Source organism: Indicator indicator, chromosome 2 (assembly GCF_027791375.1).
Source record: "Indicator indicator isolate 239-I01 chromosome 2, UM_Iind_1.1, whole genome shotgun sequence".
NCBI lineage: Eukaryota > Metazoa > Chordata > Aves > Piciformes > Indicatoridae > Indicator > Indicator indicator.
In genome coordinates, this window is record NC_072011.1 from 36,503,661 (window position 1) to 36,946,523 (window position 442,863).

The following is a 442,863-nucleotide window of genomic DNA, read 5'->3' on the forward strand; positions in this document are numbered from 1 at the left end:
TCTTAGTGTTTTCCAAATTAAGCTAGTGAAGCTGAAAGAAAGTACCTTCGTGTGTGCCTCATGGGGGGCTATTCAAACCAAGCTCATGGGGTTTGACTCTTAAGATTCCTTTCAGGGAGTCTTTTTTTACCTCTTTTCACCTTTACACAGCCTCAAACAAGGTGCCCAAATACTGGACTTCGTTGCTGAATGGTTCCTTCTCACCATAGCTTGGCAGGAGGGTTAAGAAGGAATTCAGGACATCAGAGCCTTTCCTGCAGCCCTAACACCAGCCTGCTTCAGGTGACTGTGGGGCAGCACTGTGAAGGGTCCAAACACGCCTTTTGTGGGGTTTGGGTCTTGTCCTAGCATGGCTGATGGCCAGTACAAGTCACCTTTTACAGTGAGATAAATTATGGGAATCAGATGACTCTCTCCCTGCCCTGCCAAACAGGGCACCATTTTTTATCAGGAGCTAGTGAAATGTGGCCAAACTCCACTTCCAGTGGGGGATGGCAGGAAGGAGGAGATCCTCTGTTCCCAGTGACTGCCTGAGTGACACGGCAAATGTGGTTTCGGCTGGCTCCCTCACGTTTCCCAGGTCTGAACAGTCATTACTGTTAGCTCAAGCAAAGCCAGGCTTTCCTCCCAGAATAAAAATAAAGCCCCATTAAACCCACCTAATGACAACACAAATCATGTTGAACAGAAAATGGCTTGTGTTCCCTTAGGCTTCTGAAGCTTGTCGTGTTTGTTCTGGTTTTCCCATTCTTAATTTTGCTGTGGGAAACGCTGCCTCCCCCCAGCCTGTCCAGCACAGGCACACAATAGCCACTTGTTTTTTTTTGCCTGGAAGGAATTGCTGAGCCTTTTAATAGCTGGAATTTAGTTTATTTTTCTCTGTACTTCAGGTCATTCATTACTCCACTCATAGCATCCTAAAAGTGAAGATTTCCAAGAGCACTGGAATTTCCCTTCTTCTCCCCCCCAGCAAATATGTTCTGCATCTTCAGTTTTGTGAACCAGCCCTATGTTAGTCTCTAACTAATCCTGCAGTAAAGTGTCAGCTTCTAACAAATTAATTCACATGCCATTAAGCAAATACGGTCTGAGTAGGAAAGGCTAACAACAGCTGATGGCAATGTAGCTGGCTGAAATGTAACTCTAAAGGTCAGATATTTTTTATGGCAGAGAGACATGGAAAGTTTAGTAAAAGCACTGAACAAGAACCAATACACTGACATAATAATTTATTGATAACATGTTAACACTGCAGAATTAAACCAAGTACCAATAGGAATCTGTTCAGAGCTAGACTACACACCTTCCTGGTCCTAGCCTATAGCATAACCTAAATGCAGCACATTCAGAGCAATCACATCTCCTCAGAGTCATCATTTTCTCCCTTCCCCTGTCTTGTGCAACAAGTTAACATCCTAAATGGTCTCTTAGGACCTGCCTTTCACTTGTAAACTGGGTAACCCTAAAGGTCATGGTACTCTTCCCTGTGCCATGAGCTAATCTATACCTCTTTTTTCCATCTTCTGGGGAGGCTTACTTGAGAATGTCTGCAAGTAGCAGCAACCCCCCCCCAGAAATGGGTCCTTGTTTAATGTCCACCAGTGGTGGCCTTTGCAGCATATACCTGGCAGTCTGGAAAAATCTTGATTCTATCCCTCTTTGCAGGCTCCAAGGTGACTTTCTGCCATCTTTCCAAACCAGCTGTTGCTTTTAAGCCATGTTTGCAAGGTGCAGAAAAGTGCTGAAGTAGGTTACTTTTCAAACTTTCTCACCTGGTCAGTCAAATTCCTGAATTTGAATCTTTCAGTTTTACAGGACATCTCCCCTCCCTAAAAAAAAAAAAAAAAAATGAAAAAAAAAACCACAACACAGTTCTAGTGACTGTCATCTTGACTTTGAGATGCTAACCTTTGAGAAACATTAGAAACCCCACAGGCATCTGGAGAGGCCAAAGTACTCAGCTAACAGCTCTTGTTTTTCTGCTGTGGAAGCCTGCACTGATGACATCATCCTCCATGATGACCTCAATAAGAAAACCTTTGCCCTCCTGTCTTATCAGCCTACAAAAGTTCTCTTGGTGCTCCTTTCCCAACAACAACTCACTTCTGGGACAAGAGCCATGGGGACACAACATCTGCAAGGTTAGCTCTCTGCCACTGGGATACTGCAGCAGAATATATCCTGCAAGAGGACCTAAGCCATGCAGTGCTAGGTCACTCGGATGAGCAGAATGGACACTTGGAGTCCCAACAGGGAATTTCAAGGGCTCCATCTTGGTTTTCCCTCTCCCCATATCATCACTGTACACTCACTTCAGAAGAAGCCCCCAATGCAATTGTTCTAGTATTAGGTGACCTTTGGGCATGAGGGAGGGCTACTACTCAAACCAAGGGCTAAAGATGCTTTGAAATTTACAACTGTGTTTTAGGTAACAGACTCCATGCTGGTGCTGCAGCTGAGTCTGGGTCAAACAAACCTCCTTTCTCTGCCCAGATGTACAGACAAAGCCTGTAGGTTATGGAAAAGTATCATACGGGTTTGTGGCTTCTTAACACCACCTGCCTTGGGAGAGATAAAGATGTGGAGAGGCTTCAGAAGGCCCAGCCATCATTCCCCTCTGTAATCACTGGTGTCAGCATCTTACCTGTAAGGCCATGTCATGACAGAAACACTAGGCACAGACCCTCCTGGAGTCTTCTCCAGCATCTCTGTCCTTCCTCACAGGGATAAGGCCATGGGAAAGAAGGATAGAAGGGTCTATCCTGGCACTATCCTTACTGTCCAGGCAGGAGGTGAGGAGGGAAACACCCTGCTGTCTCCCACCTCCCTGGCAGCAGATGTAGGAACTGCCTTCCTTCAGCAGGGCTCCCTTCCGTTCCCATGCTGTGAGACTGATAAGCAAGCCAGAAACAGAACAAAGCTGGGCTCAAAAACTGAACAGGGAATGAAATGCTGTCCCACCCAACTGCACAGCAATCCTGACTCCTGTAACAGTTCCACACAGGGCACAGGATGGGAGAAGGTTCTACTGCAGGTTTTAGTACAGGGACATGTTTAAGGCCCTCAGTTAATAATCTGGTTCTCTTGGACAAGCAGCAAAGAAATAACAAAGCCTGGCTTTTGTACTTTGTGAGGAAAGTAAGGGCTTTTCTACTGTCTGCATAACATAGTATTCTCATGTAAACAAGAAGCCTGGGTTCTGCCTGTCTCACCACAATTACATGAGGTTTAGAAAAAGAGAAAAGGTGGAAACTGCTTTAACTCTGGTAAACTCCTGGTTGTGAGGATGGGAGAGCTCAGCCAATTGTCCTCTCTGAGAGCAGAGGGATTTGGCTCAGGAGAATGCAGGTACACCAAGGCACATTCAGCTCTGGTAGCCAGGCAAAGGACTAGTCACGGGCATGTGGGCTGAGATAGTGGGAATGGCTGCTCTACACCGAGGCACAGAGAGGGCCTGGCTGCCAAGGCTGTCCAAAGTGTTGCTGCTCTTTGTTGATGGAAGAGCTTACCTTTAAGACAAGTTAAGTTCAAAACATCTGGTTCCTGAAAGCCAGACGAAGTCCACAGTCCAATTACAAAAATATTGCCTAGTGCCAAGTACTAATTCTCCTGATACAAGTCATAGTCCTAATTATGGAAATGCTACAAGTCATCCCATGGCTTGTAACATTGCCACATTTTGTGCCAGAGCAGAAGTGATGGGCACCTCAGGCATAACCCCCATGAAACAGCTCTCTGCTCCATCTTTCTGGAAAAGAGCACTTTGCAGGCAGGACAATTCAATGAGGATAATAGTACAGGCACAGCTGGACGAGATTACTGCTTGTAGAGCTTCACTCTTCAAAGCAGGCCTCAAAAGGCACAATGGTGTGCTTGCACCTACTGCCGTTCAGCCATTTAAAGAGAAGTAGGTAACATAACCATAAATTCTCCCATCTCTTCTGGAGCCTGGGAATGCTGCAGTAGTGGAAAGAGGGAGTGAAGACATCTCAAGACTCTTCTTCCCTCTGACCTTCTCCCCTGGCTGCAGGACAGGCTGCCCAGAGAGACAGGATCACAGAATCACAGAATTATTGAGGCTGGAAAAGACCTCTGAGATCAACAAGTTCAGCCTATGACCTAACACCACAACATCAGCTAAACCATGCCACCAAGTGCCACATCCAATCTTTTCTTAAAGACCTCCAGTGATGGTGACTCCACCACCTCCCTGGGCAGTCCACTCCAGTGCCTAATCATCCTTTCTGTGAGGAAGTGCTTCCTAATACCTAACCTAAACCTCCTAAACCTGGGGCAGCTTCATACCAGGCCCTCTTGTCCTGTCACAAGTTGCCTGGGAGAAGAGCCTGACCCTTATCTGACTACAGGTAGTTGTAGAGAGTGATGAGGTTCCCTCTAGGTCTCCTCTTCTCCATACTGAACAACCCCAGCTCCCTCAGCCTTTCCTCATATGACTTTCCCTCCAGCCCCCTCACCAGTCTCATTGCTCTCCTCTGGACCCACTCCAGCACCTCAATATCCTTCCTGAAGTGAGGGACCCCGAACTGCACACAGTACTCGAGGTGAGGCCTCACCAGTGCTGAGCACAGAGGCAGAATTACATCCCCAGTCCTGCTGGCCACACTATTCCTGATACAGGCCAAGATGCCATCGGCCTTCTGTGCCACCTGGGCACACGGCTGGCTCATGTTCAGCCAGCTGTCAGCCATCACTCCCAGGTCCCACTCTGCCAGGCTGCTCTCCAGCCACTCAACCCCAGTCTGCAGTGCTGCATGGGGTTATTGTGGCCAAAGTGTAGGACCCTGCACTTGGCCTTGTTAAACCTCATCCTGCTGGCCTCAGCCCATGGACTCAGCCTGTCCAGGTCCCTCTGCAGCATCCTCCTACCCTCCAGGAGATCCATACTCCCTCCCAACTTGGTGTCAGCTGCAAGTATACTAATAAGACTCGATTCCCTCATCCAGGTCATCGATAAAGATGTTGAATAGAACTGGGCCAAGTTCTGATCCCTGGGGGACACCACTGTCACCAGACACCAACTGGATGCGGCACCATTCACAACCACTCTCTGTGCCTGGTCATCCAGCCAGGTTTTAACCCAGCAAAGAGTGCACCTGTCCAAGCCATGGGCTGCCAGCTTTTTCAGGAGGATTCTGTGGGAGACTGTGTCAAAGGCTTTGCTGAAGTCTAGGTAGACCACATCCACAGCCCTCCCCTTGTCTACCAGCAGGTCACCCAGTCATAGAATGAGATTACATTGGTTAGGCAGGACCTTCCTTTCCTAAACCCATGTTGGCTGGGCCTGATTCCCAGGTTTTCTTGTACATGCTGCTTGATGGCATTCAAGATAACCTGCTCCATAACCCTGCCAGGTACTGAGGTCAGGCTGACAGGCCTATAGTTTTCTGGATCCTCCTTCCAGCCCTTCTTGTGGATGGGCATCACCTTGGCCAACCTCCAGTCATCTGGGACCTCCCCAGTTAGCCAGGACTAGCGATAAATGATGGACAGCAGCTTAGCCAGCTCTTGTGCCAGCTCCCTAAGCACCCTAGGAAGAATCCCATCTGGACCCAACGTGACCTGGACCCAATGTGACCTGGACCCAACATGACCTGGACAGGCTGGAGAGCTGGGTGCAGGCAAACCTCATGAGGTTTAATAAGGACAAGTGCAGGGTCCTGCATCTGGGGAGAAATAACAACAGGCACCAGTACAGGTTAGGGGCTGCCCTGCTGGAAAGCAGCTCCACAGAGAAAGACCTTGGAGTGCTGGTGGACAGCAAGTTCTCCATGGAACAACAATGTGCTCTTGTGGCCAAGAGTGCCAAAGGGATCCTGGGGTGTATCAAGAAAGGTGTGGCCAGCAGATTCTGGGAAGTTCTTCTACCTCTCTACTCTGCCCTGGTGAGACTGGAATCCTGTGTCCAGTTTTGGGCTCCCCAGTTCAAGAGAGACAGAGACCTGCTGGAGAGAATCCAACAGAGAACCACAAGGATGATTAGGGGACTTGAGCATCTCCCCTATGAAGAGAGACTGAGATCCCTGAGGCTGTTTAGTCTTGAGAAGCCTGAGAGGGGATCTGATCAATGTCTATAAATAGCTGAGGGGTGGGTGTCAGGAGGAAGGGGCCAGGCTCTTTTCGGTGGTTCACAGTGATAGGACAAGGAACAATGGGTTCAAACTAGAACATAGAAGATTTCACCTCAACATGAGGAGAAACTTCTTTATGATGGAGCACTGGAACAGACTGCCCAAAGAGGTTGTGGAGTCTCCTTCTCCGGAGACTTTCAAAACCCACCTGGCTGAGTTCCTGTGCAGACTACCCTAAGTGATCCTGCTCTGGCAGGGGTGTTGGACCTGATGATCTCTCGAGGTCCCTTCCAGTCTCTGATATACTGTGATACTGTGATACTGTGTGACCCATAGACTTGTTAGGGTCTAAGTGGCACAGCAGGTCACTAACTACTTCCTCCTGGATTACAGGAGGGATATTCTGCTCCCCATCCCTATCTACCAACTCAAGAGGCCAGTTGCCCTGGGGATAGTCAGTCTTTTTGTTAAAGACCAAAGCAAAGAAGGTGTTAAGTACCTCAGCCTTTTCTTAGTCTTCTGTTACTGTGTTCCCTCCTTCATCCAATAAGGAATGAAGATTTCCCCTGGCCCTCCTTTTGTTATTAATGTATTTACAAAAGCACTTTTTATTATCCTTGACAGAATTGGCCAGATTAAGTTCAGACTGAGCTTTTCCATCTCTAATTCTCTTTCTACATGACCTTACAATACCCTTAAATGCTTCCTGGTTCACCTGCCCCTTTTTTCAAAGTTGGTACACTCTTTTTTTCCCCGGAGTTCTTGCAAAAGCTCCTTGCTTAACCAGGCCAGTCTTCTTCCCTGCTGGCTTGTTTTATGGCACAGACGGGGCAAGATGAGGAGGATGAGTGGCATTTGCCAGTGGAACAAGATGAAAGCTTTGTGCCTGGGCTTACCCACCTCACATCAATGGGCAGTGCATGTGCAAATGGAGGGAAGCCCAGCAGCGGCAACAGCCAAGGAAGGACAAGCAGGTCAGCAGTCTTCTTTCCTGTACATGCTGCCAGTCATCTCTTGGTTTCCATGGAAACCAGCTGCTGCAGAAATTATGGCATGAAAATTACTTCCAAGATTAAAGTGGAGAGATTTGCTTTGCTCTTGGAGGAGGAGGAAGGAGCAGGGACTCCTTACAGGTAGGTACATCTCACATCAGTACAGGGGGGAGCACTGTTGCCATCTCTTAGGGATGAAATTTGTTGTCTGCCTTAGAAAAGCCTGGCCAGCAGAAGCAGCAGCAATATATGATTGTGTGGTGAGATCTCCAAGTAGCTACAAGGAGTCTATGCTGCAGCATCCTGAGTGGCAGGGGAAAACACAGCCACGGCAAGTTAAAGACAAGTAGAGTTATTTCAAGGCTGCCTGTCCCTCTTACACAAATACTGAACTGGGAACAACTTTATTCAGTGTCTGCTCTGATACCTGACAAGACAATCAAGCGGACAAAAATCAGTGTTGTTTGAAGGACAGGCTAACTCTTACATAGGTTGTTCTCAGAAATACATGTATTATTGAATAAGCCAAAGTCACACCTCACAGAGATGCTGCACAGCCACAAAGCAAGTCAGTCTTTGATGGAATAATTGGCAGGAAAACGTGCAAAACTTAAAAAGCCTAACTCTCACTGTGTGTTATTATTTACTAGATCAAGTTTCATTTGGAAAGAGGCCACGAAAATATAAAGAGGCATTTAGGCTAACAAGAGAAATGCCACAGCCCAAGTTAGGTAGCACAGTGCAAGCCTGTGGTTAATGCTCAAGACTGGTGGGGTGAAGATAATGTGTGCCCACCAAGACAGATTCCCATCTCCTCTGAAAGGTGGCAGAACAGCCACGTGGACTGCACCCTGAGCATGTTCAAGTTAGTGCAGTGCTAGCACCTCCAGGTAATTACTTCAGTGCAAAACCAGCCTTCCCAGTGAAAAATAATCAGGCAAATCAGAGAAAACATTTGGAAACAGACTTCTGCACAGTGAAACTCACTTTTAGCATGAGTTCTTGTATGTTTCTAGAAGCTGCTCCAACATTTTACAAAAATATAGTCAAGAATACAAAAATGCTGAAGGCAGCCAAATCAAACAACATTTTTGTTCCAGTCCTGACAGGACAGCTGATCACAACATCAGCAAACAAGTGCCCTTGCATTCCTCAGTGCAGTGAAATCTACATGAACTTGGAAGCTTCCTGCAAATATTTTTCTACATCTCTGCTGTCAAATCCACTCAAAATGACTATACTAGATTGCCCATGACCCCATTTCTGGAAATACTCCCACAGCAATGCTCCACAAAACTTAAGGATGTAAAATTAGAAATCCTGGGAGCTCAATTCGTGCTCTGTTGTAGAGCATTTCATCTTATGCAGTGTTAAAGTGCTGCTACGCAGGCCTTGGGAGTATAAACGCTACTTACTGTAGCCATGTAACTGAAGTGATAAAGAATTTTACAGTACAGCTAATAAGCAATTAGATGCTAAATTACAATGCAGAATGTGATTGTCTATAGTCCATCAAAGAAGGAACAAAGTCCCTCAGATATGGTATTCTATGGAAGAAACATCTAGCTCAGCAGTTGAACTGTGGCATGTGAAGATACAGAGTGTGAACAGACATGTGGTCCTGCCAATGACTTGATTCTACACATACATTTAGATTATCAATAAAGTGATTAATTAGCTGGAAAGAACATGATGATCATTCCCCATAGATGAGGGTAGCACACGAAGAACACATATGACATGAGGCTGTGATTACATGTACAGAGAGGGGTGTTATGCAGAGGTGGTTTGAGTTCTTCAGACTCTAGCTGCCAGACAATCAGTTGCCTACGCACTGGCACTGGGTTCCTCTTGGTTTAGCCATCCAAACATGAGGTACTTACCCAGCTGATTTTGTACTGTCATAGGAGTAATGTAACACACATACCTGAAAGGAACTTGCTTGCCATGGACAGGAATTGCAGGACTGAGTAAGCCCTCTATTGTGCAGCCTTTCCCAGCATTCCCTCTGAAACTTTGGAGCCTTGCTAGGGAAGGTAGATAAAGGCTGATGTGAGGGAGTCAGCTTTCAAGACTACTACCTTTCTTCCTGGATGAGCAATTTGTCTAAAATCCTCTCACCCATGTGGGTGGCAATCCCTGAGAGAACACCTCAGTCATTCTCCTGGTGGGCAGGATAAGTGTGTGGCTTTGTGTTCCAGCTGGTCCAGCCATGGCCTAGCACTTAATGCTAGAAGGAACATAATGCCAGGGTTGTCTAAACTGCTGGGCTAGAACAGCGTCAGGAGATGGGTCCTTGTCATGGTAGGGCCATGACATGGCCCAGTACAAACCCAGACACGCCTTAAGATGTCTAGACAAGGTCCCTTTCTCTCCCCTCCTTCCTGCAGAAAAACAGGGCAATGCGGGAAAAAGAACAAAGGGGACAGGACTCCTGCCTGTCTGGTAAACCCCTGTTTATCTGGGGTGAGAACAACTAAGCTGACCACTGCTCCCCAGATACAAGGTCCTTGTTTCTGCCTTTTATGGTTATAGCCTGGCAGAACGCCTTTCCATCGTGCAGCTACACGTTAGCTTCAGTGCCCCATTGGACCAATCAGTCTCTGGCAAGATGTATATACACAAGTGACTTGGTAGTCGCCCTTGCCTTGCCTTGCTTCAAGCCTTGCTTAACCCTTGCTTCAAGCCTACTTGGACCTGTCTCGTAGAAGCTGCCTCAAGTTGCCCTGCCCTGCCTCCAGTGCATGGTCCATGGTCTGGGATATAGTCACGAGCTATACACATGCAAGCCGGAAAAGCCACAAGCCTAGAACCTGGATCTGCCTAGCCTGCTTCCCCTTGCTACTAGAATTATGCCATGCCTCAGTTTACCCAGGAACCAAGCAAGCGCCCGTCGCGCTAACCCTAACCCTTAACTGTCCACTGAAGCCAGATCAGCCTGGGACCACACAGTATACTCTCACACAGTAACAGCAGCAGCATCCCTGTGTGGGTAAAACTAGCTGTGAATAATTCGTTCATTGCCCTTTGGGTTTAAAGGTTCTTATCGAGCCTCCCCCCGTTGTAATCGAGCGCTATCTGCTCTCGGGGACTTTCTCTTTCCATGTTGTTGCCTCCTAATTTGCATAGAATAGTTTGTATTTTGCCCTAAGACTGCATATTTCCATTGTAAATACATATTCCAACCATAAAACGATCCTATTCAACAAGTTTTGGCATATTTTTATTAATAAAGGGTTACTATTTTTATTAATACCTGTTTGCCATATCGTTTATTATTGTTGTGAGGGTAATTAATTAAATATTCCCCCCTCGACCACAACAGTCCTATAGTAAACAAAGGTGTTGAACAGCAATCAGAGAAGCTATGCTTTGCATCAAATCAAGAATTTAGCGAGGAGGCTTGTTTGGAGGTTAACCTGGTGTTGAGAAAACAAGATAAGACAAGGCAGGAGCCTGCACAAAAGACAAGAGGGACTCAAGGAAACCCTACAGGAAAGGCTATCTGCCTTGTAATAACCCACTGAGACAGGACAGATTTGTTTTCAAAATCTTCTTTATTTAGTCTTACAGTATACTTTAGAGAGTTGTATTGTCAGACTTGTCTTTCTGTTCCAATAAAACAGCCTCACAGAGTCATGCAAGGGGAAGGGGAGAACAGCAACATAACGTCATCTCAGTGCACTGAGTGACACCTGCAAGCAGAGGAAGCAATACTGGCTGCTCAGAAATGTGAGTCCTTACATTCTTCTCCGTTGTCAAAGCCTTCAGTTGGCCCAGAGACAGTCAAACCCTCAGATCAGAATATGAATGCTCATGTCTGAATTACAGATTGTTCAGCTGGCCTGTCTTACCAACTACAGCCAAATACATCAACTTTCAAAACAGTTTTTTAGTCTAGAATTTGCTTGACTTACATTCACAGGAGCACAGGATCGCAGGATTTTAGGAGTTGGAAGGGACCTCTGGAGATCATCAAGTCCAACCCCCCTGCCAGAGCAGAACCATAGAATCTAGTGCAGGTCGCACAGGAACACACCCAGATAGGTCTTGAATGTCTGCAGAGAAGGAGACTTCACAACCTCTCTGGGCAGCCTGCTCCAGTGCTCTGTGACCCTCATAGTGAAGTTCCTCCTATCATAGGGTGCAACTGAGAAGAGCCTGTCCACTCCCTCTTGACACCCAGCCCCCAGATATTTATAAACATTTATTAAATCCCCTCTCAGTCTTCTCTTCTCCAGACTCAAAAGCCCCAGGGCTCTCAGCCTCTCCTCATTACGCACATGCTCCAGTCCCTTAATCATCCTCGCAGCCCTCCGTTAGACTCTCTCAAGTAGATCTTTGTTGCTCTTGAACTGAAGAGCCCAAAACTGGACACAATATTCCAGGTGAGGTCTCACCAGGGCAGAGTAGAGGGGGAGGAGAACTTCCCTTGATTTGCTGGACACACTCCTCTTAATGCACCCCTATGGAGTGGAGACAGTAAGTTTCAAAACTGATTCCCAGTGTTTCTTTCCAATGGCAGCACACAAAGTACTGGAAAATCAGCCTTGCAAAGAGCATCCTGTGGAACTTGTTAACTGAAAATTGTCTGAGATATTGACAAATCCAGTTTGATCACACAGTGATAACTGAACTCTATCCTGAATCACAAGAGTAGCCTTCTGGTAGGGTCTCTGTAGCTTTCTCTTGCAACATCAACACATTCTTTCAGTTCACTGATGCTGCCACACAGCTGCTGTCCTACAGCAGTAAGACTTGAGTATCCTCTGCAATATGAGAAGAAACTGAGGCTTGCAGATAAACATTCAGAAATACTGTAGGCAAGGTGAGCAAATGACACATACGAAATCTGTGTATCCTGATGAGTAATAAACGAGAGGCATTTTATTTTTTTTTAAATCCAATTCATGCATTCACATCCTCTGTCTGGGGTAACACATAGATGAAAACAACTTCACTTTTAGTAACTGAATTTTCCCCTAGATGGTACTTCCTTGGTCAGTAACTGCTAGTAAGCAGCCTAAGAAATTTTGAATATAGTTTTTAAAGGGCTCCTGAAGTAGCTTCCTGCTTCGGAAAGGCAGTGAAATTGAGTATTTCTGAAATGATCAACTATGCCTGGACTAAGTGTATTATTGTGTAACCACAGAAGATCAATGATGCAGGCGGGGTTCAGCACTGTTGAGATGGAGTGAAAACAAGTGTGCTGGTACCAAGAGTTCTTTGTAGTGTTTGGACACTTTTGCTGACCCACTTCTACAACTACTAACTAGCATTTATGTATCTTTGCAGATTCTGGATAGTTTGTGGCTGATACATCTCTACAAATGAGCTAAAATCAGCCCACAAATATAAACTGAAATTGTGTAAGAATGTGAAATTAGCTGAAAAAGCAGAACTCTTGTGGATAACAATAACATAAAAAATTAGCACTCTTCTCAAGTGAAGTATGAACAATTTAATTACCTGTCTCAGCTCTAGATCTGAAATCACCATCACTTAAAAACTCAGTGATAGATGGCAGATTTTTCTTAGCAGACACACCCTCAGTAAGGAGCTGATGGTTACCGAGGTTTAAATACAACCAAAATGCTTAAATTCTACTCCTTTGAATGCCTATCAGCTCTGCTTTATTGGAGAATGACCTAATGAATAAAATGGTGAGGTTTTGGGGACTGTTCCATGATTTGACTTGAAAATAACAGTGTAATACCTGAAATTCACCTTAGGGGTTGGCCTTTCACTGTAATTCATCTGAGCAGATAATTATCCCAGATACAGGTGAAATTTCTAACATGTTCCAAATAAACAGAGGCTTGCCTGTAGCTGGGGAAAAAAAAAAAAAGAAAAGAAAAAACAACCCCCCTAACTTTGAACAGCCTTGGGTTTTTTTAATTATTCATTACAAGCATTCAAAAAGATGGGGGATTTAAGACAAACTGCTGTATCACAACAATCATCTTGATCAATGAGTTTAAAGTAACCTCACAGGAGGTAAAGGAAACCATAAAATATGGCAGCATAGGTATTGCTCGCAAGTCCAAGGAGGAAGCAGGAATAGGATGAAACTGATTCTGTTATTCAGAAATGCACTGTCCTAAAACCAAGTTAGCACTCTAAAGGACTATTCATCAAAATAGGCACACCTCACCTTAGACAAGGTCCCTCTCTGAAGCTTATTGCTGAAGCTTCTTGGCAACGTAGACTTCCCCAGGACTGGAAGAATAACTCACCAGCTACCTCTGGCTGGTATTAGGCTATTTTAGCTTTAGCAGACAAGAAAAATTAATCTATTAGACATCAATTATATCCAGATTTCTTAAGAATTTTAAACAGTTTATAAGTGAGGTAATTAGGCACTTTCAGCTTCTGCTCTTATTCCTGCAGAGGTATTGAGAAGGCACAAGTCTGACATACTGGGAAAATAAAACTATCAGAATAGGAAATTTTATGCAAAAACAAAACTACCAGCAAAAGTAAAGAAACCTTTCTGCATAGATTAGTAACCACTGAATAGATGTCCAAACTGAATTTACAGAACAAGTATCTATCTCACAGGTGAGGATAACAGCACTGGGCCCTTCACTAAGGGAGACTCCTGAAGGTTTCCCCAGCAACACCGCTGTGCACATGGAGAGGGACAACAACTAAGAGTTCAGAGGGTGCACACAAATGTGCCTAGTCCACCCAGGAACAATTCCCCCAGCAACTTGGAGAGCTCCAATTGCCATTACTGTTTTCCAAAACAGTACAGAACACAGCTCGTGCCCCTAATAAATTCAGCTGGCTGTCTTGCTAACGTGCCTCACAGAGTTAATTTGCAGATGTAAGTAACTTTAGCCCAGCACTTGATGCTTTAGGCAGGAAACAAAGATCCTCCAAAACCAAAATATGACAGGTCATAGCCCTCAGTAGCCAGTCACCAACAGATTGACTCAGCCTTGAGGCCAGGTCACAGTGTGGCATCAAGAGAAAAAAAATGGATCCGAAAACACTAGTGACAAAATATGAAGCATTTTTAATCTCTGATCCTTCTCAGAAAGCAGCAGAAACCACACCAGCTACAGAAATATTTATATGCTATATTAACACTCTCAGTGTGCAAGACATGAGGTCATTCCTATCATGAATGAGAAGACCCTTGAATTCTTGCCAGGGAATCTGGACACCACAGTGAGGCACCTGAGGTGCCTGCAAATCAGCAACAGCTGTTTGGAAATAACATATTGTGTTTGACTTTGATCTCTCAAATGTCAGCCTTACACACTAGCTGTTTCTTATGAGATTTTTCTGAAGCCATGAGCTTTCCTTCCTTTGCCCTTTGCCAAAGGTGCGCTATTTTATATAGGAGATCCTGCCCTAGCATAGTGAAACCAACCTTTGCAGTATGACAAAAAACATATCCTAACTTCCCTGAATCTTTCCATGTATTTCACATGGTGACTCTTTTAGGAGTATACTGTTACCTTGCATCTAGCAGCAGATAAACAGTTGTGTCACCAAAGTAAGGTGGGGATAAGTCAGTGAAACCTGCTCTAAAATGTTTGGTAATTGATTACATAATTAAGACCCCAAACCCCTTTACCCTGTCTCAAAAATACTGAAAACAGCCCAACTCAAGCCAAACAAGAAAAACCCCTCAAACAAAAACAACTAACAAACACCAAAACCAAACACAAACAAAAAATCAAAACACCAGATCCCAAAGATACAATGAGCTCTACCTGATGCACCATATTTTCTTCTAGTTGATACATGGCATTGTTTCCAAACATCCTCTTCAATTATCTCATATATTCTCTACTCTTTGAAAGTTACTCCTCTTTCCCTGTTGTATACTGCTAATCATACATCTACTTTAACAGCACACTGCATGCAAAGCACATCATCAAAACACACCACTTCTCCCTTTTCTTACCCTTCAGTTCAGTGATATCATTATATTATGTCACTGTCTGCACTAAAAATGAACCAGTTGTCCAGACCATAGTATTTTAAAGCAATAAGAAGGTTCTTTCCCTTGTCTGGCCTTAGCCTAATCTTGGAAAAATGCAAAAGCCATAATAAGTGAGTAAGGCAAAAAGTTAATTTAGTTAGTATTGGATATATAGGGAAAAGTTTAAAGACCGGAGGAGTATACCATGATACTTCCTCAGAATACCCTTGCAGCCTCTGGTGACTTGTGCTAAAAGAATTTTTATGCCTGAGGGTGTCTGAGCAATTAATAGTCTTCAACCTGTATTTTTTTCCCAACACATTTTCTGGTTCTGTTGTGCTGTTTAAACAGCTTATCTCTAAATACATTTCTTACTAGCACAATTCTCATCAGTCTGCTATGAATTCTCAGAAACACACCCCAAAAGAAACAATTACAAGTATCTTATTAGTTTTAGTCTTCAGTTTTCACTCAAGAATTAATAGCCTCACAAATTCATATGACAGATGTGGGACATCAGGCTCAGAGTTTGTAAGAAGCCCCCTACACACTGTGATTGAAACCTCAGGACAGCTACTGTATTCTGAAAAATTAAGATGTGAAATTGAAGTTTTAAAAGAAAATTAGATAAACATGTTTGGAACAGCAAAGGCCTAACACAGGTTGCTCTCACACAAGAGAAGATTTTGTATCCACACTCTTGTTTATATAACCCTATAGCAACTAGGTCATTATTAGTCAGAGCTGTTTCAGAAATAGTATGTATCTTCTAAATTCTTCAGTTTTGGACAACAAGTTCTACACCTTACAAAACTGCAACTTAAAAAAATGGACCAAAAATTGGCAGAAATAAATACTACTGTGATCTGCGTTGAGGTGCACTATAGTGATGTACAAGCAAGTGTAGTGTCTGACAGTATTTTCGACTAACTGCTTTATACACAGAAGTCATTTATATATATGAAAAATAATTCAGAAAAATTCTGTTCTATTTTTAGTCAGAAGCATCCCTAAGCCCAGCTGCTACTACTAAGCCAGGAAATTTTAAATGTAGCTCTATATTTAACAGTATAGCTGCAATTATATAAGCTGCATGTTTTATATAAGCCTTCTTTTTTAATATAAACTCCTCTTTCTTTTTGAATCAAGCCCTTGAGTAAGATAAACAGATGAAAAGGTATGGCAAAAGAAATAAAGCCATTAGAAGCCTCCCCTTGTTTCCTTGGCTTTTAGAGGAGGACTTTGAATTAACATCTCTTAAGTGCTGCAGCTGTAAGGATGATTTGTACAGGCAGTTAGGAACAAGTTAGGCAAAGTTGACCTACAGAAATGATCAGTGAAGCCAACCCAGGATTAAACTGTCTTGCAGTTGAAATTTAATTTGTATTATCATTAATGCTTGGGGGAAAATAAAGTGATTTCTAAAATTCTATTGTACAAGTGTGGCTGCTGGCTGTTCTGACAACAGCAGCCTGCACACATTCTGTGTGCTTGCCCCGTCTCCACAAGGGTGGTTACTCTAACACAGTATTATAGAATCATAGAATTGTTGTGGCTGAAAAAGACCTCTAACAGCCATCATAGTAACCATTTACCACTCACATCCAGTAACATCATGCTGTCCTCCTGAAGGACAAACTCATAGCAACTGAGGACGTGAGTAAAATAACCATCCCCTTACTGACTTCTGGTAGTTTTAAGTACCCCTGGAATGTGGTAACCACAAGCAATCGCTGGAATGCTATTTAAGTAGGTTCAAGGGGACCATGATGACAGATAAAAGTCCTACTAGACATCTCCAACATTTTCCTGAGGCATGTCTCAGCTACTGATTAGGGGCCCAGGAACCTGATGGCCTGCTACCTACCAAACAACATCTGCAAAAGAGCAGCTTCTTCAGGTGCTTGATCTAAATCTGCACTGCTCTCACAAGATCAGCATGTTTCCCCCCTCAAAATTCCGAGGAAAGAGCTTCCTGTGTAGTATGGATTTTCAGATGCATCAGGAGGCAAAGGGGGAGCAAAGAAGACGGCAGGATTGCATAGCAAAGAAAAGAAAGGCCCGGACCACCCCTGGTGTCAGGCAGACCACTTTGGAACAGCTTAAACTATGTGTGGAGTTGAAAGGCAAAACTGAGAGTGCCTTGATGAACAGCCCCTGCATGCCAGTAGCAACTGCTACAGGCAGACTGGGAGAGCAGCTTTGGCAAACTACCTGGGCAGAGCATGCAACCCTTACAGAGATACTGAATTCATCTCAGTGAAGATAAGTTATCTGAAAGATGCCTGGCAGACATCATCCTAAAGTAGTCCTGCCTATTAAATGTATTTCTTAGGACAGGCTGTCACATCTTTTGCAGGTGCTTGCTTCTCCACAAGGCTGCATAAATAGCTTATGGTATAGGAGTAACTTACATGACCAAGAGGCGTCAAAGGCAGGATATTCCATGTTTGTTTGACAACTCAAATGTTTCAAAAGTGACGAGATCCTTGTATTTAGGTTCAGATCCTTGAAGAAACTGCTCAGTGTGATGAAGGCAATAAGCACTGGAGAAGTCAGTGAGCCAGGTTCTTGTCTACACTGTTGTGACACAAGGACCTTTTGTTCACTGCCTCATGTCCAGCACATGGTGGCTTCTTTGTCACTGCTGGACTGACAAGAGTTTTTCCTGGCTTGATCTTTAAACATGGAGGTGAAGGGTGATGGGACAAAACAAGGATTGCTGCCAAAGACCAATCCAAACCAGTTCCAAGATGGCAATTTTAGAATGGAGTATAAAGGCATGTAGCTTCGCAGCAAAGGACACATGCAGAGGCAGTTTCTGCCAAGAGTTTCTAGCCCCAGACAATGTCATTAAGGAAAAAAGTATCTTTCTGTATCAGTCCTGTCCTTTAGGGTCAGAAAACCAAGACACAAGATGTCTGGCTTCCAGAAACAGTGTGATGTCCCTGCCAATGAAGGAATGCGTGTAGGCCAGGGCTCTTGCTCAACCACCATCCCTGTAGGATGCACTGGCAGGATACAATAGAAGGTATTCTGGGATGTGTCTCTGCTGGGTCGGCTGTACCAAGGGTTAATCATAGGTCAGTCCAGCCCCTGTAGTAAATCATGTTGGCAAGAGAGCAGGTGTATTTCAGCAGCTCTCACATTCCGGGTACTATCGCCCTTGTAATTGTAACAGTATTACAAGCCCATACAGCCTCATCCCAGCTTTATCAACTACCAGGCTATAAACCCTGCATTTCAGCTAGCTAGAACTAGTTACCTGCATTTTAATTTTGATCCAGGATATGAAAAACACACCCCTCTTTCCAGAGCCTTCACAACACATCAAGAGAAATGCAGGAGAAGTACAAAGCCTGTGCCCCAAGAGGCTTGCCCTTCTCAAGAGCCGGAGGACATTGCCCCATGCCCCCACACAACCCAATGTCTCTGGTCCCTACCTACTGGCCATGAGGGAAAGCCAGATGCACACTCCAGGCTATCCCAACATGTCATGTCAGCAGACATTTCACTTTTAAGCTAAAGAGGCTCCAGCTCAAGTGTCTTCACTGATCCCAAGCACTGTCAAACAGCCCTCCATGTAGTTCTAATTCCACAAAGGGTAATAACTATTAATCTTAGACGAACTTCTAAAACAGATGAAGCAGAACTGTGAGGTATGGCAGTAAAGCAGGTTAATGACTGAGTACCAAAGAGAGGTGGAAAAAAAAGTTGGGGTGGTATGTTTTTTACCAGTTGATAGTTCAGTGTAGTTTATGTGATTTGGATATCTGGAAAAAGGATGAATGACATGTAGGGAAACCACACACTTCTCTTTAGCCTATTCTTGACTATCAGACAGAAGATGCTCTTACTTTTATACTCTGGTCCCCAGCACCTTGAGTCTAAAACTAATTTCCTCTTTCAATGCAAAAAGATCTGTCCATTCTTTTTCAAAACATGAACTTCTAGAGGCCAGACCACCTCATCAGCAGTAAAAGCAGTATCTATTTTCCACCATTTTGGCCCTGTAATCTCAGCCATATTTAGCATGCACTTGGGACTTCTTATGGTAGTCTTCAATGTTTGGCATTGCTTAACAAAATGCAATTACATTTTTAAAACCAACTAAGACAAAACAGAACTTACAAGCTTTTCCAAGGGCAGATTATGCTAACATTTTGTCACATACTACAGCAAATGTTCTTATGTTTGCAGCACTCCATACATAATAAGCATTAGCTTTAAACAGGCTAAACCACTCATAATACAAGTGACATTTACTGATCTTTCCAAAATGGATAGTAAATGTATTGAATCAGTGTTCCATGAATGTACAGCATTGCCTGCAAAGTATATGGAGATGATAAAAGAGTGATAAATTGAGACTTTTGGAAAGGATTGAGACCTGTTTCTAATCCAGCACAGACTCAGAGTATCTTATGCAAACATACAGTAGCACTTTTATAGTGATGCATGAAACTTTACATGTGTAGAAGTATATTGCTTCCAAAATCCTAAAAAAACATTAGTAATAATGTAAAATCAAACTGGCTTAGTTTTCAGTGTAACAAAACACTTTATTTAGCATAAGATTAAAAAAAACCCCACCACATATGAAAATTATATTTAACAAGGTCTGAAGATATCTCATTCCTCTCCAAGGAAAGTAACATTTCAAGACACGTTATTTTTAAAATCAAAGAGCAATACTACACCTCTCATCCTTCATTTTCAAGATGGAAAAGATGCTGGATTGAACATACTCTGTAATTCATTATTTAGCTGGTAGACTTGTTTTCTTGCAGCAAAATGCATTTTTATAGTATTTTGCAGAACTATAAAACTGTTCTAACATTGCTTAACACTGTTTACCTCTTCACATATTACAAGTATCTAAGAGATAATTTCATGTCTGATTTAGCACAGAACTTACTCCTACTGAACCAACTAGTGGATTGTTTAATTTAGTTGTACATGTCCTACAAGACCATTTTCAAGAGCACTTATTTTGAAGCAATTCTTCCTCCATCTCGTCCCCCCTGCCACCAGGGTGCTTTTCTCCCAGCTGCCCTGTCATCTTTTCCTCATCCCGTCCCAGCACCCTGTGGACGCTGAAAATAACTTTTCCCTCCACTCCAGAGAGGCTGCAGAGTCTCCTCCACTGGAGACATTCAGAATCTGTGTGACCTACTCTAGGTGATCCTCCTCTGATAAGGGGGTTGGGACTAGACGATCTTTCCGGTCCCTTCCAACCCCGACACTCTGTGATTCTGTGATGTCGGCATCGTTCAGAGTATCTGCACCCCAGGAAGGCTCCCATAACCTCGTTCTTCCACTAGGTGCTACTCCCTGAGCATGTTTATGTCTCCTAGCCCTGTTATTAGCTTTTAATAATTCCGTTTACACGCTGGAACCAAGGCAAACAGGCTGCTAGACTGAGCCAGGGCTGCTCTTCGAGGGTTTATGGTAAAGCATTGCGCGGAGAGTTGCTTTTAAACTCATGCTGCGCACCTTGTTCCATGGCAAGGGGTGCCGTGACCCAAAAAGCCACAGGGCAACATACGGAAGATCTCCCCCTCTCCTCATGCCTAAAAGGCTGAGAACATGACTGACACGTCAGATCCTTGTGAGCGTTGGCTCTCCGCACGGCAAATGGAAAAAAAACAGCACAACGCCTCCGGGAAGCGCAGGAAAGGAGGGGCGGGCCTTCTCTGGCTCACAGCCTGCGAGGCGCCGGGCCCTCGCGCCGCTGCCGACCGTTCTTGCGGCGGCGAGGGCCAGAGGACCTACTGCAGCTCTGCCACGCACCGCCCACGGCAGAGCGCGGGCAGCTACGCGCCATAACCGCCACCGGCGCCCGTGCCGGCAGAGGCGCGCGCCTGGAGCAGGCCGTTGGGGGGCGGGGCAGGGCATGGCGGGTTGAGCGCCAGCGCCACGCTCCCTCGGCTTCACCCTCCCCCCGTGCGCGCGTGCCTACGTGCGCGCGCCCTGCTCCGTGACCCATTTCAGTGAACAAAGGATTTTGCTGGAATCTCAGCGCTAGACCTAAAATGGCGCCGACGCTCTCGCCCGTCCCCGCCCCGCATGAGTACCATAGAGATGGGGCGGGACGGAGAGACCAGAGCGGTCGCTCCCCGTCTCCTCTCTAGGCGGCCATAGTCCGGCCTCGCTGGTGCGCGGCGGGGGAGGGAGCGCAGGTCGGGGAAGGCTCTGTCACATCATGGCGGACGAGGGCGACTCTGAGCCGAAGAAGGTAATGGAGGATGGAGAGGCGGCGAAAGACATTCCCGCCCCGCGCGCGGCCGTAACCCACCCCGCTCAGCCCCTCCTTCCTCTTGCTCCTCGGCTCGGCTTGGCTTGAGGCGAACGGCTGAACGAGCCATATCCGTACCGTCCCGCGTCGCTGTACGTGAGTGGCGGGGAAGCCTCCGGAGAGCCATTCTCGGTGGGTCACAAGCCGGGCTGAGCCAGACCAGGTCCGTAATCCGCACAGGCGCAGGAGGCCGGCGGTGCGTGGAGCCCTTCGCGCGTGTTAAGGTTTCTCTGCCCTCCCCGCTGAAGCGCAGTCGGGCGCTGGGAGGAGGAGGAGGAGCAGCTGCGCGTCAGTGCCCGCGAAAGCAGAGGTGTAGTGCTGCGCTGGGCACACGGGAGGTTATCGCGGACCGGTTGTGAATCCCTCTGGTTTCTGCTCCAGAGAAGATAGTTAGGAAACAGTACACGAAACCAGTAGCTGAACTGAGGCTCTATAGGACCGAGTGGGTGGGGTGCGAGTTTTCTGGTTATCCACGGACGCCTACGCTGTCATGGTATTTGAGCCTTTGTAAGGCCGTAGTTAGCAGTGATTAGAGTCATAAGAAGTGATTTCAAGTATAGCAACAGGTGAAGTACTATTTTTAAAGGATGCATCATACTGTGTGGATGTAGCAGGGATACCTTTTTTGCCAACAACAGCAGCGTATCAAGTGACATCTTCTATATGAGACTACTTGAAATTACTCATTAGGAATTAGACCAACATAGACCAAATCCATTTTGCCTCACTTGTACACGGGGGTTATGTGGAAACAGCTGATGATTGTCCGTAGGGAACAGAGAGAATTATTGCTGGGGATTTCCATATTTGTTGGGGATTTCTGTGCTTGCATACAGATCCACCTGTTGTCAGGTGGCTGCCGTCCTTGTTGCCACAGTCATGAGCTTGCACTTGTCTGAAAGAGCTGTCAGCCCTCCACAAATAATTCACTGTAGTACTCTCATCTTCAAAATGTGTTTTGTCCAAATGGAATAACCTTACACAAAAGTAAAGCAATTTAAACATCATCTTGTAAGATTTTAGTCAACAGTTGCACGTGTATTTAAACACAACAGGATGAGACAAATTCTCACACCATCTGTAACAAAAAGAAATAAGAGCAGAAGATGTTCAGCTTTTAATACAGTGCAGAGAACTCTGACCCATGTCATTGTGAGGTCTTTTTCTGTATAGTTTCTCAGTGCTTGTGATACCAATGTGCATTCTTAAGGATGCTTGTCAGGCAGAAAACAGGGGTTGTATGCAAGTTAGAAGACTTGTATTATGCAGAAGCCAGTGTAGACATCTCTGAAATTAAAAACATATTTGTCATTTCACAGTTGGGTTTCTGAATGCCACATGTAATTACCATTTGAAAATTAAATAGAAAACTGATAGATGGAAGGTAAGGTAAGTTACAGATATGAGACAGAGTATGAGATGATCTTGGAGGTCTTTTCCAAATGAAATAATTCTATGGTTCTGTAAAATAGTTTTTAGCAGTAGGTTCATTAAAAAACTTAAGTGTTGTATATAGAAGAATTTCTGTACACAGTTCTTGCCTATGCATAGGATTAGATTAAAAACTGCTGGTCTATAAATGTTTTTCAAAGAATTGGTAAGGTTGGATAAGACCTCTAAGATCATCAAGTCAAACTGTCATTTTGGTTAGTGTTGAGTACATGGTTCTTTACTATGTGTGCATTCTTCAGTAATTTCAGAGGTGCTCCTAGCATGCCTTTTTAGATATTAAAATTATGTGGCAGAAATAACCACATAATTGTTCGTAACCTTACCTGCTTGTTGTGATATATGAGCAAAGATTGTGGATTTGTACGGATTTTATCTCTTCCTTTTTTTGGAAATGTAAAACAAAATAAACTAAGTACTTCTTGTATAATATTCAACAGAAAGGATACATCAGCAGGTTCGTAGAAAATGATGTTGCCTAAATCAATAGTTAACTCTTCTGAAACCATTCCTAATACAGCTGTGGATGTTCACTTTTGCTCAGATACACCCCTGGAAGCAGAAAATTCTCAAATTATTATTTTGGATTACCAAGATAACAAGTCAGTTTGACAATAGACTTGGGATTACAGACTTATCCAAAAGTAGGTTTTTAATTTTTTTCCCCCCCAGTCCTTTAAACTCCTGGGATTTCTTGATGTTGGAAGTGTCCCATGTGCACGAGAGTCGGTGCTCTATGGCTCCCTGGGATCTTTCGTTGTGGGTCTTGGACACTTTTTAGCAACTAGTAAGTTTTTCTTCTGTTTTTCCTTTTTGCTGTTTAGTTTTTAATAATAGTAATGGGAAATCACCTCAGGTTTTTTGCCTAATTTTTGTTTTTCTTCCAGGTAGAGTTAGAAGATCCTGTGACTTTGCAATCGGTGGCTTTATTTGCACAATGTTGGGATACTGGTATGTAAAAGCTCTTGAATTTAGATCTAGGTTAGCTGCTTTGTACATGATCTCTGTGTGACCTTTCATACTGTTTTTGAAACTCTGTGAAAAACTTGCCTAGGAAAGTGTATACCAGTCCTCATTGGCCGTGTAGTGTTTGTCTCAAAGAAATAGCAGTTACCCAAATATTTTCGTTATGCATAGTTTCATATTGAATTTTACTAGTATTATTATATTTGGTTTCAAATTTTGAGCTATTTGAATAAGTCTGATTTGACACTGTCACCCATATAAAGTGGGGAATTGTGTTTTCTTTTCATCCCGTCCTCTAGGTTTTACTGCCGGTACAATTTGGCCCAGCACAGGATCCGGCAAAGAATGCTTAAGGAAGGAATGAGAAACAAAATTTTGTTTGAAGGCAGTTCTCTTGATCCAGAAAAAAGCCAAACTGGCAATGAAAGAAGTGATTCATAGTCTACTACAGAGGAATCTGTGGTCTAATACAGCTTTGGGAGAAGGTGGTCCAAAAATGGCAGTCTTCCCTGTAGATGCATGAGGTGCCTAAAGCTTGTAAATCATGCTGGTTTTCCTAGCAAACACAAGCAAGAAATGCCTATCAGTTCTATTCAGTTGGTACAAGCCTTTCTTTATTTCATATATGTGTGTATGACTATGTACACAGTTAGGATTGACATCCTATTAAACATCTGGGAACTGAGGTGGTCTTCTTACATGGTTTATGAGGTCTATTACAAGGTTCCACTATAAATGGAATGTTTTGTTTTAGCGAATTGGTAACTATGCCTCATTTTGATACAGCAAAATATTTTCATCATCTATTCTCTGTGTAAATGTATGTTTTAGTGATACTCTTAATTGTGCTGTTTGTAAACAAGGAATATTAAACAGTAGGTGAAGGCTTTGCTTCTGCAAGATGGGTGAATACCAGTAGTCTTTGTAAGATTTCAGCTGCAGAGTAACTTCATTGATTTATATACGCTGTGAAGTTGAAGGATTTATATCTTTCTTTGGTCTGTGTGAAATAAAGAATAAAATGACACTTCAGAAGCAGTCTAAGCTATGTAAGTAACTAATATTTTTACTTGATTAAAAATCTTGCCCTTCTATTTAAGTGATTTCCTTAAAACTGGTGGAGTAATAATAATTTACATTATTTGTAAGTAGCTGTGGTTGGTAGTTGTGGTTTTTTTTGTTTTGAAAAAGGCATGTTCTACTTGTATATTTCACTGTACATTTTCAGTGGAAAGCAGTATCGTTATATAATTTAAAGGAAACTGTCTTATTTAGAAATACAGTGTTAGATCTAATTGTGTATTAGTAAAAAGATGAATGATAGCACAACCAGTAACACAATGTATTTACCTTTTTTCACAAAGTGATTTACAGTGTATTGTACTGTAAGCACTTTTTTGGTCTAAAGGCATTCGCTGAGCAAATGCTAGTGAGGCATGCTAATTACACTAAGATAATAAAACTTTTGCCCTCTGGATTAGCCTCTCAAAAGAAGAAAACAAATTTGTATGCTGTTCCATTTTTTCACTCTCTTCCTCCTGTTTTTTCTGGAGAAACCAATAAAGATAAATTTTGTGGAGGACATTCAATTATTTTGATATAAAAAGTCTTCAGAAAACTTGGCTTTGCACGATGAAACACTTTCTGTCCTCTCTGCAAAGTCTAAACTGAGAACTGGTAGTAACTCTAATTCAGAAGAGGAAAATGTATCCCCTGCTTCTGTGTTGGGGAGAGGGAAACTTTTTCCCTTTGGATAGGGTAAGGAGGTGTTAACTCGAAGCCCTTAGAGTAGCAGTGTGAAACTGATGGAGCCATGAGCCAGGACTTACGAAACTCCTATTTTAATACATGGTTGACTTCTTTCCTATCTAACCTAAGAAAAGGAACTGCAAACTAAGCACAGGAGGTCTTTTGACTGCAAGGTTGTAGTTCAGCTGGGGAGTTAGGAAACAAAAGCATGCAGATGAAAATTTACTCTGGCAAAGAGCAGTTTTAGAAAAGAAGAGAATGATAGGAGGGGAGTTCTTCAAAGTGCATGAGCACTGTGGCTGTGTTGAGAAAAAGGCAGAAGCATCATGATACTCTGTACCTTAGAAAATCTGGGGAAAACTGCAACATTAGATCCTCTCTGGTGCTAATTAGTGGTGATGTAAGCTACTGGATTTAAGGGTATTAGCTCACTAGTGGCTTAACTATGATACTAGGAATTCTGGCCAATAACTCTGAAATTCTAAATATATCTGCATTGCCTAGATAACTGATCTAATACTTCTGCCTCCCTGTGCAAATGTAAAATAAGTATGCCAGATGTTAACAGAAAAATTGAGAAGAGGCAATATGCAGGCAATCTGGCTGATGCATTTGATCTTCATCATCTAGTAAATTGAGGGGGAACTGAGCTAACCAAAAGTTGGAGCCTTTACTGAATGGGACACTGGAATAAGGCAAGGAAGCTGTGAACATGACTCAGTTGGCATGAAAGGAGAGGGCCTGCAACAGCAGAGGGAAGAATGCTCATGGTTAAACATGCTGGGAGGGGGGAGCGGGGAGGGGGATGGGGACTGAGAAGTCTGGCATAATTCCTTGAAGCTCGGGCTACAGCTGCCTCTCGGCTAACTCTGGGAAGTGGATTGAAAGTGACTGAGGAGTTGCAGACCCCTATTGAGAGGGTGAAGGACAGGACAAACTGCCAAAATCTCTTTAATTAGGATACATTCACAAGCAAATAAAAATTACACTAACTTAATAAAAGTAATTTTAAAAACAATTTCCTAACATCTTAAAATTAGTGAACTGTACCTGTATTAATACTGATTTCTGTAATCTAAGCCATTGGTGGAAACACAGCATGCATCTCTGTTTTATTACTGGGCCTGATATCTTTAGGCATTGTTGCTTACAACAGATGTGATAGTTCTTGCTTTATCAAAGTTCAAAATACTCCTCAAATGAAAACTTACTACACAGTTACTAGAAATGAAGAGAAATAGTAATTGTGAAGATATTTGGTTTTCAGCCCTCTGAATAAGCCTTAAAAATGAAAAATGAGAGAATGAAGTATAACAACTTTAAGCGATGAGGTTGATAAAACCCTGTTTATTTTACTGAGGGTTATGTTACTTGGTCACTGAACAGCAACTGACAAGCACTTTTTTTGTTGTTGTTTAATCCCTGAAGATTCCTCACTTCAAGTAATCTAGAACACCACTAAAATAAATACATGGGTTTGTGGCCCCATTCACTCCTCCACACCTTAATGGACTGGGGAAGTTCACTGGTTCTTTTTCACAAGACATTTTTCTTTCTGTTAGAATTTCTGTCTGTTGGAAAACTTTCCCAACAGCTAAGAGATTATCTTCTAGACTTCTATAGGTAGATGATGGTGAGGCCTTGAGCGAAAGAAGATAAAGAGACAGTGACCCAAAACTTCAAAGGGGCCAAGGTAAAGATTCACACACTAAGAAGCTGACATCAACGAGAAGTAAATGGACTTTATCTATTTAAATGACTCCATGCATATGTAAACTATTTCCCAGAAATTTAATGAATATGTGTAGCTCTAAGTGTATATAAAGCACATTGAGACTACTTTGGGTTGATGCAAATTTGGAGGGTGACCTCTTTGCATCCGGTGCTGTATCAAAGCAATACCTTGGCGTAATGGTTATCGGCTATTGAGTTTTGATCCCCATCTCATTACTCTTCCTGTGATACCAATACTCTGGGAAAAGGGGTTTGTTAGACCTCTCAGGCACACTCAGGAGTCCCAACAGTCGTGGGCCTCTGAGCCTTGCAGGAGGGAAAATCACTGTCGAGGCAACAAACTGAAGCACGGCAATCTAAGGTTAATTGATGACTGGTTATCAGATGTGTGTGATCGATCTGCTGTGCACTGCAGTGCTTTTCACTGAAGCAAACCTACTGCTTCAGCTATTGCAAATTGTGACAGGTTCAAACCCCAAGAACTTTCTTGAAGTTAACAGCAGAGACAGAGCTGTCACTGCAAACTCATCTTTCACCTCTTTACCCAAGCAGGGATTTTTTGGATTTGTTGGTTCTTACGACATTTTGCAGGCTTCCAGGCTATTCTCTGTGTCACCACCTACCCCAAGTCTGCAAGTGATGCAAAGGAAGGGTCACCTCTTGGCATTGAGCCTTCTGCTTAATAGAGTAATCTTTTTTTTTTTTTTTTAGATAGGGAGGGAAATACATTTGTTATTTCTGGTGTAAGCAACTCAGGTAACAATGAAATACTGTGTGACCTCAGCTGTAATGAGCTCCTAAGTGAAAGATTTTCCTCAACTTAGCAGGCTAATTCCCATACTTCTCTCATTCCGTATCTAGGCATTTAGCTCAAGAGCTCAGTGGGCACCAGTGAAATTGTTTGGTTTACTCCATTTAAAGTTTGAAACAAATATGTTGTTATTGCCTTGGAAAATTGATCAAAACAAAGGCTTTACAGTATGTTTAAACGATCAAGAAGATGATCCTTTGGATTTTATTTTTTTTCCATCTTCTTTAAATTGAAGAACTGGGAATTAATTAAATGTCGGAAGTGGAGTTGAGTTGTGGTTTATGTGACTTAAGGGCTTGGAATACATGTCCTTACGTGTAAAAATTAAAATACTGCACTAACCAAGTCAAGTGGAGGTGAGGATGCGGGCTGATGAAGAGAAGGTAAGGTCTTGGATGACAGGATTTGAGGACAGTGGAGACTTTTCATTCATGGCTAGCAGCGATCTGACTAAAACTGTTCACAGGCCCTCATGTTTTTACATGCTCTTTATTTTGTTCTGCATGTGCAGGCAAATGAAGCCTGAGAGCCGTCCAGCAGTGGGTCTGCGTGTTTCTGTGGGAATAGGTCACAGCATCCCAATATCTGCTTGTTTTAGAGGTTAAGAGCAGTTTGTTCTGAGGAGGATATTTTAATCTTTCCAGTTTCTGTCATCTGTCATGAGCAAGACTGCATCAGAGTCCTCAACTTTCCTAAATGTGCAAGGAGCCCACTGACTGTACCTAAAATGTACCGTGGGAGCAGCCAATTGCCACTGCACTCTTTCTCCTTAGACTGGCCATGGCTTCAAAAATAGCCAGTTTTTATACTGTCTTTTTACCAGAACCAGTTACTCTCCCTCTCCATCTTCACGCTGTGGAGAGAAAGAAACATGATTTGGTTATTCTTGTAAACTACTTGTTTATTTTATCAAACCCTGTTACAAAGGGCAGCAAGTGTGCTCCCAGCCAGTGTGGCTTCTCTATCTGGCTAGTAGATCCTTGTCTCGTTTTGATGTCATATAGCTTGTGATCTGGTGACTACGGTGTGCAGCTATCCATGAGACAACTTTGGTCTTCAAGCCTACGTATATGTATGTGGCAGGTTCTTGGAATTCACCTACAATCTTTACAATTCTGATACTCCTGCTTTCTATTATCCAGGTCAAGAGTTCTTACCACCTTAACTTTGGCAGGTGGTCAAATGCTATGAGAAAGGTCTTTCTCCATCATCTCCTCAGTATGACACTGCACAGGTACTGTTGAAATGGGATGAGATTGTCACGGGTTGAGTTTGGGCTGGCCACAAAATGAATGACAGATGCTATTAACCCCTTCCCAGAAGGGGAAGGGAAAGGGAATAAGGGAGGGAGATTTATGGGTTGGAAAAAACCTGTAAGAGCTTTAATGAAACAGTAACAACAGAAAGAAAAGATAGGAATAAGAAAATAACGAATTCTATACAAAGCCAATATTGAACTCCCCCAATGATGATTGCACCACCACTGCAGGGCAAGCACTAGGGAAGTCCTAGACTGGACTCTGCAGGAAATGGGAACTAGAATCAGGAACACACGGATAGGGATCAAAGGCAGTAGAATCAGAGATTCATAGAAAACATCCATTTGGAATCATAGAATCAACTCAGTTGAAAGAGACCTCCAAGATCATCCAGTCCAACCCATCACCCAGCCCTATCCAATCAACTAGACCATGGCACTAAGTGCCTCATCCAGTCTTCTCTTGAACATCTCCAGGGACAGTGACTCCAGCACCTCCCTGGGCAACCCATTCCAATGGGTTGGAAAAACTTCCTCCTAACATCCAGCCTATACCTTCCCTGGCACAACTTGAGACTGTGTCCCCTTGTTCTGCTGCTGGTTGCCTGGGAGAAAAGACCAACCCCCACCTGGCTACAACCTCCCTTCAGGTAGTTGTAGACAGCAATGAGGTCACCCCTGAGCCTCCTCTTCTCCAGGCTAAACAACCCCAGCTCCCTCAGCCTCTCCTCATAGGGTTTGTGTTCCAGGCCCCTCACCAGTTTCGTTGCCCTTCTCTGGACACATTCCAGTACCTCAACATCTCTCTTGAATTGAGGAGCCCAGAACTGGACACAGTACTCAAAGTGTGGTCTGACCAGTACTGAGTACAGGGGAAGAATAACCTTGTCCTGCTGGCTACACTATTCCTGATACAGGCCAGGATGCCATTGGCTCTCCTGGCCACCTGGGCACACTGCTGGCTCATGTTCAGCTTACTATCAACCAGCACCCCCAGGTCCCTTTCTGCCTGGCTGCTCTCCATCCACTCTGTTCCCAGCCTGTAGTGCTGCTTGGGGTTGTTGTGGCCGATGTGTAGAACCTGGCACTTAGATGTGTTAAATCTCATGCCATTGGCCTCTGCTCACCCATCCAGCCTGTCAAGGTCCCTCTGCAGGGCCCCTCTACCCTCCAACAGATCAACACCTGCTCCCAACTTGGTGTCATCTGCAAACTTACTGATGATGGACTCAATTCCCTTGTCCAGATCATCAGTAAAGATACTGAACAGGACAGGGCCCAGCACTGATCCCTGGGGGACACCACTAGTGACAGGCTGCCAACTGGATGTGGCACCATTCACCACCACTCTCTGGGCATGGCCCTCCAGCCACTTCTTGACTCATTTCAGAGTGAATCTGTCCAAGCCATGAGCTGCCAGATTTGCCAGAAGCTTCTTGCGGCAGACAGTGTCAAAGGCTTTGCTGAAGTCCAGGTAGACTACCTCCACAGCCTGCCCTGCATTCACCAGCAGGTAACCTGATCATAAAAGGAGATCAGGTTGGTCAGGCCTGGCCTGCCCCTCCTGAATCCATGTTGGCTAGGCCTGATCCCTTGGCCATCTTGCAGGCATGCTCTGATTGCCCTCAAGACGATCTGTTCCATAATCTTGCCCGGCACTGAGGTCATGCTAACAGGTCTGTAATTTCCTGGTTCTTCCTTCTGGCCCTTCTTGTGGATGGGCTTCACATCAGCCAGCTTCCAGTCATCTGGGACCGCTCCAGTGAGCCAGGACTGCTGATAAATGATGGAGAGCGGCTTGGCAAGCCCATCTGACAGCTCTCTCAGCACTCCAGGATGGATCTCATCTGGTCCCATATACTTGTGAGGATCCAAGTGGCTCAGCAAGACCCTTGCTGCTTCCTCCTGGATTACAGGGAGACTACACTGGTCCCTGGCTCCATCTGCCAGTTCGGGAGGCCAGTTGTCCTGAAGACAACCTGTCTTACTATGGAAGATTGAGGCAAAGAAGGTGTTAAGTATGTCTGCCTTTTCCTCATCTTTTGTTACTATATTCCCCTCTGCATCCAATAAAGAGCGGAGGTTGTCCTTGTCCCTTTTTTTGCCATAATATATTTATAGAAGAGACGTCGAAGATCATCCAGTCCAACCCTCAACCCAGCACTGAAGGATCAACACTAAACCATGTCCCTGAGTGCCAGGTCCATACACTGCTTAAACACCTCCAGGGATGGTGACTCCACCATTGCCCAGGGCAGACCATTCCAATGTTTGATAACTCTTTCTGTGAAGAAACATTTCCTAACATGCAGCCTGATCCTCCCCTGGCGCTGCTTGAAAGACATGTCTTCTAGTCCTGTCACTTGCCACCCAGGAGAAGAGGCTGGGCCTCTCCTCCAACCTCCCTTCAGGTATTTGTAGAGAGTGATGAGGTCTCCCCTCAGCCTCATCTTCTCTGGACTGAACAACCCCAGCTCCCTCAGATGTTCCCTGTGGGCCATGTGCTCCAGGCCCCTCACCAGCCTCTTTGCCCTTCTCTGGACATGCTCCTGCACCTCAATGTCCTTCTTGTAGTGAGGGGCCCAGAACTGAACAGTTACTTGAGGTGTGGCCTCACCAGTGCTGACTACAGGGAGACGATCGCCTCCCTGTTCCTGTGGGCCATGATGTTTCTAACCCAAGCCATTGGCTTTCTTGGTTACCTGGGTACACTGCTGACTCATATTTAGTCGACTGTCAGTCAGCACACCCAGGTCTCTCTCTGAGTCACAGCTTTCCAGCCACACAGCCCCACGTCTGTAGCTTACCATGGGGTTGTTGTGACCCAGATGGAGGACCTGGCACTTGGCCTTATTGAACTTCATACAATTAGCCGTTGCCCATTGGTCTTACCTCTCCACATCCCATTGTAAAGCTTCCCTACACTCCAGCAGATCAACACAGCCACACAGCTTGGTGTCATCTGCAAACTCAATTCCCTCATCCAGATCATTGATAAAGATAATAAAGAAGACAGGCTCGAGTACTAAACCCTGGGAGACACCACTAGTGACTGGGTGCCAGCCAGATTTAGCTCCATTTACCACCACTCTTTGGGCCTGGCCAGCTAGCCAGTTTTTAATCGTCAAGTGCTGGTCATAGGAGAAGAGGAGGGCCTGACCCTTGTGATCACTCAGTTCTATACTAAGCATGATGTTCATGGAATGGAATAACTTGTTAGTCAGGTTTGGATCACCTGTCTTGTGTGCTCCTCCCTGCAAGTGTGATGTTCTTACATACTTAGGGCACTACAACGTGGCACACAAGATTTAGCAGTGACCTTGGTTTCTATAGGAGCAAATAATAAGCAAGAGTATTTCTGCATACCAATCCTTAGTAGTAACTATAAACACCAAGTGCTGTCACTTAACGAAGCAGACACTGTCTGCAAAAATATGCTCTTATCGTCCAAATGTGCAACTGCTTAGCAGAAAATCTCTGAACAGAGAATTGTTTCTGCCTTAGTTTAAAACAGGACAGACATCCACTCAACCTGTTTGCCTATGGCTCCTTCTGAAAAAGGTTTGTCGTCAGGGTGCCCACAAACATTTGGGCTATGTTACTTTAGTGATGAAAGGAAATCTAATGTCCTCTTTCCTGTCAGGAAACATTCAGGTGCTGGATGAGGTAGTAGCAACATCACTGAGGATGGAAAGCAAATCACTGATATATTACTGGGCAAATTATCACAAATGGTGAAGGGTGCCCTTGCACACTCATGTATGTGGACATGTGTGCAGCCACACTCCACACTTCAGGAACGCCCCAAGGACTGCAGGATTGTGAGACACCACAAACCATAGCCGTGTATTAAACCATGCACTCCTGATGTGGCAGCAGACCTGACACAATTGAGAGTTCAGTTACTGGTACATCAACAGCACTGTCCATCTACTGGTACCTACAGTGGGATCCACACTAACTGAACAGCCTAAAAGGTACAACAACCATTCAATTTGAGGAGGATCCCATGCACTTTCTCCCCCTCAGTTTCTCCCAGCAATATAAAAATTTTCTTGGTTTGTTCTGGAACTAGAGAAGAATACTTATACTTGGTTCTTTCTGGATAATAGACCTTTCAAGGCAGTATCTGTAAAAGCAAAACTAATTCTGAAAATTTCTCATTTTCTGCACTAGGACCTGCCAAAAGAAGCCATTGGAACTCTCATTTCCCTTCTATGGATGTTTCCTTAAAGGGAAAACAAAACAAAACAAAAGAAAAAAACCCAACCAACCAAACCCTTGCTGGCTGCCAAACCATGGAAGTACCTAAATATCCCAGGGTTGTGCCAGTATGACTGACAAATTAGTAGCCACAGCCACCTCCCAAGAATGTCCAGGAGCCACTGGGGAGATGTTTGGTTTATTGAAAGTGTCTCTCAGCCTCCACCTTCTTCACTGCTGAACAAACTGTGAAATTTCCTCACCACCAAGCAGTGCTGGACTTGGAAGACTGCCCTGTGGACCAGAGTGCTGGATCACAGAGATTCCTGCTGGCCCCTCCTTTCTTTCAGAGAAAGCCACTCCTACTGTGGCCACACATGGGAGCCAGCCAGTTGGCTCAAGTGCCAGGAGCCAGTGTGGCACTTTGGTGGTCCCTGCTCCATGCAGAAGGTACTTCTTTTTGTAGAAAAGGAGCAGGCAAGTTTATGCAAAAGGTGCAATTGAAGGAATGGCCTAGGTCTGGGAACCAAATGTGTTTTGTGACAGACTATTGTGTTTTCTGATAAATACTGAAATAGTTCTTACTGTGCTACCACAGCTACTTTCTCCAAGGTCTCAGAGAACACAGGGGGACTACACAAGACATTTATTTGCACAAGTAATTTACATATTTCTGAGGTGTTTGGCTTACTATTTAACAACTTAATAAATTATATTTCTTTCAAAATTACTTTTATTGTTACAGGGTAGCTGCTTGCATAACAGGGCATACACTAGAGGCTGGGAAGCAATTAGCTGAATAGCCACCCTGCTGAAAAGGATAGGACTTAACAGTGGACGCCAAGTTGAATGTGAACCAAGAGCATGTTCTCATTGAAATAAGGCAAACCACTGTCTGGGCTCCATCAGGAAGTATGTGGTCAACAAATCAAGCGATGCACTTATCCCCCAGTACACGACACTGTTGAGGCAGCGTATCCAATATTGCTGTCCAGCTTTGGGCCTCTGTGTCAACAAGGATGTTGAAAATACACAGAGGCTCCAGTGAAGGGCTCCTATGGTGTTCAGGGAGCTCAAGCACATTCCCTCTGGAAAAACAGTGAAAGGTGCTGGACTTATTCTGAGAAGGAGCAGGCTGTAGGGTGAAATAATAACTACCTAATATTATCTGCAGGACAGTTATAAAGGTGGAGTCAAATGCCTCAGCAGTTGCAGATGATGCAGCAGGGGCAACGGCCACAAACTACAACTTGGGAGTTTCATACCAGACAGCAGGACAAACTGGTTTACTATGAGGGCAGTGCAACACAGGAATAGGTTGCCCAGAGGGGTGTTGTACTTTCTACCCTTGCAAGTTTACAGGCTTCAGATAGACAAAGCACCAGCTGACCTGAGTACTATTGCCAGTCCTGCTGGAAGAAGGACAGATTGCATCTCCAGAGGGCCTTGGGAACAACATTTCTGTGATGCTGCAACCTACTGAGAGATTATACAAAGCCCAAGGCTTCTGCCAAAGCCCAGTGTAGTGCAGAGAACAGTACAGTAACTTCCCACTGTGCTTTCAGGAATGCATTCCCTCCAGAGCAGTGCTCCCAGGCTGCTCTGGAGGCCCCACAGCACCTCAGGTGATCCAACAGCAGCAGGGAGCACAACACAGAGAAGACAAAATGAGCACAGTGTGGAGGTTCCAGATTTGCACACATATTTTTGCTGCTTGCAACCTGCACATGGTGCTGCACATGGACTTGCCTTTGCTAGTTCAACTGTATCTTAGCATGATGTGAGCAAACTCCAAGTATAATTTCTTTCAGAAAACATTAAATCCTTCCAACGCGGCTTACTCATTTCCTCTCCCCATCTCTTACCACCTTCTTACCACAAAGACAAAAGTCCTTTTATAGTACAAAGGCTTATCTTACTTGCTCAACAGCCTCACAAAGCTGAAAGTTCAGCAGAGGCCAAAAGTAGCTCTAGCCTGTGTCTGAATAGCTTCCACGGAGACTGTAAAATAGAATCAAGCCTTTTGTGTGTCTCTCACCTTGTAAACAACCACTGGTATTTTAAGCATGCATTTATATCCAGGGAGATCTTCAATACTATGCTGAAGATATTTTTTTAGCAGCCATCTTGGGCATCAGCACCACTTCAGAACTCATGCTCCATTAGTGCTCCGTTGCTAGCACAGACCTCCCCACATGTGAAGCAAATGTAGTTTTTTCAGAGCTTGGGCAAAAACCTCCAGAGCAGAGTAGCAGAAGAGTTAATGTAGAACAGTGTGACACAATCAAGGACACATTCAGACCAGAAAATACATGTATTTTTATGCCACATCATTTATCAAAGGTGTGCTAATAAGCAGCCATTTGATTCTACCTAAGGGTGAACTAACACTGGAAAAAAACAAGTGTCCTTGTGTGCTAACCAGACAGGAGATCCCCAAATCATTAGTGTCCATTGCATCTGCCCTTGACTACCAAGTTGTAAAAATTTTTTGAGCCTGAAAGTGTTTGAATAAAAAAATTGGCTCACTTGTCTTATCTGTGATTTTGACTTCTAGGACCAAAATTACTCAGCAAATCAAAGATTGTCTACTAAACTAGAAAAGAGAACAAAAAACTTGTTCCAAGCTAACACTAGTTTATCAAGTCACTTATATGACTAATTATATTACTGTTTGTTTTTTTTTTTTACATTTGCCTTTTTCTCTCTTGATGGTGACTGTGTTAAGCATTTAGCATCTTTTAAGCTATAGCTGAGTTTACATAGTGGATTCCTTGCTGAATCTTCCTACCGTTCCCAGTACTGGCAGAAGGTCAAATATAAGGCAAGAGTCACTTAAATATTAATTACTAGCCAACTCCTGATTTCAGCTAATTCCCTGCAACAGCTAGCTCTTGAGAGGCCTGCTACACTGGAGGATACAGCTCATGCCTTGGTCACTAAGCAAAGGAAAAAAGTTGCACAAAATTGCTGATTTGCTATTAAAGAGAGCCCTCCTCCTTGCCCCCTTTACCTCCATGAGGTGGTTTTGTCTGGGATAAAGTGAACTGTGCATGAGAGGCATTGTTCTACCTTCACCACAGCCAGTTTGTTAACACCAGAGCTCTTCTGAATTTCCACTTTTCTCTTGAGACTTTTTCTGAAATCCTGACACTCTCCTCATCCTCCAAAGCACTTCAGGCTGAGACAGCTCCAGACATACTTCTGCCTTATTGGTTCACAACTACACTATACACACACTTGTTCACTTGAGAGAGCCCAGACCTGCAATTAATACTGCAGAAGTATTAAAGTACCTCACATCTCTAACTCATTTTAGTTTCTAGAGGTGTAGTCTGAGGTTGCGCTTTAAAGAAAACACTGGCCTAGGTTTTTAAAAAGTCAGGAACAAGCCAAATCTTGAAAGATGACATCACCACTTCTATTAAAAAAAACCCCACTGGTTGCATGTTGCAAGGTATTAAGAAAACCCAATGAACTAGTGTCTTATGCCATGAAAAAGTTCAGTTCGTTTTACACAAGTGCTATGGACTGCACATGGCACTGCCAAGAATGCTGATTTAAGTATTTCTGCCATCAGCAAAACTGGGCAGAATTTCTAACGTTTTTGCTCATGTACAATTATTCTGCAATAGGCACAGAAAAGAACTTGAGCAAAAGTACTACTCTGTCTGAGCTCCTACACATGCATGGACAGTATTGCTGAGTGCTCCTGGGGCAGTGCACCCTGTTAGAAGGGTGAGCTCCCAACAGGAGAGCTGTGGTTTGGATATAGATCTTGTAAGGCACTCCAAAACAAAAGCTAGGCCCCAATGTCCCAGAGGTAGGAGTCCCGTTACGTTCAGAGCACCCAGGACAGACCCTTGCCAACACTGGTGTGTCAGGGAAGACCCTTCATTTACAGTGTGTATCCTAGCAACCGTTCCTAGCAAAGGCAGAAATAAAACTGAAGGATTTTTTTTTACTGGCAAATTTCCTCCCAGGATACCCAAAACAGACCTGCCTGCAGTGTGCAGCTAGGCACTTGTGGCTATGTCATGCAATGCAGGCTGGATAGAACCTGTTTAATATGAAAGACAGCAGCACCTCTAGCACAGGGCTGCAAGAGTACCAAGTGTTACTGCTACTGTTGACAATAGGTGCAGTCATCTCACATTCCCAGTTACTAGGTCAGGACCAAAGCTCTTGCTTTGGTAGTAAAACCCCAACCCTCAAAAAGAAAAGAGCAAAACCAGTTTGCAAACCCAACAAATGTGAACCCAAACCCCATGCTGTATGTCACATGTCTGCATTGCCCTGCCAGCTGTGTGGCTGCTGTAACACAGGTACTTTTCCTTATGTAAACAAGTCCTCAGAAGCTGTGAGGTTGCTCAACCTAAGAGATGGCGCAGCCCTCACTGGGGTAACCTAACAGCTGTGCTTTCCTCACCTTTCTGTAGCCATCACCTAAGTTTTCTATTGTCTTTTTTCAGGCAAGAACTTCAAGTTTAAGTTCTAGCGTTCAATACTAGTAGTTTTCTAGGTAATGGCTTTTTACATAGCAAAATAAATCTCTGGAAAACAGAACCAATATAAATTGAGGGAATAAATCCAGGCTGAACACAGCCTCATGCAGGTGCTGGTCCAGCCTCATGCAGGTGCTGGTCTCTGCTCTGCTAAGGAGCAGGTATTTAGCCTTCTCTACCCCCTTTCTGAACTACCTACACCTGCCTAGGTGCTTTAAATTGAAGCCATTTTTTAATTCTGTACCTCAGAACACAGACAGCCCATGTATTGCTGAACTTATCAAAACAGCCTTTTCCATATAGGAGTGTTTTTTTGTAGACACAATACTCCTGTTTCAGGTGTAAGGTAGGTGAAGCACTTCCTCTTTTTTTTTTTTTTTAAACACCATACAAAGAGTTGAAAATAAAACATCCCAGACTTTTGAATTAAAATACAAGCTTTACAACCACATAGTAAGTGTATGTTCTTATATTTCAGTTTAAGACTATATAATTTTATAGAGTACCAAAATAAGCAAAGGATCAGCACTCCGTACAAAGTGTTAGTTTCTGTGAGGAGGGTAGAAGGGAGATGGACTTTAATTACACTAAACTGTTTTTTGCAAGGCTAAAGAAAATTCCATTTCAGCAAAACAGATTTGGGGTTAGATTCCCCACATTTCTAGTTCATTAAATAGTGTTTCTTTAAAGACAATTTACATTTTTCTCAAAGGTAAGGGATGAGTTAAAGCAGTATTATAACAAGGAAGTGGTGCTGTTAATGTTTAATGTCAATATGCAATGTCACCTGCTATAAAGGCTAGAAGAGCAACACAACTTTACCTTTACTTCTGAAGACTACTAAAAATTGACTAACATTAAAGTTTCAAGCACACTACACTGATGCTAGGTCTAGGCTGCCACTGCTGAGCCTCTGCTAGTCTGTGCACTGCCATGAGGAACTCGGCATGCAAGCTCCAACCGCCAGATGCTGGCAGGTGTATGTGTTTGCACACATATACCAGGGTTCAATTTAGAACAGTTATGTCTCTCCCATCTTACAGTATCAAAATGCAAGGAAATTAGCAGCTAACATTGCCACTACAATTTTACAAAAGCATTAATCTGAACAAAATAGCAGTTGAAATAAATTGAAGCTCTCTGATCAACTCCAGGATTCAATCTCTGTGACAACCCTTCTGTGACAACCCTCCTGGTCCTATTCCCTATCATTTCTTCCTCTACTCCTTCCCTACTGTTTACTTTACAATAAATAGGTTAAGTGGATTTACATGATGCAAACGTAACTCAGACTTTTGCTCTGTACAGAACCATGGTAAATTGTGAGATTATACATGTGATAGATCACTAACAGAGCAACCACCAGTTTAAAAGAAACACAAGTATTTCAGCATGTATACAGTAATGAGTTTAAAACTGTCCAACATAATAACTTCCGTACATTCTCTTCCTCTTTATAGCCTTAAAGGGATTTTAGACCTTGATGGCAACAATCCCAGAACAAGAGTAAAATGAATTTATTTTATTGCAAACAAACGTCTAGAGTTAAACTTCTCCACCCACTTTCTTTAAAGAGAAAAGGAATCAGCAGGCTAAGGAGATACACCCATTTGAGAATTGACATGATTAAAAATTAGATATAAAATGGGTGACTCACAGTTTCATTAGCTTACAAAATGGTGGAGTAACTACTACAAGTACACTAGTTATACAGTATTTTGTGGGGAGAGAGTTATACAGACACACAGCTAACTTCATATAGATCCCATTAGACAACTGGATTTACAACAAGTTTTGTTTAATAAGAAATGGGCAAAGCCAGCTTCTTTTCAGAATCAAAATGCAGAACAAATGGAAAAGAAATCATGGTGTTGTACCTTCACAAGTTTGAGCCTCCACAAATAATGCAACCAAGTTTTACAACTTTTAAGAGCTTCTACATACACTCCACCTTCACTATTTAGCCCCAGGTTTCCTCTTTGCCCCCCAACATCTTACTGAATTCAAATGTTACAAAAAAAGTCCTAGTTATTGCCAGAAACTTTTACCTCCCCCTCCTCCCCTTTCCCACCCAGAAGCTTCATAGAGAGAATGGAGTGTAATATGGAGCTTTACATAATCTCATGGTATTCATGAGGGCTACTAAGAAGCCTCTGTATGAATCTGGTTGCTAACATTTCTATTGTATTGTGACATGACTCACGACTGTTTCTTAGAAATTGGGGGATAGGGAAAAAGGAGAAAATTCTTTAATAAAAAGACACCAGGTACAAAGCAAAGTTTTACTTTTTTTGTGGTAAAAAAAAAGTCACATTTTACAGATAAAATGTAGAACCCTGAAATACTGACACATTCTCTTATCGTGCACAATGCTGAGGTTCTCTTACGAATCACTTTAAAACTGCAATTAAAAATGTACAAAAAAAAGAAAAGAAAAAAAAATCAACCCACAAAGCTTCTAAAAAAGGAACCCGCAGGCACTTCCTCTTGTGGAATGTTTAAAAAGTTAGCCTACTAAAGAAAACAGTCGACTTCTTGTGAAGGTTTTGGAGAAATATGTATCAGTTCATTTATTTGGGTATTCAATAATATCCTTGGTGATAATGCTGACTCCATGGCTTCTGACCCCAGAATTGCTGCAATAAATGGATAAATAGTTAAAATTAACCTGCAATCACATAATGGTTACACTTCTTACAGAAACAAGTTCTCTTGAAACCCGGAAAGATTAAAAATCCTCTCTAATAGCAGCAAGCTCCTAATCAACTGAAGGCAGTTGAAGGTTCACTTCACAGTAGTAATGGGAAGCCAAATACTACGTATCTTTAAGACCAATAAGCCATAGCTGATATCTGATATATTGAGGCCATCAAGCCAGATTAAGTTTTGCACAGAAAACTATTTATAGTGGTATTACCTTAGCATTAGAAGATTCTGCTATCTGGTTTTGATTACACATCTAAGTCTTTCAGACAGCACTTTGAAACATTCAAGTTAACCATCAGTGAAAAGGTAAAAGTTATGACTACTTACACCCTGCTGCCACTGGTTGTAGCCCTGAGATTGGTTTTTGTAGCCACGATTATTTCCCCTTCCTCTGAAGTTCTGCAAGAGGACAATGATTTAGTTACATCCGTACCAATTTTTCAAAAGTGTACTAACACCAATCTTTATTACCACCAGAACATCACATGCCACATAGAAGCTTTCAAATACAATGTATCAGGCCTAGATAAGAAAACAAATGGAACAAATATATCCCCCTCTGAAATACACACTATCAAAAGCTGCCCCCTCCTCCAGGCAACTGCTGCTTTAAACATGGTGCAAGAACCTCAGAATAAGCCAGCTCAAACTGTTGTTGCCAGTGGTCTGAAAAGCTGGCTAATCCATTTTGACTCAACCTATTTCCAGCTGCCCAGCTGCACCAGGACAACTAAAAATATGAGGCTGCCTATTTTTAGTTTGGAAAGGCTGTAGTTGCTACAAGGATGTGTTATCTGATCGGACAAAAGGATATGGATTACATAGCTGAAAAGGGAAACACTAGTCTACAGAACTTCAAATGAAAGTTACGATAAAAAAGAAGGACATTGAAACTAGTAGATAAAATGTGACATTTTCCCTGTTTGTCAGTATTAGACAAACCTGAACCATGTTTACTAGCTTGGGCTCCATCTGCTGGCTTTTCAGTAATGTAAAGTATGTTTTCAAATACTCCCAGTAATATTCCATCAATTGAGACCTAGGCTAGTATGTCTTTACTTCTTGTGTGTCACCAGACACCAAAACAAATATACTCTCCAGAGCTGCTGCCTAAACACTTAAAGATCCAACTTGACCCTGAAGTCAAACAACAGTTACTAGGATTTGCAGGGGAAAAACAAACAAACAAACAAACAAACACTCACCAAAAAACCAAACCAACATAACACCCTGAAACACAAGATTTCTCATACTCCCTAAAAATCTTCCTCTTTAACAGACACAAGGTACAGTCCTGTTGCAACCCTCACATCACTATCAGAATCTTTTTAGGAAGATCATTCATTCAGAGCCCTGGGCACATACACTGAGCTAGAAAGCTAGGCCTTTAGCATGGGATTAGTGTAGTATCACAACCAAATTTGTCATTATTCACAGCCACCAGACCTTTCAAACAACATCCAAAGTCCTGTAATTCAAATAGTAAATCCCCACAGAAACATCACCTGGTTATAATTTCCCCTGTTGGGCATTCCTCCTCTGTTATAGTTTCCTCTGTTCGAGTAGCCACCTCTGCTGGGAAAGACAGGGCCACGAGGATATGGGTAGCCAATTGCACCACTGCTGCCACCACCGCCACCGCCTCCACCACCTCGCTGAGGCATGTTGCCTCCCCTCCTGTTGTATCCACCACGATTGCCAGGGACTGCAGGGAGAGAGTTACTTCAAGTAATTGTTAGGTCTTAAATATTTCTACTAAGATGATAGCTCAAAATAGCAGTAGTATAAAAGTAAGTGTGCAAATTCAGTGCAAAAATGTCAATGCAAAGATTAAATCAAATTAGTTACAGTGAAAAATGGTACTTTAACAATGCAGTAGCACACACCCCCTTCGCCCCTAATACAGTCTGGTACTGAAGTGAACACCACCAAGCCTAACACAAACTCAAAGCTGCACCTCAAACTACACGTACAATGTAATCCATGATTTTGACTTTCAAAGTCAAAAACTCACTTTTAAAGCTGGACAGTTAATTCTGCAGTAATGCATTAAACTTACTGAATCAGAAATCAGTGTTCCCCACTACACAACTGCAAGTACTGCAACATTTTTGCTCCACAGAGCAGCTCCAACCTCCAAAATGTACAGGCTTATTTCCAGGATTACCTCCTCCTCTGAAATTGCCACGCATGTTGAATCCTCCACGTCCTCTCTGACCCCTATTAAACTGATTTTTATTGCTCTTCTTGTTCTTCTTTGAGCCAGTATTCTGTTTCTTTTCTGGCGGAAGAGATTTCTTGCTTTCTTCTTTATACTGTTCCAAAAGCTTTTGAGCTTCTTCTTTTTGCAACTCTACATAGATTATTTCATCAAAACATTCTGCTACCTCTGGCAGTGTGAAGTTCCCTATAATTGCAAAAACACTGAGTATTCAGCATCTACACTCAGCTACAATCAAAGTTTTAATTTTAACCATCTTTTACCCATTCTTCCTCCCACTCCCTGCATTCCCTCAGCATAAGGACAAAATTACACAGTGTGAACATTTAAGAAATGTAACAGTGACAAAGGAATAAACAGGTTTTCATGGAGTTGCCAGTACTGTTCCAAACCTTGAAAACATTCTGCCTGTATCTTTTTTCTTTTATAAGCCTCCACTCAGAATATCAGTTTCTGCCAAATATATCACTTATATAGGGCACTTTATGCCAAGACAGCTTTGTGCATCTGCATGAAGCGTATCAGCATAACTGAGTAGTGTTAAGGACTGCAGCAGAGGGAACACAATATAGTGTTGTCCTACAAGTTACAATAGTCTTCCAGTTTTGCTTAAGTACAACTGTTTAAGATAAAGTGATTTTTCAGACTTCACGTTTACTTAATCCTTTAAACAGATACTCAGCATCCTAAAACACAGTATAGGATTATGTTCCATGCCTTTCATTTTGAGAACTGCATGCTCTGGAAGATCTTTTCCCTCCACCTCTGCCTTCTTTTGTGTTCTTTGCTTGTAGTCTTCATCTTTTGGGCAAACAACAACTGCTTTGCGCTGGAAGCCTGCAAACAGGCACATTTTTCTCCTCTGCGCAGCTGCAGACACATTTGTCTGAAAAAAATGCAGTAACTTACTACACGTAGCTGTCATTGTAAGAGTTAAGGAAGTCAACTTATGGTGTATAGACTTCACCTCTACAAGAGCTTGCAATGAAGTTTACAAATAACTGGACATAAAGATGCTGCATAATGCAAAGTTACGAGTTCATATCCATGTGTTAAAACACTATTCCTCCCACATCCCATAAATCCAGAGATGGTCAGCAAGCACTTGCAGTAGTATCTCAACTTTGTGTCCCATGAGTGAGTAGTAAGTGAAACAACTGCTATTACATTGTAACTTTAATCCCATTTAATCACTACACTATTCCCTATAACAAATTGCCTTAACCGTTTTTCACTGAAGCTTCTACCTGATCCAAAATGAAATTCCGCTTCTTGCGAGCTGCAATCTCAATGAACTTTCCAAGACACTGTGGAGCTCTCTGCAACAGTGTGTTAAGTTTTCCAGTGTCCGCCATCTGCCGCTTAAAACCTGCAACCTACAGAGAGATTTCCCAGAATTACAGTGGACCGCATGCTAGTGGCTGACATTTCTTTGCTAAATACTTTTACTTCAAGGACTGTTCAAATTCAAGGCCATTGTTACAAACTCAAAACTGAAACTCCCAAAGCCTCCATAAGACAGTTTCTTGAAGACTGTAGATCAATCACTTCAGAAGAATCTAAGCTATACTTATCACATTATTAAAGCTAAATGTTCCAAGTACAGGGATATAAAAGAAATACAAATAGTCAACAACAGCTGACCATTTCTTATACAGTACACAAAACCCTTCAGAATCCTGTTGTGACATGTATGAGTTAGCAGCTCATCAAGATAAAAATCTTTAATTGTATCTAGCTAACCAGTAGCTCATTTTGTTAGACCATGAATTTAGAACAAGTCTCTAATATATCAGCAAATGTTTTATTATTACTTACCATCATTTTGTCCATAATAGTATTTGTCCCAAGAATGTTGTATTTCCCAGGATTTGCTGCTGCATGTTTGGTAACCCAAGTAGTCTTGCCAGCGCCAGGCAAGCCAATCATCATCACCACCTATGACGACAGGTTCTATACTTGAAATACTAGTTCAAAGATTTCATTTAATATGCAACTTAGACCAGCAAGCCTAACGGAAACTGAGGGTGTGCACAGGGAGATAAGAGTCACAGGATATCAAGTATTAGCATCTCCAAACAAAATCGACAGAGTCATGTAATAGTCTACTTAAACTGTCACTTCTGTTCATCTATCTCAACAACTCTTAAGATTATCAGCAAGAGGCTTACCTCACAATCCTTCTTTTGCTCAGGTCCTTTTGGTCCTCGGACCCTATCCTCCAGGGGGACCTTCTGGATGAAGGTGTACTCCTCAGGTACAGGAAAATAAGGTTCCTCCTTCTGACCAAAGTTGAACTCAACTGCACAGTTATGGCAGAGAACATGTGGAAAGAGTGGCCGCCCATCAAGAACTTCCTTACTTATTTTGAATGCAACACCAAGCTCTTGTCCGTTCTTGGAATATGAGAGTTCCACTTCATCACCATCAAAATTCTGGTTTTCAGACAAAGCATGAGTTTGGACAAAATTACTCACCTGGTTCTATGAAGTTGTATTAGTCATTTCACTATATTGGCTATATTCACTCTATTTCCTAACATCATTCTATCATAAAGGAATTATTCCGAAGTTTTCTTTTAAAATGATTTATTGTCAATGACTATCTCATTCAAGATCTGTTTTAAAAACACTCATCTGTGAATATGAAATTTTAACATGTTGACAGCAGTCACCATTGATAGCACATGCTTTGCCTCCTCCCTATGTCAAACAACCTGCCCTTGTTTTTCTGTTTAGTTTACTGCTTCTCACACTAAGGCAGTCTAAAAATTCAGTGTTTTTCCTCAAAAGAAAATATAAGTGAAAACTTACAGCAAAACATCCAATCACATCATTTTCATCAAACTTCTCACCAAAGTCTTCAGTCTCACAATTGCATGTCTTTATTCCTTTTAGAGAATACCCGTAAGAAAATTCTTCTTCACCTGAAGAAATAATTTAAGCTTATTAAAAATGGGCATTTTAACCCAGCATTTTAAAATTACAATTGCTTTACAGCTATTTAAGTAAACTGTTATTCAGAATGTTTTTATTAATGACAAAACAGGCTGTAACCCCCAAAGAGCTACATCTCCCTCCTGTATTCAAGAATACAATCTCACTTGAGACAGAACAGCAGTGTTTTTCCCACCCCAGTATTAAAAGCCGTATGCTCCTGGTTCCAGATTCAAGTTGACATAAAGCTGAACTGCCAGATAAAGACATGAGCAAGTATTTTTAAACTCTGAAGACCTGATTATGCACCAGTATACCTGTAATGCAGTTAAGTCAGAAAGGCTTTCTGAATTTAGTCTCCAGTAGCACTTACCCCTCCCCATTTTAAAGGGAGCTTAGCAGACATTCAACCTGTGCGACAGCTGAGGAAGAAGCTGCAAGGAACAAGCTAACAGGAAGTGTCAAACACAGAGACTCAAGTGGAACTTAAATACTTAAGTAGAAAGCTGCTACTGATAACACAACATACCAGTTCATATACATTTTCCACAAAGACAGGTCTCAACAGCAGGTTATTAATTATAAAGACCATTATGGCCAGCTCTTGTATGTCTAATGAAATTGTGTGGGGTTTTGTTTTTTTTTAAATCTTCCTAGCTGCTGCTTTCAAAAATATTCTTCCCCCAACAAGTTATTAAAAAAAAAAAAAAAAGTAGTTTCGTAGGAATTTACCTTCACTGGTTAGGTCTTATACCACATCACAACCTTAAAAACAAACAAACAAAAAAGCCCCCAACAAAACAATAAAAAAAAACCCCACAGTGGAAATCCCCCTCTTCCTGTTTATGATGCTACAACCAAAGGAGAAATCCCTTATCTTGTCAGGTCTTAAAGAATGTCCTCCACAATGCATACTTTAAAAGAATGAACTCTCAAATCACATATTCATTCGTTACAAGCCTGAATATGTAACTACTTTATTTTGTCCCAGAAATGCACTTCCTTACACACCATATCCAGTGAATGATTCAAGTTTTTCAGAATTAACACCATCACTAAGTTTTTCATGTATGCTTAAAAAAAAACACCTTAAAACTTCAACCACATACAAAATGAATACGAAGTAACTAAACGCTTAAGTCTTACCAAGCAACATTCCGCTTGTGTTCAGGGACCAGCCAACTCGTACTTCATGTATGTCAATGTCTTTTGTATACAGATGTTTAACAGGAATCTTTTCTGTAACCTGTTTATAAATTATTTGTTAAAAGGTATGTAGTATTAGACACTAAAACCAGAAACACAAAGGTAACATCTCGAACCATTAGATCTTTTCCAAGTTTGAGTAATTGCCTTTTTCAAAAATAAAGCATGCTTAAGTATGTCAAACTACAATTAATGACTTAGCAACGAAGTTTAAGACACTGTAAACCTTCAGAGCACTGTTAGGACTACATCGCAGGCCCTTCTCAGGAGCCACAATTTGCAACTAAAGTCACGAAGATGTATACTTTTTTTTTTTTAAAAAAGAGTCATCACGAAGTTGGGATCAACAGTAAATTATTTTGCCATTAAAATGTCGTAATGGATAAAAAAATGCTTTATGTAGACAAGGAAAGTATTACACTCATCCCTTTCCACAGTAAGCAGACTTCTTGGACAAACTGCCAGCTTCCAAACAACATAACCAGTTTTAAAACAAAATAATTAAAAAAAAGACAATCCAATCAACCAACCAACCAACAACAGCAAAAAAAAAACACCACCAAAAAACCCCACCTAAAAGCACTGGAATCTGTAGGCAACCACCTATTTTCTAAGTACCTTCACAAGTATCATGAAATTAAAGCGAAAAACACATCAGCATACCAGTTTCCACAACTATTTAAGACAGGTGACTGAGGTGAAATTGATTTGAAAGTGAAAAGGGCAATAAATACTGACATCAATTTCACTTCATCAGCCTTCCAAAGTTATAGGTAACAACAGACACAGAATCAACTCTATGAAAGAGCAAGGAGAATGGGATCTCTGCCCCCTCCAAGATAGTGGTCAGATTTGGAAAGTACTAGAGTAAGAAAATAGAGTTAGCATTTACAGACATCATCATGTGCCCCCCCCCCATTTAAATCTTTAATGTAAAGCCATTAAGTTAAAAAAAAAAATAAAAAAACAAGCTTTGTGCCACCTGTTTTTCTTTCATCAAAAAGTTAGACAAATTAATACAAGGCTAATTGCTCTTTGCAATTCTGACCTTTTAGCAGAACTCTTGCTCTCAAAATTCAAGTACCTACTAAATACTCACATTCACTGCATACACAAACCCGAATTATTCAGGTTGGAAGGGACCTCTGGAGATCATCTAGCCCAAACCCCTGCATAGAGCAGGTCAAATTCACAAGATGAAAAAAGAAGAGTAAAACAGACTGCTGGGACAATTTATAACCCCTTAAAAAAACCCGTAACAGATTTGGATTTGTAATCTTCATAAAGCACAAGCAAACTTCTGACTAGCAAGTACCAAACTCTTCAAGTGCTGATGAGTGAGGTGTCAAATAAAAGTATTGGTTCAAGAACGAGACCAGAAGCTGCATTTAGGGCAAATGCAAGCTGAGTTTTTTTGTTGTTAAATAGAAGTTCTGATAAGAATGCAGTTTTCAAATTCAGATGTCTTTTATCAGAACCGTTTCACAGGCTCTTAAAAGACCTTCTGAAAGTCCTGTTCATGTGAATTAGTTTCAACTACATCCAAAATATGTGACAAGTATAAATATTATATATAAGTATGCAAGACAATCTCCCATAAAACATTAACTTAACTCACCTTCATTTCAAAGCAGACTTTGCCTTTAGAAACTCCATAGGAAGCTCTCCCCCCAGCCCAAAGGAAAGCAAAGCTTTCCATGGTCAGAGAGGAAGCACTAAATCGGTCTCTTGAGATTTTAAAATGCAGGTCACAGTTATCTGTCAACATAAAATCATTCTTTTTACAAAATGAGGTACAGCTGTCCAATTTTATGCATTAAAGGTAATTTCACCTTTTAAAGGTGATTTTCAAGACCAGGTGCTAGGAAATGCTCAGCATCTTTCAGAGAAGCAACTGAACACATGCCTAGATGAAGCTGTAGACTGAAGCTCAGACAAAAAAATCTTAGAAAAGCTAGCTAACGAGTAATTTTTAAGGTGTCATCTTAGTTTCTGTCACAAAATTCCCTCTATTTTTTTCCCATCTGTTTCAAGAACTGCACTTCATCTCATCGAGACTCTTTTTGTTGGTTACCTATTTCCACCAACCCAGAGGGCAATGATATCAACTTTGTGTTCTTTGCATTATTTACTAGATACCCTTTTTAAAGAGTTTTCTTGCCCCTCATGTCCAAATCTTAGGGAAACTGACAACAGGAACACAAGCATTTTTAAGTACTGAAAGTAGTACTGCCTTTGGTTACTATAGTCAATTAACAAGACAAGTGAGATTAAGCCAATTAAGTCAGTTGAGTGCAGATAGGCTAGGCATGCAGAGTGAGGTAAAAAACCTATCTCACCCTAACAAACACAATCTGCACTATGAAGTCACCTATCACTCCAAGAACGTAAGCGAAGCCTTTGTTTTACAGGTTTCTTCAGAGTGGCATACCATGAAATTTCAAATTAATCATCTAGTAGGCTTCAAAAAGACTATACAAAATGGTAAGAGGAGGTACAGGATATAGAACATGAATTCCACACAGAAAGAACCCATAGAAGAAACTACAAACCTATTGATGGTTAAAAACAAAGGATGCGAAATGAGCAAGCAGAGAGTTCTGCCCTGGTATAAAACCTGCATGTTGCCAGAGTACAGTAAACTGCAGTCTTCCCTGTATTGCTCACAGCTGTCATGCATGAGGTCTTGTTTGCATATGGCCACCCCAGCTGCAAATACGTTTGTGATCTAACCATATTTTCATTAGTACTTCCATTTGTTGTGTGAAAACCAGGTAAGAATTGTATAGATAAAAACCAGGTAAGAATTGTATAGCTGAAACCCACCTCTATAGATTACTTTCCCACAACAAATGGGAGCAGAAATTGAAATAATGGCTTCCTTGTAAGACACAGGTAATCAAAAACACTTAAGAGTGCTAAACCTCTTACACGTCTGGACTATTATGATGCAGAAAAGAAGGTGCCAAGCTGTTACACAATTCAGTCTTAAATCTGTGTTTGATTCTGATCTCCAAGCAGCCTACTGTTTTTGGGAAACATCAGAATCTTCACAAAGGTGGCTACTCACACAGTTAGCAGCTAGAAACTTGAGATTCAGTTACCGAAGTGTCCAGGATGGCATATTCAGTGATGTACATGGCTGCAATATAATACCTCCTTCCACTTCAAAAGACTTCTCAGGGGAAAAAACCCCACCTTTAACTATGCCAACAAATATGCCAGGTAATGCAAATTTTAAGCTTTCTTTCCATGGAACTTTAATAATCAAAAGAAATTTGACCATCATTCAAGTTTTCTAATGTTATACTAAGTATTTATACTTACCTTTAGAAATACAAACGCTAACTTTGCCTCAGCCACTCTACATCACAAAACACTTTTTAAATCCACCTCAACCCCCCTGTCCCCTGCCAAACTCCTATGCTGCATGCATAGGTCAGGAGACTTTACCCAATGTTTTGGTTGAAGTTTTTCAGAAAACGGTAAAAAAAATACCACATTGGTATGGGAATAGAGCTGAGCCTCAACAAGTTATGCAGGAAGCTCACTTCACAAGTTGTCTGACTGTAACCATCTACAGTATTGACTCAAACTCATGATTTCAGAACGTTCTATGTCCTAAATAATCAGGTTCTCAAAAGCTGTTCCTAGGGGTCTTAATGCTCACTCTATACTTGGCCAGCTTGGTTTCCCTGTAAGACTAATGTTTGAGTATTTCTTTAAAAATCCTCCACCCTTCTGCTGTTTTGTGTAATGAAATGAGGTATAAACACAACTTCAAATTATTTTGAGGTTGGTAACAAGCCAACAAATGTATTCACCCTAAACTTCTGAAAGTATGGTCTTAAAAGTCTAACACCACATCTTTCCAGAGTAAAGGAAGGCATGTTTACTCACAAGTATCAAGACAAACCACTGTGTCATCAAAATGTTCATCTTCCTCTTCAACAGGTGGCTGAGGGGACTTGGCCCTGAACAAAACAAACAGAAGAAAATAAAGCAACAAAACAAACATATCTGTACTTTACAAGCACTTCTCATTCACAAAACACTGTACAGCATCAAGGTATTTACCTGCTGTACTTATTTTCCTCAATATACTCAAAGTATCCACGGCCATGGTCTTCACGTGGCCTCTTCACTCCTCTCTTTTTCTCACCAGGTTTTTGTTCTGTTTTAGCATCTCCTGTAATAGAATTAATGATTTATTTTTATTACTCAAAATAATCCCTTAATTTGGAATAAAATTCTACACCATAATAGCCTACAGCAAGTGAAAAGTAGTCATAACCCTAAAAAGTTTTTTATTCTGTTCTATGATAAAACCCTGTATCTCGAATTTTCTCAGAGAACTCCAAATTTGTCTGTTAAATCATATCTGATATGCGACAGATGCAGCCACACAGCAGCAACCGATACAGTCCTCCATGTTAAGATCCCCACAGAAAAGCCAAACTACTCCCAAGCAGTAGGGGGAATTAAAAAAAAAAAAAAAAAATCAAGACAGAAAAAAAACCCGCAACTCCCTTCCGCAAGGCCAGACCCGCATCACCCCCCCGCGCCAGCAGGACACTCCCGGCCTCTCGCAAGGACACTGAGCGCTCCGCACGACTGCGCCTCCTCTCGGCAGGCCGTGCGTGGCGGCCCGGGAGACAGCCCCGCGTGGGGCCACCCGTCTGCCTGAAGGGAAGGGATTCCGCCTCCTCCCGCCTCCATTGTACCAGGCCTTCCCAGCGCCATCCCGTGCAGCCACCAGGCCGGAAATGACGTCACGCCGCCCGGCGCCTCTCAGCACAATACAGCGCGCCCCAGTGGCCTCTCCGCCATCACCCTCCCCACCATCAGCCAACTCCCCCCCCCCCCCCCCCCCCCCCCCCGAGGCCCAGCGCACCGTCCCCTTCCTCGCCCTGCCTCGCGCAACAGCCCCTCCTCCTTCGCCAGTCCCGTGCAGAGGCCCCTCACGGGACCCCCGCCCCACCCCCGCCGGTGGCGCAGGGCCCGGCGCAGCGCCTGGAGCGGAGCACGCGGTGCCGCGCGGCGGGACCCCGCTCCCCCTCCGCGCGGAAGAGGCGCCGCCATTACGCCTGCTCCCGCGCGCGCCCCGGAAACCGCCCTCCAGGCCGTTGCTCTCCCCCCTCAAACCCCTCATGCGAGGGAGGGTTCCGGCGCGGGGGGAGGGGAACGCGACAGATTAACGGGCTTTCTCGACGCCCCCCCCCCCCCCCCCTTTCCCGTTGCGCACACTCACCCCCGGTAGCCTGAGCCCCGGGGCGGCCGCCGCCACCGCCACCTTCCGCTTTCTTCTGCTGCTGCTGCTGCTTGGCGGGGCCTCCTGGGCCGGAGGGAGACGCCACCTGGGGCCCCGAGGCTCCGCCAGAGCTTTTGCCAGGGGCTTCCTTGGCGGCGCTGCGCGGCTGAAGGAGTGGGGGCGGCTGCTGCTGGGGCGGCTGCTGCTCCCCGTGCCCGTTGGCGTCCCCGGCCGCTGCCTCCTCCTCGTCGGCGAGTTCGTCCTCCCCCTCCTGGAAACCCTGGTCGTCTCCGTTCTCATCCTCCTCCTCCTCCTCTTCCTCCTCCTCGCCGCCCGCCTCCTCTTCCATCGGGCCGCCCCCGGCCCCCGCCCGCTCGCCGTTCTCCTCGCCCAGCTCCATGGCGTCGCCATCCGCGGCCTCCAGCCCTTCCTCATCATCGTCCTCCGCGGTGGAGGCCGCGGCCTGGTCGAGGCCTCCCCCTTGGTGGAGCTGCGAGGCGCCCCCGCCGCTCTCGGCTGCCTCCCCCTCCATGCTGCCGTTGCCAGGCTCAATTGCGCTGCTGGCGGGGCCTCCCCCACCAGCCTCCTCCTGGTCCAGCGCGGCCTGGAGCCGCTCCATGAGCTCGGCCTTCAGGCCCTTGTCGGAGAGACGCCGCTTTTTCAACTCTTCCTTCAGCTCCGTCACCTTCAGCTTCTTCACGTTCACGGGCGAGCAGCTCATGGCGACGGCGGCTCGATCCCTTAGGCGGCGCGCGGGCGGCTCTGGGCTGGGGCGGGCAGCGGCGGCTTTAGGTCGAGGCCCCGGCGAGAGGCGGTGGGTGGGTGGCGCGGCTGGTTCGTGCGGCTGCGGCAGCTGCAAAGCGGACCCGCCTGGCGCCAAATCCTTTCACCGAGCTCGCGAGGGAGACGCGCCTCGCGGGGCCGAGCACGCAGCACAGCTCGCCCCGCCCCCGCGCACGTAGTCCCTCCTTTCCCCCCCCGCACCCCCCGTTACCGTAACGGCAGCTTGAGCGCTCCCCCATACCGTAAATATCCGCCCGAGCGCCACGGTCGCCGCGTACCCCGCCGCCCTGACGTGTGGGACGCCGAGCCTCCTTCCTCGCAGAGACGCCAGAGTGAAGCTGGAGGGGACAGAGCAGCAATCCCTGCCGGAACGCCCACTTCGCGCCAACAGCTGTAACTGCGCCATGTTGGGCAGGCGACAGTAGGCAGTGCAGTTGCAGGTAGTACTGTTGTCCCTTTCCCGAGGCACCCCTTCGGGAAGATAATCTACTCGGGGCTGGAAACGAGTCGCTCTGTAACACCGTCCACCCTTCGGGCGCGGATTAAACCCGAATGACGACCCCCTAGACAGCCTTCCCTTACCCCACTCGCTCTCCGGTGCTGTTTTCAGGCCACAGCCTGGCAGCTAAGGCAGTTCTTTACCTCCATTCGGTCCCGGCTGCTTGGGCCTAGTCCACACAGTTTGTTGTTTAAAGGGTATGAACACTGCTAACTCAAAATAGTTACTGTGATACTGGCTGCAGCACAGAGAGACACACATAGTCCTGATCTTGAACTAGACCAGGGCTGGCAAGGATCACTCAAGTGCATTAACTCCACCGGACAAGTAGCAGAAGTCTGGAGCTCAGCACAGAGCCCATCTATTAACAGAAACTGCTCACTTTTCCTCTGTACAGCATTAATTCGAGGCTCTGCCACTAAGTTTACAGTTTGGTCAAAAGTTACTTGAAAACAAACAGCAGAGAAGGTTTCACAGGAATAGAAAGCCAGCAAGCCTGCTTCTACAAGCCAGCTTCCTTAGGGAGACAGGATAAAAAGCTAATTTTCACTTGCAGAAAAAGAAAAGCAAGTCAACCAACTAGAACACTGGTATGAATGCCACAAAGGGAAGGTATGTTTGGCATGAAGTTCCCCTGTATTGCTACAGGTGTCATGGCATTCTGAACCAGAACAAATTACATTTACCTGCACCAAGAAGAAGAGAAGAGAGATGAAGAAGTCACCACATTTTAACTACAAAACAAAAGGACTCTTTCAAGCATGTACACACACTGTTCTGTCCTTGGTCAGGCTGGATCCATTTGGAGGAAACATGACTCACTCAGCAAGGTTAGCTCAACCCATCACACAGCTTGTTCGAACAGAGACAGGGAGAGCTCCTTCATGCAATATGCACAGATGAGAAAAAGGTTGCCAGAATCTTTCCCTTAAAATCTGCTAACTCGCATTAATTGTATCTAAGTCCAGTAAATCAGAGTTGTCTCGAAGAAAAGGATAAGAGCATATCAGTGCATGAGATCAAGTGGCACCAATTTTAAATCGTTACCTTTGTCTAGTTCTTCGTGAAAACTGTCTTAGCTAGTCTGCTGAAGTCTTCATATATACTGTTCTGCCAAGGTGGGAACAAAAGTAAACAGGGTTCACCTAGTTAATATCTCAAGACTGCTGACTGAAGCTTACAGATGACTTTACATTAATTAAGATGTCTTTGCCTGTCCAACCTCCATGGTTTGGTATGGCTTTTTTTGGGGGGTGGGGGGGTGTTTGTTTGGTTTTTTAATGTAGGAAAAATTAAACACAAGATAGATCAAGTCTTTATGACTCCTATTATATGTGAACCTCAGACAAAGCCCTGCATTTAGAGCTAGTTCTAGCACAGGCCTCTCTGTATGTTGAGCCATGTTTCTGGAAGAGCTTCATCAACCTGATGTCTGACAATCCCTCCTGCCACTACAAACTTTGTAGATTGCAGGTTCCTTTAGGCCAGTTTTGGATCCCTAAGCCTTGCCATAAATTGGCACATCTGCACACATTCACAGCACTTATATTAGAAAATGCCCTCATTCAGAGTCACCCTAGAGCCGCAGTCATCATATGTCATTCCATTCCTAAACAATGTCATGTCTGCCCGCTTCAGTAACATGTTCCTACTGCTTTATGCTCCTGTTACCATGAAGAAACAAAACAGCAAACAGCTTTGAGGCATATCAAGAGATTACTTACCCTAAAGCATTCAAGGTTGTGTATAAAGACATGTATAAATAAAGTAAGAATTAAATTTTTCCCCCAGAAATGTAACACCATCAACCCAAGAATCCTTTTTTATAAGTTACTAAGGCTATCACTTGGAAGGTTGAATATTATTTTTAAGAAAGGTAATTCATACTATAGTAGTAAGGGTATTTAGTATCTAAGAAACAAGTAACTACCAAACAAGTGTAGCACGACTGAGTTTTCAGACTACAGTTATGTTGTGCATAATTATAGAAGTGAGAAATCCCAGCTGATTGTCAGATGTCAAGTGTTTCAGTTGTGGTAAGAACAGCATTTCCTATAAAGTTCAGTAATAACTGAAATAGATTTGTAACCTTAATGACTTCCTCTCAGTGTAAAGATTTAAATTTTCTTGATGTTTAAGTTAAACACATATTTCTTACATCCTTGCCTTTCAGAAAAACTCTTAAGATAGCTCCCCTGTCTCTCTTTGAGTTCTGAATTTCAGGAGTTTGCCTCTTCCCTATTCATAAATCGAGGCAGAAATATTAGCTGAGGGGATGTGCTCTCTTCATTGATGTATACCCTCTCTTAATTCAGTTGGTAAATCCTTCAGTTCAGCTTTTCCTAGATCAGGCAGATAGATCCCAGCCATGTGTTTGCTAATGCAAATTTCTGAAAGAAGGAATTGCTAAAGTAAAGCACTTGAATTTGAAAAGCTGCTACTTGTATGATAGTGATGGCCATATGAAAAACAAAACATCATTGCTGGTAACCACAAGTGAATTCTCCATTAAAATTGCCTTTTCTTTGATTTCAAAGTATATTAAAAACCCCAAAATCTTCTTTAACATTTAAATGGAAAGTGAATTCTATCCATGCGTAACAGATGCAATCCTATGTACTTTATTTATCCATCATATAACATTTTCTTCCTAACTGTGTTACTTTCTGATTTAAGAGAAAGTTTCTCCTCACACTAGTCTCCCGCACTAAAAAGAATTTGTGCTCCTTTATACTTTAAATAGTTGCTCTCCTCAGTCCTAATGTTCTTTCCATTATTCACTCATAGTCCTTCCAAATCCCTCTCCTCCTCCTTTTTTGTGGAAAGCAGTGACAGGTGACAAAAAGAAGAGCAAGCTTTCAGGAGGTGACTGAACAGTCTGAGGAGGCTGATCTCACCTGGGCTTTGAACCTTTTATTGAACCTTTCCATACATCTTCAGTGTTGCAGGAGAACCCAGGAACTTATCTTTTCCTAGGCCTGCTCTCTTACAGCTTTGTCTGCCCTGTTCTGGCTGTTCTTGTGCTTTACCATATGTCTGACCATCATAATATGCTCTTGGTCTCTTCTGTATGTCCTTAACCCATCTACCTTCAATTAATATTGTCATCAAAAGTTACATGTTGAACATATCACTACTTTAAAAAATAATATTATTCTTGAAATACTCTGCTGCCTTTTAAGATAGTAGGCAGCAAGTGGAGTGAGTCCTTTTCATCTCATGAAAGCCTCATTAATCATTATTAGAGCCAATCAGGGTCAGTTCTGATGATTTCTTAGCCCAAATAATGCCCTATGTATATAGGTGGGCTCTATCCTTAGAGACTCTGCTAGGTTGAGAGCTTGTTTTGGAGAAATACCAGTACACTTGATCTGTGCTTTTCTCTTGCCCTGGCATGCACTAATGCTCTCTCTCAGAGTCAGGATGCTGAACTATGTTGACCTTGCCTTGTACCATCTATAATTTTTCCATGATGTTTTAATATCAAATGAAGTCAAATTCATCTTAGAAACAAGGTGGTCATTTGCTGTGCAGATGCACAGGAACTAGATCAGTTAGGTCCTATGGATGGTTTCAAACCTAAGGATAGATAGTGCCCGATTTTAAGTAGAGCTAACTGTTCAAGGGACTGAAATTCAGGTTCGTGGCACCATTTTGGTTAGCTAGTTCCTCCTTGGTACCATATTTTTCTTATTTGGCTTCTCATAGCATTCCCCTTTCTGCCATGAGTACCCTTGAGGCCTCCAGGTGGGTTGTCAGTCAAGGGTCAGTATACAAGTCCTTTTTATGATCCTAATGCTAGTTTGCTTTTCCTGTGCTGGATGAAGTACTGTAGCAATCCCACCAAGCAGAAGGAAGGACTGCAAAGCTACACTAGGACATCACAAATTTGCCACAGTCCATGTTTTTCACCCTTCAGTGGAGATCTTCTACTGACTCCATAGCAATAAGAATGCCCATTTCCTCATTTTCAAAAAAGTAGCTTTTCTTGCTTAAAAAAAGCCAAAAAACAACCCCAAAAGTTTCTGAGAAACAATTTCTCATTTCAGAGCATTCAGAGTCATGCAGCCTGGCCTTGGAAAACAAGACTGCATCCTCCAACATTAAAACTGTTATTTATTTTGTCTTTGTTTAGAGTCATTCAGAGGTTTACTGACCACACACTTATCAAGTATTGCATACAAATTACTTCATTAAAAGGTAATCAGTTCCTGAAGTCAGACATCTGCGGCTTCTTGAGATTTTTCTTGTAACCTGCCACATATACACATTTACTAGAGTGGAGCAAATGAACTTCCAAAAAGTTCTGTGCACTAGCAAACCACAGAACAAGCATTAACAATGCTTAACTTTAAGACTGTACACTATAACATTTTAAAATCAAGAAGTACAAAAACGTGTGACAAAGGAAGTAAGAGGTTTGCTTAGTTCTTTGGGTTTGTTGTTGTTTGCTTGTGGTTTGGTTTGTGGGGGTTTTGTTTGTTTGTTTGTTTTAGGAAATAGTATTTTATCTAAATAACTTCACCTGACTGTAGAATGCTCCCTGGAAAGAAAGCCATTTTGTCATAGATTGCTCTTTAACCCACTCTGCTAAGCAAATCTGCTCAGTCTGCCTTTATTTTCATGATGAGGAAAACCAGCATCATTTCATATGACAGACAGCAGTAACAGAAACTATTCTGGCAACACAATAAAGCAACTGCGAGCAAAGGGCTACAGATAATTTCCTAGGAAAGACTCCAAAAATTCAGTAAGCTCCCTGCTAACTCTCTGAGAACAATTGACTAAAATCATCAGAAGAAAAGCATTGTCACTTAACCTTGCTGTTCCACATCCATAGTCTAAGGAGACTCCCAGGCGAACACTCTTGACAGAAGGCCAACACCCTTTCCAACAGGTGTTATAAACCACAAGGAGGTATCCCATCAGGTCACACTGCTTTAAAGGAACAGTGCCAGCAAAATGAGGATAGAGGAGAGTCAAATGTTCTCTAGGGGCTTTTTTTTTGCTGTAAGGTAGATAATTTAAGAGTTAACAAGCTTCTAAACTATCGCAGTAAATTTTTTTTGATGGCAAACATGTCCTTTTAAATAACATCCAGCCAACATACTTTGTGCACCAACCCAAATCACCAGTATCTGCAATCAAAGCCTATGTATCATATAGCTTTTCTTAAGTCCTGGGACCCCTTTGACTCTGCTAGAGTTCATTACAGGGTCAGGGCCTCAACAAGATTCTGGATTTCGTGTTCATTTTCATGCAAAAGAAAACAGAATTGCCCAGCAGTTCCTCTGTAAGGTGAGGCATCTGTATTTGTTTATTCTGTTCCCTCCTATTCCACTTGGCAGCAAAATAAGAGATCCCCAACAGGAAAAATTAAAGCAAGAAGCAAGGTGAGCATAGCATGCCAGTCATAACAAGGAACTTTTTTTAACAGTCATAAAAGCTGGTCACTAAGTGACAATAGCTTGCTTGTCTACAAACTGAAGAACTTAAAACTGAAAGTATTGTTAAAAACCAATGGGGGAAAAAAAAAAGTGTACCCCAAGCACAAATCTCACACCTTCAAAACAGAGAAGAATCAGATTATTCACAATATCTAGAAAGTTTTTTTTACTGCCAATATTTCCACAGAGGAAAGGCTCAGATCAATTTTGAATAGTATTGTGAAATTTTAATATACTCAAATACAAAAGGCAATTAACAGTATAAATAACATTTGTAAAACATTTGTAAAAGAAACAATTATGTGAGAATTGTATTACCCAGGTAACTACAGACCAGTCAGCCTCACCTCCATCCCTGGAAAGGTAATGGAGCAATTTACCCGTGGTGCTATCCTTAGGCATATCAAGGACAAGAGGATCATTAGAAGCAGTCAACGTGTTTTTACCAAAGGGAAGTCATGTCTGACCAACCTGATAGCCTTTTATGAGGACATAACCAGGTGGATAGAGCAGTGGATGTGGTTTATCTTGATTTCAGTAAAGCATTTCACACTGTCGCCCACAGTATCCTCACAGCTAAACTGAGGAAGTGTGGTCTGGATGATCAGGTAGTGAGGTGGATTGGGAACTGGTTGAAGGAAAGAAGTCAGAGAGTTGTGGTCAATGGGACGGAGTCTAGTTGGAGGCCTGCATCTAGTGGAATCCCTCAGGGGTCAGTACTGGGACCAGTGCTGTTCAATATATTCATCGATGACCTGGATGAGGGAACAGAGAGCACTGTCAGCAAGTTTGCTCGTGACACAAAACTGGGTGGAGTGGCTGACACACCAGAAGGTTGTGCTGCCATTCAGTGACACTTAGACAGGATGGAGAGCTTGGCAGGGAGAAATTTAATGAAATTCAACAAGGGCAAGTATAGAGTCTTGCATGTGGGCAAGAACAACCTCATGGATCAGTATAGGTTGGGGACTGACCTGTTGGAGAGCAGTGAAGGGGAAAAGGACCTGAAGGTCCTGGTCGATGGGAGGTTGACTATGAGCCAGCAATGTGCTCCTGTGGCCAAGAAGGCCAATGCCATTCTGGGGTGGATTAGAAAAGGTGTAGCTAGTAGGTTGAGAGAGCTTCTCCTCCCCCTTTATTCTGCCCTGATAAGGCTGCATCTGGAGTATCGTGTCTAGTTCTGGGCCCCTTAGTTCAGGGGGAACAAGGAACTGCCTGAAATAGTCCAGTACAGAGCCACAAAAATGATTAAGGGAGTGGAACATCTTCCTTATGAGGACAAACTGAGGGAGCTGGGGCTCTTTAGCTTGGAGAAGAGGAGACTGAGGCGTGACCTCATTCATGTTTATAAATATGTAAAGAGTGAGTGCCAAGAGGATGGAGCCAGGCTCTTCTTGGTGATGCCCAATGACAGGACAAGGGGCAATGGGTGGATGTTGAGGCATAGGAAGTTCCATGAAAACAGCAGGAGTCATTTTTTCCACTGTGAGGGTGATGGAACACTGGAACAGTCTGCCCAGGGAGGTTGTGGAGTCTCCCTCTCTGGAGATATTCAAGACCCACCTGGATGCATTCCTGTGTGAGCTGGTATAGGTGATCCTGCTCTGGCAGGAGGGTTGGACTGGATGATCTTTTGAGGTCCCTTCCAGCCCCTAACATTCTGTGATTCTATGAAAATAATGTTTTAACTGATCAGCTTTAAGTGAAACGAATGCAGAGCATTCAGATAGCAAGTCTTTAAAAGAATGTTTCAACCCAGCTTTTTTCCTCTGTCCTCTATTTCTTCTCTGAAGCTGGTCTCATTACAGAAGCCAACAGCTTTAACTCCATAATAACAAACTCTTGTTTGTCCAAGTTCTTAGCCTTGACAATATAAGAGTTTATATCTAATGCCGTGCTTTAGCAACCAGCAATAAATCAGAAGCATGCTTTAGGTCCACTGTTTATTTGAAGCACTCTTATTATGAGGAAATATTTCTGGTAATACTTCCCTTGGTTCTTTTGTACTTGTCACTTACTGGTTTATAGCTTTCCCTATACTGTCTGCCCCATTTGTGTGTATTTCAAATACTTTCATATACTTGAAATACTTCATCATCATGATGCAAAACTTCACTTTGCTGGAACACTGAAATGTCTGGCCTGAACCTGACCTGCACTGGTGGTATGGATCGCTGTTTGCAACAACCCACATGAAATTAATTGAAGATGTCCATTTGCTTCCAAATGAACAAGGGCTGCTTTGGAGGATGCTACCCCAGATAACCCCCAGTGACAGACTGGGTGGGAAGTGAATGAACATGGGTGCTAAGTAACGTTTCACTTTTATTGGTGTGAACAGGTAACAAATTGATAGGAGGCAATTGGGATAGTTAGCAACAAAACTTTATAAGGGTGAAAATCCTCCTCTTCTCACACATTCTCCCTCCCCTTCCTCCTCCTCAACATGAAAACTGTTACTGGTGTGATGGGAATCACATTGGAAACTTGAAATTTTGAAGCCAGGAGCAGAGCACTTACCTTTGCAAGACAACTAGCTGAAACCCTTCAGGAACCAAGGGCCAGTATGCATTCATTACCCACATCTGGCAGTGCCTTGTGCCCAGTTTGCCAGGGAACAAGCACCTGGAGGCCAAAGATCCCTCTGAGTCAAGGCTGGAAAAAGTCTGCAGCCTGATGCAAGAAAGAATTTGGTTGGGATGAGTGCTATGGCCTTAGAGGGAGGCTGTTGCTTGCAAGCAGAGAGCAGGAAGAAAGCATGTGAAGCACGAGATAGAGCATCGCACCCTGTGCGGGCTGAAGCAGAAGGGCTGGTGGAGCAATGAGGAGCCTCCTTGAGCAAGGATGGGCTGTCAGCAGCCTTATGCTGGAATGCTATAGGATGCTTACTTGGGTAGTATCCAGAATGGGTTTGAATAAAACAAAGTTTAAAAAAACATTAAATAAATACCAGCGGTAAAGACTGTGCTCTTCCAGAATGTGTTCTGGATTTTATTGAGTTTTGTTGAAATGTGAAGTTTATTTGGTCACATTTATTAAACTAATTTATTACTGCTTCTCTTGGAATCACTTCAGAGATTCTGTTAATTATAGAGAATTAAGAAAAGGAGATTTATGAAACACGGTATTTTAATAAGCAATAAAGTTGCTTGTTGCAGGGCATCAAGATCTCTTAAGATCCTATGTTTTAAAGCAAAAGCATTTAAAACTGGGTAACACTATGTTAATTTTCCCCTTTTCTGCCCTTTAGGTATATTCAGAACCACTTGTGTAAGAATAAAGGAGAAGTATTTTCTTTCAGTACTTTTAACAGTCTAATGTTTCAAGTGAACTGCAAATTGCATCTGATTTCTGTCTTCTTTTTTTTCCCAGTCTTTACTGTGGCTGCATCTGCTGAAACTGGGGGTGTAAGGAAGGGAGAAGTGTGATTTACACTGGTGGAGCTTACTGCTGAACTAACTGGTGTTATGTGAGGTAAAGCTAAGCATAGGTATATGCCTCATGATTGGGACCAAGTACGAGTGTATGCCTCAAGACTGTAATTTTTCCATTAGCCACTTAGATCTGCTGATATTTTGGATCCCTAGATCTTCCTCTCTGAAGATCCTTTATATATCATTCTGACAAGTTTTCTATCTGATTACCTATATCTATTTTTTATCTCATTATGTTGTTTTCTGATGCTTCTGCTTCAAGTGTTTGACTGTTTTCTCACTTATGTTCTTAATTTTGTTTGATTTCAATATCCTCTTATGTAGGTTTGATTCTAATTCTTTTTCTATACCTCACAGATATCTTCTTTTTCTAGTGCATATTATCTGGCTTTCTCAGAAGATAACACATATACTCTCTCCAGCTTCCCAATGTTAACACTTTTATTCTGATTTCCAAGTGGCAATATAAGCAATTAATTCCACACAGTTAATTGTGATCACAAATTTGACTAGCTAGGTTTGTCTGTGAAACCTTGTACTTAATATAAATTTAACTTTTAGCTGCTGTAATTCACCAGGCTACTGAAGGTTGGGCAGATGGACAGAATCTAGCAATGGCTATCTTGAAGGCAGAGGACATCTTCCCAATATCAACCATTGGGTTACTGCTAATGGCACTGTCCTGCTAATAACCAGCCACATCTTATGCAGATGCAAATGCCAGACCTGGAGCTTTGAGTGATCTGTGAATTTTTTGAGCTTTCCACCTCCTACCTGCCTTGTAACTGTGATATTACTGAAGGTTGTCTCTATTGAGGAAAAAGTGATTGGTATTTACTTCTTTCAGAGTCTCAGATCAGGAATTCTCCTCTGTGTTTCTTATTGCTCATATCTATAGGGAAGCCAATAGCTCTAGGCTGGTAACTGGCAATAAATATGGGTTGGAGAGTAGTAAGAACAAAGCTATGAAAATCAGTTTTTTCCTTTCACTGTTCACTCAAATTAATTTCACAAAGACAGAAAGCATTTTAGTCCATTCTGGGACTGTGTAATATTTACTGAGGAGGCCTTCAGTCACTCTGGAAACTGGAGTTTTGAAAATACGCTGAAATTTTTGGCTTTTAGGGTTGTTTAGGAGAACAAGAGATTCTCAGACTTCTGAAATTTTAGATCAGAAGAATCATGTGTATCTCCATGGCTACCAGATCAATTCATGAACATCACAGCAGATTTCTGGTAGCCATTTTGTAAGATTTCATAGATAAACTGCTTAGTGAAAAGACTTGCAGCCATGTAGGCTTGCTGGTGAGACCAGGGCTGTATATATTTCACTATCAGTCAGAAGGGAGGACATGTTACTGCATCACCTTGCTATCTGACCTTGTTAAATTTGCTGGTGTCAGGGCTAGAGATCAACAAAATGGCCATTTAGTGTTTTTGGAACTGGTGGCCATAGGCCTGTCTACATATCTGTGAAATGTGGACTTCTAGAGTGCAAGTATTTCACTATGGGAACAGGAGAAATAGTGGTGCCACTGAAGGCACAGAGAGTGGTTGTGAATGGTGCCGCATCCAGTTGGTGTCTGGTGACAGTGGTGTCCCCCAGGGATCAGTACTTGGCCCAGTTCTATTCAACATCTTTATCGATGACCTGGGTGAGGGAATCGAGTCTTATTAGTATACTTGCAGCTGACACCAAGTTGGGAGGGAGTATGGATCTCCTGGAGGGTAGGAGGATGCTGCAGAGGGACCTGGACAGGCTGAGTCCATGGGCTGAGGCCAGCAGGATGAGGTTTAACAAGGCCAAGTGCAGGGTCCTACACTTTGGCCACAATAACCCCATGCAGCACTGCAGACTGGGGTTGAGTGGCTGGAGAGCAGCCTGGCAGAGTGGGACCTGGGAGTGATGGCTGACAGCTGGCTGAACATGAGCCAGCCGTGTGCCCAGGTGGCACAGAAGGCCGATGGCATCTTGGCCTGTATCAGGAATAGTGTGGCCAGCAGGACTGGGGATGTAATTCTGCCTCTGTGCTCAGCACTGGTGAGGCCTCACCTCGAGTACTGTGTGCAGTTCGGGGTCCCTCACTTCAGGAAGGATATTGAGGTGCTGGAGTGGGTCCAGAGGAGAGCAATGAGACTGGTGAGGGGGCTGGAGGGAAAGTCATATGAGGAAAGGCTGAGGGAGCTGGGGTTGTTCAGTATGGAGAAGAGGAGACCTAGAGGGAACCTCATCACTCTCTACAACTACCTGTAGTCAGATAAGGGTCAGGCTCTTCTCCCAGGCAACTTGTGACAGGACAAGAGGGCCTGGTATGAAGCTGCCCCAGGTTTAGGAGGTTTAGGTTAGGTATTAGGAAGCACTTCCTCACAGAAAGGATGATTAGGCACTGGAGTGGACTGCCCAGGGAGGTGGTGGAGTCACCATCACTGGAGGTCTTTAAGAAAAGATTGGATGTGGCACTTGGTGGCATGGTTTAGCTGATGTTGTGGTGTTAGGTCATAGGCTGAACTTGTTGATCTCAGAGGTCTTTTCCAGCCTCAATACTTCTGTGATTCTGTGAAGGGAAGGCTTCAAGGATTTGTCTGCTTCCAGGAACATCTTGATGTTTAGAGAAGTAGAAAGGATACAGCAGGAGAATCTTTTCAAAAGCTCAGCACCTGGGCATGCCACTTGCCCTAGGTCCCACATTATTCCTATGTGCCTTCTTTCCTGCTATGTGATCTATGTTTTCATAGAATCATAGCAACACAGAATGTTAGTGGCAGATTCTGTCTCGTTTAACTAAGCGGTTTACGATCTTACTGTCCCAGCAGTTGCACTGCTTCAGAAGTGACTAAATGGGATGTGTGATCACTCCCTGGGTCACATCTTTGTTTATCGAGTATTAAATATGCTCTAATGTGTGGAACAGCCAGAGTGATCTGACAGGAGGTAGAAGGAGATGCACTGGGACATCCACATTTACTGTTATCTGATTTGTCTGTTTCAGAGGGGGAGATGCCAGCTGGCATTGAAAGGTAAGGTCACCAAGTGACAATAGTATTGACTCAAATCACTGCAGCAAGGTTTGGTCTTTGGGCTTCCAGATTTTGTGGTTTAGTTAAAAAATACCCTCCCTCTCAGACTCTGTGTTTGGCTGAGGTAGTCTAAGATGACTGTAGCTATAGCTCTCAAGATAGTGATGATATGTACAGCAACTCTGATAAATACTGGCGTATCATGAAAGCATACATAAAACAGATAAAAGGTGTATTCTGTTTCAATTGTATGCTTCAATAAGCAATTATAAGAAAATAACTACCTCATACTGTAACAGATGCCACTTTTAGGTTTAGTTACATAAATACATTGATCAATTCCTGATGGTAAATTATGATGCCAATAACATAGAATAGGGAAGAGGTTACCTGTCTAGAGTTTACGGGCCCTCTGTCTCAGATGGATTACTAAATTCATATTTCTACTTTGCAAAGTTCGGTTAGCAATTTAAAACTTATACGTATACTAGGTATATACATTTTCACTGTCCTGCACAATCTCAGCCATAGCTTTCTTATGTGAGGAGGTGGTTGATCACAGCTTTCCTAATGCTGCAAATCTTTCCATGTTGGGAGTAACCTTACACACTGATCTGTGTATGATCAGTGTGTCTGATCAGCAACCATGGCTCCTGTTGTCACTCGCTGCATTACGCTGTGTAAATATTTATGTGGCTATTCAGCAAATGAGAACTCACCTCACAGAGAAACAACCTATTCATATTTTGTTGCTTATTTGGTTTTCCTGGGTTATTTTTCAGGTTGTCATTTCTCTGGTGTGGTTTACTGCACAACTTCACAGCTCTGAATGTCCAACCCTAAGACAATTTAAATAGCTTTATCAGAATTTTTAAGTTCCTCTTCCTGTTAAGTCTCCTTTTACTGAATCTACCTGGAGTATGTGTAAGATCAGTTTATCGTGTTGCAGTTTTCCCCACTCTTTAGGGCTCTGCGTGTGCTAACTGCTTGTCTTTCTGTCCCACAAGACTAATGTCTTTATCTTGTCTAATTTTGCAAATGCTCACCTCTACCTTGCAGGGACCAACTAGCCATTTCACTCCAATAGTCCAAATGATATAACATAATAAAGCTTTTTTTGTGTGTTTTGTTTGTCAGTGATGGCCACTGTACTGTGTCGAAGGGTTGGCACTTCTATTTTAGAGCCATAAAAGGGATCATATGTTCAAAACTAGCCTGTTGTTTGGTTGGTTGGTTGATTTTTCTTCCCAGCTTAGTTTGCTATTATAATAAATGTCTATGCTTCTCTTTTCAAGCCCTGCTTTTACTTCCTTGATGGGCCTCCATGTGAATGGATCATGACTGGAAGCTAGTTCAAGACAGCAGGCATTTGAGTTGGGAGAAGACAAGCCAGTGATGGAACAAAAACCTCTTCCACCCACTGATGGAGGACTGTGCCAAAAGTCCCAGCCAGCTGCCTGGTGGCAGGTTTGTGTTTCCTCAGCCCTGGTCAGTTGTTCTTGCACTGTGCCTTCTGCTACACTAGCCCAGCTCACAACCTGGTAGCCACAAAGAGCAAAAAGTATTTTTCAGACAAATTAGTTTCCTGCTCAGATCCTTTCATGGCTATGGCCTGGGGCATGGCAGAAGTGAAACAAAAGCAGGTGATGCTTCTGCTTGCCCTGGTGAAGCGCCACTGAAAACTTGACCAAAGTATTTGTTACCTCTCGTAGTTTGAGTTTCTGTGTCTAAATGGCTCAGTAGACAAATGCTTCCTATTTCTGTCTTTATAACATATCTAAGTGATTACACTGGCCAAATTTACACGTGCAGGAACAGTTTTGGTGGCTTATTTTTCCTGTTCCCTAGAATGAAGAATACAGCAAAATGTCAACTCTTTCTGGTAAAACTGACTGAACTTCAGCTTTTGACAGTATTCTGGTATGCACATTTTACATTCATAGCCAACATGCAAAGTCTCTGAGCACAGATTAGATTTACAGTTATCTATCTTCCAGACACAGTGCATCAAAGCCCCCTGTCTTTCATGAAGGAATCAAACAAGAGTTAATTTTTTTTCTTATTCTAAAGGCAGATAAAACATTACTGGTATGTGTCTTAATTCTGTTTCATTTTTCCCCCTCTCAAAGGAGCAAAGTATATTTTTATTTCAAAGCAATGTACATTTTACTATAGTAAGTCTGTATAGGAAAGTTTACAAAACATACTCCATACAGTATCTCTAGTTTAATCAAAGTTAATATTATTTAAATATAAAAATAAATTTAATCTCTGCAAAGTTAAAGCTTATATTTAAGTAACACAAAATTGTCACAGACCTGAAAAAACAAGATAGCCACATGAGGTGCTGTGGCCTGAGCAGTAGGCCCTGAACCAACGTTGACCTCTAGATGAACATCCTAACCAAATGTTAGGTATTATTAGTATCTGCTCCTTAGTGGTATATGTATCTATTCTTAGTATATAACCTTTAGCAAAATATGCATGCTCATTAGTGAAAGATGTAGCTTAGACAAAATACAATCTATGAGTGAGGATGAAATGTCCTAAGAATGTATTTAACTTTCCTTGCTTAGTAGAGTTATCAAGGCCACATAACCAAATGTCCAGCCATATTTAGTAAATCATCAAGGCCCTGTGGGTGAATGGCCTTGCTTGGTGGACCATCGAAGACTGTATCTGGGAGATTGTCAAGGCCATGCCGCCACGTGTTTGGCCATGTAGGGAAGGATGTGGTCAAAACCAAACAGATAAGCACACTCCCTTAGTTCTTCCCTGAGAGTTTACTTCTTTGACTTGGTGTCTGCGTCTCTTGTGCTAACCCTGTCAATTGGCAAAACATAAACTGGACAGGATTCAAAAGATAAATACATTGTGTGAGAGCTGGAATTCATTTTTAAGCAACGATAAAAATCTCTTGGTGTTTTTGCAGAGGAACCTCTTGATAATTAGCAGAGGTAGAACCTCTTAGAAACTTTCAGTCGAGAATCTTTTCTGTGCTTCTATGCGGAATTCCACCATTCAGTAATACGCCATGCAATTAGCCCTTTGAATTAAAAAAACACTGAGATGAATGAGAATTGAGGTGATGCTTATGCAGTAACACTAGTCTTAATCCTGTGCCATTTGCATCAGTGGAGATGAATAAATTGTGAATCAAATTAAGATCAGTCCCACAGACCTTAACCATATTCCCACTGAATTTCTGAAATTTGGGTCAGACTTGTAAAGTGAAATCCTGAACACATTAAATTAATGGGACTCATTAGAGAATTATTTTCTCCTTTACTGTCCCCCACTGTAGATTAAAAAAAGATAATGCTACATAAATTCTCCAAACATTATCTTCACAAGCAGATGGTCTAGAATTTAATAAATGAACACTTGCATTCTGAAGAAAACAGAAAAATCTTAAGTGCTTAGATCAATGGGTTTTCTTAAACCCACATTCATTTTGGTTTTGATTATCACTAACCTAGTGAGTACAGCAACATCTCCATGCCCAAATGATCTTGATACATTAAAAGATCTAAAAGAAAGTAGTTCTGCTATTTATGTGCTAGGAGCATTATCCTAAGTATTAAAAAGCACTACATCATGCCTCTTGTAAGCTGATTAATTGCCATGTATGATCACTCAGGTGTGTAAACTTAGTTCCTCCCAAAGCTAAGTACTCCTCTGTCATAGCTTTGTACATTTGTAAAATGTACTTTGGCCTTTATACCATTAAATTGCATGTTATCATATAACAAAGAATGTAATAAAAGCTTTTTTTTAAAAAGACTGGTTTCACAATATTGGTAACACAAACACAATTCCAGTGTCTGACATTCCCATTCACTTGTGATTGTCCAAATGCCAGTCTGAAACCTATGACTTTGTGTTGTTTTTTTTTTTCTCGTATATCTCTCTTTTTACACAGCTTCTAGGTAACTACATTATTAGACCGTCTCCCTTAATATTAAACAATGATCAAAGAGTCTTTCACTTTTTTCAAAGAACACTAAACCAAGTCTTCTGGGTCATATCAAAAGCCCAACTCTTTGACTCTGCTTTCTTTTAGCGAGGCCTAAAGCAGGTGCTCAGTGGAGAATCAGGCAAATGGATACCTTGAATATATTCTTTCTCTCAACCTCCTACAAATGGTTTGTGACTCAAGGACTTCCTGAGCTAGGGGTCTTAAAGAGCATTTCCGTGTATTCAGTACTACTCATGTATTTTTCTTCTTTTCTTCCTAAGCACGTAAGTTCAGTGATATGACAGTATGTTATTTAGGGATTTTTGGTATGGTACTGAAACATGCAAAGAACTTTTTCAAAAGAGACAGAGAAGGGGAGAAAGGAGTTGGCATTCATGTTGCTGACATCATTGCTTTTGTCTCTTGCGAGAGCAGTTTCACTGACAACCTCTTGGTGCTCCAGAAGTCCCACATTTCTGTATTTCAGGCTGCTGTCTGGCACCTTCCAGGCTCCAGAGGGACACAGGTGCCTTGGATGTGAACATGGAAACCAAAGTCTTTATTTGAGGAGGCAGGGTTTCTTATCAGTGTGGGGCCCTTGAACTTGGCTGTGTTCTGTGGCAAGCCCCTGATGCCTGTGGAGCATGGGGAGAAGTACTCATGGCAACCCATGTTGCTAGGCAGATGGATGACTGTGTTTTGTTCCTGCCACTGTGTTCTTGGGGATCCTGGCTTCACTTTTAGATATAACTGATGGTAATAAAATCTGAAGAGTAAACCATGTGGATCTCTAGGGCCATTTCTGTGCCTGACTAAGAAGGAGAACAGCATCCTGGCACTCAGATATAAAAGCAAGAACTTCTTCCTGCTGCAGCTCTTTAGGCATAATCCCAGAGGCTGAGCACATTGAGGAATGTGATGGAAAGAAATGCTTCCTTTTGCCTAATAACTAATTTTTAATGCATGTTTGCTCACTTTTCCTTAAATGTGGCTTTGTCAAAGCTGGACAGACACAACTGAAGATCCATATGATTGTAGTTGTATATGAGTAGCAAGAGATACTTGTCAGGACATTTCCAATGCTATCCCATTGATCAAGAAGGATTTGAGATGCTGCTATTGTAAGTGGTTTTCAAACCTATTTTTCCCCTTCCTTCCTCTGAGTTTTACTCACAGAGTCAGCCAACCAGAGCCTTTTCCCATTAAAAGAATATCTCACCCTTCCTGCCTTCTTCCCTATTACTTCTTCACTATTAATTGCATTGTCCTGCTTCCTGACTGTGCTGATTCAGATGCTTGTCAGACTCTACCAAATTTCTTAAGATGTCAGACAACTATTCACTTTTTTATTGATTGTTTTTTTCTACTTCAGTGATTCATATCTGCCCTCAATGAATGGCAGATAAAAAAGTAGAACATTAGAGAAGGAAGGAAAAGACTTGAAGAGCTGGATGCTTCCCTTTCAGCACTGGTTAATTCAACATCTCAAGGAATCATACACTAGTATTTTATTTAAGAGATCAGATTTTGGGCTTCTAGATTTATTACCTATATGAAAAAGAAAAGAACTCCTCTGCCAATTTATGTGCATTTTGCTGTTCTGTAACGCAGAGCAGGATGGCTTTTACTTTTCAAAAGGAAAATAAAATGATGAGAGTTAAGGTTAGTATGAAAATACCATCAGCCTGTAAGATGTCAATAGTAGAGCAAATATTGGTGGGCATGATTATTTGTGTGTCTCTAACCACACTGTTAGACTTTTCTTCTTCTGCTCCAAGCATAGGATCAAAGCCTGCCATAACAAAATGAACAAGACAGAAGAAAAGCTGTCTTCCCTCCCACACATCAAGGAATGAAGTAGCTGATCTCAGTGCAATTTACTCAAAATCTGAAGGGAAAGATGCAACATAGGCAAGGAATGATGCAGTCTTTCTCATGTATATCTTGTTTGCCATGTATCATTTGGATGAACAGATAATGTTTAGGTAACACTCTGTTTTGAAGAAGCTGTTTCTGAATTACTCAGGTCAGCTGCTGATCCCAGAGGAAGCATGGAATGAAGATGCCAAATCCACTTGGGTTATTTGTGTTATATTGGCAAGAAAGGGTACCGTGACATGGAAGCACCCCCCAGGTGGCAGGGCTGTACCCATGTAGCTAAAGAGGAGTTATAGGTAGATTCCTATTACAGAATTGTAGTTATTTATTTACTTGCTTTGTGCAGGACAAATTAACAAGCTTCTTTGTGCCTTCTGTTATATGGTTCCCTAGGACCCACAGAGGAAGTTTTATAGTGAAGGTCTTCAACAAATGTTTGAAGCAAAGATGTGTCCAAACCCTGCAACCATAAAGACATGGGAGTACACTGCTTTATAGGACATTATTCTATCACCTTGAACTGTTCTTTTACATCACTTCTTCCATTTTAGAGCTGATTTTTATTACTGAATAAAATTTTTTAACATATGCATGATAAATACAGAGAAGGTGTGATAGGACCCTGATAGCTGAGAGGAATGTATGCGATGCAATTAGGTGCAAAGGAAAGGGTACCTTATGGTTATTCGACTTCGGTGGATTCAGACATTGTATCAACAACGCTGGTTTCTTCCATATTTTCCCAGAGATATCTTCTGATGTTTTAAAGATGAAAAATTACAAATTTAAAAGGTATGCTCTCTTCATAGGAGCTCTTTAAAGATCGTACATGCAGCAGCTGATATTTCGAGCTGTTGAATTAGTAGCTCTGGGTTTCCTTTTGTACTTGTCTGTGCCAAAATGCGTTTAGTTGTTTCAGCCCACTCATTCCCTTGGTTTGAGCTGTCTGTGCATTAAGTTAGAAAGGAAACAGTCATGTGATTCAGGTCCAGTATTTGATCTGCATTATAATTATTAACATTTTTTCCTACATGGATTTCTCAAGATATGTTGCAAGAAAATTTTAAAGCAGCAAGTTCTCATTTTGGAGCGCTTTCTCATTCCATATTTTCTTCTACTCCTGGAAACAAGCAAGACACCAAAGCCCTGTGTGTCAGGAATTAGGGGAAGAAGGGGAAACAGGTGCTGACACCTGTCTGCAAACTACTGAAATCAGAAGGAAACTCCAGGCTGGAGCAGATGATGCAAATTAAACACTTTGATTTACACTAATTTTCCTGAGTGGAATCTCAGCAACGTTGGCAGGACTGTACTGTTTACTTAAATTAGTTTTAGCTGCAAGTCACAAAAGATTCTGCAGTTAGGCTAAACGTATCAAACTTAACAAGCACAAACATCCAGGCTTTGATTAAATATTTGTATATATTCAGCAAAACTCTCTCCCCAAAAAGCTATTGTAGCAGCTCATGAGGACTGGAGTCAGCTGCTACAATGAGACATTAGGTACTGTGGCACACCCAACATATTGCAGCTGTTGTGTACTTCAAAATGTCCCCTTTCTTGATTGGCTTTTACACACTGCTTTTGTTACCACCCCTCTTGGAGGAAATAAAGATAAGCATGTGTCAAATAGGACAGGGTGGTGAGAAAAGCCAAGCACAAGCCCTGGTGAAATTGCTGGGAAGATGTTAAAGGTAGAGGTCTGAGGGGGAGTTATTGTCTTATGTCATATTTGCAGTGACTCACCTCACTTCTAAGGCTACTGTAAAAACACAAGATTCTCAATGAACTCACACAATAGGCAGCATTTGTACCTATTTTAAAGCTGAATGTTCTTCATATTTTGGGAATGGATTTGGCATGAAAATCTGAATGACCACAACAGAATTTTTTAAAGCTTTTATAGAGAAGTGTGGTAGACACTTTGAATTAGCTTAGGATTTGTAGAAGAGCTGTAAATATCTTGTGATGAGTTAGCTGATCTGGAAAGTAACATAAGGAATCTCACACTGGGCACTGTATTCAAGAACAGGAAATTCCACATTTAGGGTAGAGACAAGAAAGCTCCATCCTGGCCAAAATGATGTGTTTCACACTCTTCTTCAGTTTCAGACGTTGACTGATCCACTACCATAGATCTACAACCAGGAAAGGCAAAGGTCTTCTGTGTGGAGGGGTTGAGGGAATAAGAAATCAAGACTTTTGTAAGACTGAGAGGGCCTTTCCTTCTGCTGCTGCATTTTCTAACTTCAGCTGCCATGATGTTATAACCAAAGCTTCTGTTATCAATTTGAGAGGAAACAAATCTGTGCTACTTTTCTAGTCAAACATGCAATTTGAAATATTTAGTTACTTTAATAAACTGTTGAGTCTGGAGATAGCCTTTCAGAGGGATCAGCTTCATAAAGAGCATAATCAGTTGTTTTCCCAACAGAGTAAAGATGTATTCTCTTTATCTATTATTGCCTCTTTACCCCGAGCCACATTCAATAAAAATGCAGAAATGCAAATAGAAATGGTTAAAAGTTATAAAAAATATTATTATTTTAAAGTGAAGAAGCCCTATTTGGGTTCATTGTGGCTTTTCTAATTTCAGGCTTTCTTAAATACTAAACACATCATAACAGTTTGAGAGGTAAAGATGACTGTGTGAAGAAGTTATCCACTCAGACTTTGCAAATCTTTAAAATCTGACAAACAAGCTCCTATTCTGGTAAGGACAAAGTTTTAGTGCTAGGAATTTCTTAGATATTTATTTTCTATGAATATATAGTTGCATTTTGCCAGAATATTAATATTTTCATTGCTTTAACAGTTGTTTTAGAGTCAGAACCAGGCATCAGAAGGGTGGCTGCTCAAATGCACAGCTAAATTTAAACTGTAGTTTTATTTAATAGTGCTAAGATGGAATATTTTAGCTGCTTTGGCACAATAGTATTTAGAATGAAATGTTCTTTCTGAAACTCAGATACATGGAAATCTCAGCAAGAGCTGAGAAAACTGTATTTTTAACAGAAACAGAATTTTGTGGAGTGGCAGGTTTAGGGGCCTCATTCAGGGCCTGCCTGCAAGGATATTGCCCCCCACCCAGGCCAGATGTGGGCTTTAGCCATGTTCCCCATTGCTTTAGCACACCCTAAATCCCAGAGTGGGGTGGTCCCGTTCTCTGGTGAGTGGGACTTGGCTGGGCCTCTGTACTGGGGTCCAAATTTTGGGCTTGATCAACGTCCTGAGGGAGTTGCTACCGTGGCTCCCTGCCCAATGTAGTATTGGAGGCTGGCATGCAGAACCTGCAGCAAAACTTCCACCCTCTTCCACTTGCTTTGTATGTCATAAGGCTGCGAAAGCCAGGAATGAAAGGCTTTCCAGGGCGATGGAAGGTGTCCTCTTATGTCAGCCCGACCCTGCCCGGCCCGGACCGAGCCGGAGAGCCGGCATCCGACCTCGCTGCGCCCAGGCTCGGGGAGCTGCGACAGAGGGTGGAGAGGGCCTAGCCAGGCCCAGCAAGGCTCGCGTCGCCATGGCGACGGCGCCGGACTGCTGTAATGGCGGAGAAGAAGGGGAACGGCCAGGGTAAGGCCGAGCCGGGGCCTCGGCTTGTCGCCCTGCGCGGTGTGCGGGAGGGCGGGCGCGGCGAAGGGCTCGACCCTGGGCGCCGGACCAGTGAGACCTGCGTCGCCCCGCCGCGGAAAGGCAGGCTCTGGCGGCGGGAGAGGCATCGGCTGGTGGGCTGTGTCCTGACCGGTGCTGGTGGCAAGGTGGCACACGGACATGCACAGGCACATATACCTATTAGGCAGGCATATAAATACATTCCTCCTACTCCCATCCCATCCCAGGTGACCGCATCACTGCCTCCCGCTCAGGCCTGTTTCCAGCTCAGGGCCAGGGGCTTCTTATCAGCAGTCCCTGTCATGGGGGATGCCACCAGCCACCAGGAGCCAGTAGGTCATCACCCCTTCAGTCACTTCTGGATGCATCGGGCACTTTCTTCTAGGAAAAAGTAATCTGTGCTGCTGATGGCACCATGGCTTATTTTTAGAGACAAGCATGTTCTACTTTAGGGAGTTGGCAGAAATTTTATTTTATAGGCTGAAAGGTAATTCCTCCTGCAAGGACATTCAAGTATAATTTAAAGAAAAACGTACTTTGTGTAGAACTCAAAATGTTATGACTTCTAAAATCCATCCTTTCTATAAGTAAACTTGCGTGTGTTGTAATAGTTTGCAAATTCTGGGTATTATTTAGGAAAAAAAAACACCTAGTATATTCCATAGAAAAATCCTGTATAAAAAGTGGCTATGGATGGTGCTAAATGAGTAATTTGATTTTGATAGGAGTATTTCTGGCATACACTTTGCAGTGTAGATATCTTGCAGAAATTAAGAAAGAAGATTGATGTAGCTTCAGTGAGGACCATTTTAAAAGTATTTTTTTTTTATATTCATTTTAATTTTTGTTCAGTCTTGTGAAAGCCTATTTTTGCATCATCTCAGTTTTCCAAGTGAATCTGAGGCACAGTGCTGGCAGACGTGGATGGAGATGATAGCGTAACAGGCTAGAAGTCTGTTGAACCATCTGAGAAGAGGGAATCTGGTGTTCTGGCAGGATGGAAGTAATAACGGGAAGTCTTGGCTCCATGTAATTTGAGCATGCATATGTATGATGTTGGGATTTTGCATTGTTTTGTCAATCAGCAGGCAGAAACTCTTGGAGAAGGAAGGTCATTGTTTTTTGCTTGATTAAAGATTTTTAATGCCATTTTAGTGGTTTCAAAGTGAGAATACTTTGTAAAAAAATTAATTCCTGTATTACTGAATACAGAATATATATTTAATACACTTGATTTTTTTTAATATCCTGTAAAATACTCTTCCCATTGAGTGTCAGATGTTGTCTTCTAGAAAATTGTGCTGTGCTAAGTGACCTTGACCCATAAATTTACTCCATTCCTGGTCCTACTAGACTTGCTGGTGGATCATGGAAAGAAACATACTGGGCTTTAGTTTTCTATCTGTAGAACAAGGACAATAACCTGTGTCACACAAACAAGGCATCTGACTTACCTTGTGTCACTCATGACAGTCATAGTCTGTTACTAGGCAAACCAGTGACTTATTGCCCTGTAAAGGTGTCACATTATTATATAAACAGTTGAGCTAAGCTAACAGTCAGTGTCTGATTAAACTGCAGAAGCAATCTCATAAGTCACACCTATTTCAGAGTTGCTATTAGACTTCTTGTAAATAGCAGTTAGAGGATTTAATTAGGATTCTCCAGGTCTGGATTCTCATCAATCATGCTTCCTTCTGACAATCATTCCATATCTATGCAAACTGCCACTTTTACTCTATTATGGTTCAAACAGGACAAAACATTAGTTGTATTGTCAAATAATTAGTCTTTAGGGTATTCCTCTTGGATCTTTGTAGAACTGCAGTTCCGCCAACTTTCATGGTTAAGGTTTCCCTTAGGTCCTATTATTTTCAAGTTTTGTCTTCTTCAAAGGTAAAATACCTGGTTAGATGTTTGACGAATGTACACAATCTTTACAAGGAAAAACAGTGAATGGCCAAATACTGCAATCTCTTATGCTTCATGTTACTTACATGAGTATTATCCTCTAACTTATGCAATTCTTGTGAAAAAAAAAATTGTATGTGCATAAGTGTTAATGGGGTCATGCCCCTGCTGTCTGTAGCTGTATGTTTTATAGAATTTATATCCCTACATTCGTGATTCCAACATTTTTTTCCATACCCATCCGATTATGCTAGACTGCTTGATACTTCTTTACTGCATATTTGGCCATTTCCTCCCTCCTATCATTCTGTTTCTTTCCCTTTTCCTGCTACATAATTTCAGTCTTTCTGTTCTTCCATTTGCTCTCTAGATGCTTTCTTTGTAATTTGACATAACATGTCAGATTTTCTAAGTTTTACTATCTCTGATCTCAATACTGGTGTTACCAGAACCTGAAAGCAAAATGTCAGATCAGTAGTGCTGAAGTAGAACTAGACAGAAGACAAGACATATTTTTCTCCAGCTGGCATTTAAGAAATCACATGGAAGTACACAGGAGAGAACACTCAGTGTTCCTATATCATTATGGTAGTGTTATGTAATTGATCACTATTAGAGTTTTCCTAACACCATATTCTGTTTGCCATATTAGCGCATATTTAAAATACAATTAATAAGTCATGGATTTTAATTCAAAAAAGAAGTATATTAAATAGTCTGAGCTTCCAATTTCACACACTGACACCTATATGAAACTGAATAACTAGTTAGAGATAACAGATGTCCTCTGGATAGCTGATTCTGATGCAAAGGCCTACTGAGATGGAGATTCAGTGATGATGATTTTGTCTGGTAAATGATAGTAGTTGTTCTGGGTAGTTTGAGTTATAGGTACACTATGTAATCAGAGCTCACACATCCTGTCCCAACTTATGAAACAGACAAGTGGAGGTTGTTAGTATAGATAGGAAAGAGTTTTCACCCTGATTTTAGTACCTTATGTAAATACAGTAACATTGTGTTAATTCATACATATATATATATATATATATATATATGCTCTTCAGCTGCCCTGGTTTGTCACTTGGGATGCTGATGGAATCAGAGTTTTACTGGAGTTCACATTTGGTAAGAACTAGCTACATATCCCGTTCAGTACTACCTTCTTGCAAAGAAGCAGTGCTGCCCCTACTTCACCTGCCCTGCCAAATCCTCCCATGCCTGGAAGTAGGATCTAAACCTTCCCTCTCCATGTCACCTAGCTTTGTCTGGATTCTCTGTCGCTAGAGAATGTGCTATCACTGCTCATTCTGTTTTAATAAAGTGGTGTGTCCAAGTTTTGAGAGCCTAGTAGCTGCCATGAGCACCGTAGGCAGTCATAACCATTAATTCTGCTTGCAGCACACAATTAACATGAGAGTTTCAAACCTGACAGAGAAAAGCATCTGAGCTGTGTATGGTTATATGCACGAGTACATTTAAGGGTCTTGCTTTACTGAGGATGTTTAAATGTATTTTTGAGGGTTTTACAAATAAACATCAGCAGATGAAAGGTACAAAACCTATGGATTAAATATGCACAATAAATCTTCAGGCTAAAATAGTCCATCAGAAAATTATCTCTAATTTTAAAAGTGTCAGTATTTCACTTATGGAAAAAAATACAAAATTAGTGCAAGTTGCTAAGAAGCTTTCACAGGGCTCAAGTAAAGCAATATTACAGCAGTAGCAGAAAATCTGAATATGTGACATCACTTAAAAAATCAGGAATTTACAGATGAACACTATCAATACCCTCTTGTTGACATTGCTCTGAGAAATTACATGAGGAAAGAAGTTTATAGCTTTTATTAGACTGTAATGCAGTTTAATATGCACATTGACATCAGAGTTACATTTTTTAGTATTTGCACTTACTTGAGAATGAAACAAAAAATATGTCCATCTTCCATGGACAAACAACGGCTGTAGATCCAATCCTCTTGCTTGTACTCCTGCAGTAAAACTGGATCTCAAATGGATGTAGAATAGGTAATTGTAGATTGACAGATTTCTTGTTTCCATGGTGCATAAAATGGCAGAAGTTTTTCAGTTTGGCTCTAGTTTTATCTGACTTACTGAATAAAAAATTGGCTGGTGCGCAGAAAGGCTTTAAACTGTTTTATCTTTAAAACAGTGCCATCCAGTAGATACACAGTACTGACAGGGGGCTTGAGAACTCCCACAAATTATGTTTCCAACAGTAGTTAACATATTATTAAGAATTTGCATGTCTACATACTAATTATTTTGTGCTCTGAGATATTGGGATTTTTTTTTTTCAATTTAAGAGTACCTTTATTTTGTGTGAGCATCTACCACTTTGTTTCTATTGGCAATAAAATGTGGCAGGCTAAAGGCTGTGGAAGGGAAATGGTCTTTCAGGCAACAGAGGCCCAACATGAACCTGTTGTTGGATGTGTTCAACAGGGAGCTTGTGAGCTCCCGGATGGGAGGTGGCTGTGCAGACAGTGGTGCTGGTCACACCACTGCTCTGCCCCAGCCAAATCTCGCTGTGGGGTCTGACTGTGTGCTGCTGTGTTTGCCATGGAGGGCTGGTTCAGGCAGGAGGCAGATGCTGAAAATAGCTCTTACACATCCTGTGAAGCATCCCGAAGGGAGAAGTAGCTGACTCGTGCCCAACACAGCAGCAACATTGGGAAGGGCATGAGACAGTCAGAGATGGAGCTAGGGGTGCCTGCAGAAGGTGGCTGGAGAAGCAGAGAGCTCCCTGTGTGGAGCTTGCTAGTACCTGGTGTGGGGGTAAAAGCTGTTGGCACAGTAAGGGCAGGAGGTCTCAAAACCTAAGTCTGGCCCCCCATGGCTTTTGAGTTTGGATTTTGTACCACCTGAAAGGTCTTGGGGTATTTTTTCATAAATGGTCTTTAATTGTAAATCTCCATCTTTAAGAAAATACAGACTCCCATCTTTTTGAAATATGACATCCTCACTGATCAGTGTAGGCACGGGTAGTATGCAAAAGCCCCATCAATGTAAGATTGGAAGAGATTTCCTTGAGTCCAGCCTGGGCTTGTATACAATCACAATTTTAGAAAGTTTACCAAGCTCCACCTTAAAAATAATGAGGATTTTTATGTTGCTAGTGCAAGGTCACAGGAAGTTTTGGACCCTTACTGATGATGGTCAGGTTGAAAATCAGACATGAATTCTGAAATTTATCCATGTACAGTTTGTGTCCTTCTCTTGCCTGTCCGCCAGCTTTCTTCTTTAGCTTAACCTGCCTTAAATGGCTATAGAAATAGGTCTTATTCCTCATTGATCATAAATGTGAATGTCTTAAATTTGTCAGTTGAAATACTGTTCGAATTCAGAATATTACTTTTAGGCAAACAGAAAACTGGAGGTTTGCATTCATTGACAATATGTAAAGAAAGCACTGTAAGTGATACTTTCAAGACAGCTCCTTAAAAACTGAAGCAAACCCCTGTAATCCCTTGCCATTTGCATTTCAGACTGGAGAAGAGAAGACTCTGAGGAGACTTAATAGCAACCTTCCAATACCCGAAGGGGGCCTACAGGAAGGATGGAGAGGGACTGTTTTCAAAGGCCTGTAGTGGTAGGACAAGGGACAGTGGTTTTAAATTAGAGAAGGGTAGATTTAGGTTGGATGTTAGGAGTCGGACGTTAGTTGGAAGTTAGAAGTTCTTTACCATGAGGGTAATAGAACACTGAAACACATTGCCCAAGGAGGTGTTTGAGGCCCTATCCTTGGAGATATTCAAGGTCAGGCTTGACAGGGCTCTGGGCAACCTGATCTAGTGGAGGATGTCTCTGCTTACTGCAGGGGGGTTGGACTAGATGACTTCTGGAGGTCCCTTCCAACCCAAACCATTCCATGATTGTATGATTTTTCAAGTGTGAACAGCAACCTCTTCCTTTGCTTGGTCAAAGCCATCATGCCAGAGTAGTGTGGATAGAATTGCAAACAATCTAGAAACTATTTTTTAACTCATTTGAGACCCTGGCAGGCAAATTGAAGGCTTTGTGATATGTTACATAATAACAGCATGTATTAAAAGTCATACTTAAAACCTCTCATTCTCCCATTGTATTGTAGGCAATTACAGTTCTTTCAAAAGAAGAAAGTTTACACACTGCTCCATTTTAGCAGTGTTTCTGTGGTGCTGTAGTTAAACTTTATAATGACGTACATTTAAAATGCATTTATTATCAGACCATCACAAGGATCAGTGCTGGGTTCAGTCCTGTTCGACATCTTCATGAATGATATTGATGAAGGGACAGACTGTCTGCTCAGCAAGTTTGCCAGTGATACCAAACTGGGAGGCTTGGCTGATATACCTGAAGGCTGTGCAGCCATTCAGCAAGACCTGGACAGGCTGGAGAGCTGGGCACAGAGGAACCTAATGAGGTTCAGCAAGAAGTGCAGAGTCCTGCACCTGGGAAGAAGTAATAAACGGCACCAGTACAGATTAGGAGGCAATCTGCTAGAGAGCAGCCCTGTGGACAAGGACCTGGGAGTCCTGGTGGATAAAAAGTTATCCATGAGTCAGCAATGTGCCCTTGTGGCCAAGAAGGCCAATGGGATCCTGGGGTGCATTAAGAGGAGTGTGTCCAGCAGATTGAGGGAAGTTCTCCTCCCCCTCTACTCTGCCCTAGTGAGACCACACCTGGTATATTGTGCCCAGTTTTGGGCTCCCCAGGCCAAGAGGGACAGGGATCTACTTGAGTCCAGCAGAGGCTACCAGGATGATTAAGGGACTGGAGTACATGCCTTATGAGGAGAGGCTGAGAGCCCTGGGGCTTTTTAGTCTGGAGAAGAGAAGACTGAGAGGGGATTTAATAAATGTTTATAAATATCTGAGGGCTGGGTGTCAAGAAGGAGGGGACAGGCTCTGCTCAGTTGCACCCTCTGATAGGTCAAGGGGCAATGGATATAAACTACAGCACTGGAGGTTCCACCTCAACATGAGGAAGAACTTCTTCACTGTGAGGGTCACAGAGCACTGGAACAGGCTCCTTAGAGAGGTTGTAGAGTCTCCTCTGGAGACTTTCAAGACCCATCTGGATGCATTCCTGTGCAACCTGCGCAGGGGCATTGGACTCGATCTCCAGAGGTCCCTTCCAACCCCTGACATGCTGTGATCCTGTAATACCCACTTGATTCTGGTCCTTGATTCCCACCCACACAATCAATCAGTATTCTGGGGCAGTTTAGTAGGCATATTCTGTTTATGAGATGCTTGTGCTTGTCTTGAAGGTTCAAACCCCAAAACATGCCCTAACCCAGACAATGGCCTAAGCACCTGTGAGTGTGCAAAGCTGGACAATTCCCAGGGTCCTGATGGACCATGTAGCACATGTAATTAATCTTGTAACACACCTGTGAACTGTGTGTGCTCCTGGCCATGTTTGGATATGCCCCATCCTATAGGTTCAGTCATCAGGTTTCTCTTTTACCAAAGGGCATTAATTGTCTGGGGACAGTATTTGAACCAGCCAAGAAGGTAGGTGATTTGCTTTGTTCTCACCAAGCAAGCAACAAGAGCCAAATGCTGCCAGTGTAGCAGCTGAAGAGCCAGCCCTAGCAGGCCAACTACACCGAGGCCTTGCACCTGGACCAAGGCAGAAAGGGGAAAAGCTCCAAGAGAAGTGAATCCCAGAAGAGCCACAGAAAGACTACAGCCCAGCGATGGAGCACACAAGAGAGAGAGAGGCCCCTAGCCCTCTCTGAACCAAGAGTCACTCGAATTACAGTCAGCATCTGGGAAGATACTGGATGGAGGAGCAAGTTGTGAGTACCCAGCTAATCTGCTACAGAATCCCTCTTGTGGGAAACCGCAGATCACAGAACCTTTATTTCTAATAAATTTCCAATGAATTGCTGCATTGGAAATTCTTAGATCTGTGCTTAAATCATTTAACTGTCTTCATATGTGGAATGTAATACCCACAGCTGTAACCTTAAATACACCTGTAAATAAGTTACAGCAGTGTTTGAAGATACCATTGCCAGGAAATATTAAATATAAAATATTTAAAAATATACATTTTGTTACAGTGCTGCTACATGAGTGATCAAATGTACATGCACAACGTTGGTGACAAGTTATACAGTGCCCTGTTGAGGCAATCCCATGTCATTGGCAGAGGGAGCTGCTGATGTAGGGCACACAGCATCATTACTGCAATATGTAGGGCTTGGTGTGATGCATGTGCATTGTAGGCCGTGGGAATCAGAGACGTCCTTTGTGGCTCTGCTGTCCACTTCTGGGGCCAGCACTGTGGAGAGTCCAGGAAAAACTGAGATAAATGCCTTTTGTGACCACACAGCATAGCAGCATGGGTTGTGTTCTGCCAGTGTCTCAGCTCTTCCTTTACAGCTGGAGGTGTATCTGGAGGTATAGCAAGACTCTCAGTGCCACCAGGAGAGCTGCATGTCCTTGCCAGGGTGGTTTGCTGGTTGGCAAGGAAAGAAAATAAAAGTATGGGCTAGACATAACTCCGTATCTCAGTTGTGGCTGAGATGGAAGATAAGGGGAAAATTGCAACAGCGGAGATTAGTGGTTTTGTTAATTCAGAGATGCAACAGGAGTGCTGACTGGTATGACTGCCAGGGTTGGAATTTCAGGGATGTGCAAGACATCCCTAATGGAGATTTATGCTGAGCTTATCTCTGTTTTATGAAAAGGGAGACTGCATGCAGCTGGTATTTGTGGCATCTGGGTAAAGTATTGACTTTAAAGGAATGTAACAATTATTTTTTTGCAGGCTAACAAACATCAAGCACTGGCATTTCTTTCAGTTTACTGTAGGAAGCATAACATGACTTTCCTCAAGAGAAGTATAAATTATGAATTGTGTATTATCTCTGAATCACAAGTGTACATGAGGCAATCCGGATCTGTGCATAGATGGGACTTCCGTGCTTTCTTTGGGTAACTGGAGCCATATCTCCACAACCTCTGCTTGTAGCAGCTGAGATTCTGCAACGCTGTAATAGAGGACTTCTGAGATTCTCTACTCTCTGCAATTCTGGAACTCTGTGGTAGAGCAGCAAGGGGTTTGTGCCTTATCATTTGTCACAGGGCTCGCAACATCTGCTCAGAAGAGAAAATCTTTATATGAAAAGAATTTTCTCCTATCATTCTCCAAGTTAGTGTAACACAGCGTGTTGTTTTGCTGCCCTCAGTCACAGTTGCATGCAATGACAAGTATTTTGCAGTTTATGTGTGGACACCAACTAGCAGAAGGAAAGCTTTGCAGTCAGAGCTGGACTTGTCAAATGATTCAGGTGAGTGATACTACTCAGTGCTCGCTGCTTTAGCTCATGAAGCTCTAAGCTTTGTGAAGTCACTCAGCCACCAGTTGAGCAGCTGCAAAAGGATGATGTGCTTGGCTCTATGAAATCTAGGTCATAACTGAGACCTGTTTGGGTAAATATTTCTTCCTGAGAGACTTTGCATGCTGCTTCCAAAGTAATAAATGCAGCAGTTGTGAGGCCTGTGGAACTAAGGTGGAACTACTGTGGCCAGCTGCTTGGGAATAAAGGCAGGGCCAAATCCTGAGAGCCCTTGCTCAACATTCCATGCTGTGTCCTGATTGTTGCTCTAAAAGTGTTGTAGCTACTTCTGACATAAAATATTTGACAGCTTATCAAATGAAAATGCTGTTCTTATGATCCAGGACACAATAGCTTTTTCTTCCCTGTAAGGTCACCGTTAATGCCCTATTCCAGAGACTTGAGGCTTGTCTTATCCAATGCTTCCCTCCAAGAAGTGCAAAAAGACAGAACAGGTTTGAGGAAACAAATGTTTGATCAAATATGATCAAATACTAAAGGGAAAAAAAAAAACTTTTCTGCAAGGAATCTGCAACAACAAATGCATGGAGGGCAAACAGACTTGTGTGAGAACTGGAAAGAGAAACAGCTTTGATTGGGGTCAGTGCTGTTTTACTTGGAAACATAGTCAGGACATCTACCAAAGGTTTCTGCTGTAAGTAACAACTTCAGATTTCACAGTTTCAGGATTGCATTGGGTTGGAAGGGACCATCAAAGGTCATCTTGTCCAACCCCCAGGGCAAGGACATGTCCAATTAGATGAGGTTGCTCAGGGCCACATCAAGTCTGATCTTGAATGTCTCCAGAAAAGTGGCCTCAACCTGTTCCAGTATTTTATGACTGTCATTGTAAAGAACTTCCTCCTTTTGTCCAACCTAAAACTACCCTGCTCCAATTTAAAACCATTGCCATTACCATCCTATCACTACAGGCCCTTCTAAACAGTCCTTCCTTTTCTGTAGGTCCCTGTCAGATACTGAAACATAGCTTTAAGATCTCCCTGGAGCCTTTTCTTCTCCAGGCTGAAAAGCCCCAATTCTTTCAGCCTGTCTTAGTAGGAGAGGTGCTCCAGCCCTCTGCTCATCTTTGTGGCCCTCTGGACTTGCTCCAGCACGTCTATGTCTCTCTTGTGCTGGGGGTCTGATAGCTGGACACAATGTTCCAAGTATACCAACTTCTAACTCTGCATGTGCTCTGAAATGATTTGTTCTTCTAGTATGCTCATAACTATATATCGTTGCTCACAGATTACTCAGTTCTCACATATACTCAATTCTATTTAAATCAGTGTTAATATTGAAACTTATATTGGTATCAGTACATACACACATATAGGCGTGTTATGAAAAATGTGAATTATCAGTAAATAACATGATATTCTGTAAAAGGTACTATTTTCTGTCTTCCAGTTGGAAAATCTTAAGGTATCAAGAATGAATAAAAACTATAGCCCAGAAATTACAGGATCACAGGATGTTAGGGGTGGTAAGGGACCTCTGGAGATCATCTAGTCCAACCCCCCTGCCAGAACAGGACCATAGAATCTAGCACAGGTCACACAGGAATGCATCCAGATGGGTCCTGAAAGTCTCCAGAAAAGGAGACTCCACAACCTTTCTGGAGAGCCTGTTCCAGTGCTCTGTAACCCTCGAAGTTAAAATTCTTTCAAGCTCTATATTATCCTTACCTTTTATCTGAGGTTTGGGCATACAGAGGGCATACTCCACATGCATTTCTTCTGTTTCCCAGTGCTGTGTATTCTTCATAGGGCATATCGGCAATAAGCTGTATGTTACTGTTCACAAGATGGCCCTGCACTATTTAATACAGGGGTGGCAGTGGTTTAGGATACAAGGAGTAAGGTGCTTAAGAAGATCAGGTCAGTGCATTGGCTCTTACTATTGACTGTTTCAGAGCTCAGAGAGACCTTGTACTCTGATAAAAATCTGTAAGCTGTAGCTACAGGGAAAGGTGCAAGACAGCTGTGAACTCGCTTGACAAGGTGCTTGTCAAGGTGCTTGTCACTGGGCACTAACTGCCAACATATGTGGACAGTGGGAGATGGCAGAAGGCACTCAGAGCTGTGTCTCCGTGGAGCCACACCCGGTCTTGCACAGAATCACAGAGGCACAGAGTCATCGGGGTTGAAAGTGACCTCTGAAGATCATCTAGTCCAACCTCCCTGCTAGAGCAGGATCACCTAGAATAAATCACACAGGAACATGTCCCGGCAGGCTTTGAATGCCTCCAGAGATGGAGACTCCACAACCTCTATCAGCGGCTTGTTCCAGTGTTCTGCCACTCTCAAAGTTAAGATTTTTTTTCTTTAGAGTCCTTAGAGAAGCAGCAGAACAACAGTAAATTGGAGCTGGAGGAGGGCCGTGTGCCTAGTATTTGCTTGTGCACTTCTCTGGTACTTACAGGGAGTAATCCTCTTGCACAGTATCATCCTCGCTGGTCAAAACAGAGAGCAGAAAACTGGCTCATGCTGCTGTGTATGTAGGAATCCAACTTGCACCTGAATTAGGCCAGCTGGTAGATTTTATTATTCTTTTTTTTTTTTTTTTTTTTTTTTTTTGTGGACACACTGCTAGGTCCAGAACATTTCATCATCAGGAGAATCTAGTTCTGTAGCGAAGTCCTGACCCTAGCCTTCATACTTCCATTTCCAAGGCCTGGAGTAGCCTGTGTCAGCTAGATACTGCTATGGGCTACTGCCTGGGCTTATGGCAGCCCAGGAATCCCTGCCAGCATCTGCGTCATCTTAATTGATTTGACCTAGAACATGACGCTTGCTACATCCCAGATGTGTGGTCATACCAACTAGCTAGCCACTGCACCTCCATTTCCCTTCTTTGGCAGACACAGACCAAATCACAAATTCATTCTGTGCAGTGAAAGTAGGAAGGCCTCCTTCCATACCATCTCATTAAGAAAACAAAAACAAAAGAAAAAGCTTTGAGAACTTGATCGCTCATCAAACTTTAGAGAGTACTTCAGGTTTGATAAAATTGAACTGTAGAGTATAGCTAGGTAGTACTGAGGGGCTGCCCTGTTGGTAAGCAGTTCCACAGAGAAAGACCTTGGAGTGCTGGTGGACAGCAAGTTCTCCATGGAACAACAATGTGCTCTTGTGGCCAAGAAAGCCAATGGGATCCTGGGATGTATCAAGAAAGCTGTGTCCAGCAGGTCTAGGGAAGTTCTTCTACCTCTCTACTCTGCCCTGGTGAGACCACACCTGGAATACTGCGTCCAGTTTTGGGCTCCTCAGTTCGAGAGACAGAGACCTGCTGGAGAGAATCCAACAGAGAGCTACGAGGATGATTAGGGGACTTGAGCATCTCCCCTATGAAGAGAGACTGAGAGCCCTGGGGCTGCTTAGTCTTGAGAAGAGAAGACCGAGAGGGGATATCATCAATGTGTACGAATATGTTAGGGGTGGGTGTCAGGAGGAAGGGGCCAGGCTCTTTTCAGTGGTTCACAGTGATAGGACAAGGAACAGTGGGTTCAAACTTGAACATAGAAGATTTCACCTCAACATGAGGAGAAACTTCTTTATAGTGAGGGTGACGGAGCCCTGGAACAGACTGCCCAGAGAGGTTGTGGAGTTTCCTTCTCTGGAGACTTTCAAAACCCACCTGGATGCATTCCTGTGCAGACTATCCTAAGTGATCCTGCTCTGGCAGGGGCTTGGTCCTGATGATCTCTTGAGGTCCCTTCCAACCTCTGATATTCTGTGATACTGTGATACTCCTTGACTGTTTCCCAGAAATGCAGGCTTCTCTGCTTATGCTTATGAAAACTGGTGCTTCAGTATATATACAGATATGTAAGTAAATACAACATATCTACAGACTGTGAACAGTACAAACACCAGGGCACATTTTGTTGAGCTTTTCCTGGATCCATGAAATGCTGTTACTGACATGTATTGACATGGACCTGTGTTGTATCACTCAGGCTAATTGCCTACAAGAAAATGAATTTTTCCCTATCAAACCATATGATTCTTCCACAGTATGTCCTGGGATTGTATAGACTGAGCTTGCCTCACTGTAACAGTGTGAGAGCTGAAATCCCCTTCCCACACCAACAATAACCAGGCTAGCTCAGTGTGGAAGCAAATGAAAGCTGTATTTACAAGCAAAGCTACAATCTATGATGAAAGGCAATGAATATGTACAAATATACAATATTTACAACATTTACAAATATGTACAATCAACAGAAAAGCACAATCAAGCCCCCTTTGCTTTCCCCAAGGGGCCTCCCCCCTCAGCCAGAAGGAATCCCCCCAGGCCCCCCTGGCAGAAGGCAGAGAGTCAAGAAGCAGAGAGGCTATTAGACTTAGCTTGTCAAGGTCAGTATTTTATCTTCAGCCAGAAAAGAAGAAGCAGCAGACAGAAGCCGACCACGCTGTGAACTGCCCAACTCCCCAACTTTGTTTTGAGTAGAGATTCTTAAACATTTCTATCTCTCCAATGGAAGTGTTTAGAATAATCATTATTTTGCTTTCTTACACCCAATAGTGATTTATTTACATTCTTTCACTTTCTCTGCTCAAAGTTTGTGAAGAAAAATTGAAAAGACAGTCTTAAAACCATCACACTCACCAACAAGCTGCTCAAGACATCCTTCAAGCATTGGGAAGGAAGGATTTTCCTGCATGTAGAGAAGGGGAGAGACCAATCACAAGTGGCACATGATGAGTTGAAAAGATCGTAATGACAAAAGCGCAAAGCTGGGAAAGGAGGTTCAGAAGAGCAAACGAGTGCTATCCTGGAGGGAACGGAGTTGAGCAGTGATGTCAGCTACCTTTGGCTGTCTGCATTTTTGTGTAAGGAGCTCAGCCAGGAAATAGGAAAGGCAGAGTCATATCTCTTACCGCATCCTCAGCATGTGCTGCTGCTTATTTTTTTTTGCAGCAAAACCAAATATGCAGTCCATCTTCCATATGCCTTCCTCACAAGCAAACCTGACACATTTCCGGCCCTGAAGAGCATACAGAGTTTTACAGACTGTAAGAAGCACTGTATAACACTAGTAGGATTCCTGCTGTGACCCCGTCACACTTAGCCACTCATCACATTTAACATTTCCTGCCCCTCTTCCCTTCCCTTGCGCGTTTTGCTTGGGTATTAATAGTTTCAGTAAGTTTAGAGTAAGTTTGGGTTGTATTTTGTGTATAGAAAGTCCTTAAGCCTTTTATTTCTTTGACAAACAAATTGCATCCTCCATTCTGGGTACCTCTAGAAAGAATTGTATGGAACCAGGGAAATCAGTGCCTCTGTTCCAGAAGCCTGGGCACAGGGAGGTTGACAGGGTTGTAGTATATGCAGTGATGCAGAAAATAGTGGTTTATTGGTCCCCTCCAACATGTGGACAATTTTGTGTTACGGCAAGTATCTATAAAGGGATTTGCAGAGGTAGCAAGGGTATCTCTCATAGTTTGCCCTTCTCCATTCCCGTAGCCAAGTGCATTACCTGCAGCAAGCCCAGGCAGTGGCTGCAGTTCCAGTGGAGCCTCATGTTGACAAACTTTACTATCTGCATTCCCTGGCTTTAAGAAATACAGTACAAACTCTGGACAGAACAAGCAAACAGGATCATGGTAAGGGTGTGGGAGTCAGGTTTAACAGAGCAGCTGTTCAAGCTGTTACATCATTGTGACTGAGGGCAAATGAATTATCAAATACTGAGAATACAGAGGAATCTCTGTGGACTGGTGTGGGGGCTCTCTGCCCAGCACAGACCAGTCAAAGTGATGGCATCTTGCAAGGGCAGCTAGAATCTCCAGCATTAAAATGGGCTTGATAACCTAGAAGGATGTGTATGAGAGGGAGAGAGATTATTTTCTCCATCAGTGAGATGGACGTTTGATCCAGAAGGCAGGGCAGTAAACAAGGCTGATCATGATTCCAGCACCTCTGGGAAGAAATAACTGGCCAAGAACTATGGGAATTGTGGATATTCCCTTTCAAACCAATGCCACTTTAATACGAGCTGTGTTTTGGAGGCAGTGTAAACTAAGGATTTACTAAGGATACTAAGGATATACTAAGTGATGGAAGGCATTGACTATTTATAGATTCTTTTCCAGCTTGGTGTGGCATCCTCCAGGGCCTGTTTTGTTCTGTGCTATAATGTCAGTTAGATTAACAATTTTATAAGCAGCTAAAAGTTTGACTGCATATCAAGGCAGCAATAGTATTTATGCTTTGTGTTATGAATTTATGATTTTATTAAATTAATATGGAAAACATGAATATTAATAAAAATATTCTTAATTTTTAATTAATATGAAAAATTGCCAAAACTATTAAAGAGGTTCTATGTATGGTTGGAATATATATATTTACAGTGGGAATGTATAGTATTTAGGCAAATATAACAAATTTTAACAATTTTAAGCAAACTGAAGGAATAACAGGGAAAGAGAGAATTCCCCGGCACAAAATGGCGCTCAACCACAGCGGGGGAGACTCGACAAGAACTGTAAATACAGAAGGCAATGAATTACTCACTGGGTTCTACCCCAAATAGGGGTCTGCTGCTGCTGTATTAGCCGTTGAGGCTTTTTGGGGCGCTCTCATGTGCCAAGCACTGCTGGTTGCCACGCCGTCTTCAATGGCTGGTCTGGCTGCAGCAGGACAGTAGGTGATACGATGCGATTTCTGCGAAGGGCTTCTCGTGTCTTCCTGGGTAAACTGAGGCAAGGCAAAAATTCTAGTTGCAAGGGGAAGCAAGGCTTGAATCCTAAGGCTCGTGGCTTCTCAGGTTTGCAGTGAGGAGGCTCATGGCTTCTATCCCAGGTTTTTGACCAGGCAGTTCGAGGCAGGGCAACTTGAGGCAAGGGAAATTAAAGCAAGTCAGGTCCAAGCAGACAAGGCGAGGTGACTAGAAATCAGCCTGTATATATATCTTGCCCGAGATTCCATTGGGCCAACAGGGCAACTGAAGCCAGCAAGCAGTTACCCAAGGAAAAGGGACTCTGCCAGGCTGTGGCCAAAAAGGGCAGAAACATAGGCCTGGTCTGGGAGAAGCAGTGGCCAGTACACCTGCTCTCACCCCAGGAGGAGGCTTGTTTACCCAGACATGTTGGGGCCTTTCTTTTGTCCTTTTTCCCGTGTTACCCCAACTCCTGCAGGAGGGAGGCAGGAGAGGGGGACCATGTCTAGACACATCAGGGTCTGTCTGGGATTGTGCTGGGCCCCTTTGGCCCTACCATCACACTTTGTTTCTCAACAGCTAAATTTTTCCCATTAGTTTTGTTATTTTTGGTTTCCATATGTATGAAAACATCTGCATGTGTGGAAGTTTAGAATGCCATGCCATTTAAAATGCCATCTACTGAACAAAGGCTGGAATAATATTCAGGATATCTTGTTTCATCAGGTAAAGTTTCTGGCCCCTTGTAGCTCAGATAGTTACTGACAACTGATTATTGCATATTGGTGTATTGATGCTGGGATGGGAAGAGCTGGGATTTGCAAAGGATGGTCATAAAGAACTTATGGAAGAGTGTTGGAGCAGTGTGGGGAGCGTGGTTAAATACCATAGCAGGAAGAGAGGGTTTCAGATTCGTGTTTTCTCATGTGACTGCCTGCACAATCCTATCTCCTCTTGCATCCTTTATGTTCTTAAAGGTGTTCCTTTTTCTTCATGGCAGTCTTTGCATCTGATTCCCACTTTTAAATGAAACCAGAACACCACCCCAAAACAACAGCGTGTAAATTAGTCTAAAACTGTCACTGAGTTGAGGATACCTAGTTGTGTCCCTTGTCCTTTCAAACTCACATGGCCCTGTGTGAGAAAGGGTTCCTGTCACCAAAGACCTCAGTGGTTTCCTCACACCTGCCTGTAAGCATAAAATAGTATTATGAAGAGAGGATGAAGCAATTAATGAGGTGTCCACATATGTATAGGAGTTCAAATATAAAACTGACTATTAAAATATACTTAGATTAATGTTTATAAAGATTAATGTTTCATGTGTGTTGAGCAGTAACAATAAATAATAAATCAACTGGTGATCCTACAAATCAACCTTTAATATTACTCTTTACGTAGCACAAATGATTTCAGTGTATTGTAAATCATCAGGCTGTAGTGGCACTAAATATTTTCCTGTGAGCAGCAGACAGATTCTGCTCCCCAGCATTTTAGGTCATTGTTTAATGATGGCCTACCTGTTCTTCTCATACCTCTTTTATTCTGCACATAACTTCTGTTCAGTGAAAGGAAAAGTTGGCTTTTTGAACTATCAGAGCAACTGGCCCTAAGGAATAAAAGAAAGCAGTCTCATACAGTCAAACGAATGCTAGAATCTAGTGAATTATATCAGCTAGAAATGCTCATTACTCAAGAGTCTGACAGAGCAACATTTATTTAATTGTTTCTATTCCCTACAAAGCTGTGGTCCTCGAAGAAGAAATGTCACAACTGGGGCAGGTATGCTGCTTAAGGACTGGCTTCAAATGGGCCTGAGAGTGCCGAGGAACAATCTGGACAATCTGAAGAGGAACAATTCAGTCTGAAAGAACCAGCAGAATTAATTTGGGACTCCCAGATTCCTGCCAGTCTTGCTTAACTGGCAGTGTCTAGAGCTTTATGTATTTCGTGCTAAACAAACTGTGAAAATAGCAAAGGATAGTACAGGAGAGGAAACTGATAATGAAAGTACTTTTCAGTTAATGTATATGAGGAAGGAATTTTAAGACATTTTGTCTTATTGATTATGGGGTAAGCAAATAAATGAGAATGAGAAAAAACCCCACAAGTATCTGAAAAATTTTAGCAGCATAACATTGGAAATAGTATATTATCCCTACAGGATGCATTTGTGGGAATAAGTAGTTGTAAGTATTGGAGTATTTTTTTTACATGATGTGCTTCAATATTTATTTAAGCCATTAGAAGTAATGAGACACTTTTATCCTTATGTATTGCTTTTCTAGTTAGTAGAGTGAGTGAAATCTTTTGTTCAGTCAGAGTATAGGTATTTCCGTCCTGAAAACTGCTAAAAAATTGCTCCACAGAGCAACATGAAACTTTCATTGATCTATCCATGGAGTGGAGTACCCTTGTGTAGAAAGATTTCAGTACATTAGATCATAACATCTATCAAGTTAACTGCATGTTTGATCTCTTGTTGCCCTTCTGGAAGGGATAATTTTAACCTCTTGCCCCTTACTTGTCCTAGAGCTGGAATTCACCTTTTTCTCCCTCCTGAAGAAAGAGACTTCAGATCATAGAATTCTTCAGATAACAAGATTTGCCATCTTCAACTATGTTGAACATCTTTGACTTGGGGATGACAAGAGATTTAGGCAGTAGTTTATTATCACTTATCTCACACAGAGTCTTTGAGAGGACTACAGTACATTGTATGTTTGTCAATGAATATGATTCCTAATCATGACTTCCTCTCAGTTGCTGGAAGATATATAGATTATCTGATGCCTAGATTAAATCACTAAGTTAATTTCATTTCAGGATCTTTCTTTGGCAGGCCTCTTGAAACACCTAAGATTGATGTATACTATTTTCACGGAAGGCAAAGCCTGAAAATGCTGCATGGCTACTTAGATTCAGTACTGGAAATGTTTCCTTGCCTTCCTTTTTTTTTTTTTTTTTTTTTTTTTTCCTACAGAAGGCTCACTCATCAAGCCAAGAAGATTCAGCTATAAATATTCCTTTATTACAAGACATAGTGTACAATTGATGTGCCTAATCTCAAGAACTAAATTCCAACATTCTGCAGTCACTGAAAAAAATCCAATCAAATTTAATAGTTTGAGAGTAAGTCTTTAGGTCCTCTCCTAGAAGAAAACAGGTCTACTTAGGCTTAACTATGCTCTTTGGAAAGGCATTAAATGTGGTTTGTACAACTTAGGCACATAAAGGGCAGAGATTATTGTCATGCTATGAAAAAACACAGCTTGTCCTGTATTTGGAGACTGAACAGGGCTGGTGAGTTCCAGTCTCCAGTCCATGTACCTGCCCATGCTTCCATCAAGGGAATAAAGTCAGAGAAATATGGGATATATTCCTACTCCCCATCTCTTTAGGTATCCTCCGAGACAGTTCAGTACCAAACACAGACAGAAAACATCAGATACCTGTGCCTTTACAAGAGGATGTATGTCTCTTCTGTACCTGGGTGTCGCAGAGGCACCCACTAAACAGACAGCAGCAGCCACCTGAAAAATGTACATTGATTGCAATTAATCTGCTCTCCTTCCAACACAATAAAATGACAGATTTGGATGTCAGTTGGGAAAATACTGTTGCACAACTAAATAAACTGCTTGGAGAGATGAACCAAAATGTGCACACACTCACTCAGAAAAGGAAAATCTGCCCACGGGTATACTCACTAAGTTGGGGGGTGAGGACTTCTTGGGTACCATTTTAAGGGAAGAAGATCTGATTGCTAAGCTGCTTCTGTGTGGAGAGAACTCAACTCTCTCCATAGCAGGACTCTGTTTATACCCTTGTGAGTTGTTGTGCTGTGGTCAATTTCTTAATTAGAGAGTTCTAGACCTAGAGGCACCAACAAACATCAGGGGTTATCAAGCTAATCCCTATCAGCTTCCCTGCTTTGTGTTGGTCAGGACCTTGCACTTGTGGGGGGGTCCAGTCATACCTGCCACACTGGTTCAATCCACTACTGTATTGAAGTGCTTGCAGCCTGTGCTGGGGTGACCTTGGGCAGCTTTCAGGCACCCATCAAGCCACTCTATACCTTCAGCAGCAGGACAAGGGGAGAAAATATGATAAAAAAGTTCACGGGTCAAGATTAAAACAGGGCACTCATAAAGCCAATGTATCTTTTAGCTAGGTTCATTTCTGATATCCTTTGCCAGAAACAGACATTTCTATCATGAGGGCAAGAGAACAAATAACAAAAATGGTTGTATATTCCAGTGTCAGGGATTCCCAAAATATTGGGATTGTATGAAATCGGGTGTGGATTAATTATATCAGTGGAAACAATGTCCAGTGATTTAGTGCTGGTCAGAGCTGCTCAACAAAACTTTTAGTGCCAGATGAGCTTACACAAGGAAATAAATCTGTTCTGGTAGAGAAAAAGTATATTTTTATCATTATGTTGAGAATACAGAAGAGACAGCTATGTTCTGGCTGTCACTTAAATTTTCCCTGTGGTGTCTCTGTGGAGACCTGTGGGGCTAGCTCACAAAATGCTGCCTTCTGAGACTTGGTTTGCTAGCTGGAGTTAGAGGCTGTATTTAGTGCCAGGAATCAAAAAGTCAACTTCCCACCACTTTACTACGTATATTCTGGGTTTTGGTGTTTTTTTTTTTTTTGAGTCAAACTACAACATTAATAAATGGTTTAACCACTTCACTCTTTATTTACCCTGGTTTCCTTGACAGTGAGCTTTTTACTGTCTCTACATTTTTATCTTTAGAATTTATTTCCCTGGCACTTCTTTTCCCCCAAGAATGTGATTTCTGGCTTTAGATGACATATAGCTGTGACAGCTTGTGGTTCTTCTTTCCCCATGTCAAGGATGAAGGCTGGGCTGGCCACTAAACAAGTGACAGATATTCTCTATTAACCCCTCTTCCTTCCCAAAGAGGGAATAGAAAGGGAATAAGGGAGAGAAAGATATTGATTGAAAAATAAAATTATAACTACTTTAATTACTAACAATAAAATGAAATCTATACAAAATCATTATTGAACCCATCTCCTCTGATAGCAATTATGTCATCATCACCAGTGATGCTGTAGCAGAAGTCCCAGACTGGACTCAGCAGCAGATGGAAACCAGATTCAGGAACTGGATTCTGTAACTGGGTTCAGGAGCACATGGGTTAGAATTAAAGGCAGAATGGACAGAGTCCTGTTTAGATGCCAGCCTTTGAAATAAATGAGCTTGACCCTCTTGATCCCTCAACTTTATACTAAATATGACATGTATGGAATGGAATACCTTGTTGATCAGTTTAGTGTCACCTGAACTGTCTGCTTCTCCCTGCAGGTGTGGCCTTTTACTCTAAACCCTGTTACGAATAAAGGGGAATAAGGCGAGAAATTAATAATAATATAGTAATGATTTATTAATTTGTTGCTGCTTCCCACATAACGTGATACAAAGGTTATAAAGGTTTGGTAGTTTGGCTGAGGGTATATCTTCACAATAGGAATAGTTACAAATAGTTTGAGAACGGTATTTGGAAGAGATAGATCCAAAACCAGCAATATTACCCCACTAACAAAAGGAACGGACTTCCCGGGGACCTTAGGAACGTATCAAATGCTCACATTGCTGTTTGCTGATTGTGGGAATTCCTCTTATCGTCCCTTTTTGTCAGAAAATCCTCCTGAACTGCTACTGCTGCTTAGTCCCCATGTTTGGTGGGGTGCAAAGACCCAAGAGAAGGAGCTCTCTCACTCTGCAGCTCACCCATTTTCATAATTTTGTCAGATTTTCACAAGAGAGCATGTCCAAAACCCCAACAGACAAAATAAGTGAGTGTCAAGAACAAATAAGCATCCGTTCTTTGCCTAGACATGTTCCAGCATGGGGTCTATCTTACTGTGCCCTGGCAGGGCACGTGAATTGAGGGAAGGGCCCATGTGAATTCTTACTGACCCACAGTAAGGGGGAGGTGTCTTCCCCTGGCCTCCTCTATCCCAGCTTCTCCACCTCCCCTGTCCCACCTTTGTGGACGGTGAGAGGCTTTGGATGTACTGGCACGCACCCCCAGTGCAGTACACAAGGTTTAGCAGTGACCTTGGGATACAAACCAGTCCTTGGTACTAACTGTACACATTGAGTGTTATCGCTACCAGAAGCAGACAGTGTCTGTGACAACATGCCATTAATGTCAGAAAGTGCAGTTAGAAGAGACCTGAGCTGAAAAGTAAAATTACCAAGCAGAATTTACTCTGTTCTAACTCAAACCAGGGCACCTCATTCTTTGAGACTGAGATATAAAAACAAATACAGCAAATTGCTCCTTCCCCTTCCCTGAGATCATCTTCCTTTCCAAACTGTTACAATGAATTATTTACCATGAGACATATTCACTGTGCACATATCTTAGCCATTTCTTTATTCCTGCTTCTCAGGTTTTCATACATTGTGGCTTAATGGACATGAGAGAACTTCCTTGGATGCAGGAAACTGGATGAGTGTACTCGGCCCCATCTGTCCTCGTTTGAGCTAGAATAGAACCAGTTCTCCATTAAGTGATTTTACTTTTCACTTCAGTCTCTTATAAAGTGACTACTTGCCAAAGTTAACGGCATATTTTTTGGACAGTGCCTGCTTCTAGTAGAGATAGCACTTGGTGTTTGTAGTTACTCCTAAGGACAGAAAGGCGTTTGCTTAAACTTTCTCCTATAGAAACCAAGGTCACTGCTAAATCCTGTGTGCTGTGTTGGAATTCCATAAGTAAAAGGGTCATAAGTAAGTAAAAAGGTTGCACATGCAGGGAGGTGCAGACAGGACAGTTGACCCAAAGCTGACCACAAGGTATTCCATTCCTTGTATATCATGCTCAGTATAAAGCTTGGGGATAACAAGGGTCAGGCCTTTATCTTCTTCTATGGCCAGAGTTAAGAGGGACTCTGTCCATACTTATACCTTCAATTGCAGTCCATGTGTTCCTAAATCCAGTTCCTGATTCTAGTTCCTGTCTGTCTCAGAGTCCAGTCTGGGACGTCCCCAGTGCCTGCCCTGCAGTATCAGTGGTAGTGGTAGTGGTCATCATCAGGGGATTCAATATTGGTTTTGTATAGATTTCATTATTTTCTTCTTATTATATTTTCTTTTTATTGTTACTGTTTCTTAAAGCTATTTTTTTTTCTTTTCTTTTTCTAATTCTCTCTCCATTATTCTCTTTCTCTTCCTTTTCTGGGAAGGGAAAGGGGTTAATAGAGAGCATATGTCATTTATTTAGTGGCCAGCCTAGCCTTAAACCTTGACACCATCTCAAGACAAACTTGGGCTCAGCTTTGCCTTGTGTCTTTCTCTGGCATCATGGCATCCAGCAAGGGTTCAGGGTTGTGGTCCACAAGGACTTAGGGCACACTCTAAGCAGGGATCCTTACCTGGACAGCTAGGTGATCATGTATCTGAGATGCACCATTACTAATATAAATGACAGATTCTGTATCTATCCATAGAGTGAGTTTTTTTCAGAATAACTTATGTTTTTTGAAAGTAGTTTTCCTATCTCCCTCTTTATCATCTTTGGTGCTTCTGCTGTCACAATTCTCAAATTGGTAATAAGTCAGTTGCAACAGCTTAGTGAATCTTTTTTTTTTTTCTTTTCTTATGCTTCTTTTTGCAGATGATGCTACAGCTGAAATTGAGAACAAGATTATAGAAGCTTTTGAGGTGTTTGACCATGAAGGCAATAAAACTGTGCATGTCAGGTTTGTAAATATCTTCACACTGAAAAATATGTAGAGATAACTCTCTCAACCTGCTTCTGCTTTGTCAGAAAATGTAATTGAAACAGTCTTTTTGGCTGTGATTGGACAATTATGTCTTTGCTCGTTTAATAGACATTTTGCATTGTTCAGTGGTTGAAGACAAACTGACTTGAGAGAGGGATGCTGGGACTCGTGGAGTAAAGAGTCAAGAGGAAGCTGTGCTAGACAAGAAAACTTGTCTGGTAGACATCTAGACTTCTAAGGCTAAAAATTATTACTAGCAAATCTCTGCTCTGATAGCTTATTGGCACTACAGGTCGTGGCTCCCATATGGATCCCCTTGCTTCCAGAGTGCTTCCTTCCCACTGTGTGTGGTGCTTACCAGCTCTCAGTAGGTGTCTCCAACTGCAATACATTCTGTGCAACCCTCTTCTTCTGGGGTAATGTGGGAGGTGCATGTTGCTCTGACAGATGATTTTAGGAGACTTGGAAGGAATTCACATATAAATTGATTATATAACTTACTACTAATATAATTAGCACAAAGATGATCATACTTGATTGCACTGAAAGTCCTTTTAGCTCAATAACCTCATCTGAACTACTAGTAGTTACCTGAGGGAGGAATATAAGGAACTGAGCAAAATATATAGTATTTCTTCTTGAGTTTTGTACATCTGCCACATATGATTTGAGTGGCACCTGTTTTTTTGGTGTATTTTTTGTTTGTTTTTGTTACTTTTTTTCTTTTAATGTGTGTTATGGTAAATAGCAAACAGTTGTTCTCTGTTAATCTTCTTGATGCTGTTAACTGTCTGTCACATCAGTTCTTCATCACAGTAGTTTTAGGCTGAAGAGTCTGGATGTGTTTAAGCTCTTAGAAGATGCTATGTCATGCTTTTGGCCATTCGGGGTTTTTTTTGTGCTTCTTGTTTAGCTTTCTCCTTTTTTGAAATAAGATGATCAGAGCTGGGGGAATGGGATGTACAGATGGGAGTCATGAAAAAGAACAGCATGCATTATTCCTTTAGCAAGCAATGTCATGGAAATACAAACAAAATACATGTCTGAGGGAGTAAGAAAAAATTCAGTGGAATATAAAAAAAATGGTCTGTTGGGCTGATCAGGGCATAACTGGCTACAAGATACAGAGCTAAAGGAAGTAAAATTTAAAAACTCTTGTTTTAAAAGTTTGGATATTTGACAGTGTTGCAGTAACTTAGTCTTAACGTAAACATCCATACACACAACAGTTAGGGCCTTTATTATAAAACATAAAACGTGTCTCACAGTGGTTCTGAAGTTGTGACAAGCTGCTGTCATTAAAGTTTATTGATGTAGTTTTTCATATTTCCAATTACTATTTTCACAAGAATCTCACCTGACCTTTTAATTAGAAATCAGGTTTTGACTGCAAAGACTACAAAGGACTATGAGAACTTGTTGTCATTAGATGTTCCTCAAAAAGCCAAATTGGAAAACATCTTTAAATGTTCCAAACATCTTTTCTATGTTATGGAGTGGACATGAGAGAGGTGCCACATTTTTATGTGATGTTTTTAGCACTGCATAACTCATGCCTCTAAATTTAAGAAATTATGGATACTATAGAAGTAAAAGTGTGTTTCAGTTATACTAGATGGGGAGAATTTCAGGATGTGTCTTCATGCTTAGTGGAGTTGTTGTTCTCTTACCCACAGGGCTCTTTAGGAATAGTGCCCACTTGTATCTCATTGGCTCATCCTCAGGGCTGTGCCTGATGCTCAGGACTGGGGCTGCCCCAGTGCTCCTGCCCCGACTGATCTCCTGACTGTGTGGTGGGTGGGCCCCGGGCTGCCCAGCCCTGCCCTGAGGTTCTGGGACAGCTCGGGCCACTACCACTCTCCCCCGGCCCTGGGGAGCCCTTAGCCCTCACTGTGTCATGACATACCTGTTGCTTATTTGTCATTTACATCTGCAGTACTGGCTGAAGATCTGTAGAATTTACTTACACTCCTCATGCTATTATATAATGAATATAGCTTGAGAAAATGTTACAACAATGAAATGATACAAATAGACTTAAAAAAAATTAGTCATTCAGACAGTCAGGAGAGGGGGCACTCAAAAGACTAATGTAATGAATGCACAATTTCATGTTAATTTCTTTCATAGCAGAGTTACTTATGAAGAACAACAATTTATTGTTTATTTTTTCCTAGGTTCATATGGCAGGGCTGTATCACAATAATGGGATTATTAATGGCTGATTGTCTTGTATCAGAAGGTGGCAGTACAGCACAATTCTTAACCACAATAGTAGACATATGAATGTTACTGCCTGGAATATCAGATTCCTGTGAATAACATGGAAAATTACCATGGTTTGACAAGCCAGCATTGGCATTGCATAACTCCTGATGCAAATACAAATCAGTAAGAAATTAAGTATAAGGAAGATGATATCACACACAGAGACTTTCAGAAACAGCAGCCAACAATGCCAGATTTTGCAAACTCTTTCAGGGCCTGGCTTGCCTTAGTCACATCACAGTTTTGCTGAGTGTGAAGTAAGGCACAGGAGATGATGGCAACCTTCCCATCCCTGACAGTCTCTAAGAGTTGTAGTGCAGGACAGCAGGGAGGCATGATTTGGGTTGTGTGTTTCTCCTGGGGAGGCAGAGAATATTTACTAGTATCTTGTAGCTGGAAAAGACAAGGGAGTGCAGGAGAGCATCAAAGACAGTATATCTGTACTAGAAATAGGATGCATGAACAAGGATTACAAAAACAGGACTAAATATCTGACTTCATTGAGGCCAGTGGGCAAACTTCCATTCATGTCCACAGGGAGCAAGGTTCCAGGGTCTTAGACTCAGTGGACAGAAAGCTATTTTACCCCTCCCCAAAGGAGTGAAATAAAAATGCTCCACAGAATTGGAAAGAATTAGAAATTTAAATGGAAATACTATTTACAAATATATACAGAAATGCAAAATACACAAATCCATATTCAGCCTTGACCCAGTTCTCCAACCTGTTTTTTTTCCCCAAAGCCTCACTAGGCCATCATCTTCCAAAACCTTTCCCCCAACCAGGCCAAACACCAGGTCTCAATGCTCCCCCCCCATACCTCTCTGCTTCCCCCTATGCCAGGCCCGACCTGTGTAGCTAAAAATTAGCTTTGCCAAGGCTGCAGAAGGCTGCAAACCTCCCCACACAAGAGAGAAGGGTTCACACTGGGAGCAGGAGAGGGGGAGAAAAAGGGCAGAACTGGCCATGCAGCCAGTTTATATAGAAGATGCAATATTATGGGATGAAATAACAAAATTTTTGTGTCCACCCCCTGGACTATCTGGTCCTTGGAGGACTTTTCTTTATGGTTAATACATCCAGTCTTAAACCCACAACATACACTGAGTCACTTGAGCAGATAGTTTTGCTTCTTAACAACTCTGTGTGTGGGCCTGAGTTTTGGTTTGTAACTATTTTTGTGCAGCCAGCCTTTTCCTCTCTCTCTTCTATCTATTGTAGTGCTTCTCATGTGTTTTCAGTCAGAATGGGAGCTTCTCAGGACCTATCAGAGGGGGCCAAAGACTGACCCGTGTAATTCTATGTGTGCTTGGTGTGCCACATTTGGAACCTTACTGACCTTACTGTTACAAGATGATTTTATAAAAGTCATTGCTTTATATATCTACCATTTTTTATTAGGCAATATAATTTTTCCACCAAATGTACTGCTCATCTAGTGACTTAGATGAGGGGATAGAGTATACCCTCAGCAGGTTTGCTGATGATACAAAACTGGGAGGGGTGGCTGGCACACCTGAAGGTTGTGCTGCTGTCCAGTGAGATCTGGACAGGCCAGAGAGCTGTGCAAAGGTGAACCTCATGAAGTTCAATAAGGACAATTGCACAGTTGTGCACCTGGGGAGAAATAACACCAGGCACCAGTACAGACTAGGGGTCATCCTGCTGGAAAGCAGCTCCAAAGAGAAAGACCTTGGCATCCTAGTGGAAGCAAAAGAACAAATATGTTCTTCCAAAAAGCTACAGAATTTTTAATGTGTCTAAAAATAAACATTGCTTATGATAAACATGATATTAAAAGTCCACATACAGATGCTTGTGCATGCTTGTGTATGCTTGTGTGCTTGTACTGCACATTCCTATACACAAGGTCTGAATTGGTATTTGGATTCTCCACAGTTTACTGACAAAGATATTCTTTGTTTCAGAGAGATTGGTTTAATTGTCAGGTCACTGGGTTGCTTCCCAACTGAGGCAGAACTACGTGAACTGCTTGCAAAGGTAAATATTTAGACCTTCTGTAATTTTTTCCAATTTTAAACTTGCACAACTTTAGCCTTTCTGCATTGCTGTGTGGGAAACCTAAGCTCTTTTCCCAGAGGTTAGGAGTGTCATGAAAGTGATTCAAGCAGGCAATCTCTCAAGTTGCCCTGAAGCAAGCCTTCAGGCTGATGAGGTAACAACGTGGATGGGTTAAAATGAGGAGTCTTTGACTCTTTCACCACAGAAGGTCACTGTGACACTGCCAATGTGGAGGGTCATTTATAGAAAATGGAGAAAAAAATGGTTTTGACTAACAAAAAAGAATGTCCTAAACCTCAGCTGGATTACGATATCCGAGCCCTAACCATCTCTCTCTTCTGCACATGCTATGGACACACACTGCCTGATTAAGTAATAAAAATTTGTTCTTGAGCAGGTGTTAAAATTATACATCAAATTTCAAAAATACACAGAGGAAAGACCTGCTGATCTTTTCCCTGCATCCTGTTATTGCTGTCTTATAGCGAGGCCTCTCAATTTCTGTCCTTCATGAAATGTCTCTTAGTCATGAGATTTCTCCGTTAAGTCATCTTTTCTTACTTAACTTTATAAGTACAATTCAGACATAAAACCTTCCTAGCGGTCCTCCCATTCTCCCAGTGATGTGCAAGGGTGAAGAACTTCAATCACATTTCTTTGTATTTTTTCCTACATTTAATTTTATCTATTTACCTTATGCTTGTAATAGAAAGGGTAGTGTGCTGTTGACTTGGCAGGCTATGGTTAATAAATTGGACAAAGAAGTAGGAAAAAGACTTCACATTATTTTTTTGCAAACTGATGTGCTGCCTTAAGGAATGGAGAATGCTGGGGCTGCAAGATGGGGGAAGGACTTTATCTTTTTCATGTAGAGGTCAGGATACTGGGAATGAATCTCTCTTTTCTTGCTGTCCCCAGCAAAATTTTGAATGGTTGCAGTAGTAGTCTCTCCTTAGTAGGTTTGTCTGGTCTCTTGTTGATCAGAATTTAGTGAGAAATCTTGTGCTAAGCTTTGTGAAAGTGATGTAGCTGCTTCAGGTGATGAAGCGCAGAAACCCATCAGAGGAGAAAGCTCCTTTAACATGATACTGCAGTCTGTCAGCTTTGATTCTGTACTCTCAGTACCAGACTGTCCCATCTCCCACTGACAAACAAGACAAAATTGAAAGAAAAATTATGGTGCTTAATATAGACGATATTTTCAGTGTCCCACAGAGATTTTCTTTTTGCAGCAAATGAATAGTGCAACTGACTCAAGACACAGAATTGAGAAAAGGAAGGGGATGCTTTGACACCCCAGCCTGCGCCCCAGGTCGAGGGGAACTAGGAGTGTTTAAGGATTGCTTCCCTCTTCCAAAGAGATTGGACTTCCTTGTTTTACAGTGTTACTGAAAATTTGAGACAAGTAGTACGTAACAAAATACAATGCAAAGCAGCTATGTTGTACCTTTTCATACAATACTGTAACATGTATACAATTGTTAATTATAAGGATATTACAGTCCAAACACTACAAGAAGAAAGAATATATTCAGGAGTAACCTTGAATATAAATGAACCTGTAAGATCACTGAACTGGAAATTAAATCTCAAAGAATATCTCATGGTGCCTGTAAATGAAACCATGGCATACGTTTAATACCAGAAGAATACTGTCTTCTTCTAGAACCCTTGATGTATTATGCTAATCACAAATATGTATTAATTTATATAAGATACATTGAGTATGGTAATACCATTTTATCTTAATCTAGATAAAATAAAAATTGTCTGTGTTTGCTGGCTTGTAACCAAGCTATTTCTCCAGTATTTTTGCCCATGTATTTCTCACTCCTTGTGTCTTTCAGTCCTTTCATCTTCCTATTAGCCTTATTGCAGCTAAACTATCGTGTGTTGCTTTCAAATTATCTGTATCTGTCAAATCAACATTCATGTAATTATTTTATCTCTTAAAATTATATATTGTTTTCTATAACGCTTTATGCTAACTTCTATACTTATAATCTTTAGGGCTTCTTACAAAGTTTAGATTAAATGATAAGCCTAGAGATAGTGAAAGCTAATCTGAGGGTTACTGCAATGCTTGTGTGATGGTTTGAAACTGTCTTTTTAATTTTTCCTTGCAAAGTTCAGAACAGAGAAAGTGAAAGAATGTAAATAAGTCACTACTGGGTGTAAGAAAGCAAAATAACGATTGTTCTAAACACTTCCATTGGATAGATAGAAATGTTTAAGAACTATTACCCAAAACAAAGTAGGCATTCTGCACATTCTGCATTCGGCAGTGGGGGCAGTTGCTGGGCTGTCTGGCTGCTGTTTCTTCTTCTCTTCTGGCTGAAGATAACACACTGACCTTGGCAGCTAAGTTAACAGCTTTCTGCTCTAACTAAACTCTGCTTCTCTGTCCACGGGGGTCTGGGGGGGGAAGCTCCTGGGAGAGGGAGGCCCCTTTGGGAGGGTCCCCTTGGGGGGAAGCAAAGGGAGATCGGTTGTGCTTTTCTGTTGATTGTATATATTTATGAATGTTGTGAATTTTGTATATTTGTACATATTCATTGCATTTCATTGTAGATTTTAGACTCTGCTTGTAAATACAGCTTTTCATTTGCTTCCAGACTGAGCTAGCCTGGTTATTGTCGGTGGGGGGGGAATTTCAGCTCACACTGACACACTTTTTAGTTTTGGCGCTCCAACTCGGGGCTTGATTGCTTGTGATTTATTTCTGCTCAGATTAGGAAGCAAAATGAAGCTGTTTTGGATTTTGAGTAATTTTATTTCATCTATTTTTGGTGTGATTGTTTACAGATGGGCTGTTTCCTGCATGATAGACAAGATTGTGAGATATGTGGCATATAAGTCATTTCTTTGGGTTAAGAACAAGTTACTGAATGTTGGTGAATTCTGTTGTGGTCTTATTGGGCTAAGAAGCTATGGTAACTCAACTATGGATCTGCTAGCAGACACATATGAGTTTGTTACTCCTCTTACAACTACAGAGGGTCCTTGGAACCAGTGGTACCCTAGATATCTTGTACTAGCCTTAATCTTAATTTTGTTGCTTCTTGGAATAATCATATGGCTAGTGATAGCACTGTGTCAAGAAAGACATAAGGCTACTTGCTCTTCCAACTCTGCTGTGAATGTGAAAACCAAGCCAGTAAATTTGGTGGCCACTGTAACCAGAAAGCGTAAAGGAGATGCAGATACTGCAGGAGATGGTGCAGATGGAGATGAGGGTCCTTCTACTCAGGGTCCCTCTGTTAAGAAAGATCCTTCTGATGAGGAAGAGAGGGTTAGCCTTAAAACTCTGGTAGACCTCTTGAGACCCCACATGGATGATGGAGATGTAGGTCAGGATGTAGACCCTGGTAGATTAGCAACTGCTGACAGAGCCTCTGAACTCAAGGAAATTCAACGGTGGATTACAACAGGATTATGGGGACAGCGACCTCAGGATGATGATGATGATGATGATGAGGATGACATACAGTCAGCTAATGCACCCAGACAGGAAATTAGACATGTGAGGAAGGATTACATCAGAGGAGATAATGAGCCAGTCCTGTCTTGGCTAGCCAGGTGTTTTGATATGGGAGCCCCAGCATTGGTGGTAGGCGACAAGTCGGCCTCTCAGTTGGGGATGCTCTCAAAGGATACAGGCATAGACAGGCATCTAGGCAAGTGCATTGGTAAAGTTTCTCTGTGGGCACGCCTCCTACTGGCAGTCTCGCTGAGGTACCCCAGCAGAGATGATTTACCATGGAACCTTAAGCCTTGGACCACAATAGCTGAGGGAATCAAGTGTCTGAGAGAGTTTGCTGTGAGAGAAGTAATGTATGGAGATCATAAGACTCTGAATCCTGATGAAATTCCTGTTGGAACAGGCCTTGCCAAAAAGCTCATTAAGCTTGCTCCTCCTAATTATGCTACTATTCTGGCAAGCAGGATTGTGGCAAGAAATTATGGTGGAGTGCCTCCTACTGTTGGCCATTTCACTGACCAAATGAGGCAGTTTGAGGATAGTCTCGCACGTACTTCTTTGGTTTCAGCCATTGAAACTTTGTCTGGAGAAATGAAGAATTGCATGAAAGAGCTGAAGGAGGAACTTAAAACCTCCATATCCAACTTGATGAAGGGGGATGATTCTAATTCCTCTTCCTCCAGATGGATACAAGTTTCAGCTGTTAGGAACAGACGTGCTCCAAGAAGGCCATTCCAGAATAGGTCAAACCAAAACAGACAGCAGAGGCAATCACGTGGCAGTATCTGGATAACTCTGCGTGATCAGTTTGGTGAGAACATGAACAGATGGGATGGTCAACCAACTTCTGATCTTTTCAAGAGGTTACGGGAGCTGCAGAGGGGCAGATCCCGAGGTAGCAATACCAGGAGGGTAGCTGTCGCTTCCTCAGTTTCCCAGAACAACTCTGATAGCTCCAACAGTGATCCTAATTCTGGTGCTGGACATTGTGCCAGCTGTACATGTGGAGGTAATCCCCACCATTAGGGGTGCCCTGCCTTCCGCCAGGGGGAGGTAAGGGATAATGGAGATAACAGAATCTATTGGGATGTGTACATCCAGTGGCCTGGCACTTCAAAATTTCAGAAGTACAGGGCCTTGGTTGACACAGGAGCTCAGTGCACCATAATACCATCAAATTATCAAGGGGGAGAATCTATAACTATTCAGGGAGTCACTGGTGGATCTCAAGAGTTGTTTAAGATAGAGGTTGATATAAGTTTAACTGGGAAGCAGTGGAAGAAACATACTATTGTAACAGGTCCTAATGCACCTTGTATTTTGGGAATTGACTTTCTGAGAGAAGGGCGTTTTAAAGACCCTAAGGGTTACAAATGGGCTTTTGGAATAGCAACTGTAGAAATTGATGGAGGAAAATTGAAGTTGTCTGTCAGACCTGAGCTTTCAGATGAATCTGCAGTTGTGGGACAACATGAGATAGAGGATGTAAAGCTGCCGGTTGCTTCTCAAACTGTGCATCACAGACAATACAGAACCAACCGTGACTCTTTGGTGCCCATTCAAAACTTGATTCGTCAGCTGGAGAGTCAGAAGGTCATCAGCAAAACTCATTCACCTTTCAACAGTCCAATCTGGCCTGTGAGAAAGCAGAATGGAGAGTGGCGTCTGACAGTTGATTTCCGTGCCTTGAATGAAGTAACTCCACCCATGAGTGCAGCTGTACCAGACATGATGGAACTCCAATATGAGCTGGAATCCAAGCAGGCCAAATGGTATGCTACCATAGACATTGCTAATGCTTTCTTCTCTATTCCCATAGCAGAGGAATGCAGGCCTCAGTTTGCTTTCACCTGGAGAGGCATTCAGTACACATTCAATCGTTTGCCCCAGGGGTGGATTCACAGTTCAACCATCTGCCATGCAGTGATCCATGATGCTTTGGAGAAAGGTGGAGCTCCAGAACACATTCAGTTCATCGATGACATCATCGTCTGGGGTGAGACTGCTGATGAAGTCTTCGAGAAAGGTAATAAAATCCTTGACATTCTCTTGCAAGCTGGTTTCGCTATCAAGCGAGACAAGGTGAAAGGACCTGCCAGAGAAATCCAGTTTCTGGGAGTGCGGTGGCAAGATGGTCGCCGTCACATCCCAATGGATGTGATAAACAGAGTCTCCACCATGGCAAATCCCATCAACAAGAAAGAAACTCTGCGCTTCCTAGGCATAGTGGGATTTTGGAGACTGCACATTCCTGGATACAGTCAGATTGTGAAACCTCTCTATGATGTGACTCGAAAGAGAAACAGTTTCCAATGGGGTCCTGAGCAACAAGCAGCTTTGACCAGATCAAGCGAGAGGTAGTCCAAGCGATGGGTCTGGGACCTGTCCGAACTGGTCCAGACATTAAGAACATTCTGTACACAGCTGCGAGTGACAATGGTCCAACCTGGTGCTTATGGCAAAGAGCTCCAGGGGAGACACGAGGACGTCCTCTTGGTTTCTGGGGTCGTGGCTACAGAGGCTCAGAGGCAAACTACACTCCAACAGAGAAAGAGATTTTAGCTGCTTATGAAGGAGTGAAAGCTGCTTCTGAAGTGATCGGAACTGAGTCACAACTTCTTCTAGCTCCTAGATTGCCAGTTCTGAATTGGATGTTCAAAGGCAAAGGTTCTTCACCACATCATGCAACAGATGCTACCTGGTCTAAGTGGATGGCTCTGATAACACAGAGAGCTCAAATGGGAAATCTCGAAAGGCCTGGTTTGGTGGAGGTGATCACAAACTGGCCAGAAGGCACAAGCTGTGCTAAACCTCCAGAGGAGAGAGTAGCTCGTGCTGAGGAAGCTCCTCCTTACAGTGATCTGTCTGATGATGAAAAGAGATATGCTTTGTTCACAGACGGTTCCTGTCGTCTTGTTGGGAACAAGCGGAGATGGAAATCTGCAGTGTGGAGCCCAACGCACAGAGTGGCAGAAGCGAGAGATGGAGAAGGAGAATCCAGTCAATTCACAGAGGTAAAAGCTGTCCAGCTAGCTCTTAACATAGCTGAACGTGAGAGATGGCCAAAGCTTTATCTCTACACCGACTCGTGGATGGTAGCCAATGCCTTGTGGGGTTGGCTGAAAGACTGGAAGAAGAATGGCTGGCAGAGGAAAGGAAAGCCAATCTGGGCTGCAGATCTGTGGCAAGACATTGCTGCTCGCATTGAGAGAATCCCAGTGAAAGTGAGACACATCGATGCTCACATTCCTAAGAGCAAAGCTACTGAAGAACAACAACACAACCATCAGGCAGATCTAGCTGCAAGAGTTTCCCAGGTGGACACAAACTCTGATCCTGATCCTGATCTTGACTGGAAACACCGAGGTGAGCTGTTCTTAGCTCGGTGGGCCCATGACTCATCAGGATATCAAGGCAGAGATGCAACCTACCGATGGGCTCGTGACAGATCCATTGACATTTCCATGGATGCTATCACATAAGTCATCCATGACTGTGACGTTTGTGCTGCTATTAAGCAGGCAAAGCGGATCAAGCCCTTGTGGTACGGTGACCGATGGTCCAAGTACAAGTATGGTGAAGCCTGGCAGATTGACTACATCACTCTACCTCGTTCTCCATCTGGTAAGCAGTATGTGCTGACTATGGTAGAGGCAAGCACTGGATGGCTGGAAACTTATCCAGTTCCTCATGCAACTGCACGTAACACCATTCTTGGCCTGGAGAGACAAATCCTGTGGAGACACGGAACTCCAGAGAGGATTGAGTCAGAAAACAGAACTCATTTCAAGAACAATCTTGTAAAAAACTGGGCCAAAGAGCACGGCATTGAGTGGATATTCCACATTCCCTACTATGCACCAGCTGCAGGGAAGATCGAACGCTACAACGGTTTGCTGAAAACCACTCTCAAAGCCATGGGGGGTGGATCCTTGAAAAACTGGGAGAAACATTTAGCACAAGCAACCTGGTTGGTGAATAGTAGAGGTTCAGTGAATCGAGCTGGACCTGCCCAATCAGATTTGTTGCGAAAGGAAGAAGGTGATAGAGTTCCTGTTATCAGAGAAAAGAATCTGTTAGGCAAAACTGGGTATTTTCTCCTTCAGGAGAGGCCAAACCTGTCCGAGGGGTGGTTTCTGCTGAAGGTCCTGGTCACACCTATTGGGTGATGCAAGAAAATGGTGAAATTCAGTGTATTCCACAAAGAAATCTAACTTTGGCTGATAGAGGTTAAATTCAGAGTGTTGCGCAGACACAGCATCGCGCCCAAGAGGAGAGTTCATGAGATCTACGGTGCACGAACCCTGAGAGCCCTGAGTCACCTGAGAGTCCCTGTTCCTTTCTTCGCTCCATCTGCGAGGAAACAAGCTGTTTGCTGTTTTTCCTGTGATTTGACTCTTTTGAATCATCTACATCTGAGATAGCCGGAATGGACTATGGTCTTTATTCACCTATTGTTGTAGATATTATTTTAGATTAGATAAATGATAGTAGCAGCCAATGGAATTGTTTAGAAGGGGTGGACTGTGGTGGTTTGAAACTGTCTTTTTAATTTTTCCTTGCAAAGTTCAGAACAGAGAAAGTGAAAGAATGTAAATAAGTCACTATTGGGTGTAAGAAAGCAAAATAACGATTGTTCTAAACACTTCCATTGGATAGATAGAAATGTTTAAGAACTATTACCCAAAACAAAGTTGGCATTCTGCACATTCTGCGTTCGGCAGTGGGGGCAGTTGCTGGGCTGTCTGGCTGCTGTTTCTTCTTCTCTTCTGGCTGAAGATAACACGTACTGACCTTGGCAGCTAAGTTAACAACTTTCTGCTCTAACTAAACTCTGCTTCTCTGTCCACGGGGGTCTGGGGGGGGAAGCTCCTGGGAGAGGGAGGCCCCTTTGGGAGGGTCCCCTTGGGGGGAAGCAAAGGGAGATCGATTGTGCTTTTTCTGTTGATTGTATATATTTGTGAATGTTGTGAATTTTGTATATTTGTACATATTCATTGCATTTCATTGTAGATTTTAGACTCTGCTTGTAAATACAGCTTTTCATTTGCTTCCAGACTGAGCTAGCCTGGTTATTGTTGGTGGGGGGGAATTTCAGCTCACACCGACACAGCTTGATGCTTGAAGTCCCAGATTCAGTGCACTGCCCTGCCACAGATCTCCTGCATAGCTCTGGAAGCTGGTTTTATTTCGTTGTGACTCAAGTCCCTAAATGTTATGTGGGCCATAATAATATGGCTGTGAGAGCAGAGATACAAACATAATGAGTACTTCAACACAGTAGCTGTGGGAGCTGTGCATGTACTCAAAGGAAAGAGAGCAAAACTCACAGAGTTTGAACAAGCAAATACTTGTTACTTTCGCAGTCCTTGTGTGAAGGGGAGGAATTAAAGAAAAACATAAATGGGAAATGAGGTGTAGAACAGGAGTGAGTATGAGGAAGAGAATGGATACATATATCTGGAAATCTGAATACTTGCTGACTTAAGTGAGGTTAATATGTTAAATATATTCATGTATCTATCTTGTGTTAGAAATAGGATTAATTTTAACAGTTCAAGATATTGCTGGGCATGTAGAGCCACTGAAATGTGTTCTGTGGTGCCTAGAGACATGGTTTAGCAACGGACTTGGTAGTGTTAGGTTAATAGTTGGACTTAATAATCTTAAAGGTCTTTTCCAGCATAAACAATTCCATGAATATATGAAATGGAAGTTGTTCTATCCAGACCAGAGGACACTGAGGTTGCTCATCACTTCCCAGGACTAGGTCCATTGTCAGGAAGGACATGGGGTACTTTCTGAAGGCAAATGGGGTGGGTTGAGACTACGCCCCAATAAATTCCTAAAATAGTTATAGACTGTCTCTTGACAGTTTGATGGTATTAAGGTGCACTGAGCTCCTGTGTCAACCAAGGCCCTGTACTTCTGAACTTTTGAAGTGCCAGGCCACTTAATGAACACATCCCAACAGATTCTGTTATCTTCATTTTCCCTCTCCTCCCATTGGCAGGAGGCAGGGCACCACTAATTCTGAGCATTGCATGTACAGTTGGCACAGTGCTTAGTGTTAGAACCATTGCTCAAGCGACTGGAGTTGTTCCAGAAAACTGAGGTAGTAGCAGCTACCCTTCTGGTATTGTTACCTCTGGTTCTGCCCCTCTGCAGCTCCTGCATTCTCCTCAGAAGAGCAGAAGTGGGCTCACCATCCCACTTATTCATGGTTTTACCAAATTGATCATGCAGGGTTATCCAAAGACTCCCAAATGATTGCTGCTGTCTGTTTTGGATTGGCCTAGTTTGAACTGGCCTTCCAGGAGGATGTCTATTTCTGACAGCTGAAATTTGCATCCATTCAGAACAGGAAGGAGTGATCTCATCCCTCTTTGCCAATTTGGATATGGAGGTTTTAAATTCCTCCTTCAGCTCTTTAATGCCATCCTTTATCTCTCCAGCCAGGTTTTTATGGCTGAGACCAAAGAAATATGTTTAAGACTATCCTCCAACTGCCTCATTTGGAAAGTACAATAACCCCGTATCTTCTTGAGACAATTCTGCTTGCCAAAATACCTGCATAGGAAGGAAAAGCAAGTTTAATGAGTTTCTTGGCAAGACCTGTTCCCACAGGTACTTCATCAGGATTCAGCATACCATAATTTCCATAAATTATTTCTCTCTCAGCAAACTCTCAAACGCTTGATTCCCTCATCGATTGTTGACCACTTCTGTGGGTTCCAAGGTAAATCATCCCCGGATGGATACTGCATCAGCGCTGCTTGGAAATCCGCAGCTGGTTCGCAGAAGCAGACGCGGCTAGCACAGGAGCAGCACTCTGGGACCGCGCTCCTGCCGCCAAACTCGCTTCCATTCCGGCCACTGCCGGCGGAAGTCTCTATACCTTGGTAATGGCGGACGGAGGCAGAGCTGTTGGCGGAAATGTCTTCCGCTCGCTAGCCTCAGTAATGGTGGTAGGCGCAGACGCCATTCCATAAAGCAGAATGTCTGACCCACATTTTTCGCAAGTAAGCCTATTAAGGTCAGTGTTCGCCCTCAGGATTTTGCCACAGCTCCTACTGCTCGCAGCCGAGTTTGCTGCCACTGCCTGTGCAGGCTGCTGGCAGAGCTGCTCCCCCACTGGCTTTTCACAGCACCGCTGCCGCTTTTGGTGGTTTTGCTACTGTTTTCCCTATTTCCGTAGGGAACCACTCCACATCTCTGTACCAAATCTTTTCTGCAGTTGGTTTGGGAGAAGGCCCCCGTGCTACTTGCAAGGACTCTGTAGCTTGCTGTTTCAGCATTCGGCGACACTCGCCGGCCCCATGCCACGGTCCTGCCGCTCCCCCTGCTGTGACTTGAAACAGATTAATTAACTCCTGCCTGCCTGCTACCGCCTGCAGAAAAATCAAAAACTTGCCTACCTTTGCATCTCTCTCTCTCCAGAATGCTATTATAACAACAAGGAACAACAAATTCTGGCATAGAAGACAGACTACTGTCAGACTCAGGTCCCCAACAAAACTTTCAGTTACAGGAACACTATATTCAAGAAACTCAGAAGGAATACTTACAGAAATGTTGCCACATCCCCCATAACCTATAAATCCAAGGCAATAATCACCAAGCCTTCCACCAAACACTGCTTTCACCCAACATATGCTTTCTGGCAACATATGCGTAGGTGTAAGAATACACAAGTATAAGAATACGTAAGTATAAGAAATCAGGTACTGATAAAACAAAAATGATACAATAGGGGCAAAAAGAGGCCAGAGAAGCCAAAATAGCTTCATTCTTGCTTTCTTAACCTTAATATTAATTAATCAGTTGAGCAAAGCCCTGAGACGGGTGCCAATTAAAATGTGGTTGGTTGAGACTATGCCCCCAACAAATGTGGAGAATTACCCCCAAAATAAATCACCAGCCTAGCCCAGTTGGTTCAAAGCAGAATGAAGCTATATTTACAAAGCAAGTAAAATGTAGAAATACACGATGCAACGAATATGTACAAAATATATTTACATAATTTACAATTTAGAAACAACACAAGGTTCCCCTTGAATTGTTTCCAGACCCCTCTGGACAGTCCAGGGGGGCTGCTCACAACCACCTCCCTTTTCTCTTCCCTGGTACCTTCAAAGATACAACACAAAATCAGTTCAGGCAGCAGAAGGTCAGGAAAGAGAGATAAGGGAGCAAGCTGTGCAAGCCGCAGAGAGCAAGAGACAGAACAGTTTATGCAACTAACTTTTATCCCAGTCTGCAAGCAAATGGAATGATACAGACATAGCTATGTTGTTATTTTGCACCCAATTGCTAACTTTATTTACCTTTTACTATTTTCTATTCAAAGTCTCTGGAATTTTCCTAGGCATCAGCCTAAAACTGTAACAGCAAAATACAAATAGTACACCAACAAAAAGGGACAGATCTCAATGATATGGGTCAGCAAGAGATGACCACTTCAAAGTCATTGGCTACATTTAGCTCTGAAGTGAGTGCTCCTGGTATGAGAATTAGGATGACCTTCAGCTGTTTGGGTGAGCAGATTTGATGGGTTTTTTTTGCTCTTAAATATGGTTTATGTAGCTTATCCTCTTCACGGATGCTTTGGGTCCTTGCTTTTGCTTGTCTTGCTTAATATAATACGTATCTATCTATTTCCAATAAATAGCTATCCATACTTTTTTTTTCCTGCCTGTGTACTTCTGACCTAATACTAATTGAGGCACAAATGTCCCCTAAAAACAACCTATGTACTTATACATCTCAATATTTGTGATGCATGGAATAGTTCCACACATTGAGTGACTGTTACATCACTGTGAAGAAGTTTTGCCTGGTGCTTTGTTACATCGTTTCTTTCAATCAAGTGGTAAAACAAATGATGGTCAAAGGCACCACTTGATACAGCTTCATTTCCTTGCTAAAGATTCCTTCCACTAGGCTTACCAAACAAGGTAAAAAGGTGCTTTTTCAAGCCAATTTCCACTCTAAACAGCAAGAGGTGATGGCTGCCTGTTTTTAGCAAGCAAACACCTTCACAAACACTGGAGACCGCCACTAGCAAGAGAGCGACTTGGGACAGGCGTGGTGAACTCTGCTGAGTGGTGCTTTATTTTGGTTTCTTTTGGGGGCCTTTTGGGCTTCTTTTTGGTATTTACGAGCTGTTGTCTTTAGGAATGTGCAGATTTTCAAGCTTTGGAATGAAGGTTCTGACTGCATGAATACTGCCTTCAGCTCCAAAGTTGCTTTTTCAGTTGTTTCTTGGCAATGAAAATAATGAGTGACATTTCTTTAAAGAATCAAGGGCTGGTAACTGCTGCTTTTTCTGATTTTATATGTCCCATATTTCCAGATCCAAAACATTTCTGTTCCTTAACATGCAAGGCATCTAGGGCAGTGGCTAATGCAGCCATCTCAGCTAATTTCTTCCCATTAGATTCTAATACTGAGAACTGAACAGGCTGAAAAATTATTTGTGCAGTGTGATTAATATCAAATGGACACAACAAATATGTATCTATAACATGCAAAAGCTGCATCATTTCACTTGAATTCACACCATACTTTGCTACTGTGGATCGCAAATCCTGCACAACTTTCCAGCCCAAAACTTGGTGGTTATCTTGCTGACCAGTCCCTAGAGGTGCTTTTTCCACAGGAAAAGCCATAGGCTCACTAGAGTCATCAGAAACACTCATAAGGGAATGCGTCTGCCCTGGAGTGGTGATCATATGCGGCGTTTCCAGCTTTTCCACTAAATCCCAATCACTCTCTGCAGCAACTTTTCTGATGAACCTGCTGCCAAAATCTCGCTGGCAGCTGGGTGTGTGTGTGTGTGTGTGTCACTGTTACACCACAGGTGGGCAAAGTCCATGGAGTAGACACACCGAGAGGTCGACGTCCCCCTCCCCCCACAATATTTTGTAGCTGCACACTGAATGAAAACTCCCTTCTTATTTTTCTCCTTACCGTCAGACAGCAAAGGAGAAAACTGCTGCTGCCTCTGTGGATCATTAGGCTCATTACACTCCTCCTTTATCAAGTGTCCCTTCAACTGATCATTTGGAGATTGATAGACCAATGGTAACTGAGCAAAGTCGTGGGGACTTTTCCATTTCATAGGGATTTTAAGCTGCTCATTAGGATAGGGATATTTCTGCTCACCGGTGCCCTTTTCCTCCTGCGCTGATGGAGTGACTGGGTGGCTGGATCCCGGAGGGGGGGGAGGGAGGGGGGGGGGGGCGGAGCAGAAGGTGCTGGCATGTTCTCTACCGCTTTAGTTATCTCCCCCACACCCAACTCAATTTCCTTTTCCTTTAGCTCCGTTTTCAGTTCCTCCTTCTTTTTATCTTGCTCTCGCTTGGTATCTTTTAGCGTTTCATTAAGTATTCGCCAGGTAGTAGCCATATCTACAACTTCTTTATCTCCTTTCGATATAGCATCCCATAAATGACTACCCAGCTTCTGCTACACAGCAATGCTAAGGGCAGTGCTGCAGGAGGGCTCAAATCCGTGCTGGCTACCCCATAAAAGCAGCCTTCTTAAATCGTAGTCACTAACATTTACACCTCTACGTTTCAGTAACGTTTTCCAGGTTCTGCGGACTAAGTTCTCTTCTTTTGTTAAATTCTGTCCCATTATGTTCCTAGTGGCTCACCTTAATAGGTGTCAAGGTTCAGGTCCGGACCAAGCAGATTCCCCTCTGCTCTCATGCTTCACCAGGCTCCGCCACTGCCGCAATCGCCAGCGGCCTCACCAATCACATCGGGGTCACCAGATGTCGCTGTTGTGGCAGACAGAGCGACACATACACACTTGTAGTCGTAAACAGAGTAGAGCATTTATTGGTTTTAGCAACACCTATTTATATGCTTTCTATGCTATTGTGGCTACTTTCTAATTGGTTAACAGGTTGTTTTCAGTATTCTTATTGGTTATTGCCATATTGCTATGGTTATTGCTATTTGTGTCGAGCTACACAAAGGTAAAATTCAAACATTTTATCTCACAGTTTCCTAGGTGCTCTCCATCCTTGCAAACTATCTGTATCAATTCTGCTCCGGGACTTTCCAAGTCTTTATGGATACACAGTGATCTGTCCAAGGTTAATTTCTTCTTTCTCAGGCAAGAGATCCACAGTCTCACAGTAGCTTCCTACAACCTCCTCTCTTTATTGGATTTGGAGGGAAATATTGTAACTAAAGATGAGGAAAAGGCAGAGGTACTAAATACCTTCTTTGCCTCAATTTTCAACAGTAAGACAGGAGGGCTTCAGGATAACTGGGCTCCTGAACCTGTAGATGGGGTCAGGGAGCAGTATAGTCCCCCTGAAATCCATGAGGAAGCAGTTAGAGGCTTGCTGAGCCACTTGGATACTCACAAGTCCATGGGACCAGATGGGATCCATCCAAGAGTACTGAGAGAGCTGGCAGATGAACTGGCCAAGCCACTGTCCATAATTTTCCACCAGTCCTGGCTCACTGGAGAGGTCCCAGATGACTGGACGCTGCCCAATGTGATGCCCATCCACAAGAAGGGCTGGATGGAGGATCCAGGGAATCTACAGGCCTGTCAGCCTGACCTCAGTGCCAGGCAAGATTATGGAGCAGATCATCTTGAAGGCAATCACAGCACACCTGCAGGAAGTCCAAGGGATCAGGCCTAGCCAACACAGATTCAGGAGGGGCAGGTCCTGCCTGACCAGCCTGATCTCCTCTTATGACCAGGTGACCCATCTGGTGGATGTGGGGCAGGCTGTGGATGTAGTCTACCTGGACTTCAGCAAGACCTTTGACACCATCCCCCATAGCAAACTCCTGGCCAAGCTGTCAGCCCATGGCTTGGACAGGAACACTCCACACTGGGTTAAGAACTGGCTGGAGGGCCAAGCCCAGAGAGTGGTGGTGAATGGTGCCACTGCCAGCTGGCAGCCAGTCACTAGTGGTGTCCCCCAGGGATCAGTGTTAGGCTCAATCCTGTTTAATATCTTTATTGACGATCTGGTTGAGCAGATAGAGTCCATCATCACTAAGTTTGCAGATGACACCAAGTTGGGAGCATGTGTTGATCTGTTAGAGGGTGGAAGGGCTCTGCAGAGGGACCTTGACAGGCTGATCAGATGAGCAGAGTTCAATGGCATGAGATTTAACACATCTAAGTGCCAGGTTCTACACATTGGCCACAACAACCCCATGCAGTACTACAGGCTGGGGACAGAGTGGCTGGAGAGCAGCCAGGCAGAAAGGGACCTGGGGTGACTGGTTGGTGGTAGGCTGAACATGAGCCAGCAGTGTGCCCAGGTGGCCAAGGTGGCCAATGGCATCCTGGCCTGTATCAGGAATAGTGTGGCCAGCAGGAGCAGGGAAGTCATTGTGCCCCTGTACTCAGCACTGGTTAGACCACACCTTGAGTACTGTGTCCAGTTCTGGGCTCCTCCATTTAAGAAGGACATTGAGATGCTTGAATGTGTCCAGAGAAGGGCAACGAGGCTGATGAGAGGTCTTGAGTACAAGCCCTGTGAGGTTGAGGGAGCTGGGGTTGTTTAGCCTGGAGAAGAGGAGGCTCAGGGGTGACCTTATTGCTGTCTACCACTGCCTGAAGGGAGGCCGTAGCCAGGTGGGGGTTGGTCTCTTCTCCCAGGCAACCAGCACCAGAACAAGGGCACACAGTATCAAGCTGTGCCAGGGGAAGCTTAGGCTCGAGGTGAGGAGAAAGTTCTTCACAGAAAGAGTAATTGGCCAGTGGAATGGGCTGCCCAAGGAGGTGGTGGAGTCACTGTCCCTGGAGGTGTTCAAAAAAAGATTGGATATGGCTCTTGGAGCCATGGTTTAGTTGTTGTGAGGTGTTAGGTATTAGGTAATAGGTTGGACTTGATGATCTCTGAGGTCTTTTTCAACCTGGTTGATTCTGTGATTCTGTGAAAAGAGCATGCAGAAGTAGTTGCAGGTCTTCACTTAAGTTGCATGTATTAGGCATCACCTTCTGCTCTGACCCAGCTCCCAAGAGACCTGTCACAGTTAGATTTCAGATCAGTGCACATTTGAGTCTTCTTTCTTTTGGAGCTGTAGCTGTGTCTGTGGAGAAAGGTGTTGCTGCTGCCACGTGAGGCCACAAGGCATGCATCCATTTTCAATGCAGGCAGAATGGCTAACTCCATTCAAAGGGCTTTTTTGGGTGGGGAATAACACTTGAAATTTTCAGGGAAGGGATGCACCAGAATGATAGGGAGTAGTTTTTACCACATTTCTTGTTTCCAGTGAGAGTACAAGAATGAATGTACAGGAATGCAGTGAGAATGCTGCTAGAAGTGCCCAATGTTTTGGGACTAATCTGTTAATTTATTTGGGAGGGAAAGAGAGCTTTTTCTTTGTGTAGCATTTTAGGGGTTACCTTATGACTGTTTCAGACTGCCCTGACTCTCCGGTCCTGTTCCTGACAATTGTTTCTGGCTACTAAACAATGTGGAGGCAACAAATTCCATCCTTGAGATATACTAGGCTGTGGCTATGTCCAAACTAGCACATTAAATATGTCCAGAAGCATCCTTGGGTGTTGAAGCCAGCTGGCACAGAGCAGCTCATATCTAGCCTGGTAAATGCTTTATGTGGTAAATGTTTTACCGCTGGGGAAAAGTCCCCAAGGTCCTAGCCAGGCCTGGTAACTGCTTGGGGGAGGTGTTAGGTGGCAGAGGCCAAAATCATGTCAGGGAACGTGCTAATGGTTTGCTGTTATGGGTGATCACATTACAGTGCTTGGGAATGTTCCAGGTCCTGCTAGACTTTACTAGTATGAACACAGTCTGAATATTTAAACCTCTGCTGAGTTATTGTGGGGGATAAGATCAGTTACTGGGCATCCAGTTCCTTTGTGTGATTGGGTTCTAAGCACAAGAGGGCAATGTTGATTTGTTGAAAGTGTAGTAGCAGGCCTCTATTTTGCCTGGTTTATTATTTCTTGAATTTCTATTTGGTCACAAGCATTTCACTCAAATGTTGTGGTGCCATGTGATATTAGCAACCTGAAAGAAATATTCAAAGTCTAACTCTGTAATTTTAATGCTGGAACCACCCCAGTTTTCTGGTTTTCATATTAGATTGCTAATGAGTTATATAACCTGCCATACTTAAGTTTTATTTTAGGTAGAAGAAGAACCACCAACAGGATACATTCACCTGGAAAAATTTCTTCCAGTGATGACAAAAGTCCTACTTAACAGAAGGTAATGGAAAGTGGATTTCCTGTGTCTGTAGTTTATTCCAGATTGACAGGGTTGATTCTGAATAAATGTATCTACAGTAATTTTATGTAACTGGTAGGAGCACAGATTTTTTGTTATTGTTGTTATTTAAACTCATTTTTTGTTAGATAGATTGATAGATTTTGTTTTCAAATTACTTTGTCTACATAAAATTATGTTGCATGGGTGATATAAATAAGATCATGCGATAATAAATTGTGATAACATGCAGCTTTTGTATTTTTAATGTGAATCTGAATTAACTTGCTGCACAACTGTTTTGTGCACCTCAGAAATATTTTATATGCAAATTAGGGTCATAGCTGTTACTTTGTCTGAAGGTGAGTTACAGTTACTAAGAAACACATTCTGTTACAGTGTATTTTTGATAAATTGTATAAATCAGCTTCATATTCATGTCTCAAAATTACTTCCAAGTTCTGTGGAGTATACACAACTAGTACTCTCAAGACTGTTGACCTAAAGTCTGGAACAAAACCACTATTCCTTATTCAAAGGTATACACGAATCTTTGCATGTACTTGTGCTATTTTGATATTTTACACTAAAGGCAAGATTACCTATAGTGAATTTTTCTTTTTTTTTCTTTTTAAAGATGGAAGCCAAGGGTTTTGGGAAACTTAGTCTTGTCCAATATTGAGAAGTTATTTTACATACAAAAGGCCTTTTGTAGGAGGGTATTCTACACAGGAAATAGCTATAGGATTTTACAGCCTTCGGTCTGTGCTTGAGAGTCTTTGTGTCTGTGCCTGGATACAGATCAGCCAGCAGTGTTTGGGTCTTGGTGTGCTGGCATAGATGTATTGCCTTCCCAGCTTTCTGCATCTTTACCTCTCTGGCCTTCGTGGCACGTTTCTGGCTTCACACTGATGGAGCCAGAAATTTCCCCTTCACAAAATGATACCTTGCTGCTCTAGGCTTTCTTCTCCACATGCTCTCCACACAAAGTTATGCACACACACATACCGCACACACAAAACAAACCATACACATTCCTCAGGCTAGTGCAGTCTTGTCAAGATCTACTTTATATTTTTGGGCACTGTGTCCCAGGGCACACTAGATTTGGATCATGAAAAACAAGGCCTTTTCTTAGTACATTTGATTTTTAGATAGTAAAAGTGCAAGGAGGGTCTGGATGAAACAGTCAAACAGTTAGAACCTCCCTGGCTTCAATAACTTCTCTTCAGTATTGGGGTTGGTGAGAATCTACTGGGGTATGAAAGGTTTTGTTGTGCAGGTTTCCTTTCCAGCTCTGAAACCAATTACACATATACATGCACACATATGCATGCATGCATGCAGGTGCCCAGTTCTCCTGTCTCTCTAAAAATGATAGTGACAGATCTCTTCTTTTATAGCTGCCAGACTACTTTGCTCATCATCAGCTCATTAGACTGTCAAAGTCTCACTAGGTGATCTGTTGCCTAGCTACCAGTGTACCTGGACAAAACTTTGCTTTCTTGGTTTGGCCATCCTCTGCTCAGTGCATTGGCTGTATGGAATGATTCAGCTATTACTGATTTCTAGTAACCCCTTCAGCCAGTCCAGACATGCAGAAGCCATTCATCTGGCTCCTTAGCACAAGGTAAAATAAACAGGAGTACAATAAAACGCCTAAGTGGTAAAGATGTGGACAGTTTCAAAAAGTCAAGCTGTAATTAAATGTTTGATAAACAAACTCATAGAAAATAAGTTTTCCTTTTCCTTTAGTGCTCGTATTTCATTCTTTCAGAACAGTACAGCAGCTTGGCAAACAGTGAGTTAACTTTTCTGATTCAATGGTTTCAGCTACCGGCCAGTTCCAGAAGATGTTCTTCTACATGCATTTGAGGTCTGTAACTAAATATTCAAGTACCTAATTGCTGGAAAGAAGTTTCTAATTCTTGGTTCTCTTTCTTTAAAGGCTTTTGTTCTTTTTTTCTCTAAAGGCTTTGGATGAGAATAAACATGGATACCTTACTAAAGAGGAGCTAGTCAAGTATTTGACTCAAGAAGGTAACATGACTTTTATAATATTTGAATTAAATAAACATTACATGTATAGATGGCACCTTGAGGTGCTCATTCTGCATGCCAAAACTTGAGTGAATAGATAGGTTTTCTTCAAAAAATACTTTTGCTGTCATGAGTGATTGCAGACTAGAACATTTCATTGGTGAATAATGCAGGGAAAGAATGCTTATGTGCCTGCTTGCAGACACTATATGATAGAGATTATTATTATTAAGAGTCACAATTCAATCTTGTATGGATATTTTATGATTCTCTTCATATCTTTCAGCATTCTAAGGATGTTACTCTTTTTCTGTTCTCTTGTAAAATTGTACCTTAGATTTCCAGATGGTTCATTTAGGAATGCTCATTCATTCCTGCATTATCTTGATCTTAATTCTACTGCCATATGCAAAGAAAGAGATTCAAAGATGAGATTTAAGTTATGTATCATGTAATCCTTAGTATACCTCGAAGAGCCTGCTTTTCTTGCATGGCTGACTCATGCCTGCAGGCCTCAAGTATGTGCAGGCTTTGCAGAAGACATCCTCAGATGGGAACCTTGTTCTCAAAAAAGGGTGAGGTAGGGCATTAGCAGCATTGAAGCTCCTAAAGGAGAAAAACCAGAAGCCTTTTGTGATGTATATACAAGTGCAAGGATAGCCAAATAAGAGATAATCCTGACAAAAATGGTGATAGAGAGAAACAGGCTGTTCTGGAGTCTGTGAACTAGAAGATCAGAAGATCCAAGTGCTTCATCTCTTTCCCTTGGACCAGCTTGCTTGATGTGCAGGACTTACATTGGTAAAAGTGAAGGAATTGGATCCTTAGTATTGATCCTTTTCTTCTCTGTGTGAGAACCAAAAGGAGATTCTCGCAAAGGAAAAGTGGTGTCATTTGCCACTGTTCAAAAGAATAGTTATGAAGACAACATGCTATTCTCTGCTGTCTTTCAGGTGAGCCCTTTAGTCAGGAAGAAATGGAGGACATGCTCTCCACTGCTCTAGATCCAGAAACCAATACCGTTCGCTACAGAGACTACATTTCAATGTTGATAGTAGATGAAGCTTAAGACCTTCTCCTTTAATATTTGATATGCTTTTTGTTAGCAGCAAGATAGCCTAGCAGTTAACTGCACTATCCATTTTAAAAATATAACATAGCTCTGCTTCCACCTTAGTGCTTATAATTAAAATAAAATCTGTTTAATTGTATTTTCTTGGGTTCTGTATACATATTGAAATGTATTCACATCTGGAAAAAGAGCTCTTGATAGAAATACTTTGTAAAGTATTGTGGTGGGTTGAAATTATCCCCCCCAATTAATTTGGAGAATTACCCCCAAAATGAAAATTGCCAGAGCAGGTCAGTTTGGGATGGAAGCAAATGAAGCTATATTTACAAGCAAACTAAAATCTAGAAATATGAAATGCAATGAGTATGTACAAAATATACAATATGTGTACAATATATGTATATACACACATATACACAATTTATAAACAACACAGAAACTCCTCAGAACCCCCTGGACGGCTCCAGGGGACCCACTCACTTCCTCCCCCACTCCCTCCCTCCTTCCAGTTACCTCACACAGTAGTCAAAACAGAGATACCCTGGCAAGGCTGTGGGAGAGAGAGAAAAAAGTTGCAAGCAGAAGCGACAGGAGAAGAAAAGAAAGAACTGTTTATGCCTCTGCTCTATATTCCCATTAGCAATCCAATGAATTATATAGACCTTATCATTATTTTCCTTTTACATCCAACGGTAATTTATTTTCAGTCTTTGGAGTCAGGGACTAGGCTAAAGTTCCCCCTTCAAACTGTTACAAGTACGTGTGGCAGTTTTAGGCTGATGCCTAGGAAATTTTCCACAGATTGAGTAGAAAGTGGTGGAATGTAAATAAATTACCATTGGTTGCAAAAGAAAATTAATGATAAGGTCTAAATAATCCCATTGGTCTGATAACTAACATAAAATTAGTTCTATAAACTCATTTTCTCTCTTTTTGGCTTCTTTGCTCTAGCAAGTATTAGCTGGTCGCTTCTGCTGGCTTGCTGACCTTGGCTGCATTTCTTTGTTGTGGCTAAGTACTAACAAGCTACTCTCTGCTTTTCTCCTCTTTCCCGGGGCTGGGGGCGGGGGGGAGGAGAGAGGGGGGACTTGTTGGTAGCAAACTGGTTTTGTCCAGGGGGGATCTTGTGTTGTTTATAAATTGTAAATATATGTAAATATTGTATATCTTGTACATATTAATTGCATTTCATATTTCTAGATTTTAGTGTGCTTGTAAATATAGCTTCATTTGCTTTCCAACTGAGCTGGTCTGGCAATTTTATTTTTGGGGGTAATTCTCCAAATTAGTTGGGGGGTAATTTCAACCCACAACAGTATGGAAAAGAAATAATGGAATTCGGTTTGAAGATGACAGGGAAAGTTGAACGATGACACCAAGCTGTGTGGTGCAGCAGACACACTGGAGGGAAGGGATGCCATCCAGAGGGACCTTGACAGGCTGGAGAGGTGGGCACAAGCCAACCTCGTGAAGTTCAACAACACCAAGTGCAGGGTCCTGCATCTAGTTTGGTGCAATCCTAAGCACCGATACAGGCTGGGCAGTGACTGGCTTGAGAGCAGCCCTGAAGAAAAGGACTTGGGGGTGCTGGTAGATGACAAGCTCAATATGAGCTGCCAGTGTGTACTTGCAGCTCAGAAAGCCAATCACATCCTGGGCTGCATCAAGAGAAGCATAGCCAGCAGGTCAAGGGAGGTGATTCTTCCCCTCTACTCTGCTCTGAGACCCCACCTGGAGTACTGCATCCAGTTCTGGAGCCCCTATTACAGGAAAGATCTGGACTTGATGGAACGTGTCCAGAGAAGGGCCACAAGGATGATCAGAGGGCTGGAGCACCTCTCCTGTGAGGACAGACTGAGAGAGTTGGGGCTATTCAGTCTGGAGAAGAAAAGGCTCTGAGGAGACCTTCTTGTGGCCTTCTGGTATCTTAAGGGGGCCTACAAGAGGGTGAGGGACTTTTCAGGATGTCAGGGGAATGGAGCAAAACTAGAAGTGGGTAGGTTCAGATTGGATGTTAGGAAGAAGTTTTTCACCATGAGGGTGGTGAGACACTGGAAGAGGTTGGCCAAGGAGGTGGTAGAAGCCTCATCCCTGGAAGTTTTTAAGGCCAGGCTGGATGTGGTTCTGAGCAACCTGATCTAGTGTGAGGTTTCCCTGCCCATGGCAGGGGGAGTGGAACTGAATGATCTTTGAGGTCCCTTCCAACCCTGACAGTTCTGTGTTTCTGTGAAAATAATGTTTTTAGAGTCTAGAAGTGACTTTACAATTGCTTCTGAAAAAGTAATGGAAAATGAGACATGTGAGAGTGGGTAATAGGTAAGTGAAACTGTGAGGGCGTGCTACTAATATGAAGCTTATATATTTAAAAGTAATGTTTGCTTGCATTTAACTAATATGGCACCAGGTAGGTTACTCCTTTAAAAATAACATAATAGATGAAATAACTTCTAGTTTCTGTCAAATATTTGTGTTTTGTTTACCATAGTCAATTAAACAGAAGCAGTTAGTTCCATTTTATGTTACACATCCACTGGCACATGGTATTTTGGTTCTGTGTTAAACATGCAGGTAACACTCAAACCATTGCCATAGTCAAATTTACAAAGTAAGCCTTGAGAAAATTTTTGTTACTCTAGCCAATAGACGGTTCCCCTTTCATAACCAGTTTGAAAGTCAGGAGCTTAAATTGTTCAATACTTAGAATCATAGAACTGGAATTTGATTTTCATAAACTGACAAAGTATATATTTTTAAAAAAGTTAGCATAGAACATGACTCAACTGTCCTTACTAGAAGACCACCACAGACCTCTGTGGCAGTTTAGGCTGGGTGCCCCCTGCCACTGCCGCATGAGATACACCTCTGGTGTCCTGGGTGCCCACCCACAGGGGTGGACACAGGAAACGACGTATTTCTACCCATAAATCCTGCACCCTATAAGGCCATCTGCAAAGTCATTCTCTTCCTCTTTCTTCCCTCTCTGCTCCCACGGGAGATGTCCTCTCTTATCGGGTAATGCCGGGGGAGTATCCTCAAGGCCTCTTAGGCCTGTCTAGGCCTAATGCCAGGAGGAGAATGGAGGGGGGGGGCAGTCTCAGACCTGGCCAGCCTGAGACTTGCCAAGCAGTGGGAGGGGGAAGAAAGAGCCCTGGGGGGTTTGGGTTTATCCTCAGGTGGGAAGAAGGGAAGGATTGGGAAGCTTTGGGAATACTGTGAGGGGTTCTGTACGCTTTGGGATACTCTTTGTCATTATGCTTTGTAGTTTGTAGTTCTCTGTAGCTTCACCAATTGCTTTTCCATTTAAACTTTCCATCACTCTCCAATCCATTTGTGTGAGTCTCATTCTTTTGTCCCTTTCGGGGCAAGAGACGATCTGTCTGGCCCTAAACCAGCACAACCTCACTGTTCTTCTCATTTCTAGTTTAATAATTTTACTGACTGTTACTGTAATGTTGTCATTTAACTTGAGTTCAAGTTCTTTCCCCTTGAGTTCTTGCCTTGAACATCATCTTTTAACAAGTGACTGGCAGTTGCCCTCAGCTGATGAAGTCTCAGCTTGTAGGAGAAGATTCTGTGGTCTGGTCGTCAAAGTCACCATCTTGTACTTTATGCTTCACACATTCCACCCAGCTTCTTTTTTTCCCCATTCTCGGCCAAGTTTGTTTTCCTCCTGTACAATCTCCTACCACTCTTCTGCCTTCACTGCATATTCCAGCACTGTGTCATCAATAGACTTAATTGAATGATGAAATATGAGGAAGAATGACAAACAGAGGCATTGAACACCTTACCCCATGTCATGCCCTTCTAGTGGCAGAACTGAGAACAGCACAAGGGCTCCTCATGTCAGCTCTTCTGCTCTACCCATTTGTTTCACTTAAGCTGGAAGTTCAGAGAAGGGAGCTGCTATGCTTTGCAGAGGAGAGATTAGCATGATCTAAATGAGGTGATGGAAGCAATCTGAAAGAGACTATTTTAAAGTTCTGTTTATACTTCTCTAATACGAATTGTCTTTCACATATTTTCTTAAAAACTAAAGATACAAAGACTTAATGAGGGTGAAAAACATTTGCCTAGTTCAAAGCTGGGTTTCAGTCTAGGAACCAGTGTTGCACCAGTCCTAAGACTGCAATGCACTCTTGTTAAAACATTTATTGTGTCAGTAAGAGTTGAACACAAAGGTAATCATTGATGTTATAATGTGTGAAGATACAAGTTTTTGACGATTAATGTAAAACCAACAGAGACCCATTAAGAAAAAATATTTTTATTTGCCTTCTTTAGTTTTTCTGTTTGGAAGTTGAAGTTATTTTCCCTGGATGAATCCTTCTTCCATTTGAGGTACAGTGTGTTGTACTGTATCTCTGACACAGCTGATGTGTCAGCTCCTCCAGCCCTATTTTCTTATACTTGTCCACAAGTAAGGTGTGTGCAAATAGGACAGATAAAAGCAAATTGCAGTCTCCACTTTGGACATAAGTACTCAAATTCCATTGCCTAGAGAGTTTCCAAACTGGGAATGAAGTGTCAAAACCCAATCTCAGACTTGCAGGACCCTCAAAGCTGAGTGCTCCCTACCAGCTAGGATCACGTAGCAGATGTGACTGGCTTGTGAAGGAGCTTCTCCATGAGTTGCCCCAGAAGCGGCTGAGCAGTGGTGCACATGACTGCTCCCTTGCCCTTGTGTTTCATAACTTTTCAGCCTGTGCTGTGCCCACCCATCTTCCCATGGTGGTGGTGGGCTACATAAGGGGACTCTTTGAAGCTCCCTGTAACAGGCTCTCTCAATGCTTGTACCCTAGGGGAAGGGAGACAAGACTTAGGGAGCCATTTTGCTGTAACTAAACCCCTCTCTTTGTTTCTAAATTTGAAAGTAAAAATACATTTTTTGCTCACATCTTTGAGGTGGACAAATTGAGCTGCTGAACAGTCTTAAATTGTCTCTTGCTGCATGCCTCTCCTTGCTGGCTGTTTTCCTTCTTCTCTCAAGATCAGAAACCAAGATAATGGACTAAATCTCACTGGCAAGCCTCTAGGGAAGAACCAGCCTAGCACCTGGGCTACATCCACATGGAGGAGGCAAGTCAGAGGTTTTCTGACCTGGATGAAGGAGGGAGAGGGAAGGAACTCAAACAAACAAACAAACAAGCAAACAAAAAAAAAAAAAAAAAAGGAGAGGGCAGGGGAGGAAAAGGCAGGAAAAGTGAGGGAAGGGGAGAAAAAGAAAAGAAAAAAGAAAGGAAAATAAAGGAATAGAAAAAAAGAAGATAAAGAGAACAAATCAAAGCAGCAAACACTGGAAACTATATACAAATACAACTGAATCATCAGGCTTTTTACATCACTGCTGCAAGTTGTAGGCTGGACAAGACTTTACTTGTTTAAAACATTTACTTGCTTTAGCTACGTCATATCTGGTATATAGTGGAGACCTTCTCCTCAGACTTACTGAAACCACGCAGAAATTATTCTAGCTGCTAAACTTGTGTTTGTGAATCATGCTGCTTGTATTCCAGGTAATACGTTGCTTTTTATGTTTCCTGTATCAGCTTTGGAGCTGCTTCTCCAAAACGCTTTTCTGTCTGACAGTGATAATCCCATATATATTCACACCTCAGGGCTTCAACATTTTCCCATTGCAATGCATACCAGCGTGATATTTATAGGTATTTTAGACTTTCCACTGGCTGTAAGCATAAACAGAAGTTGCAGAACTTCCTCCACCAAAACACTAATGGGCCAGCATCAGACTGGGGCCCCAGGAAACAACTGGGCTGTTCACCTATGGACTTCCACCCATGTTTTTACAGAGGTAAGAGCCTGGAAAATGTTCAAGCTCTTACTTCAGGCAACAAGAATTTGCAATATCTTCCCTTCCTTCTGTTGTTTCAGTCTATCTTTTGGTTCTCTTATATTTCATTTTATTACTCCAGTTGCGTGATAGCCCGTGAGGGTTGAAAATGCAAGAGAGTTTTGCTCTGCCCCACAGTGCTGGTGCTCTGCTGCTTGCTTTGACAGTGGCCCATACCAAGGTGTTGCTTACCGCTGGACCAAGACTTGCTACCACGGAAATCAGCACTAGCAAAATTCTCATCACAGGTGATGGGAAGAACCTAGGCCTTCGGTTTCAAGAGAGGAAAGTCACTGAGGATGCTGGAGTTCAGCCAAGGTGGGATGAGTCTTGAAAATTAAGCACAAGGTTAGAAAGCAGGTTTCATTCTAGACTGTGAAAGGTGGTGGGTAAATCACATACTCTCTCCCAAGCTGAATTTTCCATCTGTAAACTCAGAGTAATTATAAGCAATAGGAGACAGGGACTATCTGTCTTGCCTACCTAGACTGTCAAATTTTTGTATCACTAACTCTGATGTTTGTGCAGTTCTGATCAAAACTAGTGCCTGCAGACCTCTCCATGACACAGTAAATAAAGGTCTCAGCTGGCAAGTCTTTTTTTCCAGACAGTCCATTCAGGTTGCAACTTTTAAACTGGTCAGTCTACAGCAGGTATGGTTGCTTTTCATTGAACATAACTGTTTCATAGTGTCTCATGTCATGGTAGGTTTGATTGTAAAATTAACTATTGAAACATCTGATATTGTTTTTGGAGGTCTTTTTTCCAGCAGGTCAGTACTAGGCATGGGGACTACACTGATTTAGAAGCTAAATAAAGGTGTAGGTTGAAACAGAGCAGATTCTCTTGTTTAACCCATTTTGAATGCCTGGGGCTATTATTTGGCTTAGTATTGTTCTGAAAGCCAAGAAAATATTATTCATTATGCTCAAAAGGTTGATCACAGCATTTATATCTTGAGGCCCAAATCCTGAAGTCCTTGTTCAGACAAAACTCCCATTAACTTCAAAGAGAGTTCTGTCTGCAGAAGACCTTCAGCGATAGCGATGTTCTGGCTCACAAGCCTCTGTAGAAACCTTTTAGTATCTTTAAATAAAGCCTCATCTGTGGAAGATCTAAGAGATGTACAACCAGCATGCAAGTTGTGTCATTGAAATGACCAAAAGCATAAAACCATGGGAGTATGTAGTTTGTTCTTGTCTACAGTAGTGCAAGCAAGCAAGAAAGACTTAACAAGAGTCAGCAGACAGAACTTTTTCCATATTATTGAGAGTACAAAAAGTAAAATCTAGGCATGCTACTGCACAAAGACTTGAAATTAACTCTTTCTGCCATTATCCTGGCAACAGTGCAGCGTTAAAAACACACGTGTTGCTAATGTGATTTCATATACAAGAACGATTCCTTTTATCCTGGACTCTATTAATTTTAGAACCCTTTTCAGAGTAGACTTTCTTGTTCCAAATACCTGCCTAAATGTTAGTATAAAAGGAAACAATACGATCTTTCATGCCGAGGAAAGTCTTTGAATATTTCCTGCCAAAAGTAGTCTCTTTCCTGCCTTGTAAAAGGATCTTTCAGTGCAGAATAGGTCCTAAGCTTTGTGTTGCAGTATGCAACCATGTCTTCCCCAAGTACCAGCTTAGCGATTGAAATAATCAGAGTGGAGTTCTCAGGTTTTCTAGAGGTGTAAATTTGGAACTGATAATACAAGAATCTGAAGCTACCTGATGTCTTCCATGTGGAAAAATCATCCAAGTTTTATGCATTGCAATGTTTTAGATTGTACAGTGATGGAATACCGAGGATGGGGTACAGTCCACATGGAAACTAGTTGCAAAGACTGAAATGTAGTGTCATTTTAATTTGTATTAACACAGCCAAGAAAAATCCAATAGTTAAAGGATATCTTTGTTGAAATATCTGTTTATATAGTGAAGCTGAACTCAATATTGCAGAGACAAGAATGAAAAACCCATCAGTAGCCAGTTTTCATACGCTGTTGTTGCCTTGAGACACAGTGCCATACTTCAGAGCTCCCCCAAACATTCAAATTCAGTTGAAATTTGGTGGAAAAGCTAGAACTTCTCTCTAGTTCCTTGGGCTTTACCAAACTTGCGGAGATACTCTGTTAAGCTAAATATGATGTTTTGGCATCAACTGTTGAGGTCAGTAGGGAACTTCCTATAGAAGTTGTGTAAGTAGAAACGGGAAGAAGATCAGTCTGAATACAGAAGAAAGAAAGAAAGAAAGGAAAGAAAGAAAGAAAGAAAGAAAGAAAGAAAGAAAGAAAGAAAGAAAGAAAGAAAGAAAGAAAGAAAGAAAGAAAGAAGAAAGAAAGAAAGAAAGAAAGAAAGAAGAAAGAAAGAAAGAAAGAAAGAAAGAAAGAAGAAAGAAAGGAAAAAGAAAGAAAGAAGAAAGAAGAAAGAAAGAAGAAAGAAAGAAAGAAAGAAAGAAAGAAAGAAAGAAGAAAGAAAGAAAGAAAGAAAGAAAGAAAGAAAGAAGAAAGAAAGAAAGAAAGAAGAAAGAAAGAAAGAAGGAAGGAAGAAAGAAAGAAAGAAAGAAAGGAAGGAAGAAAGGAAGAAAGGAAGAAAGGAAGAAAGAATGAGGGAGCTCCTTTGTTTCCCCGAGCTGTGTTTTGTTGACCGTCGGGATGCATTATAAGACATGTCTGTTTGCTCAAGATATTACTGTCTTAGAGAGGCTGGCCTGAGCCTGAAGTTCAGCTGTTTTAATGTAGTTTGTTTTCATTGGTAGTTTCCTCTGGCACCTCCTCTCTGGAGGCACAATGCAATGCTGATGTCATTCACTGTTTTATGACAGTAGCCCTGTGAAGCTCAAATCAAGAATAGTGTGTGTTCTAAAGCACCCCAGCTATCTAATCTAAGAATATCTGTAATGAAAAGGAGGGATACACACAATAAAACCATTTACATACTGGTTCTATAGTTGCTTTATTTAATTACAGTGCTCTACAATTTATATAAACAAGCTATGAGTTTCCTCTGTTGCTCCTTTGCCAGTGCAGGTTTCTTTTTGATGTCACACCAAAGTACATACCCCAAAAGCGTTTTTAACAACAGAGGTAAAAGGAACTGCTGAAGGCATGCAAGCATTAGTTTTACACTGATGGGGAGAAAGAGGTTCTTGCTCTTCATTACCTGTTATCAATGTGCTGTTGGGCTTTCAAGATGTTCTCACAGAAATCTTCTGACTCCATGGGGTAGAACTGAGTGGCCATAAAGAAAGGGAACATGAGGAAATGGGTCCTTCGCATTTTCTCATATAAACAACTGAAACTTTCTCTTTTCACATCTTCCAAACCAAGAAGGGCTTCAATATCTTTTGGCAAAGTAGTGTAAAATGAGATGTGTTTTGTTGGTAAGATGTCTGCTTTCCTCTCTGTAAATGTACCACTGCTACAGCACAATACAGTGGGTTAGTGGGGGCAGGGGTCTTTCCCATGAGCTTGCTGTTTAAAAGTGGTTAATGAGCCCCAGGGACAGCAGCAAACCTTACAGAGTTAAAAAAAAAGGAAAAAAAAAAAAGAAAAAAGCAGCAGATAGATCTCTTTATATGGTCTTTTCATTGCCAAGGGCATGTTATGTCTGGCAAAGATGATTTAGCAGTACCCATGGAGAGGATGAGCTCCAGCAGGCAAAGGAGAATAATGATAACTCTGATTTTGGATGGGATGGCAGAATTTTAACAAGGGATCCCCATAAGCCCCATAAACTCTCTCTAGAGCATCTTTACTTCAGAAGCTGACCGCTTGGGTTGGAGGGGAACAGACCATTTAAATGTTCTGAGAATATTCTCAACTTACAGGCATTAGTCCCAGGTGGTGGAGGAACATGGTTGCTTTGTAAGCCATGATAGCTAGCCTTTGATAGCCAGAAACCACTGCTCCCACAGGAGGCAATGTCAGCTGGAAGCGTAGAGCTATGAAATGAAGAGAAAGACTGTTCTGTTTTCTCAGGATAACACAGGAGCAGAATGTAATTGCTCACTCCCTGCTCATTCTGACTGGGGAAGCGAAGGCTTTACAGTGATATAGTCACAAAGGGAAATGACGAGTGATAAATTGCAGATATTTGTGACAAACACAAATTTTAAAAAATGACCTGCAATTAGGTGTGTTGAACCTGTACACCGTTTACATACAAAGTTCACACCCAAGATAACTAGTCGTTCATGCTCTGTGCTGTTATATGCTTACAAAAAACTGAGCTCAGAAAGAAACATTTAAATTTAGAGAACAAATATTCAAACACAAAGCAAGATGGGAAATCCAATTCAGTGACCAGGACTTGCTGAATAGGATCCCTACAAAATGGGAAGAACCAACATCTGCATTCAAAGACTTAGACACACAGAGAAACAGTGGCTGTCTGAGCTAATATGAAAACTTGGTATCAATAACCATGGAAACCTCAGTATAAGGAATGCATCTTCAAGGAAATTCAGAAAAAAGAGAAAAAAATGATAACTGGAGAACTCTTCAGAGGCAAAAATACATGTATTCCCCTCTCCAGAGATGCTTGCAGTACAAATATTTTTAAACAAAAATATGTTCTCACTGGCATCTATGAGAAATTATTTAGCACAAAGGTTTTGTAATAGCTTTTACAGAATTGTCACATTTCTGCATTTGTGAAGGCTTTGGTTTTAGGAGCTTATGGTCAAACTCAGTTTTCATATAAACAAGAAATAGGAAATAATTTGCCGCCTTCACTTCTGGCAATAACTTCAAAACTATCAAAACCAATTTTAAAGCAAATAGCTCTGGAAGACTACAGCATGCCTTCTAACTTGCATTTAATTTGTTGCACTATCCTTTGTTGGAAGCAAAATTCATAGAATCATAGAATCGACCAGGTTGAAAGAGACCTCCAAGATCATCCAGCCCAACCTATCACCCAGCCCTATCCAATCAACTAGACCAAGGCACTAAGTGCCTCATCCAGTCTTCTCTTGAACATCTCCAGGGACAGCGACTCCAGCACCTCCCTGGGCAGCCCATTCCACTCTCTCTGTGAAGAACTTCCTCCTAACATGCAGCCTATACCTCCCCTGGCACAACTTGAGACTGTGTCCCCTCGTTCTGCTGCTGGTTGCCTGGGAGAAGAGACCAACCCCCACCTGGCTACAACCTCCCTTCAGGTAGTTGTAGACAGCAATGAGGTCACCCCTGAGCCTCCTCTTCTCCAGGCTAAACAATCCCAGCTCCCTCAGCCTCTCCTCATAGGGTTTGTGTTCCAGGCCCCTCACCAGCCTCGTTGCCCTTCTCTGGACACGTTCCAGTACCTCAACATCTCTCTTGAATTGAGGAGCCCAGAACTGGACACAGTACTCAAAGTGTGGTCTGACCAGTACTGAGTACAGGGGAAGAATAACCTCTCTTGGCCTGCCACACAATTCCTGATACAGGCCAGGATGCCACTGGCTCTCCTGGCCACACTACTGGCTTACATTCAGCCTACTATCAACCAGCATTAATTCGGATTAATGCTGTTCAAATACTATTCTTATTTCCATAACCAATGAGTTGTATGAGGTACACTATCAGAAACTACAGGTAAATGGTAGGAAAAAGACCAGTGTTCTCACAAGCTCACTGAGAGCTTGCCTGTCCTTTCAGACAGCTGGTTAAGAACCAGATCTCTGCATCAGCTAATGAACATATCTCAAGGAGTAAGAGAAGGAAAAATGCATTCATCACTGCTAAAATTTAACTTTGTAACTTACCTTTCAGCAATTAAAATTCATAACATGGATAATAAAAATGGCAACAGAGGAACATTCTTCCCCTTTCTCTATTGGAATTTCCTGCTGTTTGTTCAGCACTCATGTGCACCCAGCCAAGACCAGTAAGTTCACTTTTCTTCTCTTATGTTCTGAACCAGGTATGAACTGTAAGCTAAAATTCTAGCACTAAACAACTGCTCTGCTAATGAAATCTTTAAGGCTTACAATATTTGTTTAAGAATAACAGATAAGATTCTGTTTGCAGGGCATTTTTCAGATACTAGGTGGATTTAGTCCCTGCTGGTCAGTGACTGGCCCTTTTAACAGCTGCATTTACAGATCATCACTATCCCCAACTTGTGGAAAAAGCATTGCTCTGTCCTTCTTACAGCCCCACTACAGCAGCCCCAGCAGACTACCACTGGTGAAAGCAGCTCCCAAACTTTGATACTGCCCCTGCTGCTTCACTGACAACAGAACATGCATTATATCAAAGAAATTACATTAAAGACAGGCCACATGTAGAAAGTCACACTCCTTTTGCTCAAGATTGTAAAAATTAAACTCTCCATATTCATTACTACCTTCATGTTACCAAAAACCTCATTAATCTACTACAACACTGCATAAGGGGCTGGCTTTACTGTACATTAAGCATTCATCTCACAGAGACAGTAAGGTGTTTTTCGTTATCCTTGACTCATACTCAGGATATTTACTTCATACAGATGTACAGTGATAACTCCAGAAATGCCAAGAAGAGGTCTCAAAAATTCCATCTCCTAGATCTTTGTCAGATGGTCTCACCATTAACACAATCATATTCAGCAAGCTCTGTATCTTCTGTGTTCCCATCAGAGACCTTATTTTCTTATAGATCTGAAGTCAGCTGGTTATGTCCCCATATAGTAGCATACTCAGCAGTCACATTAAGAAGAAATTGGTCTCTTTGAAACTGTGTAAAGCTTAGATACATGTGCAGAGTATGATTTGTACAAGTACTTTCTGGCCTGTTACCATCTGTGCTGTGGCTGAAGGACCGGCATATTATGGTACTTACACCGTTTCAGTTGTTCTCTATCTAAGCAACATCAATGTGCACAAGTGAAAATTAAGGCAACCACAAATTGTTTAGGTTGGAGCCTCATCTAACGGGTAGTTGTAAAGTCTGTACTTCACCAGAGCTGTTTACTGGAGACAAAAGCTCCATCAGTGGCAAACAAGGGGAACATGGTTAACCTACCCAATTTCATCACAGTATCACAGGAGATCAGAGGCTGGAAGGGACCTCAAGAGATCATCAGCTCCAACCACCCTGCCAGAGCAGGATCACTTAAGGTAGTCTGCACAGGAATGCATCCAGGTGGGTTTTGAAAGTCTCCAGAGAAGGAGACTCCACAACCCCCCTGAGCAGCCTGTTCCAGTGCTCTGTCACCCTCACTATAAAGAAGTTTCTCCTCATGTTGAGGTGAAATCTATGTTCAAGTTTGAACACATTGTTCCTTGTCTTCACAGAATCAATAAGGTTGGAAAAGACCTCAAGGATGATCAAAGTCCAACCTGTCACCCAAGACCTCATGACTACTAAACCATGTCACCAAGTGCCACATCCAATCCCCTCTTGAACACCTCCAGGGATGGTGACTCCACCACCTCCCTAGGCAGCACATTCAAACAGCTAACAACTCTCTCTGTGAAGAACTTTCTCCTCACCTCCAGCCTAAACCTCCCCTGGCGCAGCTTGAGACTGTGTCCTCTTGTTCTGGTGCTGGTTGTCTGGGAGAAGAGACCAAACCCCTCCTGGCTACAACCTCCCTTCAGGTAGTTGTAGACAGCAATGAGGTCACCCCAAGCCTCCTCTTCTCCAGGCTAAACAATCCCAGCTCCCTCAGCCTCTCCTCATAGGGCTTGTGTTTGAGGGCTCTCACCAGCCTCGTCGCCCTTCTCTGGACGTGTTCAGTTATGTCAATGTCCTATCACTGTGAACCACTGAAAAGAGCCTGGCCCCCTCCACTTTACACCCACCTCTCAGGTATTTATACACATTGATGAGATCCCCTCTCAGTCTGCTCTTCTCAAGACTAAATTGCCCCAGGGAATCTCAGTCTGTCTTCATAGGGAGATGCTCAACTCCCCTAATCATCCTCATGGCTCTCTGTCAGATTCTCTCCAGCAGGTCTCTGTCTCTCTTGAATTGGGGAATCCAAAACTGGACACAATATTTCAGGTGTGGTCTCATCAGGGCAGAGTAGAGAGGTAGAAGAACTTCCCTAGACCTGCTGGACACACCTTTCTTGATGCATCCCAGGATCCCATTGGCTCTCTTGGCCACAAGAGCACATTGTTGTTCCATGGAGAACTTGCTGTCCACCAGCACTCCAAGGTCTTTCTCTGTGGAGCTGCTTTCCAGCAGGGCAGCCCCTACTGTACTGGTGCCTGTTGTTATTTCTCCCCAGATGTAGTACCCTGCACTTGTCCTTATTAAACTTCATGAGGTTTGCCTGCACCCAGCTCTCCAGCCTGTCCAGGTCACGTTGGATGGCTGCACAGCCTGAGGGGTGTCAGCCAAGCCCCCCAGTTTTGTATCATCAGTGAACTTGCTGAGGGTACTCTCAATCCCCTCATCCAGGTTGTTGATAAAGATATTGAACAAAACTGGACCCAGTACCCATCCCTGGGGGACACCACTTGTCACAGGCCTCCAAGTTGACTCTGTGCCACTGATGATGACCCTCTGAACTCTGTTGTGGAGCCAGTTTGTGATCCACCTCACTGACCAACCATCTATGCCACATCTCCTGAGCTTTTCTATGAGGATGTTATGGGAGACAGTATCAAAAGCTTTACTGAAGTCAAGATACATGACATCCACTGCTCTTCCCTCATCTGCCCACTTGGTCATAACTTCATAGAAGGCTATCAGATTAGTTAGACAGGATCTCCCCTTGGTAAATCCATGTTGGCTACTCCTGATAATCTTCTTGTCTTCCATGTGGTTAGAGATGACCTCCAGGATGAGCTGCTCCATCATCTTTCCAGGGATGGAGGTGAGACTGACTGGTCTGTAGTTGTCTGGGTCCTCCTTCTTGCCTTTTTTGAAGACTGGAGTGACATTTGCTTTCTTCCAGTTGTCAGGCACCTCTCCTGTTCTCCATGACGTTTCAAAGATGATGGAGAGAGGTTCAGCAACAGTATCAGCCAGCTCTTGGCACTTGTGGATGCATCCTATCAGGGCCCATGGATTCGTGTGTCTTCAGATGGTATAAGAGATCTTGGTATTGTGTAGATCTCTCTGCTCTAAAAACTGCAGCACTTAGTACTTCCTGGTTTGAGCTTCCAGACAGAATGTAGATTTGCCCCAAAGGAGTGAATAAAAACCCTTGCATAGAATTGATAGTTAATAACAGCACTATTTACAAAAGTAAACAAAGTAGAAAAGGTACTAAGGTAAAAGGAATATATATGCAAAACCAGAATTGGCAATGGACTAGGCCGCCCAATGGACCAGGCCCCACTATGCAGTGAAACCCCAGCTTCCCACCAGCAAAGTGAAAGCAGGAGCCATGAGTGCAAACTCCAGAAGTTCTGTCTCTTACATAGAGAATATACAGGAAATGGAAGGGAATAACACATTACATTATCCAGTGCCTCCCCCTTGGGATGGACTTTCTACCCCCCTGGGGGGAGTTCCACTTCATGGTACAACAGCTAACCATTAACCTACAACATTCTGAGTTCTTTTCGCTTATCTTGATTCCTGGAATGCACCAGACACAAGCTACTAGGGAACCAACAGTGCCAAACTGCTCCCCCATCTTCTACCTGTCCTCACACCAATGCATCCAAATGACATCGTTATTACCTACACTGACAGTTCAGGGTGCAAGCTGTGCCTTCTTCAGTGGTACTTGGATGGGTCAAAAGTTCATATGCAAGAGCATACTTGATTGACATCTTTCTCCTTCTGTAGAGAATGCCTTATTCTGCAGTGGTTCTGGTGGCATTGACAGCATATTTTGGATGCCTGCTAATTACAGAAATCTGTAGATCAGTCATACACTTCCACATTCATAGATTAGAAATTTTTGCAGAATAGTCCTTCAATTACTCATTAATTGGGGTCCATGTTCCGCTTTCCTGCATCTGCATGGTCTGTGCTTGCTAATCTAGTCCATGGGTCAAAGGAAGTTATTTCCTTGTAAGCAAGGTATATTAAGACAAATCCTTCATATTTATTCATCTTACTAACATCTTTAAGACTCTAAAAAGAAGTTTGGCCTGGGAAGAAAGAGACCTATCCTGGGCTCTTTCTTGCAACAGATGTGAAGTCAAAGTGGACAAAAAGACAAGTTTCATTGAGATGCCATGTCTTGGCACTAACCGTTTGGCAGAAAGAAAATGCAAACCCTGTTTAAAGAAATTCTAACCTGTTTCAAGAAGGCATGCAGAAGAATTTCAAGATTAGTCTTGTGTCCCATGAAAAAAAGTCTTTGTGATAGTATGCAAGTATCCCTCGTCTATCATGAGCTGTAAGGTTCTTGAGTTTTAAGGAATGCTGTTATAAGTATTCCATATGGCTAAAGCTTTGAGATCAATCTTGAATATAGAGAATGTACGGTTTAGTTAGCAAGCTAACTGCATTTATGTAATCTATTAAAAAGCATCTCCTTGGCAAAGGAATATTAACTGACCATTATTCAAGACTAGTTCACAGAACCATTACCAGTAATGACCATGACATATGCAAAATAACTTTCTATAGGTAAGTATCTAAAAGTATTTTTTTAAATTTCTCCTGAAGTAAGTCTGAACACAACTCTAATGCCTAATTAACCCCAGTTTTTTTTCATTAGTATGCTATAAACAGAAAGAGCAACAAGTGCTGAGGCAGGTGGGTAGCCCTTGTAGTAAGCATTTCGTGTTAGGAGGAGACTTACCTGTTTTTCTGTCAACACAGAAAATGGTAAATGCAAAGTCACGCAAAGAAACACACCCACATATCCTTTGCAAGACTCCTGAATGTTGTCAGGACACAGGACATTCCCCTGAAGAAGTCTGTAAGCTTGTAGCCTTCATTTCATAGAATGATCATAGAACCGTAGAATCATAGAATGCCCCAGGTTGGAAGGGACCCCTAAAGGTCATCTAGTCCAACCCCCCTGCAATGAGTAGGGACATCTTCAGCTAGATCAGGTCACCCAGAACTTTGTTGAGCCTCACCTTGAATACCTCCAGGGATGGGGTCTCAACTACCTCTCCAGGCAGCTTGTTCCAGTGTTCAACGATCCTCATTGTAAAGAACTTTTTCCTGAAAATTTTACATTTGATTGTTATTCACCTGGCAATTAGTAATTCTGAAGTTGCCATATGGCTCTAGCTACCCATTCTTTTCAGAATAACTTAAATTACACGTAACAGGTTTTTTTTTCTTAGTTTGTCAGAAACTCATTCAACAAAGCCTCTTCAACTTACACAGATCCCCCCACTGTTAGCATCTCAGCAGCTTCCTAAAACACTTCCTGAAAAGGTTACAACCATCCTTTTGAAGTCTCAGAAAATTTGTTCCAGTCAAACACATGGAAGAGTGTGAACAACTGGACAAACTTGACAAACAGAAAAGAAAAGGTAAGTCAGACAAAGAAGTTTGTTTTCCAGGTAATTCTGAGAATCACCTTCCTGAGACATCAACCTTTGCAAGTGGGAATGGGTTGGCCATCCAACAGAATAGGTTGTATCACCATCCAGGTATTCTGAATGCAACTTCACAGCTGTGTGGCATGCAATAGGACAGTTTCAGCTTTAGAAACTTTGTCAATACTCTTTCCAATCCCCCTAGAGACTTCTCTACTTTTTAGCAATTAGAATGTTTTCTCTGCAATAAATACATCAGCTTGAAGCCTGAAAAAGACAAAAACTCGCCGAATGATACAATCTTGCATACATTACTCTCTACAGGGGGATCCTTACATCAATTCTCATCAGAAAAGAGCCACATCATTAACGTTGCAGGTGGGGACACATTTATGAGCACAGCTGTCCCTTGCTTATGTTGCTTCTAGGGACAGAGCACAGCTTGAGGGGACAGATGGAGAGTTTCCTAAAGCTGTGAGTATGCCTGTCCTGAAACTTTAACGAATAATTTAACCAAGCCTGCCTGGGCACACAGATAAGCTGCTGGAGTCATCGCCCTCAGTGTTGATGAAGAGCTCAGTGACAAGACTGCTGATTTGTTTAAGCCTGAGAGAAGTTTCCATTCACAGCAAACAATGCCCACCCTGAGTTTCAGACTCACAGTGTTCCTCTGAGGAATAGGTGTGCCTTACTCATCTGCTGCTCTGAGCATTCCAGAGCTGTTCTGCCAAGTCTGAACATCCCTTGATGAGCAGACACAAAAACTGCAGTCATCTGGGTCTAGTCATGAATCTTCCTGGACTCCCATGGTGGGTTTTTCATGCAGTTGGAGCAGCAAAACATGAATAAGCTGGAGGAAAGCTCGTTGTGGTAGACAGGGAAGGGCAAAGAGCGAAGCTTTTGTTTCTCAGCCACTGCCCTGTGTCCATGGGAGGTGCCAGGTTTAACTATAATTCTGTCCTCCCAGCTGCCAATGAGCTGATGAAGGGAAAAATACAGGGACCAAACTGTGACTTTCAAGACAATGACTAACTAGAGGCAGGTAACAAAGAGGTATGAAGGAAATGGCAGCCAGATAAGCTAGTCATCAGCCCTCTGCAGTTGCTTTATAAAGAATATAATCAGCATGGAATAATGTAGAGCAAAGGGGAAAAGGGAGCAATACAATTTGTGGAAATCTGAGGGCTATAAGGTTCACTTTTAATCTTAAACTTGGTGATAAAAGAAATATATCAAATGTTTGAGAAAGAGTTAAAAAAGAGTTTCAGATGAAAGGGATGCTCACAGGCCTGGAGTGTCTACTGTTAAAAAAAATCTAAGGAACATACCGGTATGAGACCTCTGACATAGCTCTGTTATTTGAGCACCAAATTGAATTAGTTCACCTCAGGTGAGCTGAGGGGCAGAAAAGATAAGCCTGCTACCTTTTTTATAGTGTTTCATTTAAGGAATTTACACATTGAAGACTATGATAGACTAGCATCTGTGATGCCAGTTTTGTTGTTGATCTGTACTACTATAAACTACTTCTGCAACAAGAAGGGATGCAGCATAAAAATGTGGTAAGTGCCTCACTCTTTGTTTCTCAGGGCTTCCTGTTCACTTCACTACCTTCTGTGCCACCTGGCTGCTTGCTTGCATCCCTGGCTCCCAGGGTGAAGCAGGCATGCACATCAGCTTTGCAACTGCTACCCTCCAGCAGCCACTTTGCCTGTTTTACAACTTTGGCACATGCTGGTCTACATTCCTCCTAACAGCTAACGCTGTTATTTGTTAATACCATTCTTCTCTCTTCTATCCAAAGATTACTGAGAATAATTCTTTTGTAAGACACATTTTTCCTTGTCCCCTCGGTAGATAGGAGAGTCTTTGAAGAATGTTTAAAAGGATCCTTTGCCCTCTAATATCTCCAGGCAGTGTCCCTGGCTTGTTTTTCTACCCAGTTCGGGAGCCAGTGGGTGATGAATGAAGGCATGAACCCCATTGCTGTACAGCAACGAGATTCCAGAAATGCAGAGAGCAGAGAATCTCGGAAGTCCTCCCAGAAGTCCTTTATTGCCATGTTGTAGAATCCCCAGCATTACAGAGTCAGTCCCACTTACAGCAAAAGTCCCAGAAGCCCTTAACAGACAAAGCAGCTAACAGAAGTCCCAAGCATATCACTCGCAGCATCCCTACACCAAAGTCCTTGCCAGAGAAGTAGCCAACTAACAGAAGCAGGAGTCCCCAACCAAAGCCTTAACCGAAGCTGTTCCTTCCTAAGTTCCTAACCCAAGATAACTATTGCTCAGAGTGGCTGTTTTTTATACACTTTCTTATCAATCCCTTAATCAGTAAAATCTAACCACATATATAAACTAAAATCTTTTCCCAATGAGAGGTATCAGCATGTCAAGGAGGTGGCTTCTGCAGCATGTTCCAATCAAAGGGTGCACACATGGAATGTTATTGTTTTGCTCTACGCAGTGTGCTAAGGAATTGGTCAGCTAAGGAATCGTACTCTGCACACATCCAGCAACTGCCCTCAGAACAAAGGCTGCAACACTGGTCCAGGGAGAATCACTAGCAGTGTGCCAGAGAAGTTCAGGCTGCCATGGGCCCCCTCAGCATGGCAGCCTCTGTCACAACCCCACCAATGCTGGGTGATGCTGTAGCATTACTTTGGATATGGCTACACCAAGCCCAGTACAGCAAGCAATCAGTGGTTTTTCCACATGCCCACAGAGGCAAGCAGAGTTTCTAGACATGAAGCAGCTCCCATTTTTCTCCTTCAGAGCCTGTGACTCTGGCTGTTGTTACCCCAATATTTTCTTGCTCTGTTGCTGTTCTGTGTAAAATCTGCATTGCACAGGCTTGGCACTTTGGAAATCACAGGTATGTCTCGTTTTGTCCCATTTTTAAAGCTAGTCTTTAGTTCTAGAGTTGCAATAAATGCTTATTGTGCCTCAGTAACAGAAAATGGGATTGTGTCAAAGTTCACTATTTGAATTTATGAACTCAACTGAAATTGGCTGTAGGTGTGTCACTGGACTACATCCTGCTACAAAAAACCCTGTAAACTTCTCCGTGCAAAATGGTTTTGTCAGTATATGCATGTGCACAACACCACATCCTTTATTACTTATGAAACACAAATCAGTATTGTATTAATAAGCAGGCATTGATTTTTACTGAGAACATAAAGATTTATGAAAGTAGGCAGTGCTGGGTGGCAGAAACTATGAAAGCAGTTTCTAGAAAATGTATGAAATATTTTACAATTGAGATAAGAACATTTTTCCATTCAAAATATACGAAATAGCCCTTTGTGGAAAACAGATTGCTTTCGGTATTGGGCAAGGATGAGATTTAAAGGCCACTGGTTTGCAACAGAATGAGACTCTTTGTCCACATTTGAACACAAATGGCTTCCTTTCATATTGCGGAGAGATTCAAGGAGGCTGTCAGTGGAGCAGGGAAAGTACAGCCTAAACACCTGCACAATGAGGCAAAAGGGCTACTTTAAGTACACAATGAGACATACCCTTGTCAGGCTGACAGCAAAACACTACTGCTTGGAGTGGGAAAAAAGTGTTTGAAGCCTACTGATGCAGATCTGCTGGTGTCAGCAAGGAGTAAAAGCTGTAATAAGGACCACTTAGAGAGTTTCTGTCCATGTTATACCACCCAGAACTAGGGATTGTAGCAGTGCATGAGGAGTACGCATTTTCCAGTGTCAGACTTTTGTTGTGCTGACACACAAGGTAAATCTTGAGACTGATTTGGAAATTGCATCACAGCAAATGTTTTTCTTCTTCCTGATTCGGGGGCCATTGGGTGACAAATGAAAGCACGAACCCCATTGTCATATAGCAACAAGATTCCAGAAATGCAGAGAGCAGAGAGTCTCAGAAGTCCTCCCAGAAGTCCTTTATTGCTGTGTTGTAGAATCTCTTGCATTATAGAGCCTCAGAGTCCCACTTACAGAAGAAGTCCTGGAAGCCCTTAACAGACGAAGCAGCTAACAGAAGTCCCGAGCATATCCCTCACAGCATCCCTACACCGAAGCCCTAGCCAGAAGTAGCTAACAGAAGCAGAAGCAGCTAACAGCAGCCCTAACTGAAGATCCCTAACCGAAGCCCTAACCAAAGTCCCTATTGCTCAGAGTGGCTGTTTATATATTCATTGTTATCGATTGCCTGACCAGTAATATCCAACCATATATATATAGACTAAAATCTTTTCCCGATGAGAGGTGCCAGCATGTCAAGGAGGTGGCTTCTGCAGCATGTTCCAATCCAAGGGTGCCAACGTGGGGATGTTGTTCTTGGCACACATGGAATGTTATTGCTTTGCTCTTTGCAGCATGCTAAGGAATTGGTCAGCTAAGGAATCATGCATTCTGGATGTGTCCGGCAGCTGCCCTCAGAACAGTGGCTGCAATAGCAAATGTATCAGCATCCACTAATACAGCTCATACAGACAAAATGTCTGTCTTAATTCTCCATGACATCATACTCAATAATTGTCAAAAGCAAGCTAGAAAACACTCCAGAAGTGTTGTATATCCCAGATACTATAGAAGGAGCATTACCTGCAATATCAAATGTACAAATGTAGTCCTGTACTGCATGGGCTCCTAAACCCTGTGAATATGCACGTTTCTGCTGATGTGTGAGCTACACAAAAGGGTAAGGGACTTAATGTGCTAAAGCCTGTTGCTGAAATGATCCTATACTTTGGCAAGGGGATAAGAACAAGAACTGGAATAGTTTTAGGGAAGAAATATATCAAACTGGGAAAGTTCTGCTGATTTTATTTCTATCTCTTAATAATTAGTTGTTTCTATCTTTACAATTAATCCTTTGTCACTATTGTCACTAGTACAAATGCCTTCAATTTCCTTCCTGTTCCCCAACAGCCTCCAGCTAATTAATATGCAGTTTTAAGCAAGTATCAGAGCTGTCATGCTCTTTCCCAGGGAAGCTTTTTAAAATTGTAAGCAAGACTCAATACTGAGACTTATTAGCACCAAACTTGGAAACACAGCTTCCACACAGGCAAAGATGACTCTTCAAGTTACAGTGGCTGTCACCTTTTTATCCTGAGAATTATTATAAATGTGAATACCTCAAGGGATCTCTCTGATGCAACCAACATTTCCAGCTCTCATAAACTGCTGTTTATTGATAGAACTGGGCTTGTGCCAGCATCTCAGATTTGAGTGATGAAGTTGAACTTCTAGGTCAGATTTAATCGCACCCACACTGAGATATACTCAGAAGAAATCCATTGAAAGCAGCACAGTGATAGTACACCACCGCAAATGCACTGCAGTTTGAGGGAGAAACTGTATACTACCGAAAACACAACTCACGAAAGTCCATAGAGGTGCAATGCCTTGATCAAGATCAAAGTCCATCCTCAATGCTTTGCAGACCAGCTTTTGCTCAAAACTCTGATATTTCAACCTGCATCCAAGGCTTTAGCTCTTGTTCACTTACTTATAAATGTCTGAACAGCCCCCTTTTTTTAGCTTTGTCTGGAATTAAGAACAACAGTTAGTCTGATTTCTGAACTGCTACCACAAATTATTTGGCAGGACTAATTTCCCATGACTGCCAGTTATGATAACAGAAGAAATACATAAGCTTGGAGCTGCCTGTCATTGGTATGTTTGTGATTCTGCTAATTGTTTTGCCTTAGTAAAACATGGAGCAGGAAGAATTCTATGACAAAACCTCATCAACTTCCACACAAGGGATCCTAAAGAGAGAGAGAAAGACATATTCCAATGCTTCTCTGAGAGGAAAGTATTAGCCCAGAGAAAGAGTTCTTAGCAGAGCTTCTTGTGGGAGTGATACCACTGTCCTATACTTTGGCCAACACAAAATAGCAAGAACTGGAAAATTTGGAGTATCTCAGCTTACAAATTTTTTATAGTTCAATAAAGCCTCTCTTGAATGACCCAAAATGTCAGTAAATACTGACACCTGCCAGGAGTGAAAATTGATCCAACAGCAACAGAGACATTGCCCAGGATTGGCAAATAAAGTCATGCAAGACTGCAGGTTGCAAGAGGTGTTCCTGCAATGCCACCTTCTTAACAGCTCCCTGTGGCAGTTTAGGCTGGGTGCCTCCTGTCACTGCCACATAAGCTACACCTCTGGTGTTCCAAGTGTCCAACCCAATAAGTTGGACAGAGGAAACAGCATATTTCTACCCATAAATACTGCGCCCTATAAATCCATCTGCAAAGTCATTCTCTCTCTCTTTCTTCCCTCTCTGCTCCCGTGGGAGATGCTCTCTCTTATCCAGTAACAGTGGGGGAGTATCTCAAGGCCTCTTAGGCCTGTCTAGGCCTAATGCCAGGAGGAGAAAGGACGTGGGGGGCAGTCTCAGACCTGGCCAGCCTGAGACTAGCCTAGCAGTGTGTGAGGGGGTGGGGGTGGGGAAAGAAAGAACCCTGGGGGTTTGGGTATACCCTCAGGTGGGGAGAAGGGAAGAGTTGGGAAGCCTTTGGGTGTTATGTAAGGGACTCTGTACACTTTGGGATGTTTTCGTCACTATGCTTTGCAGTTTTTTGTACTTTCACCAATTGCTTTTCCATTTAAACTTTCCATCACTCTCCAGTCCGTTTGTGTGAGTGCCATTCTTTTGTCCCTCTTGGGGCAAGAGAGGATCTGTGTGGCCTCAAACCAGCACATTCCCTCAAACCAGAGAGGTGAGGAAATGGAAACTTGCTGCTGAGTATCTCTAGGTTCAAATGACAGTTTCACCAAGTGTTGAGGTCCCAATCTCCTGCTTGGAGATGTTCCTTTTCGTCTCTTCCTTGCTGGTCATGACCCTGCTTCTTCAACTGAAACCAAACTTCACCATCAGCTAAAGACTGAGAAAGCCATGGATGTAATCCTTAAGGTCTTGACATGTGGATGGGAATTTTTTTTTTCCTGCAGGGTTTCTTCATCTGCTTCAGTGACCCTTTGCCAGAGATTAATTCCCCTCAGCCGTGCTGCTGGCAGGCACCCAGCCCTGGGTATGAATTCAGTTCACTTGGGCTGTTGCTGGATCCCTCACTCCACAGGGCAGCAGGCAGGAATGAAGGAAAGCAATGCAGGGTGGGCAGAAGCTGGCTGAGCACAGGTGATCTACCACAGGCTCAGTGGTCTGGGGGAGTACGGCATAGAAAGGCACACCTGGAAGCAGCTGGGCAGAGAAACCGAGCCGCCGTGCCCTGACAGGAAGGCGACATCTCCTACCCTAGGAGTCAACCCTGGGAAAAGGCACACTTGACACTCCTCTGCAGCCGTGCCCGGGGGAACCTGATCCCTCGGCCTCAGGGACGGCGGGAATTTCTCTGAAGGAGGGTCAGCGCTGCTTGCCGCAGGCACACCGTTACGGGTCCCGTGCCCCGGCGGAGCTGGCTCCTTGCGCGCTGCGCCCGGGCGTGGCCGGGGGAGAAGCTGAACCCTCCTTCCCGCGCCTCGCTGCCCACACCGCACGGCCGTGCCCAGGTCTGTCGGCAGAGGGCGCCCGCCGCCCGCCAACGCCCCAGGGCTCCGCGTGCCGTGCCGTGTCGCCCGGCCCAGCCGCGCCCACCGCTTCTTCTCCGCCTGCCCTCCGCTGCGGGTGGCGCGGCCTTAACTCCGCGTTCCGCCCGGGCGGGACGGCGGAATTGCTTTTTAGTCGTCAGTCTTCCTGCTTACTCCACGTCGGGGACTGGCTGTGGCGCCGCGACGGCTTGGGGGATTCGGCTGGTGGTACCCACCGCGAACCTGCCGCTGGAGACAGGGAGGAGCGCGGTCAGTCACATCCCTCCTCGCCTCCGGCGGGCCGGCGCCTTCCCTCCGCGCTCCTTCTGCCAGACTGCCAGTAACCGCACAGCGCTTAACGTTTTGTTCTCCGCGTTCCAGCAGCCTGCTGTAAGGTGCTGCCTTGCTGGGATCTGCGCACTGCCCCGGGCCCGAAGACCTGCGGAGAAGGTGCTTAGCGACCTAATGTGCGGTTCGGAAGTTGTCAGCACGCTCATCAAGCTGCTGCCCCTTGCCCACAGCATAGCCATCGTCTCCTGAGGGAGGCATGCTGTTGGGCTCAGGATGATGATCACTGACAGAGCAGATGTGGTTAGGCAGGCATAGCGAGCAGCTTGCTAATTAAAGGTCTGCTGAAAAACAAAGCAAATATGCCAGTTTGCCACCAGAATCGCTGAGCCCAGAAAATGAGCAGTTACACATGGTGGTGCGAGTGGCATGTGGCTGCCTACAGTCAGTGTCTTGGGGCCTACAGAGTATACCTGCTCTGCACTGCTCTAGGCTTGCACGGCATTTTCCCGCATTACCTTGTCATCCCTATCACGTCTGTCTACAGAGTAAACCACGGGATGTCTGCATGCAGATTTATGTGAAACCCATTCACATGCAGCAGGGACTAAGGTGCATATCTCCTTTGTTTGCTGGTTTGGTCAGCTTTTTGGAGGCACCTCTGTGGATGTATAAGGCACTACTGATGCAGCCTGGCTACCTTGGGCAGCGTTGCTCATGTCAGCTTTAAACGAAAGCTTTCTTAACCACACCAGGAATGGCTGTTCCACTCTAAGGATGATAACCTAGTGAAATTAAAACACAGTAGAGCATCTTACACATCCTTATTGCCAGCAGAATATTTGTGAAAACAGGCATTAGGAGATTCCTTGCTCAGTGATGCAGTGGGCTGATTTTCTTTCCTTACAGCTGTTACAGCCCAGGTGCATTAGAGATGCTAGAAAGATATATTTACATGGAAGTAACAATAGGAGGTTGAAAAGGTGGATGCAAGTCCCCTGTGTTTTCTGCCCTCTCAATTGCATCAACCCATCCATGTTATGACCCTATCAGGGGATCTGGCATTTAGCTCTTTATTGCCTTAATTTCAGAGAAAACCAGCAACTTCTTTTGAGAGAGATTTATCACAGATGATTGTGCTATCTGCAGGATTTGAAGTAAAAAAGAAAAAAAAATGTATCCAAGTACACATGACCTTCAAAAAGAAATAAAAATTAGAAGGGAAGGATTAATAGGGACACGAGGGTAGCATTTAGTTGTTAGGAGATCAATTTATTATGCCCTTGACTGCAAGTTAGTACATGTAAAATTACAATACAACATAGAAAAGACATGCCAGTGGCTGTCATATATGCAGCTTCCCTTTCTTTCCTAGTTATTTAGGGAGGACTGGGAACACATGAAATCATGTTCATTAAAGCTGTGAATAGAGGCAACTAACCAATAACGGCGGTGGAAGCAACAAGGTTCCCCTCTGCCCGTCCGCCCGCCCTTTTCAAGAAGAGGGGGAAAATCACAGACGTCAATCAAGACATACTGCAAAATAAAATGGACCCTCCTGGCCACCGAGGCGGTGTGCAGACCCGTAGTGAGGCTCCAGCAGCTTGCTCACGGCAGCCGGCCCTGCAGCTCCGCCGCTGACCGAGGAGCGCATTGGGCTCCGCAGCCTGGGTCTTGTCTTCCCTTTTCTTGCAAAACTGTCAGGCCAAAGTGGGCAGGAGGATATTGGCTGCGAGGGACGCGGAGGCTCCTCCCAGAGCCCGGATCCCGATATTTTTTGAGGATTTCTTTTAACTCAGTTACAAACCTTGGAGAAGGAAACAAGTTGCCGCTGTAGCGGAGAGGGAAAGCACCTCTGCTAGAGCGAGCGCGGCTCCCGCTCTTTCGCCTCGCTGAAGCTACCTTGGATGCTTCGCCCCTGTGGCGGAGGACAGCGAGCTGTGCTGCCTACCAGGGGAGTGCTCCTGCACTGGATGTTGCTGGTTTTGTGAAAACAAGGTTTGCAAGGGTATGAGAGGGAAGACAATGAGGAAAAACCGACCGGGAAGAAGCTTCAGCCCCAAGCGTGCTCCTGAGAATTGACAGCGTTTAAGGGCTGAGCGATCCCGTCGGCGGCAGCGGAGGGAGCAGCCTGCCCGTTCCGCTGCGGACTTCCCAGGACTGGCTATTACCTTCGGATGTGGACTGGGAAACCTGTAGGAAATTCTCCCGCCGTGCTGCGAAGCCACCATGAATTCCGTGGCTGGAAGTAAGGAGAGGATCACGGTGACGGCGCGGAGCAGAAAATACGGGGTAAGTTGTCAGCTGAAGGGGTGGCTCGGAGCGGTGACCACTGCCGTGCCAGGGCTCCCGCGCCCCTCGCCCGCCGCCGTTTACCGGCGCCGCCGGCTAGCGCCCCCCCTGCCCCGCTCAACTTGCCCAGCGCGAGACGGCGGCTCCGGGCGCCCTGCGGGGGCCCCTGCCTGACCCGCTGCTCCTTCTCCCGCTCTAGGTGACCGACCCCTGCTCCCCCACCAAGCCCGCCGCTCCCTTCTCCCCCGAGAGCTGGTACCGGAAGGCGTACGAGGAGTCCCGAGCAGGGGGTCGCCCGGCCCCGGAGGGAGCCGGCTCTGCCCTGGGCTCCTCCGGCACCCCGTCCCCTGGCTCCGGCACCTCCTCGCCGGGCTCCTTCACCGGCTCACCGGGACCCGCCTCGCCCGGTATTGGCACCAGCTCCCCCGGCTCCTTGGGCGGTTCACCTGGCTTCGGCACCGGCTCGCCGGGCTCCGGTAGCGGCGGCGGCTCCTCTCCGGGCTCTGATCGCGGCGCCTGGTGCGAGCACTGCAACGCCCGCCTGGCGGAGCTGAAGAGGCAGGCGCTGAAGCTCCTCATCCCGGGGCCCACCAGCAGCAAGGTGAGCCAGGGACTAGGACAGGGGGGAGGGAGTGCTGGGAGCGGCCCTCCACGGCCGTTGGGGCTGCCGGTGGGCTCCCCTCCGGCGATGCCACCGTGGAGGGTTTTAGGGTTTATCTGGGTTTGGCTCTTTTTGGTCTTGTTCCCTTTCCTCATCTCTCCAGCTTCATGAGGAGCAGGGTACCTCTGTCTCTAGAGGGCTGTCAGGGTTTGAGGGGCACCTGTGACAGTCCCTCAAGCTCGCTCCTTGCTTCCCTCTCTCATTGCATTGGCGGTGATTTTGTGCTATTTCTTGTTTCCAGTGAGGGGCAAGCAAGGGTGGGAATGCCAGATTGGTCTCTTCCCCTTTTGCTGTCTTTGATCTTTATAGGATGTATCTACAAAACATCCTGAGACTTGGAAGCCAACTCAGTAGTAAGGTGTGTGTGGTCTGATGCCCATGGTTTGTACTCCCATTGCAGGGCCAGGTGCAGGAGACACCCTTCTTGCAGCTCCAGATTCAGATGAGGCATTGAAATGCTCTGTGAGCCCAAAGGTCACCCAGAGAGGCTGTGGCAGATCATGGCATTGAGCCCAGCTCTCCTGGGTGTCATTAACACAAGGACAACTTGGTGATGCTTCTCATTCCCAGAAGTGCTAGATTTTTTTTTTTTTTTTTAATAAGAAGACTTAAAAACACTCAAAGCTCCTGGGCCCTTACTGTTGGGTTGAATAATCCTGTGCCTAAAGATCACACAAGCATTTCTGAAATCTGGCTTTATCTGACCATAGATAGTGTTTTAACTCTTCTTTCTCCCTCTGTTGGGGAATCTGATACCTCCAAAAGCATACTCTGAAATTATTTGGGTTTATTTTTCTACACCCCTCCCGCCCATGTTTGTTGTACATATAAAAATTAAGACTAGCAGCCCTTAAAAGAGTGACCAACAGCCTTCTGCCAACCCTGTGCTGCTAAAATAGTAAGCATTGGGTTCCTCCATAGCAACCCTGTGAGTGTTGTGAATGAGCCTACGGTTCCCAGAATGTAATACAATGTAATTTTGTTTGTCTTATTTAGTCTAGTTACTATCAAATTATAATATTTACTATTCCACATCAGAGTTTTCATTAGCAGTTGCGATAAAGAGTTACCATGGAAAAGAGACGACTCCTGAGAAAGGGTCCCTGATATCGCTGTTGTGTTGTACCCTCCATTATTTATGTTTGAGAGGGTTGGTGCTTTCTTGAACAAAAGGCTCAAGGGCTGGTTGTTGTTACCTTACTTCAAGAGCTGCCTTAACTAAATTATTCATGAAAAGGGGAAGGGGGAACCACCACAATTAATAGTCAATTTAACCATATTAATACGTGGTTGATTCATTGGAAAGTGACCTTGTACTGAAATTGTCATAAGTTTCAGGCTATGTGATTTGTCAGTGATTATGAGCTGGGGATATAGGTGGGAAACTACTGTTACAGATCTGTGAGAAATCATAATAACTGAGGTTATTATCACTTGGAGGGGGGGGAACATAAATCATAAGCATCAAGGTTTTGCATCCTTTGTGCAGCATTAAATACAAAATTGGCAGGTTTTGCAGTTGTATAAAGATTTGTACAGTTTTCTCTTATTGCAATAGTGCTAATTGTTGTTATGCTTATATTACTGCTGTTATTGTTTCTGTTTTGTTGTTCATGTACTTTAACAAATGGTGTTGGTTTGCCAACCTTTATTCATGTCAGTAGTAAGTCTCACTTCTCTGTTTTTAGACCCCCCATGTTCTATTTTCTTACACCTCCTTTCCAAACCTTCCAATTCCATAGGAGTGCCACTTGCAAAACTATTGCTATCCAATGTGTGTGTTTAGTGGGCAGGAAGGTGGCAGAAGTACTCTGCAGGATATGGTGACCCTCTGCTTTATTAGCAGACACTGCCTGGCACAGTGAGGCTTTGGTCTTGGTGGTATGGGATATAAATATCATGGCTAGTACCACTGACTTTTTTGGACTAGGTATTCTGTGCCAGTCTTAGAAGTGTATTTTTTGCTGGCATCTGTGGGATAACCTTATCAGTGTTGTTGTGGGCTTGGCCAGTCAAGCCAAGGCCTGTGATCTGCCTCTGCAGTTGTGTGCCACAGTAACACTCTGAGGTTGCCCTCTGAGGGCAAGATGTACAGGGTCTTTTTCAAGAATGTGGAAATTTGTCATGTCTGGGGAAAACTTACTTGTTTGGTTTGAGGCTGGAGTCTACCAGACTGTTAATGTAGCTGGCTGTAATTTTTTCAGGGTCCCACAAGGTGTGCTATTGATTGCTGCTGTGGGAATAGTTTTTTTGGGGGGGATAGAATTGATTCTGCCACTGAATTCAGTGCAAGAAGGAGGAGATAAATTCCTAGTACTGGATATGCACTCAGTACTTGCAAAGCATCTTACCTCAAGACTGTGGTGCCCAGCAGGACACAGCTAATTTGCAGTATGCCTTTATTAGGACAATTAAAATGTATCAGTCTTTTTCTAGTCAGCCATCTGACTTGCATAATTTTTGGTGATGTTGAAGACAGCCTAGAAACTTCATTATCACTATTAATATAGTCTGTGACATCTGTTTCACATTTATACAGTATTTAGAAATGCATATAACCATTGGAGAACATGAGGGTATCTGTTTTGACATGTATCTAGTAGCAGATATTGGAATCTGCAGGAACCTATCCAAACATGAACCTATGATGTTTTCTACCGTGATCAGTCATGTAAAAGTTTGTATCTATCTGAAATGTGTAGTAGTTACCTTAGTTGCTGCATAAATAGACCAGGCTTTATGCATGTAGTGAAACTTTTCAATTAATACAGAAAAAGGCACACTTAACCTAGAGCAGACTGCCTCTGACTAGCTTATTGTTAGTGCTGAGGTGTGGAGATTTCAGTCTTAAATAGAAACGTTCTCTTCTAATATGTCAACAGGATGAAAACTTGGACTTTTTTTTTTGAGGCACAAAGGTGAAGAATAAACAATTATAGTTGTGCTACTTCATTTAAACCATTTAAAATGTCAGGTTCCCTGCCAGTTAAAAAAAGAAAAAGGCTAGAAGCTTGTTGTTTCTTTTTCCCCCACTTGTGATGCAGATGTCACTTAATGATGTGCATACAAGGAATTCTGTTTTATGAGAATTAAATCTTATTGTAACCCCTGTGCAAAGCACACCTGTGGGAAATGACTAGCACAGGTGGTTGTTGTAGTTGCACACTGCAGTTTGTAACTGAGAGGATCTTGGAGCATTTGTTGGCCATTTTTTGTAGGGGTTTTGTTATGGTCAAACATCTGCATAATCATAAGGATTATCTCAAATTACTAGTTTTGCAATTTTTAGCTTTTTGGGGCTGTTTTCAGAAGGGTATTGGACAAAGGTCTGACATAGATATTTATGGCATCATACTTACCCATTTATCAGAATTCGTGTGAAATCTCATTGCCTTCTTGTTGTGTATCAGATTTATATTGTGTGTAAATCAGTTGAATATTAATAAGAATAGTCTCGTTAGTACAGGATTCCAAAAATCCTGAAGACAGCCTTTAAGAGGTAATCTGAATGTGTAGACATGAATAGCTGCTTGGGCATGTCGTGATTGGGTTGGGAAGTAAGGACACTATGCACTGCTGTTGTTAAATGGTTTATATTGTGAACTATCCTGTAGCTAAAATACCTACTTCTAAGAATTGGGCAAGCTGTGGTTTAACACAGTCTGTGAAGAAAGGGAAAAGACTTGCATTTAGGGTACAGTTTTTGTTTCTTTTTTTAACAAATTTACTGATGTTCTATCTCACTTTCCATTTGCGTATTGTTGAACTGGCCTTCTCTGTTTCAGAGGTGTTCACTAGCCTAAGACTTGACTAATATTAACAACGAGGAAAACCCTGAAACTGATCTAATGAAAAATAGATTCCCGTTAGTTTGTAGCTACTTAAGAAACATTCCCAGTAGAGACAGGACAGTAATGAACCTTCCTTGAAGCTTAGCAAGTGGCAGAATAATGGAATTTCATTTCCGCCCAGACCTTTAATTTGTGAACAAGCATGGCCAGTCTGTATGGTGACTTAATTCACTGTGCAAAAAATCTCAGGCACCTAATCATTTCATCCCAACTCATTGTAATGCAGATAGGATTATTGCATTAGAAATGTGATTTTAAACAGCCTGAGGCAGTAATTTGTCAGCATTTGGAAGGATTAACTCTATTAAAGTTTAGGCAACAACAACCATTCTTTTGTGTTGCATCACAGGTCACAATACCAAACATTTAGCATAACTCATCTGTGAATCTTCTTACAATTGTATTTTCCCTGGCAAGCTAGGAAACCACAAGCTACTTCACTTGCCCTGGGATTACAGCTGTTTACCAGAGGTCTGGAGGAAACAAACTGATATGCCTTCACCTCTGATGAATTAATATAAAACCTTCTTCTGGGAGCAGCTGGAAGTCTTGCTGCTGCAATCCATAGTGTCAGCATGGGAAATGATTATAAATATTGCTTTCAAGCTTGAAAATATCTTTGAGGTAAGGGTGAAGATGCTGTATATTAAAGATTATGTTTTAGGAAGCTGTTGAAACTGTTAGCTCTTCAGCTTTCTCTATGGGATCAAAAAGGCTTGCCATTACTGGGTGTCCTGGAGATTTGGAATAGACATATGATTAAATCTAATGAATTGAGACTCCTATCAGAAAATAAAATGGATCTTTGGAGGAGGCAGTATTGATGTTTATCCGAAGTAATTCTCTGGGGAAGATGAACAGTTGAATCAACTCGTGTGTATTTGTGTCTGTTGTTGGGATGTTGTGTGTTTTTATTTTTCTTGTTTTAGAGACTTGCCCGTGCATCTGAAAACACTGTCAGTGCTTAGTCTGCAGCTGACCTCTTCATGCTGGCTATTAAGCGGCAAAAGTCCTTCAAGGTGCTTTATATATATCATGATCTCTAAAATCACCTTGTATCTTTAGATAGTCATTTTGCTAGAAGTAAACATAGCAATCTTGTCCAACAAATGTGGTATGTTGGCATATCATCTTGGAGGGGAGGAAGAAGACAGGTAGTCCATGCTGAATTCTCCAGACAGTGTCAGAAAAAATGTTATACATTGTCAGTATGGGCCATTGACCTGTAATGGGATTCATGCCTGCGTCAACAGATTATTAGAATGTTGCAATGCTGTACATGTGGGGTCGAAAGACATTTCAGTTTTGCCACATCAGCAGCACATAGCCTTTGACATCATATAATTGGGGTGCTTCCAAGCACTGAACTCACAGTCTGCCACTGCAATAAACCTGACTGTCATGTTCTACTTAATGATGTAGTAGGAACCGCAACATTTTGTGACATGTAGTTTACATATCAAAAACATGAGAGATGTTCTAAGTTAAATTGCTAGCTTAAATCTTAGCAAAGTGTTATGCAGATCTTGGTGTGTATGTTAATAAAATGTGAGGAATACAAGTGTATGGGCTTCCCCTCCACCACTGGGTAAAAAATTCATAGTCAACATTACTTGTCCTCGAAGCTGCAATTCCAGGACTATGCCTAATTGCAGAAAAGCAGATTGCATACTTCGAATTAAGTAAGCAATACACCTTGATGGATAAACAAAGTAGTATCCCAGGAGCAGAAAGCTCTTTCCCATTATTAGACTAAATTTTGGTTGCACTGCGACACTGATGGGAAGTCATAATAACTAAGATATTGCTCTTCTAGAAAGCAGCAGCAAAATAATACTGTAAACAGTCTGCTGCCAGCACACATTGAAACACTGCTGCTGTTTGGAAGCTTCTGCTTGTGTGTTTGAAAGGCATGGTGATCTTTCATCAAGCAGTTTAATACGAGGTGGTCATTGAATCAAGGTTGTTTTAAATGATCATACCATGGTTGCATTCTTATTCATAGGTGTATGGAGCTCAAATCCCCTGTGACTTATGTTACCCATTTTTGTTTTCAGTTGTCTTCTATTCAACTTCCCTACATTAAATCAGGGTTTTAAAAAAAACAAAACTATGAGCATAATGAAGCTGCTAAGAACTGTGTTTAGATCTCTGATTTTGAAACCAGAAAAACAATTGGCCACCTTCTTTGTACGCTTGTAATCTCTTACAGCATCTACCACCAGAATACACATTTGCCTATGCTCCTTTTCTTTAAGATGATATTACAGTATAGCTTAGTAATGTTTTGAGAGTGTTTTTGAGATTTCTTCAAGTAAGAACATAGACCAAAACAATGTGCTTAATGGGGTAGGGGAATGTTGTTATAACTGTTCCGAGCTTTGGATGGAGGTGGGTCAAAAGATCCTGACAGAGACGTACATTTTTGAAAACTCTTCCTTGTATAATACAAACCATTGCAGATTTTGTAAAACCAGCAAAGAAGTAGGGAGGAGGAGAGGGGTGTAGGTCTGAACCTTGTCAGTCTATTGACTTACATGAAAGTTGCCCTAGTGAGGGGATTCTGATTTCAGTGAAGTCTGCAGGATTTCATTTACACCGCAGCTCTATACCAATCATATGCCTCTAACAAGGGAATACTTGCATGCATTTAAAGTAGCAGTCAGACATGCTGCTAGAACTGAGCAGAGCTAAGATATCCTGGCTCCTTGTGGGCTACCCAATGTTACTTTTTTTTTCTCCCCTTCATATGAAGGTCACAAGTTAGCATACGTGAAGGTCTCTTTAGTGAATACATGGTGGTTTCTCCTCGCCTTAGTGCTTTTCAAAATGATAGATAGGACAAATGCTTTCAATAGCACTGCTCTCTAAACTCGGATCCCTTTGATTGAAAGGCCAGGGAGTGACTAGATGTGCTATTACAACAGCAGATGAGAGAAGCCTGATGATAAAGGTACTGATGAGACCAGCACAATGCATCCCACAGTAGCTGCAGCTGTAACTGGTACAGAATATAAGGATTACTTTTTAATTACGTTATGAAAGAGAAATTAAAGGATATTAGCTGTACAGCTTTAAGAAATTTTTATGTTCACTTGCAGATCAGATGCATTGTTATGGTATCGGAAAGCAATTTATTTTATTTGGAGCACTATGGTGTAATAAAGCTGTTGAAAGCTACTTATCATTCCAGCATTGGTGTACTTCTCAAAATTTATTTTTCATCTTCAGTGGTGTTTACTTTTGGTTGTCACTAAGACCTGCTATTCTGTTTAGTCTGTACTATTAAATCATATATAGCCTATGTTTGACCTTGGATTTCTTATATATGTAAAACATTCTATGCTTTCTAGCAGGGAAGAATAAAGATTTCAGTCAAACTTTCAAACTGGTTTCCTCTTATCAAATTTCCTCTGAAACTGTATTCAGTAGTAGATTTTATGCAAAAAAAGTACATATTTTAAAATATTGCCAAGGAAGTTCTGTTTGAGAGACCTGAGGGAACTGATGGGGTACTAAACTGAACTTTGCTTGCCGTTCATAGTGGAAACAAAAGACTTTCCTCTGAAGGAAATGGGCACTTTTAGATTCACATAAGCAAGTCCAGTGTGGGTATAAAATTTGTGTGTTGAACTCCTTCTGCCTTCCTGTTAAAGTAGGTCTGAGTCTGCTTACTTCACCCTACAAGTAAAAGACCTTGACTTACAGGCCTTGTGGTGTCTGCTTTGTTAGAATGATCCACTGTCCCAGTGGAGGCCAGTGACAAGTGGAGTCCCTCAGGGATCAATCCTGGGACCAGTCTTGTTCAACATCTTTGTTGATGACATGGACAGTGGCATTGAGTGCACCCTCAGCAAGTTTGCTGATGACACCAAGCTGTGTGGTGCAGCAGACATGCTGGAGGGAAGGGATGCCATCCAGAGGGACCTTGAAAGGCTGGAGAGGTGAGCACAAGCCAACCTCATGAGGTTCAACAAGACCAAGTGCAGGGTCCTGCAATCTGGGTCGAGGCAATCCCAAGCACAAATCCAGGCTGGGCAGTGACTGGCTGGAAAGCAGCCCTGAGGAGAGGGACTTGGGGGTGCTGGTGGACAAGAAGCTCAACATGAGCTGTCAATGTGCACTTGCAGCCCAGAAAGCCAACCAGGTCCTGGGCTGCATCAGGAGAAGTGTGGCCAGCAGGTCAAGGGAGGTGATTCTCCCCCTCTACTCAGCTCTGGTGAGACCCCACCTGGAGTACTGCATCAGTTCTGGAGCCCCTATTACAAGAGGGATATGGACATGCTGGAACGTGTCCAGAGGAGGGCCACCAGGATGATCCGAGAGCTGGAGCACCTCTGCTATGAGGACAGACTGAAGGAGTTGGGGCTGTTCAGTCTGCAGAAGAGAAGGCTCCGAGGTGACCTTCTTGTGGCCTTCCAGTGTCTGAAGGGGGCCTACAAGAAAGCTGGGGAGGGACTTCTTAGGATATCAGGGAGTGACAGGACTAGGGGGAATGGAATAAAGCTGGCAGTAGGGAGATTCAGACTGGATGTGAGGAAGAAGTTCTCCACCATGAGAGTGGTGAGAGCCTGGAATGGATTGTCCAGGGAGGTGGTTGAGGCCCCATCCCTGGAGGTGTTTCAGGCCAGGCTGGATGAGGCTCTGGCCAGCCTGATCTAGTGTGAGGTGTCCCTGCCCATGGCAGGGGGGTTGGAACCAGATGATCCTTGTGGTCCCTTCCAACCCTGACTGATTCTATGATTCTATGATTCTATGATTCTATCTTATTCAATGGACTTTGGTGATGTGGGAGAAGTGTCAAAAGTCTTTAATTTATTTTAGCATAAAAAATTACTGCCAGCCAATATGACTGTGGCTCTGGAAAACAAGTTAAATTTCTTGCTGGTGATGTGTGTCAGAAGAACTGTGTATGCTGGAGATGCGATATCTGTATCCAGTGCAATATGACTCATGTAAAACATCCATCGAGCTCTAGTATCTGTAAGAAAATCTTGAGTGTTTTGGTTTCCAAATTACCTGCAAATAGTACTTGCTTTATATGTATTTTGTTTTTATAAGTATGTATTGACCTGCAGATTTTCTGAGATCAGTTAATAACAAAGCTCTACTCTAACTTATTTAACTGTGCTCCATAAATCATGAATACATTGCTGTGATTGTTTATTGGCACCTGAGTATTCACAATAGCTTCTCTATTCCATGGTCTTGCACAGGAATAAAATTCTACTCACATGAATGTTTGGGGAAAAGCAAATGAAAGGAGTGAAAGGAGACTTCTTTTTCTTCAGGTGAAAAAAAAAAGTGAAAATTTAGTAGTTTGGAGATTTCAACTTTGTTCAGAACTGTCTGAGCAGACCCACCTCAGCAGTGAAACTGACTTTCCACAGATTGTGTGTGTTTCATGCCCTTTGTCTCCCACCCTCATAATTAACTGAAGATAAATGAGAATTCAGGAATATAACCCTTCAATTTTGTTGGGCTGCTCTGTGGTTCAGTTCGTAATTGCCTGTTCCTTTTATCATAGGCAGATGGTTGCTATAGTGTCCTTTGCTAAAAGTTGGGCAGAACTTGGCTTTTGTATGTCCTGGGTCCTGTAAAAGTTACTTGTGCAAACTCCTGTCTAACCAAAGCCAAACTTGTACTTAACTACGCTGAGGTATGCAGGAGAGTGGGCTTCTGCCTTCTAACAGATAGCCCTAGTGATTGTATGCTACTATTTCAATTGGATAGTTTTATTTGTCTGTGCTTCTAAGCAGGTCAGAGGTTCATTTTGCTAAGTGCTGAATATTGAAAGAATTAACTGTTTATTCCATCCACCTGGTGGACTGCAGCAGAAAGCCTGGTGGGCAGCAAGGCAGTCTTGGCTTTATGCAGGCATGTAACAGCAGGAATAGAAGCCATTACTCTTCATTTCTCCATTAGTTTCACTGCTCATTTAATAGTGCTGGGCAAAGAAAAACATTAATATCCTATTCAGCAGCCAAGTGCACCAAATTGGGAGTTGTGACTTGTGTGTTTTCCTCTTTTCTAATGGTATCATTAAAATTTAACAAGTTCTCTAAATCATGTTAGTATTCCCAGGGTTAATATTGCTGAAATTGCTCGCAGCATTCCCACAGGAAGAGTTAACAGTGGCTGAGGCTGTGCGACTGGCATTTCTGGCTCAGAGGGAGGTGTTCATGCTGGCACCAGAAAGGCACAGTGAAGTCTTTGGTGACAGGGGGCATTTGCAGTATGCATACATTCTTTCCTGTTCACCTCTTCCTTTTCATTCCCTCCCCTTTTCTCTTGATACTAGTCCTAAAGCTGTCATTTCACCTCATACTCGTTAGGCTTCTAATGGAGAGTCTTGACAGTAAGCCTGCATACATGTGACTCTAGCAGGAAGGCATACAAGTGTGCCAGTGTCCTGGTCTGTGCGAGTGTCAGATTGAAGAGATTGTTAGACCATAGACGGATTTTACTGGAGGTCGAGGAGGCTAACAAAGTGGGAGCTGCAGTTAGCATGGTATTTGTTAGAAAGGAATAGCTAGCTGTCTGGGAAGACGGAGTGTAGGGAAATGATAGGTAGTTGGGAAGCCATTAGTGGTAGCTTTGTAAGCAGTTCTGCAGCATGGGTGGTAAGCTTAAATCCAGAACTGCTCTTTTTAGCATGCCTAATAAGACTTCCTTTTCCCCTCCCTCTGTATGTCAAATCTATTTTTTAAATAATGGATTAAAAAAATCCTGTGGATTTTGGTTGAGATTTAGGTGGAGAAAAGAGGTTATGGTTGATGGGGTAGCTAAGAGAAGAAACTGGCTTAAAGGAGCTTTTGGGTACACTCTTACCACCATTGAAAACAAGGATCTGCAAGATTTTGCAGAATTGTTTTTTGTGAAGCCATTCATTCGTTGTTTCTGCAAAGAGGTTGTTTAGTGAGGACTATGAGATGGGACAGACAGCTCATTGAAATTCCTTCTCATTTTAACTATGTGGATGGGATCTGGTTCTTGTACATTCTTGATGAGAGCTTTGATATCAAACAATCTTTTCAGAATTGCTTTCTCCAATTATCTTTCAATTGTTGGAAGTATTTGATAACATCTCTTTATCATTTTCTTGACTGGTGAACTGTTGGGTGTTTGGCTTCAGCATCACTGTTAACATTTTTCAAAGTTGTTAAGGGGTTGAGGTAAGCCCCTTAAATGTATTGGCCATTACATTTTTGTAATTGGCGGATTGGCCAATACATTTTTGGTGTCCTAAAAGACAAGCTGCTGTGACAATAGGAAACAGCCACTACAAGGAGAAGTATGGGGCTTTAAGAGGAAGCAAGCAGGCTATGGAAACAGATGAAGTGGGGGTTGAAGTGCTCCTTGGTTGATCCGAGCAGCAAAGGAACAGTGCTTCCATGGGAAAGCTGGCCTACTGGGGAGGTAGGGACAAACATGTGGTAAACCAGAACTCTTTAAAGAGCTTACTATAGATGTCTTTGAAGCTTTACAGAAATAATTAACATGAAGGTTGTGTTTGTTTTGTTTTGTTGGTTTTGGGGTTTTTCTGTTGTGCTCTTAAAAAAGCCATTCCAATCACTTTTCATGTCTCAATCTCTTTTTCAAAACAGAAACCAGCAAGTGTCCAGAGAAGTAGAAGGCAATTAAACCAAAGTTACATTTGGCCTAATGCTCTTCAGTGTTTTTCATTCTGAAATGAGTGTTTTTCCCAAATACTAAGGTACTGGTGCATCTTGTGATCTAGGGATATAACTAGATTTTTCTGTCTTACATTGACAGTACAGAATATAAAGGTCTGTGTGAAACTTGGTAGAAAATGTGGTCTCAACCCATTGCACTGTTTCACCCTACACAGCAAATAAATTCCATATATTTTAGTGCATCAGCAATAGTTATGAATTGATCCTGGCTTCTTGTTTCCCTGTGCCTATCTCTGAAGAAAAAAGATGTTTGATTTCCAGATGAATTTGAATTCTTAGTGTTGAGCATACTAATTCTGTAGTATTATTATATGGACATTCCTAGGGCTCACTATTAAGTAGTAGCACTTACTCCAAATGCTTTAAAAACAGAATAAAAAAGACATAAGGTGTGAGAAGGAGCTATATATGAGGACTTAATGCATTGACACTGATGGCTCTAAATGAAGCACTTTGCAGACTGAAGTGATTTAAATTGCCAGCCTTCTTTGTCTGTCCTACTTACTTAGTTCTTTCTAGCTTGGTCTGCCACTGTCTTGCCTGTTTAATATTCCACTTAAGTATAGCAAGAGATAAAAACACCCAAGATGCCTGTATCCTCCAGGAGTCAGCTCTACTGATGTTAATACTTGTATTAACTGCTTATAAGCAATGGGCTAAACAGCTATAAAAGGGAAGGAAAACTATTGTGACTTCTTTCAATTTTCTGTGCTTTTTATCAGCAAAGGAAATAATTTTGCTCCCTTTCCTACCCCAAGCACAGGTACTACGGATAATAGGAATCACTTCAAAAGCACACACTGCCAAGGCCCAGATAAGGGCTATTTCTGTGCCTGAAATATCAAGCACCAGAGTGTGCTATGTGGGAATCACACTGCTGAGGAAGCAGTGTGTAGTAATGCGCATGGGTGACACTGATAAATGTCTCTTCTAAGAAAGCATCTGCAGTGAATTGTCACACTGAGACTTCCCAGCATACCCTAGACCTCTGCATGAATGAAATCTCTGTGCCATTATTTACCCATCTCCATACGAAATGAGAGCATAGGATTCACTGCTTCAGTGCAGCTCTTACGAGTTAGCTGTCTATGTATATATGTGTGTGTGTGTATTTCTCCCAGTGTCCTTTCACTGAGCCATACAGCTTTTTTGAAATGTGGCAAATGACTTTCAGGGTAAAGGACAAGTGTTTTACTTCTGGAAACCTAAGATGAAATATGTCCTATGTAGTCTAGATTTTGGCCAAACATGAAAAATTAAGGTAAGCAATAAGCATGTTTCCTTTAATTTTGTTGTGGTTGCTTCAGTAGAGATTGTGGTGACTTGGATTATTTCTTTTCCTTTTTGAAGCATGATTATTGTTTTCAAAAGGCAGTGAAAAAGGCTGAAAATCTGTTTTTTTGCTGAAGTAAAGCCTCTGATCTTTTCCTTTTAACTAGTGGACATCACTGATGCACAAAAAGAATCGGACTTGTCCTTTGCCTTTCCTCAATTTTTTTTTCTTTTACTTCTTTGAGGTGATTTTTCTAAAGTAATTTGTCATTGGAACTGAAACTTGGGTAATTTAACCTTTGATGGAAAGGTCTTTTTGAGATCAGGGTAGAATTTCTGGACAACCTAGAAAAAAAAAAACCCAATATTTGGTAATTGGCATATACTTCAGTTAAGGTCTCTGCTCTTAATTCCAGCCAGTATATCAAACCTCAGGGTTCTCAGAAATGAACATATGTGGATGTAGCTGCAAGGATATAAAATGGTACACTCTGACAGAGCAGCAGCAAAGTTAACACTGTATGTCAGGGCAGGAGGACTTACTCTGCACATGTAACTTGGCTACTAGATTACTCTAACAAGTACCTTAGCTGAAGTTTGCTTTCACTGGCAAGGTAATGTGACAGGGAGATTGGTTGCAGCTGAGGTGAGTATGTATGTCCTGTCCCACTACCCTGCTGTGGTGCTGATGGCTGTCTGGAGCCCTCTGCTCCATCCTGCTGCAGCTCTCCTAAATTGTTGCTTGACAATTGGAACCATCAACTTCCTGCTAGCATAGCCTTTGCCCTCAGGCTATTTCTGTCGTGCTAGCTTTTTTTAAAAAACATTAATACTTTCCCCACAGAAATGTATATAGGTAAAAGTATTTTTTAATCACTCAGTGGAAGAGGATGAATGCTTCTAGAGGCATAGTTAAGTGGTTCATGATACTTAGACACTCGTGGAAGTCTCAGGGCTTCACATGGTTGCAACTATTCACGTGAAGGTACCCCTTATTGGAGGACATGCACAATCTCACCTCAGTAAAATGTCTGCTGCTTCTGTTTTTTACAGCTGAGGAGAGGTGACGCAGAGCAATTTGGTGAACTAATTAGCTGCATAAAACTGAGTTGAGGTTTCTCACATGCTTATGCTCTTGACTAACGGGCCTTTTCCTTTCTTACTAATATTGTCCATCTCATTTTGTAGCAGCTCTTGTATGCTGGCTCAGCACTGGCTTTTCTGACTCTGTACAGAGAGGAAGAAGGGAGTTGCAGTTTGCATTTCAAAGGTGTCAGCCTTAAAGGGATTGGAATATGGCAGTTGAATATATGGGAACTAATTACTCAGTTATTACAAAAAGTCTTTCCAAAAGACCTTGACTTCTGATTCTCTGATTACTACCAGAGGCTGACTGTTAGTTTAACAACAACAACAAAATTAAAAAATTATGATTTTTTGTGTGTCTGTGATTTTTTTTTTCCTAGGGAGAGTTTATTAATTCATTCTTTTTCCTCTTACCTCGGACAGTTCATATCTATGAATAATTTAATTGTCCTTGGCTGTCTGCTATTGTGAATGACATGCTGTTAGGCATTCTGTATTCATGTGGTATTTTTTAATGTTTGTTTTGTATTCTGTCTGCCTCTCTGCCTTTGCAGAGATGAACTGGATGATGCAAAGTTTGACAACATATAAATGCTATTAAAATGTATCTGAAAGAACACAAAGGAGGACTTTGTCATTTCATTAGTTAGAACATTGGAATAGATTGTTCAGCATCTTTTCTTGCCAGTGGAGAAGCAAATGTTTATATGAAAGCATTTACTGTTTGAAAAGTTTGAGAATATGTCTAGAATTTATAAGTAACAATTCATACTGGCTTACACGATATCTCAAATATATTCCCTCTCTGTTTCCTATCCCTAGATGTTCTTTGTTAGTGTCATTATTCACAAGGTTTAAAGTGCAGAAATGCCAGTTTTCATATTTTAATTCTTTTTGAAGGTTGTATTGCTTTAGCTGCTCTTGTCATGATGCTTGTTAAGCAAAGAAAAGCATTTGTAACTTTTCTGCTTACATCCTTTCTGATCACAGGATGTTAGGGGTTGGAAGGGACCTCCGAAGGTCGAGTACAGTCCCCCCTGCCAGAGCAGGACCATAGAATCTAGCACAGGTCACACAGAAACACATCCAGATGGGTCTTGAAAATCTCCAGAGAAGGAGTCTTCACAACCTCCCTGGGCAGTCCCTTCCAGTGCTCTGTGACCCTCAGAGTGAAGAAGTTCTTCCTCTTGTTGACGTGGAACCTCCAGTGCTGTAATTTATATCCATTACCCCTTGTCCTATCACAGCAATGGAGAAGAGGCTGTCCCCTCCCTCTTGACACCCAGCCCTCATATGTTTATAAACATTTATTAAAGCCCCTCTCAGTAGTCTTCTCCAGACTAAAAAGCCCCAGGTCTCTCAACCTCTCCTCATAGGGCACGGGCTCCAGTCCCTTAATCATCCTGCTAGCTCTCTGTCGGACTCTCTCCAGCAGATCCTTGTCCCTCTTGAACTGAGGAGCCCAAAACTGGACACAATATTCCAGGTGAGGTCTCACCAAGGAAGAGTAGAGGGGAAGGAGAACCTCCCTCTGCTGGACACCCCAGGATCCCATTGGCCTTCTTGGCCACAAGAGCACATTGCTGTCCCATGGATAACTTGTTATGCACCAGAACTCCCAGGTCCTTCTCCAAACATAAACATCACTATTGGCATTCCAAACATTTGTTTAGATCCTGTTTGTAATCCTCACTAGCCTCAGGTGGAGACCCTGAGAACAGTAGGCAGAAAGCATATCCCAAACTGCTGTCTGCAGTTTTGCCAGGTGAATAGAAAGCCAGGCCAATGCTTTACTGTAGGTCTATAGTGTGATCCCACATGAATGAGAAAGCTTCATCTTTCAGGAAAAAAAAACCCATGCTAAGGAGCAAGAGATAGTATTTGCTGTCATGGGCAAATCATATATTGCCTGCTTTCCTGTTGGCTGTTACAGTACTAGTAACTTTTAAAGGTATGATTGAAAATTTTCATTATCCACAATTAGAGAGTGTTTGAGTGCATGCTGCTGCTCTAATGGCTTTCACTTTTGCAGATATTTTGTTTCCTCAAATCTGTTTATCTTTTTGTGTTTCCTGTGGTGCCTAGCAGGGTTCTCTACACATCACTGGGTTTCATAAAAATGTTACAGAATCCTCTAGGCAGCAAAGGTATTTTGAGGTGCTTCTGATACTGTGTGCACCTAATGCAGAGCAATAACTTCCTATGAAGTTGACCCTACTGTCGCTAGATAGCTGGATTGCAGATATATGCTTGCTTTGCTTGGCCAATGCCCTGAGAGTCCAGTCTTGTGGCTCTTTTTCCTGGATGTCAGCCAGGTGGCTGTGGATTTGGAGACTGAGCATCAGTCTGCAATGTTACTTGAGGCAGGCATGTTTGGAGACACTGTTCTCACTGTGGGCAGCGCTGGATGTGCTGCCTCTTTATCTGTGAAATGGCTTGGTAGGCTGTTTTTAATTTGAACCATCTGTGGAAACCTGCATGCTCTGTTATAATACTGTTTTTGTCAGACCTCTAGTGGCATGCTGTGAGTAAGCTGGAGATCAGCATGGGAGTTAAGGTAAAAAAATCCACCAGAAGCATTGTAGTGCATGTACAATTAACTGCAAAATAGTTACATAAATTGTAAACTGTATGTCCTGCACCAGGCTTTGACTTTGTTGTTCTGGCAACTGTAGTGACTCCAGTGAAATTACAAGGTGTAAAACAAGGGTGAAATGTACCTAAATTCTCCAGTGTTTGTTAGAGGCTGCTCCTGTGTTAGGTAAAGCTGTACTGGGGTTTGTGCTTCTCTGCACCATGTCTGTTGAAGGATCCTGCCAGTCAGTTTGAGGCTTGTTAGAGCACCCAAACCATGGAGTTGCTAATTGACTACAGCCTTGTGTTTCCTTTATATACTGCTGTTTCTCTTCCTGTAACCATCAAATACAATGTACACTTCTTAAAAAAAAAGTATGCTTATTTTAATCTCTATACCTCATTTTCTGCTGTCTTTTAATAAATTTCTTTTCCCTAATGACTCACCTGGATAGGATTGCCACTGGCTCTGTGATTATAGAGATTAACTCTACCCCTAAGGAAAAAGCTTGCTGTGTTGCCTGGCAGCCAGGGTCTGCAGGAGCTCGTGAAACAGAATGGATCAAACTTTTTTTCTCTTCATTTTAATCTTGCTAATCAATGATTAGCAAGGAAAGCCACTTCCTGTGAAGAATTTTGTCCATTCTCAGATTGGCTGTGTTATTCCAAAATCTATTGAGTTGATTTTTCATAGTTGCTGTGGATTTCTTACAACTTCTAGCAAACTCCGAAGGATTTAGTGGTTCTATATGCAGGGCTTTTAAAGCCCGGCTGGGAGGACTAAAGAACTAAACTGTCCCAATGATTTTCTCCTACATATTAGACTTGATTTTACAGTGGTGTTTAGCAAAACCTTAGTATTGTCTTTTATTTGGTCTTTTCTAATCAGGAAAATACAGTTATAAGTGAAGTTAGGGCCTTGGGAATTAATTTTTTATTGTCCTTAGCAAGTTTGCTCACATGTTAATAACTAAAAGCAGATGTGTAAGCAAGATTTTTGAAAATTGAACAAATTGGGAGCAAGCAGTGTGTATGTGGGTATCTCAAAGCGGGCCTCACTCTGGGTACCAGATGTTACCAAAGAGCACCTCTCAACTAACATCAGGTGATAATGTGAACAAGCTGTCAGAACTGGGGCAACATGGGACAATTAAATCTTTATATTACTAACCACAGCCTGCTGAATTTGCTGCATGAAAGAAAAGGTAGTGATCTGCCTATAGCTACAGGGCTTATAAAGCTAAAATTTGTTTTTGTATGCCAATTGCCCCTTTTATTTATTTATATATATATGTATATATTTTAAAACCAAATGTCAGCATAGATGGAAAACTAAAAACAAGCTGACTGATGCAGTTCTGTAGAATTGGAAAGAAGTGTAGTATGCCACTGCAGCTTCCCAGGTCTGGAGTGCTCCCAGGCTTGATGGTAGATGTTTTAGGTTGGAAGGGACTCTCAGAAGTTATCTAATTCAGCCTCCTCTTTAAAGCAGGGTGGTCTTCAGTATTATATCATCTTGTATTAAGGCTCATCCAGTGAAATGATGAGCATCCGCAAGGCTGGAGATCGTGCAGCCCCTATTCCCTTGCTTCTGCAGTCCTGTCCTCAAGTGCGTGTTCTTGTCCTGTCTCTTGTGCCAGGACTTACTTCTTTTGACCTTGTGGTGAGCTTGTTAACCTGGCAAAACCAACCTCTTCATCCAGGCCTGTGGTACTCAATGCAAGAACTGTTATTCAGTAAAATGGATCTTGCCCTCACCTGTGTTCTTCTTAACTCTGGAGGGTATTTGTGTTTTCTAGAGCCAAATATCTATGCCCAGTTGAGTGATTAAGACATGAACTGCTCATCTCATACTAGAATATTTGTAAACACTGTGAACAAATATAGCCACTAGCAAATGATTTCTCTCCCCAGTTTTCTGCACGATGAAAAAATGTAATTAGAGGGGGAAAAAGCCAGCCTTTTCATATACTGCAGTCTTAGTTGCACTTCTGTCAGCATTTCTTCATATTTTTTTTGAAGAAGAAAAATGGGCAGAGGTGCCAATTAAATTAAGAAAGTGCTTCACTTAGAATTGGTCTGAAGGTGGTGAATTTAGCATGACAGTGCAAGCAGATGTATAAGCACAGTATTGACAGTAGTAACAGTCTAAATATAGTGTTCCATGCTCTACTTGTGTGGCTAGAAGTGACCACTTGCAGTGACAAATAGTGGATTAAATATCTAATCGAAGAAGGTCTGTAAGAAGGGGAGGGGAAAGATGCTTGAAAACCTTAAATGCATCTTACAGACACATCTGTGTTCCCCCTGTGCAGACTGAAAGCATGGGATTTAACTCTGCTGAGACCGACGTGTTTATGCTGGGTTGTCCTGGTGTCTGTCTCCTTAACAATTAGTCCAGTGTGGAAGGTTTTCTCTGGAGCTGTACAACCTTTTACCTTGAGCGGCCTTTCCTAAGTGACAAACCAGCCTACTGCAGGGCTCTTCACCTTCATGATAGCATAACAAGTGCATAGAGTTTGTTTCTGTATCTTTGATAGCAGAAGCAGTGTTAAGCTTTTCTGAAGACATGCCTTAGGTGTTTGATATTTTCTCCTTTGCCCATGCCATGCTGTGTCTATGAGAGAAGAGGACTATCTACTTAATGAGTCAAACACTGCATCTGCATTGTAGTAAAATTAATTTAATTTGAGTGCTTGCAATTGTGGTAGAGATTCAGCATCACTTCTTAATCTGCAGTCCCTGAAAGTTTCTGCCTTGTCCCTTTAGTGTTCAGCAAGGCTGAAATTTGTGAGATTGCTAACTGGAAAGTATCAATGGCTCAGCAATTTATGTTTAAAATATGGATGGACATGCATTGTGAAAGATTAGGACTTCTGCTAAAGCACCACAAGGTTTATTTAACTCATCTGCATTTTGATTATAAGGGGGCTACTGAAAAAAAGAACACATCCTAGTAATACCAGTATCTCCCCAAGTTGTGAGTTTGTTGTGGGGTACCACTTCACTTCTCAAAATTGTGTCCTGGACACTTTATTGTGCTTCAAAACTTTTTATCTATTTTTATTTATATCTCTCCAGTAGCCACAGAACTTAAAATTCACATTGTGGTCCTGTAGGCTAAGATTTCTCTACTGGAGCTCATGGTGTTCCACTAGTGTAGGGAATAGATAGGAAGAAAAATCGGATTTCTGTCTTTTGGTGGTAGTTGTGATGTTAATTCATTCTCTTCATTCAGCTGAGGCTGCTGATCATACTTTGGAGTTTAATACAAATACAGGCCTGCTTCTACATGTTAAAGGTATTTCAACAAGTTTAAGGAATCCTAGGAGTAAACACTGCTTTATTTCTCTTGCATCATGCACTGCCCTTTTGTTAACATTTCTGCCCCATATATCAAATAACTCTGTCTCTGATCTTTTGAGGATTGTAGGCATTTTGACAGGCTTACAACAACCCTCAATTTTATTTTCAGAAGCTTCTTGGTAAAAAAAAAAAACATACCTCTAACTGTCAAATTTTAAAGAGATGGTGTGACTAATCTCAGGCCTGGATGCCAGATGTCAGGGAAGTATACTTTTGAATTCACATGATTCTGAACTTTCTCTGCCTTTGCCTATTCTAAGGGGCAAATCTGAAAGTTCACTTACTGCCACTGTGTTTTGGGCCTGGCAAGGTAGAAATGAGCCCTAGCAATTACTTTCTCTCTGAGTAGAGACAGATATGTCTGCAATGGTGGGAGCACTGACATGGTAGAGGAATTTGGGTGCTAGATACCTGTTTTCTGTTTGGGCAGATCCTCTAGGGGCTGATCACTCGGATTTGCTGGCAGAATTGACTACTGTCATTCTGATTCCACAAACTATGGGAGCTTGCCAAGCATGAGTGATGGGAATAAAAAAGGCTAGAGAACAGGGGGAGGAAAAAATTATTTTTTTGTTTTTTTCCATTGCCCTCAATTTCTAATGTCCTCTGAAATGACTACTTGTACCAATGAGAATAGTCTTTCCATATTCAGACAGTTTAATCATTCAAAATGCATTAAGATATTTTTTAAATATCTGGAATTAGTTCTAGTTATAAATATATTAGTTCAGTTTTGTAGATGTACTCAAATAATTCACAAGTATTAATGAATTATCCTGCAGCCTTTGTCTGCCCTGGGCAATATATGACTAGAGATCAAAGGTGTGGAGGAGTGGAATGACTTGTCACAGTCACAAGGAGCATTTCCCAGGATCTGTTTTAATGACAAAAAGCAGCATGACAGAGTGAGTAGTTGCTAACCTGTGTGGAAGCCAGAATTCTTTCTTGCAGTAGCAATAAATGAATCGTATGGCCTTGAACAAACTGGTCTGCCTACAAGTTATTTTTACCTCTTTCTTTGCCCCAATTCCTTTTTCTCTCCACTAAGACTGTAAATTCTCACTGCAAAACAATGTTTTTTTACAGTGCAGAGCATAAAGGACCTTTTTTTTAAGTTTAGAGGAAACAAACCACCACCAATACCACCTCCCCCCACCGACTCCCCACAAAAAAAAAAATCAGCCAACCACGCCCCAATAAAAAACAACCAACCAAACAAATCAACCCCCACAAAAAGCAACACCACCCCACCCCCCACCAAACCAAAAACTAATGTAGAAACAGATTTCTTACATTACATTCTTTCATATTTTACTTTTACTTTCTCTAATGTAGTTTTGCATTGCTACTTTAACTTTGTGGGTGCCCACAGTGCTCCAGATTGGCCTGAAGTTTTATATTCTGCATAAATGTGTACATAATTACTTTCTCCAGCTTAGTTGCTGCTATTTTGAGAAAATAAGTACTGAAATTGCAATGTCTTTCACCCTCTTACTTATCATCCTCTTATTTTGAGTTACAGAACAACCAGGTAGAATCTGTTTTGCTAGTTCTGTGTTTGTTTCTTGTGTGATTTTTTTTTTTTTAAAGTACACTGGCAAATTTAAATTAACCTCAATTGTAGTTTTCTGTTGGATCAGGACTGACTCCATCCTACTGTGTCCTTTAAAGAAAGAAGTGTGTGTTAATGTCACAAACACTCCTCTCTAAAGGCTCTGTTGTTTTAAGCAGCCTGGTTGCCTGTGTAATGCTTGCTGACACTCAGAACTTTGTCTTCTAATTGTAGCAGTGGAAAATACAACCCCTGTCAGAGTCAGTGGTGGGTCAGTGGAGAACAAAGGCAGTAATCAATCCAAGGCCTAATTAAAGGCAGTGGTGCCAGGAAATGATAGGGAATTCAACAGCCTGACACTCAAAATTCCCTAATTGGACTAGTGCTCTTTATAACTGCCCTGTGCCCCACTCCATATTGTCCCAGCTATGATAGCAGTATCTCACCCTGTTTAGTGTCTTGCTTTGCTCTTGAGCTCAAGGCAGAGATGGATAGAGGGATCCATTAGCAGTAATTGATGTAGATTTATACTTGCACGCTGCTTTTTTTTTTTCCTGGTAAAAGCTCAGTTACTGAATTATAGTTACAAGCAAGTTGATACTGTTATGAAAAGAGGTGGTATGGCTGAGGAAAACACGCTGAGGCTGCTGCTTTTCTTACATTCCTCAAATAAGAGAGGGTGACTTTGATTCATTAGCAATTTAATTTTGTATTATTGTGGTTTCTACTTAATGAGATGAAAAAGAACTCTCTCTGAAGAACTTCAGGCTAGAAAACTAGTTCAAACAGAAAGTATTTGTGACCAAGACACAAAATTGCTTCCTGCAGCCTGTGAGTGTATAGAAGTGTACCAGTTGCTGCAGGAATCCAAGAAAAAAAAAGGCAAATAAGTTATTTCTCAGTAAGTTTAAGTATGGTAAATACCTGTTAGCTTCAACCATGTGGTATGTTCTAGTTAAATAACATTGAACTGAAGTTCTGTCATTTCTACAGGGAAGGATCCTGCAGAACATCTTAAGTACAGAAAAAAAAGTCCTGATGGAGTCTTCAGTAGTGTTGCAGAGAAATGTGTTCTGAGACTAATTTGTGCTTCTGTGGAAGCTTGCCCTCCCACGCGTGATATTTTCATGTCAGTTGGAAGTTTCTGTGCAGTAGTGAATTCTTTCTCAGTTCCATGTTGAGAAAAAAAAAACATGTTAAAAACATGCTTGGGAATGAAGTAGAATGAATGTCTGGAAAAAGAATGACAAGATCTAGCCCAGCTCTGTGACTGGGGACAGGGAAAAGATTGTGGGTGGTAAATCACAGCATGACAAAGAGTTGGTATAGCTGATAACACCATGCAGGATTTTACTATATTTTTTTTTGCAACCGTATCACTTTTGTCATTCCCTTCTGAGCTATGCAATAAGATATCATAGCACAAGCTAGTGAACAGTAAGTAATTTCACGAACATCAATGGAATGTTGTCTATATAACATATACCAACATATTTTTGAAGGGCTGAGCTGTAGGCTAGGCTGTAGCATTAGTGTGTGCTGGTAGCAGGATGGTGAGACAGAAGCCTCCCTGTGTGCCAGCTGTCTGTCAGGGTCTCTGAAACACATCCATTCAGTTTGCTTAGCAATGTGAATGCCATGTATAGTGGAGACAGATGTTTCCCTGTAAACATGAGTTGAGTATTTTTTGCTTTCTTTTCAGAGAAATTGCAGGAATATAACCACATCTAGGTACTCACTGGCATAGTTAAGTGAGCTACCCTTATGATTCTTATTCCCAGGTATTTTTTAATTTGGAAATGGGTGTCACTGAGTAAAGTACTTCTTCATTGTGAAGTGGAAAGACCATTATAAAAATGGTATTTAAAATAGATGGAAATGCAAACTGTGATGTTTGTGTTAATAGCACTTTTTTTTCCATGCTAGAGCCATATAAATATTTCAATAATTTTATTTTGTGCGGAGGTGAAACAGATATGAGGGAACTAGTTAGTCTCTGAGCACAAATTAAGCTACATCTCTAGACTTTTTGTGCTGTCCACCACACCTGGCTACAGAATGAACTCTGTAGATGAAAAGGTACTGAAGAAAGCACTGAACAACTTTTTTTTGTTTTAAACAAATGGTGTTGATGATACTTCTAAACACTTTTAAGTTATGGAAATCTTAAAGCAACAGAGCAATTCTTACCTATACCAACAAATCACAGAGTGTCAGGGGCTGGAAGGGACCTTGAAAGATCATCCAGTCCAACCCTCCTGCCAGAGCAGGATCACCTATACCAGCTCACACAGAAATGCATCCAGGTGGGTTTTGAGTATCTCCAGGGACGGAGACTCCACAACCCCCCTGGGTAGCCTGTTCCAGTGTTCCATCACCATCACAGTGAAAAAATTTTCCCTCATGTTTCCTTGGAACTTCCTATGCCTCAACTTCCATCCATTGCCCCTTGTTCTGTCATTGGGCATCACTGAGGAGAGCCTGACTTCCCTCCTCTTGGCACTCACCCTGCTGGCTCATGGTCAACTTCCCCCCCACCAGGACCCCCAGGTGCTTTTCCCCTTCACTGCTCTCACCTGATTCTGGTAATGTTTCTCCTCAATTGTTTGCCACTTAAAATCATTATTTTCTGGCACCTACCTAGTATTCAAAGCTGTAGTTCACTAGTGTGAGTTCTGAACACTTGCTGTCTGTCAGATGTAGTAGGGCATTAATTAAAGGTGAATGACATACTCCTTAATGTTGGTTCATTTTTTCAAGGCCAAGCTTAATGTTACTACATGGGGTTGTCACATTCATAACAGAGCAGGTTAGGAGTAGAATGAATACAACTAATAGAAATTTTTTTTTCAAAGTTTGTACACATATTGTGTTCTTTTTTGGTTCATTAGTACTAGCTGAGTTGTTTCCTGCTTTGTTTTGTCTTTTCATGCTCTCAGACTCCATCATGTTGGCTGTTGTATTTCATTATTTGCATCTCACACTACATGCTAAGTATCTGTGGAAAGCAGAGTCCTGTTATGGTGTGTGATGTGCACACAAAAGAAAGGACTGCTCTATGCTTCTAAGCAAAAGCAGCAACATTTGAAATAAGCAAAAAGTCTGAGGGTGTTGCTCTGAGCTCTTGCTTGTGATATGGGAATGTTGACTAATCATGTTTCATTAGCTGTCATCTACTTAGAGAGCTTTCTGTTCTGTAAGATTAAGATTGTATTTCTAATACTTATAAATGCTGAAAAGCCACAGAAAAGGGGTTACTAAACCCAGGATATGGTGTCTCCCTGTGTTTTCAGAGCATGCAAGAAGACCTGTAGAATGATTTTTAGAGCTGAGGCTCTGAGATGGAGATTGCCACATAACTGCAAATTCCAATACTTGAGTTTTGCTGCCTGAAGTACTACAAGCAAAGCACCTATTGTACAACGGTCACAGGAAACTTTATCAGTTTTATGTTTTCTATAGAAATCTTCATGTGAAAGGTGTTGTAAAACTTCAATATGCTGTGGTTAAACAGGGCTTATTACTAACACAGCATAAATGGATTTAATGATAAAGTCACCATGAATAATTTGTAATGATATTAAAAATAAACTAAAAAATTCTAAGATGCAAACTGTAAGCACAACTCCTTATTCTGCTTTTACTGTAGAAGAAAATGAGAGCAAAAGGCTGTTATATTGATATAAACTTCCCCTAAGTCTCTGAATTTTCAATGGCTAAGCAATTAGAAGAAAATAAAATGTTTCCTCCAAGCATTTCCACTAGTTTTTCTCTAGACAGCTATTTTATGACTGTAGTAAAATTTAACCCTGCAAGGGTGATTCTAGGATATTTCTACCCAAGAGCAAAAGGAGATAATTTTGGTAAATGGCCTATAATTCCAAGTCTTGTGTTTTTCACTCTGCTCAGTGCTCTGTAGATACAGGTAGGGAGAATTCACTGGACTGGGAAATCAAAAACAATTGAATGCTCTCATAGGTTATTGCCTTACTTTTAGATTAGCTAAAAGTGATAACACCATCAAATTCTTATGTTTATATTGTGACAGTCTTTTTTGGGGACTGGTCTTCAGTAAATAGAGTCAGTCAATGTTGCTGTAGCTCTGATTCTGCAAGCAACTGAACTGGCAGGCTGATTCTGTGCCAGTGTTGCTGCAAGGGTCAGTAATTGTTCCTGGGTGTAGGTAAGTGGATGTCATGCTGTAAGTGTGACTGCCAGCCTGATATGCCAGCCAGCACTCTCTCTGACCTTCCCCCTTCCTTGATGCAGTCTGTGGCGCTCACACAATTAGTGCAGTGTGCTTCTTTTGTGACAGTTCTTCTCTTCTTGCTGGCTCTGGGCTAGCTGTAATGTATGGGCACACCCAGGAGGCACTGAGGGGCTGGTCTGTATTCACACATGTATGCCAATTTGGTACCCTGTGTTCAGAGACAGCACTGTGTTGTGGCATTTGTTTTGTCATTAAGTACGTTGGTGAGATGGATGGTGTGTATGATATTTGTATGACTAATGCACAAGACCCCTCACCTGCTTCTTGCTTTCATGTGAACCAGTGCATGGCACTTCAGTTAAATTCTGTAGTCTCTGGTCATAGGAGCATGACTCTTCAGTCTTTCAAAATCCATTGTAGGATGGCTGTGTGAGGAAACCCTTGATTTATGAATGAGAACAGTTTGAAGAGACTTAAGCACAGCTTGGTTCTTAATTATTCTTGGTTACTTCAGCTAGAGTAAAATGAATGCAAAAGGATGGAAATTGTTATTTCATGTTTTGTTTCACATAACCTGGTACTAGTGAAAATACGTAGTGTGCAAAGCAACAAGGAGCACAGAATGCTCTCAGCTTGAACTGGTTCTGTCATGAGTGGCATTGTGTAATTACACCAGATTTTAGTATTCAGAGCTACTGGATTTTCTGTTGTTTTGTTTCTTTCAAATATCTACAAAAATGAGCCTTTTTCTTTCCTCTTTTTTTTACCTTGGAAATCTGCCCTTTGAGTTTAATACCTAGTCTGCTGTTCAAATAATGCCTGGAGAAAGTATCAGCCCTTCAAAATAAGCTTTGCTTGGATGAGGATATCAGCATTTAGTCTGGTGGATATAGCTATAAAACAATCTTTGTAGGAAAGGTTATGTGAGCAGGGCTTGAGTAGTCTTTTGTGTCCTGTTTAAAACACTATTTTAGATGCAACATGCTATCTTTGAAAACAGCATTAAGTGATTTATTGCTGTTATGATGTGGGCTGTAGTAGAAAGGAATTACACAGGTTGGTGGAAATGAGCTTTGACTTGACTTGCTGTGAATCACTAATCAGATGTTGAGCGTGGGACTAAATATTAACACTTTTCAGGACACTCGACACAAACTCTGCCTTAGATACTTGGCATGGAGAAGACAGAAGTAATTTGTTATCTGGGTAGGTGTGCATTTTGAAAGGGTTTGCTGATTTGAGATGCTTTTCCTAATCAAGCCCACCACTAAGCTAAATTACTAGTTCAAATACAGCTATGTCAGTAATACTGAATAAAATGCTGTTTTCTGGATGTTTGAAAGGAGTAGGTGATCAAATTATACATGCATCCCAGTTCCAATCTTTCTCAACCCACAGAATTGACACCTTCCAAGCCCCTCAGTGGTGGGTTGACCTGAGCTGGAAGGTAAGCACCCAGCCACTTGCTCACCTCCCTCCAGTGAGATTAAGATAAGAATCAAAGAGTGAAAGCCAAGGGAAAATCTCTCATGGGTTGAATTAAGGATTGTTTATGTGAAGGTAAAAAGGACACCTCTCACCTTCATTCTGAAAAACAAGTGATGCAAAAGCAATAACTCGCCGTTAGCAGACCAGTGCCCCGCCAGTCTCTAAGCAACAGCTACTTTAGGAAACCTCCCTCCCCTGGTTTTACTGCTGAGCATGATGTTATATGGTCTGGAACATCCCTTTGGTCAATTGGGGTCAGGTGTCCTGGGGCTGTGTCCTCTTCCAACCTCTCGTCTACCTCTAGTCTGCTCACTAGGATGGGAGAATGAGAAATGGAGAAAGTTTTGGAGCTGCACAGCATTGGCTAAAACATTGGTGCACTGTCAACACTGGTTTTGGTCAGCCACCTAAAACACATAGAGGCTGCTGTGAAGAAAATTATTTCCAAGCCAGCTAAACTCAACACATTTTCCCAGTTAACTATCAGGTTACTGTATTCTAGAAACTGTTTAGCTGAAGCCTATATCAGGAAGGAAAAAAACCCACCTTCATCAGTCAAGATTGCCAGATTGTCCAAAGCAATGCACTGTTAAGAACCCAATTGTCTTTTTTTTTTTTTGTTTTTTAAAAGTTAGCAAAACAGAAGAAATTATGTACCAAATGCCTTAACTGGTGTGGAAGATGGAGAGGGTTTGCAGTTTGCTTGGTTCTTTGGTTGCTGTTTTGTTTGTGTGTATTTTATTGGAGGTTGCTTGTGGGAACAGGCTGTAGATACCTGGTGTGTGAAGAAAGCAAATACAGAAAGCTCATCTCTTTCTCATCTGCCCTTTGAAATATTAGTTTGTGATTTACCCTTTAGTATTTCCTTATTGTAAGTCTTGTAATTCAGGTAGCTCCTATTACATTCCTAATCTGCACTGTTGAATAGCAACTGAATAATTTAGTACAGACAGGTATCTTGATCTGTCCATCTGCTCAGGTACCACTACTTGGGGAGAAATAAAGTATATAAACATCAGTATTTGGGAGCACAATTTTGTGTTTTATCACCAAAGCTATGTGAACAAGTAAAAGTGAATAATCAAGGCCAAAGTCCACACATAATTGCCATTCTTCTTGATAGCAGAAAACTAGGTGCAATTGCACAGCAAGTAAATACTGAGTATGCCTATGGGCTTTCTCACCATGCAAAGTAATCCTAAACTATAGCCTGCCTTTAAAAACACCACGTGGTGTTCCTGGAGAGCTTGTGCTCTTTAGAATAAGCAAGAGGGCGTAGGAAAGGAAGAGAAGGGTCAAACTGCCTACAGCAATCCTGTGTGTTCAGTAGTGATGGACTGCCAGGTTGTCAAAACACAGGCAGATGCTTCTGTAATGTATGAACAACATGGCATAAGAATGAATGAACAGTGTTCAGCTTTTCCAGCCTCCTTCCACCCCTGTTGTGTTATTAGCTGCATTGCATAGTTTGTGTGTGTGAAACATTTTAAAAAGTCAGTATGGTGCTTGTCAAACTACCTGTCATTACCCCCCTTGTAAAGCAGTTAGAATAACTGTTCCTGCTTTGGTCTGTGCACTTCCCCTCAGGATATATAGCACAGCTGACTTGGAATTTAGTTTCAGTTGCAGCCTAAAATTGCACCTTCCAAAAAACATTGACTTTTCGTGTGAGCATCACATGCAGAGTTGGATATTAAATTTATCAATAAGCCAAGACTTGGGTGGTGCTTCTTCACTTGAATGAGTCTAACTTCATTGAGTTAAGTGACGACAGAGAGATGAATCTCTCTCTGGATTGTATATGACCTTTTAAATTTTGCTGTTTATGTATTTTTTTTTTTTAGTTCTTTTAAAGTATTAAAGTACTGTGTATTTTGCTTAAAAAGTAAATTTTATGCTTTTGGTCTTCTTATTGGATTTTTTTTTCTTTTTAAATATTGAAATTCAGGCTTGCAAAAAAAAAATCATTGCTCCTAAAATTTATAAGACCAGAGTTTTTTTCTCACAAAATTAGTAAGTGGCAGTTGAGAAAAGTCCCCATGTTGGACCTACTTCAAACAGGAGCTCCTAAAGGCACAGGAACTGGCAGTTCCCACATGCCGTAAGACGAGCCGGCGGGGAAGACGACCGGCCTGGATGAGCAAGCAGCTCCTGAAGGATTTAAGGGAAAAAAAGAGGGTTTATTGCCTTTGGAAAGGGGGGGAGGAAACTAGTGATATGTTTAAGGATGTTGTTAGATCATGTAGAAGAAAAATTAGAGAGGCAAAAGCACAGTTAGAAATTAAACTGGCCGCTTCTGTGAAAGACAACAAAAAGCATTTTTATAAATATATTAATGCTAAAAAGAGGGGCAAGAGGAGCCTCCACTCTTTATTGGACGTGGAGGGTAACATTGTAACTAAGGATGAGGAGAAGGCTGAGATTCTAAATACCTTCTTTGCCTCCATTTTCAACAGTAAGGCAGGAGGACTTCAGGATAACTGGCCTCCTGAACTGGTTGATGGGGTCAAGGAGCAGTGTTGTACTCCTGAAATCCGTGTGGAATTAGTTTGAGACTTGTTGAGTCACTTGGATATTCACAAGTCCATGGGACCTGATGGGATTCATCCTAGGGTGCTGAAAGAGCTGGCAGATGAGTTGGCCAAGCCTCTCTCCATCATTTTCCACCAGTCCTGGCTCACTGGAGAGGTCCCAGAAGACTGGAAACTGGCCAATGTGACTCCCATCCACAAGAAGGGACGAACAGAAGAACCTGGGAACTACAGGCCTGTCAGCCTGACCTCAGTGCCAGGGAAAATCATGGAGCAGATTGTCTTGGGGGCAATCACTGCGCACCTGAGGGATGGCCCAGGGATCAGGTCCAGCCAACATGGATTTAGGAAGGGCAGGTCCTGCCTCACCAACCTGATCTCCTTCTATGATCAGGTGCCCAGCCTGGTGGACGTGGGAAAGGCTGTGGATGTAGTCTACCTGGACTTCAGCAAGGCCTTTCACACTGTCCCCCATAGCAAACTCCTGGCCAAGCTGTCAGCCTGTGGCTTGGACAGCAGCACTCTGCGCTGGGTTAGGAACTGGCTGGAGGGCCATGCCCAGAGAGTGGTGGTGAATGGTGCCACATCCAGCTGGCAGCCAGTCACTAGTGGTGTCCCCCAGGGATCAGTGCTGGGCCCCATCCTGTTCAATATCTTTATTGATGATCTGGATGAGGGGATTGAGTCCATCATCAGTAAATTTGCAGATGACACCAAGCTGGGAGCAGGTGTTGATCTGTTAGAAGGTAGAAGGGCTCTGCAGAGGGACCTTGACAGGCTGGACAGATGGGCAGAGTCCAACATGATGGCATTCAACAAATCCAAGTGCCGGGTGCTGCACTTTGGCCACAACAACCCCATGCAGAGCTACAGGCTGGGGTCAGAGTGGCTGGAGAGCAGCCAGGCAGAAAGGGACCTGGGGGTACTGGTTGACAGCCACCTGAACATGAGCCAGCAGTGTGCCCAGGTGGCCAAGAGAGCCAATGGCATCCTGGCCTGCATCAGGCATAGTGTGGCCAGCAGGAGCAGGGAGGTCATTGTACCCCTGTACACAGCACTGGTTAGGCCACACCTTGAGTACTGTGTCCAGTTCTGGGCCCCTCAGTTTAGGAAAGATGTTGAATTGCTGGAGCATGTGCAGAGAAGGGCAACGAGGCTGGTGAGAGGCCTTGAGCACAAGCCCTATGAGGAGAGGCTGAGGGAGCTGGGACTGTTTAGCCTGGAGAAGAGGAGGCTCAGGGGTGACCTCACTGCTGTCTACAACTACCTGAAGGGAGGTTGTAGTCAGGAGGGGTTTGGTCTCTTCTCCCAGGCAACCAGCACCAGAACAAGAGGACACAGTCTCAAGCTGCGCCAGGGGAGGTTTAGGCTGGAGGTGAGGAGAAAGTTCCTCACAGAGAGAGTGGCTGGCCATTGGAATGTGCTGCCCAGGGAAGTGGTGGAGTCACCATCCCTGGAGGTGTTCAAGAGGGGATTGGACGTGGCACTTGGTGCCATGGTTTAGATAGTCATGAGGTTTAGGCTGACAGGTTGGACTCGATGATCTTTGAGGGCTCTTCCAGCCTTCTTGATTCTATGATTCTATTCTATTCTATGTTGTATCTGTGTTGAGGGAATGGATGGCAAATGCTTGGATGTTTTATGGTTGTTGGAAAAGATGCAGAAAGTAAATTTTCAAGTAGTGTTTACTGAGTGTTCAAAGAGCTCAGCTTGAGGGCATTAACTTTCAAATACATTGCAGACACGTATTTCCCCTATAAATTACACCTACCATCTGAAAACTAAGGTGTTTTTACTTTCTCCTGAAAGTAAAATGCAGCTGCTTAATTCAGTGTGCTCTGAAGCTGCAGTTCTGAACTGCAGAGATGGGGAGATAGTACTGTAAAGGATAAAAGGTAAGAGTATGACACAGAGACACGGACAAGATTCTAGGCAAAATTAGGTCCCCAAAAAACATTCATTAAACTCACCAGAGCTGGTTGTATCTTTCCACTCTGAGAAGTTGCAGGTGGCCTACAATGTTGCAGGCACTCAGAGGCAGCTCTTACCAGGGATGTGGGCAAGGCTCTGTGTGTGTACTCTGACATGTGCAGGAGGTGAAGTAGCCAGCTGTTCTCATTTGAGTTTATGCTTCTTTCTATTGTTACTTGTTCTGCCTAGGTGTCCCTAACTCTGTGCAAAAGAAGGATTGGAATTGTTTCAGCTGAAGAGATACTGACATTTCTGTGATATTAATGCACTGAAATAATTGAGCTGTTATTAACTTGGTGCCTGTAAGACAGATATGTGCCAGCATCAGGTAAAGAGGAGGTAGGATGTGCTGGTGTGCAAGGTAAAGGGGAAGGGTAGGCTGAGGGAATCTTCAGGGAGGATGAGAGGGCTGGTGGAGTTATGCCACAGGTTGCCTGGAAGCATGACATGAAGCATAGAGCTAGGATATGAGTGGGAAAAACATTGAGTTCAGATGCAGGTTATGGGGAGAGGAGATGGGACATCCAGTCCAGGCGCTACAGGGCAGTTTCATCCACATCCTTGATGTGCTGGCCCTCCACTCAGATTGTGAAAATAGGCAAGGACTGCTTGTAGCACGGTCTTCATATTAATCAAAGAAACAATGTATGTTCGTGTTGGACAACTTGATGTGCTAGGTTGGAGGAGAGCTAATTGTTGCTTATGTCTCTCCAAACATGTTGTTACAGGGACAGAGTAGTTTGGGATAGCTATTCCTTTGTGCTGGTGTAGAACTGGTGTTTTACTTGCCTGTTGCAGAGTAGCTTCTCAAAGTAATTCACAAATGGGTGTGTAGTGCTCAATATTATGACCCAAACCAGGAGACTGAAGTTTAGGTACAGGTGTTACTGAGAGTAAAGCCTAGCTGTAAGAAACCTCCTAAGTGAAAACAGCCTGGAACAACATGCTTTTCTAGACATGCTAAAACTGGGTTATGAAAGTGGCTCATCACTGTAAGTGCTGTCTTTGGTCTTTCAAGAATATTTACTAGTCTTCTGAAGTAGCAAGTTCATCTGCAAACTACAGTTTCCTTTTGGTAGTGCATGACATTTCCAGTTCCAGTTCTCTTCTATAAACAGGATGATTTTCTTGGTAATCTGTGAAGCAATTCTATACTGAGGCATGCAATGAGGGACTCTTTGGCCATCAGTAAAATGACAATGGTTGCACATAATTCAAAATTGTTTCCAGCAATTTTATTAATGAGCTATTTCAAACAGCATTTTGTAGACTATTGTCTGAGTTAACAGCCAATTCGTAAGAGTTAAGTGTTGTGCAATTTGCATTTATTTCCCCTGTTTATATTGAAATGACACATGCTGTCCATAATTAGCCATCCTCCAGATACAAATTGTTGCTTTTTATTGCTGTTTTCCTTACAAGAAGTGGAAATACGCAATTTAGAGCTATATTGATTAGTCTCATTCAGGCTATAAGTAGAGTTTTTACTATGCATCTGTTTCCCTATATTTTTGGGAAGAGTAGTTGCAGGCACTGGGAATAATTCTCATAAATATTAAGGAAGTGCTAAGGTTGATCACACGGAAGTGTTTTTTTTTTTAAATAGCATGAAATGATGGTCAGGATCTCTCTCATCCTGATTCAGCAAATATTTACATATTTAACTTTCTATATTGTACTACCATTGAAACTATTTAGAGTAAAGAAAAATGAGTACAAAATGTGCTGTAAACAAAATGTAGGGAACAAAGCTTAGCAGAGAGAAAATTCTAAATTGTCAGGTTGGCTTAGGGTATGTTCTGGCTCTGCTCATGGGATGGCAAGCAAGTGAGAGTGAGGTACAATAGGCTGTGTGGGAGTTCTTAATCTAGGTGCTTGCATGTAAATTAACGTCAAGAACATCCAGCTGTACAAGATCTGTAAAAGGATAAATTTAGTTCCATGTCCTGCATATAATGAACATTTTTTTCCACAAACTTGTAATGACCTTATTTGTAGCAGATGAATAACTGTTGCTGATTCTTTACATGCGTCCTGATTTCTGGAATAGGATTCATTAGCAATCTCCACTCCTTCTTCTTCCTTTCTGCCTTCCTTGTAGTGAAGGTATGGATGGACCAAGCCACTTCAGGTTGGCTAGGACTGAGTCAGTATGAGAAATGCTCCTCAGTGATAGTGAAATCAGCTCAGTGTACTCCTATCAAATGGCTCTGTTTTGGGAAGGAAATTTGATCTAAGGCCTCCTGAGGTCCTTTTCAGCCCGAGGCATTCTGGGTTTTTTTAAGCATTGCTTTACAAAGTCTAGGATAGGTTGAAGTCCTACTAGTCATCTGGAATTGGAATGCTTGGAAAAGAAGTTCTCCTTTAGCATATTCATAGAGGAGGCTATTATATGCATAATGGTTTTCCCTGTAAATATTTCCATAGGTGTGAGGAAATACAGTCTGTTGCAGAAAAATGGAAGGAAGATGAACATTTCCATTCTCTCATTTGCTTTTTTCATCAATGATCTTTGTTTCAAGATAAAAGAAACACTGATGTAAACTTCCTGGTTTGGGCTAATCCCCTGTTCAGTTGTCAGAGGTTTAATAGAAGTGCACAGAGCTGAGAGATTTTCTGGTTTGGTTTTATCTCCATTCCAATCAAATTGCTCATCTGCTTGGGGAAGTACTACTGCCAGTTTCCCGTAGATGGTATTACATGTTGTATACTGATGTCTGACTGGAAGGGAGGGCGAAGAGAAATTTCAATTAAGCGATCTTTCTTTGTGAAATCCTAATGCTAATACAATACCTATTCAGCGCTAGCAGAACTCCATCCACAGCCTTGTTATTATCCTCTGCAGGGCAAGTGTATACAGGAGATTTCTGACAGAGATCCATCTCAATTGCTGAGCCTTCTTCAGATTTTTGCATCTCTTAGTAACTGAGGTTGTGTATGCTTCCACAAATTTTGTATGTCTAAATAGTACCGTAAGGATTGTTTTATGGAATAACCCAACTATTTGCTTAATGAAATAAGTGATGCCATTAAAAGATACTTTTTTCAGAGAAAATGCTGTAATCTTCTGGTTTCTCAACCTCTGCAGGAGGAAGAGCCATTACCTTATTTGCTGTGGAACTCAGAAGCTGGATAGCATTAGGTGAGGAAAAAGAAATTAAGACAGTCTCACTTCCTTCAATGAGGTGAAAAGAGGCTGTGTAGCTGTGCATTCTAGTGAAGAGCTATGTAGATAGTTAAATATCTTGCTTATCTGATGAATTACAGGAATGCTTCCACAAATGCTACTCAGTGCAGTTAAATGTAAAAGGTATATATCTTTCTCCCCTGTCTTTCTTCTCTTAATTTGCTGCTGCTATCTTTGCCTTTATGGTGATTGACTCAGGAGGAGCAGAAATAAGGGATTCAGAAATGCATTGCTCAAGCGTTCCACATAGTTGTTACATCTTTGAAGCTGATAATAAAGTAGTTGTGACTTTGAGAATGTATGAATAAATTTGTTGATGAATTTCTTGTTTGTGATGTCTCCTAACAATGAGTTTTCCCCTTGCCCTGTAAATGTGACTTCAAAAGCAACTACAAGTTGAATGAGCAAAAACATAGTTCAGTCTGAACTGATGGAAAGAATGTACTGAAGCACAAAAAGCTTGCAAGTCTGATAACAGGGATCAGCTGATCAAATTTTGAATTTATTAATTTAATTGTAGTTTCCATCAACTTTTCCAGAAGGCTGCAGTGTCCATAAAGATGAATAATTTCTTTTAACTTTGCAGGTAACAACACTGGAAACACTTGTTTGTTGGGTCAGCTTTGAAGAAACTATGCTATTAAACAGGCCTGTAATCAAACAGACCTGCAATCACTGACTATGAAATTATGGTCTTTTTCAGGCACAGGGAATATCTAATTAATCCCTGAAGATATGGGAGGGCTAGCACACACCTGCTGTGGTCTCTGGAAGATGACATCTTAGGTGTAAAGGGGCAGGAGTGCAGGTGGATTAATCCTCTAGTTAAAAGGAGATAAAACAAAACAACTCCCCCAAAATCCAAATGAGCCCCCCCGAAAAAAACCCAACCAACCAAAAAAACATCCGAAGGAAATAGAAACCATAGTATTTCTATTTCTTCAAGTTTGTGGAGTTCTTGTTTATTTTTCTTTTACAAAAAGTTTTTCTGTAAAGGGCTGTATTAGTTTTTGATAAGAGGGTTGGACCTGGATGCTGACATTCACTACATAAATATGTCTGTCAAGCAGGCTTTGGATTACTTTTATTAATGGGTGCTAAAGCCTATTTGTAGTAAGCACACACTACATTGGTATTGGTATGTGCAGGGAAAAATGTTAGTCTTGTGCACAAGGGATCTCTTTGATGTACTTACCCTTACTGTGAAATGTGAGTTGGAGTCTTTCAAGATGTGGACTACTTTTGACTCCTAAATAAATATGTATATGCTTACCTTTATTTTTTTTTCCAAGTCTTCAATGTGAGTATCCTCAGGAGGTCTGCAGATGCCAAAATGACTTGTGTTAAACAGGAGCTAAGTAATGTGTTAAACATGAGTCTATGTTTTCATGGAACATCCTAGTTTTCTGTTTACACTAATAATGTTGTGGGTCATCCAAGGTAATGTTTTCTTGTCAGATTTGAAAAATATTTCAAAATTAAAGATAGAAATATCATATTTGCAAGACAGTGTCAGCTGTACTTGTGGCTGGATATGAATGTGAACAAATATAGAGAAGTTTAATTCTTTTTGGGCAGGTGTGCACTATTCATTTATACTTCTTGTGTATTTGTGTAGTGTTTAAAACAGTTCCTTGGATGTTTGGATTTGTAAGACAAGCTTGGTATGAAACTGGAGGAAACAGGAATGTGAATAGTGGAACTGAGATTTGGGGGAATATGTTCTCCATAGTCTTTTTAGTGTCTTGCACATAGACTTCTGAAAAGCAAGCTTTTTCTCCCAGATAATTCCATTCAACTGTTTTATTTGAGAGAACAACTGATGCATTGTTTACAAGTGTTAGTGCTGGTATTTCTTAACTTTGAATAATTACGTGCTCTATAAAGTTTAAAAATGTTTTGGCACTGAATAGGAGGTACAGCATCAGAAACCAAAGGAACAGACCTGGATAGAAGACCCCTTGAAGTTTGCTATCCCCAAACCGGATTGGTCCTAAGAGCTGAGGAAGTTGTAGAATGAGTGATAAGACATCTGCTACTGTGCCATCTGTGCCCTGCTTCTGCAGGTTACTGTGTCTGAGCAGTATAAAGTAAGAGTTCAATTTCAAAAGCTGTAGTCACATTTTTTGCTGTATAGTCTGTTCCCTCCTCCCCCCCCCTTATATTGATAGATTAAACTGTGGAGATGTCATATGTAGTTTTCTTCCAGCTGTTTGCAGTCTTGAGCTCTGGGTGTTGCAGCAACCTTCCTTCCAAACCCCATCCTTTTATTCTGACTCATCTCCTGTAGCCAGAGATGTTTCTTGAGGTAAGCACAGGGGTGCTTGCAACTGCTGTTAGTGGCTGAGAAGTGAGATGTTTCCAGGGTGCTAGCTGTTATCTAGACATAGTTGGTGGATTCTTGAAATAAAGCTTTGTGATATCAAGTCTAAGTGGTCATTAATCTCTGTGGTAATCCCACTGTTTATGTGAAAAGGCACATGTGAAAGATGGCTTTGCAAGCATATATTTATGTGCCCTTTAGAGCTGTTTTGATGCCAGTTTCAACTTCTCAACTTCATGACACTTAATGTCTTGGTGTTTCCAGAGATTTGAAACCCTCATGGTTTCAGAAGTGTGATAGAACTATTTATGCCTGAGTGTTTCTGTTCAGCCTGATAGCAGTTCTCTTAACAAGTGTTTCAGCCTAGGCAGTTAATCTGTTTGTCTATAAAAGGATCAGCTATTATTATATTTCTGAAAGTTAGATACTTAAGCTTGACTCAGTACTTAAATCAGGTTATTGTTACTGTTGCCTAACAAAATTATTTCCAAACTTGGGTCTATCAAGCATTGTGTTTCTCAGTCAGCAGCTTGAAGAACAGAATCAAAACAGCAGGATGAAAGTGCTGGAAAGTGCTAAACTTTCTATAAATACTGCAGGGCTACTGCTTAAACACTTGTACCCATTCTTTTTCCATTTACAGGATCAATCACATTTAGTTGAAGAAATAATGAGATGTCTTCATTTGGAAATGGAGGGATGGTGATGCATGTTAACCTTGTCCTTTGAGGTGCCTGTAACGGTTCTTCCGGACTGATAAGTTACACAATCTGCAAGTGCATGCAGTCTTTCATTAAGTCACTGTTAAAAATATTGTCTTGTACTGGATCCTGAGTAAACCCTTGCAGTACCATGCTTCACACTGCCTAGCTTGACAGTGAATTACCAAGAACAATTAATCAAAAATGTCTTTTCAGCCAGCTGTGTGATGCTTTAGCTGTTATTTTGATATAAACTGTACTTTATAGCTGCCTACTAATGAAATTTGATGTAGTATAGTTCAGAATCACAGAATGTTAGGGATTGGAAGGGACTTCTAGAAATCGAGTCCAACCTCTCTACCAAAGCAGGATCACCTAGGGCAGGCTTGCATAGGAACACCTCCAGGTGGGTTTTCAAAGTCTCCAGAGAAGGAGACTCCACAACCTCACTGTTCTAGTGCTCTGTCACCTTCATCATAAAGAAGTGTCTCCTCATGTTGAGGTGGAACCTCCTGTGTTCTAGCTTGTACCTGATGTTCCTTGTCCTAGCACTGGACCCAAGCAATCTCTAACTCAATGCACAGTTAACTTGCATGTCTACTACTTTATGCCATCTCATATATTGATGACATTATTTGTTCTCTGGCTGCACTACATGATTCACTACATGATTCCAAGTTAAGTTTTGTGCTTTCATTTTGGTGTTTTATGGGTATCAAAGCCATACTGACCATGCCTTCTCAACGCTGCCTTTCTAGAGCTAGCAATTCCATTTGTCCTTTTGACCTGTTCTGCATAAATTCTTGAGCTACTTTATTTTTTAAGTGTTCTTGGTACATCTCATTTAAGTCAAACTCATTAAACCTAAATATACCATGTGTACCTACATCTTTTACCTTATATTTTAAAATATACGTATATATTTTTTCCTGTTTTACAATTCCCAGATCTTAATTCTGATTAAAAGTAATATGATGTCTAAGGTAGAAGTAATTCAGTCTGTGCAAAGCCATTATGTATGTCTTCAAATTCTCTGTTGGTTAATGAAAGACTTTCCTACAGTAATGAATCTGTATATTTCTAATTATTAATCTAATTTCCTTACTGCAGTTTTTTAATTTCCCATGGTACTTGTGACTTGGTGTGCCCATGCGTTAGCTTTTCTGACTTTTGTCTCTCTCTGCTTGTGCTAGTCTTTTTATACTCACCCTTATCAATGTATCTTTGTTTCCATTTTTGTACTACTCCTTTTTTGGCTTTTAAGATCCTGAAAGAACTCTTGATGAAGCTTTATTGAGCTCCAATTAGATATCTTGACTTTCATCTGTAGAGGAACATTTTGCTGTTGGGCCTTTTAATGCTGCTGTCCTATAGAAAAGAGCAGCCTTTCAGTTTTGCCTTCTGAGTTGCTTCCTGTGGGATTACAAACTCCCCTGCTTCTTTAGCCCCCCCTTTGGTACTCATTGTTACAGAATCACTTCAATCTAAAATGCCTTTTATGCCTAGAGTCTGGCAACTTGAGGCATTTGTGGCAAAAGGAGTTACAAATGTGATCACTAACTTTGATATAATTGACAAACTAGGGTGACTAGAGGCTGAGGGAAACTTGAGCCTGGAAGGGCTTGTATTAGTCAAAATCAGCTTAAGTATCTAGAAGGGGAGAAACTCATGCATCAGGGCACAAATGAACCCCTAAATGAATTGGTATAGAAGAGATGGATAGACCATTACTGTGATCGGATAGAGCTATTTCTGTGCTTTGCTGATAACCTGAGTGGTGGCAGGTTGGTGTATGGTATGTCAGAAAGGGGAGAAAACAATTGCTTCTTCCACTGTCTGTCATGTGTGTGTATTTTTGGGTTAAGGATTAAATAAATAATCATAATAAACATCAGTGTTGCTACTAACCATGATAGGGAAATATTTTGCTTGAGTATGTGAGCTGCATATGGGATCAGATGCCAGTATTGCTAATGGTGGTGTCCATAGAGAGGAGTTTCTTTCAGGGCTGGTGGAGTTAGCTTTAAAATGTATCTTTGTAACAATTCATTTAGCTTATAAATATATGCAGCTGTATCTAGAAAATACATGTGTGGGGACAAATAATTAAAGATGCAGTAATTTTCACACTGCCGTTGTTCTGTGTTTGCTAGCAGGATTGCCTTCATGATTATTGTCCATTCTATGATAGTTACATTATGGATACTTGGATGTGCATGACTTCTTAGAGCACTGAGAACCTGAGCTTCCTCAATTGATCTATGTCTGTGTTAGTAGTATGGCAAATAGGAATGGCAGCTTCAGCCATAATGTTGCTATGAATTCATTATTTTGTCAAATTATTTTCTGTTTTAAAAAGTATTAACAATTATTCAGCTGCTTGTTTGTTTTTGGAATTGTAGTCAGTGTATTTTTTGGTGGCGGTGTGTTTATTTTTGGGGTGTGTGTGGGTTTTTGTTGTTGTTTTTTTGTGGTGTGTGTGGTTTTTTTTTCCCCCCCAACTATTTAAATCATGCTCCTGTAATATCTTTTTTTGGTTGTTGTTTTGTTTGTTATGTGTTGTTTGGTATATAGGACAAACTTTAGAAACTAGGAAATCATTTTCCACAGGCACACTTCTTTTGTTTTGGTATTTTTGTTCGGTTTCCTTACCAATTAACAAAATTATTTTCCTCTGTTTTCAAGGGAATTGCTGTGGATGAAGGGATGTTAGGCTTCTTAAGTATGGCTTTCTGTGAGGTGAACAGACCACCCATTTTCAAAACGTTACAGAAAACAAAAGACGTTCACACTGACACGTCATATTCTATCATTTTAACACCAAACTTAATTTTCCTTTTGAATGAGTAACTTGTTTATTAAGATGTACTAAGTAACTAAATCCAAATTGTACTGCAGGCAAAGAAAATAGATTTATTACAGCTCTTTTCTATTGGATATTTTATTTAGTGGAATTATCTTTAATTTTAGACTAAGGAGAATATGTTGATAGGAGCAGTTGGATGAAGTACCAAGTCCTGCTCCAGAATATGCCATGTGTTTCTTAAACTCTTTCACTCAAGAAGATGTGGTGGTGACTGATGAGACCATCTGACAATGGATGCTTGCAGATGTGAGCAAGTGATATGCTCAGCCTCTTTCCCCACCATCTTTGACAAACTGGAAAAAAAAAAAGGTTATAATGAAGTTTTACCCATCTTGTTTTACAGGGATTTTACAGGGCCCATTGAAGGGGTGGTCTTTGGCTGAGCACTTCAACAGTAGTGCCTCTGACTGATTTCTCTACAAGCATGGTACAACTGATGATAGTTTGTATCTCTTAGCTCTAGTATAGCAACAAGGATTATCTATGAAGCTGGGAGATTTAGAAGTCCTTGTTTTCAGACAGCTTAATACAGTCACCTCAGATGCTGTTGAAAGATCCTTCTAAAAACTTGGACCAAAGCTGACACCCTACCTGTGCTGTGTGTCCTGTGCCAGAGCCTGTTAATTCTGACTTGTATGTGCTGAGTGTTTTGCTATGCAATTCCTTCAGGCACCTGAGCAAACAGAGATAAAGCTTGAGACACCTGGCTGACCAGGAATCTGTCCACAGATTGGAACACACTCATTAGTGAATACTAGGAAGCTACAGCATAGCTTCCCATTCAGGGTATTTGTCTGTAGCTCACATGTGTTTTATCTTTCTCACTTTTTCCTTTGGGTGTGAGGGGAGGGAGGTAAATAATCTACAGAACCTTCTGAACTTTTTTTTCCTCCTCACCTCCAAAAGCCTTATTTCCCCAATGAATGCAGACATAACCATGTGGTCTAACTACAAAATAGACTGCAGTCAATTCTGCCATCTGCTGATGATCTCTACTGGCTGCTTGCCAGCATGCTTGTAATGTGTGGCTAAATCCAAGTAATTTGGGACATTTAGCAGGATTTGACCTGTGCTATAGATAGGAAGAGACAAAATATGGCCTGGCTTTTGATTTAAAAAAAATATTTGTGTGCTACTAGTATTATTCTTCATGGTCTAAATCACGATTCATGGGCAAGAACTGTATATGGTCCTGTTACACATTAACTATGTCACATAAATCCCTTAACTACTGCTGACTGCAAAAAATGGAAACTAAGCAGTGTTTTGAATCTGAATGTCCTCAGTTACTGGGGAATATAGGCAGTAAGAGGGGATTTAATTTGTAAGTGAAACCCTGCCTGTATTTGTCTCAGGACATAGCAAACTTGTTTCTGTTGCAGTTTGGGTGCAGCTAAAACTTCAATATAATATTTGTGTGCTGACAATTTGGTGAGAGCACATTCCAGAAACAGGGGATATTTGTGGTTTTGCAGGGGAAAAGTAAAAAAGTAAAAAACAGAGTGGAACTGTATCCAGCTGTTGATTTGTATCTGCATTTGTAGTCCTTGCTGTGCTCTGGGTCCCCAGTCCTTTTCTGAATGTATTCCAGCATCAAAGACTCTCTCTTAAGCCAATCTCTCCCAAACTATTCAACCACAAAGGTGATAAATGTGAGAGAAAACCTACAAAGATCCTGCAGCAGGTAATTATTAAACATGTTATAAGGTTACAATACTGAAACGATCTCTGAAGAAACACCTCCCTTTTCCTTTTTTCATTGTCAGTTTTAATATGAAGGTAACTTACTGTGGCTGCAGTACTTGGGATGGAAGCACTCTCAAATTGTCTATATAATGTCAGTCCTCATTTTGTAGAACAGGCTGGTCACTAGAGGAGATAAGGGGGGGGCAATAAGCAATTGCTTGTATATTGCTTATCAGGATGTATTTTAAGGGTAGCTTGCCTCTTCCTCAAGAAGCAAGAGGAGTCAGTTGGTTAGAGCAGAAGTTCTAGCTGGACCGTGTTTTTGGTGTAGCATTTCTTACATGGTATTTCTAATGCTGTATTTCAACTCGTGTTCAGTGGCTGAATGTGTATAGAATAGAGTAAGCAAAGGAGTGTCCACATATCTATATGGTGGTGACTAGAGTGGGAGAAGGATTTCAAAGAAATGGGGAGTATGGTGATATTTTAATAACAAACCATTCCCAAGGAACAAGCTTATTGAGCAAGCTAGCCGTAAGATCCGCGTAGAAAGTGATATCTTAGTCTTGAATTCCCACATCTATCTTTTCTACTGCCACATTATTCTTGAAGGTGAGGGAAGAGAGGTGAGAGTGAGTGGTTATGAACTGAAGAGGTTCTTGGGCTCTGCAGTAATTCAAGCTGTGGCTTTGGATTATTGCCAGCCAATGGGGCTTACAGTGCTATGGGAGGAGAAAAGAGGTAGGTATACGTATTTATTTTGCAGATAATTCAAGTGGTTTGTAAGCTTTTGAATGGTGAGCAATCAGCCCAGTAGGGGAGCTTTTCCACTGTGTCTTGTGATGCACACTTGCTATTAAGTGTTTATAACAGAATGAAAGCATGTTGTGCTAAAACACTGTGTACTTAACAAGCTGCATGTCTCTTAGCTAATCTAATAGACGTCCTGTGTTTGATTGGAGAAGTACATGAGGTCAGCATAGCCTTTATTTATAATGTTTAAATTCTTGTTGACCTCCATTGTCTTGTGAGTTTAGCTTTTCAGTTATTTCATAAATTCCACATCTTTTCTGAAAAGCCTTAAGTGGTTTGCTGCCACAGGCATTGAGAAAGAGGGCATCAGTTTATCTTTACCATGACTGAATGCCAGCTAGTACGTATAGCTTTTTATTTGAACAGGCTTCTAGAGAATGGATTTTTTTAAATGGCCTTTAAATAATTGGGCGTTTGCCTTTTCATTACTTGAATTCTGTTTTCAACTACCAACTTTTAAGTTTGCCCTCTTCTCTTGTGTCCATACTCTTGGATTGTGTTAGTAATACTGAGTTTATGAACTGTCTTAATGAGGGCAAGCTTGGGAATGTATGATTTGGGGTCTGAAGAGAACTCATTAACAGAAAGTGTTAAATCTTAGCCAAAGGTACTTTATCTAAAGTTTTAGTTGCACAGTTGTGTTACGTGACTGTAAATAAAGTACAATATGTTTTGAAGTAGTTTGACCTGAAACAAGGTGGGATACAGTGATGCAGTGTGCTTTATCAAGTGTTTTAGTGGCAAACTGAGTAGATGAGGTGGTGTGTAATTGTATTTCCCCAGATACAGCATATTTATTTATTTATTTAATGTTTGGAGACACAGGGTAATCGCAAGAGTTCTCCAAGAACTTAACTGCATTTAACTCTGCACCTTTTAAGGAAATGGAAAATAGTAATTGGATTGTTGCTGGTTTGTTTTGTCCTGCTACATTCAGTGGGCTCCTTCCTGCTGTAAGCAAGCTGTACATAGGAAAGAATTGTGGTCAGCCCATCATATATCTCCTGTGCTCAGATGGGGAGTTTCAAACTATTTTTCTGGACTTTGCTTTGCCTTCAGCCAACTGAAAGAATTCTTTAGATATAATACTGGTGTTTAAGAACTGGAGAGGGGAAAGGGATTGTGTTTCTGGGAAAAGGAGACACCTATTTCTGCAGAGGAGTTGTCCCAGTGCAAGGTGGTCTTCCACCTGTGCAGTTGCCAGGACATGTGTGTGTTATGAGGGAGGAAAGGTAAGCTGATGTCTCCTGACTCAAGATGGAAGGTCTCTGTTTTGCTGTGGCAACTGGCTGGAAGGTACTGGAAAAGTGCTAGTCCTGGCCAGAGGGCCACTCTAATTTCTGAAATCATGTCTGCAACAGTCTGTCACCTGGTGCAGGTAGCAATTACATTTGACCTAAATCTTTGGAAAGCACTACTACTGCTTCAGTGAATACTTTGTGAAATCTGTTTTGTGTTATGCCATATATGTGAGGAAAGTATCTTTCTCTTATTCCCCATGCACCATTTGATATGTTCCTACTAAATTCTAACAGCTGTCAATAATAGACAGGTATCAAGCGTTTTACTAGTTTTTGCAAACCTACCACACCTAAGCACCAAAGATACAGTGAAATATTTACCTACTTCCAGCTGTGTGTTTTTTTTTAGAAGTATCTACTTCTGCCCTCAGAATCGGATTCCATCATACTGAATTGAATGTTTCATAGAAATCAAAGAAACCCCAACCAAACAAACCCAAACCCCCAAACCTGTTTCAATACAGCTTTCCAAACAGTAGGTACCAAGCCCACTCTTTTCTTTTATCTGTAATACTGAAATACTTTCTACAAGTCATTGGTGCCAGTCATGTCTTTGCACTCTTTAACCTCTGGAGAGGTTACTATTAAAAGTCTTTTTAGTAGGCATAGCAGCAGCTGTTATAGCATGGTTTCTCACACACAAATCAATGTTTCCCCGAAGAAAGTCAGTCCAGCACTTCTGAATCAGAAGAGTCTTAGGTGTGTTAATAGCAGGAGTTCTGAAATATGCAGTCTCTGAAATAACTCTAGATTGAGGCTGTATGTAAACAAAATTATTTGTATTGCAGCTGCATCAAAACTTTTTGTTTTTCCTCTCTGTTTTAAGTGCCTAAAGAATAAGCAGGTTATTGACTAGAGATTAACATTAATTTTAGTAAATTCAAGTTGTCTTTGGAAAGCAGCCCACTGCTGCTCAGCTTCATCTGTTTCAAATGGGGCTACCAAACTTCAGGGGCTACAGGTTTTGCAAAAAGTGTTCAGCAAATGTGATTCTAGGGATTCATTTGCAGGAAGATATACTTTAAGCCACTCTGCTTCTTTAGCTGATCTTTTACTGTGCTGAAGAACTGGTGGCTCCTTTTTTTTTTTGCCTTTGCTTTGTCTCTTGGCTCATTTTTGAATCCACAATATTTTACTACATAGTGATTTCATCTCTTTAACAAACTTTAACAAACCTTGGCTACGAATGTTTTTTCCAGCATTGTGCTGCATGGCTTTTCCTGTACTCTTCCTCCTGCTACAGAATAAATAATAAAGGCATACTACACTTGGGCCCAGCAAACCAGGAAGAAGTGCTTTCCTATATGACTGGAGACCTCCAGATCTGACACTGCAAATATAAGATATTCCCATGTTTTATCTGCCTTCATCTGAGGTATCTGTGCAGGACAGATGTGCAGTGAAGCCTCCTATTGCTGAGACTCAGGACAAGCCTGTTGGTAAAATGGGTGCTGTGAAAGTCACATAGCACATATGGCACACATATGGATAATGTCATGTAGAGTCAGGATCAAAACTGGGACTAGGACCTGGAATAATGTGTGAAACCTTCAGGGGTCTCTGAGGTAAAGCTTTGTGCACTGATTTGTTTCCCTCTTAGTAAGAAGTGAAGCTAGGTTAAACTGCACACAGGAACTCCATTGTGAGACCCTTCTAGTCTAAATATTATCTTTACCTGGGCTTTCTTGCACTGGCTCTCTTCTTCAGAGAGATATTGCTCTCTTACCAAACTCCAGAACCACCACAGCAACAATTCACAGATCTGGGTGGCTTTGGTTGGGGTTTTTCTTCCATTAGTTCTTCCTTTCTTAAAGTTCTAAAAGGGGAAAAACACTGTAAAACAACAAAAAATGGAAGCAAATCAGGGTTGGATTTGGCCTTTCTGAAGCAAAGCTGTTATGCCTTTTACGTTTGAAAAAAATCATAGAATGATAGCAGTTGGAAGGGACCTCTGGAGATCTAATCTAACTCTCCTGCCAGAGCAGGTTCACCTAGAGCAGGTTGCAGCTTGTGGGATTTGTGTTCAAAGACATCTATGGCAATGTCTTACATGGCAATGTCTTACATGGAACAGAACTAGCCAACTAAGAATATGATTCATGGCAATCCAAAAGATATTCATATTTGTTAGAAGAGTTGCTGTTAGTAACATCTCTAAGAGATCATGATAAAGAAGTAAAAGAAAATGTTGTTGAAAGTCTGATGTTTGATCTAAGTTGTACTTTTTTTTTTTTTTGAGTCAGAGTACACTGAGAGTATGTGGTCTACAATGTCCACTTGCATGGGGCTTTGATAATTATGGGTTTTGTTCTTGTCAGTACTGAATTTTCTCCACATAAGTGCTGGGATGTGAGAATCAGGATAATGGGAAATTGAAGTCAGTTGTTTCAAAGTACATGCTGTTTTTTCCGTAAGTTTCAAGAATCCAGACCATTCTTGAGATAAGCGTAATACATGTAAGATACATTGTGAAAAAATGTACTGTTATAATGCTGTTCCATTTGTCATATGTAATGAGCTGCAGCAAAAGAAGAGGTAGCAAGCAGCATGGAAAATGTTCATATGCTCAAAGGAAATTTTTGAGAAGTTCTGGTCATGAAGTATAAAAGGATATTGGGTACTTCTAACAAGATACTATTAAGTTCTAGAAATCATTTTTACTTCTTCAGAAGAGATACCTTGTTCCTCATAGAAAGAGGAATTCTGATGGAGCATGTTGTCTCTGCCAATGGAGAGACATATATCATGAATTCAGTGTGCACAAAGAGTCTCTGCTAGTTGAAACTGCAAAGTTGTTATTACTAATCCACTCTGCATCTTTGAAAGGTTATGGCCAACAGGATTGGTGCCTGAGGACTGGAGGAAAGTCAATGTTACTCCATTCTTCAAAAACAGCAAGAAGCGGGACTTGGGAAATGACAGGCCAGTCAGCCTCACCTCCATCCCTGGAAAGGTGGTGGAACAGCTCATTCTAGAGGGCACCTCTCTTACAAGGAGAAGCTGATAGACTTGGGGCCCTTTAATCTGGAGAAGAATAAGAGGGGATCTTATCAATGATTATAAGTATCTAAAGGTGTCAAGAAGGTGTGGCCAGACACTTCAATGGTTTGCAGTGATACAAGGGGCAACAGGCCCTAACAAGAACATAGGAAATTCTATTTAAGCACAAGGGAAAACTTCTGGGTGACAGAGTACTGGAACAGGCTGGCCAGAGAAATTGTGAAGTATTCTCTGGAGACTTTCACAACCCACCTGGGTGTGTTCATCCCACTCACTCCCATATATTGCTTTCTAAACTTTCACTTAGTCTTACAGGTAAACAGCAAACTGTTTTTAGTGTTATATTTTGTGTGTTTCATTCTATTCTGATTTCATTGGATCTGCTTGCACAGATAAGTGCTTGTCTGTTTAGGAGCTGCTGTAGGTAAGTGTAGAGCATTGGTATTTCAGACTTCAAACCTCAGATGACTCCTGATGTACTTATTTCAACAAGAAAATCAAGTTTTTAAGTCAATAAGTGTTCTGGATATGGTTTAAAGAAAAAAGAAAAGTGAAGACTCCTTTTCCTTAATTTGATAACATTTCAGAAAAAAACCAAAACAGAAGGTGTGATATGTTGTAGGAGACTATTGGGACAGTAAAGATGCAAAGCTCAGACTCCTGTTTTAGAAGATAGATGGGAGACAGTGTCTGTGAAAATGGACAATCAGCAGAGCCTGTGTGGAAGAAAGCATATTCCCTGACTCTGTTATTGAAGGCCATATGTTAACCATGGTTGCAGTGTCCTACCTTGTAACATGAATGAAAAGAAATAATGTCAAGAGCTGTTGCAGCAACAACTTATTTCCTTCACCATATTTCCAAGCGATTGTTTTGGGGTTTGTTTTTTTTGTCTTATTTCCCTTCTCTAGTATTTGAATACATGAGCTTGTTCTATTTATAAACTCTTGAATTTGGAAAATACTCTACTGCATAGTTCAGAGGCCCTAACTTGTGGATGATGGAAATTTAAGAATGAAGGAGAAATAATTCCTTCAGTTTTGCAATGAGAAATTATTTTGGCTATTGATAGAGGCTTATCTTGGGCAGTTGTTACTGGAAGGAATTTTAAAGTAGACAAAAATCTCTCCACAGTTTGATGTCATGAATAGCATAAAAGTTGCCTAGTCTTCAAAAATCAAAAGGCTGGCACGACGAGGACCTACATCTACAATAGGACACCCTTAACAAATCTCTTTAAAATTTTGCTGTTTGGCAGTGTCTGCATGTGTGAGAAAGAGGGTTGGGGATAGTGTTTAGCTCTTCTGGAAGTTTGGTACAGTTACTCTGAAACAGCTGTGTCACCATGTTAGCCCCACACAAGCTCTAACAAATACCATTCTCCCGTGCAGGCTCCCTGCTGCCCTCCCAGAGCTTGTTGAGGTCTCATTACAGGTAAGCAGCCACTGGCAAAGGACAGGGCTGAAGGGGATCATTTCCAGGCAATCTTTTTTGTTCTTTTGCTCTGCTGGGCAAGGAATAGGAGAGCTTGTTCTCCCCTGCTGAAAGAATGGAACAATGTGTTTTCTAAAACCTTGACAAACAATCAAGTTCTGCAGGATCAAAGTGTCTCTATTGATTTAGTGTATGTAGGGGACTTTTTTTTTTTTTTTGAGGGGAGAGTTAACAATGGGACTGCTCAAATGAATAAAATAGCTTTGAAAATCACAAGATGACTTCACCAAACAAGTCTGACAGCAGCAACCAATCTAATTTTCTTTACAGTTATGTAAGAAGCAGTTTCTTGGCAGTGGCTTGGCCTGATTTCATGATTAGGTGGCTATTAACTGATTGTATAGTGCCTTTTAAGGATTATCTGGTCAAAGTCACACGCACACACACACACACACACAGAGGCAAAACTGACAACCAATCACAACAAAAAAACCTTCCCAAACCAACCAAAAAAAGAAAAACCCCAACAAACCAACCAACCAAACTCCAAAATCACAAACACCACTTTTTCTATTTCACAAAGAAATGAGTGTTTTATAATGAATCATTTTTAATTTAACTGTTAGTTATAAATTTTTCTGCCTTTAGTTTCTCTACATTGACTTTTAAACTAGAAAAGTGAAATGTTTGTAGCCAAGACAGTTTAACTTGGCTTGCTCAGTATTGAGATTCATCAATAAGTGGCAGGCTAGAAAGTCAGAAAGTTCCTAGGGGAATGGGCAAGGACCTGAAGAATACCATGACAAGTCTGTTTATTAGTATCAGGTGAGAGAGAAAAATCACTTTCTGAAGAAGCAGTTCCTTCGTAAACCCTAGGTTTTTAATTTTTTTTCCCTTCAACTAAGATAACTGACACAGTCTTAAAAGAACAGAATTAGTCCCATCTAGCAGAGACAACAAGAATAATACTTATTTGTAGTCTGAGCAAAATTTCCTACAAATCGAAGATCTGGGTTTCTTTTTTTTTCCTATTTGTTTGCTGTTAGTGGGTGCTTTCAAGAAAATGTGTTCCAGTGAAAACCCAGTGGTTGTTTTTTTCATATACATGCATGTAATCCACTCAAGATATTCCCTGTTCACCTCATCTGATTCTGTTCCCTCCTTCCATTTAGGAAATTTGGTGTTCTCTAAAGCTCAGATAGGGGTTATCAATCATGTCCAATATTAGGTTACTTGCAGAAGAGAGTCATTACCTTTAACGTGTAATAACTACACCATGAAGATAATATAATAAAATCCAAGAAATGTAATTTAGAAAAGGTTCCTACTCCATCTTAAAAAAAGTAGTTATAATACCATCCTTAGAGTCACAGAAAATCTTGTTTATTTTATTATTTCTACTTTGTTTGTGCCTTTTGGGGTTTCTTGGAAAGTGATGCATCATCTGCCTGGGATGGTTCTCAGTGTAGATCTGCTACATTCAGCTATTTCTGTAGAAACACCCAAGAATACTTTCTGTTGTAGTATAGCTGCTGTGCTAAGGGCTGCTGCAGCACAGAGCAATTGCTGTGTTGGACTGTGATTGTAGTGGTCCTGATAAAAATCTTAGGCTTTTATGAATTACAAGGAATAGGCCTACACTGCACTTTTGACAAAGATGTGAATAGTGCCTGAATGGAGATGCTGGAAATTTGGAAAAATAAGAAAGCTTTTTTGTGTTCAGACATGTCTTCAGGGAAGCAACTGGCTGCTTTTTGGAGTGATTTTGTTGGGAGGAAGGGTCAGGGTGTGGAGCTGCTGTTACTGCTTTTTTCCCTTTGGCTTTGTTCTCTTGCACTGATATGCTAGTGTGCCTGCTGTCCCAGCAGAAGGGAGGATGATAGTGTGAGCTTCAGAAGAGCTTGGGAAGGGCTGTGTAGCCCAGTCACTTCAACCAGTATCCTGTGAAAGATTCCCACCTCTTACTGGATTTCTCAGGAACAGCTTAATGCAGTTTGAAAAACAAACAAAACCCAACAAACCAACCAAAAAACCACCCCCCCCCCCAAATGAAACCCCAAAACCCCAACCAGCCAAAACCATCAACCCCCCCCCAAACAAAAAAACCCCAACCAAACACAATCCCAGCAAAGGCAATGGCAGATCCTAACTCTATAGTTTTAGACTTTTACCAGTGTTTCTCCACTCCTATAGATGTAGCTGGTAGATGTCCTTGAATTGAGGGGAATTCCTTTTTTCCTTGGTCTTCTGGTTTAATAGTCTGGCTCAGAATTCTTATGAAGAGCGACTGAAGGAGCTGGGGCTGTTTAGTTTGGAAAAGAGGAGGCTGAGGGGAGACCTCATTGCTCTCTATAACTACCTGAAAGGACGTTGTAGAGAGACTGGTGCTGGTCTCTTCTCACAGGAAGGTAGTGATAGAACAAGAGGGAATGGCCTCAGGCTGTGACTGGGTAGGTTTAGACTGGATGTTAGGAAAAGTTTTCACAGAAAGAGTGGTCAGGCATTGGACTGTGCTGTCCAGGGAGGTGGTTGAGTCACCAACCCTGGATGTGTTTAAAGGTCATTTGGATGTGGTCCTTGGGCATATGGTTTAGGGGTGAACTTTGTAGAGTAGGGTTATCGTTGAACTTGGTGACCTGAGGGTCTTATCCAACCTGAATATTTCAGTGATTCTCTGATTCTCCTCCATTTTATTTTACTGGCGAATGTTTACCTTTTCAAAATGTTTGGTAAACTGTTAATTTTATTTTATTATTTCTTCCACTTTTGGGTACTAGGCTGTATGCTGTTCTACTTACTATAATCCAAATCTGAGCAACAGAAATCTCTGCTAATTTGATAAATTCAGTTTTCTGTGGGGAAGCCTTCAATAGGAATAGGGCTTCCATGAACTAGTCTCTCAAGAATTAAGGACTATAGTCTCCAGGTAGCATGTGTGTCTTGGTTGTGATATGTTTTAATGTTAAGTGTTTAATGGGGTTTCTTCTATTTTCTGTTGGGAATGTTTCTTCCTGCTTTTCTCTTCAATTTTTATGTAAATCTTAGAGAGCAAAGCAGCCTTGTTAGGTAAAGCTGGCTGCCTTTGGACTCTTTCCATCATTCCCTTTAGGTACACATCTAAATAAGCAAGCAGCCATGCAAAGTAATAAAGTCGGTCAGATGAACTCAAGTCCTTTTAGATCTAAAATTATAACCAAGTAGTTAATGGAGTTTACAGTACTGGTTCTCTATATTGCTAGCAGAGGTAAAAATCAAGGTTTGAGAGGGAAATCTAAACAAGACCTGGGCTATTACTGGAAAAACTGTTCTGAGGAATTTACTGCAGAGGAGGACAACAGAAAGCATGACAGTTAACTAAGCTTTTGACTCGTTCCAAAATGAAAGCTTTTGTCAGGTTTTGTGGGCGTGAGGTAGGTCGCACTGGGAAGGAGTGGACTGGTGGTAAAGCTTCTGACAGTGTTTTACCACTTCAGCTCACCAAATTGTCAGTTCTGAAACTTGATCTTTCAAACGGCAGTACTAGGAATTCTGCTTCTTTAGCAGTCTTACTTCAGTACAGTGGTATGAGTTTCTTGTTTCACTGGCTATTTCTTTATGTAAATAGTTTGAAATAAAACTGAAATAATCTGGTTTCTTTCTCTCTCTCTGGGAAATGTATGTTTTCCCCAAAGCTCTGAAAAAGTAGATTAAAAAGTAGAGGTAGGTGAATATACAGAAATCTTCTCTCTTCCTTAGCTGTACTTCTTCCCACGTGTGCAGCCAAAACTTAAAACAATCTTGCTTTTAGCTATTCTCACGATACTGATGTTGCATTGTCTCTGAACATTGAAATAATCCAGTAAATGTCCTCTCAGGTTTCTCTGCTTAAGCATAACTTTAATTTGAAAATCACCTCCATAGCAATTCTCAGAAATCTTATTTAAAATTACTAAGTATGATTGCTTATGCTGGAAATGCTTTAAACAGTCAGACACCAGAAGCTATTTCAAGTGACTTTCCTAGCCAATCTCTGTCATTCAGTATTAGATCAGAATTAGTCTCAGCACATCAGATATAATCAGCTCATTATAATTATTCTGTGGAGTACAATTCTTACAAAGCATTATGAAATAAATTCTAAAAATCATCATTGATGTACTCTAGACGAATGTCAACTAGAGTTGTAAAATTATAACTGTTGTAGATTAGAGTCTTGGCTTGAATTAAGAGAAAATTATCTAGAGATTTATCTGGGTGAAACTTGTTGATGCAATGCTGTGTTTGATCTAAATGTATATTTCCTAATGCTGCAGCTATTGCCAGTCAGTACTAGTTAGATGTTTATTATTTTTCTAGGCTAAAAAAAAATATATATATCTGAAATTGTAGGGCCCAGACTTTGTTTCTCACTAAAAAGTAAATGTTGCATAAATCAGAGTAAATTTGCCTCTTATGTATACTTGAGTGGCTCGCTACCAGATTTTGCTAAACTAGAAAGATGACTCGGCACTGGGGGAAGTGAGAGTGTGTGTGGACAGACAAATGAAGATTTCTCTCTTCTGGAGTAGATTGAACAGGACTGTGAATAAGACTGTATTTCCTTTAAAAATATTTTTAAAAATTGTCTTGGCTGCGTCTTTATATCCACTGCTCTTACTTGTCATGAAACCAAGCCGCCATAGGCTTAGTCACAAATAATTTCCATTTGTTTTGGGCTTTGCCTATGTACAAGTGTGCAAAGAAGATGCCATCCAGTGTATTCTGCAGCTGTTTGGAGTAGTGTTCATTTAATTGCTGTTTCCCTTCCTCGTCTTTAAGATTTATTGTAAGTCTCTGCTGAACTGCTTGGGAGATCCCACTGTTTAGATGGGTGACTGCTACACAGGCCTTCAACTGATGGCTTGAGTGGAAAGCAAAAATGTCTTCAGTAAAGTTACAAAATACTAGGAGGTGATGTGAAAAAATTAAGGAGTAAAATGTGCAGCTAAGAATGCAACTCTTCATCTTGATTTTTGGCTCACAGCACCTTTGGAACTATTCTATAAGCCATGACTTCTACAAGGGGACTGGATGTAATAACAGACAGCAAATGGTTATTAACATTGCAGTTTAGGAGTAACATCTCTCATTTCAGTACTCCTCTTTTGAGAGAATGAAGTTCTAAAGTGAGATACATTGTCATAATACTCTTGAATTGTAGTGATAACTGGAGATCTTTGATATTAGTTACTGTTAGAAAAGAAGATTAATGTAATCAGTTTGGATCTTAAATAATTAAGAAGAAGAATGAGATTAACTGTGCTTTGTTAAAGAATGCCAATTTGGAGCTTTGCCATTTTATGTGCTGTTGGAGAATTTTCTCACTCTAGTTTAAAAATTAAGTTTGCTGTATAATTAAAAAAAGTTGCAAAGATTACTTTTAGGGCAAACTTTGTAAATAACTTTTCTTAAAGGAATATAAGTCTTGTTTTCCCTGTGGTGCTGTCACTTTAAAACTGCGTAGTAGTGGACGGTATGCCTTTTCTTAAATTTCTTTTTTTATAGATTTTACTTGCTGTGTATAAACCACCAGAACAAAACTTAAACTCATGTAAAACTAGAAGGTCTTGTGTTCTTGTATGTGTCTGTGAGATTTTGTGGTTTCCTCTGAAATGGAAACTGGATGTAGAAATGTATTCTCTACTTCTGTAACTTGGCAGCAGTGTCAGGCAAGAGAGTCTGTGAAACTGGGAAATAATTTTTTTTTTCTCTGAAGGGAGAGCAGATCTAAGGTTCCTACTCTCTTGTTCTTATAATAGCAATCTGCTTTATGAAAATTGTGGTGTGTTTACCATGGCCAGAACTTCAAGGAGAGATGGAGGACTGTGATAAAACTAAAATGACATTAAAATTCTAAGTCTTAAAAGTACACTTACTCAGAGGATGGCTTTTACTTTGGACTAATAGAAGCATAATAGCTTGAGGAAAGCAGGTTTAGTTTCCTAGTTTAACATTTCCTCTGCACATTACAGTTCCTTTTTGGCTTTTTTTGTGTTACAATGTCTCACAGTACTAGTTAAGATGTGCACTGGGGATAATGGGAATGGAGGCATCAGGAATGTTGGGACCTGTGGGCACAACGAAACAGGCTGGAGTCAGAGTGGCTGGAGAGCAGCCAGGTGGAAAGGGACCTGGGGGTACTGGTTGACAGGTGCCTGAACGTGAGCCAGCAGTGTGCCCAGGTGGCCAAGAGAGCCAATGGCATCCTGGCCTGCATCAGGAATAGTGTGGCCAGCAGGAACAGGGAGGTCATTGTACCCCTGTACACAGCACTGGTTAGGCCACACCTTGAGTACTGTGTCCAGTTCTGGGCCCCTCAGTTTAGGAAAGATGTTGAATTGCTGGAGCATGTGCAGAGAAGGGCAACGAGGCTGGTGAGAGGCCTTGAGCACAAGCCCTATGAGGAGAGGCTGAGGGAGCTGGGACTGTTTAGCCTGGAGAGGGGGAGGCTCAGGGGTGACCTCATTGCTGTCTACAACTACCTGAAGGGAGGTTGTAGCCAGGAGGGGGTTGGTCTCTTCTCCCAGGCAACCAGCACCAGAACAAGAGGACACAGTCTCAAGCTGCGCCAGGGGAGGTTTAGGCTGGAGGTGAGGAGAAAGTTCTTCACAGAGAGAGTGGTTGGCCATTGGAATGTGCTGCCCAGGGAGGTGGTGGAGTCACCATCCCTGGAGGTGTTCAAGGGGGTATTGGACGTGGCACTTGGTGCCATGGTTTAGATAGTCATGAGGTTTAGGGTGACAGGTTGGACTCGATGATCTTTGAGGTCTCTTCCAGCCTTCTTGGTTCTATGATTCTATGATTCTATGATTCTATGATTATTTGGCTACCTTAAGTTAAACTGAGCTGGTTGCCTGCCTTTTATGTTGTTAAATAACTGTGGCTAGACTTCTGTCAGTATAAACAAAGTGGTTCAGCTAAGCAATATTTATTGTTTTTATGCAAGTTTGTATAGTTTACTAGCTCATTATCTTAGGAGACCTTAAACATACAGAGCACGCTTAGTATGACAGGGTAGTGTTAAATTATTATTTTCTTTTGCTGTTGTTAGATTTAAATTTGACAATGGCTCCTGAGCAGTGGCGCACAGCATACTTGTTAGCAGTTAGAGAGAAAACTGTATGGTTCTGTGGCACTGTCTCCAGCTGCCATTCACATGAGAGAAAGCCACACCGGTTATGTGCTTGCTTTATGCCAGCCTGTCGTTCTCAGTCTCTGAGCTGTTACAAAATTATGACTTGGAGTGACAAAGGTTTGTGCAATAGGAACTTGTAGCAAATAGGTCTTTTAAGATTCTTCTATGAAGCTATGGACTGTCCAGTGAAAGCCTTTTCGAAGCCTTGAATTGCTGTGCGTTATATTTCTTATGATATGGAGTAAAAAAAAAAAATTCTCTGAGTTTCACCACAAGATTTATTTGAGTTGTTCACTGCTGTGATGAAGGTGATCCCTGAAGTCTTCAGCACAAGTTTGGTAACAGATGACTTTGTCAAGATACTATATTTGATCTGTTAGAAGCAAATGATATATGGCCTGAAGAGACTAGATTTGCCTTGGATTTTTTTTTTCTCTTGCAGTGGAAATTTTGTTGCATGGTTCTTCATCTAGTTATTTAATAAGGGCAGACAGAGTGGAAATATGTGCAACACATCCACTAGCGTGCAACAAACATTCAAGGCTCAATTATTTTTAGTTTAAATTTAGATTTTAAGTTAAATCTATTGACTGAGTTCTTAACCAGGATACAGAAAAAGGCTTGCAATGCAGTCGGTACTGCTTTTGGTAAAACCCTGCAGTCCCATCAGATTGATGCATTTCTTCCAAAGAATAGGACATGGAAAGGTCCTAGACTCCTTGCCTTCCATTTTTCAGTGGTGGCTGTCTTGTATTTCTCATTGAAGGGAACTGGGGTGTTGGAGTGGGCATTCCTTTGGCTTTTTGTTACATTTTAAACATGACAAAACAAGAAAGAAAGACAATTTTTGTGTTACTCTTAGAAAAGTGTTTTTCTGTGTTCAAGTGGCTAGTCCAAGGGAAAGCAGCAGGACAGTGTTTCTGAGCCAAGCAAATCAAATTTGTTCTTTGACTTTGTAACAAATGCTTGTAGCTTGAGCAAACCCAGTTAAATTATTTGATCTGCTTATGGATTTATCAGATTTTTTTTTCTTTTTTACTTGATGAAGCAAAGCTTGGAGGAAACAGATGGAAAGTATCACGGGAACTGGAATGAATACAGCCTTTGGAAAGAACTGAAATGTGATTTGATCTAGTAGCTGTTTTTCTATTATTTTAAATCTTAGTATTGCATTCAGGGAACAAAAAAAGTCTTCCTGTGAGTTATTCATCACCTGTAATTTTTCATAAGTGTTTCTCAAAGTCTCCTGGAGTAACTGTTTGTTTTACATATCAAAGGAAGTGAGATCAAATCCTGTTATGGTTTTCTTTCCCATCAGGTTAACTGATTTCTCATTTTAGAATAATTTGGAGAGGTGGGTGGGCAAAAAAATGTCTAATCAGCAATAATTTTTACCTCAAATATTAAAAAAAAAATGCTATGACAAAATGAGAAGGGAAATCTTAGGATTAGATCCTAGAATCATAGAATCAACCAGGTTGGAAGAGACCTCCAAGATCATCCAGTTCAACCTCTCACCCAGCCGTAAGCAATCAACTAGACCATGGCACTAAGTGCCTCATCCAGTCTTCTCTTGAACATCTCCAGGGTCGGCGACTCCACCACCTCCCTGGGCAGCCCATTCCAATGGGCAATCACTCTCTCTGTGAAGAACTTCCTCCTAATATCCAGCCTATACCTCCCCTGGCACAACTTGAGAGATGTGAAAACCAACTCACAAATACTGCGTGCTTGTAAATGTGCTATTTGTGAATACTGCCATTAGTGGATTTGAGCAATGAATGTTGCCTGTGCAATGGTGTGCAGATCCTCACTCTAGCCCTTAAATAGTCCCTTATACAAGAAACTCTGTTTCTGTGGCCATGAGAGGGCAAACTACTCATGCACAAACTGGCCTCTGATTTCCTTCCCCACTTGCCTGTATAGGCAGAATTGTTAAGTGATCTTTGTGTTTATTTATGTCTTTTTGTTTTGTTTTGTTTTTTTGAGCAAACTTGCTGTGGGAAGTGTTTACCAGAGGGGAAAATGTTTTTCTGTCATCTGAAGTGCAATAATATTTGGGTAAACTGAGAGGAGCTCTTAGGGTTTGAAATATGTTGTCAGGGCATTTAAATAAGTGTGTTCATAACAAACATAGTTTCAAGTTACCTAGTCTGATTGATGCAGAGTACCCATAACCAGATTTAGGGGAAATTTTACCCTTTTAAAGCCACTTTGTATGAGGAGACAACCTTTTCTTCTCCCTGAGCAACTGAGCAACTTTGTTGTGTGGTGCTTCAGACCGTGGTATTCTGCAGAAGGGTATGATGGTAAGAAACCACAACTGTTACCTATGCCTATCTGTAAATACCCACACTACTGGGGACAGAAGGCACAGAAAGTAGAGAAGCAAAATGCTGTCCTTCAGATGCATGTTGTTTAAGAAATAATCTCTCCTCAAATTCTGCAGAGAAACAGTAGCCTTCCCCTCTTAACCATGGCACTGTTAATGTGCTCTAATTTCAAAAGCACTGGGTATTGCATCAGAAGACAAGGTGAGAATTTTGATGTTGACTGAACTCTTTGATCATTGTCATCAGTGTGAATTTTGTCACTGTCTTGGATTTACTGTGTTCTCTTGGAAGTCTCATTCTTGAGAAACACAGCAGTCTTGATTTTTCTCTATCTCTGGTCACTTTTGTACTGTTCTTGTGACACAGCCATGAGCCCAGTTTTAACCGAGTAGTAAAACTGACTTTAGAGCTGTTGAGTGGGTGATGTGTTTGCAAGTATGCCTGCAATGTAGTCAAACTCATTCCTTTTCTCCCACAGCCTGTTCAGAGATTCATTCTTTGAGAAATACTTGTTGAAGAATGGGAGGTTACATAACAAAGTAAGGCTGTACCTGTTTCCTTCAAAGGCCTTTCTCTTTTCCCCTTGCGTCTGATCTGATTTCGTATTTTGTGCAACAGAGGGCCAAAGGAAGGCCTTCATTTGTGATTTAGAATTTTGCTTCTCATTACTGAGATTTTCTCTTTAAATGTGATAAACACGTCCTAAGAGGAACCAGTCTGATACCCAGTTGTGTCCTGGCCTGCACATCATAGGCTGGCTGTTGCAGTTGTTTTGCACTGGGAAAACAGTGATTCCCAGATAGTTATGGTTTTGAGAGAAGTCAAAGAGCCAGACCAAAACATGTAAAGTAGAAATGTAGGCACAATTTTAAAAGAGCTATGGCTGAATACTGAGATATGTGCAGAATGATGGTGGTAGGGAAGTTAGCTTAACTAACTGTGGGAAATCTTGTTTATTGTCCCCAATGATTTGGCAGCTGCCTGTTGTCCCAAAGCTGGGGCAACATACCCTGCTTCCTGAGGCCCAGGCAAGTCCACAGGTGGCTGGACTGTGTTCTGCATGTGGTAGAAAACAAATTTATGAACTCTTGGTGCTGCTTACAAAGTACCTACTTAACTCAGAGCTGATGGCAATTCACTGCTGTTACTTAACTGGCAAAAGAGTTCCACTTTAAGTTTGAGAAGAAACCTTAGAGACTGGATTTCAGCTAAATCCTCCCCAAACCACCACTATTTTACAGCTAATCTTTGTTTCAGAGGTGTGTCCCTGTACCCATTCTTTTTACCACTTGAGAGGCTAACTGTGAGATGCTAATAAAATTGTAAAGGATGGAGATGCTGAAACGACATTCCTTTGGTACAGCTAGTGCATTCCAGGGGCAGCCATAAATGCTGTTTACCAGAGACAGGGATCCATTTCACCCTAGCACAGATGGTTTAGTGTAGCTGAAAAAGAGGGGAGGGAGAATAAAGTCTGCCTGAGGGCCAACAGGGGAATTGTGAGCATTGCAGTCTTGAAGTTGGAATATAGGATAGAGCAACATCAGAGAGATGTGACCTGCCACAAATAATGCACCTAGGCTTAGGTAGGATTTACATCTCTGTATCTCTGTCTAGGTTTGTGATATTAAATGTAAACAGTAGCCTACTGAACTGCAGGAGGCAATGTTACTTAGTTTTCATAGAAAACCAAAACCAACAATGAAACCAAACAAATAGTCTCTAAAACCCACCACCATGAAACTCCTCTTTTGGCCATGTGCCAGGCATAACAACCAACCGTGAAAGCAGCTTGGCACCAGGGACTGAAGATTTTCAGTGTCTTCGTCTTCAACCCATGCATTTGAGGTTTCTTAACTATGTCTTTTGTACTCTGCTATATAATTGCTATGCTAGCTTTGTTTAAAAAAAAGGCAAAATTAAAACTGACATATTGACTCCTTTTAACAGGATTGGAAGGAGCAAGAACAGTTGTCTGTGCTGTTTTTTTTTTTGTTTTTCTGAAAACACTTTTTAGCCTCTTTATTTCCTCATTTAAGGAGGAGAAACTAAAGAATACTTTCCAGCCTCCTTGCACCCTCCCAGATTTAATTTCTGAGACCTCTCTCATGATCTCCTGTGAAGGGGATCCCTGCTGATGGGTAGCCTAATTGCTTTACAGAAGTTACTTTATGCTTCCAAAGGCAGGTACTAAGCCCTCACCACTGTAGAAGACCACATAGAAACAAATGAGTTTTTAGTGATGACTGATAGAAGTCAGGCTGACGAGTTTCAGTTTTTATCCCCACTACCCTTCCATCCTGTGCCCAAATTTTTACTGTTGTTTTCTCTATATTGATCTGGAATTTGTAAACAATTTGGTTTGCTCTCAGCCCACTGTTGTTAGATATTGCTGATGCCAAGAGGAATTACTTGAAGAGGTTCAATAAGGGAGGAAGCTGGTGTGTGAAAAGGTATTTTTCTAGTGGGAACTTTCTCCCATGCTTCTTCATTGTGCCTTCTTTGACACTTCTCTCATTTTTGGTACCTAGAGACTTATGTCTCTAAAGTCATTTACAAACATGGACAGCCACTCCAGTCCAGTAGCAATTCATCTCAAAGCACTCTCCATGTTGGTGGTTTTTTTTTTTTTTTTTAGAATTCTGTGGTACACCTCTTCTATTTCCACTTCAGAATTTCAGTTGAGTTGGAGCTGGCTATAGATACAGTGACTTGCTTGGCAATGACTTTCCTATATCCTCTTATGCCAGAAACAGTCTATCTTCATTTAACTCTTCCATGTGTTATTTAGACTGCAACCTAATTCTGCAAACACCGTAAACCAGGCATGTCCTATTATGTTGGTGTTGTACTGGATGCTGCATTTTAGCTAGTGGTACTACTAAGAAGGTAGGGCAGTGGAACAACTTAATGAAGGGTATGTGGGTAAGTTCACAGACAGGGTGGATGCATAGGCTCATAGAAAGTATATTTCTATTTAATTTTAACTTCTTGTTTTGGAGTGTGCAGGGCTATGTATTGAGTATTCAACTAGCAGAGCTACCATTGTGGAGTCATAGACTGTTTTGGGTTGGAAGCACTTTAAAGATTGTCTAGTTCCAATCCCCCTGCCACGAGCAGGAGCTATGGCTGAATAAACTGAACCTGCTTTTCAAGCTAAATGTTGAGAAGGGAATGGTGTCAAGTCCAGCTGGAGACCTGTAACTGGTGGAGTCCCCCAGGGATCAGAGCTGGGTCCAGTCCCATTCAACATCTTTATCCATGACAGATAAAGGGGATAGAGTGTCTGCTTAGCAAGTTTGCTGGCGATAGCAAATGGGGAGGCTTGGCTGATACACCTGAAGCCTGTTGTTATGAATATGAATTACATTTATTAATAAAGCAAATATGATATTAATAAAAATATTTATTAATGTGAAAAATTGTCCCCAAACTTACTAATCAGTACGGTGGATATATACAGTAAATAGGCAATATTAACAATTTAAACAGTATTAAGCAAACCAGGAAAATAACACTGGGAAAGACAATCTGTCTCTTGTCCACTAGGGACAGACTCGACAGGAACCTTGCCAAAACAGCATATTAAGACAGATAGAACCTTTTACAAAGAGGCTTTATAGAGATAACCAATTACTCACAAGATTATTTCTCCAGAATTCTCTGGGGCTGCAGTATAGTCCAGATTACACAGAGCAACAGGAGTTCCACCCATGTGGAGGGGTGCTGCTGCTGTACGTTAGCCAGTAACGGCCTTTGGGACGCTCTCTGGCACTGGTTGCCAGCAGGGTTGTCTCCTTGTCCCGATGGCAGGCGGCTCTCAAAGCTTCCCAGGGTTCGCAGGCTGTCCCGGGCTTTCAGGCTCTCGACAATGGCTTTGCAGCGAGGTCTGGGTTTGGGAAGTGGACGCTTAAGCTGGAAGCCACTCATCACTGCAGGGGATGGTTCTCTGGGTCTTGGCTCACCTGGGCTTTGTCCCTTCTGCCCAGCAAGACACTTGTTTGCTCCTGGGCTTTTACGATATGAAGAGGCTGACTATGATCTCAGTGCAGCTTATGTGAAGGGGCTTGTGTCTTTCCAGGTAAACTGAGGCATGGCAAAGGCTTGTGGCTTCTTTTCCCAGATCTTAGGCAAGGCACGTTGTTTACACTTTAGCTTTGCTTTTATCATATGTCTGAGGATAAATTTGGACCGTTTGCAAGCAATGGAATGGGATTTCACTATGCTGTGACCACATAAGGTAAAGACATAAACCGAGTCTAGGTGAGGCATGGGCAGTGCACGTGCCTGTTAACCACAAAGGGAGGATATATTGCTCGTTTACCAGACTTTGATTCCTGTGCTCTTTGTCTTTTTCCTGCAGACCCCTGCAGGAGGGAAGCGAAGAGGGGGATCATGCCTGGACGTGCCAGGACTTGTTTTGGGTTTGTGTGGGACCTATTTGGCTCTACCACCACAGCTGTGCGGCCATTCAGCGAGACTTGGACAGACCGGAGAGCTGGGCAAAGAGAAACCTAATGAGGTTGAACAAGGATAAATGCAGAGTGCTGCACCTGGGAAGGAATAATGAAGTACACCAGTACAGGTTAGGAGATGATCTGCTAGAGAGCAGTCCTGGGGAGAAGGACCTGGGAGCCCTGGTGGGATAACAAGTTATCCATAGGACAGCAATATGCTGTTGTGGCCAAGAAGGCCAATGGTATCCTGGGGTACATTAAGAAGAGTGTGTCTAGAAGATTGAGGGAGATTCTTCTTCCCCTCTAGCCTACCCTGGTGAGGTCCCACCTGGAATATTGCATCCAGTTTTGGGCTCCCCAGTTCAAGAGGGACAGGGATCTATCTCAGAGTCCAACGGAGAGCTACCAGGATGAGTAAGGGACTGGAGCACTTGCCTTATGAGGAAAGGCTGAGAGCCCTGAGACTTTTTAGTCTGAAGAGGAAAAGACTGAAAGGGGATCTAATAAAGGTATATAAATATGAGGTCTGCGTCAAGAAGGAAGGGACAGCCTCTTCTCACTTGTGCCCTGTGAAAGCAACGGATGTAAATTACAGCACAGGAAATTCCAGTGAACGCAAGGAAGAACTTTTTTTACTGTAAGGGTCACAGAGCATGGAACAGGCTCCCCAGAGACATTCAAGACCTGTCCAAATGTGTTTTCCTGTGTGACCTGTGCTGGATTCTATGGTCCTGCCCTGGCAGGGGGGTTGGACTTGAAGATCTCCAGAGGTCTCTTTGAACCCCTAATATCTTGCCATCCTGTGAACTTTAGATACAGTGTGCTTCTTGACCTCCATTCTCTGTATTTTGGGCTAGCTGAATTCTGATGCAGAAGGGCCCAGGGTTACAGGTATCATGGTGCTCAGTAATAGAGGGAAGCTCTGCAAGTAAGCATGGGGGATGTGAGATACTGGGCTGTGGAGCTGGCAGTAAAACTGTCCTTTAGGAAAGAGGTTCAGGTTGCTTCTTTCTGACTTGTATTCCTTCTTTTGTACTCAGCATCATTCATGTTGTCTTGGTGTGAAAAATGCATGGGATAGCAATTTTAACTTCCTGCCTTTTCTTACTATGCTATCTATCTGTAAAAACCTGAAGATGACTAGAACCTTGATTCTTAATACTGCTTTGAGTTACCCTTCTTCCTTTTAATTCTGTTCTCCCTGCTTTAGAATGCAAAGTGCTAGTGTACTTAAGTTGTAATGTCTGAGAAATATTCAGCTCCCTACAGCTAAATATTGTACTGCGCACTAACAATTTCAGTTTTATCTCCTATTCATCAGTTGTTCAGTGGTGGTCTAATATTCAGTAGCATGTGTGGGTTTTATGATCTGTTCTGTGTTTTGTTTTGGGGTTTTGTTTTTTTTTTTTTTTGTGCTTCAACCAGCTTTACTTGCTGGTTGAAAGAATCTGACTTTGTTCTGCAGAATGCATGCACACACTTTTGTAGTGGAGGGCTGAGTGGGTCTTCAGAATTGCTTTGGGATATGAGAAGGCTGGTTAGCTTTGCATCTCTGTGGGTAGGTAATTAAACCTGACTTTTAATTGAAGCTGTACAAGTGTCCACAGGCAGGTCCTCTTTCTAGTGCCCAATACTTAGAATAAAAGTAAGGCTTGACTGTTTCACATCAGATGTAAATACCAATATCTGTAGCAGATTTTCACCAAAAGGGGACTGTATTTCTAAATAGGGGTGGGAACATGGAAAATCTGCTTCTAAGTCAATACAAAAGCACTAACGTCACCCAAAAAAGTGCTTTGCATATTCAGAAACTGATAAAGGTGCCATAAATGGTCAGGTACTGAGAAGAAGCTGGGAAATAGGGCAGAAATAAGATGCCAGACAGAAGCATGGAAGAGTTCTTTAAAGCTAGACACCTACCTTTATGTTGAATTGAGACTTGTTATTAGTCTGATCTTTCCTCTCATGATGATTCCTGTGCCAACATCCTGCCTTTTGAGGGAGGGCTGAGGCCAATGGTATGAGGTTCAACAAGGCCAAGTGCTGGATTCTGCTTTTAGATCACAACTACCTAAAGCAGTGTGATGGTCTTGGGGAGAAAGTGGCTGAAAGGCAGGAAAAGGACATAGGGCGTGTTGGTTGACAGCCAGCTGAATGAGCCAGCAGTGTGCCCAGCTGGCCAAGAAGGCCAACAGCGTCCTGGCTTGTATAAGCCAGCAGGACTGGAGAAGAGATTGTCCCCCTGCACTCAACACTGGTGAGGCCACACATCAAATACTGTGATCAGTTTTGGGCTCCTCAATACATGAAAGATGTTGAGCTGCTGTAGTGTGTCCAAAGAAGGTCCACGAAATTGGTGAAGGATCTAGAGCACAAGTCTTCTGAGGAGCAGCTGAGGGAACTGGGTTTATTTAGCCTGGAGAAAAGGAGGCTTGGGGAACCTTATTGTGCTTGACAGCTACCTGAAAGGAGGTTGTAGCAAGGCAGCCTCTTGTCCCAGGAAATGGCTTTGAGATACACCGTGTGAGGTTTAGACTGAACTGCTTGACTAACCTGATAGCCTTCTATAATGTTGTAACCGAATGGGCAGATGCAGGGAGACCAGTGGATGTAGTCTACCTTGACCTAAGTAAGGCTTTTGACACTGTCTCCCTTGTGAGTAAGCTCAGGAAGTGTGGCATAGAAGAACAGACAGTGAGGTAGACTAGGAACTGGTTACAAAATAGAGTGCAAAGAGTGGTGGTCAATGGTGCCAAGTCCAGCTGGAGAGCTGTAACTAGTGGAGTCCCTCAGGGGTCACTGCTGGGTCCAGTCCTGTTCAACATCTTCATCAGTGACATTGATGAGGGGACTGAGTGTCTGCTCAGCAAGTTTCCTGATGATACCAAACTGGGAGGCTTGGCTGATACAGCTGAAGGCTGTGCGGCCATTCAGCGACACCTGGACAGATGGGAGAGCTGGGCACAGAGGAACCTAATGAGGTTCAACAAGGATAAGTGCAGAGTTCTGCGCCTGGGAAGGAAATAAACTACACCAATACAGGTTAGGAGGCTTATTTTTGATGGAGACATAGCCCTTGTGCATGCAACTTGAGGACAAGTCTTAGTAAAATTAATTTTAAGTCTTCCTGCAGCCTGTTCCAGTTGTGTAATACTTTCTTTGACTTTATTTTCTTTAATAAGTATATGTTGATTTGTGGTGACATCTGTTGGTATAAATGCCTGGTATGTCAAGAGAAGTGTTGATACTCTTTCATGTGCTTTTCCATCTGGGGAGAAGATGCAAACAGTTTAATTTACATCTGAAATACTTGCATACAGCTTGCATACTGCTATAGTAAATGCAGTGAAAGTTAGGTAGAACAAAATGTCCAAATATCCACTTTTGTAAAGTCTACTCATTAGTATTTGTGTTTAAACATAGGTCAACACCTTTCACCTATTGATGGTACTATTTCTATGCATTATCTAAAAATTGAATTATCTGTTAAAGTCTTCATTATATGTACAGTTGAGCTGGCAGGATGTTGGTTAGAAGCTGTTAGTAAAAATTAATCTTAAGCAGAGCTTTTCAAACTATACCCCAACTGAGAAGATGATATTCATGAGCTGTTTTAAAGAAGCTGACACAGTGGAAACAACTAACTGGATGGTATTTATTTACTCAGATACTTGATTAAAGCTTGCTTATGTAAGGAGAACCTGGTAAAAAAAAAAAAAAAGAAGGCCCCAGGAATTTGCTTTTCTGTTTGTTCTTTTTGGAAAAGGAAAATAAAATACTACAAGAACCTGACTCTTCCTAATTTAAAGTTCTCTAATTTTAAATGAGACCATGATTTTCTCCATGTTGCAGAGACATTGGCAAAGTGAGTTAATTCTCAGCATGCAGCAATCTTCCAGCGTTTCCTAAGGGGTGTGCTACATTCACTGATATGCTTTTATGGGAGGGTTTTTTAATTCATACAAGACTGGTAAAAGAGTAAATTTGTGTCTTTGTGTAACATTTATATTAGAGTAGAAGAGTAAAGTAAAACTTGGGGACTTTGAGGGGGGAGGAAAGGAAAGAGGTGCATTCTCTGAATTTGGTCCTTTGGAATTAGTGTGAGCATGACCAGGTCCAGAGAATTTAAAAGAGTATAGAGCACTTAAAAGGGCTTTAAGACCTGCTCTCATTGTCTGATGGCAATACAAGTTGTTTATAGTGGATAAAAAAAATTGGATTTATTTTCTTTCTTGCAGGATTTAGTTTCATTTGGTTAGTATTTTACATTTTAAAAAGCCTAGTGTCTTTCAAATTAGGATAATTTGAGGTTTTGGATAGGAGCTCTCTAATAAACATAATCAAGAAAATATGTTCCATGGAATAAGTCATGTAATATCTGAATTTGTTACTGTGTTCTTCTTCCCTCTCTCCCCCACCCAAATGACACAAGAATAGTATACAGTTATTTTTAGCTTTATAGGGTCTATTTTAATTTTTTTTAGACAATTACATATTGCAATGATGTCCTGACTTCTGAAAAACTTCTGGTAGCTGGAAACCCTGGGGAGCTCAGAGGGGCAGGAAAGTGTCAGTAGGGCAGGCAGTGAAGGGAGAGAGGATGCTCAGCACTTGCCATCTGTTGATCTGCATGGTGCCTTTATGCTCTCCGAGAGCAGATTTGAACAAATAATACAGCAAATATTTTTGAAAAATGAATTTTTTTCTAGTGTCAAGGCTCATTAGGCCAAGTCAGGGAGCTTCACAGCTGTGAACAGGGTGCCATGGATCTGCAGCATGGGTACTCAGGCTGTGTTTGTTGGCCAGTGGTAGGTATGACAACCCATTTACCCACCATGGGACTTTCTGCATACAACTGCTGTGACAACTGAAAATATTACCCTGGATGTTTCTCATACCAACTTCTGTGTTCACAGACTTGTTTTAATATGAAATGAATAGGCCTTTCCAGAAGACAGAGGGACAATGTTTCTATAGGTTGCTGCACATTACAAGCCATTACAGCTAAAATACATCCTTCCATCTGATGCTTTACAACCTTTTATGGTTGTCAGGAATCACCAAATTGCAGACTACTTGCTTTACACAAAAAAATCCTTTCTGTGTCATATGTTGCACCTAGTGGCCTAGGCAGCTTGTTTCTTGGCCTTATCTCATCAATGATATGCTGAAAGCTGCAAATGAAACATGACATATGAATTAGGTCTGTGGATGAGACCTGAAAGACATTTCAATGCATTGAATCAAGAACAGGCTTAAGACTTAAGGAAGCATCCCTCATCTAGTGGCATCTGTCAGAATGATGATAGCTGCAGAATGTTTACCAAAGGGTTGCACAGTACCAGTTTGCACGTTTACTTCTGGTTTGGAGTGTGCCACAATGTGTATGACAGTAGACATGATTGTATGTATGCTGAGGCCAGTTTTTATATTAGGTGATCTCTGCTCTATCACTGTAAAGGAAACCTTAGGATTTTATCTTCTGGGGCAGTAAGGGTGAATGACTTTTGGTGGTTGCTGTGATGAGCCCTCATATTGGCTTTCCAGGTGCCAGCATAGCATATATGTCTAAAGATGGGAACTAATAGCTTCATCCTTTCAGATGCCATTCCCATTTCCCTATTGATTGGGTATGGGAATGGCTATGACTGGGTATATAAGGAACCCTGTATTAGTCTGAAGCCATGATCAGTGCCTTTAATCTTTGGAAAGGTTGGAAATCAGCCTCCTCCCCACTGGTTAGAGAGCTTTTCAGCTGACACACTAACCTGAGGAATGTTGTATTTTGGTTTGAGGCTGGATAGTGTTACCAGGCCTCTAGTGGAAGCTTTCTCCCCACTCCTCCTCCATTTGTTTCTCTTTTTCCTTCCTTTTTTTTTTTTTTTTAAAGTCCTTTGACTCACTTGGGGACTATTTGGAAAAAGATTTGTAATCCTAGCCTTCATCAGACCACACAAGTCAAGAGGTGATCCCCTCTTGGGCTTGTCAGCAGTCAGCTTATTCAGGGCAGAACGTGAGCTGTGGTGAGAGGGGGGGAGGTGTGTTTTCATCCCACACTTGTAGATCGGTGTCATGGGGGACCAGCAACGTTGTGCTGTTTGGCAATGAGGGCTCATTATGTGCCTGTTCCCTGTGGTCCCACAGCAAGGGCTTGAGGCTTCTGTTCACAGTGAATGGATGTGGGGAGGGGAGTACTTTGCCTCCTTCAGCTCTGAATACTTTTTTTGACACCTTGATGAGAGCACTTTCCAACTAAGCCCTGTCATATCTTTCACTGTTTGAAATGCTTAGGGTTTTGTGAGGATGCAGAGGATGGGATTCACTGGTGAGGCTGTGACAGCCTAGGGTTGCACTGGATGAGTATTTTTGAACAAACTCAGTAGTCCTGAACTGAAATGATACCTACTATTTGATTTTTGAAAGTTCTTTTTTTTAGCAGGTGACAATAAAAAACAGAGGTTATTAGCTGTGCTCCAGAGCTTCCCTAATGTTACAAATCTGACTGTAAGCATATGTATCGAAATGGAGCATTTACCAGCACAGAGAAGTGCAGTGGTAAACGTGAGGCCATGTTGCTTGTTCCTGGCCGTAAATATTCAGAAGCAGTGGTGTTCTGAGTGGGCTGACCAAGGCCCACAGAATCATATTGTGCTCTCTATGTACTAAAATTGGCTTTGGATCCACGAAGGTTTCTGCTATGCCCACATCACCAGATGCCTGGCAGCCAAGCGACCCATAGCCTATGGAGCCAGGCCAGTACCTTCCCTCAGAACAGCCTTGCATCACGCAGCTGTGTTGACTTGAGTCAGTAGTGGTATAGTAGGTGCTTTCTAGATTACTTTATGAGGGATTAGCCAAAACCAGGTCCTTTGGCATCTGCAAAAGCCAGAGTGAGTGGCATTGAAGCTCTCTTCTTCTCATGTAAAACCACATTCAGCAGCCTGACAGCTTCCATCCTGACCACAGCCTCTCTTCTTCCGTACATCCTCCTGCACTCATCAGCCCTGCAAACCCAGTCTGTCACCTACACAAAATATCAAATCCTGTGTAACCCTTTCCTCAGCAGATGCAGAGTATGCTGAATTGTAGTTGAAACATTCTGAAATACACAGATTAGTTTATGTAGAAAGTCACACACAGCTCAATGAAATTTAGCAGGTACCTTTGCAATAGACTAGGCTTTTATGGATTTGTCATAACACACATTCTACCACTTGAGCTGTGTTGACATAGTTAGAACAGTCAACTGCTCCAAGGCTGGAGAATGGAGCTTTGCATCACGAAAAGATGCCCATGCATGGCAGTTTATCCTCATACTGTATGTAAGACAGTTGTGACAGTGTAATTCTGTTCCCACTGAGAGCTGGCAGATTATTGTTACTTTCATCACTTTTTCAGGATCTTGTTTTCTTTTTTCTTCTTCCTCCCTTTTGCATACCCCAAATATTTATACTGTGCTAACCAAACATAAGCTGATCTTGCAACTGGAGTGGAAACTTGCAAACAACTTTGTTCCTGAAATTATTCCCAGATGAAAAGCTGAGGTGTGCTCGGGCTTCCTGCCCTGGATACTAGGTGAAATAAATGTTCTTTCATGCTCTAACACTCTTAGATTTCTTCGACTGCATGGAATCTGGGTGCACAAACCACCCTCTAAGGCAAAGATTTACATTTTTGTGGTGCGTTTTGTTTGTGATACTTCTGTACAGGCATAGAAACAGTATCAAAGTATCTAAATTATTGTGCACGAGAAATATGTAAACCATATCAGATAAATAATGTGATAAAATTGTAGAGGAAGAAGTGTATCTATATACACAAATTTCACTTTCAAAGAAAAGTCTATGATGTGTTACATCTCACTGCAGGGGTTCCAGGGATCACAGGCAATAATTACAAGTGATTCCATGTGCATAAAATAATCTAAGCAAAGCCATAATTAGACAATTTGGTAATTAGCTCTTAATATAACTTTGTTAATGGAACCAACTGTCTGGTTTTTGTTTGGTATTACGTGAAAGCTGAGGAGCTTTCACAAGCAGACAACCCACTCTGAGATAATGTAAAATGTAAAATTTCAGTAGGTTTTGTGTTGGGATTTTTCTTTTCTTTGCTCCTAATATTGATAAAACCAAACCCAACTGCTAGTAAAAATAATAATGTCATGCATATCTAAAGTGGTAAGTACGGTATCGATTAACCTGAAACTGAAATTAGTGTGTAGAGTGAAGTGTCATGGCTGATGGACAGGAGAAGGGTCAAAAATGATCCGCTAGGTTTGGGAACTGTGCACCTGATAAACCTGGTGAGCCTGAGGACTGACTGCAAAAGGCTATGCAAATCAGGGGAGGAAGCATGGGCATCCTATTGCTGGTGGGAAAGGAACAGGATGGTGGTGCTTTTCCCTCTCTGAGGAATAAAGGGGTTTTCCTAGAGCCTGAGTCACTGAAATGTAGTTTGATCTTGGACATGATGGGAGGTTGAAGAATTGAGGAGGAAGTAGATCAGGCCTTTTGTGGGTGAATGGCTTGGGGTGAGAAGGAGGTGGTAAATAACAGATTTAGCAGATTGAAGTGAGACTATGAGAACCTGTATGGTAAGCAGCAAGGGGACATTAGCTGCCTGTGGAGAAAGTGGCAGTCAGCACCTAGTATGCATTTACTATTAAAAGCAGCAGCCTGCTCCAAGCCTGCATGTTTCAGACAGGTGCTGTCAAACCTCTGAGCTGTTTACAGGATGCTCTTAAGAAATTGCTATGCACTTGAGACACAGCATAAAATCTTTTAGAGAAAACAGGAGGGCATACAACACATTAATAGAGATATTGTGACCTTTCTTCTAGGTTAGTTATCTTTGCTGATCCTATCAGCAGACCTCCAAATTATTTGTATCAGAAATTAGTTGGAAAAATAGAATCCTTTCACTGATTGTTGCTTTGAGTTCTCCTTTTCCCCTCCTTGATGCCACCTAATTAGCACCATCATCTTCAAGTAGGGATCTCCTCTTTTTCCCCTGCAACTTCAGTTTGCACAGTGATCTTGGACTGTTCTCCACAGCCTTAACTAACTCTCCAGCTTTCACACTACCCACTTGCTTGATCTGGGATGCATTCACATGAAGGAAATAACATCAAACAAAGGCATATAACAGCTCTGCAGATATTGAGGTACATGTTCTTTAGTTCAGTTGGGGTAAAATGCTGGTGGAAACCCTCAGTCAATAGTAGTGTGAGATGTGACTGTTATAAGCAGGTTTGTATGCAGCTTGGAATGTTCCACATATGCAAAATTTTGAGAATCAGTGTGGAGCAGAGACTTGCTCCTGTTTCCAAGTGACAGGTTTTTAAGTGTCATCTATCTAATGCAAAATAGAAACACAGTTCAATTTTCCATGTGCCTCTGACTGTGAATGTGCATGGGAAAGACTTTATTGCTGTAAAGTGACTGTTGTCTTTGTGATGTACTTTCTCAGTGATAAGGAACTAAACTCATTCTCTGTTGTCTAGATGGCAGAAAGATATACTCTGTCTGGTTTTAATAAAGCAGATAGGATTTTATTTTTACATCCAGCTTTGTTAAGATTAAGATGACTTGGGTTGCCTGGTGTTTTCATGTTCAAAGACATGAAAGTCAACTTCAAGTGTGAATTTCAAATTGCTTTGTTAAATCGCAGTAAAATTTTCACATTTTATCTGACATAATTAATGCTGCAGTTTAAAGATGAGCCACCAATTACCTGTATCATCTATTGATTCCACTCCCCACCCCCAGGAGTAATTTTGTTGCAGTTTGAAGATACTAATTCTTAGAGTGGAGAGAAAAGCCTTAGTTAAGGTGTAAAAATGGTTTAAGAAAAAAAGTGGTGGTGGATACAAAAGTGATTTGAACAGAACAGAAAATATTTAATTCTCTGCTGTCAATTGCAGATGTGCTGAAGCTGAGTAGGTGTGATAAAAATTGTTGAATAGGTGATGAAATAACCACATTTTTTCCAATAATTGTTTGCCTAAACAATTGAAAAGCAGTTGCAAGAGGTTTCAGCTTGCTACAAACTCCTTTATAAATCAGAAGAGGAAGTATATGGGTGTTGCAAATAGTGTCCTGACCATCACATTTGTCATGTTTAGTTACCATTCTTCAGGTACGACAGCTGTTTGAGACATCACTGGCTCCAGTGTCAATAGTGGCTTGTGGCTGCTGCTGATCAAAGAACTGTAATGCTCTTCAAAAAAAAAAAAAAAAAAGTTAGCAGAACTTTGAAAATGTAGAGGTATGTCAGAACAGTAATTGCTACTGTAGCCTGCTTACTCAAAGAGGTTCAAGTGATCTGTTGATTTTATGTTTATCAAAGCTTGGAATAATGGCTAAGTTTGAAAGGATCAAAGAAAAAACTAATGTCATTCCAGTATTTAAACAGGTCTGGCCCGTGTAATCTTAGGTCAGTCATGCATCATGCTTATCCCAGATGGGTTTGAAAGGGTGAGCAACAGGATATAAACAATAAAGGGCAATGTCTTTGAGAATGGTAATCTGAAGGACTTCATGAAAAAAAGATCTCATCACATTTGCCCTGTGGTGAGAAGAAAATATAGACATTTGGCTGATTAAGCTAACAGTTTATAAGCTCTTGAGAGCATCTAATTCTAGCGATAGTTAAGTCAAATTTATAGCTGGCCCTGAGTTGAGTGAAGAGAAAGCAGCAGCAGCTGAGGTCTGTGGGATGACTGCAAACTTGAACAAAAATGCATCTGCAATACATTCAGGCTTCACGCATGACTCAAGGCTGTCTATGGCAGTGATGCATGCAGAAAAGCACTAGAAGGTCAAGGTGAGTAATCAGTTGAACACAAGCTCATAGTGTGCTCTGGTGGCTGAGAAAGCAAATGCGATCCTTCAACATTCAAGCAGGAAGATACAAGACAATGAGGAGAGAACAGAGCTGCTGGTTTTTCATGCACAAGTGATGAAGTTTCTGTGATTATGAGCGTTGTTTTCCTGTTCTTTGTGTTCCTTTGACAACAGCTGTTTGTCTACCACATAGAGGTAGAAGAAGCTTTCCCCCAGCATACCCTATGTGCTGTGGCCAAAGATTCAGTTTGGTCTGCAGAGCTCTAGTCAACTGCATAGCAGAGCTCATCAGACAAGGCTTGTATATCTGAATATATATTTGGATTTTCCTGCTGCTATTTCATCTCTTCTACCCAAACCAATTTATAATCTGGCTGGTGTCTAGGTATCAAATGTTAACAAACACCTGTGTGCAAGATGTGTACAGCTGTAAGTGTATCAGTGCTGGTCTATCATCAGAGCCATAAGCCAATCCATGGAGCAACTAGAAAACAGTTTTTGTTTTCCTTCTTCTCCTGTCCCCTGTCTGCATTTTTAATCCTATTTTTTTTCACTTTTCTCTTTACTGCTTCCTGCTGCTGCCCATTGGTAAGGTGAGCCTTGCTCAGGCTGTCTGTGTCTTTCAGATAAGAAAACAGCCTAAACCAAAGCAGCAGATTTTTCTGTCTGCAGGGTGGCTGGTTTATAGTGACAAATGTTAAATTATAGAAGTCCAAATGTCAATACAATGTGCCAGCTCAAAAAGAACACCTTGGAAATAGCAGTGTGGTGAGAGATACATCAGATAGGATTAAGATTTGAGTTTTCCTTACTCCCACTCCCTGAAAAGAACTGTTCCCCCCAGTGTGTTCTGGAGATACTGACTGTAGGAGAAGGAGCATTCTCATGGCCTTTTTGAAGTGCCCAAGTCAGCAGCAGAAGGTTGTTGTTCAGGTTGGAGGGACAAAATGGTAGTATTTAGAGGTGAGATATAATAACACTGCAGAGGCTTTTACTGCAGTTGCTAAGGGCTTGCTGCAAACAGGCTAATGTAAAAAGGTTCTTTCTTATTCATTATACTTTCTTCATTACCTCTGTCTCTACTTTGTCAAAGTTCCATACTCCTCTCTTCTCTCCCCAACATGTTGCAACTGCACTTGTTGGGGAGACATTCCTGCTTGGGAAAGGAGAGAGTTTTGGAAGGACAAAGGGAAACGTGTTCTTCTTTTCTAGCAGAGGAGAAGAAATAACTTCATTTGCTCAGCTGGAAGTGGTAATGGATGGGTTATGTGACGAAGACATGTTAGGCATGAGAGAAGGTGTCTGTAACAGAGAGGATAAGGCAGTGTAGTCTTGCTCAGAGAATGTATTTGTTAGTATGGGCAGAAAACAGAAAAAGGGAGGCCACCTCACTGCCCATCTTGCCTTGGATTTTATTTACCAAAACATTGCTTGGGATGGTGGAACTCTTATCACCTTTAAGTAATTGAGATGAGTCCATCTTTACTTAGTAAAGCTAACTGATTTTTATCCAGTGGTTCCCAGCTCAGTTTCGTGGTGCTAATTTATAGTCATAGTATTTATCTTGTTACCCTTACTTGAGGAAAAACTCCCACTGACTTCAGTTTATTTGAACATACTTTAACAGCAGTGGTGCCATTGTAACAGTGAGGAGCTTTTTCAACTGATACGGCTCTGGAATACAGAAAACAGCAAATCTCTGAAATGTAGTCTAAAAGATGATAGGAGCTGTGTTTAAGTTAGGGTGCAGAGTTGCTTAGAAAATGGCCCAAGTGCCCCTGGAATGCAAATTTGCAAGCATAATCTCTTTATTGGGCTGGAAAGTACATTCTCAAGAGAGAAAGGGGAACAGAGGAATGGTTTGTTGTTTTGCTGGTTTTGTTGTTCTTGGCTTCTTTTTTGTTTTTCTTTCTTTCTTCTAAGCAGAGATCAACCGTGGGCTAACAGGATTATATGTAGAGAAGAGATGTTTGTACATTCATAGAAAAACGTGTTTTTTATCAGGGTTCCGGCTTCTCTCCTGCTAATGTTTCTTAATTAGTTCTTTTACTTCCCACCTGTGGAGAATAAGAGTCTGGAAAACACACTTCTTTCTAGGCAGAACTTTGATCATTGCTTTTTCCTACTTCTCTCTTCACCTTATGTGATGGATTGCACACCAGCAGTTGTTGCTGCCTGGACCCTTGCAGAAACAAGAGAACTCTGAGTCCTGTGAGCATCTAACCTCCAATTTGGTTGTTATTGACTACTTTGCTTTACTCTGAAGAGCAATGAATAATATTGGTGTTGAAGGATACAATTTGATAGGAAGGTCTTGAGACGCGTTGTATAGCTACATTTTCTCTGAGGTAGGGTAATGTCAGGTGTATAATGTATAACTTGCATAGGCTATAGTTGACCACATCAAATACAGTTGTGCACAAGTGTACACAAAATTTGACAGTATCTCCTATATTACTGTCTGCTTGCTCTGTTTGTCAAAAGTAGCATGTGTATCAGGTGTTTGTATGTGAATCTATGATCAGTTAGGTTCCATGTAACATAAAACATTGATCATACTGTTTCTTGCCTGCCTCTCAATCCACCAGCTGGGTTCTACCTGCTTTTGTTTCCTTAAACCATGTGAATGTATGTGTGAAACTGTGCTTCATGAGGAAGATGGGCTTGAAGCTGGGTAGCAGTAAGGAAAGGATTATTCTCTTTGCAGCCTGCTTCCGTAGTGGTGGAGTTAAAATGTGCAAACTATACAGCAAGGTACAGATTTACAAAGGGAGACAAAAGAGGATCTTTTTGCGTTGCTTTACATGATCAAACAGTAGTGCTGTTCCTCCTCCATGATGTGAGGATTGCATTTACTCTGGTACATGTCTGTGCATTCGAGTGTTTCTTAACTAGTGCCTGTTCACCAGGTACATCTCTGCTGGGTAAAGCAAGAACTCCTCTACATACAGAATCATAGAAACATTCATGTTGGAAAAGACCCTTGGGTCACCAAGTCCAGTTGATGACCCAACTCTACAAAGTTCACCCCTAAACCATATGCCCAAGGACCACATCCAAATGACCTTTAAACACATCCAGGGTTGGTGACTCAACCACCTCCCTGGACAGCACAGTCCAATGCCTGACCACTCTTTCTGTGAATATTTTTCCCAATGTCCAGTCTAAACCTACCCAGTCATAGTCTGAGGCCATTCCCTTTTGTTCCATCATTAATTACCTGTGAGAAGAGACCAGTACCAGCCTCTCTACAATGTCCTTTCAGGTAGTTATAGAGAGCAATGAGGTCTCCCCTCAGCCTCCTCTTTTCCAAACTAAACAGCCCCAGCTCCTTCAGTTGCTCTTCATAAGATTTATTCTCCAGGCCCTTCACCAGCTTCATTGCCCTCCTCTGCACTCACTCCAGCACCTCCACATCTCTCTTGTATTGAGGTGCCCAAAACCGAACACAATACTCAAGCTGTGGCCTCACCAGTGTGGTGTACGAGGGGACAATCACCTCCCTACTCCTGCTGGACACAGCATTTCTGATACAAGCCAGGATGCCATTGGCTTTCTTGGCCACCTGGGCACACTGCTGGCTCATATTCAGCTGCTTGTTGGTTAGAACGCCCCCCAAGTCCCTTTCTGCCAGACAGCTTTCCAGCCACACTTCCCCAAGCCTGTAGCGTTGCTTGGGGTTGTTGTGACTCAAGTGCAGGACCTGGCATTTGGTCTTGTTGAAGCTCATCCCATTAACATTGGCCCATTGATCCAATCTATCCAAGTCCCTCTGTAGAGCCTCCCTACCCTCATGAAGATCAACACTCCCACCCAGCTTGGTGTCGTCTGCAAACTTACTGATGATACACTCTGTCTTCATGAGGGTCCTCCATAAAGATGTCAAACAGAAGTGGTCCCAACACTGAGCCCTGAGGAACACCACTTGTGACCAGCCACCATCTGGATTTAACTCCATTGACCACCACTCTTTGGGCCCTTTCACCCAGCCAGTGCTTTATCCAGCAGAGTGTCTGCTCATCCAAGCCATGAGCAGGTACTTTGTCCACAAGAATTCTGTAGGGAACAGTGTCAAAGGATTCTTGAAAGTCTAGGTAGACAATATCCACAGCCTTTCCCTCATCCAATAGTCAGTCATCTTACCATAGAAGGAGATCAGGCTGGTCAGGCAGGACCTGCCCTTCATAAACCCATGCTGACTGGGCCTGATCCTCTGGCTGTTCTCTATATGTCGTGTAATGGTGCTTGAGATGATCTGTTCCATGACCTTCCCTGGTACTGAGGTCAGACTGACAGGTCTATAGTTTCCTGGATCCTCCTTTTTTCCTTTCTTGTGGATGGGTGTTACATTTGCTACTCTGCAGTCCATTGGGACCTCCCCAGTTAGCCAGGACTTCAGGTAAATAGTGGAAAGTGGCTTGGTGAGCACATCTGCCAACTCCCTCAGCACCCTTGGGTGTAGCCCATCCAGCCCCATAGACTTGTCTGCATCTAAGTTGCATAGCAGATCACTGACCACTTCCTCATTTAGTGTGATGACCTCATTCTGATCCCCCTGCCTGACTCCTAGTTCATGAGGCTGGGTGTCCAGGGAACTGCTGGATCCAGTGCTAAAGACTGAGGCAAAGTAGGCATCGAGCACCTCAGCGTTCTCCTTGTCTTTAGTCACTGTATTTCCTTCTGCATCCAACAAAGGATGAAGATTTTCCATGTTCCTCCTTTTGTTGTTAATGAATTTATAGAAACATTTTTAGTTATCCTTAACGGCCATAGCTAGGTTGAGCTCTAGCTGTGCTTTGGCTCTTTCTCCTAAATTTCTCTCTGCACAGCTTTACTACATCTTTATAGTCCTAATGAGAGACCTGTCCCCTCTTCCAAAGGCCATAGACTCTCCTTTTGTTCTTGAGGTCCAGCCAAAGATCCCTATTCAGACAGGCTGGAAGCCTTCCCTGCCGACTCATTTTTCAGCACACAGGGACAGCCTGCTCCTGTGCCTTTAAGACTTCCCTCTTGAAGTATGTCCAGCCTTCCTGGACTCCTATATCCTTCAGGGTGGACTCCCAAGGGACTTTGTCAATCAGTCACCTGAACAGGCCAAAGTTTGCCCCCTGGCAGTTCAAGGTGGCAGTTTTACTAACCTCTCCCCTTGTTTCCCCAAGGATAGAGAACTCAATCGTCTTGTGATCGCTGAGCCCTAGATGCTCTCCAGCCTTTACTTCCCCAACAAGTTCTTCCCTGTTCACAAGAAGCAGGTCCAGGAGGGCACCTTCTCTGGTTGGCTCCCTCACCAATTGTCAGGAAGTTATGCTCCACACATTCCAGGAACCTCCAGGACTGTTCTCTCCATGCTGTATTGTATTCCCAGCAGACATCTGGGAATTTGAAGTCTTCCATGAGAACAAGGAGAAGCGATTGTGAGACCTCTCTCAACTGCTTGTAAAAAAATTTCATCCTAGTTGGGTGGTCTAAAACAGATTCCCACCACAATATCACTCTATCACTATACCTATGATGAATCTCTAAAAAAAGCAAAACTTATTCCCTCTTCTTTCCATGTGAGCTTTTTGTTCAAGACCATAGGTGAAGGTTTAATTACTATCTGGTTACAATGGAGAAGATAAAAAGCTAAACCTAGCTGGAACTGGTGTTTACTTGAGCTTGAAAACTCAAAGGTAGTAAGTAAAAAGCTCCTTGCAACAAAGCTCAGAGTGCACTCTCATTGCTTGTCATGTGCATTTATTCAGTGGTTTGTGTTGTGACTGATCTCTTGAAGCTTTCAAACCTCTTAAATGCCTTCATTTGTTTATTATAGGAACAAGAGTTTATAGTAATGCTGTTTATACTAAAGATGGGTGAATTATTATGGCAATAAGAGAAACCATCATGAACCTTTGCCCTGAACTCAAACCAAATGCTTTTGTGACTTCTAGAGTTCTGCTTCAGTTTTCAGTGTCACTGTACTTTGTTCTGTCAGTACTGGAAATGACTGCCAAAATATAAATGGTACTTCTAATATCAATCTCAAATTTCACAAGCAAATCTGCTCTCATATGACAGAGTATGGAGTTTCTTAGACCTCAAAAGTTTCATTAGTGAGTATAATCTCTCCAACTCCTGCTGCTTAGTGAGGCTTGCCCATCACTGTTTCACATGGAATAAGATATTGTTGTATGTCTGTGGGGCAGAGTATTGTTTATTGAACTAATAAGTATTCTTTGGGAATGTGTGCAGATGATGGTTTACAGATTAAATAGTGAAAGAAAATGCTATGTAGCTGCATTTCCTTGCTCTTCAAGCAAGGTGTAATGACTGTCCAGCTTTGGCCTCTTCCCTGCTAAATGTTTGCAAGCCTGTCAGCTGATTTTTCTGTGAAGTTACAGTGGAGCTGCCCAATACAGAATAACTGAGTAAACTCTTTAAGGCTTTATCAGTTTTGTTTTGAGAACACAGTGTGAGTGATGTTTGTGGAACCTGAGTTTCTTCAAATTTATTTGCTGTCTTGTAGGCTTTTCTGTTTCATGTTGCAAACTTGGATCCAGTGTTGAGCTATCTATCTAGTAGAGTCTGATAGGTTAGTAGAGCCACACTTGGGAGTATCTATTTAGGTTGTGCCTGTTTTCCTCTTTTCTGGTCCTGAGATGGAACAGTCTTCCTTTTCCCCTTCGTCTCTCCCTCTCTGGTTGTTGTATCAGAGAATGATCTGATGTTTGTTTTAACACTGAGGTGAAGCTGAATTCACTGCTGTCCAGCACTGTTTAAAGTCGGTGTGCTACTTGAATATTTATATCATGCTGACATTTGCTTACTTTAGAGTGAAGGCTTTATTTCCTTGGAATATTTATTGTAGTATCAAGGAAATTCCATGTTGAACTGCTGCTGGATCTGAATGTTATATATAATTACCTGGGTTCAAGCCCAGCTGCCTAAGGAAAGTTAACTTTCAAGAACAACTAGCTCTGTGGCCCTAGCTAGCTGAAGGAAGTATTTTCTTGGAACTGACATGGAGCAGCCTGGAAAAGAAGACTCCATTCACTTCGTCTATGTAGGTAGCTTTGTCTAGCTCATTGTGAGAAAAGTAGAGATTCCTTTCACTGTGTAAATGGCACTGTGGATGGGGTGCCTATATCTGATGTGATCTGTTGACCTATTTATGGTCTGGGTTGGAAAATAAGGTTTGACATCTCTTGGCATCCTGTTTTTTCCCCTCTGGTTTCCACCAGTCCCTTTCCTGAAGGTTATGGGGGGAGGGTTGGTATAGAATCCAGTTCCTGCCTTCCCGACACACTTTGGTGCTCTGACCCCCTTTGTATATACAATATAAATGACCAGCTTGAGGCATGATCACATCTCAGCCTCCTGTTGTTTCCCATCAGCTTGTATGACTCTTGGGCTTCTGGGGCTAGAACTCTCAGCTCTTGTGCTGCTGTGCATAAAGAGGCACCATGATTTATGAATCAATTAATCACAGCATGCTGAGGAGCTGTTCACGGTAGTTAAACAGTGAAAATAAAATGTTTGAGTATATAATAAAGACAGATCATAATGAATATGACCCTTTACCAACAAATTCTCTTCTTCCTTATGTTGTACCCCCTTACCCAGTCGTTCCCTTAACAGCAAAACTATTAAGAGATAAGATCTTGGGTGTCTTGGGGTTCATAAATAAGGGTGGTGTCTACTTGTGTGATTTCTTCCCCCACACTCTTCCAATCCTATTTCAGTTTGCTGCTGAAGCTGATACAGCCACAAAGGAGAGTGAAGGGGGGAAAAAAAAATCTGGTACTACTGTTTATGAATCTTTTTGAGTAGTCGTAAGAAAATCCACCAATAGGTCTCCAAAACTTAAGGAGAAGAAGGTGAAGTCTGCTCTGCCTGATCTGCAAAACCACAACAATGTGGTGTGAAATTTCCATGGAATATTTCCATCATGTAACTGTTGTTTGCTCCGTGTAACACACCCATCATTGCTGTCAGTTTCTAAAACTGCATAATACTGCATGAAATGGCAAGTCTGGTGATAAACTCCTGTTAAGATTGCTGTTTGGGTCTACAGCTTACTGAACCATTTTGTGATTTAAGCCAGCATTCAGTGTCTGTAGTCAGATCAGGGTGGCATTGGTCTGTGGAGATCACCACTGACATTCAAAGATCTACACATGAAGTTAAGACATAAGGCAAGAGGTTTTAAACCTGATCATATGGGTTTGCACTCAAACTATGCTTTTGAAAAAGGAAATTACTCTTTACAAATTATTGACCTTATACTTATTCTATTCTTTAAATAAAATCGTTGTTTTGTTTTATGATATTAGCAGTTACCCAAAGCAGTGGTAGATAATTTCATGAACAGAAAAGGTGGTTTTTTTGTTTTGGTTTGGTTTGGTTTGGGTTTTTTTTTTGGTTGGTTTTGTTTTCTCAGTAAGTGAAATGCTGAAAAGGTCCTAAACCTTTATCAAATATCTGTTTTGAGTTCTGAAAAATATTTTGGGAGAGTGATGGTACTTCTGTGTTTTTTTATTTATTTTTTTTCCTTTTTAATTTTTTTCTTTTCTTTAGAGGCAGGCTTTAAAATGTTACTTTTTAAAAGTTATATTTTATTGCAGAGTATTTCCTGAATTTTCTGAGTACCAAAAGATGAAATTGATGAGTAGACGAATTTGTGAACCTTGATACAAGCCACTGGTTTTAGTGGAGTTCCTGTTGATCTCACCTATGTAACCAAGAATAGATTTCATTCAAGCCAGAAATTAGGTGCAGTGGTGTGAAGCAAGTTAATTCATTCTCTCCATCATGCATTGAAGCTTGAGGTGAAATAATAATTTTTGGCACTTATCAGTAAAAGGATTTTTTCTTTCCAACACAACCTAGTTTTTTTTCTCTCTCTTTTTTCCCCCCTTCAGGTCTGTTACTGGCATATGTTGACTGTATCTAATGGCCCTTGTTTGCATTATAGCTTATCTCCTAAATTGGCTTTTCATTACTGCTGATTGTGCATATCGTGTGTTACTGTGATTGCCATGGTTAAATATTTCTCTCCTTTCCCCCTTTCCCTTCTTTGTTTTTTTAATGTTGAATTTTTTCTTTTTTCTTTATTATTTTTTAGGACCCGGGTTTATCTGTGATTCATGACAAGCTCCAAGTTCCCAATACCATTCGTAAAGCTTGGAATGAGAAGGACAACAGATGTGACGTTTGTGCTGCACACTTGAACCAGTTGAAGCAAGAGGCCATTCAGATGGTGCTGACCTTAGAGCAAACTGCCAACTCGGAACATTATGATTTCTCACCAGGCTCTCCTCCACCTCTCTCCAATATCCCCACGTTAGTGAGTCCTCGGCACATGGGCAGCTTGCAGCCCAGGGACTGGGCATACATGCCTGCTCCTTATGCTACATCTAATTATACAAGCCTTGTTGCAAACAAACACAGTGGAAAACCTAACAGTCTAGGAATTGTCAATGGGATGGAGAAGAAAAATGGCTCTCCTGGACACCAAGCCAAGGTCAGCTTCCAAATGGCCACCAGCCCCAGCAATGGTAATGTTCTCAACTCTGTGGCTATCCAGGCTCATCAGTACCTTGATGGCACTTGGTCTTTGTCCAGAACGAATGGTGTCACTTTATATCCCTACCAAGTAAGTAAAATAACTAAATGTGTTTTCTTCCCATTGAAGCTTTCAAGGTCAAGGTCATGCTAATGGTGCTTGCTCTGTTAGGTAGAAGCAGAGCCATTCATACAGTGAGCACCAGAACAGTGAGTGCTGTGCATTTGTTCCTCTGACAGTGGATTGAGCTGGGGGAGACACAGATCACGACAAGTATTAATTACAACATCTTTTATTAATTCAGCTGTTGTTAATACTAGAACCCAGCTGTTGTTTTTAATAGTAGATAACTATTCATACCGTACTTGCAATTATTTCCTCACACAGTTCCCACTCCTGCTCATAATATGTGGTTGGAGCAGCAGCTAGGAGTCGACCACACGTTTACTCAAGTGGAAAGGAGCACTAGTGCACCAATGACTTCTGGGTGGGAATTCTGGAAATACCCAGAATTCTTTTGGTTCATTGTGTGTGCTTAAGGTCCTATAGTCTGTTCACATACAGCAGGCACTACATTCACGGATGCATTCTAAGTTGCATTCTTACTGATGCTAGTATGTGCTGGTGGCCTTCTGCAGATCCAACTAATTCTTGGTGTTTCAATTTTTATCAGGTCTCATGGATTCAACAGGTCCACTAATCTCTGCAGATTAGCAGTTCTGGGGAAATTTTAATGTACTTCTCAGTATGTTCTTTTGTTCAAATGCTTTGGCCTGTTGTTTCCTGGTATGCTGCGCCCAGAAGTACTGTAGAATCCATTCACACCAGTGGGCAGAGAAGCGACTTTTTGATGCGCTTAGCTGCAAACGGTGATATTTTCAAAGTGCTCAAACACTTGTAGATTGTGATGTAAACCCGTTCTTTGAGTTCTTTATTGGTTTCCTTAGGCACATAAATGTTTTTCAAAGTTGGTCTTTCTACTAAGTTATGAACAGATTACAACATAGATCTCTAAATTAATATTTAACATTTATCAGCGTGAGTAACTGATATTACAGCCAACAAAAAGCTATGTTATTCAGAAGCATTAAGATACTGTCATGCACCAAAGAAGACTTAGTAAAACCAGAAGTGAACTACAGTTATTTTATCTGTAAAATATGTGACTTTATAGTTTTGTGGATTTATGCTCTAGTGAACCTGAATCAGATTTGGGCAGGTAGTATGGGATTTCGGCTTGATCTAAGGAGGAAAAAAAAAAAAGGAAAAAAAGCAACTGATCTAAAGTTTCATCTGAGAAAAAGACCTGAATGAAGAATGTACATTAAAAAAATGGAATAATTATTTGCATTAGGAAAATCAGTTCAGTTGTATTGCATTCACAATCTTTTCAGTTAATCTTCAATGAAAATGTATTTTTTGTTTACCTTTTAATAATTTTCCTAGATGATTCATTTTGTCTCAGAAATAATCACTAAGGAGAATGTAAAATTAAAAACTTTCCAGGCTGGTCCTTTAGTTTGACTCCAGTTAGATTAAGGATTGATCCCTACCATTTCCCTCTGAGTTCAATAATTTTGAAATAGAGAAGACACCCCATCCTCCAAAAAAGCCCTCAAGAAACAGAAATCAAACAAACAAACAAAAAAAACCCCACAAACCAAAAAACCCCAATAAAACAAAGAAACCCCACACAAACAACACAAAACCCTCCAACAAACCCCATAAAGCCCACACAAACCTCTTAGTGTTGGGCTGTGATGGTAGTTAGCTTTATATTCTGTTTAATTTTAAACTTTGAAACATTAAAATTCTCACTTTAAATGTCACCTTTAATCATCCACTCAAGGAATAATAATGACAGCTTTTGTCTTCAAGCATGCTGAAAGTATTTTAGTGTTTTGTTATGTGGTATCTGTATCAGACTATGAATTAGTTAAGTAAGAAGAAAAACTCTGAAAGGTAATTTATTTGTAGTTTGAAGTAGTAGGATGATGCAAGCTTTGCTTTTTCTGCTTTTGTGTACAGGAACCCATCTTATTTGCTGCACATTTTCAGAATGTTTTAGATCTCTCTCCCAAACATTTTTTTTGTTTGTTTTTTGTTTTGTTGTGCACTTAGAAAATATTGCTGGGCAAGAGCACTAGGAAGATGATTCTCTTATTCTCATCTTGGTTAGAATTCTTCTTGATTTGATGTTGATTTAAAAAGAGGCACTTGCTGCTTACCTGTGAAAATCTGTTTATGAATTAAATTTTCTTTTAAGAACAATGATTATAAAAACTTCACTATGCATTAGCTAAACAATATAGAAAATAGGCAAAAAGAAGACATTTTGGGGGGGTACAGAGGCATAGAAAGCCTTGCACTTCATACAGGAAGGCACTGTATGCTTCTACCTCAGTGTTGAGTTGGCATCCAGGGAGAAATCTCTCTCATGGCTCTAGACTTGGTGACACCTTTTGTAGTTGCCTCCCATTGTAAACTAGCTGTTGTTAGATAGTCTAGATAACATGACAGAAATGGTTGAGCACTTGAAAACTGACCATGTTTTCTTCTTTGAAGTATCACCAAAAAGAGTCTTTAGTTTGGAAGTGACATTCTGTAGCTCAGAATTTACTCACAACAACTTAAGGCACTAAGAGTTATGCCTACTGTCCTAAGCTCTAGGATGTTACTCCCTTTTTAGGACCTTCCCCTCCAGACTGCCTAAAACTTGAACCTTGTTATAGGGAATGAGTTGCAACTTTTGTTTCAGTTCTAGCAGGAAAAAAAAAAACAACCCACAAAATCCACTATGAATAAAATCCACTATTAAAAAGAAAGTGAGTGTTGTGATATTGTAGGGCTCAGCTGCTGCAGGTAGTGCAGGGAAAGTCTTAAATGACATGCCACTACTCAGCTACTTTTGCAGAAAGAGTAATTTCTATCAGGAGTAGGTGAAACAAATCAGAATTTATATACTACCAGATTTAGTAATGTCTTATGTTTAAATTCTGAAAAATAGAAGTAGTAGTACTGTCTCTTACTAGATATGCCTGTCAGAGGTTAAAAAACCTTGCTGATTCCATGGAGACATTATGGGAACTCATCAATGGAGTCTTCTAAGAATAAGCCAAAGAAATAACCGCTAAGAGTTTAGGCAAAACTGTGCCTACCTGGAGATAAGGAGAGGTAAGATTCCTCATCAGCCCCTAATGGCTCTGGTTTATGTGATTCCATACTTAGCCACCACTTGATTAGACAGAAACAAAGATCTGGTTCAAAACACCCAAGGCCTGGCTCACAAATGAACAGCTGATGCTGTTTTTGTAAGGCACTGTATCAAACTTGGCTGCTAAATTGTCTGCTTACAAAACAGTAATTTGATCCAGAGTCTGAAAATCATGCTTTTTCAGCCATCAACAAGTAGCATTTGTAAACCCTAGGAACCAGACTGTTTCAACATTTGTAAAGGTTTCTGTTAATCTCCCTATCATTCAAGAGGATTTCAGTCTTTACCTGTTCAGAGAATACTCTTTTCAGCTGGCAAGGTTTTACCTGAGAAGGGCGGCAATTGTTCGTGGAGCTGCAAATGTGAATTACAGGATATTGGTGTTAAATAAGTTTTTGCTGCTTACCAGTTATTATGGAACACTTCTAATAAAAAGGAAATCTTGGGACCTGGGGTACTATTGTAGGTGATGAAAGTCCAAATAGCTTAATGAAATGATTGCTTTTTGTAATTTTTATAGAAAATGTGGTATGAAATTAAATTAATTACATTTTTATTACTTTATTGTTCAAAGCTGCCAAAGTAGCTAAAATACCTCATTAAAAAGTATGGTAGATTTGTGTTCTTAGAAATTCAGACTGATTTAGGGTTTGCTTTGGAAGAGGAGTTGAAAATAATTACTAGATTAAACTGCTTACTCTAAAACTTTACTAGAGTAAAACCGTTCCATTATTCAAAAGCAATTGTTCCTTTTCAGAATGAACACCATCTTTTTAACCTAAATTAACTATATGGTTCTTGCATGTTGGTGTGCCTCTAGACCAAAAGGATGGCACTTTTGTGTGAGCTGCAGTACATAACAGGGTGGGCATTTCCTCAGTCCTCTAGTTACATACTTGGATCTGCATAAGAATATTTTTGTGCCTTTTAAGTAGATTTATTTTAAAAGGATAATAATGATAATAATTTTAATAATAGTAAAAGAAAAAGCGGTGCGTTTGGTAGATTTGAGTGACAGGAAGGGAAGATCCTGAGTAGTGAAAAAAGCCAATTTTTCCAGGAGCAATGTGGGCCATGAAATGGAGAATGGGTAACAGAAAATCTGGCTGTTGGTGTGAGTAAGCACCTCCTGCTCCAGATGTTGAAGTTATGAAGTTTGAGTTTGAAAAGGAAAAAGATAGTGCATGTAAGGATTTGAGTATATGGGTATTGTGAACATGATGATATTCAAAGAAAAAAATGTTCCTTTCTCCCCTGCACTTAAAAAGAGCCTTTGACGGAAAGGTTGGAAAATAAGATCTTAAACTACTGAGAGCCTCTTGGCCCCAGGCACAATGATCTGAAGCCTATTCAGAGATTTATCAAAGGCTTTGTTTGTGTACAATTGATGAAAGCCTGCAGTATGTGCTGTTTCCTCTTTATGTATAATGTGTGTTTAGAGGAACACTGTTCTCTGAGAAAGTACCAGCTTGTTCTAGAGTTTTGCAGTGATGAATGATTTGTTTGGAGTTTACTTAGGTCATGACTGTCACATAACATATCAATTCTTCAAGGCACAGGCTTTTAAAAAGAAACTGGTGATGATTAGAGTTGGACATAAGATGGAGAGTTCAGATATAGAGCCAGTGTCTGTGTGGGGTATTATTATCCACGATTTTGATTCCAAGCTTTTTTTCCAAGTCTGTGATGTTTATTTCTCTTCCACTTGCTGCTTTTTCTGTTGCTTCTTAGTGTTCAGCAGGATAAAGCTAAAATGTTAATGATTGCTACAGCAGTGTCAGGGTAACTTAGGTAGCTTCTATAGTGTATAATGCAAGGTGTAGAAATTGAGCTACTTGTTCCATCTGTAGACTAACAAGTGTCTTCTGTAATTATTCCACGCTTCCTAAAGCCAGACCTATTTTGCCAAAGCATCTTAGCAACAAGAGAAAAGGAGATTTGTATCCTGTCTCTTCTAGTACTCTGTTCTTGTGCAATCACATACAATTTAATACAAGATGCCTAATGCAGGAAGTATTTTGCCTTTGTGCAATTAGATTTTGGTCCAGAATTTTTTCTGTGGCTTATGTTTCAATAGCAGTTCAATTACTACATGTATGAGATCCACATTTAAGTATGATAACTCCCTGAACATAGAAGAAAACTTTGTTCCTGCTACTACTAGCTCCTGAATGATGATGCTGAACAAATGTGTGCGCTCTTGCACTGATCTGTTTTCTTTAACTTTGTGACATGGACTCTAAATAAGCAATGCTACGGTCAGACTGTAGATAAAATGCAGGAATTTATTTCCAGAGATTGAATGGGCCAAGAAACAGATTGTCAAACAAATTCATTGGCACTGAAATTATATCCCTTTTTAATTATGTCTGTTGCCCTCTTCCTCCATGCATTGGTTATCTTTGAGGCAGCTTTTCTCTAACTAAAAGCCTCTTTAAACCACATCAGTAATAATTAGATGTGACCATACTAAAACTAGTGTATGTTATCAGCTGACTCTTTGCCATGATTGATCGGTTTGTATATCAGAGGAGTTGGCTTATTTGTATGTCATTCCTCCTGTCCACCTGCTCAACTAACAGCCCCAGTTGTATACTGATTCTCTAATATCGTTAAGAAGGGAAACTGAAGTCTGTGTGAACTGTAGAAGGGGTTTCTTTTTGCATTACATTGGTGTGATTTGATTTCTTATGGCATTTTTATGCATGGCTTAATGACCTTAGAATCATTACTTTCCCCTTCATGATACTGGGGTGACCAAGGGAAGAAAGAGGTAACGGGTATCCCATGGACTAAAGAGAGCTAAGTAGGCTTATCCTATGAGTATGAAAACCCCATGACTCAACTGTGATGTGAGGAAGAAATCTGTGGACTATTAGAGGAGTGACTTAATCCTGCAAATTAGTGAAAGCCAGAAGATCACAATTAGTGAGGATTTGGAGTCTTGGTTTCCTCCCCTACTCTGTCGCTTAAGGATTTTGGCCATGTGTGAGACTTAATTTCTTTTCTGAAATAATAGCTGTGCTGATTGCTTACATCATTGAACAAAAATATAAATGGAGAGGAGGAGAGATGTTTTAATGGTGAGAAAAATGATGTAGAGAAGACAAACTGATGCATTGACACCAAGTCATCCCTTGGTTTCCCCTGCTGTAAACAACAGCACACAATAAGAGAGAAAGATGGTCAGCTTCTGCTTTATTTCATAGTTCAGAACATAGAGGTTGAGTTAAGACAGCCTGTTTGGAAATGAGAAGAGGAAATAAGCTTTTCATGCAATGAACAGTTCACAGGGTCACAGGATGTTAGGGGTTTGAAGGGACCTCTGGAGATCGAGTCCAAGCCCCTGCCAGAGCAGGACCATAGAATCTTGTGCAGGTCACACAGGAATACATCTAGATAGGTCTTGAATGTCTCCAGAGAAGGAGACTCCACAATGTCTCTAGGGAGCCTGTTCCAGTGCTCTCTGACATTTACAGTAAAGAAGTTCTTCCTCATGTTGAGGTGGAACTTCTTGTGTCATTCACATCCATTGCCCCTTGTCTTTTCACAGGGTGTGAGAAGAGCCCGTCCCCTCCTTTCTCGCACCCACTCCTCATATATTAATATACATTTATTAGATCCCCTTTCAGTCTTCTCTCCAGACTAAAAAGCCCCAGGTCTCTCAGCCTCTCCTCATAAGGCATGTGCTCCAGTCCCTTAGTCATCCTTGTAGCCCTCTATTGGACTCTCTCAAGTAAATCCCTGTCCTCTTGAGCTGAGGAACCCAGAACTGAATGCAGTATTCTAGGTGGGGCCTCAGCACAATAAGTTCAATGGAATTTATTGCTGTGGAAATAGTATTGAGGCCAAGAGCTTAGGAAAATTCATAAAGCGATTATGTGTTTGTGGGCAATAAAAAGAATCCCTTGTTTCTGACATTAGGATTAAAAAAGAGATAACTTTCCATATGGCTTAAGGTAATCGGTGTCTTATATTCTTATGTTCTATGGAGAAGGTTTCCTTTAAATACATCCAACATATAGCTAAGGACTAAAATTCCTGAAACTACCACTGAAGCTTCACAGTGAAGGTCTAACTGGGCTATCTGGGAGAAAGGATACTGATGTATTTAGCTCTTATACTCCTTGTACCTCTGTTCTGAAAATGGCCCTTGAGTGTCAGAAGGACTGCGAACCTAGATTAGAGCCTGAACCTGGTGAAGGATAAACACCAGATCACTGATGCTGCATTTTGGGTGGAGGCCTGTGATAAGTAGACCAGTGAAAAGTGAAGATTTTCCAACCGTTTCAACAGCATTGCCAGAGTCCAATGTAAATATTATAAATTTCAGAATTATTTTAAAACTTTTATTTCTTATCCAAGTGTGTGAAGATTTATGGCTTCTAAAAATTCTCTTGGGTTGAATCGTTCATATGATGGTCCACAATCCAGTCCTGTGGCTGATGTTTCTCCTGTATCTTGCTATTGTTCAACATCTACTACAAGAGAGAAAATAAAAATATATGAAACCAAGGGTAACTCATTCTATCTGAGATGGGAAGGAGGCATTGACAAATGAATCGGAGAGCAAATTTGTAGGAGTTTCCCTTTAGGATTCCAAGGGATACCATTCAAAAAATGCAAAAATAAACATATTGCCTCCTTGACTGAGCCATTGATCTATCACATGGTTTTGCATAAATGTGACATAGAACGAAGATTAAGTCGATGACCGGTATCAGTTTTTGTTTGTTTGTTTGTGTTGTGGTTTTGTTTTGGTTTTGTTCTAAGATTGGATTTTGCTTAGAAAAAGATTTGGGGTTTTAAATATGAAGAATGGCTTTACTGTGAAAAAAAATAATTTGACCAATCCTTTTCATTTGATGCTATACTGTGCTTCTGGGAAATAAGAAATAAACAGCTAGAAGGTGGTGTAACTCTGGAATGTGATGCCACACAGCTGTCATGCAAAAACATTGTTTCATTTTCTCTGAAGTGAAATGATGCCATTTCTGAAATGGCATCAGAAGTGGAATATCAAATTCTCTCTTGGGACAGCTCTTTTTAATTCAGTGGATTTTAGTTGAAGTGGTTGATTATTCAACTATGTTCCAGATCACTGCAAACTTGAGAGGTGGCTGTTGTCAGGTAAAATATGTTCAGGGCCAGATACTCTTCTGTCTTTCCCAAAGATAATTGTTTTGCAGTTGACAGGGATACATTATTGCAATAACGGCAAGAATGAGATCAAGGTCAACTCCATAAGATCTGATTGGCCAGGGTGCCAGAACAGCTGTGATGATGGCAGTGAATATGGTGTCTTGCACTCTGAGTGGGCTCAACTTGCCTTTGGGCTGGTGGATGGGTAAGCTTTGTTTTCCCATACATGTCAGGTGTGACTCCATGCCAAAGAGTCTGTTGGAACAGTGCCTCCTGACAAATGAAGGCAGAAAGATGATTGACCAGCAGATTTTGAACTTCAGCTTTTACTGCCACCTAACCTCTCTAGTTGAATTCAAAACTGCTCCAAAGGTTGAAGGTGAAGGGTAATGAGCTCTCTCAACTTCCAAGGCTGGTGTTCATTGTACTTAATGTCACTAACAAATCTCAGCAGGAGCATCTGTAGCTCTTCCTGGCATGGGAGCTCCAGAATCACCATTGCCCATGTTGTTAAGGTATCCGAGGATTTTGGTTTTGTAAACCAATAAAGTCTCAGGTCTGGCTGGTAGATGTGAATGTTGGTGTAAGGTAGTAGTTGTATGGAAAGGAATGCAAGTGAAGCATTTCTGTTGTTACAGCTCTTGGAATCAAATACATGCATCTGTGCTGCTTTACCTCAAATTGTTTGATATTTTGTACTTGTGAAAATGGTTTGTGTATATGCATGTCTATTAAATAGCTGGCTAAGTTTATGCACAGGTTTTTGGATAATGGGAAAGGCAGAAAAAAGAGTTAAAGATCGTAACTACACTTGATGAAATCGCTTGCTTCTATAACTTCACTGGCTGCATTGATCTACAATGAGTGCAGTTTGGTGTCATTCTGATGTGAATTCTGAAATTTCTTCACACTACTACATAGTAAAGTCTACTGCTACAAGAAAAATCAAAGTTATTTCTAAAAGCAGAGTTTAGGCCTAATTTTGAAAAAAGGTTTCTATTCTAAAGCATATAGAGTCAGATAGAACTGACAGGGAAAATGTGCTCAGAGGGCTTTGTCTACAGTTGGACCAGCTTCTGTGAAAGTCACCATGAAGAGTCTTGGAATGCTAGGTAGACTTAACTGAAGCTTAGTTTGCAAACTTGTGGAAGACTTCTGATTTTTATCTTTTTTTTTTTTTTCTTTGAAGTAATGTAAACTAAACTTATTTATCCTGTTCAACAAGTATAACTATTATTTGGGTGACTTCAGAGAACAACACAGATAAGGGTTATTGGCTGCCAGGTTTCTCTGACAAATTACAAGAGCATCAGAGGGTGTCCTAAAGTTTGTCTATTTTTAGTTGTAAATGCAAAATAAATATCAAGTTGTTCTTACGTAAGTAGATGGTTTGAAGGGAAAAATCTAGTTATCATGCTACCGGCTTTTCTCTGCCCTAGTCAGTCATTGCAAGGGTCTTCACCTCTAGTCCTAAATGCCTAGAAAGTGCAATTTGCAGCTAGGATTTAGTACTGATTCTGCTTATGTCCCGAATTTTGTCTTGCACATCAGAGCTTTTGTAAAGGTTGTTTTAAACATTGACAGAGACCAGTCTATAAAGTTTTATTCTTACATAAAAGTAAGTGAAATGCAGAAATCTGGTGTGATGATAGCTAGGGTTAGATCGCGATTTCTGGAAAGAGGCTTGAGACAGGGGTTGTGTATGTGCAGATTATGTAGTTTATGAGATTTTTTCCAAGCTCAGTTATGAGTTTCTCTTCCATTCAGTGCTCAGTAGTTTTGATAATATGTTGTATTGGCCTCTTAACCCTGCCTCTTCAATGCAACTGTTGACACTGGTGCAAGGGTTCTAGAGCCCCATGGCATTTTTTAATATAAGTAAAATGAATAATAGACCACCTCATTCCTTGAATGTTTCTCCAGTAGAGGTGGTTTCAAGTGTGGCAGTGGAGAGGCCTGTTATGGCTTGGTTTCCTTTTGAGTGTGAAAGAACAAGAGGGAATTGTTTAGTTACAAATGCTCAACGTAAATACTGGGAAACAACCAATTGCTCTTGCTCATCCTATTTTACTGGTTGACAATTTTTTATCGCTCATGATGAAAAAATGATTTTTATTAATGCAGTTGCTGCTAATATTCTCATGCCCATTTTAAATATGTTGCATAAAAATGCTTCATTGTAACTTCTTGGAAGATCCACAGATGATATTACAGAAAGCCAAAGGGACCTGTCGGTAACCACAATCTGCCAGAGAAAGAGAATGGTTTGTGCTTAAGTGATTAGAGAATTTGCTGCTGAGACATTTAAATGTTGCATGGACACAGAGTAAGGAAAAATTAAATTCTACCAGAAAACATACAATGTAAACTCAGCTGAAAGACAGCTGTGGTGGTAGCTGTGTAATATTTTGCAGACTTCAAAGTCTATTCTTGTAAAAGAATCCAAAATACTTCAAGCACAAAAACTAAACCTTGGCAAAGAAACAAACTTTATTTTCCCTTGCATTACCTGTTAAGAAGCAGATGTGCTGGAATGTGGAAGGATACGCCTGGGATAAGTGCTATGCAGTTTACAAAGAGCCGAGAGAAAAACTCTTTTCTTTTGTTTCACTCAAGAGAGAAAGGGCCATCTTCTAATTTCATATGTGGACCCTGGATTTGTCTGTGCTCCCTGGAAGAAGCAATATTGGTGTGGATTCACAAAAATTTGGAAACACTTTGGAAACAGAAGAGATTAACTAAAACAATTTTGTTTGTTGATTATTTTTTAATCTTTAAACATGCCTTGAGCTGGAATTTTTATCAACTGCACAGAGGTCATACGTTTTGCCATCTACAACAAGCTGCTACTGTGCTTTCTGAAAAGAAAAAAACCTTGAGAACAGGGGCTTTGCTTTAGAGTGATTTACTTGAAAGCATGCCCTTGGGAAAGAACAAGACTAGAATTTTTGATGTGACCTCCTGAATTTTTTTAAGTTTTAGCATCATTGAAATGTATTCTTTTAAAAAGCTTCTGAGCCTAGGATATATCATCCTGTTGTTTATACCACCTTAATTCCTAATGAAAGTGGTTCCAGTAAATACTAAAATCCTGTCATCCTCTTACAATGCTGTGCTTCTGCCTAGGGAGCTTTGAAACAGTAAATTTTTTTCTTGTACTTTAATAATCATAATTTCTGTTGGATAGGATTGAACTCTGTGTACACGAAACCCACTCTCTGTAGGGAACACTGTACAGGAATGGCTGTTTTTGAGCACAGGACTAATCTGCACCTGTTTTACATGGTTTCTGGCACTGTGACGTGAGCAGAGTAGCTTAGTCACGGGAAGTATTTTGAGAAATGTCTTTGAACTGTTTCATTTAATACATAATAGGGAGGATTTAGTGATCTAACACATAAATATTCATATTTTTTGAGAAGACACACACACACATTCTTGGTCTGGTTTCTTTGTGCATACATATAGTTATGTACACACATGTAATATATTTTTCATAGAATCAGTCAGGGTTGGAAGGGACTTCAAATATCATCTAGTTCCAACCCCCTGCCATGGGCAGGGACACCTCACACTAGATCAGGCTGGCCAGAGCCTCATCCAGCCTGGCCTTAAACACCTCCAGGGATGGGGCCTCAACCACCTCCCTGGACAACCCATTCCAGGCTCTCACCACTCTCATGGTGAAGAAATTCTTCCAGTCTGAACCTACCCACTTCCATCTTTGTTCCATTCCCCCTAGTCCTGTCACTACCTGATATCCTAAAAAGTCCCTCCCCAGCTTTTCTTGTAGGCCCCCTTCAGATACTGGAAGGCCATTCTTCCAGTTCTGTTCCTCCAGGAAACACGCAATGTTGCTTTTTCAAGAAATTCCTGGGATAAATTCTGATCTGGAATAAAATTCACTCCATTGCTTTTTTCCTTTTAGTAACTGGATGCCTTTTGGTGATATCAAGAAAATCAAGGAATTGGAGTACACTGAGTTCCAAAAGATAATGTTGTAGAAAAGGGAATGTTTGAACCTCTATTAAGAGAGGAAGTTGCAGAAGTGTTTCAGGTTTGGTTCTTTATTATCCTGCATCTTGCTCTACATTTTGGATCCAGTTTATGCCCATCTTGCATTCCATTTGTCCTAGAATGAATGACTGTATAAGATGGCTTAGTAAATGTCTGCAGTAAACCTTCCAAAGAGACATGTGAGACCTTTCTCTTCAGTTATGCAGACTGTGCCACTGTACTTCCACTGACCTAGAGTCACTAGTCTTCCCTCTTTTGGGATGTCATTACAGAGCAGAAAATCAGTCCATGATGCTCTAGTAAAAAATTATTATTAGAATAAAGACCTACTTTCAAAAGCTGATTTTAAAGTGACCTGTGAAAATTTCATGTTACAAACCTAGTAAATAAGTTGAAGGGGAGAAATCCAAAACATTTTATGTGAAAATAAAAATTCTTTGGAGTGCTGAAATCCAAAATGAAAACTGAGGATAGCCATGAGACATTTCTTCAAGTTCAGAATGGTTTATTAGAGTTTAGGCATCATTTCAGATGATGATCCTGTTTGTTGTTATTATATTTGAACTTCATTAAATGCATTTAATTAAATCCATTGCAAAACTGTTTTATTCCCAAAGGGCTGCCTAGTGTAATCTTGCTGTTTGCTTGTTAAAAATATCAACGTGTTTATTTTCAGACTGTAGTGCAGCGTGCTTTGCCAGTTTATTTTATTGTGCAGATTCCTTGGGGCAATGAGCTTTTGGTTTTGCCTGGGTCCTGTGTAGAAGAAACTGTATATTCATTGCTGCTGTTTGTTTAAAAAAACACAAACAAAAAACCAAACTAAACCAACCAAACAAAAAAAAATAGAGAAATGACTACTTCTACAGAAGAGAATTAAGAGTAGCTATAAGACTTGGCTCTATACTTCGAGACAATTTTCTTCTGCTGATTTTTCTCTTAACGTTCTCACTTTTGACTGCTAAGATCTTTTAAGTTTACTAAGTTTTTTTTTTTTTGTTCTCTTCTGTCTGTTAGACTGCCAAAACGAAAAATTATCAGGGTATATAAAGGAACAAGGACAAGCTTAGCAAATGTTAGTGGTAAAAATTAGGAAATTGTAGGCCTATAAGGAGGAAGAAAATATGGAAATGGCAAGAAACTTAGATGATCCGTAAAGCCTGAGTCTACCTGAGATTCGTGTGCTACAGAAACAGGCAATCTGTAACAAACTGAAAGAACAGCCTAGGTATGTACTGGGAACAAATTTTGTGGTGAAAGTGTACATATGGTGTACCTATGGGTGAAAAAGTAAAGAGTTGGCAGTATTTACTGTGTGCACTGCATTCTGAAGTTAAACACATTGGGTAGTAAGATGCACTTTTTAAAGAAGACTTTGCATATGACTGTCTTTTACAACCCTTCTTCTAGGCAGGAAATGGCTGATACAATTGCGTGCATTAGAGCTGCATGGAGCATACTCGTGGTTTGATCTCAACTCTGTTTTACTGGAAAATGCAGCTTTAATGCACACAAATGAATGTGCAAATGAATGTGCACTAAATTCCAACTGAGAATAGGTGGTCAACATGTTTAAAGTTCTGTGTACAAGGGCCTTAAGGGGAAACAGGGATGTGATCTTTATACTGTAAAGCTGTTACAGTGAAGATGGATTATGATGGTTCCTACAGACCAAAATACAAATTACATATACTGGGGAAAGATCATGTGCACATAATAGAAATTACAGCAAATGATGGGAGGCAAAAACATGTTTAGTGGGGAAAATAGAAGTAGACTAAGAGGATATGTAAAAAGCTGAGAATATTTCATGCTGCATAAAAAAATAAATCCTGTTGTGCAGAGTACCATAGCAACTGTGTAGCCTGGTGCTCACAAGTTGACCTCTTTGTGCCAGTGAAAAGGTATTAGAAAACAGAGAGAGGCTCAGTTCCTAACTATTCAGTGTGCTCCAACAGCCTAATTTGATGTTCAGCTGAGGATGTGCTCTGCCTCTGTTTTTTTTTTTTAGTTTATTTTTTGTTTTCATTAGCATGAAATCTAGAGTAATCAGGAGACAACTTGGCACCTAATCAGCCTATAAAATTCACCCCAGGAAGCAGCATCCAAGTCAAATGCCTACAGTTGAGTGTGTTGTGGTGTTTTTCTGGGTGTGTGGTTTTTTTGTTGTTTGTTTTTTTAATGACAGCTAATGATAGCTGTAGCTATGCAAACTGAAGTAATAAGGCAACTATATCTGTGCCTTAAGGCATTCATCTTCAAGGCCAGGAAGGAATTGTTTCTGTCCAGCTGCTTGTCTTGTTTGAAGGTTCTTCTGGAAACTTGAATTCTTTTCATGTGTTCCCATTAAAAATGGTGCTTATTGCTGTTATAAAATGATTAAGACCCCAGTAGGACACTTTTATTATTAACATGGAAGTAAGACAGGTGTTCATGTATTGTGACAGATATTAGAAAGACTAACTTTGTTAAATTTATAGAGGTCACTCCTGCAAATGTATAGCTTCTGCAGAGTGGCTTGGTGGATGTTATTTTTGTGTGTGTGTGGTTTTCTGTTGTTGTTCTTTGTTTGTTGGGTTTGTTTGATTGTTCGTATTTTTGCTTTGTTAATTTAGCAACTGCATACTGACTCCTGGAAATGAGATGATTTCGTGACAGCTCCCATGGTGGTACCTCAAAAGAAGGAGCATTTGAAAGGGACTAATAATAGTAGTGACAGAAAAGGGGGAAGTAGCTATGCAGAGCCAAAGGGCAATGTAATTCATTATGACTGCTAACATTGTGAGATGGTGGGTTAGGACACGGTTTGTGCAATTCAGAGGAAAAGTGGAAGTTTTCAGTGTAGATGTTGAGACTAAATGCTGTTTCCCTGTGGGAAAAGGCCAGTGAGCTATTGTTATGCTTTTAGATTTGAGATGTTGGCTGGTGTCAAGGTCTTGCAAGGTATTTGCTTTGAAAGGATATGCTGTTGAATTCTGAAGGGTGTATCAACATCTATGCTTGTGGGAATGAAATAAGAGTATTTATTCAGCAAGTGCAAGGCTTGTAGTTCTGAGCCTTTTCCAGATGGAATTCAGTCCCCTAAAAGGGCCTTTCTTGCAACACAGCTTGGGTACCTCTCACTTTCACTTCTGTGCATCTTCACTGCTTTTTTGACCATGTAATCACCAGTCCCTATGTTCACGTTTAGCCACTCTGAATCCTTCTGAACGTACAGTGTAACTTTTGAGCATCTCTGCATTCAGCCTTGTATAACGGCTCCTACTCTGGCTATCCCAGTGAGGTACATTATCAGTTTGATGAATTTTTACATCGTTTACTAATACATTATCAATGTATGTTCACAATTTACAGCTAATTGAAGGTAATTTGACTTGATTTCTTTGGCTTAGTTCAAGAACAGTGATTGTAAGATAAATCATTGTTACTTGCCATGGGTTAACTGTGTGCACATGAACAGCTGTTATGACTCAGCACAGCAACCTCTCTACCTTAGCCTTCCAACCTGATCTCCTTCTATGATCAGGTGACCTGCCTGGTGGATGTGGGGCAGGCTGTGGATGTAGTCTACCTGGACTTCAGCAAGGCCTTTGACACCATCCCCCATAGCAAACTCCTGGCCAAGCTGTCAGCCTGTGGCTTGGACAGGAACACTCCACACTGGGTTAAGAACTGGCTGGAGGGCCGAGCCCAGAGAGTGGTGGTGAATGGTGCCACTGCCAGCTGGCAGCCAGTCACTAGTGGTGTCCCCCAGGGATCAGTGCTGGGCCCAATCCTGTTCAATATCTTTACTGATGATCTGGACAAGGGAATTGAGTCCATCATCAGTAAGTTCGCAGATGACACCAAGTTGGAAGCAGGTGTTGATCTGTTAGAAGGTAGGAGGGCTCTGCAGAGGGACCTTGGCAGGCTGGATGGGTGGGCAGAGTCCAGCAGCATGAGATTTAACACATCTAAGTGCCAGGTTCTACACATTGGCCACAACAACCCCATGCAGTGCTACAAGCTGGGGACAGAGTGGCTGGAGAGTAGCCAGGCAGAAAGGGACCTGGGGTGACTGGTTGATGGTAGGCTGAACATGAGCCAGCAGTGTGCCCAGGTGGCCAAGAAGGCCAATGGCATCCTGGCCTGTATCAGGAATAGTGTGGCCAGCAGGAGCAGGGAAGTCATTGTGCCCCTGTACTCAGCAGTGGTTAGACCACACCTTGAGTACTGTGTCCAGTTCTGGGCCCCTCAGTTGAAGAAAGATGTTGAGTTGCTTGAATGTGTCCAGAGAAGGGCAACAAAGCTGGTGAGGGGTCTGGAGCACAAGCCCTGTGAGGAGAGGCTGAGGGAGCTGGGACTGTTTAGCCTGGAGAGGGGGAGGCTCAGGGGTGACCTTATTGCTGTCTACAACTACTTGAAGGGAGGCTGTAGCCAGGTGGGGGTTGGTCTCCTCTCCCAGGCAACCAGCAGCAGAACGAGGGGACACAGTCTCAAGCTGTGCAAGGGGAAGTTGATTCTGTGATTCATAACCTTGTACTATGTCAGGAAGCATTTGGGAAAAAAACTGGCTTATAGACAGCATTGCAAATGATGGGTTGAATGGTTCACCTGAATATGTGCAACTTCAGTGACTTTAAAGAAAATTTCATGTAGAAGATTGGGTAGTTTGCAGTTCTAAATTCTTCCTGTGGAACTGAGTCTAAACAGAGGAAGCAGTAAAGGTACTTTCTTCTTCAGAAATGAGACAAATTGCTCTTTTGATGATGAGAGATCATATTGGATTACAGGTATACACTGGAAAATGTGTTGTAGCATTGGTTAAGCTAAACTGAATTGGAGGGAAAGGATGCATCAACTTAATGACTATATACTAAGATCTGAACACAGTATTTCTTTTTTAAGGGTTTCTTTGTTACCTGCACGTTTCAGTGGATTTTCAGGAGAGCTGAGTGTCTTGGAGCTTTAGACCTGTCTTGAGAATGCAATTTTAACAAAGCATTTAAATGTGCACCCAAAGTTTTACTCTACCTGGATGGATCAGGGTAGATGACACTCCTCAAAGACTTTTCAAATTACAAGTTTTTAATATTTAATTGAGGCAGCAATAGAGAAAGCTGTGTAAGCAGCGTTAACAATCATGGTGTCAGAGGTTAACTTGTATTTAATAAATTTTTATTTATTATCTGAAGATGATTTAGGGAAGCACATAGAAAAGAATTCTACAGAGTAATCTTCAGACTTTGAGTTAAAGATTTCTCAGTCTCTTAGCTCAAGTTTCCCAGGCTTCTCTATTTCTTGGTCCAAAATATACTTGGCTTCTAAATTAGTTGTCGATTCTCTGCAAGCAGCTCTTTTGGGGGCTGGACTAGATGACCTTTGGAGGTCCCTTCCAAACCAGACCATTCCATGATTCTATTTGCACAAAAGTTCATGCCTCATGCCAGATTCAAGTCCTCTGATCCCTCCCCTTACTAGGTATGTTACCGACAGTCTTATGATCTAACACACAGAGGAAAAAAATATTTGTATTATTGTGGTATTTGCCAGCACTAATAAAATTCATCCTTTGGCAACAGTTTATAGAGAAACAAATAATTTTTCTGGTGGGTAAGCTACCAGGATGGTACTAGTTCCTAAACAGATTCAAGGCATTGCTAGATCCTTGGAGGTCCATGAGCAGCTGGGTAAGAGACCCATCAGATGTATACTGGTCTTACCCCACAAAAAGGTCAGACCTTGAAGTGATTACATGTGTGGACTGAAATTGCATTATGCCATATTTTTGTGCAGTAGTCATTGCACGAATCTCCAACCTTGTCAGATATTTTTCATCCTGGAGATGAAGGTAGTTCTCTCGTACTTTTGTGGTGGGACTTTATCATGTCTTTTAAATAAAGACTAATGATCTGATTTATGAACCTGTGCATGGAGAAACTAATTATGTTTTTATTGCTTACTGTTGTGCTAGTACAGAAAGAAGTTGTTTTTTGGGTCATTTAAGTTAATCCCTCATGCTTCTAGGACTGTTGTTCACTGACAAGTGAAAGGTCAATGACTTACAGATTGCCGTTTGTGATGAGGAAACAGCTCCAGTAAGATTGGAACTTTTTATGATGTCTTGATGTTGCTGTCAGGTTAGTAACTAATCAGAGAACGGGAAGTTTGTTTTCGTACTAAATGTATTACTCCTGCACACAGTGACTAGAGACACCTGTGCCTCAGCTTCACAAGTGCAGTCACTTTGTTTACCTGCTGCTCATCTTTTACAGTCCACACATTCTCCATTGCTGCACTAGTTATTTTAGTGCAATTAGCCTGGCTCCTTGGTTCTTAAAAGGTAGCTGAGGCAACAAGGATTTCCAGTGTGATATCCAAATACGGATATATGAAATCAGCTTTGAGTCACACAAAAGAAAGCCTTTTTCTCTTGTAAAATGGTACAAGATAGCAAATTAATGTCATAATAGAAAAAGTTCCAATAAACATTGTGCAGCTGCAGAGCTTTATAATGCAGCAGCAAGATACACAGGTACTTAAGAGAATTTACAATTTTATGAAGGTAGAGTTTAAAAATCTAAACTTCTGAAAACTAGTGGCAGCCTCAGCATTCTCACAGATTGCCATGTTGTCTCCTTGATGCAAAAGGAAAACCTTATTGCACAGTATTTTTTATTGCACAGTATCTTTTTGCGTTGCTGAAATGCCTTGAGACAAAATTGAGACCAGAACTTTTTTCCTTACTGCTCTTCCTATTTTCCATTTGCAGATAAAGTGTGAGAATATGCCACCTGGGAACCCTTACAGTGCTGTTCTTTCCACAGGGACTTGAATGGTGGAGCTTCATGAATGAGAGAGTGTGTTTGGGTCTAGCTTGACTACTTTATTCACAAAAGATAGCTCACAGCCTTACAGGGGTCTGCCCCTGGGCAGTCTGCTTCACTGACAGAGCTCTAGGGTATGGAGGATGAGCAGATTTATATCTCATGATGGCAATCCTGCCTGTAGCTTCCTTGGGGAGGAATAGGAGAGGCTGACATGATCCCAAATGGACATCAGGAAACATTGAGGCTATTGAAGAAGGTGAGTTATGATAGCTGTTGTGATTTTGTAACATGGTAGGTAGAGGCCTTGTTTTTCAGAAAAATACTTTGAGAAGGAAGTAGCAATAAATGTCAATAAATGGAATTTGCAGGCTATGTCACTCAAACTAAAGCAATGCAGACTAGAGTCTGCAAGTTCTGTATAAGGGTTAAGTTCACTCAGAGAAGATATTTGCTGTCCTGCTGTCCTTAATGCTTCAGATCATGTAATTTCACTTCCTCTATTTTTTTAATTCTGTTTGCCTTTCTGTTTGATAAAGTGAGCGAGCAAGAAGCAGCTTGGTCGATAGAGTACCAACTGTTCCTTCCATAGACTACTTAATTCAGGAGGGCACTGGCAAACTGAGAAAAATTAATTTATTGCTAAGCCATATCAAAACGAGTCTGTAACCCTCATGCTTAGTGGTGGAGATTGCTTAGAAATGTCCTTCAAGTTGTATTTAACAACTTGTGGTCTGTGTGGGAGTTTTCTGGTCAAGTAAACAAAGCATTGTCATAGTCTTAATAAAGTGATCTCCAATCTTATAATATTGTTATAATTGTTACCAATGCATTTGTTGTTCAGTATTGTTTTTGAGGAGAGTTCATTCAAGAAAACTGTTACACTGTATGGTTTTGGTTGTTCTGCTTTGCTATCCAGTTCAAAAGCCAGGGCAAGAATGTGCACTGGGTGAATGAGTGAAAGTAAGAGAGAGAATACTGAATGCCTCAGAAAACAGCATCACTATTCACAATGAAAAACAGAGTATAAATAAATTTCAAAAATACTTTTGTAAGGCAGCAGTAGAGAACTCACTGTTATTTGGGTATCTAATCAGCTGTTGGATCAGCCTTTAAGTAGCTGATCATAAGACATTCAGTGATTTGTTGTGAAATGTTTTATGGGCTTTTGACTGTGACACAGAACTAACTGCATCCTAGCACTTTTGATGGAAGAATGTGCTCCTGTGCACAATTTAGAATTTCATCTGTACTGAGTGCACTGGATTGTATCAAATAAATATTTTGTTTATGGAGGGACATGGGAGATGGCTGCCACAGCCAAAGGTCATCATCTTTGCAACAGCAGGGAGCTGGAGATTGCAATTAAGCTGTAGGTGCTGTCATGGTAACTATTTAATGTTTAAATAAAAGCAGTTTATGCAAAATAGTTTGAGTCTTCCTTGTTAAATGTGAAGCATAATCATAATTCCTGCCATCCCAATGATTTCCCCTTTGGAAAACTCCACTCTTTGTAAGGTGTACTGCTTTGTGTTTAGGCACTGTATCTGTGCTGTTACAGTAACCCCTTCCGTTAGACCAATATTTCAGATTTTGTGTGCAAATTCGAATAAAGCAGGAGCAGAGCAGGCACAAGGGCCCTCTCTAGGGTTTCAGTATTCAGAATGAATAGTGAGTGGCCTCAGCAGTATTTGGTATGTCCACATCCAAGAAAAGGACTGAATGCAGCAGACGTTATGCCTGCCCTTTTTCAGCCTGTTTCCCAGAGAACACATTCTTTTGACAGGAAAGTACTACCATGAATTGCTGTCGTGCTCATGTAGTGTCTGTATCAGCAGTTGCAGTGATCTCGAGCTACAGCAGCTAGTAGACTGCTATGAGAGAAAAAGGTCATAATCAAATGGCAAGATGCTATAAGACTGTCAGCGCCCTTAGCTACATGAACTTCCTACCATTTAATAATTATTTTTTCTAAAGGTGGATTTTGTCCTGGAAAATTCCTTAAATGTCACCTCTCTGGTAGTGAGCGATTTGAGACTGATGTGGAGTGTGTCTTTGGTATTCCATGGCATATTAAAGGTGACTGACTTAGCAAATCCCCACCACTTTGAAGCTGCTCTGATTGAATGGTGTAGTTGTTCCTTTTTGACCTGAGAAGGATGTATTAAAATTAACTTGGTAGCTGTGTGGGCAGCACAAGATTCCTCTTTCCCTCTACCCCTCCGTCTTGAAAATCCCATTTATCTTACTGATAACTCTCAGTAAACCCTCTACCAGATTTACCTCAAAGCATTTGAAGCTGTATTTAACAACAATATTTGAAATCGACTCCTAAGTATTTCCCTTTCCTATTTTCACATGCAAATCCCTCCTAACAGCATTAAAATTATGAAAATGAACATGATAAATTTCAAATTATCCATATTTCTTTTTTCTTTTTGACACTGAGAACCATGGATCCCAGCTCTCATCTTGTCCTTTGAATGCTACCATACATTAAATTTATGATGCACAGAACTTAATGCTGAACTTCCACATTAGGCAAAAATGATGAATTCAGTATTTTCAGAGGGACTCAGATAAGATGGCCAAATTGTAGGAAGAGGTCCTACTACTTACTGATGCGTTTCTTTGTTGTGAGGTCTTTCAAGGTGAAGTAGAACTCAAATATTTCCTTCATTAGCCTCCCCAGGACAAAAGGGAATGGCCTCAAGTTGCACCAGGGGAGGTTTACATTGGATATTAAAAGAAACTTCTTCACTGAAAGAGTTATCAAACACTGGCATAGGCTCCCCAGAGAGATGTTTGAATCCCTATCCCTGGAGGTGTTTAAAAGACACATAGATGTGGTACTTAGGGATGTGGTTTAGCACAAGTCTTGGTAGCTTGATAATGGTTGGACTCAATCTTAAAATCATTCTAGTTGGAAATGACATTTATGATTCTATGAAGTGTCAGTTCCTACTCTGATTTCTGATGCTACTTCTGATAGGCAAGCTAATGTAATTCTGCTGAAATTCCTAGTTACTGGGAAGCTGAAGGCTCACTGAAAACTTAAGATTTTTATCTTGTTCAGCAATCCACCACACTGTCATGAACTCTCATATACTAAAGAAAACAGAAGATTTCTTCAAGTTTTCAAAATGAATTTGTAATGTAGAGTTCTTGCCTCAATCCTTAACAATTAGTTAGGAGTAGGTCAATTTTAGGAAAAACCAGGTTGCTTACTTCACAGGAAAGATTTAGTTATCTATACTTGTCAGTGGAAAAACGTGAATAATGTACTGTGACATGCTCAGAAACCATCTGAGCCAAATGGGAAGAATGACTTCATCTCGTTATGACTAAGAGTGAACTGATGACCCAAAAGGAGTAGGGCAGATGGTAAAAAAAAACAATCAGTATTTTAGAAGAGCCAGAACACCTGACTGTGTGTAATGGAACACTTGAAATTAAGATGCTAAGCCTGTGTTGTGAGAAGGTTTAAGAGAATTTTACAATGTTCTTGGTAGTGCTAAAGCTGTGAGAGCAGAATCCTTCAGAGCTTATCTCAACTCATCTTTTAAAAGAAGGATCTTTAAGAAGAACCTTTTTCTTGGTTAACATAGATGTTTGATGTCTAAAATAAATCAGGAAGTGATTTTGTCAGTATTTATTGGGTGAAAAATTAAGTGCTGCTCTGAATCGAGAGTGTGTTGCCAAAGAAGTCATTCATGACTCTGTGTGTTTATGAAAGAAAACTTTCTACCTTCAGTTTCTTCTTGCTAGTGAACTTTTCTCCTGAGATTAGGATCTCTGGACACTGAGAACTGCTTTGCAGTAAACTTGAACACAGATTTATCTTGAATTTGGCTTCAGACAGGAATACATTTCATACATTTCTGTGCATCCAGTTCGTTCATCAGTCATTGATGTTGACTAGACTTTGGGGACGTTCCTGAATGCTTCACTATTTCAAGAGTAAAGGATGTTTTGTATCTTTCATAAATGCTACCTTCCATTTGTACAGTAATGTCATTTGGGAATCCTCAGTAAGGATCTTTGGAAACATTAATGAGTTTGGCTGTAAAATGCCCTTACATAAATACAGTTAGCCTCACACTGCATGATGGCAGGTCTTACATGCAGGGTGACTCTTTGAGCAAAGGAAGAATCTAGCCTGGCTCACAGCTGTGGTTTAACTGCAGAGCAATCTTTTTCTTACAAGTAGAGAATTTAAATCATAATTTATCTCAAGCTCGTGCTGTATACTGTCAGAAAGCAGTGAAAGAGAATGTTAATGGCTGCCTTGCTTTTATGAGACAGAAGGAAAAAATGGGACCTTGGGAGGGACATCTGTCTTGTTGCATGTGCTATGTGGATACTCACAGAAGAGAGTGTAAAAAGAATTGAGGAATCATTTCTTCTTTTCCCCTTTAAATTCAGAAACAGTATCTAATGAGAGAAAGTGATGCTGAATAGGCAGATTTACATGAACTGTACTTATCAGGCATACATTACTGGGGGCAGGGGAGGAAAGGGAAGTTAAAAAAAGAAGCAGGGGCAAATCAAAAAAGCACCTGAGCTTGTTCATGTTCAAAATGTGATTTTCAACTATGGTGTTTGAACTGAGATGGGGATAAAAAGAAATTCTCTAAGTTCTTTGGAAATATTTGTATTTTTCCTTAAATGCTTGATACATCCTGGGTGCATTTGATCCTTTGTTTGTGTAAACTTCAGTGAGCAGTGATAGAGGAGAAAAGGGTAAATTGATACTGTGGCTAGAGAACAGAGTAAATGAGACAGTAAGATTATCACCAAGGCCTATTCTTCAATCTGGTACATTAGTCTAAATTATTTCTATGCTTTTCAATCTGAGACAAAAGAAATGCAATAAAACTGCCTGGAAGTCAGTCGTCTCTGAAGTCATGAATTGTGTGGACTTTGTTTTAAGTAAAATAAAGTGTGTTCCCATTTTGAAATCCTTGTAATAAGCAGCTACAAAGAAGTGTCCCTGCTGAAGCAAACAGTGACATCAGTGGAATTCAAGACGAGACAGTATGTGCATTTTGTTAGTTCTGAGAGTTCATGCTGAGAAATGGATTTTTGCCCAGAAAGTGTGCCAGTAGGGGTAAGGAAACCAGGAGCTGGTGCTGGGATGAGGGTGCTGTATGACTCCAGCATGCTCCATTATGAGTGTCCATCCAGAGCAACTCTGGGAGGGCTCTCCGACATGGCTGTTTGCACCAGAACGCTGCTTTTGATGCAGTCTCTGTGTGCTGCCTCTCCAGCAGGCTCTGGTGATCAGTACCATACAGATGTTTCACAGCATGCTGTTTGAACAGCTGACCATCCCCTGTAGTACTTAAGCTGTTGTGTAGGATACATAACAACATAGCAGGACTGGTGAAAAGCCTACATTTGTATCAAAACAATCCCATTCTGCATCTGCCCATAGTATATGCAGTTCCTAAAATGAGTGCATATTATTTCTCTGTTTTAAGGATAGGGTGAAACTCCACAAATACAGATTTTGTAAATGTATTTGATTACTTCCAGTTTCTTTGCATTTTGCTATAAGAAAATGTGACTTAAATACAGACTTTAGAAGATCTCCATCCCCATTTAAAAAAAAGTGTTAACATTCTATTTGCTGACTAAAATCTATTTCCCTCTGAGAGCATAGGTGACAGGGAATGGTTTATATTTATATTTTTCTAAAAGAATCTCATGTCTCTTTGGTAAGCAAGTATTTGATTAGTTTGGAGTGCTTGTGTTTAATAACTAGTTATTCAAACTCATGAACCAAACATCTAACCAGCTTCTGAGGAAGGTCAAGAATAATACCTTTCAGGCACTATCTATAATCAGTTTGAGCCTTTTTATTGCTGTCTTTGCTCTGTACTGTTCAAATTAACAGGACTTGTGGATATAGACAGGGATCATCTGAAAGCCTGTAATCACAGTGTTGTGGTTTCAGGCCCAGCTGCAGCAAGCCCCATGTGGCTGTTCACACAACTTGCCCCTCCTATCCCCTCCCCCATCAGGATGGAAAAAAGTAACTGCAAAACCTTACAAGTTAAGAGAGTTTCACAGAACAATGCAAAGAACAAATGAACAATAGGAATAGCAGCAATAGTAAAAATGTAATATATTGCTTAGCTTATATAAAATGTGATGTGCTAACCCAATGCAGCCCACAATTTGCTGCCAGGCAACTGCCTGAGCCAGCCCCCTCCTTTTAAGTAGTGGGCATGATGTTTATGGTATCAATACCCCACTAGCTGGTTCAGCTTGCTGTCCTGGTTGTGGCCTCTTCCAGCTTCTTGTGAAGAAGATTAACTGCATCCTAGATGAACTCAGGACACGCAGAAATCATTTAGTTACTACTTTTATGCCTATGTCATGATGTATAATTTCTGGGTTTCCCAAATTGTTTTCCAGGTAGCTGAAATGTCTCTCTCAAGCCTCACCACCTTGGAACCTCAGGGAATATGTTAACAGCAACAGAAATGTGCTGCACTGGCTGTGGAAATTGATATTTGGAGCTGCAAATCTTTTTTTTGGCAGAAGATGGGGTGGTTGTGATTGCAACTGAAATTGCAATAAGCCAACTCATTGACTTCTTAACTGCTGTCCAGGTTGCAGTGGAAGTGAGTAGCACTTCCTGGAGACAGTCAGTGCTGACAGTTGATTAGTGATGTGACTCATCCTTGATTTCTGATATCTGAATTGGGTGAACTGAGGCAAGGTTACATTTATATGTGCACTGTGCTCAGAAGGGAATGCTTTTAAAATCCGTTTGCCTAGCAGTTCCTAACGTGATAGATGATTAAACCGGTTTTGGAACAGTTTGAAGGGTTAGGGCAGAATCTTATACTAGTTCATTGCAAATATAAATACCTGACTTAGCAAAGATTATGGAGCATTCGAGGAATTATTGTTTAGTTAATTCAAGTGTATGGGATGCTCTAAATGGACATATGTGGGTTAGCAGAACACTGAAGAACACATGTCTGTTTGCCTGCATACTGGAAATGTAGGGAGGTATCCTGGCAGCCAGCCCAAATTCCTGTATTTTAACAGCACTGTGAGTCAGTTTAAGTCCAGGATTTCAGCTACAGCCTTCTGAGAGCACTTCTCATTCAATGTAGACAGTCTGTAAATCAGAAGGAATCTGTGTGTGACTTAACATGATAGGGGCACTGTCAGCAGTTTCACTGGTTCCTCATAAAATACAGTGTCTAATTTAGCATTCCTGTTCTTGAAGTATTACAACTGATTGGCCTAAAAATATGTAAAATAAGGGCAAACTCTTAGACTGTCTTCTTCACCATAGAAGAATGGGTAATAATTCTCTATAAAAGATGACATAGTTTGGTAGTTGGTCTAAAAAACGTTGCCATATCATGTCTCTCCCTCTTCCAAATACAATAAAACTTCGTAGACTTTGTCTCTAACTGAAATGTTTAACAACTGAAATAAAATCAGAAGTAGAAATAAGAACCACAGGATGATCTCAAGTATTTCTCTGATGTGTCTCACAAAGATACTCTGTTGTATTGTGGTGGTAAGGATAAGCATGAGAACTGAAACTGATCAGATGATAGACTGCATGTTGCAAACTACTTGCAAGTGGAGCAAAGCTATGCCTTGGATGATTGTTAGCAATAATTTGGGACGCTTCTTTTTAGGCATATGTTACAATTTTGTGACATGCCTTGGCGAACATAAGCTATTTGTGCTTGAAATAAGGGAAGGAGGAAAAGGAAGTTGTTAGGACTTGCATGGAGTGCAACAGAGGACATCACATCGTTGTAAATTCATGCAGAAATAATAGTCAAGAAACTGAAATCAACATTTTGAGAAGGTGCTTCAACAGGGCTGACTCAGCTTCCTCTGAACTCAATAAAGATCTTGCAGTTAATTTGAGGAGAGCTGGGTCTAATCTGGTTGAACTCAGTTTCTTTTCCTATATAACTAAAGGCTGAGATGAAGCTTCCTAATGGGAGAAAAAATGTTAAATTATGGGATATTTAAAACCTTTTAAGACAATGAAAGTGAGTGGCAATGATCCCAATTTCCAGAGAGATGGGTCTTCTTCCCATGTTACATGCTGGCTTTTCTGAGGAAAGGCAGACAAAAATACTTAATGTAATAGTGCTCTGTTATTTTATAATCGCAAACTAATGTGTTGGGTGTGGGTTTTTTTTTCTTTTTTAAGTAAATAATAATAGTTTACACATATCAAAGCTGTCTCTCTTGTGCCCTGAGGTAAAACCAAGCAGAGATTATGATTTAACCTTTCATTTCCATATGGATGGAAAGCCATAGACATTACTGACATTTCTAGTGATGGGATAAATTGATGCCATTGCTTTTAATGCAGGCAAGGTTAGATTTGAGTCGAAGTATTGTAGATTAGCATGGCAGAAGCAATAAACTTGTTCACAGAGCCAACAACTTGGATGAGGAGGGGTGAGTGAGCTTGAGCTGGTAACACTTTTGGGTTTTTTTCTGTCTTCAGATATCTCAGCTTATGACAGAGACTAGTCGAGAGGGCCTGACTGAAGCAGCACTGAACCGCTACAATGCAGATAAACCCTCCTTGTACAGCTTCCCTGCTTCCCAGAGCACATACGTTGCCAGTGAAGTATCCACAGGCACCTCAGTGGCAGCATCATTTTTTGCCAGGTAAGAGAGATTTCTCAGATTTTCCCTCTTTTGAAGCATAATTTCTTTTAAAGGAGATGATTCCAGTGAAGAAGAAGGGTTGATAGACTACAACACATGTCAAAATGTGGCTACAGATACAGATCTGTCACAAACTTGCAGGAATTACTATGAAAATGTTTAATACACCTGTATGCATTTGTCTGTTAGATGAGGATGATACTTCTACTCTCTTTACTCTCTGTAAAATATCTCTAATTCTTGATTTGGGTTAAGATGTGATTATGGTCCCAGAATACTACTTGATTTTGTGACTTTTTTTTGGAGCGGTATATCCCTGAATAAGAAGTGCCCATCCAAGTAATTTTCTGAGATAGGCAATTAATTGTAGATCTAACTGGAGGTAGATGGGTCTGTTTGGTGGGCAACCTTCACACTTTATTGAATTTTGCTTCCATCTGGGAAAACTATCAAGATTTCCACTTTCAGATGACAAAGTTAAGGTTTCTGATTTCAATTTTTGTCCGTGTCATGCTATTGAATTGACCTGAGGATCTAAACTCAACCTTGGAATGCTTTCTGTTGAACATGCAACCAGTGTTTAAAAAATGTTGATGAGAGAAAGTTTCAGTAAAAAAATCTTATGGCTGTCTTTGTTAGTAAAAATGGTTTGTTAAATGGACACAGTAGTTAATAAATGAAATATATGTTGTCAACAACAGAAATATTTTTTTGTGCAGAAACATGCTCTTTGCACATAATCTTTTTAGCTCAGTTGAATCCTTATGTAACTGAAAAATAGTGCTTGTCTTTTAATGCATTTCAATAATTAGAAGATTCAATCTGGGAAGAGATGTGGAAGTAAGAAAATAACAAGGGAACAGTCTATTTTTTACAGCACTTCCAATCCAATCTAGTGAGAGATCTGGATTTCAAAACATAGAATGAATTTTTGAGTGAATGCCTCAGGAATATTCAGATTAACTTCCTACCCTTTATAGAGCCAAATGCTAGTAATTCTACATAATTCTATTTTGTTATAAATGTAAATGGAAAATGTATAATGTTGGTGGGCTCTGTAAATCTGGAAAGAAGATTATCCTCTCCTGTTTTTCCTTACAAACATTAAGGATTCCGTATATTGAATCAGTCATGCTACAAGTGAATCATTAAGAGTAGCTGTTTAGAAGGCTCAGTGAACATTGTTTGGTGCAGCTCTGCCATTTTTTCTTTACAGATTTGATGCTGCAATAGCAAATATGAATGATGACAGTGGTCTTGATTTGCTGCCCTTTTCTGTTTAACTGCAGGCAGTTTCAATTAAAATCGCTGAATGTGCTCATATGGTAATGTCTAACCAAAGTACAGATTGGGATTAGCACGTATTTTAGCATGAATTGATTTATGAAGATGGTTTAAGTAATTTGTTCTTCATTGTTTCACTTTTCTATGATGAGAGAATTCATTTACTCTTAATATACTCTGCTGAAATGTAGGAAACTAATTAAATTTGCTCAAAATCCCCAGTGTAAATCACACATTTTAAGTAGAACTCTGTTTGTTTCTCACTGATGGTGTGAATTCTTGGATGTGCTTGGCCCAGCAGAAATCTCATGTTAAGGCTGTTTCTTTTGAAACTGTACTTGGGAAGACAAAAATGCTTGGTTTAGTATGGGATAGTGCATATTGGATTAATATTATTTAACAAAAGTCAGTTTTGTTCAAGATATACAATATGCTGACAGTTCAAACAGCAAATCCAAGTCAGTTGTTCATTGCTTGATCTTTTAGCAAGAAAATTCTCAAGTTGCATTCAAAATGCAGATCTCATTAATTTTTGGTTCATCTCTCATGTGTCTGTGTGTATTTCCATAAAGTTGGGGTAACAACTGTAAGAACCCAGATGTGTGTCTATTATTAAATACAAAGGAGAAGGCAGTGGTTGTCAAACTTGTTAACGTGGCATTCTATTTACCACATTAAACAGACATTCTAATATTCTAAACTTTTTCTTTTTCCAACTGTAATTAGCACCTGGAATAGTGACTACCAGCTGTGACTGTTTTGGGGTTTTTCTTTTAACATATGTAAAATAGAATATTTTCAGTAAGTAAGAAACACAGGGAAACTTGAGCATGTGAAGCTGGAAGTAGAAGAGTAGACAATATTCTTTTGAAATTTGAATAATGTTCCACAGTATTTCACTTCTTGTTCCCTAACAATCAAAGCAAACCTCAGATGAGGCTGAGATATAAGTCATCCATCATCAGGAAGAAAACCCAATTAACTAAAATGCTACAATATGGAGGAAACGTTAATGCATCCATGGGAACTTTTGGTTGTAATAACTTGAGAAACATCAGAAGTGGAAAACTGGGAGCTCATAATTTTTCTGTTCTCAGGCATGACTAGTCCAACAGTGATACTTGACAAAACTAAAGCTGGCGTTGAGCCACGAGAAGTATGTGAAGTCCACAGTGATTCTGTCTTTTGAAAAACCAGGAGACTTATCTGTCTCAATACTGCACTGTTATGTTTCATGATCTATAGCTGACAGCTAAAAGGGATGCAACTTCTGTTAATTGCCATTTGTCGGAATATTGCTGGAAGAGAACTTGTCTTGGAATTCCCATGGGACAGCATGTGATTATTTCAAAGGAACAAACTTTGAAAACTATCCAAAGTGCTCTGCTGGCAGGCTTATGAAAATTAGATGATCCAGGTATGACTAATAAATGGTGATTCTGACATAAAAACTGAATTCAATCAATTTCAATTTTAAATGACAAGCACCAGATTTGCCTTTCTGTTCAGGACTATTACTCATTTTGTCTCAAATACCCTCCAATCCTTGCTTGTCTAGCATCATTTTGCCTCTTACTAGTACACATTTGTGATGAAAATAAATAGTTTAGTTAATGTGAAATGATAAGATTCTTTACACAAAAAGAATAATTTGAAGAGCATTTTAGGATTTTTATATCAGTTAATTGTTGTCTCCTGTTTCAGTCTTTGTCATAAGAGGCATTGCATTCTAAGGTGTACTAGTCTTCTGCCTTGTGTTCTCCCAGCACAAGGTAGGGGTGTACCAGTGCTGATGTTGCACAAGATCTGAGGGAAGGATACTCTGTTGCTTGTTTCCTGCTGTCTCTGAAGCTCTGACAGATCAAGGAGCATTACTCTCAACGCTGTCCCTACCTATGCTGGTTTCTACATGGAGAAAATTTCTGGGACTCTGACTTCACCTTTGGCCTGATTGCTGCATAAATAAACCTATCCTTCTGAACAAAACTTCTCTGTTGTGACAGGGCAGTAGGGTTTTGATAATCACTCAGAGGGTGGTAGCACAGTGCAGGAAGTCAGTCAAAACTTGACCAGAGCCTTTCAGTTGTTCTTACAATACCTAAGGGTTTTTGGGATCTTGGCGCTGTACCCTCTTACAGCAAGCTTGCATTCTTGAAGAGGAAAAACTTCTGTTGCATTAGGACAAAGGAGAAAAATAAAAGTCCATTTTACTTTGGACCTCAAAAAAGGTAAAATTTTTTTGAGAAGGAGATATTTTTAAATGGATGTCTTGAAAGTTGTTTCTTGTTGATGGTCACAAAATGTAACAGTGTATCTTGAACAAAAGCTCTTCTCAGTCTGAAATCTTGATAATAGCCTGATAATCTTGAAAGTAGCCTGAAAAATCTGTTCTAGGGATAATTTTCCATGTCTCTATATAGCTTAAACACTAAGCAAGGCCCACAATGCTACTCTTGTAAATTTAGCACAGTATGTTTTTCAAATGAAATGCAGAAATATCCAGATTTTTAAAAAACTTTCTATTTTGATGTAAAATAAAAATAGAAAATCTTTATGTATAACTGATGCATAGCTGCTTGGCACAGGATAAGCTCTAGTTACAGTTACCTCTAATTCCTGGAAAAACTGCTGGTGAGCCTTTCCTTGTTCATTTGCCATTCCTGTGTGGTTTGGCAGCTGAAGGAGGAGGAGGTAAGGCAGTGCCTTAATGCAAGGGAGTATTGTGAATGTTGTGTTCAAAATTCTGAATTCTCTTTTCCCTTCCATTCCTGAAAATCCTTTTTGAATATTTTTTTAAAATCAGGTACATATTGCATGAACTACAAAGCTTATATGAGAACACTGTAGGAGACTCTTGTTAAAGCTGCTGTGCTCTTTAGATGACTTAGCACTCCAGGGACCCTAGAATCTCATGTCTCACTGTTTTTTGCACACGTGGTTAAACTATCATCTTATCACACAACTTTTGCTGTTTTTCTTTATAGGTGCAGTATTGTGCAGTTTTTGTTGAAACTTAAAGGGTATGGTCTGCACAGTCTTTCCACGTGTGGGAAAAAAATTTAAGGCCCAAAGGGTTAGAACCAGGAGCACCAGGGCTTTTCCTTACAGGCTGTGCATTGTTTTAAAGTAATCATACCATTTTAAGGTCCTGACTTGAATTTTTCAGAGATCACAGAATCACAGAATGGTAGGGGTTGGGAGGGAACCTCTGGAAATAATCTAGTCCAACCTCCCCGATGAAGCAGGTTCACCTGGATCACTTGCATGGGAATATGTCCTGGTGGGTTTTGAAAGCACACAGCCTTTCTGGGCAGTCTGTTCCAGTGATCCATCACCCTCAAAGTGAAGAAATTTTTCGTTATGTTTAGATAGGACATCTTGTGTTCTAGTGTTTGCCCATTGTCCCTCTCCTGTCACTGGCTACCACTGAGAAGAAACTGGCTTCATCCCTTGGCATCTACCTTTATATGTTTAAAAGCATTGATAACCTCTCTGGGGATCTGGGGGAAGTTCACAAAAAATAACTTTTTCTGACATTGTAACAGAGGGTTTGCTGGAACAAGAATAGCAGATGTGGTTCAGTTGAAATATTGAAGAATGGCAGATGTGATTGAGGTTCATGTTGCAGAATGGCAGATCCAACTGCTGTTTCAAGCCTTGCAGTGGTTCCCTGGTTTAGACACTTCCTGAGAAGTCCTCCATGTCAAATCATGGTGACCCCAACATCTCTAAGAGAAAATTATTTTCTGAAAGTTAGGTGAAAATGTGTTTTGGTTTCTTGCTGTGTAAACTATGTGGAACCTAACAGAATTTTCTTTCATTAGCTGAACAAACTAAATGTAACGGTTGACTTGTGGTCAGTCTCAGGTATTTTGAAGAACTATACATAAACAACTCTGATCAGATTTTCTACTCTCTTCCCTCCTCCTTCTCATATACTGCATAAGAAATATGTAAAAATAAGAATGTTAAGATTAAAGGTCCACAGCCTGTCTTTCAGTAGGAATGCTGGCAGCAAGTTTAAAAGGTCTGTAAATAATTTTCACAAATATTTCTACCTTCAAAGCCTGCCTTGAGGCTGACTAGTAGGGGATATTTCAGTCACAATGATCTCGGTCAACCTGAAAGGCCACAGAACAAATATTTAAAATTGGCACCTAGGTTTGAGTGCACAACTTCAGGGGCTGATTGTCATACTTACTTCTATGGAAATGTAGGCAGTCTGTTCACAGTCGCTGTGTTTCTATGCTCTCTCCACTACTGTGAGAGCTCTAAAAGGCTGTTTCTACTTCCTGTTATTGGTGTTACTTTATGTGTAAACACTGATCAAAAGGGAATCTTGACTCTCCTGAAGCCAAAGAGTGGCATTTGGAGCAAAAAGACATTTTGCTACGGTTCGATGTAAATATAGCCTGTCCCTAGCAATAGAGGCAATGATCTTATATGCAATTAAAAAAAAATAAAAATTAGCACTTAGGAGCCACATCTGGACAAAAGTATTTGAACAGTCTGTAATTTTGCATGGTCTCAAATCCAAATCTTAGGTCCCAAACAATTTCAAATTGTGGTTTTTTTTGTTGTTTGTTTGTTTGTTTGTTTGCACATATGTCACAGCTTAAAATACAGATAATGGACCTTGATTTTTAAACAGAATTTTGGGAGTAATCTATGGAGTAATAAAAAGAAATAATCTAAAGTTATCCTTACATTATCACAGAATATTATACATACAGGAGTGTGCCATCTATTTATTCTCAAAGCCATGTAATGGATAAAAAAAAAAGTGAATCCTCCTCATGTTCCTAGTAGCAAAGTAATCCACTTCCTATGTACAGGGGCATTCACCTTTAGTTAATAAATACAGTTTTCTGGACTAGGCATGCTTTAAAAATAAATTAGAACAATCTAAAGTAAATGATTATTATTGAGGAGCAGAGACATTAAAATTCCAGTACGTGAAAGGTATGTTACTTTGATATGATGTCTGTATTGAAATATGCTACACCTGCCTCTGTGAGCTGCACAAGGTGACTGTTTTCTGACATGTATGACCCATGTATGATATCATATGCTTTGTATTGATGGTAATGGCAATCACTGAGTACTGTCATTATTGACATGCTCCTTGAGATTTGGAGTTTCTTCTGTAGCTACCCTTTTACAGTCTAGAGAAATCCTGTGGAAGCTTTTGAGATGTGTTGTTTCTGTGATGCAATTCCCAATTCCATCGTATGAATATCTTGTTCTCTAAAGCAAAGGGCACATAACCATGAAAGTCTTTCTGCTCAAGAGAGTATTTTAAAATGGATATCCTGTCTCCTAAGTATAATTCATTATATGAATGGTTTCTAATATATATTGCCTGAAAACAATTTTAGTTTTTCTGGTTCTTGTGAGAATCTGTGGTGTTTAGTTGCAACTTTTTGTTTCTGTAAATGTGTGAGTACTTTGCATAATTTAAATTTTTACTTTAATGTACACAAGTTTGTTAATTTCCATCTAGAATTCCTTCTCCAGTTAATTGTAATATGATTAGTTACATTCAATTTTTAAATTAATCTGGTAATACAATAAACTTATGTCCAGTTTTCCCTCCTTTTTCCTCCTCTCTCAAATCTTCATCAATAACTAATTATATTACAATGAATAGGGCGAGTAATGCAAGCATCTGCATAATGTCCTTCATGCAACATGCTTTGTAGAAGCTCTGTTATGTAGCCTTTGCCAAGGCAGAAGGAGGTAGCCAAGACGTTTCTGATCTTCAGTAGTTAGCAATGGACTTTGATTTAGCTTAAAGTTTGCTTTCTCTATTTGTACCTTACTGATTATTGTTACTATTACAGAGAGGAAACTTTAGATTTGTAAATGACTGTGTTGCCCCCATTCTTGCTATGATTCTCATGTCTTAGATGTTCTGTACTGACAAATGCTTTGCATTGCTGTGAACAATATTGGGTACTGATGGCATGACACTGAGCACTACTTTAGTGGTTTGCTAAGGAAAGAGGCAATTCTTCATGGATTGGTATTCCTAATTTTCCCAGGTGATTTCAAGCATCCAGTACAAAAGTACCTAGGTGCTTGGAAGCTAAATTTATGGTGCTCTCTATATATTATACACTAAAAAAGAGGTAACTTCTTTTGTACTTTTTGCTACATCTTGTGATTTCCTGCTGGTTTCAACAGACCACAAAAAGAGTCTACTTAAGGGTAGGTTTGGCCTTCTAATTTCTAGGAGGGCTTTTGGGCTGCCAGAGTACATGCTTCACGAACACCTGTTCCTCAGGAAAACTTGAACTGAGGCTATTTCCTTCCCTTGACACTGCCTTTGCCTGCACCTGACATGTATGTTGAAAAATTGCTAGCATATGCAGTAATCCCTCAGCACCTGTTACCAAAGACTCCTGATGTTTAATCTTGCCTTTTACTCTTAGGGCAGTAGAAATAAATATGCTCAGCATTAATCTTTTGGCTTCTAGTATAGTTGTGACAGCCAACTACAGTATAGGCAACCTCATGTTGATTTACTGTTTTGCATATTTCTTGCTTCTTTTAAACGCTGACATGAGAGTTCTGATTTATAGTGTCTCTATCTTGGCTTGTGAAGAGAGAAAGATGAATTGGTGTAGTTTTTCTGTCTATAGTTGAAAATTACATGCACCACTAGTTGTTTTTTTCCCTCTGTTCTTTAACACCATCAAACTAATCTTCACTGAAAGACATCATAAATCCATAGGAGGAAGACTTTCCCCCAAACACCTGGAAGTTCAGAGTGGCAAACTTTTTGTTCTCATTACTGCTTTCCTGTTACAAGAAGTACTGTTACAGTGCTACCCCAGCAGACTTGATTTACCCTGTCTGTACAATTCTTGACTGCCTGCTCAAAGAGTCAGTTCTTTCTTAACCTTGGCACCAATCTTAAACTGCTGAATGGCTTTTCCTTACAATTACCTGTGAAGGCAAACAATTTTCTTTTTCCTTGTTCACAGAATAAAAAACTCCAACAAGAGAATCATAGAATATTTTGGGTTGGAAGGGACCTTGAAGATCATCTAGTTTCAGCCTATTTTTATGTAACCTTAGGCACTACCAAGAGTATAAAATGTATGTGCACTGGTGGTCAGGCATTGGAACAAGCTGCCCAGGCAGGTGGTGGAGTTACCATCCTTGGAGGTGTTCAGAAAATGCACAGATATGGCACTCTGGGACATGGTTTAATGGCAATATTGGTGTTAGGTTAACAGTTGGCTCTTGGAAGTCTTTTCCAATCAATTCTATGATTCTATGACTCACCAGTTCTCATCAAGATCCTTACAGTATCCCATGTTTGCATGTGCAGGTATTGGACAGGAGTTGATTTGCTCCACATTAACCTTGATTCAAGCAACTGCGTTCCTGGGATGGCACCCAGCACTAGTGGTTTGCCACTTCAGTTTCACAAGATCATAGAATCACACAGTGGTTTGGATTGGAAGGGACCTTCAAGATCATCTAGTTCCAACATCCCTGCCATAGGCAGGAATATCTCTAGGCTGCTCAAGGCCTCGCCCTACCTGGCTTGGAGCATGTCTAGGCTTGGAATCTCCACAACTTCTTTGGACAACCTCTTCCTGTACTTTACTACCCTCACCATGAAGAATTTCTTCCTAATGTCTAATCTAAATCTAGGTTCTTCCAGTTTGAAGCCATGACCTGTCATTCTGTCACTATATGGCTTGGTAAAAAGTCCCTCTCCAGCTTTCCTGTAGGCCCCTTTCAAATACTGGAAAGGTGCTATAAGATCTTCCCAGAGCTTCCTTTCCTCCAGGCTGAACAATCCCAACTCTCAGCCTGTATTCTTAGGAGAGGTGCTCCAGCCCTCTGATCATCTTCATGGCCCTCCTCTGGACTTGTGTATTGGTCATCCTCATTTCTTTGAATAACCAGGCTAGAAACTATTGCTGATAATTAGTGAGGCAGTCCTTGGGTTTATTATCCTAATACTCATGAGAGAAAACAGCCAAGCTAGCTACTCTTTTGTGAGAATTACAGCAATAATCTCTGAATCTAAGAAAGAATGATGAATAAGTGAAAACTGGCAATCTAGACAAAGACATAAAATACACTATTAGCAGAAAATCTTTTGTTTCTGAACACCTCTTTATATGCAAAATACAGGGAGAAATCAGTAAGCCTTTCTTCAAAAATTAAAATATGCACAGAGAGAAATTGGATAGCATTGTATCTCTTGTTCAAGCCATCTTGAACAAGCTGTCCAGGATGGAGCATATCAACACTATATCAAAGTTCAAAGTTGCTTATTTCTGCTTTTGCTTTTCATTAGTGAAAGAGGAACAAATCAGTGTGAATCTAAGTTTTCTCATTGCAATAGCTATTGCTTTTCCAGCTTTCTTCTTCCATCATATTTGTCCCTTCCCACAGCATCATTGGCCATTTTATGAAGACAGAACACATTTGGCTATGTGATGTGTAAATATCGGATTAGTTGTTCAAGGTGAAAGACATCTGAGTTACGTCCAGCTATGTATTTCTAAAATATGCAAGCTAGCACTGTTCAGAGATTCCCAAGGGCCACATGGTCTTTAGTTCAGGTCAGACAATTAGCCTTGGACTTCCTGTTTGAGCCTTTACTTTGGTTGTCTCCTTAAGACACTACACAGTGGAATATGTGCTCCAAAACTGGCATTTGTTAGCTCCCAATATTGCGTGTCACAAGTGAAACACAGGCCATTATGAGATAAAGCAAAAGATAGTTTCTTGCATCTTTGAGTTGTAAGAGTTTTTGTTTTACATACTCAGATTCTTGGTGGTGGTTTTTTTTGTTTGTTTGTGGGGCTTTTTGTGTTTTTTTTTTTGTGGTTGGTTGGTTGTTTTTTTTCCTGTCTCTGCATGCTTGAAAGTCAAATGTGGGTTTGCATAATGACAGTTGAGAAGAATAATTCTGGTTCCACAAGTTGAAAGAAACATTTTGTATTATAGATCTCATAAAATAATGTTGAGAACTGGAAGGAATGAGCAATACATGCATCTTCTGAATTAAGTTATGTTTGAGTATGGGACAAGAAGAAAGGAAAACAAAATAAAACTCTGGAAAGGAAATAGAAGTATTTCACTAAGTCATGAAATTCTGTGAGTGTTAGGGAGCTAATGAGTCACTATTTAAGGGTTTAGTGAAACAATCCAGATCTCCAGGAACAATACTGGACAGCACGTTGATCCAGGGCAAAGAGAAAAGACCTGTGATGGGATACAATTTTAAACAAATTAAAAAATTAAATATTGCCAATGAGTTTAGGATTATATAAAACAAGTGTTGGTCATACTGGTTTGAAAATGTTTTTCCTGAGGTGACTACATGTTTAGATAATGAAGTACAACTGATACAATCTATGTGGATTTCACTGAGCTGTTTGTGTTAACGAGCTGTGAATTCTTAATTAATACTTTATAGCAATCTGAAACTAATTGGGAATGCGTAAAATAGACTAAATGAGATGAAATTATGTATTATGTTAAATGACTGCTCCTGTTGGGATTCTCTAGAGAATGCCATAGAGTGACATGCCGTAGAGCACTACCTGGAAAAACATTGTGAAATCTTTCAGGTGGTGGTGGGAAGGCTGTCAATAACAGGTTGCTTAGTTATCTGGATCAAAAATAGGTGTTACAGTGGTGTCAAGTGTAATAGCATAAATCCAATAGTAAAGACAGTAGGCAATGCTTACAGAATAGCAGCCTATGTACTGAGAAGTTCTAGCTGAAAAGGATCTGTGTCTAACAGTTCATTAGCTGTGTATGAGCAAACAGTGGGACACTGTGGCTGGGAGGGCTCATGTGACTCTTGGCTGTCTGTAAGAACATGAACATACGAAGAGAGACAAAAAAGTTACTTTAACTCTGCATTAGGAATGGATAAGGCCACTCTGTCTAGTTTTGATATCCGCAGTCAAAAAAGGGTGCTGAAAAAATAAAGTCTTAGAGAAGAGACACTAAAGATGATTAAAAGTTTGGAAAGCATGCCTTCCAACAGCTTGACTTTAGTTTATCAAACAGATTTAGAAAGACTTGTGTTGGCAGTGTGCAGGGAACCTCTGCAGGGAACAGAAACATGATACTAGAGGACTCCAGTCTAGCAGACAAAAGCACATCAAGTTGCAATGGCAGGAAGCTGAATCTAGACAAACTCAGAATTGTAATGAAATATGCATGTTTAGGAAGCATGTTTAGGAAAGGGTAGAGTAGTGACCTACTGAAATGAACAATACTATCAGAGAGTTCTATTTTAGGGTCTGTTTTTTAAATTAAACAAGTTTGGGGTGATTTAAGAGATTTAACACAGGGAAGATCCATTGCTTTTGCTATGCAGGAAGTTACATTAAAGAGTCATAGCTTAATCTGGGAAGACATGCTTATATGTGAAGTTGCAGCAAGAAGAAATAGCATTTCTCCTCTTTCAGAGAGCAGTACTTTAAAAAAGTACAAGAAAAAATTGCCATGAAGAAATGAGTAAAAACTATTAATTTTCTTAATTTATGTGTGAGTGATTAATCCTTAACTTGATCAATATTTTTTTTTTTAAACCTCCAGTATCAGGAATTTTCATTTTTGCCTTTTTATGAAAAAAGATGTTGGAATCTTTGTTTTTTGTTTTTTGGTTTTTTTTTTTTTTTTCCCATAGCTTCTCAGGGCACACATCTGATATAGTGGTGCATGGTTTTCTGGTTCTTTTGAGATGCCATCAATTTCTTGTCTGTTTCAGTCAGTACATCAAGATATGTCATAAAACCCCAAAAAGCCTTCCTAAAGCTATAAATGCTGTACTTTTTTGTCTCTTAGGTTGAGGAAATCAGTTGGCAAAGGTGTGATGGGTGTTGCTGACACAAGTAGATCAGTAAAAACCCTATGACTGGAAAAAAGCATATCCTAATATTCTGACGTATAAACGAAGATGAGAATTTAGCAGCCAAAGCTGAAATAAAAAACATATTGTGTTTGAAGCAAAAAGCTTTGGGGCAAGTGTTTCTGCTTTAAAGTTACTGAGTTAATAAAACCAATGGAAAAAAAACCTCCAGCTGTTACAATTGATGGCTCCTAAAACTTTGAGTAAAGTCCTTCAGGAGTTTTGTTTGTTTGTTTGTGGGGGTTTTTTTTGTTGTCTTTTTGGGGGGGAGGGAGGGTGTTCATTTTTTTTATAAGGAGAGACTATTTTTTGTATGTGTAGTTATGGTAGCATCTGGTTTTCATCTCTGGACATTCAGAGAATACACAGACACCAAGATGCTGTCTGCTGCAGAGTAGCTCTACAACACAGATTAATGCTTAAGACAAGTGTTTGATATGTCGTAATTATCTGCAAGCTGGAAAGATGTTGGAGTTTGCTCAGAGGAGGCAGAATCTGAATCAGTGCAGCCCTTGCAGAAAATTTCCTTTGTTCACCTGTGAAGAGTGAACTGATACGCTAGCAACACCTGCGTCAATACGATTAATTGGTCAGACAAAGTAAGCAAGGCATACTTCAGGCAAGAGGAGTCAGCAAGTTTCCAGAGTGGGTCCAAGTAGTGGGAGCAGTAAACTAATTGTCAACAAATTTGAGCAGGAAATGTAAAGGGCCTTTTAGGAATATTCACTTTGGGTTTAGTAACTGTTGAGTGACAAAAGAAAGCAGAATGTCTCAGTTATTTCTGGCTCGTCTGATTTTGTCATTCTAATTCAAGAGCACCGAGATGGGATTGATTCAGGAGCCTGGGACTGTTTTTCAAAAATTACCAGAGTGCTTATAGGCTTAAGTAACAGTGACTACCACTGAAACTGAGATCCCTGCACATCTAGGCAACTTCTGAAATTGTACCTGTGAAGTGATTACAAACTTTTCCAGTATTTGCATGAGGCTGTCTTCTGATTTAGATTTATCTCCAGTTATGCTGTAAAGAACTATTCTTTAATTGTGAAAATTAATTCCTAACAAACAACTATACATAACCCCAAACACATTGCACAGTATGTTAGCTTCAAGGGACAATATCCTAAATGAAAACAGATCCTTTTTTTTTTCCTTTTTGCCAGCTCTTTGTTTAGCAGTATGGCAATTGCACATACACATCCCAGATGTTCACGGAACAAAATTCCTCTTTAATTTACAGCAGAATATTGTTTTATCCCTTACTGGCTTTGTATTTTTTCAAACACGCAAATGTTTAAAGCCTTATATTTCAATATAGTACATTAGTATCTTGCATGCCTCTTAAAAGCTAATGTTTAAAATCACAGAATAATTCAGACAGGAAGAAAGACTTGGAGGTCATTAGTCCAACTCCTTGCCCAAAGCATGTCCAGTTACATCAGGTATCTTAGAGCCATGTTGCATGGAACTTTTAATATCTCTGGATGGATTTTCTACAACTTCTGAGTCCCTGTTCCAGTGGTTGGCTATGGGAAAAAAAGTAATCAAATTATACATAGAGAAATTTTATTTCCCATGTTGCAGTTTGTATCTTTTTATCTTTCCTCCTCTCCCTATGCATCTCCAAGAGTGAGTTTGTCCTATTTAAATCCTCTCATTAGTTGAAGATATCAGTAAGAACTTTCCTTCACCTGCTCAAGGCTAAGTAAATTAATTTGTCTCTGCATCTCCTCATGTATCATATGTTCCATATCTTGACAATCCTGGATGTTCATCTGAGAGACAAAGAGATAATTTTCTCACTGGAGAGAAGATCATTCAGTAAGATACTGTTCTAGAAGTATAAACTGCTTATGTAGGAAATCTGACTATTGTGCAATTCAGCTTTTGCTCAGACTGGTATTAGAGACCACACTCAAAATCTGAACTTTAAGATTCAGGTTTTGATCTCTGAAGCTGACTCTATTTTCCATTGCTTTTGCTTAAGTGATACATAATCAGGAGAGACTGAACTGATTATATATTTGGTATATTTTAGATGTAACTTCTATGGCTAGTTTTTTCTCTCCTCTTCTCTTAGTGAATATGGGTAATACTGTGGAACATCTATGGCGGTTTATTCATATTTGTTTGGCAAAATCTCTGGCTGGGAGTCAAATGGCATTGACAGACTCAGCCTCTGTTTCCTATATTCAAGTACTATTAAATATTGATATTTTGTAGAAAAAAGGCATTGTTGTCAGTTGTGCTATCTGGGCACCAGATGATTGTGTAGGCTGCAAAAAGATTTTTTCCCTGCAGAACTTTTTCATATGGGCTGCTGCTGTGGGCTAAGAGGGATCAAGGCTCAGTCAATACCAAGGTCTTGTCAGGTGCTGCAAGGATGGGGGATTCCACATTGGGAGGGTGATAGGGTAGGACTGGGCAGCCAGTTCCTGTCCCACCACCCAGCCAGGAACAACCAAAGGACACCAAGGCAGCCCTGTGCATTGTCTCCTCCATGGGGACAGACTGAGGATAGTCTGGGATGTGGGCTTATGAGGATACCCTGCTCAGCAGGGCCCAGGGCAGGACAGGGCTGCGGAAGCTGGATGCGGGCCTTCCGGGGGCAGTGATTGATGGCCCCAGGCATTGGCAGGATGTCTTGCACCGTGGGTAAGTGAGGGGGGCTCCGAGGGGGATAGGCAGGACCTCTAAGGCCTGTGGGTGCCCTCGGGGCACTGACAGACCTAGAGCTGTGGCTGGGGTTAGAAGGGCAAAGTCCAAACATGCAGTGTATGTCTGGAAAAGAGGTGTGAAACAACAGTGCAAGCTGTGAAAAGGTTTCTTCCCTGTGACGCTGCACAGTGCTGGGACAGCTAAAGCTTAGCCAAGGTTTAGGATTAGGGTTAAAAGGCAAAAGCTCTGAGCTGCATCTGACATGGGGCTGAAAAGGAGCTGCAAAATCATGGACAAGTCTGCAAAAATATTTGCCCATCAGTGATTTGCAGAGAATTCAGCTGAGGAGCTGGTTAATGCAGGGGAGGAATTGCTGCATTGCCTGCAAAATTTACCAGATGGTAAGCATCTACCAGATTCTCCCAATCCTGTGTCTGTAGCATGAGAAGCAGGCCAATTAATTAGACTTGTCTGAACTGTAAATTTTGAACTGCTTATTTTGTTTAGAACTCTCTCTTTTTTTTTTTTTTTTACTGGAACTAGTATAATTTCAAACTTTGACTCTCACTGTGAAGGTTCAGCAAAGATGAATGCAGAGTAACATTCATCTCCATGCACCTTACTGCATTGGCTACTGACAAGTACTGCTTTAATTTTCTTACTGCTTCAGCTACTAGTGAAAGAGGGAATAGAGAAGTCAGGAAACTCAGCCCAGTCACAATTCATCTTGCACATAAGCCACCGGGAAAGCACATACTAATTATGTTTTTTAAGTTGAACATTTCCTCTGTGTGTGTTTGCAAACAGTGAATTCCTTCCACACCTGCATATTTGGAGACAGGAAGATGATATTGGAGCATGCACACACATACTTGTCTGTAAATTGATTTTGGACTTTTCTCAGTATGTGTATCAGAATAGGAGATTGTTTAGCTTGCCCAAGGAGTGTTTCTTAAATAACTGGATCTGCTTAGTTTTACACAACACCTCTGGCTTGGCAAACACAGGAAAATAAATGTAAAGTGATACAGAAGAAAATACACTCTGCTCGCCAGTGTTCACAAAGTATCCCTGCTTACCCTTAGTTGTCGTCTTCTCTGCTTTGGGGAGGCTGCTGTTTCCTGGTGCTTGCTTTTACATCCTTATGAACTCCCAACTCTTCAGACAGTGATCCACCTTGAGCTGGAATTTTATTCTGAACAATAGTTGGCATAATGTTATTTAGAATTTCTCTGTGAAGAGAAAAATTCTTCTTCTTTTCATATTGCTTCAAAGTTGATATTGCAGCACCTGCTGAACTGTATTTGTGCTGTTGAGACCTGACTGATACTGTTGTCAGTCTATGCCCTGGTTTCTTAGAAAGTAAAGGAATGCAGTGCTCTCCCAGGCCCCTGGTCATAGATGCTAGTGCAAAGGGCTGAGACAGCTGGAGAGATGAACTGCTGGGTTAGGAAGAGTTGCCTGGCCTTGTAGTCAGGTGAATCAGCAGAGCAGCTGTACTCCGTTGTGTGAGAACTAGAGTCTGGTATCCTGCAATGCATATATTCTCTGGAAATGTGGAAGAGATGTTCTGATTCTCACTTCCTTCCTACCAGGGAGGATAACAGCCCCTGAAAAAATTGTAGTCTTGTGGCCATGATATTGCTTCTATTTGACCAAAAAATCTGGTAGAAGAACGAAGTGTGGTTAAGTAAAAGAGAGCTTTAAAAGCCCTTAAGAGGACGCAGAGGATGTGGTATTTTGTTTTGTGTATAAATATGTGTATAAATAAATTAAAAAAAAATATATATACACACACACACATAGAAAAACTAAGTCTTGGGAATTCAAGGGCAAAAGAGCTCTTTAGTCTCCAACTCCTTCCTCTATGCTTTGATAGACAGAAAGTTAATTTTATTTCCCTTTCACTAGGCTGACTTGAAGTTCATAGTGTTTGTGATGATATGGCTAAGGGCGTTTCATTAGAACCCAATAGAAATGTCTAACAGATTGATCTTTTCTGATTGGCGTCATACTCCCATTACATAAATCATTTTCTGAAGAGGATTACCCACCTCTGAAGGTTTTCTATGGCCTGTGGGGATTCTTCAGCCTTTTGTGGTTCCCCAGTCATTTCTCCCAACTCATCTTTCTATGCACTTCTGCTCTTCTGTTACCGTTTCTTGGCTATTCCTCCATTGGTATTTACTTCCCTGTGGCTCTTAGTTCATGAACTTTAGAACACTGAAAATCAAGTTTTGCTCTGTAATCATGTTCATTCTTGTCCTTCATCTTCTCCAGATGTTTTTGCCCTGGTTTGGCTCTATACATTCCCTTTCATTGTGCTGTTGAAATTTTGGGCGCTGTTGAACAACCAACTTTAAGAATAGCTTTCCAGCCACACTAAGTAATTTTTTTTAACCTGTGATTTTGTTTATAGCACTGTACTACAAATGATTGTTTCAGCAAAGCTGAAAGGGGCAAGAGATTGCAATGTGACTAAAATCATAATCTTGTATGAGAGGAGTGTTGTCTCTTAATTTATGCTCTTGCACCGCTTGTGGTATGATGGTGAAGAGGTAGCACATGCCAAAAACAAGTATTGTTTCATAAAAGAAACACAAACATACGAGTGGGTATTTGTATGTCTCAAAACTTAAATGCTACTTGTTTAAGTACTGAAGTGTAATAAAAAAATTACTTGGTTGTTAAATTGTTGATGCAAGCTGCACTAGAAAGGATGTTAGCCAATTGCCAAACTTCAGTTTAATATTTAGGTTTGTCAGCATCATCAAGTAACTGATATTTGAATCCCACCATACATGGTAATTTGCATATTCATACAGAAAAGTTGCCTTGACTGTGCTTGTTCAAAATAAGTGGTAAACCAATGTAAGCAATAGAAGAGAACTGGTGCTTTCACTCATGTTTAAATTCTTATGAGCTTGCAAATTATGACTAGCAAGCAACTCTCTAAATGATGGCTGGTGAGAAAGAACACTGAACTAGGACCTTTATATAAATGTTCATGGAGCTTATTGAATTAGTCATCACAAATAGTATGTGTGCCAAATATTGAGTTGAATTCATAAGTGAAGGCAGTATAACCCTGATGGTTGTTAAAAAAGCAATATTTTTAATTTTTCTTGTGATATGCCTAGGTAGCCACAGAGTGTTCAGAGAGGTACTTAGTGCTCTGTGGGATCAGTTTAGCACCAGAAAGTAGTCTTTTGCTTCCTTTTCTCCCCCTCCTCCCCAAATTCAATAGCTAAAGCCTGCTAAAGAGGAAGATAACCATATATATGGCAATGACGTCCTTCAGGCCAAATTGTGCATGTGCTCAGTATTCTGGTGGAATTCTTTCTGCAGGTATGAGGCTGGGAAACAGCAATGCAGGTTGTGCCTTCAGGTCCTCATGGACATCAGAGCACTTCAGGTACTCTGCAGGCTGGCAGGAATTTACTCCACTTTGCCTTGGTGAGGCATACTTGCCTATTCCTCATGTGCTATAAGGATTCTCACTCCAGTGTTTCATCTTCCCTATAGCTCTGTCTACCCAGCAGCCATTCCTTCAAGAAGCTCTCTCCTCTGCCAGATGGGTTTGAGTTGCTTTGTCAGCAATGAACAATGAGCTTAAAAGTAGATGGTGTTTGGTTTTGACATGCAGCTTTTGCAATGTAGTTCTTTGCAGCTTTTTTTCAAACTTCTCTCCCGTTTTGAAAGCACACTGTAGCTCTTGGAGAGCCAGTTAGGCACCCTGTAAAACGGAGCAGCATATTGAAATCAATAAAGATTATTTAATAAAGAGTTTAAAGAAGGCAATATAATTAATGCCAATCGACACGAACGTATGGAAAATAGCTCTTGTCAAAATGACTTGTAATCTCATCAAAAAGAAATATCAAGTACAGTTGATTAAATATAATTGCATTTATGTGAAATTTGATAGTCGAGGACTCTTAAGTCTACTGGGTGTCTAAAGAGAGGCAATGATGTCTAGGAAATAAAGGCCCAGATTTGAAATAAGCCTTTACTATGAGGACAGTTAACCATTTCAGATAGAAGACTGGTAAGAGCTTATTAATGTTGCTTTCTATAAATGGGTAATTCAGATCTGTGGCTTGTTGTATAAGACAGCAACCATGATGATAATGGTGTTTTTTTCTGCATATATAAAATCATAGAATGCACTTCAAAAATGCCTTTTAATTACACAGATTCTCAGTTGTATAGGTCTTACTCTTCCATCTATGGTGATCCATAGTGCATGGTATTTGGTTATTTGACTTTTGTTCTTTTTGGGTGATGTTATTTGTATAGAAAGTTTCTGCTGAACAGGGACAAGTGGCATACCAGTTGCACTAAAAATATAAACGATTGTAAATCTAAGTATTTGATTATTGACACCTTTTATTTGCATTAAATAGTATCTTCTTCTACTAATGCATCATTTAAGTCTGTGGAAAGACACTGGACTAAGACATGGTGGTCAAGCTTTGTTGCTTTGAGAACAGCTATAAGAAGTATTTTGCCTTAAGATAGAGTGAAATTGAGCTTGGAAGGGCTTCAGAGATTCCTTTAGGACACAATTCCTTCCTTTCTATGCCATTATTCTAAGTCAGATTTATAAGCTACTCCTGAGTAACTTCCAACATCATGTTTTAATATCCCTTAAGCATTTGAGTTGCACTGACTAAGACAAAGGGGATAAGTAGGCAATAATTCCTTTCTTCCACATTCCTCTCTAATTCTTGTCTACCTGGTTTGGTACAAAAGTAATTTCTGATGAAAAGTTTGTGTTTTGTGGGTGCAGGTTTTGTTTTGATTATTTTTTTTTCCAGTGGAGTTTTGTGCTTGGTTTTGATTTTGTGCTGGGTTTTGTTTAAAAAAACGTTTCCCAGCAGAAGTCTCCTGTAATGAATCCTGACTTTGCATCAGTGTGAAGCTAGTTGGATGCCCTGCCAAAAGCAAACCCAGCATAAGTCCCACACAGCACAACTTCTGGGTGGAAATGTTGATCTCCTTGAAGATAGGAAGGCTCTGTAAAGAGATTTGGACAGGCCAAATCTATGGACTGAGGTCAATCGTATGCAGTTTAACAAGGCCAAGTTCCACATTCTGCACTTGGGTCACAACAACCCCGTGCAATGCTACAGGCTGCCCAGCAGAAAAGGACCTGTGGGTGCTGTTTGATAGCTGGCTGATCATCAGCCAGCAGTGTGCTCAGGTGGCCAAGAAGGCAAACAGCATCCTGGCATAGTGTGGCTAGCAGGAGTAGGGAAGTGGTTGTGCCCCTGTACTGAGCACTTGTGAGGCTGTACCTCAAATACTGTGTTCAGTTTTGGGCCCCTCACTACAAGAAGGACATTGAGTTGCTGGAGTGTGTTGACACAAAGGAAATGAAGCTGGTGAAGTGTAAGGAGAACAGGTCTCACAAGGAGTGCTTGAAGGAAATGGAATTGTTTATTCTGGAGAAGAGGCTGAGTGAAGGCCTAATCAACAATGGAGGGAAGGGAAGCAGTTGCAACAGCTATTGAGAGAGCAGCAGGAATGCTTCAGTGTCCTGATCAGCTGGATAAAGTGGAACAGTCTCATAAGAGTGAAGCTCTTAAAAAGGCTTCAGTAAAAGCTTGACTCACAGCACAACACACCAGAAGGATATTTTACAGTGTTTCAGAACTGTGGGTAGTTTGTTTTAGAACATTTTCAATTGCTAATCAAAACTTCTAGTTGCCTTATTAAAAATCTTTATAAATCTGTGTTAAACCAGGACCATGGGAATACAGAATGAGATTTGTTTCTTTTATAAATTAATTTCAAAGGGAGATATTAGGAGAAAGTTTATCCAGATGTTTCAATAGAACGCCTGGTATGTGCAGATTCACAAAGACAACTGCATGAAAGAATGCTGTACGGAGGTGGGTGTTGATCTCTTCTTCCTAGTATGAAGTGATAGAATGAGAGGAAATGGCCTCAGGTTGCACTAGTGGAGATTTAGCTTGGATATTAGGAAAAGTTTCTTTACTGAAAGAGTAGCCAGGCATTAGAATAGGCTCCCCAGGGAGGTGGTCCCTGTCTGTCCCTGTCCCTGGAGGCACTTAAAAAATGGGTAGACATGGCAATTTGGAACATGGTTCAATGGGCATGCTAGTGTTAGGTTGATGGTTGAACTCGATGATCTCATAGGTATTTTCCAACCAAAACAAATCTGTGATTCTATAATTCTATAATAAAAAACTGACTGGGAACTATACAAATTGCAGATTGTCTTAGTGTGGCAAGAGGAATCCGAAATGCAAACTAGTATTTCAAAATGCAAATTGCTAGGCTTGCTTCTTTGTTTTGCTTGATATGATTGTCTTTGACTTAAAAGTTCTGAGGAAGGGCAGTCAGCTGCATGCATGCTCTGCTCTGCACTCTGTCTTTTAGGATGCTCAGTACCTCAGTGCTACACCACTCAGGATAGTGGGGAGTTATTTTTTTGTGACCTGCCCCCTGTTGTGATGATAAATATGGCTTCTACTCATCTGTAATATAAACAACTTCATTCAAAGTTTCAGAGAGAAAATTATGTCTTTTCCTGTCAAATAGTTCATCAGTTTTGAATCTAGAAATGGTGCAAAGCCTTTCCTCTTTTCTGCTTTTAATAAATCTAATACTTCAGAAGTATCCAGCCTAAGTTTTACAAGACTCTTATGCTCCTCTCATTGCCAAATGTGGTTCCCCCTTTGCCTTCCTCTAGTCCCTGCTTGCGTTATCCAGTTGGCAGAATGCCTTCTGCAAGGACCTCAGCAGAAGTGAACGAGGGGCCTGCTGGTACGTCAGAGCATTTCTTACTCTGTGCTGTATGTGGAATTGAGACCAAAGTGGAAGTCAGTTATAAATTAATAATAATTAGCAGATGAAATCTTACTCCATTTTGATGTTGATGGGAGTTTTGCCATCAACTTCACTGGTCAAATTTTGACCTAATGAGAGCAAATCTGTTTGCCTGTTATTTCTTAATCTGTGAGAAGATGATTACTACAAAAGGGTACCATGGCCAAAAAAGGTGACATTGGCATCTAACTGCAGAAAGGTGGTGTAAAATGTAGGTTATCATTATGGCTTGTTCACCATGCTGTGGATTCTGCAGCTGGAACTGATGAGGAGCTAATGGAACAATTAAGTCTTTTTGTGGTATTACCTCAGTTCTCATGCCAAACTGCATGTGTGTCTCTCTGCTAAATTTTATACTTGTCTCACTTTATTGCCATCATTGCCTTGGTATTAAAGGACCTCATGTAAAAACATACTTTTTTAAAAAGGATGTGAAATGTGCAAGTTAGTAAAATAAGTTCTGAGACTTTTTTATTTCTTTGCTAACACCTTAGTTGCCAATACTGTATCTGTGTCTTTTTAAATGGAGATAATTAAAATAACCAGTCATCACCTCGGAACTGGTCATGGATTCAATTTTAATCTTCTTTCATCATCATAAATCTTCTTGTTAGTGTTTCCCCAAAAAAATCAAGAAAATGGATACTTGTGTTGTAAAAGGCTTTTTCTTTCAAATGTATCTGTGAACAGAATTGTACGTTTGGAATAAATGTGCAGTTTCTACAATGGTATTCTGTCCTTGTCTCCAAAAGAAAGAAATCAAAATGTTCCATCTGGGCTCTGCACTTCAAGAATTGCAATAAAAATTTATGTTGCTCTAACCTCAATCTGACAGGTAAATATGCTGTGTAGCCCTTCTAAAGCTATTTCTTTTAATCTCTTGGTAGTGTATTCATGTAGAGATATTTCTGACAGCTGTATGAGCTGCATTTTTTAGAAAATATGAACTTAAAAAAAACAGACAACCAAAACACATTGTAGTTTGTTTTCATAGGTAACTTTAGTATGGAAATGTTTTCTTCATAAAGAGAGATATTACTAGGTTTAGTATTTCTGTTTGATCATTTTTATTTTTGTTTGAAGTTTTTTTAATCACTTCAAAATTGAGGCTCTACACCTCAGATATCAGGGTAATTAAACCGGGACAAAATTTGAAACAGATTTCATTTCTCTCTGCATGGTATACTAATGCAAGCACAGACATTTTCAGAGATAATTTATCATCCTGGAGTTCTGATCATCAGAGTGAAGACGCTGATTCAGTAATTTTAGAATCTCATAGTTTGTAAATGGCAGAACAACCTTTACCACTGCAGCCCACCCAGTATGTTCAGGCATTACTTCTGGTCTTTGACCTGAATGAGCGTCACTTCAGAAGCATGAAACCTCCAGCAGTGAAATATGCTCAAGTTAATGTATTGGTGTACATGCTTATGCTGTGTCAACAAATGCGTTTTGCTTCTGTGAAAAGTGAGTGAATGTCTGTTTACTTGTTAGAGTAAATTCAGAATTTTTAACTGAACAAAGTAACCAATCATTTTTGACAGTGCACGGACAGGTGTTGGAGTAATCCAGTTCCCACTGAAAACAGTAACTCTAGTATGATGGAGGCTGGGTCAAGTTCTTTGTAAGGTATCTGATAGTTGTTAGGTGGTACTTATTGCTTTTAAATTAGCATCAACAGATACTTCTTCCTTCTGTTTTAACTTATGTGGAATAAGTCCTTTTTTACTTGCAGAGAAAGGAGGCTTTACTTTTGCAGAAACTCTCTGAGTCTGTAGCTGATAATTAACTGCCAGACAAGTTAGTTTAGATAATAACAGAAGAAGAATTTGCACTCATTAACTCCATATTCCCATTAAAATAAAATTTATTTCCTCTCTCACTTTTTGGCATTTGGGTTATAAATTTGACACAGTGTCATGGGCTACTGACAGTCACCTGAGTGCATCTTGCTCTAAATAAATGATACTGAACAGCATTAGGCAGGCCTCATTCCTTTCCTGAGATAATTTTAATTAAATTTCAATTGACATTAAACAAAAAAAGAAAAGAATATAGTTAAAATTGGTAAGAGGTATTTCAGTTAACATAATCTGTCAGTAGGGAAAAGAGAACATCAGTCTGGCACCATTTGTACTCCAAAACCTTTTTTTGTTAGGATCTTTATTGACAGCTGGAGGGGAAGGAGTTACCTAATCAGTAGTAACAAATCAATTCTTTTATGCACAGAGAAGTTCTGAATAGTATTAGTGTCTTTCTCTGTTAAATAAATATTACCTCAGTGTTTTTTCTTAATGCATGATTTTAATCACATATATTTAATGCTGTTGATACAATTCTCTTTACTGTTCCTGTGTTCCTCCTAAAAGTCCCTGAACCAGTGGCCGTGGTAACCCTCACTGTTACCTTCAATGCTGCCATAGCAGGGCTGGTTGTTGATGGGCATCATTTGCTGGTTCACTTGTACAAGGTCATTCTTAATTTCTTTCTGGTTTTCATATCAACCTCTGCATTGAATAATCTCAGTCCTAATATCCCTAAGATGTGTTTTTCTCAGGGAAAAAAAAAAAGTATTTAAATATAAATAGTGCTCTGTTTAGCATTTTGCTAATGGATTATCAGCTTGCTATTTATCCACCTTTTTATTGTTGAAATATGAAATTTTACCAATTCATGGCTCTGTGCTGTGAATCTAGGGCCTCCTAGTATACATTTTAATCTTGCACATAAGATCTGACAAATGCAATGGATTTATTGCAGTCTGCCTGGGGGCTAGTGTATGGTAAATTGAGTGCTATTTGCATATGATTATATAGCTCTGCCCTTCTTGTTAATACATTAATTGTACATAATTTTTCTATGCTAACAGACTCCAATCTGACTTCTGCAACTCCTTCTGCAGGCTGATCTAGGCAGCGCTATCTTCTCTATCAGCATGGCTCTCAGCAAAGCCTCCCTTGCAGCTGGAAGGTGATTTACTGAGCAGCAAGAAACCATGACCAGAACAGCTGAATTGTTAGACATTGTTTGCTTTTTGAAAATGAAGTATTTTGGGATTAAGCCTAAAACTTCTCTTCTGCTTTGGAAACTCAGTTCTAGTTTTGTGGGCAAGGCTCTTGCTGTTCGCTCAGCTGAAATGGAAAGCAAAGCATGAGAATTTGGGCAAACACCTTAAGGGTAATTTTTCCTCCCAGAATCCACAGATTCACTAGTTGCCAAATAGGAGGTCACTGAAGGAAAACGGCTGTCTGGTTCTTTTCTCTCAGTTTAAAATGTACAATAATTGTTGGGTTTTTTTATTTTTTTGGTAACTGTAGAGCCTGTGGTCTCGATAGTCTTAAAAGATTGTAACTTACACCAAATGACAAATTTCAGATCTGCACAGCAATTGTGACAGAGTAGTATTGTTTGAAGTTATGATCAACATGTATCATGGTATATAATGAGGTTGATTGTCCAATGTAAATAAACTGTGCTTTAAATAAACTATATGCTTCCTGGACTTCGTTTTATTTCTTATCTATATTTGCTCTGTGTGTATTCCAAAGCAGAGCCATTAGCTATAAAGAAGAAACATATTTTTACAACTTTTAAGTTCCATTAACATTACGGAACCCATAAAGCCATGGGAGAGAGAGTTTATTTGGCCCACATGTTCCTGTTTTCCTTCAAGAAGCATAGAGCTGTGTGTGAGCTCATGGCATGAAGGTAGAAGGCACAAGGCAACTCTACTATGCCAGAGCACTCTTTGGCACTGAACGAGTGAGCCAGAAAGGACATAGTTTTCTTTGTCTGAGCTTTTTGGGTTGGCATTGGGAGAATAAAAATCTTGTGAATTTGAAAGCAGAGTTAATTTGCTTAGGATAATGGAAAGGTAGTGATAAAGGAACCTCATGCTGTGTCTTTTAGCAACATTTCAGAGCAGAAGCAGCTGGAGAGTTCAGGGCTTACCAGTGTGAATGATAAGCAAAGACACAGAATCACAGAATCAATAAGGTTGGAAAAGACCTCAAGGATGATCAAAGTCCAACCTGTCACCCAAGAACTCATGACTACTAAACCATGTCACCAAGTGCCATGTCCAATCCCCTCTTGAACACCTCCAGGGATGGTGACTCCACCACCTCCCTGGGCAGCACATTCCAATGTCTAACAACTCTCTCCGTGAAGAACTTTCTCCTTACCTCGAGCCTAAATTTCCCCTGGTGCAGCTTGAGACTGTGTCCTCTTGTTCTGGTGCTGGTTGCCTGGGAGAAGAGACCAAACCCCTCCTGGCTACCACCTCCCTTCAGGTAGTTGTAGACAGCAATGAGGTCACCCCTGAGCCTCCTCTTCTTCATTTAAATGGTGCTCAAAACACCTTTTTGTTGTACAGGATATTTGTTTGGAGGTTATTTATTAGGCATCCTTCTCCAGTCATTTCTGCCTCAACTGAGAATTACTTACATAATCATTTCTTAAAGGGAATCAGAGATCACTTTTGAAATGAAATTCTTAACCTGTATTGCAAATAGTTGTGTGGGACTCGGTGCCCTCTAGTTCTGTCTGGGTTGTGAAAGTAATTAATAATTCTGTTGCAAATGACATGTCAGCTGGAGAAAATGGCACTGAGAAGCTGATCAAAGGATAAATATTTCTTATCCCTAAACATCACAACAAACCTGCAGTAACATGAAATAAACTAGGTTGTCACTACTCTGTGAGAAATAGAAATGTGATTTCTGGAGCAAAGGAGAGAAAGACAGATGAAGGATAATATTTAGACCTGTTATTATTGCATCTGAGGAGAAAGCTGTAATTACAGCCTTAAAAGTCCAAATGTTCACATTAACGCTTGAAACTGATTTGTGCTTCTTTGCCTGTCTCATTGTGGTGTATATGCCATGTGCAGTCATCACAGTTTTCAGTCGGCGACCTGTGATCCTTAAAACTAAAGAGATTATGTACAAGACAGTAAAACCTGACTAATTTGTGAAGTCACTTGCAGAGAAGTGGAAAACTTTATTGACAAAGAAAGGGATACATACATAGATATGTCTGCTCCAAACAAACAAACAAAACACCAAACAAACAAAAACAAACCAAAAAAGACTGTGGAAAAACATGACATATTTGTAAGGATGAGAAGTGTCTGGAAAGTACTATCTCAAGTAGTGATTCAAATTTTTAAAGAATAGGCATAAAATAAATTCCACCATGATGCTATTTTGTGCTGTTTCCCATAGATGGTGATGGAACATGTCTGCAATGTGCCAGTGCTGGCACAGCAGTGTATAACTGTCCCATTTCAGCCACCACTGAAATCATCAAAATAAGCATTTCATTCAATGTCAGGTGGTAGTTCTCTATGTCCAGAGGATGTCCAAAGTTTTAGATGCCTACAGAAAACCCAGAAATTTATGAAGGGCTAAACCATAAATAAAACCCCCTGTATATGCTTCAGGGTAATGAGACTTTTAAAGACAAAAATCACAGAATAGTTGGTTGGAAGTACAAAGCACTGTGTTCATTTCTCTTTGTAACGGCTGCTGTCTTAGTACTGAGCTGTGCTGACGGAAAATTATTGACTCAGATTGGATTTCATTAAGTCTGCTGGCGAGCATGAGTTGAACAAACACCAAAGTCAGTGCTAGAGAAGAGGAGAAACTGCAGAGATGCGTCCAGGGGAAAGAAGAAAATACTTAACATTTGCAGTGAAAAGTACAGAGAGCAGTCATCTGCCATGAAATGCCCAGTGTCAGGTGACTCATAGGCATGGTGACAAATATGGTATTGTTAGCCTGTCTCTGGACGGGATCCTGTGCTTCAGTCCTGCTTAGGAGTGCTCCTTGACTGAAGCCTAGATGCTGCTGCCTGTGATAGAGAGGCACCTGGCTTGTATTAAGCACCGGAGAAGCATCTTCCCTTTGAGAACATAGGTTGACTGTGTCCCAAAAGGTATCTTTTAAGAACAAGTATTTTGTTAATTCTCTTGAAGATAAATAGCACGAAAGGAGACAAAATGGCAAAAGATCTCTAACTGTATTCTTACTGAGATCTTCTCCTTTTCTTGCAAATCTTTTAAAGTTAACAGTTTATCCTCTTACTCGTAAGACAAGGTTCAAGCTGAAACATTGTTGATGTGGTATTAGGGTCTTGCTTAGGCAGATGCTGCCATTTGTCTCTAGCTATCTCTCTAGCTCAAGTTCTTTCATGTATTGATCTCCCTACACCCTACATTCTAAGTTTGCTGAGGAAAATAACCTGCATCTGAAAAGACTGGCAGTAGGTAGTGCTTATTTTCTCTTGTTCTGGTAAAGAACCTGATGTTCTTTCTCATAGCACCTTACCTCTATGTTTCCTGCTTCTTGTGCCTTACAGCTTTCCCTGCAGGGTCAGATAAGTTGCTGCCTTGATCTACCTTCAGTGTAAAAACCAATATGCATAAAAATAATAGTCATCTCACCACCCTTGATCTTTTCAGGAGGACCGTGGACAGTAATGTTTCCTATAATAATGCACTTTGTACAAAGCTGAATTTTGTTTTAAAGACTGCTTTAAGTATTATGAACGGACAGGTCTGAAGTTTGAATTTTCGTGTTGCCCTACTTTTGAGTGCTTTAACCAGATAGCCCAACTGATTTTAATGTAGTTAAAAAAAAAAAAAAAAAAAAAGAAAAGAGAGATATGCTGTACTATATATTTGGTACCTCTCAATGACAGCAGATTCCCAAGACAATTCAACAGAGATGGTAAATCATTCTATCAGCCTGCTGCAAGGTGGTGCCCTTGGATATGTGTGGTTTTACTGAAATTGTACACTAGCTGAAGGACTTGAACTTCTGCATATGTGAGCTCATGTTCTGTCCGTTGAAAAGCTGAAACCAGGGATATATATGCACTACCTCTGCAGCTGTCCGGTGTTTGTGGCTCTGCAACAGTTTCACACTGGAGTATCTCTGTTCCTGGTGTTCCCATTCCCTCTGTTAGCATAAACGTGTGTGAGAGAGAGAGGAATAAAACCCAATTGCTTTAATAGTGTCTTCTTAAGGAAGCAGACTCTGCATAACTCATTAAGGCACTACTTATTTTTTATACCTCAGACTATTAAGGCATGGATTTATATTAAGCATTTGTTCATATGAGTTCATAGTCAGACTTTAAACTGCTGAGCGTGTACCTCCCTGATTTCTGAACTGGGATCCTTCAATATCAAAATGTTTCTTTCAAGGGGCAGCACTAGGTGAAAAAGGTATCAAGCAATGGTTTCACAGATTGTTAAATTTGGCTTAAGGCCATTCAGAACCAGATGAAAAGCACCAAGTAAATATTGCAAATCAGTGAAATGCCTCAAACCATTCTGCCAGTTCAAATTTAAGGTATGTAAAGGGCTAATTTGCCTTTGCAGGCTTTCTTAACTAGTTTATACTCAATCTGTTGTCCCAGCATAGTAATTTAGCTAGGTCAGGAGAAATATAATTGTATGCTTTTCTCTGAGTTAGAGCAAATTGTGCTGCCAGGTGAACTGGGAATATGCAGATGTGGTATTAATAACTGTAGAATCCTGACTGTAATCTTTGGGGGATTAGAGTAAGAAAATATGGACATTCAATTATGGTGTTTGTTGTATAAAAGATCAAAAACTGTATAAAGAGCTGAATTTGTGTTGTTCATTTGTTCCCAATTGGGACTGCATGCCATCCACACAAGAAGCTAGATATGTAGCAAAACCCAGGCTCGTCTGCTGGGTTTATCAGTATAGGCTCTGCAGTGGCAGCACAGGAGGGAAGCAGGGATAAAAGGATGCTGATGAATCAGCAAGATGGTTCTTGTGGAATGGGGAAACATCTGTGAAACTTTTTGGAAAAACAAAAAAGTGAGAAAACCAATACCATCACAGATATTAGCTGACACTGTGTACTTTCACACACCATTTTGTGGTTTGTTTTTTTTTTTTTTTTTTGTGTGGGTCATGGTCTGCTGCTATCACTGTAGGGCTATTTAGCAAGTCTTAGTAAAAGAGACCTGTTTCTGGAAGCTGAGGCATACCACTAGGCAAAACCAAAATAAAGATAAACATATTTTCTCTCTTTGATACAGAGTGAATCTTTGTACTGGAGATATCAGCTGTTAAGTGACTTGCCTTTTACTTCCAGGATATTGTCTATTTTGGACCACAGTGGTTTCAGAACAATCTCCCTAATAAACTGTAAGACACAGTGGATGCAAAGGCAGTGGTATCGGCCATCCTGTCTGAATTGCAATCCTACTGTGTTATTGGTTAGCACACCACTTGTGTTTTACATTTTTTTTTTTTTTTTTTTTTTTTTTTAATATATGCTTCACTGGCTCTTGAAAAATGTTGCAACACTTTTGAAGGTAGGTAATTTTTTTTCCACAATACCTAAAGGCTGCATTGTGGATGTTAGAGGCAATGAAGTATTGAGGCAGGAAACATGTTTAGTGGATAAATAGGCAAGAGATCTGTTCAAACATATTTCAAAGAGTTGTCCAGAAGAAAGAGGAAGCTAATGTGATCTTCTGAGACTTTTATTGCTGTAAGACCCTCACAGTGGCTGTTTGACTCAATCTCGTAGTAGGCCAGATTAGCTCTGAATAAGACTATGAGAAAGTGCCTGTACCATCACATAGATTTTTCTGGTACTCAGCCCTGTGTGTTCAACATAACTTGTGTCGGCTTGGTCAGATCCTCACAGGGAGATTGCTGAAGGTTGGCTTAGCAGTTTCAAATACCAGAACCAAAACTGTGAGATGCAATTTTTCTATTACAAGACTATGGTGATTTTATTCATAGTTTAGTTAAAGCATAACTTAAAGACTACATCTTCCAAAATCAGAGACTAAAATAAGAATGCTTGATCATTTTGTCAATTTACATGAATACATCAATTATTAATATACATGAAACAGAGATGTAGGCATAGAAAAATGCACTTGTACACTAACTGAATTATTCCCTTCTGAGTTCTGTTTGGTGGGAAATTATACAAGCTGTAATGAAGTCTTGGAGTGAAAATCAAAGAAATGTCACCTTGTATGATTGGGTGTAATGGCATCAAGGGAGCCTGAAAGTATTGTCTCAATTTATCATTTCCAAGACAAGCACCTGGCATTTTAACTGAAGCAAGTAAGCCTACAGAAATGTTCTTTCAAAAGCTTCACTTCTGCATTTGTTATTTTCATAGTATATTTGATCTCTCAACTTTTAAAATATCCTTTTGGTTGCACTGACTCACTGCTGCTCAGTCATATTTTTCCAGCCAAAAAAGGCAACTGAAAATACCTTTCCCCATTCCCTTCCACTCTTCACCAAATAAAAACCACAATGAAATATCTTGGTTCTACCTTAAGAATTTTGTCTGATTAAGACCCATAGAATGAGGGTTAGCTTCTGTTTCATTGCCACCTCAGTATTTTCTTATGCTAATATACCTCATTTCTCATTATGTTCTCCTTTTCACCATAGTTTTCTATTCTACAGTCCATTATAATAAAAATATTTTAAATTATTCATTCGTTGAATTTGTACTTCCTCATTTCCTATCAAGTACTAAGGTGTAAAAAGTGAGCTTTCATGATTGTCTTTTCCTTCTTCACTCCTGCCTTCACTTGCAGTGCTCTTTATTAATAACCTATTAAAATATGAAGCTAAAACTAGCTGAGTTATTTTTCTGAAAACTTTTCACTGCTCACATTCTCTTAGAGATTGCTCTTGTGTAAAGCTGGGGTAATTGTTTCATTGATTTGAAACTCCTGTAGAATTTGATGGAGGGCTATCTCCTATTCATAGGCTTCTTAAAAAGCAATTTGTGGGATTTAAAAGGGTAATGCCACTTTACTACATAATTCAGTTAGTTACATAATTTTTTTTTTGCATTCTCCTATGTTATTTAGAGTAATTTCTACAGAGTTTGCTTGCTTAATTTCTTTCAAACTTTTATTGGTTTCATCCTTATTATATTTGGTGAGAATTTCCCACGAGAAGAGGTTAAAAAACCCAATGAAACATAATTTGGAAAACAAAACAAAACCCTCTAGTTGTATACATTCTTTGTAGAAGAAATGTAGAACTGTGTCCGTAATTGGTAACATAATAAATTGATGTATCTGCCTGCATTCTCTTAGGCTTATGCTCTATTTGGGAAAAAATTTGAAATTACAAATGTTTTTCAAATTATAAAAAGCTGACTAAATGATTGAGTAAAACCTATTCTTAACTAAAAAAATCCATATTGTAACACTGAAGTGCCTGCACTATTTTTCTCTACTTCCCAAGCTTCAGATTTATGTCCCAATATTAAATGTGCTAGCGTATAAACAATACATACTTTATAAGATAAAACGTTATGTCAGAGTATGTGAAAGGCAGGAAAACAGCACAGACTGTAGCACTGTATCATTGGAATCACTTATCGTTTCATACACATTTCAATGTAAATGTAAATATAGAAAGTACCTTTTCTGAAAATGGTGAATTTTGTTGTCTGTTGCACTTTCTTCTGAAAGTCTGAAAGCGTGGCATGCAGTGTGTCATCCAACTTGAAGCTATTACTGACTTTTTAAAATGTAGTAAGAGCTTTGGATTACAGGTGGGGCACAAAGGAAAGCTTTATCGTACAGCTCCTCCACCCCTTGATACAAATACACTGCCTCTCCTGTAGTGCTAGCTTATATTGCACCTATGTACTGAGTTAAATCTCTGGAGCTGGAAGTGCAGTGCTTTCTGTTACAATATTTTGCATATATTTGTGCATTCCATCCAGGGATATCTGTGATGCAATAGTGCTTTTAATTAATCTAGGATATGGTCATACTTTAGATACCATTAATATAAAAGTGTGATTTATTTGGTCCTTCTTTGTTTTTAAAAGAGCTAATCTTGGGTGGTTGTAACTCTCTTTGCATCTTGGACACTGTGCAAAGTCAGCCATGTGCATGTAGGCTGAAGTAGAGTTCAGTATGCACAGAGTGACTGGTTTGAACTGCAACTATAGCTTTCCCATATCAGGTTTAGAATTTCCAAGGCAAACCTGAGTTCTGAGGTCCAAAGACTGAAGACTCCTCCAAGCTGTCAGGACATTTAGTGGGTTTTGATACCTTATAGAAGGATACCTGGTAGAGGAATACACATAAACTTCACATGTCTACCCTGTGTTTTCTGTTTATGTCAGAACTCCAAACCCTGTGCTTCTCAACACTTTTAACACAACATATAGGGGGTGTTTTAACATAAGTTACAGTCTCTTTAAGTAATAAGGTTGCACTTCATGGCCAATTAATCTGGGAGAAAAATTAATACATCTACAGAACACTTAATATGATAAAACTTTAAAAAAATCTATAGGTATAGGAGAACATTAAGATTTCTGAACATAGGAGTTACTGATTCAGTAGAAATGTAGAAGACTGGTTTGTATTGATCCTATAGGGAACAATCAAGCAAGTTCAATTTACCCACTTTCTCTAATGGAAAAGAAGGCGTTTGAACAAAAAGAAATGCAGTAATTGCAAGCTTACCGATAACTTAACATGGGAGACTAAAAGGAAAATGTGCCTGCATCTCTACTGGTTGAGGTTCTTTTGTCTCAGACTTTCCCCTTTGACAGGGTTTTCTTTCTGCCACCTATGGCTTACTCTCAATACTGCAGTACCACTGAGCATGTGTGCCATATTTTTCTACTTGTATTTTCAACCTCATTATTCTTGTGTGATTGGAGAAGCTAGAAATTGAAGTGGAAATCTCAAGGGACTGTAAAGTGAAAAGTCAGGCAGAGATGCTAAGGTTAACACTATAAGCTTTATATGCTTAATTACAAATTCAGTAGAGGTTTATAATTTACTTTACCAGTGCCAAAAGCTTCACTAGAAATGAGACTGTGACGAAGAAAAGTGTTCAGCAGAGTCTGTGAACCATAACTAAGGCCTGGTTATCTAGGGCAAATGTTGGAGAGAATGATCAGAGAGCTGGCATTGCACTGCAGGAATGAAATAGTGAATTTAAGTTGGTACTTCTGTGGAACTGTTGAAAAGAGCCTTTTAGGGGGTAGGGAGAAGGGAATGGTTTTCAAGACATTATGCTTTTTAGTTACTGTCACTTCCTTATTAGAGCCAGTGCCTAGGTACAAACAGTGGGATCAAGGTGAATAATGTTCTGTATCTGAGTACCAGGGATGAGACCGGATGATTTTCCCTGCTACAAAGATGCTCTGTTACTTTAGAGCCTCTGTTTTAAACCTGAACTCTCCAGAGCGTCCTCTACCACATTTGTAGCTGGCAGCTAATGAGCTCAATCTTACCTATTCAGATATGTTCATATCACCCTGGCCTGTCCCATTTCCCCCCTCACCTCAGGAATCCTGAGCTTTAATTATAAAAATGAAGGGGTACAGTGTGTTGAGGCCTGATGTGACAGAGCCTTTCCAAGTCTCAGCGAGCAAGTCATTCCAGTGTGTGTGCAAAGTCTTGCAGACAGACTGGCTCTGTTAGCTCTGATAACCACAGCATTTGCATTTTCACCCTCAACTGTTGATTTACTCCAGTGCTTTTACATCAGATAACTTATTTAAATAATACTAACAGACAGGTGAGGAGCAGTCACTAAGAAAGCTGTAATGGCTTAGGTGGGCTTGGGTGTTTTAAGGGAAGCAGATCTTAGCTAAAATCATTAATCACTGGATGCAAAAGAAGTGTATTGCCAGACAGTTTTCATTGTGTTACTTACTGTCTATTTTATCTATGGTAGATCTCTGGTATCTGTTAGCAACAGCAGATTTCCATTTTCCATTAGCACAGACTGTTACATACTGAAGCGCTTCTGAACAGAAAATGTCTTTCCAAAGTAATGAGTGGCATGAGTTTGGTATATGAGTTGGATTTCGGTTCCACTCCTAATACTAACACCGCTACTAGCTTTAACAGGAGCTTTAGTATATAGGCCGAAACAAAGGAGAGAAGATGTTTCTTCTCAATGGAGCAACACAGGTGACTTGAAGTCTTAGGCAATGTTCTGTGAACAGTTGTTGCAGAATTGTGTTAAGCAGTATGAGAAGTAATGGCCTTACTCATTCTCATTGCTGCTTGTCCTCAAAAATCAGCATTTCACCTGAATATTGCTGAGGTTACTATTAAGAAATGTTGCCCCAAAGAAGCAAATATGTTATCCAGCCCTATTTGGGGTTTGCCTTTAGTTATCTCTTAAGTAAAGTGCATTGTCCTTGGAGCTGTGGAGATCTAAACTTACTATTTTCCCCCCTCTAATTGATTTAAGCAAGCAAACTTAGATACATGAAATACTTTGAATGCTTCTGTTGCCAGTGCAGGCTTTCCCTACAAGTGTGTGAAGAGTATTAGCTGAAGCCTGTGGACTTGCTGAGAGATTTGTTTGTTCCCCTTATTTTCTGAGAATAGCTGACAATGATGTGCCAAGCAGGCAAATCCATATATCCAAAATCTGTGTTGTGTCTTCTTGGTGCCTGTATAGCAGCAGTGCTCATTCTTTTCTGCAGGTATTTAGCTGTGGCCTTATGTAGTGGCTCTGAGAGTGTTTCCATCCCAAGACCAGTCTGCAGGTTCCACCATCATTTCACAATCCTGACCTGTATCTTGTTCATGTAGTAGATGTGCTTCAGGCCATATGAGCTAGTAACAGAGTGGCCAGGAGTTGGTTGTTTATGTCAGCACAATTCATCTTCCTACAGCCCACTCCCTGTCTCTGGCTGAAAGCCCTACAAGACAAGAAAGGTGGCAGGAAATAATCTGCAGGTAGATGAATTGTCTTGATAGCTTAACCCTTGCCTGTACTCTCTAGGTGTGTTGCATGATCATACCCTGGGGATCATTAATTTCTTAGGCTCTTTGAACTTTCTGGATTGGTGGCAGTGTTGGGAAGATGATAGTGCTGCTGATGCTGGTGAGGGGAAGTGTGTTTTTTGCTGAACTCCTAATAGTATCCAAGGTAAGCTCAACAGAAGTAATGTGAATAGTGTCTGGTCTACTACCTATTAACGCATTGGATGGCTTGAGCATGCTGTCCGTGCTTTTGGTATTATTGTCATCAGTTTATCAAAACTGGTATGATTTTCTTTTAGAACCCTCAGCAAAACATCCAGAAGTATCTTGTGGTTTATATCACCTTCAAACTCTATCACAGTAGAGAGAGGCTCCTGCCCAACTCTAAGTTACTGCTGAATTAGAAAAGCTGTTACATTCTCAAGCATCTGTGAGCTCCTGAAGGTGCATAGAGATACTCTTGCCCCAAGTGACAGAGTAGGTAATTGCTTCGTGCTTTATAAACCTGTTGAATGGATGCCAAGGATGTTAGCTTTGCTGGCATGCCCTTTCCTTTTTTCACTTGGCTATTTATTTATTTATTAATTACTCCATGCTGCATAATGTGTATGCAGCTGGGACTGCTAGCCATTTTCCTTAGTTGTAGCTGTGAAATCAAGCTCTTTAATGGAAGTTTAAACTAAATTCTTCCCTTTCCATTGGCAAGTTTTAAAAATTTTTTCACTTAATGAAAAAAAGTTCTATGTGTGGAAAGGAAAACATTCTCCACACAAACATGCTGAATATATTTTTTATGGATCATCTATGGGTGGCTCAAATTATTATTTTTTTTAACACAGATACTTTGTTGATTTTTTTTTCAATATATAAAACATTTCAGGCCAATATTTGAGCATTTTATGGTTCATGTTCTGTAAAATTGGGTTTTACAGTAATTTACGTTGCAGTAGATACCACTTGCGCTTGTTGGTAGCGTCATATTGTGACTGATATGGTTTGCAGGCATATTAATTAGCTACCTGGTAACATATGTATCCTGTCAATGTTCTAAGTAACCTGGAAGAGAGTCTGCATTGACTGATTTATTATTTTTTCCTCTTATGTATTTAAACTACAACAGAAGGTGTGGGCTCATAGCAGTACATTCTGTATGAGTTTCTATGACCTGTGTTGTGCAATATGTCAAACAGGATTGCAGGATGATGCTTTTGGTTTTAACACCAAAAAAATCTGTTCTTGTAATAGAGCTTCTTCAGAAACTTACTCAACTCTTCCATTTGCTTTTGCAGAATTTCACAAATTAGGCTTGTATTACTCCATCCCGCTGTTTCTATATAAACTTTAAAAAGGCATATTCAAGCACAGACCGTGCTTTGAAAGGAGCGTTTGTATGCTTTTTGTACATTTGACAGCTGCCATGGTTAGTTATTGTCAGTATAACTCAGTTTCTGATATAATGAGCTATTTTTGAGAAAATTTGTTTGCTGCAGACCATGAGTAGGTGCATATGAGCTTGTGCACACACATGCATAGCAGCATATGCCAGCACATAGCCATTTTCACCCACATGTGCTCCCGTCCAGACACCCAGTTTTGATGAAAAATTCAGTGAACTGGTCTGTTACTTTATGCACATGTGTTTTGAAAGGAGTAGCATTGCTTTCTGTGTTTGGAAACTGTCTCTATATTACAGCAAGTGGCATTATGTGGGTCGTGAATGTTTCCACCAGCATTTGACATAATTTGTGTTATGGTTGATTCTCCATTACGCTGGATAAGAAGGGAACTGAAACACTCTGAAAAACCCAGATAATGTATTATTAAGGGGAGACACCTGAGTGACCACTATGTGCAGACAACTTACCCACCATACAGATACCTTTGTCCTGGAGCTGCTAATCCAATGCTGACTTCTGCAGAGCAGAGAGGAGGCCGGGGTTATTTGCTCAGAGCACCTGTGCAGCTAAGATCATAGAACCGTAGAATCATAGAATCAGTCAGGGTTGGAAGGGACCACAAGGATCATCTAGTTCCAACCCCCCTGCCATGGGCAGGGACACCTCACACTAGATCAGGCTGGCCAGAGACACATCCAGCCTGGCCTTAAACACCTCCAGGGATGGGGCCTCAACCACCTCCCTGGACAACCCATTCCAGGCTCTCACCACTCTCATGGTGAATGAACAACTTCTTCCTCACATCCAGCCTGAATCTCCCCACTTCCAGCTTTATTTCATTCCCCCTAGTCCTGTCACTCCCTGATATCCTAAAAAGTCCCTCCCCAGCTTTCTTGTAGCCCCCTTCAGATACTGGAAGGCCACAATAAGATCACCTCAGAGCCTTCTCTTCTCCAGACTGAACAGCCCCAGCAGATCTAGAAAGTGTTGCCTGAGCAGCTCATGTGGAGTCATGTCAGCTTGGGCTTGTCGTGCTAGCTCCAGGTGTCCTTCTGTGACTGGGTCCAGCAGGAGATAATGTCTTGTACTGTGCTTCGAGGGCACTTGTAGTTTGGGTCATGTGTTTAGCAGAGCACAAGAGTAGGGCTTGGAGATCAGGAGGCTGGGCCTGGCCTCCCAAAAAAACTCTTTGGGAGTGTCTGAATCTGCATCTGTTGATCTGAGATGGTTACATTTTCCTGGAATACTGAAAGTTTGGGTGAAGTTATTGAGTGGTGGACTAAGCACGAGCAGCTTTGGACTCAGAAAGCCTACATTGTTACTTGCACTAATGGAATTAGTCTGTTAAATTAGTAGATTTTAATGGTTTTTAAATTCAGTCACTGGAAGGAGAGATGCGATCTTGTGCACTAAAGGAATATATAGTACTTAAGATTGTGTTTTGGACTTTGTAGCATGTCTTTATTTCCAGAGCAGCTGTAAACAGGGCTTGTCTAAAAAACTGTGTGTAAATATTTTTAATGAAAATAACAAAACATTTTATTGCTTATAGATTTATTTAATCTAAATTTTATAATAGATTTTATAATAGATTTTGTACGTTTTTTAAAAAGAAGTAGTAACCTTTCCTCTCTCTTCCTTTAAATAAAATAAAATAAAATAAAAAAATATACACACAAAGAAAGATCTGGGTCAAAAAACTGATGCTGGAAACTAATTGGAACTTTGCTGCCTCAAAACTTTGATTTTAAAATGTTATTATTTTTTCCCCATAATATTTATGTGGCCTAAATTCTCCACCTGGACTAGATGCTACTGTTGGTATGATGCTGTGCATGAGTTCTGTGAAGGAAAATTGTCCAGTAAAAGACCACAATGATTTGCATTTCCTTAAAATAAAAATCTTGTGTTAGATCTCTTCCATGAGAATTGCTTTTGACCAGCCATGCTTACAAAACACAGAGGAAAAAATATTAGGTACTCGCAGGAAGAATTTCTCAGGCATTCTCTGCCTGCAAGGAAAGGTGAAGTCATTGTATAAAACAGTGCACAATTTCCCTATTTTTAGTCTCTCTCTTGCACTTCAAAGGCTTGTAGACATTACATCTTTGACACTTCAGATACTCCCAGCAAACACAGGCTCTTCTGGAGAGCATTCACTCAGAGATAACTGCTCAGGATTCTAGCAGTATTGTTCAGTGGAACCAGGTTACAATTTTATCTGAAATTCAATTTCACATCATTTCTCCATATACATATTATGGATCATTCCACTGTATTGGTTAATTTTGGTCTAGTGATGTAATTGTAATTCTGGAAGCATAAATTAGTGTCATCCTCAAAAAGAGCTAAAGTGATATTTTTAATTGGTTATTCCATTTAGATGTAATGTAATTTCAGATACTTGTAGAATTATAGTGTTAAGGTTTAATATGATAGATGCTGTAAGTGGATAGATTAAATGCTTAATAAAAATTTGTATTGAGACAGGCTTTTCTTATTTTTATTTTGGTCTGAGGAGGGGAAAATCAGGCTTATGCCTGAAGATTCCTCAAAATACTGATATTACTACTTCACCAATCATTTAAATATAAATCACAGAGTATTTTAAAATTTGAAAAACAGAAAGAGTAATACAAACAGATTAAATAATTTTCTTTTCTTTTCACTCTTTCCTATCATGGGATGTATTCTGTGAGCTCTCAATATCCATTGTGGTAGAATCCCATATAGTTAGCATAAGAAGTACAAGTTGTCAATCCTGCCTCAGATTCCAACTCAAGTTAATGAAACGGACAATTTTAAAAATAAAAATAGAAGTGAAGAAGCAGCTAATGATGTGCATTCCCTCTGTTAGTTTCCCTTGTTCCCTTTCTATAGCACATTTGATTGCACTGTCCCTCAAGCATGATATGAGAAGAGGAATAATTGCCAACAAGAGACTAGAGGACCTGAAAGCACTGCATGGTGACTAGGAGAGCCAAGGGCAGGGAAGTGACTTCAGTATTTTCTTTGTGTGGTTTCTGTTAAGCAGAGTTCTGCTTAGGAGGCTGCTGTGCTCCCGACAGCTCCCAGGAATCTGCTCATTCTCATCCTAAATTTATTTCTGTAGTTACAAATCCAAGAGGAAAAGTAAAGCTACTAATTGAATGTGAAGGCTTTCTGAGTCGGCTCATAGGGCTGCTGAGCATCTACTTACAGGCTGTAAGTAGGAATGAGCTTTCTGTTTACAAACAGTGCATTTGGCTCGGCTGTGAAAATGCTGCCCATTAAAAGAACAAACCAAACCAAACCAACAAACCCCCAAACAACAAAAAAGTAAACCCCACCCCCCAAAAAAAAAAAAAAACAAAAAAAAACTAAACAAAGCCAGGTTGAAAATGTACTGCCATGACTTACTTGAAACATTCAATGGTATGTAATCCATGGAGGCGACACTGGGGCTTCACCCAGTAGGTTATGCTGCTGTCTGAACTTTCTGTGCATGTTCCATAGGCACATTATCAAGGGAAAAGATGAAGAATTTGTTTTAGTCTTAAGAGCAGCAACAGTTTTAGTGTTTCAAGATGTACTGTCTGGAAGCCCTGAACAGTGCAGGTAGTATTTTCAGAGTTAAAGCAACTGGCTTGAAAGGATAACACTGCACAAGTGGGAATGAGAAGAAAAATAAATAAATAAATAGAATTTAAAATTAAAAAGCCCAAACAACTCTGATTATAATGTTTAAGACTCCTTTTTTACTTCATTGAAAGTCCCCTGGCAGTCAGTGCCTACTGCTAAGCCCTGTGTCCTACTGCGGGGACAGTGGACTGGTGGGTGCTGGTGGTGAGTGACTTTGCAGGGCAGCTGCCCCTGCCCCCTTCTTCCCTGTCCTTTCCTACCCCCTTCTAGCAGCAACTGTTTTCTTCCTACTTTTGGGCAAAAAGAGGCAGTGTTCAGTTCTGAGGCAGACATTCCCTGTCCACCAGCCGAGATCATGCTGAATTGATCTGAATGGAAAAAAATGTGGCATTTTCATGTTTATAAAGTTTGTCCTTCTATTTTCAGGCATATGTTAGCAAATCCTTAAAACCTCCTGTTACCCCATGACCGTAGTATGGCTAGGCACAGGTCTGAGCAGTGACAGGCAATTGCCTCTGTTGTTCAAATGTTAGTATGAGTGTTTGGCACTCTATCAGAGAAGTCCTAGATGCAGTAGCTCACAGGTTAGCAAAAACCAGAGATCATTGCTATAGGCTGTGCTTGGGATACACTTCTAAGGGCTGAAAATATTTAGCTGAATGTTGCACGAAGTGAAATTGAGGCCAAAATGCCCATTTTATGTACAGGTGCAGGCATAGAAGTATGTTTCAGTTACCTAAATGGCAAATGATGCTGAAAGACTTGTAGGTGCTGCACCTTGTGCATATACAGCAGGAGAGGACTTTTGCTCTGATCTTTGCCTGATTTGACTCAGGTTGAAGTCTCTGGTGAAAGTCTTTTTATCTTTGTTGTGGAAACAAACTTGTATCATGTTGTTCTTCCCAATTCGGGGACCATTGGGTGACAAATGAAGGCACGAACCCTATTGCCATATAGCAACAAGATTCCAGAAATGCAGAGCACAGAATCTCAGAAGTCCTCCCAGAAATCCTTTATTGTAGCATTGTAGAATCCCCAGCATTACAGTCTCAGAGTCCCACTTACAGCAGAAGTCCCAGAAGCCCTTAACAGACAAAGCAGCTAACAGAGGTCCTGAGCATATCCCTCGCAGCATCCCTACACCAAAGCCCTTGCCAGATGAAGCAGCAAACAGAAGCAGAAGTCCCTAGCAGAGCCCTAAATGAAGCCATTCCTACCTAAGTCCCTAACTTGAGAGAGAGTCCCTATTGCTCAGAGTGGCTGTTTATATATTCATTGTTATCGATTGCCTGACCAGTAATATCCAACCATATATATAGACTAAAATCTTTTCCCAATGAGAGGTGCCAGCATGTCAAGGAGGTGGCTTCTGCAGCACGTTCCAATCCAAGGGTGCCAATGTGAGGATGTTGTTCTTGGCACACATGGAATGTTGTTTTGCTCTATGCATCATGCTAAGGAATAGGTCAGCTAAGGAATCGGTCAGCTAAGGAATCATGCACTCTGCACGCCCTCAAAGCAGCGGCTGCAACATCTCCTCTTTCTTTGTTTTTCAGAACACCTTGGACAATTAAAAACTAAAAATTCATAATATAGACACAAGCAACAAAGTTATTGCTATCCCTACAGCTATAAAAATCCACCCTCTTAAATTTAAGCCACTAAGCCATTTTTTTATATTTAACCATTTGAGATTATTACTTAACTCTGATATTCTGGTGAGTTAATGAACAAACCCATGTGAGTATGTTCCCTAATCACACAATAATTAAGCAATCATGGCATTCAGTCCAAATTCAGATGTCTCCTGGTTTCGTTTACATGCGATCAGCCTCAGATCAATTCCATCAGTCTCAGTTCAGCGTGGCAGTCATTGTGATCAGTCTTAGGTCAGTTGACTTTCGGCTTTGGGTTACTGCTGTCATTGCAGTTAGCCCTCACTCAGCTGTGGTGTTGTTACTGGTATTTTGCCCATGTGTTGATTCCTGTGTTGTCAGAAGAGATGTTTGCAGTACTGAGTTGTAGACCAGCTCACGGCATGGATTGACTTTTCTTGCTGGCATCTCTGAAAACCTATAGGTGATTAAAAAAAAACCACAGATCCTTTCCTACGCTAACAAATCTACTTGCCCTTTTCTAGGCTAAATCTCTCTCTATGTGATGTAGCAGAAAATTCCCTCTCCCCCCCTTTTTAATTTTTTTTAAAAAAAATTAATTTTTATTTTTAAAATAATCCTTACTTAAAGCACTATCATGAATACAAAGAAAAGGCTAAAAATATTCTGTAATACCCTTATTCTAAACTCTTGACTTATGCTATGACTAGAAATCTATGTTAAACTAAAAAACCAGTGCTAGAATCATACCATTGAATTAACCTCTGGAAAAGAAAACAAAAAAATTCTGTAGTACATAGCGTGCTTTTGAAATGCTGTGGCACACAGAAAAAATCCTAAATTATACAACCTGTGAACTTACAACAACCTTATTCTATTTAAAAATAGTCCAAACCTATTCTAATTCTCCTATCACAAAGCTTTTTATTCATGTACAACTATCATTACTATTTTGCTATTGTCAATTGCTATAATCCTTACTTATATTAATCTAACTTCAATCACTATCACCATTGTCTATTCTTATTATCTATTCTTATTAATTACAATAATCCTATATTGCACCATTCTAACCTGTAGTATTCTATTACTTATGTACTATTACTTATATTATTTATTATTTATTTAGTATTCATATTTTATTATAATGAACTACAACTTATGCTATAATATAATTACTTAATATTCATAATATTTTATTATAATTAACTACTTATAATATTCCATTGTGATTGTTCATTAACATAATTTATTATAATTATCAAATATTTATCAAAATCACTCATTGTTTATTATTCCTACTGTTAAAACTTACCTACTACAGACATTGAAAAAGCAAATCCATTCTTTATCCATTCTGTGGATAAAGAATTGGCTTGATGGCCACACCCAAAGAGTGGCTGCCAATGGGTCCATGTCCAAGTGGAGGCCAGCAACAAGTAGAGTTCCTCAGGGGTCAGTGCTGGGACAAGTCTTGTTCGACATCTTTGTTGGTGACGTGGACAGTGGCATTGAGTGCACCCTCAGCAAGTTTGCTGATGGCACCAAGCTGTGTGGTACAGCAGACACACTGGAGGGAAGGGATGCCATCCAGAGGGACCTTAACAGGCTGGAGAGGTGGGCACAAGCCAACCTCATGAGGTTCACCAAGACCAAGTGCAAGGTCCTGCATCTGGGTTGGGCAAATCCCAAGCACTGATATAGATTGGGCAGTGACTGGCTTGAGAGCAGCCCTGAAGAAAAGGACTTGGGGGTGCTGGTGGATGAGAAGCTCAACATGAGCCAGCAGTGTGCACTTGCAGCCCAGAAAGCCAATCACATCCTGGGCTGCATCAAGAGAAGCATAGCCAGCAGGTCGAGAGAGGTGATTCTCCCCCTCTACTCTGCTCTGGTGAGACCCCACCCGGAGTCTGGCATCTGTAGGGGCCACTGGAAGGGCATCCAGTTCTGGAGCCCCTATCACAGGAAAGATCTGGATGTGCTGGAATGTGTCCAGAGAAGGGCCATGAGGATGATCAGAGGGCTGAAGCACCTCTCCTATGAGGACAGATTGAGAGAGTTTGGGCTATTCTGTCTGGAGAAGAGAACGCTCCAAGAAGACCTTGTTGTGATCTTCCAGTATCTGAAGGGGGCCTACAAGAAAGCTGGGGAGGGACTTTTCAGGGTGTTAGGTAATGATAGAACTAGGGGGAATGGAACAAAACTAGAAATGGGTAGATTCAGATTGGATGTTAGGAAGAAATTCTTCACCATAAAGGTGGTGAGACACTGGAAGAGGTTGCCCAGGGAGGTTTTTAAGGCCAGGCTGGATGTGGCTCTGAGCAACTTGATCTGGGGTGAGGTGTCTCTGCCCATGGCAGTGGGGTTGGAACTAGATGATCCTTGAGGTCCCTTCCAGCCCTAGCAATTCTATGATTCTATAATCAAAACCCAACTCCAAGTCATTATCCATAACAGGTCTGCACCTACAAAATGTTAAAATATCGTTTGTAACTACTAAACAAACCATGGTCGCTTTAAAACCCAAAAGTGGTTCCTGCAAACTGTGAAAAACTGCAAGCCAGGAGAAGAGACAGGGAGAGAAGGGGGAGAGAAGGGGGGGGGAGAAGTGGGAAAGAGGGGGGGGAGAAGGGGGAAAGAAGGGGGAGGGAGAAAAGGAGGAATGCCATCCTGCGAACAGATGATAGCAGCCTCCTTCGATGTCCTTGGCTTCAAAGCCCCTCCTCCACCAGTCTCCTTTGCAAAAATAGGCTAGTGTCCCTTCAAGACAAGCACAGTAGAAGCAGGGGAGCAGAAGAGATTTGAACCCTGGAATTCTTTGTAGTTGCCAGCCAGGATACTTATCTGTGCTTCTGCCTGCTAATAGTGTTAGAAACTATAAATCTTCAGCACACAGGGAAATCTTGTAAACTTAAGGAAGCTTGCAGCAGTTGTATTAACAGTGCTTTGTCCTGAGAAATTCCTATGCTGTCTTTAGAAAAGATGTGAAAAAAAATATAGTAGGCTTAAGAACAGCAGAGTAAATCATTTTCCAAGTACGAATAATTTCTTCCGGTACGTCATCTCTTAATTAACTACAGCTTCTTCCCAGCATTGTCCATAGAGTACTATCAGTTGCTGAAAATGAAGCTTTTTGCCCTCTAATAGCAGGCAACCCCATGCTAATTGAAAAATATTTGCTGTGGCTGCTCACCTTCTTGTTTAGCAGAGGTGATGAAAGATGCAACCCTGCTTCAGTCTCAGCCACAGATTCATCACTGGATAATTTGTCTTCAAATCCACTGAGCCATGTTGAGGCACCAGATGACACCTCTTGAAGTCTTCCAGTCATCCATCTGCATTTGGGCACTGTCATTCTTTTTCCCAATTCGAGGGCCATTGGGTGAAAAATGCCATGTAGCAACAAGATTCCAGAAATATGGAGAGCAGAGAATCTCAGAAGTCCTTTATTGCAGCATTGTAGAATTCCCAGCATTACAGAGTCTCAGAGTCCCACTTACAGAAGAAGTCCCAGAAGCCCTTAAAAGACAAAGCAGCTAACAGAGGTCCTGAGCATATCCCTCGCAGCATCCCTACACCGAAGCCCTTGCCAGATGAAGTAGTGAACAGAAGCAGAAGTCCCTAGCATGGCCTAAACGAAGCCATTCCTACCAAAGTCCCTAACCTGAGAGAGAGTCACTATTGTTCAGAGTGGCTCTTTTATACTCTTTGTTATCAATCCCTTAACCACTAAAATCCAACTACATATATAAACTAAAATCTTTTCCCAATGAGAGGTGCCAGCACATCAAGGAGGTGGCTTCTGCAGCACGTTCCAATCCAAGGGTGCCAATGTGAGGATGTTGTTCTTGGCACACATGGAATGTTATTGCTTTGCTCTTTGCAGCATGCTAAGGAATTGGTCAGCTAAGGAATCATGCACTCTGCACGCATCCAGCAGCTGCCCTCAGAACAGTGGCTGCAACAGTATCACAACCAAAAGATTCAAACAAACTATCACCTTTGTTGGACACATTTGTTATTAGAAGATTATTATTATATTTTAAATTCCAAAGGATTGTGTGTGTGTTCTTCAAAGGCAGGACAAGCACATCAAATGGTGGTGAACGCTGATGCTCAGTAAAACATCTGAAACAGTGTTTGGCTGAAAAAATGGTTTGCTTAAAAGATAAGTGCTGGATTCCTAAAGGTTTGTCTTTATTTACCTAAAGCAGAAAATTAAAAGGGCATATAAGGGTGTCTTAAGCATTTTTTTGGGGAAAAAAAAAAGCCATCGTTTCCATATTCAGTGCCTGCCACTTTTTACCTCTTGTGGATCTGAAAATGATGATTATGTTTTCTGTGTGTCTTGACAGTGCAATGAGTGCATAATAAGACAATTAAGAAAGGTTTCAACCAAATCTTTCACTGTGGTGAGAGTGGTCATGTGTCTGGACTCTTTGCTACTACCAAGAGGTGGACAAACTGGGAAGTGGACAGAGAAGAGTGGTGTGAAGGATCATATCTACAAAATAAAATCTCTAGTGGTACAATGAAAGAAACAGGGCTGTTGAAAGTGGAGGCTGAGAAAGGATCCGATAGTGGTCGAGAAAAGTAGAAGGTAATTTTTCCACCAGGTTTTTGATAAATGGGGCAAATTATAGCAAGGATGCCTCAGAATAGACATTTGCAAAACTTTCTATATTGTAAGGATAATGGAGCACTGAGGTAGATGGCCGAGGAAAGTTGTAGAGTTGCCTTTATAGGATGTCTTTAAATAGAGTGGGAAAGCATTTGTCAAAAGCAGCATAGGCACAATCAGCTCTGATTGGAAAACTTGGATCTATCACTACTGAGAATAAAACTTTTTGAGCTAAGTTTTCACAATGCAAAATAAATAGATTCTATCCACTGAAACTGTTGGTCATGTAAAGAAGTGACTGGAATAGGAAGATATAAATGAAGGAAACGTGCTTAAGAATAACATTATTGAAGTTTTTATATGGCTTTCAGTAGTTTGACACTGTGGCTGTCTACAAAGAATTATTTAGATGATGGAGATAATTGCAAATGGAATTTTCTGCAAACTTTTGGCAAATCTACTCATTCACTGTGAGTAGATTTTGCTGCTGAAATATTTTTCCCTGTGCAAAGGGAGTTTATGATGAAAGATTTCTGTTTGAAGGACTTTCTGCAGAGGTCCTTCTCTTTTTCTGTGTTTTCTGACAGTGAATTGACTGTGGATGCAATATGCATTAGAATTTCAGCACATAAGTCATTTTGGATCATGCAGGTAATGTCAGCTCTAGAGGAGAGCAGGGTGCTCAACAATGAATTGCATTTTGGCACTGTAATGGTTTAGCACAGGGGCTAAATTCCCTGCTCTCCCAGCACAAAAGTGAGGGGAAGAGTAACACACACAATTCAGGACTGAGATAAGGAGATAAGAGTTTAATATAACATGAGATATCATGAGCACAATGCGTAATCTAATGATACAATACATGATTACCTTAGCTAAGCCTATTTGCAGAAGTAGCATGGTGAAATTCAGGGGAAAAAAACAAACAGCGTAAACTAGAAAACCAAACCCAGACTCCCACTCTTTCTGCTGCCCTGTCTGCAGAAAAGAGAACACACCCAAGAAGCTGGAACCCAAAAGCAGCAACGGGAACAGGAAGCCTCCCATGTTGCAGTCTGAACTTCAAACCCCATGATACTTTGTTCCAGTTACCAGTTTCATTTTTGAAGCTGGCATGACTGCAGCATGGCACGAATAACAGCAGCAGGTTTGACTCAGTCCATGACAGACATGCTTTCAGTACTCCTTCATGGTTTCTTTTTCAGTCAGTTGCCTCTATGTGCCTAATATTATTTATAAATCACATCACTACACTTATTGTTCTTGTCTCCTTCTTCTTGTTCACAGTGTAGGAGACTCATTGTCGCTGGTGTACCAGATGCCCTGGTATCCACTTTTCCTACATGTATGCTGAATACTGCTTGATTATAGCAATATTGCCTGCAGTCCAAACCTCAACAGGACTGGACTAGGCTGTGGGAAGAGATGTACTAGGTGAAGAAGACCTCTATGGTTAGTTCTAAACTTTTGAAGTTACAGAAAGTTCACTTGAAAGTTTATTGGTTAGTTATCAGGTAAAAATCAGTGATTATGTCTGTTCCTGTTCCTGGTGGATGCACTTATGAGTGGATATTTGCTTGTCTAATCACAAAACGTAAATATTTTACATCTTCATGTGAGCATACATTTGATTAAGGAGCCAATATGGAAGAAAAAATAATTTTGAGTCAGAAAAAGAAAATTACTTTCTTGGAAGAGAGGTGTTTTAGAAAAAGTATTATAAAGGACAGCAGATACTTACAGGTCCTTCTGTAGTTGAGGTTGTGGAGGAAACCTCCATGTGCAACTAAGAAGAAAAGTGACAGCCTTGTGGTTTTCTGCAAGTCTCTGGAGGAGGACTATCAGTTGTATACTGTAGTAATGAAGGATATTCTTGCCAAACTAGCTACTGAAATTCTCAATTTGTGGAGAAGCTGAACTCATACAGGTGTGAGCTTAAAGTAGGAACCTAACTAATACTCAGTACTCAATATTGAGATGAGCTTGATATCTTTTAGAAAAGATTATATCTCTTCACAGACTGTATAGCAGTGAGAGGTATGATTTGTTTGGGCAGCTAAATCAGGTTCACATAGTTCAGCATTTATGTGTACCCCTAATTGTTTTCTGTTCACTTCCACTCCTTGGAGGTGACATAGATGTGAATTTATGTGCAGAGCTGGGAAGAGAAAAGCAAATTACTGCATCAGCATTAGACACTAGTTATTTGTCATTGATGTCAGAACTACCCTTCTAAAAGGAGCCTAACTGACTTTTGCTCTTGGGCTTCCTTCTGGGTTAAGCCACATCTGTGCTGCCTGAGGGATGCTCCAGGGCCCTCTTCTAGTTATATATAAAGCCCTTGCCCAAACAGCACTTTTACCTTTTCAAGTCTGGACATCGTAGTGAATCATGTAGATGTGATTAATTCACTAACAGACCAATCAACGTACAAGCTAGACTCAGTCATACCATGTAAGGCATTCCCTAATGAAAATATAACCAGTTTTAATGAAAACTTTCAAATAACGTTCTCCACAGATTATAGTTAGAATAATTGCTTCTAAATCAGTGCCTTCAGTAATTGCTGCTACATTACATGTTGTTAAGATTGATTTATTTTCCTACATTCTCTTCAAAAATAAATTACTTTATCACAGGATCACAGGATGTTAGTGATTGGAAGGGACCCCCAGAGATCGTCGAGTCCAACCCCCCTGCCAGAGCAGGACCACATAACCACATAATCTAGTGCAGGTCACACAGGAACGCATCCAGATGGGTCATGAAAGTCTCCAGAGAAGGAGACTCCATGACGTCCATGGAGAGCCTGTTCCAATGCTCTGTGACCCTCACAGTAAAGAAGTTCTTTCTCACGTTGAGGCAGAACATCCTGTGCTGTAGTTTATATCCACTGCCTCTTGTCCTGTTACAAGGCGCTACTGAGAAGAGCCTATCCCCTCCCTCTTGACACCCAGCCCTCAGTTATTTATAAACATTTATTAAATCCCCTCTCAGTCTTCTCTCCAGACTAAAAAGCCCCAGGTCTCTCAGCCTCTCCTCACAGGACATGTGCTCCAGTCCCTTAATCGTCCTCATAGTCCTCTGTTGAACTCTCTCAAGTAGATCCCTGTCCCTCCTGAACTGGGGAGCCCAAACCTGGATGCAGTATTCCAGGTGAGGTCTCACTGGGGTAGAGTAGAGGGGGAGGAGAACCTCCCTTGATCTGCTGGACACACTCCTCTTAATGCACCCCAGGATCCCATTGGCCTTCTTGGCCACAAAAGCACATTGCTATCCCATGGATAACTTGTTATCCACCAGGACTTCCAGGTCTTTCTCCATGGGGCTGGTCTCTCTCCTCCCAGTCTGGATTGCTACAGTTTATTATTCCTTCCCAGACGCAGGACTCTGCACTTACCCTTTTTGAACCTCATTAGGGTCCTCCTTGCCCAGCTGTCCAGTCTGTTCAAGTCTTGCTGAATCACTGCACAGCATTCAGCTGTATCAGCCAAGCCTCCCAGTTTGGTATTGTCAGCAAACTTGCTGAGCAGACAGTCTGTCCCCTCATCAATGTCATTGATGAAGATGTTGAACAGGACTGGACCCAGCACTGATCCCTGGGGGACTCCACCAGTTACAGCTCTCCAGCTGGACTTGGCATCATTGATCACCACTCTTTGCACTCTATTTTGTAACCAGTTCCTAATCCATCTTACTGTTTTATCCCACACTTCCTGAGCTTACTCACAAGGATGTTATGGGAGACATTGTCAAAAGCCTTACTAAGGTCCAGGTAGACTACATCCACTGGTCTCCCTGCATCTACCCATTCAGTTACAGCATCACAGAATGCTATCAGATTAGTCAAGCATGATTTCCTCTTGGTAAATCCATGCTGACTACTCCTGGTAATCTTCTTCTCTTCCCAAGCGCCTAGAGATACAATTATATCATAGTCATGCAGCCTAATGCAGATCTCCAACCCCTCCTGCTTATTCCCCATGCTCTCTGCATTGGTGTATAAGCATTTCAGAGAGGGAGTTAATCCATTAGTTTTCACTCTTGCCATCTGACCATTCCTGGCCACCTCCATGGCCGCCAACCTACTAGTGAGTCCTGCATGTGCTGAATGTTCCCTTGTTTGCTATTACTACCAAATGACCCCCTGGCTTATCTCTGTGAGACTTTGACTGTGTTGTGGTGTCCCCAGTATGCTGCAGGGCAACAGGCTGAAGGCCCTTACTAGCCCCCCATCCCTCCCACCCGGTGTGTTGTTCCTCAGCCTGTCACATGAATACCTGGTGATATCATTATCCCCCTTCTCTTTCACACCTACTTGATCATTCCCAGGTTCTCCTGTGAGTCCTAACTCATCAATAGCTCTTGTGTCTTTCCCAATACATGGCTCATTGTCCCCTACCTCCCCTGAGAGTAGTGGAGCTGGCACACCACCCCACAAACGTCCCAGGCTTGTTTCCATCAAGGCTGTTTTTCCCCCTTTCCCCCTTTGAATCTAGTTTAAACCTTCTCCCTGTTTGAGAGAGATGCACCTCATCTGCTGCCAGCAGACCTGTCATCTTGTGAAGTGATCCAATGTCAAAAAAACCAAAGTCCTGCTGGAGGCACCAGGCTCAAAGCCAAGAATTGATCTGGTGACCTCCTCAGTCTTTCTGGGTTGGTCAGTTTCGGATGTTATAATTTCCCTCAGATCCTGCCAATTAAAAAAAAAAGAAAAAAGATGGAATACAAGTGTTGTTTTGCAAGTGACAGCTAGATATCTTGCATTGCCTTAGGTTGCATTTCTATTTGTTGTCCTAATTTCTTTTGAATACAGTTTCACATTTCTCTTTCTTTTCACCTCTTTTATCTTTCAGGGGGATTGTCAACAGAAAATTCTAACCTAATTATTTGTGAATCATGTTTTTGCCATGGCATGCCTTTCTTGCCACAAAGCTCTTTGATAGGCTCCCTGTGGTATTTCTGGCTGACACATTCCTAGCCCTGCAGAGTTCCTATACACATCCTAGTCATATTATTGAGGAGAAGGTGCAAAAGCCTTTCATTAAAAGACCCTTAATATCCATATGTGTTAGCTTTTATGTGGCTTGACCAGTAAACATGGAATACCACCTATAGCCCCATGTAATACAAAATATCATAGGTCTGCTATGGGCTGTGGCTTAGAACATCATGTCTGAGTAGCCAGATGGTGGGCACACTGTTGCAGCACTGCCATGACTTACTAGGTATTGCTGAGGTCATGCCTGCCAATTCTGAACTGTGTTTTTATGAAGCAAAAACTTCATCAGCTAATCAACTAAAGGATGCAGTAGGCAGGGCCAAAGTAGTGTCACATGCTGAGTTCCTGCAGAAAAAGGTGTATGCTGGCATGTCACCAGGTGATGGAGAGTTGGTGTGTTAAGCAGCAATTGTTGCAGAACAGAAATAACTTCTGGATAATGTTCATACTTGTTTATTTCACTATTCTTTTAATTATGAGCGGCTTGCAGAAATTCAGTGGGGGCCCGTCATGAGCACACCTTCTGACTGCTACTACAGTACTATGTGCTTCATTTGATCTAGGACTCTAGAATGTGTTAAGCTGTGAACAGCACTTCACTACCTTTCTTATTCTTGTTTCTTAAGGTTTAACCTTCATTATTTGATATTCTAGTTCAAAATAGAGTTTTTGGAAACTAATTACCCAGAATTTTGATACAAATGTTGAAAAGGAGCTGTGAACATTAGATGGAATAAAAATCTTAATTTTGGAAAAAAAATAATAAAAAAAGAAGAAGAAAACAAAACAACCAACCACAAAGCCCACAGCTCTGTGTCAAAGGGATTTCTGCAACTACTGCCAACTGCAATAGAACAATTGCTAGAATACATACAGTTTGCCACCTCATACTTGTAGACAACTCCAGTCAAATTGGAGTAAAACTTTGCAGAGCCCAAAGGTAGGACCTAAACCAAAACCTTGGGAAATGTTTTTGTAGACTTTCATGTGAAAGACAAAATGTGGCATATCTGAAAGTAAGTTGGAGGTTATGGACAGTGAGCACAGGCACAGGATATGTCACTAACATAGAATCGTATAACAGTTTTAATTGGAAGTGACCTTTAAGGTCATCCACCCCAACTGTTAACCTAGCACTGCCATGTCACTACTAAACCATATCCCTAAGCACTACACCTAAAGGTCTTTTAAATACATCCACCACCTTCCTGGGCAGCCTGTTCCAGTGCTCAACAACCCTTTTTGGGAAGAAATTTTTCCCAATAACCAAACTAAACCTCCTCTTGTGTTATCCCTTGTTATCTGGGAGAACAGACTGCCCCCACCCCTGCACTACAACCTCCTTTCGGTTAGTTGTGAAGAGTGACATCTTCCCTCAGCCTCGTTTTTTCCAGGCTAAACAACTCAAATTCCCTCAGCTGCTCCTCATAAGACTTGTGCTGTAGGCCCTATACCAGGTTCATTGCCTTTCTTTGGACACATGCTTGAGTACCTAAATGTCTTTTTTTTTTATTGAGGGGTCTAAAACTGAATGCAGTATTCGAAGTGTGCCCTCACCAGTGCTGAGTACAGGGGGACAATCATATTTGTACTCCTGCTGGCTACACTATTTCTGATAAATGCCAGGATGCTGTTTGCCTTCTTGGCCACCTAAGCACACTGCTGGCTCATATTAAGCCAGCTATTTACCAGTACCCCCAAGTCATTTTCTGTGAAGCATCATTCCAGTTACTCTTTGGCAAGCCATGTGTTACATGGGATTGTTGTGACCCAGGATGCAGCCCCTGGCATTGTTGAACCTTGTACCACTGGCCTTGTAATATAAATGGGCAGAGCAATCAGGTTTCTGCTAGAGGAAGAAATGTTATGCCAGCAGAAGAGAATTTTTGGTTGATCTTTCAACTCAATATTCAATTGTGATTTAAACAGTAGAAGTGCCAGTGTCAAGTCCTTCACGCTGGACTAGTCAAGGTCCTCTGAACTTTATAATCTTCCTATCATACTCTGTCATAATACCTGGGAAAGGATCTGTTGACCTGTCAGTTAAATTTGGACCCAGTAAGTCTATCCTTAGATAGTGCTTTATTATTTCATCCGTGTCAGAGACTGTCATTTTAGCGGCTATGGATACCTGTGGACAAGATACAGCTTCCATACTCTTAGCCAAAGCTGCTCTGTAAGAACGGATGTTGTTTTTCTGGTGTTTTCCATTTCCACCAGGGCTGGCTGCTCAACAGATGAATATTTATGTTAGCATCTCCTATCTTTCCAGGCTTGTGATTTACCTTCTTTTGCTACTTTAGATGAAGAGGTCTCTGCGTAAGCTTTATTTATGTAGGAGTGGACTGAGGCTGTGGGAGGAATGGGACAGGATGATCCTTTGCCTTCGCACCCTGAAGGAGAAAAGTCGATTCACATTCCCTGCTCCCTCTTTATGTCTCCAAGGGTACAAAGCATCCCAGCAGGTGGAGAAAGGGATAAGGATATGTTCTTCACTCACTCACTCGACATATGCTGTAGCCACTGAGAAGGATTGATTCTGTGGGAGGTAAGATATATCCCATGAATATGTGCTGTACCCACTCCCCAGTTCTTGCCTCTATAGCCATATCCCGAGTGTGATTCAGAGCAATCTCCTTAGCATTTTGGAGCTTTTAATCATATGAGCCAAAGCCACTGATACCATCACCGAATCCTTATTGTTTCAGTGAGACAGTGCCTTACTGAATACTCAAAATCAGTATTTTTATTAAATACTTGCTGATTATTAAGAGCATTAATTGCAACAGGGTGAGAGAATCCTCTCTTGAACATGTAAGTCACCTTGGGATGGGATGATTACATTAAGGACTGAGGAGGTCATCCTGAAGACGCACCTGATATGTCGTGTCTGCCCACTGAGACAGCAGCTGCCCCGGGGGTGTGGTACAGAGTGGAAGGCAAAGAGGGGCAGAGGCCACTTGGAGCTGACCCCTGCAGACGCACAGAAGACCCTCTGGAAATCCACTTATGCATGGTTGATATAAGCCAAGCGGAGTTGTGATAAATGACCAGTATAAAAATCCCTGAGTTATGCCTGCTTAAGCAGAGAGAAAAATATCACTGGAAACACTACAAGCTGGAGAGACGCCACCCAGGACATCACTAGCTGAAGGGATGTCAGCAACACCCTCCTCAGACGTCACTGCCTGCCTCCCTGCCAAAGACAGAAAAGAACCCTGGGGTGGTAATTATCTCTTTCCACCTCTCCTGCTCTTTCTCCATTCTATCTCTCCTGCTCTCTCCCTTTTCTTTCTTTCTTTCTCTGTTTTGTTTCTCTCTCTTTAAAAAATAGTCCCATTGTGATATATGACCTCATCTGTGTCTTAATTTCACTCATGGGGATGTTCAAAAAAGAACTGCATCACCTTCCCAGCCTTCAGATTGAGACACAGGGCATTGCTGTTATTTTACAAAAATCAAGTTTTTTTTCACAGCAAACAGTTACAGAAGGTGCTCATGGTGACACAGCCATTGCATTTCTAAAAATAAAGTAGGGCAAGTAGTGAGACATAATAACCTTTTATTGGAACTAAGTATACAGCACTGAAGCATTGAAAATACTGTACCTGGAAAGAAAATTGATTCCTAAATACCAGCCTATGAATTATCTCCAATGTATTGGCTTGAGAATAGTATATTGTTAATAGTATGTAAGCCATATTTTAAGTATTCAGATGCTTAACATATGGTAGCTTTAGAGAATACTGAAACCATGTAGAAACCATTCAAAATTAGGACTTTTTATTACTGCAAAAGTGAATGCTGTACTAAATCTTAAAAGAGAGAGAGCAATTAATTATTATTATTATTATTAAAAAAAAAGAAAGAGAAGTGAACACAGTTCCAGATGGAGGAGAAAGCCATCTCTTAATCCTATTTGTGGGCTTTGCTCCAGTTGGGCTAGCCATGTAAGTGAAGCAGGATTTGGCACTGGCAAGCAATAATGGAGATGAAGATGTAGGAGTAGAGAGATGCAATATGTAACAGCTAAACTGTATTTCCAGAAACACTGCATTGCAGAAAGGAGAGTTCCTCTCTATAGTGTCTGATGCAGGAACATGGGGAATACTGGCTACAGTGTTGTGAGAGAGACTGAGAGATTGGAGAGTTCAGAGGAGGGGATTAAGAATAATTAAGAAATTCTAATAAAGACGCAATAAAATGTATAGTTTGGCTAAATGGTGGCTAATGTGGCCTGAGGGATAGAACAGCCCACAAATATTTGAAAGATATAACTCCCCCCCAAATAGGAGAGAAGAATAATAGTTTAGCATAAAGGATGAGTTGTAGCTATAAGTAAATAGAGGAAATAAAACAAAGAAAGACTTAATCAGAATATTTGGAACAACTTCCTGAGTGAGAGTTCAGTTATTACCCCCTGGAATAGTTATCCCCAAGAAGAGTGGGAGCCTCACTTTTCCACTTGGCTGGAAAAATACCACACACACAACTGGGGCGATCTTAGTCTTAGAGAGAGAGGAAAGAGGAGGTCTAGGGATCCATCACCCCTGGTTTCTCTGACTCAAAAACATGTTCCTGGACCTGTTTTCTTTCCGTGAGATTAGAAGTTTTTTTTTTTTTTTTTCTCTGAGAAAGCAGTTCTGATTTCACAGTATATTGGCAGATATACTTGTATAGATGTAGCTACCCTGGGCAGGATGAAACCCTTGAGTCATGGCACTGGCTGCTCTGAGTAAGAGGACTTGTGGTCCTGTTGGGCAGCAAACAGGCATGGCTTGCAGTGTGTCCTGGCAGTGAAGAAGGGCATCAGCATGCTGAACTGTTACAGACAAGAGAAGAGCTACAGGTCAAGGGAAAATTATTATCTCCCAGGGCTCAGCACTCATTAGGCTCTGTCTAGGTACTATGTCTAGTTTGGGGCCCACAGTGCAAAAGAGATGAAGAAACTGGAAGGGAGCTCTGCGGGGCCACCAAGACCCTGGTTTGAGTAGGCAGGTGGACTAGAGATTACCCTTCCAAACAGAATTATTCTGTGATCCTATGCAGTATGACTCTGGTTTTGCTAGAGACTCTAGCATCTGGAATGTGCATTAGACAACTTCTAGAAGCTTTAGTAAGAACAGTTGATTCCAGTTTGCTTTACAGTATGAGATGTTAGACAAGCTTAGGAAAAAGATTGATATTAGTGTGTACGGTTTTTTAAAACACCAGTGTCACTGGCACCTTGCTCATCTCATAATAGGTATAGTAATGTCTTTTTTTTCTGTGGATTAGGTCTTCATGTTTGTACTTTGAACAGAACCTGGGCTGTGGGGCTACACTGATTACCACCACCATCACCCCCTTTTTTGGGGGGGGGGGGAGGGTTTTTTTGTTTGTTTGTTTTTGTGTTTACCCTGGGAAAGAAATGGGAGCTTCAGACATTGTAAACATCATCCAGTCCTTGAGAGAGTTCTGCCTAAGCCACAGTAATGTCTGAAGAATATGTGACTTCCCCACTGTCTCTGTGCTCCCTCAGAGACATTTTTCTGATGCTGCTTTCAGTCGTGTTCCCTGTGTGCTGGTGATAGCACTGCTGATGCCTTCCTTCTGAGCAAACTGTGATGTGCTTGCTGTACACATTGTATGCAATGTGATGCTACTGGGAATTTATGTGATCCATCTCCTGAGGTTCTTGAAGTTGCAAGTGCAGCGTTGCTCAGTGTCTCTGCTTGCTCTGACATTGCCTCTTGTGCAAACATTTATACCCAGGCCAACTGAGTTTAAAATGCATTAATATTTGAATATTATGCAGGTGCAAACAATGAGTTTGCAAGGTAATGAAAAATCATGCCTCAGGTCTTCAGGCTTTCATGGCGTATCATCAACCTTAAGCAGGCTCCATCATTAGTTGAATGAGACATACAACAGTGATTCTAAAATCTCAGGAGAGTTTTTGCAAACATGCTTAAATCAAACCATAGTTAGAGAAGTGAAATGGAAAGTCGCATTATGGCAACAGCTAGGAAAATATAAATGGGCTAGGACAAAGATAAAGAAAGATAGTAGCACAGAAAAAGACAATGGACACACAAGGAATCACTCCTCATCACACTTCTGGCTACACCTTGATTTCATGCCAGTTAACTGACACCTCTCCTGCTTCTTTCTCCTTGTTGTGCCAACATAACTCTGTGGGTCTGTGTTGTAAATTGTATCACTGGTAGGCTATAAAGGCAGCTCTTCAGGGATGTGCTTGTTTTCCTGACATGACAAGCTGTGACCAGCAGGACAGCAGAGGTAAAGGCAGTTCATCTTGGCTGCTGCCTGTGAGCCTTGACTGAAGTAATTGAACTTGCCTTTTTCATCAGCCATTCCAACAGCCCAGGTTTGCATGTCTAAAAGAGAAATATATGCTACAGATATTTATGTTTATGTGTACTTTGATATGTAAATTATATTTAGCTAATTTAATTACAGAGCTCAAAATTACGTTCTCTGCATGTGTGTATAGAAAAGCAGTGTACATTTCAGACTTAACCTCTTCATCTCTCTGCAAGGGAATTTTTGAGTTAAATGAGGTTCTAGCAGCTCTCTGTGTCTCTCCCAGTTACACACATGCTGTGCATCTTGCTCTTTCACAGCCATGCGCATATATTGGATACTACAGAGAAGAGAAATGGATGCAGTTTCTTTCAAAAAGCTGCAGGAAGAAGTTTGTAATGTGCTATTCAAACCCTCAAATGTATTGCTAGAGCAGGTACTGTGTGGGGTGGGAAGTTACATGAAACTCATTCAAGGTACCTTCTAAGATGAAGTCTGTTTGGCAGTGGTAGTCTGTTTGGCAGGGAATTGTGACTTTTACATTCCTCCTGGCTTTGCACCCTTCCTGTAGATCTGAGGATCTTTGTGGCTGTCTTTCTTCACCTCCATACTGCTGCATTTCTTTGAGGGAAGCTGCAGCTCTAACCAGGAACATCTGAGCAAAATATTTTATTATCAGACACGAATAAAAGTTTCTTGCATTTTATTATCTAGCCATAATGTAGTAATTATAATGAGGGAACGGAAGGCAATTCAGTGTGATTATAGACATTTGGATGGCAAGTTGGAGGAGTCTTATTACCTTCTTTGCTTCTTTTATAACTTTCAGTATTCCTGTTTTAAAAGTATAATCCAAACATGCATGTTTCCTTGGTTTATGCATTATCAAAAGTTCCTACTATTGATACTCAGATGTCTTTTTCAGGATGGGAAAGCTTAACGTTGCATGTGAAAGATGTGCCTAAATGGATCTTTTTCTTTTTGAATCAGCACACTAAAACCTAAATGAAAAAAAAAAACAAACAAACAAACCCCAAAACAACCAGGAAAGCATTACATTAACCTTTAACAATATTCCATTATTTTAATTTCCTGTGTTTATTTATATTTGCATTAGCTGGCCTTACCTTTCTTCTGTTTTCTCCTATTTTAACAGTGATTTGTGGATTAGGAGGCTTTTAGTTTTGTATCTGATCAGGATAAAGTGTGGGACAAATTCCAAGCCCTCCATGAACCAGCTGCTATGAAATCATACAGATGTATGTGGAGTGACAGAAACTTCCTTAAAATTTGCCCCAGGTGTGTTATGCACAGTTATATCTTAGTACCCATTTTAAAATGTTATTTCTTTTTTCTTCTTGAGGTTTGCAAACCTTCTCTGTGTGATTCCACTTCTCGATATGTATTACTTCTCATCTGTACACCTGAGCAGCCTTGGGAGAAGCAGGCAGTGGTTGGTTGGGATAAAGCTCCACAAACGTGGGTTGTATCCAAACAGCTAGTTAGTACAGCTTTGTACAAACAGTTGTTTTTTAGTTTGACATTGGAAGTGAAAGCAACAAATTTCTGGTTTGATTTAGACACAACATTCTTTTCAATCTGATATAGACCATTTTATTTCTCTTTACAAGTATACTAAAACTTTAAAAAAAATATGCATATGTGCTTTTAAGGCACTGATATGTTTCACTGGTCTTTTAGAAATTCTAGTACTTCCCTTCATCCTAAACACTGTGACCAAAGCTATGAGCCAAATTGTAAACTCTAACCTAAAAACCTAAGAAGCCAAGGACTGCATCGTGCCTTGCATTAGTCTGTGCTAGTAGAGAAAAATGGTAGGGGGAGCATGTTAGCTCTCTGGCCCAGCAGCTCTAGACAGTGCTGAATCACTTGCAGGCTAAGCTGCGGTAGTGGCTAATGAGCCAGCAGGTACGCCACAACCTTCAGAGACACTTCTAGGGTTCCACAGAATTTGTATGTAGAGAGTGGATCCTTCGCTCATTAGTTTTTGAACAGAAAAGTGCTCCTTTGCCAAGGAGCAGACACATGTTCCCTGCCTCCTTGTAAGCGTATATTTTGCCCTGAAGAATTCAGTGTTAGCAGCTACTGCCTGTAAATAGCCACAAACTGACTGTGACCCTGATCTTGGAGGTTACTGTTTGCCAGGAAAGACCTATTTTCCCCTTATCTTTGGGATGATTTAGATAGTACATAGGTTGAATCTCCACAACAATTTCTTCTTCTAATTCAACTTGTAAGGATTTATGTAACCAACATTATTACAGACTAGTTAAATCTAGCAGTCTTCAAATGGCCACACATACTTCTTTATACTTCCTTTGCTTGTGGCAATGTGACAGACAGTGTTCAAGCATCTAGAATAACTGTGCTTGCTTCCTTGTGCCTGCTTGTTATGTAAGATGACTTCTTAAAATAGGCTACTGAGAATTTTTTTTTTCTGGTAGTGGTTTTTTTTTTATCCTCCCATTAACCAGCTTCCCAATATTAACAGCACTGTTCTCATATAAGCAAGTATGACTGCCCTTCTGCTGTAATCTTATTTAATCTTGGTGGAAAAGAACGTGAAAATAAGCTCTGGAAAATAAGCTCTGGTTTTGTCATTCCACTTTTTCCCATGGCATCAGATAGAGAAGGGGGATGGTGTGATCACATTCCCTATATTCATACTCCTTTAATTAGCAAATGTGTTGCTCTTGAAGCTGTTGTGATAGTGTTTATCTGCAGCAGTGGAAGCCAGCCTCTTCATGCTTGTGGGACAGTTTTACTCTTAGCCAGGTGTTTAAAGGCTGATGCAGCTCATCCATGCTTGAAAAAATATCTCCATCTCACTTGGTAAATGATAATAGTGTAATCATGTCTTGCCATCGAACATGCACTGTGGCAAACGCAGTTTGCTTGGCTGCCCCACCAACCAGCTTTTCTGAGAGGCTCTTCACAGTCGTATTGACAAACTTCATTCACAGCCTGCTTGTTTTCTGTTCTAATGTCAGGGCTTTTTGTAATCTCCTTCCAGAGAATGAGTATTTGCTGCTTCTGCTTCCTTCAGCAGCAATTCAGAGCATACATCATGGTGTAGAGTCTGGTCCACTGACAGGAATCCCTTTAATAACTCAAAAATTTCCAGTATCTGAAATTTGTCCACCCCTCTAAGGTCCCATTAGTATCAGTAGGAGCTAAAGTCATGCAGTAGGAGCTGATTAGGTCTTTGCAAAACTGAACTTGCACAGGAAGTTTATCATATGTTGAGAAACAAGATAGGCCTCAGTGAGCTTCAGAGCACAGTCTTATCTCCTGAAGATTCATTGAAACCGCCCCTAACACTATTGATTTGCAGTTAATGTGATCAGAGTGTGTCTCTATGCAGCATTAGAGATGTGAAGTATAACCACGCTAAAAAGTCCCACAGATACACTGTTTCTTCTCCTATGAAATACTGCCTAATCATATCATATAGCTCATGGGTCTTTTTTCCATATCTTCATTTTCACAGCTAGATATCTAGAATAGAAAATAAATCTGAAAGGAAGTATAAATGCACTCTAGCCGGGAAATAGGATGGCAAACTGAAGTCTGAATTAGTGCAGTGGGCAGGAGCTGTTAATAGAGTGAGGACTGTAGCATCACCCACAAATGGGCACCAACATCTTAGTGATGAGCTGAGTGCACTTCATCTGCCTGCTGTGTTTCCAGTATTATTTAAGTGAATTAGTTGATGGGCAGTAACCAAAGCAGAAAGTAGTAGAATCATAGAATTGTCAAGGCTGGAAGGGACCTCAAGGATCATCTAGTTGCAACCCCTCTTCCATAGGCAGGGACACCTCACAACAGATCAGGTTGCTCAGAGCCCCATCCAGCATGGCCTTTAAAACTTCCATTGATGGGGCTTCTACCACTTCCCTGGGCAATCTGTTCCAGTGTCTCACCACCCTCATGGTGAAAAACTAACATCAAAACAGAATCTACCCACTGCTAGTTTTGCTCCATTCCCCCTAGTCCTATCACTACCTGACATCCTAAAAAGTCCCTCACCAGCTTTCTTGTGGGCCCCCTTCAGATACTAGAAGGCCACAATAAGGTCTCCTCCAAGCCTACTCCTCTCTGGACTGAACAGCCCCAACTCTCTCAGTCTGTCTCTATAGCAGAGCTGCTCCTGCCCTCTGATCATCCTCATGGCCCTTCTCTGGACACGTTCCAGCACATACAGATCTTATAATAGGGGCTCCAGAACTGGAGGCAGCACTTCCAGGTGGGGTCTCACCAGAGCTGAGTAGAGGGGGAGAATCACCTCCCTCGACCTGATGGCTATGCTTCTCTTGATGCAGCCCAGGATGTGATTGGCTTTCCAGGTTACAAGTGCACATTGACAGCTCATGTTGAGCTTCTCATCCACCACCACACCCAAGTCCCTCTCCTCAGGGCTGCTTTCTAGACAGTCACTGCCCAGCCTGTATTGGTGCTTGGGATTGCCCTGACGCAGATGTAGGACCTTGCATTTGGTCTTGGTGAACCTCATGAGGTTGGCTTGTGCCCACCTCTCCAGCCTGTCAAGGTTCCTTCCCTCCAGTGTGTCTTGCTGCACCACACAGCTTGGTGTTGCCAGTGAGGGTGCACTCAATGCCACTGTCCATGTTACCAACAAAGATGTTGAACAAGATTGGTCCCAGTACTGGACCCAGTCTCTGAGGGACTCCACTTGTCACTGGCCTCCACTTGACATGGAGCCATTGGCAGGCACTCTCTGGGTGTGGCTGTCAAGCCAGTTCTTTATCCACTGAATGGTCCATCCATCAAACCCAGACTGCACAAGCTTGGAGACCAGGATGTGGTGCAGGACAGTGTCAAAGGCTTTGCTCAAGTCCAGGTAAATGTCAGTTGCTCATCCATCATCTATTAATATTGTGACCTCTAGTAATGCAACACGTATGTAAAATAGCTACATGAACACGTAATTAAATGAAAAAAGAAATCAGTGATATTGATGAATGAAGGAGAGATGTTTGTGGGACAGTAACTTTGTATGGTACAGTGGTGTGCTGTCTCGGCACACGTGAAGCAGCTTGGTGATGTTTGCGCAAGCTAACAGGGAGAAGAATGAAATGTAGAAATTTAAGGAAGTGTTGTTTGAGGTGTAAAAAGGTTGGGTTATCAGCTTCTTTAATCTAAAATACTCCCCCACTCCCCCTGCCCCTAAATATTTGTAGACTTCTCAGTCCTAACACTGATTCTTGAATGACAGTTTGTGTGAGGCTCAAGTTTTTCTGTGTAGAGGATGTACTTTTCCAGACAACCAACAACCCAGGCTGCAGGGCATCAACATACACAACTGATTTTATTAAAAAATGTGAAAACATACACGGCTGTAACTTTAGCATCAGCTGATGGATTTGGGGGTCCTTCCCCAAGGCCAAACTGATTCTTTATAGTATTTCAGGCAGTATATGCTTTAGGCCTACTTCTGCAAACTTCACCTGGAATTGCCTATCTTCTAGTCTTAGGTTGCATCACATTTCCATGGATAGAGCTTTCTAATCAAAATTCTTTCATTGTGGTTCCTCACAAGAATGCTGGTTCACCTATTTGGGACATTTTTTCAGAATAATAAGGAAAATATGGAAGTAGACCAGCACAATCCTTGTTCAGCAGCAAGGCTTGTATCTAAAAAGAAAGAAGAGGATTAGTTTTCTGTGCATTTTAAGATGGAAAATATTTTTCTGGCTAATATTGCTGCTTGCATTTGTCATACCTACCACACAACCACGAGATTCAGAGACTGCAGTCTCTCTGGTGGTCTGGAAGAGCAGACCTTTGCTAATTCCTCTGATTTCTACTCTCATCCCTGCCCCCATCAATCTTGCTGTGTTTTGTAAATGTGAAACAATATTGAACATTAAGGTCACACTTTATTCAGGTGGAACAGAGATGTTGAATTTGAGTATTATCAACAGATCACAAGAGGTTTATATCCAAGTGAAATCAAACAACAAATACATTTTCCTGTCACCATTATATGTGACAGACTGCTTTTAAAGAAATACATTTGGCATAACATTTTGAGGCATTTAAAATAACTTAATTTTTCGAGGCATTTTAAAAAATGTACTTTTCCTAAGAAACAAAAATACGCATAGCCATAAGCCCAGCTGTCTGAGAAGTGCCCTCAGAACTGAAAATAATTTTACTGAAATTTGTACAGGAAATGTACAAAAATAGCTGCAGATGAAAGGCGTTACATCTCTTGTTAATTCTGCTTGTTGATGTTTGTACCACATCTGTACAATTCACTTCTTTCTGGCAATGTATGTGGTGTATACAATTTAATTTTGTTTTTTTTTTTTTAATTTCACTTTTATGTAAATAGGAAAATAAGAACAAAAGGTGTGTTGTAAAAATAACTGTAATTGCCAAGAATAATAGTGTTTTCCAGTTTAATAAGTTTTTGGTAGTAATTCGTTCTGCAGCATGATTAAAGTAGGTTAAGTATTAAGGTCAGGTCTCAAAGGAAGTGGGGTGTGAGCTAGCAGAGTGCTGAGCATTCCTGCAAGAGGCTGGGTGTATGGAACTTCCTTTAAAAATGGTAGGATATGAGGATGTTTAGGTTTGTGAGGAACTGCTTCCCCAATCTCCAGCAGGCAGAGACAGAAAGTCTTATAACAAAACATTGAAGGTGGTTTGGGGGAAGTTTTTGTCAATTTTTATTTTTTCCACCAAGGAATGTGGATTTAGTTAAAATTAAATCACTTCATCAACTTCTGATAATTTAGCTTATGATCTCACAGAATCACAGAATGTTTACGGTTGAAATGGACCTTGAAACGTCATCTAGTCCAAACCCCCCCCCCCTGCCAGGGCAGGGTCACCTATACCAGGTCACACAGGAATGCATCCAGGTGGGTTTTGAATGCCTCCAGAGAAGGGAGACTCCACAACCTCTCTGGGCAGCCTGCTTCAATGTTCCATCACCCTCACAGTAAAAAAGTTTCTCCTTGTGTTCATGTGAAACTTCCTATGCTCCAGCTTGCATCCGTTGCCCCTTTTCCTATCATTGGACACCTCTGAGAAGAGTCTGGCTCTGTCCTCCTGACACTTGCCTGTCACGTATTTATAAATATTAATGAGGTCACTTCTCAGTCTCCTTTTCTCAAAGCTAGAGACCCAGCTCCCCCAGCCTTTCCTCATAAAGCAGATGTTCCACTCCCTTAATCATCTCCCAGAAAGTAAACAAGATTCAAGGGTGTTTTGGTTACACCCTTGCAAAAAGAAGTAATTATTAACTTCTTCTGTTTGAAATTGTAGTTTTATGCTCGCTTCAATTATGCGTAAATTACTATTCTAAAAAGGAAAACTTTTATTTTGGGCTCAGTAATTTTGCTGAGAGTGGTAATTTTCTTGACACTTTTCAGAGAAATAGTATTTTGAAAAAGAAAGAAATAAAGCATGATATTTATTTGCTTTCAGATTTACAGCAACATCTCTTTCATAGAACCGAAGGATCAGAAAGGCTTTAAAGGACCTGAGGATATTTCTACTCCCATCCACTGCAAACTCAGGACTGAGGTTCTACAGCTTGCTCAGGACTTTATCCATTTGGGCCTTAAATTTTCCCAAGATCAAAGACTGCATAACCTTACATGCTGTCTCAGTATGCAAAAACTTTTCCTGATACCCTGTCCAAACTTCTTGTGTTTCAACATATGTCCATTAGCTGTTGTTCTTCTTCCATGCACTGAAGAGCCTGACTTGTAGGTGGCTGGGGGTTGATATTAGACACCTCCAAACCCACTGTAACTATTTCTGTGAATCTGCTGAGGAGATATAGATTAAATTACAATTTGCCACCATTCATTGATTTCTTTGTATTTCAGCATATCTCTGTGAAGGTGGGGGTTGTAAAATTTCTTTCTTATGTTTGTCAGTTTTGTTTATAAGCTATTGAGGCTGGACTGGTTTTAGCATATGTGCAGTCTGTTAAGAGGAGGACCTTGGTGTTGGACTTTAGCATATTATATACATAGTAATTGTGATAGTCTCCAGGAGTCAAAAAATCACCTTATCTCGAAGAATTATCACTATCTCATGATGGTGACTTAAGTAAATACAAGACAAGACTAACGGGAGCTTTTAGAGGAAGTATTTTTTATTATGACAGGAGATTGCTTGTCAGAGCTGGGCTTAAGTGCATGGAATTTCAGTGCATTCGTGTTGTCAGAATAGTTTACCATTTGTATGCTGGTGTTATTTTAAATGTGCTGGACTCAAAAATATTGATTAGGCCAAAAAAAAACCTCTGCAAAGCTTACATGCCTTTTGGCCTTTTTATGGGCCTGTTTAATTGTTCTGCCAACCAGAAAGTTAAACAATGACAAAACGGACTGTGAATCTGTGTGCTGGCTGCTTTTCCTCCTGGTGTTAAGAGAGTTTTATGCTGAATGGGACAGAGATGAAGCAAAATAGCTTTCCACACAGTGTGTGGTCAGGGTTTAGCATCCAGTGTAATAGAATAACCATAATCGTATAAGCTCCATAAAACTTACAGTTAAAGAAATTGCTTTATGTGATTTTAAGGACTGTTATTAATGGATAGTGCTTTGTAGGCCTCTCATTGCAAAGCTTCTGCTAGTCACATTTTTGAGTTGTCATAACTGTCATTACTTCGTGCTCCTGAGGATTCGGCCTGGGGCTGGCTAACCAAGAGTCCTGTCCCATGACTGGAGGTTTGCTAGGTTGTCTCAGACATGGGCAACATCTGTTTGCCAGTCACCCCTGGTGGTACTTTTAGAAGACAGCATAACTGTACATCTATGCTCCTAATATTTTCCAGCTAACCCTTGAATACTGGCAGGTCTGTGTGTTTCCTGTTTTACACAATAACAGTACAAATATAAACCAGTGCACATCTCCTCGAGTGGCAACACCAATGTCTTACAGCCTAAATCTTTAGTATATACAGGCAATAACACTCAAAGCCTGAGATGGATGAAGCTTATTTCTTATCTTTCCTTGAAGAATACTGATGCTCTTGGCCTCAGCTGTGTGCAACTGAAATTAAGGCTGCTCTGGTCTGTTTGTCAGTCTCCTGCCTATGCAGTTTTCCCATGGGACTTGAACATGCATTGCAAAGCAACCATGGCAGTAATTGGTATGTGCTTATGTCTGAATTAATTTGAGTTATAGTAAATCTATTTGGTTTTCTACCCATATTAAGCTGTAGCTAAACGTCTGATTTTATTTTATTTTATCCAAGTATAGTGGTTCATCTTGCTTCCTGCATTGAGCATGCAGTGACACATACCTTGCTCATCCTCAGAGCTTTCCAAGAACAGGATAATACTGTGAGCACTGTCATCTGTCAGACTAACATTTTATATAAAAGATTTTTCAGAGAGAAAAATAAACTAGATTAATAATTAAAACAACCTCTACCTACTCTTTAAAAAAATTGAGTAGTAATTTGTCTTCTGTGTTTGATTGCTGAACACAGAAAGAAAGAAAGCAGAAATGATCTTTCAATAGATAAAGATAGATTGAGCTACTGAGTCAAGATGTAGCTTCCTTGGGTACTGATGAAGCACCAAGGGTATGATTTCATGTAGAAATTCCAACTGTAATAGTTGATTTGTTATGTTACCTTTTGGTCAACATAATCTCTATGCACGGGAGCTAGTTAATGATCCTGTTGCCAAAGACATAATGACATCTGTCACTGAACTGTTTTTTTTCAGGAACTTCTAGTCAGGTAAAAAGATTTTTACTGGGATATAGTAATACCTGGCAAAGAGAATCTTGTGTATCAAACAGCAATGATGTGAGAAGTAGTTTATTAGGTATCTTGTCATATCCTCTAAAACTGGAATACTCACCCAAATAACAACTGTGTCAAATATACTTGTGTGGGACTTTGAGGTTGTCATTAAGCTACTCATCCTCAAGCATATTCATCTTGTCATTTTGGTGCAACATAGGAGAAGCTCTGTTGCTAATGAATTTACACAAATTTGAACTTGATATAGAAATAGGTCTGAGCTGTGAATTTTACCAAGTTTACTTGTGTGTTACAATCCTCAGATTTTATAAGACCTGTTCCCAAATAAAGTTTGAAACAGCATTTTGACTCTTAGAATAAAATGTTGAAATTAATGACTTTCTGGAGAGTTACAGCACAGTTCCAGGGAGAGCATAGTTACTAAGGCACTGTGGCCAAACCTCTGAATTAGCCACCCAAGAAGTGAAAGATTGCAGCCTGGGACAGCTTTATTGTTGCTATGAAATTGAATACATACATAAAAATAAAGAGAACAATAAGGGGCAAGTGTTTACTGGGCATTAGAGAGATGTTTATTATACCTTCTACAGCATAAGCAGAAAGCTCGAATTATCTCCAGATTTTAAAGGCATTGTAAAATAATTACACATGAATAATAAGAATCTTACTGGAACTACAAATCCAGGAAATGTTCCTCTGTGGATTTTTATTTCATTCTTTACATGTCTTACTAGGCTGTAATACCACAATCTTGGGTCTGGCCACACAGAGAATTAAAGTGGGGTGAAATTGCCCTGATTCTTATTGGCAGCTTGTAAGTCTTGTTGGAAAGCATGTAATGTGGGCTGGGAAGGCATGTGGGAAGCTTGCATTCCCTGCTTTCCAAGAGGACAAATGCAATATTTGTCACTCTGTCATTGTGCTTCCTTCTGGGTGAACTGCACTGTTTTGTATAAAGGTGTAAAAGTACTAGAACAAGCCCTTGGAGGTTGTTCTTACTCTGTCATGTGGGCAGTATCCCTAGTTTGTAGAAGATGGTAGAGAGGCAACCTGCCTGCTTGCAGCAGAGCATGGCAGTTAGCTGGAAGATTAAATATTCTGTAAAGCATCTCTGTTGTCTTTGCTTTAGAGGATGCAAAGAAAGGCATGGCGCAAAGGAAGCCATGACTCCTGGACAGATCACTGCCCTCCAAATAGAAAGGTGAGATTTGGCATGAAATCCTGTTTAGTACAACATACCTCAGATTTTGAGGTTGGAGAAGTGCTTGCCATAGTAATTCAGATATATTAGCCGTGTCAAAGAGGTACGGTTTAGAGCAGTCTTTGGCATGATCCATTGCAGGAGTTTAAAGCAGTAGCAGCCAAGTCAAAATAAATGTGAGGAAAGAATCGAGGAAGGGAAAGGAAGTATGCAGACAGAGCAGGGGCAAGTATGGTGCCTTTTGCTTTGGTGATAGTACTTAGGTCATCTTGGCTGTAATGTGACCCTAGTGAGCCTGCATCACCTCTGCAGGTGATTGGGAGGAACTTTCACTGATGATTTGGAGAAGCTAGTTTAGATCCCTGTAATTAGAAAATGTGAACATCCCACTTAGTGCCCCATGCTCAGTTTGTATAAGCAGCAGGTAAGCAGCATAATTCAGTAACTAAAGATCCCAGAGAAGAAACGGCTGTTGAGTGACCCTCAAAAGTCTGCATGGTTGTAATTTTGATTTATCCTATTGGTTTTCACCTTACAGCTTTATGAGGACCTATATGATATGAGGACTCATTTTATATAAGCATATTACCCAAACCAGAAAATTTACTGACAATCCATATTTGCAAATATTTGAGTTGGAAATAATCAAAACTATGGCAGACTTCCAATATACTTTTGTCTGCCATTCCATCAGTTAACTAAGATATTATGCACATTACATTTTACTTAGCATATGACAGTCAAGAATATCTGCTTTCCGTACATGAAGAATTGTGTCTGGGGTTTGCAAAATAACAAACCAAAACTGTCTTTGATGTTGTTTTGGTTTTGAGGATGAGGCTTGGTAACAGTGTCTTCCACTTTTAGGTGCACAGTCTAAGACTATAGGATATGAACATCTCACCTTGAGTAACCAATGCTGTTGGTCACAAATGTAGATGTATTTTATAACTAGTGATGTGTCTGCACAAATATGCTGAAAGTTTGTTAGTTTGTTCAGGAGACTGATTTCCCAGATAAACTTCCATGCATTTTCCAACCCAGCACTAAGATGCAGCAGGCAAGGTATTTTTGGATAAGTATAGTGTTTTAATTACTAGAGAAGATTATTAATCTCCTTTGGGCTTGTCAAACCAGCAAATTCTCTGGGAATCCATCTCAGAATTGCCTCTAAGGTGGTTTACTTCCATTTCTTCAATGAATACCAAAGAGGATCTTAATCTTTCAGAAAGTTCATATCAGTGTTGAATTCTCTTCCACTGTACAGGAAGCCAATGGATGTGTTCGAAAATCCCAGCATGCCCATGGATAGGTGGGAGGTGAAAACATTCTGATTAAAGTTGTAATTTAAACCCCCAAAAGCAAAGAATGTTCTTTCAAGAAATTACCTCAGTCTTTCTATGGATCAGGTGGGCATTCAAAGCACTTGCCCTTTCCTGCCTGCAATCCATCAGTTGTGTTTGGATTGAACTTTAATCAGCTTTCTGTCGCCCCTCTCACAATTTCAGATCTTGATCTTCTGATTATATCTGGTAAGATTTCAAAGACTCTCCAGATGCTTGTTTATATAGGGACTCTCAGGAAAAAATGATCCAAATTAACAGAAGGTGTGAATCCAAAGTATGTTGGCTAAACTAGATTGAATCTGCATTCAGGGATCAGTCCCGGGATCAGTCTTGCTCAACATCTTTGTCAGTGACATGGACAGAGGCATTGAGTGCACCCTCAGCAAGTTTGCTGATGACACCAAGCTGTGTGGTGCAGCAGACACACTGGAGGGAAGGGATGGCATCCAGAGGGACCTTGACAGGCTGGAGAGGTGGGCACAAGCCAACCTCATGAGGTTCAACAAGACCAAGTGTGAAGTCCTGCATGTGGGTCGAGGCAATCCCAAGCACAAATCCAGGCTGGGCAGTGACTGGCTGGAAAGCAGCCCTGAGGAGAGGGACTTGGGGGTGCTGGTGGACAAGAAGCTCAACATGAGCTGTCAATGTGCACTTGCAGCCCAGAAAGCCAACCAGGTCCTGGGCTGCATCAGGAGAAGTGTGGCCAGCAGGTCAAGGGTGGTGATTCTCCCCCTCTACTCAGCTCTGGTGAGACCTCACCTGGAGTACTGCATCCAGTTCTGGAGCCCCTATTACAAGAGGGATCTGGAGGTGCTGGAACGTGTCCAGAGAAGGGCCACGAGGATGATCAGAGGGCTGGAGCACCTCTGCTATGAGGAGAGACTGAAAGAGTTGGGGCTGTTCAGTCTGGAGAAGAGAAGGCTCCGAGGTGACCTTATTGTGGCCTTCCAGTGTCTGAAGGGGCCTACAAGAAAGCTGGGGAGGGACTTTTTAGGCTATCAGGGAGTGACAGGACTAGGGGGAATGGAATAAAGCTGGAAGTGGGGAGATTCAGACTGGATGTGAGGAAGAAATTCTTCACCATGAGAGTGGTGAGAGCCTGGAATGGGTTGTCCAGGGAGGTGGTTGAGGCCCCATCCCTGGAGGTGTTTAAGGCCAGGCTGGATGAGGCTCTGGCCAGCCTGATGTAGTGTGAGGTGTCCCTGCCCATGGCAGGGGGGTTGGAACTAGATGATCCTTGTGGTCCCTTCCAACCCTGACTGATTCTATGATTCTCTGATTCTTTTGGATGATAATTCGGTAAAATGACATTACAGACCATTCTGTTGTGAGTGTGTCCACACAGTGGTCTAAGACAGTTTGAATTAGGCAGTTCAAAAATTCAATTTGCATCAAGTTCCTTGTTTGTCTCTGTGCACACAATCTGTACCACAGCCATAGTGCACACATGGGAAAGTGGTTTGCATTGCCCTGGAGCCTGCTGCACATCCCTGCATAGTTCCTAGCTGATGTCGCTTGGCTCAAGTGGGATGTAATCTAACTTGGAGTATGATCAGCTTATTGTCAATACATAAAGTCATACTGTCATCATTGCCCTTACCATTATTGCAGTACTATGCATAGCCTCAAGTAGAAATTAGAGTCCTATTATCCTAGATATTAAACAAAAACAAATTATCTGTCTCCTTTACAAAGAGCAGAGTAAACAGCTGCTGGCTGGGCTGGGCAGGCCATGAGCCACTGAAGCATTGGGTCTCACAGTGTGGCCTGGTGCTTTGTCTGAGAAGTCTGGCAGTCCAGAGAGTTTGCATGGGAGAGCTAGGCTTCTGATTTACCTTGAAAAGTAAAATGTGAGAATTCGTAACACCCTGTGCTAGATCACAGGGTTGAATCAGCATCAGCTGTGTTCAGAGTAATGCTAGCCACCCAAGCTGAATGATTTTACTCACGATATGTTTGCTCACAAGACAGCCACACTGTATGTTTATGTCGTATTGCAGCCTACGTCTGGTTAAAATGCTACGGGAATTACCTGAGGCTTATTGCCTTTTTGATTGTCCTCAAAATTCAGTGAAGTCTGATAGGTCTTGTAAATTATTTTCTAGCCTGCCATGCATTGATTTTTCTCTCCTTGAGGAAAAACAGAAAATCCCCTGTTGTGAGAAATAGTTAATTACTTTTTCATACACTTTTCCAGTTGCAGGCTGAAAATATAAAAGGAAAATGTGGGTTCTTCCATTTGAATGCAATCTCAATGGTTATAACTGTCAAACTAGAATATAATTCCAGGGTTTTGGAAGGCCAGGTACCAGCAGTAATGCTTTTTCTTTAACAAAATGCCAGCTATGGCTTGGTTGGGTTGAGATGTGGTTTGTATTACACCCTCAGATTTGTAAAAGGAACAGCAAATGCTAGAGAAGTGTTTAGAGGCCAAAGGGGTAATGGCTCTGCCAGTCAACTCAGAAATGGCTTTTAGGAAATAGATTTTCACATGAGGTGAGTCAGTGAAACCAGATACATGACCAGAGTGGGTGAAGCTAGTATATTTAAGACTGGACTACTGAGCTGGACCATAAGAATACATTTCTCAGAGTGTTTGGCCAACACTTGTATTTTCAACTGCTGCACACAGTACAAGATTTTATTTAAAATAATTTTAAAGTCAGTAATATTTTATACTAATATTTTATAATAATACACTCACTGTAATTTTATAATCATGATTTTTTATATAAAAGAAAGTCTTGATTCAGCAAGGGCAATTTAATAAAAACATTAGTGATGGGCAGTATGGAAGCTGAAATAATTGAATCCTCGCAAACCATGGAAGTGTTGCTAGGAAAAGAAAAAAAAACAGTGCTTTTTGCTATGATTTTGGCCAATGTTTTTTGATTTTTTTTTCTATGAAAAAAACCCCATCTTATTAAAAGAGAGGGCCAGGTTATGAGCTGTGATCTTTACTCCAGAAGGAAGGACAAAGAGATGGTATAGAAACTTCTGAGTTGCAATTCTGTGCCAGGTCAATTAAAACCTCCTAGTGTTTTTCTCTTATTAAAAACTAATCTATCTCTAACCGCTTTGCACTTGCCATAGGCTAGAAGAATACATACTGGCAGTACACACAGTGTGCTCACAACCAGCTAACGTGGCAAGTTCAGATCCAGCAGTAGTTCGTTCATGTGTCTGAGACATCTGATAGACAGTCAAGGTACTTGCATACTGAAATGAGTCTCTTTCTCTGTGTATATATACATATGTTCAGTCTTTTTTTTTCCCTGGTGCCTTGGGATAAAATAATGTAATTACATTTGTAAGTTCAGTGTTGGATAATATATACTGTGATGCCACTGAAGCTTCTTAAAACTTAAGAGAATTTAGTATTATTGCTCTTGACTGTCACACTTCAGAAAAGTAAGGATAGTAGTCTGTACTGGCAGCACATATTACTTTTATGCCTATCTTAAGGCACAATTTGTCTGCCAAAGATCTCACCTGGAGTACTGGGTCCAGCTCTGGGGACCCTGACACAAGAGAGACATGGACCTGCTGGAGCAGGTCCAGAGGGGGGGCACCAAGATGATCAGAGGGTTAGAGCACCTCTCCAGTGAAGACAGGCTGAAAGAATTGGGGCTCTCCATCCTGGAGAAGAGAAGGCTCCAGGGAGATCTTATAGTTACATTTCAATATCTGAAGGGAACCTGCAGGAAGGCTGGGGAAGGACTGTGTAGAAGGGCTTGTGGGTATAGGACAAGGGGCAATGGTTTTAAACTGGAGCAGGGCAGATTTAGGTTAAACATGAGGAAGAAGTCCTTTACAATGAGAGTGGTAACAAGTTGCCCATGGTTGAGGACCCATCCCTGGAGACATTCAAGATCGGTCTTGATGTGTCCCTGGGCATCCTGACTGAGTTGGAGTTGTCCCTGCTGACTGCAGGGGAGTTGGACCTTTGAGGGTCCCTTCCAACACAATGCAATTTGTGAAATTGTGAACATGAAAGTAGCCTCATGAATTGTCATTACACATCTCTCCTTTGAGATGGTGCTCCAGGTAGTGTGCTCTGTTTTAAGTGCTCATTTTATAAAAGGGAAACTGTAGAATGGCATGATTAGTATTAACATTATCCCTGCACACTGCAGAACGCAAGTATTGGAATAAAACAACTGCAACAAAAACTGAATGTTGAATTCTCTCAAAATAAAACACTTTGCAAAACAAGAATGTTTCTGTTTCAGAAAAGCTTAGCTTTTTAATAAACATCTACACAAGTGTCAGTATTTTTAACTGTGAATGCTACAGTGTTAAAAAGTTTTCATTTCCTTTTTCCTGGCTTAGTGGTTAATGCAGCTGTAGTTGGTTATGACTGTCTCCAAACAATATTGCTACAGCAATATTTTCATTGGTCATGGTTTGTTCAGTTTTTAGGCTGGCTTGTGTTTCAAGAGGTGCTAAAATTTAAAACAGCTAGTACAATGCTACACCTCTACAAATTCTCCTGAGCATTTACTACTAATTAAGAGTGGCTACTTACATCCAGACATTGCACAAGTATTCATTTCAAAAGCAAAGGCTTATAAATGGGAAACAAATCTGTGTGAAGTATTCGGTGACTGAACTTAATTTTAGATCAGAAATTGCTGTATAGCTCATTGATTTAACTAAAGGCTTTGGAGCTTCTTTTCAGGCTGAATTGTTTCTACAGGTAAGATAGTGACAGAGGTTTAATTGCGACCCTGCTTAATGCAGATTGTGTAAATTTGTAGCAACTTTGTGAAGTCAGTAGCATTAAACTACTAATAATGAGTGAAGGAGAAAAATGTAACTCTTGTGATCAATCAGGTCCTACATAAATAGTAACCTGATGAATACCTTTATCCTTGTCTACTTTTATTAATAAGTTTGGCATTGTTTTAGCTTACTCTTCTAATTTTTCCCCTAGAGCTGCTCAGAAGTTGAATCTGTCTTCCAAAAAGAAGAAGCACAGGCCTTCTGCATCATCTGTTCCTGAATCTACTCTCTTCTCTACCAGCTTCAGCAATATCCTTCAGACTTCCCCACCCCCTGCACCACCGTGTTTATTGAGAGCAGTCAGCAAAGTGAAAGACACTCCTGGTTTGGGCAAGGTAGGCCTTGCAAGTATCACTAAAATACTTGTTTTCTTTGGGAGAAGATTTTATCCTCATAAAAAAACCCATTAAGACCATGTCCCTTCTTTGCTGGCTATATTGCAATTGATTCCTTTACACGTGTACAAAGGCCTAATGATGGAAGTTGCTTAATGCAAGTGAAAAAAACCCAAAACTGGATAATGATGAATTTCTCCTTTTTCTGTCATGATATTTCCTCTCATTCTTCATGATCACATCCTCTTAAAATGCTGTTTTGGTCATTCTTAGAATGGAAAATGATTGAAGCAATGGAGGAGGTGGCTATATTTCACTGTTGCATTATGTTTGTCTGAGTGGCCCACTCTTTTTCCCTGCAATAAATGGATAGTCTGGCATATTAGATTTGGGAATACACGCATGCAGTTGCTGAGGACAGCAGTTTGCTTTAATCAAGGTAGTGTCTTATGCAAGCATCTGTGTTTGTGGCTTTTCCACATTCTTTGATTACTAAGCACTGACAATGAATTCAGTGAAAATCTTTGGGTTTAGAAGAGAAATTGTAATGTATGATCTAGGAGTGCTAAGAACAGGATGGGCTTGTGAATTTTAATTGCTGATTTTGGATACTCTGTTATGTTATGGGGTTCCAGGTTGTTGTTAGTTTGTGTGTGTTGTTTCGTGTGGTTTTGTTATTGTTGTGTTTTTTTTTGTTTGTTTGTTTGTTTGTTTGTTTCTGGTTGGTTGTTCCCTCCCACGCTCCCCTAAACCCTAACCCTAAATCTCCCCCCACCAAAGAACAGTGTTAATACTTTTACGGATGGTTTAATGCCTGTTTGGAAAGGGATTCCCTTCGCATAGGGCTATGTTCCTTTTGTCTGTCCTGGCAAGTGGAAAGACGTGTACAAATCTGTCATGATCCTATAAAATTCAGTAGTGAAGCATACTCTGATTTTAAGGGGAGGAGGAGTAATTTTGAACCTGTTCATTTTGTAAGAAGCTGCTATACAATAGGGGTAACCTCAGGGCTACTTTTCTGGGCTTGGAACAGGTTGCATCTGAATACAAGTAAAATTCCAGTTTAGACTTACCATCCTATAGCTATAAGACTGTATGAGAAATAGCTAGAGATTTTAAGAAAATCTTTTAACATATGCTTCTCCAAAGCAGTAAACCAAATTAGGTTAATTCATATAGTAAAAATAGAGAATTCCCCCCCCCCCCTGCATTTCCATTAGCAAAAATATCTCTAACCTGTGGTTTCTGGAATTAAGTTTCATTTTTCCCTTATTTGGTTTCTTGTAGGGGTCACCCTGTAAGTATGACATGAAGCTCATATACTTTCATCAGTTTCCCATCAGTTTACTGCTGTAGCATAATATTCATTTTAAGATCTCAGAAATAGGTGCAAGACATAGTAAATAAATAACTGCATGATAACAATGTAATTTATCTAGCAGACTAGGAAAACTTCAGAAGAGGTAGTGGAATTTCCAGCTTGTTTGCTTTTAATTTTACTGTTGATATTTATACATGTGCTATTTACTTTGGTTGGCATATGTTTTGATAGATGTCATAGTTTTTATTATGCTCCTTTCTCAGCATTTTCTCTTATATAGTGTTCTCTGTAATGGTATAAGTTTATAGGACGTGGACCTGGAGGAGGTGGGTTCAGGGAAGCTCAACATTATTTTCAGTCACTTAGGATTTTTTTTCCCCTGTTTTATGTTTAAATACTATTTTAACAGCAATCCTGGTGTGATGAAACTCTGTTTCACTTTGGGTTTGAGTGGGCTGGGCAACAATTTGTTACTGGGAAATCTAGTTCTCTGGAGCTGAAAGGCTGGCTGTTGCAAGGATTCTGGTTTTCTGAGATTCCTAAGGGACGACAGAGCACGGACTGCTCCAGCACAGGCTTCCTGGAAGAAAGGCTCTTTGCTATGGGTCTGGAAGCCTGTGCACAGATGCTGAGAGTCACTGGCTCGGTGTCATTTTGAGAGCTGTCAGTTTGCCAGGGTAGGTCCAAGATGGTGCAGGATACTTCAAAGCTTAGACTTTGAGGTTAAATGTCATTTCACAGTTCTTAAAAATTGCCACCAAATGTTTGCCATTTTATATTTTCACTTCTAGAAATGTCAAAGATTCTACTTCTCATTGCAGAATTGATGACAATGATTTATTTAAAATTGTAGAGTTGTCAGGTGCAAGCATATAAGTTAAACTAGGAGGATTTGTCTATCAGCAGCATATTTAAAAGTTAATGACCGACTCAGTGAGAATGTGGGCAGCACTGAAGAATCTAAACTGACAAAGAGCATTAAAGAGTATATATTTGGGTTGCATGCTTCACACCTTTCTTACAAAAGGCCTTTCAAATTAAACCACACCAGTCTGGAAACTGGAAGAACTCTTATTTGTAAGTTAAAGTTTAGCTTTATAGAAGGAGGAAGGTGATATTAATAACGAAATTTTGGGACTGCATGATCACCATTTTACTTTGACATTAGATACACCATTAACCTTAGCAGAAATACAGCAGTCTCAAAATGAGTGCAACAAAGAATCTCATTCTTCACTATTTTTCATTTCCAGAAAGTTCCTCGTGAAGTAAAAGAAAAGGTTTGTGACTGTACTGCACATATATTAAGAGTGATGCTTTTATGGATCATAACATGCATATGAGCTCTGAGCTGATCCTGGGTAGCAAGTAATGTGATATCCCCAGTTATTTCCTGAAAGCAGAAAGTATTATTTTAGACTGAGTGACAGTCTTGCTCCATAAGCTGCCACAACTTAGCATTATTTTTCTTTCTTTCTGTTGTCTTTGAATTGTCATACTCCGAGGGGCAGATTGCTTTTGCTGGGTTTATACATAGAGCACCACTGTTCTGAATGACTTGATGTGCAGTTGCTCCAAGTCCTATTGTTTTCTCCAACATACTCCTTAAGTCTGCTTTGTCCTTTTAGACAGTGAGCCAAGAAAGAGGGCAAAAAGTCTTTCCAAGCAGATTAGCTTGTGCAAGGACATTCTAGTAAAGTTTCCTTAGATTTGCTCTCCAATCTGCTTGTTTTTTCCTTTCCTCTGCCGCCATTTTCTGTCAAACAAAATCAAAACTATACCAAAACTTTTGATGAAAATCTGTAAATGTTCTTCTGTGAAAGATGTTTGTTTGCTGAATTCCACAGTACCCATGAAAAACAGCTTGCATGAAAAATTTTCTGCCAGCCTTAATAAATTGGCTGTTTTCAGGTGGTACAGAGTTTAGGATGAATGAATGTAGTCTCTGTGTTTTCTTTCATTTATTATTTTTCTGTGTGTAGTCTTATAAAAATGTGTCACTCAGAGGTATTTGTTATATTTGAGCAGGGATTAGTTTACTTTCCTTATGTATTTTTTATGTGAATTGTTGTTTGCTGGTATTTGATAATTTGGAAATAAAATGGTAATATTTGTGTGTCAAGATATCTTTATGCAAAAGGTTTGTGCTACCACTGAACCTTCCTAGGGAAGTGATTTCAACCTATTAGCAAAATGAATTGTGATTTGTAATGTTGTGCTTACCATTTATCCTGTAGTCCCAGGACTCCCACTTGAAGAGCCCAGCCTTCTTTGGCTAAATAATGCATAAATTCAGATTAAAACCCCCTGTTTCTGTCCCACAGCACTTACTACCTTAGTATGGGAAGGTCAGACAGACAGATGGGAAGCAAGAAGAAACAATGAGATATTACTGGTCATCTAGATAGCAGTGTTCTCAACCCATCAGCAATCTAATATTAGATACCCCTTGTCAAGCTTTGGTAGGTGTTGTAGAACAGATTATTAAAATCTTTGAAGGGGGAGAAATAGGTTACACTGCAGATGATTCTAAGGACCCCTTTCAAAGTGTGTAGGGCAGGTTAGGAAGCACTGGCCTTGACATTCTTTAAGATGTAACAGTACAATATGTGTGCCACAACTCACCCACTTCCTTCAAGCTTTTCTCTTCCACCTGACAGGTGTAGGACACAGGGCCCTCTCCATCCTACTAGCCTGAAGATGGTTTATTTTATGGAAAGCCAGCAGAGAAGGAATTAATAGAAGAGAAAGATACCTTAATATAGTGCTTTACCACACAGTGCCCCGATTGGTGGAACACTCCTAATGCCATACAGCAAAACTGCTCCATTTTGTGTGATCAGAAATAAGGACAGCTATGTTATTCTTCCTTCAATTTTTCCTTTTCAGATGTAATTCTAACTCCTTGGTGTACACATCCATTTACCTGCCTATATCTGCAATGCTCCAGGAAATCATTACACTAGCATCCACTTGCCATAAACTCCTCTCCCTTGGATCTGCTTCTTGTCAGCTAAACTTAGGAATCCTATTATCAGGAAAAATAGCTTGTCAGGCCAGAAACTGTGGGGCCACTTTCTAACCTTGCAGGTAGGCCAAAATAGACCCACTGCCCTTAAACTGGCTTATTAAGAGGTAGGGACCAGACCTAATCTTCCTCTCCTAAAGGGGCTGGCTAGATTAAATGGCTAGATTATAGAAGCAGTTGCCCTGCTTCTCTACACAGGAATGCTCTCTTGCACGATGTAAAGTTTAGGCAACAGGCCAAGTTTTCCCTTAGCAGGCTTTGTTGATACATGGTCCTAGCTCAAATGAAGTAGCAGCCTTTGCACTTCACAAAGAGTAGGAACACCAGTTGTTGATGTTCTCTAAATTGTGAAATATGACTGCATAAAATTTTTTTTACAATATGTCTTTCTTCAAACCTTACAGCCGACCAAAATGCAGTGCCAGAGGCCTAATATGCCTGGGTTGGTACATCCACATCCAAGATAAGCTTTATTTTAGAAAAAGACAAACTAAGTGTGCATAGAAAATATAATTGAAGGAGAGAAAGGATTCTTGTTTATAGCACTTCTTCCAACTTCTATTAATTTCACCTTTTTCTTAAAGCACCTTGAGGCATCAAAACTCCTCCCAGAAAAGCTGACCTAGCAGGAATCTACCCAAAGGGTATGAAAGCCTCTACCATGTACAAATGGTACATTTGGTGAGGAAAATCCCAGTTCTGAGAAACTCTGTCTGGGGGGCAAAAGGCCACCTGTATTTCATTCCATGTGAAACTATTTAATTTGTACAACAATCATGTTGGCAACAAAGATGAACACATACGTCTCCTTTAAATGCCTCAAGGGATCTTCCTGTTGGGTTTTTCCCCCCTTTTCAGTAACCATGGTAACTTTGGGCAAAACCAGCTTTCACCTTAGAAATTGTTTTCTGTGATAAAGGGTTCAAAATTGCATTTGTCATCTAACCGTTCCCCCCGCCATACTCCCAAGTGATAAAGGAGAGAGCACCTCTGCTTTACAAAAAGAGACCCTCTCTTGATTTTTTTGGAAAAACCTTCAAGACGGATGGCAGTGAGATACAGAACCTGTTTTGCAAGTTGTGATTGTTTTTTTGATGACCTTAACACAGTTTTTCATAAACACATGCTTAATGTATTCCACAATGTTGCCAAAAAATCCTCACATCCACCAATCATCAAGAGTGGTGCTCAGTGGTACAGGTGGGATTAGTGACACTGCAGGAGGCTCCACTGTAGTACAAGATAATGATTTGGCTGAACCTCTTGATTCAGCTGCAAGGTTATTCCACTTTCCATTATTCTGAAGGTCAGCAAAATGAATCTCTCCTTGAGAAAGAACACAGTCTCTTTTTGTGTTCTGCTCTGAATCTTTAACAGAAAAATGCTACTGGATGGTGTAGTAACAAAATAATTGCAGAAAGTTCTAATACTTGCCTCTGCTGCAGATGGAAGTCTGCATCCTCTGCTTTCTAGTTTAAGAAACTTTGGAGGCTTGCTATGTGGCACTCAGGCCTGGTCAAGCAGACCTGCATGCAACCAGGCAGGTTGCATAAGGCAAGACAGACCTTCAAAGAACAAGGACCAAGCAGGCTTTTGCACTTTAGGCTAATATTATGCAAACCAAAGGAAATTTGAACTATCTTTTCTGTATTTTACTTTTTATTTAAGAACCAGAGATATTGAGCTGTGCTTCTGCCAGGATAGAGCTGTAAAACTGGTCACAATGTACACACCCATTAGATTAGAAGCCTCTTGCCCTTAAATGCCCAGATCCTGTTTACTTTGTAACGTGACCTGTGAATTGCTTCCAGTGTGGATTCCTTCCCAGAAGGGTTGGCAGTATAGCTTAGGGTTTGGAAACATTTCATTAGTGGATTTGGATCTACAAATGCCATTTAATTTTCCAGATGTAAATAGACTTTCTCTTCTATATTGTTGCTAAAATAATTAGCAGTTAAAAGATCTTTCACTGGATAGTGAAATATCAAAAGCCATGTATGAAAAGCAGTACTTCAACATTCCCCTTATTCTTTATGAAAGAATCTTTCTATATAATGAATGTAAAAGCAATGTTTGAAATCACTGACCTGTTTGATCTTAAGAATTCAGGAGGTAGGCTAATAAATTTTTAAGGCATGTGACCCTCAAAATCTCTCCTGTAGCATTCAGAAGTGAGAAACAGTGGGTGTACCTGCAGTGGGTGGATGGATAGATATATGTATAATTCTCAGTATACATGCAGTGTGTATATTTGTATCTAGAAACATATGTAAGTGCATATATGCATGTGTATAAATGTATTAATTTCCCTCTCCCCGGCAATACAGTGGCAATATATAGGAAAAAACTATATATGGAGTTTCTGGGTAAGTTGTTCAGAAAAAAAATTGGAAGGCTAACTAGCTATAGTCTGCTTTTATTTATAAACTAGCATTTTTTTTTTCTTAAGAGAAAAGTCAGTATTTCTTTAAGACATTCCCAGTAACCTCCCATGAATTTTAATCAAGAGTAATATCTTAGATGTTTATCTCAGTTCTCCTATATATTGTGTGATCTTTTTTTCTCCTGTGATTTGATTGAAAGTGCTCATACAAATAGCAGCATTTTACATTAAATTATCTAGGTTTCTGTGAGACTCCACTGCATTTCTGTAGATCCCAGTTGGTCTCATCCATATTAATTGCTACTGGTTTTTTCCACAGTGTTGATACTGAAGGGGAGATGCTTAGCGAGAAAAAGTTGTGGTGTCAAAATTTCATGTGCATCAAAATGTGAGAGCAGCTGTACAAGAACCTTTACATCATTACATACTCCATTACAGAAACATAGATATGGGAGAACTTAAAAACTTGATCCTTTCTTCCCTGGCCCCTTTTCCCACAGAAAATATGACATATGTATTCCAACTGTATATTGTGAACATAATATATCTTTGCTTTCTTGTCTTTCCCCCTTTCTTTCTACCACTCAGGATTGCTGGAGGTTTGTCCAAATAAAAATATTGATTTGAAATAGAAATCTGTTTTTGACTAGCTGAGCTGGAGCACCTAGATTCTGGAAGCAGAATGACTAGGAAAGCTGCCCTCCTTTCCTCACCTGCCTTAAACCTTAATAACTTAAGCATTACATTTTTGTTAGCTGTGAGGAGCAGTGCTAAGGTATGTGCTTGCCCGAGATCTGACAGAGGCATTGGGGATGTGTATTGCCTGGCCACACAGAAAGGAGCATACACCCTGATTGATAGCAGCATATTCAGATGTGATAAACGCAGGGAGGCCCAGGCTGCTTTCGGGAAGTGGAATAGCAATGCAGAGGAATTCCCCCAGGGCCTTGTACTCCATGAGCAGTGGGAATCATGAATCTCTTCAGACAGAAGGGAGTTATTCATCATAAAGACTATTATGCCATGTGAGCCATTGCTGAAACAGAACACCACCAAGCTATTTCCTATCTTATCAGGATGTATTAATAATGCAGTAGTAATAATAGACGTACAAATTAAAAATAACTGGATGGGCAGATAAGAGGAGTTCTTGGGATTAAGGGGGTTGGGAATTACTTCAAACAGTTAATTGCAGAGCAGCACATGGGGCGAAATTTGCGTTTGCTGTTTTGCCTTTATTATTTTCTTACTCTCCTTCTTATCTCTGTGAGCATTATTTCTAGGGCTTTTACATAGACACTAATAAGCACAATATTTCCTCAAGATTTCAGGCTGGTTTTTATCTCCAAAGAAATTAATATCTTCTACTGATCCATCTAATTCAATAGGGACTAATAATGCTGAATAAGAAGAGTGTTCTGATTATTAGCCTTCCTTTACATAAACCTCTTACTATTTTCTCCTCCCACTCCCAGCCCACAATATAAAGGCAGACAAGGCATTACGAGTGTCAGATATTCAGGCTTTAGGATGAATTGGTGCAGACTGTTCCCTGGAGGTTTTTAAGGTCCTTCCAGATTGCAGTGGCATGAAATCCCCAGTGTCCTGAGTGTCTTGAGATGTAATAGCTGGGCTGGGCAAAGATAAACATGAGTCTCTGATTCTCTGGCATAGCATGATTATTCTTCCCCCAGTCCTTGCTTGCACAACCTATGCCTGTCAGTCACTGACCTGTCAGGGTTTTACCTGATTTGAGGGCTCTGCATGGTTCCTTTCAAAACAGAATTAAAATAATGACTTGGAACTACTCTTTGGTCTCCTACTGGGTACCAAAATGGGCCTCACTTAGGGCATGAGACTGCTGTCACTTTGATTTCAGGTCCTATTTGCTAAGCAATTTTCAGGACATGCACACTCTGCTCTCAGTGAAATAGGTGTTTGAGCTAGTGCAGTGTGCAGCCATTTCACATAGCTCCATCCAAGCGACACTGGCCCACTGAGAGATCAGGCTATCAAAGGAAGCCCATTTTATTGAACGCCCAATACACCAACGGAGCAGAAGCTTAGCAAAGAACTGCAGCTCAGCTATTACTCCACCACTTTTTCTGGGAAGCAACATTGTTTGTGAAACTAGCAACATGGGAATTCAGTATCAAAGACTGTCAATCATATGTCATCTTGCTTTTAACGTGGTTTTAGTAGTCTATAAAGCTTTTCCATGTAATATTTATTGGTTTTAGTGAATAGTTCAGTCTACTGTACAGAATAGTTCATCACAGTTTGTTGCCTCCACAATTTGTCAGATTAAAAGCATGGAGAAAACTGTTGTGTAAATAATGGTTTATTCAGTAACAAGAGAAGAAGAAAGCCATTTGCAAGGAAGGGCATGAGACAGAACCTGGTGAGGGGACAAGGACAAAAGGATGTATTATGTATACACTGATCTGAAACTTTCTGTGCATGTCGTTAGTATTGTAACGTGTTCAGCACAGTTTGATGGTTAACTTCTGTAACAGTGGTACACTTCTGGCTGGTCACTTTTCATCATTCAGGTTGTACCTCCACTAGTGTCAATGGTGTCAATTAAAGCATTCAGGTATCAGGGGTGAATATAGCAGAATTTGCCAGATCCATGCTCAAGGAGAAGCAGTGAAAATAGAAAAATTAGGCCAAAGGAGAAGTAAGCACTTCATTAACCTGTGCTTACTCTTGACAAATACAGTGTGTGGAATATATTCATCTTGTGAACTAGATGACTGAAACACTCTAAGCACAGGAATTCATGTGGATGATGAAACTTTCAAGGGTTCATAGGCATTTTTACAGAACCTGCCAGCAAACTGTCTGTGATACTCGTATCCATGATACTCATTATGCATGGTAATAGCTCCCATCATGCTATTAAGCCTATCAGTCCAGATCTAGATTCTCTTCCTTTTGTTTCCTTCCCAGAAATTATTCACAAATGTTTTTTGTCTACCTATCTGTGTCTCTGATATGCATCTTGTCCCTAACTGCCATTGATATCAACTTTGCTGTTGTACTTCCATTACTTAGGATGCTTTTCTTACCATCAGTGAATCTTCAAGTGGCCTCTCTCCTGAATCTATGATCCTTCTACCTGTGCCTGCTCTAGTCTGAGCACTGCATCCTAAATGTCAACATTCCTTCTCATTCAGGAAGGCTTTTTTTTTTTTGTGGTATGATGAATCAGTAAATAATTGCTGCATCCAAAGAAAGACGAAGGGGGAAAAGGAAAGAAATGCAATCAGTTACTGAAAACTAGAGTCAAAGTACAAAATTTGAAACTGCTCTTCTCATATGTCTTAGTCTCCCTTCACTAAATTATCAGGCAATAATCACAAAACAATTAATGAGACAATGCTTGTTTTAAGGCATTGTTGGCATCCACTATCTCTCAAAGCTAGACTGTGGAGATTTGGTCAGGAGACTAAACAGATTTGCAGAGTAGTACAGAACAGGCTATTAATATTTTTCCAGTTACCATCTGGACAGAAAATATAGAAGGTGGACGCCTGCCCTGCATTAAGTCCCCTCCCTCCCCCTCACTTTTTCAATGAAGATTTGTAAGAAGTGAAAACAACTTCTAGGCTCTAAAAGTTTTCATAGGGAAACTTTTGCATCTCACTGGGGTTTTTGTCATTTTATGGAATCAGCTTTCTTTTCTCTGTAATTTACACTTGTCTTTACCTCTCAATCACCATTCCACTTCTAATTAAGTTGCTCACTCATAGCCCAAATATTTTTTTCCTTTATTTATTCTTTTATTACTATGCAAGAGATTATTCACCAAATGTTCCTATTCTCTTGGAAATCTTTTAAAATACATTACTAAATAAACATGTCCATTACTTAGTTCAGGATCAAATGACGGATAAATGATGGATAAAACAAAGCTGTGGTAAGGTGCTCTCTCCCTCTCTTCTTCCTGACACCTTAATCCTACAGCACAGCTGCCCACCCATACCGCTTGATCATCTCCTTGGAGGAGGTTTAGCATCTTCCTCCTAGGTGGCAGAAACAAGATGCACACAGCCTTAAATTATTACAACCTGTTTATTTGTTTTGAAGTAAATGATTGAAGTTCAAATTATTAATGTTTGTTCAAAGTTGAGCTCATAAGAAACTCAAACTGAATAGTTAAGGACTGGTAATTTTCTTCGTTTCTGGAGACTGACCTTTCACACCCCATAAAGAGCTATGTTATAACAAATTGTAAAACTTCAAAAAAAATAATAAAGATCAGAAGCTGTATTGAGTATTTGTCATGTAAATGTAACCATCTGTAGTTACCATCTTTAGAACTTGATATGAAACCAGGCTTCTGAAAGGAAGGCAAAAGGATATAAGGCCCTGTAAGAATGATTGCTTTCTGAAACAATATGAATTGAATTCATCTATGACTGACAGACAGAAGGCAAATACTGAATTAAAATGGTTGTTTCATGGACAATGTGTGTTCCTGCTGCTGGGGTTTTAAGAATGAAAAGAAAAATTGTACCTTGCTTTTGCCTGGCTGTGCAAGCCTTAGGGGGGATGTTTGCAAATCTGTTGCACTGTAACCACCCAGTAATACCACACACAACAGCAATACATGTGGTAACTAGAGTTCAAGTATTATTTAGGAGAGCAGCCATCCCACAGTTGGGCAGGGGGCCCTGTGCAACAACCTTTCCATGTGTGGAGATGTGCAGGAATTCTGTTCTTTGGATTCTTAGGGAGATGTTATGCTGGAGAAGTGTATTTTTCAAAGAGACTATGGGATCATGCTTCGTTTTAATAGTTTGCACTATATCAAAAAATAAAAACAGAATATTGAGATACTTGAGAGGTTTAAGATCTGATATTTTGAAAATCCAGACAGATAGAGATTCAGAGCAGTGGAGGGAAGGCTGTTGTGGTCTCCTAGTGAACAGACAAATAGATTGGGAAAACCAGTATGTGAATTAGCAGTTGTGACTGAGAGCCCAAGATTAAACAGGCACAGACAGTAAACAATCCTCTTGCTGCTTGAAATGGCCCTAGTCAAACAGAGCTGAGATATGTTCATAAGTAAACTAATCTGGATGCAGTTTATGCAGTACCTGGTCTGCTTAGAGAACACAGTTGGCAGTGTGGCATCCTCTGTAGTTTTCAATTAACTTCATTAAAATAAATAAAAATAAAAATATAAATCTTGAATTGCACATGTTGGGTAGGTTACCCTAGCAATCCTACCTTCAGTTCACATTCCAGCCTGTGAATGCAGAAGTCAAACAAAAACACCTCTGTCATCCAGTGGTACCTTTTAATTGACACAAACCAAACAGCTGCTAGAGACCACATCAAGATCAAGAGTATGAGGAAGAGTTGGAGGAAGGATGAGGATTATATACTGGCAAAAACTTCATATTAAGACATTGATTTGCATTTGCTGATATTTAATTGAGCTTGAGAGTAAAGGCTGTTGCGACTCCACAGTGTAAAAATGCTTTTGCTTGTCCTTTTCCCCTTATCCATTAAAAAAACAACTTGTCTGTGTTTTACTGATCTTAAAGATAAGACAGATAAGGAAAGAAGTGAACCTTCCTTTCAATTCAGACTGAAATACTCCTGGTATTACTTCTAGCTGCATCTAGACAGGCTTTTGACATCATGGTTCAGAGTAGATGTTTAAAATGTCACAAAAGAATGAAGGAAGGAAAATAAGAGTGAAATAATTCTTCCTTTTCCTTTGACTCTGTGGGGTTTATTTCCTCTTTAAAAATAATTGTAGTTAATAGAGCTAATGAAGTGCAGAGGGAATACAGGTTAAGCAAAGCAGGACTGACAGGAACAGTATCAAAAATGTAAATGGAGGTGCGTGAGGACTGGTGTGCTGTCTTCATCATCTTTTGTTGTTTTTTTAACTACTCCATCTATTTTTAAATTTTTTTTCTTTGTCTCAGAGAGGTTACCAGGATACTTCTGGTATATTTGCATTGACTCTGCTTTAAGCCAGTGAATAGTGTTCTCAGAGGACATTAATAGCTCTGTGTTTCTGACAGACAAAGAGAATTAATTTCCAACTGAGAAATTAGGTGCTTCTGAGGACTAGCCTTTTAGAATAGTGTCTACAGTCAGAAAGGCTGATTGTCCAAATTACAGACATGCATAGTTGACTTTCCTCTTTATGTAGCCTTGATTGAGACACGATGAGCATGCTGCTGGCCTTCGCAGTGGGTAATTTTGTTAGAACAACATCCTTCGGGTAAGGCCTTCACAGAACAAGGATGACAAGTGTGGCAAATTGCTTACAAACCCCAGACCTAGAGGCTTCTCTTTCTGAAAGCTGCCAGCCCACAGTACAGCACTGCTACAAAGCTGTAATTCAGTAGCTGTTTCTTCTGCTGTAAAAAGGGGCACTACTTTCCTAAATTCTTTGCTTGCTTTCTCAGAAGGCTTGTTTTCACAGGACCAACAGGTTTGGGAAGCCCAGGGTAAGTGAAAATTGAACACAACCAAATATTTACAGTGCAGACTGCCTGTTGTTATTCTAACAGCAAGAGAAGTGATCACCTTCTGATGTAGAGAAACAGGGTACTATCCTCTTTCCATTCCATTTCTGATATAGAAATTTTGTCTGTTGCAACTGCAATGTCTTCTGCCCTAGTTTTATTGCTTTTTTATCTTTCCTATTTCTGTTGTTAACTGACAGCAATTGCCAAAAATAGTATATTCTATTGCATTTCTTACATACTTCTTAATAGTTGCACCACAAGTATACAGCTTGTAATGTGCTGGTCTTCTGATCAGTGTATCTTCTGATATATTTCATGGTGGCAAGGACTCTTGTTCGAATTTCCTACAGTCTCCTAAGCAGAAATGGTCTCTGTAGTGAAATGAAGAGGCAGGACATCATTACCACAATGGGTGACACATCCAAAAGGATTTATACTCTAATTTCAGTTCATTAATGACTGTGATATTTAACTCTTCCAGCCTGCCCTTTTAGTAGCTGTGTCTAGTTTTCTGGGCTGCAATATCACAGTTACTCTGCAGAATATAGCCCCTGATTACATCTTGCCTTTCATTGCCTTATGTCCTTGCTTCCCAAGAATATGGTCCATCCACATTGTCTTCTGTAGTGCCACTTTTTCAAACTCCCACATTCACCTTGGGGCTGCCTTCTATGTTGTCTCCCTTTCTCGGAATCTGTCTTTTCCTTTTAGACCAGTCTGTGTCTTCACTTCCATTCAGCTTCCCCCAGCTGTCCTGCTGACATTACTTTGTTGTATAACAGAAGGAAGATGCCTGAGCTGCATCAGAAAATGACTGAATAGATCAGTGTAGAGCTCTGCAAGATCAGCTTTGCTGTTTGGTACTTACTTGCTGTACCTAAAAGCTTAGTAACTTGCACCTAGTACATCGTGTCTTATTTTCCTGCTCAGCTAATGCTACTACTGCTCACTGTGTGGACCAGAGTGGGACAACCAGCTCTCCATTTCCCTTCCTGAGCTCTCTCTGCCATCTTCTAATGTGAGGAACTATTTCTCCTGTAAAGCTTTTTATTTCTACTGATGTCATGATCTTTATTGTACCTTTAGGAAATATTTATATGTTACGAATTATATTTTACTCCTACAATGTTTTCTCTTTTCATAAACAAGCCTTACGAAAATTTCTGCATTGGGCAGTAACATATAAATTTGATCATTTTGTTCACAGAGTTTAAGGTAAATGATGGATTGAATTAATTAAAAAAAAAACAAACCATGTATTGCTGTATGTAAACTGGCCCCTTATGGTATAATATACCTCTCTTCAGACTGTATCAACAACGTTTTGAACAAAGCATTCATTTAGAAAGGGAGAAAAATATCACTTAGCATGAAAGTTCAAGCCTGGATTTAGTACAATGTGAGGGTTAGTGAAGCATACAGACACTTCTTTTTCTAAACAGTGTGCCAAGGAGAAAAAGGCCAGAAATGACCCACTTGGAATATGGAAACTTTGGGACCATAAGTGAATAACGTCAGTCCACTTTAACAAAGAGTGTGTTTAGAGGTATGCTCATTATTTATTAGTATGTTCACCCAGAAAGCAGTGCAATAGCTAAATAACCTATTCTGGCTTATGTATGTGGTGGGACATAATAGAGTTCTCATGATTTCTGTTGAATATAATTGTGGATGTTGTGTCAGGATGCATGCTAGTAATTCTAGAGAATAATCCAAGCAAATCCTGGCCTCTCCCAGCCCACCCCTCCATTGAGAGAACTGTTGTCAAGTGGAATTAAAGTACTCCTGAAATTACTTACCATAGCTGTTACATCATGTTCCTGTTTGTAAATCTCTGGAGGTTATCAGCACAGTTAATTCATGTGTCTTGGATATCCTTGAAGTTAACACCACAAATCAAAGTATATTTATAATACTGGGTTAGAAGTCAGATAGTTAGAAATGTATAATATTAAAAAAGAGAATCCTAATGCAGCCAAAAAGAAGTAACACTGGATTTTCTGTAATTAAACTGACAGGATGTTATAACTGCTGTAAATAATAGTGACTGCTAAAATCTTTCAGGCTCCCCAGTGTACAAATCAACCAAACATGGATTAACTTAGCTTCCTCTGATGTGTTTTGCACTAATCCAATATCCTCTGATAAGAGGAGAAGGTCTTAAATTAGAACATTTTGTTTTCTCTTCTGTGTACACTGTGGCTTCTCAGAAAACACTCTTTAGCATCATGGAGTTTGAAGTCAAGTAAATTTTAAAAGTCTGTTACCTAAATGATGCTTAGGAACATCTGTGCAGGGCTTTTATTGGGACACTGGTGCTGGATGCACGTGCTTTGTGGCTTGGATAACAGTAGTTAGAACCAGAAACAAGATAAACATTCTCAGTCCCGTATGTACTTCATTTCATACAGGAATGATAGAATAATATAGAATCGTTAAGGCTGGAAAAGACCTCCAAGATCATTAAGTCCAATCATCAATCCAACACCACCATGCCCACTAAGCCACGTCCCAAAGTGAATATGTAGCATGTAGAAGTTTTCAGGTGAGAAAAGCAAAGAAGGAATCCAAAATATTTGTCACAATAAATCCTAAAATCATAGACTGAAAGTTGTTGGTAGACCACACAAAAGAACTTGACAGAAAGAAGAAATCTTTCCTTTACCCAGCTGGCAGCTTGCCATCTCTCCAAACAAACTTCATTGCTAATTTATTGCTAAGGGAAGAAAGTGTGAAGTTCTAAGATAAATTAAAAGGTTCATATTGTGAGGTGCAAGTATTAGATAACAACTGTCTGGTCACAAATTGAGTGAGAGAAGTAAAGCACAGAATCACAGAATCAACCAGGTTGGAAAAGACCTCAGAGATCATCAAATCCAACCTATTACCTAATACCTAACACCTCACGACAACTAAACCATGGTTTGAAGGCCACATCCAATTCTTCATGTGAGGGTTAACACAAGCTCTAGGCAGCTCCTGACCTTTTCAGCTCTTGCAAATTAGAATTAAGGCAGTTCAAGAGCTGAACAGCTGCAAGGCTGCTCTTGTGTGCTTTCAGCAGTCCTGCCATCAGTTGTTGCTTTTCTCAGAGAGTCTTTGGAGTGCTGCATGTTCCTGCAGCATATTCTTTGCTCATGGTGTGCCTTTCCCACACTGATCCCATCAGAAGCTGTTCAGTTTTCAGATTTCCTGGATATGCTGTCTTGTGGGAGCCTTCTGCATTGTAGGTATTACATGAATGTTGGATTCAGCAGCTCAATTACTTTGTCGAGCTGCTGCAGAGAAATACAGAAACCAAATTGCTTTCTGAAGCTGACAGGAAGATGGACCAGCAGGAGTCATCTGAGTTGAATGGTTTCGTTTTCGTGTTTTAACAAAAAACAAGATGGAAGTTATTAAAGGTGACAGTAGTAGAAGACAGGTTCTTTGGCAGTCTCTGCACTCTCACCCTTCCCTAGATGCCATCATGTTCTTCAACCAGTAACCACTTTCTGTTAATGTTACTTTGTTCAGTTCTGCCCCTTTTGGTCATCAGATTTAAAGCAAAATGATTATGGGTTGAAGAGAAAGAGATGGGAAGAGAGGGAAGGAGAGGCTGAACAGGAGAAGCAGTAGTAACACAGGCAAGCTGGTGGCTCAATAGCTTCACTGAAATTTTCTTGTAACAAAGCAGAAAACTGCCCATCAGCGTGGATGCCAGAAACACCTCTGAGTTCTCGCTGAGGAATTGTTTAGTGTCTAATAGCTAATGTATTTTCAAGAATCTCAGAAGTGGACTCTTATGTAGGTTGTGTTTGGGTTTGGTAGGATTTTTCAGTGTGTGTAATTAGCTGAACTATTCAGAGGTCAGTGTTCTTCCCAGAAAACCAGTGTTGCTCCTGTATAGCAATTCTACAGTCTTTTCCCTCTGTAGAGGAATCTGGTCAGGGGGCACTTTAACATGGCTACAGTGCCAGAGATATGCCAAACATTTTTAATGGGGTTTAAGATTTAAGCAAGGTTGTCGATTCTCATGTAGTGCATATGAGACCAGCTGCAGCTGACCATCACCTTAAGCTCCTCTACAGTCAAGAATGTATCTCCTAGTTTTGAAGCCTGGTGAAGCCTGCTCCCTGCTTTCTAACCTGCTGGCTGGTGTGTTGGGGCAAGGAGGAGGAGAGGTGTGAGAGGTGTGTCTGGAGCAGTATGTGTTTCACAGACTGGCTCTGAGGCTCTTCCACCATGTGAATGGACATGCAGCTGTCCCATGTGCACAACGTGCTGGTATGTTACTCAGCAGGTGGATTTTCATGCACTGGAACAGGAGTATGGTAAATCCAACCAGACATCTGTTTTTGACTCCCACAACAGACACTTTTCACTTTCCAGAGATAGATTATACCCATGTGGTTTTCTCCTGACTACCTAACTACTCACTCACAGTCCTTCATTGCATAAACCAGTCTTCCATATCAGTTTTGAATTTGGCTCTACTGCAGAACAGTAGTGATTTGAGCAGCTGGGAATCAGAGTAAGGAGGAAGAGCGAGGAAAAAAAGTAAGTTATATCTCTGTCTTAATGAAGACAGATACTTTTAAAGACTGGTGAGAGAAATATTTATTTGATATACAGTAATTGTGCAGTATAAACAACCATCTCAGATGAACTCCTGCTAACAAGTGATCTCTCAAATTTTTTTCTTTTTTTTCCTCTTTTTAAAATATGTTTGGAACCTTTTGAGAAGGCTATGTGTAAAAGTATTGAAACCCACAGCTCAGGGGAGAGAACATTGATTTTGTCATTTTGTGCAGACACATACATGCACAAACAGAAGCCGAGTCACTAAAATAGTCTGTAACAAATGGATCTGATCCAGAAAAATCTATGTAATTAGATCAGCCTTTGGCCTAGCAAACACTTCATAAAGTTCCATTAAAACAATATGATAGAGCTAGTAAAATAAAGGAGAGTTTATCCTGGGCTTAAATTGGGGAAAAAAACCCCAAACAAACAAACAAAAAAACCAAGCAAACCCCACACATGAAAATATCCTTTTTATTTATTTTTTAATTTTTTTGTTCAGAGCAATGAATCCATTGGATTAATGCATTTATCATTTGGTCACAATAAGGGTGTTAAACTAGGAATGCTTCACCAATGATCCACATATTTTTTAGAGCAGTATTAAAAAAAAAATTACAGCTCTCAGGTAAGATAGATTTCCCTTCCATCATGCACTGAAAACCTGATCTTCAGTGGCAGTTGTTTGTTGCTGTTTTTGTCTTTGCCATCATTTTTTTCAGTGTTGTTTCGGTTATCTTCTCTTCTAAATCAGACCAGAAAAAAAGATGAGATATAGGACCAGGTTATGGACCAAGCATACATGACCAGGGGAAGAGTCTGAGCTGTGGTAGCACATAGGTGAGAGCAGAAGCTTGGGCAGAGCACAGCAAGGAGTCAACTCTTGTTCCTATGCGTCTAAAGGCAGTAGGAATTATATCACTGGCTTTGGTGGCAGTCTAATTAGATCTCAGAAGGCTTTTTAACACCCCCCACACCCTAAATCTGTTGACTGTTCCCTGTGGTGTTAGTGGAAAAGTATGCATCTTCTGCCAGTGCAAGAGACAGCTCTACATGGAACTTTTTTTTCCACTACAAATTTATATTATAACACTTCTTTTGTCACTGTGAGGCTGAAGAGAAGTGTAGCCTTGTCCATGAAATACAGTATGAGTTTGTTATGAATGCAGAGAAATAGCACAGTAGGTTAAAGCAATAGTCTATCTCTAGGCACTTGGGTTCACGTCGTTGCTCAGACCTTGTGTAAAAATGAGTTTTTTAGTCCCAGAGGACTCCTTCGCATACTTCATTCCCAATACTGCTGCATGTTTTGGCAGATTTCCATCTCTGGCCAGAAGAGGCTTAGGATGAGGAATCTGAAGAGATACAACAAGTCCATGGGACCTGATGAAATACATCCCAGAGTCCTGAAGGAACTAGCTGTGGTAGTTGCCAAGCCACTCTCCATGATATTAGAAAAAGACGTGGCAGTCGGGTGAACTCCCTAGGGACTGGAAGAAAGGAAACATCACACCCGTTATTAAGAAGGGTAGAAAGGAGGACCCTGGGATCTACTGTCAGCCTCACCTCTGTGGCTGGGAAGATCATGGAACAGATCCTCCAAGATGCCATGCCGAGGCACATGCAGGACAGGCAGGTGATTCAAGTCAGCCAGCATGGCTTTACTAGGGGCAGGTCCTGCCCTACTAACCTTGTGGCCTTCTATGAGAGACTATGTCAGTAGATAAGGGACACCCTATGGATGTGATCTATCTGGATTTCTGTAAGGCCTTTGACACAGTCCCCTACAACATCCTGCTCACTAAATTGGAGGGATACGGATTTGATGAGTGGAATGTTCAGTGGATAAAGAATTGGCTGGATGGTCGCATCTGGAGGGTGGTGCTCAACAGCTTGAAGTCCAGGTGGAGAGCAGTGAAAAGTGGTGTTCCTCAAGGGTCCATACTAGGACCTGTGCTGTTTAATATTTTTATCAATGACATAGACTGAATGCACCATCAGCAAGTTTGGAGATGACACCAAGCTGTCAATATACCAGAGGGATGGGATGGCATCCAGAGGGACCTGGGCAACCTAGAGAGGTGGGACCAGGTGAACCTCATGAGGTTCAACACGAGCAAGTGCAGAGTCCTGCACCTGGGCCAGAACAATACTATCAATACAGACTGGAGGATGAGGTAATAGAAAGCAGCCCTGTGGAAAAGGACTTAGGGGTGCTGATGGACGAGAAGCTGGACATGAGCAGGCAGTGTGTGCTTGCAGCCCAGGTGGCCAATCACATCCTGGGCTGCCTCAAAAGATGTGTTGCCAGCAGATGCAGAGAGGTGATTCTGCCACTTTGCTCTGCTGAGACCTCACCTGCAGTACTGTGTACAGGTCTGGAACTCTCAATACAGGAAGAACATGGACCTGATAGAGCAGGTACAGAGGAGGGCCACGAGAATGATCAGAGGGTTGGAGCACCTCTGCTATGAGGACAGGCTGAGGGAGCTGGGGTTGTTCAGCCTGGAGAAGAGGAGGCTCTGGGGAAACCTGATAGCAGCCTTCCAGTACCTGAAGGGGGCTACAAGAATGGGGAGAGACTGTTTACAAAGGTCTGTGGTGATAGGACAAGGGGCAATGGCTTCAAACCAGAGAAGAGCAGATTTAGAATGGATGTTAGGAACAGGTTCTTTATTATGAAGGTGGTGAAACACTGGAACAGGTTGCCCAGAGAGGTGGTTGAGGCCTCTTCCCTGCGGATATTCAAGGTGAGGCTTGACAAGGCCCTGGGCAGCCTGGTTGAGTTGAGGATGTCCCTGCTGGCTGTGGGGAGGTCAGACTAGATGACCTCAAGCCCAGACCGTTCTGTGATTCTATGATTCTATGGGAATAGCAGTAATGCTTTGCCAGGTGAGAAATTAAGAGTGCTGGTAGACAACTGCAAGAAAATTGTTCAGACTGTGTCTGTAGTGGATAAATGGAAACACCACCAATCTCATGCAGCCCTTCTGGCGTTTCTTTGGACACTTCCACAGTGCCATTTATTCCAGATACTTGCAGCTCTATACCTTCCCTGTGTGCCTGAATGGTACTGTAAGGAAGGTGAGATCCTGCAACTTCTGGGACTACCTAACATTTACTCTCTCAGTAATTTAAGGAGTAATTTTGAACTTTGAGGTGATCCTGAGCAGTACCTTACTTTTAAATATTTCATTCCATAGAGTTTATCAGGAGAGAGTATTTAGCCTGATTAACTGTTTGATTCATCAATTTGTCAGATGCTGAAGGCAAAGAGATGATTGTTTCTCTCAAGATACTAGAGCATCTTGCAAAATAATTAGTAGTATGTACCTAATGAGTTACAATAGTAAGACTCAGTGAATTGTGTTGCGTGTGAATGTATAGTGGAATGGAGGGAAGGAGAAAATTTGCTCTTGAAGATGTTGAGCACAAGTGGAGATGCAAGGATATCAAACAGATCCATACAAACTCATGAACATGTCTATGTGTATTTGGCAAAGATTAGGTCAGTGGTCTATACAGTCCAGTCTTCTGCCACCTCTGTCAGAGGCCATTGCCCAGTGACTTAAAGGACATCTTTAAGTTGCTAACTGTGCAGCAGCATTGACAGGAAAAGGAGAGGAAGGCTTTTCTTCTTAACACCTGTGGACAGTTAGGTGACATGGTGTGGTAGGGCATTTGATTATTTTGAAGCATTCTCTTGGGAGCATAACTACAGGACAAATCTCCTGCCCTTGAAGCAAAGGGGTCTCTAGCCAGCCCTTCACTTTCTCTTCTGAGGGAAAAGGTGATGGATGAGGTGAAGGAGTCTCAAAGGTTAAGTCTAGCTCCTGATCCCCAGCCCCAGATACGCTCCTGTTTCTGACAAGTTTGACTACTGTTTTTAATAGTTTTCTCTGTTGTCGGGGATCCACTTTTTGCAATTGCTCTGACCATAATCTCACTTTCTTACTTACATTTCTTCTAGTGAAACCTTTTCCTTCAAGCATCAGAAGATCCTGTTAATCTTTAAGAGATGAATTGACTTAAGTTGAGGTTCTGTGATTAGCTAATCTGTCTGAAAGGTAGTTTGTGGTTTAAGTCTGTGGGCCAGGATTTCATTATATTTTTGGCTTGTCTCTACACAAATATTGACAAATATTTTCAAAACTTTGCAAATGTCTACCCACAGTTTTTCTTCAAAGCAGTACTGTATATTTCTCCTTATATTTTTATTCTTATCCAGGAACTATTTGAAAAAGGTTTATGATACAGATTTCTGCATGCTTTTCTAGATTTATAAATGAAAAGCATTCCTGCTTTTCCATTGCAGACTCTCTGGAAGGCATAGATTCAGGATAGTAAACCATGTATGCCTACAGAATCTTAAAAGTTTTCTGCACAAAAATGTGTTGGCTTTTAGGCTGAATGGTGAGGGTGGGTTTTTTTAAACTTGTCTTGTTTCATGTTAAGATTAATTGTTTTTATTAATGGTGAAATGTGGTGAAGGTATATGAACTCTGTATGTCTGCAGAGGGAGTAATGAACTAGATTAGCTCTACAGAATACTGAAGTGTTTAATACATGCCCAGTTACTAGATCTAGTTCACTAAAGCAACAGCTCATTATATTTTTTTTTTTTTGTATTAATAACTGTATTTCAGGGTAGCTGCTACCTGTCATGTTGTGTTAGTTCTCAATATTAATCTAATCAGATTATTTAAAGTCAGGTGGTATATTTCAAAATTTCTTTTTGTTTATGTAATGCATCATGGAAGCTACATTTTCCAAGTAATTTTAAAGTCAGTGAAAGGAAAGCACTTTGGTTCACCAACACAGACTTTTAAAATTAATCAAAAACAATGCCAAAATTTCTCAGAAAATTTGAGCATTATGGATTTTTGTTTCTAATCAAAACAAAGTCATATTTCGAAATATCAAAGTTTGTGTCCTGACAAAATACAAATTCTGAGAGTTGGGTCTTTATCTGTGTAATTGAAAGCTGTCAAGTTAAAACGCGTTTGTGATTCCTTGTAACCAAAGTTGCTTCAAATGCATATGTCACACCAAGGTACTGATTTTTAATTTTAGGTATTTTTTGAGAGTTCTTTTAAGGGAAAAAGAAAACGTTTTGCAAAATATGCTGGCTGATCTGAGTTTGGAATTTTCACAGCAGAGAAATAAATGCCACATTGCAGAGGTTTTACAAGATAGACTTGAAGTTCATCCCTGCCGCTTGTGGGAGAGGGGGCTGTACTTAAATGCCTTTTGTAGAACAGCCTAACTGATAGGCTGAGGTTTGCTCCAGTCTTTAGAGGTAATTAAAGGTGATTAAAATGTAACTAGATAAGAAGTTTTGGGATTAAGTGTTTTTTTGAGGCTTATGTTAATATAGCTGTCTTGATACCTCCTAAGTATTAGAAATAGCTTTCCCATGGTAAAGCTCTCTAAAATGATGGCATCCTGAAACAGCAAATAAACCACCTTTTTCTAACAGAAATCACAGGGGAGCCAAGATAGCCTATGCTTAAAGCAGCTGTGTAACACGTTTAGTCATTGGTGTACCTTATTAATGGCAGAAACTTTTCTGCCAGGTGAGCTAGTAGGAGGCATTCTGAGTTACCCTTATCTGGAATTCATTATAGATTAATAACATTTTCTTCCTTGCACTTCTGTCCACTTGGTCACTTGCAGTATTTTGGAATATATTTTAGAGGATGTTGCAGTGAGAGACACAGTAAATTAGACTTACTGTGCATGTCAGTGATCTATACAGAAAAGATTTGAGCCACAGACTAGAATGGTTTAGAAAGACTATCAAGCTGTGATGGTTGTAAAACAAATCCATACTGTGCATTTATATCGAGGGCTTTTCAAAAACATGAATTATTTGACTTGCCAGACCATAATAAGTCTTTCTAAATCATTCTAGTCTATGTGCTCCGTTCTCTCTTGTTATTACAAAGAGAATGGGATATGTCCTGAAGCATCCTGTCAGAGGCCATGTTTCTTGCAATGTCTACACAAATTGGTACACATCAGTGACAAGAAGAATTCCCCTTAACTTTGGTGACTTCATATGCAGTATCCGACTTACCAAAACTTTCACTGAATATTGCCTAATGTGCATTCATGTGGTACTCAGGTAAGAAATACATAAACAGTGGTATAGACAAAGTTGCTTGTGTGAATATGGCATATTACCATTTATTAGGCTTCACAGTACTGAGTAATGTGCATCAAAAGCCTATGTTGAGATGCACGCTGTCCAAAGTAAGATCAATATCCCTTTTTTTTTTCATTGTACAGCAAAAATACTATGTAAGAATGAAGCATACTTGCTTGTTAAAGAGGTAAGCACAGAGCTGCAAGGTGTGCAGGCTCAGAGGAATGTTACTGAGAGGACAGAATCATAGATTTGGCTAGATTGGAAAAGACCTTTAAGAACACTGAGTCCAATCACTAGCAGTCCTTAAGAAAGCGAAAGACTAATGTACAGCTATAGTACTGGACTACAAGTGATAAAGGCAGTTTTAGAAGTGCAATTAAAAACTCACATTGGCAATTTCTCACCATAATGTCATAATACCTGTGACTGACCTGATGCTTCCCAGGCAGACAGTTTTGTGGTCCATTCTGTCTAAATGTGGTGCTACTGTCTGCTCCAGGAACTATTTGGAAGGATTTTATGTACTGAAAAAAGTGAGGAAAAACCAAGGTGATCCAAGCTAGGGCTTTGGCTCCACTAGTGAAAATGTGAATATTGTCGTGGTTGGCATGACCCTCTTTTTGGATTCTGGCCCAACCCTGGTCACACTTGCTTTTCATGCTTCTCACATTTCATACTGGTGTGTATGATCAGTCTCTATTCAAGCAGTCCCACTTACTTCAAGACATACCCTTTTCAGGTTTTGTGGCATAAAACCATCCTTCACCAGACAGACAGTAGAGCTGTCTCCTTCCCCACCACACAGTGCTGATTTAGCTTCGCATTTAGATTTGAAGTTTGAATATTTCATCAATCTTCATTCTTGTGCTGCACATTAAAAATTACTCTATAAGTGTTATTTTTGGTGATATCTTCTCCCTTTTATCATTCTGATGTATTTTATCTTGCTTAATTCTTCTGCCTATGCTCTAATCTACTGTGGGAAGGTGTTTCTTAAAAAAAAACCTGAAACACTCCCCTCCCCCTCCCCCCTTTTATTTTCTCCTCATTAATCTTGCTGTTTTGTGAGGAGTGACAAAATGTTACAAGGCATCAAAGATAATGTTTTCCCTAATACTAAGCTACAGTAATGACAAGCATGGAGATGAATTAACTTAAAATGAAAGATCCCTTTATTGCTCAAGAGAAGGCTAGTTGCTTCAATCATTTGTGAAACCTGTGCACTGACTGACTGCTGCTCTTACAGCCATTGTCTGGCATGCAGTGCCACCAATGACAAAGAGCAGTGTTACCATAGAAATGTTCATAGTAGGTGGAAAAGCTCTATTTAAAGAGATGGATTTACAAACAGATTCATTAGTGTAATAGATAGGATATCTCCAGTAAGTGTCAGCAGAGATGCAGTGTCTGTGCAGCAATACTTACCCACAAAGGCACCAAGGTCTTTGATCAGTGAACTCAGTTTTGGGAATGCTGGATGTAATTGTTGACTCATGGTGACATCATTGTGGCCAAAGTGGAAATCATAGTATTTTAGAGAAAATGAAGTAGCCAGCTTTGTCACCCACCTCTGAGAAAGGATGGAGCTGTAGAATTGTTACCTGCCCAACGTCATCAAGCTCCTCCACTGGTTCTTATCCATCACCACAACATTTTTTCTGCCTGAATCAGGAAAGAGAGAAATCAAATTGTCAATGTAGTTAGCTAAAGGTGAAGCCTTCTTGAGCAGCTTTGGAGTGATCAAGAGCTTGATCTTTAGAAAGTAAGCTTACATATCTGATGCAGTCCCATCCTGGTGATTGCTTCAATGGAAGGATTCTTGCTTGGATATCCAGAGTCCAGATTATTCTTAGATATTTAAATAGCATGCCTAGAAAACTGATCACTGTAGACATAGCATTTGACAAGGAGGGATCACTTTGTCACTTAAAATGAAGATTTTTTAAACGTATGAGACTAAAAAGAATTTTTATTAAACTTCTATTTTAATCATCTTACTTATACTTGTGAGTGGTTATCACAGCCCTTACCTATTGCTACTCTTTTTACTGCCAGATGTGAACTATTAGCAAAGGAGCTAGAGTTTCCATGTGCTTCTCTGTTAGATCATCTACTGAGAAACAGAAAATCTTTCCCATGGTCAAAACTCCTTCAATACATGCTTCACCTAGATATCAGGAGGAGGTAAAGTGCTTATCATTGCTTCATAATGTTTGTCTGATTGTCTTGCCAGTCTGAGGTTTTGAAGCCCAAGTACAAATGCATTTTTGCATTCTGTTAAGCAGCTCAGCATATCTAGAGTTACAGTAAGCATTGTTCTAAAGGTTCTCCTGGAAACCAAGATATAATAATCATGTATATATATATATATAAGCTTAGGGACAAAGTGCTATTATGGAAAAGTTTTACTTCTAGAGAGCCCTGATAATGACCATTGTATTCATACTTGGTAAGTCCCTTTTTGTGTGTGTGTTTTGGTTGTGGAATAAAAGGTAATTATACTCAATACAAAAACATTTGCAAGACTCAACAAAGTCCATTTTTATTGTTCTTGTGGACAGCAGCTGCAGGTTGTCAGCCTGGAGCCTTGATAAATGTTTTTGACATTTCATAGAGACACCCCTCATAAAAAAAAAAAACAAAAACTTGTTCTTTATTCTCAAATGTTGAATTCTGCATTATTGATCACATGCCATTCATTAAATGCAGCTACTTACTAGAAGAATAACACAGTCACTAAGCTACGCACAACATAATGAATCATTCTGATGCCGAGCAGGAACATTTAAGGAATGTTAAGGTTACATGGTTAAGTGCTCAAAAGTCAGGAAATGGCAGTTGAGGTTTTGAAGGCAATGGGAATTTTCCCTGAATTAAGACTGCAGAATTACAGCTGAGGACATGTACAAAGACTACTGACAAACAATGGATATTTGTTCTAGGGCAAGTGGTTACCTGGTGTTTTCACAAACACTGCTATTATTTATTTCAGCTTTTAACAAGGCGTCAAGTAGTGAATCAAAACATTAGTGGCAGAGGTCACTAAGTAGATGGGCACTTTGTTGACTGTACCTCATTGCTATGCAGTTCTATTCATCAAGGGAGAGCATCAGTAACAACGTTATGTTGTATACTACTGGTGAGGGTAAAAAGAAGTTAGTGGCTCCATGTGATGCAAGGCAAGTTTCATTTATCAAACGACTGTCTCCATTTAGTTCTCATCTGGGGACTCCTGTTTGGTTTTCTTTCTGGCTTTTTTGTTTGTCTGCCTCTCAGATTTGGTATAATTTTGCTGTTGCAGCCACTGTTCTGAGGGCAGCTGCTGGACACGTGCAGAGTGCATGATTCCTTAGCTGACCAATTGCACACCGCAAAGAGCAAAGCAATAACATTCCATGTGTGCCAAGAACAACATCCCCATGTCAGCACCCTTTGATTGGAACGTGCTGCAGAAGCCACCTCCTTGACATGCTGGCACCTCTTATTGGGAAAAGATTTTAGCTTAAATATGTGATTGGGTTTTACTGGTTAAGAGATTGATAACAAAGAATATATGAACGGCCACTCTAAGCAATAGTTACATGCTCTCTCACACTCTCACTCTTTTGGGTTAGGGACTTAGGTAGGAACGGCTTTGGTTAGGGCTGCTAGGGACTTCTGCTTCTGTTGGTTTGCTACTTCATCTGGCAAGGGCTTCGGTGTAGGGATGATGCGAGGGATATGCCTGGGACTTCTGTTAGCTGCTTTGTCTCTTAAGGGCTTCTGGGACTTTTGCTGTAAGTGGGACTCTGAGACTCTAATGCTGGGGATTCTACAATAAAGCACTTATGAGAGGACTTCTGAAATTCTCTGTGCTCTGCATTTCTGGAATCTCATTGCTATATGGCAACAGGTTTTGTGCCTTCATTTGTCACCCAATGGCAGCCCGTATCAGGGGGAAGAAAAACAACACTTTGTTACTTAGCTATTTATGTTCAACACCAAAACCACAGGAAAGCATTACATTTTTGATATCTTGATTCTGAGATCAGATGATAGAGCAGGAGCAGTGCTAAGCATACTGTACACTTGTCGTTGCCTGCATACCTGCACTTCTTCCCATGGGAACAGGAAGATGCACCTGGAGTCAGACGCATACCCAGGAACCAATACTGTGGAGTATAACACAGAGATCATTTGTATTGCTTGAAGGCGACCAGTGGGATGTCAGTGGAGCCCACTGCAGTGGGAGGCTCACAGGGCAGACTTAGCTAATATATCTGTGGATTTTTCCAAGTACATAAGAACATCTTTGTACCATCATAGTCTGTTTACTGATCCCCAGCTTTTAGGAACAAATTTTTTTGGGCATATGACTTCCTTAAATTTATTTTCCTTCAAGAGTAAGAATCATGTTGTAGTGCCTTCTAGAGGCTACTGTAAATCACCAAATGATGATCACTACTAGTCAGAAAGCAACTGAATGTTGGGACTAAGGAATGCATGAAAAAAATATAAAAATCAAAGTTGTCTCATTGGAGCCTGTGGTGCTCTCCTGATAGTATAAGTATAGTATAAGTTTTCCCCAGTTTGTGTCTTGGTAGGTTGCAAGTGGCACATGAACCATGTGGGTACTGGCAAAGGCACAGCTCTGTGTGGACCAGTGGGACACCAATGCAGCCCACTGCAGTGGAAGGCTCACAAGAAGACTGTTTGGTCACTATTGGAGATGGAATATTATGGAGTTTTGTGACCCTTTAGATTCAGCTTATATGGTCTTGTCTTCTGTTCTCATTGGAGGCACAAATAATTCTCTTTATTTCAGAAGCATGCAGGATCAAGCTCACCACAGAAATCTGTTCCACAGATTTCTGTAAAAGCTCGACAAATACATTTTTACTTAGAGATATTATTAGCATTACAAATGGAGCTCATTAATTCTAAGTGACTAGCTGCTTGGACTCTGTAGTTAGTATGCCTCCCTGTACCACTGCTAAAGACACAAGCATGCAGGTAATACTAAATAGGATGCAACATGAAAGTAAGTTTAATATCATGTTTATGACATTGTAAACATTATAGCTTACAGATATGGGATAAGAAAGGGAAGAAACAGAGTTCAGGTAGTTTGTTTAAGTAAAGCAAGCCTTTCCAGGGATTTTAGATGACTCATTTATTCTTATGACCTCTTTTTTCTGCTGCTAAAAAATGAGCATAATTGTAAATATATGTCTTAATGGTACCAGAAGCCATTGAAAAGCCCCATAGGGTCTTCAGGTAAAAAGTTTGCAAACAGTGTAAATCATGTCCCTGCTTGGATCCAGGTTTTATCATTTCCTTGATTTTCAAGTTTCATTTTGTTGGTGGTTGTTCCTAGCTAAGGTCAAATTTTCATCTCAGGTACTTGCAAATAAGTAAGGAATTATTTCTGAATTCGGTGACATTATAATATATTAAATTTCTCACTAAAACATGTAGCTTTAATTCCCGAAGTTTCTGTTGATTGCTTCTTGCGACATATGGCACTGGAGTCTGGTTATACTCCCCTTCTGGAGACTGGATTTGTCCTCTGAATAACCAAACATTTACTAGATATCTCACCTATATTGGCTAATATGATAATTGTAGCTCCTTCTGTTTATATAGACTCTCTTCAGCAATGTGGCCCCTTGCTTTCTTTGGGATTCTTTTCCTCCATATGAATTTCCAAATCTTTTTCCTAGTGAGCAGCATGAACCATCCCTTTTATTTACTGACTGTCATTATCAGCTGCTACTCCAAAGCTTTACACATCTTTTTCCACACTTATCTGCATTAAACTGCAATTTGTCATTTCTTCTTAAATAATGTAAAGCCTTCTTATCTGATTGCATTGATACTCATTCGTTATGGTTCTATGCCATACACTGTTATGTGTAGTCTGAGAAATCTTCTTTTGTATGCAGTCGTAGAGATCATCTTTATAAATAATGGAAAAGCTTACAATTGTGATTATACATCTTCTGTGCTGTACCTATATATCCTTTGTTTCTCTAGCACTGAAAAGACATCTCAAAGACATGCTTACAGGAGACTTTGTCTTTTATCTGTGTTCTTTCCATAGAAATTCTATTTTCCTTAGACAAAAAACCTAGAGAACCTTGTTCATCTGGGTATTCCTGTTCTCCCGAGAATGTATAATGCAAAGCCCTCGGTACCACTCTTTGTCTAATTAGAGGTGAGATGACCTTCCTGCTTAAACTTATCAAACCACATCCTGTGCACCTTCTTCACAGCTTCACAAAGTGTGAACCTGGGGCTCTTAGAGGTAATATAACAGACATAATTATCGGTGCATGTGCTTGAGATAATTGCCACTGTTTTCTATCAACACCAGTTCTTGTGGCAGCCAAGGCAGTACAGTCATGTTTTACTGGAAGGGCATGTTTCTTAGAGGAAAATTTAATGAGTGATGCAAAGCTCTCTTCAGTCATTGTGCACTGCAGCAGGATATTAGTGTGGCCTATGAGAAAGAGCCAAGTGACTCGCACTGCTGACTCCCTCCTCCCCAGGAGGCTGATAGCGACCCTGTGTAGGCAGCAAGAACAGCAGCCTTGTTGTCAGTCACAAGAACAGAGAATTTTCTTTAGGGAGGCTTGCATTGCTGGTGCTGCAAACGTGTTAGATGGGTTTGGCTGATCTGTCTGTAGGATCTGTAGATAGCAAGCTAGGCTGGACTAGAATAGAGCAACATATGGCACATCACATGCTTGGGAGGCCAGTGTTGCACCATCTGATCTGTATTTTAACTTAAAGAATGGAAAACAGGTCTAAGCTGTTTCGTGTTCTATGGCTGGGACCATGTTGTGGTTTAACCCTGGTAGGCCGCTCAGCCTCACAGAGTCATTCACTGCTCATTCCCTTCTACTGGGATGTGTGAGAGAATTGGAAGAGTAAAAGTGAAAATGTGTGGATTGAGATAAAGACAATTTACTACAAAGAACAAAAGCTTCATGCACAAGCAAAGCAAAATAAGGAATTCATTCACTTTCCATCAGCAGGCTGGTGTTCAGCTGTCTCCAGGGAAGCAGGGCTCCATCACATGTAATGGTTACTTGGGAAGACAAATTACTTTATTCTGAATATCCCCCAACTTCCTCCTTTCCTCAGCTTTTATTGCTGAGCACAATGTCACATGGTATGGAATATGCCTTGGGTCAGTTGGGGTAAGCTGTCCTGGCAGCGTCCCCTCACAATTTCTTGTGCACTCCAGCCTACTCGTTACTGGAGTGGTGTGAGGAGCAGAAAAGGCCTTCATGATGTGTAAGCTTAGCAATAACTAAAACTTCCCTGTGTCATCACGAATTCAAAACATAGCACCATAGAAGCTACTATGAAGAAAACTATCCCAGCTAACTAGTACAGATTATAAATTAAATTAAACAGGAGCAGGAAATGTTCCTGAGAACAGGCACTCCATACTCCTGCATTGTGAGTAAGGGCACTGGCATGGTGTTGGACTACTAGACTGCTCTCCCAAACAGTTCAGGCATGATTTTTAAATTATCATAGGAAGGAGACTATCTTGGCAGGCCATTGGATATGGCGGCCACACCATAGCAGAGAATGACAATTACAGGGAAGGATGCTGGCCATTTTGTGCCAGGGAGCAGTTTTTGCCCTGTTTCATTTAATAGATAGATACTTTCATATTAAGCAGAAAAAGAGAAGGAGAGAACCCTCTACTCTGGAAGGTCACTAAAGTAAAGCAGAATATCTATTTAATTTTGAAAAGTAAAGAGATACGATGGCAAGGAAATGAGTGGATCTTCAAATTTGTGATTAACAACTGTACTTGCTACTCAGCGCAGAAAATAAACTATCTTACTTGAATTAGAATAGCAGAGCAAATTTTTGCAGGAGTGTGTTAGAGGCTTAAGTAAGATATCTACTGACTGTGCCAGTAGGTGCGTGCTTACATAGCTGCTGGTCCACTGTGGGGAAGGCAAGATTTTCTAGCTGATCTCATGTTCTCAAGGCTGGGATTGTTGCAAACTATTCTGAAAATGCCACTGGCAGTGATGTTTAAAGATGTTCTCAGAAGGAAGCAAACGTCAGATTTCATCCCCACACATTAATTTAGGCTGTTGCTGGCTTGGTGGTAGATGCAGGTATGCTTCAGTGAATCCATGTGAGGATGTGTAGAGAGTGTCAGAAGCTGGGATATCCTTCTCCTGCTTGAGGCAACAAGCAAACTGCCTTAGCTATGCGGGTCTGAAATTCAACCTTCTCTCAAAGAGCTCATAAGGAAACAAAAGGAAAATGAGGAGCTCACAGTGTGTTTGCTGCATGTGGTGAAGCTTATGGAAAGATTGTTGATTGTTTCTATGAAAGAATGATCCTCCTGTCTTTTTATTTTTTTTTTTAAGGAGCAGAAGAAAGTTGCAGTGTTCTATTTTAATCTAGCAAATGCTGAAGTAGCAATGGGACAGCTGAGTGACTGCCCTGATGTCCATACTGGTTTCAGAGACTGTCTGTGCTCAGCATTCTTTTGACCGTACCAAACTACAGTGACAAAACTCGAAGCTACTGCTGATACAAGTGAGATGAGATTATTGAGCCATGCCCTGTGACCTGAGCATAGGTCACACCAGATTTTACCAACTTATTGGTGAAGTTACATCATTGAACTGCAAAAGGGTACAAACCTGATAAGGACAAGCTTTTTAAATAATGTAGAATTGTATGACTGATGTTTGGGAGCAGTACAGTTGTTTGAGTACAGTATATTAACACTATGTCCATTATTTCTATAAGTGCAGTTTAGTTTAATTGCTGTACCGGATGAAGTTCGTAAGGTGGTAAAGGTTTATCAGCTACACAAGAAAGAAACAGTGGGGAAAAAGGAGACCTGCCAGCCCTAACACTATTGCTTTATCAATTGTTTTCTCTGCTTTTCCAAAGCAGCAGTAACAGCTGTTTCCCAAACAGAATAGGAGTGATCAGGCCTGAGTACTTTCTAATTTGTGCTGAAGTGTAGCACTGCAGTCTGAAAGAGTTATGGTAGTCAAAATGGAAAGAGAGGACAATGAAACCTGTTTATACATGCTTCCTGACCAGTTTATACTGGCATAATTTACCCAGGGTTTTTCTTGTGACCAGGAAGCTTCCATGAAAGCAACATCCACTCATACAGTTCTGTTATTTGTCTCATTCGGGCTCAGTCTGCTTCTTTTGACCTTGTAGAGTTGATGTTAACATATACAGTTAATTGTCTCATGATCTGTAAGAAAGAATCTTTAAAACGTTTAACAGACTGTTTTCATGTTCTCTGAGCACTGGCTTTACATCATAGAATCACAGAAATGTTTAGGCTGGAAAAGACCTTTAAGATCATTGAGTCCAATCATCCATCACACAAAAGCATGTATGTATGTAAGCATTTGGGATGTCATAGATTTTCTTGTGCTGTTGTATTTTGTGGCTGGCTACAGCAAAAACGCATGCCTGCCACCATTATTTACAACTGTAACAGTGAGAAATTACAAACCCCACTCTTCATTAACCTCCAGTATGGCTGTTCCTGCAGCCAGTGATTGCCATTACATTGATGGAGTGCTAATACAGCTCAATAGCCCCACTGGCCTGTCTCGCCTGTGACAGCACTGCAGCTATTGCCTCCCACCACTACCCAGCACACATCCAGCAGAAGCTGCTGGAATGATTGATGAGAAAAGCAGCTCATAGAGGCAAGCACAGTGCCCAAAGCAACAGCTCTCTAGCCTTATCCCTACAGTAATTAGATAAATGAACCCCAAATGAAATCTTATGGGCAAGAGTAGAAGGAAGTGATAATATCTCTGCTGTCAATCTCCAATTGCTTGTGTTGCTTCATTCCAGCCTCTGTTTGTAGTTATTTTTGTTTGATACAGATTTGACACAGCTTACCTCTCCCACCTTCAGTGCTCATTTCACTGCTGGTCCTCTAGACAGACCCCTGCAGGCACAGGAGACATGAGAGCATCAGTAGCTGAGACTGGATACTATTTTTTTTTCTTTTTTGGCACCACTTATGCTCTATAGAGGTTGCTGAACCTTTGTCCTTCTCCAGAGAAGAAGAGAGAGAGAGAGAAGGGAGAGCAGTCTAGTAGTCCAACACCATGCCAGTGCCCTTACTCACAATGCAGGAGTATGGAGTGCCTGTTCTCAGGAACATTTCCTGCTCCTGTTTAATTTAATTTATAATCTGTACTAGTTAGCTGGGATAGTTTTCTTCATAGTAGCTTCTATGGTGCTATGTTTTGAATTCGTGATGACACAGGGAAGTTTTAGTTATTGCTAAGCTTACACATCATGAAGGCCTTTTCTGCTCCTCACACCACTCCAGTAACGAGTAGGCTGGAGTGCACAAGAAATTGTGAGGGGACGCTGCCAGGACAGCTTACCCCAACTGACCCAAGGCATATTCCATACCATGTGACATTGTGCTCAGCAATAAAAGCTGAGGAAAGGAGGAAGTTGGGGGATATTCAGAATAAAGTAATTTGTCTTCCCAAGTAACCATTACATGTGATGGAGCCCTGCTTCCCTGGAGACAGCTGAACACCAGCCTGCTGATGGAAAGTGAATGAATTCCTTATTTTGCTAGATCACAAATTGAGTTAAGCTGGGGATGTCCTGCAATTAGCCAGTTCCCTCTTCAGGAAGTAGTTGATGTGTATATAGGGTTTAAAAAATAAGTGAAATGAATGTGGTTTAGGCAGTTGAAATTGTAGAAGAGGTGATTAAAAGGTATGTGTTTATTTTTGCAGTACAGGAGCATAGTAATATTACAGCAAATCCCCTATACTGTCCCTTGATGCTACTGAATCGTACCCATGAAGGAATTCTTCAGTGCCAGTAATGACCCTGCAGAGAGAAATTTATTAAAAAGTGTATATATATTACATTTTTATATATAGTCAGAAAATGCATATACTTTAAGAAAAATGAAAAAAGCATGTAATTTAAATATACACATGTATAACATAAAGGCATATACAAAAATATGAAGATAGTCAGTTGAGGAATCCTAAACAGTACAGGTCTGATTCTGTTTTCATTTGTGGCATTGCACATTGAGAGTAATATTATGGAATTCAATGACTGCAGAATGTATGCAAGAACAGAATAAATCCTTGTAGGCAGGAACTGAAATCCAGAGAATTTAATGGGTGTCCTGTTGGATTAAATAGCTGTCAAACAGAATCCTGTGATCTCACAGGAGGAAACATGTTACAAAATGTTTCCAGCATGAGCAGAGTTAAGAGGTGAGGTTATATCCTAGGAAAGATACAATAATTATACAGAACAAATGACCTTTTCTTTTATTCTCCCTCTCCACTCTTAAGCACGGGTAATTCTTGCTGAGTTCAGCTGGATTTGCATGGGTGTGAAATTAGATCAAAATTAGGCCCAGGTTTTTTGGTTTACAAACAGCATGTGTCTCAAGAGACTGCTTTCATGTTTTTCTGTAAAAATGGTCAGATGTGCATCTAAGTCTGGGCTCTGCCAGGACCTGATCACTTAGATTCAAATATAAATTTCAGGCAGACAGAATGGTCCCATTAATCATAAGTGGTATCTCCTAAACCCTTAAATTACAAGAGATTAGTGGAAAAGTGTAGCGTTGGACTAAAGGAATAATGACATATAGGAAGTGAAGCAGAAAACCTGATATCTTCTTTTTAAGGAGAAGTTCAATTCACAGTTTGTTTAAATATAAATTACAAGCATGAAGTATCAGAATTCTTAAACCTCACTGTTCAGTCAGTTTCAAATTAACTGTATTTCTGCCTTCCCCAGAGCAGCACTGTGATCTTCAGCTTGTCTGCTCCTTAAATTACACCGAAGTCTTTTAAGTCCATTAAGATCCTGTGCTATTCTCATAGCTGGCTGAGTTACATTCACCCAACCTTGTGCTGCCTCCCCCGTGGCATGGACTGCAGGGGCCACCACAGACTCTGAGCCTCACCCTGCTACCCCCAGCTATAAATTGCATGCAGGACTGAAATGGCAGAACAGGAGGCTGTGGTCTCCCATCATTTCTACTGCTGTAGCTTAGTTGATTTACTCTTGTTGTAACCACTGTTGGGAAATGCTTTGCACAAATCCTTGCATAAAAATGTTTAATAATAGAGTGACTGCCTAATGGCAACTGCCAGTCCTCAGAGGCCCGGTGGTGGCAGAGTGTATCATTGTGCCTGGCTGAGAAGTAAGCTGTGACCCAGCCTGTTGTACAGGTGGGGAATGTAAAACTAATTCACAATCCTACTGCATCTGAGGCACAGCTGTTATCAGGGGTCCTAGCTTTCCACTCAGCCTGGTTCCCAGATCACAAGCCTTCCTGCCTCCTCAGAAAATACATTTAGCTGAAATGTTTTAAAATCTGTTTTGGTCTGCCTAGCTTATTGTGCCAGTTATGTATGCAGCTCTGAATCCCAGTAGGTGTTTCTCAGGACGAAGTTTGCCTGTATCTTGCCTGCTTGGGCTTCTGCTGCAATCACATCTGTCACGGGCATGGCACGTTGACACAGTGGACATGTGTGTTGCACAGCCAGGTGCTAATTGTCTTCTCAGTTAATGCAATTTAAATCAGTAATCTGAAAGAGTTACACTGGTGTGAAACTGGCCTGAAAGAATACTGTACAATTCCCAGGTGGTTCACAGTGATAAGACAAGGAACAATGGGTTCAAACTTGAACATAGAAGATTTCACCTCAACATGAGGAGAAACTTCTTTCCAGTGAGGGTGACAGAGCACTGGAACAGGCTGCGCAGGGGGGTTGTGGAGTATCCTTCTCTGGAGGCTTTGAAAACCCACCTGGATGCATTCCTGTGCAGACTACCCTAAGTGATCCTGCTTCCAACCACTGATACACTGTGATACTGTAGTAAATTTTTAGAATTTCAGTTCAATTAGTCTTTTACTCCAGGGAAAGAGAAACCTGATCTCTCAACTTCTATTACTCTAGCTGTAGGAAATTAGGAGGATTTGCAGTATTACTTCAATAAGAAGTGACAGGTATTAGTCTGATTTTGTATGAACAGGTTTAAATCAGGACCTGCTTCCTTCCATGCTTACTTGACTAGTGTGTCCTTTCTGAGCTGCCAGGAGACCTAGGGCTGGAATAAACATATAAACCTTGTCCAGCTCATGTAGGTTGAGCAAGAGTATTTGCTGACTTTTTCATAAGTAGAAATCAGCTCTATTTAGGGTTGGGTTTAGAAGAATGGCTTTGGCAAAATATTGGAAATGGTTTTTTTTTCAGTTAGAGTTTAGGTTTCACAAGCAGCTCAGCTGAGTAGCTGAGTTCACACCCAAACAGTATTTTGTCTCTTTCCACCAACTAATTTTGTTAAACAGAAGTTGTGCATATATTTGTGACTATTTCACTATCTGATGACAGCTTGTTTTCCCAGGTTAAAATACCTAGAGTCAAATTACTACTTTGATGCACAGACCTATAGAGAAGACATGGCAAAAATACTGAATAGTCTCAATCCCTCGTATTATCCTGTTGTATTGAAAGGAGTTGTGTAAAAAATTAATTTGCCCAGATTTTACTTCTCAAAGTACCTGTTTAATTCCATGTGGGATGAGCTTGAAATGACATCTACATACAGAGTACCAGTCTCAGTGAGGCTGACAGGAACCGAACCTTGACTAACCTGTAGGGCTACAAGGTTCTCCAAAGGTGAACTTGCCATTGCAACAGCAGATGTGTTTCCACCCAATGCTGAAGTGAGTTTTTGTGGTCACTTGCATGCCAGCAGTAGGGAGATTTGATACAACTGACCTACAAATAAGAAACATTTAAGTAAAAGTTCACTCTAGCTGGTGTGAAAGGTATTCTGCTCTAAAATGAAGGGCATGCAACAGTACACACAAGGTGTGGCTAGATGATGTTTGCTCTCTAAAGTTCAGGAACTCATGTGTCTGTGGGTGGTGAATCTGGGGGGAGAACCTAAGCCAGACCTGGCTGTTCTCTTTAATATCTTTAGCAGTGATTTGGGTGAGGGGCTTGAATGCATCCCCAGTAAGTTTGCAGGTGACACTAAGTTGAGAAGCAGCGCTGTTATGCTGGAAGGTAGAAGGACTCTACAGAGGGACCTGGACAGGCTGGATTGATGGGCTGAGGTCAATTGTATGAGTTCAACGAGGCCAAGTGCCATGTTCTGCACTTTGGTTACAACAACTCCATGCAGTGCTAGAGGCTTGGTTGGGAAGGAGTGGCTGGAAAGCAGCCCAGCAGAGAAAGACTTGGGGACGTTGGTTGACAACCAGTTGAACATGAGCCAGCTGTTTGACCAGGTGTCCAAGAATGCCAACATGATCCTGGCCTGTATTAGGAATAGTGTGATAATCAAGGAAGTGATTGTCCCCCGGTACTCAGCACTGGTGAGACTACACCTTGAGTATGGTGTTGAGATTTCAGGCCCTCATTACAAGACAGACACTCAGGTGCTAAAGTGGGTCCAGAGGGCAGTGAAGCTGGTGAAGGTTCTGGAGAACAGGCCTTATGAGGAACGTTTGAGGGAACTGAGGTTGTTTAGTCTGGAGAAAAGGAGGCTGAGGGGCTGACTTTATCACTCTATACAACTACATGAAAGGAGGTTGTAGTGAGGTGGCTGTTAGTCTCTTCTTCCTAAAAATAAGTAATAGGACAAGAGGCAATGGCCTCAAGTTGCACCAGGGGAGGTTTAGTTTGGATGTTAGAAGAAACTCCTTCACTGAGAGGGTTCTTAAACGCTGGAATAGGCTCCCAGGGAGGTGGTAATCCCCATCATTGAAGGTGTTTAGAATGCGTATAGATGTGGTGCTAAATCACATAGTGTAGCACCAGCTAACTCTACTTGGTAGAGTTAGAAAATGGTTGGACTTGATCGTCTTAGAGTTGTCTTCTAACCAAAATGTTTCTGTGATTCTATCACAAATTGTCATCAGTTTTACTTACACCTAAATTACTTACCAACTGGGATAACAATGCAGTATCAACTCATTAAATCCATGAAGAGGTATTTTTGTCTTAGGAATAATGCCTTATTATGTAGCCATTTAATGAGTTGTGAGCTAACATGCTTTAACAAATCTTTTATTGCTTACTGCATTCTGTTCCCTTGACAATAATTTCAAAATCTGGCCATTAAACCAGAGCTTTTTCACAACTTTTTGATGATAAGTTTTAGAACTGAACACTTAATCTTTCTGCATTTGGATTAGAATTGGAAAGGTGTAAATTAAGGATCTGGCTTTTATGTGCTTGTATTGATCACAGTGCTTGGTAGAAACTGCAGCAATTCTGGTAGCTTAGCAGTTTAGATTACCTTTCAGCTTTCTTAATTGGACCACTGGAGTACAGTTAATTTTCAATTTATATTGAGATTAAGACAAGGTAATGTAATACCTCATTGTGAGTAACATCAACAGTAAACCACCATAATGTGCCTTGTAATTCTAAACACACAAGTTGCTTGTTGAAGTAGATGGAGATGAGTTCTGGCTTTAGCCAGAGTATATTTTATGCCAAAGTCTGCCAATAATAATTCCTGTATCTTCACTGACCTCCACTGAGACACTAGCTACAGCAAGCAGTGTAATTTGGTAAAGTGTTTTTGGGAAATTCATTCAACATACCAGCCTGGAGCATCAAACAGACTAACCAAAAGTGACTATCTTTTTGTGTGTTTGCTGACAGGTCAAAGTCATGGTGCGCATTTCTTCTACACTTGCCAGAGACACGTCTGAATCCAGCTCTTTCTTAAAAGTTGACCCTCGTAAAAAGCAAATCACACTGTATGACCCATTGGCCTGTTGTGGTCAGAATGCTTTCCCCAAAAGGGGCAACCAGGTTCCACCGAAGATGTTCGCTTTTGATGCAGTTTTCCCCCAAGATGCATCACAGGTAGGTAATGGATGGTCAAAATAGTTGTCTAAACAATAGCATGCACCAAAGGCAAATTAGCTTCTGCTGCAACAGTAGTACTTTCAGTGGACTCATGCCAGGGCTGAATTTGGTCTGCCACTGTCATCAATAATGAAATCAGTTTACTAAATTCTATCTCAATAATTGTGTGCTTTCTTTATTCTTTACTGTAAATAATCACATCTAAAATAATATGTGCAATAAATGTCTAAATGGTGCTTAGCAATCAAGTTGTCAATACCAACATGTTCTTGTATGTCATAATTTTTTTTTTGGTGTACACAGTGATCTGTTCAGAACTGCAGTTCTCTAAAGCCGTCCTCTATTAAGAAGTCAAGAATTATTTATACAGTGTTTTATTGTACAGTTTACTGTCAGAGGATGGAGATTTTAGTCCACAAGTCTTTATTCGCATGTACATATTCAGATGTCTTACTTTTATTAGACATCTTTGCTTTGATGTTACCCAAATGTCGTGAGAAGACTAAAGTAACATTGCAAAGTATAATTAGAAATCAATATTGTGAAACTGTTTGTGTACTCATAAACTAAATAGAAGTAGAGGACAGAGCCAACTAAAGCACTGTTGTATGATTGTATCATTAGGTCAGTCTCTGACCTAGTTCTAGTCCAGGCAGCTATTGCCTCCCAGAATGTGCCCCCTTGATGCAGTTCAAGAGCTGGCCTGTGAACAGTCCATTAGCCCATTTTATTTAGTATTCCAAAGACAGTGTAGAAATATCCACAAAATAAGTGAATGTACATGATTCATTATCAGATGTGAAATCCTTCATGTAAAAGCCTAAACTGTGACTTCTGATTTAGTTTCACCCACTGTTGATAGGAGCTTGCTACAGAAGCACTGTAGGTCATTCAGCTTGCTTGAACCTTAAATCAAAGAATACCCTGGGTAAATTCCTGTGTTGTACTTCTTAAATTACTGGTACAGTCTTCAGGATGGAACCTACTGTTACAAAAAGGCTAAAATGACTCATAATAATGTGGAGTTGATACCAAAGAGGCTGTTTCTCTTACATCCTTACCCATCTGCTAGTGGAACTGAACTTGGTCTGTAACTGGGCAAATAATAGAGCCTGTAAAAATTCCTCACTATTTGACTTATTTTGAATCAAAAATATATTTTTACGTCCCCTAAATAGGTAATTCTAAGAAACCAACCACATCCCCTTACAATATGCTTATTTTGTTTAACACCACAAAGGATGTTGAAGCTTCAGCAAATGAAACTTACTCAACACAGAGCACAAGTCCTGCTCTTGTGCTTCCATAGGTAATGTTAATCCTATTAAGAGCATTGGTGTGTTTCACAGAAAAGAGACAAGCAGGATTAGACACTTTGCTACTTCAACATACTGTTTTGAGCACTGGTAAATTTACAACCATTTTCCAGTAGAAATACTCTGTTGATTTTCCCTATTATTGGTAATGGGTTTATTTTCTTCTTTTTTTCTTTCTTTTTTTTTTTTTTAATGCCCTTGACAGGCTGAAGTATGTGCTGGGACTGTGGCTGAGGTGATCCAGTCTGTGGTCAATGGAGCAGATGGCTGTGTGTTCTGCTTTGGCCATGCCAAACTTGGTTGGTATTGTCAAATTTCCCTACTCAAGCAGCAAAGTGAAAATTTTTGACCCAAGGTTGATAGTACATTAGATTAGGGCAAACAAGCTTCCATTTCTCTGTGCATAGTAATTGTGTTTTAAAGTGCAACACTGTGCATGACCTTGTACTGCACCTTCATCTCTGCACCCCTGCACCTCTGTACTGCACCACGTGTATTCACTTTACATATTGTCTAAATGTTGGATAGCATGCTCTTTGGAACAAAGCTTATCTTTGAGTTGCATCTTTCTGTCCCCTGAGTACTATAGCCATTTTCATACTGTCTTTAATTGTTAATGAATGATCCAAAAATGAATTGTTAATGAATGATCCAGCAGTGGTCTCCAGTTTTACAGAAGAGCATGCTGTTGCAGGCTGTTGGCAAAAATACCACTTTTATCAAGCCGTGTAAGGGCTGTGAGTAGCCACTCAAGTACTTGATGTTTGTGGTGTCACTGTTCAAGTGCTATGACTAGGCACTCAACTAGTTTGGTTTATATTCTGTTTCCCAATTAGACAATTCACTTATTACTAACTGCTTCCTATTCTGTCTCAAACAAATCCTACTCTAATGATTAACAAAATGTTACCAGTGGATCAAAGCTCACTCTTCGCAAATGCATCAACAGCATTTCAGGCATTCATGGAAAGACACTAAACATTAACACTATACTTTTGAAATTCCTGGATTTCAAGAGTAATATTTTGTTACTCATTATCTAACAGTATTTTGAAAATACTATGTTTTTAAGGAAGAGGGCTGTATTTGATGTGCACAGTGATCTCCATTCTTTACTGTCTCAAACACGGACATACGTAGGAAACTTAGAAGGATAATTCAGGTCATAAAGAGCATCAAGCTGTCTTGGGACATGATTATCTCAAATTAAAGGCAACAAAAGCTGCAGAGTACTTAATGCTGCCATGCCACCAGCTCTGGCACAATGAAGAGAGCAGGGCCACTGGTCAACTAATCACGAAGTCCTTCTGGACCAGACAGAAGTGACATTAGGATAAGCACTTGGATATTAAACCCTGTGTGACCTGCCAAGTAAGGGGGACATGGAAAAGCAAACCACCAGATAACAGTGTCTCACAAGTGCTACAAGTTCTTTAGAGAGGGTGGCTTAGCTAGGACTTATGCTGAAGCATGAGTTGAGTCTCTGCAATTACTTTGCTAACTGCATCACCACCATTCCACGTACGGTGAACATACACAGACCTTGCCATAGACACGTGCATAGAAATATTTTGTTCACTGATCTTTGACCACAGATTCAATGTAAGAAATGATACAAGGTAAAGAAACCACAAAAACTTACCTGAAAGGATGTGTACTTTTATCATTTGGCTTATAAATCTAGGTGCTTAAAAAAAAAATGTCTAAGAGCATTTTATGTAACGACACCTAAAGCTATATAAGCTCTGTTTCTGTTCTTAATCATCAGACGTTTACAGCAGATACAAGACAGAGGTATAGTTGCAGAGTCAAATAATAGCAAACCAGGGGAAGGATTTGAACCAGATAAAATATTTCTTGTTGGCTCATTTCTCTTCTGGATGAAGTTACATATGTATGATCCTGGGACCAAGTTTGTGTAAATCCCACCCCCAACATATAAAGTGTAATAATGTGCTTTGAACTAAAACGATATTCAAAGAACAGCACACTCACAGTATCTAAAGCAAGGATATTTTGAGACCCTGCTACTTCTGTTCTGCTCATTTCCTCACCACTGTTCACTCACATCAGAGATTGCAGTGTTGTGTGGCAGGGACCTGCAGCACCCTGCTTGGGGAATAGGAGGTGTCAGGAGAATGCATGAGATAATGATTTTTGAAAGCAGTTCAAGATTTCATCTGTTGGATTTAAATACTCTCCATTTTCCACATACTATTCATCTGCCTGCCTATCCTTCTCCCTTGCTGACTGTCCTTTTTGTATTGAAGAAGTTTTCATGGGGCTGTGCAGGATAATCTGTCGGCAGAAGGCTGTGAAGGTCCTGGGAGTAACGTTGTTATCTTTTTTCCATCACCCCATTCCTGACAGGAAAGTCATACACCATGATTGGGAAGGATGATTCCATGCAAAACCTTGGCATAATCCCTTGTGCCATCTCCTGGCTCTTCAAGTTGATTAACGAACGCAAAGAGAAGACAGGAGCCCGCTTCTCAGTCCGAATTTCTGCAGTGGAAGTGTGGGGGAAAGAGGAAAATCTGAGAGACCTGTTGTCAGAAGTGGCTACAGGAAGCCTGCAAGATGGCCAGTCCCCAGGTGTCTACCTTTGTGAAGATCCCATTTGTGGCATGCAGGTGAATCCAAGGTTCATTTTAACCTGAAACAAGCAATGTGAGCTTTTTTTTTTTTTTTTTTGTTAAACTATTGAGATGGTTCAGATTCAAGAATTTACCCAGAGCATAAAGTGTTTACTTTAACAAGCAAAAACTTTATGACCTGCAGCTGCAGGGCCATCTGCTCTCCTGACCTAAATATTTGTACCTCTGCTGTAACTGATGTTGAGCAGGGGCTTGTGTTTGCAATAAAATATGAAAATGTTCAGTACAAACAAAAATTCACCTCATTCTTAAAAAAAAGGAAAGTGTGATCTCTTTTTTTGCAAAATAGCAAGCTAAAATATTTACAGTACTGCACAAATAGCTGGAGGCCATAAGTACAGCTGTTTATCTCTTTATAAACGACATTATTTATAGCACTTGCATTAACAATGTTGTAGGAAGAACTAATTGCTACTTATTAATTGCTGCCAAGAAATAAATGCCTGACCTGGGCAAGCCGAGAATAAGTCAAACTCTTCTTAGGTTTGGAGATTTAACAGGAATGAGTAAATGGCTCATGTAAGTTCTCTGTAACTTTTTTAATTACCCCCTTAATTTGTGGGGGGAAAAGGCTTGTTCTTTCATTTTGCTCTCTGTGGGTGTCAAAACTGTGATTTTTTTGTGAGGAAATAAAGAAGGAGCAACCCAGCATGATGGTGCTTGAATACATTATTTTAAACTTAAATGCAAAGGCTGTTGCCATCAAGAACATAACACAGAACTGCCTGTCTGAGGATGGGGAATGGAGGCAGGAGAGAAGGATCATTTATCCCATTTCTAGCTCCAGGCATCTAGAAATCATGGTTTACATCCACAAAAGCCATGAACTGCAAGATTTTTAAAGAGCAAAGATGTTTTGTGTTTTATCTCTTTGCATTTTAAGCCTTTTAGACCTACTTAGGTCACAATTAGAGTTCTCATTCTCACTTGACTCCTGGCTTTAGTGATTTATGATACACAGCATCAGAAGAGATCTCACTCTCTGGTATCCAATCTGGTGAATATTATATGGGAGACTTGAGTCATCACAGTTCCCATTGGGGTGATAGATGTGCCAGTTAAGATGTGATCTGCCCTGTGTATGTTGGATATTTTACATGACTGTGTAACAACTAGCCTCTCCTTAGAGCTTAATTCTTTATTAAGGTATTTAAGCATAAAAGAAATAATAATAAGTATCCCATTATTGTTGCTTATTTTCATATAGATACAGAGAGAACATCTGTATACAAAATGAATTATCATTGTGTCAGTGGTAGGAAGGTATCTCCATGAGTTGTCTGTGTATCACTGTGGTGCAAAATGTGGAATTAAATTTCCAGAAAAAAATGGCTTTTATGTGTGTTTACAAGACGTAATGACATTCTGGAATCATGCGTCCTACACCTATATTCTCAAAATCTTCAGATGAAGGGAAGATACTATATTATAACCATATATGCACAAAATCAGCAGTGTGTGTAGAAAATGAGTAATCACCATGTGTCATACTGTCTCTCATTGGACCTTTCCAAGTGTGCACATTTTCCTGTTACTTATATTAGTGAGATCAGCTCACAAACTGGCCTGCCTTCTGCTTGCCTTGTTAATTCCCTCCTGCCCCTCTTCCCCCTTTCTAGGGAGCTTAGTCTTCAACTGTGTTATCTGATCTTATGCACAACCTTGGCTCTACCCTTCCTCAGGTTGAGGAACAGAAGACAGGAGCACTGTCTTTAGGAGAGCTTAACTTCTAGCAGTATTATAAAGCAGGGGAACAAAGTCTGAGAATGGGAGTTCCTCACTGGTTTTAAGCCAGACAAACCAAGTCTGTCCTATGGGCTGTGGGCCAGCTCTGTGTACTGCCAAAACTAATGCCACCAGCTTGCACAGTCACATGTCCCTTCCACAGACAAACTAATCTTAAGTGACATGAAGCATGCATGTACTCCTAATGGTATGGGAGGTTATTATTTGCCCTCCTATGCTGTCTTGCAGTCAGAGAGATAAGAGGTGGCTGGTGACTGGAATTGAGGCCCAGGAAATGTGAATGTATGTACATTATGTGCCATGATCCGTTGAAAGAATTGCCCTGGCTTGTGAACAGGTTCATAAAATTGTGGTATGAAGGGGCAAGAAAAAGGCTTCTGATTGTGTGGCTCCCCACATAGTATGAGACTGAAAACAAGCTTCAGCTCTGCTCTTTTCCAAACTTACCTGTGGAATGTTCCCTTCTAATATTTTCTGATGGATAGCATGTAGTCCTGCCCCTACCAGTCTCCATCAGCTGTTGAGTTTGGGATTGACATGTCTTCCAGAACTTTATTGTTCTAACCATCAAAAGAACACAGTGATTGGCAGAGCCAGCAATGCCCAGGGAAAAAAAAAAGACAGTAAAAAAAATAATTTATGAATAAGAAAATTCTAGGAAAGTCAAGGAACAAATTCATGCATCTGCCCAGCCCATAGGATGATTTTCATTTGCTGGGGTTTATGTGTAAAAACTGCCACCAGAGGTATTCCAAGTGAAAACCCTCAAAAGCCTGGATTCTATTCCAGGGGACATGGTATTGCCACTGCTAGTGCCAGGAGCGTCTCATTCCATCATGTACCTCCTCCTTACCAGTCCTGTCAGAAGCCAGTGTATCCACAACATGCACTGACTGTGGGAAGTTGTCTGGTATTGTTGACTTGCATGGGAGTTTCTGGTTCATTCCCCTCCTGTATTAACTGCAGCTTCAGAATCAGAGCGAGCTTCGCGCCCCTACAGCGGAGAAGGCTGCCTTCTTCCTTGATGCTGCCATAGCCTCGCGTCACAGCAGCCAGCGGGACTGCGATGAGGAGGATCACCGCAACTCCCACATGCTCTTCACTCTGCACATCTACCAGTACCGCATGGAGAAGAGTGGCAAAGGCGGAAGTAAGCTGTCCCTTTGCTCCCTACTATCTCCTCTAAGCTTGCCTGGAAACACCCTAGTGGTGAAAATTAGCAGAGTTTTCCATTCAGCATGGGATGGGGTCAGTCATATCAGAAGACTTTCTACTTGCCTGGACCATTGCTGGTCAATTTAGTTACCATTTTGGAGACTCTAACAGTTGATCCTTAGCACTGTGTGGACCTCTGTAACTAAAATCTGGCTTTTAGTATTTTCTTTACTGATAATGTTGAGGTCATGGATTAAAATATTTTTGGGAATTCCTTGCTGCCCTTATGTTAGCTGTTCTTTGGCAGCTAAATGTGTGTGTGTGTGTGTGTGTGTGTTAAGTGGATGTTGCCAATGCATAAACGTTACCTTTTCTACAAGATACATGTGCAACTACATGTGCACAAAGCCCTTTCATGTTCTGAGCTTTTCAGATTGGTGTAGTCCCTCTCTTTGCCACTGATGCCTGTGTCTGTACTTCCAGATGTTTCAATGTCTCCTTACACGTTTCTATAATTTTAAAAGATTTTCTTAGACTCACACAATTAAAAAAAAAAAATTATCTAATGTTTCAAGTCTCCCAAACTGTTTACAGCTGAAGATATACAGACAAGTTTTTTTTTTTTAGTAAGTTTGGTGATAAAAGCTTTGTATACTACAAGAAGCATCCCTGCTGAATAAAAAAGCAACAAATGAACCAAAACTTTCATGTTGCAATTATTTTTTAAAATTAATGATATTTTAGAAGGGAAAAAATGTTTATTTGAAAGACACCAAAGATCTGATCTTCTTTAAATTTGTGGTCTTGAGCAATTCTGCTGAGCTTCGGGTCCTGGCTCTGAATAGGTTATTTGTCATAGTGGGTGAGCACTGCTGCAGTATTAATGTCTAATGTTTGAATACACTGACTATATTTATAAGAGAGAAAACCAGAAAGTTACTCTAAATTGAAATGCAGTTTGCATGTGTTTAAGTAATATCCCCTATGGAATTGGCAGGCAGAAATCTCAATTAGCTAAAGGTTTATTAATTAACCACCCTGTGGTGGAAAGGAAGACTATGAATGCTCAAACAGACTGATTCATAGACATAAAAATGGCTGATTTTGAGGGAATTTTTATTACAATTACAATTACAATGCTCTGTGCTTTTTACTGGACACAAACACAGATGCTCACAGTCATTTTCCATTATTTTCAAATGCAATTACTTAAAGGGGAAAAATTATTTTCTTGTGGCTGTAATGACTTATTTTCAAATAAGTCCTTATAGAAGTCATGATCCTGTTGGATTACAATATGGCATGCTTTGCCCACTGCCTTTAATTATATCTTTGTCTTGTGGCCATAGGACCTCCTGTCTTCAAGTTCCCATATGTGAGTGGCCTCACAAGCCAAGCAGGGTCAGATCTCACTGATAATTGAATGAGGGGAGAATTCCAGCTGCTCAGAAAGGGCGCCTAGTGATTATCACTGTCTCCTGCTGTAATGAAGGAATTTTCAGGAAAAAATGCAAAGATAGTAGTGATACATAGATTCCAGTAACTGGATTTAAAGAAGGATAGGAAAATAGTCAAAAATAAAAAAAAAGAGAGAAAGAAAGACAGCTTCTAAAGGATAAGAGATTAAAGGGCTGGCTAACATATGCTTTTGGTAAAAAATTGCTGTTAGAATAACACATTGGTACTGTACTTACCTCCCTGGTAAATTCATTACCAGGAATGTCATGAAGCAAGCTTAGCACCACTGAAATAAATAGCATTGTGGGAGAACTGGCATAATCATTTTTTAGCTAAGAGCTCCACAAAGTCCCTGTGGCCACAGACAAAGGCAAGTGTTAGGATGTTCTTTTCTCTGTAGTTTCCAGGCATGTTAGTGGAGAACTTGCCTAACAAATAACTCCATTTTCAGATCAAGCAAGTGGATCTGCCATCCTTAAATCGTCTTACTTTGACTTGAAAATTAAATAAGAAGGAAAGAATAAATACATTATTATTTATGTCCTCAGCATCTGTAATAGAAGTATGTGTGGAAACAATATCAATAAGAATTTGAAGAGTAATGATTTCTTTCAGTTTCTTCTGTTTCCTCAATGCCTTACAACATTAATAACAAAAATATCTATTATGTATCATTAAGCAAAGTCACCTGCAGTCATTTTCAGTAGCAACTAAATACATTTCTTTGTTTTTCTAAAAAAAAAATAAATTGGAGAATATTTTAAAAAATGTAATTTCAGCCTTCTGAGTGTAGCAGTCTTAGAAACTCAGATTCAAGTGTAAGAGTATTAAGGACTCTTAAAGGGGAGGCAAAAGTTCTCCATGAGCAGTTGAGAGGAAGTGAAGGTGCAGCTTCATGGATGGTTTCCCAGGGAAGCCTGACTTTCTGCAGCAAGTGCAGGAGTCTGTAGCACATATGGAAAAACTTGCCAATGAGATGTTTCCCACCACTGAGAGCACAGTGATGGTAAACCATTTACATTTTTAATGGGTTGTTGTATAATATGTGGACTTTTACAGCATTTTTAATGTCTAGCCACCAGTGTTAGTTTTAATCAGTTATTTTTCACATCTATTTCACGATACTCAGCCTGACTTAACCAATATTAAGTCGTGTGTCACCTAATACCTAATGTAGCTGAAGAGCTAACAGAACTTAAAAAAAGCAGAAGTTAGTATATTTTAACAGTTGTTGACAGAGATACTGGGTGCCTTTTTTGAATATCATTCTCAAATCTTATAGCATCAATCACCTTAATAGAAAAATGTCTTCTTTTCTCCTTCCTCCCTTCCTTTTTTTTTTATTCCTTCCCCTTTCCCTTTCCCCCCTTCCCTGTTCCCCCTTCTCTCTCCTTTCTCCTTACTTATGGTTCCTTTTCTTTTATCATAAAAATCTATTTGCAGTTTTATTATTAATTTTAATTAGCTATCACAACTGAAACAGAATTATAGCATTGTATATAACTCGTTCTACAGAAAAGCTATTTATTTTTATAGAAAGTGTTGTGGCTTGCAGGACGCCAGGTAGTAGAACCAAGCAGTGAGCCCTGTGTTTTGCAGTGCTTACAAAAAGAAATACCTCTCTCCTTATTTTTTCAATTTAGGTTAATATGATTTAAGTTATAGGTAGTAACTGTAGGAAAAATTTCTTTATGGAAAGAGTAATCAGGCATTGGAATAGGCTGCCCAGAGAGGTGGTGGTGGAGTGACAGTCCCTGGAGGTGTTCAAAAAGTGTTTAGACATGGCACTTCAGGACATCTTTTAATGGCCAAGGTGGTGTTAGGTTAGGGATTGGACTTGATGACCCTAAAGATCTTTTCCAACCAAAACAATTCTATGATTCTATAAACTGACTCTTGAGATTGTAGAGGAGTGGTTGAATATGTAAAGAAATCCCAGGCAGGAAATTGTCTGTAAAGGTTATATAGTCCATCCTGGATTCATAAGAAACCATAAGCTTTTAAAGAGAGCAAATATCTGTTAATGTTAGTGTTTCAAGAGTAAATAATAAAAAAGCCATAGAGATCCACTGCCACTTTTACAGAAACTATTTTCAGAATGGAGCAACTTGTACACAATCCATTACCTATGGATTTGCATTAGTCCAAATGATGATGTAAAACTATATAGACTTAATGAAAAGCTGAATGTCCTGTAGACACCACAAGTTCTATTGATCAAGTATTCAAGATCAGAAAGATAAGAGAAGCTACCACAGAATCACAGCTTAGCAGCAATTTCCAGACTATAGTTTCCTGGACAGAGGATCTGTAATGACAGGGACAGAAATGGAGCAAACTGAGCTACAGGATAACAGAGATGTATTTAAAAAAATGAACAATAAATAAAGCACAGTGATGACTTCCACAGAGTTAAACTTGCAGGAGCAAGTGAGTTACAAAAGCCTTGGCAATTTTTAAGCAGGACTGGAGTGGACAGTAATGTACAGCAATAAAGGACAACAATTCATTAATAGTACCTCTACAACTTGCTGCTGCTAATGTGAATTAGGAAAAGTTTCTGGATTGTTTCCTCTTTTCAAGTCATGGTGAGTTTTTGCTTTCCTACGAAGATGCTTTTGGAGGCACATGCTAACTATTTGCTTTCTTTGTTTATGGCAGTGTCTGGAGGTCGCAGCCGCTTGCACCTTATTGACCTGGGTAGCTGCGTGAAAGTGCTCAGCAAGAACCGGGAGGGAAGCTCTGGCCTCTGTCTCTCATTGTCAGCACTGGGTAATGTCATCCTCGCCCTTGTCAATGGAAGTAAACACATCCCATACAAGTAAGTGCTATTCAGAGTTCACCTACTGAGATGATGCTTGCAAACAGTTTGCTCACCAGGGCCTGAGGCAGACTTGGGATAAGCAGGGAAACAGCCTATTGGGATTAGTGCAGCCTTCTTGAGATACAACAAAACCTGCCAGAGGTTTAGTGACACTTAATCTAACCTTACATCTGGTACCTACACTGTATTTGACATTCAGATTTCGAAGGAAGAAGCCAGCTGAAATAGGACTTACATGTCTTAAAAGATCTTAAAGCTCAAAGTTCAGTGCATTTTGTTTTCTTGGACTATTCAAAGGCTTTTTTTGATATTTAAATGTATCTGAGAGCCAGTTTCATATTTGCTCCACAGAGATGAACATCGCTGCCGTAACGCAGCACCTCAAATAATGTTATTTTACTGCCCGTTGCATGGAATTTAGTTTCTTGAAAACATGTCACAATGAACAAGCATGTTTGCCATGAGATTCTTTCTGTGATCCAAAGTTGCCCTGCATTTTATTATGTATGGTTTGAATCTCAGAGTCAGCCTTTCACTTGTGAAAAACAAGTAGGCCCTATTTGTCACACTAGACAAGTGGCCTTTGCTATTGGAGGTAGCTTCTGGGAAATTAGAAGAATTGCTCTTCTAGTGGGTATGTTTTGTACTCATTTCTCTTCATTGCTGTCTCATCTCATTTGTTGTGTGTGCCAGTCTGAAAGCAAGTTTGTATTCATTACCCAGCCTTGATAGTACTGTAGCCTTCCTATTAAGAAGTTTCTGATGTTGTGGACAGTATTGGTTTTCTCTAGCCTAAAGCCTAGGGAGTAGTGACTAAGCATCACAGGGATGGCTTACTGTAGAATCTTGTGATCAAACTGCTAATGAATGTCACCATTCATGAAGGACATGCAGATGAGATCTGAAGTTAGAAACAAGAGCATGACATGAAAAATGAACCAACTCATTCACAGAAGTATTTCTGTCTACACAGTTTACCCTTTTAATCATGTTAAAGGCTGCAAACATGATTACTTTCTTATATTCATTCAAAATTTCAAGATATTGACAATTTTACTCCTTTGATTTTGTCTTCATTTTGGAAAACAAAGATTAATTGAGTTTGGTTATAATTTTATTTTTCTTTTGACAGTCTAGACTTAGAACATGCTCTCTGGAAATATTCCTGTTCCTGGAATTCCCTCAGACTGGAACACAATTAAGAACCAACAAAATTTCGGTGTATAAATGTTTATGAAATGTTTGTGGATCGTGCGTCTAGTTCTAGTGTAAAAATAGCTCAAACTCTGCACTGCACAAAGTGTTCAAATAATGCTTATCAAACTACTGTCTTCCTTCCTGCCACTTTTTATGGGAAAGTATAGAAACAGAAAAATCGTTGATGCTGCTGCCTCAGCTAGAACTAAACATACAAGAAACAGTCACCAAACAGCTGTCTTTCCTGGCAATGCCTGACTGGGAGACAACTGTTACCAAACATATCTTCTACTTGCTGCACTACCAAATTTCTGTGATTCACAGATGTTGCACTTCTGAACTAACACAGCCAGAGGTGTTGGCACACCTTCTCATCAGTATTTCTGTGTTGCTGAAAAAAGATAAAAACTTTCTTCAGGCCAACATCACCCCTTGAATTTGCTCCTATAAAAGCAGATAGTATAGAATATAAATCCAAAGAAGTGGTTGGTCATCCAACCACCTCTGTAAATCAGAGGTAATGTCTCCAAAGAAGACTTTTAAAATATAATTTGAAAAATGTATTGACATATTTTGGAGCAAATTTTGTCCATTTCTTGCTGAGAAGAGTGCAGAAAGGATTTCTTCCGAAATGTGATGATGAGTAACAAAAATAAGAGTCTTGGTGTTTGGGTGAGCACAAATGCTATTTGCTCAGTGATCTGGCAGGACAGGTGTGTGCTGCTTCTTGGTGGAGAAGAGAGGAAGGGAGAGGGGTGGTGGCTGTGTCATGTTTTATAAGAGGCTGAGCATTCCATGGGCTAATGCGATAGGTATTCAGCAGTACCTCTTCTTTACAACAGTATCTAGTCTGTTTAGCATATTGCCCTTGCTTATGAGGTGTTCTGGTTCATTATTAAGGATAAAATGAAAATTTTATTAACAGACTTTTTTGAGTGGGACCAAAGGAAAACAACAGAAATGTTTTCTTATGTGACAGTACTGCTCACAGTGTGTCTGGTCTGAGCAAATTTCCATAGAGCAGCAGACAAAATGGAGCATCTAAGCTATTAAACATCTATTAAGTATTTTATGGCAGCATGTCAGTAGGCACTGCATGGCTTCCTGAGAGCCCAGAAACTTGAAATTTCATAGGCATCAGGTTTTCTCTTACTGCAGAGATCCAATTCCCTAAAATCTGAGAGGCTGCAGTCTCTTAAAATCCCTTCAGTGCTGTCAGCACTGTATCCAGCTTTATCTGCTGGTAGTAGTTGTAGGGAAAAGCTTGTTCAGATTCATAGCTGGCATAAGCACATGCTACTGCATTGCCTTCAGTAGGTTGGATGTTTCTGCCAGGGATAATTTTTTTTTTTTTAATTTTCCTTATCCATAAAGCAAACACTTTCTTACCCCTTGGGAACATCATCTCCACTCCCCACCCCCAGTCTGGGAACAGAAAGATCGTCACTAGCTTTTTAAATTCTACATGGGTCTTAAAAACGTGCAAGGATCTCTATAATAGACAGCCATGTGCAGTGAACGAGTGGCAAGGCAGTGGTTTCTGGGAGTTTGTATCTTATATATATAGTCTGTCTCTAATATCTCAGTGGGCTCTTTGTCACTATTTGTGGCCAGACCTATTCTGAATCCTGCTAAGCACACTATTCTCTCATTATGTGAACTAATAAATTCTTCTAGCTTAGTATGTTATATAAAAATAAAATTTTTAATTTTAATTAAATACATTGCCTTTTAATGTCACTATTTTCTTTTGCTCCTGAGTTACAAGTAAATCCCTCAGAAGACTGGGCAAGAATTGTTTTCTTCACAGGAATATCAAATATCTTCATAAAAATTGGAAAGGAGCACTTGCAAGCCCAAGGAAGAGCAAGGGAATCAACTCCTGTCCAGACCAAGTTTGAGAGGGCTCAGATCTGGTACAAGAGGAGGGGTTTGCTAAGCTACAGTAACTGTTAGTGGCATTTTGGTTTTTTAAGAGCATTTCAACTTTCCATTAGTGCTGCATTATTTTCCTCTGATTTCCAAGATGAATGTGTTTTAAACCCTCAAATGAATACCCATTTACACAAACTCCAAATACTGGTTTATATAGCTCACCATTCAAAAATTACTCTAGTTGCTAGGCAACAGGGGTGGTGATAATTCATGGTAATGCTGTTTTGGAAATTATCATTTTTATACACTTTAATGATTATGATAATGTAAGAAAACTGTTTAGAAAACTGCAAGGCTGTATGAATTTTTCTTTCAGAAATTGTTGCTTGTTTTATTTAATAGGCTTCTTTCTTAATGTGCTGTCTCAATGTGTTAGTGTTTCTGGAGGCATCCTATATTTTGAACTATGTGCTCATACTTATCCAAGGATATAAAAGAGATGGGCATGAGTCAAAAGCATGAATTTTATTCCTGGCACTTCTACTTCTCTGTCATGCAGTTGCAGTTTCTCCCAGATCTTACATGCTGGTATTGTTTTTTTTCTTTAATCCTATCTGCAGAAAATGAAATTATATGAAGTGACTGGTGCAAGGTTGCACAAGAGGTTTAGTGGCAGAGTCACCATTTTTTAAGATCTAATGTGGTGTTTAAACTATGGCCTTTCTTTGTGCGTGGCCTTTGGAAAATAATTTATTTCTGTATTTGTTTATCTATTCCCATTTATAAAATGAAACAAGGAAGAAACCAAGCAGGATCTTTTAAAGGGCACTTGCACTTGGCAGAAAGCACTGCTTGTATTTTAACTGTTGCTAGGACTCTGTTACCTTACTTTTTTTTTTTCTTTCTTTTTTTTTTTTTAGAGTTAAGGACTGAGATAGTCCTTAGGGGTGGAAAATCTGGTTTTCTTTTTAATCAATGGTAAACTACTATGACTTATAAGTGAAGAGGAGAAAAGGGAGTATTGTGGTATAAAGATGAGCCTAAAGAACATGCTGTTTATCAGATATTCTCTTTGGATTGTTAGTTACTTTTTGGAGTAAAAACGAAAACGAGGTTTGGGTAGATCCGGTAATGCAAATTCTTTTCTTAGTTAAAGGGCTGTATCTATCTGCAGGCATTTCATCTATGTAAAAAAGCTGCATGTGGAGAAAATTGAGTTCCCAGATGTATTTTATTTATATACCTTGCCTTTGTGTTTACAGTGTGAGTTAGATTATTTTTGTCAGAAGAGGTGTCAGTGAAAACTTTTCAGGAAGAGGTAAGGAAAGCTAAACACTGTTTCACGATACAGTTTTTGTACAATAACTACTATTAGTACTGGAGGTGTTAACCTTATTGACAAGCTTGTACTGTCTTAGCTTTGTGAGACACACATAGGCATGCCTGCTTGCTAGGCCTACAAATGTAATGCAAAAATTGAATATAAGCAGTCTGCTTAATAGTTACTTCATCAGCACCTAAACCTAAAATAGTAATTTTTAATTTTTTTTTAATAGAAATATTTCAATCACTTTTGTTTTCCTGCTGCATCTATTAGTCTTCATCCCTTGCTTTGGCTTTTCCTCAATTGGAATATGCTACAAAGACCAGAGAAAGCCTCAGAAAGTATCTGGTGTTGCCTTAGAATATCCAGTATTAATTTAGTAATTGATACATTAGAAGTGGATGAAGAACTGGTTTGCTGTTTTACTTGTGGAAATGTGAGAAGAAGGAGACATGAAGAATTAAAATGAGGGCATGAGTGAAAGCTGAAACAGAATCACAGGACAGAAAAATGGCCTAAAATGAATGGGAGAGCTCCAAGAGACACTGAGGCAACATGTGGAGGAGACAATCCACTGAGAACTGAGAAGCAAAAGACAGAAAGAAATAAGCCCATTCAAAAAAGGGAATAAGCCTAAAAAATACCCTTGGATGATCCAGTTGTACAAGAGCAATCAATAGAGACTTTGTTGAATATGAAGTAGTTCCTAATTACATATCAAAACCGTGAACTGCTCAGGAACAAAATACTTTTTCCGTAACATTGACAGGCTGTACAGACCAAAGCCTTGGCTACCAGGCACTGAAGCGACTGGAGCAATGCCATATTACACCAGCTGAGGACCTGGCCTTACGTGCACACTCTGACTCTAGCCAGAGTGATTTGGCAACCTAGAAGAGCAATGCATTTGTCAGCAATAGGTGAGCACTGAAACACAGTCAGTGTGGATATAATGAGGACTTGGATCATCTGGCAACTGCTTGAACCTTTGAGTTTTTTCTGTTGCTGACAGATTTAACAGGTTGAATTTCTGACAATTTTCTTCTTTATTCAAGAGAACTACATTGAATAGTTGGAATAAGGGATATACAGTCTGTGCATCCAGGAAAACTTGCATTTTATTAATTTAATCTGCAATTCAGGAGTGTGAGGATAACAGATTTTGCATGCTCCAGCAGTTGCTGTTGTAGCGTTCATCAACAATGCACTTTAATGCAGGAGAGTTTGTACAGCTGATAGTGCAGATTTGAGCTTTATCTGCACATGTCTTACAGTACTGTATTTCATCATCAAGTTAATGAGAGAGAGGAAACAAAATCCTCTAGGAAAACTTCAGTGGAGCTGCCATTATCCAACTTTGGCTTTTCAACTCAGTACTGTCAGATTGGCAATGTGGTAATTACCGTAGCAGAGGTGTCCGTGTGCATGTGGAGCAGATGTAAGCAAGTGTATTGCATACACTGACCCTGATCCCCTGTTACACCAGTTTTACAACACATTTTGGCTGACATGCCTTCGTTCTGCACAAGTGTTCAAGTGGGAAGAGTCAGGCTTCATGAGCTAGCTCTCTCAATCGTCTTTGATCCACTCAGAAAATGACCACTTTACAGATACTGTAGCAAGCAATAATGATGGACTGCAAAATGAAAGGAGAAGGGAAGTGCTTGTGGCTTGCAGTCAGATGTAACAGCAATTACTTATTGCATTTAAATAGCCGTTCCTATCAGCAGCAGGTATCTGCATCATGGAAAGATACTACTTTGGTCCTGGGCCAGCACTGACATGACTGGTAGTGAACAAGCAATTCAGTAGCACGCACTTATTACTGAAATATAACCTGAGTGGGGCTAAATAGACCATTGTGGTGATTTCATGTACAAATTAATCTGTACTTCATTAAAATGCCATTTTGAACCTTCAGTCAGGGTATCCGGACATTTATTCTCACCTATTTCACCACTAGTTCAGGCTCAATTGAACATTAATACATTTTCTCTGGTGGAAATGTGATGATAATGCATTTCATGTATAATTGAACAGTTTTTAAATAGTCGTATTCTTGGAATAACTAGCTCTTGTGCAATGCAGCAAATTATTAACAAGCAGGCAGTAATATTTGTTAGCCTTCCTGACATTTTTTGTTATCTTCATTTTCTTGAATAATTGCATGTTGATATGATCTGTGAAATTACTTTCATTTACCTACTGATACCTCTTTCTCTCCACAAAACCAGTGTAACTCAGGGCAAGGTAGCAGAGACATGCTGCTGCAGATAACCAAAGAAAATAGTTTTTCTTTGTATAGTGCCAGTAATAGCCCATTGTTTGGAGTTGGCCACCTCATTGCTAAGAAGAGGTTACAGTCTGGGGAAGATTTTAAAGAGAAGCAAAAAGTATTGAGACAGGCCTGAGATGAAATGGTTACTCACCTGCTAGAAATAAAGCTTCATATCTGCAGGGAAAAGGAGACTGCTGAGAGGGGTAAAGGCAACTGCTCTCTAGTATTTCAAAGACGTGAATATGCACAGGAGGAGAGAATTGTTTCTGTTGAGTCAAAGTGGCAGAATGGTTTCTTACCCTTAAGTAATAAGACAGAGAACTTGAAAGCATGCTAACAGCAATTCCACTTATGTAATGGGAAAAAATTCCCAAGAGCTGAAGTGAATACTACATTGGTAGAATGATTTAACAACAAAACAAACAGGTAGCTAACAAATATTAATTAAGAATTATATAATAAACAATTCTAGACTGGTTAGGGACTTGGTTTGTGTAGTTTCAGTGCAGAGCCCTGGTGCCAAATCTTTAATAATTTTCAATAGTTGTCCTTCCATTGTGATAATTTATCTTCATCCTTCTGTGGAAAGTGCTTGCACATGGCAGACAGTTAAATAAACAATAAGACATAGTCTCGTGTGTCTACAAGAATCTCTACTTTTAGGAGTCTAAAAACTAGCAGTCAGATGGATTGTTACTCTCAAGACCCTACCCTTGCAAGGATATATAATATCCAGTCCATTTCTGTGCCAGATGGTTTAACTCAGTTACCTACTTTTCTTCCTTTATCATGTAGTTACACTTTTTTTTTTTTAAGGTTTCTTTTTCTTTGAATTGCAAAATCAACTTCTCCCAGTGCTTCATCCAAAACTCAGTGTAAATCAATGGAAATCTTTTTATTTGCCTTTGGCTTAAGCCCACAGATTAGAAAACTTGCTTATATCTAATTAGATGAGATAATCCTCAAATCCTTGCTAAGGGATATTGTATACCTAGTTCATGCTCAGTATTTTAACAACTTAGTTACTGAAAGAGGTAGTATGTTGTTGTATTACTGAATGTTGTGTTTGTTTGGGACAGCAAAGGACATGATTAATGAGTACTGGTGGATGTGAACACTGGAAATGTACAATCAGCTATTGACTGGTTGGCTGACTGGGTCTGTGGCCATGAATTTGGAGCTCAAGAAGGTTATACAGGAACTTGCCACATAAATAGAAATTTGTGACTACTGAAGTGGCACAAGCAGGACTATTTGTTTTTCCTCTTCAATATATATAAATAGTATTTGAGACCCTAACTTAAAAATAAACAAAAACTTGGCTTACATTCTCTGTGGAAATAGTTGAACGTTTTTATTTCATGCTCTTTGGTTTCATGGACTTGGTTTAACACCACACCCTCAGTGGAGTGCCAGGCCCTAGAAGCTTTGAAGAGAAGTGTGAATAGAGAATATTTCATCCAGTTTGTCTTATTCCTTCAAGAGCATTTCAGTGACATTGCCACTGCAAGATTTTTTTTCCATATGAAATTTTATTGTAGTTCTTATTTTCATAACATGTTTGAGAGGAAAGCAATGAAGGCAATCCTCTTGTGCTCTTCAGATAGCTAGTTTCTACATGATCAAAGTTTTCCGACTGGTGGTTGCCTCCAGGCCTGTGCACAATGAACAGATGTGAAATGAATTTTCTAAAATATGCATTTACTTTTTAGAGTTAAGCAAACTGGTTGGAACTATCTTCCAAACTATTAAAATTAGCCCTCTCTCCTGCTGCAGGACAAACTTACTAGATTATTTTAATTTTTAGGGTTTGTTTGTTTATAAGTGCCATCAGGTGACATGCTTTCTAGCAATATGTGACAAGACTCAGTAAAATTAGTTTGAGACAGCAAGTTTAACTGATTTAGCTGTGCTTTGTTTTATTATGTAGCAAAACTCCTCTACCTGCCATGTTTAAAGTTATTTTCCAATAGGTTATTTTTGAGGGAAGCTACTAAGTTGTTTCTCTCCCTATTCATTAGTTTGAGCTCTTGTGCAGAAATAAATTTTTGTTCATTTTGAAAACAGTGACAATACATATGTCCATAACTGTCAGAAATATCAGCCCTTCTGATTCCCTTTAGTATGGCTGCTTTCAAAGAGCTGGGGAGCAGAATAATGGTGACAGCTGCTCTAAACCTGGGAGTTATGGAGTTACAGTCTCCAGTCTCTATAAATAGAACAAAGGGGAAAATTGGGAGCTGTTATAGATGTGAAGGGATTTGGGGGCTTGGAAAAGGACACACAACATTTACGCTCTCTTGCAGGTGTGGATGCTGTCACTGAAGTCTGTTTCCTGCTGCCCTCCTTGTAGGCAGCTTGCACAGCCCGCAGCTTTCCCAGGTGTCTTGCCGGCCTTCAGGGGAAGCTTCAGAGGGTAGAGTTCTCCCACAGCTCCCATGTTGGTGTGCCAGTCCATTTGGGCAGCTTAGACAGCACTAGGCACCCGTGCCGCTGGACTTGGAGACAGCTGGAGAACAAATGAGGCAAGCCACTTAGAAGGTGAGCTTTTAAAAGCACCTCATCTCTCCAAACGTGACATGAATCTCCTTGAAGCTGTCTTTGAACACAATTTCCATGTCTGCCTCCAGCTATAAACAAAGTAGCAGAATTTTTTGTAATCCTGGACTGCATTTCCTCTCTTGCAAGCAATGATTTTCACAGGCTCGGTAAGATGCACTTTGAATTCACGTGCCTGTGCAAGAGGACATGAAGATAACAGTATCCATATCTGCTACCCAATTGGCATGTACTGTATGACCAAAAAACCCAACCAAACAAACAAAAAGGAAGAATTTCAACAGCTTTGGACCATGCCAACATGCACCTCCTCAATCCTGCTTATCAAACTCATGCATGGACATTGGTTCTCGTGTCAATGAGAATAGAGGCTAACTGATGTGAAAGAGGCTGATGGAGGACCAAAACTGAATGAGATTTGACTCTGATCAGGGTATATGTGAAAAGAGTGTCTGTGAAAGAGAACCAGTTGGCACCCTACCACATTGTGCTCCAGAGTGGTTTGTGCAAAGTTACTATGTTTTATTCAGCCAAGGACTAAGGCTGCTTATTGTGGAGTGTGTTTTGCGGAAAAAGGGAGGATGTGCTTTGGTAGCTTTTAGGATCTTTGTCTCATACAGGATATAAAACAAGCTCCCTAAGCTGGTAACAGATTTCATTCTCTTGTTAGGTGGCTACTGCCATTTTGGATGGCTATGTGCTGTACAATGGCATTACAATCAGTGGCTTTTGTTGGTTTTGAGCTACTCTTGATTTCAATCCTCTGTGGGCTCCTTTACCTGCAATCATTTATGTGTGAATCAAACATAAACATCAAGTAGGTTACACAACTGGTGATGTCCTTTGTGACCAGAGCACAATAGTTAATCTGAGGAGAATAACAACAAAACACCACATCTTTTCAACTGGGAGCACTTAATTGTGGGCTGTGAAGAAAGAATATTGCAAACTCTGTCTGAAATCATAGTAAGATAATATTCAACTCTAGCAGTAATAGGGTGGGTATGTGAGAGTTACTTTGACTAGCATTTTATGCATAAAACAGCTATGTCATCTGCCTTTTGAAACTGCCCCGATGATCAGAACTTCCTTAATAATTTTCTGTTCATATTCATATAGATATAAAAGAAATAACTCTATGCTTCATGATAAGTATTGCCAGTGTATCACTTCACCTTATTTCATCTCCCAAAAGTATAGAAATGCAAGTATTCCCATCTAATATCTAATATGTAATATCTAATATGCCCATGACAACTTCATGAGGTTCAACAAAACCAAATGCAAGGTCCTACATCTGGGTCGGGGCAATCCCAAGCACCGATACAGGCTGGGCAGTGACTGGCTTGAGAACAGCCCTGAAGAAAAGGACTCAGGGGTGCTGGTGGATGAGAAGCTCAACATGAGCCACCAGTGTGTACTTGCAGCACAGAAAGCCAATAACATCCTGGGCTGTATCAAGAGAAGCATAGCCAGCAGGTCGAGGGAGGTGATTCTCCCCCTCTACTCCACTCTGGTGAGACCCCCACCTGGAGTACTGCATCCAGTTCTGGAGCCCCTATTACAAGAAGGATCTGGAGGTGCTGGAACATGTCCAGAGAAGGGCCACCAGGATGATCAGAGGGCTGGAGCACCTCTGCTATGAGGACAGACTGAGAGAGTTGGGGCTATTCAATCTGGAGAGGAGAAGGCTCTGAGGAGACCTTATGGTCACCTTCCAGTATCTGAAGGGGGCCTACAAGAAAGGTGGTGAGGGACGTTTTAGGATGTCAGGTAGTGATACAACAAGGGGGAATGGAGCAAAACTAGAAGTAAGTAGATTCAGATTGGATGTTAGAAAGAAGTTTTACACCGTGAGGGTGGTGAGACACTGGAACAGGTTGCCCAGGGTGGTGGCAGAAGCCTTATCCCTGGAGGTTTTTAAGGCCAGGCTGGATGTGGCTCTGAGCAACTTGATCTAGTGTGAGGTGTCCCTGCCCATGGCCGGAGGGTTGGAACTAGATGATCCTTGTGGTCCCTTCCAACCCTAACAATTCTATTATTCTATAATTCTATGTAATCCATATAAAGCCTAATGAATTCTGTATTCTACTCTATGTATTATCCATTAATTGTGCCAGTTACTGAAGCTTCATATCAGTTCCTTTTTAAGACTGCAGAATTTGGAAGCAGAATTGTGTTGTGACAGAATTCATCTAATAAAATTTACTAATGATTATTGTCTTAAACACAAAGAGATAGAGTTAAGTAGTCTACGCTGACATGATAAATATATGCATCCCGTATGACCTTGCACTGCATTTTGTAAAGCCTGAATGCAAGATTAAGTTCTCCTTGGTTAATCTCATAATATACGATAGGAATGGATATGGTGCTTTTTCCTTCTGGCTCATTTCTTATACTGAATTAACATCTCCCAGCCCCATGGTCTGATTATGTTCATACTGAAACATTTCTGGCAGTTAAATCCGCAAATCTTTGCATATTTAAGTAGATAACATTCTTTTGGAGATCTAGAAAGATGGGCAAGGAGCTGCAAACCTTTAGTCCTTGCTCTGCAGGTTCCAAGAAGGGGCATCCTGAGGGACTCTTGCTCCTTTTGCCTCTAATAGGAAGTAAAATTCCCTACCACTGTATTTAGGAAAAAGGTCAACCATCTCGCAGATCACGGGTATGCACTTATTGTCTTAAGATCAGGGCTAGATGAGTGTTGAGAACTTGCTCAGCATACTGTGACCAGCAATGGGTGTGTTTGAAGGAGTTGATTTACTGACATCATTTGCCTTTCGAGTCATTAGTGTGCATTTTGACCATCTCTATTTTTGACTCATTCAGAGTAGGAGCCAGAAGCAAGGGGCACAATATTGATATTGTTGGGTGGATGTCACTGTCTTCAGAAAGAAATTTCTGAACACTTAGATTGGAGGAAGTGAGATAGTCTCTAAATGTCATCTTATGCTGCTTCTCAAATATTTCTGTCATTGCTCTCAAAATGTTTATGTTAATTATTAAATGTAGAATTGTAATATTTCATCATGCTCTTAATTAAAGCTTTACAGAATGTGGATCAAATATATTTTCCTACCTGTTCCTACATTTAATCCTTTGCACTCAATAAGTGGCAACATCTTTTTCTTTTTCTTCTTTATCGCTAATATATTTCAGAAGTAATTTTTATTTATTGTATACTTCTGGCAAATACCTGTGGAGCAGTAATCGTTACTGCTGCAGTACCTTTAGTCCATGGTTATTCAGAATCTGAATTCTGTCTGCGGTTTGTGAAATACTTTCAAAATCTCAAGCAGGTGGGGGAGAAGGAGGCAGACAGACTTGCAAGATACGTTTCTTATTCTGGGGCATTCCAGAGCCCAATGTTAAACCTCCTGGAGATTTAAGTGGCAGCAGGCACCCCAGGATGCCTGTTGGGCCACCCTGCTGCCTGACATCTCGACAGTGCACAGCACTGTAACCCCATCCCTGACATGGTGTCACTACTAGCACAAGTCACAGCCTTGGTAATTCCCTGTGGTAGACTTGCAGAAGACCCATATGAAAGAGCATCTTGTTTGCTGTCTCAGTGACTATGCTCCTAAACATTCTCTGATGTTATAAATGATGCTCTTTTATGTGGTGAAGAAGGTCTAGAGATGTGTGAAGCTCTCGTCCTTTTCAGTTTTCTATTTGCCAGGTCTGAAATGAAATGTTATGTTCTGCTTGCTAATTGATTAAATGGCATCTATCATGACATAAACAGAATTCTTTTTTTCTCCCATGTTACCATTTAAAGCTCTGCATTCCATTCAGATCATTAGCATATAATTTTCAGAGAATCTAGCCAGAAGGTCCCTACATAAAGGTTAGTGGAAAAGATTAGCTAGGAAAGCTAGATTGGTAATAAGCTGATGCACTGTGTTGTAGTTCATATCTAGCCTAGTGATAAGTGCAAGTTGTCAGCATTTGATACCTAGTTGGTGTTTCTTGAAATTACACTGCAACAAAAACACTGAAATGAAAAGAAAGCTTTTCTTTATATATGACAAGTTAAGAGTCAATTATATGTGCTTGGGTCAAAACCACCTCTTAGCTACATTATATGCAAATCTGCTGTGCTGAGGGAAGATTCATTACTTGTTGGACATGTAATCATAACATGGATCTGAAAAATTATAAAGCAGGAATAATCTAAGCCACAGGAGATGAGAGACTTTAAAGCCTGGCTAACTTGACATCTGTGAGCTGAGATTTTGTCATTGCATAGATATAATCAGGTGACTTTAATTGCTCTCATAATGCTGATACCAGAAATGTCCTGCCTGTCCTCAGTAGCTGGTAGTGAGAATGACTGCCATGCAGAATGTTGTGCTTCAAAACTGTGAAGCCTGACGTGCTCCATGAGCAGGACTTGCTCTGGCATTCGTGCTTTAAGAGATATTTAGCCACCTTCCCAGAGGCTGAAGCATACATGATCACACCATCTCATTGCCAGTCATCCAAATACATTTTTTAATTGGCCATTTAATTGACCATTTCCAATTGGATTTAACACAGGGACAGGCCTTCAGATATCTGAGGTCTATGCAAGACTCCTGGGACTGGGAGAGGAATGGGGCAGAAGCAGGGTGGGCTATGAAGGTGTGTTAGCAGTTACTTCCTCCATTGTGTGCTGGCTCACCAACCAGCTGAGCCTAATATCAGCCAGCATGTGTAAGTCAGCATGGAGAGAGGAAGGAGCTGCAGCTGGAGGACTTATGTTAGGTGGGGTGTGACAAGATAAGGTCATAGGTACTATGCAGAAGAGAGGACAGCAGAAGGAATTGGAGGAAGACAGTACACAAACTCACAGAAACTAGTCCTATTTCCTGTTTGTAGAACTTGTTAGTGTATTCAGGTCCTCACCATCTGAGATGAATCTACGTTCCTGCTGAGTGAAATGCACACAGGCAGCAGACAAACCACTCTCTAAACAATCTGGTCATCAGTGAGTATGGAGAAGGAGGAAGGATGGAAGAGAGGAGCTTAAATGAGTTCACTGTTAGATTATCTGAATTAAGTGATAAATTTTGGTTAACTTCAACAGCTGCAGAAGTTAACACTGGCTTGTTAAGAAAGTCCCACGAAAAATGTTTAGTATTATTATTATTCAGATGTGAGAAGATCAAATCCTGAAGATCCAAGTTGAAACTCCCTTCAGAATGAATAGAGACAACAGGTATTGCCTTCTTGGAGGGTGACCCTTAAAATATCTTGATTGTTCCCAAGACAAGGAAAACTGGAACAGCTGTCTGTGTTTTAATTCAATATGCCTACCAAAATGAGGATACGTTTGGTTACAAGCCTCTGGACACAACCCTCACCCTCTTTTTTTTTTTTTTTTTAATAGACATGGTACCTAATATTCAAATGCCTAGATGAAAGAACAGTGATCTCTTGAGGTCCCTTCCAGCCCCTGACATTCTGTGATTCTGTAGAAATGTTTCTAAATGGACTGAGTAAATAACTGAATTCCCCTGGGAAATTATTAGTTAAGCTGAAGAAGACAGGGAGCTGTAAGACACATCAGCTGTAAGCTGAAGTCTGATGAGACAACAGTAGCTAGAGTTGGAAGTGAGAGCCGTCAGAGTAGAGGGAAGGCCATCAGGAAAGATCTTTAAGGGCCAGTTTTGGGAGACTTTTTTTTAGTGTTATTATCACACAAGCAAGAATATGCTAAGCATTGTGTCTAGTTACACAAAGCTGAGAGCAAAGGAGGATCAGAACATCAGATGGCAACAGCTGTGGAACCTTGAGGGCTACAGTAATAGAAATGGCACAAATGCAAGGGCTTGCTCTGACAATTTCTGCTGAAATCTGGGAGCTCATCAGATGGAATTGAGGACAGGGGAGGGGGTGGGAAGTGTCTGTGTCCTGATCTAACCATATTGGTTAATGATCACCGGTGTACACAGCTGATCTAACACTGAGAAGGTTACGAAGACTGAGGGGGCATTAGGAATGATAGCAGAAAAGTAGTAATGCCTTTGTGCAAGGGAATAGTGATTCCTCTCCTGGATGCAGCTCTGGTCACCTATACAGACAAAAGAATAATCCAGACTGAAACAAGTACAAGAAATACAGGCAAGGGAAACAGAATAGCTTTTCTTATGAGAAAAGATTTAATTTGTCTTGCATACCCAAATAAATTTAGGGGCAGGAGCTAGTAATTCACAGTTTCACCTCATCCCAAGTATCAGTTTCACTTTGATGACAGTCACGACAGGGGTAAGATTCACACGACCAAATAATGTATTTTTCTGTCTTCCTCCTTCTGTGGTTGCTGTCCATGCACTCTTCTTAAGAGTGACTGTCTTTCTTCTTGCCCTCTCTTCTGCCTCCAGACACACCGACCAGGGCTAGGTTCATTGGATGCTGAGAATGCTTTTCCTCATCCTTAGGAGAGAACAGCAAGAGTGAAGAGGGGATTTAGGAAGGAGGCTAAAGAGCATTGCTGTAAACCACTGTAAGCTAACACTAGGAACAAAAGAATGACCATACTGATTCAGGACAAATATCCTTCTGGTATTCTCTGTCTAAATTCAAGAGCAGATACCAAGAAAAGAGTGTGAGACTAGAATGAGTATTTTGCCAAAATACTCTTGCAGCCTCAGTTATTTTCAGCTGCAGGAATTTCTGACCTTCAGCAGTGCCTTTGTGAAAGAAAGGGGACCTACCAGGAACATTATAAATGAGTCCTGTTTGACACTTTTTAAGATGGTTGACTGTTGAAGGGAGCTTTTATGAAAGGCTGGCTCAGCTTCTCTTTGAAAATTTGGTTTAGTGCTTATGGGGCTTTGAACAGCTAACTCTTTAGTAGATATCTTTTTATAATGTAGAGCTAAATACATACAGACATTAGCAGTCATGTACTGCTTCTGAGTACCAACCTTGTGGAGAGGCAGCTATTAACATGGAAATATCAGTAAAAATTGTTGTTTTCTGGGCATAATAAATACCTATAGAACTCTAAAGGATGCTGTGGTTACCTCATGTAAAACTGCAAGCTATGTAACAATTAGTAAACAGTAAGTTTGGGTTCCTTTTCTGTCACAGGCTGAAATGTTGGAGATATTAAGAGCCTATTGAGGAGCTTGTCTTATTAATGCTATTGTAATAGGCAAGATAAATAGAAGAATACATTTAGAGGGGGAGCAAAAATTCAGATAACATAAAAAATGCATGCACATCATTAATATTTTAAATTGCTGCACAATATAAATATATTTGATCCAGTATATCTGTGAGTGATTTAAATAGAAAAAAAATATATAGAAAATAATTACATATTGATGTGGCCACTTTTACTTGCAATACATAGTACTTGCATTAGGATTAGGGTCCCTCGGGTCTTATTTGTAGTCCTTTGTGAATAAAGTATGATGGAGTGTGAGGAGGGGTAAAAGAATCAAACAGTATTCTTGTGCTTGTGCCCTTGTGCCCTGCAGCAGTTGCTATATTTGCCCCCATGCTGCCAAAAATGCCATCATAAAACCACCTGTGGTTCCACATTTTAGCTTCATTGCCATGTATTTGATTTCAGAAGAGATTATTTTATTCATTATCTCATGCACCTAGTTGCTAGATCTGTAAAAGCCTGATTCAGGCCCTGCTGAATGTTATGGGAGCCTTTCTGCAGTGGCAGCTGGGTTCAGACCATGGTGACATGAGTTTCTGTCCATAAATTCCGGTTTTGGGGCTTGTTTGTGGACATCACCAAACCCAGACATGGGTAGAGATTTTTTCATCTATGATTTTTAACTGCCATGCAGGATAACATCACTGTTGTCACTCAGTCTGTCTCATTACATCTCTAAATCAGCCCTTTGTGTGAGTAGCTCAGTCCATCTGTGGTGAGAGTTGTTGCTCTCTGATGGCCATTCATTTTTGTATGAAAGGAATGTTTGGTCTCCCTTCAGTTCCTAATAAGCTCAACCCATCCCTATCGATTGCTGTCAGTACAACTATGAGGCTAAGGTCTTACAGGCCAGAGATCACCATGTTCTTCAGATTCTGCAAACGTCATTGCAAACATCCAAGAGACTTATTTTGACTCTGAAACTATATATTGAATAGTAAAGCAAACAGAGTCTGTGAAATAAACCCAGATTTCTGGTCCATTTGACCTTTTAAAGAAGACAGATGTAAAGGAGAAGCTCAGCTTTCTTACTCTTCTCAAAAAAGAAAGCATGGGTAAAGTTAGACAGCTAAATCCATACTTACCTATCCTACTACTTACCCAGATTTCTGGAATGAGATGTGCATGCACATTGTCTAGGATCTGTACATATTATCTGTACACACCTGTGGTGGTTTGGCCCTGGCTGGGGGCCAGATGCCCCCCAAAGGTGCTCTATCACTACCCTTCTTAGATGGACAGGGGAGAGGGAAAATATAATAAAGCACAGGAGTCAAGATAGAAGCAATTTAATAAAATGCAATGCCAAAGCAAAGGCTGTGTGTGAAAGCAAAAGCAAGATGTTATTCTCTATTTCCTATCAAGCCAGATGATAGCGGGTCACTCTCGGGAAGCAGGACTCTGATACATGTAGCAGTCGCTCTGGAGGACAGATGCCATCAATGAACCTCTTCCCACTTCCTTCTTTCACTTAGCTTTTATATCTGAGCTGACATCACATGGCATGGAATACCCCTTTGGTCAGTTTGGGTCAGCTGGCCCAGCTGTGTCACCTCAGCTCCTGGGCTGGGGGAATGTTGGAAATGCACAGCCTGGGTGCTTGGCTCAGCAGTAGCCCAAACTGGTGTATTATAAACATCCAGGTACAGCACTGCAAAATACCATGCTAGAAAGATGCTATGGGGACAATTAATTCCAGCCAAACTCAATACAATGCCAGTATATTATTCCTAAATAGCAGTGATATTTTTAATTTTTTTTTTTTTAATTCCTGGATGGTTTGTAGCTGAACAGCTGTACCTATTTTGGAACTTCAACTGCTTGATTCCTGTTCTAGGTTAGCACATCACTTGGCTGTTGCAAAGTCCAGTTTCCTTGCCAATGGATAGGGATTGCTTCTTTTAACAGCTTGTAGTAGTTTCATGCTTCTCCGTGAAGCAAGGTTTGGCGCTGCGTGTGAAGAGGAACTTTAAAAGGTAATAAATTGATTACCAGAGATGGAAGCATGACTCAAGGGTTCTGACTGTTTATTTTGCTTTAATGCTGTTAGTTTAGTATTTTCACTGCTATGCTTTGTGTTTTCATAGCTTGCAATCAGGGCACACTTTCATATAAGACTGCTTATTTTTTAGCCTATTAATCTAAATGAATAGTTCTGAGAACATCAGCATCAAGAAAATAAAATGTTCTCGCAATTCACAGAATCAAAGATTGCCAGGTTAGAAAGGACCCTAAGAATCATCTGGTCCAACCTTTCTAGGTAATAGTAGGGTTTAAAAGAGATCTCCCAGCACCCTGTCAAACGTAAATGTCCAGTACAGGGGAATCAACTACTTCACCTAGGAGATTATTCCAAGGTCTTTTCCAATTAGTCTCTTAATTTTGATATCTAAAATGGTATAAATACTGTCTGAAATGTCCCTTGTGGTTGGGAATTTTTCTCATCTGTGTGCTTTCTATGGTGTGTTATGTCCAGTCAGAATCTACCCACTTCCAGCTTTGTTCCATTCCCCCTAGTCCTGTCACTATCTGATACCTTAAAAGGTCCCTCCCCAGCTTTCTTGTAGGCCCCCTTCAGATACTGGAAGGCCACAATAAGGTTAAGGTCACCTCAGAGCCTTCTCCTCTCCAGACTGAACAGCCCCAACTCTCTCAGTCTGTCCTCATAGCAGAGGTGCTCCAGCCCTCTGATCATCCTGGTGGCCCTTCTCTGGACACGTTCCAACACCTCCAGATCCTTCTTGTAATAGGGGCTCCAGAACTGGATGCAGTACTCCAGGTGGGCTCTCACCAGAGCGGAGTAGAGGGGGAGAATCACCTCCCTTGACCTGCTGGCTATGCTTCTCTTGATGCAGCCCAGGACGTGATTGGCTTTCTGGGCTGCAAGTGCACACTGCTGGCTCATGTTGAGCTTCTCATCCACCAGCACCCCCAAGTTCCTTTCTTCAGGGCTGTTCTCAAGCCAGTCACTGCCCAGCCTATATCAGTGCTTGGGATTGCCTCGACTCATCCATTCTCACAGCATTCAAAGAGACTTACTATCTTTGAAACTTTTACATTACATTCTCAAAGTCTCTTTATATTGGCTAAAAGGCTAAACTTTTGTTGCTGGTGGTGATGAGGCAAGCTCGTGTGCAGGTGCTTAGGCAGTGCAAACTCTTAAGCCTAGCTTTCTTTGGGAGTAAGTGGCATAGCTATATTGTATAATTTTCATAACATTAATAACAGCCATAGTCTGTCTTCTTTTAGTTTTGTTTTTTTGTGGTTTGTTTTTGTTGTTGTTGTTTATTGGTTATCCCATTCTCAGTACATAACACTTCCTGTAAACACAGGGCAAAGTGCTGTTGCTTGCTGATTTGGCTCACAGGTGCTGCTGTATGTGTGGTAAGAGGCTACCTCCATCTGGGCAGTGCAGCAGTCCTTGATGCAGCAGTGAGCAGCCTTTCTACCCCCGCTCCAAATATACTATAGTGTATTCACCAGGGCGCAGCCAAAATGGTGGCCTCACTGCCTGGGGTTGGGTGACACAAGAGTCGTGATTGTCTGGTAGGCAAGTGTTTGTGCTAAAGGGGAGTTGAGGTGGCCACTGTGCTGCCCTCTCTGCACAGGCTGTCACAAATGGTGTGTCTTCAGCACATGTGAACCCAGCTGATAACGCTGGCAGCTGCTGAGCTGCATGGGGCCGAGGCCTTCTGAAAAATGCTCTGCTTCCTTAGACTCTTGAATGCGGAGTGAAGAGCCCCACTTTAATTGCCCTTCTGCTTGACCCTGGGAAGGCACTGGGAGCAGCAGCATTGCAAGCAATCATGCTGAGCAATGGGAGCAAATCGATGCTAATGAGGGAATGTTGGAAATGCCCTTTTTGGGTGTTGCTTTGCTGTGCTTATGCCAATATTAGCTATCAGAGGGGCTGGTGTGAAGATGGGTTCCAGAACATGGCCTCAGGATGTTTTCAGGGGGTATTTCCTCATGTTTCTTTCCTCTTATGTGTTTTCTCCTATTGCTGCCCTACCAGCAGAGGTGCTGGCCAGCTACTCTCCACCCTCTGAGGGCGCAGAGTGCACTGTCAGAAAGTTTGCTGATGACACCAAACTGGATGGAGTGGCTGACACACAGGAGGGTTGTGCTGCCATTCAGTGAGACTTAGACAGGCTGGAAAATTGGGCAGGGAGAAATGTAATGAAGTTCCAAAAGGGTAAGTGTAGAGTCTTACACCTGGGAAAGAACAACCCCACGTATCAGTAGAGGTTGGGGACTGACCTGTTGGAGAGCAGTGAAGGGGAAAAGGACCTGGGGGTCCTAGTGGATGGAAGGATGACTATGAGCCAGCAATGTGCTCTTGTGGCCAAGAAGGCCAATGACATTCTGGGGTGTGGTTAGTAAATTGAGAGAGGTTCTCTTCCCCCTCTACTCCGCCCTGGTGAGGCCGCATCTGGAATACTGTGTCCAGTTCTGGGCCCCTCAGTTCAAGACGGACTTGGAGCTGCTGGAGAGAGTCCAGTGCAGAGCCAGAAAGATGGTTATAGGAGTGGAACATCTCCCTTATGAGGAGAGACAGAGGGAGGTGGGGGTATTTAGCTTGGAGAGGAGGAGACTGAGGCGTGACCTCGTTAATGTTTATAAATATGTAAAGGGTGAGTGCCAAGAGGGTGGAGTCCTGGCCAGTGACAGGACAAGGGGCAATAGGTGGAAGTTGAGGCATAAGAAGTTCCATGTGAACACGAGCAAGAATTTTTTTCACTGTGAGGGTGACAGAACACTGGAACAGGCTGCCGAGGGGAATTGTGGAGTCTCCCTCTCTGGAGATATTCAAGACCTGTCTGGATGCATTCCTGGTATAGGTGATCCTGCTCTGTCAAGGGGGTCGGACTAGATGATCTTTCGAGGTCCCTTCCAGCCCCTAACGTTCTCTGATTTTGTGATTCTTTCTCTTCCCTAAGCTCTGGCTGTGCTGCCAGAGGCAGGCAGGCAGCCCAGAGGAGAGACAGGCAGGCCGCTAAGCTGTTCCAATCATTATTCCATAGCAGATATGACTGCTGCATTCTCATGTAAAGCAATCAAATGGCTTCACAGAGATAAGCTGAGCCAAACTTGTGATTGTTGTAATGTTTCCAAGTAAGGGAACCAAACAAGAAGGGGCATGGTGGGAAGGAAGCCTTTTTCCTTCTGTTTGTCAATGTACCTCAGTAGATGTTAGCAAAGAGCATGTTCAGAGTTCTTAAATTATTTAAAACTTGGATCATCTATTTTAACTGTGGGATTTTTTTCTTCTGTAAATCAGACTATTTATTGCGCAAGTTTTCTTAACCAGTGGCTTTGCTGATTTGGAGGAGCACAGAGTACAGAGTTGCTGAGCCTAATTGGTTTCTGGATTAATTGAGCTCCTGTTTTTCAGTTAGAATTTACTGGGAGCTGGCACTGTAATGAGACAGGCCACTGGGATCCTTTTCCTTTTTGATTACCTATGAGCTTTGTTTGCGTATTTTTAATGGTTGCCTGTGAATAACGTCGGGCGTTGTGCTGGGAGTTGGAGAACAGAGGAGAGAGGGATCATTTTGTCTATTTTCGTTGCAGTCCTGAGTCTGAAAACATCTCCCATCCACCTCCTTCCTCCCACACCAACACTTGCACTTGTTGTGACTTTGAAGGACATCTGGATCTCTGATCTCTCAGCTGAATAGTGTTTGGCCTGTAAATTAGGGTTTATGGCTTCCGTTTGTCATTGACAAAGTGAGAATTGCACCCGTACCAAACCATATAAGTTCCTGTAGCTGGGACAAAGACTGTGAGGAACATTTTTTTCTTGGTTGAATTATCTAAATGAAGCTCATGATGCTTTGGGCCCACTGGTTACACAAGGAAGAAATGGGAAGACAGAGGAGGCATCTTTCTCTGTGCTTCCCCAGGAGCAGCGCAGCGATGTGCAGCTCAGACCTGGGCTGGCAGTGTCAGAAACCATGTGTTCCTTGATATATAGGTAGAAGCAGAGACAGTGTATGATAGCAGCTGCTTTATTGTGAGGTAGTTCTACAATGGATCAGCTTGAACTGCTGAAATCAGTCGGACTGCCAAAGAATGGGCAACTTTATGTAATTTTTTGGATAACAGGATACATCTTGGCTGTTTTGTAGATTGCTTGGTAACAAGTTGTATACAAAAGGTACAGCTCTTGAATGAGCCCCTTCTATGGTGAGAGGGCCAGTCCATTTCAAGGAGACGGAGTAGTTGCAGCCATTGGGACTCTTGTTCTGTCATTGATATTCTTTCCTATCTTTGGTGAAAAGGAACAAAAGGTACTGTATTTTGTGTCTGCCACATGCTTATATGCTGTCACAGACACAGATTGTTCTGCAATGTAAATATGTGTAGTTTGGATCTTAAGACAGAAATTATAGAGAGGAACTCCCTACATTTTATACATATTTTGTAATGCTAGAATTCAATATTAGCCCCCATTATCCCATACTCAGCTGCAACAATACCTTTCTCCTGTTTTTGACTGCTGCAGTGTCACATCCCTTCCAGATGTGGTTGTGATTTTTCCCTGTACACGAACCCCCCAGTGTAGTCCTTTCAGCTGACTCCTACTTTCCCTGTGCAGTGAGCACAGCTCTTTGGGTTGTACTAGTGTACCTCATACAAGATAACTAACTGCAGTGGCAGTAGAGATTTCCACTTTGCTTAATTTTCCATTTAAGTCTAGTCAGCTTCCACACCTGGAACAAGTTCATTATTTCCCCAATGCCTCATTTCACCAGGTGAAGGGTTCCCCAGGTTAAAGTTCCAACACCTTACCCATCTTTCTTCAGCTGACTTGCTTCATTCTGCTGACAAAGCCAGGCTTACATGGCTGAACCACCAAGGGCTTTCTCACTCCAGATGGCCTCATTTTCCCTGTGCCTACACACATTGCTCCCATTTCCTCTATCCCTCTATCAAAATTATTAACAGAAAGGAAAGATATAGCTAAACAAACTATATTGGTTCATCGTGAACTCAGCTGTTACACACCTGTAACATCCGCGGTTGGGTTTGTGCCTTTTAAACTGTCTTCTGAAGAGATTATTTGCAAGCAATATAAGCCAAAACCAAATGGAGTATTCGTGTGGTTCCCTTGCTATGCAAGCAGGTATTACTATGAATAAAGCAGTGCATCTGTAGAAGGGAGCATAGTTGAGACTTCATAATCAAAAATAACTGCTACAGTTACCAAGATTTTTCCTTTGGCATACCTCTATAAATATTAGATTACAAGACACCTGAGGGCATGCATCATCTGATCCTGTAACAATAACACCTTGAGGGAGTTGACAACTTTCTCCTTTTTGTCAAGTGTCTAGGAAGACACTAAGGTATACAATTAGTAGAGAGCATAAACATATGCTCTTGCATGTCCTAAAGCGCCTAATACTGTATTGTATCCATCATAGAGTGTTATTATTTCTATTCCTGATGGTGCTGCTGTTGTCACTGAATGGCCAAAATCCTCGTACCAGTGGGGTGAGAGGAAAGGGAAGACAAAGGAAATATTTATTGTTAAGGTGGAGGAAAAACCCAATCCAACCCAAATATGCAATGAATTTGGCTAAATAATTCGACAGAAAAATAATTATTCCAAAGCTATATCTGGATCTTCCTTATCGTTTTGTGTAACGGTCCTGTGTTTGCCTTTCCCATACATAGAATGAGATGCTGCACAATGAAAACTCCCACAAATTTCCCTGTCATAATATGTATTCTTATTGCTTCATTTCTTGTTAATGAATTCTGTTTTGCAGAACTAACCAAAAGCAATTACCATTTACCTATTTTCCGTGTAGCTCACTTCAAACACATTTCTTGCACACATTCTCAAAGCTGAAGGACCTGACAGAGGAAGATCCAAAACAGCACTGACCATGGTATGCCCCCACAACCTGACCTGTGCCTCACCTGAGCAGCATGATGCAGTCAGCTATGCTAAATTATGGTGGGGTGATGGGTTTCCTCAGTTAGGTATCATCTGAGGGGATTCAAGTGAGGAAAGGGACCTTGGAGGTCAGGCAGTGACACTGGTGGATGTTAGTGGTATCAAGAGGTGAGGAAAAAGGAGATTAATAGTGGGAGAGTGGCTAGCAGTGACACTGGAGATTAGCAAAGTCTGGTGTAGCTGGTTAGACCAACTACAGCAGAATGAAATGTCACTCTGCTGGGCTGTTTAGATGAGGAGCTGGGGATGAGGGTCATGTTATGGGAATGAGAATGAGTAAGAAGGTTGGATGAGACTGGATGAGAAAAGCCCAAATTAGACACTGGTAGACAAGAGCAGGATTGTCTGAGGACAGAAGAGCATGGTAAAAAGCATATGAATACATGAGAACACAGCTGTCCTACAGCTCAAGAAGGATTGTGATGCTCCTGAGTCTCACCGTTTTTCTATAAGCAGCAAATACTAGCAAAATCTCATGGTAAATTGAGAGTCATGCCCTCTTTCTCTACTGCTTGTCCACTCAGTGGCACTCAGCTATTGCCTTCTGGTAGTCAAGCTAGTTCAGCAGCTGAGGCTTCTTAATACATAGGGAGGCTCCAGGGAGGAGCCAGGCTTGCTGATGTCTCACTGAAGTGCAAACACAAAATCACATGGAATTACATCAAATATATATGATAAGAGCATTCAGACTGTGAAATCAACCACTACAGGGGTCAGAAAATGTCAAAATTAAGGTTGACCTGGCAAACTTAGTTTGGCCACATGTGTTGTCTTTGCAGGACAACCCCTCCACCTCCTCCCCCACCAAGTTGTCATCTTTTTTCAAGGCAGATGAAGATCGTGCCTTAGAAATTAATCTTGATTGTACTGTGACGTGGTCATTGTCAATAAATTACTTCCCTAATTTGTAGTAGAAGTTGAAAGGCATATGGAAAACGAGACTGAGGGCCGTGGAAGAGAAGGGAACAGGTTGCCAAGGGAAGTAATTGAGGCCCGATCCTTGGAGATAGTCAAGGTCAAGTTTGACAGGACTCTGGGCAACCTGATCTAATGGAGGATGTCTCTGCTCACTGCAGGGAGGCTAGACTAGAAGACCTTTGGAGGTCCCTTCCAACCCAAACCATTCTATGATTGTATGAGATATTCTGAAGGGAGCTGGTACCACTTTTAGAACTAGCTCTGCCAATCCATTTCTAATTTTTTTAGATGGGTTATTAATTATATTTTCCTGATTTTCTGGGTACCCAGACTGAGAACCAGCTGCCCCATTTTCTCTGCAGGAAAAGTCAAAGTTAGCTGTAGTTAGCTGTACTTTGAATACAAAAGACTATATAATGTCCCATATTCTGAAAGATCAGTACTTCAGGTCAAACCCCTCATACTTCCTGAAGTCTTCAATGCTGCAGGTATTATCAGAGGATTATAAACCTCATCTCAGAGGCATTCAACGCATTCTGCATTGATGAACTCCACAAAAAAAAAACAAAAAACAAAAAACAAGCACCTTCTTTGAAGAAATCAGTGACTCGGAATTCAGAGCTGAGTTTATGTAGTCCAAACAGTAGATAAGGCACAAGGTCGCACAGTAAAAGGCGATTAAATGAAAGATTAAATGAAAGACTGAATAAATTTTTGTTCAGTGAGCACTTGTTATCCTGTACAGTGATTGAGGCAGAGGTCTAGCAGAAAAATAGTATCCAGTCATGAAATTAAAGACTTTGACTTAATGCATATAGGCAATTGGGATTTATGCATTGTCCAAGGAAATGTATCATGATCGCTCTTCAGTGTAAGACCTTGTGTTGTTTGAATCTGGGTATAATTAATCATGCATGAGGAATAAAAATACGGATGTGTAGAAGAGGAATGTGAAGAAACACATTCTTCCTTTTTTCTGGGCAAGTGGAAGTACTAATTTATACTGATCCCAGTTTGCATGGTAAGGTCTCAGAAGAGAAGAAATAGAAGGATACAGTGCTCACTGCAGCACTGCCACACATCTCTTTTGCAGAGGTTTAATACCTGCTAATGTTCCTTATGGTAGCAATTGAGAGATTCAGAAAATAGTACTCTAAGTCTTCCAATAGCTGCTGTAATGTGAGAGGGTGGAAGAGGAGGAAAAGGAGTAGCATGGAAAAGAGAGCTCCTTTCTACATAGAGAGCTATTACCCCATGGAACAAACTGGAGCTTTCTGCCTGGCAATCTGCATGGTGCTTCCTTTCTGTATTCTCTGTGTCATACTTGCTGACACACTTCCTAGGTTAGTTTCCTGCCCCCAGAGCTCTGCCCCTGGACTTTTCCAGAGATGGAGCTTTGCATACTTTATGTTGGAGTTTACCTGTGTGTATGAACAGTACTTAGTATTTTGCTGTAGCCATGATGATCTAAGGAGTTTGCCAAGAAAAGGCTTAGAAATAAGGGCAATGCATTTTATTTGACTCAGTAATGCAGTTAGAAAAATATGGTAAATTGACGTGAGGTAAACTGAAAGTGCTGTAAATCTGACCTACTGATATACAGGCTGTGGAGTCTGAGGTGTGCTATCCTGACCCCACCTTTAGTGCTGCTGTCTCCCCATATTCATGATAGGCTATGGCAAATTTCCTAAACTTTAAAAACATTAGTGCATGGGATAGAAATACATTTGTAATGGAGACAGGTACATAATGGGGTCATGGTACTGGTCTGGCATATAATTTTATTGCTTTTGGTGTAGAATTGGAATGGACTGTTAGCATTCCTGAGGATCTCTCCTTCGCAGTAAAGCTATCACTGCATTTCATTATGCTTCTATGACAAATCTGGGACCTTTTGCAAGCCAGTCTGTGCTTAATACAATGAGCAGCAACCACCCAGCAGCACCTTTCAGTGAGCTCCTTCAAAATGTCCTGTGTCTTATATTAGTTTGCACAGCCAGAAGATCAACAAGTCTTCTTTCTCTTCCAGTGCAGAAGTGCAGATCTTTTCTTTGCAAAACTTCTACTTTCACAGGAAATTTTGCTTTTGCAAATACCAGCTCATGAATCACCTAATGAAACAATTCAGAGCTGTTTTGTTTGGTTGTTTTTGTTTTTTTTTTTTTTTCAGACAGAAATATCATGTCAGCATTCATAAGAGCACTTACACTGTCTGTCAAGCAAATTTCAGTGACACATCCAAAATATTTTACCAATATCTTACTTGATGAGGATAGGGTGAGTTAAAAATTAAGCCACACATTTTGGTGTGATTATGCTCTCTTTGATTTTCTATCTTTCCTTCAGAAGTTAGGCTATTGTGAGAGGTCAGTGAACAAGCAAACATGACAATGTCCAGAACTGGCAAAAGTCTGGTTTAGAAAACAGCTGGGGTTTTTGTTTGTTTTGTTGGTTTGTTTTTTAATTCAATGTATAATATGAGATGAGGCTAGGTATTTTATCTAGGTGCAAATTTAAGTTGATAGTCATGATGCAGACTGTGCTGAATGAGCAAACTCTGAAATCAGAAACCAGTGTTGGCTGAGCTCTTTTGCTGCTAGGTTTCAGGGTTTAAGCCTAAAAACATCTTCCCTTTACTTCTTATCTGATATAGGTCAGAGAATCATTTGAATTATAGAAAAGGTATTTCCTCTTTTGTCATTCTTTCTGCAAATGTGTATTTCAATACAAGGCAGATAGCTCAGATTATTTTATATTCATAATGCATCTACCTCCAGGAGAGCCATGCAGCAGTGTGCTGATGCTGGCTGCAGGGTTATGTATTCTCAGGAGACCTACACGTTTAGAATGGATTCTTTTGCTCTCTCTTACCCCTGTCATCTCATGTTTTGCTATGATAGAAGCACTAGCAAATGAAAGGCTTGTTATTGATTTCTGTGCAGATGTTAATAATTTCCATGTAACTCCTCATTGGAGTGGCAGTAACTGATGTGCAAAATTTGACATCTTAATTATTCCTTAATGGAAAGGAGGGCCACTAACCTGAGATACAGCAGCCTATTAAACCTGGAACTGTGGATTCAAAGCAGCCTTGGGTCACAAGTGAAATGAGCGAGGCTGTCTCAGTATAGGCTTTATGGATGTTTATTTGCTTGTTAAAGACACCAGACTGACTTCAATGCGTCTGAAGCAGATGGAAGCAGAAATTTTGAAACAAAAAATGTTCTACTTCCAATATTGCTAGCCTAGCTGAACTCTCAGTACTGGAAATCTCAGAAGCACAATTATGAGCTCCCTAGAAATTTTGCTAGATGCATCAAAATATGCATCCCAAAATGTTATTGTTTACTCAGTCAAAAAAACAGGTTCAAAAATTTTGGTGTTTGTCTCTCAGTCCCATCCAGTAGGCATAGCTTCAGTTCCCAGCAGCTGCAGCTTTATGAAGAATTCCTGTGAGCTTTAAATGTTAAGTGGACAACCAAGTGCACATATGCACTGTAGGTCATTAACAAATACCAAACAATGAGCCCCAAAAATCTGGTCCCCAGCTACTGAATTTATTCCTGTCATTACAGTAGTGAAAGTAATTATTTTAGCAATAGGTAAATATCAGCCTAATAATTACGTATTAGCCATATGTAATTATCGTCCACAATTTTTAGTGTGGGAGAGATTCTTTTCAAGAGGAGGCCATTTCCCAACTAACCATCCCTCTGACCTCTACACCTTGCAGCTAAAGCTTCTTAAAAATTGTATTATGTATTTCTGACTACAGGATCAGACAACTCCTACAAAAATGTTCCATATGCACCATTATGCTGTTAAAAGTCATATTCTTAGTCCAGAGACAGAAAGCCCCACAATAAGGCATCAGCATTTCAGTAGCTACCCTATACTGAACAATAGAGTAAATGACAAGAACAGTATATTTGATTTCTGTCTCAGTGGAATAGAACATCTAATATGAAAGAACAACTGTACAAAGTCTTAAGGCTTGATTGTTTTGTGTTTCATCAGCATCATTCAAAATTAATTTTAGTGATTTAACTATTATTATTGAGTTACCCAGTGACCTAGAAGGCAAGAAAAAATTTGGGTCTTGTAATCTAACCTGTTACCCTTTTGTCCTCCCAAGCCTTGCCAGAGTTTGCTTGCACACTGTGCACAGAAGGGTAGCAGTTGATATTTGCTGCGATGGCTCCTCGACGGTTAGTTTCCAATGCTGGTCTACATCTCTATGATGGCAGTGGTAACAGTGCAGAAGGACTAAGGCCAGAAGAAAACAGAAAGAGGGAACTGAGCAGAAGAAGGAAGTTTAAAGTGTAGTCCAGGGTCTTTCAGCATGCTCTGCTGCAGACACAAAAATGTAAACTGAGGAAGGAAACTAATTAGGATTCCATTAAAAAGAGGATAAAAAAGTCTTGCTGAGACCCAAGTCACATCATGATGGTCAAAATGAAACCTTGCTCGCTAATGTAGTTTTAATTCATTGTATTTTGCAGGGACAGCAAGCTCACCATGTTGCTTCGGGAGTCCTTGGGGAACATGAACTGCCGCACCACAATGATAGCTCACATTTCAGCCGCTGCAGGGAACTACACTGAGACACTGTCCACCATCCAGATTGCATCAAGGGTCCTCAGGATGAAGAAAAAGAAAACTAAGGTAAGACAATGTATAACTCTTTTTTTGTAATGGTGGAGAAAGGAGAAAGAATCACTCTGAAAGATCCTTAGTAGGGTAGAGTAGCATGTAACAAAATAATTTATCATTTCCAAGGTATGTATGTATGTCCCCTGTCCTAGGCAAGTGGCTTAGAGCACATTGCAGAGGCTAGGAAGGGTTAATGCTTCAGGTTCAGACACAGTGGAGTCAGTTCAGACATATCTGCTATAGCAGATTTGTAAGCTGGCCTCATTTAACGATATAGTTGTCGGGGAGAATTTATTTTCAGTTATGCTCTTTGTTTTAATGAAATAATAAGGGATAGAACTGCTTCAGAGTTAAAGGAAACTGGGATTAATGAAGAATTAGATTCTCTATGCTTCCCAGAGGGATCAGGAGCAAAGCAGTGTGTCCATTGCCATCACTGATGCCCCTTTTATTCCCACTGCTTCTAAATACAGGTTGTAGATTCTCCAGGAAGAGTGAAGATGAGCTTGTATGCACCTTCATGTTTTAGAGTCTGGGTTCCTTCTGTACATCTATGGTGTGAACTGGACACAAGAGAATTTTATACATTTCATTTCAATTGATAGCCTATGGATTGACAAAACTGTTCTTGTCAATGGACTGAGAAGAGATAAGCGATGGGATTCAGTCCATGCACCATCACAGCAGTGTGTCTCCAAAGACCTCTGAGTGCATATTACACAATTCCACACCCCGGTAGTATGACCAAACAGAGATTGTCTTTCCTTTTTATGTAATGAGTTTTCTTGTTCCTCTTCACATACACACAAAATCACCAAATTCTTTGCCAAATCATTGATTTCTTTATCCAGGCTCAATTTAGGAAAAGATCCTAATCCATTCATTCAATACTTTTTTTTAAAAGTCTCATGATTTCAAGTGGAATACAGGGTTGGGGAAATGGATTCTCCTTTGAGCACTGTGGTGTGTTTGCTGTAAGACTGTGGGCTTCAGAGCTCTGTGCCTTAGCTTTTTTACTGGTTCAGATGTGACCGTGACCTTTTGCTGTATGATCTTTGTGCGAGGAGCTGTTTGCAATGCACAAATGTCATGATTTCTCTCTTTTTCATATTGCAGTATACATCGAGTTCTTCTGGAGGAGAGAGCTCTTGTGAGGAGGGCAGGATGCGGAGGCCGACCCAGCTGAGGCCTTTCCATTCTAGAAACGCTGTTGACCCAGACTTCCCTATTTTGCATTTATCAAATGATCCTGATTATTCATCCAGCAGTGAACAGTCATGTGACACTGTGATTTATGTTGGCCCTAATGGCACTGCCCTTTCTGATAAGGAACTAACAGATAATGAGGGTCCCCCTGACTTTGTTCCCATAGTTCCTGCTCTGCAAAAGACTAAAAATGAGAGCAGGTTGGAGGAAGTTAGTGAATCAGGGCCCAGCACATCTGAAAGAGACTGCCTGAAGTGCAACACCTTTGCAGAGCTCCAGGAGAGGCTGGATTGCATAGATGGCAGTGAAGAGACCGAGAAATTTCTCTTTGAAGAGATGCCTGTTCAATTTAGCTCAGACCAGATGTCTAAGTGCTCTGTCTCAAGCCAGCTGGCAGAGCTTAGCCACTTACCAGAGTCAGATAAGGAAGATACAGTGCCAGAATGTCAGTATCCAGATAGAGAAGCCAAGGAAAATACAAATGCAACACCCAGCAAAACTAAGATAAATCACTCCCCTGTTCCTTCTGGAGCTGTTACTAATGTTTCAACTCCTTCTTCACCCAGGAGTGTAACAGGCAGCTGTAGTAAAGAGTTTAGCTCTTGTCAGTTAGCACACAGCACCAGCCTGCAGAGCAGCAGAGAAGGTCTCAACACCTGTGGATTTGTGGAAAGCAAACCTCGCCCAATGGGTTCACCCAGGCTTGGCATTGCAAGCCTCTCAAAGACATCTGAGTACAAACCACCAACTTCTCCTTCTCAGAGGTGCAAGGTCTATACACAGAAAGGAGTTCTGCCTAGCTCCACTCCTCCACCAGCTCCCCTGAGTAAGGATAATGGGATGACATCTAGTGAATCTTTATTGCAGCCAGAAATCCGGACCCCACCTGTAGGCATGAGCCCTCAGATCATGAAGAAGTCAGTGTCCTCCAGCAATGAGGATTTTGAAGAGACCTTTCTCGATGAAGATCAGCAACAAAGCATTTCTCCAGAACCCAAGAAGGAGATTCTGAGCACCACCATGGTGACTGTGCAGCAGCCGTTAGAGCTGAATGGAGAGGATGAGCTTGTGTTCACCCTTGTAGAAGAGCTAACCATTAGTGGGGTTCTTGACAATGGGCGCCCAACCAGTATAATCAGTTTTAACAGTGACTGCTCTGTGCAGGCTTTGGCCTCTGGGTCAAGGCCAGTCAGTATTATCAGTAGCATATCTGAAGATCTTGAATGTTACTCCAGTGCAGCTCCTGTGTCTGAAGTCAGCATCACACAGTTCCTTCCATTTCCAAAGTTAGGCCTGAATGACAAATCCCAGGATGATGGCAGCAGGCGCTCATCCATCAGCTCATGGCTGAGTGAAATGAGCACAGGGAGTGATGGTGAACAGTCATGCCACAGCTTCATAACCCAAGCATGCTATGGGCATGGGGAAGCAATGGCAGAACCCCCTGTCTCTGAGTTTGCAAGCACCATGCAAAGTACTAGCATGATTTGTGTAAGTGACAAACAGAAGCCAGTGCCTGACAACATGCTTATGCTGTCAGAAATGGGGGAGGAAGCTTTTGGAAAAGTGCCACCCATCAAAGGCTGTAAAATATCAGCTCTAGGGAAAACTACTGTCACAATCAAGAACACTGCAAGCCTCAGCAGCTATGAAGGCTACATCCCACTGAAGACAAATATTGCGGTGTATCCGTGTATTGCTGTTAATCCCTTCAAAGCACAAGACGCTGATGATGCTGTACTTGCAGTAACTGCCAACCCAAAGGTTGCTCATCTCCACAACGGGAAAGAATCCAGTGCTAAGAAGGATATAAAATTTGAAGACCCTTGGCTGAAGAGAGAAGAAGATATAAAAAAGGATGGTTCTGGTAGCAATGATGGGTTGAGGTCTAACACAACCACATTTTCAGCCAAGCCTGAGCACAGCACAAAGCAGCCCACAGAAGACAGGTGCAGCAGCAGCAGTGGGGATGCCCCTGTCTCCCCAGGCTCTGACAGTCTAAAAAGAATTGTGGATGGGTGTGAGGTGTCAGTGTCTAGCTCTGCAACCCAAAGCCCTATTCATTCCAGTGATAGCTCAAAGAATAGCAGCTTCCATCAAGGGCTTCTGAAGGCAAGCAAGCTGGAGGAGCCTGACAGTCATCTCCATCCTGCTGCCACTGACAGCAGTGGAGTTAGCTCTCCTGCCCTTCTCCAGTTTTCTAAGGCTAGCCTTGACAAGAAAATGGCCTCTCCCAAACACTGTGTCCTGACTCGTCCCAAAGGGACTCCTCCTTTGCCGCCAGTGAGAAAGTCAAGTTTGGATCAGAAGAACAGAGCCAGCCCCCAGCACAGTGCAGCCAGCAGCACCACAAGCAGTCCTTCCAGTCAGCCTGGGTGCTTCCTTGCCAGTTTCCCCGAGGAACTGAGTGCCAAACAGAAGGGCCCTAGCATTGACAGCAGTGGCAACAACAGCAGCAGCAACAACAGCAGCAGCAAGCTCTTCAGTGCCAAATTGGAGCAGCTTGCCAGCAGGACCAACTCCCTTGGGAGGTCCAACGGAAGCCACTATGAGTGCTTGTCTCTGGAAAGAGCTGGAAGCCTGTCCTCTGTGAGCTCCAAAATGAGCCCTGGCAAAGACAGCACCATGCCCAGGGCTGGAAGGAGCCTTAGCCGCAGTGTCATGTCCTCACCCACCAACTCGGGCCTCTCCCAGTCAGCAGGTGCCTCTCCGAAAGCCAACCAGTCAAAGATCTCTGCAGTCAGCAAGCTCCTGCTGGCAAGTCCCAAGGCCCGCAGCCTGTCTGCCTCTGCCACTAAAACGCTCAGCTTCTCAACCAAGTCTCTGCCTCAGTCTGTAGGGCAGAGCTCCAGTTTGCCTCCGAGTGGGAAGAACATTTCCTGGTCAACACAGTCCCTCAGCAGAAACCGGGGCTCCAGCCTTGCTTCCAAGTTTCCCCTTCGGGCGGTCAATGGGCGGATTTCAGAACTGCTCCAAGGGAGCACCAGTGCCAGGGGCTTACAGCTGCGGGGAAGCTCAGAGGCAGATGAACGTGGGGGCCTTCCTGGAGATGAGAAGCCAGCTGTTCAGATACTGCCTTCACCTTACAGCAAGGTCACCCCCCCTCGGAAACCTCACCGCTGCAGCAGCGGTCATGGGAGTGACAACAGCAGTGTGCTGAGCGGGGAGCTGCCCCCTGCCATGGGGAAAACAGCCCTCTTCTACCACAGTGGGGGGAGCAGTGGGTATGAGAGCATGATGAGAGACAGTGAGGCGACAGGCAGTGCCTCTTCAGCACAAGACTCCATGAGTGAGAACAGCAACTCTGCAAGCAGCAGGTGCCGAAGTCTCAAAAATCCAAAGAAACGATCAAATGCAGGTAAGATGGCTCATGAGGTAATGAAAAGAAATTCTTAAGCACTTTGGACACAGACTCTAGTCTTGGTATGCATGTGTTTCACCAGCACAAGACCAGAGTCTTGCTGAATAGCGGTATCTGTTGTGAACCCACTTTTGCTCTTTGTGTGCCCTGGGTACCCAGAGGTGCAAGATGCCTTGCAGCTGAAACCAACACTGAGTTCCTTCTTCCCACCTAGAAGATGGAACAAAGTTGTGCCCATGCCTCTTCAGAGATGTTGTTTTGCTTCTGAGAGTCTTAGTTTTTAGCTTTCAAGTTATGAGTCCTTCTTTTCCCAGTAATTTATTGACAAAGATTAATAAATTATATTAATAATAATAGCTTTCACAGTGCACAAGGACTTTTTAATTAGATAGCAAGAGCCTGCTGGTACATACCAAGAGTCTGTGCAGCTATAAGTGGTACATCTTTCCACCAGAAAAAATTTTGGAAAATTGCAGGATAGTGGTGAGATGTCATCTAGTCATCTCACCTTTTTCCTGGGTGATGTTTTCCCAACCTGAAGTGCAAGACCTGCCTAACCTACTTCTGAAAAAAATGGAATTGACTTTGGAACTGGTGTGCACAGGTATGCAGAGTATCGTACAACAGTGAGGGCTATTCAAATTGTGTTATTCTCGTAGCTCTCCTGATTCACCAGCCATTCCACTTGCTGGGATACTCACCTCTGGGATTTACTTGTAATGAATGAACTGAGTAATACATAACTCTCCCTTTCTTTATGCTCTTGAGTGGTAGCAGGAAGAACATGTGCAGCACAGATGTGAATACAATAGATACCATATTCCAATCAGCACATGGCTGATTGGACCTGTTCAGAGGATGCATCTGAAAGTGATCACTCTGTGGTGCAAGCACAGACCAAGTGACAAAACAATTTTTTTTCTGAAGTTCACTTTGCATACCATGAGAAAACCTCTTTCCTATCCTTTCAGTTTTACATGTTAATAGATTTTCCTCTTTCTGAGGACCTGTTCTTTAATAACTCCTTTTAAATAGAAACTTTAATAACAGCTTGCCAGAAAAAGAAGGATGATTTGTATATTGTGGAATAGGAAAACTGTCTACAGAGATGGCATTCATGGATGTGTATTGGCAACTGTATCTTGTGGAGAATTTGCCTATATAATAAGGATTTTTTTGCACAGGACACTTAAATGCAAAAATGTATCAAGTTCTGTGAAAGCAGGCAGCTGTGCAGATGAGGGAACAGGGAGAAAATAGCAATGCAGATTATCCTTTTTAGACACTAGATAACATCCCCCCCCTTCCATAGGGGAGATACTAAAAAGAAATACTTTGAGAAAAACTTCAGACAGAGACTGTGAATTCTTTAGAATCGAGAGTTCATTTGAAACCTGAATGAGTAGAAGACTAGAATTTGTTTACTCTGTTGCTCATAAAAACAGTTGTTTAATTTCACTTTTTTCTGCTTTGATAGCACACTGGTGCCTGGACAAGGCTGAATTAAAAGAAAAAACATTGTATTGTAATCACAGGAGAGTTTCAGATCTGTTTGTTCTACTTTGTACTGGGCTTATATTTTGGCTCACATTTTTCACTTTCGATAACCCCAGTGCTGAACTGAATGTTGGGTCAATGGCCATGAAAAGGGAGTTTTGAAGGAAGGACAATTTGATATTCAGGTTTCAGGTTGCTTTTGTAGCAGTTTGGAAGACACACCTGGAGAAGAAGAGGCTTTTCAGTAGTCTTGCCAGCCTTGAGCCTACCTGGCAGAGCAGTGACACTGGTTTGCTGTCCTGTGCAGGTGTGCAAAGCAGTGAGTGAGAGGGCAAGCAGAAACCCTTCCTAAGTGTGGAACATGGGATGTCTAAGCTTTGCTGCTTTTTAAAATGTGGTATAACGTCTGAAGTCTTTTTCAACAAATACAGCCTTTTGGGTTGGCCAACAGATGAATCTCTTTATTCTAATTTCTTGAGTGAATTAGATCCTCTCTCCTTGGTCAGCAATGCTGCAGATATCTACCTGTTGCTAGACCTAAATATCTGGAGTGGAGAGTTTTCAGTGGATGTTGCATGCCCTGGAAGTAGGCTCAGTGTAGCCTGGCACATTGGCCTTCCTCAAAGTAATTTACAAAGCTTTTCTCATAAATAAGTCTTTCACAAGATGTGGAGAGCTTCTGAGTGTATCATCTCTGATACTTTACTTTTCAGAGTGATCCCCTGTATCAGCAAGTAATTTTGTATTGTTTTGAAAGACTTGTATTTGTGTATGAGTACAACCAGGGATTTTATGCAAATTAAAAAAGAATAATAAATCTTTGCTATATTCCATAGCTCTAGCAGTAACCTATTGCCCAGAAATTAATAAGACCTCACTTTCTTATAACCCCATCTCCTGTTTGCATTTAGTCCTGCAGCAGTGAAACCATAATTCTGTTTTGATGTGTTTGATAATAGTATAATTTTTCACATGTCAGCAGATTTATGATGGAATAAACTCAGGATTATTACTTCAGTGCAGGAGAACATGAAGGAGGAGCTGAGGTATAAGGGAAAATAGAGCTGTTCACAAATACATTTTTATTGCATAATAAACACAAAGAAATGCAAAGGTTTTCAATCTTTCATCTTTGTAATATCTCCTTTCTGTATAGGTCTGTTCTAGTGTGGATGTTCTCTTAAGGAACACTTTTGAATGAAAGAGATAGGAGACAAAGGTTCTGAGCTCTGCAAAGACAGATTTTTATTTTAATACATAGTGTCAAGAGCGTTGGACCTTTCCTGATTTGCAGTCACAGATCCACTGTGCTGTAATGGATATGGCACTATAGATATGCTCATTTCAGGTCAGGCAACCTTGTCCACTTTATTTATGATTATTATTAACAGAAATGCTAGCTGTCAGACACGATCAACATGAATCAGCCCAAGGCCTCTGTAAGAAGGAGCTATAAAGAGACTTTAAGAGAATCACCAGCAGCCCTGTCAGATCTCACAATTACTTTTAAAGTTCTGACACATTGGAGAGACATCATTTTTTTCTTGAGATTAAGATCTTGTCTTTCAGTGCTCTTAAGTGCATTATTTGTGTGTGTATGTGCTTTTGCCCTGGATGTCATACAAGAAGCATCAGACCTACGTTGACAGCTTTTGAAAGATAAAGTTGTTCATATCCTTCAATGTTAACCTTAGGTTAAATTTTGGAGTCTGTCTGGGTACCTGTACAGTTCACAGACAGCCTATGTGTACAAAATTACAAGATTTTTTTTTTTAATTGCCTCTTGCATTCTGGTATCTATGGAAAAATCATGTGTTTACATTATGAAGCACATAAAGCACCTGAAGCTAACCTATTAATTTAATTAACATTCCAATGTTTCTAGCATTTAACGTAGTTCATATAATATCATGTCAGCGTCTATTTCCCCCAAGTAACTGCTTATGGCAGAAACAGAGCTATTTAGCCCTGATCTCAGCTGTACATTTCAAAGCTTTGTACAGCTGCTATTCAATCTACCCTGTGGTGTAGGTATTATTCCAGATCCCATTTTACAGATAGAGAAGTGAAGGCAGAGAACTTTATTGACTTGTCCAATGCCTACAAATAAGTGAGAGCCAGACTGAGGGTTAAGTTACTGGTACTCTTGACTTCTAACCTCAACCCCAACTGACTTGGCCCTATACCTTCCTCTGCCCTGGCTGAGCAGTGGAGAGGAGGATTTCATTTGTGATTTTTCTGTCCACACACAAGCATCTGTGCAACCGCGTTTTCTCTGATTTCTTTCCTTGCTGTATTGGTTTTTCTTTGTAAGAACTGATTTGGTATCTCAGCCATATTTCTGGCACTGGCTCTAGGCTCCTCTCCATTGGATAGGCAGTGCTGTCTTGAGCAGGGCACAGAAGTGTTAGGGTATAGCTTGTACAGTCATCTCTAGCACCAATTATATATTATTTTCTAATTCCTCAGATATTTCAAGTGCATTGCCCCAGTGCTGATCCATTGAAAGGCAACGATAAGGGGGCTTTTTATAATGTGTATTCCTGTATGTGATCTGGAAGTGAATTCCAGCTGAACTCTATTTTAACAAAGCCTTATTTGTATCCTGGAAACACAATAGGTATGAAAGGGAGGCAGGCAGGCAGGCTGGCAGATTAGGACTTGCAAGATCTATGTTGTATTCTCTGCTATGCCACTGGTTCTCTGTATCACCTTGGGCAACTCATGTAATTTCTATGTTTTCTAGTTACAAGCTTATAAAACTAGGAAATGGTGGTATGAAAAAAAGTAATAGCAGGGTTCATAGATCAGAGGTGTTACCTACCTGCTTTTTGCTCTTCTCCTTTGATTTTTAGCATCTTTTCCCAAGTTTAGTTTGAATGTATGTGGGCATTGCCTTAATATAATTTTCAGTGCAAAACATGACATGATGATTTTAGAAAAACAGCTTTGGTGCTGGCTTCGTGTCCTACCTACTGTGAGCTAACAACAAAGCAAGGGCCCAGACTCTAATGAGATTTATCCAGTAAAGCCAAGTCCTGTTTGCATTCTTGTGTAATGTGCATGAATGCCTTGTTTCTTACTTTTACCACCCTCCCAGCAGGTTTTGTTTATTGGTTCCTGTCCTGTACAATGTTTCAGAGCTGCCTGTAAGGAGACTTTCTCTGTGGACAGAACAGGAGGGGCTCTGAGACTGTTCATTATAGACAAGGCTTTTCATGGAGACCACAGAGATCTTCCTGTTGCATTTGGGAATATGGTTGGGTGCTTGAGAGAGTCTCTATCCCATGTCACATCTAGTTGGATGTAATGACTGCAGTCTGTTGCTGCTTTCAGTGCTCTGATGAGATGGGACACTCTGAAGAGTTCTTTGGTTTTTCTAGTTGAGGCTTTTTGGGAGCTGAGTCTCACCCTAGAGTTCTTCTGTGGCTGTGGCTGGGGCTGGCAGGGTGAAACACTCAGGATAGCTCTCTGTGGCCCGAGCCGATGTAGGGAAGCAGCAGTTGTGCAGAAGTTGTAATGCACTGGTGGACACCACTTTCTCTTGGCTGATATGCACAGACCCACTTGCCAGGGTAAGGACCAGGACTTGGTCATGAGATTAAGATGTGGGAAGGAAGGATGCAGTCAAAGAGGTGAGGCTTAGCACAGAAAGACATTATTTTTAAAGTGCTTTCAAGATGGGTCAGTCTGGGCCAGTTCAGCCTTCCTGAAGGTTGAGTATCAGTGTGCATCAAAAAATCTAAGGGATGCTAATGAAAGTAAGGCCAAGTGGAAACACTACTAGGCAAAACTTAAGCTTTCCAAATGCAGACTTCCTGAAGTTTGAACCTATTCCCTGGGCTGGAGTTGTGCATCTGCTTTTGGCAGTTCATGATGGGATTGGTGTGAGTGTATGTCTGTGTGTGTTTGCACACATGCATTAATCTTCTGAATATAGATCATTAAAGATTCCTGCTGCAGCATTTTACAGCTTTTGCAGTAAAATTTCATGACTCATTGTGGCTCTTTCACCACCAAAGCAGAGCAAATTGCTCCATTTGAACACTTTAATAAAAAGACAGAATGTTAAGACATTGCAATAATTATCCGCAATTTGGGTCCATTTTCTTCTACTTTTGTGCTCTGTTTTCCAATGGTGCAATAGACTTAAAGATGGAGATTTAGAAAGAGAAGACTTTCCTGGAAAGCCCTGAAAACTATATTAGAACATATTCCCTCTCCGGAGGCATTTATCCCTGCTATGAAAGCAGCAGAAAAAGCCAGAGGCTGAATCCGCAGGCTGTAAATTATGAAAGCCATCTCCAACCAATATTGCAAAGCATCATGTTTTGAAATGTGGCCAAAATTATAATGATGAAACAAAATACCAATGAAAAGAGTCTGAGCTTTTGTTGTTGAATCCAAGTGAAAAGGAATTTGGTTCATGTTTAAACTGCCTAAGCCACGGTGTGGGGAGCTGAGAATTGCCTTTTGTATCACAAAGCCTTAGGGTATCACCAGCGTTTCTACTTTAACTTGCTTACAAGTGATGGTAGCTAATTGATATCCTGCATTATACCTTTACCGTGACAAAGGATGTTTAGTATTATGCAGGAAAAAGCTGTTTGCGTGCAATCAACTACTTTATGCATGTGACTGCTGACTGGACAGCTCTGGGGGGAGCAGAGGGAGAGGAAGTGTTGCCTTCAGCTCCAGGGTTTTTTTGTTCATTAAAACAGCAGCATTGATTTTCCCAGGTCAAAGCCAGGCCATTTCATGCAGCAAATCTGTGTTGAAAGGGATCAGAGTAATCATTTTTTACACGCTTGACTACTGCATGCCAGCACTGAGCTTTCAGCCACATGAACATAGGAATGATTTAATAGAGGAAATGGCAGCAGGCTATTGTGCACGGTGAAGACTCCATGGAACATGCATGACTGAATCGCACACCATTAGGCTGGGTGTAAATAAAACCTGCTCCTGACACTGCCACAGAATTAGCTCACTGGAATGCCTCCACCACTGTCGCGTTGGGAGCTAACACTCTGGCTGCAGAGCCCCTTCCCCCTCCAACCTTTGCCGCCCAAGCAACTGGCACAGCTAATTAGTGCAGCATTGCAGTAACAGTAACCAGCTCCTCAAATAATGCAACAATGCTGACAAATACCTGTTAAATCAAAATTCAGTGCAAATGGGTATAAATGTTTAGAAGAGACTCTGATCATGTTTTGCTGAGGACTATGGGTGCTGAAAACTCACCCCCTGTGATGTACATCTTCCCTGGAGTGACTCCCAGATTACTTGTCAACTTGCCACACTGCAAGACAGCTGCTTCCTAATCCAGTTTGAGCAGTGCTCGTTCATCACCTATAAACTGCCCTGAAAAGCTCCTTTTAAAATGAAACAATAATTCAGGAAGCAAAGTTAAGAAATTAACTGGGTGTATAGGCTGTACCTCAGCATGTTTCTTATACCAGTACTGAAGCAACATATCTAGCATAGGTATGAATGGAACATTCTAAACAAGGGTTGCTTTATGCCTGTGTACAAGAAGTAGTGATTTCTAGCCTCAAGTGCCCTTGTACTTATTGATTCATACCAACAGGATTACATATAAGTTAATACAGAATATGGCTTTAATTTTTTACAGTGAGGTGGGCATAGAAGATTTTCTTCTGAATAATGAATCCTGTTTTGTATTCCAGATATTCAGGTGCAACATGGTCCTTATGTAATCCGAGTTGCCAGGATGAGTGAATGTTGTTTAGGTTTTCTGGCAATATATGCCTAAATACTTTGGGTCTTGTAGTAGTGACCTCAAGATGGACACCCTAAATACCTCTGGTGAAGTAGTCTCTTCACTTTAGAGGGGTCTTCCACTTGAAAGCATTGGCACTGTCTTCAGTAATCAGGAGGGGAAATGCGCAAACTATGAAAATCTGAGGAGTGAATAGCTGTGTGGTTTGCAATGGGGAGAGTGCACTATAAAATAAACCAGAAGAAAGGAGGTCAAAGGAATGGGGAGGAGTTGGTTCAGTCATGGACAATTGCCCATAAGGGCAGATCCCATTAGGAAACTGGAATGAGAGAAGTCAGCATTGTTTTTTCAACTCAGACAAAGCAGGAGCCTGTTGTCAGACAGTGAGGAGCAGCAGGAGGAACAGGATGGATAATCTTTACTAGTAAGCAAACAGTTTGATGCTACATTTGAGACTGGTATTACTGCTACTGGAAGCACAATATTTCTTGGAAATGAAGCCAGAAAAGCAATGGTGGGAGCTTGGAGATACTGCTTTACTTAGCCAGGATTGTTTTTGTAATCATCTTGAGTGGATTGTCTAGTGAGAAAAAACAAAATGCTGAAGTACAGGTTTTGTACAGAAAGGTAGTTTTATCTCCCATAACACTAATTTGCAGTGAGGAATAGCCTTGGCTCCACATCCTGCCTTTGAGCACAGACCATAAACTTTGGAAATTATGATATATCAAATTGCAGTTTCATTTTCTGTTTGAAACACCTTGACATTTCTAGGACATTAGTGTTGCATCCCATTCAGATATAGTCTGCTTTGAAGAGATATGCATCGGTCTTCTTTTCATGAGGATTTTTGTATTTATACTTTTTCAGGGAAAAGATGCTCAGTCTGGAATGTGCACTTGGAAAGAGAGAAGCACTCCAAAATATGCAATACTTCAGCAAAACCAGAACTCTTAGAGTTTGTGCCCTGGTCAATACATACTTTTACACGCACACATCCTTATGCGGGAGGGCAATTTTGCCAAGGTCAATCAGTCTTCTGTCCTTAAAGTTCCTCTTGCATACCTAGCTGTCTTAGTCTGTGTTTCTAATATCTTGAGGCTTCTCTGGGCTTATCTTTGCTGAAGCATGTTATAGCTTCAGTGCCACTGTTGAGTTAGATCTACTCTTAAACTGCATGATTTCACTGCTGTGTTACTCCCTTTATCGTAATTTTAACCTGACAGCAAGTTATCCATGGGACAGCAATGTGCCCTTGTGGCCAAGGGAACCAAAGGCATCCTGGGGTGCATTAAGAAAAGCATGTCCAGCAGGTCTAGGGAGGTTCTCCTTCCCCTCTACTCTGCCCTGGTGAGACCGCACTTGGAATACTGCATCCAGTTTTGGGCTCCCCAATTAGAGAGAGGCAGGGATCTGCTGGAAAGAGTCCACTGGAGAACTACAAGGGTGATTGCAGGACTTGAACCTCTCTTATGGAGAAAGACCTAGAGACCTGGGGCTGTTTAGTCTTAAAAAGGCTGAGAGGGGATCTTACCAATATGTATAAATATTTGAGGGGTGGTTGTCAAGATGAAGGTGCCAGTCTCTGTTTGGTGGTGCCCAGTGATAGGACAAGGAACAACAGGTGCAAGTGAGAACACAGGAGGTTCCACCTCAACACGAGGAGACACTTAACGATGAGGGTGAGAGAGCACTGGAACAGGCTGCCCAAAGTGGCGATGGAGTCTCCTTCTCTGCAGACTTTCAGAACCTCTGTGGATGCATTTCTGTGCAGCCTGCCCTAGGTGATCCTTTTTTGGCAGGGATGGGCCAGACTTGGTGATCTCTAGAGGTTCCTTCCATCCCTTACCATTCTGTGATTCTGTGACCAAACCTTAACCTCAAGGCAGAGCAACAGATCTGTTGCAAAAGCTTAGATTGTAGTCTGTGCATTTTCAGGGCTATGGGATAATCTGATTATTCATACTCACACTAGAGTCAAGAGGAGTCATTCTGAGTGTGAATGAGTTCAGACTAAGTGAAAAGCATAACCTTCAAGATATTTGGCAATGGCAAGTTGATGTACATGCTGCATGGTCATAAATGAAACTCATTATTCTGTCTTAGGCTCAACTTACAGAGTTTCTTTCAGATTGATTTTTGGTATATCCGTGTATATATATATATATATGTCTCTGTGTGTCTTTGTGTGTGTATATATATATATATACACACACACAGACACACACACTTTTTTTTTTTTTTTTTTTAAATGAATCCTATTTCATGTGGCAGAAAGGTCAGCGAGTTTGCCAAGGTGCTGGGCACGGAGCTGGTGTCCCAGCTGGTGGGACAGAGGCAGGAGGGACCAGCTGAGAGCTGCTCCTACTGAGCTCCCCCAGCTGCCCACTGTTCTTGTAAGACAAGATTTGTGTGGCGAAAGAGAAGAGTGGTGAGCTGTAATTCCTACAAAGCATTTTATTTATTATACAGGCACAATTTATGAGATCCTAACCCCATCAAGTGCTCCCAATAAATCTGAGACTTCAAATGGGTATTTTGTATGCAAATGGAAAACTGTATTCATTTTAACAATGTAATTGTTGTGTCTGCTTGTGGATATGGGTGAGCAAGCCATCAGCTGCTCTGTGACACTCACACCAAAGCTTTTCTTTGGCTGTATCTCCTTACTGATCTCAATTAACTTGAAATCAGAAAAAACAGAGGGTAAATGGAGAGGTCAGCGGCAGGAGTCTCCTGTCAACACGCTGTTGTTTTCTGTACCTGGGCTAATAAGCAGCCTGTTAATCAATGTATGTTTATAATAAGCTAGATTCAACTTTGCCTCACTGTGAAGATTCAGATCTTTCATTTCATTTCTCCACAAAGTGTTTTAAATCTCAGATAAATCTTCTTGAGTCAGCATTCAAGGCTCAGATTAGAAGACATCCCTCTTTCTTTTCTATTCTCTCCTATGGAGATGCACCAGCTGCAATGGGGCAAGGAGACCAATGTGGGCAGCCCTCATGTCCCACAGCAGTCCCAGGGTGGAGGGTAGCAAGTCTGCCTGCCTCAAGTGGATTTATCCCACCACATTGCCACCAGTGTGCCAAAACCTGGCAGCCTCACTTTGTTGTGATAACTCACAGGCTATACAGGCAGAATCGCTGGCTAAAAGCTCATGTTAGAGGTTTTTTTTAGTTGTTGTTGCTACTGTACTGCCTCTTCTTTGAGGAATAAGAGCTATTAGCTGGATCTTCAACTTGAAGCCCTCCTTCTAGACCACAGGCTTCTTTTCTCCTTGAGCCAAATGAAGATGAATGAGAACTAAAGGCAAAAACTTTTAGCATCATCCCTGTATTTCATACCCTAGTGACATCTGCTTTGCTTTTCTCCAAATAACAGCCTCACATGGCAAGGTGAATTGGGGAGCTATGAGGATGATTGCTGGACATGAACATCTCTCCTATGAAGAGAGACTGAGATCTGAGGCTTTTTAGACTGGAGAAGAGAAGGCTGAGAGGGGATCTTACCAATGTGTATAAATGTTTGAGGGGTGGGTGTTATGAGGGGTCAAGATGAAGGTGCCAGTCTCTGATTGGTGGTGCCCAGTGATAGGACAAGGAACAACAGGTACAAGCGAGAATACAGGAGGTTCCACCTCAACATGAGGAGACACTTAACGGTGAGGGTGAGAGAGCACTGGAACAGGCTGCCCAGAGAGGTGATAGAGTCTCCTTCTCTGGAGACTTTCAAAACCTCTGTGGATATGTTCCTGTGCAGCCTGCTTTAGGTGATCCTGCTTTGGCAGCTGGGTTGGATCTCTGGAGGATCCTTCCAACCCCTAGAATTCTGTGATTCCCAGAGTGTCTCACAGCTGGGCTTTTGCTATGGCCAGAGAGGCAGTTCTTCCAGTAGGGATGGTTTAAAAGCACTCTGTTACACAAGAAGGTGATGTTAAAGGCCACAGCTGGGAAAAAAGGAAAATAAGGAAAAAAATTCAAACATCACATAAGAAGTCACTAACTTGCTCATAGATCACGCATGCATGGAGGAGCTGGATGGAAAGAATTTCTAGTCTGCATATCTGCTTCTTGGAAATGCTAGAGCTAGTCAGTAGGCATGGCATGAGAGATGTGGCCATCATGTGGGATGCAGGGTAAAGAGCAGCACTTAGCTGCATTACACAGGAAGTCAAATCTGATGCTTGCAAGTATTGCTATCTCTGAAAGCTGATGAGCAGCAAAGATAGGAAAGAGATTGATTTTACACTCACATAGCATTTGAAAGACTGATCCTGTGACACAGCATGACTAAAAGCCTAAAATGTTTTTTTTCAAGTTTTTAATGCCTAAATCCTTCTGCTCTTGAGTGATGCTAGGGATGTACTTGGCACCCTTCAAATCTAAGCAAGGGGAGGGCTTGTTTCTCAGGAGGGGTGAGCCCATTGCAGTATCTCTTCTTGCGTGTAACAAAATTTAATACTCCCCAGCCCTGTCTCACCTCCCTTCAAGTATGCAGCTGCTCTCACCACTTGGTTGCTTTTCTCTAGCATGGGTAACAAGGGCCACACTTCACATTGTGGTTTGTTGGGATCTTCCCAGGCTGTGTCTTTCTCATTGTTGTCTCTTTTTAGCTATGGTAATGGGTCAGATCGTGCTTTTCCTTTCATCAAGATGACATGCTTCTCTTGTTTAGGCAGTTTAACCTACAGATTAATTTAAACTGCATTCAAGGTAAATGAAGGTTGACATTGACTTCCACAGGTCTAAAATAACTCCTACTTGCTGGTATTTGTAAGGCCTCATTTTCTTCTGGCACTGGCTTTTTTTGCTGGACTGCAGTTTGAGTAGTAAATACAACTCTGATAGCTGTCACTGGATGGACAGTCCAGGTCTCAGGCCATTTTGATATAAAGGGACTTGTAGAGCTCTCTATCTATTTGCCTTGGCTGTGCTCTCCTTTTCTTGCATGGAGTTATCTCAGATGCATCCAAATAAAAGCTCTGCAGACTAAGCTTTCCCAATAGACACAAAGATAGACTGTTCTCATCCATGTTAGAGCTGACACTTACAGGCTAATTGCTGGTTATGAGCTGCTGGTTTCTAGCACAGGCTGCTGCACTCAGAAGCCAATGAAGCTGAACAATACTTTCTTACTTCCAAATCCCAAACCTCGGCAATCAGTAACTATTTTGGGGGTTTTGAGGGTTTTTTTTTGGCCTTCCACTGACACACCAAATTGGCAGACATGTTGAAGCTATTTACATTCCAGTTTCAATAAATGTAGTGCTAGAGATGCTTTTTCTTTTTTTCTTTTCTTTCTTTTTTTTTTTTTAATAAAATCTGCATGATCATTCTGCATTCCTTCCCTGCTGGCATCAGTTTTATTCTTGCAGCCAAGATAGTTAGTTAATAGTTCCATTCAAACTTGCTGGCTCCAGCTTTTGTTTTGGTTTCTCCCATCCCTTCTGTCCCTACCATCTCCTAGAGGGGACTCTACAGGAGTTGTCAACTACTAAACTTTAAAAAAACCCCACAATATCCCAGCCATTGCTCTGGTTGTACTAAGCAAATCTAGGAAATGTAACAGGTTGGTTTAAATTTTAGTGTGTGTATATTCTTTTTCCCAACAACGCACATGCTCAACTTCTTTATTGCTGCCACCAGGCCAACAATGTACTTTTTCTCCCTTGCGTTACCTTAGGCCCTGCCTTGGCCACTCACCTGCAGATATTTGCATATAGCATAGGCTTTGTCAACTGTGGTACATTTTCAGCTATTGCAGTGCTCCAATCTGCTCTGTTGGCATTATAAAGCAGAGTGGGTGTGCATGAACAATTGTATTGAAACAGACACAATGACTAGCCCTTCTTCCAGCCTGTTCTTGCTGTGTTCTTGCCCATCAACAGTGCTGCAGCAAGTGTGTAAGTGGAAAATGTTTTAGAAGAATAGTCAATTGAACAGACAAGGCTGATGCAACTCTGGTGACAGCCATCAAGCTTGGGTGTACTTACTGCAGGTGTTTTGACCTCTCTAGTGTTTTTACCACTCTAGCCACCCTACAGTGCTGTTAAGTGAAAGACTATGTGAGGTGGTGGTATACTGGCACTGAGCTCCAGCATAGTAAAAGAACTTGGGTATCAAAGTGCTTTTTGGCTATGACTTAAAAAAACCTCAAAACCACACCTCCAGTGGAGATGGTCTGTGCAGAGACTGGTTAATGCTTCTTCTTAGGTTGTAAGAGCCAGTACCACTAAAGAGACAGGAAAGCAAAGCTAGACCAGTTCCAGCCTTCTGCTCTGGTCCTTTGTTGGTGCACCTGTACACACTGAGCAATGGAAGCAGGCACAAGTTCTGGGAAGTTCAGGGTACATACGCCCTCTGGGAATCAAATCCTGAAGTCAAGCACCAAGGAACATGCAAGGATCTGACGCATGGTGAGTGAACCACAGAATCACAGAATCATGGAATCCATCAAGGTTGGAAGAGACCTGTAAGATCAACAGCACACCGCAGCTGAAGCTTGACTCAATTTCCATGTCCTCCCTGGGTTTTTCTTCCGTTTTCTTCTGTGTGTATGAAGACTGAATACATATATGGTTTTTGGACATCTCTGTAGATGAAGCAGGAAAGAGAGGCAATAACTGTCTAACTTGAAATGGCACTTTCTGCATTTGCAGGTTCACAGAGACGGAGGCTTATTCCAGCTTTATCACTTGATACAGCTTCCCCAGCAAGGAAGCCTGCCAACAGCCCCGGGGTCCGCTGGGTAGATGGGCCCCTGCGAAGTGGGCAAAGGGGCTTGGGGGAGCCCTTCGAGATCAAAGTCTATGAGATAGATGATGTGGAGAGGCTCCAACGGCGACGAGGTGGGGATAGCAAGGTGAGTGCGATCATGTAATGACTCCCTCCTACTGGAGGGTGTAAAAGGGGGAACTAAGGCATTCAGACTATGCAGTCAGAAATGTGCAATATTGTATATGGTTATTTTAACAGGCAGCAAAACCTATTATGTCATTTAAGAGTAGCTATGATTCAAGGTATGACTTTTTCCATAGCAGCTAACAGATACTGTTATCTCGCAATATTTTCCCCCCTTGCTTATAGTTTTGGTGGTTTCTGTGCTCCAGCATCTTGTCACATCTGTCTTTCAAGGCAGCAAGGGTGCCTTAAGTGCTTTAATGGCATTGTTTTCAGGATAGGCAATGTCTTTTCTCTAACAAAGTTGTTCTTGCCAACCTCAGGTCTCCCAGGCAACCAGCAACAGAACAAGAGGACACAGTCTCAAGCTGTGCAGGGGGAAGTTTAGGCTTGATCTTAGAAAAAAAGTTCTTCACATAAAGAGTGATTGGCCATTGGAATGGGCTGCCCAGGGAGGTGGTGGGGTCGAGGTCCCTGGAGGTATTTACAAAAAGACTGGATGAGGCACTTAGTGCCATGGTCTAGTTGATTAGTTAAGGTTGGGTGATTGGTTAGACTTGATGATCTTGGAGTTCTCTTCCAACTTGGTTGATTCTGTGATTCTGTGAAATGTATCAGGGAGGTATGACTGGGAAGAATATCTGAGGAGGTGTAATAGGACCAGTTTTAAAACAACTGTGGATATAAACTTTATCATTTTAAGACAGCTTTTGTTCCTAGCTTCTGTCACTTGGTTAGGTTGTTTGTGGTGGTGTTCTCTGATATGATTTAGTATGGAGAAAGAGGTCACTTGCTGAGGTGAGATCTCCCCCACTCATCATACTTGGCTACAGGGCAAAAGGCAGAATAGTGTTGAAATCTTAACAAAGGCTTGAAGTAGGACAGTTGTGGCATTGGGAATGTTCCCACACTAGCAAGGGTAGCAAAGCAGTCACCATGGGCTCCTTTAATACACATCTTGATGGTTGGCACCCCTCAGAAGTCATGCAGGGTCAGGCTGGATGTCTCCAGGCAACACTGCACCCTGTGCAGTTACTGTGCCCCATGCTTCTTTATTAATGATTGTGAATTAGCAGAGCTTCTTATGACATATTTCCTTTATTTAAGGATGTCTTAAATTTGATATTGCTACCAGTTCTCGTATTTTATAATATGACTATTGCATTTGTTATACACCAAGCATGGAATTGTATTTAGGATTTTAATACAACAAGCCATGGATTTCCTTCTCTCAAGAGCTTAGATTTTTCTTAGCCAGAATTCTGGTGACAAAACCCAGAAATGCTTTGCTACAATTATTCTGATTTCAGGATGCTGCCTATTATTAATTATTATGGTTTATTATTAATGATCATTGCAAAGTCTCCAAAGATCACAGATGGAAAATATCAAAACCAAACAAAAGCAATAAAAATGAAACAGCTGATGGATGATTTCATCCAGTAATTCATAGACTTCCAAACTAAATGGCTCATGGTCTGTATTAATGATTGGAAGATCATTTGGCAGAATGGTTCTGGGTATTCCTTCTCATCTTCACCTAATTCCTTCCCTATTCCTTTTTCCTGACTGGCAGGAGGTACTATGTTTCAATGCCAAGCTGAAAATCCTGGAGCATCGCCAGCAGAGAATTGCTGAGGTCAAGGCCAAGTATGAGTGGCTAATGAGAGAACTGGAGGTGACAAAACAGTACCTGATGCTGGATCCCAAGAAATGGCTCAGTGAATGTAAGGAAATTGTTTTATTGTGTGGAATCATAGGTGTCCTTTGATTTATGTGGGTGAGGGGTGGGAATGGCACACACACACACACGTGACAGAGGAGAGCAGATATGTTTGCTAAGAATGAGATGTGAGCTACTGTGTGAACTAATGAAAACAAACCAACATGTGACCTAAGGGTAAGTTTTAGATTGACTGTATGTCTAGAACTGGTCCCTGTAATTCTTATTAAATGTTGACAGTAGAGCTGAACAATCCTTTGTGCCTGAGAGCTGCATGTTGAAATGGTGCAGTGCTGTACTGGTGAATATTGCCATCGGTAGATTAACGTTCACGTGTTTCAGTCCACAGCTCCTGAAAATGAGCTATTTTTGTTTTGGCCTCAGATCACTCAGACATATGAGCAATATTATAAATCTGTTCTTCTACCACAAAATAACACTCTGGAGCAAACTTGTCCCTCGACACCAGTGGGCTTACAAGAAAATTAATTTAGCCTGGGTTTTTTTAATATAGATGTGTAAAGTTCAGAGAGCTTAAAGGGCATTCACATTCAAATGGAGAAGGGCCTCAATACCTCAAAGGAAAAAAAGATAAAGAGTATTGCAGTAATTGTACAACAAATTTTAGTACTAGCAAGCAAATAAGTTCTGGAAAAAAAAGTTTTGAAATTTATTTAGAATAATTGCAGATGGCAAAAGGAGGTTGGCTGGTGTATTCTCCTAAAGCATCCTAACTGCATTTTTTTCACAGCTGCTGTAACACTAGATTAGTATATCTGTCAAAACAACCAAGAATATGTTTCAGGAATGCTATTAAGGAAGAGAGGGAAAAAAGACAGATTTAAAGGGAGCAGTTATAACTTGTGGTCCACCTACTGTGTGATGCCTTTGCTTCTGATTGTGATTATGATAAATGTAGAAAGCCTCAAAGATGGCAGCATATGGGCACCTACATTGGACTGACTGATGCGTACGCCTTCCCTTGCCCTCTAGTCTAGTGAGAATCACATGGAATAAGGAGAGGTGCAAGGAACAAGGAAATTGGAAGTTGGTTTCTAACTCCAAGTTAGAGCACCTATTTAAATCTCTTTCTGGTCAGCAGAATGTGTAAGAATCAGTATATGCTTGGAGTTCAACATTTGACACAAGGATGTTGGAGTGTGGCAAAAGGCATCTGCAGTCCTGGAGTGGATGGCAGAGCATATCACTCAAGAAAGCATCTAATGCAATCTTAACAGTATTTTTCACTCTCAACCAGCCACACTACTGTCTGTATAGCCATTAAACAGTAAAGGCAAATTTCACTGACAACAGCAAGCCAGAGATGATGTTGTATACAGTACTGATGGGTTTTACTACTTGAATGTCTGTCCCAACAACCAGCACTGGGTTTTTCTGCTTTTCCTATTTGCGTATTTTCTTCTCCACAGTTGATATGGAGCAGGTATTTGATCTGGATTCTTTGGAATACCTGGAGGCACTGGAATGTGTGACTGAGCGTTTGGAAAACCGTGTCAACTTCTGCAAGGCCCATCTCATGATGATCACCTGTTTTGACATCACCTCTAGACGCCGATAAAGTATGAACCTCAAGAGAATTTCAAGGTGCATCTCTGCCATCCTCCTTTTCCCTTTTGAATAGCATCCCAAAGACAACAGAATGAGGATGAATGTTGGAGTCAAGTCTCAACTGTGTGTATGAGAGATTTGCTATGCTATACAGAAGAGTAGTATTAAAAAAACATGACAGGACAAGCATGAAAAATGAAGATCTAAGGTTGTTGATTCTCTTAGCCTAAACCAGCACTTTGAGGAACCTTTAAAGACATGTCTGTAAATAAGAACTGCTGGCAGAAGACACTTCTTTCCCTGCATTAGCTGAGGGAGGAGGAAAGGTGGTTGCAGGACTTCCATTGAGAGGTTCATTAGAAGAAAACCTATACAGAAAAACTGTTTAAGTGCCTTGCAAATCTTTATTATCCAAACATTTATGTTCATACTTTATTGTGTACAGATGGTGCTAGTCAAGAAAAGAAAAAGAAAAAAAAAAAACCAACAACACATTTTGAAATGTATTTACAGCTTGTTTTTCTCTTGGTGTTTTCTCCTATTTCAGACTTGCTGTTTCTAAGTAACTTGTGTTTGTAGAGATATTTCCTAATCAGTACAACAGATGTATAAATGTTAACTGTCTTTTCTTATTACCAGAGTAAGGCCACTCAAAGAGAAACTCAACTATCCCAGATGACACAAAAAGTATTTCTAGCAGTGAGTAAGGTTTACTTATATATTCTTCTGTACTACCTTGTATGCTGGAGGACACAGTAATTTTCCCAGCTTGTAGGTTCCGCAGTGTGTGAGAGAGAGGAGATGTGACAATACCATGAAGTAAATATCTTTGTCGTGCAATCCAGCGCCCATAACTTGTTTTCTTTTTCAGGTATTTTAAGCTTTCAGCTGGCTAGAGTTATGGAAGAAGCGTTTTTATCCTAACTCCTTTTTGTGGTGCTATTAACTTGCTGGAAAATTACTCTTTAGGCTGAGGGCTCCTGTGCTTATCAGTCAAAAAAGGAGTGATTTATTCTGCCTTTCTTGGGGCTGAGTGATAAAATTTAGTTTCACCTCTTTTTGACATATATCACTGCAAAACATTTTTGGGCAGCTTTTGGTTGCTGACCCAGTCTGTCCATAGCCACAGACTAAGAAGTGCAGACTCTGCTTATCTGAGCACATCTGGAATAAATGGGAGGCATGAGCAAGTGGATATAACACTTCAGACATGTTTACTATGGTATTTTCCCTATCAACCATCCTGTATTGAAGCCATGGCAAAATGCACATTGACATCAAAAGGACAACAACCTGCATCTCAGTGCACATTCAAAAGTTCTACTTGTTTGCCTCATTATCTACAAAATACTATGTGGGAAGGAACATCCTTTGTGTTTCTTAGAGAAATGTGAGAAATCTATGTTTTAATTAGGGATGAGCATGAAGAATTCTTTTGTTGATTTAGGTTTCTTCTTCTATATTGAAATAAGCCCATTCACAAAAATTGCTCTTACATACACTTGCGCTACCCTCCTGGTGCTTGTGAAACAATAAGAGCATCAGTTAACATACATTCAATAAGCATCAGTTTTTTTC

At 41.1% G+C, this 442,863-nt stretch overlaps 4 protein-coding genes across 6 annotated transcripts; 3 read left to right on the forward strand and 1 right to left on the reverse strand.

Moving 5' to 3' along the window:
- Nucleotides 1–21,225: 21,225 nt before the first annotated feature.
- Nucleotides 21,226–25,268, forward strand: LOC128975552 (cytochrome c oxidase assembly protein COX20, mitochondrial). The gene is made up of 4 exons (XM_054392508.1): nucleotides 21,226–21,258; nucleotides 23,440–23,554; nucleotides 23,655–23,718; nucleotides 24,033–25,268. Exons 1-4 carry the CDS (start codon nucleotides 21,226–21,228, stop codon nucleotides 24,172–24,174), a joined length of 354 nt encoding a protein of 117 aa, XP_054248483.1. The 3' UTR covers nucleotides 24,175–25,268.
- Nucleotides 25,269–39,530: 14,262 nt separating this feature from the next.
- Nucleotides 39,531–53,034, reverse strand: HNRNPU (heterogeneous nuclear ribonucleoprotein U). Of its 3 annotated transcripts, none has more exons than XM_054392452.1 (14): nucleotides 52,350–53,034; nucleotides 51,140–51,251; nucleotides 50,963–51,036; nucleotides 48,681–48,820; nucleotides 47,003–47,102; nucleotides 45,734–45,846; nucleotides 45,092–45,355; nucleotides 44,739–44,858; nucleotides 44,168–44,296; nucleotides 43,638–43,806; nucleotides 42,867–43,106; nucleotides 42,205–42,404; nucleotides 41,027–41,098; nucleotides 39,531–40,629 (listed from the first exon to the last, which is right to left on the reverse strand). In XM_054392452.1, the coding sequence occupies exons 1-14, from the start codon at nucleotides 53,032–53,034 to the stop codon at nucleotides 40,576–40,578; spliced, it is 2,472 nt and encodes an 823-aa protein (XP_054248427.1). In that variant the 3' UTR covers nucleotides 39,531–40,575. The 3 variants fall into 3 exon arrangements, with proteins under 3 accessions (XP_054248427.1, XP_054248416.1, XP_054248407.1); XM_054392441.1 differs by having other exon boundaries at nucleotides 51,140–51,248; nucleotides 52,314–53,034; XM_054392432.1 differs by having other exon boundaries at nucleotides 52,314–53,034.
- A 21,841-nt stretch (nucleotides 53,035–74,875) lies between these two features.
- EFCAB2 (EF-hand calcium binding domain 2) lies at nucleotides 74,876–123,776 on the forward strand. The gene is given in 9 exon segments (XM_054396893.1): nucleotides 74,876–75,274; nucleotides 76,098–76,107; nucleotides 98,548–98,632; nucleotides 102,853–102,925; nucleotides 120,569–120,648; nucleotides 122,479–122,521; nucleotides 122,619–122,685; nucleotides 123,639–123,751; nucleotides 123,753–123,776. Coding segments are annotated over 9 exon segments (894 nt in total).
- Nucleotides 123,777–151,015: 27,239 nt separating this feature from the next.
- On the forward strand, nucleotides 151,016–441,295 carry KIF26B (kinesin family member 26B). Its single transcript, XM_054397640.1, has 15 exons — nucleotides 151,016–151,078; nucleotides 151,278–151,679; nucleotides 234,542–235,072; nucleotides 262,668–262,834; nucleotides 338,153–338,336; nucleotides 377,978–378,184; nucleotides 379,709–379,802; nucleotides 381,874–382,136; nucleotides 384,873–385,056; nucleotides 389,181–389,340; nucleotides 419,134–419,296; nucleotides 420,401–423,848; nucleotides 437,753–437,955; nucleotides 439,570–439,720; nucleotides 441,147–441,295. Exons 1-15 carry the CDS (start codon nucleotides 151,016–151,018, stop codon nucleotides 441,293–441,295), a joined length of 6,369 nt encoding a protein of 2,122 aa, XP_054253615.1.
- Nucleotides 441,296–442,863: the final 1,568 nt, after the last annotated feature.

What these genes read in the sequence shown, in the direction of transcription:
- KIF26B (XM_054397640.1), top strand. Translation starts at nt 151,016, where the DNA reads ATGAATTCCGTGGCTGGAAGTAAGGAGAGGATCACGGTGACGGCGCGG. An exon ending in CGGGGCCCACCAGCAGCAAG is followed by an intron (nt 151,680 to 234,541) that starts GTGAGCCAGGGA and finishes ATTATTTTTTAG; the next exon opens with GACCCGGGTTTATCTGTGAT. An exon ending in AAAGAAACGATCAAATGCAG is followed by an intron (nt 423,849 to 437,752) that starts GTAAGATGGCTC and finishes CTGCATTTGCAG; the next exon opens with GTTCACAGAGACGGAGGCTT.
- HNRNPU (XM_054392432.1), bottom strand. Translation starts at nt 53,034, where the DNA reads ATGAGCTGCTCGCCCGTGAACGTGAAGAAGCTGAAGGTGACGGAGCTG. An exon ending in AAGTCTGCTTTGAAATGAAG is followed by an intron (nt 47,103 to 48,680) that starts GTGAGTTAAGTT and finishes ATTTATAAACAG; the next exon opens with GTTACAGAAAAGATTCCTGT. An exon ending in TGCAGTTCTCAAAATGAAAG is followed by an intron (nt 43,107 to 43,637) that starts GCATGGAACATA and finishes TTGCAATTATAG; the next exon opens with GGAACTTCACACTGCCAGAG.
- LOC128975552 (XM_054392508.1), top strand. Translation starts at nt 21,226, where the DNA reads ATGGCGGACGAGGGCGACTCTGAGCCGAAGAAG. An exon ending in TGGACACTTTTTAGCAACTA is followed by an intron (nt 23,555 to 23,654) that starts GTAAGTTTTTCT and finishes TTTTTCTTCCAG; the next exon opens with GTAGAGTTAGAAGATCCTGT. An exon ending in TGCACAATGTTGGGATACTG is followed by an intron (nt 23,719 to 24,032) that starts GTATGTAAAAGC and finishes CCCGTCCTCTAG; the next exon opens with GTTTTACTGCCGGTACAATT.